General features: G+C 37.9%; 13 protein-coding genes and 1 long non-coding RNA gene across 22 annotated transcripts in view; 5 read left to right on the top strand and 9 right to left on the bottom strand.

Annotated features, from left to right (window-relative positions):
* Nucleotides 1-79,898: 79,898 nt before the first annotated feature.
* On the bottom strand, nucleotides 79,899-92,206 carry LOC118271567 (uncharacterized). 2 transcript variants are annotated; one of them, XM_035587632.2, is made up of 8 exons: nucleotides 91,919-92,206; nucleotides 85,397-85,492; nucleotides 85,040-85,085; nucleotides 83,879-84,275; nucleotides 83,465-83,643; nucleotides 81,259-83,382; nucleotides 80,931-81,042; nucleotides 79,899-80,853 (listed from the first exon to the last, which is right to left on the bottom strand). In XM_035587632.2, the coding sequence occupies exons 2-8, from the start codon at nucleotides 85,451-85,453 to the stop codon at nucleotides 80,736-80,738; spliced, it is 3,033 nt and encodes a 1,010-aa protein (XP_035443525.2). In that variant the 5' UTR covers nucleotides 85,454-85,492; nucleotides 91,919-92,206; the 3' UTR covers nucleotides 79,899-80,735. The 2 variants fall into 2 exon arrangements, with proteins under 2 accessions (XP_035443525.2, XP_035443524.2); XM_035587631.2 differs by having other exon boundaries at nucleotides 85,397-85,498; nucleotides 91,919-92,205.
* Nucleotides 92,207-93,442: 1,236 nt separating this feature from the next.
* On the bottom strand, nucleotides 93,443-96,781 carry LOC118271570 (membrane-bound alkaline phosphatase). The gene is made up of 6 exons (XM_035587636.2): nucleotides 96,621-96,781; nucleotides 96,197-96,489; nucleotides 95,710-95,902; nucleotides 95,069-95,244; nucleotides 93,946-94,597; nucleotides 93,443-93,752 (listed from the first exon to the last, which is right to left on the bottom strand). The coding sequence occupies exons 1-6, from the start codon at nucleotides 96,685-96,687 to the stop codon at nucleotides 93,562-93,564; spliced, it is 1,572 nt and encodes a 523-aa protein (XP_035443529.2). The 5' UTR covers nucleotides 96,688-96,781; the 3' UTR covers nucleotides 93,443-93,561.
* A 1,433-nt stretch (nucleotides 96,782-98,214) lies between these two features.
* On the top strand, nucleotides 98,215-106,806 carry LOC118271568 (membrane-bound alkaline phosphatase). Its single transcript, XM_050693643.1, has 5 exons — nucleotides 98,215-98,585; nucleotides 104,515-104,707; nucleotides 104,792-104,964; nucleotides 105,731-106,391; nucleotides 106,470-106,806. The coding sequence occupies exons 1-5, from the start codon at nucleotides 98,241-98,243 to the stop codon at nucleotides 106,730-106,732; spliced, it is 1,635 nt and encodes a 544-aa protein (XP_050549600.1). The 5' UTR covers nucleotides 98,215-98,240; the 3' UTR covers nucleotides 106,733-106,806.
* Nucleotides 106,807-107,412: 606 nt separating this feature from the next.
* Nucleotides 107,413-110,500, top strand: LOC126910683 (membrane-bound alkaline phosphatase-like). Its single transcript, XM_050693644.1, has 5 exons — nucleotides 107,413-107,788; nucleotides 108,370-108,562; nucleotides 108,728-108,900; nucleotides 109,360-109,993; nucleotides 110,123-110,500. Exons 1-5 carry the CDS (start codon nucleotides 107,438-107,440, stop codon nucleotides 110,401-110,403), a joined length of 1,632 nt encoding a protein of 543 aa, XP_050549601.1. The 5' UTR covers nucleotides 107,413-107,437; the 3' UTR covers nucleotides 110,404-110,500.
* Nucleotides 110,501-113,646: 3,146 nt separating this feature from the next.
* On the bottom strand, nucleotides 113,647-130,320 carry LOC118271569 (membrane-bound alkaline phosphatase). Of its 3 annotated transcripts, none has more exons than XM_050693639.1 (5): nucleotides 129,938-130,320; nucleotides 115,786-115,978; nucleotides 115,528-115,700; nucleotides 114,517-115,168; nucleotides 113,647-114,346 (listed from the first exon to the last, which is right to left on the bottom strand). In XM_050693639.1, exons 1-5 carry the CDS (start codon nucleotides 130,280-130,282, stop codon nucleotides 114,084-114,086), a joined length of 1,626 nt encoding a protein of 541 aa, XP_050549596.1. In that variant the 5' UTR covers nucleotides 130,283-130,320; the 3' UTR covers nucleotides 113,647-114,083. The 3 variants fall into 3 exon arrangements, with proteins under 3 accessions (XP_050549596.1, XP_050549598.1, XP_035443527.2); XM_050693641.1 differs by lacking the exon at nucleotides 129,938-130,320 and adding an exon at nucleotides 118,114-118,494; XM_035587634.2 differs by lacking the exons at nucleotides 113,647-114,346; nucleotides 114,517-115,168; nucleotides 115,528-115,700; nucleotides 115,786-115,978 and adding exons at nucleotides 124,024-124,699; nucleotides 127,789-128,440; nucleotides 128,631-128,803; nucleotides 129,345-129,537 and having other exon boundaries at nucleotides 129,938-130,319.
* A 28,883-nt stretch (nucleotides 130,321-159,203) lies between these two features.
* LOC126910699 (transcription factor ATOH8-like) lies at nucleotides 159,204-166,750 on the top strand. The gene is made up of 2 exons (XM_050693810.1): nucleotides 159,204-159,207; nucleotides 164,168-166,750. The coding sequence occupies exons 1-2, from the start codon at nucleotides 159,204-159,206 to the stop codon at nucleotides 164,878-164,880; spliced, it is 717 nt and encodes a 238-aa protein (XP_050549767.1). The 3' UTR covers nucleotides 164,881-166,750.
* Nucleotides 166,751-170,083: 3,333 nt separating this feature from the next.
* Nucleotides 170,084-171,223, bottom strand: LOC118272051 (zinc finger HIT domain-containing protein 1). Its single transcript, XM_035588356.2, has 2 exons — nucleotides 170,901-171,223; nucleotides 170,084-170,266 (listed from the first exon to the last, which is right to left on the bottom strand). Exons 1-2 carry the CDS (start codon nucleotides 171,221-171,223, stop codon nucleotides 170,131-170,133), a joined length of 459 nt encoding a protein of 152 aa, XP_035444249.1. The 3' UTR covers nucleotides 170,084-170,130.
* Nucleotides 171,098-173,876, bottom strand: LOC118272052 (general transcription factor IIH subunit 5). The gene is made up of 2 exons (XM_050693648.1): nucleotides 173,727-173,876; nucleotides 171,098-171,412 (listed from the first exon to the last, which is right to left on the bottom strand). The coding sequence occupies exons 1-2, from the start codon at nucleotides 173,759-173,761 to the stop codon at nucleotides 171,226-171,228; spliced, it is 222 nt and encodes a 73-aa protein (XP_050549605.1). The 5' UTR covers nucleotides 173,762-173,876; the 3' UTR covers nucleotides 171,098-171,225.
* On the top strand, nucleotides 171,337-173,704 carry LOC118272050 (meiotic nuclear division protein 1 homolog). Its single transcript, XM_035588354.2, has 5 exons — nucleotides 171,337-171,513; nucleotides 171,845-171,981; nucleotides 172,324-172,429; nucleotides 172,847-172,993; nucleotides 173,391-173,704. The coding sequence occupies exons 1-5, from the start codon at nucleotides 171,424-171,426 to the stop codon at nucleotides 173,529-173,531; spliced, it is 621 nt and encodes a 206-aa protein (XP_035444247.1). The 5' UTR covers nucleotides 171,337-171,423; the 3' UTR covers nucleotides 173,532-173,704.
* A 601-nt stretch (nucleotides 173,877-174,477) lies between the features above and the next one.
* On the top strand, nucleotides 174,478-185,752 carry LOC118272107 (uncharacterized). The gene is made up of 2 exons (XM_035588450.2): nucleotides 174,478-174,618; nucleotides 177,143-185,752. The coding sequence occupies exon 2, from the start codon at nucleotides 177,166-177,168 to the stop codon at nucleotides 185,122-185,124; it is 7,959 nt and encodes a 2,652-aa protein (XP_035444343.2). The 5' UTR covers nucleotides 174,478-174,618; nucleotides 177,143-177,165; the 3' UTR covers nucleotides 185,125-185,752.
* Nucleotides 185,753-187,814: 2,062 nt separating this feature from the next.
* Nucleotides 187,815-390,715, bottom strand: LOC118271772 (neuropeptide CCHamide-1 receptor). Its single transcript, XM_050693646.1, has 10 exons — nucleotides 390,302-390,715; nucleotides 345,171-345,222; nucleotides 261,045-261,259; nucleotides 255,642-255,868; nucleotides 201,492-201,622; nucleotides 195,504-195,692; nucleotides 194,902-195,005; nucleotides 193,341-193,478; nucleotides 192,119-192,232; nucleotides 187,815-191,834 (listed from the first exon to the last, which is right to left on the bottom strand). The coding sequence occupies exons 3-10, from the start codon at nucleotides 261,245-261,247 to the stop codon at nucleotides 191,774-191,776; spliced, it is 1,167 nt and encodes a 388-aa protein (XP_050549603.1). The 5' UTR covers nucleotides 261,248-261,259; nucleotides 345,171-345,222; nucleotides 390,302-390,715; the 3' UTR covers nucleotides 187,815-191,773.
* A 140,307-nt stretch (nucleotides 390,716-531,022) lies between these two features.
* On the bottom strand, nucleotides 531,023-532,560 carry LOC118274124 (uncharacterized). 2 transcript variants are annotated; one of them, XR_007705307.1, is made up of 4 exons: nucleotides 532,381-532,560; nucleotides 532,116-532,349; nucleotides 531,778-531,966; nucleotides 531,023-531,462 (listed from the first exon to the last, which is right to left on the bottom strand). It is a non-coding gene; the product is annotated as an uncharacterized LOC118274124 (long non-coding RNA). The 2 variants fall into 2 exon arrangements; XR_007705308.1 differs by having other exon boundaries at nucleotides 532,116-532,323; nucleotides 532,461-532,560.
* A 20,710-nt stretch (nucleotides 532,561-553,270) lies between these two features.
* LOC118271778 (zinc finger protein 277) lies at nucleotides 553,271-557,743 on the bottom strand. Its single transcript, XM_035587985.2, has 2 exons — nucleotides 557,401-557,743; nucleotides 553,271-556,810 (listed from the first exon to the last, which is right to left on the bottom strand). Exons 1-2 carry the CDS (start codon nucleotides 557,648-557,650, stop codon nucleotides 555,765-555,767), a joined length of 1,296 nt encoding a protein of 431 aa, XP_035443878.2. The 5' UTR covers nucleotides 557,651-557,743; the 3' UTR covers nucleotides 553,271-555,764.
* A 1,314-nt stretch (nucleotides 557,744-559,057) lies between these two features.
* The window catches only part of LOC118271791 (protein NDNF-like), a 48,204-nt gene continuing 30,545 nt past the window's right edge, over nucleotides 559,058-576,716 (bottom strand). The window contains exons 2-13 of one of the 5 annotated variants that reach the window (XM_050693634.1): nucleotides 570,351-570,524; nucleotides 568,810-568,922; nucleotides 568,599-568,687; nucleotides 568,162-568,280; nucleotides 562,381-562,661; nucleotides 561,922-562,013; nucleotides 561,460-561,618; nucleotides 561,022-561,133; nucleotides 560,596-560,765; nucleotides 560,077-560,225; nucleotides 559,656-559,757; nucleotides 559,059-559,297 (exon numbers count right to left, since the gene is read on the bottom strand). In XM_050693634.1, the coding sequence (XP_050549591.1) occupies nucleotides 559,156-559,297; nucleotides 559,656-559,757; nucleotides 560,077-560,225; nucleotides 560,596-560,765; nucleotides 561,022-561,133; nucleotides 561,460-561,618; nucleotides 561,922-562,013; nucleotides 562,381-562,661; nucleotides 568,162-568,280; nucleotides 568,599-568,687; nucleotides 568,810-568,922; nucleotides 570,351-570,524 (1,702 nt within the window). In that variant the 3' untranslated portion in view covers nucleotides 559,059-559,155. Of the gene's footprint in view, nucleotides 559,298-559,655; nucleotides 559,758-560,076; nucleotides 560,226-560,595; nucleotides 560,766-561,021; nucleotides 561,134-561,459; nucleotides 561,619-561,921; nucleotides 562,014-562,380; nucleotides 562,662-568,161; nucleotides 568,281-568,598; nucleotides 568,688-568,809; nucleotides 568,923-570,350; nucleotides 570,525-576,716 lie in introns of all 5 variants that reach the window. The other 4 variants (XM_050693635.1, XM_050693637.1, XM_050693638.1 and 1 more) reach the window with 4 other exon arrangements.

Raw genomic sequence — 576,716 nt, 5'->3', positions numbered from 1 at the left:
GGATACTAGGTCACCTGGTTCTATCAATACGGATTACATCTCGCCAGTTGTTTGTTACGTTTTATTACAAGTGCTGGTACATTGTATATATCCAGCCAACTCAGTAAAACCTTTATGGAACTTTATGATCTCATGAAATTCGAAATAAATATTAGGTTTGTAGGTCCATGAAAATTGTACCTGAACCTTTTCGGTTCTTTTTATAGTATCACTACAGCAACGCGTGCTCAGTCCCTAATATCAGCAAATTGTGTGTAGGTGTGTGTCTGTGTATCGTAGTAAATCAGGTCGTATCTAACACGGGTCGCGCCTAACGACCTCACCCGATCGTGTCGATACGGACGACGGACGCAGCCGTCTAGCAGATGCAAGCGATAAACTCTCACCACGCCTTTATTTTCAGATTATTACACTAGTAACGAACTACGATGCCTTATCTAGACATATTTATCAAATAGAGATATTATATTATATTGCCGGATGGAAGGTACGTTGTAAATTATTCTGGAAAGTACAGAAATAATATTATTTGTTCACGTAACACCGGACAATAAACCTAAACAATGTATTGCCTAGTCGGTACATACATAATGTATTGAATATTTTTGTTTCAGTTTACAGCCGCATCGTTCATATAAAGTCTCGTAAGAGCGCGTTATCTCGCGGGTGGATCCGGGAGCCGTTCAAATAACGTTGATTGTGATCGGACCCTTGTCTGCTTATTATCATACGTTCACATCTGTTTGCCGGCTCCCGCGCGTCTATGTATGTATGCAGGTTTTACCGACCGTGATTTACGATACCTGAAACATCGTGTTTTATGTACAAACGAAATTGAAGCCTTGATCTTTCTTATCTATTAACATAACATCAGCTTTACATTCAGTACACTAACATTTTTCTTGTCACTTTCGTTATAAATATCGAACAATTCATGTTTTGTTAACTTGAACATCTTTATCTGAAGAGTAAGACATTGGCTTAGGAAAACGATTTTAGTATGTGATAAGTTTTTTCCTCGAAAGATGTTATCTATGGGAAAGTCTTATCTAACACACATGCGTGTAACATGCGGGAAATACAAGAGAACATTTACATATTGCAGTGTGGAACTAGTTTTGTCTAGTTGAAATGAAAGAGGCGAAAGATGTGGTATAACAGTTACACAGAGTCGACTAAACACAATAATTGAAATGTCAGTACATACAAATGCAATAACTTCGAGTAAAATCTCATGCTTTTAGTAAGCCGCGGCTGTCATGGCATTCACACGGCTCGAGTAAAATATTGTAATGTCTGTATGTGTAAGCAATTTATTCGTGATCGGCGCTCCAATGTTCCGCTCCGGTCTTTTCAAGTAAAATGTATTTTTAGTAGTGCTCTCTTTTTACTCAACGAACTAAGATTTATATTTTATTCAAAGGAGAGCTGTACAAGTTGAAACTTCGCCTGCGTCGGACCGACTGACAGACGGACGCGCACACAATGTGTAATCATTTATTGTACAATTCATATTGTTTACAAGAAAGGTTTTACAAGATATGGTTATAGGCGTAGGTGCACGTGTACCTCTTAATATGTGGCACGTCACAATGTTATTTATAATTTGAAACGATTACTTGATACGATCGATGGCTCACAATATCGACAACACCAACGTGTGCAATCGTGGTGCGCAAATCCTTGTCGCGGATTATAATTTAAGTTTTATTTCTGTAATATCGATTAGGTACCTTAGATAACGATCGTTTGGGAACTTCTTGCCAATAAAAACATAAGAACAGTAACTATTGTAAATGCGTTCTACATTTTCCCTTCCAGCAAGTTTAATAACATCTTCAAGTCCAAGTAAATATAAGCAGAAGCAGCAATAATCTCTGCGGCTCGCTGCAATACAAGCCGTGCTGCGAAACATTCATTGTAAGCTTGAGACGGGGCCTTTGTAAGTGCTTACTGAGGGTGGGGGTAATCTTGACCGACCTCGTTTGTTCCAGTACTACACTACATACACTAACATTATGAAACGTGATTTATTTGCGCGACATTGTTTCTGTCAAACCAAAATTGACAGTTCTCACGATAAGCTTGTCATCTCTCGGTGTCAGCGGATTCGAAGCCACGTACTTGCGGCACGTGACTCGCTTCCTACTGCGTCACCTGTGTGTGAACCAAATCAATATAAGTATGTTAGTACATGAAATGTTTTGTCCATTGTATAAAGTTTCGAACATTCTGGAAAAAGAGCAGATGGACAAGTGGTAATAGGTATAATGTAAACCTTTCGATTGTGATAGTATTAAGATTGTAGTTGTCTGTAAGGAGGTCTTACTAGGTCCATACCCACATCACAATAAAGGTACCTTCGTTTCTCCTCACCCAAACAGGGATGCGCCCGACTATACGTATTCGTTTGTAGTATTCAGAAAAAGTGACAGCAACAGATATCATTTATCTTGGGGATCATAAGTTGCAACTAACGACCGTATCACGCGACGGGGGCGCGTTCCGGTTGCGCGGCGGTTGCGTCATTCTCGCTGCGATCTACAGGATGATCTTTGTAAGAAAACCCAGGTTAGGTAAAAATAAAATGTTGACTTCCATATTGTATTAGTAATAAATATTTATTGACATTTATTCATTCATTAGTGTACTCGTATAATATGTCCATTGTGAACAAACTGTATGGTGTATGTGCGTCACAATAGGCACTTTGGTTCAACGTCAAACTATAAGAAACTGGTACGTTCAGTAATCTCCGAGTATTATTGTTATTGGCAGCAATAAAACGATAAGTCCCCGATATCACTCAGGTGGAAAGATTAAAGTTTTAATTCTTATCTAAGAATGTTTAAATACGATAATGTGAAGGTCTCGTTATCTCTCGCGCCTCCAATTTAATCATTTCGATAAAATATTATTTGAATAATCCCAATAGATTAATTATTCATGTTTTTGATAAGTTTTGTTGATTTATGTGTTTAGTACCTTATTATTGAGTGTACTTAAAGATTTATGTCGAACATGTAATAGATCCACTTGCGATAACAGCTGCGCGTGGTATCAGAGATCAGTGTTACTGGATTATTGATAGCAATGTTATTGATAACGACGTTGTGATTCACTTTCATTTACAACAGATGGCGTTATTTGTCTGTAACTCAACTATTTTGATGAGAGTTGTACCATTTACTCCCTATACTCCCACACAGTATATCTCTTCTATTATCTCCTATTTGATGTGACGAGATATGTCAACTGTTCCCTTTAAATAACCATTCTTGAAACAAAGTCATTTCATCTTCTAGAATGTAGACCACATGTGTCTTATAGGTCAACTTTACCACCCATATCTTAAGGTAGCCCGAGGTATAAGTAGAAAAATAAAGAAGACATTACTAAATAGAAACAGGGCTAATTTGACCACTAAAGTCATAAAACAGGACCTCGGTAAACACTCCTTTACAAGTTTAAGTTTAAGTATTTCCTTTACATTCTAGGCCACGTCCAATCTGCTCTAGACCTCTAAATGTAAATAGAATGTCATTGACTTGTCCATTATCACCACAGTGTGATAAAAGATAACACTAGATACTGTTCGAGTTATCTTTTCAGGAACATATGTCATGTTCTAACATTGTAATGTCATATCAATGTGACCGTGGAAACAACGGTATTGGCAATATATATGTGTCGCAATAGGTATTGGGAAATAAAGCAAGTTCTAAATACTGTAATTCATGATATTATGTGTTTTTATGTTAGAAAATCACTTGACAAAAATATACCCAGATAAAATTACTTGTTCAAAATGTTTCACGTGAACAAAATTTGGACGTTACGTCATGTGCTCTATCTGTGTGCGTGTTTGAGTTAGGTACATATTGTTATATTGTGCCATCCACGACTTTGATCGTTGACTTTCATGCAACAATCAGATACCATCGGAGACTCGTATCAGTATCACGTGTAGTACCTATATACACACACATACACAGGTACTTATTGTATTTAGCTAGATAACACTGCCCGGTACAGTCCCAAAGTCTTTGGAAATAGCAAGCCTATCAATATGCAAACAGATTACATAAACATAACATCACACCTTCTATTTTCCATACAAAGGTTGGCAGAGTGAGTTTAAGAAATCCAACAAGTATAGATTATGTATCATTATATTTAGCCGGTTCTATAATGACATTGCATGACTGTTAGTACGTTATCGTGTAGTTTTCATACAGATTACAGTAATTGTTCAATCGACAATTTTCCCTGTGTCATGGCAGCGATTGCATCAACAGTGACATAACAATAATCGAACTATAAACAGGTGTGCAACAATTACGACAATATGATACTCATGTCCTACGGCCTACTCGATGTTTTTGTATTTCAGTAACAATCCTGCAAAATGTAAGCGAAATGTTCACCAATAAATATCAAGTGGTTTAGAAAATAACGCCACATGCGTGACTGTCTCGCTGCCGTCACAATTTGGATCATTGCTGGAATATCCATATTGCTCCTGACGTTACACATCCTGTATATGATTACGTCACATTATAATGTAACAGCTACTCGAGTCGACATCTGAAATGAACAACTGCGTATTTCATAGAAATGGTATTTTTTTTACTAAAGCAGAGTTTGTTTCGTCCGTACTGTATTCCTATCATTTGGTTTGCGAATAGTGGGAATGGCGAGCGACGGCGGCGCGACCAGTCGTTGCGTTATGTGAGTGTGTGACAGTAGTTGCGGCGGGCGTCACTCCATCACTGTCACGGCCCAGCGCGGGCGCGGCGCGGGCACGGCGCGGGCACGGTACGAGCACGGTGCGGGCAAAAACTGTAAGTGTTCGAGTGCCACACTTTCATAAATCTCACGCAGATGCTGGAGGTAACCGTTATAAATTCACTAAACGCCAACCAGAGGATTGTCGACGATGTCCCAAGGTGCAGGAGATAGCGGGAACTGGTGATAACAATAATCGTTACAGATGTAAATAGCAATGCATTGAGGAATGATAATTCCTTAATGATAATTTATTGTAAGTTTCCTGTAAGGCGACGGAATTATTTGATCAAAGCTTTCATTTCTTTGTTCTTTGATCCGGATTACAATAATTGTCTGATTATATCTAGAATCATGCTACTTATTGACCTGTCGGCATGTATTCAGGCGGTATGTGCATGAATCAATCAATCAATTGATAAACCATCGGTAATGCGTAATACAAGCGATTGCAAGAATAGTTTCTAAGACGATTTTGAAATGTTTTTCCTTAGTTATAAATTACTATTTTTGCAAGAAGTTCGTAGACCATTCTTTACTTGGCCAGTTTGTTGTTACATCAGTGTTGCATTATCGCGATTCGCTTCTATCAGAATACGAGAGTAACTAGACAAAGAGTTCGCGAGTAGAAGATAACGATTGAAAGATTCCCAGCAAGTCGATGGGCGCAGCGGTACAGGACATGTGTTTTTGATAGCCTTTCCCTGCCCTCCCCCTCCTCGCTGGGGTCGGAGGCTTTATTCAAAGTCATCCGCCATTGTGAGGCTGAGTTTTTTGGTTCGTTAAATACGAGAGTGGATGATTGATACTCGATTGTGGCACTAGTTAACTTACAAGCGGCGCTCGGCGAGGGAATGATGAAAGACGATCCTCGGCTTACAGGCCCTCATGCATTGCTAAGTAAATTATTTATTGAAATTGAGAGTTTTGATGTTTATGGATCGGAAATAGTGGAGCCATAAACATTTTATATACTATAAATTAATATTTTTTATTTGTGTCACATGAACAAACCATGTTTGCTAAGAACCTTGAGCTGCTTATTTTATTGTAGGCATGTAATTGTTTTTAAGAATGGTCGTTATCTGATTGTGGATTACTTATTAATCTATAAGTGAACGCAATAAGGAAAATACGCAATTTACAATACCTGCGACCACGTGGATACAACCCCGGCCTATTATCACCTCGGTGTGAATAAAACAGCTTCAGCATAGATACACTCATCCGTTCATCCCCAACATCCCACATAGCTGTGTCAATGCTCCTATATCAAGTTGTAACAATGCTTGCAATCAGATATGTCTAGCAGTCAGACAAAAGTAAACTTTATGCCTCAGACATAGGGCATGTGGACTGTGTAGCGTGATTGTTGTAATGTAAGGTGCGGGCTCCACCTGCGGCCAGCCATCCGTCACCGATAAACTGGTTGCCGACGCGTGGCTGCAGCTCGAATAAAGATACCTCGATAGTATGTACTCAGCTTTATAATCGAATGCAGCACATTTAAAATTTAATACGCTTTACACGAAAAGCTTTATTTTCCGCGTTGATGCGTCAATGGGCAGTTTGGATGTTTCACGTTATTTTAAACTAGGCTTATTATTTTATTAATATACTGTAATCGGAGCATTGACGCAAAATTACCTTGTTTGCCAATGTAGGCACAATTTCAATTCATAATTATGGAAAATTATCAGTTACATGCAAATATAATGACTCCATTTATGAAAGCAGAAATTAAAAACCGTTTTATGTAAACGATGCGTTAACATTTCGGAGCTCGTGCAGTATACCGACATTTACTAAGTACCGCCAAGGGTTACCCGCGGCTGAAAAAACTCGACATAACCCGGGAAAAGCAGCGTCATGCAATATCATTACTTTCGTCCTTAAGTACACCGGCCGGTTAGGATTCGTTTTAATAAGCAGTAAAGTATGGCGCGTGTACCCACCGCGTGACGTCTGTCGCGCTAAGCGACACAAGTCACGCTGCCGTAATTGGCGGACAAACTATTTGATCGGCCGTCCCGCCCGTGTGTACTCAGCTTTACAGTGACTATCTCAAATCTTGCACTGAACATTAATCGTTATCGCAAGTTAGGAACAGAGTTAGATTCAGAATGGCTGACAACGTGAAGTATTGTTCTCTACAAATACTTGTGTAGTGTTATAGACTTGAAATCAGAATGTTTGATGTGTAGTTAAGAGCTGTCGGTAAGACAAACACTAGGCACACGTATTTACATACAATCAGTTCCGAGGCAGGTGCTCCTACAATTAACAAATGGGACACATTCTACCTTCACTGTACCTGGAGCACTGGTAGTATACAACGAATTTATCTGAAGTATTCGCGTATTTAAATAATACTACATTGGCAGTAAGAGCGTCATTTACTTAGTACATCGTATACACATAATATGAGAGCAAGTGTAACTCGAACATAAACGTTCAAGTGTCGTCCCCTCGCATACAATACTGTATGACTGTGGAATTACAGACAACACTTTAAAACAACCATAAAAGAGACCACATCTAAATCTCATCCGCTTCACAAAGACAAGTGCGTGCCATTAAAAACAATTATGCGTTCGTTGGCAGCGGCGGGCCATAAAGTGCGAGGCGACGGCGCTCGGTGCGGCGGGCGCGGCGGGAGCGGGCGCGGGGGCGGGAGCGGGCGCGGGCGGCGGCCGCCAGCCAAACTGTTATGGCTTTCTTTTAAACATTACGGCGTGCGGCGACGTGCGGGGAGTTGGCACGAGCTGTGCCTTGTATCGACACGATATATGGCCCGAGACATGCGTACTGCTGTTCCAGAACAAACGTCGCCTGAAATATATTGCGTAGTTTCCGAAACGGAGATGTAAATATTTCAAACGAAAATATTATAATTAGATTTAAATCTGCCGTTATCGAATTCCTAAACTTTATAAACGTCAATCAGCAGCAATCTGAACGTTATCGTGATTATGATTAATTACTGCTTGTTTTCCACAGAATTGGTCGGCAGGAGGTATTACTGTACACTAGGTACATAAAACTAGTAAAATGAGTTCTCCTTCGGCACAAAACTGCGTGACAAATTATGAGATCCAATACGAATACCTACTACAATGATGACAAATATCATGTTACTACGTCAACTTACGTTTTTATTGAACTTCTCATCGTTGATAATCTTTGTTGCTATATTTGGCACTAAGCATTGAGCAATAAGTCCACCGCCCTCCCAACATACAACTGCCTCACTAGCATACATTACTAAGTAATCACAAACTTGAGCCGGAGTTCGCCATACATTGCTGCATACGTACCGCAATACTTGGCCTGTCTGCCGGCGAAGCGAGCAACATGCTTCGTCCAGAATAGTGCTAACTTACTAATAACTCCAGTATTTGAACATTTGCAACTCAATGTGGGAACTATGATCTATACTATGAATACTACAAACGAGATCATATCAAATGCATTACAATAAAATATCCTTAATCTTCTCTCTAACAAAGTGTATATAGTTAAACTGCAATTAAAATATTAATCTAAGATCATAAAGTTTGTGTTCGTATTTGTAAGATATTGGCGTAGTTCCTCCCGGCCACAATCCCCGGCAGGCGAGCATCAGTGAGGGCGCCGTGAACTCCGGCCTCACTAATAACAGAGTAATGAGAACAGCCAGCGATATTGCACTAACGCAACTTTACCCGCCTACCGCACACACACACACAAGACATGCATACATATAGCGTGTACTCATACTGCAAGGTTTGTTTGTAGGTAGGTAGGATTACCAAAAACCCATTTAATACAATAATTACCTTAATTAACAATACGAGTAAATAGGTAAATCTTTGGATTATATGGATTTCAGGAAATCAATCACAGTTTTACAGCTGATATAAGATCCCATTGTGTGTTTACGACATTTTTCCCCTTGTTAGCACTGCTCTAAATATTTTCTGCTAAACCAATATCGCTCTCTCCCACATCTCAGGCCGCTCGTATGTTATAGACGGCTCATGGCAAGATCAGTAATTAAAATGTTTTATCCCCAACAGTGGCCTGCCTAAGCAACCGCCGCACATTACTCGCCCCGGCTCTACGCACTAAGTTAAGGTGATTTACAAGCTGATATTGGCACCCAGTCTTGTGTATACCTACATGTATCTATGTAGCACTTCCTCGTAGACTAGGCAGGGTTCCAAATACTTGGGCTTAAACTCGTTGCTGCTACATAAGTAAATGATAGCCTGTCTAACCGTAATGACTTTTAGATGAGCCTGAAAATATCTGATGCTCTGCTTCTTTTTTACTTTCTCAGTTTTAATCTCAAAATCTCATAATGTATGTACGTACTTATCTTTTTTTTTGTTCAAAGTAATAGTTGTAAATTAATAAACAAACTTTTCCTTAAATATAGCTGCAATCTAACTAATTCTAGGGTTCTAAACCATTACTTCAGAGTAAAGAAATAGATGTCTACAATTTTTTTTAAGTACCTAGCAAAACGTTTCAACATACTTTTAATAAAACGGAGTTATAAATATAGTTAGAGGCAAGGACTGTCTTCTGTTGAATCGGCAATAGTTTGTGTTGCAGCCCTCATTACTTGGTCCTCGGCTCCGCTTGCATTTATTTCATCGGAAGCTGTACCGAGCTGCGACGTGTACTTAGCCAACTGAGGATACTTGGGGCAAGTTACTGCAGACAGAAGTCTTAGGAAGTCAGCCGTGATGTGGTGTCGAAGGCGAGGGATCTAAGTGACAAATGGAGACGGTAGAGGTGATCCATTTTACTATACGGAGCGGTGCGGGGCGGGGAATATACTGCGGCATTTTTTATATTCTCACGTAGGTTTTTAGGTTTACTTTTTACATGTAATTTCAAAACACAGCAATATTTTCAGTGTTATTTTTCAGTAACTCATGTGGTGGTAGGAAATTATTAAGTTCCTTCCTTCCTTCAGATATTGATAAAATCAGTAAAACAGAAGGAACCGAAGGGATTTGCATCATCCGGAACTAAGTTCCGCCTCCAAACAGTAACACGAGTCGTGCTGCTATCTCCAGTTATAAATCTATGAAGCTCAGTTATCAAGGCGCGCGGTGTCACAGTGACGTCACTCTCGCACCGCACTAAAGCCTCCTCCGGCTAGTTTTTTATTTCAGATTCGGGGGAAGATAACAATGATGGCAGTTTTTCAAAGAGAGATTTCTTCATGAAATTTTATAGTCGAGATAAGTGCTATTTTCAACGGCTTTTTCAGTTGGATATCACATCCTTGGGCAGTTTACGATACTTTAGAAAAATACATATTTGAAAGCGGTTGTATCGATATGAGTAAAAAATGTAACAAAAAAGTGCGTAAAAAATTCAGGATAAACTTCATCGATGCGATGAGTCTATAGTTAAGTATACACAGATAAAGGCGAAAGCTAGAAATCAATAGAGCAGTAGATGAGGTTGGTGTGACGAGTGCGTGTGTCTCCTGGGAGCTGCAGGTGGAGCGGACACACGGCCGGCGGCCGGCAGTGTAGCGCCGGCTTTATTGGACCAACAAGGGTGTTTGATTGCCTCGCTCAAAGAGTTGCCCGCCTTTGAGTATTAACTTAAATAAAGATTGAAATTGAAAGGCTAAAACTGATTTTTCTGCAATATTTTAATCATCTCTAGATTATGGAGGTTTTAGATTATGAGGTTAAATTCTAGATAGATATCAGTTTTTTTTTTATAGTTTGTTGAATTAACTAATATGTAGATAGTTTTATCTTAATCTCACGACTTTTAATACAATCGATCAAGTAAATTCATTACACTCAAATTCACAATGGTACCTGACTTTTTACAAATAATCTGTACTTTGAGCCTTGACTTATTTATACGCCAAAGAGACTCTGGATAACATAAAGGCTCCCAGCGGGTCGAGGAGCGGTCCCTACCTGGCCCTTACAACCCTACAGATAAGATTTCAGCTTATCTTTACGGGGAGCTTGTAAAAACCAAACGTTTTCAGCGATGCGGGGATTAGGACCAAACTCGTACATAAGGACCATACGAAATATTTACAAGAACGGGGATTACTATTGAAGATTGCGTTTTTATTTTTGAGGATTTAGTTAATCTTATGAGTTGAAAGAGAAGACATTATATTTCATTATGTGTATAGCAATGGTTGCAGGTAAAGTATCTTGTAGTTCACTCACGGTAATATATTGTTAAGTACAAAGATGGCCGAATTCCTTTAAAATTCCCCGAAATAATTTTTAAACCATCTCAAATTCCGTTTCAGTTCATTTTATATGGCATTTTATTCACCTCTAGTGTAGTAATCCCAACCCTACAATCTTATTTATAAGGTTCATTTCTTGTAAAACACGTCGACCCAAGTACAGTCAGTAACAAAGCGTTGACAAACGAGCGGCGCGCTCATATCGTTAGCTCGTAATGGCTGTTGGCAAGGAGACAAGAGAAATGTGTACCGTTATGAGAATTACACTAGTGAGGCCTGCACAGATACAGCTGATCGATACAAGGACTCGATGGAGCTGCAGATTACGCCGGCTGCCAACACCGCGACACCTCATCCTGCAGGCTTACTGGGAGCACTAACTCGAGCATCGCTTGTTACTCGCCTGTACATTCAGGAGGTAATTACGTTCGTCCTGGAATTTGAAAGCAATCGGCCACAGATCGAGATTAACCCACAATTAATCGTAAGCAGTCAGGTAGAATTACAGATAAAAGTTTGCCATCACATTCATTCTCTGCGAACAAACGTTAATTAAAACAGGCGCGACGGTAGATAAGGGAGCATGGCAAGTTTTGATGGCGCCGCGTAAATTATATGCAAAAGAAAAGATGTGGTAAAGGGACCGGAGAGGTTCACGCACAATTACGTCGCGACTCGATGTTGCAGAAAGATTGTGATTAGATACAACGCATTGTTTACGTAATGGCCACTTGTAAGGAGGTAGGAGCAAGGCTACAGAGGCTCAGCGAAGATATGGCAGTACATGTAATAATCCTAGTTAATCATGATTGGCCATATCTCGCCGGAGCCAAATGCCGGGTGTCAGCACCAGCCCGTGTTGCTGGCGAGACAGCCGAGCACACGCTGCGTGTGCCAGCAGATGATCATCACTTAATCGCTCGGCTTGCAGTAGCTACAGGGTGTATAATGTTATTTGAATGTCAATATACATTACCTGCCACGTACAGGGTAATCCTGTCTAGCAATATTACTCAGTATCACTATGTGTCTAGATACTAAACATTGAGTGTATTCTGTTAATGAAAATTACGGTGTTTGATCTTGAATTAACTGAAAGTTAAGAAATAGGAAAGAAATAGCCCTTATTATGTTTTTAGCTGGAGGCAGATCAGACAACAAATATGCATCGGTGCAGATTATAAAGTTGTATAACCTAATAACACGCTTAATCTAATTTAGTCAACAAAATCCTGTGAAATTGTTCTAACAACACTGGCAACACAGGAACAGTATCAATGTACCGGCAAACAAAAAATAACGATACGTAATGAAGTTAGAGTGGTAATGTGAGGCCGGGCGGCGGCGGTGTCGGCCATTCAGCCAGTGCGCGCGTAATGAGCGAGCGTTAAACGCGCGCCACTAAATACCGCGCGCAGAAATCCCATTTGTGATCGAAATTAAATTGGGACTCACAGGATATTGGCGCTAGTACTGGCTTTATGTCGATATTTTGTTCCACAACACTATTATTGAAAACAATATGTTAGATCATTTTATGTGAAATGGTTAGGTTAAATTAATGCACAAGATAATATAATTATAGAAACTTTATGAAGGAAAAGTGGATATCCCACCACTCGCACGAAGCGCTTGGCTTCAAGCTTCCAAGCAAGGAGTGGAATTCTTTGCCGGAGTCTGTTTCCCAATGGGTTTATACCCATCCCAGAGCCTTTTGGGTCCACAAAAAACAAATAAAAATACACTTTCGACCTTCTGCAGTAAGTTCTTGAGAACGTCAGACTCAATGAGACGTCGCACTGAATGGTACAACATTCAGCCTATGCTTTGGCGCGCTTTCATTCGAATAAAGAAAGTTTAAAACTGTGGGTGCACCGAGCTGAATGAGATTTCCACCGCTCCACAACTTTTGATGTTCATAGCCCGCTTTGTAAGAACGAGTTAGTCTGAATGCGACGTAAATCAGCAATGGAAACTAAAATGTTACATCGTTTTAACCTGTCACTTTAAGCATTCAATTGAATGCATTCAATGTGCTGTTTATTGCTTGTGGTTTAAGAAATTATTAAATTTTTACTCAGTTACATTTTGTGAAATAAAAGGACTGGAGTTTCACTAAGTATGGTTTCGATTATTTATTTATTATTTTCTGTTAACATTTTCCAGTTTAAACATGGCTTGTCTGAGAACGACTGCGAATCAAACAAAATAACCTTAACCACTCGATGCACATTGCCTGAACAAATAAATGGTTCCCCAAACGTTAGCTAAAAATAAACAATTTCCTCATCACTTTAAAGCATGGCTCTGTTAAAATGAAAACGCAACATCCCATCAAAAGATTTAATTTCCATCGCTGTCAGTGCAAATCATACGGCGGGCGGCGGGAGAATGAAACATCGCGAGCGATCAATTGATACGGCCGACCATAAATTCACTTTTTGATTTATTGAAAATAAAGAATACATGTGAAGTGGACGAATAATTAAGTTATTGGAGGCATGAGGCAGCCCTGCAGATACAGCGCGATAGATTATCATTAAGTTATGTTTATTGTGCCAAGTTTCCCAAGTGTCATGTGTTCATGCGATCATATTACTTTGGTACAATTTGGTATCGGATAATCCCTTAGATTGTGGATACAATGGAACTTGTTGCTTCAACGCGACACGAACAGTGGCTGTGTGAACATAATATTACACCTTAATATAATGATATATTTGTTGTTGTATCGGTAGCTGCTTACATCGGTATCGGTACGAAGATGCGGCCTCCGGCCATTCAGCCGAGGAATCCAATCTGGCCACAAGCTAAGCCTATTGAATTCGCTCGCTATGCCGATATGATATGAACACACGAGAAACGTCTTACGCGCGCATAGTTAACTGCCCGCCTACGTAAACATTGTAACCGTTACTATGTATAGCTATGTGCACAGTGCGACATACAAACTCATGCAAATATTTAAAAAATCCTAAATTACAGTATTAGAACTCAAGTCTCTTAAGTCTTTAAATTTTTTAAAGAAAACACGTGATTGAGAAGTAAATTAGGTAATTCAAAACTGCATATCTAATCAGTTACTGTTAAGTCAAGCAAATAGTCTCGTTTTAGAAAAATTAGGTTCAGACAAGTTTCCGCCTGCAAACTGGCTCGCAGACATTCAAGTTGCGACGACCTCAAGGGGTGCTCCAGACGGCGGGCGGCTAAGAAAAACATAATAAGCATAAAATTGTGTACACTTTATATTTTTTCGCAACAGTGTGCGAGCGGCGCGGCGTCCCCCGGCGAGCCGTCTGTTACCCGCGCGTTAGATAAAACGTGTCAAAGTGAGCACGCCGTCATGTATGTCGCGAGCTGTGCCCATCGTGTGACGGCTTGCTTCGCTCCTGGGAACCGACATAGCAGCTCCAATGACAAACTCGCCTACACCTTTGAAAATTTACTTCGAGTGTTTGACAAATACACGGCACAATCGAAGACAGTCTCTGTTACCAATACACAGAGTCTATATTACAACTCTGTTTGGATTCCAATTCGTTTGCTAAACCTTGCTCACGATACCTTTGTCTCAATTAAACCTTACATAAGTAACAATAGGGTATAAATTCGTGTTTTACCGTTGTAAGGAGCTAGGTTCCGAGATATCATCCGACCCAGTTTAAAACGTAAGCGACCCGAATTATGCCGGTGTAAGTCGAGGGCCCTCCGACACAAACGTGTATAAAATAAAATATAAACAGTCGGAACGTTTGATGACATTATTTATGTTGCAGAGAGAGAGGGATGCTGCTTAACGAAATAAGCGAGGATATTAATTCGCGCCGGCACCGCAAAGTACTCGGCTCTGATTCCGCTTACACTTGGAGCCCGTATTCCTTTGCCTTTGAGTGTTTAATTTGAGCCGAAGCAAGCGCCGCGTGCAGTACAGTGCAGGCGGCACGCGGCGAGCGATTGATACACTGCACTGTCCTCTGTGAGGTTTAATGGCGCTCTCCACCAGAGAGCGTTTAATGACGTTAAGAAACGGATTTATTCTCAGCTCGCTCCGGCCTTACTTTGCGTTTATATTCTAATTATAAGTTGTTAGAAAGCAGCCATATAGTATCGGTTGGGATGGCCGCACAATATTTCTTGATGCTCGTTATATTCGTTTAACAATTGAACCGTAACCGTTGCGGTCTTTCTTTATAGTACAAATAGCGATATTAATTGAAAACTTGGGAATATTTCATAAATATAACAATTTCGGTACCGGGCTTTTATACGAAACTTTGACCTTTAAATCAAATTCAAATATTTGAATGTCTAAATTCATTTAGAATTCAAGAATTCCTCCACAATTGAATTTATGACAGGAGTGATATAAGCGCGCGGCGAGACGCGATCCGATTGATTCGTCGGAGGCTCGGAGGCAGCACCGCTCGGGATAATCTTATCGCTGTTACAGGTAGCATACCTGTAGTATATGTTAATTTTATGAACACAATGTAAGGTTGGGAACACAATGTTTCAAAGACACTTTTTAATGGTTGGTTTCACTTTTTATCATATAAACAGTTGTCCATCGAATTTGAACTAAGTTATAAAATGTACATCCCTTAAAAATTAATTACCTATCAAACATTAAAAACATAATTCGATTTTCTGATGTCTTCATTAATTTTATATTCATCAATAAAAGAGTAGGTATGTACTATTGTACTAATACCTTCAGAAAAGTATTCAATTGTTTTGTAATAAAACTTGATACACACCGGTCTTAGTACGGAGTTAGACTATAGCTAAAGTTGTGTCAACCTGGCACAGCTACAATTCGTGAGCTCTTACATTAACTATTCATTTATGAGCGGGCGATGAAAAACCGGAGCTCTGTGTGATCCGCCCATGAATATCATTGCGCGTAGTGTACGTGTCTCGCCGCGCCCCGCTCAGCGCGCGCCGCCGCCGCCGCCGCCGCCTACAACGCGCCGCTCGGCGTGACGCGACGCCTTACTTTCAAATTGTGCCCTTTACAAGTATTTGTAATATAAAATGTCAGACGGTGACGTGGCAGATTAATAAAATGAGACATTTTCATACAAAGTTATCAATTACAGTACGTACGCCAGGTCCCATATATTAGAATGTTGTATAACGAGAAACTAGACATTTTACTTGGTAAACGTTTTGGCGTGATCTACTCTTATTCCGATCTGATTTATTTGTTAGTGAAATATTTGGAACTGTTCATATCTAGCATATAATGTTATAACGCTCAAAACGGTCTCCAGTCGTATGGACGCGACGTTTAAGATTTATTAAAGTGGCGCCGAGTTATCTTCTCGTTTTAAGAAGTGCACAGAAGTTGATCCATTACTCCCCGGCACGAGGAGCTGATATTAAATTCATTTCCTTGCACTAATGTTTCTTGTGAACACTGCGATGTCTCATTTTTGATGTAATGAAGTTCCGCCGGGTCAAGTTCAAACTAATTAAAACTGTACTCGGGGAATGCATTAACCGACACCCCCCTTGAGGGAGATTTCGAAATATTCATGGCGAAGAGTAATCTCGGAGATAATGAGGGAAGTGGGCCGCTGAGGCGAGCCAATTAAAATGATTGCGGCCCTCGCCAAGTTTGTAGCCAGCCTACTTTGATGGGCTATGTAATCGCGCCACTCAGGTACCGCCCGCAGACTCCGCTCACAGCGCCAACGGTGCCGGATGAACGGTTTATCGTTTTTCTTGATAAATGTGTTTCACTTCGATCGCGGGACGGGTGCCCGATGAAATAAAATCTGCAGTAATTAATAAATGTCTGTGAACTTTTAATTCCCTTAAATGGTTCCATTTCGTGTTTTTGCGATGCAGAGGTTACCAATATTTGCAACGCGTTTCATCACTAGCGGCCAACAATGTGCGGCGAACGCAACAACGAAACAAAAGTGTTGTAGAACGCGTTGCAATAACACGACGCATGGCAACACAAAGCAAATTGTTCGCTTTGTAACATTCCAATCGCGTATTTGTGCAGGCGACGCCGACGGCCGCGCTTGTTTTGCGCGTTTACGCCTCTGTGCGTGCGTACGCACTCGGTTGTGCACACGTACAGATTGACAGGGACCAGATAATAAGTTCGCCAGATACAAAGGATATGTATCTTTGATACTAGCATGCCGACCTAATAACAGCTGACATTGTTAAAAAATAGTCAGGTAACTTAAATTACATCAAGAAATTTAATAACAGTTGGTAAAATGAGACATCGATTAATAACAGATTGCTTTTAAAGTATTACCCAAAAGTTCATTTTAGTTGTTCACATCTAGACCTCCACACGTAACAAAATTTGAGGTTTGAATACGACTAATGTTCTATCAAAAACTCCATCAGTGCAGAACCGCAGCGTTTGTCAAGCTCAGTGGGCGGACGGCGGGGACTGCATACTGCACACTGGTGCACCGCCGCGATATTACTGCGGTAACAAGCGCGCAATCAACGCGTGTTTGGAAAAACAAGCGATTTTTGTCCACGTCATGTAGCGGCGTGGTGTGCACACACCTTTATGTCGGCATGCGCTTTTACTCACTGTCATGAAAACGGTAAATGTATTGGACAGTCTGTGAAGTTGTTCCAGTAGATACGTATATTATACTGTTACTAGAACTTTTTATAAATAATACAACTCGTTTACATGCAAAATGCACAATCGTCGAATGACTTGTCCCGACTTAGATGAGGTGAGAAGTGTCTGCCCCTAACTGACTAAAAACCACCCCGTTACTACTCCTGATTCGAGCCGAAGTCCTGCTATCACGCAAGGTAGTCTACAGCTCCACGAAATACAAAAGTACCTGTGCTTTGAAAACTAAACAAAAGCAAAATGTCCCGCTACTTAAGTTGTCAACACGACACGGTATCATACTCATCCTCGTTAATAAATTCAGAAGTCAAGTGTTCCCGAACACATCAATCACTCAACCCTTCGACGCGGGGTCGCCGGCTGTCCGGCATTAGCACGGGGCCGGCCGGACCTGCGCCCGTCCACTGCGAGTGCAATGGAGTTGTAGCCAAGTTAGTTAGCCCTTTGTAAGGTGTGATTAACTAAACTTTGTCTTAATTAAGTTACGTTGTTGTAACTTAATTCGATAGTTAAGTGTTACATGTAATACATACATTTTATTGTGATATTTTAACGACATCTTTTATCTAAACACGTCATTATTTTATTCCCTGGTGGCGGTTGACGTGTACTTATAAAAGGTAATTCTTTTTACTCCAGTAATACATTAAGGATTATTTGTTTCAAAATATCATTCAGCCCCCACATATGTACATAAACATATAGCCAGTAGCGCCGCGGCACCTATCATAACAGCACATAGTAACATTGTGTACAGCCTCCATTAAACAATTATTGTGTCCTCGGTAATTTCCTTCAGTCAGAGGGTAGCATTAACCCGGCGCGGCGAGGCGTGGGTTGTACAACTAATTTACAATAGAGATGGTAAAGCGATTGTATCGGCCAGCGCTGTGCGAATATTGTTAATAACGCCGCCGACGCCCGCAACTATCTGGTTACACTTTACGTGGGGATCGGGGATCAGACGCCAGGCGCGCCTCCTCTAATAGCTAATTTGCCGTGTTTATGGAACTAGAATGTGATCCCAACCTCGTCCACAATTTCTTAAATGAATTATTCCAAACAAGTGAATAACAAACATTCATACTCAGATATTGATCAGATATTTAATGTGAAGACAATAAAACGGTAACCTGTAATTATTACAATAACACAACTAACCAACCACATTTTAATGACAGAATACAATAAACTAGCAATAATGCGACATTGAATATTGAAACTGTTCCGAACAAATAAACAATCGACACAAACATGATTAATTCACCGATTCCATAATAATCTGTCAAAATATTACACCGATTTGAACGAGCGCTGTGGACTTATTTGTTTAGACAATATTTGTCCGCGACAACAGCACAAAGGATCAAATCGAGGGCAGCGACACAAAGGGAACGTTCAACAGGGGAACTTTTTAACCGGCCAATGTGCCGTGTGATATTTCTAGACTAGTCTCACATTGTCGGCTCGCTTTTAATCCCGCTAATTGAATTTGTACGGCTTAGCAGACCGATTAGATCGCATTTGTAGGGTTGAGCGGCGCGGTCGGGTGGACTCTTTGAATTATTATTAGTGACGTGGCATGATGAGGGTTGTTCCATGCAAATTAGCGAGTGTTATTGAAACTATCGGCACCCGCCGCCGCCGGCAGCCCGACCGCGAAATTGAAAGATTGATCTTCAACGAGTTTGCTCGGCCGCCTGGAAACCTGCTTAGCTATGCGCTCTCCGCCATTACTTCCGGCTCCAAGAGGCACACGTCGCGGGGCATCATTTTGGGGGTCGCTGACGGTTCACGTACGCACTTCCACTTCAACAACTATCTGATTTTATCTACGACCCTGTCGGTTCTATGGACTTTGAACCAACGACTGATGATAACGCACTGATAATGTCTTTCGGAAAAGCAGAGCTTCCTCAGCCGTGTAGTCGTTATGTGACATCTATGACGGACGCTATTGTATAGTCTGAAATGTAATTATAGTAACAACACACAATATGACATTCCGCCACGGACCACACTCTTCCCTCCCTCCTGTAAGTAACAAAGTCCCCATGCAAGCAGTGTGTCCTCGTTCCTCATTATTCCTCACAAAACGCTTCCTCCGCCGGCCGCAGAATGCTCCACATTACACGAACGGATTAGGTTCATGCGCCGCCTGCCGCGCGCCTCTTGCATGCATAGCTCACGTTAAAGGTGAAGTGCACTCCGCGCTGCAATATCTTGCAGAAGTACTATCTGCTGCGGGGTTTGTGTTGTACTGTGTGTACACTGCGTTAGGCAGAGCTACGCGAGAGTAACAAAGTTCTTCTGTAATTAATTTCTGTGCGTTTTCAACTTTTATATGCAGCCATATTCCTTTGTATTATGTTTACTTACGATGGGGTTATACAAAACAATATCTCTGCGTGTGCCTGCGAGGTGGCGGCGCTCGCGTTGCTCGGGGATGCTGCGTCTGGGCGCGCGGGCGCCGGTACCGGGTCGCCTCACTCGCCTCACTCGCCTCACTCGCCTCATTACCGGAATATTCCGACACGGCGCGCAGTCTTAGCGAGCTCGGAGTAGAGATACGAATTGTGGTTGATTGGGTGTTCAATATCGCGCTGATCGTCAGATAATGGTGTGTTGCTGCTTACTGTGAGGCCGCATCCACGCTCTGTTGGGAAATTCATTAAGGGGAAATGGTTTAATAGGACACTGCTTTGCAGTCTAGTGTTACTTTTCAAGAGCAAGTTTATCGACTCTTCAGTGGCATGGAAAGAAGGAGACGAATATTATGTTTTTCTTCTATTAACTTTTTCGTATAAAATTGAACTAAAATTTCAATTTAACCCGAAGCTGATTTTAAAATATCAGTAATTAATATAAACATCACATAGGTATCAAGATACGAATAACAAGCAGCCCAGCAAGGCAGCGCGGCGTGTGTCGCGCCGGCCGCGGCGTGTGCTAATACCTCACATTATCCCGACCGCAGCACTCAGCAGGGGTGGTCCTTATACGCACAGATACATACATATAGGTATGATTTAACAATATAGTAAGTACGTATCGGCAAAGATAAAGCCATTATTTAGCAAAGATAAAGCTTCTCGAGCAATCATTCATCTATTTGTAGCTCAATTACCGGTGAAAGACATTCCTTTACGAAACTAATGTCCCAGTGTTCGGTACGTGTAACAAAGCATTCTCAGTAACACGGCAAAGACATTCCTAATTCAATAAAACTTTCAACCCATTGAGTTTTATGCGACCTTTCACAGACCCGCACGTATTGCCGGCGACTGTAACTTATATTTCGGACGAAAGTCATGAATATCTATTGTATTCTCATCGAGTCGCATCGTTGTTCGCCAATGATTCGGAAAATGGGCGAAACAACCGCTTTGGCAGCCCTGCTAGCCCCCCCCCCTCGCCCGTCACCCCTCGCCCCCCAGTTCCCGTACACGACTGGGGAACTTTTCAACTAATCAAAGTGTCTTAGAGACCACCTTCGACATATCGGTCGGCCGCATTACTCCTGTTGTACGCGCATCCGCGGCCGCGTCGGAGTGTGCACAGTTACACACAGGTACGTGTTTGTTTTGTAATCAACGGCTCACTTTACAAACCACGTTGAAGAATATTTATTTATTATGCGTACAGGTTGTTAGAGTTCGGCTACGTATATGTATATAGATGGTATGTACGTGTGTATATCGGCCGCTAGTTAGCTAATGTGTACTCACGGACGGGAGCTTTAGTTAATGGACCGACTAATGGAATGGAGTATTTTTGTTCTCGATATAATATATGGGGGCAAGTGATTTACTGACTTACACTTAAATCACAGAAGTAAACAAGATGGGTGGCAATAAAAATAAACTTGGTTACAACTATAAAATCTGAATATAGTGACGTATGACTTATACCTCCTACTAACAAGCATACTGGCGCACACCTACAGCCGCAGCTCTGTACTCATTATTTAGTGGTAGCAACACTGTGGGAATTTTTGTTAAAACTTGTGGAAAGTTCCTCCCCCGCCCGTCCCGATACAAATACTTGCAAAGTATTTAATTAAAACCCGTGCAGATATTGGTTTTAATAAATAAACTTAGATTGTGCAAATAAAGTGGAATTATTTCAAGCTCATCAAGTTGATAATTTACAAAATGTGGGCCCTGTTCTTTGGAAACTAGTTAAATATTTAGAATTTCTTTAAGGGAACTTCGACGGATTACTTATTCGTGTAATTTTCAATTAGTTTTGTTTGAGAAAGTTCAACTCCGTGGCGAGTCGCTGAGCCGCGCACAAACTTCAAACGTTACTGTTACCTACACGTGTTTGTATATTTTACATTATTTTACATAATTAACGTAATACATCTCATTCAAAGACTCACGACAGTTTCTATAAAATTATTTCTCCAACCAGATGATCCATTCCATTTCCAATCCACTTTTCTTCATAAAACACAAATACGTGAATGGCATTGTGCGTTTCCAAAGAGTCGGGAGTACAATGAGGCTGTGAAAATCAAAAATGTTGAGTAATTAGAAAGGGGCGGAGCAGATCGACGTCTCGAGCGAGTGTGCCGGTGTCGGCGGTGAGGACTGTGAGGAGGTGTTCAATCAGCGGCCGCCATTGTCGGGCGCCGGCTCACGCGGAATATTTTAATTTGTCGAGCCGAGCGCCAGTGCCGGTGCAGCGAGTTCACTTCGACGGCTGTTTGCGTTTAATGATTTCACCATTTTCGTAGGACGGATGGTTGGTATATACCAAAACTTATATTATAGGCGAAAATACCGAATACAAGGTGAACCATCAACCTCGTTAATCGTTACAAACTCATCACCGCTTACTACAGGATATAAGCTTGTTCAATCAGCGGCCGCCATCCAATAGCACGCCAATGATGTCAATCTTCAGTTCTTCGTATGCAACTTTTTCCAACCACCTACACCACACTAAATCTATATCGACCTAGGCAGATACATCGAAATACATTTCGTAGCTAATCACTATAGAACAATAGTAGCTGTTGATCTACTATAGCTGAGCGCACTGTGGAAGTGTAGACAGTGGGATGGCGCGGCGCCGGCTCAGGTGGCCCGGCCGCATTAATGGATGTTTCTTATTGCGCGGCCGCATCGCGATTGTCTGCGCCGCGACACGACGCGACACGACACGCTGACATGCCACTGCGCGGTAACCAGATGGAATGGAACACGAGTATCTGTGAACTGCGGTAGTCGATAAGATGCTAAAATTTTACATGGAAAATAACTAGCAAACATGTACATATTATAATTTTCTTTATATTCTCTAGGGTCATATCGCACCATCTTATTCAGTCCAGTGTGGAATAGGATCCTCGAGACATTGCTCAGAAGCACCAGCTTGCTTGCTTCTTGCTACTGCAATCATGCAGACAATATTATCGACACAAAACATGACATTAACAAAAACATTCACGTATTCTGTAGCAAACAAAACATTATGTCATAATATTTTCTTTGTGAGGGAACCATTGAGTGGAACGGTAAAGAGGCGTGATTTAATAAAACATCAGCGATTTAAATAACAAAGGCCGATGAGCGCGCACACTACACTACACAGCGCATGCAAATCACACGTCGTACAGTTGGTACAGTTGGTACAGTCCTCGAGTTAGCGCACACAGTAACACACAGTGACACACAGTAACACACAGTGACACACAGTGACACACAGTAACACACAGTGACGCGGAGTTTTCTTATTTGTTTGTGATTGAGTGCGCGCGTGAACACCGGGCAGCCGACTGAACACCGCGGTAAGCATTCAACGCGGACGGAGCAACGCAGCGTGTGCAGTGACTGCGTGGACCGACCACCCTGTGGGACAGAATCCGTCTTTACTTAATTTCAATCAATGTATTATGTGTATCTGTTGTAATGAATGTGTAGCCTTAAAGCGGGCTTTTTCGGCTGGAAATCTGTACAAACTGTAAATGCCAATCTAAATACATAATACATGTCATTACCTAAAACTCTATTTCCCAATGAGACCGTACTTATACTACAACTTTGCACTACGTCAAAGTTTATCTTGAAACCAAAACCCACACAAAGCGGACGAAGTACGTAGTTGGCAGTACACGTCCGAAATATCTGTAATTCAAAGCTTTAATTACTGGAATCCTTAAGAAAACCTCTCAACACTCGTAATGGTTTTAATTGCCGTAATACGCTTTGACTCGGCATTCTGCGGCCCTTTGAGGCCCGCAGCCGCCTGTTGTCGGGACCGGGAACAAAACGAGGAGCGATAATAAAAAGCCACCTTCCGCGCCGTCACCCGCCCGCCGCGCGCACAGAACCAATGCTCCAGACGAGATTACGCATCAACTCAACCGTGTCAACAAACTTTGCCAATCTTTCCACCATTATTAAGTCATCTAACAATGGAAAACAGACCCTAACTAACACAGAATAGGGTTTAAATCTGCCGGCGTGGTTAAGACACAGCAATATGTCTTTTCCATTTTTCCTATATTTGTCGAGCGTCCGAACGACAATTTGGTTGGCAATAAATGTGAACTGCACACGGATCCAATATTCAATGGCGACACGTCACGCTGCGGCCGCCCGCTGCTGGGCGACATCCAGAGGACGTTAATTACATTTGTAATTAAATGCGAGACTCTGGCACATCATAGTGATTTCTAATTTCATGGTCGGCCAGCGGCTCGCGCCCCTTTATACATCGGCAGCTAATTATAATGATCAGCGGCGGCTGTCCGCTAATCACCAGCCGCTGCCATTTACTGAACGCACTCGTCTCTCACAAACTAAATACAAATTACATTCAATTCAAATTAAAACTGCGGTTTAGCTGCATTTACATAACATCGACATATCGAACACACGCTGTAAATAAACTATCGGGAACCTTACTAAACATAATTAAAAATTATAAAACAGTATGTGACATTATAACATTGTGTATGGAGCTTATGGCAAAATTTTAATCAAATCTACAGATAGATAAATTATTGAAATTGGTCGTAAATCGACTAAACAAGCAATAAATAGTCTAGGGTGATAAGAAGAAGATGTTGTGTTTAGAAGTGACTGAAGCCCTGACAAGTTCCTGAACTTCAGTGGTGGAGAGCTATCACTGGTGGTGTGTATCATGTGTGTGGGGGGCGCGATGACTTATTGCTGAAACATTCCTATATAATCTCCGTAGTATGTAGTACAACATGTAGGGATGAGTGCCAACTTTCACAAACTCTTCATGTTTATTGCTGGTAGCTTTTTGTTTGGGATTTATCATTCTTACATACACTTATATCACATAACACGCATGTATCAGGTCAGACGATGAGTATACAGGTACCCAGTGTTACAGTAAGTTCATAATATTGATGTGTGATTGTTTTACCTTGTAACCACCAGTATCCGTGGTCTTATATTGTAATAAATATCAAAATAATTATAAAATAATAAACCTCTCACGTATGTATCTATAGCTCCTATTTACAAAACTATTCCTCTAGAATTCCGTTTCATTGTACGCTGACGCGAGTGCGAGCAGTAAATCCATTTAACTTCTTTTTGTCAAATAATGAAATAAATACGTGAAGTAAAGTCGGCGCGGACGTTCCATTACGCGGACCTGTAGGAAGTAGGTTAGCAGTGCAGGGGACGCGCAGAAGGCACACTAGAGGGTATAATAATTAGAACATACCTTGTTCTTTATACACATATAGGTACCTACATAAACTTTAGTGTTTTGCATAATGTTAAATAACTGCTAATATATACTACTAAGTATTAAGTTGGTATCTCTATCTTTAGCTATAATAAAAACAGTGTTATATACAGTAGCGAGATGTCTACTATATTAAATAGATCCAGTAATTAGTTCTAATCTCGATGTAATTGATGTAATGAATGAATTTGTACTCATAGCATATTAGAAAATCCGTAAGTGTTCACTCTCGTCTACCTTATTGTGCAAAGTCGACCTTACATTTGTTACTGCCCAGTGGTCGCCGCTAACGAGCGCTGCACAAAGCCAGCAACACGCCGCTGCTGCCTGCTACGTGTGAGAACATTATGGACCGACGCGATCCGCGATGGACGGTAGAACACACTATCGCAACTAGGATCTGGCATCCATAATGGCTTGATGGACATTTTACTAAATAGTCATTTCTGTGTAAGAACTAAACCAAAAGTATAATATACTTACGTCAACTATTCGAGAAAAGCTCTACTGATTTCAAGTTACACCGGGACGCGTATTTAGCAGTGTACACGACGTCGCCGCTTATTTTAGTTGGAGACATATTTTGCATGAAAAATGGGTCTCTTCCTCGTAGGTACAGTAGCCAATATTATAGTGCATTACTGCAGAAGACATGGACAGTCAATTATTATTGACTTGTTTCTCATCGTCTGTGTGTGTTGCTGTATAGCTCGTTACGTTAACTTGCCATGAATATTGCAGCGTAAAAACTGACAATATGAGGAAATTGATTCATGAAACATTGATTACTGCTTTTGTACCAAAAATGCTACCATTTTATTTCTTAATTGAACGTGAGTGAAGTTTACAATACAATACACTCACACAGGTTACTGTTGATGATACAAACAAGCATTTACACTTTTAGTAAGTATTTATTACATTTGTTTTTTATGAACAAGATAATGTACAGAGGTCCATGTGGCACGCCATGTATTCGGAACTGAGACACCTAACCCGGCGTATAATACAACGTTTAATATTAAAACACAACAAAGGTACAAAAAAACAATTACACAGTTTATAATTCGGTCACGTCGGCCATGATGGAATTTAATTAAAAACCGCGCGTTTTTTCATCCGCCGCATATAATTGTAGGAACACAAAGTAGCGCCCGACACTCCCCCCTAATTACGTGATATTATCGCAAGTACACGTCACGCCGCGGGCACACTGGACAACTGATTGGGATTATTTATTTACCATCCACCACGCACTGGTTTGTTTACACGTGTCTTCCTTAGTAGGACACTTATCAATCTGTACATGACATCATTTGCGTAAATAAAACCAAACAAATTGGTAAAATTTAGAAGATAGATTTGTCAGTGATTTATGGTTTATTTTAAAGATTTCTATCGGTTTAAAGCGGTGGTTTTAAAATGGAAAGTTAAAGAACATTTGCACAACAACCTCAGTTTAATACGTTGGTAAATAATTTGTTCTCAGCATCTTCTACAAATGTAATCTTCGAGATTTGTATAATAAAGTGCTGGGAGGTGATCCATCAATACTTTCCAAAAGTAATTCAATCAAAATACATCAAACCCGCGAAGTTATGTTGTTCTTAAAATACGTGGAATATTTGAAAGAAGTACGAATACGGTCGTGTGTAGCGGCGGGCGGCGAGGGAACTCCGTAAGTAGATACAGCACGGCAACATAACAATAACAAGGTGCTTCCTAAGTAGATTTACGGAATTATACAATATAGGAAGGAAACTCCGAGCAAAGTTATATTTGAAGCGATCGAGTGCTTCACTTTTGTTTCAAACAAATTGTAAAGGTGTACATCCATCATATTCCTTGATTGCTCGCTACACGCTGCTATTATTGTTCTACGAGAACAAAGATTTAAGATAACTTTTCCTCTAGCCATTTGCACAACTAGTTGTCACCATCCCTCATCTCTAAATGAGACAGAAAAAAGTCTTTTCCGCGGAGGATTTCCGGAGGTCGTACAAATGGCACAAAGGCATTTAAACCTGTACAGAGCGAGTGTACACAGTGAGGGATATCATAAAGGAGTAGTGAGTGAGTTTTGTTTCATTGTGACCTACACACGCTGAGGGGGGGGGGTGAGGAGGGGGGTGGAGTGCGGGCTTACTTGTGATTGTTTAACTGGCCAGTGGCAGTGGGTACTTTGTACGCGGAACTTAGAAAACTGTAAAACACATCGCTAATGCAGTAAAATCATATAATGCATTCTCAACCTCAACTTTTTTCTACAATGTGACAAAATAAAATTAATATGTTGCAATCAAAATATAACCGTTTAAAAACTCGTTAGTCCCGTAATTATGGCAAAGTGATTGAATATTTTAATGAGACTGGCTAAATATTGCCGCGCCGCCCGCCGCCGCCCGCCGCCCGCCTAACGTGTTCACTATCGGTAATGAAGTAGCTGCAGCCCGCACATGTCCGCGCGCGGCGGTTATTAGCAGAATAACAAAATGTCGCGCCGGCCGCACTGTTACTGTAATTAATTTCGTTATTAATTATACAAAGTACCGGCCAGATCAAGTGGGATCATTACTCGCGGTGACGTGAGGTGACAGCGTGACGCGTGACGCGTGACGCGACCGCTGACGTGACGTGACGTCATGCCCGGCCGTCCCGACCGACACTTCGCTTAGTTTACGAGCAGCACGTAAACGGCTGCTAATTGGGTGCCATCCTAATTGTTTCGGAGTCTCCTTTTAGAACATTTTGTAGCGTCACTGTGACTTGGATGTTGTAAAGTCTGCCAGCAATAAATATACTGCGAAGCAGACTCGACACGGTTTAATGAACTCGTTTCAAGAGTTATTTTACGAGCGAACTTTATAGATACAAATAAGTGGGAGCGAGTCAGGAGTCAGGAGCACGACCGCGTGTAATGTATAGTACCACGACGTGACAGTGCCACGCGGGGAATACTGCAAGTAACGGCGGCGGCAGCCCTGTACAGTGTACAGCCCTCACTCGTTTCTTTTTGGTTAATTACATCACAACATTTATGAGAAAGTATGCAGCTGGCAATGATAATCTAAGACCCGACCTCGTGGGTCGCGGTCGAGACTACGTCCAACAAGCCCCCCCCCCCTCCGCGCGTCCACAAACAGGTGCGGTCATTGACAAGAGCTCAGTCAATATTGACTCGGGAAGTTTACGAGCCGATTACGTGAAGTTCAATCTTAAGCAGTTGTTGCAGAATGTATGCAAATCACAGGACGTTACAGTACCTTGTTGAATTAATTTGTAAGTGGTCCTCTGACGCCGGGCCGCGGTCCATAAGTCCCGGCTTACGGCCCGGGACGCTCCCGGGACAAGCCCCGGCCGACTTAATCTTACAAATTACAAGCAGGCCTCCTCTATCGGCGCGTTATTGAATTAAAACTTAATGTGGGTTGCGAACTTGCCGTGAATTTTTTATGTAGATAAGTGGAGTCAGCTTCGGAATAATTACTGGAACCATAGCTCACGTGCTGGGATGTAACTTTTCCAGGATTTTATCAGATGTTGTAAAGCTGGTCCTGATTGTTAAACTAATTTTCGAAATAGGTTATCACACTTAAAGAGATTCCTGATACATGTTTAATTTAGTCACAAATATAAACGATACTGAATTCTTATTCCAAGTGTTGCTTCCCATGTCCCAACTAGCATAGTTTTACTTTGTCGTTGACCAAGCAAAGCAAGCTCGGCACAAAGAGGAATTGTAAAGTACCCACCCAGCGTGTAACTAGCGCGTGTAACTAGCGCGCAACTAATACGCTAAAACTGCGCTAAACTTAAAAGTCGTTTGCGTAGCGCTAACTGGGCTAACTAACTGAAGTGGTTAATGATCGCAGGTACCTCCTGTACTAATGAGCTAATTACTAACTTGAAGTAGTTCGCCCGCGCCGCGCCCGCTGGATGACTCGCTACTAGATAAACAATTGAAGATTTCAACTTTAGCAAAGTTTATCCGCCAGCACTTCGGTAATTTTACATTCATCTTTATTCAACCGCATTCATAATATATTTAAGCATCTCAAAGGCTCTCTGGTAAAATTAAATACTTTAGTAAGTACTTATAAATATTTTCCACCATTTCCCGTCGGAGCGATACTTGACAGCAACATTTCCTTACCGCTCAGCCTCTTCGCTGCGACGAGTGTGAAGTTACGAAAACAGAACCCACTCTGCTACGAACATACACCTTACGGCAGCAGTGATAAGACTTATTTTAGAATAGCCGATGGTTATCGTAAAGTTGGCAAAGTTTAAGGCAAGGACTCTTCGTTACGAAGCCCCGTGAGCCTCGCAGAAATGACGCGAGAACTGTTGAATGTGCATTTTGGGGGAATTGGACTGTTCACGTAATGTGTGTAAGTACTTTGTGAGAGTTCGGCACTCTGTTGTCTGTCGCCTGTGTGTTTACATTCATATTTAACGGCGACACTTACAGCCGCTGTAGCAGCGAGCTCACTTACTAATTACTTCAAGTGGCTGCGAGTCACTGAAGTGGAACATTGACATTGATACAGACAATATTGTGACACGAGGCTCTGATATAAATATGTCGCCGTCGAGTAATATGAACCGACTGGTTGACTGCGACAAGCAATAAATAAGTCCCGCGCGACGCACGGCGACGTCTGTCGACACTCGCTCATGTACACACTGCGTACATCTCACACAACACTCGAGTAAACACACGTCGCTATTTTAAAAGTTGCTCCAAATTCATAAGCTGAAGACGATACGTCGGGAGCGCGCCCGCGGCCCGCGGCGCAAAGTCACAACATCAAACAATTCGCAAGTTCCGACGTTCTAACAAAATAGAGCGAAACAAACTCCGAACAACATCCAAAAACAATTAAGTACATAATACAGAGAAAATTCATTCGCAGATAATTAATTTTCAAGTTTAAAAGTTGCTTCTTAAAACTTAATTAGCAATATTCCTTTGAGATTTGTTCCCAACATGGCGTCTTCGGTTCTACTGTTGCGGACAAACCGACCGTCGACACATTTCATTATTATTAAAAACGTGTTGCCGTTGGATTTCCCGGGTTCGACTTCCGGCTGAAGATGTACACTGTTTGAATGATAGCTTTTTATGTGGGGGCAAAATCATCGAATGACTTCTCTCGCCCTGGGCAAGGCGAAAGGGAGTGTCAGACTCTTACTGACTAAAAACCACCCCGTTCCTTCTCCTGCTTTTAGAGCCAAAGCCCCGGTAAACCCGCTAGGTAGTCCGCACCTCCGGATCAGGCATCAGCCCTACTGGGCCCCATCTGTGGTGGTCTGATGGCTCTTTGAGGCGCGCGCGGAACGTAACGCGCCGTTGGACAATAGCTGGATGTGATGTTAGATAAGGTGTATGATAATTACATAGATGTAATAAAATGCAAGATGAACATGAAGCTAGTGCTGCGGCTGTGCCTGGCCGCTACATATTGCATAGCCCGGTGCTGCAGCGTGCCTCGCATTCCCGGCCGCGTGCCGGCGTGGCATCGCTCGCTATGTGTGTCCCACATACACAACACACACATACATACCTGCATACTAATTACATTGGACACAGCACGCGACCCGCCATCAATACATCTACATGATCAGCCAACTGCCATACATTCATTTCATCACCTGCGGCCCCATTATCTCGCCTCGTTCAAAGTCAAAGTCAAAGCATTTATTTCAATTAATCCTAAATTAGGCACTTTTGAAACGTCAAATTGAATTGTCCGTCAGTCTGTCTGTCAGTGAAGCTAGGCGCTCGTTCCAAAGTGTTGCTTCGAATGGAGAAGAACGAGCAAGAAACTCCATCGTTACTCTTTTCAAAAAATGTTTTTTACAATATCTCTGATACATTATTTGATCATTTACCTATTGTATATATATGTAGGAACAATGTAACGACAATACGACGTCAAAACTATGGGACAATAAAACCAATTTGTAAAGAATATAAATTAAAAAAGCGGGTTGTTTCAAACATAGTGCCCACATATGTACACAAAGCAACGGTAATAAGTATACACCCAACATAACTATAACTATGCAATACCTTTACATGTGTGGGTAATTTTATAATAATGTGCATAAAAACAAACGTAATAGCCAAACGCCTATTACGCACACATTGGTAAATACTATAATTTTTGTGTCGGTATACGTATTTTTATAATTTAATACACGGGTAAGGTTAATAATATTTACAATCGATGATATCAATCAACATTTTCCAGTGGAACCACTCGTGGACGAGTGGTTAATGAACCGGTTTCAAACAAACCAAGAGTATTTATTTTCTTTATTTACTATGTTGTTTTTCTTTGTTTTGTTATGTTTTGTTTTTGTTTTCTGTATAATAAAATCAAAGTATGAATGAAACAGATTCTGAATAAAACAACATTATTTTTTATTGTAAATAATTTATTATTTATGTGTTATTATGTCCAATAAATAAAAAAACATGAAAAAATTGGATGAAAAAATATCGTGGTGCAATTATTTAATACAGACAGTAGACACGTTTAACATTCACAATCTATAGCAATTTAAATTTAATTAGGCTAATACGAGTGGTGAAATGAATCAACATGTTAAATGGAAAGAAATTATGACAAATTCCAACAGCTTAACAATAACATCACTTCACCGTCTCCTTTAGACTTTCGATATTCCTAGTAATGGACAAAAAATCAAATTGCGATAACGTGTGTATGCAGTTATTATTAAAATTAGTTTTTGTTCACATTGCTAAACAATTATGAATGTTATGTCTGTATAAATAAGGTTTACAATTACTAAGTAAAATAAATTCAACTGCAATACACTTATGATTCCACTAGTTAAAGTAATTCGTTCACTATAATCACACCTATTAGGCCGCACACATTTTTACACCATTTAATTTTACCTTTATCCAAATAATCAAATGTATATTTAGTAAAATTACAACATTATTTTCAAAATTAAGATCAAACTAGTAGATTGTAATTGGTTTTGTTTTATCGATGAGCTATTATAGATTTGTAATTGTTATGTTCAGCGCTGACTTGCTGCAACGTAAAACAGCAGAATGAAGGTGATATCACAGATTGCAGTATAGGCGCGCGTTGTTACGCGTGTGGAGAAGAAAGCATTGGAAGTAATCCGAATCAACCTTGCGTTCGGGCATAATGCCGTGGTGGCTAAACGAAGAATTCATCTCTGAATTTACTTATTTCACGTCGTTAGCGTGATTCTATATCTCATGTTTCCAGAATATCCATATCAGCCGACCCATAACTGCATTTCTTATTTCTCCTCTGTGGATACAAAATAAATGAGTCAATTATATAATAATCATTTGGTCTATATGATAAAAATAACTTTGTATATTTAGATACTTAGGTTGTTATAAATACACTTATAAATAACTTGAGTTAAATTAATTTATTTATAAACATAAAACTCTAATAATAGATAAGCATAAAAAGAACGAAGAATAAAATTAAAAAGTAATTTGTATAGGTAAAGAATACTCACCAATATTCTTAATCGCCTTACAATATCAAATAATTTATACTTATGTTCTTCTTCCGCAAAACATCGACTATGTTATGTTTATATGTTTAACTTTAACTTTGTATGGATAGATATAAATTAAGTTAAACACGACTATGAGTTGTGGATAATTATTAATAAATACTCGTAGACTGACAACTAAGAATACAAACTTTTTATCATGTGGGTTGTGTGAGAAAAATATTGCGGATTGTCGGTAGTTACTTCATAAACGGGCCAAATAAAATAACCTGAGAGTTCCGTGGTTGCTTCAAACATGGTAAATTTTTACTTAGTTATTGAAACATTAGAAAATTTGCATTCAATAATGTTTAAAAAATATTACAAAAAGAACGCGATGCTGGGATCGAACCCGCATCTCATCAGTATATCCGCAAGCGATAACCATTGCGCCATACGTGCAATTGAAGGGACAATCTAAATATCGTATCTCATTCAATAACATAAAAAACGATGAGAAGATATTATATTTATATGGGTATAATTTTGTAACTCGATCGTTCATTATTTGATTTAGTCAATGTTTGTTACGTATTGTTTTTATGTTTACCCTTGTTTTTATTTATATTTCTTTAATGAATTAATACGTATACCCTCACGAAAATGATATTTAGTATAAGTGTATGCGTGATGAAACTGTGTGCGTAATAGGCGTTTGGCTATTACGTTTGTTTTTATGCACATGACTATAAAATTACCCACACATGTAAAGGTATTGCATAGCTATAGTTATGTTGGCTGTATACCGATTAATGTTGCTCGGTGTACACTTACAATTTTGAAATAATGCTTCTATACAAATAAAAAATAATCTTTAATTTAATTTTTCAAATAAAAAATAAATAAATAACTGCTTGATGCCACAGGATCCCTAGACTACATTGGAATAAATTAGTACTTTAATTTAACGTGTAACTAGTGATCGTATTAGAGCATTATCTAGTGTGAGCGAGTGTCCAGTGGAGCCGGACCAACATGTTGCCACACATTTTTATCTTCAATATAATCTGACAGTTTATAATATGCCTGTTTACACAGTTCACGCTTTATGCAAGATTTAAATTTTTTCTCGTTCAGATTCAGTATGGTGGTTGGTAGTTTATTGTAACACTTAACACAAAATCCCATGAAGGATTTCTGCACTTTGGACAATCGGAATTGCGGTATAGCTAACTTATTTTTACCTCTCGTATTAAAATTGTGTCTGTCGCTTCTTTTTTCAAACAATTGTTGATTTTTTCTCACGTACATAATATTTTCGTAAATGAATTGAGAAGGCACTGTAAGAATGTTTATAGTTTTAAATAGTTCTCTCAAAGATTCGCGACGGGGCAAGTTACATGTCAATGCTCACTCTAACGTCTTTACATAAGCTGGTAAAATAGTTGATCAGTTTATAATAGTCCCTAACTACTTATGTTATAAATATTTAAAGCTTAAACATAAAGTAAACAAAATGGTAGAAACACAAAAAGGACGAGTAAAACATTCGGTGGCTAGTTTTATTTGACATCGTTTGAAGCAGCTAATGCAATATTTTCCCACCGACATGTGGCTCTATTTGAGCCAGCCGGAGATGTTTGCATCACAAATTGACTGCACCTGAGCACCACAAAGTAGAGCTCTCTCTGAACATAAACACGCCGCGCTGACATCGCCGCAATATTTGACAACAAAAATTGTCTCAGTATCGCCGTCAAATCCAATGCAAACATCTCAACAACTGCTACCTTAATACTTCCAAACCTGAAAGCGCGAGTTATGCAATTAGGAACCTTGTCGGCTTGAGATAAAGTCGATGCGTGTCGAAGACGTTGATGTATGCTGAAGGTCCTGATGTTGACAAAAAATCTCATCGCTGAAGGGCCGTCAGAGCGCCATAGATCGCGGAGATGTTTGCGCGTGTAAACTGTTTGTGGTATTTGTTTGGATTGTGTCACGAGTTTGACGTGGGTAGCAGATCGTCCGTATCATCCGCCGCGGAGCCGGGCGCTGCTCAAACAACAACATTTAATGGATTTTTGCGTTTTCCGAGCGATCGACATCTGCCCGATTGATTGATTTTGCTGATCCACGTTTACCTATTGCGGTATATAGAGCTTATCCCTCGGTATCAATATCAACAAATACATTTTCATATTCTTAAAATATTCCGTTCCTTCACCGTAATATTAAACGAGTTTGACGTGAAACGTGAGCGCGTTTTACTAACCTTAATGAGAACTGTGTGGGAGGACACGCGTCTACTCGGAGTGACGGATCAGAATCTGTGAGAATTCCATGAATTGAAACACTAAATACTGCGGAACCAGACCGCGAGCAGTTGCTAACTAATTATTCACTTGATTAAAACTACAAAGGCAATAAAATGGTTATTGGTCGTGCTTCTGAATTATACGACTACCTACTGATATTGTGTTTTTGAAGGCATTTTGTACCACTTCAATGAACAATATGCCTTCCAGCAAAGTTGTAAAAACATAATATTTATGAAGTTCATCCAATTCATTTAACGATTGTTCAAAGTATTCTACAGACTGTGATCTCTCGAGTGGTGCGAAGTACTCCGAGGTCCGGGCCACGCGCCGCCGCCAAGTATTAAAAAGATACAGTGAGCCCGCTGTGTAAACTTCGCAAAGATCTCGGCGCCCAAAGCCAACGGTTGAAAAATTAATAAGGCCTACTTTAAACTCGGCCCGCACTCAATGTGCACAACTTGCGTTATTAAGCTTTTAGTTTGCCATCGCGCTGTATTCCCTGGAGGGAGTCGGCAGCGCGCTATCTTTACTCAAACCACAACATTACATATTATGTTGTACTCGTGTAGTATAAGCACGTGTGTCTTCAATTGCTTCTGTATAATCTACACCTATTTGCTATTGTATGTAAAAATACTTTGATATTAAATCCTTTTCGATATGTCTTACATTTCGGATAATTCTAGTGAATTTTGCTGCATCGTAGAATTTTTAAAAGTGACATTGTGACTACACAGCTGACAGGCGGTGCGATGCAGGCGGGCGCGAGCGCGGGCGCGGGCGCGGGCGCGGGTGCGGGTGCGGGCGCGGGCGCGGGCGCGGTGCGGCGGGTTCGCTCGGGCTGCCGTTTGTTTAGGATGTTTGTGAGGCCGGCTTTGTTTTGTCTTATTACTACACTATTTGTTCTCCTACTTCATCGAATAAGTCAGCTTAAGATGTTCACAGAACTCAAACACGATCGCCGGCAAATCTTTGTTTTATTTATATTCCACTGAGTGCGGCGGATAATCTTCGTAAGTATGAAATAATATGTATTGAGCATAGTATATTGGAACCTTGAGAACTGTAACATAATGTTTATATTGGTTTCTACTATGATGTTGTTGAAACGAACCAATAGCTAAATAATAATTTCCCAACACCGGGTTGTCCGCTATCGATGCAACATACGACACACGACATAGAACATCACCGACTAACCACGCGGGGACAACAAAAGCTCGTTTAGGAAAACTATTTAATATTTCAGAACGTAAAGTGAATTTAACGCTCGACCGCGCGGCCGACACGCGGCTGTTGTCGTGCGAACATGCGACATGCGACAACACGCGGCACGGCGCGCTGTAAATAAACAATCGAACAATGTATTTAGTCATTTGGTGGACGTGCGACATGCGACATGCGACAGCTACACGCGTCTGTGTGTCGATACAAACATATTAGTCGCGGGCGTTTTATTCTGTTGCGGATCACAAAATAAAATAAAGTGGCTGGTTGATACAATGCTCTCTATTGCACGATATTGAAACATTCAGTTTGTGTGTCCGCGGTATTGCTCGCCTGTTATTTCATACAGATTGAAAAGTTAATTGGCCACCACAATAGATTACTTGTTTTGTTTTACTTGTGTTGGGACAAATTCATCAAAATTTTGTATAAGTTACAACAAGAGTAAGTGATTGTATGACATACATACACTTATGAACAACACATTCGCTGAATGATCATATTTCTTTTTATTTTCCATTTTTATTCCGTAAGTAGTTCTATACTTGCAATTACTATATCATCATAGTTACGGCAGTAACAGCCGCGCGTCTAGCAGACCGAGCAGACCGCACGAGTGCTCGCACTGCACGCGCGGCCGGCGACGCGACGCGCGACACATGACGCGCCACTCGCGCTGTCATGGAAACACAACTAAATGTTAACATAGACAGCTACATGTAAATATATATTGTTGTGATGTTCCCGTGGTATTTATACAAAAGTTTCTTTTTTGTTATACAAGTCGGATTTAATAAATTATAGGTAATTCTGAAGCCAGATAGATATCTCAGTGAAAGTGACGTTTAGAAACATCAGTGGCGCGTCGCGGCCGTAATGTCTGGTGATCAAAGTAATGGCGGGGATTTAAAATGCCTCCGAGCGAATGTTTACAGAGTATCCGACATGTACGAGCGGGTCTGTAGCTGCCTGCGTGTGTGTGTACACATCGGACAAGTTATTCATAAAATCTCTGAATGCTAACGGATCCAGTAATTTACGGAACTGTTAACAAGTTGATTAGTTCCGTCAGTAAGTCGCTTGGTGGCAGCACTGGCGGCGGATGTAATTGTGGAGGCGGCAATTAACTGCCGCGGGAACGGACGCGACGCCTTGCCGAGCTCGCGCTAGGGGTGCATCTGTTGCATACTGTCGTGCTTATACACGTTTCTAATTGGTATTGCCCTATTGTATTTACCACTAAACAATGAATACATTAAATTATTCATAATGAATGACAGAGGCAAGTTACAGAGCCTAAATGTAACACAGTGTGGTGAGTACGAGATGATGCGAGCGCGTCACATCCCTGTGCGGCCGGATATTGCAGGGCGGGCGGCGCGCCTCGCGACTGTTTGGCGTTCTGCTCACGAACAAATTGAGTCTCAGTCGAGGCGCTGCGCCGCTGATTGTCACGGAAAAATGCTAAACAGAGCCCAAATTAAACACTCCGCCGTAGATTGTGAGCTTTGCAGCTGCTTTTGTTTCGTTTTTGAGACTTACGGGCTTTAAAAGCTTTGAACGTCAAAGAGAGCCATATTAAAATGTTAGCGTTTTTATTGGCCCTTTGTAACAGCCTCCTGCATGATGCATGCACGCCGCGCGATGCAACGGAGTACTCCACTTTATGGTATTCACAGGTCGTTGGTACTGTGCAAGTGCAAATTGTTACAACTGATGGTATACGTGTACTATTCCTACAATTACAATTGCCAATGTTTATATTTACAGAGACGCCACCAACTGTATTTATTGGGTGAATACGTTACGATATCACCGAGCTGCCGTCGGCGGCGGAGATGTTATCTGAGGGCAGTATAAACCCACTCACTCAGTTAATACTCTTTGTTTTACGAGGAACGCATGCCAATGCGACGCACTCAGTAAACGGCCCCTACATACATTATACATTTAATCTTACATGGCGCGGAGGTCTATCCACTAGGCTGCCGTAAGACTCACGGAGAAATGACCCAACATGCACATATAGTCTACAGGAAGGAATATGCTAAAGTCAATATTATTTTACTACAGATTAAACTCAAATAAATTGGAATTGAAACCTTTCATTAGAGTAGCGAAACTTGATTTTCCCAACTTGTTCGATCGATTCCCAGCGATATAATTCCCGGCCACTAGTGATGTGTTGTTATACAGCTCCATTGTATCGATTGTCCGGGTATCATAAGCAGGCTGTCGGTGGGCCCAGCCTCAGCGTGCCACGGCCCAACGTTGCAACTCTCGGGACGTGCGGGGAATGTATTAGGGTAGTTCTTCGAAATTTGATTCTTCGACTGATTCATATGGCCAAAATTTAATTCCACTTTAAGATCTGTAACACGTGTTCATATGAAAATAGATATACCAAATAACGTATATTCGAACGAGAGACTCGTTTTTAAAAAATAGTTTTCGAGATATCGACGTTCGAATATTTTCCGCCCAGATGAATCAGAAATTGTTACAGATGGATCTGTTGAACAATTGAAAATTGTTTGTAAATGAGCTCTATATTTATTTTAATTTCACATTCTTTTAATTTATTTTTAGAATACCATTTTCAAGTACTTTCGCACAGAGAAATCACGAGCATTCATCATCACGCTTGCTCAGGGCGGATTAGCAATTTCAGACTCATATTAATTACATTCCTCAAAAAAAAGTTTTTAAATTATAGCTATAACCTTTATAGCTAAGTTAATTTAAAAATAAGACTAGTAAAAAAATGGACAACGCAACTTTTATGATTCATATGCGGTTTTGACCATACGAATCAGGCACAGATGAATCAGGATTTTGCTTACAATCATGCATAACTCATCGTATATATAGACTTCATTCTTGTCATTTTTCTACACGAATGTATAATCAAAAAGCTTCACACGAAACATGGATTAAAGTTTTAAAACTGTAAAGTAAATTTTATAAAATAGGCATTGTAATCAGGATGCCATGTAAACCAAACACAGATGAATCAGATATTTACCTTAGTAACACCTGGATCTAAGCCAACCAGCCGCACGTCTGCCTCCTAGCTTGTCCGTTGCACGCCTGGCTTCCCTCCGCACAGGAAGCCAGACTCTCATTATTAATACCCGACCAAGTATGGTCATTCGCAGCTTACGCCATATTAATCAGTATTATACGCCGGACACTTCTTATTTATTTATTTATAATCATACTAACATAGTTGTAACGAATGCATATTTTTTTTGAAGAGGACAACTCATCTCCTTTCGGTGTAATTATAATTTATATTGAAGTATCGAAGGGAAAATGCGAAATCGACTACTTTGTTCCGGAAAATGGCAAACGGACACGCCATATAAATCAGAAGAACAAGCTTTAAAAAATATATTTTGTACCTAGACTGGAATTATTTAAAAAATATTATTTGTCCTAGTAACTGATATAGCTAAACTATACTAAAAAAAATATTACATGCCTTTTTGTTAGTTGGTTTCAAAAATATCCTCATAGACATCGAAAATTTTGTCTCTGAAGAACTACCCATTAACTGTACTATAGCTCAGTATACTGAGTGGCGTGTGGCGAGCACTGTTAGACCTTTTCTTGACATTTTCCTTGTTTGTAGTCAGGTCGGATTGTATATCGACGTGGTGGGAAGGCATCGACACACAAGTATTGTAATGAAATGTAATAATAATAATTAATCGCTGGCAATCGCATAAAACGAATGCGTAAACAATAATCTGTATATTACCATAATAGGCCCATTATGTGCGTGAAACAATAAAGAAGAAAACTGTTGTCTCCCAATAGCTAAACAATTATAAAAGTGTGTCCACCCACGAGCAGCTCTCTTACGGTTCACAAAAGACATTCCATCGGATGCTGCAGCTAGTTGTCAGGTGACACGAAATCTCATTGTACCGCCTGTCGTCGCGTATTGCACGGAAATCGAATCTGTGCTGCAGTGCACGGGTAGCTACTGCCGACGTCATCGCTACGAAAACGATAAAAGCATCAATATCCACGATATAGCTAGAACTAAACGTAACGGTTGAATTACGTTTTATTTTCTAGTTCTTCATTTTAAAAATACAGTTTGCGTGGAACGTTGTTCATACTCAAACATGCTGTATTTCATTTGAAACATAAACAATAAGATTCACTTAGGGCTCTGCAATCGGTAAAAAAGTATGGAGTAAGTCTGTGTTCGTTTATCGTAGTACGAGCTCTAGTGTGGCTTGAAACTAGTCGAGCTGCTTCGTTAACCAGTAGCAAACGTGAGCAAGCAAAACATAATTATAATTCCATTTGGGACTAAGTTATTTAGTTTAGCTTTTTTTTACTTTGGGTATATATTTGATTACCTTTAATATTCATATTAGGCAACCATAGTAGTAGTATCACCAGATTTATACGTGAATAGTTAACATTCAAGTATTAGAACTCTTCACTCAAATATTGATTGAAATAATCACAGTAAGCAGAAACTTGTTATATCTCTCCAGTAGATCTTATTACTATTCACGAAAAGTTTTATCGAATCATCATCTCAGTTCTCATTTAAGTCGGATTAACTCGACAGTGGATCTTATTGAAAAACATCAAAAACATTGAATTTGTTTAGAAAAGACTCGACAAGCGCCGGCGTTATACACAAACAGATGTAGTAAGTAAAAACTTTTAATTGGCACTCTACTTTATGTTTCTTTGGCAACAGCTTAGCTGCTAAGCCACGGTCTTGTTACCTAAACTGAAATAGTTTCGGAGAGTTTTAATTAGACGAGTGTAAGAGTAATCGTAGATACACTCGTAGCTGCTATTGTAGTGTAGACGTAACAATTACAGTTTAGAAGTGAAGTCGTCGACATATTAATAAATGACTCGTCCAAAATCCGCGTCGTCGCCCACACCGCGCCCTGACTCCTGCGACAGGTAGCAAGCCTTAATATGTCGCTCACTAGTTATACAAAGTACTTGTACCACAGGATCAGTTGCCTCCCCCCCCATTATTATATATTCATTATTTACCCGCGACACGTGACACGCTCGCTATGTTTGGCCACACTGGGAGTTCGGCTAACGTGATTTTAATCATACTCCACTCCATAAAGTTGGACGCGGATGTAGAACAAATTATATTGTCAACATCTCCCGCGTGCCGCACGTCCGCGCGATCTATATTTTATTTACTCCGTCAGTCAATAAGGTGCTGGAAATTGACAAAAATATCAAAGGTTTCGTATAACAAGCATCAGCCACCCTCTGTGCATTACGTAGTAAACATTACATCAATTTCCTGATAAGCAACGGAATGCACCATCATTTCCCAAGGTAATGGGGTGACTGAATAATACGAGGGGATTCTATAGAAATTCGAAAAAATATCAAAATCCACCGTGCACCACGGCACCATGGCTCCGACACACCGCCGAGCAAGCAGACTGCGGCGGGCGGCGGCCCCTTGATTGTAACCTTTTAAGTCGTCAATATTCATTGGACGTGATCACACGCGCGCTATTCACTATGCGCAGGCAGTCGTGACAAATCTTATAAAATTCGTCTACAAATCGGCTTACTGGTTCTGTTAACTAGGCCCGATGGCTCGCCTTTGAGTCTTTTGTGGCGCAAACAAGCGGTCAGGGGCCGTCTGTTGGCCGCAGTAAATAGATTTGTTCTAAGCCGCCCCCGCCGCGTCCTAATAGATTACACATTTTGTCCAAACAGAATCCAATGAATTGCTCTGACAGGCGAAAACGATAAGCCCGTGGTTTAAGCTATCGAATTGTATGATGTACTGAATGAAATCTCCATCAATTTCTGTGACCAAAGCATAGAGAGCAAGTTGTCCGCGCACTACGGGGACTAACTTACCCGTATGTACGTCGTGTGACCGAACGAGCCGCACTGACCGGGAGTTGGCGAACTGACCCCACTTAGTAAATCCTAGCAAAAGTTGTTGGCGTATCGGATAATGTAAATATAGAGCTGTTGTATGGATATAATGGAAGCTCTAGAGGGACTATTAGCATCTTTAAATCCGAAAAATGTAAAATAACTTGAAAAAGATAAAGCTAAAAGCTAAGTATATTCAGTAGTAAGCCATGACCAGATTTAGCACAGTGGCGGTGTATCGGCTGCGGACTACATGTTGCTCCAGTGGCCGCTCGCCGCACGTTTTTGTGATAATGTGCTCGCGCCATACAAGATGTATGGAGCAACAAGTTGTATCGGGGTATTATCCGCATTTATTACAACTATTGTCTGGACACCGAGCTGGGCACGAGACGCCAATGTTCCTTCATATTGTATTTGAAATGCTTCATAATAATATCTTATTACTGCGAGTAATCTTTACAAGTCTTAGTCTTACTCATTGTACGTACATTGTAACGGATACAATAAACATAGCGAAGTATTTGCTACAGAATAACATGCTCTTCTGCGAGGTACATTCCAAGATTACAAATATATTGTATTATAGAAGCGAAATAAATAACTTCGTTACATAATAATGAGTTAGTGACTGCTTACCTTGGAAGTCGGTAGATCATTATAATACAAACTGCTATATACAACGGCTGGCCACTCCCGCCACTGAGTGAACGACATCAGCTCCTGAAAGCGTGTCATTACACGTAATAGTGTACGGACCCGTTTTTATTGTGACGACACAATGGCCCAGTGATCAACTGGCGCGGTGCAACAAAGCCGCTCGTTAGTTGGTTCTATTCCGGCGCTGGCAACCGGCGGAAACGGAAAAATGTTTTTGAGTGCAATCTCCGGGAGCCGCTTTGTTCTGATATCGGGCGATAGTGGGAGGGGGGGGGCACAACTTGACCTGTAGGCTGTGAGGAACATAGCTGGGTACTTGTAGGCCATGTGCGTGGAGCTGTGAACTGGGACGACGGAGGGAACACATTGCTTGTGTTGATACTGTTCTGTTTGTAATGTTACTTATACATGTCTGCCATTAGCAAGCGTAGCATTCGGTGGTCCCGGATGTATAGGGGTACTTATTAAAATCGTTCATTAATCATTTCGAGCCGAAGAATCGGTAATTTGTAATTAGTATAAACATGTAGCAATTTCGCACTTTCACAGGTTGATTATTTTAAAATATCCGTGCAATAAAAGCCATACTTTTTAACTATAACACTCAACTTTGCTGTTCCCGATAAAAATCAAAGAATATACTTGTACAACTAACTCCCTGCGACTTTTTCTTCATGAACTAGAAGGTATAACTTCATGAAACCACAGTTTTCAGTGAAACTAACCTAACTTTTAAACAATTTACAATCTTTGTAGGTATGTGGGTGAAAGACGCTGCGCTCCGTGAAAAGATAAGCGATATACGTGTGTCAGTATACAATCTGCTCCTTAAATAGATTACTACGTGGCACGCACCTATAGAGCCGACCAACCAAATACAGCCTACCCTGGTTTGTAGAACGTTACGCAGACTGTACACATCACGTGTCGTAGTAAATAAATAATAACAATATACAGCAACTGCTGTACACCAGCAACACACACACCCTGTGGAGTGCAGCCCTGCACCCACAGAGTGACGGCGCAGTGCCGGCACTGGCTCCTAGTTTTCGCACTGATTTCATACTTCTCACTTCCTCGAGAATTTTTAAGTGAAATTATAAAAGCTTGACTTTCCAACTATTAAATGTAACGAGAGAAGTTCCGTCGCCGCTCCCGACTCGAACTCGTGAGACTTCACAAAGAAACATTTTGATTCGAGAACGTTACACTTCTTGAAACTGTACTAACATTAATGACTATCTGTTATTACTGCGTTCCAAGCAGTTTACATTTACCACGCAGCCACTACACCACAAACTCGTTCTCCTCACAGATTGGTGTAATTTCCTCCGTTTTCCATAAATTTAAAACAGAATATTTAATAGCGACATTGCATTATAAATCCGATACACGAATCAAATATTCATACCGGCCGCTCGACAATCAGACGAGACACTTCATTTTCATCAGGATTGCCACAAAATGTAAAACCATAATGACTGTAGGGATGAACGTAATAACTTTAAAAGTATTAAGCCGGTGCACGGCGGTGACGTCCCTGTGGTACTGCACGCGCTGGCTTTGTTCGCGCGCACTCATTGCGGCGCGCATTACACGCGCTAATGTAATGGACTTACTGAATACAACCTGACAACTACTCCCGAGCCTGGTTTAAGTTGTCTATAGCCTTCTATATCGCGAATACACGACACATCTTTCTGGTGGCTATTTGTATTAATACATCCTTCACAACTTAGTCATGTTCTCATTATCTATTGATTACAGTTATTAATTCCTACCATAACTCTGTCTAAATATGTAATAGTTTTTCTGCACATACATACATACATGACAATATGTATATCTATGTCTACTTTATGATACGAGGCTGTATGTGTGCGTGCCCCGGGAATATGCCGGGAACGTTAAGCGATTCAAGAAGCTCCCGGGTTATTAATAAGTGATATAGTATGCTAATGTCGCGCGCCATATTGTTTATTACGAGTTTTTGTTTATATTCCCATCCTCCACATATTACTCGTAACTTATATTACACGCGGAGGCACACAGTCACAGGTTGAGCTCATCCACTCGGCAATCATATTGGATTGCATGAAATACTTACTTTGTTGAAAATACAACTGTTTTGATTTTCTATCTAGCTTTTGGAGAAAACTTAGTTTGTGTGATACTTTTTCCTCACTAAACCCACCACGCTGATCACCAGGGACACCGGCCTAGAGTGAAATTAAATAAAGTATCAAAATCTCCCGAAATAAGTTCCTCAGCTAAGGAACGCTTACAATAAGGCTTTCATCATCCCGGACTCGTACCCGCGCCTCGCGCCTCGCGACACACTTCCTTTGCCGCGTTCCCGCGACTTTCACAAAAGCCTACTTAGTAGCGCAACTACTAGTGATGGAGTTTTAAGTTTTCGCGCACACTTTGCGTTATAATGAGTTATTAGCATAAGCTCCTTCGAACGCCTCCATTCTTTGGTGTTTGTGCTGCACGAATTGAAAATGTTTCAAACTAAAACTTGTAGATTTAAAATGTTAATGTTGGGAGACTCTGTTCTATGTAGCAGTGTAGCTACTGTAGCTAGGTAGTAGGTAGTTAATATTTTGAATCGAGTTACACCCAGCGCGGTGAGTACCTGCGCGCGAACAGAAAGAAGAAGAAAAATTCAAGTTGAGTAATGATGACAGTTGCTGAAACTCAATTTGGCCATTTTCCACAAACGTTCATTTTTTCGTACGTTTTGAAATGTAAATACAAGTAAGATATTTATATAAGAGGTGAGTTTCAATTTTCATAAAAGGAAATTTTGTATTGCATTTCTGTTTGTATTCCTACTTCCTTTAAAACACCTTGAGTGTAACGATATTCTGTTTCATTCGTTAATCGACACTCACTTGAAAGTCACTTCAGGTAAAAAAAAACTGTACAGCAACAGGAAAATGTAAAAATATCAACCCTTCGGTGTAAACGGACAAAGGGAAATAAATGAACAAGCTCCATAGAAAAGGAAATTACTTTGGGATGCGTAAAAAATCGCCATTATTATTAGCGAATTACGAGAACAAAGAGTCGGCGCGGTAATTACGCGCGTGTGCCATCAAACGCTCGTTTGTTCGGAGCCGCGGTCGCGTCGTGTGCGCCCACTCTTAGGGCGGCTGAATAGCGGTATGAATATGAATGTAAGCTACAAATTGTCTGTCTCGGTGTAATTGTGGAAGAATCCGTAGCCGCGCGGGCGGCTGTTGTTGTTCTACATAAAGCGATTAACACGCGCGTTTACTCGCGTAACTTAGGAGCCGTTAAACAAACAATTATCATCAAATACACAATTATTGCGAGGGTTCATACGAATCTGTCTCTTTGTTCCTTGTTTCTATGTCTATGTCTGTAGTAAATACCGAGAGACTAGTATAGTAGTCACTACGTGTACTAGGAGACATATTCTAGACACACGTTTTATGACTACATTCTTAATAATAAAAAATGTGATGCAGTCGTAATGTACACAAGTCCCATCAGATATTCAATTTCGATTAGCTGCTATCCTAGAACTGTGTTATATGACGATGGACTATGTTATTCGTAACACATAACTTGGTACGTAATAATTAGTAGCCACAATATATTGTAGCCTGAACGATACACACTCGTGTATAGATACCCAGCAATACATACATTAACCCGTGCAAGTGACCGCACACACACACACACGGACATTGTACGGAATAAAAGAAGCGCACACACAGCAGGTTTGTTCTACAATGTTAAGGTTGTTCCCAACTCAAATATCAAGAACAAATAACGTAATACGGTTTCGTAAGAGCCCGCACAGCGCACAGATATGTTTGCTAAACCGGTTAGGGCACACGCACACCGCGGCGTAACGCTTTACTATAGCACACATCTGTTATTGTTTCAAGTCTAGTACAATTTGCACTATATTTAGGTATACTCTATTGACTCTATTTATTTAGGAAAACAAATCTACTTTTCAGTGATGGATATTGCTGTTGCTGTTACTTTGGGAAAACTTTGTTGTATGGAAAAGTTTTCTAATAAAACACTGAAACTCCACAATTACCTGACCAGTGGTACAGAGCAGCAATCACCTTGGACCACGGCAGCCAACACTACCCACAGTGGGCGGCCACCCTTATATCATTTGCCCACTCGGACTCGGTCGCGTAACATTGACTTTTACAACTTCCTACTGTTGTATCCACATTCCATCTCTTTCACTCGTGCTGGAATGTACGCGATGATAGCTATGCCGTCCTTGTCATATCACTAATAATCGCATCGTCATCGGAATAGCTCGTCGTTCGTTTCGGGCCGTTTGCAAGACGTGATGGAGGCAAGGATCACTTTTGTAAACATTGCGCTACACGCTACGTGCATTGATTCTCGTGCATACGGTGTCTATAGGTAATATTATATATCTACAGGATAGGCAAACCATGCTTACTATATTCAAATTTAAGAAATAAACATTTCATAGTCGTATGCCTATGCCGTAGCACAGCGTCGTCGTAGCACCGTGGCACCGTAGCACCGTAGTACCGTAGCACCGTAGTACCGTAGCACCGTAGCAACATTGCATAAGCCGTAGCTTCGTAGCGCGTGATTTATTAATATAGAATTATTTGACGTAGATTAATAGCATCATCGCGAGGCGCCAGACGCACTCACGGTAATCACAAAAATTATACTCTTTTTTTTAATTCGTCCGAAATTTCGTATTCGTAATAAAATTATTCTATCAATTTGAAATGAGAGTGTGGTGAGAATAAATAAATTAAATATTCTATAACTGACCATAAACTTTGCCGTATAAAATAATATATGTTCATAGAAAAATGAATGGAAATGGTATATTCACAAGGTAGATAGAAAAATATTCAAAAATAGTCGAGAATGAATCGATTGATTTTTATGAAATTTAAAAAGTTTTTCGGTTGGGGGAAGTTGAGCACGTGGCGGTGCATCCGGTCGTGTGTGATGGTGACGGTGACGTGACGTCACACATCACTGCACACCACACCAGTACATTGTGGACACACCTTTATATTTCAACTTTTGAATATTGATAATAATGTTGATGCGAGTGTGAATCGAATGTCGTTACCGAGAATTCAGCAAATTGTTGTCAGAAATACAATATTGGTGGGTTCAATCAGAGAAAATGAAACAATCGCTCGCCTCCCTCGCGCCGGCCCGGAGCGGCGGCGCCCTAAACATCCAAATTTTACGTTTTATTTAGTTCAAACAAACGGCGCGTATAAACAGAGCCGATGGGTGTTTGACTCATCTCACCGGAATCATTTCGATGCAATTACGTTAAACAGAACAAAGAAATTCTGGCAAGTCAAAGCCTTTGATAGATCTCCGTTTATGTAACGAGGCCGCAAGGAGTACGCGCCCTATGTACATCTGTCGTGCAACGCTTGCAAACAATTGGAAAAGATCTTTTGTTCAGATTATATTTGCCGGACACTCCAGTGTCCTTAAATAGTTTAATATCAGTATATTTTTAATGTAATTTTTCAGTCCAATTAGCAGTTGTTTCTCCTCGGCAACCAACTTTACAATAGTTGTATGATAGTATTACCTGTACAATCATGTAGCCTGCTCTGCCTGGGCGGGCGGTACTGGAGTACGCGATACAACCAGAATACAGCATACAGCAGCCAGATTACTTGTATAATAAGAATCACCTGCCTCACAAGTACACGGTACGTGATGGCGCGGTCCTGTGGTCACGTGCTCACACCTCGCATTATTCCTAGCAAAAGGCTCACTCCGTAACAATCGTTATTAAGCAAAAGTCAAAATAGTGTATTTCAATTACTAAGAATAAAATATTTGCTTTAAAAATAAATGTCACTTTGTACATACAAAGTGCTGCTGTTTGTACATTTTAAATATTCTGTGAAATGTTTTTATTTACACAATTACTGCTATAATTTTCTTTTTAACAGAATGTGTCTGAAGGAGAAGAGTACTTTTGTTAAACTTGAGTTCTTGTGTGAAGAGTACAGTTGTGAATGATTAGACCTTCTGCAGTAATGGATGTACGGATGTGACTTGCAGCGTGTGATGGAGTGGGGTACTTAGTGTGTCGGAACAATGGCGTCATCGCTCAGATAATTATCGCACAAAAAAGCGACGGCGCAGTGTCGATGAGTCATGAGTCAGCTGTTCCGGACGGCGCGGGCACGAGACACACTAACTGTTGGGTGGTGCAGCCACACACCGCACTACTGTGGATAATGTCATTGCAATAATTACTGACTAGAGTTATGTGATGAGACACCACAGAAATACATTGTGTCTCGCTTTGATCTACGATACCACGGTAACCCATGCAACCCATGGCATCGCAGCGGCAGATGAGAGATTCAGAATCTCTGCTGTTATCATTAGGTCTAACTCTTGCACCAGTTTATTGCTTGCTGCAATTTTTAATAAAAAGCTACCCTTTAACTCATTCCCCTATGGAATGCATGCATGGCCCTCAAAGCTTATCTCAATGCACAGCACAGGGACGTAATACTCCCCTCGCTTGATACTAGCTGTAGTATGGGACGATCATTGTGATAACCAGCTGATGTAAGCTGCCAATCTTATGGCGGTATACAGAAGAATCGATGATAAAATTAATCAATATCATCATAAGTCCTACATCGCGCAAGTAAAGTTTGCAATCGAAACAACATGGATAGAAATACCCCACGTGCTACTAGCCTGACAGGCAGACCGTCTCGCCTAGTCAAAACATAATCTCCTTTTCTAAACATCACACCTTGTTCGCTAAACAGTGACAAGAAGTGTATGATTTCCACTCTACAGGTCAGTGTGTGCGTGTCGCGAGACAATGATAGTGAGACAGCGCGTGTGGCGGGCGACGTGCGGCAGTCGCGCGACCGACCGGCACAAATGCGGCTAATGACGTGTCGTGTCACTGGCGACACTGCGCGGTAGCAGTGTTCTTTCGTTCCTTCAATATTCTATAAGAAAATGTATCTGATGAACCACTCTATGTGTGGTCTACAAATTAATTATTGTTCGGTATCTAAATATAAAGTGTATGGTATATCGCAGTGTGCTAGAGAAAAAATAGTCGCCAATAAAATGTTGTTATGTAATTAGTAAACTTACGTAACATGATTATGATTTATATGATTATACTCCTTACTACCGGCTGTTTATATCGCGACAATGACACGCCAGAACAGATGATGCTTAGTCACTGCGATGTGTAATAGTTGTAGTATTCTTTCATTCACAGTCGAGATAAGCATTGAAGTAATAATAAATTGTGATTGTTGTCATCCTGCTAATACAATGTTAAGGCGAAATTACGTAGATACATACATACATACATGTGGTTATAATACGACACAAACGTTACACGCCGTGTAGTGTGGAGGGTGTGAGATTGTTTCCATCGCCATCACATTGCGGCTAACGATGTCGCGCGTCACACGGCGAGTGTGGAGCGACAATGAATGTCGCGGACTTACACATAACAAAAATATTTGGAAATCTTCGATACGGTGAGTTTGGCGCTTCACAGATACCGAGAATTTGTCACAACATACAGCCCCGATAACGTTTAATAACATCAATAAAATATTTTAGCAATATTGTATCGGAATCAAATAAAACTCGGCGTCAGATCGGCTCGGTGAGGCGACGCGATAATTTCGATTTATATGAAAATGTCCCTTCGGACGGAAATTGGGGCTTCCACATCGTAGAGGTAATAATAATAATGGTCATTACTGAGGTTAATTACTTGAGTTATAAGAGAATAATGGCGGCGAGCACTGTTCGTTACGTCATTATACGTAAAAATATGTATTCCGCGGCTCATGAATTACCGTTAAGGAAGTTGCTAACCACAAGTTATTGTAATGGCGCCTTCAATGTGGGAATTACTTAGATAACTGCTTACATACATTCTATTGTTCATGTGCCACTGCCTCGGCAGGGGATATATTTCCAATTCCAATAATTTCAAGATATTTTTACAGCAGATGAGAAGCAAATCCAAAAAATAAAATACTTAAATATTGGCGTCATTGGTACAGTCCCCGCTGTGTAAGTCTTATCTTTTTTTCGATTGCACACTTCTAAACATTTAATTTGATGTTCAGTGATTCGTACCCCGTACAATGGAACATTAAGACAGGGCTATCGGCACCATCATTGATTTTCTGTCTCAATGAATCCGAGGGGAAACGTGCTCGGGGACATAGTTCTGCCTACTACGTAATGAGTTAAGTTACTCAGCGCTACCGATGCGACCGATGCAAGCAATTCTAAACCTTGCTGCATTGCAACTGAATTGTTTGTAAATGCAACTGCAACGTTGTAGGGTGAAGTTGAGAATGTTCTGCCGAGCGAATGCTTGAAGGCGCTTTATAGCAGACTTCGATGTCGCCGGACTAGTGCCTGGACCGCAGACCGCAAGTCGGATGATGAATCGTGACGTCACAGCTCGCGGCCAGCGCAGCAATAACGTGCCGATGTGGCTGCTATGGCACAGTGTCGTCGTACAACAGCCCCGGATCGTGCGCCAACACGGGCGGTGTCTGTGTCACGCTCCACCCGAGACGCTACAAGGAGCAGCGCACATAGTTGCAGCGGCACAAGTTGTTCGTGTCATCTATGTGATCCCGAGCTTGTTGCCGAGCTCCGATCCCTAAGTCCAGGTTAAATTAACGTAATCTTACTTAGCGCCGGTAGTTAGACGATCACCTCTCGAGCCGCTCTGTGTCACAGGACACTCGCGCTGCGCCGTACACAACAATGCTTTGGCGCACGCCGGGGCTCGGCAGCACAGACACGCGTAGTGTCGCCGAGCGAACTGTGCAGTGTACACAGCTTAACCAAATAGTGCAGTAACGCGTGCTTTACTCGAGACAAGAAGTAAGAAATATCGAAGGATTTTACACACAGGTACTGAAAGGAAACCGGCAACCTTTTATTTTTCCTCAAACTTAAGAAGTCCCTTACTTAAGAACTTGAGGCACCCTCAAATCTTAAACAAAACTATTTATGAATTTAATTTAGATACATCTAGTATCGGCAATTAATATTTTGTTATGGGCTTGTGGCATCGACTTCTTAACTTTCAGTGGTTGTGCGTCCTCGATCACTTTTTGGCATGCTTGCAGCTCGTGGAGGATTTTTTTTCTCATTAGAAGACATAAATATGTATTGTGCTTTCTGTGAGACTCTGAGTTTGCACCATTCCTGCCATATAGGGAGCGTTAAATAAGTACTAACACTAAAGTCCCAATAACAAAGCATTGTATCTTTATTGCAAGCCCTCTAACGCAGCGTAAATGAACAGCTATCGCGGAGAAAAAAACCATTTGCGTTAGTAGTTTAGTAGGTGAAGGTTTAGTTAGGTACTAGTGTTTTAATTTTCATTGATAAAAAGTATTAGTGCGATTGAATAAGTAGGTATTTGCAATTAAGTAGTATAGTAGTAGTATAATATGTTTATAGTTGTTTATGTAGGTACGACTTAGGAGAATGATACGTAGGTCATTGTTTAATTTTCACTTAAGTAGTTTAGGATTACGTACGGTGAATATTGTATTGGTAGAAAATTACGATATTGATAGTTGTTAATCTAGTGTTAAAAATAATTTTGTGTAGGTATTTTAGAACTAGGCGGTACCTGTCATTTCATTGTTGTCCAGCGGTAGGTATAATTTACTTTAAGATTTAATTGAGAGGTTTAGTTATACTGGCGAGTCCCCACGGACTGTTTGCCATATGCGAGCTTAAAAATCTATTCAATCTTCTAAACTCTTTCCGTGCGGCCAACTCGCCAGTTACGTCCAAGGTTTGCACGCCTGCATGCTTGGCTCTACACGCTGATTACTTTTTGACCGCTAGCATATGGTCTCGTGGCAACATTTAACATTGTGTGGGATTGTGTTTTCTCTGAGACTCTGAGTTTGCACCATTCCTGCCATATACGGAGCACCGTTAAATAAGTACTAACACTAAAGTCCCAATAACAAAGCATTGTATCTTTATTGCAAGCCCTCTAACGCCGGTAAATAACAGCGCGAGTGCGATGTGTGCGTTGTGTGCGATGTGTGCGGTGCCCACACGGTGTGTTTGCGCAGGTCGGCGCGTGTTTGTCGCGCGTCCCACTGTTTGCCGCGGCCATGCGGGCTCCGCGCGCCGCCGCCCTGCCACCGCTACACCTGGATTTGTTGTGTTTTAACTCACATCATATTATGGCTACTTCATGTTCATTATAACCATACAAAAGTAAGCAGCAGAAACAGTTGAAATGGTTCAAGATTACATGCGGCTAAATGTCTGTTTATACATCATAGGTACACCCTTAAAAGCTTGAATACGTCATAGAAAATATGATTGTTTACAACTAGTTGTATAAGTTGCCAGTTGGCTGCTCTGTCAGATTGTACTCACAAATCTGTAGCAGTAAGAGAATGTAAGTAGGGAGCAACTAATGAGCGTCGCGACGGTCGCTGTAATCCGTTGCTGGGAGCCCCGCGGCGGCCGCCTCGCGACAGCTGACACAGTGTGTCGCGCTGCTGGACTGGACGTACTCACTGGGGCAATATATAGCGGCTTACAGCGCGGTGATGCGTTGTTATTGTTGTGTTGGGTGATACTGGCTCATGGCGCTATCGTACAGGTAATATTGTTAGTACCAGTTATAACTACTTAGGTATACTATAACTGGATGTACGTAGCGTGACGTAGCACCTAAACTAACCCCTTACTTGTACAGCCATGTATCACTCATATGGAAGTTGGTGAAAACCAAATTGTTGTTAAGCGTTAAGTCCTATCTTACCATAGATTTTGGCGTATTAGGCGTCAAGCAGCTCATAGGTACCCAGTGTACTTGTAGCTGCATAAACAGACTAAAGGACCTCACGAAAGCTCCGCTAAAGAAAATATTACACTAAGTGGGCGACTGCGAGCCTGCACGACGGTCAGCGCTTACACTGGAAATGTTTAGTCAGAGCTAGAAGTCTGGGAATTATTCCGGTGTTTAGAATTTTCTACAAACTTCACATTTCAACATGACTATCTTAAACTCGAGCATCTTTCAACTCTCGACATTACTGCAGACAGGTTAGTTGGGGCATATTGTCCGTATTGTGGAGGCATGTGCCCGTGCCACACACACACACACGACCTCCACACACTGGTACTCAGTATGCAGAGTAGTATCAAGTGAGATGTGGTATCTGGCCGGTGTGGCGGTGTGACGTCACGAGTGTACGTAAACAATAAGACAACAAAGCTTAGATAAGCCCCCCCCGCACGCTCTGTCTGCGACCAGATTCAGATAACGCTCAAAGGAACAAAAACTCCTCGCGCCCGCCGCCGCCGCCGCCGCCCGCCGCCTCTAACTTCACGCGAAGCCTACGAGCGCTGATCTACAAATCTTTATCTTTAAGTATACTACTTTGTATATTACTTGGTCCATGTTTCACTGACATAAAAAAGTACAGTTTAAATAAATTACGTTAGGTTGATGAGTACTTTATGTACATTGTGTAAAAAGTTGACCTATTAGGTATTGGCACAAATTCAGCACAAGAATGCATCTCAATAATATTTATCAGTGACATAAAATAATTTAATATTACGTACGAATGTGCAGCGCCTCGGTTTATGACCGCGCCGGAGCCGGGCGCGTCATCTTGGCCCATTTATTTTAATACCGATGGTAAAATTTAAATCGATAAAACGTCATACGTCGTCCGCAATATTTATCGGAGGCCATATTTGCCATATGTCTACAATAGTATGCTTAAACACGACTAGATAATATTAAAATTATATACATATACTAGCGGACCCGACAGACGTTGTCCTGCTACACGTCTTTAATTTGAAAATTTTATTAATAAGCTAAAACATTCTGGACCATTTTGATGAAAATTATTATTCAAATGTTATGACAATATCTAACGTCATTAATATTTGACACTGCGATGGTAGCGCCGTCTGTCGTATCCAATGTAAAACATTCCAAAATCAACAACTACTAATTAATTAAAAATGAATTAAAAAAACATTGTCCAGCGGACAAAATTGTGAATCTAAACCATTCTTAGATCCCCTTAACACACAAAAAAAATTCATAAAATCGGTCCAGTCGTTTAAGAGAAGTTCAGTGACATAAAACAGAAGAATTTTATATAAAGATTATATAGATGTGTGCTTTGGCTGACCCGGACTGAACCAGAGATCTCTGCTTACATTTACCTGTTTTAAATTATATGTGTGTAATCATGTATACTTATGTTTACAGTTTGACGTACGTAGCGACTGGCTGAAGCCCGCAGCAGCCTGCAGCAACGCCGGAGCCACTAGCACAGAATACCACCACTAGCGCTCGGAGCGATGCACCTCATTACCATACGACTACACACCGCTGCTAACACTGACACGAAGAAGGTTAACTTCTAGAACTATGTCACACAGTCACACACGTGTGGCGGAGGATACACAGGTGTTCATACATTCGGTGGTTTACTGACGGATACCTGCAAAACGGTATCGGTTGCGAAGAGCAGGGGCTGGAATCATTGGAGAGGTATTTCTCTAGTAGTGTGTGTGGTCTGGGCAAATGGAAAAATCACATAAAATACGTATGTAGGGTATACGAGGCTATAATAAGATAAATTATTTTTAGGAGTCGAATGCAATAAAACAAAATCTATAAGCAGAAACTAAGTGATGCTTCTGAGAGTTGGATGGCGTGACGTCACTGAATGCATCAGGTTTGACCACAGCTCCATGCAGTACGTGGCCGATAACGCTTGACGTTTGTACGCCTCGTATAATGCACCGAGACGTATTTGTGTGTGTCGCATGTTTATATCATCGGTGGTTTGTCGCTGTGTGCGTGAACATGTTTATTGAGATATTTACGAGGTTTTGTTACATGTGCGGGTTATGTGACGTCACCTCCGGACATTGATATAAAGGAAGGTAAAGGAAAACAAGCAAGGTGAAGGGAGACAAGTACACAGACTACAAAGACAGTGTATAAGTTTGGTACTCATTATCAAAGTCCCGGTGCATCGTGTGCAGACCAGTAGCGACGTCACTTTTACAGGTCACGATGCTCGCGATAGCTCGTATCAATCACACGCCTGCTCACCGCCTTACCTACTGACAGCACTCCGTGGTGTGGATGCTAAAGACTTATAAAAAGAAATGTACCCCGCAGTGACACAACCATTAATTGAACGATTCGGTCGAATGCTCCATTGATGTAAACATGTTAAACACATGAATAAGTAACTGCGACCTGCAACCGGTCTATACACGGTTTACCTCAAGTTCCGAGTTGAGCGGTGTACGCCAAAATAAATAAATAATTTAATAGACGAAACTTCGCCTCGAGCAGGGGTCACTAATACAATATTCATGGCGTCGACTTCATTATCCAATTACGTTTGTTATAGCGCGGCTGAACGAGGGCGGCCTTAAAAGCCAGCAATGAATATTACACATGTGACAATTGTCGTCGCCTGCGGCTCGTGCATTACGATGTCAGTACAAAACAAGTTTCAGGGCAAAAAACTTGGCGGTGACAGAGCAAAGTAAGAGAATAACAAGTTTTGTATGAATTATTGCGTTCTACATAATTGAGATTACACATTTTGTATCAATGCCTCCGTAATCTCCTGCTTCAGCACAAGGCCTGTTCATAAGCACGACGTGTGGGGCTCCATCATTAACAATAATTAAAACTAGGTCAGCAATCAGTCCGACAGACTGTTTTGTTCGGAACTTGTATTGCAGTGTCAGGTCCAGGTCGTCACTGGACCTTCTGCAGTGTGTGCTGTGTAGTGTATTGTTTATTGTGTCTTTAATTCAGTTGATGTTATTATGAGGACAACCTCACTTGTGTGGCGACACCGGAGTCACAAACAGTGGCCAGTTAATTTGATAACTCGAACGTATTGTCGGTTAGTTGAGTACAATTACTTCGCTCCGTCATTCACTTTACTAGAACTGCTACCACCATACAGATGAGCTGTATATCCTGTTAAAAGAATGTCTCTCAAGATAATGCTAATCAATAACAAAATTAGATGGAAAGTCTTACGAACATGTTGCTATATCGACGCTGGAAAGGCAAAATGTATTAACCGCCATTATGTGAATTGTTCAGTAGAGCGATTTGAAGTTTCAAATTTTGCAAAAAAAATCATAACTAATTAATTACTGGAGCTTTTTCATTGAAACTCAAAATAGTTATTACGAATAACGTTTACTATGAAATGTAATAATAGAAAATAATGTAGGTGTCTTCGTGTCCAAGATTTTGGAGTTAATACAATGCAGGCCATAATCTTGGTTAGGTAAAATTGACTTAAGTCAGTTAACCATACTCACCGTGTCCAGGTAAAACATGTTTTAACGAACAAAAAGCTGCAAAAAATGAGCTAGAAAAATGTGTTATGTTCTGTACAGCATACTAACACGTCTAAGTAAAATGTTTTATCAAGCTCTGTCAAGTCAGACCATTAAAACTAAAATGTCTTATCTTGCATTAAGCTAAAGTTTTCGCTGGGCTTTAAGTATTATCTCACAATATTAATGAATAATGGAAGTTACGGGTAAAACTAAATAACGCAAAAAAATTTTTTTAAAGGACTTTTCATCGCAAAATGAAGAAAAAATATAAACCACTTACTTCTGAGATCAATCAGTCTTAAAAAAACCGGCCAAGTGCGAGTCAGACTCGCCCATGAGGGGTTCCGTAGCAGCAAGTAGATGGCATAATATAAAAGTTATAAAATAACTTCGTTATACATAGTGTTTGTATGAACGACAAAGTTATATTTGCGTTTTTTGAAAATGCACTTTTTTATTACGTTTGATGGGTCGACGTTTAGCCGCTATCTTGCCTGGTGGTAAGTAATGATGCGGCCTACGATGGAGCACGTCTGCCCATAAGCAACCTATTCACTCGGGCCTTGAAGACACCCAGGTTATACCGGTTCGATGATGAAAAGGACTAGGGGGAATCAAGTTGTGCAATTCCCCACACTCTCCGAAATGTATCCAGTAAAAAACGGAAAGGCTTGCAACATTGCGCCTTTGTTCGAGGCTTTGAAGCCGGGCTTCTACAAGCGCACCATCATTGATGAGCTTCTTGGCACGCTTTTCGATATTTTCTAGCGCTTTGATCTGGTATTTAGCCGAGCCGTCCCAAAGGTGAGAACAGTAATCCATACATGACCGAACCTGCGCTTGGTACAGGCTCAGCAGTTGTTTCGGTGTAAAGTACCGTCTCACCCACCAGAGGATACCCAACTTCCTACCAGCCAGATGTGCCTTCGACTCTATATAAGAGCCGAAGTTTAGTGTAAGCGATAAAGTTACGCCCAGAAGCTCAAGATGATCCGATCCGCACGCTCGGGTCTGGTTCTGGTCGAGTAGCGAACTACCCTTGCTCGCCGTCCGCAGACCCGCACTTACGGTGGCTGGAGATCGTCGCGCGATCCCCGACGCCCGGAGTGTCTCTCGCGACGGCTGGGGCGTGAGAAGGTTCGTTCCCTCACGCGCCCCGCCTCCTCCTTAGCTAGCATAACTGCTTTGCGGAAGGTGGAGACGGCATCCCATTCCCCCTCGCTCCGCACCATGGCTTGTACCAATGCCGGGCGCGAGAGGTCACCGTCGCCGACCCCATCCCTGAGGACTTGGCGGTGCTCAGCCCATACAGGACACACCGCCACCGTTCACGGACAAGTTCTATTAGTATTATTTCTGAAAAAGTAATAAGGATATCTCGTTCAAACCAATATTCTTTGAAAGTTTCAAATGAAATCTACAGCATATTTATATATTTTTTTTTTAGTTTTGTCCCTCCCATATTTTAAATGTTAGAGGACACTCATTTTTCCACTTTGGAAGCGTCTATCTTTCAAACAATTGATTTTGACGAAAAATGGTTTTAGGAACCTTAATGTGTTTTTTAAAGTCCTATCGATAGACACCCATCACGGTTAGGTTAAAACTTTTTGATGTATTGGGTGTCCCTTTTAATTTATTAATTATTATTCGAAATCCAAATAGCGGTTACCAGAATACATCAACCTACAAAGTTTCAACTATGTAGGCCCAACAGTTTTGCCATTTTGGTACGGAACATGGAAAGGCAATACTTTTAAGTATACCTAGTAGAGATCAGATATCACAAGTTAATAGGTATAGTTGTACTTAGACTTATACTAATCAAATACAAAATTAAAAATAATCAGACTGGAAAAATATTCAAGTCATAGATAACATAAAACTTCATCAACATCTTCTGTATTAATATTAATCTTATAAGGGTAAAATATAATCTCACTTAATCTTATATTAAAATAATGACTGCCTCCTTGGCCGAGTGGTTGCAAGTGCGATTGCTGGGCAAGGGCAATACCCGGGTTGGGCGAAGTATTGCTGGGCTTTTTTCGGTTTTTCGAAAATTTCTCAGTAATAGCATGGAATCTAGAAATGTGTCCGATGTATGGCAATAAGCTCACCTATTACATGGGACTTACAACATAAATTGTGAAAAGTGGGTGTACATTATACAGTGGCGTTACGTGGCATAATGTGCACCGCTGCCTATCCCTTCGGGGATAAAGATCGTGACGATATAATAATAAAAAATAATCACATTTTGGAAAATTAAAAATCTTCTTCTATATCAACATCTTCTATATCAGTATCTGGTAAATTCTTTTTGGCATTACACGTTTGCAAACTAAGGTACTTCTCATATTTATGAACAGTGTATTGCGACAGCGAGCGTGAACTCCCTCGTCGACAGCGCATGGGTGACTGAAGCGCCCGCGCAACGCTCTCGGCCCTGATTAACAGCCGCGGTCTCGGTGAATTACAGTCTTGAACTACCGTCTAACCACCATAGTTTGGTATTTATCAATCTTTTTTGGGAGGGTTAACTCACAAATGCAATTAATTTTACATTAGGTAAATTAATTTAAGTGCTACAAACACATTAGAATAGCTTCAGGTAAAATTGTATTATCAACCATTTTTGTAATAAAATGTTTTGGATAAAATTGTTTTAACGTCCAAATAATTGTAACATGCAGAAAAGTAAAATGTTTTAAACGCAAAAAACATATATTTTATTTACAAGTAAATTGACTTATGTTTAGATTTTATAATAATTGCCAATCTGTAAAATGTTTTATTGCGTTACTTTTTAGAAAATTGGAAAGGTAAAGAGATTTAAAACCAATCTAGTTGTAAACTTAAGCAGGTATAAATGACTTATCAATAGTTTGTTACTATCATGTACGCTTTATGAGCCAAAGTAAAAAAATGAATGGATTTAAAACAAAAAAATATACGAAAAAGTCTAAAATCACCGGTGTATTAACCGCCATCAAAGTGCTCAAATTAAGGCGAGACATAGACCATTCGAAAGAGAAAAATCAGGCGATTCCAACGGTATATATAACTCATTTTCGACCAAAGTGGCGCTTAATACATTTTGCCTTTCCAGCGTCGATATAGTATCAGCAACTTACTACAACAGTATCTACAGCGTGTACTCGCAAGTTACCGCACGCTTACATACATAACACATGTAAATAACTCCCAGATATTCCGAGAATTAGTGGACCAAGCACTTAGCGATGCTATGTGTAGCGTGACGTCACGTTGACGTGTAGGTAATCTGAGTCATTCATAATTCATGGCGGGCCTTAAACCTGTGCCAAAACCGCTCCCCGTTTATGAGCAGCAATGAACGTTTTATTAATGTGTTGGCACGCCACATAACTAAGTAGTCGGGAATTGTGTCGAGTTATTTATGTGCCGCGTCCGAGTCCGCCTTGGTCTTGTTCCCACTTCTGCTCGAGTTGTTGAAAAATTGTATTCTGCTTTATGAAGTTTAAATGAATGACAAAGAGAATACATTTTCTTATGGAAATGAAGTTTGTGTAGAGCGGTGGTCGGTCGTGGCGCCTGGTTCGTGCTCCTTTAATTGTAATGTGTATGCCGAGCGGCTGCACTACATTGCCGACACAATGAATTCACTTCCTTCACTTGTTGACCTACATATTGTGGACTGCCAGTGTTTGTATCAGCAACCTAGTACACTGATTATACGCTTTGGATTTATGAGGAGAACCATCTCATTGTAGTGAAACAAGAATAAGGAACAATACATGGTAGACACAGTAACTGGCTGTCACTACAGTACAAGTACCATTTCTGCTCAGTATCTAAATAAGAGTTTTTATCAAAGTACAGCGCGCCGCCTCCTCGACTAATTCGACGTTGTGAAGCTTTTGATCATCAAACTAAGTTATTTAGGCAAACGTCGCGCCGTGCCGGTGTGTGTCAGTCGCGCCGACTTGTCGCACTCGCAAATTAAAAATAAACATATCCGCGCTTCTGGCTTTATGGATAACGTAAATATTGGTGACGAGCGGCGACTCCGTAATACATAGGACACATGGTAAATATTCTATTTTATTGTTTTCACCGTTCTATGAATAAATATAAAAACATAATGAATGATCCCCGTATACTTGAGGCGAGGCCACATATTGCGTAGCTCTGGATATTATTCCCTCATCGGATCGACGGAAATAAACGTTGACTGCGGAGCCGAATGTCTCGACACAACAAAATACAGCACAACTTTACTTACTTGTGCATATGAACCACGACGCGAGGGAGACACGCACAGAAGGACAACTCCCACACTCCCAGCCGCTAACACAACGCACACCTACTCGGACCTATACCCCTCTGTATCTACACTGAGAACACTAAGTGCATTCCGTATATACACTCTCATTTCGTTATCAATTAGCTGATTGACGGACAGATCGACAGAAAGTTTATTTCTCTGCACTGACAAGATCAGTCTAAGTTAGTAGTTTTATAAATCACCTTGTCGAAGGTACGACTTGTGCAGGAGAGGTTGTCCTTCTTGACTTTCTTACTGATTGTATGTAAGAGGTGGATATTGCGAAAACAGTTGTCGGCGAGTCATTATGTGTGAGTGTGTCGGAAGTCGGGCGGAGTCGCGCGGCGAACATAACTCACTAGTGTTGCTGGCAAAAACATCACTTGGAAACTTGCCTGGCCAGGGCTGTCGAACATCGCGCGCCCGACTGACGCGCTGCCATATGCAGTACCAGTGGCGTTCTAAACCACTTGTATTTAAATCACAGTTGATACGGAATCCGTTCAACAACTCAATGCTCTCACACCGACGCTGCAGTTCCAGTGCAACTTGTGAATTGCAGTGCCAACGAATACAACGCCGCATTCATAATCAGTGAGCGTGTCAATACGAAAGCAAGTCGACAAATAAAAACGCGAGCGTATGGTTGTCACTGCGTTAAATTTCTCCACACCCGGTCGAGTGGCGAGTGACGGGGGAGCAAATAAAACCGCGGCGACTTACCACACGCGTGCCAGCCCTGCCGTGTTTATCGAGCACCGCGCGCTGCGGGCGGCGGCGGGACATTTCAATACATCGCGTTACAGCCGCGTGCCGAGTGATGCTCCACCTCCAGTGTTTATGTCCTCCGAGTAAGACTAGGTCTCTGTGTGAGCTGGTACGCGTACACTTACCAGCAGTTAATCGCGTTAGTTACGTAGATACTTTAAAGTTATAAACTTTGACTGATAGGTAAGTTATCAAATACAGCTGTCATACAGCTGAAGCCACATTATGATAGTACATTATTGAAAGTGTATATAATTTCATAGGTAGCCGATTTTTCTGAAAAACTCATCAAGAGTGTAGCTAGTGCTAGTAGCTAGTGTAACGCGTCGCTCGTCGTGTGCGGTAAGACCACGCTTACAGCCAGCAGCGCGGAACAGACAGCGGCGGCTCGCACAATAAAACTGCGCCGCGACCGGCCGCCACCGTGTTGGCACGCAGCACGCACTACCCGCCGCCTCACTACAAGAACAGTTCGCTGCAGTATCGACACAGAAACAACAAGTCAAGTGTGAACTACAATACTGTATTCCGCGGCATCAGCCACCAAGATATTAATTGAGGTGTTTTTTAAAGTCTACCAGTAGAAAGTACCTACCGATGAAGTTAAGCACTACTATCTCTTGTGGAAGCACTTTGGTTTGTAGAACAGTACTATTTTGTGTAATGTTGATTTAGTGACTTTGACTCCCTCATTCAAAGCAGTGGCTCTCGACGCCACGCGACACAGCCGGGTTAGCGGCACAGAATGGGAAGCGCTCAGATAAGGGCACAATTTAATGATTTCCTTTGAAATGTTCGCATTCGAAGTGCTCACAATGCTTCCGATATGATTGAAGTGGATTTTTTGGCCGCGCCTCGCAAAATTGAAAAATGACAATGAGCCGGCAGTCGGCAGCCGGCAGGCAGCAGTACCTACAGTGGAGACGAGTGGGAGTAGAATGTTCACACGCGCTGACTAATCTCGCTGGAACTGAAGTAGAACAAGAGTCGACTACGTGGCACGTTGCGTGCACTTCCAGTTAAATGACAACACGTTTGTTTCGGCTGTAACTGAATCATGAAAAACTGGAAATTCTTTCCTATTTTCCAGCCAAGAGCTCACGTCAAAAGTAACAGAAATAATTTGCGCACGTATGCAAGCTGTCGGCCAGTGGAGTAATGCATCAATCCCGGGATGATATTCATTTCACGGGGCGCAGGCCGCCGTCCCGCGGGCACAGACCCGGGACTTGGGAAAGAGTGGCTCGTCACGGTGGGACAACTATTGATTTATTGTCTCTGCCACTGGAGTGCGCCACTCGGACATTTATATCAATTTGAACACAAATTGTATCCTTGGATCCAAAGGATTCACTCGACCTTCGATATATGCCATCATTAGTGCTCATCACATTATTATATATATTTTTTAATACTTTTGGACATAATACAGCACAACGCGAACTTAATACCTAGGGCATTCTCTCCCAGTCTACCATAGGAGGTACAGAGACAGGACATGGTAGGTGCATGAGCCGTAATGCTAGGATTTTAAAGTATAATAGCATGCTATACATATCTACATACAGAAAAAAATATAGTTTATAAATACATTTCGTTTGCGAAAAGACAGTCGTAAGAACGATGCACAAAACGAATCTTTAACTGTTTCAGAAGACATTCAGTCTGGATGTGCGATGATCATACGCTACACCAGTGAGTTATTTGATGAATATAGAGTGGGTGGAGAGTGAGTGGAAATAATAATACTGGTGGATAACATATTAAACTTTACTTCACAACGGACATTTTAATGTAAATTACAAATAGTGGCATGTTGCTACATGACACTGACACCTACACATCGTAAATTCATACAGAGAACTAAACATCCCTCGTAATGACTGACACTGCGTTAAATAACTGCAGCGATGCAGCGATGCAGTCAGGCGAAACTGTACAACATGTACTAAGCATAGAGCACACTTTATAGTACAATGTTTATGTAGTTAATTTAGCAAATAATGTTACCAGACGAAAGGTGGACTGGAGCAAATATTATGAATCGAAGAAGTATAACAAATTGCGACTTAGAGGAGTGTCTCTGGTCACATTATTAAAAAAATAATGTTCCAATAACCGGGCACTCCATCTCCCGCGCGGGTGATGCACTCGTTCGCTATTTCAATAAGTCTGACAAAACTGCGGTCCGCTGCGAGCCCATATAAAATGACTTCCGAAGTGCGAGCGCCCCATAAACAGATAGAAATAGCTAGTTGTGGAGGGAAGGTGTCCGGCCGAGATATATGGCGGGCGGGGGCTGGACGAATTCATTCAATTCCCTGGTAATGGCGGCGGAGGTAGTTGGGACGTGTGCTGGTGGTAAGCAGGGAATTTGTGGCACCGACCCGTGGACCGGGACTACATTTGAATAATATTTCGTCTTCGATACTTTCTTAACTAGCTGTTGCCTGCGATTTCGTCCGCGAAGAATAATGACTTGTGGTAGAATTTGGACTTTTTAATTAGTGTTTACCAAGATATATTCTACTGTCATCGGTTGATAGCGTGATAATATATAGCCTACATGTTGATCCGACCTGTTAGTAATATTCATGCAAAATTTGAAGTAAATCCATGCATAACTTTTTAAGTTAAGCTTGGACATACATACAGACAAACAGATAATAATCCAAATAGCAAAATTATTTGCTTCGATATCGATTGTAGGTCACGCCCCAAGTATTTAAAAAAGTCTTGACTTGCCCACGATTATATTATATGTATAGATGTCTCATTATATGATTCTCTTCATGCACATACAAATACAATTTTAAAGACACCCTAAGATGATAAGTAATCCAGGATGAAGCTGAATGTATAAATACTGGTTTAGTTCAGACAGTGAGAGGGCACTGAGTGTAAGGTCGACGTGGCGGCGGTGCGCTGGTAGTAACTGTTCGATGCGCTCCATTCAGCGCACACGGCGCGCACTCAGCCTTGCCCTTGTTGTGGGAGGCTACTGTCCTCAACACTACTTCACACAACTTTATTCTGATGTTTATGCATTACGAGATACAATTATATAAACTGAGAGTATAAAAGGAAATTTATAATGACATCCACTTTGTCTTAATTTTGTCTTACAATCTCACCATGGCCACTTTCCTCTGATCGTCTGGCCATAGCTGAGGCCTTCAGGAACTAATAAAGGTGAACGGTGTGAGTACCAGGACGCTTCATGACCAGTCCACACACCACACCGCCGCGGCCGGGTGTCGCTGACCCGCTGGCGTTTGTTCGGCAAACATTAATTCGGCAGGATTACGCGCGCTCCAATCATACCCACTCATAAACTTACACAGTCGGTGCTCACTGACAAACGTCATGCCACATACAGAATGTGCTCGGCACTGCAATGGAAAGGGAAATATTTCTGGAGATAATCTATTTTCCTACAAGACAACGTTAAAATGAACTATTCGACCAAGTAGTGCTATGAGGCTAATCATTGCAGTAGTTATTTTTGCTGCACGTATTATTTAAATTAAACTTCAAAAATGTTCTTAATGTGAAATAAGGTATCAGTAGAGGATAAACTAACATAGTGTAGGTGTAACGCACCCACCCGCAGTGTGGTGCGTGGTGCGCTCGTTATTAATGAGCCGCAAGTCGCGGGTTTTTATTGCGAGTATGTCTTAATAACGTGCTCCCCCCCCCCCTCCGGCGGTATCTCGCCCCTGCCCCCCGCCGGCGCCTTGCTTCTTACCGCGAGATTTATGAACTGCGAGTAGTGCCGCTGGTCTGTTCTCACCGCGGGCTAAGTGATTCAGATACCGCAGTTACTTGCCCCGCACCCCACTGCTACAGCTTTGCAATCTTCTCAGCAAACTATTTCCTGAGCATTTAAAGTGTTTTGGTTTAAGTATGAATAAAGTACAGAGCAATGAATGCTGTACAGTACAAACTTATAAATCTCCTCGACCCGCCACTAGTGTTACTCGGCTGCTTCACAATAAATGCTGCTCTCACTGGAAATTTAAACCTGCCATCGTTTGAGAAAAATCTTCATCTCGAACACGCTACATATGCAGTGGGTTCCATTGCGCTTCATAATATTTTCATCGACGCTGATAGGAAAATGAAAAGAAAATGTTTGAGCGACTCGTTCCGAGCTGCGCTGAGATTCAATTAAAGGATCGGGTTAACTTCTCCCTCCTCTCTCTCTCTCTCTCTCACACACACACACACATTCTCAAGAGATGGGGTTTACCTTAAATCCGGTACTGTCGCGTGACCAATTATTGGTAACCACATATCAGTACCAAGAGTACCAACACAATCATAATTCATATTATATTTATGGCGCGCACTTACTTATACACCTCTATCACATCCCACTCATATAAAAGCACCTCAAATTCTGTTCAATTATTTTTAAGTTGATTGATAACAAACACATGCAAGAATACAGAATGTGTAATGTAGAGGGAAGAGATGTACAATCTCAGCTTGTTTCCGTAGTAAGTTATTAACTAGTTCACGTTAGCATTATCTATTCAGCATTGAGTGTGCTCCCAAGTGACCTGGATTTATTCAATAGAGGTATAAGTGGTGCGCTCGTGTGTTTGCCTGCCTCACTGTATCAGCGCAGTATCGCAACAATCCCTGGAAGTGGGTACAAGGGGGTATGTTCCGTTGTTTGCAATTAGTGTCCTCAGCACAGAATAGTGAACAGTGGTACAGAGACATATTAAATAAAAAACTCAAACTCGAGAGCCTTTTAGGAACAATGTCTTAACTTTCAAAATTAAGAACTCAACTACCAAAATACTATTTGTATTATTTTCGGAATATTTTTTAAAATGATCAATAAGAAAGAGTTACATGACGCCGCAACCCGTACCAAGGAAGCAGCAGCGCCATACTTTGTGAGACAATCGCGTGCAACCCAGTGGTGCAACCCGTCACAACTACTCACTTCTAGAGCGTACACGATGTGATAGTGTAACTCATGCATTCTTCTAACTAATCTAATCCACAGGCATGAAGGTCTACGTAGCAGAGTGCTACGAGGTGCTACGGCGTAGCGCTACATGATTAAAGAGGCTACACAATCACGAGCTGTAAAATATACGATACCAGGCTGCTACAAGTTCCTACTTTAGTAAACAGGGGTAATGATACTATTGATTATTTATGTTTTCAGACTTTTTATCAAATCATATCATCACCAGCTTATTCACTACTTCGCTGCTGAGCAAAACCTCGTCTCACACGGAAATCAAATTAGATTAATTTTAAAGTTACACTATAGTTAGCAAAATAAAATGCCTGATTTGTTATTTTGTAGCTGTGTGTCACGTATTAGGTCCCGATAACATTATTGTTGTACTCTTTGGATGGCAATAAAAGTGTGAAGTAAACAGGCGCGAAGGAAAAAACACATCGTATGAGACCCCCCCCCACAGCCGCCTCACCACCCCGCGCGGACCTTTAAATATTTGCATATCAAAGCGAAGACACGCTTTAACTTAATGTCCTCCGCGGAGTATCGCGCGCTCAGTGTGAGCATGTACGATACAACCAGGACTGTGCTGCGTGTGTTCGTGTCACCTTGTGTTTGTCATTTGTTACGTTCTTACTGAAAACAATCAGAAATCATGCACCAAATATATGTTGGAATGACACCAGTTCTCACTTCATTTGACATTGTTTTGAGCATTTGCGGTCCACCATAAAGCTATCCATAGATGCAATGTTTGTCTGTAATCCGCCGGTACACAACTTGTATGACCATCGCGACGCGCCCTAGTAATGTCCACATACAGCGCGCTACAAGTACACAGTACTCGCACTACGTAGAACGAGTCGGTACTTTTTGTCAGCAAATTGTGTGAGGGAACGAGAACTGTTCCGTACAACACTCATAATATTCCGGCGCAGGAATGTAGTGCGGCGACAGTGCGCCGACAATTTGTCGCGAGCGACACTCGATATTGTCGCGCGGTGACCTGTGAAAAGGCTTTGTCTCGTGACGTCACAACGCTCGTACGCACTCGCACTTGACTTACTGTGCGTTATCTGAAGAATGCAATTTTGTGAGAGACACGGCTTGAATCGCCGGAGGTTATATTACAAACTTTTTCTCTTATCTACTAGTGGAATCAACCGAGAGCAGTGATGGAGAATCCTTTCGGAACTTCTCTTCTAATATTTAGTGGAGCAACCTGCAGATTACCGGAAACCATGTTCTACAGTTATAATCACTTGATCTTCCGTCGGTTACTACGTAAATAAACAAGTATTCTGTCCCAGCAGTCAAGCTGGAGGCAGCCAAACCAATGAGGCGACTGTAAAGAAGATTTCATAATGCACGCATTGGTCTCGGTGTGAGCGACCGGCTGATGTCGCCGCGCTGTGCGTGTCGGTGGCGGCGTGTGGCTCACTAATGAACCTCCCGGGTTCGCACACACTTGTTAAAAATGTTCGGACGGTGACGTGTACCGTGCACACGACGGGCGACGATTTAGCAACACACGAAACTTTTTTAATGAACTTTTTGGACAAACTTTGATATGAACACCGCACCGCTGTACAAGGGCAACTAGTGGAGCATTGCGTGCCGTGCACCACATCCGGCGACATCCGGTGACATTGCATACATGTATATTTTATTAGAAAATACATTCTTTGAATATAATTATACGGTATTGAATTGATTGACAAGTACGCGTAGTATCGAGGTCGGTCGTGCTTGCACTGGAGCTCGAGCAGCAAAGGAACCAATCCGAGCCACGTCGCCAGGTCGTCACTAAAGTTGGCCCATTCCGTGTCCTCGTACATTTATACTGTACTAGTGGGACCGACAGACTTGCTGGCGGACGTTTAATGTATACAGGCCTTGAGATACTTTCCATAATAAGAATGGTGACAGTGTTTGAAGATTCAACATCTATTGAGCTCCTGAGTTAGATAGTGAAAACTTATAAATATAACAAAATTGAGATACATTTTATATTATTTCTTAAAATAATGAAATTAGTTGACCTAGTCATCACCAATATATTGTCAGGTTGTCAACGTTTATTGTAAACATGTTTACCCTAAATGGCTTATCATACATGTCATTTTCCGTGACTACTCATTTCAGTGATGTGTTATCTACCTGGCATTAATAAAGTCAGTCATTCATCAGTATCGGGACAATTATTGTGTTGATAGTAAATTGAACTGATAACGAACCACTACAAAGCAATGACATTGCAGTTTACACTACTACTAGTGTAAACTCACACAAACACACAGGACAATGTACTCAAACAGTACATTATGTATGTGAAGCTATGTACACATGTAGATATGTGTTGTGAACACATTATAAATTCTGAGACAATTAGGCAAACACACAGAGTGAAGCTACCGCGGCGTCGCAGCAGACAATGTAAGACGGTGCTCCGATACTGGCTCGCAGCGGCCCGTGTCTAGCGTACCATCACACGACGCTCGGAGGGACCGGACGACCGGTCCACGCGACACAGAGAATTATTTAGTAATGTCTCACGAGTGTCGTGCGAGGAGTGAGGCCGGTACCTCCTCGTTATTCAAACAAAACGTGCAACACTTCAAATCTTTGCAATATTGTTTAATGGACATTGACATACTCCTGTCCACTTAAATAAGAGAGTAACCAAATTCCCCCTTACCTTCAATAAACTAGCAATGTGTAGTTTATAAATATCGATGCCAAAAGACATTACAATTACAAGTCCCAACAAAAAATCTCTATTTTAGCTTATCAGATAAAAATCACGTAAGAATAAGTAATACATAGTATGCCATATAACTGTGGCATATAATGTAATATCGAGGAGAATAGAAATGTAATCTTAGTTGATAACAGATGATTGAAATGTCAAAGGTAGCGAGTAGCGGCTCGGTAAATAATAATCCACAAAATCGTAGTATGTACAATACGCTGTTACATGTTTATGTATCACTAGCTTCTGCCAGCGGATTCACCTGCGTTTCCGTGAATAAAAAGTATTCTATGTGTTATTCCAGACCATAATCTAGCCCTGTTCCAAATTTCATGTCGATGCCTTCAGCTGTTTTGACGTAAGGAGTAACAAACAAGCAAACTTTGGCTTTTGTAATATGAACCCTGTGTTTCTTTGTTATTCGCGGTCACCTGACACTTGTCCATCATAGATGTGTGTGTGTGTGTGTGTGTGTGTGTGTGTGTGTGTGTGTGTGTGTGTGTGTGTGTGTCTGTGTTAATTGAATACGAATGCTTCCAAGCCGCGGAGCTAGTGGTTTGATACTGGAAAGTATCAGAAACATGAATTTCTAAATATTTTCTATATTAGCCTGTAAATTTGTATTTTTAAGAAAAAAATAAAGTTTAAATTTTATTTAGTTTATGTTAAGAGTGATTATGAAGCAGACCGCTGCCACCCCGCGCCCCGCACCCCCGCTGCCCCCGCCACAACCCCGAGTCAAACCGTTTCGTTGAATTTTAATGTAAATCGAGCTCATTTCCTATACTTTGCGAACAGGCGTCAGTTTCAATTGTTGATTTGTGCCCCACTTCTGTTGGTTCTATGTCTCCCTCTCTACTGCTGCCCATACTCTGGCTGCTTCTCCCGAGATCCCACAAACGAGGTCAGTAGTACAGTTATTCAACGTATGTAATATATTCGAAACGTGTGAACTGCCTGTCAGCGCAACAATTGCGAAACGTTTACCTTCGACGTTACAAACTTAATATCGGTTAAGTCAAACAGCGGGCCGGCAGTCGATTAAATATTAACAACAGGTTAGTTACATTACAGCGCGAACAATGCGCGCAACTTTACGAGGGCGCTACAATGTTTGCGGAGTGAGCTGCACAGCGCGCGTCCTACTACGTCAGGCGGACATTATCGGTAGCTACTGTTCCCGGCGGTGTGCCGCCTGCGATGCTCCCGTGTATCGTTATGCATAAGATATGACTGATTAAGTATTTACGCCGCGCACAGAGGAGCCTGTCGCTCACTATACATATTTAATTGTTTGCTATCAACAACACTGTAATACGTAATACTCCTATCAACCTCTCATCAACCTCTGGTAAGCGAATTAGTTTGCAAATAATATAAACACGGTAATATTACTCTCTTCTGATAATAAGTGAGTTGTTGAGAAGTAAGAAGAATGGTAATTTCTCATTTCATTTCGGTACTGCGTAAGAAACACGGAGTCAAGTATTTGCTGAATATCATTTGAATGAATATCTACTACATCTAATCACACACCATGCTCATAAAGAGTAACCAATCGCCACGCATTGCATTATTGTACGACATATTATATCTACTGATGTACTGGATGCGATGGCAGCGCAGTGACAGCGCGGCGCAGGCAGTGACCGCGCCGGCTGCACCTGGCGGCGGCGGCAATGTTCCCGCGCACTCACTCCGCTCGCTGCACATCACTCACTTACGTCACGCTGTATGCTAGCACCCCCTCCCCCCACTCCTACCCCCCGCAACCCGCACCCCGCCCCCGCTTCACATCCAACAGATTTATCGCATCGCAATGCAGATGCCCGACAATTGATTCCAATTGATACGTAGTGCGTTCTGCCACTGATAAGAATCGTGACAGAAGATCTGCTCGAACTCAGTATGTACAGGTACCCACATTCGACCTCTCCTACTGCCACTGTACTGGGGGTTGTTAATACAGCAACAGTTATTCACAAGTAATACATAATAAATGTTTTTTTTTATGTTTAACGGTTTTAATGAACTCTATCTAATATGTAATCGATATCTGTAATGGAAGCACGTGTGGCACTGTGTGACACATCTAATTATAATATTGTATGGTAATCTAGATGCAGACTGTGAAACAAAAATCAGATCGATCTATCGTTACGAAAGAGGGGCAATTCCTAAACAAACAAACGAACGGGTTATGCTAAATAAAATCGTTTAAAAAACTAACTTGAAGCCTATTGCTGTGATTGACGTTGGGCGAAAACTACAGTTTTATGCAAAATCGCTAGTTATGGCCAGAACTAACCAAAACTAAACTTAAAGTTATTTGATGATAAAAATAAATGAACTAAGAATATAACTTGAAGGGCCTTTATTTAAAGCAAATGATTCGAATATTGTTTACAAATTTTTATTGCATTAAATACTTTTTCACAATTTGGAATATAATTAACATTGTCATAAACAGTTGACTTTCTGCAATATATTTGTTGTGGTGGGCGCACTGTCTATAGCTCGGTCGTCTGAAATCGCGACATGAAATTCGCAAATCATACATAATTACATTGTTTTATGATTGAATTGTTTGTGTATTGGAGCAATCATTGCAAATACCTTCGGTGAACGGGTTTCTACATCATCAGTAGCCCCTGGTCGTACACTGGCAGGTGAAGTAAGATACTGACAAATTTATCATTCTTTTAATTCCATGAATCATCATAATTATAAATGTGGGCCTCAAATTACTTATAGATTATTGTAATATCGAAATTATGAGATACAGCCTCGATAAACACAAAATAACAGGAAGTTAACGTTAATCGCCGATGGGGTAGCAGTGGTGCACTTTACGGCACTAGAAACCTTACTTCGTAATTCATAGCTTGCTACTCGTAGTACTCGCAGCCATCGTAGCAGCTACGTCGTAGCAGATGCTACGCACACTCCTTACTTATTCTTAATACTTAACTGATCACTAAACCTATATAAACCTTATTATTACTTAAGTATTATTTAATGGAATTAGCTAAAACCTGAATATATATAGATATTCTACTAAGAAATAAAGTGCAATGAATAAATAAAATCAATTCCCACAAAATAATGTGCGAAATGTACAAAAACAACGGCCAACAATTAAAAACTTCGTTAAAGTGTTTGTTTTTGAAGATAAAAGCGAATTCCTGCGCACATTAATGGTGGAGTGGACCCGCGGCACGGGTCGCGCGGGGCCCGCTCCGGGGGCGCGCGGGCCCCGAGTTTGTGCTCCAGATCAAAAGCTTTTGTCTGTGGATTAACAAGTCGGACTACTAATCATTTCTGTCGTACTCTTCACACCCTTGTTGTTGGTGTAAAAACCTAAATGCTTTCGCATAGTTCGTTTTCTATTATATAGGTAAATCTGGTTAGCAACACCATAATTAGTCACGAGTTCTTGCAATAATGATTTGTAACCAAAGGCAATCCTTTAATGTAAAATGGTCAAAAGTACAATAAAATTATTTGTCCGTGGCCGCTCAAGCAGACGGTCACAGCGCGCCATAAACTTTGTCAATTATACAAGCCAAATATTAACCCGCAGTTAATCTATTCATTGCTCTTAACGTTTTATTTGTTGTCTAACCCCGCGCCGAGGTTTTGTCCCTCCAACCGATTTACATTTGATGGAGTCTCGAGATTGGTCTTTTTGCTTTCAGCGGACAATAAGTACAACTTCAACCAACTTCTAGTTGTTTACAGTCGACTCAAGTACGTGGAGGAGGTGGATTCTATTGTAAATTTATTGTTATTATTAAAAAAAATGTGACAGTCTACCATTTGGTATTGGCAACATAATATAACAATTTGTTATATTATAGATTTTAGTATAATTTTACTTGTGTTTCGTGTAGTAAGCATGGTATAGTTTCGTCCTCATGGTGTGTGGTGCGGCAGTGCGGAGCTCACGTGTAGAACAAGAGTTCTCTTCTTATTTGAAGTCGATTGTTATCGTGCATCATGTGCCGCGGCCCGCGGCCACGCAATCTCTCGCTTGTGTAGCGCGATAAGCTGCGGGGGTGGGGGGGCGCGGGGGCGAGAGGGATGATTACACTCGATAGGGATACCCCTAAACTAGAAGGGATTTCGGCAACCGAGCGAGTCAAAGAATGCTTCAAAAGAATCGCCCACTTTGATAACATTAAAATAGTTGTGTTTTCGACGTCAGTAAGGAACACTCGCGGGCAAGCTATTGTTTCCCTTGTATGTTTGTGTTGTGAAGTGTTGACGTCACACACTCAGTACAGCGCGGCGTGTACCACCTTCGTCCCGCGGTTACCGCCACTCTCATTTTGACCGCAATGTTTATTTTCAATCACATTTATATTGTTTAGATTACGTGGTACCCCCCCCCCTACCCCAGCACGTGGTCCGGTTAGCGCGTGGCGTTTGAATAACAAAATTGTTTCGTGGCTCGGTGTAATTTCAATTGTCGTATTCATGGAGGAAAGTTGTCGCGTCACTCGCGAGCTGCATAAATATTCAGTGTCCCCTCCCTGGCACTCACTGCTCGGCGCTCGCTGTATTCCGCTCGCCGACACCACGACTGAGATTCGCGACGGAGGCACGTTTTGTTCAGAGATTTGGCCGTGGACGACTATGGCAAGCCATCGAAATATCAATTGAAAATGATGAAATTGCTGTTCATAAACCTGTATAAATACTACACACGATTGGGGCGTAGAGATAAATAAGTAACTGACATCTTAATTCTTTTCCTTTATAAAAACAGCAAATAAATAAAGTAAACCCCATGAAATAAAAAATGTTGATGTAAATATTTTTTCATTTCATTAATTCAGAACAATATTGACAATCACATGACCCTTGTAGTATCGTATGAGATGAGGTGCACTCGGGGAGTCGATGACGTCATCAGGAACTTCCGCCACTCGCCACTGAGCGATGCGCGCGTGTCATTGTTCGTTATACCATTGGAAAAGTAATAAAAACTCTCGTATTTTACAAAATAGACTCATAATTCCAACTTTCATTCCGACATGGCTATTCAACAAAGTGGCTACGCTCGTAGCGAGAGCTACGCCGTAGCGCGTGCCGCGTAGCGGTGTCCGCCGCCGCCGGAAACGGAAGTCGTTAGCCACCGCCCGCCGCGTGCCCTCTGCAATCCGAATGTTAAATATTATCTGTGCGCAAAATGTTCCACTCCCATACGATACGTACACGTGAATATGCCATGTACTCGACCACTGTTTATTGAATATTCGTCTTATTATAAAGTAAATACCCAAACTAAAATAAACTACGACCTAAATAAAAATAACGGTAACTATAAATCAGCTACGGTGACAATGGTTAGTCTGAATCATCATCATCATCATCATCAGCCGAGAGACGTCCACTGCTGAACAAAGGCCTCCCCCTTAGTCCTCCAGTTAGTCTGAATACAGGCTACAAATTAAAGTGTACCGAATCGACTCTTAAATTAATGTGCTAAGCTACGTAATGATACAAGGAAATGTTCTCACGTAGCCCGCGCCAAGCAACACGCAATGCTGATCATAAATGATTCAATATTTTTGTTACATTACATCGTACTATCGACACAGCGTCAGCCGTCACTGACAGACAAACTCTTTGAATTCCTCCACAGTAGTAGTCGCGGCAGCGGATCAAAGCCGAGCTAAATTATATTAATTACATGCGGAGCAGTTTGCTCCCTCGAGACAACGCCCCCCCCCCTCCCCTACTACTCAATACGAGTGAGGAGACAAACCCATCAGACTTGATCACTATAACACTCGAGATGGACTTGACCGGCACGATGATATGAGTTTTATACAGCACTATTAAAGTCACGTAATATTCCCAATGGACAGATTTACTAAATACCGATGTGTGGTGCTGCGGCAATATCTGCACGCTGCGAGTAACGCAGGTCACAAATGTCGCGACGTTTAAGACGTCAAAGTGTCTCGCAGTGGAGCTGCTTAACATAAAAATCTATCGAGTACGTGACGCGCGCGACACGACAATGTATGTAAATGTGCCGCCGCTTATCTGCCGCGCTGTGCGCCTGCCGCCGCGCCGCGGAATACCAATGTGTGCGCGTTGTTTATACACGCCGCTGGCCCGTCACACCTCGCGCTCACTCCAGTTTGGATTACATATTTTAAATTTACTTATCCGACTGCAAGTGATTATACATTAGTAATCAGACTGTCCTCTAATCACCTGCATCTGGGTCAATCGTCACAGATGTTAGATGTGATGCACCCACTATGCACCGGCCGGAGTGTCGCGTGCTGCCACTGCCACACTAGCGCGACGGTACATGTCACGGGTGAATGTGTTTCTTGAACAAATCACATGTTTCAACTTGAACTTCTTTTTGTATGCATGTGAGCTGGCCGCGCGTGCGTGGCCCAATTATGTTCGCCCGCTACATGCCTGTCCTATTACGTTTGATTGTTTTTTTGTGCCCACTGACCAAATGTGTGATGACGATCTTGGTAATCTGCTTCCTAATTATTGTGCTCAAATGTAATGTTTTCATTACAGATGATTTTATTGTGCAGTCGTAATATCTAACATACACGGTCTAATGTTCTGATGTGTATTACTTAGTTATATAACGGTATGCATAATCATCATGTCTAATGACTGGTAAGTGCTAAGTTAGATCGCAACCTTCTAAACTGATATAGTCCGCTAATGTACCAGTTTGTGTATGAAAATAAAATATGAACAAATACATGGAGTAACCGATATAATTATGTGAAACCGGTTTAGATAACTACACTGTCAGCAACGAGTTTACATTAATATTTTAAAATCCCTCGCGCCCTCATACGGAAACCCGAGTTTTTAATGAGTTTCGCTTTGTGAGATAAACAAATTAGACGGCCACGTTCACGACGAACAACGATCCCTGCGCCCCGACATACTGCTCATACCGCTCGCACCGCTTGTACCGCTTGTACCGTTCATACCGCTCATACTGCTTGTACTGCTGGTAGTGGTCATATCGCTAATGTACGGTGTGAGCTTTGCACAGCGCACACTGCTTGAAATTAATTTACAGCTGCAGCGGAACATTGCGACGTTATCGTCCCAGCAATTATTTACCGCGCGACACGTGACGCAACCTCGCGGCACCACGTGTTAGCTGGTTCCCATCAGAACATCACATCTTTACATTTTTAAGTTTAACAACTAAAGAAGCAATTTAATTTCTCTTACTAGGAACTTGCCTTAAGAAAAAATACCGAAAATAGTCCGGTAATAATACCTTGCCCGACCCAGGAAAAGAACCCGAGGCCCCTTGCCCGGCAGTCGTACTTACGACCACTCGACCAACGAGGCAGTCAACCCTTAGTCCGAGGTGTCGTGTGACTTGATGCTATCGCGCAGCGTGCAGAGAGTGGAAGCAGAACTCGACGAGCGGCGGCCAGTGGATGAGAATGGGCTACTGATGTATCTGCGAGTGTAGGAGCCGGGTCCGCGTGATCCGAGAATAGTATATTGTGAGGTTGTGTAATATTGTAACTGTCGTGGTACAGTGCAGCCATACTCTGATGCGGTAGTGCGTGACCTGGCCGCAGCCAGCACTCGCCTCATTAACTCATTGCACAGAGGAAGCAACTAACGGATTACACCAGATATGTAATGACTGTCGCGTTGGTATCGCTGCTATCAGAATATCATTAGGTACTTGGCTCGTAGATGTGCTATTTGATTATCTCTTGTCCGCGTATCTGTCTTGCAATACGATTACTGGTTACCTTTGATAAAGGCTGATATCGTTTCGTCGAAACACACAAACAATTAAAGATTTCATTTACCTCGAGTTACCTTAATTTTGGCTTATGTGAAATACTAGTGTTTGTCTCCTCCGAGTATTATGTTTCAGTGAACTAGACCATTGACAGGAGAATTTTTTTTACATATATTTGTCAATCCTGTTGATATTCTGTAGAATATCCAAACAAAAATCAGTATTGTTACTCCTAGAAAGCGAAGGTTCCTGGCGGTGAGAAAATCATTCACATCGGTCTGGTAGCTTCAAAGCAAACAAATAACAATTAAAAGAGAATATGCTACCACATGCGTACCTAACTGTACGTAATATTGAAGAGATGCTATCAGCGCGCGGCGATATCGCTGGGAAAATTTACAGGAAAACATGTTCACAAAATTGAATGATAATAATATTATCATCTTTGATGTACGAGAACTCGGCGAATGTTACATGGTGATGTGGACGGTCAGGTGTCGAGCACATCCCCGTCTCTTCAGAAACGTATAATGGGTGTAATGTACTAATCAATTAACAAATATCTGGACCTTGTGGAGCCGTGCGCTCCGTGCGGGCCCCGCCAGTCGGGGGCCCGGCCATACAGCGCGCGCGAGCTGCGGACATTGTAACATATTGACGCCACACTCGGTGCGATACATGGGATTTAGCCGATTATTGTTAAGGACGGTAATTTAGATAGTCACGATAAGTGTTTCCTTCAGTGCTTGCTCTACTATCTACGCAGGATTATGTATTCAAGAACGGATTGTTTAGTTTTCTGTAAGATTAACCACTTATCTGCGACACGCCAATGTCCAGCGATGTGTATCCGCCATCACGACGCTGTCATGCAACATCGAACAATCCTTAGATAAAACCAAAATAGGGCTGTCCGCACTAAACTATTTGTTAATAAGCTATTTAACTGACCTTTAAGATAGCATTCAAAATGCACAAGTAGAAATAAATCACAAATATGTTTTAATGCACTAAGCTAACTATTATTTGACGAATTCTGTCCTGTAATGAGCAGGTATCGTGGCAGCCCTGGGCCACGGCTCGCAGATACACACACACACACACACACACACACACACACACACACACACACACACACACTGTACTGCGAGCAATATGGCAAGTCTTGGTCTCGTTCAGAAGTTCAGAAGATATGACGACAGAAATGTATACTACTAGTTACGAATCGAATAGCATCATCATTACATAAGTAACAAAGTGTCATGGTTCTGCGACGTGGTTGCGTCTACAAACATACAATGTCACACACACGGTACATGCAGATCCAGAACAGTAAATGTCTTTAATGATATAATTAAATTAGAGGAACATTGGTCGATGGATTGGTTATCTTAGATGATAACAGTCGATTTTGATAAAAATGGTAAACTTCAGTTATTTTGCAAGTTGGCGTCGAGTACAATCGGCGGCAGCGAGAGATTGTACCGGCGCCGGCGGCGGGCCCGGAACAGGTGTTGGCTCGCACCCGACGACCTATTTATTAATCTTTATCGTTTGATAGGATTAACTAATATTACACATACCAAGCACTTAATGTTATACGAACATTCATTACATGATTGCGATTTTTTTATTCATACGGTCATCGAACTCAGGACCTGCCTCCTCACGCGCAGTGCTGCACTAAACAGCGACAGCCCGCTGTATACTTAGTGTCAGCACAAGTCGCACCATGCTTACTCCGCCCGCACTGTGACACACTGTGTGCTGGTACACATCACTCAGCAACACGACCAACGGGAATATCGCGCGGTAACTTCACTACCAGAGGAACAATCAAACAAACAATTAGTTATTCTTCGTTTTATTCGGAAATTTCAAGTATATTAACATTAATTTTTATTATATAAATTCATTGCTAGCGTAATATCTAAACAACCTGCTTACAATTCCAGTCTTCGCCCGCGCGCTCGCTCCGCCCCGCTCCGCTCCGCTCGGCGGGAGCGTGGCGGAGCGCGCGCGTCGCCTCGCAGACATGCCCGCACACACACGCGCCGCCGCGGTGTGCGCTGCTTCTTATTGCTTATTGCTTACTGAGACAGCCCCAGTTAAACTCCGAATATCAAAATATTACATCGTCGTAACAAAGTAGAGACAAGAGAGTCGTTGTAGAGATTAAGTTTATAAGTATATCAATTACTTTATAGTAATAATATTTAATATACATTTAGTTCATCCTAAACGAATCGACGCCAACTACGAGCGTGTCGAGTATGTACAGAGCGCGCCCCGCCAGCCCGGCCAGGCGGCCGCGTCGCCCACTGCTGCCCGGTAGCGAGCCAGCTGTATTAACAATACTTAGGTATTTATTTCACCTGTCTTGTAATTCGTTCAGTTTCCATGTGAAGGTAACTACATTTATACAACGCTGTGTCAGTGGCCGCGGCTCGCGCGAGCTGGTACGATCCGACGCAGCGGGCGCAGACCATGGACGGATCACAACGTACAGTCGAGAAGTAAGCTCGGCAGCGCCGCCCGCGGCCGCGGCTGGCAACACTTTCACAACACAGACGATGTCGTCGTCGCGAGGAACCACTCGCAGCCCGCGCTGGCCTGTGCGTGACAAACCCGCGACACGAATGGCGTGAGCGCGAGAGCTGCGAGAGTGGTGCGGTCAGGAGGTGTCTAGGGCAGGTTGGTGTAGTGGTGCGGGTGGCGGTAGGCGGACGCGAGGCGCGGGTCCAGGCTGCCGTACTCCTTGCCCGAGCGCGGCCGCAGCGTGCTCGTCGTCTGGCGCATCACCCTGCAACACACCCACACCTTGCACTCTCATCTGTTACATTCTCTTGGTTTAACATTGCTCTATCTCTGACGACTTACCTCATGGTGATAGGAGTATCTGTAGATGAGTGGGAAGAGCAAATGGACAGAGTTTCGATGTAGTCCGACATATCGGAGGTACCGCTGGACGTGCTGTGGGTGTCCATTACCCCTGGAAGAACAGTACAAATGTACACGCCACAATAAAATAAACCTTACAGATAAAAACAAAACACAGTATCATAACTACTGCAATTCTATAAAACAAAAAAAGAAAAATCTCTAAAAGTAAGAAGTTCTCGTGCAGAATTATTGAGAATTAAGTCGACTCATGTGTTCTATGGTGTGAATGAAACAGGATTTTATTTATTATTCAAGGAAACCGTACCTCGCAGCGGCTTGACCGTGAGGACAGGCACCTCAGCTTCGGCAGAGGAAGATTTGGCGGGCACGCCCTCCCTTTGTGCAGTGGTGCCGTCACTCAGCGGGTCAGTGGAACGGCTGCGGCGCGGCAGCGACGTGCCGGCGCCGGCCGCCGCGCGCCGCGCGCTGCGGTAGTGGCGCCGCGCCGCGGCCGTCGTCAGCGGCAGCTCGAACATCTCGCCTCGCCGCAACGAGCAGCTTGACACGCCTGAGTCGTTAGAACTAGACGAGTCCCTGTTGCCTCCCGCCTTGCCTGGCACGGAAGAGGAGCGCCTCGCTGGTGGCAGCCTACTGCGCGCTCCTTTAGATGCCTCGGAACTGTCTGCGTCTGAATGTTTGTTATCGACTATACAGTTACATGGTGTTGAAGGTCGCCCATCCACTGCGATATTACGTAGCGTTTCAATAGACGATGTGGAACCCTGACTACCGATGCTGCCATCGAATTCTTTCACGTCTTCAAGGAATCGTGAGGAGTCTGCAGAGCTCGACCGTTTTCTATACTCAATTCTGTCGGCTCGCTCCGTGACAGTGCTGGCTGTGCACACCGCGTCAGCGTCCGTTGTCCCCGATCGTCTACTTTCCTCACACAAGGTTGGGTTACTCGCAGACTTTTCTTCAAGTAACCTACTAATAGGACTCCTGGCAGGGTGCTTTAGAGTATTAAATGCAAAACCTCCAATTGGAGACATTGGAGTATAACCCGCTGGCAACGGTTTACTTTGTTCTAGTTTGTTACTGGCGTCGGGAGCCATCATTAAGTAATCGTCATTCGCATCAACAGGTACATCATCTTGGACTAAGTTTTTATTAAAACGCTGCTGTTGCGCGTGACCACATTTTGTACAAAGATTGACATCCGTCGATACAAATGAACTGGGATTTAAATTAGCGCTAATCGCGTCCAGTTCTGATTGTGTGACACCAACTTTTCTTAATAAATCTTTAGCATTTTCGTAGTGCTCTAAAGATAAGGCAAAACTAAGATTCTCATAGTTGGCCAACGGGCCGTCATCAATTTCTACCGAACTAGTTAGGCCCCGAAGAGACTCGCTCTCGGGTGCGTCTAGGTGCCGATCACAAGGCCTCTGTTTTCTTCTTGTCTTCCTTGATAAGTCTATTGTGGCATAAAGTGCGGTTCCATCACTACTGTTAGGGGTTACGTTTTCTTTGTTTGGCACCAAATTATCACTAGAAACAGTGTTTTTCCTGCAATATGGTAACTTTATCCAATTGTTTGCCCAATCTGTGACCCGCTGACAGGGACAACTAGCTGGCTGGAAGCTTTCTTCAGAATCTACTATCGTTGGTTCTCTTCGTCTTTTACCAAATTTTAGTAAACAGCCACAGGGCTTTTTCAAAATGACTGCATTCGACACTGAACTTTTAGTAACTTTAAATAATTCATTAGTTAGACACTCCTTGAGCCGCTTCGGTGTATCGTAATACTCACCGTCTGGGTGTGGAAGTTTGGGTACATCGTAGTTTTCATAGGGTCCAACTCTGCTGAGTTTCTCATCTGGCACACTATGTGCACAGCGGCAAAGAGGTACCGGTTTCCTATTTAGATTAAGCTCTAGTCGCGTGGGCTTGGGGGGTCTCTCCGGAGGCCGTTCAGGCCAGGTAGGGCAATGGCAAGCGTCGTCAGTCTTATCGGTTGCACTAAGAAGAATATCACAATGTTGAGTGGGCTCTGTGGGTTCTGTGGGAAGGGTTTCGTGAACAGGTTCCATAGTCCACGCAGGGTTGAAGTGCTTAGCGCCAGGCGTTAGTGCCGCCGTAGATGACCGCGACAGCGCCCCCAGCTTGGAGATGCAGCTCATGCACCTCTCTAGCGTCACGTTGCTTACTCCGTTCCACGTGGCCGCCTCCTCCACCGTCTCGTTCACGGACGCGGTGTCGCCGTGACCCATGTCCTGGAAGTTTGTTCTCTCTGCAGATGGCCAGTACGGGGAGATGGCGCCTGTGTCTTCACAGCCCTCTTCATAGTTGTGGATGTCTATAGGCGGGAGAGAGTGGTCTATTGTGTTCAGCTCAGAAAGCCTAGTATCTGGCCGGTAAGCTTTATGAGACTTTGGACTATCTGCACCTAAAATTAACAATGGAAACGACAATTATATATTATATTAAATACAATTGAAACAGAGATTATCAAACGAATTCCTACCAACCTTCACTATTTTTAAAATTATTTGGCCTCCTTCTGGGCGACAGGCGGCCCTGTGAGGCCAGGTCGAAGTCACGCGCCAGCTCCTTGGCCTGGTCTGTAATCAACACGTGCAGACCTTCGCCCTTGCCGCAGTGCGAGCCGCCTTCGAAGCAAAACCTGCCCTCGACCACACCGTACCGTCTGCATGCCAAGACCAATTGTTACACCATTTGCATATACAACTCATCTTAATACTTGGGCGATACATATTTTTTATTATTTTTATTCCGGAAACAAATAAATACATATTTAAATTAAATAAAAAAACAGTCCCCATACATTCTAGAAAGTTAACTATCAATGTAACCTTGTATGTCAATGACGTTGTTTTCATATAAATATAAATATTTGTATGTGAGATAAAAGCCGTCCTGACCTGAGGTGCGGCAGCTCCCATATGCCGAGCAGTCGAGGAGGCACTCCGGCAGTGAGCGCGAAGCGGCGCTCGTGCAGGTGCAGGCGCGCCGGGCCGGCCGGCAGGCGCTTGTTGCCCGCGCCCCCCGCGCCCCCCGCGCCCCCCACCAGCACGAGGTAGTGGCGCGGCTCGCCCAGGTGCGCGCTCACCTTCACCTGCCACTGGATGAGGCGCTCGCGGGTCTCGAAGGCGAGGATGGCGACCAGGTCCCGGCAGACCAGCGCCAGCGTGTTGGAGTGCTTGTCCAGCGTGAAGCCGGCCTCGCTGCCGAGGTAGTGCTGCAGCGACAGCGACGCCTTGCTGGCCGCGCCCGCGCAGCGCGCCTTCGAGTCGCGGTACAGCTGCAGGTGCACGCAATCTGCACACACACACACACGTCTCAGCCACGCATTCTGTCACTCTATAAACACTTACAAATACAATACTTATAGAATGTGTTACGGACGTTTAGTACAATTTACTTAACTATACTTGCTTATACTAAAAATATTACACCGTGAGCAAGTACTCGGCGGCCAGTGGCCGGTGACTCAGTGCGGTGTGACCTGCAGCTGCTACAACTTTGTTTACTTGCAATGGTCGAGTACTCGAGTTGTACGAGTCTCACACTACTTGTGGTGTAGGAACCCTGTTTACGTACTGGATACAATTTGGTTGCGATAATTATAATGAAATTAATAAACGAAAACTGCTGGCGTGAATGCCGGCTGCGTACGATGAAGTCATGTAATACTACAGTAGTGGTTGACTCGTACACGAGTAGTACGACGTGTGAGAGCTGACGTCACGGGTCGCTTCCTTACTGTAATACTGTTTCAAACAAATTTATGGGCAATAAGATGTCGGAAGTGCACATTAGCCGCGTGACGCGGACAGTGGCCGCACTGAGCCGCGGCGCCACTGTCGCCACCCACGGCGCGCCACTACACGCGGCCGGTGAATGAACGCTCCGTGTGGCCCCCTACTCAATGAACAGCTCATTCTGTGTTTTAGCGACTTGTAAGGAAAACTACACTTATAGTACAAAATCTCTGTAACGTCATGATGTATTTTACATCTAATGGGAATCTTATTTAATAAAATTAGGTGCAACAATATGAAATAAAACGGTGTTCCACTCACCTGCGACCGGCGACAGCTTGCGCATCACGCACCACCGGGACTTCCACTGCGGACAACACGCACACATCACTCTCTAATGCACCCGCACTCGTCACATTACCACCGTGTAGGTACACATGTCGCTGGTACTATGGCTGTGCTATAGCGGTCCCGGCCGGCGCGGGGGGACACGTCATTATATCGGAGAATGTACCGGATTACAATAGTGTACTACACGACATGACCCACACCTAAGAGAAAGTGTGCCAGTACTCGCGCGGAGAATGCTATTTTACGCAATTAGGTTAATGTTTATGGTCATATTGGCACGGGTAGTGGCAGTACCATTACATCTGCCATAAACAAACGTATGCTCACCTTCTTCCCGTCCCGGAACTTGACGGTGCCCTCGATGATAGTGTTGTCGTCCGCCATGGCCGCTCCCTGCCGCTCACATCACACCGCCATCGCCCGCTGCAACTAATTACTTGTTGTTCTAGCTCACACATGTTCCGCCCGCAACATCTCGTCGTCAGTCGGAATACAAGTAATGTTGAACAAAGTCCTCTCTCGTGAGCTAAGGCTAATGACAACTCACTACATTATGTATTGTTCCTGTAGTGTTGTGTTGCGGCCTGGAGTCTGGAGGTTAAGGCGCATGAATCAGGTAGGGAAACGTGGTAAGTACTAATGTGGCCTCTTCCGAGTTATAGGCCCTTTTTCAGATGATTTAGATTTCACTGACACACGAATATAATCTATATGCCTCTATGTACGTGTAGCGGTGCGGTAAATTAGCCAAAGAGCACCCGATGCGGCACGCACCAGCCGGTAGCTGGCAAACTGAATTACGTAAATGTATAAACATTTCAATGACTACCCGCGATACTATAACACGGTACGAAACTATTCCTATTAGTCAAATTCAATACATTTTATCGAAATGTCAAAAACGATATTTTTCTATGAATTTTGTAGGAGATTGCAACTTATGGCAACATCAAACTTTTGGGTTTAAAAATACTTATTTCTCGAAAACTAGATAGAAAAATTTAAAAAAAAACTAAGTATATCGTGAAATAAATAAATAAAAGTACGATTATTTTAGAATATTTTACTGTATTAAAACTTGGAAACTACTCAATTGCAGTATACCGTAGGGGGGAGCTCTTATAATTTAATTTAAACCATATATTTGTTAATTATATTTGTTTAAGTGAACGGAATAAGCCCAGTACTTAATCCAAAAAGTATTTTTTTCTCTTTGAGCTTATCAGATCACTCTTTACAAACAAGACTTTAGTTTGATGGCGTATTACTTAAATTATTTGTATGTCGTTTAAAACTGCCTTCCTGAACTAATGGAAATAAATGATATTGACTTTTACTTTGATTTTGACTTTTATCATAGCGTAAATAGTGAAGTACCTACTTATTATAAAACTTGCAACGCATTACAATCACACATTTACATAAGCAAATAGTACATGAAACGTTAAACAAAATTACTCCTATTAGCCCCCTGTTTGAACCTTTTTTTAGGGTTCCGTAGCTAAATGGCAAAAAACGGAACCCTTATAGATTCGTCATGTCTGTCTGTCCGTCCGTCCGTCCGACCGTATGTCACAGCCATTTATTTCCGAAACTGTTGGACCTACATAGTTGAAACTTTGTAGGTTGATGTATTTCGATAACCGCTATTCGAATTTAGAATAAAAATAAAAACCGGCCAAGTGCGAGTCGGACTCGCTCATGAAGGGTTCCATTACAACAAGTAGATGACATAATATAAAAGTTGTAAAATAACTTGGTTTTACATAGTGTTTGTATGAACAACAAAGTTATATTTGCGGTTTTTGAAAATGTTTTATTTCTTAAAAACTAAAAATGATATCTCGTTCAAACCAATTTTCGTTGCTAGTTTTCATTGAAATCTACATTATATATTTTTTTCAGTTTACTCACTCTCAAATTTTAAAAGTTAGAGGGGGGTTACACTCATTTTTCCACTTTGGAAGCGTCTAACTTTCAAACGATTGATTTTGACGAAAAGTTGTTTTAGGAACCTCTATGTCTTTTTTAAAGACCTATCCATAGACACCCATCACGGATATTTCAGCTGAAAAATATGTTTTTTTGAATCAGTTCCATGTATGGAGTGCCCCCTTTTTACCGACTTCACAAAAAGGAGGAGGTACTATGTTCGGCTGTTTGTATGTTTTTTTTTTTTGTATGTTTGTTCATCGAATACTCCGTCAATTGTCGACGGATTTTCAAAATTATTTTTTTGTTCGAAAGTAGATAGTTCTGAGGTGGTCCCATTGTCACCAAGTTAGGATCTGATGATGGGATCTTAGAGAAATCGAGGGAACTCCTCAAATATTATAGGGAACTATATAGTGATTTTGGTATATTTATCTAGAATTGAAGCATTTACACTCAAAATGTAACCTTTGAAGAGGTGGAACTGATGTAGAAGACCAGAAATGGCCAATGGAACTTCATACTCACAAGAAATCACAATAAAGTTATACTCCGTCAATTGTCGACGGATTTTCAAAATTCTTTTTTGTTCGTAAGTAGATAGTTCTGAGGTGGTCCCATTGTCACCAAGTTAGGATCTGATGATGGGATCTTAGAGAAATGGAGGGAACTCCTCAAATATTATAGGGAACTATATAGTGATTTTGGTATATTTATCTAGAATTGAAGCATTTACACTCAAAAAGTAACCTTTGAAGAGGTGGAACTGATGAAGGAGACCAGAAATGGCCAATGGAACTTCATACTCACATAGAAATCACAATAAAGTTAATTAAGTGACTGTGACAATACAAATAAATAAAGTAGTTATTGAGATAGAGAATTTTAACCGACTTTTTTAGTTGCGATAATGAGTATCGCAACTAAAAAGTGTGAAATAAAATACTTTTTACAAAAAAATAAACCGACTTCACTAAAAAAGTTAAAAATAACTTTAATTTCGGAAGTCGGTGTAACAAACAAATAATACCGAGAAACACCGACTTCCGAAATTAAAGTTATTTTTAACTTTTTTAGTGAAGTCGGTTTATTTTTTTGTAAAAAGTATTTTTAATTTTTAAATTTACAAATTTTTATTCAAAATTCAAGTAGCAGTTACCGAAATACATCATCCTACAAAGTTTCAACTATGTAGGAACAACAGTTTCGGAAATAAATGGCTGTGGCATACGGACGGACGGACGGACGGACAGACAGACAGACAGACATGACGAATCTATAAGGGTTCCATTTTTTGCCATTTGGCTACGGAACCCTAATTAATACATTAAAAAATTAAAGGAGGGCACACCATACATGGAACTGATGCAAAAAAAATTTTTTCAGCTAACATATCCGTTATGGTTAATTATGGATAGGTCTTTAAAAAAGACATTAAGGGTCTTAAAACCATTTTTCGTCAAAATCAATCGTTTGAAAATTAGACGCTTCCAAAGTGGAAAACTGAGTGCCCCTCTAATTATAACTTTTAAAATAAGAGAGTGAGAAAACTAAAAAAAAAATATAAGTATGCTGTAGACTTCAATGGAAACTATCAACGAAAATTGGTTTGAACGAGATATCATTATTAGTTTTTAAGAAATAAAACATTTTCAAAAACCGCAAATATAAGTTTATCGTTCATACAAACACTATGTAAAACCAAGTTATTTTATAACTTTTATATTAAGTCATGTACTTACTGCTACGGAACCCTTCATGGGCGAGTCCGACTCGCACTTGGCCGGTTTTTTAATCCTTTCTAGCCTACATAACAAAGTGAATATTCCATCGGAATTTGATGTTTTTAGCATTTATAGTTTGCGCATGGCAATGGGGAATCAGTCAGTCAGTCAGGAGATGTTATTATTTAAGTATTACATTCAATTCTGTAAGTTTCGTATAATGGACAAGTACAAACTTATCTCATTAATTTTTCATGTAATTTTTACAAAATATATATCAACCTCGATGACTTAAGTTTCAAGTGAACCAAATGTAACATAAGTTCGTTGTCGTACAATCTCGCATCCCTTGGCAGCACACGGCAGAGGGGACAGACTCGTAGCGGGATACTTACTCTGTCTTAGAGAAGTGTGTCACTTACTACTCACGTATGATACAAGTTGATGTGAATCTTAAGGATATCGAGGGAACCTTTCAAACATCAAAAAGAAAGTACAAACTTCCTAGTAACTGCAAAATACAATTATTAAATAATAATTTTAAGAGACTTTCTAAAAGGAATCCAGGTAAGGACTCGGCCGCAGTGGACGGACCTTGTACAGACCCGGCCAGCACCACGCCGTCTGTGTCGGGGCGTACCACAGAGATGTAGAAGGTTTTGTTTCCGAACGTCGACTTCACATACAAAACTACCATAAAGCGGAAAGGAAGTACGTCAATGATACATTCATGGTTTACATATTTCAGTATTTCATTACGCCTGCCTACAGGCACGTCATTAATTTCGTTCGACAACAAGTTTCTTTGCTATCAAGTTTCTTTTATTTTCTCAGTGATGTTATCTGTCCCATAAAATAAGGGATGAACCTATTGCCACTTACGGGGCTATTACTGGTCACGTAGCAATCGATTGCTGTGATGCAATGCTGAATTGCTGAAATGGCTATACTACAGGTATTGTATGGCTACGTAACATTAAACAAATATTTATAATAGAAATAATTATCTCATCCACGGGATTCTGCATTAACACTTTTTGTATCATAATTAGATCAGAAGAAATAATTACTCCAACTGCCAGACTTTAAACAAGTTGTGTGGCTACACTGGGGACAAACATGGTGGGTGGCATATTGGCCCGACTCCATGGAGCTGCGGACCACTTAGCGGGCTTACCGGAGCTCCGGCTCGACAGGCAGGAGTAGAAACGGGGTGGTTTTTACCCAGTAAGAGTCTGACACTCCCTCTCAAAAAAAAAAATCCCGACTCCACGCGACAATCGTTACACATCGGTGAAAATAATATGTAAAATTAATCGCTAAATACGTTGCTAAGCGCAAGTCTCGAGAACAGCTGAACTGATTTCCCCAATTCATGTTTTGCTGGGTTTGGTATTGTCCCTATTATGTTGCAAGATATAAATAACAAATATACGCAAAATAATTTCTAAGGCGTTCGTGGACCGTGGAGTCCGCTGAGCTCCACGGTCTCCACGGTGTACTGTGAGAAATCTTTGCTTGAAGGAAACGATTGTACTTATGTATTTAGTACAAACTAGTAAATAGTCATTCCGATTTATTCTGTAGTATGTAGATATGTATAGTCCGTCGTGTTATTCAGTATTTTTCTTAGTTGGCACAATGCTCGAGCTAATTGGAAGGCCACACTTGCATGTCCACACCCCCGCGTCGCCAACTTGTGTACACCCCGCTGTGTGCAGCTGTGTGTGTGTGTGACTGTATCTTTTAAACAAAATAACAATACTCAGTCTCACAATTACATATGTAATGTGTGTGAACTTTTTGAGAAAGTACTCAGATATCGAATGTCGAATTATTTTAGTTTTATACGATTTTGGAAATTAGGGCAGTAATCATCAGTTATATTTGATCTAGGCTTGTAGAACTAAAATGAATAATGCTTCGGATGTGCTGGCACAGCTCAGTGGCGCTGCCGGCAGTAGCGGCAGCCCACACTACACACACTACTTCTCTCGCAGCATCTGTTACACGACATTACAAACGTGTCTTACTTGTGTTGCGTCCATTTTTGTGGACCACATAGTTAAATGTTAGTAGTATATGTATTATTATGACAAGTTTATGAAACATTGCGTTAGTCCTCGCGTATAGTCTACCACGGGCAAGGGGTCGCATGTCCGTGTCCGCGCGGGCGCAACGTGCTGAGTGAGTCTCACACATCATGGAGTTTTGGTCGAATTATATCGACGTAACCTAAGCCGTAGCACCAGCGCCACGTCCACTGTATTATCGACAAAACCAATGAACAATGAGTACTGCTGCTACAAACTCCGTTTACGTATTCACGACAAAATGGTTGCAATCATTATAATGAACTAGCTTCTGCCAGCGGCTTCGCTCGCGTTCCCGTGGGATAAAAAGTATTCTATGTGTTATTCCAGGCCATAATATACCCCTGTTTCGAATTCCATCTCAGTTCCTTCAGCCGTTTTGACGTAATTAAATAACAAACATACACACAAACTCATAAACTGCCATATTTATTATTATTCGAATACTAGCTGACCCGGCAAACTTTGTTCCGCCTCAAACATTATTTTGTCACTTTTTAAATCTTCTCTGGATTCCACAAATAATTCAAGACCAAAATTTGCCAAATCCACCCGTTGTTCGAACAACAATGATTTTTAGATGTTAGATTATATTAAAAAGTGCGCGCAATGTGCAGTCTTTGACTCATACAGTTCATGTACACAATGACACACATTTTTTTGGAATAGAAAGCAAACGAGCAGACGGATCGCCTGATGGCGGCGGCCCATGGACACCCGCAACACCAGAGCAGTCACATAGGGTACTTAACACACTCCGACTCCAGAATGACATACTTTACCCATAGAAAACGAGGCATATCAAATAATTTTCACTTTATAGGAGTTATTGTTACCTGCTCCCACGATACATTTGCAACAAACAAAACTTGGTTTAAATGTATTTCAATAAGATTCATACGAATCTGCAATCACCGGCCAGTACTTGGCGCCAACAATGATACACTAACGTCGGGAGCTGGAAGGGACGCCTGTAGCGTACACCACGTAGTGTTATTGTCACACCAACAAAGTTTATGCAGTCCCACGGTGGGCGCCACTACACACTACTACAGGAACTCGACTCCGCCGGATATTACGAAGATATGAAAACTGTTTACCTCTCGTTTATATCCAATCGGTGTGGTGAAATATTTCCAAATACCTGTTAAGTGACATGCACACTCACTATCACAAATAATATTGCACTTTCCTCATTGAAGTATTCACATTTCACGTGCCGAGCTCCGCGGTACTGGGGCGCAAGACAAAAGTTAGAGTCGGTTCGCGCGACGAAAGTTTGTCGGCAGTAGAGCGCGAGGCGACGGGAGGCGGCGCGAGGCGCGCGAGCTGCGAGGGCGGACGCTCGCCACTGCCGGAGTGCAGCCCTCGCCCCGCGCGGCCGGGACCGGAGGGCGGCCGCGGGCGGGGGCGGGCGGGGCGGGGGGGGAGCCGCCCGGCCGACAGCTCGCCCGGACTCGACTCTCTTCGGGGAAATTTTGACGAATGACATTTTCGTAATGTTTCACTTTGAGAGCAGCGGCGCGCCTTCGCGAGGGCTATGCACTCTACTAATTGCGCTTTTAATGAATACTGATGCGTCGCGGGCCCGGCAGGGGGCGCGGCGGGGCCCGGGCCGCGCTTCCCGCGTGCTGTCCGCGTAATGAGCGACGAGCAATTTATGTAATTGGCAAAGTTTGTCTTCTGGCGGTTGTCGATCGCAGCTTTTATTTAATTTCCTTCAGTTTCACAGTATCCCAGTCCCGTCGCACTACCACTGTGCACCAATGGCGCACAAACTGCAGTTTGTGCCCCACGGTGGGCGCCACTACACTTTCCTTTAAAACAATAGTAAGTACTGCACAAACATGTTAAATGTTTGACAACTGACTACAGAGCACCGAGTCAACGGTAGCTAACACGTGCACAGAAGATACTGTGGTCGCATCAAGTCACGATGCTCAGTTTGATAAATATTGTCATGAACTTTAATAATAATCTTTATTTAATGACATGAACTGGTGATCATAACCAGCTTTAGCACAGTTACACCTGCCATCTATCAAATCAAATTGAAACTAGTCGTCCCGGAGACCATTTCAGCTTTAGTTTATCGATGTAGCTCTATGTTCTATTGTATGCTTGCTCTGTGTTGTTCGTCCTATCTACATAGATTTTTATTTGTCAATGTAGATACTTGGCATTATTGTTAGATGGAAATGGTTGCGACAAACTGAAGTGTAATCCGAATAATGTACACAACGCGCGGCCACACACTGTACCTACTCGGTTGGGAGGAGACCGTGACCTCGGACTGTCGGCGCTGTCATCTATCTCGATCGCATCAATGATTGCTTCCGAGTGTGGAGCGGCGGCGATTAGATAATGATCATGTTTACTTGATAACTTAATAGATTATAAAACACATCGCGATATTTACTTGAAACATACATATTATGCAGGTAGTACCACTGATACTTCACGAAGCATGCTGACGCGTAGGGAACATGGACAGTTCACTTCTAGCCCCGTTGTAAAGATTGCGTTTCAGTTACCTACACCTTTGATCGACTAAGTAGACCACAGACTTACACATTGACTTCAGTGCAAACTACATTCACTTTTAGAAATTATAACAACTGCTATAATAATGCTTAATTACTCTTTTATTCCGATCTTTTGCTAAAATCATAACTTCCATCAATTGGTCCGCATCTAGTACATGGTAAGGTGTGTGTAGTTGCGTATCGAGTAGTTATGTTGCTCAGTGTCGGCAGGCGTGTCTGCCGGGGCCGATGCAGGCGGCGTACGCCATGAGGTGCGGCAGCTGGCTCTGCTCGTACAGCCCCGTGAACATGGAGTGGTGCGGCCCGCGCGCGAACACCGCCACGTCGTCCCCGCCGTGCGTCTCCGAGTCCAGTGGTACGCTTGCCGGGAACGCAAAGTTCACATCATCTGCAAAACATAGGAAGCAATGTAATCATAGTATCTAATTAATATTAGAGTATTATTACGATCTAATTTCTATAGAAAAACTAAACTATTTTAGGCTAAGACATCGACAGCAACCAACGAGCAATTTAGAATTGTTGATAAAGTTATTTATGTTTAAAAAGAAATGGTTCATGGTAACTTTGGCAAGCCTCACGGTAATTGTACTGAGTGATGTCGTCGCGCAGCCCCGCGGCCGAGGGCGGCCGGTAGCCGGGCCCGTTGGCGTAGGACAGCGTCATGTACGGCACGCCGTCGTCCCCGCGGTCGTCGGAGGGCCCGATGATGTCGCTGCCGCGGTGCGAGTACCCGCTGACGGACATGACGTGCGCGTGGTCCGCCGTCACCACCAGCAGCGAGTCCTCCTCGCCCAGCAGCCGCGCGGCGCGCTCCACGGCCGCGCTCAGCTCGATGGCCTCGTCCAGCGACAGCTGCACCAAGTTCTCGTGGTGCGCGTGGTCGATACGTCCCCCCTCCACGAAAAGGAAAAACCCGTTTTGATTTCTGCTCAGCGACCGGATCGCCACCTCGGTGAGCTCTGCCAGCGTGGGCTCGGTGGCGGGGTCGGCCTGCATGTGGTACTGCATGTGGCTCCCCTCGAACAGGCCCAGCAGGTACTCGGGCTGCTCCTCCGCCGCGGCCAGCAGCTGCTCTCGGTTCCACACGTACCGGTGGCTGGCGTTCCGTGCTCGCTTACTCTCTTGCCATTCTTCGATCAAATTTCTGCCATCTAACCTCTTACCCCTCGAGCCTTCTTCGTCGATTGTAGAATTTGGCAAAAACTCTCGACGGCCTCCACCTAATATTACCTAAACAATATGATATTCCCATTAGATATATAAAAGAACAAGTACTTATGGTAGGTACACAATATTTTCAATCTGATGGAAAATAGAAGTACGTACAAGATGGCTACGGCAACGCGTTAACATTTGGTTTAAATTTGCCCATTTTATTATGTATCGAGTATCTAAAACCCAAAAAACTTATTTTGTTGATCACGTGTAGCTTATTAGAAGAGTTTCAATGTATTAAATCAATGTGCATTCATTAATTTGGAGCTCCTAATCATAAACTGCATTGTACTGACTACCTATTCAGTTATGTGATCCACAATTTCATTTATTCACGTTACAGTGCAATGTGTATGGGGATGTTGATGTACTAACATCAACGTAATAAAGTTGTACCGTATTTTGCGCATTGTATCTGTGTCACTGTGCCGGCACAGGATGCAGGATACAGTCTGTTAAAGCAGCGATTCCTAGAGTAAGTGGCACCTTGAAGTGGTCCCCGGGGTAGGCGTGCACGAGTTGCAGCGCGATGTCGTCCTGGCGCGCATGCGCCGCCGCGCAGCTGGCCGCCACGTCGGCGTCCGCCTCCCAGTCGCGGTGCGCCGTGTGCGCGTACGTGCCGGCGGGGGACGCGTGCGTCACGCGCGTCGTCGTCACGATACCTGCCCACACACACTCACATTCACTTGGCCAACTGTTCCACTTGTCTAATTGTAATAAACACAAACAAAATAAGTCAGCAGTTAGTCTGAAGTCACGCTACCTAGGCGCAGTAGTGATGGCCAACATAAATACATCAATGATAAAAATGTAAAGGTGCTGATAAACTTTACAATTCCCTATAAACTTTACAATGAGCATTCTTGTAAATATTAAAACAAAAATAACGAGACCGTATGGTGGCAAAAAGCGAGCGCTTGACGTTCTCTGACAAGTAAAAGATCTGAGCATTTACTTGCCAGAACGTCAACGGTGACTTTATAGTACCTATTAAATATTATTTCAACGAAATAACTGATTACTAATCGTTTTACTATCGTGCTACCTTGTAAAGTTACAAGTAAAAGAGTGCCAATAACGCAGTGCTATGGAATACACAATGCAGTAATAGAGCAGCGGTCGAGTACCGGCGTCCCGGCCGTCGCTGAGCGCCCACTCCGCTATGGAGTGCACGTGGTGGGCGGGGTCGCGCGCCGCCGCGCATGCGCCGTGCGGCACGCGTGCGCTCACGCCGATGGTGGCAATGTTGGCCTTCACGCCGCCCAGGTACGCCGTGGCCGAGCACGCCGAGTCCGCGACCTGCGCGTCCACGCAGTACGTCTGCAAGCAATGCGCACGCGCACACTCACACACTGTCGTCAACTACCACACAGGTAGGTATATATGATTGTTTATTAACTCGTATTTCATGTTGTTAGGTGTGCTGTGCATGGGGGAACTTATAGACAACAAATCACTGATAATTCCTATGATGTTAAATATACGTTAACCTTGTAGTTACACTGATGATGATAGAGAGACCACCATCAGATTAATTGTAGGTACGTATCACGGCTACAACATGTGACTAGTCTACGTGTATTCGTATTTATAACAAATATTAGTATCATATACCTTAGCTAGTCCGACCGTGGGGAACTTCTCAAACGCGAGTTGTGCCTCCTCGCCGGTGTGCCCGCGGCGCTGGCCGAGCAGCGTCCGCGCGGCGGCGAGCGTGGGCACGGACATGCCGTCGCCCAGGAACATGACCACGTTGCGCGCCTTCTTCACGCTCTCCTTGTGCGCCAGCCGGGCATTGATTGCAGCCTGGGCCTCATCGTACCAGAACTGCTGATCAAGTTCTACATCCGGAATGTTCAGCGTGTCGGTCTCGACGCTGCGTGATAACTTGTGATACACGTCTCGCTCTGATCAAAGAACAATAACATACAACGTGAGAGTCCACTACCACAAGTGATGTACCAATCAACTGGGCCACGATTCCTGGTACTTTGTCAAGACGACGCAGTAATGAATCGTAGCGCAGTGCCTGCAGTACCGTGCGAGGGTCGCGCCAGAGCCAGCAGCAGCAGCAGCGCGGCGCCGGCGTGGGCGCGGCCAGACATCGCGAGCGGGAGTGAGCCGCCGCAGCCTCCGCCACTATCTCCGCGGCTCTCATCCGGATAGATAACAACCTCTCCACTCAGATGTTCACTTATCTTTCAAGGCGACAACAAATATGCTACGCGGTATGGAAATAGGTTCAGCACACTGATCCTATGTCCTCACCCTCTTGCAGAGGTATACTATGTAATACTACGTATGTAAAAAATTTAATTGGGGACCAAATTTAAACCACGGCACGATCGAACAAGTTCATCGCATTGTTGACGTTATTAGTAACAAAAAATATAGTGGGCACTAGTAATTTTGATAAAAAAATGTGCCCTTAATCATTTATTGACGTCATATATAGGATTTTCAAACCACACAAAATCTAGTACTTGTATGAGATCAAATCATGACTGCTACAAGGAAGTATTTTAGACCCGTTGACGGTTACTATATTGTACATCATAATACACACACTGCAGCCCTTCTGCTACCACCTGATAACACCGGGTCGTGCGCATGCCGCCGGCACAGCTTTACTATGCACACAGTAACTGCATCAGAACACTTGGAACATACATTCACAGCAATATAGAGATACTCAAATATTTATTTCAATTAATCCTAAATTAGGCACTTTTGAAGTATCAAATTGAATTGTCCGTCAGTCTGTCTGTCAGTAAAGCTAGGTGCTCGTTCCAAAGTGTAGCTACGAATGGAGAAGAACAAGGAAGATTTTTTTTTGAAAATAGTAATGGTGGCATTACTCTTTTTTTTACAATCTCTCATTTACCTATTGCATATATTAGTATATATGAGAACAATGTAACAACAATACGCGTCAAAACTATTGGGAGTGTAAAACCAATTTGAGAAGAAAAAAAGCGGTTATTTCAAACAGAGTGGCCACATGTGTACAGCATCTAATTTACAGAGCTAATTGTAACTTCCCAAGATACATCAGGAATTGTCTGTCGATTTAAAAGTTAAATGAGGTTCATTCCTATTTTAAATGTGGCTACTTAAACATGAGGTAACAAAGTGAAGAAACACCTACCACTTACCAGATGAAACCCTCCAAGCTTAAAAATGAGTTTGCCCTCACATTCAGTAGAGATCGAGGCCTCCATATAGAATATTAGACACACTGCAGAGGAGATGCATCGGGATGGTAAGAGATACTTATATGATGAATGTCTGGCCAAGCAGCTAACCATTAGTAGATATAAATGTCATTCAAAAGAATGACCTATTGTTGTGTACAAGTATTGCCCCGGCGCAGAAGGAAATAAAACAAATGTAGTGATTATTGTAATTACATGCGAATGTCGACTGCGTCGGCTGCGCCAGGTGCTCGTGTAGTTGTACATATTTACTTTATCAACATCGCCAGACACAATCAGGACGATCGACTTCAGTGCAGACAGCGATCCATTATATTAAACCACCGTTTCCTGCCTTTCATCGGTAGATATCTTGTACTTTGTGATAATTTGTTTCCGTAGATTAGATTCGGAGCATTATAAAGTTAGTAAATCATCAGTTAATTGCAGTTGTGCTACCAGCCATGGGGTCGTTGAGCTTGCTATTCGTAATCACTGCCGCTACTGTGCTGGGATATGTTCTCGGTGACCACTACCACCCATCCGGGCCCGGCAGTCGCGCTAGCTCTGCCAAGCATGAAGAAATGGATCCCAAGTTTTGGAATGATAAGGCACAGGCAGCCATCCACGCTCGCCTCGCACAGCTGCAGACCGCCAGCAAGGCGCGCAACGTGGTCATGTTCCTGGGCGACGGCATGTCCGGGCCCACCGTGTCCGCGGCGCGCGCGCTGCTCGGCCAGCGCCGCGGGCACACCGGCGAGGAGGCTGAGATGACGTTCGATACCTTTCCTACTGTTGGTTTAATAAAGGTAAATGTTTTGAACCTCTACATGTATATTACATTACTGTGTCGTCAGCAATTATTTTTTAATTTATTTAAATAACTACATAGTTATAACGATTCGAACGTTTTACCCCATGTGTATTAGCCCGAGATTTTGTTAACATGTGCGGAATATTAATAATCACTAATGACGTCATCCTTCACCCGTGAGAGTCCTCTGCTGGACTATGACACTATAGGTGTACCGGGTATTTGCCGCAATAGCTCTACCTGACAAGCTTGAGGACAACCAAATTAATGCAGTTTGAAGATAACCAGTCCCAGTTGACGGCGCCCGTTCACGAACATGACACTTACACCAGCACCGCCCAACTCAACCATATTGCAGGGAATCGAGCGATCCAATGCCCGTGCCACCGCCAATGAGACATTTGAGTGAGCATGACAACTCCAAGCTGACACAAATGCATTCTACTAGTCTAATCCAATTTAAGCTAATTACATTGCTCTCACATTTACAATAATTAAGTTTAACAGAACACATTGAAATAACATGGACAAATGCATTATTGGAATTAGTTATTTTCGTTACCCTGTGGAGCTGGACCAGCCTGCCTCGAGGCATTTTTATCCTCTATATAATCACTCAATTTGTAGTAGGTATGCTAGTCTACACATCGCTTTTTAATACATAGTTTAAATTGTCTTTCATTTAGGTGTTTTATTTCCTCTGGAATTTTGTTATAACATTTAACACATAATCCCATGAACGACTTACTTATTTTTGTCAATCTAAAGAATGGCTGGCTCAATCTATCTGTTTGGGTTGGCGCCACTGTCGCCAAAGAGGTTGATAAAGTAAAACGTCACACACTCGAACGAAGACATTTATTAAGACATTTTCGGTTGACTTATACTATTGCATGTAACGTAACCATAGCTCGAATTTAAATCGGCGAACGCCATCTATCGAGCTATGGTACAACTCGTAAATATAAATAAATTAATATATAAAACTACTGTGCTACGCCTGAACATACCGCCCACCAAGGACTTATAGTCCTTAAAACAAATAAACTTACTAATTAATTACTAACTTCTATAATCTACTACAGTTCTTGGTGTTTGGTTCTTAAATTACTAAAATATAAAGACGTAGAAAAAAGTATAAGTCTAACAAATTAATTAATTGACATTGGTTAAAACACAAAATTTACAAGCTGGACGTTTAACTCGGGAGCCCTTATATTCTATTGTTAGCCCACTTGTCTTTGCAAGAACATTGTCAAATACTCCCGAGACCAGTGTTTGTATCAATATTAAATCATTCTTTGTGTCAATTGCCAACGTCTCAAGCCACCTAAGTTGATAATAATATGGTACTACCTATGGTTGACTATCACAGAAATGTCCTGGAGTCAATGAATTTACATCAGAAGTGTTTACACTAAACTTTGATGTACCTACAAAGGTAGTACGCTTACCAAATATGATTTTGGTATCATACCTCAAGAAGTGAGGTCCTAAACTAGAGAGTGAGGGTGGATTACCTTCTATAATTTTAGAGGTCCTATTCTACAATGAATGTTGTTCATCGCCCTGGGTGATAAACCTCTGAGCCAGCACGCCTGTCGAAGCCATCCCAAAAAGGTAAGTCTTTTTTTTATAATATTAAAACAAATTCTAACTACATCTACAATCTAATAACTAAAACTATGACACATCATGACTCCAATCCTAGTTAGTATACAAATATGTTATATTGGAGCCACCTTTATTTTTAAAAGTGACAAGATTGCAGTGAACCCGATCCTCCTCTTCTACTACTACCATGTAAATAACCTAGGTTTGTAACCTACTATAATAAGACTGCTACTTTGTACCTAGATGTTTAGACCACTCTTCATCGCAATCTAAATTGATCAAGTTTTTTGAGATGAAGATTTGAGCGGTAAGCGGTAAGTGAAGTAATATGCAGCCAAACCTAGCAGATACTACAAACGTTGTATTGCAGTGGACTGTATTAATTTTAGTAAGTAGTTTCAGTTGGATCAGTGATAGCTGTGACTACTGCGAGGTAAGTAAATCTTGTAATGGAATGGATTTGTGATTCAAGGTAAGTCCTAAAATTCTAGTTTATCTTTTATTTTAAGATCACTTCCATTATCAAGCCTAATATTATGTTCCTCGTGTAAAGTCAGGTAAGATCGAATAGATGCGTGATGTTCTTCAGGACGAATGATTAAAATATCAGAGCATTAAAACCCTGCCTTAATTTCCTGAAACTTTTTATGAATATTATTTTCTTCGACCTTAGCGTGTATGTTAACTAAATTATGATGTCTCACTATTTGAATTACTGACCTCTCCAGATATGATCCAGCCGAGGTAAGTATCTTGAGCCATTATTTTACCCGTAGGGTCCTTAATTAAGCCATTTTTTAAGAGTTTGGCATAGGCTCCCGACCCTAACAAAATGTCAATTTTGTTAGGCCTATTAAAATTTGGATCAGCTAACGTAATATTTCCTAGTTCTGGCCAATCCACTAATGTAAATTTCTTTTCAGGTAAAATTGCATTTATCTTACTAAGCACATAAGCTTTCGTTTGAAAGGTGAAGTTAGGATCCTGCATAGATTGAAGATTTACCCTAACCATAAATTTGGATGTCAGATTGCCCTGACTTCCACCTACACCTGAAATAGTGGTTTTTACTGCTATTTTTTTTAACTTGAGTTTCTGAACCGCACATTCTGTTATAAATGAAGCTTGAGAACCCTGGTCTAACAAGGCTCTCGAAACTTTTGAATGCCCATTACTCGACCTAGCCTGAACACGGGCTGTAGCCAGTACGACCTGACTATGAATGTTTCGAGTATGATGGGTTGTAAGATGAGGTTCAGCCGTGATCTCGTCCGGTGGTTTCAGTTTAATCGGAGATGCGGAGGAGCGTTTCTCCGTACCTAAATCCGATTTCTGATGCAAGAGTGTGTGATGTCTTTTTTTGCAAATCCTGCATTTGGTATTTGCACGACAATTAATACTTATATGGCTTGAGCGAAGGCAATTGAAACACAAACCCCGTGATTTTATAATATTACGACGCTGTGCGACTGTCTCCTGAGCAAACTTCTTGCAATAACATAAGAGATGTTCTTCGGAACAATGAGGGCAGGATATCTTTGAAATTACATGAAACGTTTTAGAGGTACCTTTAGACTTGCTACTTTGTGGTTCTACAAATTCCAAGGCTCGAAATCGTTTGTCTAAGAAGTCTTGAAAATCTTGGAAGGTAGGAAGATCCTCACAAGATTCACTTACCTGCAATTCCCATTGCTTCCGAGTCTCCGCGTCCAACTTGGAGCTAATTAAATAAATAATAATTATATCCCAAGCGTCTACCTTAACCCCTAGACTTGATAATTCGTGCAAGCAATCGGTTGTTGTATCTAAAAGTTCCTTGAGTGCAACCGATGACTCACCCGCCATTTGATTTTGGCTAAGTAAACGCCTGAGAATACTATTAGCTAAAAATCTCTTATTGTTATATCTGTTATCTAGCATAGACCAACATTTCTTATAATTAGCATGTGTAATCGGAATGTGTTTAATGAGTTGTGCTGCTTCACCTGACAACTGTGACCGTAAGTAATGTAAACGTTGAACATCATCCAAAGCTTCGTTACCATCAATTAATGATAAAAACAAATCTCTGAACGATGACCATTGTGTATATTGACCACTAAAAGTTGGGATACATATTTTAGGTAATTTTGTGTTAGACAACTTTTTTGTTTGATGGTTGTTAGGTAAATCAACATCACTCGGTACAGATGCCTTAGATTTAGGTAAGGAGTTTTTTAAATCTACTTTATACGTTAGAAAAGTGTCCATAACATCCTCAAAAACATCATTTTGAACGTAACTGGTAGAGCTCAATTCCTTTTCTGTATAATTTTCCAAAAGTTCGTCATGTTTTTGTATAAATTGTTGATATTGATTTTCTAGTATTTCCAACCTCGAGTCAATGTATGCCTGATTGATTCTGTCATTCGGTGACTTTTTAAAGTTGACATATCCTTTTTGAATACGACTTTTGAGGTCGTCTAACAATCTCAACTTAGCCTCCATGGTTGTAGACAAGATATCCGAACTTTTCCTTGTACGTAATGAAACCTTTTTTCAAGTCTAGACTGATGGGCAATTCTCTCTATGTCTTTTAGAAGCTGAATTTTTCTAAGTCTTAACTTTTTTCTACTATCTAGCACTTGGGACGTTTAAATAAGGCAATGTACTCACAGTTTTTATGGCCACTTCACAAACACTATCTCACTTTACACAACTCCTTGCTCAGCTCTCCTTGGACTCCGCTCGGTTTTCTTCCTCTTCGACGACCGTTGGTTCTGATTTCCTCCACTAGAGGCACTTGTCACTGTACTATCACTATACTATCCGGCTCGAAGGACCTTATGTTTGGGTTGGCGCCACTGTCGCCAAAGAGGTTAAGATAAAGTAAAACGTCACACACTCGAACGAAGACATTTATTAAGACATTTTCTGTTGACTTATACTATTGCATGTAACGTAACCATAGCTCGAATTTAAATCGGCGAACGCCATCTATCGAGCTATGGTACAACTCGTAAATATAAATAAATTAATATATAAAACTACTGTGCTACGCCTGAACAACTATCCTTATGTCTAGTTTTATAATTGTGTCTGTCAGACACTTTGTCAAACAAGTTTAGATTTTTCCTAACATACATAATATTTTCATAGATAAATTGACATGGAAACTTAATTTCACAATTCCTTAGCGGTTTCCAGTAACTACCTTTTGTTTGGGCTTGATAAAACTGTATTGATTAGAACGTTGCACCTATATGGATTATAAGTGGCAAAACGGGTCTAAGTTGTCTTATACTAAACAATAATAATAAAAAACTGCGTTTCAAAAAACAACTTCAAAAAATCAAAAACTAAATCAAAAATTTAAAACTAAAAAGCATAAAATGACTATCTATTATAAATACTAACTGGTAGACTGGATGTCGGTGCCATCAGGGCATATCAAAATAATATAACTAAATGCTCGCGAAACTGTAAACAGTACATATCAGGTTTTAATGAATAACTTTATTTAGAACTTGTGGCACCGCCTGCTAACCTACCAGTCAGTACTTATGTAATTTAATTCATTTATTAATCAGATAACAGTGATCCATAATGGTTAGTAACAATAGGAACTTATAAACTATGTTAGAATCCTAGCGATACACATAATAATTTATTTTACGTCTCCCACAACGATGCTCACCCAGAGCGAGTGTATGGGACACTGATACCTGCTTGCCACTACCTTCAGTATGTCGTTGCTACTGCCGCGTACCCTGCCCAGCAACGATGCCACACGCTTGCGTCTCAACGCGTAAAAATCATCAACGCGCGCTTCGGCAAACATAGTGGACGCACTGCAGAACCGCGGCAACCGCAACAACATCCTGAATACATTGTTATATTGTACCCGCAGAGCGCTGTATGCCCTTTGAGTATAACTGACCCACAGGCCGCTCGTGTAAAAAGATTGGCAATAAGCTTTGAAAAGCGTTAACTTAACTTCCACATTACAACGAGCAAACCTGCGAGCCAACATGTTACCCCGGACAGCCAGCGCCCTGCGTTCACGTTCGATATCTTCATCATCCTTCAGGTCATCAGTGACAATATGCCCTAGATATTTAAATTTGTGCACTCTGGTGCACAAATTTAAATATCTAGGGCATATACTTATGATAGTCATTTTATGCTTTTTAGTTTTAACTTTTTGTTTTAGTTTTTGGTTTTTAGGAGTCGGTTATTTAAACGGAGATTTTAATTTTTCTAGAATTATTCTCGTAATTGTATATTGCTGTGCAGAATATTGTTTCATTTATTGCTTTCATATGTTGTAGACGTACTGCGTGGACGCTCAGGTAGCTGACTCGGCCTGCAGCGCCACTGCATATTTGTGTGGAGTGAAGACGAATTACGGTGTCCTTGGAGTGACCGCAGCCGTTCCGCGAACTGACTGCGACGCCTCGGTGGACAAGACCAAGCACTTGCAGTCTATCGTCGACTGGGCTCTGGCGGACGGACGAGATGCCGGTGACTACACTACACTTTAGTACAAACTGGCTACTCCACCGGTTATCTATTAGTCTAGTACTGTATTACGATAACAACTCACAGGTATCGTGACAACGACGCGCATCACCCATGCGTCTCCTGCCGGCGCGTATGCCAAGTCTGCTGACCGGGAGTGGGAAAACGATGCAGCCGTTAAGAAAGCCGGCTTCGACACAGACCGCTGCCCCGACATCGCTCACCAGCTCGTACACAACCACCCCGGGAACCAACTAAAGGTCAGCCTCGACCACCTGCCTGCTCTGCTGACTACCAATACACAGCTCACATGTTTGCTGCTGCTACACGTAGCCAGCAGTCAATCTGCAGAAGGTTGACTGCACGATTGGTGCGGTGGCTATGCAACTGCCTGCTGCGTAACGTGTATCGGGTTCGATTCCCGCACGGAGCAACTCTTTGTGTGGTCTACAAATTATTGTTCCGAATCTAGGTGTCAAGTGTATGTGAAATTGTGTGTTTGTAAACACACCACGACAATAACACAGGAGAAAATGCTAGTAAAGGGCAATTTATTAACAAAATGTTGATTTTAGTACCAAGTTACATACGAGTAAAATGTCTTTTACCAAAGTTAAGTCAAAAATCGGGTAATTCATCAACTCGTCCCACATGCCTACGACCCATTTAGGACGACTTGCAGAAAATCTAAATTAATATTATTTTCATTCTGCAACTCGTCTCCCGTTACTTTCCAATTGAGAAAGGTACAATCAGAAGCAAAAGAGTTACTGTAAAATCTGTACTGACTGTACCAAACGATTATAAAGTTTAAAAACCCACCAAAATGTAACGTGTGACGAGTTGCAGAATTAAAATAATATTAATTTAGATTTTCTGTAGGTCGTCCGAAAGGGGCCGTAGACATGTGGGACGAGTTGATGAATTATTCCAAAAATAAAAAATCGGTCAGTAATGTATTTACTAACCGAAGAAGCGGTCCTTTCTACGAGTATCATGTTTTCATTTTGGTTATTATTTCCTCAGGTTATTTTTGGTGGAGGTAGAGCCAATTTTTTGCCAAACTCTATGCGCGATGATGAAAATATGTTTGGCAGCCGAACAGATGGTCGGAACTTGATCCAAGAATGGCAACAGGATAAGAGGGAGCGGAATGTTCAACACGAGTACATCTGGCATCGGGAGCAATTAATGCGAGCTAAAATTGATTTGCCAGAATACATGCTGGGCTTATTTGAAAGTGGTCATATGCAATATAATATGCAAGCCAATCAAACAACAGAGCCTACACTGGCTGAAATGACTGAGGTGGCAATCCGGTCCCTTAGTAGAAACGAGAAGGGCTTCTTCTTGTTTGTGGAAGGCGGTCGCATCGACCACGCGCACCACGACAACTTCGCCGAGCTAGCGCTGGACGAGACGCTGGAGATGGACAAGGCCGTCGCGCGCGCCGCCGAGCTGCTCTCCGAGGACGACTCGCTCATTGTGGTCACAGCAGACCACGCCCACGTCATGGCTTACAATGGCTATGCGCCACGTGGAAATGACATCCTGGGTACTTCAGTGACTTATGCGATTGACACGTGGGATGGCATGCCCTACATGACACTATCATATACCAACGGACCCGGGTTTCGTCCTCATGTCAGAGGTGGTCGACCTAACGTGACCGATGAAGAAGATTATGGTAAAAACTTGATAATTATGTTATTTGTACTCGTTTTATATCGTCAGTTTTGTTCACCAATGTGCTGATTTATCGCAGGTACGGAAACGTGGCATTCGCCTGTCGACGTACCGCTGAGTTATGAGACGCACGGCGGGGACGACGTGGCGGTGTTCGCGCGCGGGCCGCACCACTCCATGTTCACGGGGCTGTACGAGCAGAGCCAGCTGCCGCACCTCATGGCGTACGCCGCCTGCATCGGCCCCGGCAGACACGCCTGCAGCGGCGCCGCGCATGCGCTGGCCCAGCCTGTGCTGCTGCTCTCTCTCCTTGTACTGTTGGCTTCCTTTAGTGTGAAATGATTTGAAATCTGACTTATATCTGAATTACGTACACCGGTTTCATATAACCTATTTAATAAATTATTTTCATCATATCTAATGCATTTTATTCAAATATCAATAATTAATTCGATGGGATTGACGTGGGAAACATCTTTCGTTACAACACAAAAAGCTAGTCCAACCGGAGTGTTACCACGGCCTCACATAAACGCTTCAGTTGTGTTTTTATTTAATTTAATGTGAGCATCGGTTTTTTACGGTATGGTGTTAGCTTTTAACAGATTTCAAAATACCTTGTAACATAGGGTCTGAAATACTTGTAATGTTAACTTCTTTATTCAATTCAATAGCTTGAGTAGCAGTCTAAGTAAACAAAATTTATTTCATTCTCATATTTCTCCAAAATTAAATCAACATTTCCTCGCAATAAATCCACGTCCTACATGAGTACTTAATTTTGAAGGATCATGCAATCTATAACGCTGCAACTGCAGCTGCGCCGTCAATTGATTAATGAAGCACCTGATTACTTGCATCAGTGACGGCTAACATTTCCAAGTGATCGTGACATGTGACGTCACAACACACGGCCGACACAGGGAAGTCATTTCCAGCAAGCATGTTACTGTAATAAAATAACATAAGATTCAGATAAGATAAGTACTAGTAAATAAAGGCTATAATAGCGGCCCCAGTCTTACTCGGCCAGTCGAACGTCTCGCCATGTTCCTCCTGTCGCTAGCACTGGTCGCGCTGACGGGCCCCGCGGCCGCCGGCGTGCCCCCCGCCGACCGCTACCACCCCGCTAGCCGACACTCTCCCGCCGGGCCTCCGGCTCGAGCTCAGGAGACCGAGGCTAGCTACTGGTACGCTGAGGCGCAGGCTGCAATCAATGCCCGGCTGGCGCACAAGGAGAGCGTGAAGAAGGCGCGCAACGTGGTCATGTTCCTGGGCGACGGCATGTCCGTGCCCACGCTCGCCGCCGCGCGGACGCTGCTCGGCCAGCGCCGCGGGCACACCGGCGAGGAGGCACAACTCGCGTTTGAGAAGTTCCCCACTTCAGGTTTAGTCAAAGTAAGTAAAGAAATATATAGCTTCTATCCCAACTCAGTTTCAGCCTCGTATCATTCATCTACTCATAATTTAAGAAACCAGCGTTATTTTCTATCTTAAATATAAGAACAATATTTTTAATCCCAAATAATTATACTTATGGTCTGTGCTAAATGGGGAAACATGGAAAAGTAGTCACCGACCAAACAAAAAATGCGAAATGTGTGATACATTATGAAAGAGAAAGCAGTTGTCACGTTTACTTGAATTCCCAAACAGCGGCCCGCCAGCATGGCACGGGCTGCTACTTCCACATACTCCAAACGAATTACCACACGTAAAGTCAGAGTCACAATTATTTATTTCAAATATACCAAGAAGGCACGTTTGAACGTCAAAGCAAATATTATAATATTAAAAAGGCGGTCAGTCCTCTAGTGTAGATCCTATGGAGAAGAACGAGCAAGAAACTCCATAGGTTACTCTTTTTCAATCAAGTTCACAATACAATTCTTGGTTACATTGTTTCGTTGGTTCAATTATGTATAAACAGATGCACACATATTCACATTTATATTATGAGTACGGATTATCTTGTGTAGACGTACTGCGTGAACTCTCAAGTGGCAGACTCCTCGTGCTCAGCGACCGCGTACCTGTGCGGCGTGAAGGCGAACCAGGGCACGCTCGGGCTGACCGCCGCCGTGCCGCGCTGGGACTGCGACGCGTCCACCGACTCCTCGCAGCACGTGCAGTCCATCGCCGAGTGGGCGCTCGCAGACGGCCGCGATGCCGGTTGGTTGTAACATGCACCATGCTCACACCACGGAGTCAGTCTCTGTGCTGCTACAGTGTATTTTGTAATCAAAATTTTTCATAGATGGCTACAATGCTTAGCTCCTGCAATGAATCAACTAGTGTGAGTAGAAAATGTTTCATGTACCGAGGTGTTTCGAACAGGGATCGTGACGACGACGCGCATCACGCACGCGTCCCCGGCCGGCGTGTACGCCAAGGTGGCCAACCGGCACTGGGAGAACGACGCCAAGGTCAGGGAGGACGGCGCCGACCCCGCGCGCTGCCCCGACATCGCGCACCAGCTCGTGCACATGAGCCCCGGCAACCGATTCAAAGTCAGTCTCCCTTTACCGACCGCATACACTGCGGCTCAGCACACTTCATCTAATTTTATTATGGCTTAACGAATCCTCTTTACATGCTGCTATGGTCATTAGTATTAATTAGCATTAAGACAACAGATGTCAGTTTTTATTGCAAACCAAAGAACAAAAGTATCTACATATTGTAGGTTAGTTAGTTATACGTACCTTCTCAATTATAAGTAAACCTATAACTTAGGCTATAACATTTTCATAAAATTAATATAAAACTGTGAATTTAAACTTAAGCACTAAAACATCTGCATCGCATCACAAACGTCAGCATGCATCTGCATTGCTGTCATCGGGAAACGTTAGAAGACTGACAGAACAATCATATTGTATAACATTGCTATTTTTCAGATGAATTTGCCAACCAACATTTGGTCTGTACTGTAGTGTTAGGAATACTGATTACTATTTGTTTACCAGGTCATATTAGGAGGTGGGCGGCGTGAATTCATCCCAACTACGTCACAGGGCACCAGAACTGATGGCCGCAACTTGATTGAGGAATGGCAGAACGACAAACGTTCAAAAAGCCTTGACCACCGGTACATAAATACTCGAGCACAACTCACTGAGTTATTGTCTTCGCCGCCAGACTATCTGTTGGGATTGTTTGAAGACAGTCACCTCAACTATCATATGCAGTCTAATCTTACGACAGACCCAACGCTTGCGGAGCTAACTGAGATAGCAATCCGGTCCCTTAGTAGAAACGAGAAGGGCTTCTTCTTGTTTGTGGAAGGCGGTCGCATCGACCACGCGCACCACGACAACTTCGCCGAGCTAGCGCTGGACGAGACGCTGGAGATGGACAAGGCCGTCGCGCGCGCCGCCGAGCTGCTCTCCGAGGACGACTCGCTCATTGTGGTCACAGCAGACCACGCCCACGTCATGGCTTACAATGGATACTCGGCCCGTGGACATGACATCCTCGGCCCTTCCAGAGACTTGGACCTGGACGGAGTGCCTTACATGACGCTGTCGTACACCAACGGGCCCGGCTTCCGTCCACATGTGAACGGTATACGCCCCGATGTCACCGCTGAGAGTTATTATGGTAAGTCATCTCTCGTCTATTCAATTAGCAAATTAACGTGTGGCTGTTTGTAGTGCCAAAATTCAACATTTTAAAAAATAGTATTCCTTTCATTCCATTACAAATTCATAATACTGCATTGATTTACAGAAGAGTTAGAGTGGCGAGCACACGTAGATGTGCCACTGGACTCGGAGACGCACGGCGGGGACGACGTGGCGGTGTTCGCGCGCGGGCCGCACCACTCCATGTTCACGGGGCTGTACGAGCAGAGCCAGCTGCCGCACCTCATGGCGTACGCCGCCTGCATCGGCCCCGGCAGACACGCCTGCAGCGGCGCCGCGCATGCGCTGGCTTCGCCGATACATATAGTGGTCATGGCAGCGTTTTTAACTGTTTTGTCTCAAATTAATATTATATTTAAGATCTGATTTCATAAAAAATAAAAGGTACTCAAGATTTAGGACCGAACCAAACAACACAATTTATATTTTTTTTTTACAATATACATTATTTATTTGAATTTAATCTGAGAGTTTTATTATACCCACTTGACTCGACTTGGATTTAAATTTAAAAAGCGCAATATTTCCAGATAGTTATGTGCATGATGATGATTTCCAAAAATAATATTTCTTTGTCTGGCCAACCAGAAAACATCTTTCAAATCTGCCAACTCGAGCGGGAAGCATTGCCTCTATTTGTGCAGGGGCACAGGATAAGAAGACCTAGATGTTCGTCCCTAGTGAGCTATAATTAAATTCCAAGTTCGTTGATTGCGAAGTTATCTTACCCAAAGCAGAGGAGACCGGAATCTTTCATAGAAGAGGACACAGGCAATTTCTGGCCTTAATAAAAAAAATACAAAATACGATGGGTCTTTAAGAACTTCCATTATTAGTACTCAGCCCTGTGTTATAAGATCCTCGATATAACTCGGCTTCTTCCTGCTCTAGGAAGAGATATGAGTTTAGTGTTTTAATACGACGATAGAGGTGAAGCGTACAGAATGTTGAATTTCTATTCCCCAGTGGCATCAGGGATCGAGGGTTATACGAATTCAAGTTAACTGAAAATATTTTATTCATTGATGTCTATGTCATCCTACTACCTAGCCCACTGTGGAACATTTTCGAGCACACGGGCTCACTCCTCACGGGGACATCAAACAGAACTAGTACTTGCCATCAACTTAAACAGCTGAAATGTAGTTCAGAAGTAGGGTTTAATACTAACATAAAACTATTAAATGTAAAATAAACGACGTTACTTGAGATATCGACATAATCCTGAAGTGTGAATTCTGTACATTGAGAGTATAAAAATTAAATAACAGGAGGAGTTATAATACAGGTCACGTTACTTTTTGGACATTTGCATTCGTTTCTTATTGACGTTGCAATTTTTATGCAAATGCACGAACGTCGTTGAAATTAATATTTTCCATTGCAGAAAGGTAAATTCAAGAGAAGATTACCAATTTCTTTTATATTTATTACAAATCCTTATTTTCTGATCAAACTGTCTTACAATAAATTGTAGTATGTACTGTAATAATTGTAGGTGATCATTTGGTAAAGAGAATAATCAACTTTTAATTACAACGTGCCAAATTAAAAGCATTGCGTAAAGGAGGATGCCAGATGCCCATAGTAACTTTGGCTCAATATTAATTTGTCACGGAGTATGAATATTCTTACGTTTCCTAGTGTTTTTTAATGTCAAAAGCATTTCTGTGATTTCCACTTTTACATTGAACGTCTACAAAAGAAGTTATTGAAATATTTTAATTAGAGGTTATGTTTACATTCCATTCTATGTTTACATTCTAGTATACATATGAATCGTACTTTACCTCAGAAAGTGAAGTCCATTGCCGTAATAAAGAACGGACATCGTCAGATTCAACTAAATGCGGTTGCATTCGGAACACATTTATACCACAATAAAATTAATATAACGTAACTGTTGAGACATTGTCACAAAATGTATTATTATTTGTATTTTTGTTTTATTTTAAAAAACGTTGCCCCACATTAGGATTTTCTCCCATGTCGTGGGTGCGTTTACAAACATACAAGTTCACATGCACATGACACCCAGACCCGAAACAACAATTTGTGGATCACACAAAGAGTTGCGCCGTGCGGGAATCGAACCCGCTACCCGTTGCGCGGCAGCCAGTTGCCCAGCCACCGCACCAACCGTGCAGTCATTTCCCGCGGTGAGCGGAAGAAAACAATCGTGCATTGACAACCAATACAAGATGTGTCAATATCAGTACATATTTTGACAGAACTACAATTAAAAGGGTTGCTATTTTACAAGGCCATTAAATTGTCGATCACAGATGGAAAATCGATTTCTTTTAATTTCATTTTTTCTGTTACATCTTTAGTGTAAAATAGGACGAACGTATTATTTAAAAAAAATGAGTTGGTAAATAAAAAGTAAAAAATATATATTTTTTTTTACTTAGTATTATCCAAATAATAAAAAATATTTTTAATATAGAATTATCGATTACAGTGGCAGGATTTTTATTATTTACAATATTATTGATTACAGTAGCAAGACTGGCAACTTTTTTGTAAATCTAGGATTGAAGAACTTAATATTTAAATAAATACTTATTAAAGTGATTTTTTTACGAGATGTTCTCGTAAAGCACTAAATAAATTTTTATAAGTTTGTATTTTATATTGAAATTATTGGAGGTAGAAACTTTGTGTCCGCGTGAGTTTAGTTTTAAAAGTTGTGTAAGCCGAAATCCGTCATTTTCCTTTAACATATTATGCGCACATAGAATCTTACCAAAACATTATATTTTATTATTTATATAATAAAATATCATATAATTCGCGGATATCTAAAATGGGTCTACCTTTATTAGCAGAATTTTTTGGTCATAATTTTATTTTGCATAACAACCCATGGCAGAAACTTCATTTCGCAGAAAATCATTTGGTATATCATCATTTGTAATACATTAAAAACGCATAATTTTGTAAGTAGAACCATCATATTGCAGAATGTTCACTGTTATAAATTTGTGTCTTTTGGCATAAATTTCATAGCCATAATAATTAAAAAGTAAAAGCATCATATTTCAGAAAGTTCAGAAGTTAGAATCATCTTTTGGCATACTTTTCATATCTATAATAACTGAAAGGCTCATCTATCACGCAAGCATGCAAGCAATCATGCATGCAGCATGCAAAATTAAGCTTTGCCAAAAGTAATTATACCTAATAAAATTCTACCATCTTAAAAGTATGCGTTTGTAAATTCGGACACATAAATATTCGGCAAAACAATAATTATATTAAATGACTTTTATGCCATATGTATATTCGTTTAAAGAAGATTCTGCCAAGTGTGTTATGCCAAACAAATTTCGAAGCATTAATATTCTGCCAGATAGAGGGAACCCGTCTAAAATATGACATTCGTTACATCACTCTACACTCTACACACACTACACTATTTCACTTAGTCACTTAATCGTGTCAAAAAACAGCTCAATCGAAACAAATTCTACTAGTTTGGACTATATCCACACACACAAAGCTTGACAAGGATACTAAATAGAAGCGCAATTACTACAAGTAGGATTACGGCGCGTGCGACCAACGATAATGTTGTATAGGTACATAGTGAGTGAGACACTGGTCTGGAATGTTATTATCATTTATTTTAACTTGTAATTACCAAAACTACGATGACAATGAATTAGCTAATCTTACTGGTAAATAGTTAGGTAGGTGGCCATGTTAAAGTTAAATAGAGACATTCCAATATTTCAATATAAATAGAACTAACACATTTTGAACAGTCACAATAATATGTTGTGTATCACTTCCGTTAACCTAATATATTCAATCAAATAGAACAGATCTGTCTATACCTTTGACATAGAAATACTCGTATAATAATATTGAAACTGATATAATAATTATTGTGATACTGGTGGAGACGTCTATACATCTGGAATGCATATTGCACACACTTCTGCTTGGCGTCGGTGTTTCTTTCGTAATAACCTTGCTCAGATAAATAATAGCAATCACAAAAAAGTCCTTAATGATAAAATTAAATATCAATCAACAGATCATTGTTGGAATAGTGAAGTGAGCAGTACAAGGAGAGAGAGCAGCAGCACAGGCTGGGCCAGCGCATGCGCGGCGCCGCTGCAGGCGTGTCTGCCGGGGCCGATGCAGGCGGCGTACGCCATGAGGTGCGGCAGCTGGCTCTGCTCGTACAGCCCCGTGAACATGGAGTGGTGCGGCCCGCGCGCGAACACCGCCACGTCGTCCCCGCCGTGCGTCTCCGAGTCCCGTGGCACATCTACGTGTGCACGCCACTCTAATTTTTCTGTAAAACAATACCGGTCAGTGAATTAGGTTGAAAACTTTCCTGTTTCCTTGAGTTTGTAGTCAAATAAGATAAAAAATAAAAGCATTAAAATTAGGATAAATATTTAACGCTGAATTCTGGCACAAAATACAGAAACGCATTTTGCTAATTAAATAGATGTGACTCACCGTATTCGTTCTCAGCGGTGACATCGGGGCGTATACCGTTCACATGTGGACGGAAGCCGGGCCCGTTGGTGTACGACAGCGTCATGTAAGGCACTCCGTCCAGGTCCAAGTCTCTGGAAGGGCCGAGGATGTCATGTCCACGGGCCGAGTATCCATTGTAAGCCATGACGTGGGCGTGGTCTGCTGTGACCACAATGAGCGAGTCGTCCTCGGAGAGCAGCTCGGCGGCGCGCGCGACGGCCTTGTCCATCTCCAGCGTCTCGTCCAGCGCTAGCTCTGCGAAGTTGTCGTGGTGCGCGTGGTCGATGCGACCGCCTTCCACAAACAAGAAGAAGCCCTTCTCGTTTCTACTAAGGGACTGGATTGCTATCTCCGTCATTTCGGTTAGAGTAGGATCTCTAGCTGAGTTTGATTGCATGTGATATGGCAAGTGAGATCTATGAAATAAACCCAAAATGTACTCCGGCAGATCATCTTTGAGACTCATTAGCTGTTCACGATTCCAAACGTATTTGTGGCTGACTCCTCGATCTTCCTTATCTTTGTTCCATTCATTAATCAAATGGCGGTTGTCCGTCCGTCTGCCATACCTTTGCTCGTCGTCGAGGACATTGTCGGGCACAAAATTGCGTCGTCCTCCGCCTAGTATTACCTGAGGGCACACAGAAATCATTTTAATCGTAATTTTAACTAACCCATTGTTGAACAAATATTGTTTCTGATAGATATTTTACAATCTCTAAGTCAAAATTCTAGATAAAGTTCTTGATGACAGTTATGTGAAATAACAATTTATTTATAAAATCTACCTTAAAATTAAAAAAAAAACTGCTTCAACCTCTCTCTTTTTTTGAAGTTGGTTAATTATAATTGCCAGACAAACATACGTAGGTATAGATCAAAGCCAACCCATCAGTTACAGGCCAACAGACAACGAGCGGCCGGTCGGGCAACACCATACTCAAGCCAAGCCTATAAAGTACTAGAAAATGTACAAAGCGAGCTACTGACCTTGAACTTGTTGCCCGGGTGGTTGTGCACCAGCTGGTACGCGATGTCGGGGCAGCGCTCGGGGTCGGAGCCGGTCAGCGCCACGCTGAGGTCGTACTCCCAGGTGCGGTTGGCGATCTTGGCGTACACGCCGGCGGGCGACGCGTGCGTGACGCGCGTCGTGGTCACGATCCCTGCACACAACGCAACCACTCGTTACTACAGCACACGCCGGCCCCGCGTGGCGGCTGTGTCACGCTGTGTGCTGTGTACACGTACCGACGTCGCGGCCGTCGGCCAGCGCCCACTCGGCGATGGACTCCACGTGTCGGCCGGCGTCGGTGGACGCCTCGCAGTCGCCGCGCGCCACCTCCGCGTTCAGGCCGATGACTCCGTTGTTGGTCTTCACACCGCACAAGTACGCGGTGGCAGTGCACGCCGAGTCTGGCACTTGCGCGTTGACACAGTATGTCTGCAATGGGACGACATCATGCACTATGCACATCTTTAATGTTTCAAATATAAATTAGTTCTATATTATCTAAATCTAAACTTCTAACTAATATTACAAAGAGTTAATATTTTTTTGTTTGTTTGTTTGTAAGGTAAACGCAGCTATTAACGACCCATCGAAAATCTGCAGTTATTACCGACCTATAAAAGTTATTCGAAATATTTACGTTTCCAGAACTATTCTAGCATAGGTAGGCAAAGTTACACACGCGTTTATTCCTTGAGCATCGTATATTTTTACGTTACTGTGAGTAGCTGTGCAGAAAATAGATAAAATACGTCATTTACTACGGGGCAGCGTGGACGCAGGACATGGCGTACTGTTCCCTTGTTCTTTCAAGTAAGTACGTGACTTTTCTATTTAAGACATTTATACAAACAAATGACGTCTATACTTTATCTTATATTACTAAATGTATTCATTTAAGTATCAACTTTTGATTTCTTACGACATTTTATTAATAAAAAGTAATTTAAAACGATAAAACTTTAAATTAAAACGGGACGGTGTTAGCTTCATCAGTTTTAGTCGTGGCAGCTATCAACGACCCATAAGTCGGCAATGGCAGCAACGTAACTTTTAATTTTATTTTTCTTTTATGTTATTTTATCACACTAACACAAGTATTTTTAAGAACCAGTTTAAATCTAAGCTATCAGTCTTTATAAAAATCTATTAGCGACTAAACTTTTTTGTCTAGTTTTTACCTTTTAGCGTTGTCAATTTAACCAAAGTTATGATATTTTTCGAGGATTGATATTGAATAGTTACAGTACAAAATTATTGTTTTTGTGTTTAAAACAGTGTGCATTTGTTCATATTTTTTGTTACATTAATCGACTATAATCTAGTTTTTACTCCGAAGGTCCATTGAATTTAAATAACCATTTTTTTATGAGTCGGTAATACAATTTATGTTTATACTTACATACTTTATTACCGATCCATAAGGGTCGGCAATACCAACTATAAGATGCTATTACCGATCGTATATAGATTAATTAATTTCTCACCTACTTTTATAACATAATAGGTACCTATTAATCAATGCTACTTCTAGGCTAAAGCAACATAAAACATACAATTATATTTTTTTTCCAGAAGTATGGAGCCACAAAAGCAGCAAAGTGTCGCGTGCTTTGTAACAGTGAGTTAGAAAATGAATCTACAAAAGGGCATGAACATTCTAATAGTACCTACTTTAATTAATGATAGAGATTCTTTTGAAACAGAAACTACCGTACGTCTGTTAGAGTCAGACTCTGCATGAGAGCTTGCAGAGTCACAACACATTTCAAAGTTTATAATTATTTAGCTCATAAGTTACTAAGAAGTACCAATTTGTTTTATTAAAAATACGAATTAGTATTTGCATTTTTATTTTGTTGTATTTTATTAAGACGGTAATCATCATCACTAGCTTATATACATGCCATTACTGGAAAAAGGCCTCCTATCATACACGATCGGGAATAGCTGCATAAAAATCGTTAATAGCTTCACAGCCGTTTTTATGGGTCGGTAATAGCAACAATCGACTAAGTCACATTATAAATTATTTTTTACAAGATAATCCTCTATTTAAATCTATTTGATTCAGTAAATACATATTTTATACATAACACTAGCATATAAAATGAAACTATTAGTTTTTAGAGGAACCAGTGTACTAAAAAATATGGTTGATTTTAAAATTGTCTTAGGGGGGTCGTTAATACCTGCGTTTACCTTAATGAAATTATTAACCAATATGTGTCATTACATTGCTATTGTATTAGCCAATAAATAAGTACGATCATGTACTATAACTGAAGGTAAATATACATGTGTAATTTAAGGTAGTAGGTACCTATTTCTTGAATTCTTTGGCGAGATAGATTTTAATCAGGATATATCAGGATTTCCGCGGGTGAAACCTCGGGGCGCAGCTAGTAATAAATAAAGCTGAAGAGTTTGTCCAAACCATTGGACGCACTCGTTTCAGAAACTACTGGTTGGATTTGAGAAATATTTTTTGTTGGATATTCCATCTATCGAGGATGGCTATAAAATATGTCACATTCAATAAACTTAAATTATATCATAAAACCAACCTTAGTCAATCCAACGGTGGGGAATGTTTCAAAATGCAGTTTATCCTCCTCGCCGGTGTGCCCGCGGCGCTGGCCGAGCAGCGTCCGCGCGGCGGCGAGCGTGGGCACGGACATGCCGTCGCCCAGGAACATGACCACGTTGCGCGCTTTCTTCACGCTCTCCTTGTGCGCCAGCCGGGCATTGATTGCAGCCTGCGCTTCTTGGGCCCAGTAGTTGGCTGAGGTCTCGGCACGGTTCACAACGGTGTCAGCTCTGCTGCCGGGGTCCGCGGGGTGGTACCGGTCCCCGCGGACACACGCCGCCACCACCACGGCGGCCACTAGGTAAGTCAGTAGCGACCTCATAGCGATCCATACAACTGAACTATATGTGCGAGTTGCTGTGGACAGTGCTTTTATAATATTAATTATTGATGAATTATCTAATCTTAACAAACTTTTAATCCCTATTAATTTAATTCAAATACCAGATATGTAATTAGGTACACAGATAGTTTAAACTAAAACACTGTTAGTGTGCGTCTCCGCATAGATAATGCAGACACGCGTCCCGTGTGTGAGCGCGTGCGCAGTCTGCCACCACTCGCCGCTCGGACTCTGTGCAGGCTGCACAGTGCGCGCACGGGCTCGCACTGCCACTGGTGGGTGAGGAGTCGGTGCCACGAGCACAGAACTCTTTCTTTATTAGGAAATTTCAGTGCTAGATTGGCCCCAGCCTGTATAATAAAATTAATAAAAACCTTAATCTTCATCCATATAGTAGCCATAGCACCAAAAATGTGTTAAAAATACAAAACTATGAAGATATTTAAAGCTTGTTCGTTGTTTTAAAGTAAATAATTAAAAAAATATAGATACTAATAATAATAAGACAACAGTAGTAATCTAATAAAAAATAATCTAGAGTATTGTTGTTTCCAATCTGTGGTTTTCATCAATATCCAATTTATGGCGAATAATTAAAATCTTATAATTACTAATGCTTTCAAATTATACTTAAAACTACATTTCCCGTGAACGTGAATCACATTGCTGCGTACACCAGCACTGCACGTACACTACACCTTACACAGAAATACATCAAGCAGTAAGTAACAACTAGTTCATAGTTTTAGTGGCACGGTGTGACTATACTTGTGCGAATCCATTGCACATTGTACGCACGCCATTCTCAAACAGTTTTTTTTTTATTTTATTTTATTTATTTATTTGGTTCACCAACGACTGTTTACACTAACAATACACATAAAGCTTTTTTAATACATAAGTAGCAGTGTAACACTCACTTATAGGTAAACACCACATGCACATAACAAAACTTATTTCTAGTAATCTATCTTAAACTATGTAACTATATCTAATTTTGTAACAAAATGACAAATACTTACAGTTTGCTGCTGTGTAAGTACAACGTACGACGTGATTTACATGTATCGTAGTCCGTGCCTTCGTTGTTAATGTTATTGTTTGTATCGTCCACCTGGATCGTACACTCAGATTATCAAAGTACCATTGCGAAACAAGTGGTGTTCTACCACAGGTTCTACTAACTGTAACCATAGTCTATCAAAGGAACTGACACCTAAGGTACAGGCTCGCCCCAGTTTACATGTTAGCATTCAGAAACTGTGTACCGAAATGTTTTGTAATAATACCTAAACACTTTTTTGTTTCTATTTTATTGGGATAATCTGTAATAGAATACCTACTTGGTATATATTGTGTTTTAATCAATCATGTTACGTAGAAGCTGTGCCACCTCCTTCTTGGTTAGCTTTTGCAGATGTTTTTTTAAAGCGACCGGCTCGACCGCAGTAATACCACGGCCACATAGAAAGCTGGCGTGAATATCGCTTTTTTTTGAGGGAGAAAATCATCCAATGACTTGTCCCGCCTTGGGCCAAGCGAGAGGGAGTGGCGGAGTGTCAGACTCTTTCTGCTGCTATGCATGCTAAAAACCACCCCGTTCCTACTCCTGCTTTTCGAGCTTGAGCCCCGGTAAACCCGCTAGATAGTCCGCAGCTCCGGATCAGGCATCAGTCCTACTGGGCCCCATCTGTGGTGGTCTAATGGCTCTTTGAGGCGCGCCACGCGATAACGATAACGATCACGAGTCCCGACGCCCGGAGTGTCTCTCGCGACGCCTGGGGAGTAGGAAGTTCGTTCCCTCACGCGCCCCGCCTCCTCCTTAACTAGCATGACTGCTTTGCAGTAGGACGAGAAGGCATCCCAGTCCCCCTCGCTCCGCACCATGGCTTGTACTAATGCCGGACGCGAGAGGTCGCTGTCGCCGACCACATCCCTGAGGACACGGCGGTGCTCAGCCCATGCAGGGCAGACCGCCACCGTATGTTCCACTGTGTCCTCCGGGCGGTCCTCGCAGTGATGACACCCGGGCGTTTCCTCCCGCCCAATCAGAAACAGGAACCTACCGAAACTCCCATGTCCGGTAAGCACCTGCGTCAGGCGGTAGGTGAAGACGCCGTGGCGTCTCTCTAGCCACTCCTCAAAGACTTACCGCTGCAATGACAGCGAGCCCAGCCGTGAATACCGCTTGCGTTGCGTATAGTCGTGTGAGTTAGGTTACGGTTACGGATTTATTTATTTATTATGTTAACATGGTTTTACACCAATTACATTATGTATGTATACAATTAATTAACACATACAAACAGAAATAATGCGGTTATAATACTAGAAGAGAGCAATAAAATAAAACAAAAGCAAAACATTGACACACACTCTTACAGGCTTTTACTAAACCTTAGGCAAACATTTTAATAGCATTCGAACAACGTAACAAGTAACTGGGGCTCCGGCTCAAAGCAGGAGAAGGAACGGGGTGGTTTTTAGTCAGTAATAGTGTGACAGGCAGTTACGTGAGTAAGCCGATAACATAATGACTAATTCAGTATGTCTCACGAAAGGTATGATTAACCAGGCAAACACCATCGGCATAGTCGACGTAATGTACGACGTTGGATAGTCCCCATTATCGGACGCTATCCCGCGGCGCCCTCTACCACAGGCTCCAAGCAATGTTCCGGGCGGGCTCGCGGGCCGGCGCTGCGGGTACCGCCGTGTAGCCCGAGACGAGGCCGGCATGTTACCCGACAACAATATTGTAGGGTAACGCATACTTAGCTATATGACAAGCTAAGTTGGGTAAATAGCGGGCGAGAGCGCGGAAGAAGGCAATGTTCACAGCAGCTCGTGGGTACAGCAGCGTCCCGAGGTGGTGTCCGCTGTGCGGCGTCCGAACTATGACCCCCGCCACCTATTGCACCTGTAAACATTATACGTTTAGGAAACGCTGACGTCAGCTCATGGTAGACACACAACGGAAATATTAATTTCTTCCTCTTTATGTTGTTCCCCTTATATTATTTTAATCTTGTTATGTATTTATTTGTTTCACATCGTCTTAAGCTAAAAGTGTTATATCGATGGGTCCTACGTATATGGGCAAAACTAACAATTTAGCCATTTTGTGTTTTTAATGGTAAACGCATCTTAAAGATGTAATTAATTATGTGAGCTATTAAAAAAAGAGATTTCTGCATAGAAACATGATTTTTTATTACAGTATAACGGCATATGTAACATGAGTTTTAACGTACAAGGTCCTAAGAGTAGTTCGAGACTTATACGTGGGGAGTTCCCGCGCGCTTGTGTCGTAGTTTGGACCAATCGGCCGGTTTGACCCTTATACGTTGAACGGAGCAACGGCGTTGATGTGATGAATACAAAAATTTAAATTTTGTGGTTTGATTAACTATTGTTTTCTAAATAAATTATCTGAAATATCACGAATTTTTAGGATGAACGGCCAATTTGCCCAAAAATTGGCCGTTTTACGTGTTTTATTCTAAAAAAATACACTTACACACTTTCAAATTTACAGTATTTTTAAATTTTTGCCCTGTTAATGTGTATATTATTAACTTTATTTAACTTACTTTGTTTACAATATTACGCTCTATTGATTTATTTTGTCTGCAGCTCTTTTGCCTCTTTTGGAGCCAGTGAGATTTTCACAAATTGCAGTTTAAGTCTGCTCAATGTTATATTTTAAAATGATTCACTTCAACAAGAATCAAAATGATACATAAGAAAATTCTACTTTGCTGGACTCTGATAATATGTTAATTTGTAAGAGTCAACTACCTCAACCCAATGAAAGGTGTACCCACAGTGACATCATGAAAATAAACAACTCAGATTTACACTCAAACTGTGTTTTAGTACCAGAAAGAAATGATAACAATTATGAGCCCATAGCTTCACACACATAATAATCTGTCACACATGGCACATAGCTCTTAGTTCATCAATCATAATAACACATAATAATCTGTCAAGCGAAAAAGTTTTTGAATCTTAAATCGAACATCATAGTGAAGAATTCAGTAAAAATACAGATCTGTTGTCTAATTACCTAATTACGATATGCGCGATGTTGATAATGCGACCCCAATGCCATCGTCAAATCATAGTTCTTTCGGTGAAGAAGAACCTATTCCTCGACATTAGGAGCCATCAATATTGTGTATTTTTTTATGATCCATTTAATTGTTTTTTATTTAGTACACATATCTAGTCTATTTATTTTTTGTCTTATTTTCGACGCACCGTCCGTGAGTCACCGCAGGGTGTGGCAAGGTGCCGCAAACCAGCGTCGAGTGTCACCGCTAGACATAATGCTGAGGTGGAGGCCCGTCCGGCATACACATGCTCGGAGTTTTGTACTAAATTATTGTTATTTAAAATTTTGTAATGTTTATCTTTGTATTATTATTTTGACTGCACCACTGTGCACGTAATGTGCCGAATAAATGCTTTATCTTTCTTTCAATATTTCCTGCAGATACTCTTCAACATATCGAAGGCTTTTTCGAAGTCAACAAAGGCTAGACAGATCTTCCTCCGCCATTCTGATACCTGTTCGATACGGAGAGTGTTGATCTGATCGGTGCACGAACGACTCGGCCGGAAATCAGTTCTTTTTTATGTAGTAAACGAACAGACGGATCACAAGACCACCTATGGCATCCAATGCTTCCTCTCTGGCACCAAATACTTCCCTCAATAAGTACGACCGGTGTCAGTTGGCAGCGACCTTTGGTGAAGACATATTGCAGATGGTGGAAGATGGGGTTTTCATTACACGTCAAAATTATTATAAAAAAAAAAACTAGATGAGGTCAGCATTTCCTAACGGACTACTCGGAGAAGAAATGTCGAAACTAACTCATTGTCATTGTCTTTTTGAAATTGATGTGTAAGAACACAGGTTATATTCTTAAGTCCTAATGCCTAATTACTACGTCACACGTAGAAGGCGGTGGAGAGGTCACAGTTATCTCGTCTACTGAACTCTGGTCATGTGGAGCGGCAGTAGGTGGGCTGTCTTCATTGACTGCCCATTCATGTGATGAATATTCCTTGGTCTCAGGTTGCAGCATGCAAGTATGGGCAGCAAGGTCGCCAATACAAATATAATTAGAGAATAAATAACATTGGAGTCATAAGGTTCAAATTTCTTCAAGTCATGCCGCTTCAACTCGTCAATATTTTGCTTGATTGAGGTGAACAGGTCCATGGTGTACAGGCGTGAAAGTGTAAGGTAGGGATATGTTCATGGCCTTTTGAGGAAAGAGCTACACCAGTTTGAGCGGACCCGTGCTGATGGCAGTACGCATGTATCGGTTTACAATCAGCTCAATTAACGGATGCAGCTGACTGATCCGACGAACAATACCTACCAACAGAACATTTGGGTGGGTCGCACCAATAATCAAACTGTCAGAACTAGAATTCTCTTCTCGCAAGCTCCGTAATCTTAAATTTTACATTCATATAAAACCGTCATTTTTATCCTTTGAGTAGGGAACTTAAAGAAAACGCCAGTTTCATTATAATTGTAATTATTTAATTGTCTTTTATGAATTTTATTTTACCTGTGGCGACACTGACAAGTGACAAGTGACAGATGACAGAAGACTATCTACGAGCCAATCAACGGATGACGTCATAAATATCCTGCATCGCACATATGAAGTTTACATGCGAATTAACATGGATAGAAAATCCCAACGAACAACAGTTGGGCAGAAAGCCCGCCAGGCTGAACACCTCGCCTGGTCGGAGGATCCCCCTTTTCTTAGGGAACTTTACTCTCTGTTCCCTAAATACCAAATAATTAAATTCTAGCAATAGTCTAATTTTTTCTAAGCCTGGTCCCATTATGTAGGCCTACTTGTATTATAATATAATTACTATTTATTAAATTAAATAATCACAGCATACACTAATGTTAAAGATCATTGTTGGAATAGTGAAGTGAGCAGTACAAGGAGAGAGAGCAGCAGCACAGGCTGGGCCAGCGCATGCGCGGCGCCGCTGCAGGCGTGTCTGCCGGGGCCGATGCAGGCGGCGTACGCCATGAGGTGCGGCAGCTGGCTCTGCTCGTACAGCCCCGTGAACATGGAGTGGTGCGGCCCGCGCGCGAACACCGCCACGTCGTCCCCGCCGTGCGTCTCGTCTATCAGCGGAACATCTACGTGAGCCAACCATTCGTCTTCTCCTGTAAATCAAATTGGTATCGTCAACACAAGTTAGCTATTTTTTTACCTGGTAACCCTGGTACACCCGTAAGCACCAGCATGATTAAGTCATCGTTTGAATCATGTGTTTGTAATGAGATGGAGGAAATTGTACATACAGTAAACTATTTTCAAATTCAAATTTTCATTTGCAATAAAATGCTTGCAAAGTCAAAGTCAAAATTATTTATTTCAATTAGACCAGGAAGGCACTTTTGAACGTCAAAGCAAATATAATAATATTAATAACGTCAGTCTGTCGGTCAGTCCTCTAATGAAGCTATTTGCTCGTTCCAAAGTGTAGATTCCTATGGAGAAGAACGAGCAAGAAACTCCATAGTTTACTCTTTTCCAATCAGATTCACAATACAATTCATGATTACATTGTTTCGATTGCTTCAACTATGTGAGAACAATGTAAAACTAATATTTAGTCAAAGTGATAGAAAAAGAAAATAACCCTGAGGACAACAAACTTAATGCAGTCTGGAGCTGACCAGTCCCAATTGACAGCGCCCGTTCACGAACATGACACGTACACCAGCACCGCCCAACTCAACTTTGAGTGAGCATGACAACTCCAAGCTGACACAAATGCATTCTACTAGTCTAATACAGTTTTAGCTAATTACAGGGCTCTCACATTTACAATGATTGTATCTAATTTAACAGAACAAATTGAAATAACATAGTTTTATTATTACATTATTGGAATTACTTTATTTTTTCGTTACCCTGTGGAGCTGAACCAGCCTGCCTCCAAGCATTTTTATCCTCTATATAATCATTCAATTTGTAGTATGACAATCTACACATCGTTTTTTTAATACATAATTTAAATTGTCTTTCATTTAGGTGTTTTATTTCCTCTGGAATTTTGTTATAACATTTAACACCGAATCCCATGAACGACTTACTTATTTTTGTCAATCTAAAGAATGGCTGGCTCAATCTATCCTTATGTCTAGTTTCATAATTGTGTCTGTCAGACACTTTGTCAAACAAGTTTAGATTTTTCCTAACGTACATAATGTTTTCATAGACAAATTGACATGGAACGGTCATAATATTGATCTCCTTAAACTTTTCCCTGAGAGATTCGCGACGACCAAGATTGTAGATAGCTCTGACGGCGCGCTTTTGTAAAATAAAAATAGACTCAATGTCAGCAGCATGTCCCCACAGCAAAATGCCATACGACATGATGCTATGGAAGTAACCGAAGTACACTAGTCTTGCCGTGTCTATGTCGGTTAACTGTCGGATTTTCCAGACAGCATAAGCTGCAGAGCTTAATCGTACCGCTAGAGATGGAATGTGAGGACCCCATTGCAATTTGTCGTCTACGGTGATTCCCAGGAAAGTAGTCTCTTTTACAAATTCTAATTTCTCACTATTCAATAATTAAAATATATCACATTTATTAATTTTAACATTTGGCAAAACAAATCTAATAAATTTTGCCTTTTTATCGTTTAAGACTAAGTTATTGACTGTAAAGCAATTTTGAACCTTCATTAGAGCATCATTTACGTCGTCATAATTATTTGTTCGTCTGTTTATTTTAAAAACTAGTGATGTGTCATCAGCAAATAATACCATTTGAGGTTCATTTTTGAATAAATGGGGCAAGTTATTTATACAAAAATAGGAATGGACCTAGTATTGATCCCTGAGGTACACCCATAGATACGCTAGCCCCATGTGAGTTTACTTTGTTTATTTGAACTTTAAGTTGCCTATCCTGAAGGTATGACTTCAATAGATTTAGCGATACCCCTCGATTGCCGTAGTGTTCTAGCTTCAGCAACAAAGTCCCATGCTCAACACAGTCAAATGCCTTCGAAAGGTCACAAAATATTCCGATAGCGTCCTGTGCTTCTTCCCACGAGGCGAAAATCCGTTTAATCAGAGCTACCCCCGCGTCAGTAGTAGAGCGTCCTTTGGTAAACCCGCATTGTTGATCATGAAAGATAGAATTCATGTTAAAGTGACGCAGTTAAGTTGTCCAAAGTGCAAAAATCTTTCATGGGATTTTGTGTTAAATGTTATAATAAACTACCAACTACCATACTGAATCTGAACGAGAAAAAAATTTAATCTTGTATAAAGCGTGAACTGTGTAAACAGGCATATTATAAACTGTCAGATTATATTGAAGATAAAAATGCGTGGCAGCATGTTGGTCCGGCTCCACTGGACACTCGCTCACACTAGACAATGCTCTAATACGATCACTAGTTACACGTTAACTTAAAGTATTAATTTATTCCAGTGTAGTCTAGGGGTCCTGTGGCATCAAGCAGTTATTTTTTGGTTTGAAAAATTAAATTAAAGATTATTTTTTATTTGTATAGAAGCATTATTTCAAAATTGTAAGTGTACATAATATGTGGGCACTATGTTTGAAACAACCCGCTATTTTATTTTATATTCTTTACAAATTGGTTTTATTGTCCCATAGTTTTGACGTCGTATTGTCGTTACATTGTTCCTACATATATATACAATAGGTAAATGATCAAATAATGTATCAGAGATATTGTAAAAATCATTTTTTGAAAAGAGTAACGATGGAGTTTCTTGCTCGTTCTTCTCCATTCGAAGCAACACTTTGGAACGAGCCTAGCTTCCTGACAGACCGACTGACGGACAATTCAATTTGACGTTTCAAAAGTGCCTTATTTAGGATTAATTGAAATAAATGCTTTGACTTTGACTTTGCAGCATTTGAGTAAGTATCAGTTTTTCAAATACTTTAGTGAGTACTGGTAAAATAGAGACCGGCCTATAGTTATTAGGTTCTGCACTATCACCGGATTTAAATAATGGAACTACTTTACTATGTTTCATTAAAAAACAAAACTCCTTGATCTACACTTTTGTTAAAAATTAAAGCTAGATGAGGCGCTATAGTCTCTATAAAAGACCTACATATCCTAACCGACATTCCCCAGAGATCTTCAGTCGACTTAACTTTAATATCTTTAAATGCTTTGATGACTGCTTGTGGGTTTGTGTATTGAAATCGGAAATCAGAAGTGCATTCTTGCTAAACATAGATACTTACTGAAATCGTCTTCAGCGGTGACATCGGGGCGTATACCGTTCATATGCGAACGGAAGCCGGGCCCGTTGGTGTACGACAGCGTCATGTAAGGCACTCCGTCCAGGTCTAAGTCTCTGGAAGGGCCGAGGATGTCATGTCCACGGGCCGAGTATCCATTGTAAGCCATGACGTGGGAGTGGTCTGCTGTGACCACAATGAGCGAGTCGTCCTCGGAGAGCAGCTCGGCGGCGCGCGCGACGGCCTTGTCCATCTCCAGCGTCTCGTCCAGCGCTAGCTCTACCCAGTTGCGATGGTGCGCGTGGTCGATACGACCGCCTTCCACGAACAGGAAAAAACCTTTCTCGTTTCTACTTAGCGACTTGATTGCTATCTCAGTTAGCTCAGTCAACGTGGGCTCAGTATTAGGATCTGCCTGCATGTTGTACTGAAGATGATTACTTTCGAAAAGTCCTAAAAGGTACTCAGGAAGATCATCTTTAAGACTCATCAGCTGCTCACGATTCCAAACATATTTATGAGTAACTTTACGATCTTCCTTGTCTTGTGCCCATTCTTCGATGAGGTTGCGGGTGTCTGTTCGGTTTCCATATACTCCTTCTTCGTCTTTCACATCATTTGGCAAAAAGTTTAGTCTTCCTCCGCCTAAAATAACCTAAAAATGTCATGCAGACCTTAATATAATAAAACCTATAATTCCCGTACAAGTTATTGCACCCTTTCAGATCTGGAAGGTGCATGGCAGATTTTGAATATGATAAAGTAATCCAGATTTCACATGTTTGTTACTCACACATCATATTAAGACTTCCATACACTATAATAAATAAATCAATGAATGGAACCTTGAGTTTATTCCCGGGGTGCTTATGCACGAGCTGCAGTGCGATATCCGGGCACTTGTCCGTGTCGAAGCCATCGTTCTCCACCGCCTGGTTGTGCTCCCAGTTGCGGTCCGCCACCTTGGCGTACACGCCGGCCGGCGACGCGTGCGTGATGCGCGTCGTCGTCACGATACCTAAACACAAGCCAACACTTTCGAATGCCTGACAACATATGAAATTGAAGAACATGGGTACAACGAAATACACACAAATCTCTTTCAAACACTAAACATGCCAGTGCGACGCTAGAAATGTTTAGCTATCGTCAATCTATATGCAAATGACTGCATAGTTGGTGCGGTGGCTTGGCAACCGGCTGCCGCGCAACGTGTTGCGGGTTCGATTCCCGCACGGAGCAACTCTTTGTGTGATCCACAAATTGTTGTTTCGAGTCTGGGTATCATGTGTATGTGAACTTGTATGTTTGTAAACGCACCCACGACACAGGAGAAAATCCTAGTGTGAGGCAACGTTTTTTAAAAAAAAAAAATAACAATCTGACAACAAAAAATGTATTCACTATACTCATTTGCTTTTACATTATTGTGACCCAAACGCAACGGTTGGGTTAAATAAGTTAACATTTACCTGTCAAACTGGCTCATAGGACAATGCGCGCTACTGCTCATTACCAGCGAGTACACTGACATGGTACCGTTTGTTTGTTTCACTCACCAGCGTCGCGGCCGTCGGCCAGCGCCCACTCGGCGATGGACTCCACGTGTCGGCTGGTGTCGGTGGACGCCTCGCAGCCTTTCCGTGGCACCTCCGCATTCACTCCAATAGCTCCGTAAGTTGTTTTGACACCACATAAGTACGCAGTAGCAGTGCACGCGGAGTCTGGGATCTGAGCGTTCACGCAATACGTCTGGAACGACCACAATACGAGTTATAAGTATCGTACAAATTTTTTAACGAAAGCAATTTTTCTTACGAAATATATTAATTTAATGAAATTATAAAACGAGTTTTATACAACAAACGGGTTACGAAGTAACTTTACCCGCCAATCTTCTGATAATTATAATCATTAACAATGTCACAGTACAAATAATGTTAGCTTGTATACAACATTTCACTTTGGGTTAACACATCAACTTCACCTGTCCGGATATTAGATACTGCCAGCTCATTCTAAGCTGGAATATCGGCTAAGTAGTAATCTTTTGATTTATGAAATGCTTTCACGTATCACTATTAAATTTATGTTTTTGTTTAATCACTGAAGCTTTAATTTTAAATATGGCTGTTTTTTTGTAGAAACCAACCTTAGTCAATCCAACGGTGGGGAATGTTTCAAAATGCAGTTTATCCTCCTCGCCGGTGTGCCCGCGGCGCTGGCCGAGCAGCGTCCGCGCGGCGGCGAGCGTGGGCACGGACATGCCGTCGCCCAGGAACATGACCACGTTGCGCGCCTTCTTCACGCTCTCCTTGTGCGCCAGCCGGGCATTGATTGCAGCCTGCGCTTCTTGGGCCCAGTAGTTGGCTGAGGTCTCGGCACGGTTCACAACGGTGTCAGCTCTGCTGCCGGGGTCCGCGGGGTGGTACCGGTCCCCGCGGACACACGCCGCCACCACCACGGCGGCCACTAGGTAAGTCAGTAGCGACCTCATAGCGATCCATACAACTGAACTATATGTCTGACTCGACAGTGCTTTTATCCCAATCGTTTTCGAATAAAGATATCTAATCATAAACATATTATTAAACATAATTTAATCAACTACGAGATAGTACCTACATAATCATTCTTCAATACATTTTTTTGCTATTAACCATTTTCATTAAATTTTGGCAGTGTGCTAGTAAGCGCGGTGTTTAATTCTTATTTGAAAGTAATTCTTCACTTAGGAACCGAGGAACTTCGAGCATCATGAGATGCCAGATACCAACAGTATCGTTCATTTTTTTCATTCACTAAGCCCCACGACATGCCAGGGCATTATTATTGGTGGCCCCGTACAATGAGCAGGGTGGTAGTCGCATGTCTTCCCCCCATAACACTTGATGGCACGATTATCCCAATTGGTCCTAATGTTAAGAATCTCGATCTGCATCTCGATGCTACGCTGAGCTGGCGAATTCAGGTCTCCAGTGTCAGCCAACGGATAACTGGTGCCTTGCGTAATTTGAACCAGCTCAGAAACTTCCTTCCACCCACGACCAAGGCAATGCTTGTGCAGTCCCACATCTTCCCCATAATCGACTATGGTGACGTGTGCTATTGCGATCTCAACTCGGACCTGCTCAACAAGCTTGATCATCTTATCAACATGTGCATTAAATTTGCCTTCAAACTGCGCCAGTACGATCATGTTCTGGGACCGAGTTGAAACGGATGCCCATCCGACACAAAAGAGCTCTCCGTGTCTTAACAATCGCTCTCTCTATCCTTCATTCTACCAGTCCTCCTTCATACCTAACTCCTTACTTTCAATATCGCTATTTGGGACACTCCAAAAATCTTCGCTCTTCTCATAATCTCTTTCTTCATAGTTACTTCACAGTTCCGATTCTGTACACTCCTCATTTCACATTCAGACTCCACGGTTGATGCGGTGGCTGGGCAACCGGCTGCCGCGCAACGTGTAGCGGGTTCGATTCCCGCACGGGGCAATTCTTTGTGTGATCCACAAATTGTTGTTTCGGGTCTGGGTGTCATGTGCATGTGAAATTGTGTCTGTAAACGCACCCACGACACCGGAGAAAATCCTAATGTGGGGCTTAAAAAATAAAAAAATAATAAAAACATCTATTCTTCTTTCTAACAAGCTGCCCTGGGAAATTCAGAAGTGTACCAGTAAGCAGGCGTTCAAAGTTGGAGTTCGTTAGCAGTCTTCATAAACTATCTTGTATGTAATAAGTATGTTATGTGATTGTGCGTATATTTTATTTTTATTTTATTTTATTTTAACATTTTCGGAAAACTTACAGCTAGAAGAAACAATAGAGAGACATAATATTACACTTGAAGGCCATTAACAAGTTTTCACAAATAGCTACAGTGTTAAAAAAAATATCGATTGGTGTCTGGACACATTGTAACACATGTGACTACAGAAAAAAAAATTAAAATAAAAAATTACTAACTAGACAACGCTTAAGACGAGTAACACTGGTATTAAACAAATCTAAGTCAACATCACGCGAGATTACATTGAAAGATTTGCCTGCTCTTAACATAAAAGAATTTTGCCTGTATGTCGTTCTAACTCGTGGGACATGAATAAGGGGGGGGGGGGTTCCTTAACAGTGTGATGTGTGTTACCAGTCCCAATTTACTGAGAAGCTCCGGACAATCCATCCCACTATTAGCTATTTTAAAGAGAGTAGCAATATCAGCTATACGCCTGCGCTCGTATAAAGGTAGCATATGAAATCTTTTACACCTGACAATGTAGTTGGAAGAATATTTACGGGTCTTAAATTGTAGAAATCTAAGGAAACGTTCCTGAACACGCTCAATCCTATCAATATATACGTTATAGTTTGGGTTCCATAATATAGTATTTTGTGTTTTAATATTTTTAAAATCAGCTGAAAGCCTCAAAATAAAGCCAAGTGCTTGGGTAGCCTTTTTTATGATATTATCAATATGCACGTCGAAAAGCAATTTCGAGTCAAATGTCACACCTAGGTCCCTCATAGCTTCAATTCTTTTGAGTTCCATATTGTTTAATTTATATTGGTAGCTTACAAAATTAGGTTTACGAGTAAAAGATAATACAAAACATTTAGATACATTGAGCTCTAGTTTGTTCTTCGCACAATAATTCAACAAGCAATCGAGATCTTGCTGAAGAGCGAGACAGTCACTAATGTCATTAATTCGAAACAAAATTTTCATATCATCTGCATATAGAATTATTTTTGCATTTTTAAAACACGATTCAATATCATTAATAAAAATTGTAAACAATAGGGGACCCAAAAGGGATCCCTGCGGAATACCGGAGGGAATAGAAGAAGGAACTGAGTTGTAACCGTTTAAGGCAACAATTTGACAACGATTTGAGATATAAGACGCAAACCATCTAAATAAGTTACCCCTGATGCCCAGACCAAGCAACTTTTGTAGCAGGATATCGTGGTCTATTCGATCAAATGCTTTACTGTAGTCTGTGTAGATCACATCGACTTGGGAGGGTTCAGACATAACATTGGAGAGGTAGTCTGAGCAGACAAGAAGATTGGAAACTGTAGACCTATTTCTTAAAAAACCATGCTGACAATCTGTAAGCGAGTACCGTATACCACTATAGACCTGAGTGTAAACATTTTTTTCGATTATTTTAGCAAATATACAGAGTTTAGAAATTGGTCTATAATTTTCAACCTCATTTCTAGCGCCTTTTTTGTGAACAGGTGTAATATATGCTGTTTTCCAAATTTTGGGTATTACACCTTCCTTAAGGGAACGATTGTATAAGATGGTTAAAGGAGTGGATAAACTTTTAGCACACTTAACTATTATAATCGGAGAAACACCATCAGGGCCCGCAGACTTGCTTAAGTCAATCGACTTTAGCAGCCTCAGAACATGCTCCTCACAAACCTCTACGGAACTGATGTCCGCAACAGTCTGATGATTGCACCCTTGGTCATGACACCTGTCGACATCTACAGCCTCACTTGGTAAAAAAATCCTATAAAAGTAATTGCTGAACAAGTGATCATGTTACAGATGTCATTACCCAGGCCGGAAGCGTGCTGACCATATGTCATAATAGATGGGTAAGAATTGGATGAATTTCTACGTTTAACGTAAGACCAGAATGCTTTAGGCGATTTGTAAATATTGTTCTCTACACTTTTTATATAATCCTCAAACATACACTTTTCGAGAATCAAATATGTATAAATGTTTGTATTTAATGTGTGATATCAAGTTAAATGTATAGCTATACAGGGTTAAAGGTTAAGTCGACCTAAATCCTTTAAGACGTGATAGTTAACATCATTCCTGACTGATTTGACCATGGGACCCCGTATCCCAAACTTAAACGTTTTCAAATTATCGGCATTTTAACTTTTTTGATAAAATTTCCCATTTTTTGGGTATTTCTCCCTTGTTTTGTCTTTGGTGGCAAAATTTTGTTTTGTTTTTGCTTTTTTGTGTAGTAGATTAGTTGCTTTATTATTTTAAACACTAAAACTGGAAATAAGTGTACCAACTGAGTCGTAGCAGACGATCAAATGTTAAAAAAAAGAAATAAATTAGTCAGGTCAGGTTAGGTTAGGTCAGGTTAGGTTAGGTTAGGTTTTTTTTTTTTTTTTTTTTTTATACAGCAGGAGGGAAAATCCTCATGGAGACTCACACCTCCCCACGAGTAGAGAGGTGTGAGTACTGCCGGACTCTTACCGGCTAAAAACCCTCCTGCTGTTTCCGAAACCCCTGACGTGGTCAAGGTCAGTGTTTACATAGGTTTTTATTTATAACGTATCTTTCTTAACAAAGTACAATACACTTACAATATACGTTACCATAATATATAAGTTACATGTTTAGCTATGTTTTGTTTTTTGCTGTTACTTGACTGATTACATGTTTACAGAAATCAAGTACTACATTTCTCGTCTTGGCCTTCTTAATATGCTTGTGAATGTCTTCTGGGCTAAACTTTTCTCCCTCCAGGCGCTGTTCGACCTCATGTCTGGCACGCGCGTACACCGGACACGCGAATATCACGTGCGGGACAGTCTCCTCCACGGCGGAGTCGCAGAGACACGATGGATTCCCCCGAAGCTTGAAACGGTACAAGTATTCGGAGAATCCACCGTGCCCGGTGAACAGCTGGGTGGTGATGCTGCTGGTTTCAATCTTCCTTACAGTGCTATACGCCGCGGCTGCACTGGGGAAGAATATCTTGGTGATTGAGGCGGTGTCACCGGATTTATACCTCGCGTCCCACTCGCTGATCGTGTCCATACGGATTCTCCCTTTGACGAATGAGACGGGGCATCGGTCATAGTCCGGCCTCCTCTTCGATCGCAGCGCTGCCTCCTTCGCCAGGTAATCGGCCCTTTCATTTCCCTCCAAACCTGCGTGGGCTTTTATCCAGAACAAGGAAACTCTCTTATTCTGGGAGGCGCAGTGGCGGAGAGCATTTCTTGTTTCCACTGCCAGAGGATGGGGGAGATTGGGTTGGCGACAGTTTGCAGCGCCGCCATCGAGTCACTGAATATGCCGAACGTGGTTTTTTCGCTGTTGAGCGCCTCCCCAGCTGCTCTCTGTAGTGCCAACAGTTCCGCCTGGTACACGGTGCAGTAGGACGGCAGTACAAGTTTTTTCGACTTAATTTCGGTGGCACTATCCCACAAAGATAGCGCCGCGCCGACTTTGCCCTCGATTTTGCTGCCGTCCGTGAAGATTCTCACGTCGTAATTAAAGGCGTGGTTATTATATTGTTCCTCGTCTACCAGGCTACTGAACTCTACAGTTGTCTGTTCGGCTGGGTGGGGAAGTCCATCGCACTTGTCATTGTTTCTATGTCCCGATCCCCTAATGCTGAGTGGGGCAACCCCTCTTTGCTTCGTACAGTGAAGCAGCTTCACGCACTCGAAGATCGAGGGGGAGTATCCCCGCCAGCAAGAGGGCCGAGTGCAGGGAGACCGTGCGATGGGCTCTGCAGAGCTTTTGAGCGAAGCCTCTTTGTACCACGTTCAGCTGTTTTCTTATCCCCAGTTTGTTCACGGCTGGCGCCCATGCACTCGCGGCGTACAGCACTATAGGTTCGACAACGGCGGTGTAGATCGAACGCACGACCTCTGGGTGCAGTCCCCAACTCACACGTGCAGATCTGGCAAGGTGCTTGTAAATAGCAATTGCTTTTTTACATGCGCCGGCAACGTGAGAGTTGAAGGTGAGGCCTGCGTCTATCGTCAGTCCCAGTATCTTCACTTCCTTCGACATTCCAATGTCGATCCCGCCCATGGTCAGGCGAGGAGTGTCATACTTTAGCTTGCGTGTAATCACCATGGCACTGGTTTTGTGTGGCGCAAATTTGAGCTTATTTTTGACACCCCACGCGCGCACATGCTCGAGAGCGGCATTGGCCTGTTGCTCTATCTCCAAGGCTGTGCCACCGTCGAATAGCATCACCACATCGTCCGCGAAGGCTTGGCAGTAATTGCCTCTAGCCTCCAGCTGCTTCAAGAGCGGGTCCAGCAGAAGGTTCCACAGGATGGGACCACCAATCGAGCCTTGGACGCACCCTTTCGAGGTTTTGCGTCTATTCTCCGCTCCCGCATACCTGACTATTACCTCCCTGTCACTCAGGTAGCTATCTATTACTCGCCTCAAGTTGATCGGACACTTTTCCTCTGCCAAACGGACTTTGATCGCCGGCCACCATGCGCTGTCGAAGGCTCCCTCTATATCCAACGACACAAGAACGATAATTTTCTTACTCTCCAGCTTGGCGCGGATATTCTTCACTAAGGTGAAGAGGGAGTCCTCAGTGCTTCTTTGGGGCATGAATCCGTATTGGCGAGTACTAATCCTCGGCAATAGGTGGAACTTAAGACGAGCAACCAGCATCTTTTCGAATACTTTTCCCAAGACAGGCAGGAGCCCAATCGGCCTGTAAGACTTGGGTACGGTATAATTGTCTTTGCCTGGCTTTCTCAGCACAACCACCGTTGCCTCCTTCCAGGTTTTCGGGAAGTGGTGGTAGGCCAAGCATCGATTTATGAGTGACAAGAAGTAGCCAGGGTTGCAATTTATGGCCCGAGAGCAAATGTCTGCGGTGAAGCCGTCGGCTCCCGGTGCTTTCTTCGGGTTGAACGACGATATCGACCTCCGGAGCTCGCTTAAGGTAAACGGTGGGTCATGCTGCTCACCATCACCACACGCGTTTACTAATTTTGCCAGTTGTCGAGTTCGGCAATGGTCTGAGTCGTCGTCGTCCTCACGATCCTCCGGGTAAAATGTTTCGGCCAGTAATTCCACCGAACCCCCGCATCCAGAACTCGATCTTCTTTGTGCAGGAGCACATCTTCTTCTCTTTTTCTGTCATCCTCATTACCCGGTAGATTCCCTCCCAGACCCCTCCCTGCTCTGCTTCCCGCAAAACTCCTTCCAGCTCTCCGTCTGTGCATTTTTGACAGCCTTCATATAATTTTCTTTTAGTTCCAGGTACAGGCTGACGACCAACGCTCTCCGCACCGGCGCTGCGTTCCTGATCCTGCGTCTGCTGGTGGCTACGCGCTTCTTCATCTCGGCGAGCTCCTCAGTCCACCACGGAATGGTGAGTCTCTTTTTCGTCTTCTTTATTGGGTTAGGTTAGGTTAGGTTAGGTTAGGTTAGGTTAGGTTAGGTTAGGTTAGGTTAGGTTCCCCCTCGGGGGAGGCCCCTAGCGGAAGAGGAGGAACATGTTCCATCTGTCACCGACACCGAGGTCCACACGGCGTTGGTCCGTCTACGGGCAAAGAAAACTGCCCCCGGCCCTGACGGTGTCCCCGCAAGGGTGGTGGCCATTGCCGCCTCCCAAATGGAGGAGCGGTTTCGGGACCTCTTCAGCGCGTGTATCGCATCGGGGAGGTTTCCGAAACCCTGGAAGGAGGGGCAACTTTGCCTGCTGCGCAAAGACGGACGCCCGGCGGACTCCCCCTCGGCATACCGGCCCATCGTTCTGCTCGATGAGGTCGGTAAAATGTTCGAGGGGATCATCGCCGCCCGCCTCAACCGTCACTTAGTGAGCGTAGGGCCGGACCTGTCAGACGCCCAGTACGGCTTTCGGGCTCAGCGGTCGACGGTGGACGCATTAAGTCGCCTCAAGGGCGAAGTCAAGGAGGCCATAGGGGAAGGGGATGGACTGTTGGCTGTATCATTTGACATAGCCAACGCGTTTAATTCCATTCCCCATTCAACCATCCTCGAGGCGCTTCGATTTCACGGAGTGCCCCAGTACCTCCGAGATCTGCTGGCCAACTACCTGGAGGATAGGGCTATCCTCCTTGTGGATAGGGAGGGAGAGGTTAGGCGCTACACCGTAGAGACCGGCGTTCCGCAGGGGTCAGTGTTAGGACCCCTTCTATGGAATGTCGGTTTCGACTGGCTCCTGCGGGGAACGCTCCTTCATAGGACGAGTGTCATATGTTACGCGGATGACACTCTCCTCACAGCCCGCGGGAGCTTCACAACAGCGGCCAGTCTGGCATCAGCGGGCGGCTCCCTGGTTGCGCATAGGATCCGCTGCCTGGGGCTGACGGTGGCGCTGCACAAAACCGAGGCCGTGTTCTTCCACGGCCCGAGGCAGCGCCCCCTCCCGGCACCCACATCTATGTGGACGGCACCAGGGTCGCAGTTGAGGGCCAGATGAAATATCTGGGCCTCATCCTAGACAGCAGGTGGCGCTTCGGCCCGCATTTCGCCGAGTTGTCCAAGCGACTCCTAAAGACCGCGAATGCCCTCTCGTGGCTTATGCCAAATCTGGGGGGGCCCAGCGCACGATGCCGGCGTTTATACGCCGGCATACTCAGGAGCATGGCCCTTTATGGGGCTCCGATTTGGGCGGACTCCCTGCACAGGAGGGAGAACGCCACCGCCCTTCGTGTGCCCCAAAGGGCTATCGCTCAGCGGGTGGCGCGGGCCTACCGCACAGTGGGCTTCGCGGCGGCATGCGCACTGGCGGGCACACCTCCGTGGGAGCTGGAGGCGTGGGTGCTCGCCAGAGTCTATGACTGGACAGCAGAGCGGAGGGCGCGTGGAGAGCGCCCGGCTCATGAGGTGAGGGAGGTCGTGCGGCAGGAGGCCAAGGAGGCCATCGTCGGCCATTGGGCTGACGACCTAGCCGCTGCTGCTTTTGGCAGACGGACGCTTGACGCCATCGGGCCAGTTCTCCAGGCTTGGCTCGAGCGGCCGTTTGGTTTCCTCTCCTTCCGCCTGGTGCAGGTGATGACAGGCCATGGCTGTTTTGGCTCATACCTGCACCGCATCGGGCGGGAGGAGAGCCCGTCGTGCCACCACTGCGGTGCGATAGCGGACACGGTGCGGCATACTGTGGAAGAGTGTCCATCGTGGTCCGAACCGCGCCAAGATCTGGTTGCGGCGGTCGGAGCAGACCTCTCGCTCCCTTCTATTGTTCGCATTATGCTGGGGAGTGAGGAGGCATGGGCGGCGGTCGCCTCTTTCTGCGAGTGCGTAATATCGCGGAAGGAGGCGGCGGAACGTGAGCGAGAGGAGGACGCCCTCGCTCCAGCGCTTCGTCGAAGACGAACTGGTAGGAGAAGACGATAACACCACCGTCTTCTCCCTCCCGGGGGTGAGTAGCGGGTGCTAGGCGCGGGGGCGCCTACACCTGCATTGCACTACTCACCTCTCGCGGGACGGGAGCGGTTAGCACACGACCGTTCCCGATGCCCCTTCCCCATGCTAGGGAGGGGCTTGTAATGGCCTGCCACCATAGGTGGGCTCCGCCGAGGGGGTTCTGGTAGTAAAGGTTCAGCCGGTCTCCCAGACCCCCTAATTGGCGATGCGGGTGTGCTCCTGGGTTTTTTAGTGGGTATGCCGGCTTCTACCGGAGAGTCCCACATATCCCTCCCGTCCCCCGACGGGCGGACGATACATAAAGTATTTTTCCCAGGGTCAAAAAAAAAAAAAAAAAAAAAAAAAAAAAAAAAAAAAAAGGTTAGGTTAGGTTAGGTTTGGCCGCAAAGCGCCAGTTCACGCGGAGTCGTCGCCGGCGGCACCGAGACGAAGCCAACGAGGACCGTCTGTACGAAGCGTACAAGGCGGCAAAGGCGGCCCTCAAGTCAGCTATCGGCGCCGCCAAAGATGCGGCGAGAGCCGAGCTGCTGGAGACACTAGACGGCGATCCATTCGGGAGACCATACAGGGCGGCGCGTAACAAACTGCGCCCCTCAGGTCCCCCGGTGACCGAGACCCTTGAGCCTTCATTGCTGGATGAGGTGGTGCTGTCCCTGTTCCCGCGCAGGAACGCCGATTTCACCCCTCCAGCAATGAACCCCCCTAGGGATATGGAGGCGGAGGTACAGGTCCCTCCTGTCGCGGAAGGCGAGTTTCACACAGCGTTAGTCCGCCTCCGGGGAAAGAAAACTGCCCCCGGCCCAGACGGTATCCCCGCTAGGGTAGTGGCCATTGCCGCTCCCAAATGGAGGAGCGGTTTCGGGACCTCTTCAGCGCGTGTCTCGCAACGGGGAGGTTCCCGAAACCCTGGAAGGAAGGGCAACTGTGCCTGCTGCGCAAAGACGGACGCCCGGCGGACTCCCCTCGGCATACCGGCCCATCGTTCTGCTCGATGAGGTCGGAAAAATGTTCGAGGGGATCATCGCTGCCCGCCTCAACCGCCATCTTGCCAACGTTGGACCGGATCTCTCCGACGCTCAGTTCGGTTTTCGAGCCCAGCGGTCGACAATAGATGCCCTGACCCGTCTCAAGGGCCAGGTCAAGGAGGCCGTGGAAGAAGGGGATGGACTGTTGGCTGTGTCGTTTGATATAGCCAACGCGTTCAACTCCATCCCCCATTCAACCATCATTGAGGCGCTCCGATTCCACGGGGTGCCTCAATACCTTCGGAGCCTACTGGCCGATTACTTGGCAGACAGGGCTGTCGTCCTTGTCGACAGAGACGGAGAGGTTCGGCGCTACGTCGTGGAGTCCGGCGTTCCGCAGGGGTCAGTGTTAGGACCCCTCCTATGGAACGTTGGTTTCGACTGGCTCCTGCGGGGAACGCTCCTCCGCGGGACGAGTGTCATATGTTACGCGGATGACACTCTCCTCACTGCCCGCGGGGGCTTCACGACGGCGGCCAACCTGGCATCAGCGGGCGGCTCCCTGGTTGCCAACAGGATCCACCGCCTGGGGCTGACGGTGGCGCTGCACAAAACCGAGGCCGTGTTCTTCCACGGCCCGAGGCAGCGCCCCCTCCCGACGCCCACATCTACGTGGACGGCACAAGGGTCGCAGTTGAGGCCCAGATGAAATATCTGGGCCTCATACTAGATAGCAGGTGGCGCTTCGGCCCGCACTTCGCCGAGCTGTCCAAGCGCCTACTAAGAACAGCGAATGCCCTCTCGTGGCTTATGCCAAATCTGGGGGGGCCCAGCGCGCGATGCCGGCGTTTGTACGCCGGCATTCTCAGGAGCATGGCCCTTTATGGGGCTCCGATTTGGGCGGACTCCCTACACAGAAGGGAGAATGCCACCGCCCTTCGTGTGCCCCAAAGGGCTATCGCTCAGCGGGTGGCGCGGGCCTACCGCACAGTGGGCTTCGCGGCGGCATGCGCACTGGCGGGCACACCTCCGTGGGAGCTGGAGGCGTGGGTGCTCGCCAGAGTCTATGATTGGACGGCAGAGCGGAGGGCGCGCGGAGAGCACCCGGCTCATGAGGTGAGGGAGGCCGTGCGGCAGGAGGCCAAGGAGGCCATCGTCGTCCATTGGGCGGACGACCTTGCCGCTGCTGCCTTTGGCAGACGAACGCTGGACGCCATCGGGCCAGTCCTCCAGGCTTGGCTCGAGCGGCCGTTTGGTTTCCTCTCCTTCCGCCTGGTGCAGGTGATGACAGGCCATGGCTGTTTTGGCTCATACCTGCACCGCATCAGGTGGGAGGAGAACTCGTGGTGCCACCATTGTGGCGCGACAGCGGACACGGTGCGGCACACTCTGGAGGAGTGCCCATCGTGGTCCGAGCCGCGGCAGAATCTGGTTGCGGCGGTCGGAGCAGACCTCTCGCTCCCTTCCATTGTTCGCGCTATGCTGGGGAGTGAGGAGGCATGGGCGGCGGTCGCCTCTTTCTGCGAGTGCGTAATATCGCAGAAGGAGGTGGCGGAGCGTGAGCGAGAGGAAGACGCTCTCGCTCCAGCGCTCCGACGAAGAAGAGTCGGCAGGAGAAGACGATAATACAACCGTCTTCTCCCTCCCGGGGTGAGTAGCGGGTGCTAGGCGCGGGGGCGCCTACACCTGCATTGCACTACTCACCTCTCGCGGGACGGGAGCGGTTGGCACACGACCGTTCCCGATGCCCCTTTCCCATGCTGGGGAGGGGCTTGTAATGGCCTGCCACCACAGGTGGGCTCCGCCGAGGGGTTCTGGTAGTAAAGGTTCAGCCGGTCTCCCAGACCCCCTAACTGGCGATGCGGGTGTGCTCCTGGGTTTTTTAGTGGGTATGCCGGCTTCGACCGGAGAGTCCCACATATCCCTTCCGTCCCCCGACGGGAGGACGATACATAAAGTATTTTTCCCAGGGTCAAAAAAAAAAAAAAAAAAAAAAAAAAAAAAAGGTTAGGTTAGGTTAGGTTAGGTTAGGTTAGGTTAGGTTAGGTGGGGATCCCCCCACAGTGCTGACTTCCACGTAGTGATCCCGGGCAACGCCGTGTCTGACCACCGTAACGGAGTGGCAGACCGGCGGCTAACGAGCGCTGTGCTTTCGTACACTTTCCTTCATTGCGGTTGAGTACGAACAAGACTTTTCTTCGATGCCATCGAAGCCTTCGCGGGACGCCTCCGGGCGCTTCCAATCAAAACGCCCTTCTCAGGGCGAACCCAACGGCCCTTCTCAGGGCCAACCCAACGGCCCTTTTCAGGGCCAACCTGACGACATCTCTGTGTCGGAAACTAGCCGCGCACCATCTGCGGCTAGTTTGTTTTGTCGGGCGGACGACTCGTCGGACTGCGAGTCCGTGACCGAGGCGGTCGCCAGTACCAGTCGGTACCTAAAGCGGGCCTACCTGAGGCAAGAATCTGACGATTCTTCGGAATCAGTTCTTGGTAGGAATAAAAAGGTGAAGGCGAAATCAAGTTCCCACGATGTGGGACTTGATGAGGCTCAACGCCAACTGAGGGCGTCTCTGGCGCAAGCAAAGCGGGTGGAGGTTCAAAAGGACCTAGAAGAAAAGGTCGCCGCCAAGGAGCGCGCAACCGGTGCTGCACGGTCCAGGGCCGGCTACGGGGCCTCCAACGTCCTGTACGCAGACCACTCAGTGGCCGAGCTAGCGCAAATGGCGCTGGAGGACAAGGAGGAGATTTTGGAGGTGGCCTCCAAGTCCTCCAACCTCAAGGGAACCTTTCAAAAGGCCCTTAAATGCCGTGCAGCCAGCTTGCACGGCATTATTGCGGAACTGGTGCAGCGCACGGCCACGGACGAGTCGCGGCAGCTGCAGGCGCGGGTGGATCGCCTGCAGGCTGAGGTAAGCCAGCTGCATAAAAAGCTGGCTGAAGCCACGGCTCCTGCCCCCAAAACCTCAGCAGCAACAGGCTCCTCCTCCGACCTTGAGGACATCATCCGCAAGGTCACTCAGGAGGAGAGAGCCTTCACCAGAGCCTGCCTTGCAGGTATAGAGGATCGGCTGTTGCCGGAAAAGCGCATCCGTCCTCCACTCGCGGCGGACAGAGCGCCAGTTGCGATGCCGGCACCGGCAACGGTCCCATCCACCAGCGGGCAACCCCAGGCCCCAAAGCCCTCTAAGGGCAAAGGGAAGGGAAAAAAGTCCCAGGCGGCAGCTCCACTTGCGCCCAGCACATGTGCAGATGCACAAGTCGAGCTTGGAACCGTCCAAGCAGCTCCTCCTCTTAGCCAGCAGGACGACGCGGGGGAACCTTCCGCCACCCCTCCCACCGAGACGTGGACGGAGGTAGTGAAAAGAGGGAAAAAGAAGAAGACGGTCCCGAAAATCACCCCGGCTGCTCCTGCAGCCAATAGGGCTCCTGCCGCTCCCTTAAACAAGGGTGTGAAACTAGCGGCTCCCAGGTCGGCGGCGGTGACGGTGACCATCACTCCAGAGGCCGCCGAAAGGGGTGAAACGTACGAGTCGGTGCTGACGCGGGCTCGTGGGTTCGCTGACCCCATCCAATTGGGCATCGGCCCCATCAAGTGTCGCCGTACCCAAACCGGCGCTCGATTATTCGAGTTCCCCGGGGCCGCGGGTTCGCAAAACGCGGATCTCTTCGCGGCTAAGCTGCGAGAGGGCATCGCGGACGTGGCAAAGGTCGCCAGACCAGTCAAGTCCGCGACACTGGAGGTTGTGGATCTCGATGATTCAGTTTCCGTGAACGAAGTGGTTGCGGCCATTGCAGCAGCAGGAGGCTGCTCCGTCGAGGCGGTGCATGGTCGGACCATCTGGACTGGCCGCCGCGGCCTGGGCATGACCCGTGTGGACTGCCCAGTCACCGCAGCCAAGGCCGTCCTGAACAGAACCAAAGGACGGCTGCTGATCGGGTTCAGCTCAGCTGTGGTCCGAGCACTTGAGGAGCAACCTCTGCGCTGCTTCAAGTGCTTCGGCACTGGCCACACCCGATACATGTGTCCGTCCAGCGCGGAGAGGGCAGACACCTGCTACCGTTGCGGCAAGTCGGGGCACTTGGCGGCGTCCTGTGACGCCACCACGCCGCACTGTGCTGTGTGCGCGGCCAGTGGTCGCCCAGCGAACCATTTCATGGCTGGGAGGAAGTGTACTCCTCCCACCAAGAAGGGCAAAATGCAGGCGCCAAAACGTCCTGCCGCTGCCAATGCTACCGCCACCGCTACCCCGGTCACGGTCGCTAACGCGGGAGATGAGATGATTGAATAATGGGGCGCAATCATCTCATCCTACAGGCCAACACCAACCACTGCAGAGCGGCCCAGGACCTGCTGGTGCAGACCATGGCAGATTGGTTGGTGGACGTAGCGGTAGTTGCCGAGCCCTACCGGATTCCCGACCGTTGGCTGGGCGACAGGGATGGCCTAGTCGCGATTGCGGCACGGTCTTCCACAGACTCCCCTCCCCTCTCGCTTCTAGAGAGAGGATCGGGATACGTGGCCGCCGTGTGGGGGGACCTGGCCCTTGTGGGGGTCTACTTCTCCCCAAATCGCCCTCTCCAGGCCTTCGAGGATTTCCTCGAGGGACTTGCGGCCGTAGTCGGCAGGATGGCGCCTCGACAGGTTTCCGTTCTGGGGGACTTGAACGCCAAGTCAGAGACGTGGGGCAACTCTGCCACCGACGCTCGTGGGCGGGCGCTTGAGGCGTGGGCAGCCTCCTCTGGTCTCTCCCTCTTGAACAGGGGGAGTGTTCAAACATGCGTGCGGCGGCAGGGTGGGTCCATAGTGGACGTTACCTTTGCCTCCCCAGTGCTGGCCGCACGTGTGGAGAACTGGCGGGTGGACATGGTGGAGACTCTGTCGGACCACAGATATATCCGGTTCGAAATCTCCACCCAGAGCCGACGGGGGAACTCCACATCGTCGGGCCGATCCCCGTTTCCGCGTTGGGCTCTCACTCGCTTGGACCGGGAGGCTGCAAAGGAGGCCGCGTTCCTGCAGGACTGGCTTTCGCCCCCTGCCGTCCTTGACCTGGACGTTGACGCCGCGGCGTCACAACTCAGAGGGTCTCTGACCGAAGTGTGTAACTCCAGCATGCCTCGGACTCGTCGTCCGCCTCCAAACCGTGCCGTGTATTGGTGGTCGGAGGAGCTGGCGCAGCTGCGGGCAGCGTGCATGGCCGCAAAGCGCCAGTTCACGCGGAGTCGTCGCCGGCGGCACCGAGACGAAGCAAACGAGGACCGTCTGTACGAAGCGTACAAGGCGGCAAAGGCGGCCCTCAAGTCAGCTATCGGCGCCGCCAAAGACGCAGCGAGAGCCGAGCTGCTGGAGACACTAGACGGCGATCCATTCGGGAGACCATACAGGGCGGCGCGTAACAAACTGCGCCCCTCAGGTCCCCCGGTGACCGAGACCCTTGAGCCTTCATTGCTGGATGAGGTGGTGCTGTCCCTGTTCCCGCGCCGGAACGCCGATTTCACCCCTCCAGCAATGAACCCCCTCGGGATATGGAGGAGGAGGTACAGGTCCCTCCTGTCACGGAAGGCGAGTTCCACACGGCGTTGGTCCGTCTACGGGCAAAGAAAACTGCCCCCGGCCCAGACGGTATCCCCGCTAGGGTAGTGGCCATTGCCGCCTCCCAAATGGAGGAGCGGTTTCGGGACCTCTTCAGCGCGTGTCTCGCAACGGGGAGGTTCCCGAAACCCTGGAAGGAGGGGCAACTTTGCCTGCTGCGCAAAGACGGACGCCCGGCGGACTCCCCCTCGGCATACCGGCCCATCGTTCTGCTCGATGAGGTCGGAAAAATGTTCGAGGGGATCATAGCTGCCCGCCTCAACCGCCATCTTGCCAACGTTGGACCGGATCTCTCCGACGCTCAGTTCGGTTTTCGAGCCCAGCGGTCGACAATAGATGCCCTGACCCGTCTCAAGGGCCAGGTCAAGGAGGCCGTGGAAGAAGGGGATGGACTGTTGGCTGTGTCGTTTGATATAGCCAACGCGTTCAACTCCATCCCCCATTCAACCATCATTGAGGCGCTCCGATTCCACGGGGTGCCTCAATACCTTCGGAGCCTACTGGCCGATTACTTGGCAGACAGGGCTGTCGTCCTTGTCGACAGAGACGGAGAGGTTCGGCGCTACGTCGTGGAGTCCGGCGTTCCGCAGGGGTCAGTGTTAGGACCCCTCCTATGGAACGTTGGTTTCGACTGGCTCCTGCGGGGAACGCTCCTCCGCGGGACGAGTGTCATATGTTACGCGGATGACACTCTCCTCACTGCCCGCGGGGGCTTCACGACGGCGGCCAACCTGGCATCAGCGGGCGGCTCCCTGGTTGCCAACAGGATCCACCGCCTGGGGCTGACGGTGGCGCTGCACAAAACCGAGGCCGTGTTCTTCCACGGCCCGAGGCAGCGCCCCCCTCCCGACGCCCACATCTATGTGGACGGCACCAGGGTCGCCGTAGAGGGCCAGATAAAATATCTGGGCCTCATTCTAGATAGCAGGTGGCGTTTCGGCCCGCACTTTGCCGAGCTGTCCAAGCGCCTTCTAAGAACAGCGAATGCCCTCTCGTGGCTTATGCCAAATCTGGGGGGGCCCAGCGCGCGATGCCGGCGTTTGTACGCCGGCATTCTCAGGAGCATGGCCCTTTATGGGGCTCCGATTTGGGCGGACTCCCTACACAGAAGGGAGAATGCCACCGCCCTTCGTGTGCCTCAAAGGGCTATCGCTCAGCGGGTGGCGCGGGCCTACCGCACAGTGGGCTTCGCGGCGGCATGCGCACTGGCGGGCACACCTCCGTGGGAGCTGGAGGCGTGGGTGCTCGCCAGAGTCTATGATTGGACGGCAGAGCGGAGGGCGCGCGGAGAGCACCCGGCTCATGAGGTGAGGGAGGCCGTGCGGCAGGAGGCCAAGGAGGCCATCGTCGTCCATTGGGCGGACGACCTTGCCGCTGCTGCCTTTGGCAGACGAACGCTGGACGCCATCGGGCCAGTCCTCCAGGCTTGGCTCGAGCGGCCGTTTGGTTTCCTCTCCTTCCGCCTGGTGCAGGTGATGACAGGCCATGGCTGCTTTGGCTCATACCTGCACCGCATCGGGCGGGAGGAGAGCCCGTCGTGCCACCACTGTGGCGCAACAGCGGACACGGTGCGGCATACTCTGGAGGAGTGCCCATCGTGGTCCGAGCCGCGGCAGAATTTGGTTGCGGCGGTCGGAGCAGACCTCTCGCTCCCTTCCATTGTTCGCGCTATGCTGGGGAGTGAGGAGGCATGGGCGGCGGTCGCCTCTTTCTGCGAGTGCGTAATATCGCAGAAGGAGGTGGCGGAGCGTGAGCGAGAGGAAGACGCCCTCGCTCCAGCGCTCCGACGAAGAAGAGTCGGCAGGAGAAGACGATAATACAACCGTCTTCTCCCTCCCGGGGTGAGTAGCGGGTGCTAGGCGCGGGGGCGCCTACACCTGCATTGCACTACTCACCTCTCGCGGGACGGGAGCGGTTGGCACACGACCGTTCCCGATGCCCCTTTCCCATGCTAGGGAGGGGCTTGTAATGGCCTGCCACCACAGGTGGGCTCCGCCGAGGGGGTTCTGGTAGTAAAGGTTCAGCCGGTCTCCCAGACCCCCTAACTGGCGATGCGGGTGTGCTCCTGGGTTTTTTAGTGGGTATGCCGGCTTCTACCGGAGAGTCCCACATATCCCTCCCGTCCCCCGACGGGAGGACGATACATAAAGTATTTTTCCCAGGGTCAAAAAAAAAAAAAAAAAAAAAAAAAAAAAAAAAAGGTTAGGTTAGGTTAGGTTAGGTTAGGTTAGGTTAGGTTAGGTTAGGTTAGGTTAGGGGTTATCCCCCCCACAGTGCTGACTTCCACGTAGTGATCCCCGGGCAACGCCGTGTCTGACCACCGTAACGGAGTGGCAGACCGGCGGCTAACGAGCGCTGTGCTTTCGTACACTTTCCTTCATTGCGGTTGAGTACGAACAAGACTTTTCTTCGATGCCATCGAAGCCTTTGCGGGACGCCTCCGGGCGCTTCCAATCAAAACGCCCTTCTCAGGGCGAACCCAACGGCCCTTCTCAGGGCCAACCCAACGGCCCTTTTCAGGGCCAACCTGACGACATTTCTGCGTCGGAAACTAGCCGCGCACCATCTGCGGCTAGTTTGTTTTGTCGGGCGGACGACTCGTCGGACTGCGAGTCCGTGACCGAGGCGGTCGCCAGTACCAGTCGGTACCTAAAGCGGGCCTACCTGAGGCAAGAATCCGACGATTCTTCGGAATCAGTTCTGGTAGGAATAAAAAGGTGAAGGCGAAATCAAGTTCCCACGATGTGGGACTTGATGAGGCTCAACGCCAACTGAGGGCGTCTCTGGCGCAAGCAAAGCGGGTGGAGGTTCAAAAGGACCTAGAAGAAAAGGTCGCCGCCAAGGAGCGCGCAACCGGTGCCGCACGGTCCAGGGCCGGCTACGGGGCCTCCAACGTCCTGTACGCAGACCACTCAGTGGCCGAGCTAGCGCAAATGGCGCTGGAGGACAAGGAGGAGATTTTGGAGGTGGCCTCCAAGTCCTCCAACCTCAAGGGAACCTTTCAAAAGGCCCTTAAATGCCGTGCAGCCAGCTTGCACGGCATTATTGCGGAACTGGTGCAGCGCACGGCCACGGACGAGTCGCGGCAGCTGCAGGCGCGGGTGGATCGCCTGCAGGCTGAGGTAAGCCAGCTGCATAAAAAGCTGGCTGAAGCCACGGCTCCTGCCCCCAAAACCTCAGCAGCAACAGGCTCCTCCTCCGACCTTGAGGACATCATCCGCAAGGTCACTCAGGAGGAGAGAGCCTTCACCAGAGCCTGCTTTGCAGGTATAGAGGATCGGCTGTTGCCGGAAAAGCGCATCCGTCCTCCACTCGCGGCGGACAGAGCGCCAGTTGCGATGCCGGCACCGGCAACGGTCCCATCCACCAGCGGGCAACCCCAGGCCCCAAAGCCCTCTAAGGGCAAAGGGAAGGGAAAAAGTCCCAGGCGGCAGCTCCACTTGCGCCCAGCACATGTGCAGATGCACAAGTCGAGCTTGGAACCGTCCAAGCAGCTCCTCCTCTTAGCCAGCAGGACGACGCGGGGAACCTTCCGCCACCCCTCCCACCGAGACGTGGACGGAGGTAGTGAAAAGAGGGAAAAAGAAGAAGACGGTCCCGAAAATCACCCCGGCTGCTCCTGCAGCCAATAGGGCTCCTGCCGCTCCCTTAAACAAGGGTGTGAAACTAGCGGCTCCCAGGTCGGCGGCGGTGACGGTGACCATCACTCCAGAGGCCGCCGAAAGGGGTGAAACATACGAGTCGGTGCTGACGCGGGCTCGTGGGTTCGCTGACCCCATCCAATTGGGCATCGGCCCCATCAAGTGTCGCCGTACCCAAACCGGCGCTCGATTATTCGAGTTCCCCGGGGCCGCGGGTTCGCAAAACGCGGATCTCTTCGCGGCTAAGCTGCGAGAGGGCATCGCGGACGTGGCAAAGGTCGCCAGACCAGTCAAGTCCGCGACACTGGAGGTTGTGGATCTCGATGATTCAGTTTCCATGAACGAAGTGGTTGCGGCCATTGCAGCAGCAGGAGGCTGCTCCGTCGAGGCGGTGCATGGTCGGCCCATCTGGACTGGCCGCCGCGGCCTGGGCATGACCCGTGTGGACTGCCCAAAGATAAGAGCGTCAAAATAATAATGAAGGCTGTACTAATACACAAAATCATGCTTGGTGGTCGAAAATATGTTTCATGATACTAATAGGTACCTATAATTTGCAACCAATTTCATTTAATTACTAATATGTTTCATTAAAAAAAATCTCATAGTTAAACATATCAATACTTACTACGTGATTATTAATATTCCCAAAACAAAACAAACGGTTTCATCACACAAAAAACATGCACATGTTAAGGGTGAAAACCCTAACAAGTGAATAACATTACAAACATAACTTTACTATCACGTCCTTCAAAAATAACTCTTATACCATTGAGATAAAGGTCTTGTTTAACATATGGAGTGAAGTTTAAGTTGGTATGTTTGTACACATGTTGCTTTACGGGGGTCGCAAGGATTGGTTAGGAGGTTTTTTTTTTAAATCCCTGTCTCCCAACCCTTACGACAAGTGTTATATTGGTAGCATAGTTTAATAGTTCTGTTTGGGTTTCAAATTATTTGTATCAATTACTGTTATTACGTGTAAAGGATGGTGATGAAGACAGTGTCGTAATAATTGGATGTGTTAGGGCCTCTGTTATTGGAAGGCCGAACTTTGTTATTATATTAGGTAACCTGGTATATATGCAAATTGGAATAGAAATAGTCTTTCTTTCGCATCATTACCTCTATCTCGGTAATTACTAGGTACTGCTGCTGAATAAAAATCTCCCTTCACACATTGAACGCCGTGGTGGTCACCGGTGACCGACGTTAGCGGAGGATTTGCCTTCAACGGTTTTCTATTGGCAGTCAAAGACTTGCCACCGGTGCAAATATCAACCTTAAGATGACAACGATAGGTATAATAATGATTTAAATAGATTAAACTTTAGTATCCGTGCACCAGTGCATGTGTACCCACAAAGAAAACAGTTGTTTTAACGCAAATAATCATGACGTTGCTTCACAAATCCTTTAATAAATCATATTGAAGATAAAGCTATTGAAAAATATGTTTTCATTTACTTACCTACTAAGAACTAATATTTTTTTCTTTTAAAAGACCTTGCCCCTCACTTGGATTTTCTCCTGTGTCGTGGGTGCGTTTACAAACATACAATTTTACATACACATGACATCCAGACCAGAAATGAAAATTTGTGGACCACACAGAGTTGCTCCGTGCGATTGCCCAGCTAACGTGCCATCCGTGCAGTCAAAATTGCATGTATGACGGAACGCAAAAACGAACAATCACTGAATAACAACTCATCATCCAACATCATTGCACATTGCAACCTCACGAATCATTAAACAAATTAGAACAACAACAATAAGCGTTACCCTAAAACATTCAGCACGTTAAATTAATCTGTACAATTTGAACGGTCCTATAAATCAACAGTAGCTGTTCAAGCTACCCTTTAGCTTGTAATCAATAGAGATACATATGTCACACAGACTACATCTGGCAATAGGGTGCCACATCTGGTCTCCAAACGCTGTGACGTCATTCGTCATGTGGCGACAAACAGACCCTTTATTGCCCGATTGTACTTTTTTTATTTGTACGACCATTTCGTTATGATATTTGACACGTTGGACAAATTCGATACTACTTGTTTTTCGTGTGTAGTGATGTCATTGTTTCATGTTTAAAGTATAGCTTGATCATATTAGATTCGAAAAATCGGGATTAGCTAAACGATTCTTTAAAGGGATTGTTTCATTGAGTAGTTTTGGCAATAGAAGTGCTTAGAGAAAGAAAACTTAGAAAAACGTTTGAAACTACGTATAAAACTCTTCGAAATATCGGTAAATAAGCAACCTAAATTCTAGCATTCTAAACTAGACTCTAACCATTAATAAAGATAAGATATACTTTCAATTGAAAACTCACGACAAGTTGCGGGAATTAGTCGCCAAATCCATTAAGTATCTGGTTATGAATGATGAAATTTTCCAGGTGGTTTGTCATTCATTAAATTATCGGAACAACTGTACTATCGAAAAATGTAATTAATCGCGTGATAATAATATGAATTACAAGAATCGGCCAGCTGCGATTATTTGAAAAATCAATACTTTTGGTACCTATCGATAAATTGTAATCAGTAGGTATCGGTAACATACGTATCGATTAAAACGATTCACGTAAAGATTATCTGATTAACGAGGATTGTCTAATTGTACTTTGTACTTCATGTATCAGTGTAGGTGCGTTCAGTGTGCCTACATTATGTATATTTTTATTGGTTTTTCAAATGCGTCTTTACCCGCATGTCGAACACCGAAAACCACAACTTACTGATGGTAAATTGCAACTTACGTAGTGCGCCCCAAAGAGCCATCACCACAGATGGCCCTAGTAGGGCTGATGCCTGATCCGGAACTGGGAACTAACTAGAGGGTTTACGGGGGCTCCAGTAAAAAGCAGGAGTAGGAATGGGGTGGTTTTTAGTCAGTAAGAGGCTGACGTAGGCGAAGTCATTGGATGATATTCCCCCCTTAAAAAAAATTTAGAAGAAACACTGGGCTTTGAATTAGAATTACGACATCTCTCTATCCCGATCCTCTTACTGCCTTGACACTTAATCTGACTGCTCATGAAAATGGAATTCGTTTAGCTACGAGATTTTGAATTTGGTGTGGACAAACTTTATTTCTAGTCAAACACCAATACTAAAACAGCAAACAAAAAATATTTATTTCAACACTTCTAAAACTACTTGAAAGATTTCGATGCGGTTTTCGTCATTTAAACAAACTCTTTGACGGAATCTCTTTAAGTGTTGGTAATAAAAAAATGTGGTAGTGCAAATTCGGGCTCAGTTTCTGTAAGCTAAAAATAACTATCGTAAAAATGTGTCTACTTGAAACAATGACTTTAGCTGTGCATATGTAAGAACATTACACATTTTGTTTCATAGAGTTAAGTATATAGTTGTACTCTTCATATCTATATGGACACACAACTCTTCACCAGTCACATTAAGATTCTACAATATAAGGGGGGAGCCTACTGCCGACTTCAAGTATTGTTTCAAAGACTTACTTATTAAATTTTTTCTTTACATTCGAAAGACGTCCTTAGAAGTTTGGTCAGAGCATTCCACTAAAGAACTTAAAAATATCAATTCAAATTTTAGTTCTGAGCTGCGGACTACCTGGCGGGTTTACCGGCTGGAAAAGCTAGAGTAGGAACAGGGTGGTTTTTAGTCAGTAAAAGTCTGACACTCCTTCTCGCCTCGCCCACGGCAGGAGAAGTCATTGGATGATTTTCCCCAATTAAAAAAAAGAGACAATAGAACACTAAACGATACTATTATAGCATACCTCGTTACTAATGTAACTTATCAGTTGTATGATATCATGGCGATCGGCTGATGGGATGATAATAGTACTATCTAAGCTGAATGTACTGGTTACCATGTTCTGGTGCTCAAGTACTCTATTCTGTTTATCGTCTCGATAAGATTGCATTATTTTAGCTTAGATACAATACCGAAATATTTGGTTATCGGTTTTTCCCTAAGTTTCGATTACGTTCTTCGATTTGTTTATTACAAATAGGTAATGGGATTCTTCGAGTTTTCTCTGTTTATATCCCCAGCATTAAAATCTACGTGTTTTTCTTAAAGGGCTTTACGAATAATCAGCTACATTTCTCCTATACCCAACGTTATCACCTGGTTCATTGATTTTATATCAAGTTCTGCTATTGCATTTACGAGTTTATAATTTTATTGCTTACAACTGGTCCTACCGACATTAGCAGTAACAGCTCTACGACCGTTTCCTATACCAGGCAAGTTCTATTTTTAAAAAGGTAGCAGAAACCAGAATTCTTTAGCTAATACCAGGCACATCACCATAAAGGTAGACTTAACACTGGAATTTCTGAACAGAAAATACAAGCTAAACCCACTAGCACACATAGGGAAAAAGAAATATTTTGTAAAAAGGTTGGTAGCCATTTGTGATAACATTTTTTGCAAGGTTCCGTTTTGTTGCAGCCCACTAGAATTTTTACGACTGGCAATATTTTGAAACAGCATTTATTCACGTGCTTGGGAGCACGTGCTTTCTCACACCGGATGCCTTGTAGTTTGTTTGGGCAACATCTAGTGTTGTAGATAAGGTATCGTAATGCACCGAGTTTGTTCTTCTTCGTACTTGAAAACTAATATCGATTGTTTATTATAATGACTCACGATATCATGGATTAGTTTTGGCGACTATCAGTACTTGCCTATCTGTATGTATGTATTTTTGCACGATTCAGGTAGATATTCATTGATACGTGTAGAGGTTTTATAGTTATCTTTCATTAATCTATAGGCTTGTGTTGAAGGCTGATGACGAAATCTAAGCCAAAAGTAAGTACTTGGGACTGCTATATAACGTGTCACTCTAACTGAGACATTTAATGATTACTTAAACTATTCATTAGTAATGATTTTGTTCCAAAAACTGAACTGGACTAAGTTAGATGATACTGAGTATAGCAGTAAAGGATAAAGAGTACCTAGAGATAACACAAAATAATACATAGGTATTAGTTTACTTTACCCTAGTCAAGAATGGGAACCAGGTCCTGCCAATGCTAGCAGCCACGCTAATGATAAGTAGACCAAATAAGATGTTCTACAAACAAAATGGTTGATTATTAAAAATAAAAACTAATTACACAACAGATACAACAATTTGTTTTGCAATATTTTTTTCTTAATCAAACACAACGTAGGCTATTTGCAAAGATAATTACTATGACGTAAATCGCTATGGTATTTATTTGTTACATCACTACTTATAAACTACGGAATGTGGAAAACTAAAAATATTTCGCTTCGAATAGTAAAAGTTGTTTTAAGTGAATATTTTACTTTTAAGTAGATGGTTAAGAAAGAGCTATTTTTAAAAAGTATTCGGTGCAAATCTATTAACCAAACCAAGGTTCAGATGGGGGAATATTTTATCCTATCAACAGTTTTTTCTCATCTAAAGTGTCTGAGTTAGATAGCTTAGGTGCTATAATCTCCAGTAATCCTATAATTCGTCACCTATGCATATAGGAACAATGTAACGTAACAGGATTTCGAGACAACACACCCTTGTATAGTAAACAATACATAATAAGAACAGGATCTCCGAACAATACCGCCACATGATCAAAATGAGTGCACGAATCAACTGGTAATTGGAAAAACCTGTCGCTATTATATTATATATTTACTTTAGCGTATTGTTGTATAATAGAGTATGTGTAATTAACTATACGTAAGTCCACGCAAGTCAGTGTCGTAGAATTATCTTATTTTTTTGTCACCAAGCGAGCGCGAGATCTTGAGGTAGCATGACGACATTCGGAATTTCCAAAGCCGTGAATATTAGGAATTCTTAACGTCTCTCACAATAATGATGATCAAGATATTTGAATATTTCTTCTAGTTTGAGCATGGTAAGGTTTTGTTTTCGAGTGTGAAATAAACATGATATCTCTATCAACCTTGGACTCGACAGCCTAAGCCATGGTTAGTCCAACTGATTAATTTTGAGCCTTATAATAAATAATAACTAAGAATATTTTCGCCTACACGTGTTATCCAGACAATAGAACTAAAAATCTGTTGCTAAATTATTCCGAGTAATTATTACCCCTCTAAAGACCGCCATTTTCTTACAATATTCAGCATCTGCAGTCGTTGACCTTGGTGCGTTGCAAACTTTTATTGTCAGTTCGCTTCGATCCCATCTGTCAAGTACGAGTATAAACTTGGTACACACATGTTTGCTCCGAAACAATTGTTTTATACAAGTCCTTTCAAAATTCGAACAGCGCATCTGGTCTCTGGATGCCAAATGTTTTATTTTTCGAATATTATCAGACAACCGGCCAGTCATACGATTGTTAAAAATATTATTGTTATCTATGTAGGTACAGACATTTTCCATCTGTTTCTTATTAATGAATAGTAAATATCAGGTGGTCATAATTTTGCATATAAAATCCATTAATATTACACGACTGACGTAGGGAAGCCAAAAATTCTTCGTATAAGACAAAGAGAGGAAGCGAACGGGTGGGCAGAGACAAAAACAAAGCTCGCCCATACTTCCCTTGCGTTGCGGAAATAAAAAAAAAATACATATAAAAAATTGCCGTTTAGAAAGAAGACTTAGGACTACAAATAATTAATGCATGTGTGAACTTAACAATGCGAAGACCCCTTGACTTTAAAACAGTGAATAGTGATCTTAAATTGGTGGAAATTTAAACTTATATTACTTGATGCGAATCCTAGTGCAAACCAGGCCTAACATTTAAATTAAGTTAGTAATGTTCCTTCAGGCGCCATAAGGCTGAACGTTAAAGGCCTTTGCACAAATGAAACTCGTAAAACACGCTCGCAGCATGCGTGGGCGCAACCAAGATCTATAAATCGTATAGATTTCTTAGCGCTTTCATATCGATATTTCCGCAGGATACGACTTTTTTATAGTGCCGAGCGAAATTGTTTGATAAGGACTTTTGCGATTTTTTTGCCATAAGTTATATTGTTCCCAAACAATAAATTTTATATTGGTTGTTAAACAAAACGCATGAGTAAAGTTATATATCAGAGGATGTACTGCACATTCAAAGTTAATTAAAAATCGAATGATGTAGAAAATAAATGGATTTTAAGTGTATTCCTCCAGTATGTAGTGGGTCCGTAATTCTGTTAGTTCAATTGGTTGCGCACGAGTCTCCTATTGGCGGACGGTTCGTTACGTTTAGTTATTGCTCTCGGGCGGCGCTAAAAGCAACGCTTACGCAGCTTCACGCCTATCCTCTTATAATTACTTGGGAATTAACAGAGTGGAGTAAAATCGTTTTGTAGTATTTCTATTTTAAGATAAAATTTTATAGAAGTCTCACGCCTAACGATATCGAAGTAGCTTTAGTAAAAGGTGTATTAAATGTTCAGATAGTTGTCAAGTTTACTGTGAAGTATTAAAGAAACGTGATAATCTCTGTATAAGAAGTGCTATAAAATAAAATAGAAAAGAATAAACTGTAATAAACATCGATATCTTCAATAAAAAATGCTCGTAGAAAAAAGAAACTTGTACTAGGTATGCTGATGTTTTTGTTTATACATAATGTTTACTCGGCAACCGCGTCACCGCATTCCACGCGTGCCATAGCCACATTTGCATTAATTCGCTAACGAGAAGCGACTGAATTCAAGATTACTTTAAGATAAATGGCTGCCCAATTTAGACGGCGCTTACCAGTAACTTGTTTCTAAGCGACGAATCCGGGAGACGGCGCCTTTCATTATGCAAACAGATTACACCTACTGCTTGATATGACGTAATTCCACAATTTCTGAGTACTAAGTTATAAATTGCGTTTTGTTTTTTCACTGTTGTAAAGTTTTTTTTTCTATGGAAAGCTCTACAGGAATCATCTTTTTTTTGTGGGGAAAAATCATCCAATGACTTCTCCCGTCTTGGGTGAGGCGGGAGGGAGTGTCAGACTTTTACTGACTAAAAACCACCCCGTTTCTTCTCCTGCTTTGAGCCGGAGCCCCGGTAACATTTTACGCTGTCCGCAGTTCCGGACAACAGTCATCTTAGATGGAAAACACTGGTCTAGTGTAATTAAGTTAGAGTTTACTAATTATTGTTTTTTTACTTTCAACCTGCCAGGACTGAATGAGGTCGTAAAAAGGCTTCATCCAACATTTGGAAACGTAATATTATATTGTTTAATTTTATTCCATAGCTCAGTCTATCATAACTTCATAAGTTTCAACGAAACAATGCTGAGGCATTGTCATCTAACACAGTTTTCAAAGAAACAGACACTCTATATAAGAACATTAGCTCATTTTAATTAAATTATGTAATCTAAATGTAATTTATATACATGAATTTTTTTGGTCATTCGCGAAAATGTCTTTTTATACGTGATTTATTTATCGTCAGCGAGGCGCCGATACGAGGTCATGTCTTGCGGAACATTTTGCTTTATGGACACTTTTGGCGCCATCATACATTTAAATATTGAATAATCTTAAGAATCAAAGTAATTGTCACCTTATTTAACGTAAAAATATGATTCAATTTTGATAATCCGTGAAGGAATATGATAAACGATCAATTGGTGTAAAAAGTACTATATCGTAAGTTTTTTTTTAATAAGTCCATAAATAGACCGACAAGGCCCGCCACGTTTAAGATGTAGAAACACTGAATTAAGATTATTTCATGCTAATGTCATTGCATAGTTAAATTAATTAAATTTACAAATCGTGATTTCGTTTCTAAAATTATGGTCCTGTTATTCAATGAAAATTAACAAAAATGTTAATAAGGAACTGATTGACTATGTATGCTTCTTATTCGCATGGCTACAAGACATTCTGCATTAGAATATAAATTTTAATACACGACTGTCAATGTAGGCTAAGCTTGGATACACTCGTGAATCATTCATAGAAACTTTTTGGCATAAACGCATAAGACTACAAATGTACAGACCGCCTAAAAACGTAAAAAAAAGAAAATAAAAAAAAATCTTTTGACACATTGACGTAGCTGTCAAAATTAGAATTTCCCACTCCATTAAATTGTTAAAAAACAACACGGGTAGCCATCTGCATCGAGTATTTATGCACATCTTAATGTAATACTGAAAGGAAAACAAGTAGTAGGCAGATTAATGACTATTTGTTAAAAAATAGTCACATTTGTAACATTAGCATTGCATTAACCCCGCTGCCTGCATAAAGAGGTTAGCACAATCACCCTCCTACATACCTAACACATACATCTGTTCAAATGACAAAGCATTTCTAGATAAAAATAAGTAATTTATCAAATGTTTTAATTTAAAGTTTACATCTCAACCGCAGGACGTTGTTTTCAAAGTTTGAAAAATGACCTCGGTGCATATTTTTCACTCTAACTGTACCACGTTTTGTTCGCTCCAAAGTATAATGTGGCACTTTTTTACACAAAAATCTATGCGCAAGTCTAGGTTTTATTCAAATTTGGGCCATCGGAGTTGTGAAACAAATGACTTCTGCCAAAGTGTCACAACGATGCAATTTTTCTAACACCAACCAGGTGGTTCTATCCATTATACATCGTATAGAAAATGACTAAAAAAAGTTACCAAGTCATTTTAAAATTGAAATCCTTTTTTTCAGTCGTGTCTCGGACGCATCTTCTTTTTAAAATCTAATAAATAATAATTTAAAATTGTTATTTATACGAAAGCCAGACAGTATTTAAATTAAACGCGATTGCTGCTGGGGAAGTTATTATTTTATAAGTATATCTATGAATGTATATGGCCTCAGAATTCTAATTACAAATAAATAAATATTTTCATTGAAACGGAATATTCAACAGTTACCAAACATTTTGTAGATAGACAAACTTGTGTAAACACTTAGCTATTCAATGAAAAAATTACCGCCAATAGTGATTCGGTAATTCTTATGTCAAAAAGGGTTCCAATTACCGACAGATAATAAAAAAAGTTCTTGCTACTTTTTTATAGGCACGTGGCTACCAGGTGCGGTCCACAGACACAAATGTTGAGTCTACATGAACAAAACAATGGGTATTTTGACTCCAGTGGACACTACAGCACAGTTGCAATGTTTGAACAGTTGGTAACAATGGTCCCACTATTTTTCAATACGAGGGGAGTCCGCCGCTATAACATAATAATGTTGTAATATGTACGGATGGTAGCGGAAAAAATGGTTTCAGTTGGCTTTGTAAATACCACATTTTTGTTTGAGTGTTTAGTAGGTACCTATCGGAGTTTTACGAATTTTACATTGTATACCATACGTTGTTCTTTCATAAATAGCTATTGTTACTATGCAGTGGCTATATCGTACGATAATTTGGGAAACCTGAAGGATCTTAACCGTTACTAATATTCCATGCATAGGTAATAATTTTATGAAGTACATGTAAACAGAAGAAAAAACAAAAATAGGATAAAATACTTAAAAATTAAGAATTAGTTTTCCTACTTTAGCGGTATTTTTATTCACATTCTATTCAACTCAATACGACATGAGTATTGAGTATAAATCGAAAGACACATTTCAGATGTTCGGATCGATCGCACGAAAATTCTTAGAAGCGCAACCCCCCGTGTGAATATGTAATCGAATCGCGAGCGGCGCCATGTCAACACTACACTAGCTTGTTATACGTAACTTGAATTACATTTTCTTGAAATACAGAACAGCTCTTTTTGTTAAGAGTCATCGATTTAATCATTGAAGTTGATTCGATTAAAATCGACTAAATAACTAAAAGTTGATTATTTTTCTTTATAATAATGAATTTATTTACAGCATATAGGTTATTTTTTAATATAGGCAAGTAATATTACCTATTGTAATCGGTGTTATAGATAAAATTGCAATCGCAATTCATATTTCGTTGAAATTGCGCGGTGCTGAATTAAGGCATATTCTATTCTGAACCACATTTGCACTTAATAGTAAGATAATAACAGTGCTTTTAGTGATAATAGTTGTACCAAAGTACAAGATAACTCGTATTGTACGCGGGAAACGCAACACCTGACACTATTGATAATTCTGTCATTCCCAGAACTTAAATGCCATTGCTTATGTATTTGATATAGTCTAGGTATTCATAATGTATTGTAATTAGCTACTCATGGTTAAAGAAGCGGTATTTAATAGTACTTCATAGGTAACGGCGACTCAATGGCGCCAAGTGCCGCCGTCAAGGCGCGTCGCATACGTGACTAATGTAACGATCCCGCCGGGATTGCGGGAGTCGATCCCGGGACTAGAAAACCTCCAATTTGAGTCAAATCTACCATTTAGTGTTTGTGAAAGCGGTTTTGAAAGGTCTTAGCGACATAATTAGAGCATTTTAATCCATTTTGCATTGGCTCTGTCTAAAAACTAACAATAGATATCCGTCAGGTTACGTAAAACCATTTTAGTTATAACAAAAACATTACGACTCGACTAAAATTATTGAGTAATTTATTAAAAATAAAATAGTTTAGAAATCTAATGGATTAATCGTACAACAGTATTGCACAGGCGTGCCCACGACGGCGCCATTCGTAATGTTTGTTCGGTGAAAGTCGTAACATCACGACTTCTCATACATTAAGCTTAGAGCACCGTGCGAATGTGCTAGTGCGGACACGACAAATTAGTCTGATTTTTTTATCAAGTGACCGCTCATCAATTTCTCATTTCGTCCGGTGCAGTCACGTAAACGAAATCCTCTGTGATTACTACATCAGTACAGATGAGCACATCACTGTTTTGTGGTCTGATTTTATCTTCGTCGTATTAAGTGCATTGTGCTGTACCAAACATTTTGTGACTCTAATTAATGTAGCACTTAAAGTAATGAAGATCTCAAGTCACGATCCCGTAAAAGATATATTTTTAAATCTTTATTCTACGTATAGTTTATGAAAACTTTTCTCAAGGGTATTCAACATCCAATAAAAAAGTCTGGCTGTATTTGAAAAACACGCTTCTTTTCATCGGGCGAGTCCGATTTCTGTGAAATTTGGCGCCAGATTGGTATCTAAACGCATGGTCGGGGTTTATCTGATGAGATCGACACCCATTCAAAGGCGAGAGGTCCAGGCGGGCACTTTGAGGGCGCTCCAACTCTTTGTTTTAACACCGCGCTGTGAAGGGCCGTAATGAGCTGTTCAGACTCTTACGGTCCCAGGGCCTTATTTTATTGTTCATCTGCAATGATATATTATCGGCGTCCCGAAATTTACATACGAGTGTTTCTCCGAACACAGGTTACGTATTAAACTTAGACACATCCGGCTTAACAAATAACGAAATAAAAATGTTTATTGATGTTAACAAAGCATAATATGTGAAACTTTCAACGTAAATTGTTTCCAATCACGAGAATTCCAACTTCTCATAAATATTCCTCGGCCCCCCAACTATCTATTTTTCATTAGAGAGACACAAAGAAATTATCTATGACGATTAAAACCACGATCAAACGTAGGCGGTGCTATCTAAGTTCTATCCAATCTTTTTTATCGGTATAAAAACACCTGTAGTGTGAGAAGCTTCGTGAGCGCGACTTAGTCGAGTCACCATGTTTATTTACAATGTATTAGAATCCTATCGGTTGTATGGCGTAACGATAGAGCATAGAATTGCGTGATTCTCTCAGATCGAACGGTAAAATATTTTGTTAAGTTGGAACGCCTCTCCGGCGCCGCGGCTACCCGATTATGAGCAATAAACTAATTCCGGTAGCACGGCCATTAAGAATGTACGATTATACGTATTAGTAAGTTTTCGCTTCACTAGCGTCCGCGGCATGTAAGGGCTACGGATGTCATTACTATTGTACTACTAAAAAAGTAAATCTGTGACGTGACACGCATTTGACAGCTTTGATTGGCGCCAAATTACATCGTTTTTTTTTTATTGATTCGTTTATAGTCTATAGTAATCGACCACGCGACTGTACGATACACATTGAAAACTCAAATTGAATTTACAAAGATTTCAAAATCGGAGGTGGAGCCAATGTGGCGTATCTTCAAATTATACCGCTAATAAAATATACTAATTTAAGATATCGATTAATTATGTTAATTCTTTATTTTATTTGCTTCTTTTAAAAGTTTTAAATGCAAGGCCGTTTTATTGGTAGTTAGATACAGTTCCATGAAATATGGATGTTTGCATCACAAGAATATTTATCTTACAAGTTAAATTAATAAATAATCTTCTCAAACTTTAACGGTTCTTGGAGTAGTTTAGTTATTACAAAAAAAAAAAAACAAATATAGGTAATTCAATTGGTAACGAAATAGCAACATAACCTTAAAGTTTCTAACCATTTAACCCGTTAATTATTTCTAAGTAAAACGAAATTGGAAAAACCGTAATTTAAAAAAAAATGTTAATCGTTTGTGTAGATATTAAAAATCGAATATTTTAGTATGGAATGCGGACCGTGTAAAATAATATGATAAAATAACAATCGCTCCGCGCCTGCCCATATGGACTGAAACCTGTTTCTCGTTATATAGAAGTTAAAATACATGCATACCACACAATGTTGTTAGATACACATGAGATTAAGATATTTTATACACTTAAGACCTTTAGAGATTCCGGAGTGGCGGACAACGTTTACCGGGGCTCCGGCTTAAAGCAGGAGAAAGAACACCCAAACAAAACCGCTTGTCGAAAAAATAAAACAGTATCCATGTCCGAACGCTCGTCTATTGAAGAATATAGAGAACTTATTTTATTTTATAGTGTACCAAACATTTGCTGAATAAAAATATTTATTGAATATTAGACCGTATTGTCTCAGGTACTGAAGTTATATTCCATAATTATTTAAAATCTTCAATTTTTATGTCAATAAATTGTTTAGCTACTTATCTTGTTATTCATCCGTGACTTCTACTCTCATGTGCATTAGTGTAGCTTGATGACGTCAGATGCGCAGGCGCCGGCGCCAAGCGACTGGCGCACAACCTTGTCCTATCCATACGATTTTATTAAAAAAGTTGATTATAACAACATGATTATAACTCTATCTATATTCATCTATATTTACATTTTTATAAAAATTCAAAGTTCTGGTTTTTCCAATGGAAATTGATCTCTACTTGATAAAAATCTATTTCTAGTGATCGTTGGATGTTTCATCGTAATGTAATCCTATATTGGCTGACATCAGGTGTCTGAATGCAATAACACGCTATAGGTACTTATTATTAAACGTGAAAGCAGAATGTTTTGCATTATAGATATGAAAAAAGCCATTTACTTAGTATTTAATTCAAAGACCTACTTTGAATTACTTATGTGCTCAGCAACATCCATTTTTTTACTGGTCTCCCAAAATAATTAAAAAGCAAACGTATCACTAAGACATTTTTGCCAAAATCCAATTTTTGAGATTTATTACTATAAAATTATCTTTTTTCTTGAAGAAACATTGATAAATAGCGCATTAGGAGAGTTCCTATTTCGCGGAAACCGCTAAAATTAATTGAAATGTTGTAAAAGTATTTTCGGTTTTCTATTTATTATCTTAAGTTGCATTGTACCTAAGCAATTTTAGGAACCTTCTATCCTAACTTTAGGCTGAGTTTCATTCTAAACCTCAGTAGGTGTGACCATTGCCTCACCTGCGGCCTACTTAAGGCACAAGTCACATCGTGCCTCCGTAACGAGCGTCGGCGCCGTTTGTGTGCCTGTTCGCTTTTTGTTGCGTACGCGCAGCTTCCGCTCCTATCATAACTTGTACTAATAGGTTAAGTACTAAAGTAACTGTTCAGAATTTTACTTATCTAATTGCCACTTTTTTGGAGTTAGGCTATTTCTTTTGAATACGCAGGTATGATAGACAGTTCCCGAATGAAATATATTATGGGGCGCCTAACGTGATATAAAATGATGCCTTTCCAATCTTTCCCTGTCTGAATATTCTCTTTTGTGACTTGAATTATAAGAACTCTTCAAACAAAACTAACAGATTTTATCTATTTGTTTCAGATCGCATATTAGAGCGAGATGCCGGCTTCGTGTCAGGAGGCGATGATGACGACTCCTGCTCGGGACCAGCGCATTCTGACGACTCGGGGGTCCGGCTGGTGGAGACTGACTCGCGGGTCAAACGACCTCGCACGCCCACCCGGTTACAACCACCTAAGAAACGTATTCGACTGAATTCGAGAGAAGACCTACCGAGCCCAGAAAGTGATACATCGGCCAGCCCTTTCAGACCTTGGTCCTTCACCGAGGAACCGCAGAGAGAACCCCTATCTTTAGTCAAGAAAGAGACTAGTCTGTTGAGGCAGCGACGGAGGCCGCTGGAACCGCCTCCACCTCCAATCCCACCACCACCGGGCCCACCAAGAGTTCCTCCACACCCAGGCGTCGTAGAACCTTACCAAGACAAAGCTAAGCCTAGGGAACAGAGGAATTATAAGAATATGACCCGAGAAAGGAGGATAGAAGCAAACGCGAGAGAACGGACAAGAGTTCATACCATAAGTGCTGCCTTCGACACGTTGAGGCGTTCAGTTCCTGCATACAGTCACAACCAGAAACTATCAAAGTTGTCGGTGCTACGGATAGCGTGCGCGTACATTGCGGCGCTGTCTGCGGCGATTGACCCTGAGGCTGATTTAACGTCAGCAGTGGACCACGTGACGCATACAATACATACCGAAGGGAAATTGAGAAAGAAGAAGGATGATGCGTGAAGCGCAGTGGACTGAAGTGGCCGAATTAATTTTCTGTACAATCGTAATCGGTTTTTGGAGTTTTCGCTGAACTTGGTCCGTCATCGGAGGCGATGTGGATAAGTGACAATAACTTGCGAATAGTATTCCTAGTTCAGGGTGTGATGACACTTTAATGGATTTCGTTCGTAACGTGAAAGCCAGAAGCCGATTATGGTTACCGCGTTTCAATTAAAACCGTCCTGAGAAGCCTCTCTTTGCGCTATAAGTTAGTACAAAAACGACAATAATATTGGTAATGGAAAATTTAATGTATTAACTATGTATGTAGGTATTTATATTGGAATGTTTTGAAAGACATGTTTGTCATATTCTTACGGGAATAGGAAATATAATTGCAGTAACTGAAAGTAGAGACCATTTGTAAGCAGATGGTTAGAATTCTTCTGTCTGCATTGGAAAGAGTACCTAGATCTAAAAACATTCTTTATTGTGAATCTCAAGCCTAGAATAGGTATCACTACGACCTAAGAATGATTTTTAGTTCGTATTAATTCTGTTACAATCAAAATCAATTTTATTATGTGAAAATTATACGTCAACAAGAATGGCGCCACTGTAGATTTTTTCATTAGATGTTGCAAGTGTACCTATGCCAATTAGATTTAATTTCATTATACAATCGGCCCAGTACAAATTGTTATGTTCCTATTTCATCTCCGTTCATCTACAACAGATCTCGGGTTTAAACGATTCCTACTAATTAATAATTAAATTAATATTAAAGACAGAACTAGCATTATGGTGTAATGTCACGTTCCGAATACATAGTAACGAAAAAAAAAAACATCTCATAGACAAGTAGTTTGGCAAAATCTTTTTTTTTCATGTATGTTTACCATTCCTCAGTCCAGTATTAAAATAAGGCAAAAATACCTAAAGTAAAATCAATTTGTGCAAAATTATGTATTTATGGCTTTAAACAATATATTTATTACAATCGAGTCAGTAATTTAAGTGAGAACTGTATAGTTTTTATTTAGTTTAAGGAGAAAATGTTGCATTTTGTAAATATTAGTTTTAAAATGTAAATACTTATTATTATATTTTAGTAATGGTCAATGTTTTGTTTTGGTTCTCTTGGAAATTCTTCGAGTACTTCTTTTTTAATTGCGTTACAGTTTGGTTTCCACAGATAATATCTAAGTACCTACCAAATAATGTGCAAGGAATATTATTACTTGTTCTGGCATTTTCATTCAGCCTCCTTTATTTCGTTTCAATGATTTACCTATTATGGAACATTTAATTTTGTTTTTGTTTTTTATGGGAATTAAAATGCCTTGATACTGTATTGTGATATAATTATTGTAAATAAAATAGTTATAGGATAATACATCACATTTTGTTAAGTCTGACGTGGGAATATAAATTGACATTGACAGTTTTGAAGGCTGTCAAAACTACCACTACATTTTTGTAATCTTTCATTTTATTTAAAACCGTTGAGGGTTTGCTTATTTATAACTAATATTCCAAACCTAACTCTTTGGATTTTAAATAAAATGAAAGATTTATAAATAAATATTACTAACTGCCGTACTGAGAGACATTTAATGATTACATAACCTATTCCTTAGTAACGATTTTGTTCAAAAAACTTGGGACTGGGTTAAATAAGCATTAAATGTCCCTGAGTACAGTAGTTACATAAGTGAGTACAGTCAGTGAACAAAGTAATGAGTTACAGGGATACTCTTCATTAAATTGAGACACTGACTTTATCTACTTAACATACATGTACAGATTCTGATGGTGCATTATTAATAAAATTCAAATATATAATTAGCCATAAAAAAGGAAATAAAAGAAAGTGAAGTACACAATTAAATATTTTGTTTGATTTTCCTATTTAAACCTGTTTGGAAAGAAAAGAAAAGTGATTATCCCAATACTAAGGGATACACATATTGACGGTTAAAAGGAAATAGGGTATAAGCGACATTTTGGTCAAAAATGAGTTTATTATGCTATCCTACGTAAAATTTTCCGCTCTTTCGAATGCGCTTACTCTCATGGCTCTACGATGACATTTTTGGCGTTTATACCCTAGCAAAAAAAAAAAACATTTTCCTAGTATTCTTTCGACGACCGACGAGTTTAAACGGCTCTCCTGAACATTTAATTTTTTGTCGCTTATACCCTATTTCCTTTTAACCGTCGATATTTTCCATACATTACAGTAAGCGTCATAGGACAAGGTGGATAGATGAGACTGAGGAAGGCACTGGGAGGCAGAGGCAGATTAATTCTGGAGAGCCTCTATGGCTAGTTGGGCAAACGCTTTTGTAACCTGGCGCCCTTAGCACTTGGCTACATTGCCTAAAGGATAATACTGCTCCGTTGGGAGGTGGTGTCTAGAAGCGGACATCCAAATATCTATATGGAAAGTAGTAGAGTAACTAACTTATGCCTTGTTCGCACTACACTAGTATATTAGACAAGTAGCGAGTATTTAATAGCTCTTTCTCGCTTCGATTTAGGGGCAGAAATGAGAGAGAGTTGCACATGACACAATCTCTTAGGTAAGGTAATCTTTTTAGACTTAGACTCTCACAGTGAACAAACAAAATCTAAAAACTAAACAGGAACAAATTAATGCTGTTATAAAAGTCTAAAGGCTAGGTCAATCAATACCTAGGTCCAATTCCGGGTCTTAAAATGTGACATGAAACATCCTAGTTGGCTGGGATAAGAAAATTAGTAGTTCTAAAATTACTGCTGATTTCAACATGGTACAACACACTGTATGATTAATGAAAACTACCTATAAGTTATAGGACTTATTGTATCTATAATAGAGTATTTTTAAGTGTGAAAACCATTGGACATTCAATCATTGATAGCTAAATTAATAGGACAAACAAGACCATAAACTGCATCAGCGCCATCTACAGAGCGCAAAATTGCATTTACAACAAAATGCAATGACAATAAGGGCTGTTACTTTTATACCGACGCTTAATATTGACTTTGAAGCACGTGCCATGATATCGCGCGCCCCTAACCACCTGGGGCTTATAATAGGCGCTGTTGTATCCCTGACAGATGTGACGGTCCACCCTACTTCCTCTTCTACATGCAAATAGTATCAATGTTGTGATAACGGCGATTAGGGGTCTTGTGTAAAGGTACTGTGGACAACAGTTTTGACTGTACCCGTATAAAAGGGCCATGTAGTGTCGGCAGATTACTTAGAATGCGTTTGTTAACTACTGGTGTCATATTTATCTAAATCAATTCTTCCCTTCCCAAATTTCCCCAATCCGCAATGTTCAAATACTCTGTAACGGTAACTTGTAAAGTGTGGGAGAGCCATGCTTCGGCACGAATGGGCCGGCTCGACCGGAGTGATACCACGGCCTTACAGAAAACCGACGTGAAATAACGCTTGCGTTGTGTTTCATTGTTTGAGTGAGGTTACCGGAGGCCCAATTACCCCTTCCCAATCTTCCCAATTCCCGATTCCCAAACAACTCTTAAATTCCTAACTCCCAAAAAGCCGGCAACGCACTTGTAACGCCTCTGGTGTTTCAAGTGTCCATGGGCGGCGGCGATTGCTTACCATCAGGTAATATGTCAGATCGATTACCGGCGTATTTCATAAAAAAAAAAAACTCCTTTGGTGTTGTGAGTGTCCATGAGTGGCAGCGATTGTTTACCATCGTGTACACAACGTTTTAGTTACCATCGTTAGTCTTCCCGCGAATTTTCTAGTAGACTCAGGAACTGCCTCTGTCTGAGTCTGCCTCGTTGGTCGAGTGGTCGCAAATGCGACTGCCGAACAAGAGGTCTCGGGTTCGATTCCCGGGTCGGGCAAAGTAATGCTGGGGTGTTTTCGGTTTTTCGAAAATTTCTCAGTAGTAGCACGGAGTCTGGAATTGTGTCCAGTATATGGCAATAGGCTCACCCCCTATTACATAGGACTTATAACACAATGGTGAAAAGTGGGTGTATATTGTATAGCGGCATTACGTGTCGTAATGAGCACCTCTGCCTACCCCTTCGGGGATAAAAGGCGTGACGTTGCTCACTCAGGTACTAATAGCCGGGTAACAGCAGGTACGCCTTGATAAACGGTAATTTTATTAGGTACGTATGACTTTCGTGATTCATACATTCGTGGAAAGCTTATGTAGGTAAAGCTAGGAAGCTCGTAGTCACTTCCACACTCAGGCTGGTTGCAGATTATAGTTTCAATTGGTTCTGCCTACCTACCTACCCTAATCCATCGTAGGTTCTTTGTAATAATGTAGCCATATACTATGTGACAAAATACACATTTTCATAAGAATAATAATTTATTACCTACATACATAACGTCACGCCTTTTATCCCCGAAGGGATAGGCAGAGGTGCATATCACGGCACGTAATGCCACTGTACAATGTAGATACACCCACTTTTCACCATTTGTGTTATAAGTCCCGTGTAATAGGGGGTGAGTCTATCGCTATAATTATACTGGGCACAATTCAAGCCTTCGTGCTTTTAATTAAGAGAATTTCGTAAATGCCTAGTAATCGAACCCGAGACCCCTTGCTCGGCAGTCGCACTTGCGAACAATCGACTAACAAGACAATAATTAAATTATCATAAAAATAATTATATTGCAAAATTAAATAACAAAGTTTTAAAAAAATAAGGATAATGTAACTAGTAGCGACATCTTGCGGAGAATAGTTAAAAAATTCTAGAAGTTGATGTTACAGCTATTGCCTCATAGATGGCGCTTATGCACGTTCACAGATGCCTCACAGGTGGCGCTTACGACGTGTTACGCTATAAAATTGTACGTATTTGTATTAGCCATTCCTTAAAAATATTTTATAAATATATCGTTATTATAGAGCATACCAATAAAGTAGGGATCAAATTTTGTCTGCATTGCGTTGTTAAATGAAAGGAGCATAATAACATTACAAAACTTTTCACAATAAAGTTCAATATTCTAGTTTTATATTTTGACTTAAAGTTACATCAAAGATTATTATTTTATGTTATTAATAGAGTATACATTAATGAATAAATGCACATAAAGTTGTAACCTCCTTACAAACCATAAACACATGCCATAAACAAATAACTTAGTAAAGAAAAAAAAAACAAACAGACAATTTGATTATGGCGGGAAACAGAATAAGTGCGAATTGAACGAAACAACTTTGCAATTAGAAAATTTTATTTATTTGAATTATTAAACCGCAAGAATTAAGCTGTCCATTTGAGGCATCTCGTGTCTAAGTGTGTTCCCAAACAGCGGACGCAACAGTAGCGTGCTCCACAAGGTATGCAAGTGTAATTCGATGGAAAACCACATACAGCACAGAAATGTCGATCAGGAAATCTGAGAACAAAATGGATTTAATTTAACTTACATTTTATTTTACATAAGCACTTAATATTTTGCATTTTACACGATGTAAGAAACATTTGGGTAGGTACCATGTTTAAGTTTGGGAGAGCCATGCTTCGGCACGAATGGGCTGGCTCGACTGGAGTGATACCACGGCCTCACAGAAAACCGATGTGAAACAACACTTGCGTTGTATTTCGTTGTGTAATTAAGGTTACTGGAGACTTAATTCCCCAACAATCCTTAATTTCGTAACCCCCAAAAGGCCGGTAACGCACTTGTAACACCTCTGGTGTTTCGGGTGTCCATGGGCGGCGGAAATTGCTTACCATCAGGTGATACGTCTGCTCATTCCGTTTGTAATAATGTTGTTCAAGATGTTTTTTATCTTCCATAAATTACACTTACATTATTATTTATTATTTACAATCTTTAAGTGTTAATCATTGTTTTGGTAACGATTTATTTTTCATTAATCACGTATCATAAGACGTTAGATCCTCTTGATAGAGTTATATGGTTATGATAGTTGAATCCTGATTAAAAAATCTGGCTTATAGTTTACAACAACAATGCATAACTTTTTCTTGATGTTTTCTTTTAATAATATTCAATTTCTACTTACTTAGAAGGTGGCACTTGAGCAGATAGGTAGTTGGGCGGGTCAGGTCTAAAACTCGCATCTTCCTCTACTAACTGCGCAAACGTCTTCCGAAATCGCATTTTATAATACTCAGCACTTTTGGTCTTCTTCTTTCTGGTTGGTTTCTCATTAGTTTCTGCGAATTTCGGCACCTTCTTCGACATAACCAGGTCAGCATGTGGGTCTTCATGGAAATTGTCTTGCTCGAGGGCCTCGACTGCTTTTCTAGCTCTGCGTTTCCTAGCCGCATCGTCTAGAATCTTCCTCCTCTCTGTTTCCCTATTACCTCTCCCGTGTGTAGCCATCTTTACATTCCCTTGTCATGTACTGGTATACTAAGTTGGTCCATCAAATCATCCACGCGAGCTTGCAGAGTTTCCACTATGTCTGCAGATATGAACAGATGTGTTTCATCCAGGTCTTGGAGGATAAACTTCCTGCCTAGAGCTAAGGTCTCGTCCAGGTGAAGAAGGAACTGTTTCATAGCCGGATCACTGTAATCAAAATGTCAAAGAAACGAGGTTTGAGTGCTGAAGAGAAGAAGATCAGGATGTTGGAGATATTCCACAACAGTAAGGACTTCTTTCAGTTGAAGGTATGATTCTTTGTATTATTATAGTATCGTCACACCTTTTATCCCTGAAGGGGTAGGCTGAGGTGCATGTTATGCCATGTAATGCCACTATACAATGTACACCCACGTTTCACCGTTTGTGTTATATATAAGTCCCGTAAGAAGTAGGGGTAGGTATTTGTATCATTACTCCATATATTTATTTAAAATCATCTAAAATAATATTTTTTAAATACAAAATATTATTTGGAGTCAACCAATAGCAGGGGGTAATGTTACTTATTTATTGTGATTATAAAGCTATACAATTATTATGGAAAAAATCTAAGATCATAATTAATATTGTTAATAGGAGTTGGAGAAAATAGCACCAAAAGAGAAAGGTATCACAATGCAATCAGTGAAAGAGGTAGTCCAGAACTTAGTAGATGACCATCTCGTTGACTCCGAGAAGATTGGCACTTCCATCTATTTCTGGTCATTTCCTAGGTAGGTTTACTACAATTTGTGTACAATTAAAGACTATAACTACCTAAGAATTATTTTATTTTGTACTAGTTGTTGCCCATGACTTTGCCCGTGTAGAATAATTACTTCTAACGGGGCTTTTAATTATTTTCTTAAATAAAAGTAGCCTAAGTTACTCCTTAGTATAACGGCTACCTGGCAATAAGAGTCTCTTCAAATTCACTATCAATCATTTCAGAGATAAACCGGAACAAATAGACAGACAGACAAAAATTGTAACAAATGTGTTTTGGGTGTATGTATTCTAATATTACAGACACCCCAATTTTAATTAATAGTTGAGACATATTTTCTTTATTTCAGCAAAGCAAAGAATGCAAAGAAGAGAAAAGTGCAGGATTTACAAAATGAAGTGGATGAGTGCACAAAGAAATTGAAAAAGACTGAAGATCTGATTGCAAGTGAATCTGTATGTATCTCAAATTATTTATTAGTAAGCTAACGTAATATTTGTTATGTGTATAAACATGTACACACATGTTAATGACGAAATAAATTAAATAAAACAGCATCATCAAACTACGCTGTTGAGTACAAATGATATAACTAAGATTATTTGTTTGTTGTGGGAACTGTGATTATTATTTATTATTAACTAGTTTCCAGTAGTTGCCAGTGGCTGTGCCCGCATTCCCATGGGATAAAAAGTATCCTATCACCTATCGTCCTAGTCAGCTTATATACCCTGTCTGCATACCAAATTTCGTTCTCTGTTCACAAAATTTCATTAAAACCCGTTCAGTAGTTTCAGCATAATTGACAGACAAACATCAAAACAAACTTTGACATTTATAATATTAGTGTGATTTAAGAATATTTTATACAGGTTGGAAGAGAAAATTGTGAGGATAGGACCAAAATTCTCTTAGAATTGGAATGTCTTGAGAAACAAGAAGAGAAACTTAAAAAAGAATTGCAAAAGTACAGGGATTCCGATCCAGAATATATGGCTCAGTTGAAAAAAGAAACTCAGGTACAAAATTAGAAAGAAGTTCATAATTTATATTCATAATGAGCACCTTCAGTCAGACTAACGTGACATTTTCAACTGACTTAAAAAAAAGTAGGTTTTTAGTTTGATCTGTATGTATAAATGTATGAATGTATGTATGTTTATGTGTGTGATTATCTGCCATTTAGCCGAACTGATTTTGATGCGGTTCCCAGCATAGTATTTTTCAGACTAAGGTTTTAGAGATATTACTTGACTCAGAAAAGGTGGCTTTCCTTTTTTTAAATGAAGTTATTATTTTGATGTTTCATAATTTCCTGCCCATTGTAAAAAATATGCTTTGAATTACTATTTATGTAACTGTAATATATCTAGCAGGGTTTCGTTTCTAGAATATTACTACATTGTTCAATTTCAGGACTTGAAAACAGCTGCAAATAGATGGACGGAAAACATTTATATACTGAAATCTTACATTAAGAATAATTTTCAAATGGAAAACGATGTTATCGACCAGAGTTTTAACATCCCCGCGGATCTGGATTATATTGAAATATAAACTATTGATTTGACCAAAATGCTATGTACTCTAACCTCTTTACAAAAATATATATTACTATTTCTGAATAATTTCATTGCTTGTTGTGTAACTAATAGACTTATTGACTAAGATTTAAGACTGCAAATACTAGAAAATATTAGTATTATTCGAATTAAATACAATATATTCTGTACCTTTGTTTTGTTTACATACCATTCGACGAGAACGCCTTTCATAACATTCACCATGGTTCATTTTTATAAAACAGCACTTGCCTGAATAACTTTAATTATATAAATTGGCTATATTTTCCTACAATTATTCTAACTTATCAAAGGAACATTCCTATAACATAGATTTTGCTAGATACAATCACAAAACGAGTCGACACCAACCAAACAACTGGAATTGACAGAACTCAGAAGTGATTATGACAGATGACAGATTTAATTCAGTATTGCCAACTGCTAAAAACTAGGTACTGCCAGCGACAACGGCATGATTAAAAACATTATTTTATTTCCGCCTTTGATTTCAACATTGAATTAGAATAGGAAAGAAATAGGATACCTACATTGTTATTAGAATTTTTAACAGAAGAAACAAAGCTTCCGGGCTGTCTGATGGTGAGCGTGAGCGTTTACATCAGAAAGGTTTATGTACATTGCCGAGCTTGAAAGAATTTAGTATTTACGCCTTTTTTAAGAAACCTAGAAAGGGAGTTCAATTCATAATCTGATCTTATATAGTTATATTTGACATATACATACTTAGAATAAGTTTTTTTTATGGCAATTAGAGCCAATGTCGACTATTCTGCCAATGTCTAAAGTTAATTGGAATAGCAAGAGTGAGCAGAATTTTATTATGATACAAGCAACAAAATTTAATAATAAAAAGTGTGTATAACACTGTTCAATTGACACAGTTGTAAGAATAAGCTATTTATTAAAAAAAAATGTTTCTTATGTATGGCAACTTTACAAAGGTTTATTTTTCTATTTATAGCCATACATACATACATATTCTAAAAATTGTAATGCATTTTAAAGTTTGTAACTAAGTGACTATTTAGTTGTTTCAAAGTTCCTTTGAAAACCTACAGGTCAGTACATTTTTCTTAGTAAAAGCTATAAGTGCATGTTTTTAGATTTTCAAGGCCACATACTTTATCATTTGTTTGGACTAAAAATATTAAAAGTTATTTACTCGTAGTAGATCGGTTTGCCAATGGCTTGTAGTTTTATTGTGGTAAAGTTGTGCCACCATGCTCAGAGGTAAGCCTGAGGCCTTTATGCCTTGGTTAATCTGTATTTGACTCGTGTCGGGAGGCGGGAAGGTATTATTACATTATCCGAACTCTTCCACTTTAGGTATTACAGTTATTAGATAAACACTACAAGTATCACGCAACTGAGAATTTACTTGTATCATGTATGCGATATTTACCAAAGACACAGCTAAAAGTAGGTAATTTTACAACTAACATTGGCTGTTTTTCCTCAAAAAGGTTGATTAAAATGATCACAAAAGCATAATTAAAGTGTTGTTACGTTCTATAGTCTGGCAGATAGGTACAATTATTTTGCCTGTATGGAATGCGTTCCAGCCGCTCGCGTAATAAAATCAACATTGCAAAGATAGGTATATACTTACCTATAGGTAGATAGTGCTTTATATGAAAAAGAACGATCTAAATATTATCATTGTAGAGAGGTGCTTTTGCAGTTGTATTAAACTAAGATAGCGCTGAATTTGAAACATTGGTAAAACGATGGTTGATGATGGTTTTTTTTTAATTAAACGTTGTCCCACATTAGGATTTTCTCCTGTGTCGTGGGTGCGTTTACAAACATACAATTTTATATGCACATGATACCCAGACCCGAAACAACAATTTGTGGATCACACAAAGAGTTGCTCCGTGCGGGAATCGGCCCCGCTACACGTTGCACGGCAGCCACTTGCCCAGCCACCGCGCCAACCGTGCAGTCAAACGATGGGACTGACACACCTACGCCGTGCATTGTAAAAGTCCAAGGAAATAGACCAAGTAGGAAACGACTAAATTTCATACTATCGTGTCCACTGTTATTGTATGGCGTGGAATCACGTAGTATAGAACAAAGTCGCTTTCTCTCTCCCTATGTCCCTTTGTATGTTTAAATCTTTTAAACTACGCAACGAATATTTTTTAATAGATAGAGTGATTCAAGAGGAAGGTTTATATGTATAATACATGCATAATATATCACCATTGCACCCATGCGACGCTGGGGCGGGTCGCTAGTTAATAATAAACGTATTTCTACACTAATATTATAAAGAGGAAAACTTTGTTTGTTTGGTTGTAATGAATAGGCTCAAAAACTACTGGACCGATTTTAAAAATTCTTTCACCATTCGAAAGCTACATTATCCACGAGTAACATAGGCTATATTTTATTTTGGAAAAAATAGGGTTCCGTAAGATATTTGGATTTTTCGGACACAAACTGAAAAAAATCAACCAAAGAAGTTACTTATTTTGCGTATGCTGCCTAAACTACAAAAGATAGAACCATAAAATGTTATAATTAATTGTAGATCTTATAAATATCTACAAAAAAGTCCGCGACACACTATACCTATCCATGTCGAGTGAGGCACAACAACCACATTTTTATTTAAAAATCTTGAATTTTTTTGGACTACATTTAAACGCGTTTATTTTACTCATGCTATTAATCCTTATCAAAATAAATTATTTCATCAATAAGTACAGTTTATGTTGATAATATTTGGTCTTTGAATGATTAAAATTGGACGTTTGGTTTTGAAGTTGTGGTGAAATTAATATATTGTATTATAGAAGCATTCAATTAAATAGGTACCGAACTTGAACGTACGTTCGTTCGTTCGTTGGTTCGTATTTGACGTAATTGAAGCAGATTATAATTGATTGATATGTGACATAAAATATTTAATGACATCATCGTACCATTTCAACCTGAAGGTGCCGTAAAAGGCGACTAAGGGACTAACCTTGAGCAGACCAGAGAATTTCGGTAATCTTCGAAATTACTGATCCGATTCCTAAAATTATTTTACTAATAGGAAGCTACAATAGCGCCGAGTGTAATCTTATGTTAAAAGAAGAATTTTCCGCGGACGAAGTCGCGGGCAGAAGCTAGTGTAAAATACGTTGGTAAAATAATTTTTCGAGGTTTCGCCTCGAAAAATTACTACTACTACTAGGTAGATATATATCTACCTAGCTTTTTCAGGAAAAACGTGCGTCCTACTAGGGGCACTTCTAATATTGTATCTTATCTTCATATTTATTGACTGATAAAGTACCTAACTACCTATGTGTTGCGTTCTGACAGACTAAGAACCTACTGTGTAAGGGACGTTTGAGTGATATTTAATTTGCTTATTTTGTCTGATTTGATATCTTGTTTGTGATTTTGTGAAATTTGTCGAAACTATAAAACTGCTTTTAAATAATAATTTCATACTTATGTGGTATTGTAGGTATGTGTTGTAAAGAGGTTATGGTTTGAGAAATAACAGTCTGTTTGTGTAAGTACTTACATGTGACCTCAGTAGTAGTTAGTTTGAAAACATTATTTATAACATTGTTTCAGAAACATACGTCGAATATTACTTGATGCAAAATAAGAACCATGATCCCGACTACGAGAATAAGTATCTTTGCAATAGTTTGCTGTTCACTAGTATACTTAAGAAGAAAACGCCAGAGGAAAAAATAAAGAAAATTAAAAAGTATTTAGAACTTGGGGCCGATATCAATGCAATTGAAGGTAACTATAAAGACAATACACCCTTACATCTTGCGGTAATCAAAGAAGAACCAGAAATTGTTGAATTTCTTTTACAAAACGGTGCTCAATATAAGAAAAAAAATTACGATGGTAAATCTGCTTTAGACCTTGCTCGTTCAGAATTTCCAAGTGGAAATATCATAAAAAGAAAAGAAATTATTACACTATTAGAGACGTTTGCTGACAACAATTTAAAACCTGTTAACATTAGTAAACCTCCTAAGCGCCCTGGCTGTCCATTTATCATCAATGTAAACGATGGAAACTCGGAGGAAGCTAGTAACACTCGAGATAGCAAAGATACCCGAGAAAATTTCAGTCAACCTTCTACTTCACAAGGTGAAGATAATACTAATCCAATTGAAACCAAGTTTATTAAAAATGAAGGTGTGGACTCCATCGAAAATTATTTCAACCAACCACATTGTAGTAAAGACTTATTCTTTTCTAGTCCACTTGACACTAATTTTAATGAAAGTGTTAAGGCGAGAATTGATGAAGTCACAAATATGCTCGAAAATCTTGTTATTCGCGGCGTCAATGAACCGGAATTGAAGCAAACAGGAGAACACGAGGAACAAGTTCACTGGAGAGAAGATTTAGAAATACCTTCTAGTAATCGAGTCCCCGACGTTGTTTTAACAGAGGAAAGTAAATTTAAGATCTCTTGTAATGATGATGCTTCATCCAAAGATATAATATCTGTAGGAAATAATCTTAAAAAACCAGAACGTAAAATATCATATATACAAAAAAACATTGAGGCTATTTCAAAAAAGACTAATAAATCTAAGGCCCCTGAAAGTAAAGGAAAATATAATCTGTCTTCAATGAAAGATGAAAAGCCTACAAAAGGGGTTAGATCATCACTAAATAGGAAAGATTTAAATATAATATCTTCTAGTCCCCAAAATATTATTGATCCTGACTTCAAAACATCCAAAGAAAATAACTTAAGTTCAGCTAAGGATAAAAAACCTTTAAAAAAAAATGTGAGTCTGTTTAAAGATGGTAATGATTTAAAAATGCGTCAACAACAAAATGTGATTACTTCATTACAAAAGCGTGATTCTCAAACTTCGAAAAATAAAGTAAGTACGGTTCTGAGTACAGAAAATTGTTATATTAAAGCAAGTTCGGCATATATTGGTACTAAGACCAGAATGAATACTGAAAAGAATGTAGGAACAGATCTTAAACAACCACGACTGAGTAAGCATTTGAAAATATCTTCTAGTCTACCAAAACCTGAGAATGTTTTGTCACAGAGGTATAATGCTAAAACCTTCAAAAATAACGAAGTTAGTAAGATTGTTGAAATTACAAGTGATATTGGTGCTAAAATGAAAACATTTAAAGATGAGAAAGACAGTTTAATAAAAATAAAAGAACAAGTGAAAAGTTTTAAACAATCACATAACAGTAAAAAATTAAAAATGCTATCGAGCCAACAACACACCAGTGCTGCTTTCGTAAATAATAGTAATTCTTGGAAGACAGTCAAGAATAAAAACATTGATAGTCATATTGATAGCGCAAAAAACACACATAAAGAAAAAGAAGCTGATTCAGTCAAATATAGTAAAATCATACCAAATGATTTTATACAACCTCAAGACAGCAACGATTTAAATATCGTTTCTATTCAACAAGCCACTGCGGTTTTGGCAACTGCTAAGAGTAATTCTACGAACTTGACAAATGAAGAAAATAGAAAGATCATTGACAGTCCAAAGATTTGTGACGTTGGTGTCGAAACAAATACTGTTAAAGACAAAGAAGTTGGATTAGTTGAAGATATTAATTTCACAGGAAATAAACATAAAAAACTACAAGATACTAAAGATTTCTTAACATCTTCGAATGAATGTGAAATTTTGAGCTGTTGTTACAACGAGGATTTAGACCATAGTATTTCCAAATTGTCTAGTAATAAAGATCTCAAAGGCACAGTGGTCCGTGATGTTAGCCAAGTTCCGATTGTTTTAGTTTCAACAAACAACGAAAGTTCAGTACAAACCAATGACCTTAATCCATTATGGAATAGTTCACAAGAAGTTGAGTTTAATTTGACACAAGAGCGTAATCGAAAGGGCTTAAAAAGTAATAAAAACTATAAAAAAGTTGTAAGTGACGAAAATCAAATACAAATAGATGTTAAACAATCACAAAATAGCAACGACTTAAACATATTTTCTAGTCAACAACAAGCTAAAGTTACTTCTTTAGAGCAGGATAATTCTCAGTCTTCACATGATGAAAGAAACATGAAAAATGTAGAGAGTACATACCTAAGCGATATTACTGCCGTAACTAAAACATTTGAAGAGTGTAAAACTGAATTAAACAATGATCTTCAATATTTACAGGACAGTATAGATGTAAATTTAAACATATCTTCTAATCAACAAAAGACAAAAGCTACAGAAATTTCAAATAAAATCTTTAATAAAGAAACCAGTGAAATTCTTGAGACTTCGAAAATGTTTGACATTGACGATGTAACCAAAATTTTTAAAGAAAATAAAAGTGAATTAGTCGCAGATAAACAACCCATTGACAGTGAACTGAATGACCTACAAGATAGTAAAGATATACAAATATCATCCAATAAACAAAAAATAGCTATAGAAAATAAAAAAGAATTTAAAGGTAAAGATAAAAATTCCAAACAAACTGTTTTAATTGATCGTAAACAAGATTTGGATACTAAAGATTTAAAAATAGACGAACAACGCGTTGAAAACAAAACTCATAAACAAAAGAAACCTAATCCAGCCAAATTTAGTACTGTCAAAAGTGATATGCAACGTAATCACAATACAGACTCAAACACATGTTCTAGTCAACAAAGCAACGACGCTGCTCCAAAAATGAAAGCTAATTCTAAAACCTCACAAAAGAAAGAAGAAACTAAAATGCAAAAGAATGCCGGTGACAATAAGGTGAAGAAAGAAGGTTCAACAAAAGATAAAAACATCGTAAATAATGACATGAAACAGGAATCAAATAGTAAAAAAAGTAACAAGAAAAAAGTATTTCTCTATCCCAAAAGAACTGGAACTTCTGGACTGAGTGGACAATTGTATGAAACAAAACTGTTGAGTCTCATTTTACTACGATCATTGTATGTTCAAGAGGTACCTAAATTCTTTATTGGGACCAACGCTGAGAATATGGGTGCTTTTGATGATGTTGTCTTTAGATATTATTCAAGTAATGATCAAAAACCTAGTATGATGTTTTTACAAGCGAAACACAGAGATAATCCTGCAAAAGAAAAATTTACAGTCGACGAATTAAAGAAATTGAATGGTGATTTCAGTTTACATAAATATTTAGAAAGTTATATAAAAATAAGTCAAATGTTTACGCTAGATACGAAAGATGACATGTTCATTGGAGAGTTCAAAAATATAGACTGTGAATTCATAATTTACACTTCAGCATTTGAGAATTTTTCTAAAATGAAAGAAACTGAACAAAGCAAAGTAAAAAGTTTTATAAATACCACAGACGGAAAGGTATTTCAGTTTAACTATGACGAAGAAGACGTAGAAAACCTTATAGTCACAGTAGTAAAATCGCGTGCTGTTCTTTTAGCAAAAAGACTTTCAAGATTTATTTTTAAAGATAATAATAACTACAGTAACATGATGTTGGACGAATTGATTAAAACGTATCATGTATTCCTTGCTAGACATATTATAGATGTTCAACTCACAGGAGAAGAGGCGCCCAAATTTTATAACGCAACATTTAGAGAAAGTTTCTTAACAAGTGATGGTACTTTATTAATAGCTTTTAAAAATACTCTTTGTAAAGAAGCAATACAATTAAAGAAAGGTATAGGCACGGAGAACGTTGAAGAGGTGGAGAGTATGTTGAAAACGTATACTTTTAAAGTTCCTATTGCTTTTGGCAATTTAAACTTTTGTTTCACTGGTAACGATCAAAAAAGGGATAAGAAACTTGAATATCTTTGCTCACTATTTAAAAAGCTTCTTGAAATCGGTGAGTTCTCCATTGACAACAATATTATGATTAAAATAGATGACGATAAAGTCGGCCCCAACGAAATTTTGCAGAGTACTGATTTAGAGACGTACAGGATAGGTGGTCTAGTTGGCAATCTGCTAATATTAGATGAAAAAACAATGACGTTGAAATTTAATTTTGATCTAGAAACTTTATCTCCAGATAATATAAAAATTTTAGAGAGATTAAGAAATGAAGTATTTATAGAAACAGATCCCAGTAAATACAGATTTGACATAAATGTTCATCGATTTCCTAGATTATCTTTGGTTCACGAAAAATATGATAAAGGACTAATAAAAGATTTTCTTGATAAACTTATTTTTTATACGAATCAGGCAACAGAGGACAAAGTTGAAGATATTGTAAAAAAAGAAATAGATCATTTCTTTGTCGGTAATATTCCTAGACAACGTGACCAATTATTTAAAGTGAAAAGTCATGCTATTTTTTTAAAAACTCATGATCTTATACAAAAATGGTGGAAGATTTCTGGTGAAGCCCCGTACCTGACAGAATCTTGTAAATATTTTATAGATGCAGAACAAGATGTCCTTAATAGTCCCTTATTAAGTATTCTTAATTTCACGTACACAAAAACAATAAAAAATACAATGTGTGAGATTAAATTTAAAGATGTAATATCAGGCTTCTTTCATTTAAATAGTTTTTTAGAAGGGACAATAAAAATAATGATAATATCTACTGAAGAGATCGCTCTGACCAGTATGAAGTTACTTCAAAATTTTAAAGATAATCACTACAGTGATTACACCTTTATTGATTTGGATTATATAACCAATAGTAATTATTTTGCCGATGTTAAAGTAGAAGTAAAAGAATCCAAAATAGAAACGTTAATAATAGTTTGCAAAGGTGAACATTATTTTGCAGAACTTAACCTGTTAATCAAGTATTTTAAAGGCAAAATAATTTTAATTTCTAATAGGGATTTAATTCATCAAATTGATGGAATAGCGATTGAAAATATTGCCACCACGGTTGATCTACAAATAGGTTTTGAAGACCTAGATGATACTATGTGCGAAATGTTGCAAAACGAAAGATTTATCATTTTTCAAGGAAAGGAAGTTAAACTTGGCGTGTTGTTCGAAGATCAGTCGTATCAGCTACTGAATTCTAATGTTCTTTATCAAATTATAAACAATGAAAATACTATAATTGGCAGACATTTTAATAACCCATCATATGATGAAATACTAGACTATTATATTAAGGAGAAAGTATGTCGGTATGTAACATTAGACAAAAATATTGAAGGTAATGATGATTTCCAAGTTGTAGAATATGATAAATTAGGAGACGATTTTAAAGTCAGTGCAGCAGATATTGTTTTAATTACAGATAATGAAAACGATTATGTAAATTTTAAAGAAAAGTTTGAAACTTGTAACATTCATTGGTTTCGTAACGATGAAAATTTTCTTGTTTGGCAACAATCACATGGCGATTTGTCAAATATGCTAAAGCATGTTAAAAAGAATTCACACAACGCCTATAGATTACAACTCAACACTCTGAAAGACATGAAGGAGAAAGTAGTTATAATAAGCGCTGAGCCCGGAATGGGTAAATCTTCTTTACTTACACATTTAGCAATAAACACGAAAGAAAAATACCCCGCGCTGTGGATTTCTAAAATTAATTTATTGGATTTCATTAATGAGTTAAAAAGTTTCGAGCAACATAAAATTAAAATTGATTTCAAAGAAGTTGTAAAGTTTTTATTTCGAGCAATTGGTTTCGAAGCTAGTAAAGATAGAACATGTGATTTCCAACTAGTCATTGATCAAGTTTCTGTTAAAAACCAAGATATTTGTTTAAATGTGGATAAGCAGGGAAGTAATGTCAGTGGACTAAATTTATTTGAGATGCAGTTATTTGTACACTGTTTTAATAACAACAGAGTAGCTTTGCTATTTGATGGTTTTGATGAGATTTGTCCCGACTATGCAAATGAATTTATGCAAATAGCAAATATTCTTAGAAATTCAAAACTTGCTCATTTGTGGATCACTAGTCGTTTATATAATGTACTGCATCAGTTGGAAAGTGTTATGCAGACGTTTTCTTTTACGATAGAGCCATTGTCAGAGGACGACCAACGGCAATTTTTAGAGAAAATTTGGTCTACGAGAAAAACAGGAAAATCTAAGATGCTGAGTTATTTTCCTTACAACGAACCGTGGTGCTTGCAGCATTTAGTAAAAGGATTTTTGGCTGTCCTGTCTGCTGTGTTAACTGATACTAATAGCAAGTTTATTAGCATGCCATTACATTTATATATGATATCTGAGATCTTTCAAGACTCTTATCACACTTTTCCACTCAATGCAGAGAGTTATGAAAGTTTCATAAGCGAACAACAAACTATGAACAAAATTAATTTAAACCAAATATATGAGCGGTTTATTGATATTAAATTTTTCAAGATTCGTTTTGGTGAAAAAAAGCCACTTTTGTGTATCAATGACCCTGATATGCGAAAACTTATAGAAAACGAGCGTGATACTTTTTTTTACAATCATAAAATAATTGCCGCATACATAGTATTTGGGAAGATGAATGATATAAACTTTCTTGATGAGAATGATATTAAGCAAATGCATGATTTTATTGAAAGGATAAAGTTAGGAGAGGAAAAGACGGGTATTATTGAACAAATTGTACATAGCGAGCCTAAGTTTGTACATTACACATTCGCAGAATATTTTGCTACAGAACTCCTTTGTGACAGATTAAAAACCTTCCAATGTAAGAGTTATATGTGGACATATCTGGTTAATACCTTTCTTGAATCAGAAGTCGGAGGTCCTCAAAGATTTTTTAATGCAAAATTAGGGAATCATCCAAATCTCTATAATGTAATCCACAACACAGAATTAAAACCTATGTTTGAAAACTGGCTCCTACAACATGAAAAGATGGCTAAGTTAATACACACGGCCGTTGATCAGTATTTGGAAAACACTGCTTTGTTTTTATTGAAATGTTTTGAATATGTATTGAGTGACACAAACCTAAACGACTTTATAAAGATTGTGAGTAAAAGTTCTAGAAGTTGTATTTTATGCATTGCGACCAAGAGAAACGCAAGAAATGTGGTAGCCTTTATAATAGACTCAGTAAAAAACGTTAATGTCAGTCAAATTATCGATTTATTCAATTGTTGTGATCTTCCGTTTTCTAATCCGTTATTAATTGCATATGGACCCGAGAAGTGGGACAGTGGTCCCAAACTTGTTTTAATGGACAATTTCTTATCAGATTTACCAGCTCAGATGGTGGTAGAAGTTTTTAGTATGCAGTTTGATAAAAAATGGTTTAATAGAATTAAATCTAAGAATTTCATACACATAGTGTCGGAATCACTAGGTGATCAAGATTTATATTTTTTTAACAGAGCCTTAGATAAGTTGAGTGAAGGACAACTGGTACACATTTTTAATTTAAAAGATTCAGAAGATAAATTGGCAGCTCACAGAGCTGCTTCTTGTCAGTCCTACAAGTTTTTTGACAAGCTAGAGAGTCTCGTAAATGAAGATGAATTTAAGAAAATATGTACAGCACTTGATAAGGCTGGATTGACACCGTTACATTACTTTGCTTACGATTCTTGGCATAGTGACAAACTCGAACGTCTCTTAGATAAAGTTTATGGCGATCAAAAGACTGGAAAATTGACATTGCAATATTTTATTGACAAAAGAAACAAACCACGATAATACCTACAACTAAAAAATAAAGATTAAAAAATACAACACTACTTACTAACACTAGTCGGAAGTCAAACTGAGTTTAATTTTTCATGTTTTGTATAAAAATATAAGAAACAAATGTATTTGCTTCACTTATTGTATATTTAAAAATAATTATTAGAAGACCACCGATTGAAAGAAACTAATAATTATTATTTTAATGGACACCATGTTTTTATTATAAAACATTTACTAAAATGGAAGCAAAAGTTGCATTTGATAATGATAGAATTCTACAAAATTAATTATTATTCAATGCGTTAAGGAAAAATAAAACATCAGAGCAAATAATCCAGAAAACCTAATTTTATACTTATACGACCTGTAACAAGAAGAAGGGTATAAATATCAATTGTACGGTTTCTAGATAACATAACAAACGACACGGAAAGGGTTTTTTAAACATGTTTTCATGGTACCATGTTATGAATTTTTCCAATCGCACCGCCGCGCGAATCAAAATTAGGTAGACAGGCACTACGTGATCAGATTGACAGAAGAAATGTTTCGTAATATTGGCAAGTGATCTCTGTAGTGTTGTGACACGTTTGTATGATTTGAAATCAAGAACTATGCGATACCAAGTATTTGGTACTATTTTGCTAGAGGCTCATAAACGTATTTTAATTCGAGCTGAAATCGCGCGTACTATCGCTCGTTAGACTCGCTCGCCATATTTGGTACTTATTTTTTTTTTTTATTCAACCTGTATTCATCAGTGCTTCTTGATGTATATGGGTATTTTGTTACACGTTGTATACATATAGCACTTTAGTCATGATGCGGATGTAATATGCAGTGGATGCTAACTATAAATGCAATACCCCGCTGCATATTGCCGTATTGAAAGGATATCCAGAAGTAGTACGATTTCACTTAGATATAGGAAGGAGCTTTCATACTTAAAAATAATAGTAGTCATAATATTGCTCAACAACCTGAAACAATCTATTAAAATTATATTATTAGCGTATTTAATGACTAAGTCTCTGATGAAAAAGAAAATAATGAACATGAACAAATTAGTAAAAGTATTTGCACAAAGCGCTTTGTTTCTGGTTTCCTTGTGTGAACTGCTAGGGAGTGGAATTCTTTGCCGAATTCTATGTTTCCTCTTGGGTATAACCTAGGTGTCTTCAAGGCCCAAGTGAATAGGTTGCTTATGGGTAAACGTACTCCATCATAGGCCGCATCATCGCTTAAAATCAAAATAAAAAAAGAATCAGATACACAAGAGTTACTACTACATAATAGTCCAGTCATTTGGTAGTTTTACCTGGAAAGTTTTCCGGGAGTTTTGAAAATTAGTTAATTTATTGATTTGGGTATGCTCTTTTCGAATTTCTTTGCCACCTCGTACCACCGCCGCTCGCGCCGCCATATTGAAAAAATGGCGCCTAAAAACGGTATTTTGGGAATATCTCCTTTCCGCCACATTTTACGAAAAAAATATTTGTACAAAATTAAATTAGAAAAAAAAATCCTACAATTTATGTATTAATAATTTTTAACCCCCTTTTTTATTACCAAAATGACTGGACTATAAAGATACTATCAAGAATACAAAAAGAGAAATAGAGTATTGTATTGTATTGGTGTATCTTTGGGCGACACTCTTAAGCGCCACACCGCCATCTAGCGGGCGGGCCGCTAACTAGTTACCTATTGAACTTGCCCCAAGAAAGTATAATTAATATGAATTCGATATTTTTTTTTAATCTGAAGTGAACGTTATTAAAATGTTTATTAATTTATTATGTTGTTATTGCTCTCAAACTACGTAATTTTTCTACTTGTATGTACTTTTGTAATTTTTTTTTTATAGTTTTGTTCCTTACTTTGCTTTAATGACAAGGTCTGATATTAAATTATTTTTTTAAATAATTAGTAATTGTGACCATGCATTTGTGAAGAATAATATTTTTATCGTTTTGTATCTTAATATTAAAAGTGAAATAATAAAATATCGTAATTTAACATTGTTTTTTATTTACACAATTACCTACAATACCTTATCCGAAATTATGAAATATTCATTTCTTGACTAGGTAATTTTATTCGGCTATTATTAATATATTAACTTTTTATAGACTGCCTCGTTGGTCGAATGGTCGCAAAAGCGACTGGCGAACTTTTTTCGGTATGCTGCGAAATAATTGCTGGGTTTTTTTCTGTTAAAATATATTGCAGAAATAGTAGTTGTGATCAATCAAATCAAAAGCAAGGTAAACCAAAAATTTTTTAACTCATTTAGCAATTCAAACTTTATTTAGGTAATGTACCGAAATCTTTGAATGTCAAAAATCAATTTATTAGATCACATTGATCTGTTTAGTAATCGGAAATAAAACACACATTAAGTACTCCTAAGTAAAAAGTAAGGTCGGTTAAAATTGTGAAAGAAAATTAAGTTGGAGTAGAGTAAAATAAATCTCCATAAACATAATGTTGCTTCGTTTTTAAATATCATACTAATATGTAGTTATTATAAATGTGAAAGTTTGTTGGGATGTTTGTCCGTCACTAACGCTGAAACTACACAACGGATTTTGATGTTTGGTATACAGACTGGGTAGGAGGTGACTTGGGTGATAGGATCTCATAGGAACGCGGACAAAGCCACTGCCAGAAGCTAGTACTTACTAAAACTACAAATAACACAGCAAATTTATTAAAAACTATAATTTTATATTCTTGTTTCGTTAAACATATTCATTACATAGGTAGGTTATGTACACTCATTAGTATAAAAGAGGCAAGTAATGACTAGACGAACAATACTAATATTTCTCCAGTCTTTGACTGGTTTATGAAAACTCCAAGGGCGTTTGTCCACCGCTGCCGTCACCGAGGACGAGATGACGGCGCTGAAGTGGCCGAAGTAGCGGTACCTACATACATTTACATTGCATCCCTTAGTCGCGTGTCCCGTTTTGACGGGCCGATGTACCGGCAATACAAAACACGTATGAACTTTTATGGAACAGAGAGTAAAGTTCCCTAAGAAAAGGAGGATCCTCCGACCAGGCGAGGTGTTCAGCCTGGCGGGCTTTCTGCCCAACTGTTGTTCGTTGAGATTTTCTATCCGTGTTAATTCGCATGTAAACTTTACATGTGCGATGCAGGATGTTTATGACGTCATCCGTTGATTTGCTCGTCGATAGTCTATGTGCGACTTCTGTCATCTGTCACTAGTCAGGTGTCGCCACAAACTTGTCCATACACTGCCGTCGCCGTCGCCGTAGCACCGTACACGAGTTCAGTTATTATTTTGTTACTAATCGATCGTGGTGGACAAACGATCGCCGTTACGTCATATTAAACTCGGCCCGAAATAATCTCGTTCTTGGTGGCAGTCCGGTGACGGCGGCGGTGGATAAACGCCTTAGTTCATATCGCCAGAACAGACAAATGTATAGAAAAACACTTGACCGTTCAAACTCAACCGATGATACGTTAGTACCGACGACTCGACGTATTTTACGTCAGATATGAACCGACCCTAAACAATAGAAAAATACATTATTAAAAGAACGTGTTAAAATTAACTAAATTTAATAAAAACTAAGAACGTTCTAACACAAGAAGGATTTGAATCCAATTAATACATAAGTTTTATGTTTAAACATAATTATATATATTTACAATAATTACATAGTATACAACTCCCTTATCGCTAACATTTTAATTTTAGTAAATAGTAGGGTCTATTGTTTTTTTCCTCACCAGATGAGCTAGTACCTATGAACCTCTCGTCTTTTTGTCCAATAGGGAATATGACTATAGCGTAGATGACAAATTTTTATTTTAATACCCGTCTTGTAGATTATTTTAAAATATTAGACACGTATTTTTTATTTTCTTACGCAAACAAATTCTTTCGAAGATATTATATTGATTTTAATTTTAAATATCACGTGACGTCAATTCTAGGTACGTTTTATACGTAGAAATGACGTATTCGCTCCCACTCCTAAACTTTGATTCGTTTTATCTAAGGATTGTTATCTTATATGACAAAATAAAAATACGTGTCTAATATTTTTTCATTACCTAATTGACGGATAAAATTAATATTGAATTTTCATTCCCCGTCATCATCCCTATTAGCTAGTGTCACACCATTGGTCATTCATTATTTGACAACTGCAGTGATTGGCCAAAAACCTTTTTTTACATTTGCACAATCTGGTGAGCAAAAAAAAAACATTAGCCACTATTACGTTTAAGGTGTTGTTGTTAAATCTAAATAAATATTAATTTTCAACCTATTTACAATGTTCGGATATGTAATGTAATGACAGTTTTTAGTAAAATATAAAAAAAAGATGATGGACATGGCTTTTTTTATTTATCATTGGACTACTTATGATCATTATCACCAAGCCCTCTTAAATCATCCCTTAACCTTTCGTCTGCGGATATAATATAAGAGTAACGATGGAGTTTCTTGCTCGTTCTTCTCCATTCGAAACAACACTTTGGAACGAGCGCCTAGCTTCACTGACGAACAAACTGACGGACAATTCAAAAGTGCTAATTTAGGATTAATTGAAATAAATGCTTTGACTTTGACTTTATAATATATGAGACAATAGAAAACACGTGTCTCGCACATATCTTTGCTCCAGCATACGACGATGACAGCTTTAGGTACTGTTAGGTCACCCTTATGTTGGTTAAAACTAAAATGTCATTAAATGTCACCTATTTTAGCTAAATGGTTCCTTGAAATTAGGAGATGTTGATAAAAACCAATTTTTTCTCTTTTCGAAATGTCGGAAACTGAAATAGTTACATATGCAAATACATATTTTGTATGTAACGTCACGCCTTTTCTCCCCAAATAACAAAAGCAACTCGCAGAATTACTTGTTGCTATTACATTTTTGTTAGGCACTAGTAATCTATAATATAAAAATAAGTCGGGTTTTCCTTCCTGACGCTATAACTCCAGAACGCACGAACCGATTTCCACGGTTTTGCATTCGTTGGAAAGGTCTCGGGCTCCGTGAGGTTTATAGCAAAGAAAGTTCAGGAAAAATTCAAGAGAAAAGCAGGAAAACAGGAAAATCATTGGTGGCGAAACGGAGTTCGCAGGGTTTGCTAGTAATTTATAAAAATACGTGCCGTGATTAAGCTTTTGTAAATAAATAATAACCATGAATTCTATTCTATTTGCCAAAATAAATATTTATGTGACATTATTGTTCTATAGTGCTATCGAATTGGGTGTTTCTGTTAAGTTAATAATACGGGAGCCAGACTTAAAAGTAAAACAACACTAGGAACTTAATATGTACGTGAAATAAAAGAACGGTGCTATCGTGTATTATTTTCGTATGCAACGTGTATGCAACGTCACGGCTTTTATCCCCGAAGGAGTAGGCAGAGGCGCACATAACGACACGTAATGCGGCTATACAATGTACATCCACTTTTCACCATTTGTATTTTAAGTCCCATGTAATAGGGGATGAACCTAATGCCATACACCGGGTATATTCCAGACTCCGAGCTACTACTGAGAAATTTTCGAAAAGCCGAAAAAAGCTCAGTAATACATTGTCTGACCCGGGAATCGAACCCGAGACCCCTTGTCCGGCAGTCACACTTGCGACCACTCGACAAACGAGGCAGTCGTTTTATTATTTTCGTCTGTAGGTAAGTAAGCTACATACGTAGGTATGTACATTGGTTCCAAAATTTATTTGGTTCAGCTAGGCTATTCTGTATTATTGTCAATTCGAAACATTCGGAGTGAGCTCGCTCGCGGTATTATTTTATGGAATAAGCCGGTAAACGAGCAGACGGTTCATCTGATGGTAAGCAATCGCCGTCGCCCAAGGACACTTGAAACTCTAGACGTGTCACAAGTGCCTTGCCGGCCTTTGGGGGGTAAGGAATTTAAGGGTTGTTGGGGAATCGGGGATTGGGAAGATTGGAGGGGTAATAGGTCCGCCATGTTTTTGGATGTGGGTGATAATCTCGACCATTGACGGGCGAGAATGCGATTGAGCTTACTTAGAATGTTTAGAATTGACAATTACAAAAAAGGCTAGCAGAATATAATAATGTAAGTCCCTTCATTCGATATGACACTTATAAATATGGATAAAATTAAAAAGCAAGGATAAGGATGACTTATCCTTGCTTTTTGCAAACTCCAATTCAAAATAGTATATCTGAACGTTACTTGAAATTTATCAGTTATTATTTTCGAGTTTATTTTTTACATTAAAGCAAGCCAACGATACATGTAAAAAATCACATTCAATAGTTCTACGAACCATCATCCATCACATGTAGTATTTCAAGGACACAGAATTAAATTCACATAGGATTAGGTATTCAATATTGAACTACATAATAGTGTCTTAAGACTTAATTCAGACTAACACGAACGAAAATTATCAACAGGCAAGAAGAAGCTCTCAGTGCTACTAACATCTTTGCCATCAAAATTAGTTTCTAGAAGTTTTACACCATTTTCGTTTTCACAACACTTTGGGAATGGTGCCAAACCGTCCGTTTTATAGACAAATGATTTGCTATAGTTCTCTTTGGACCTCTCTTGGTTGTTATTCGCCGTGGACCTTAGGCCACGACCCCTTCCTCAGAGTTTTGAGGAGCCATTGTTCAGGAGCCTGATGCTGCTCTCACGGCCAACGCTTGTTCTGGAAATGAAGATATTTTTAAGTGATAAGTATGTCATATTTTCTTTTATTTGAAAATGGGGCAAGAGACGTAAATTACTCGTTTTACTTAGCATTCATTGATTTGAAATCGGTTGCGAGGGACATTAATCGACTGAGACAGGGCCTACAAGTACGCAGTTAAAATGTACTGCTCAGATACTCCATAGACTTACTTATTTAGGTAAAATTTGTCAAAGAGAATGCCAGATAATAATTATATTGATTTCGAAGTCTCTTTTTTAAAACATCAAAAATAATCTTACGTTCTTGGCACCATGCTGATGTTGGTTTTTCTGCTAGAGTGCAGTCTTCTTGATGTCGACAGAGACAAAGAACCTCTTGGACCGTGCGTCGAACTGCTTCGGCATAGAAGATACCTGAAAATTTATGAGACGAACGTTTTATCGAAAAAGAACTCGATAGAGACGGACATAAACCTACATAACATTTAGTGAATAGTGGAAAGCAATCAGCACATATGGGCACAATGAGTAATATCAATAGGCATCGAAAATTTAATTAGGAAGTTGTAAGAATTACGCAATTCTTTTTTTAGATAATTAACCTGTTATCCATTACCGCTATAAAAACGCTTGAAACGTATAAAACAAAAAAAGTTCAGATAAAGATGTATGTTTCAATGTATATGACAAGGGATCCTTTTAATATTACTGGTAAAACTAATCCTTTTGGCTACCAGAACACCGAAGACAATGTGAACTATCCTTTTGGCGTCAGAAAGGCTCAAACTTCCGCGTCACGGCATTCAAATACCTTCGGCCGTGGACGGTAGGGGTGAAAATATTGAGAACGGAAGGAATTTCATGGGAAGGCATATATTTGAAGCCTTCTTGAGACACGAATTAGGGGTGACATTGGCCTGTACTATTTAGATATAAACATGTTCAGTGAGAGGTAAACATGGATTTACAAGTGCATTTAGATCACATACTTAAAGTCAATCAAAATTTTTTTTTTTAAAAACGTTGCCCCACATTAGGATTTTCTCCTGTGTCGTGGGTGCGTTTACAAACATACAAGTTCACATGCACATGACACCCAGACCCGAAACAACAATTTGTGGATCACACAAAGAGTTGCTCCGTGTGGGAATCGAACCCGCTACCCGTTGCGCGGCAGCCAGTTGCCCAGCCACCGCACCAACCGTGCAGTCAAAATTGAAAACGTTATAATTAGCAAAAGGTTTAAAAGACGTTTATTGCCATAACGTTGAGATTTTCTGACTAACACGTCGTCACCTATGTGTAGCAATCAACAGGAAAGGAACTGCTAGGGAGTGGAACTCCTTGCCGGAGTCTGTGTTTCCTGATGGTTGTAACCTGGGTGTCTTCAAGGCCCGAGTGAATAGGTTGCTTATGGGCAGACGTGCTCCACCGTAGGCCGCATCATCACTTACCATCAGGTGAGATAGCGGCCAAACGTCGACCCATTAAATGTAAAAAAGAATTCGCTTAAAACTATTACCTGTTAAAATGTTTCCTAAAGATTCCGCTGGTGCAGTACAAGGCTATTGGATTCACGCAACTGTTGAGGAAAGATAGACAGAAGCCGATGATCCTCAGTGCATGCCACCAACCATTATAGTCTTCCTGCGCCGTTGGGCTGAAGAGGAGACAAAAAAACATTACAATTTTGAAAATCGAAATCCTTACGACTGGCAAGCAAGCAGTCTTAGTGTGCAGATTGGACATTTTAAAATGTTTTTTAGTCTACGATAAATGTTCATTAATTGATATAAATATTATGAATTTACCAACATTTATGTACTTTTTGTTCCACAGAATTATAAAAAAGCTTCTTCTAGGTTTTAAAATAACGAGCTGTTTCCCGTAGCTTTATCCGCGTGATCAAAGCCAATGAACAGCTTGGATATCACTCCTTTGCCTCCTAACTTTATTCAGACTCAAAAGTCATGAAGAAACACAACACATTTTTGTATAGGTACAGTATGGAGATCAATCTTATGACTTAAATGAAACTACAAGTAGTACTCGTCCACAGAAGCATAATACAACTAAATAATTCAACAAAAACAGAAAATTAAAAAAAACAAACAAAATAAATAATTTAATAAAGTATTAAATTCTGTGTGAACAGCTCCATATACCCTGACTTCAGAAGACCTGTAATGTCTTAGGTTGTCTAGGAATGTTACGGACACGCGGTGCTGCTGTTATAATGCCGTATTTGTAAAGAGTGTTCAAATAAGCTCATATAATAACTTTTTCGCTTAACTACTGAGCTTATTTCGCTCATTTTTCGTGTATCTGTACATCAGCCAAGATGATAAAAAATATGTGGTTTAAAATAAGTCATAAGACGTCTCCCCATACGGCATTTATGATATTACTAAACAATAAATATACGGTAGTCTTTTAAAAATAGGTAGGTAACTAATAATGCAACAAGAAGGGCACATGATACAAAAAACGTTCTAAAAAAATTTGTCTCGTTCTCGAGACATCTACCCTTTCCTAAGCACACATCGTGAAAGATGAGATAAGATATTTTATTGAATTATGACGTCACGTCACGTCAATGGTCTCGTCACGTCACGTCAATAGATCACGTATCACGTTACTAGCTGTATCAAAGTACACGTGAGGTTTCAACTAGGCAAGTACTCTAAGTATATACGTGACTTCTAGACAAGTTTTGTGTATGTTGAAGCAGTAATGGGTTAATGGAATATTACAGGTATATTATATTAGTCTGTAATACTATACTGTATATCTGTTTTTTGAAGATATCTAGGAAAGTGTTATGTCATAGTGCATAATTAAACTTATAGTGTTATTGGTTAAGCGATAATGAAAACTGGATAATTGGGTCTTCGGTAACCTCAATCGTATAACGAAACACAATGCAAGCTTTATTTCACGTCAGTTTTCTATGAGGCCGTGGTATTACTACGGTCGAGTCAGCCCATTAGTGCCGAAGTATGGCTCTCCCACACTTAGATTTGTTAGGAGACTTTGAACTATATCAGCGCCTCTACTGAAAAATCGCATGGTTGGATACTTACCAGTAATAAAACCACATCATGAACACATGTGAAGGTAAGAAGCACGCAGCGAAGACTAAGACGAAGGCTAACACTGTGACTGCAACCTTCCTTCGTGCCCGCATCTGAAAAGTTACGTAAACACCGATAAATGTACAAAGTTAAAGTCAAAATTATTTATTTCTATTAGACCAGGAAGGCACTTTTGAACGTCAAAGCAAATATAATAATATTAATAACGTCTGTCTGTCGGTCAGTCCTCTAGTGAAGCTATTTGATCGTTCCAAAGTGTAGATTCCTATGGAGTAGAACGAGTAAGAAACTCCATAGGTTACTCTTTTTCAATCAGGTTCACAATACAATTCTTGGTTACATTGTTTCGATTACGTACGAGCATGAAATCATATGCTAAAAGTACTTGGTAGGCTATATACAAATGTCGCGTTACGCATGCGCCTCAAAGAGCCAGACCTCACAGATGGGTATGGGGCTCCGGCTCGACGGGCAGTAGTAGGAACAGGGTGGTTTTTAGTCAGTAAGAGTCTGACACTCCCTCTCGGCTCGCCCAAGGCGGGAGAAGTCATTGGATGATTTTCCACCATCAAAAAGAAAAAGGTACACACCTGCCTCTGGGTCCCCTGCATTTCTCCAGGCACGTTCTGGGTGCTCAGGACCAGGTGTCTCGCCATCAGGATGTAGAACAGGGCTATGACGGCCAGCGGCAGGGAGTAGTACACCAAGAACCGCATCAGGACGATCCCTCGTGGATACCCCTCACCCCACTCCATTGGGTATGGATAGCATACTAAAAACTGAAATGGATAGAGAAATGAATTCAGGATGTGTGATTTTTTTTTATGTTCAAGTAAATAATTATGAGATTCTTGCTTTTTGTCTACTTATTTCAAGGTTTTGACCGATTTAAAAAAAACCCGGTCAAGTGCGAGTCGGACTCGCCCATGAAGGGTTCCGTAACAGTAAGTAGATGACATAATATAAAAGTTATAAAATAACTTGGTTTTACATAGTGTTTGTATGAACGACAAAGTTGTTGTTGAAAATGTTTTGTTTCTTAAAAATTAATAGTGATATCTGGGTTCAAACCTATTTTCGTTGTTAGTTTCTATTGAAATCTACAGCATATATTTTTTTTGCCCCCTTTAATTTTTTTATTTTTTATTTTTTATTCAAAATTCGAATAGCGGTTACTTAAATACATCAACCTACAAAGTTTCAACTATGTAGGCCCAACAGTTTCGGAAATAAATGGCTGTGACATACGGACGGACGGACAGACAGGCAGACAGACAGACATGATGAATCTATAAGGGTTCCGTTTTTTGCCATTTGGCTACGGAACCCTAAAAAAGACGTACGTATTTTTGTGTGAACCGATTTTGCTGCCATTCACCATAGTATTTTTCAGATTGAGTACAAAGTTTTAGGAGTAGTAAAAATGGAGATTCGCACTTTAACACGTGTTTTTAGTTTTTAAAACGAAGGTTTACAACATAATAATTAAATAATTTATAACTAAAGTAGGAAATTTAAAAACTAAAAAAATAAAAGAAAACTAATTTTGTGTTTAACAAAATCCTTTATATTTATTTGTTTTATATTGGTTGTATATTCGTATATACAGTAGGGTACAGTACGGATGCCCAGTCCCTACTTATATTACAGAAAATAACATACATAAAAAAAATACGGTCGAATTGAGAACCTCCTCCTTTTTTTGAAGTCGGTTAAAAATAATTCGTATTATTACAAACATAGCACAAACTGATAATTGCAAATCTCATTTCAGAAAACACAAATATTCTCAAAAAAGCAACGTCGCTTTTAATCCTATAAGGGGTAGGCAGAAGTGCACATTACGACACGTAATGCGGCTATACAATGTACACCCACTTTTTCACCATTTGTGTTATAAGTCCCATGTAATAGAGGGTGAGCCTATTTCCATACACTGGATACAACTCCAGACTCCGTGCTACTACTAAGAAATTTTCGAAAAACCGAAAAAAACCCAGTGATACTTTGCTCGACCCAGGAATCGAACCCGACACCCCTTGTACGGCAGTCGCACTTGCGACCACTCGACCAACGAGGCCGTCAATATTATATTATATATAAATATCATATACTTATACGACCTGTAACAAAAAGGGGGTATACATATCAATTGCACAGTTTCTAGATAACATAACAAACGATACGGGAAGGAATTTTTAAACTCATGTTTTCATGGTACCAAGTTATGAATTTTTCCAATACCTACACACGCGCCGCGAATTAAAATTAGGTAGACAAGTACTAGGCGATCAGATTTACAGAAGAAATGTTTCGTAATATTAGCGAGTGATCCCTGTAGTGTTGTGACACGTTTGTATCATTTGAAACCAAGAACCATGCCATACCAAGTATTTGGTACTATTTTTTTTAAATCGTATTTTAAGCTGAAACTTTGTGTAGAGATTCTATTCAACCTGTATTCATCAGCGCTTCTTGATGTATATGGGTATTTTGTTACACGTTGTATATTTTAGAATTATGGAAGTTAGTCCGCAAGTACCCAGATTCTGACAAAAAAGAAGAGACATGCATTCACTCGCTTCGACACAAAAATAGATTGAATTTGCCACGTTCCAATTTAAAGATGCATGCTTCTAGTCCATTAAAATTTATAATAATTTACCAGAATTTTGGGGATAAAAATAGCTACAATATTATTAGAAAACTACAACGCAACAGTTCCACAAAGATACTTAAGACACACCTTACTTGCTAAACTAATTTATCCTTTTGACCTTTAAGCAATGTCTAGACTGCTTTGTTATAGACAGAAAGAGCGACAAAAATACCATCAGGTATATTTATTTTTGGCACAGAAACCTGTTTATTGTTTTGCCTAAGTCTTATGTTCTTGCATTAGGTCACCCAATCGGTATTATTATATTAGGTGATCTAAACTTAAGGCTTACTCGAAAAGCAAAGTTAGATAGTGCTTAGAAGTTTTTGTAAATCACACTTCACTTTAATTCGACTTTTACTGTGTGACAAATAAGGTTTCTTGTTGACTGTAGGATCTTGTAAACTTCAAGGGCTTGTTTTACTACAGCAGATAACTTAGTTGTAACATTTGTTTCAAAAGATAAATATTTACTTATCTGCCAGTTAGACTAAACGAAACTTTTTTTTGGGCTTCGCAGAAGGAGGAGAATCCCAGTAAAAAGGGGATCATTTTCTCCCCTTAAAAATCATTCAACAATTCAATTTAAATATAAAAATGTTTTGGCCATTGCCTATTATTATTATTTGTATTATAACTTTATAAGTTACTAGCTACTTCCGCGCGGTTTCACCCGCTCTGCTTGGCTCCTATTGGTGATAGCGTGATGTTTTATAGCCTATAGCCTTCCTCGATAAATGCACTATTAAACACAAAAAGAATTATTCAAATCGGACCAGTAGTTCCGGAGATTAACGCGTTCAAACAAACAAACAATCAAAAAAACTCTTCAGCTTTATAATATTAGTATAGATATTAGTACCTATAGATAATACATCTTTGTTCTAGCTTTCATGTATTAATAGATGGTAACATCAAAAATAATATTCTGAACTGTGGTGCCCTAGAGAAACGTCACGTTTTAAATATATTTTCAGCGCAGAGTCGCTTAAACTCAACAATTTTTTTAAAGGGGGTTATTATCTAATGACTTCTCCCGCCTTGGGCGACGCGAGAGGGAGTGTCAGACCCTTACTGACTAAAAACCACCCCGTTCCTACTACTGGTGCCCCGGTAAACCCACTAGGTAGTCTGCGGATCCGGATCAGGGATCAGCCCGACTGGGCCTCATCTGTGGTGGTCTGATGGCTCTTTGAGGCGCGCGCGAAATGGTATTCTGATTTTAGTATGGCGACAGATTGTGTACTAATAATAAAATACAAGTTTTAAAAATATGTGCGTTTATGTTTTAGTACGATTTGTTTGAGAAGATTGCAATGGCAATGTATATGGTTTCTACTACTTCTGGCGAACATGTAGCAAACATATCTCATGAAAGACTTACTTATTTTTTCAATCTAAAGAATGGCTGGCACAATCTATCCTTATGTCTTGTTTGATAATTATGTCTGTCAGAAACTTTACCAAACTAGTTTATAGATTTTTCCTAACATCTATACTTATAATAAATCTGTAGAGAGGTCGATTCTGTACATGAAATATATTTCAAAAATAACTATCAGCGGGTGATTAGTGATCGATACTGACGCCAAAAATGCAATCAGAAAAATTTTTGTCTGTCTGTCTGTCTGTCTGTCTGTATGTTCTTTATAGAAATAAAAACCACTCGACAGATTTCAACGAAACTTGGTACAATTGTTCTTCATACTCCTGGGCAGGTTATAGTATACTTTTCATCACGCTACGATCAATAGGAGCAGAGCAGTGAAGGGAAATGTTAGGAAAACAGGAGAACTTACTCCATTTTTTAAGCTTCCGTCGCGTGTGCAGCCTTAATGGTTAAAGCTACACAGAAATAACGTATGACGGAAATGTTCTCCTTAAAATTGTTTAAAAAATATTCCACGACAGCAAATGTCTATCTCTTATGGTTGACTCACAATAACACGTATAACTCCCGATAGCTTAGCAGTTCGGAGCTTTCTGATTATATTTGTCTACTCTTACGATTATAACACTCTCATTCATTCATTCATTCATTCATTCATATTCATATTACAATAAATACTGTAGAAGGGTCAATTCTGTACATTGAAAATATTGAAAAAATAAATAGCAGGGGGTGTTACTGGATCGATACCAAACCCAAATATGTGATTTTTTTTTGTCTGTCTGTCTGTATGTTCTAGCATCACGTGAAAACTAACGGTTCGATTTCGATGAAACTTGGTATAATTATACCTTATTATCCTGGGTAGGATACATTTTATCCTGGAAAAATACGTAGAAAAAATCTTATTTTTTCAGTTTTATTCTACAGAACGCGAGCTCAACAGCAGTAGCTCAATAGAGGAATCTCCCTAATTATTATGGGCCTCGCCGTATTTGGGTCCAATAGATATTTATAAGATGTCAATGTCAGAGTTACTCAAAATGGAGAAATAAAACTTCCGCGCGAAGAACGACATCCGCGCGGACGGAGTCGCGGGCGGAAGCTAGTACATAATATTTTCATAGATAAATTGACATGGAACGGTCATAATATTGATCTCCTTAAACTTTTGCCTGAGAAATTCGCGACGACCAAGATTGTATATAGCTCTGACGGCGCGCTTTTGTAAGATAAAAATGGACTCAATGTCAGCAGCCTGTCCCCACAGTAAAATGCCATACGACATGATGCTATAGAAGTAACTAAAGTACACTTGCCGTGTCTATGTCAGTTAACTGTCGATTTTCCAGACAGCATAAGCTGCAGAGCTTAATCGTCCCGCTAGAGATGTAATGTGAGGACCCCATTGCAATTTGTCGTCTACGGTGATTCCCAGGAAAGTAGTCTCTTTTACAAATTCTAATTTCTCACTATTCAATAATATATCACATTTATTACTTTTAACATTTGGCAAAACAAATCTAATACATTTTGTCTTTTTATCGTTTAACACTAAGTTATTGACATAATTAATGTATAGAGGCCAAAAGGGCAGACGAACATATTATCGCGATGTAACTCGATCCCTGCACCATTATCGAGCCATATGGTAGTTTTTTGTACAAAGAGTGATTTCAATGATAGTATGATGTTGTATCCTAGTGCACTTTTTATAAAGCTTATTTCCACTTTTAACACATGGGTTGAAAATACTAGAATTTACTTCTGCAAATAACAGCCAAACCTGTTAAGTGGTTTTTGGGTAAATGAGCTCTGAGAATGATATGACCTCATCTCTTTTTACGAATCTCTGCATGCTTCATGCTAATGCCGGATGATACCTATCATATTATCTCCAACTTTAACTTTAAAAGGTCAACAAAAATAACTGGTTCTTGAGCGTAGTTTTAAGTAATATACGTTCAAAATTAAAATATTAAATATTACACCACCTTATTTTTCAACAAATATTTTTATAAACTCCTTCCAAAGGTCTGTATCGCGATTAACAGACATGAAATAAACATTAATAGCTAGTGTATTTATGAGGTCACTACAAACACCTATATGGGACACTACATAGGAATTAATTTCAAACACGCCTTTTATACAGTAAATTACAAGAAATCGTTTTTTTTAAATAACTTTGCCCCACATTAGGATTTTCTCCTGTGTCGTGGGTGCGTTTACAAATACAATTTCACATGCACATGACACCCAGACCCGAAACAACAATCTGTGGATCACACAAAGAGTTGTTCCGTGCGGGAATCGAACCCGCGACACGTTGCACGGCAGCCTGTTGCCCAGCCACCGCGCCAACCGTGCAGTCAACCTAACCTAACCGAAATATAAAAGTACTTATCAAATAAAAAAGTGATTGATTATTGACGTGCTCCACCGTAGGCCGCATCATCACTTACCATCAGGCGAGATAGCGGCCAAACGTCGGCCCATTTAATATAAAAAAAAATTGTAACAAATTACTTGTGTAGTGGGGTTGACGACAAACGCGCGCACGTACGAGCCGACATACGCTGGGGTGGCTAGCAGGGCTGCAAGTAACCATATGCCGATAGCTGTGGCTACCGTCAGTCGAGTGGCTCGCTTGCTGCCTCCTGTGAACAAAATAAATAGTGTTACTTAAATATAATAATGTTCTATTTTTTTTTTGTTATCTATAGGTTCACGCTTGACCGCTATCTCACCTGATGGAAAGCGACGATGCGGTCGACGATAGAGCGCGCTTACCTAGAAGCAACCTAAGATTATTCTATAGCCGCGTGACAGCATAGAAGTTGGTATATACTGATATGTTTATTTTTATATCTAATATATAAAATTCTCGTGTCACAGTTTACGTTGCCATACTCCTCCGAAACGGCTTGACCGATTTTGATGATTTTTTTGTGCTTAACCGGTATCTATGAGAATCGGCCAACATCTATTTTTCATCCCCCTAAATGCTAGGGGTAGTACAAACCGAAATTTTTAATTTTCCACGGACGAAGTCGTGGGCAGAAGCTAGTATTAAAATACACTCACAGGCACATTTAACCGCCCACCTTAGAAATACGTCACCGCGTTAGTTTGCGATAAGGAATGTTTATCCCGATGGCTGTTATGTTTCAAGTGGCTATTTTGGCAATAAATTAAACACTTTGACCCTTATTTTTTTAGAAGTTCGTGCATTCAGATGCATTTTTGTAACTTAGTCGAAATTTTACATTCTCAGCGATCGGGTTAGTGTGAGTTTTAACCCGATTATCCTGCTTTTTTTGGTGTGATGACCATTTTGCTTAACTTCCTGCACCCCCTTGATTATTGTAATCGAATAAAAGTGCCACTGGATGCAACTGGAGCTGCAAGAGCCATAGTTTTTGCCAATGCTGGGTACAGCCAACGTCGCATTGCTCGGATGCTTGGTGTACCTCGAATCACTGTACGGGATGCTATCAGACGCTTTCGGGAGACGGGTTCCTACACGCGGAGACCGAGACAAGGCCGTCATCGGTGCACATCGGCTCAGGACGATCGTTTCATTGTGAACAATGTATTGAGAAATCGCTTTACCACAACTCCCGAGGTTAGAACTCGCCTATTTGAAGTGAGAAATCTCAGTGTAAGTGAACGAACAGCGAGAAGAAGGTTGGCAGAGAGGAACCTAACTGCGTTTCGTCTAGCACGTGCCCCAGAATTGCTCACACAGCACCGTAGAGCGCGAATTCAATTTGCGCCAGAATACGCAAACTGGTCTACAGACCAATGGAAGGCCGTTCTGTTTTCAGACGAAAGCAGAATAGCCCTATGAGGTCCAGATAGGCGTCAGCGAGTGTATACGACCAAATGGGAGGTTTGCCCCGTGTACGATATGGAAACTGTGGGTTATCATGGGGTTCAATAATGATTTGAGGCGGCATCAGTTACGACGCTCGTACCGATCTTGTAGGGTTTGATAGGTGTAGTGTTATTGCATACAGGGATCTGGAAGAGGGTCTTCAAGACCATATCGTGACATTTGCACCATTTATTGGTGAAAATTTTCAATTAATGCACGACAATGCACGATGTCATGTCGCTAGAATAGTGGCCCAGTACCTGGACGAGGTCGGTATACGAATATTCCCGTGGCCAGCACGCAGCCCTGGCCTCAATCCAATTGAACACATCTGGGTCAACCTTAAACGATGAGTTCGAGCAAGGGTTCCCGCACCAACGACGATTGGGGAGCTCAAGATTGCTGCAGTTCAGGAGTGACACAACTTCCCTCAATCCGACATCCAAGATGTCATTGGTGGCCTTCCAAACCGACTGCAAGAAGTCATCAGAGCCCGGGGAGGTAACACCCATTATTAAAATTCAATAAATGAGCCCAGAAACTGAAAAATAACAAATATTGTAAAACAAGACTTTTCTATTAAATATATCTTTTTTTTTATTTAAGTGATGAATAAATTCAGTTTTTAACATTACTGCACAGTATTTAATTAACAAAATGTGTCTAGTTTTTAAAAAAAATATCAAACTTTCCCAGATTTAAGTAGTGTATGAGAAAATCAAGAAAATCAAGGTGGGCGGTTAAATGTGCCTGTGAGTGTATAATGCTCTTCATGGACTCCAGTCCGTGCCCTTGTCAAACATTTATAGATTTATATGAAATAATTCTTATTACAGATATATTTTATACTACTCTAGAGTGGGGATTGGAACAACGAACAAATGTGGGAGAGCCATGCTTCGCCACGAATGGGCCGGCTTGACCGAAAACCGACGTGAAACATCGCTTGTTTCGTTTGTATGAGTGAGGTTACCGGAGGCCCAGTTACCCTTCCCAATCACCGATTCCCTTAAATTCCTTTGGTGTTTCGGGTGTTCATAGGCGGCGGCGATTGCTTACCGTCAGGTGATCCGTTCGTTTATTTACCGGCTTAATCCATAAGAAAGAATATCATTTGCAGGCGAGTTCTATAATCCAGAGATGTTGATGGCCGGAGCTGCGGACTACCTAGCGGGCTTACCCGGGCTCCGGTTCGACAAGTAGGAATAGGAACGGGGTGGTTTTTAGTCAGTAAGAGTCTGACACTCCCTCTCGCCTGGCGAGAGAAGTCGTTGGACGATTTTCCCTACTCATAAAAAAAGAATTGTTGATGGTGATGATTTTTATTGACTTTTTTTGTAAGTGCAATTGTTGATCAAGGTTTTAGGTTTTTTTTAAGTATATTTTATTTAGTTAGATGAACTATAAAAGTTTCGATAAATGCGCAAAGTTAGAGGCAGACAAAAACTTAATATTTGTTCTACTTCAACTAAAAAAATTACAGTGATTCTATTAAGTACCTAAAGTATGTGATTCTTTGGAATTTCTTCACATTTCGCAATAAATGACTATCATAAATTCTACAAAGAAAATTTTACGAAAATCCTCTACAATAATGTTATTTAAAGAGGCTCAAGGCAATGGCAGTTTTAACAAAGGAGAAGAAATGCTGACTTGAAGCTGATTACAAATTGCATGCGATGTATGGAAACAAAATGAAGATAAAAAGAGACCTTATGACTCATATAATAGGGCTTTTTAAATATTTAGACGATCCTCCTTCAACCCTCTTTCAGGATATGCGTGTTGCCATGAGTGTAGACTCAGCCTCATCTAAATACAAAAAACTAGATTTTAAACTCTATTCCAAACCCATAAAGTTCAAAGTCTAGGTATAAAGGGGGAATTGAAAATGTTCGTTAACCGTTTGAACGCGTTAGGGGCTCAGAAGTACCCAGTGCTAGTTTCCCTGTTGGGAAATGAATGCGAGAAAATGTCGAAAGCGCTACTGGTGGAAAATATTACTGGCTGGAAGTAGCATACCTACTAGAAACTAGTAACACAAAAGTGGTCGTGTTCTGAAATATTTCTTTAGGTTTATGTTTTGTAATCAGCTTTGTTTAGTTTGTGTGACACTTATTGAAGCCTATTATTATAAGTCGTTAATGACTGCCTACCATGATTATGTGACTGATTTGATTTGCTTTGATGCTACGAAATTGTAATACATACATATCGTCACGCCTTTAATCCCCGAAGGGGTAGGCAGAGGTGCACATTATGACACGTAATGCCACTGAGTACCCCCACTTTTCACAATTTATGTTGTAAGTCCCATGTAATAGGTGGTGAGCCACTTGCCATAAAAACCGAAAAAAAACGAAAAAAGCCCAGCAATACTTTGCCCGACCTGGGAATCGAACCCGAGACCCCTTGAACTCGGCCAACGAGGCAGTCATGTAATGCAGTCATGGAATTGTAACTTTTTCAATAACTTTGTAATCCCATACATAGCTGGTTTATTCGAATCGGCCAATCGAAGCGTCGAACGCCAACTCGTTTTGATTACTTTCAACGTAAAGCAAACTCGTACTAAGGGTACAGTTCAATACTTTGATCTGTAGCTCCTTTGAGTCAGAAATTAGTTCTAGGAAACGGGAGTCAAGGAATACTGTCCTATGTGCAGCGTATAGGTTTCAGAAAATGTTTGTACATATTGCAATTTTGAGTCAGGTTTTCCTGTCAGAACGCAATGCAGTTTCTTTTTATATATATAGGAAATGTGGACTTTATAAAGGACACACTACTCGTTCGCGATCTATTTCAAAGTTCTTAGAATGGATCTAAATGTGAACGTTATTCGATACGATACCAATTCCTTTAAAAATAATATTTTGCCTGCCTCGTTGGTCGAGTGGTCGCAAGTACAACTACCGGACAAGGGGTCTCGGGTTCGATTACCGGGTCTACAATTTCTCAGTAGTAGCACGGAGTCTGGAATTGTGCCCTGAATATGGCAATAGGCTCACCTCCTATTACATAGAACTTATTACACAAAACGGTGAATAGTGGATGTATATTGTATAACGGTATTAGACGCCGTAATGTGCATCTCTGCCTACCACTTCGGGTTTAAAAGGCGTGACGTTGTATCCAAAAAATAAATATAAAAAAAAACTTAAAAGTTGTGCTAGCAACAACCGAAAACAAATTCGTAATTAATCATACTAACAGTTGTTACACAAACTACATAAAACATCAGTTAACTTTTCCTTCTACCTGCCTCGTAAGAAAAATAAATCTTCTTGATATACAACCACTGGTATTTACTGGCAACTGTTTGCCGTCTGGTTTATGGCAACACTAAACATTGACAATAATAACGGCAATCGTTAATTGTGTCAGAAGTGTTTTATTAAGCTTGTGTTTGTAAGGAACATTTTGTATGTACATTGTTTTTTTCTTTTAAACTTGAAATAGACAAGTGGTAAGTGTGGGAGAGCCATGCTTCGCCACAAATGGGCGGGCTCGACCGGAGTTGTACCACGGCCTCACAGAAAACCGAAGTGAAACAACGCTTGCGTTGTATTTCGTTGTGTGAGTGAGGTTACCGGAGGCTCTATTACCCCCACCCCAATCCCCAATTCCACAACAACTCTTAAATTCCTCACCCCCAAAAGGCCGGTAACGCACTTGTAACGCGTCTGGTGTTTCAAGTGTTCATGGGCGGCGAAAAAATTAGCTTTTAATTTAAGAAAGGTCTGGGTGCCGTGGGCTCTTAGTCTATTAGGTCGTTTATTCACTTTAGGTACTAAGAGTGTAGCTTTCATCTCAAGTAAAAAGTAACTTAGATAACAATCGACGCTTATAAAATTAATCAAGTTATTGTTATATTTTCAGTTACCTTTACAACAAAGGGTTGAAAATATTATACGTGTTTCTAATTACACCGACACATTTTGTACCCGGAACAAGAACAGCTGTGTGCAAATGTGGCCAATTTATTTTGGAATAGCGGAGCAGTATAATTACAAATTTGAATTAGAGGCGTGTGTCTTACAGGCCTGGAGATATGATAGACATGTATTTATATTTGTAGAATTAATATTTAAGTACATATAAAGTTTAAAGCACACGTAACTAGCACGGCTCCGGCACGGCGTGGTATCGAATTGTGGCTACCGCTAGCTACAAGCATGCTTACGGCGCGCCGACTGCGAGCTGCAATCGCGCGATGCGACGATGTTTCACGGGCTTACGGCGGGTTAGCTACGACTCGAGAGGACCGCACGCTGGCCACCCACCGTCAGTTTTTTTTGTGTTGCCATTATGAAAATATCATACGACAATCGATTTAAAGTTCAAAGGACATCGGGCGTTTTTTACCCGATTTTTTAAAAGTCGCGAACATAAACCAAAATATTTTTAAATGATAGTGTTTGCAATCATATTTAATATTGTGTAGTTATTTTGATTCACAATAATGGGAAAATGGAAATAATTAGTAAAATGAAAATGATATTTTAAGTTGACTATTTTTCCTAATTACTAAACGACCGCTCAGTAAGTTAAAATATCACTCCGTGGTATTTTTATAAACCCAATCAGACTAAATCCGTCAAGACTCTCGCCCATAGTCTTAAAACTGGTATTATGTTGCGCTCGCGCAGGTAGCTAGCTTATCTTACTACATCGCAGTTTCGTCATCATTCGCAGTCCTTCGCCAAAAGTTAAGAGAAAAATATGTTGTTTTAGATTCCCTTTTTCCTCTTCAATTATTGCCCAAAAACATTTATAAATATTTTTTAAATGTCCAATTTCTCCTTATTGTATGGGAACTATACCATTGTGAACTAGATTTATGCCTATCCACCGTACCTAATTTTATTTTTGTTCGCCGTGGGTATGTCGCCCGATGTTCTTTAAATGACAAGTGTAAGCCATCTGTCACCGACAATCTTTTAAGAACTTTCGCAAAATATATGTAAGAGAAAACCACGACATACTATTTCTTGTACATAGCAACAAACATTTTATGGCACATTCAGTAATATGTCATTCATTTTCTTCGTTATATTGTTGTTAACATAAAAACCTATTTCCTTTTACAATACGTTTTCATATAAAAACTACGTTAATGCTTAAGCTGTGTTTGACAGGGGACCAATCGAGTTGATGAAACGTTCTGGTCGCCATTTCGACGTCAATATAACTGTAAAATACTTTGGAAAGGGACAGAAAAGAAAAATGTCCGCGTACACATTGTTTGTGGCAATCTCGTGGCAGTTAAACAAATATTATTTACTAGCTACTTCCTCGCGGCATCACCCGCTCTGCTCGTCTCCTTTTGATCGTAGCGTGATGTTTTATTGCCTAGGTATAACCTTTCTCGATAAATGGACTATCCAACAAAGTGTGGGAGAGCCGTGTTTACTTTAACAACCCTTAAATTCGTAACCCTCAAAAGGCCGGTAACGCACTTGTACCGCTTCTGGTGTTTTAAGTGTCCATGGGCGGCGGCGATTGCTAACCACCATCAGGTGATCCGTATAATCCGTATGTAGGTGTTTTTATTTATTTCAGTTTAATTTAGTAGGTGTAAAAGTTATGGCTTAGTACGAAGTGTTTTTACAGTATCAATAAGTTTTGCTATTTTAAATACACTCAGCGTTAGCGAAGTCTGGCGAAAATTCTAAGATATGAGACATAGAAATTACTCGAGAAAAACATGTAACAAAAATGAAACTGATATCTACAAGAATGAACAATATGAGCTCCTATGAACAATTTTAGAAGACATGTAGCTAATTGGCGAATACTGATTGAATTTTAATACGCTCCATCTCTTCAAATAACAAAGACGTGTTATGTCGGCAAAATTTAAAGAAAATAGGAGCTTTATCAACCTCCTAATTAATTCTTGTGGCGTAGACGCAGCGTGGTGGATAAGTTCGTCTTATAACCTACTCACTGAATATGTATGAACAATACAATATTAGGCCCTGTTTACATTAAGCAAGTTCCGTATACGTGTAAGAAGTACTTACTTTAGTAAAATAAACTATATATATAGTTTTTCAAAGTGTAAAATAGGATATTTACCATGTTTCAATATATGTGAGTTTCAGATATTTCGGCAATGTTGCAAGCGCCATGATCACGGATGAACTGAAATATCGGTAAATATCCCGTTTTAGGTTTTAATGATACAAATAGTGATCATTCCGACTTATAAATAAACCATAGTCTACCGTGTACCTTTTAATGTTAAATAGACTCTGTGTTTAACCTTAGTAGAGTTGAATTACACTAATATTATAAATGTGAAAGTTTGTTTGTCCGTCAATCACGCTGAAACTACTGAAGGGCATTTTGGAGTATTCAAATTTATAATTAGAAATTATAAGTCCGATGTTTTCCTTCACAGGTTAGTTGTTAGTTAGCGGTGTTTCAATAATTAAAGAAAGTAGATATGTATAACTCCGAAAAAGTCACTTTGGTACTTTGCCGTTGGTAAGCTTCAACTCTTAAGCATGAGAAGCGAACGTCTTAATCATTGGGCCACCACGACATTATTATTTACACACACACAACGTCACGCGTTTTTATCCCCGAAGAGGTAGGCAGAGGTGCATATTATGGCACGTAATACTGCTATACATTGTACACTCACTTTTCAATAGGAGGTGAGCTTATTGCCATATCCTGGACACAGTTCCAGACTCCGTGCTACTACCGAGAAATTTTCGAAAATCCGAAAAAAGCCCAGTAATACTTTGCCCGACCTGGGAATCGAACCCGAGACCCCTTGTTCGGCAGTCGCACTTGCGACCACTCGACCAACGAGCCAGTCACATTATTATTTATTACTAAGTTTACAGATTTTTTGCATTGACTTTAAACCTATTACTATGTGATTTCAATTTTATTTTTCGTTTGTCAGATTTTCTTCGTAATGCGGGTTTTATATTTGTAGGCTAAAGTAAATTGGGTTTCTATTTGTATTACTCCTTTTTTGTTGTATTTAATATACGTCTTGTATAACTACCCAGTTTGTTTGCTTTGTCAATTTCTTAATGTAATTTCTTTATTCTATTTCAAGAACTTTTGTATTGATGTTTATTCTGTGATGTTGTATCACTATTGTCATGCTCCAAATTGGTAGGTACAGATGTGATTATATAACATCAATATGAAAATCTGTCGACCTTAATGAAAGAGGAGTTTTACAAAAAAACGACTAGGTATTATGATTTTTCTTTTGTTTTTGTTGGGGACAATCAATCCAATGTGTTTTCACGACTTGGCCGAGGCGAGAGGGAGTGTCAGACTCTTATGGCAGCGACACACGATACTGTATACTTGTATACGCAAGTATACTGTATCGTGTGTGGCTGCCATTACTGAGTAAAAACCACCTCGTTCCTACTCCTGTAGTCCGCAGCTCCGGATACTAGTGATTAAGGTACATTTGCTAAATATGGCTATGTACCTATCTATGGGGTTGCCAAGTGGGTATCGAAAAATTCCTACTCCTGTTCTTCGAGGCGAAGCGCCGGTAAACCCGCTAGGTAGTCCGCAGCTCCGGATCAGGCATCAGCCCTATTTGGCCCCATATGTGGTGGTTTGACGGCTCCTTGAGCACGGTACGCGACGCGCCGTACGCACGGGTCTGGTTCTGGTCAGGCGGCGAGCTACCCTTGCTCTTGCTCGTCCACAGACCCAAAAGACGCACTTACGCCATGCGTCGGAAACGATTATTATGATAGGTAGTAAATTTTAAACATAAATGTGAACAAGTCCTTACTAGTAAATCTTGCATAAAGCAAATACGATGAAAATTGAGTATGATTTATTGTATGATAATATTTATACAACACGTCGTCTGTGTGGGAAATCTGAATTATATTGTTGACAGGATTTAGGAAATTGCGTATTTCAAACCTCGATATATTCTAAGCTAGATTGACTTGTTAATTAAATTACTTAAGTTGTAATAAATACGATTATTAGTCAGTGTCTTTGAATTCCACAGAAATCACACTAATATTATACATGTGAAAGTTTGTTTGTTTGGATGTTTGTCCGTCTATTACGCTGAAACTACTGAACGGATTTTGATGAAAGGACATCACCCAATATGAAAAAATCTAATAATCCGGTAGTACTTGACCCCTTAAGCATTTTTTATTATGGCACCAAAACTGTGGAACAAATAACTTCGGTTTTATTTAAGGTTTAAATATACCATTTCGCGTACATTTTCGGGAACATCATTGTAACAATTTAAGGTTGTAGATTGAATGGGAACATCCAGGTAGCTGCCACACAATATACGTACCGCATAAACGACCCGCCCCGTCTTGTTTTTATGGTTGCGGAAAATCGTCCTTTAACTTCTCCCGCCTTGAGTGAGGCGAGAGGGAGTGTTAGAATCTCTGTCTAAACCCCGTTCCTACCCCTGCCTTTGAGCCGGAGCTTGCTAGGTAGTCCGCAGCTTGGGTTCGGGCATTAGCTTTTGATCCCGTTTATCCACGAAGGGGTAAACAGAGGTGCACATTACGGCACGTAATGCCGCTATATAATGTACATTTTTCACCATTTGTGTCATAAGTCCCATGTGGGAGTGAGCATATCGCGAAATACTGGGGACAATTCCAGACTCTGTGCAACTACTGAGAAATTTTCGAAAACCCGAAAAAAACACTAATGCGTTGCCTGAACCGGGATTCTAATCCGAGACTCCATGTCCGGCAGTCGCACTTGCGACCACGCGACCAACGAGTGTTATGTACAATAAAAGAAAATTCATAAAAACCAAATGTTTTCAGTTGTCTATTTTAAAAGCGAGCATAAGCACTCAGGCGTCTATGCCGTAAAACAGCAGACGTGATCATTACGTGTACGAAAGGGAATTGCCTTGCTAATGTTGATAGCAATTATCATAAACTAGTTAAAATGTTTGAAAAGTCCGAATTGCGTGTCTAAACAATCTGTCCTGTCGATAGAAAATATAAGTTTTATGTAAAAAGAGAACGAATGATTGATTTGTTTGCTGTTTTGTTAGGAATGGATATGAGAATAGATTATGCCATGACTTCGAATGGTATCGTAAAATCCGCTTACGCAAATGCTCTGGCTTTGTTCGTTGAGTTTTGAGAGTTCATTTAACGTCAGCCTCTTAAGATGCATTATTTAATATATTATTATTTATAAGTTTTCTACTGTGGTTTTAAGGATAGTTCTAGTATTAAGTTTTGTTAATTTTTTTATTAATTATTTTAATTGGTTACACACAGTGTGTTACTTTCTATAATTTTTCCTGACTGTAGGGTGATTTTTGCGGGAATATGCAGTACTGATGTACCTCCTTGATGTAGTGCATTTAGGCACTAAATTGCCTGCAAGGTTGGAGCGGTGGCTGGCAAATGGCCGGCGCGCAACGTGTGGCGTTCGAAACCCGCACGGAGCAACCCTTTGTGTACCTATATATGATGTTCTCCTGTATTCTATCTGTGTGTTGTACATAATTTAATAAACAAACGTTATAAACTGTGATCTCCAACCTACCCACTGAGCATTGAAGTTAAAGTAAAACCTTTTAGGGGCATAGAATAGGTTCATAGTTTAGCTGTACATCTTCACGGGCTGCTAATCTGGTTATGTATAAGTAAGAAATCAAAGATGGGACCTTGACTCAGTTCCAGAACCACTTGACCAGAACGGCAATCAAAAGCCACCACCGTCCTTGAAATAAATCTTTAATAGCCCACAGCCTCGTCATTTATATTTTCTTTGATCTCTTAAGTATAATTGTGGGTTTAATTTTATTCAACATTTATTTATCAAAATAGACGAGTAAATGTGAAGTGTCGACTTCACAGTCTATTTAACTGAGGCAAAGATTAATTTGTGAAGAACATGACAAGCTGACCCATTTCTAAGGAAAAATGTTTTTGAGAAAATATGGTATGAAAGGAAAATTATTTGAATGTCTCCTATAGCGAGTGATTCGGGCATTCATTCTTCGGATATCTTATTGACGTTTAAGGATTTTTTCTTAGTATGCCTAAAATATGGGGTCCATAATTTTATTTTGCATAACAACGCATGGCAGAAACTTCATTTCGTAGAAAATCATTTGGTATACCATCATTTGTAATATGTACATTAAAAACGCATAATTTTGTAAGTCAGAATCATCTTTAGGCATAAATTAATACGCATAATAATTGAAATGTAGAACCATCATATTGCAGAATGTTCACTGTCAGAATCGTCTTTTGGCATAAATTTCATAACCATAATAATTAAAAAGTAGAACCATCATATCTCAGAATGTTCACAGTTAGAATCGTCTTTTGGCATACTTTTAATATCCATAATAATTGAAAGACTCATCTATCACGCAAGCATGCAGCATACAAGCAAGCATGCAGCATGCAAGCAAGCAAACAAGCATGCAAGCATGCAGCATGCAAGCATGCAGCATGCAAGCATGCAGCATGCAAGCAAGCATGCAGCAAGCAAACAGCATGCAAGCAAGCATGGTTTCTGTCACGGCTCCGGCGCTGCGGGGCTCCGGCGGCCCCACGCGCGCTAATCGTCGCAGACGGCTTTCGCTCACCACCGCAACTTCGGCTTGTTGGCCGGCTTCGCCGGCCAGCCTCAGCTGCGGCGGCTCGCTCATAGCCGCCTGCTCCTCAGCCCGCGGGCCGCCTCGCCCCTCCGCGCCTACGCGATTTTAAATTGCACTCTAGGGGTAGGACAAACAAGACTACGTGCAGTCGGTTTTGCAGCGATTCGGTCCTGTCACTTCACTAACTTTTATTCTACCATCTTCTTAATATGCCAAGTGAAATTATGCCAAACAATCGTCGCTCTAAATAAACGTTATGTGAAACAAAATTATGCAAAATTAAGCTTTGCCAAACGTAATTATGCGAAATAAAATTCTACCATCTTAAAAGTATGCCTTTGTAAATTCGGACATATAAACATTCGACAAAACAATAATTATATTAAATGATTTTTATGCCATATGTATATTCGTTTAAAGAAGATTCTGCCAAGTGTGTTATGCCAAACAAATTTCGGAGCATTAAAATTCTGCCAGATAGAGGGAACCCTAAAATATGTTCTCCAATTTCTATCAGAGGTGAATGAATCCTGTAAAATCTTTATGTTACCTTTGGTGCTGAGCTGTCTATAGGCGGCGCTGATGGTTAACTATCAGGTGAATAGTCTGCTCATTTGCCGCCCTATCTCATAAAAAATATAATAGAGATAATGTCTGGGTATCAAGATAAAAAATCTATTTAGTCAATCACGTATTTTTTTTTGTTATTTAAGATAACAATACTTAAATAAAACGAATCAAAGTTTTGGAGTGGGAGCAAATACGTCATTACTACGCATAAAACGTACAACTTAGGTATGTTTTATGTGTCGCCACGCGATATTTCAAATAAAATTTCAATATATCTTCGAAAATATTTGTTTTTCTAAGAAAACAAAAAATACGCAGACAATATACATCAATGGAGAAAAGAAAAGGCGTAGTTGCGGCGACGTCGCGCAGATTATGATGAAGAGTCTCTATGTGTCTCGAAACTAGTAGAGCTTTTCTCAATTAATGTACGTGAGTAAACGGTGATTTTTAGTTAATTTAGTATGTTTCACGATAATGACTACTTTTGATAGTGTTTTATCTGTCAGTCTGTTATTTGAGTAAAAAATAAATAGTTGAATTTTACTCCGAAAGCCGCAATTGTTGTCATAATGTCACTCATTCGTACACCTTCTTAGCCGTAATTTTGGCATGTCAAAATGTTATTGTTCCTTGGACACATCTGTTTAATTTCGTCACTTTCTTGTGGTAAAGTAAAAGCGTTTCGTATTGTGTCGTGTGGCTTTTTTATAAAATACAAGTTTCTGCCCTCGACTTCGAATACGCAACCTCGTATTTTCCGATTTTTTAATCCTTGGATAAAATGTTTGTTGTAAAAAACTAAATACCTATAAATGCTTTTTGATAAATGCCTTAAAAACAGTGTCAGCCCTATTTACTTTTGATAAGTATACGCATTTATATGTATAGACACAGATATCTTAATGCTTAAATAAAGTTTAGTGATCTTTTTACCGATCATACAAAGAGTTGTTCAATGCGGGAATCGAACAAATGAACACGATAAATGAAAACACTGCAGTTTTTATTTTTATATTTACCTACAGAATGTACTTGTGCTATGCCCACTTTATTCTACATATTGAAATGTAATTCAAACTTATTTTTATTATTTTTTTTTTATTAAAAAACGTTTCCCCACTCTAGGATTTTCTCCTGTGTCGTGGGTGCGTTTACAAACATACAATTTCACATACACATGACACCCAGAACCGAAACAACAATTTGTGGATCACACAAAGAATTGCTCCGTGCGGGAATCGAACCCGCTACACGTTGCACGGCAGCCAGTTGCCCAGCCATCGCGCCAACCGTGCAGTCAGTTATAAAGAGTACCCCTCTATTTCAAGGCACATACCCACGCCAATTTATCTGATAATCCAACAGCAAGATTTATAGCCTACGGAAAGTTTGGCCGTTCCCAATGTATCAATTCAGTGTGAACTGTATGTTGATCGTGAAACGACTTGTTTACATTACCAGTAACAATGTTGAAAGTAAATTGTTTTGATTGAAGTAGTTATAGCGCCCGACGGTATAGTGCATCGGTTATTTGTGAGGTACATTTACAATTTACCCACTTTTCACTAGCTATGTAATGCTATTCTAACAATACAGTAAGATTATTTTGTTTTAATTCCGCTTATACAGGTATTTTTTAACATGCGACGTGCAGCACCGCCCTCCCGCCCGCAATTAAATGCTCATGCAGCAGTAGTGCAACATAAAACACACACATAACATGCAATATACCACTCGACATATGTTTCGCTCCTCCACGGAGCATCTTCAGGAGGTGTTGACTCGAGCTGCGGGAGCCGGCGGAATTAAAACGAAATAATCTTACTGTATTGTTAGTGTAGCATAGATTTCCGCAAAGTAACGCCTGATTCTATTCTATATAGCTATGCTATTGTTGTGGCGAGCGGGGTTATTGGGAAAAACTAGACAGATATAACGTTAGACTACATTGCTATAGATAATTTGAAAGTCTAAAAAATGTATAAGTACAATGTACATTCCTCGATACGACTGCGTGCAAGGGGTAACGATTTCGATTCCCCTGTCATACAAAGTATTACCAGGTTTTTTTCGGATTTTCGAAAAGTTCTCAGTAGTAACATGGAGTCTGGAATGAGGTCTGGTATATGACAATAGGCCCGCCCTCTATTACATGGGACTTATAAATGGTGAAAAGTGGGTGCAGCGGAATTACGTGGTGCAATATGCACCTCTGCTTACCCCTTCGAGGATAAAAGGCGTGATGTTGCAATGTTTGCAATTCCTCGATACGAACTTTAAGTTATGCATCGAAGGTTGCATTTGCAACAACACACGATAAAAAATAGGTATACATATAGTGATCATCATTACAACTGAAAACATCCACTGCTGAACAAAGATCTCGTACTGAAACTTATTAACCCTGTACAAATATATTATGTCTAGTATGTAGATCTAATACCTTATTTGTAGTATGTCTGTAAAACCTAGACATAGAACAACATACGTATCTAATTCTATAGACGAAAAACATCATGTTAATTATGCTAAGGAATACAGTATTATGTTTAACATGTATTATACTTAAAGCCCTATTATCTATCGTCCTCAAAGCGGAGTGGGCGGGCAATGAACAGGCGACGCATGCGTAGCGAATTTGTTGCGGACGCGCAATGAGATTACCGGGAATAGCACCGTGGCCACCATGCTTCTGAGTGTATTGTACATCAATAACTTGCTAGAAACATGCAACGAAAACGTTGCTAATTTATGTCCGCGACATTTTCGCTGTGCACCGCGTCACGTTCGCGCCGCATTCGTTTCGCGGTCGTCCCGTCCCGCATTCGTTTCGCGGTCGTCCCGTCCCGCATTCGTTTCGCGGTCGTCCCGTCCCGCATTCGTTTCGCGGTCGTCCCGTCCCGCATTCGTTTCGCGGTCGTCCCGTCCCGCATTCGTTTCGCGGTCGTCCCGTCCCGCATTCGTTTCGCGCCCGTCCCGCCCCGCAGCCGCTCGCAAATCGCCAGTATGATAAGGCTCTTAAACTTTAATATTCACATCACATCACAGATCTCAATCCCAAAACGACGTAAGCAACGATTATTACAAAATTGTACCTTGTACTAATAGTTATTAGACATTATTTGCAAAACTTACTTTCAAGAAAACCATCTGCACCGCGACAGAAATAACATTGGCTTGCTGAGTAAATAGTGTCGGTTCGTTATAATAAGAACAATGTTGTGTATTGTGTTTTGACTAAATAAATATTCCACTGTTACGGTACTATTTGAAATATAACGTCAAAATAATGTAGCATATTATATTGTTAATTGTTAGTTATGTAACATATTTCAATTTTGATAGCTCGGCTTGTCTCTATCGGCTAAGAATTCTTTTGTTGATGTGCTGTGCTATGTTGCTGTGATTGCGTTTGGATTTCACCAATCATATTCATTGATACACGTATAACATAGCCCAGCGCTTAGCGGAAACGGGTTTAACTAAGATATGTTTTTATATGGAAATATTATGCGTGCTATACGATACATCACATACTCGAGCTGTGCATCTAACTCGCATAGCTATATAGCTTAGTATCAGTGGAAATGGTCACTTAGTTATTACATCCTCGCAGCATAGCTACATAGCACATCTCTGGTAGAAAAACACCTCAATTCCAATAACATATCTACATACTATCTGTAGATTTGGTTACTAAAGATACAATTTTGACATAATTAAGTTCCATACAAAATGTATCAAAATTATAAATATGAAGCGTTATTAAGGTTTTTTTCTTACTTCAAAAAGCGTCCAGGCAGGACCTCCGATCTCGGAGGTTTAATGACACCATATGTTATTATTTACAGCCACCAACTAGAGTAATTTTGAGCTATAACATGATTCTTTTAAAAATGATTTCAGTATGATCATTTCGGAGTTTTAGACAATAAATAATGACTTGTATTTGCCAAAACGGCAGATGGAGAGGACATCCATAATATTGATTTTGTAACCCACACAATGTAATCCCATTGCACATAAATTACTAACGATTTCACGAATCCCAGATGATTACTAAATTATTACAATAAATTACAAAGATCATGCGATAGACAGTAGGTAATAGAGCTGCAAATTTTCCAAAACATTTAGCATCGATAAAACATTATATTGGCAATTAATATCGATACGATATTTTATATCGATAAACAGCTCAGCACAATCTGGTTGTTCATTTCTGATATAAATACAGCCATTAAAACTTGACCTCGGAAATCCACAATAAACTGCGCACTGCGCAAATATGTGGGTGGTCATAAAACTGAACAACTCGATTACTTAGAATAGATTCAGTGCACTCGAAATTGAAATCGATTTTCCGTATCGAGTGAATATTCGTTTTACGATTCCGATTTGTCAGTTTTGAATTAACGAAAAACATTTTTTTTTAACGCCGTTGATTTTTACCGACTTCACAAAAAGGAGGAGGTACTATGTTCGGCTGTTTGTATGTTTTTTTTTTTTTTGTATGTTTGTTCATCGAATACTCCGTCAATTGTCGACGAATTTTCAAAATTCTTTTTTTGTTCGAAAGGAGATAGTTCCGAGGTGGTCCCATTGTCACCAAGTTAGGATCTGATGATGGAATCTTAGAGAAATCGAGGGAACTCCTCAAATATTATAGGGAACTATATAGTGATTTTGGTATATTCATCTAGAATTGAAGCATTTACAGTCAAAAAGTAACCTTTGAAGAGGTGGAACTGATGAAGAAGACCAGAAATGGCCAATGGAACTTCATACTCCCATAGAAATCACAATAAAGTTAATTAATACTCCGTCAATTGTCGACGGATTTCCAAAATTCTTTTTTTGTTCGAAAATAGATAGTTCTGAGGTGGTCCCATTGTCACCAAGTTAGGATCTGATGATGGGATCTTAGAGAAATCGAGGGAACTCCTCAAATATTATAGGGAACTATATAGTGATTTTGGTATATTCATCTAGAATTGAAGCATTTACAGTCAAAAAGTAACCTTTGAAGAGGTGGAACTGATGAAGAAGACCAGAAATGGCCAATGGAACTTCATACTCACAAAGAAAACACAATAAAGTTAATTAAGTGACTGTGACAATACAAATAAATAAAGTAGTTATTGAGATAGAGAATTTTAACCGACTTTTTTAGTTGCGATACTTGGTATCGCAACTAAAAAGTGTGAAATAAAATACTTTTTACAAAAAAATAAACCGACTTCACTAAAAAAGTTAAAAATAACTTTAATTTCGGAAGTCGGTGTAGCAAACAAATAATACCGAGAAACACCGACTTCCGAAATTAAAGTTATTTTTAACTTTTTTAGTGAAGTCGGTTTATTTTTTAATTAAAAGTATAGATCGGTCAAGTGTGAATTAAGCTCAATCACTTTATTAATAGCGAAGTATTATTAATTTTAGTCAGTTACTTACAGTTAGTTACTTAGTTTTTAGGTTATGAACAATCCATTAAGTTTTTAGAGTGGGACTAGATTAATTTTCCCTAAAATGTAAGTTTTATATAATTTCAAAATGTTTTAAAGTAATAAGTATAAGAGAGGCATTGACGTGTAAGATTATGAAGGCTTTTTATTAATTTATCAAGCAGTGTACTTTAAGGGAAATGATTAAGTGTAGGAGAGCCAGGATTCGGCCGGCTTGACAGGAACCCGATGTAAACCAACGCGTTGTGTGAGCGACGTTACCGGAGGCCCAATTATCCCCTACCTAATTTTCCCAATCCCCGATTCCCCAAACAACTGTAATGGCGGTCAGGTGACCCGTCTGCTCATTTACCGGCTTATACCATAAAAATGTATCATCAGTGTAAAAATCTTTTAGAAGAACTAGGTGGTACTCATACCTTATCTAGAATGGCCTATTTTTTATTGTTGGTCAAATTATCGTAAGCTTGACTACCGAACAAGAGCTTTCGGTTTCGTTTCTCGCGTCTGCAGAAGCAGAAAAAAATAAAAACGGCAGTCTGCCATAACAATGCAAACAAAGTAACAAACTGAATTTTGATTAGGTGCCAAAGAAAACAGGTCTGACACAGACCTGTTTTGGATTATTGTTTATGGACTTCAGTGTCTTAATATATCCGATCAAAAAGAGTATTGCACCTTTGTGTATCTTCGTGCAAACATCTGGACTTGGAAACTCAAGAGGAGATGATGTCAGGAATTAAAATATACCCGCCCGAATCCTTCACTATACCTATTCGAACAAAAATATATTACTATGTTTACTTATTATAATGATAATAGAAGGTGGGAAAGTCATTAGATGATTTTTTCCCCTCAATTTTGACGTTTGAATTTTGACGTTCAAAAGTGCCTTTCTGGTCTATTTGAAATAAATGATTTTGACTTTGACTTTGACTTTGACTCAAAAAAGGCGGGACAAGTCATTTGATGATTTTCTTTCCTCAAAAAGAAAATTTGGAATTGATGAGTGGGCATAAAAAAGCTGAGAATTCGCTTTGCACTCATCTCTCTCGCGGTGGCGTTCAATGTGTTATATTTCGAGATCCGAACATTTTCTTCCTCTCATTAAAATGCCCATTGTAATCAGGAATGCAACAACATTGCAATGTTGAGAGGAAATGCATATTCATCGTATAAATCAAGCCATTGATTGTTTTGGATTTTTGCAAAAATAGCAACGTCACGCTTTTTATCCCCGAAGGGGTAGGCAGTGTGGTTAGAAGTAGATTAATGTGGACGAATTTATACTATAACTATAGCCTTCTGGCCTTGTACATAAGGAGCTATTACACAATGTCTGGATAGCCGCTATGTACCATATAAATTATAATTTAGAACGTATTTTGTATGAACTATCTCTTACATACTTGACTTTTACTGACTAAAAACCACACCCCGTTCCTACTGCTTTTCAAGCCGGAGTAGCGCGGTAACACGCTAGGCAGTCCGCAGCTCCGGAGTCAGTAAAAGTCTGACACTCCCCTCAACTCACTCAAGGCGGGAGAAGTCATTGAATGATTTTCTCCCTTAAAAAAGACTGATTTTATGTGTGTCATTATAAAACATTTATAGCAGTGAAAAATCAATTAAAAGGAAACTAAATAAAATAGGTGAATTAAAAAAGTAACCTGATTTATCTGACAAAGAGCACTGCAGTTGAAAGCAGAAAATCTCTCTCCATTTTTAAAGCTTTACAAAAGGATCAATTAACGGTTCCAATTAACGCCTTAGGTATTCAGGTAGCCCGGTTTTTATTGAAATGTGTTAAAAGGACTTCCTTGTTGGTCGAGTGGTCGCAAGTGCAAGACAGCTGAACAAGGGGACTTCAATTTCCGGGTCGGGCAAAGTATTACTGGGCTTTTTTCGAAAATTTCTCAGTAGTAGCACGGTGTCTGGAATTGTACCCGAGCGGAAAGCTTGTAAATGTAATAATTGTCTTAGAGTTGCTATATTATGTCATGCCATATATTATGTCTAACAATATTACAAGGGTGTAATATGGGTAGGTACCTATTATCATATACTGGTCACAGATACTCTCCTTGCTACTGGGAATTTACAAAAAACTGAGAAGCCTTGTGAAATTCAAGAGTCTCGACCTAATAGGAAGGCCTACCTAACTAAAACAAGTCGTAACAACATAAAAATAAGGTTCATAAACCAATGACAAAAATATATCTATACTTACTTATATATATTATATATTAATATTATAAAGCTGAAGAGTTTGTTTGTTTGTTTGTTTGAACGCGCTAATCTCCGGAACTACTAGTCCGATTTGAATAATTATTTTTGTGTTGAATAGTGCATTTATCGAGGCAGGCTATAGGCTATAAAACATCATGCTATGACCAATAGGAGACGAGCAGATGAGCGGGTGAAACCGCGCGGAAGTAGCTAGTCTGAAATATACATCAAGAGGATAATATATTTTGATCGTTTTAGATAGGCACATTAATGACTTACTTCCATCTTTATAGCATGCAGTCTTCATTGTACTTTATGACATCCAATTGAGTTTAATCGCACACATGATTAACGTTAAATGAAGGCGTTATTGCAGTTTTATCGTTGTGCCACGCTTTCATTTAAAATTGTTGCTTTTATGTAGAAGGAGTAAAGAGTTTAATGACTATTGTTTGTGTTTGCAGCGGAATGTCATGGTGATATTCTCGGATTAGGTTTTCACCAGAAATGTGCTATGTTTTATTTATTATTTTATGTTTAATTATTTTTGTAACGGTGCAAATAAACTGTTTTTCTTTCTTCCCTCTATCTACATTGATGTGTGTTGTGTGTAGTGTTTGGCTACAACCAATCATATTCGTATATAGGTTAATATTAGTGGAAACAGACTTAGCTAAGCTATATTTTTATATGGAAAGATGCGTGCTATGGATGGCTCCCTACTATCGATACATTGCATACTCGAGCTGCGCACTTTCCTCGCACAGCTACATAGCTAAGTATCAGTGGAAACGGTCACATAGTTTCATAGCTTAGCTTTTACATCTTCGTAGCATAGTTCATAGTTTGATTATTCTTTATGAAATTAATTATTTGCTGATGGTATGCATTCGCCGCCGCCCATACGCGTATGGGCGGCGCATACGTCGACCCGAGAATCGAACCCAACACCTACGCAGCCGCCGGCGAACGAGTCTAACGAGCCAACATCGTCGCGCGCGCCGGATAGTACGCGCGATTCCAGGCAGAGGGCGCGATGGGCGCGAAACTCGAGTCGCCAGTAGCAGCGCGACAATCGCCGCGTCGTATGTCGCGGAATGCTGCTCATGAATATGAGCTTCTAGCATGGCTTGAAACTAGTCGAGTTCCTCGTCAAACAATTACGTGAGTAAGCCGATAACATAATAATTAATTTAGTATGTCTCACGAAAGTTACAATAAAATTCATTTAAGTACTTACCCTGTTTAATAAATACAGTAGAATCCGGTTATAACGACTGCCAAGGGACCGGTGACATTACGTCGTACTAACCGGAAGTCGTACTAAACGAACAGAAAAGTTTGTTTTTATATAACCTTTTAAATAAAAAAATATGTTATATATAATGAAAATAGATAACTATTTTGATTAAAATGAGTTTTTTTATCTGCTCATCACCTAAACAGGCATAACTGTAATATCTGTATTAAGTATTCAAATTATGTAAGGATGTGTAATATACGTAGGTACATAATGTACCGCTTTCTTATATGTAAGTGTAAATCTATTCTAACAACTTTACATTTAATGCAAAAAGTCTATAATTTTTGTTTGTTTTCTGGTTTAATCGCGTCCCTTGGAATTACCTATAAATTAAACAGTCAATTTCCAATCAGAGGCGTCGCGCAGGCGATAGCTGAGATAGCTATTCATTTATTTCATTATTTTCTATGAATTATTTGTAAACACGGCAACGCTCGTCGTTGTGTCGTTGTAACCGGACAATTATGTGTGAAATTCGGTCGTTAAAAGCGGATGGTCGTTGTAAGCGGAGTCGTAATAAACGAATGTCTATTTATGCAAGTTTATACTAAAACCAAACAAATGCCTAAACTTTCGTCGCTAAAAACGGTTGGTTGTTATATGCGAAGTCGTACTAAACGGACTACACTGTATTCAATATTTTCACTCCCACTCTAGCTACTCATACGTAAAAAGTGCATAATACATTATAGTGTTTAAATGTTTAGCTATAAAGTTCAAAATAGCGAACCAAACAATATAATTCGTGTCACTGACAGAGAGCATTTCGGTGTTCGGGATGGAAGTAAAGATTAATCGAGTGTCAATCATTGTGGTTAACATTTGATTCCCATTGGGGTAACAGTGAATTTTCATAGCCATAGTGACAGATTGCTTTATTGAAACTAATCTACATCTACACTATTATATAAAACTGGAGGATTTGTTTGTTTGAACGCGTTAGTCTTTGAAATTACTGGTTTAAGTTTTTAAACTGACATGGCCACTAACGCTTGCAATCGCCATGATCACGGATAAACAGTTTATCCGTGATCATGGCGCTTGCAACAGTGCCGAAATATCGGAAACTCACAAATATTGAAAAACATGGTAAATATCCCGTTTTAATTTTCAATTCTAGAATTACTGGTTTGATTTGAAAAGTTGTTTTTGTGATGGATAGTCCATTTATCTAGGAAGATTTAGGCTATAAAACATCGCGCTACGTCCAATAGGAGCCGAGTAGAGCGGGTGCAACCGCGCGACAGTAGCTAGTAGTTCCCACCGTCTTCACTTCAGCAGATCCTTGCAGCATCAGTTGTGTTTTTGAGCTTTACGCCCCGCCCTATTGCCACTTCAGATTAAAGTCTAATACATAAACTAAAGTCAGATTTATGTGAGAAACTTCACGTCCTAAGATTTTCATGAATGAATACTTTATGTGGTGACGACATTTTGACAAATGAATCAATAGACAGAAAATAAACAATTCCATAAATGAAGAATACTTAAAAGAAGCAAACAAGATAACAATATATTTTTCTTCTCACATTTTAGGGCACAAACAGTCGACGAGAGTCGGAATAAACTTGCAAAAAGGGTTCAATTTCATACACCATTTGACGATAAAACAATCGTTCGCTACCAACGTAGGTACACATACTGTGCCAAACAAAAACATGCCATAATCTAAACTTTTTCGTTACAAAACTAACAAAATTTTGCCTGACAGTACCTATTTGATTTAATGGAAATGTCCTTTATGAATTATTCATTTCTCACCGGGCTTGAAAAAATGTTTTTTTCGACAAACCACAAACCTCTTAACGAGATAACGAACGGTGGACTCCTGGGAACAATATAAATAATTATCATTTATGAAGAAAATCTTCGTATACAGGTTGATTTAATTAGCGAAGGTATGCCTAAAACCATTTTTGCGTTAGGTATACAGAATTAGTACTGAACCAATTAAACTCGATTGGATAAATGACATAAGTCAGATATGTTATCTTGTTCTATCTGCAAGTACCGATGTAATATTTTATTACTAGCTGATGCCCGCGGTGATGGAAGTAGCCCAAGTTACTCCTTAGTACATCAGCTACCTGCTAATAAAAGTTCCGTCAAAATCGACCCAGCTATTTCAGAGATTAGCCAGAATAAATAGACAGATAGACAAACAAACAAAAATGATAAAAATAAACTATTATTAGTTTAGATTTCGTTTTCTTTCGGTCTCTCTTGTTAGATTTCAACTTTTTTTTTTTTGAGGGAGGAATATCATCAAATGACTTCTCCCGCCTTGGGCGAGGCGAGAGGGAGTGTCAGACTCTTACTGACTAAAAACCACCCCGTTCCTTCTCCTGCTTTTCGAGTCGGAGCCCCGGTAAATCCGCTAGGTAGTCCGCAGCTCCGGGGTAGTCCGCAGCTCCGGATTAGATTTCAACTTAGCGAGAGAGTAGCAGGACCCGAGACGGTGGCGCGAGTTTTGTCCACGCGCGCTTCTGAGACGTAGAACGACACCGCACTTATCTGTTCACGCCACGAGTTCGGGGGCTGCGGAAGAATTACGTTCCTTGCACCTCGTACCCGCGTGTGAGATGGGATACCGGGGTAGGTTTTAATCAGTAAGAGTCAGACAGGGCCTTTGAGATCAAAAAAGGCTCAGCAGCGGACATCTTGTAGCTAATATGATCATTTAGTATTACTCCTACTACCTTTTAAAAAACACTCATTTTGCACTTCAGAAATTCCAAGCTACTTATCTCAATCTAATTGTGGGAGAGCCATGCTTCGGCACGAATGGGCCGGCTCGACCGGAGTGACGTGAAACAACGCTTGCGTTGTGTTTCGTTGTGTGGGTGAGGTTACCGGAGGCCCAATTCCCCCCTTCCTATTCTTCCCCATCCCCGATTCCCGAACAACAACCCTTAAATTCCTAACTCCCAAAAAGCCGGCAACGCACTTGTAATGCCTCTGGTGTTTCAAGTGTCCATGGGCGGCGACGATTGCTTACCATGAGGTAATACGTCTGATCGATTACCGGCGCGTTTTATAAAAAAATAATCTATAGATATTTTCCTTTAAATAGGTATATGAAATAAGAACAGGAATCAATTATAAAAGTCCATTCATGCCGTATGGAGGCAATCTCTGCAATCTTAGAGCATTAATGAGAAGGTGAATACCCTCATGTCGGCACGAGGCTCCTTTGTTGCAAAGAACTTCATTAAATATCGTCGCTATTTGGTACAATAGGTGGGAAATTTTGTGGATAGTTCTTGAATTTAATATAGTATTAGTAAAATAGTCTTTTAAAATTACATATGTCATTTAACAATACGGATGATGGCGGGCTATGAAAATTAAAAATCTATTAAGTCCGTCAGTAAAGAAAAAATAATAGACACGTTTTTTTTTTATTTTGTCTTATAAGATAACAATACTTAGATAAAACTAGAAGTGACGTCACATTTCAAATCAATTTTATTTATCTTCGAAAGTATTTGTTTCCGTAAGGAAATAAAAAATATGTGTCTAGTATTTTAAAATAATCTAAAAGATAATAAAAAAATAGTCATTTCCTATTGGTAAGGAATAAAGAACTGAATTTTGGCTGCTTTTTAAATTCCAAGTATTGCGACTTTGCCCCAGTGATGTCTACATAATATGGCTTTATTTATAACTAGCTTTTGCCCGCGACTTCGTTCGCGTGGAATAGTGACTTCCGGCAAATTTTTGGTTTTAACCACATAGTTCCCGATCTCGCGGGATCTCTTCAAAAATGAGATGTGGAAGATATTCCAGGGAACTCTTCAAAAATCAACATAATGAGCTCTGCGTTTGAATTTAATAGATAGTGTATACTCACTTAGGGCATTGAAAAAATAGTTTAAAAACGGACTTAAACTAACTTAAAACTAAAGAAAGCTACGAATTACGAATTTATAACAATTAAAAAAGAAACTATATTACAACCTATCCTCTATGCTATAATAACCAAGCTTAAACTAAATAATTTAAAAGAAACGACTTAAATCTAATCTAATTAAAAAAAAATTAGACTTACAATTTTATTAAAAAAACTAACTACAGTAACTATGTACTAATAATCGATATCAAACTAAACCTACGTTAAATAGTTTAACCAAAAAACCAGGAAAACCCAACAAATAAACTTATTAATTGACAAATACAACGAAACCAATTTAGAATATACGAAACAGCAGGACCACTACAGACAAATAATCATACGACTGATAATACACTTTTTCTACGATAGTACCGAAGCGCTCGGCCGATACCCAACCAAATGAATGTAACGAAACCATAGCGCGATCTATTTCGATCCCAACGCCATCTATCGAGGATAAAGACAACTTGGATTATTTATTTATACTCCGTTCGGGCATTTTCTTTGTACTAAAAGTTTAATTATATTGATATTATTTTTTTCATACCTTTTTACTATTTATTTACTTTTTTTCGATGAATTAAAACAATAACATGAACCGAAGTCGTGTAACGATCGACATAGAATTATCTATACTCCGTTAGAGCATTTTCTTTGTACTAAATGTTTTATTATATTGATATTATTTTTTTCATACCTTTTTACTATTTATTTACTTTTTTCGATGAATTAAAACAATAACATGAACCGAAGTCGTGTAACGATCGACATAGAATTATTTATAAATAATTTATTTCTTATTTTTATTTTTTGATTTTTGAAATAAAAATATATCTATGTCCTTTCTAAGGTTCTAAACTATATCTGTACCAAATTTCAACCAAATCCGTCAAATAGTTGCGGAGATTAATGGTATAAGCATAGAATGTTCGACGTGATTCTTTAATTTGACATAACTTTTTTATTTATGAACCGATTGACATGAAACAAACACTAAATGTAAATTTAAGCATCCCACAATATATTCGTGAAAACCGCATCCCAACTCGGATCAGCCGTTTCTGAGATTAGCGCGCACAGACGAACAGACAAACAGACAAACAGACAAACAGACAAACAGACAAACAGACAAAAAAAAGTTAATTACATTTTTGGGTTCGACATCGACATAACAATAACCCCTTATATTTTTTTTATTTTTATTTTCAATGTACAGACAGCACTTTTCTACGATTTTATTATATGTATAGATTCAAACGTATGAAAAAAATCAAGAAAATTGATAAAAAGTAAAGACATAACAAACAAGTTTATTTTCGCATTTAGATTACATCAGACATACAATTGTATCTGACTACACACAAGAAAAGGGCCACAATACCTAAATATAACCAAGACATAAAACATAACAGTAAGATGATCTGCTATTTATTTATTCAAAGTTCTGACCGGGGAACCAAACCACGGAGTATATTTTTATTTTTATTACCTAACGGCCTTGCTTAAATCACTTTTAACGGCACGTTTAAAAGTAGATAATAAAACAGTAGTTACCGTGGAACCAATGTTTTTGTTACTTGTATTTGAATTAGAGTAATGTTACTCTGTAGTTCATTTGGGAAAATAAAAATATATAAACATGAAATTTATGTTTCGAAGAATATAAATTGATTCTAGAATTTGTGCAAATAAGCCACTGCAATTTTATTGTAACTTTCTTGAGACATACTAAATTAATTATTATGTTATCGGCTAGAGGCTCATATTCATGAGCGCGTCGTGTGTCGCGGAATGCAGCATGGCTTGAAACTAGTCGAGTTCCTCGTCAAACATTTACGTGAGTGAGCCGATAACATAATAATTAATTAAGCCACTGCAGTTTCACTGTGTGAATTATTAATGGAGGCCAAAAGGTCGGTGTTGCGTACAGCAATTAGGTTAACTTTGACAATTGAAAAATGAGTGGAAACTGTATTTGACTGATTACAACTGAATTATTAACTAGGAGAAAACTAGTACACAAAAAGCGGTGGCTCTGGAAAGAGGTCTGGATCATATCCTCTAATTAGTAATTGGGTTTCTGGTAACCTTACTCACACAACGGTACCGTTGTTTCTCGATGGTTTTCTCTGAGGCCGTGGTATCACTCCGGATCAGCCGGCCCATTCGAGCCAACGCATGGCTCTCCCTCACTTGAATACTTATTAATAAAAAACTATCTCTAGTCATTACATTAAGTCTGCAATTCCTAATGATGTTCGTGTGTAGAAACATTTTGTTTCCACTTGAGGAAATTCTGTTCAGTATTTTACTGGCTTTCGTGTCTGACGCACCGCCTTTACGGTGCCTTTTAGTGCTCATGATCATAATGCAAGCAATTCAGAATATCCACTCGTTATTACAATAGAAATGATGACGGGGTATGAAAATTTAAAATCTATTCAGTCCGTCAGTTAGGTAAAAAAAAATTGTGATATGAGATAGTAATACCTAGATAAAACGAATCAAAGTTTAGGCGCAAATACGTATTTTTTACGTATAAAATGTACCTAGAAGAGACGTTACGTGACCCTTCAAACTGTTTATTTACGTAAGAATTTCTAATATTTAAAAATAATCTACAATGTCGTCGATTTGAGTATGAAATATAGAGAGATACTTTTGTTTATATATTTTATGTTAACATTAAAATAACAGATCCATAGGCCGGACATCTAAAGTTTTATATGCAAATTTTAGTGCAACGGGACTCTAGAGTGGCTTTGTATTACATACACATTTTGATATAAAAATGTTGATATAATAAAGTTGTAGATTTTAGGATGACATCAACATAGTAAAAGGGGAATTGAGACTTCAAGCTGCAAAGCCTTAAAGCAAATGGTCAAAGACTCAGGATATAAGGCTCAATAGGCAGGGAGAATCTTTATTTACAATTAATTTTCACCAACGACGCTATCAATGAAATGTAATGTAAAAGCTCGAAAACCAGGAGTAGAAACGGGGTGGTTTTTAGTCAGTAAGAGTCTAACACTCCCTCTCGCCTCGCCCAAGACGGGAGAAATCATTGGATGAGTTTCCCTCCCAAAAATCAAAACACTAACGAAGTTAATAAATAAGTGTCTATACCTAAATTAGACGATTCGATACAAAATATAATTAAATAGTACTTTAATTAGGTCTCCAAAGAATTATTCAAACGATCTCGTCCAATATCAAAGTCTAAGAATGGATAGCCGAGTTTAAGGATAGATATAAATATCTTGATTACATTTTCGAGTAAGGGACAAGATTAGTCCTTAAATTCGGTCCTTTAAGTAAGATAATGATTGAAATATTACATTTTTATTTATTAGTAGTTTCAATGATATAAATATACCTTCCTAGCGGACCACGACGATTGTTGCGCCTTGGAATATTGTTTGGGCATATTTGTTGGCTTTTACTTAAATAAAAACTTTCTACTCACAATCAGAAACCCAACATAATATAATTAGCAAAATCAGTTTAGCTGTTCTCCAGATTTGTGGTTAGCAACACATTCTACGATTTATTTTTTGGATATCAAAATGACGCGTCTATTTCTCATTGAAGGGGTAAGTACGGGCTCGTTACATATCCTACACCAGTTATATATTAGACCTGTATAATAGGAGGTTAGCTTATTGCCATATACTAGATACTTAGTTTTTTTTTGTTGTTTTTTTGAGGGGGGAAAATCATCCAATAACTTCTTCCGCCTTGGGCAAAGCGAGAGGGAGTGTCAGACTCTTACTGACTAAAAACCACCCCGTTCCTACATCTGCTTGTCGAGCCGGAGTTCCGGTAAACCCGCTAGGTAGTCCGCAGCTCCGGAGATACTTAGTATAGGTCAGCAATGGACTTGTGACTCCTCTGGTTTGCACGCGTCCAGTCCATTGGCGGCGGCATCGCTCACCGCTCAGGTGATCCATCTGTTCGTTTGCTCTCTATTCCAAAAACAAATACGATTCGAAACTCCATGCTGGAATTAAAAATTTCGATAATTGAAGAATACAATTCATGTAGGTATTCTTCAATCATCGAAATTTATTATATAGTATTGGTCGACGAGGCGATCACTTCACAGATTTCTTTTATTATATTAAGGAATCAGATTGCATGTGTCTGAGACAGCGTTTACTGCAAATGCTTGCAGCAAGTTTCCGTCGCAAATGGCGAACAAAGACTAATTGCAATCGGCGCCGGTCGTGGACACGAAAGATAGTTATAGTCTAGTATTAAAGGTGTAAAAACCGGCCAAGTGCGACTCGGACTCGCCCATGAAGGGTTCCGTAGCAGCAAGTAGATGACGTAATATAAAAGTTATAAAATAACTTGGTTTTACATAGTGTTTGTATTAACTTTTTCCACTTTGGAAGCGTTTATCTTTCAAACAGTTGATTTTGACAAGAAATGGTTTTAGAAACTTTAAGGTCTTTTTTAAAGTCTTATACATAGACACCCATCATGGATAGGTTAGCTGAAATATTTTGTGAGTGAGTCCCTCCTATGTTTTTTTTATTTATCAATTTTTATTCTAAATTCGAATAGCGGTTACCAGAATACATACAATACATCAACCTATAAAGTTTCAACTATGTAGGCCCAACAGTTTCGGAAATAAATGGCTGTGACATACAGACGGACGGACAGACAGACATGATCAATCTATAAGGGTTTCTGTTTTTTGCCATTTGGTTACGGAGTCTCAATAAAAGAAACAAATAAAAAATCTGATAAAATTAACATGGTTGGAAATGGTATACAAGAGCATTAAGGGTCGGTTCATATCTGACGGAGTGTGCGTCGCGTATCATCGGTCGCGTAAGGCCAGTACAGACAAATGTATAGTGAAACATCATCGTCATTGCGACCGATGCTAGGCACGACGTATTTTACGTCAGATATGAACCGCTTCTTAATGAAGCAAGCAAGCACTGACTGCCTCGTTGGTCGAGTGGTCGCAAGTGCGACTGCCGAACAAGGGGTCTCGGGTTCGATTCCCGGGTCGGGCAAAGTACTAATGGGCTTTTTTCGGATTTTCGAAAAAAATGTCGGTGGTAGCACGGAGTCTGGAATTGTGTCCAGTATATGGCAATAGGCTCACCCCCTATTACATGGGACTTATAACACAAGTGGTGAAAAGTGGGTGTACAGTACATTGTATAGCGGCATTACGTGCCGTAATGTACACCTCTGCCTACCCCTTCGGGGATAAAAGGCGTGACGTTGTGTTTATGTTTGTGTTACGTTCTTTACGAGTTTATACACCTCAAAACTGTTTCGATTGTCGTCTGACTTCTAATGTCTCATTCGAGTCCTTATACATAGGTATTCATATAATTATAGTCTTTAATTAGGTGGCTAGTTTTGTAGTGACCAGTGATAGAAATAGGTAGTGCTTATTGGCCTTAACTTTGAATACGAACAGAGAAAGGAAACGGAGCCTTCCTTAGTATTTTTTTGCCAACATCAGCTTAAGTCATGTTTAGAAGCACTATAAATACATATATTTGTTCCAACAATATTCTCTACGTGTTATTTTTTTACCATTTTCGTTTTCTATATAAACTGGTTCAGAAAAGTTGTCATAACAGGTTTTGACCCGAAATGACCGATACGATACCTGTTATTTCTGTTACTGTTCCGTAAATATCCCAGATCAATACTTGTTACTAAAATACCAGGTACAGTTTTCAATTGAACAGATCACATTCAATTCTTCGGTATATCTATTAATAATTCCGCTAACAAGTAATGACAACAGGCTGTCATACAACATCGATGGTGGTTAGAGCTGTTTTTTAACAGTAAAACGTGTTTACACACATACAAAACCGAATCAAAGTTTTACAACGGAGACGAACGCGGCTTCTACTAGTTGTGTCTAAAAACGAATAAAATATGACGAACAAAAACAATAATTTTACTATAAATATTGTGAGTGCTTATAACAAGAGTTTACACAATGATAGTGTTTTTGAGTACAATGTTGACTCTAGTGAATATATTGCGACGGATGACAGTGTGTATATGAAAATGGAGAACCCAGTGATTATAACAATTATAATTTTAGTCCAGGAACTAAATTATTTAGCTATATCGTGATCTGGATACTTTTCGTACTCACACTGATCGCTTTCATGTACGGCCTGACGTCATGGTGCCTCATCAAAAAATTCCGACATTACAGAAACTATGTATTCCTTAATCTAATATTTTCAAATATTTTACGAATATCAGAGCAATTACCGGATATTATATGGTGTGAATCTGTGATTGTTTGTCAAACATTGATCTTAATGTTTTTGTATTTTGCACTTTGTTTTTACCATTGGCTGCTTGTTCTTAGTTACATATTTTATGTGGATTTCGTTAAAGTCTTCAATATTAATATTAGTAGGAGATTCCTAAAGAGCAGCATCTTTGCATGGGGTATGCCTGCATTGATTGTATTTGTATTTATTCTAGTGTCCTTAACTATGGAATCTTTTGGAGATCTAATGACAGTACAAATATTTATGTCAATTGTATTAATTCCAATTTTTATTAGTTTTGTGATTTATATACTAGTGTTATATTCTTTGTTTCGTAGTAAAGACACTGTAACACATAATAACAAATGGCGTACTTTTTATGTGTCAACTTTGATATTTGTTTTAAACGATTTCTTTGTAATTCTCTGTATACATGACGTGTTTAAAATAAAATCCTATGTACTGTCCCATATAGGTTTTTGTGGTGAATTCATAAATACACTAGCTATTGCTATTTATTTCATGTCTGTTAAACGCAATAGAGACGTTTGGAAGGAGTTTATGAAAAATTTTATATTTAATCATCATCATCATCAGCCGAGAGACGTCCACTGCTGAACAAAAGCCTCCCCCTTGGTCCTCCACGTAAAACGACAAGTCGCCACCTGCATCCACTGGCTCCCCGCCACTCTGACGATGTCGTCGGTCCACCTAGTGGGAGGTCTGCCCACGCTGCGTCTTCCGGTCCGCGGTCGCCACTCAGTCACCTTCCTGGCCCAGCGGCCATCAGTCCTCCGAGCGACGTGGCCTGCCCATTGCCACTTCAGCCTGCATATTTTGAGAGCTAAGTCTGTAACTCTTGTTCTTTGGCGAATATATTTAATATGGAGTAAATATTACTTTTCCTGACAACGACGACCACGAAGGTTCAGTACTTGTGAGTCATACAGACAATCTCTTGATAAACGAGGTCTTGATGGATCAACTTGAGTGGCGAAGGCAGACTAAGGCTTATTAATTTGACGGAAGCATGCAACCTACAATCGTCAATTGACGAAAGCGTGCGTTTGTTGGGCCGTATAATGATGGTGACCCAATAACAGTGAATGTGTAAGATACAATGTACCTACAGTGACAACATGTGTATATACAATTGTATTAAGTTATACTATTATATTGGTATATTTACTCGGGCCTTAGAACGAGTTTGCTTTACGTTTAACGAGATCGAAACGAGAGCGCGTTTGGCGCTCAGATTAGTTGGTTCATTGTAGCATGCCAATCACGGCCGATCTTGTTCGTAAAAGAAACTCGTACTAAGGCCTCTGATTTAATTAAGTCTTTACCTGTTTGGCTGTTGCATTTTCAATGTATATCCAAAATTGTTTATTTCCTTCAACTAAAAACTTGTATTTTATAAATCAAATGTTGACTCAACTACCAGTTTTATAAGGTAGGAATGTTGATAAGGAAAAATGTACGTAAAATATCAAGAAACAGGTTTCTTTTTAAATTGTTTTGTGCACTAAGCTCCATCAAAAGAATAAATGGTAAATGAGAACCGAATTAAATATTTCGATATATCTTGGTTGTTGAGTTCATTTAAAAAAGAAGTGAGACCTATCCTGTACCTGCCAAGCGTCGTATCATATATTCACGCCCACAACCAACCCATCCATTCCCCGACCTCAAATCTCCTGTAAATATTTTTTTTTTATTTTGTGCTTATTTTTTTTTATTAAAGCATCGTCACATCTTTTATCCCCGAAGGGATAGGCAGAGGTGCTCTTTACGACACGTAATGCCATACAATGTACATCCACTTTTCACCATTTGTGTTATAAGTCCCATGTACATGTAGGGGGTGACACAATTTCAGACTCCGTACAGTAATACTTTGCCCGACCCGGGAATCGAACCCGAGACCCCTTGTCCAGCAGTCGCACTTGCGACCACTCGACCAACGAGGCAGTCAAGTCAAGTTTTTTTTTAATCACTGGAATAATTAATGTTTAAACCTTTTCTATGCGAGAAGAGGCCTTTGGTCAGCAGTGGCCACTTATAGGCTGTTGATAAATATGTATAATCATTCGTTTTCTCTGTATTAATTGTTTTCTTAATGCATAGGTGCATGCATGCATTTAATTTACTTTTAATTAACTATTTGTAATGAATTGCCAATGAAATCAAATATTCCTAGTGCCTATATAAAATGGTTTTACCTTATTTTATAAGTCAGTGACTTTATTCATCCTCATAATATACAACGTTGCAATTTTATACTTAAATACTAGTTGAAACAAAGTATTGCGATAGCATCAAGTATTTCTTTCAAGCAATTCCAAATTTTACTGTTTGGAGAATTGGGTTGAAAATTCTATGAAAATACTTAGGAAGTGCGTGCAGTATACCAGTTAACGCTTTTCTTTTTCCTGAAGTCGTTAAATGTTGGCTGTTTATGAATTAAAAGTGCTGATTGCTGGCTAAATTATTGGTCTGGGTAGTAAACCGTGTAATTTTGTTTTTGGGCGCGACTATTAATATAAATAGAATCTGGTAGAAATTCAAATATAATCGTTGTGTGAGTGAGGTTACCGGAGGCCCAATTACCCCCCTTCCCAATCCCTGATTCCCCGACAACCTTTAAATTCATAACCGCCAAGAGGCCGGCACCGCGCCGATTGCTTACCACCATCCGTTACAGTCAGTTCGTTTACCGGCTTATTCCATTACGACATACACACGACACAACGTCACGCCTTTTATCCTCGAAGGGGTAGGCAGAGGTGCACATTACGGCACGTAATGCCGCTATATAATGTACACCCACTTTTCACCATTTGTGTTATAAGTCCCATGTAATAGGGGGTGAGCCTATTGCCATATCCTGGACACAATTCCAGACTCCGTGCTACTACCCAGAAATTTTCGAAAATCCGAAAAAAGCCCAGTAATACTTTATTTGCTTATTCCATAAAATTGCCAATAAAATTGTTAAACTATAAGTATTATCTCAAAATATACCTTCCTTGTCAATGTCACTTTTCAACTACAAAATGTGAATGTTAGAGGGAAGTAAGCAAAGTTTGTGACGTTTACGTTTTCGTTACATCAGAGAGAGAATTTCAAATGAGAATTTTGCATAACGTAACGTGTTCGCATTTGACTCTAACTTTAAAAACGGTAGAAAATTGTCAGCTGCTGCTTGTTCGTAAATCGAAAGCTTCTATTGTCTTTAGTTTATTAGAATTTGAAACCTGGAATATACTATATTGACATCTAAACCATAGTAATGTTTTTTTAATAAACGCTACTTCACACTTTTGTTACTGGGTCGGATTTTGGATTTTCTATTGGGTCGTTGGGTGCGTTTACAAACATACAAGTTTACATGCACATGACACCCAGACCCGAAACAACAATTTGTGGATAACGCAGAGTTTCCCCGTTTGTATTAAAAGTCAGCCAATCACACGATGACGTTTTCAAAAAGTGACCAATCAACGTGTCATAGTGTTTTAAAAACACAACTTTAATATTTTATTGCTTCTTGGATTCTATTTAATGAGCAACACTAAACACCATTGTAGTAATTAAATACTAACAACACAATGCATTTTTAGTTTTTATTCCGCTTTAGATGTATTTCCAGAATGCGGTGTGCACTGCGGACAACGTAAAAGGTTACCGGGGCTCCGGCTCGAAGCAGGAGATGGAACGGGGTGGTTTTTAGTCAGTAAGAGCCTGACACTCCCTCCCGCCTCACCCAAGGCGGGAGAAGGCATTGGATGAATTCCCCCCTCAAAAAAAAAAAAAAAAAAACATGCGGTGTGCAGCAATATCCTTCCGCCCGCTATTCCGCAAAGTAAAGCCTGACTCTATTCTATATAAAATTTAAAGAGCTTGATATATTTTTCCGTTAAAGTACGGATCCTTAAAAGGGTATGAAAAAGTTATAATAATAAAAAACAGAGGTAATCGCATTCATCCACGCATACAAATGTCTGTATCTGTATTTCAATCATCCGAAAAGCTGATCTGTAGCTGTAGGTACGTATTCAGATTTTTTTTAACCCGGAAATTGGATACGAGTTTGAATTACATCGATTCTATTTAAAAATTGTTAGGTACCAATGGATTACGACGCCTTTATGTTTTTTTTAAGAATAAAAAATCTTTTATCTATACTTATATATTAATATTATAAAGCTGAAGAGTTTGTTTGTTTGTTTGTCGCGCTAATCTCAGGAACAACTGGTCTGATTTGAATAATTCTTTATGTGTTGGATAGCGCATTTATCGAGGAAGGTTATAGGCTATAAAACATCACGCTATGACCAATAGGAACCGAGCAGAGCGGGTGAAACCGCGCGGAAGTAGCTAGTAAATCATATTTCAGTCCCTTTCTGAGGGCCTAACAGGAGTTTATTTTACGTTGAACTAGATCGAAACGATACTGCTTAGCCCTCTGGTTGGTTAGTACATTAGGGCAGGCCAATCAAAACGCCGAACGCGGTAACATTTCGATCTCATTCAACGAAAAAAAACTCATACTAAGCTGTCTTGTAGCTAGATATATTATGTAAAACCTCTTTTTTTACTAGATGTGCAATAAAATACAGGGTGTCCGGTGGCAGAATTAGGATTTTAAAATTAAATAATAAAAAAACAGCAAAATATATTTTTTTATTTCAATTACTATAACAAAGAAGAGAATTGCGGATTTAATTTCTTAAAAATTATTTCGTCTAAATGTTGACCATCACATCGGACACACTCTTGGAATCTGGCTTCAGTATTCCGCGCCACTCGCTAGAGAAGGGACGTCGGGATGCCATTAACCTCGCGAACGATATTTTCTTTTAATGCTGAGATGGTCGGTGGGGCGGTTCCATAAACTTTACTTTTGAGGTATCCCCACAGAAAAAAGTCCATAGGGGTAAGATCCAGCGACCTGAGTGGCCAGGGGATATCAGCAAAACGACTTATTAATTTGTTAGGGAACAAATCACGAAGAAGCGCTATGGTCTCTCTAGCAGTGGGAGGCGTGGCGCCATCTTGATGGAACCATGTCTGTGAACTGTAGGTAGGATGTTCTCTTAATATTGGCAGAAAAAGATCGGTAAACATTCGCCGATAAGAAACGGCGGTCACTGTAAAGGCTTGTCCTTGACGATTTTCAAAAAAATGGGGACCGATTATTCCTCTGCTTGACAATGCACACCAAACCGTCACTTTGGGACTGTGAAGTGGCTGTTAATGTTTCAATCGTGGGTTCTGTCCTTTAGGTGACCAATAACAACCGTTCTGTTTATTTAAACTTTCATTTAAATGAAAATGGGCTTCATCACTTCAAAAGATTGTGTTCACCATACGAAATCGCTGCAACATTGTTTCGCAGAAACTTTTGCGCAAATTGTAATCATTAGGCTTAAGCGCTTGCACAATTTGAATTTTAAAGGGGTGAAGTTTAAGGTCCTTTTTCAATATTTCGTGCACAATCGTTTTTGGGAGCCCTAGAGCAGCCGCTCTCTTACGCACGGACTGTCGCGGGTTATCGCGTAAACTGTTTGCGACAAGTTCGATGTTGTCATCACAATCATTAGGACCTTCGACTGGGTCCCGGCCGCGGATTATTTGCTGCTGAACTTGTTGCTCTGAACCTCCGCACCCACAATCGAATCAAATCTTCGCTTGGCGCATCACGTAACCGTCGGATATTGTACCGCGAACAAAATCTTCGACGAGCAATAGCACAGGAATCGTTTGCTTTAAAACAAGCTTCGATTGCGAACGCACGTTGTTCTCCCGTCCACTGCGACATCGTGGCTAAGGAATCCGCATGAATGACGAATCGAACGAGACCACCCCGTCCGCCCCTCCGCTAACGGTTCGAAAATAGTTTGAAATTTAAATCCTAATTCTGCCACCGGACACCCTGTATGATAGTTGAATAAACTGAAACTAAATTTAAATTCAACTATTGGAAATCAGCATTAAGAATGCACCCTTACACCCTGATTAATTTTATTACTAAAGCAGTTTAATAATAATATAATGTAATCTAATAAAATTATTAATTTCTCACAAATATAATAATTAATAAGCATCTATTAACATTTTAAACACATAATCTTAACAAGGAATAAAAAAGCAACAATTTACGGCCTCCCGTAACGTCAACGCATCATTAAATTAACAGGTTGTGTAGATCGAGCCCTAGCTATTATATATGCGACTAAATTGCCGTAGTAACGTTTAAGTGTTATCAGATTCCATAAAATAATGTAACACGGTCCAAAATTGCATGAAATCGCTCATACAATATGTTTTCAGCAGCATAGACCGCAAAGGATCGTGAAATAAATGGCGCGGCAAAAGTAACGGACGGCGAATGGGCTCTAAAATGATGCTTTTGTATCTGTGAAGCTAACGGTACGCTAAATTTTATGGCAGCTTTGAGTCTATTTTTTTTTGTTCTTTTGAAATATTTTTAGTAAACCGCTTCTAGTATTCGTTTTAAAACTTTATGTTTTAAAATCATTAGGTTTTACGTTATCTCGAAAGTATTTTTAAGACTTTTATTTCGTCACATTTAATAACTATTTGATCCTTGTTTGTAATTAAATCAAGTAGTAGTGTAGTCTTCAAGGTTATTTTCTTTCTCTATTCCTTTAACTGAATATTAGTGTTACATTGTTCTCACATAGTCAATCGTAATCAATCACATCAATGTAACCGAGAATTGTATTGTGAATCTGATTGAAAAAGACTAACCTATGCAATTTTTTGCTCGTTCTTCTCCATAGAAATCTATACTTTGTACCGACTTAACGAGTAAATAGCTTCATAGAGGACTGTCCGACAGACAGACATTGTTTATATTATTATATTTGCTTTGACGTTCAAAAGTGCCTTCCTGATCTATTTGAAATAAATAATTATTGGCTTTTGATTTTTTGAGTATGGTGCATTGACTAGTCAGTAATAGATTTTTGTAGGTTGAGTGAGTTTTTTGCTATATTCTACAAGATTTTTCTGGCACTGCGGTCTACAATGACATTCTTATACTCAACAATTATATTTGTCTCAAAGAACATAATATAAGACAATAAACAAAATGTAAAGTAACGTTTTAACGAAACGAAACATTTCTATTCAAGTCCAGAAACAAATATACGACTTGGATTATGAGTTTCAAAATGTGTGCCTCTGTTATTGTCGCCTCGAGTTTTACAATAAAGATTATCAGTATCACACACGAACGATTCTACTACTCTCTCTCTCTCTCTTTTACTCGTATTCCAATTGTTGAGATTTGAAACATTTGTTTTTTTTTCATGGCTGATCTTATGTTGTAATTTTTTTTTAATTATATGACGTTGTTTACGATATGTGAGAAGAGTGTAAGCCAGTGCTGTTTTATTAATAAATTGATATTTTTTCACTGTAAATAAAATATAGAAAAAAAATATTGAGGGCAACATAAAACAACAGTAGTGGTGATGGGCTATTAGAAAATATTTTTCACAATCGATCTCTTTCTCTGGGTGTTGGATAGCTTAAGTGGGGGAGAGCCATGCTTCGGCACGAATGGGCCGGCTCGACCAGAGTACTATCACGGCCTCACAGAAAACTGACGTAATAACAACGCTTGCTTTCTGTTTCGTTGTGTGAGGTTACCGGAGGCCTTATTACCTCCCCATTTTTTTCAATCCTCGATTCCGCAACAATCCTCAAAATCTTAAGCCCTAAAAGGCCGGCAACCCACTTGTAACTCCTCTGGTGTTTTGGATGATATTAAGCGACGCCGATTGCTTTCCATCAGGCGATCCGTCTGCTCGTTTATCGGCTTATACCATAAAAAAACCTATGAGGAATAATATACTAATGACGAGCTGATTAGTGGATTACACTTTTGACTATGACTGGAATCTCTGATAATTTTGAAACGTTTTTTAATCTTCAATCTGCCTGCAACGCGTTGGGAATATGACTAACAATAATAGCAGCACTGCACTGCCACGGTCATTGCTGATGATTAAAATAACTTCAAACTTTATCATAGAAAACGCTCAGTAAAAGTTTTATTTTTAGTCTGTCTACCCTCTGTCTGGATTTTATAGAATTTAACTCGTTTCAAAGTCAAAGTAATTATTTTAATTAAATCATTTGGAAGGCACTGTAGTAAGTCAAAAGTTTTGGATGTTTTTACTAGAACTATTTTGTTAAATACGTATACAGAATAAAATATTACGTGCGCGCGTATTTTTTACATTCGGTATAATGGTTCGGTAATTTCTTTTTTATTTATGAGTAAACTAACTTCAACTTACTAAAGGCTACTGTAAGTTGTAACGCACTTGTATTAAATAAAAATAATACTTATTCGTAATGAATAGTATGAATAGGTACATAACTCGTTTTATGAAAAATGTGCATTTGCGTAAACGTTAATGTTCAAAACTTCCACAGAAATAATGCAATGCATAAGTTTAATTAACCTATGCGCATTATGCTTTTACAAACCAAATGATAATTTTAGTTAGTAATCTCATAGTAATACCTCTAACAGCGACTATGAGGAGGGTTTTGACAGACAGACGGACAAAAACTAAAACGCAATGGGCTTCACAAACCTCAAATGAAATACAATTGAGATAGAGCCCCCGCAAATGTTTTAATGTACTGCGTAGCGTAGGCTGACATTATTAATCACGGAATAATTAATTGTTTGATGCTGTTGGTTAGTCAGATAGCTGTTATAGTGCGGCATGTTACCGTGTTATTGTTATTCGTTGCCTAGACTAGGCGGTTTTTTTTTAAATGTTGCCCTACATTAGGATTTTCTCCTGTGTCGTGGGTGCGTTTACAAACATACAATTTCACATACACATGACACCCAGACCCGAAACAACAAATTGTGGATCACATTCCCGCACGAAGCAATTCTTTGTGTGCCCGCTACACGTTGCACGGCAGCCAGTTGCCCAGCCACCGCACCAACCGTGCAGTCGCGTTAGGACGTGTTCCACGGGTGTCACTCTAGGAAGGTAAGTCTCTAGGATAGTTACGTGGTGGGATCTGCCACCAAAATAGAGGTAGGTCGAGGTCTGCCGGGTGCAGCGAATCTGCATGGGCGTCCCCGGACATAGCCACAGACAGAAGGGGAATAAAGGGCAAATGAGCAGAAGTATCATCACTTGATGATAAGCAAGCAGCGTCCCCCATGGATACCCGCAACACCAGAGAAGTCACAGGTTCTTATTGTTAATAACACAGAATTTCGTCATTAAATCGCTTTGTGTTCAATTCTATGTAAAATTTGTCTTTTAGAGATTTTAACTATGTATGTATTAGTGAAAAAATAATGCACTAACAGTACACAACAACCATGTTTTTCTACCTTTTCGGGTATACGACTGAGAATATTAAATATTACTTAATTATTATGTTATTGGCAGTTCTTACGTTTATTTAAATACCCGTGGCTCTGAAGCTGTTTAACATTACAAACATTTATTTTATTCGAATAAATCTGATTCAGTTTGTTAAAGAAAAGCGTGTAAAGTCCAATCGGCAGTTGGGTACTTTTTCTCAACGTAGCATACTTATAGTACAACGTTCTCATCTTTATTCGCCTCAGGCTGAACATAAAACATATTGGAATTTCGTTCTTTCTTAAGCAAAAAGAAGTAAAATGTATGCTATTGACGCAAATAATATAAAAGTGTACGAGTCTTTGATAAAATCTTTGTGATTTAAAAGATATCTATTAATATTATAAAGCTGAAGAATTTGTTTCTTTGTTTGAACGCGCTAATGTCAAGAACCACTTGTCTGAATTGTGCATTTATCGAGAAAGGCAAAAGGCAAAACATCACGCTATGACCAGTGGGAACCGAGCAGAGCGGGCGAAACCGCGCGAAGGTAGCTAGTATCGTACAAAATCCCAGTTTTATTTTAGTTTTAAGTTATTGTAAGTTGTACATATTTATTACTTTTTAAGTTTTTATTTTCTCTGAATACTTAGTTAAATCCCAAAGAATTTAGTTTTTCTGTAAATTATTGTAGAATATTGTTTTCGCGTGTTTAAAAATCTTTCTAGATTCTTATTCCATATTACTATAAGATACCAAATTGGTTGAGTTTTATCCAATCAGTTGTAGTTACTACCATAAGTACTAATGCGATATCTGGCTGTTGGAGTTAAAACAGATTATTTATTACAGTTACTTATCCTGGGCCGGAGCTGCGGAAATTGGGTCCAGCTCGAAGAGTAGGAGTAAGAACAGGGTGGTTTTTAGTCAATAAGATACTTATACCGTCGCCTTACCCAAGGTCAGAGAAGTCATTGGATGATTTCCCTCCCTAAAAAATCCTTATATAAATAATGTTTACTTGCTTTCAGAACCAACTAACTAAACATTTTCCCTTTTTCTTATAAATGTCACCTAAATTTTCTTGGCAAGTCTAATGTAGCAACGAAGATTTATCCTACTATGCTAGCGACCTGTTGCAAGTTTCCTGCGAACTAAATCTTTCAGCTTGCTCAGTAATATGTCTCGGGTTGAATTTTATAGCCTTATAGTATATGGGGCGATAAACTGATGATACAGCAGTTTTTATTTTTAGAGCCAAAGATGTTTATTGCTTAGTGTGATCATGTGTGTGGAATATGAAGCTACTGGATTCCAATTTTTTTTAAACGTATTTTAAGCTGAAACTTTGTGTAGAGATTTTTTTTTTTTGCTCATATTAACTATGGTTCACGCTTGACCACTATCTCACCTGATGGGAAGCGACGATGCGGTCGACGATGGAGCGCGCTTACCTAGAAGTAACCTATGCACTCTTGATTTAATATTCCAGGGTTGTAGCTACTGGATTCCAATTTTTTTTAAACGTATTTTAAGCTGAAACTTTGTGTAGAGATTCTTTTCAACCTGTATTCTTCAGTGCTTCTTGATGTATATGGGTATTTTGTTACACGCTGTATAATTATGTGCACATACTGCCCTACCGATGCCTGCAATAATAGCATGGCTATAAATAACCGCGCCAATAACATCTGTTTGATTCAGAACCATATGCTAGTGATGCTCCATTGTTGTGTCATGTATTATCTATACACAACACACAGGTATACACTCGTATAGTTCCAGTGTAGCTATTTATGAAGAAACACATGGCTAATAGCCAGATCATGTTGCTGGACTCTGTTTAACTAGATTTCCATGTTGGATTATTATTATTGCATTGTTTAAATAGGTCTTAAACAGTTTAACTGCAGATAATTGGAAATAGTTATGTCCTAGACCCAACCTCTTCCTTGTCGAAGACCACTTTTATAATAGGGATGATGTAATGATAAAGTTTAGGAGTGCGAGCCAATACGTCATTTTTACAGGAACGTCACTAGATATTTCAAATTGATATATCTTCGGAAGTAATTAATTCTGTAAGAATATAAAAAATACGATACACATTAGACAATTGTCATTTATATTGAGTTTAAACTCATATTATGTATGTTGTCTTTTTAATTCGCATGCAGGTAAAGCAGTGGCCTAACAGAAGCTAGTTATTTCATGAAAATTTAATTAGAGAAATATTTTCTTTGATAAGTACTTTCTTATTACCTTAAAGTGTGATTATAGGGAAATACTTTCAGAATTACGTCATTATTAAAATTTAAGGTAAAATGTGATAAAATTAATTCGGAATATTTCGTTCAAAAAGCCAAATATTAAGCGTGAAAAGGCTTATTTTGGTACATTATTAAAATTTTAAACGTCCCTCCGGGGTTCTTATTATAATAAAGCTACTGAAAGGATATTATTAAAGTAATTTATCGTTTATTAAAGTTATTAATAGTAAGGATCTTTTTGGACGCTAGGTACTGGCAATGGCAACCTCTTGACAATTTTTGAACAAAAATCTTTGCCTCATACATGACTGGTCAGAAAATGTAATAAATAAAATATGTTTTATAATCATTATATAGGTACACATTTTATATCTATGTATATTTATTTCTTTTGTGATCAACAATAAGTCAAATTAATTAAAAACTATAAAATAAATAAAATTCAGGCGTTTAATTAAAATCCAAATGTTTCATATCAAACAAAAACAATTCACGTTGTAACATCGGATTAAAATAAATCATGGAATTTAAAATTTGATTGAACACAAATAAATGTTTTTGTTGAAAATCTAAATTTAAAACTGAAAAGCATTTAAAAGGATGAGTTACTTTTGTGAAATGTGATATTCAATTGTTTTGCACTAAATAGATGTAAATTTTGTTAATGTCAATTATTATTGTGAAACCTGACACTTAAAATAAATGAAAATACAACGCGATTGATTCAAATAAATAAATATTATTAGTGGAAGAGCCATGCTTCGGCACGAATAGGCCGGCTCGACCTGAGTTTCAGAGAAAATCAACGGAAACAACGCTTGTGTTGTGTGATTGAGGTTACTGGAGGCCAAATTACCCCCCTCCCCAATCTTCCCGATTCCCCAACATCCCTCAAATTCCTGACCCCAAAAAGGCCGACAACGTATTTGTAATGCCTCTGGTGTTTTGGATGTCTATGCGTGGTGGCGATTGCTTACCTTCATGTGATCCGTCTGCTCGTTTACCGGCTTATACTATAAAAAAGATTACCTAATTGAAGTTGATTGAATTATTACACCTGAAGAAACGTTTAAAGAAACCTCTATTAGAGGTTAAAATACATGAGCTAAAGACAGGCTAAAAGAGTCACATATCAAACAAGATATCTTGTATGCACTACTCCCAATTTCAATCTAACTACACAATCCATCGCTGCATTAGTATACAACCAATAAATCAATACAGAACGCAATGCATCAACTGACAATGAAGTGGCCGATATCAGTCATAGTGCTAACCATTATGTTTAGCTCAGGGATTGGAAACTTGCCCGATGAAATCCCCAGTGATTTGGTGCCAAATATAGCATGAGTAAGATTTATTGTCATGTTAATGCAATGTCGACCATATAACTGTGTTAATTTAAGTTGAAAATAGTGCGGTTTAAGTGTTGTATATTTTGCAGATTAATATAAAATTTTGCGGTGTCATGAAATACTTAGAAATTGAAGAATGAAGAAAATTTTATTAGACCTTATTTTTTTGTGAAGTTTAGATACATATTCATTAATTTAGTTCATACTAAAAATGTCCGAAGCTGCGGACTACCTAGCGGGTTTACCGGGGCTCAGGCTCGAAAAGCAGGAGAAGGAACGGGGTGGTTTTTAGTCAGTAAGAGTCTGACACTCCCCCTCGCCTCGCCCAAGGCGGGAGAAGACATTGGATGATTTTCCCCACAAAAAAAAAATGTAGTGTCGATAACAAAACACAAAATATATTTTATCAAGCCATTGAACGCACATTCCTACACAATAATCCTACCAGCATCCTCTACTAATTATGTGTTGTATAACTAATTAATATTTGTTCATAAGCCGCTCTTCCGTGCCATAAGATACTGTTCCTTGCAACTTCATTAGCTTGCGTTCCCTTGTGTGTCTGTTAATTTGATAAAATACCGCATCATTTGTTGAAGATGAGCTTCACTGGGAATATTCTACATCACTTAATGCTCCCTCCTATCTTCCATTGATTAATATTGTTATTATATGCTTGACTGTCTCGTTGGCGGACGGCAAGTGCGACTGTCGGGCCAGGGGTTTTGGGTTCGATTCCCGGGTCGGGTGAAGTATTACTGGGTTTTTTTACGGTTTATCGAAAATTTCTCAGTGGTAGCACGGAGTCTGGAATTGTGTGTACATTGTACAATGCGATAATTTGCACCTCTGCCTACCTCTTTGAGGATAAAAGTCGTGACGTTGCATATATGAGAACATCCACAAAGATAAATCTTGCGAGAGAACAATATTAAAATGTTCTCAAATAACCATACAATGGTTAATTTTAGGCCCTATTTTAGTTCCCATAAGGTTCGTTCTTAGGTGAGCCTACTGCTAAAACATATTAGACTTCTACAAGGAAACCCGAACTTGAGCTTCAAATAAATTCAATTAATTTATAGCACGCCCTAAAGCATAAACAAAAAATATTTACTTGCCATTAAAAACCTTTGATAGAAAACAGTGACAAGAGAAGAATTTTTATTCGCTGCAAATATACAAGGAAATGGTACATTCAGCCAAACAATCTAATCGGATGTTTATCTAAAGTTCCTTCACGGAAAATAAATTACATAGCGTGATCTCTTTTAGACAAAACTGGCTGGTTGGATTTTTTTTTTTCGTCGCGTAAACAATTTTGGAGTTTCGCGCATCGGATTGAATTTCGAACGAGGAAAACTTTGAATTATTATTAGTAAAGTCAGTTTTGTATATTGACCACTATGATTTAACATAATAAAGCATTAAATGCCATGTGAAAGCTATTTGTTGCGTACATACTTTATAATTATAATAATTATATCTCGGTTTGGCCTAAGGGTGGGTTCATAACTGACGTAAAATAAATACGTCGAGCGTATCATCAGTCGTAACGACGTAGGTATCATCGGTTGAGTGTGAACGGTCAACTGTTTTTCTATACATTTGTCTGTTCTGGTGTTACGCGACCGATAATACGCAACGCATGTTCCGTCAGATATTAACATAATAGACCAATAAATGTGCGATATAGACCACGTACATGTATAAACTATATGTTGCGTACATACTTCGTGATTCTGCCTGAAACTAATCGAGCTTTCGCTATCATATCGTTGTAGTTTAATTAAATGTAGCCTTATAACATCTATATTACACTTCACACTTATATTATAAATATGGAAGTTTGTTTGGATGTTTGTCCGTTAACCACGCTGAAACCACTGAATGGATTTTGATGAAATTTGGTATTGTGATATGCGCTGACTTGGCTATGAAATTTTTAGTTTTCAGTAAAGATTTTGATACATCGTAGCCGAAGCCGCCGGCAGAAGCTGGTATTTCATAATTCAGTTTTACCTTTTTAATTCTAATCCCCAATAAACATTATAAATAGAAAAATTAATATTAATGAAATAAATGTTCCTCCATTTAAGTTTGGCACACTATATTACTTACTCATGATGATGATTCGGAACTATAGAAATGTATCAAAGGATATCTTCCCCGTTGTCAGCCATATTTGCACAATGCTATAACAAATTATATGACGATGACAAGTAATTTAGATAAATGTCTCTATGTATTGTATACGTATTTAGAAATAGAATTAGATGACTAATTGTGTAGGAGGTAAGGTTTAAAATTCAATAACTTAGCAGTATCTATACTGCTTTATTTACAGCTATAATATTCTTCTGTTTTCTGATATTTACAACTTACTCTAAATCGTTTAATGATTACTTATTGGGTTAAGTAATCTGGAAAGGACTGGGGTCCTTAGCAATTGTTTCCTGAACTTTGTTACTAAGGAATAGTTTAAGTAATCATTAAATGTCTCTCAGATCTGCAGTTAAGGGTTTAGACTGATGATTTAAAAAACTCTTTATCGTAGAAGTGTGAATGTATTTTAATGTCTGTAAATTTAATAAAAAAAATAGTAGCTCAGATACCGAACCGACGTGGGTATGGGTAAAGGTTTTCCTGGGTTCCTGGGTTCCTGGGTGCTAACCAACCTTAAACTCAAACTCAGGCTTATACCCAAACGCTGCCAGAAGTCATGCTATTGCATGGGACCAAATAATAATCAGCTTTTACATGTAAAGCTGAAGCGACAAGGTCGTATGCAAAAGCTGGTTATTAATATATCCACAAAACAATTTTAAACGAAAACCAAGCAAGAATCGCCGTTCTCAACGTCCGAAATATACTCAAAGTAAATACTTAAAGCAAGGATTTTATCCTGAAGAGTTTATCAAATACGAGCGAACCACTAATTTATTTAAGGTTCAGTACACACGGTTTTACTTGAGAAAATCTGCTGTCTCGGATACGGGGTCCTATTTTTACCTCATAAATTCTGTGGCCTTATTGAAATAGGAACTAAGTCCAAATTAGAACTTCATACATGACGTAAAAAAGATTGAGAGCTTCAAATTATTGTTTGACCTTGTGTGTCATTCTACTGATTATATGTTAGTTACATAGTGATGTTATATTTTTTAAGACTGCCTCGTTGGTCGAGTGGTCGCAAGTGCGACTGCTGAACAAGGGGTCTCGGGTTCGACTCCTGGGTCGGGCAAAGTATTACTGGGCATTTTTCAGATTTTCAAAAATTTCTCATAGTAGCACGGAGTCTGGAATTGTGCCCAGTATATGACTCACCTCTTATTACATGGCACTTATAACACAAATGGTGAAAAGTGGGTGTACATTGTATAGCGGCATTACGTGCCTTAATGTTACCTTTGCCTACCCCTTCGGGGATAAAAGGCGTGATGTTGTGTGTGTGTGTATTTTTTAAGTAAACAGCTGAATGATGAGACGATTTTTTCTGATCATTTTGGTATATTTGTATATATTTCTTTCTCTCTTTTAATTTTTATAATGTACTAGCTAACCCGGCAAACTTCATACCGCTTCGAACATGTTTTTCCTTCTACAAATAATTCAAGGTCATAATATTTTTTTATACAAAACTTCTCAACATTTAAAAAAAAGTTCATTTTAGCGCAGTCGTTCAGAACTTATACGCGTACATACATTACATAATCAAATAAATAAATAAATAATATACTCACTTTCGACATAATTGAACGTATATCCTTTTTCACTAGGGCAACAGAATCATAGTAGACGTCTCCTTATTCGCCAATTTTTGGGGGAAATTGTATTAATCGTGTAGAGTTGTAGATGGATGATAAATTCCCATCTGATGGGGCTTATTGCCGATTATCGTGTTGAGTTAAATGGATTGATAGGGCCGGGATGCTAATCTCCCTTGTATTTCACATGTTGTACGTGTAATCGATTTGAGTTGAAATCGATTTAACGATTGTTACGAGTTGAAATAAATTGAGCTGCTTTAATTGTATCGGAAATGTACTTTTAAAGAGATTAAATCAATTGTTGTAATTGTTTAAAGCTCACGGAGTAATTATGCTTCAAAATTTAATTTATCTGTAAACAAAGATTAAAATAGTGAACGATTTTATAGACGAAAATAAGGTGCGATTTTATAAAAACAAATACAATAAATGACAATACTGTGTAACGTGAAACTACAAAAAAAAAACTGATATGTCGATGTACGTAGCAATGGTGACTGTAGCGAGCGATAAGATAGCGTAGCAATACATGGTTTAGATACCGTAGCGCTGATGTTCCGTAGCACTTGCTACGAAATTCCAGCGTAGGCTGTAGGCTACGTAGGCAGCAAACTGCTACGAATATTTTTATGTGTCTCATAGTATATTTTTAACGAATGTTGATATAAGATTTAATTAGAATAAAACTTAAAAGAATGAATGTTGTATTGTAATATTTTTATTACAATACAACATACATTATTATATCATATCACACATATTTATATCAGTAAGTATAGCTATTTAATAAGAGTGTATACATAGTGGATATACCTACTTTGAAAGACAGACTCATTTTAAACCAAAAATCGTTTTCCTCTTACGCAACAGTCTTGCAATTACTTACAACCTTAACTTAACGAAATTCATATCTTATTATGACCTACATATTATAAATGCGAAAGTTTGTAAGTGTGTAAGTCTATGATTTTGTGTGTATGTTTGTTACTCAAAACAAACGGCTTACTTCGAAACGGCTGAAGGTTTCGGGATGAAATTTGGAACAAGAGAGCAGATTGTGGTGTAAAATAAAACATAGGCTTTTAAGCCTACGAGACTGCAAGTGAAGCCGCTGGCAGAAGCTAGTAGAAACATTAAATTGACAAACCTTCTGCGTGTGAGAAGAAACCTTTGGTCAGCAGTGGTCATTTACGTAATTAGGTCACTTAGGTTAGGCTGTTAATGTCATGTGTGTGTCTGTTTGTCTTTCCTTTCACGAGACATAACTTATCTCACTTACCGCCGTACTCAGAGTCATTTAATGGTTACTTAACCTAGTCCTTAGCTATTGTTTTCAATACAAAACTGTTACTAAGGAATAGTTTAAGTAATCATCTCTGAGTGTGGCAGTAAGTAGATTATTACTAATAACGTCACTAGAGTAGATAGTAGATACCAACACACACCCACACACACATTAGAGGTTCACAAATTGCATATATCAGAGGCTATCACACTGATTTGGCTGCTAAAACAATTAGAGTGGTGTGGTAACGTGATTAGCTGACGGTTGCAGATCCGTACAACCGTATGTGAAGGTATTTATGGCGTCAACGCTTCCACTGATAAGATAATCTGGTTCGCCTATGTTCCGTCGTCGCTTCGAAATTAAGCCACTTCGCTTCTGTATAATAGTAGGAATATATATATAATAAATCAATTTGGAGTGTCTATTTGTAATATGGAAATAACTGCGTTTTACTACATGCATATGAATATAATTAAGATTAGATTATACACCAAAATAATATGTTTTAAATTTTTTGTCTGTCTGTCTATCGATCTGTCTGTAAGTACCGGCTAATCTCTGAAAAGGCTAGATCAATTTTGACGGGACTTCATTGGCAGGTAGCTAATGTACTAAGGAGTAACATAGGATACTTTTATTTTAGAAAATTGGAAGAAAATGTAATGTATATTGTCACAAAACTCATATTCCATGCATTGCTCAAAATTGTTTTTTTTTTAGTCACAAAGTAATCCACACCAGCAAAGCCGCGAGCATCAGTGATGACGCAACTCAGCGTAAGCTGTTCCCTCTTAGCGTTACACAATCGATTCCAAAAATCTGAATTATTGGAATAGTACCTAAATTTTGTTAGGTGAACATCTACACGACTGGTTACCTCTGCAAAAGATAGCGATTGTGATATAACTTCGTTTTGTCATACCCCTAAAAAGGTTTAGATATTCTAAGCAAAATAATTCAATGATATTTACGACTATCACAAATCCTTTTGTACCTCGATTTTGGTGAGGATTTGCTAGTCACACATCACGACGAAGCTACAATTTATTGACTACACAAAAAAAAGAATAGTAGGTATGCCAATTCTAGCTTTTATCCCAATTTATTTGACTGAATTAGACTTGTATTATACTGATATTTTTACTGTTACCACGATGGAAAAAATATTGTATTTGCTGTTGGTAACAAATCATTTCGTGTTATAATAATATTTCTTTTATTTCATTATTGAGGTATTTTTCGTGGTTGAGATACAAATTAATCTTTACTTTTTTTCGGCATAAGTATTTACAGTTGTATTTTTATTTTTTGTTTCATTAATGCTATGACGTGGTGCAGCCTTGGGTGAGGCGAGAGGGTGTGTCAGACTTTTACTGTCTTAAAACAACTCCGTTGCTACTCCTTTAAGCCGAAGCCCTGGTAAACCCGTTATGTAGTCCATAGCTCCGAATCAGGCATCAGGTCTACTGGGCCTCATCAGAGGTGGTCTGGCTCTTTGAGGTGCGCGCGAAACATGATATTATACCGTCCACAGACCCGTACGTTAATGTACGTTAGTTAGTAGGTAACTTATAACATGGACGTAAAAACGAAATGCGGAGAAAGGCTTTTAATTCAAATATTGACCGTAATGGACTTGCAAAAATAGATTTTCCCAACATGGTTATAAGACCCATGGAAACAGTTATATCTTCACATTTCCGAAAACCCATGTTCATTTCGATAGATATAGAATAAAAGGTATCAATCATAAGTTGGAAGTTGTTCAATCAATCATAGCTATTGGAGTGTACTTTCCCAGCCTCTTATTGAGTAACTATCGGAGTAGGTATACCCTACAGATTAACTATATAGTTCCGAAGTTACCTATTTACTCTCGTTGGATAACGTTGTTTACTAATATAAGAAATGTGATTTGTTTAAACCCCCAAATTTCGATCTCGTCCATTTTTAGCGAAATTAATCTCGTTTGTAAAATGGATGAGATCTCGCAAGTTTAACGAGATTGCTTAATTAAAGGTTTTTTTTTTAACATAAGAAGACTAGTTTTTCTCTTAATTGCTATTTAATAGTTACGTACATGAAAGTAGAAGTAATAAACTACTTAAAATTCATTAAAAAGTGGTTCTGCCTCCAACTTCATCCGTGTAAGTTTAGATAGAATTATTTTACATAAACCAAATAAAATAGAGCGTAACCTCCTTTACTTAAATGACTAAATATAACTACTGGTCGCAAATTGGCTTTGTGAATAACTTTGGTACCGTTTTGCGACCACTCTGTGAACATTAATTCTTTAAGTGGTAACGTCAAAAAGGTACCAAGTGTGTATTTGAGAGAATAATATAATCTTAGTACCGTAATATAATTCTCTATTATTTTACTAAATTAAAGAATTAATGTTCACAAAGTGGTCGCAAAATGGGACCAAAGTTGTTCACAAGGCCAATATACGACCAGTTGTTATATTTAGTAATTTGTGTAAAATGGGTTACGTTCTATTAAATAATAGAGCCTTTAGTAAAATAATAGAGAATTATATTACGGTTCTAACATTATAATATGTCTCTCTCAAATACACTCTTGTTACATAGTTTAAAGAGTTTATTCACAAAGTTTCCTCATTTGAGTACATTTCAATCTCATTACGCGTTAAAACGAACATATTATAACAAAGTTTAACGGAAGAATATAAACTCCATTTTCATTTTATACGTATATTGTTAGCTGCCATGAATAATTTGTTTGACTTTGTAATAAGGAGCAGATTAAGAAGCTATGTGCATGAGAATTGTATCTGGTTAAAAATTAAGTCATAATAATGGTTTCTATCAGATTCACGTTCTAGTCACATAATCGGCAACAGTCCGTGAAGAAGTCTAGGCTAACTTCTCCTTCGCAAGATTTTCTATAATATCTGAGCTGTACAGGTTGAAGTTTAAATGGTTCAGATTTATGACAGAGCTGCTGCAGGTTTCTACTGCTACTGCAGGTTTCTACTACTACTGCAGGTTTATACTGCTACTGCAGGTTTATACTGCTACTGCAGGTTTATACTGCTACTGCAGGTTTATACTGCTACTGCAGGTTTATACTGCTACTGCAGGTTTATACTGCTACTGCAGGTTTATACTGCTACTGCAGGTTTATACTGCTACTGCAGGTTTATACTGCTGCTGCAGGTTTCTACTGCTACTGCAGGTTTCTACTACTACTGCAGGTTTATACTGCTACTGCAGGTTTATACTGCTACTGCAGGTTTATACTGCTACTGCAGGTTTATACTGCTACTGCAGGTTTATACTGTTACTGCAAGTTTATACTGTTACTGCAAGTTTATACAGCTACTGCAAGTTTCTATTAAATGTGTGCCAACCAATATTCGAACAAGCTTTCCAACTATGAATATTTTGTCGTGTTCGAAAAAAAAAAATATGTCCATACCATAAATTAAACGAAATTTTATTTAGAATCGGAATTCCTGTAGAATCAAAGAGTCAATATACAAAAAGACTGAACAAAATACAATTGCAGCTGTTAGAAAAAAAAACTATTCCACAATATTCTACGTATTGGATTGTAAAATCCCTTTGTGGAATAGAAAATGAAATCTGTAGATATTTTGCCATCGACCACTAGAGTAAGCCTGTTTTCACACGTACAGATTACCGTGCACGGTGCCGGTACGGCAAAGGTACGAGGAAAAGCTTCTACATTTTCCGGTTTATCGAAACCGCTGCCGGCTATCCGGAACGTGTAAAACGAAGTTCGTGGATGGACCAACGAACGTAGCTCTATAAAAACAACGTCGTTCCTAGAAGTGTCCACAAAGACGTGTAGTGGCGTATAAGATCGATTTTTTTTTGTTTTAACCTGTATTAAATAAATAATATTATTAGCTACGCTTTTCAAGTTTTCCAGGCTCTTGTATTTAAAGATAGTTCTTAGAGCTTTTTTGTTAGATTTTTACGTCAAAGCCAGAGTTTCTATGAAGTCTGGTCCCATTTCCAATAGCCATGACATCTGAGTTACATCACAATTGGATAATTTTGAACCGAATAAAAGTTATTATAGCGCCAAGTTCGAAATCGTAGTCCGTTCAGAGTTATTCTTCATTAAACAGGGTAATTTTATCAGTAGCCAAGTAATGCTATTTTTGCGTCATAATTGCATTTGTGTTTTATACACGTAGTGAAGAAAGTTTATATCACTATTGTGTTTCACTGTCTTGATTTTAACTAGATATTAGATCAGAAAAAAACCTGAATGAAAATGTTTGTCATTCAATCCGTCTCAAACTTTAATGACCATTTTACTGCAACAAAACAACTCACTAAAGTGAATTTCAAAATAAACGTTATCATATAAAACTGACCTGTAGCATGCAGTTTCCTCAACGGATCAACGATGGCGAAATATCTGTCAGCTGACAAAGCTGTCAGGGTGAACACTGACACTCCAATGCTGACATCTTTCGCAGCTTCTGACACGCGGCAGACTGTCGCCCCCCAAGGCCATGACTCCACAGTGTACACTATTGAGGTGAAGGGCACACACGTGATGATTACCAGAAGATCTGCCAAGGCTAGTGAGAGGATGTACCTGGAATTAAAAAAAGGAGTTTAAGTTCCTCATTTTAGTAAATAGAATGTAAGTATTTAAGCTAAAAGACTACAAATAATATGGCTTTGTTGATCGAGAGCTTGGTATAAGTTATTTCAAACCTCGAAATACTTTTTATTATCATTATACTAACGTACTCTGCTTACTTTGTTTCTGCTTGGAAATTTTGCGTATGTATATTAAGATAGATTAAGATATGCGCTTAACAAGACATTTAACGATTATTTTCTATATTATAGATAATACCTGTAGTAACTGTCTATCACTCTCCTTACCCTGTTTATAGAATTAAGTACAAAAGATAGAAGGTTTTTTTTTATTCGTATAGTTGGTTTTCCACGGACACGAGTCCGTAAAGGTAGATAGGATTTCATTACATTTTAATTTAAAAGGTTTATAGGTTTATTACTAACGTAACTAATTGACGGACAACGCAAAATGGGATTTTTCGAAGTCATAATGCCAGTAGACGCTCGCAACGACCTCTACGTCACTATTTCTGGAGGTACCTTCTTCAAGGGAGGGGCTAAGAAACCGTTGCTGTCTCTGTCAAATGTGTAGCCATTTTGTCTGACTTTATCATACTAAATATTCGTACAAGTATTTTCAGATACACGATGTGATTATGTCTTTATACAAAGTTTCAACTAGGATTTTTACCGTTTAAACTTTGAAACTTATATGTAGGGGAAGATATACCACCCACTCGCACGAAGCGCTTCGCTTCAAGTTTCCTTGTGCGAACTGCTAGGGAGTGGAACTCCTTGCCGGAGTCTGTGTTTCCTGATGGGTATAACCTGGGTGTCTTCAAGGCCCGAGTGAATAGGTTGCTTATGGGCAGACGTGCTCCACCGTAGGCCGCATCATCACTTACCATCAGGTGAGATAACGGCCAAACGTCGACCCATTAAAAGTAAAAAAAAGAAGAGATAATTTTGATTGAATTTAATTGTACGTCACGAAACTTTGCGGCTGAAATACGTAAGACGGTGTCTAGACTAAATATAGGCACCAAAGTAAAATTACGTCTAGATATAACCAGTGAAACTTTCACACTTACTCAAACACTTCTCCATATCTCAGGGCGTGTGAAAACGGTCTAATGGTTTGCCAATACGTGCTCCAAAGATAATCACTAAACGGCTCAAGTGTCTGTAATTTTGTACTCACTCACTCATGAGAAGCTAGCGCTTTGTAGTAAAACCAACTTTATATTTAAGGAACTAGGGTAGAGTTCTGATTTAAGAAGTGAGATTTTGAGTAGGTGAATGAAGTTAGAAAATGTGAGAATAAAATCCTGTCTACTTTTTTAACTTTGACTTCTTGGTTTATATTCTAATTGATCATGTTTATGGGTTCATTTTACTAGTTCGTTTAGGTCTGGTATTGCAAGTCCAAATAGGCTATGGTGATTGTTTACTACCGGACGGCCCATAAGCCATCTTGATCAACTGTAGAACGTGAAATATCTCAATTTCTTCTCAAATCTGATATCTTATATGTAGCAGCGTGAAAGTCACTGCGTCGTGTATCGCTTAATGGTGCTCATACGTATGAGCCTCTAGTATGGCTTGAAACTAGTCAGGTTCCTCTTCAAATAGTTACGTGAGTAATCCGAAAAACACAATATAACATGTATGATACTCTTATTGTTAACAAACAATTTAAATTTCGAAAATAATCCCTATTTCTTTTAGGCTACAAAGGTAATAAAAAAATCCTAGACATATCGCATTAAAGGATAATAAATCTTGAGTGTAATGTTTTATCCAGGGCCATAAGGGTCATATTCCCTTAACAAGGATGACTTCAATTAATGTCAAGTATCTTGTTACACACCCGGTCGTCTGACTTAAACAATGGGCTGGTCTTTACAGATCAAGTGAGTGAATAAGTGATTCCACTCACTTGATCTGTGAGTGTTTTGATGTCCGAAACACACTGCTTTAAATGTGGGACCTAATTAAACAATTTTGTAAAATGTGTCTTGAAATTTAATTACTAATTTTAGAAATTAGAATTGCGGCGACACATGACGAGTGACATATGACAGAAGTCGCACATACATTCTTACATCGCACATGTGAAATTTATAATAAACGATATACGAATAAACATGTATGGAGAATCCCAACGAACAACAGTTGGGCAGGAAGCCCACCAGGCATGATCACCATTGAAAGATTTGTTTAATTAAAGAAGCAGACAATCCCATCGGTTTGCAGTCCCCAGCCGTCGCGAGAGACACTCCGGGAGTCGGCGATCTCGCGACGATCTCCGGCCACCGTAAGTGCGGGTCTGAGGACGGCGAGCAAGGGTAGCTCGCCGGCTGACCAGAACCTGACCTGTGCGGAGGGCGCGTCGCGTTCTGCGCGCGCCTGAAAGAGCCATCAGACCACCACAGATGGGGCCTAGTGGGGCTGATGCCTGATCCGGAGCTGCGGACTACTTAGCGGGTTTACCGGCGCTTCGGCTCGACAAGCAGGAGTAGGAACGGGGTGCTTTTTAGTCAGTAAGAGTCGGACACTCCCTCTCGCCTCGCCCAGGGCGGGAGAAGTCATTGGATGATTTTTCACACTCAAAAAATATATTAATTTCTCCTTGAAAATCTTACTGTAATTGAACGTAACTGAACTTGAATAGCTTCTAGTGATAGGTAAAGCAAAGTTTCCAAGTAAGTAAATCTTCGTAATTAATGATCGCCCTATCTTTTCTACGAAATTGACGTAAGAATCCAATTAAATTCCCTTTAAAATATTACTATCATGTAGTCAATAAATTCAAGTGTTCAAAGAGATTAAAATTAAGATTTGGAAGATTATATTATTCAAAGTTTATTTATTAAAAAGAACTAACTGATTACAGTTTAATATGAGTACCTATGTTTGATAGGCGCCGAACGCTTTTTCGATTCGATCTCGTTATACTGATACTGATTGGTTGATTCATTCGAGCCAGCCAATCAGAGCGCCGAACGCGCTCTTGTTTCGTTTTCGGTCAATATAAAGGAAACTCGTACTAAGGGTACAGCCCAATATCTTGGTGATTTGGTTGATAAATATGTGAAAAATGTTTCATATTTATAACATCGACGGTTGAAAGGCTTAATAAACACCATTCGATAGAGAAAAATCACTGATTCCGAATACGTATTTAACTCAATACCGCAAAAATGTCGCTTAGATCAATTAGCTTTTCAACCGTCGATATATTTTTTCAATACAATACCGACGCTGACCTGGTTTGAACCCACCATGTTTTTTTACACAAGTCTAATATTATGTGAAGGTACAGTACCCCATCATTATTGGGTAACGAAGGATAGTATGTAATTACTATTATAAAATATTTACTACTAACATACCTATACAGCGTGTAACAAAATACCCATATACATCAAGAAGCACTGAAGAATACAGGTTAAATATAATCTCTACACAAAGTTTCAGCTTAAAATACGTTAAAAAAAAATTGGTACCAAATACTTGGTGTCGCATGGTTCTTGATTTTATAAATCATACAAACGTGTCACAACACTACAGGGGTCACTCGCTAATTACGAAACATTTCTTGTGTAAATCTGATCGCCTATTACCTATGTACCTAATTTTAATACGCATAAAAAATAAAAATATTGGAAAAATTCATAACTTCGTTCCATGAAAACATGAGTTTAAAAAATCCTTCCCGTATCGTTTGTTATGTTATCTAGAAACCGTGCACTTGATATGTATACCCCCTTTTTGTTACACCGTGTATAAACACATGTTGTCTTTTAGGCATCGCTTAACAACAATGATAAATAATGTTTTGATGTTCTATGATAATTATTTTTAAATCCTTTTAGTGATCAGTTCTTTTTACAAGCTTACATTTAACTTGCAATGTATAGTAAGTAAGGCTGATGCCTGATCCAGAGCTGCGGACTACCTGGCGGGTTTACCGGGGCTCCAGCTTAAAGCAGGAGTAGGAACGGGATGGTTTTTAGTCCGTAAGAGTCTGACGCCTCTCGCCCTCTCGCCTCGCCCAAGGCGGGACATTAGATGATCTTCATCCTTTGAAAAAATGTATAGTAGGCATATATGTGTATGAAATGGAATCTTGCAACTTTTCCGAAACAGGTATCTTCAACCAATTGTGCTGAAATTTTGTATACATGTTTAGTTTTCCTAACCAATAAATGCGACGCTGTATTCAAATATTGTTTTATTATCATTTCGCTATTAGTAGTTATACTTGATATACGTTATGTATGTTAACATAATACTATATAGGGCAGCGTAGTGAAGAAACTAACCACATCACTTAAGGTAAGTATGAGACAAAAATGTAATATAATCTTCAAAGCTATATTTCCATAGATAATTTAATATCATCCAGGTATTTGTTCTTGTAACTCTATAAATTTATATTAATACATTCTTTCAGAATTTAAGGCAAGAAATTGTCTTAATATTAACTACATTTTTGTATTTTATTAAATAACTTAACTTTGTAAGCAGAAGACTGTGTTGCTTGCGCTAAAACGAGGTTTATAATATAATAAATAGTCTTGCATTATGCATGATGTAAGAGAGATTAAAACTTTTAGAGTTCATAACTCTTAGTGTGGGTATACTTAAGACTTATTGCAAGAGTTATACGTAAAAGGATAAGAGATTTCAACCGTTGAATAAAAAAGTATTTTTTTATCGTATCAGCCGTAAACGAGCAGACGGATCACCAAATAGTAAGCAATCGCCGCCGACACTGGACACCGGCAACACCAGAGGTATTATAAGTGCGTTGCCGGCCTTTTGGGGGATAGGAATTTGAGAGTTGTTGGGAATCGGGGATCGGGAAGGCGGGTAATTGAAACTCCGGTAATCTCTCACACAACGAAACACAACGTAAGTGATACTAAACGTTGGTTTTTTGTGCCTGGTATATGGTAATAGGTTCAACTCCTAATACATGGGACTTATATTATAAGCTTTGAAAAGTAGGTGTGTATTGTATAGTGCCATAATGTGCACCTCTGACTACCCCTGCGGGGATAAAAGGCGTGACGATATAAGATATGTAATCCTAAAAATATATACCGTATACAAATACACACAGAATGTACTCGAAAAACCTAATGTACTAGAATAAAAAGCGAAATAGTAATACTCACGTATTAGGAACATTCCTCATCGCTTTATGTCGGACGAATACGGCTACTAGAGTCCCATTGCCGACCACCCCTATGACGAATATGAGTGCGAATATTAACGGTACTATGTACGTCTCCGGCCTCTCATAGTAAGGTTGGTAGTAACTTTCCGACTGATTCAACATGTCGTCCAATGATTCGTAGGTCACGTTGTAGTCTTCCATTGTGCATATTATCTGGAACAAGAGAAAAAAAAGTTAATATAGATATTCACAAATTGCTGAGAAAAGCTTATACTAGGTCAATTAATTTAGTATGGCCGACGATAGCTACTATAAAAAAAATCTTTGCAAAAATAGGGGATAGGCTTAAATTTTCTTCACCGCCTCTAAAAAAAAGTTTGAAAAATACTATGCTGAAAACCGCATCTAAATCGGTTCAGTCAAACGCGAGATAATCGTGCACTCCCTTTTTTGAAGCCTGTTAAAAAGAAAGGAAAATAAATTCAATTTGGTGGCGAGATTATGAAACATCTTTTATATGTAGTACTTATCTAAATATCTATAGTTTAGTGATGTTGAATGATGAATGAATGACGACTGCTATAATTTAATTACGTGTGAAATAGGTAACGATGTTCTCAGACTGGGAAGACCGTAATGAGCTTAAAAAATCACATATGCGTGATTAATACGGTATAAATGAAGTTATGTAGGTCGATGATTAAAATCTGGAGGAGCCACGTTTAGAGTGGAGGTCGATAAAATTGAAACGTATTTTTTTTTAAATAGGGACTTTTTTTTTGAGGGGCAAAATCATCCAATGACTTCTCTCGCCTTGGGCGAGGCGAGAGAACCTACTCTCTGTAGTTGTGATTACAATACTTGTGATTACATTCTAACAATCGGTGGTTATAAATACACCATGATTAATTAAAATACACCAACAACAACATTCCATAAAAGAGTACACCAACAAACTTTTCATAAATTACTAGAAATCTAGAAAATCACTTTTCAGTACATAATAATGAAAATTTATCAACCAGTTACTGTCTACTACTGTCTATTATCAGAGCATCAATTACAACTCTTTGCAATAAGTGTCACCGTTCGCTTAGCTGTTCAGTTTAAATGATACAGCAATACAGTTTATACGATTAATACAGCGTGTTACAGCCTCGTGACATCTTGACACTTCAACCGTGACTACTGGTCCCTGAATCGACAGATATCGGACCATAAATTTATTATTTTTGACCCAAAATGCTGATAAAATATTGTACAAATTAATTGTCGTACCCATTAAAATTTTGTGAGATTGCTTAAAATATTGTCGCGTGATGGCAACTAAACTGATGGTTCTGATTTTTATCGTCGTTTTGTATCGCGTGACGAAAATAAAATTATTGTGATTGATTATTATTAAAGTAGAACTGTTTTGGAGCGCTATTCTTTCAAATGGGTAAATTAACCATATAATATCTATATTAGGGTGTCCCAGCCAAGTAGGGCGAAAAAAAATTTTTCGATTTTAAGTACGCATACCCTCTATATTTTTTCTATTTGACCATAATAAATAAAATAAAAAATATCATTGGTATCGGATAACGGGAACCCGTGCCGACTTGATGTCAAAGTTTCAAGAAAAAAATTGTATGGAGATTGGAAGGAAAATCACTTTAAGTTAGCTTTAATGTTATAAATTAATATTTTTTATGATTGTAAATATTTATTTATTATTAAAATAATATTATATATAAAATTTCCTCTGTAATGGCATTATTCTACAGTCAGGATATTTCAGTCTGTGTTCCTGTGCGCAATGTAGTAACAACTGTTTTTGTTCCTTTTCAAGTGTGATTTTTTTCGTGGAAATCTTGCATTAATTTCACTGCTCCCTCATTGGCTGTATCATTAACGGCTTCAGTATTAACATTTGTGCCTTTACTTGTAGAAAAATAGCATTCTTTGACTATGAATAGGACATAGTGTAGGAAACTGTCATCAATTTTAAAATGATCGAACAAGGCCTTGCTTTTGGAGGAGTTACATATGGAATAATCGTCAATGTTGAGTCCAAGTGCCTCATTAGTGACCGCCTGAAGAACACGTTGGAACAAATTGGGGTACAGGTGGCCGTATGCCCTGTGTGCGCTGAGCACCGCTGTGTCCTCAGGGATGTGCTCAGCGACGGCGACCTCTCGCGGCCGACATTGGTTCAATCCATGGTGCGGAGCGAGGGAGACTGGGATGCGATCTCCTCCTTCTGCGAAGCAGTCATGCTAGCTAAGGAAGAAGCGGGAACCGTAAGGAAACGAACCTTCTCAAGATCCAGCCGTCACGAGAGGCACTCCGGGCGTCAGGGATCGCGCAACGATCTCTGGCCACCGTAAGTGCGGGTCTGCGGACGGCGAGCAAAAGGTAGCTCGTCGCCTAATCAGAACCAGACCCGTGCGGTACAAAGAGCCATCAGACCACTATAGATGGGCCCAGTAGGGCTGATACCTGATCCGGAGCTGCGGCCTACCTAGCGAGTTTACCAAGGCTCCGGTTTTTGTCCACTCCAGCTAAGTGACCAGGCTTGCCAGACTCTTTCTGTCTCTGCAAGAAGATCCTATCTTCATCTATCTTTATTGAGCGTCGAATCTGATATGCAATGTCGAATAAATTGTCCAAATTAGAAATAAACTTGAGGAGGCCGTTTAAATAAGTCTTGGGTTTTGTTCGCATTTTTTTGTAGATCTCTCCAAGCTTGGTATAAGGTTACTAGCTTTTTAATACAGTTGGGTAATGCTTTAGTTGATATACGGGCTTTTTCCCAATAAATAATGCACTCACGAATAGTTAGGTTTGGACTTTCATTGATTATATTGTCTTCGCGAATGTTTGTAAAACAAAACTGCCAATACTTGGCAATTGGAGGGCAATTTCGAACCGGTAATTTGATGTTTTACATCACCTATGAAAAATATGCACTTTTTAGAACTGCGTAATACCCCTGACATCTTGACTAAACGAAAACAATATGTTCCCTAATAAATCAAACAAGTAATAACTAGCACTCCGATACGATAACTCCGACGCGTCAAAATTTGCAAGTACTGACATGTATCAAGGCAAGTCGGCACGGGTTACCATGCTTCTAGGTGTATGAAATTTTATTTACGTGTATGTAGACACTATTCGAAAATAATTAGAGGGTATGCGTTCAAAAATACCGACTTTTATTTTTTTGGGACACCCTAACCTATATGCTGTCCTGAAATATGAAATTAATTAAAATACTTTTGAATTCTAATTCAACATCCTGGATCTCAATTTCGGAAACCATCAGAAGATTAACAAGGCTGACTTCCTAATATTCAAATACTCAAACGCCATTCGATTATAAGACGCTCTATAGTCCTGTCACTACAAATTATGTATAAAAGACAGAGATAACACTTCAGCATTCGGGCGTTAGTATCTTATAAACGCAAATTAATTGTATCAGTACTGTAATATGATTAAAACATTTAATATTATTACAAATGCAAACAAAAGAAGTAAAGCTGAAAAACTTAATGGAAACTCGATACTAGCGTAGGTAGTATTTACTGCGAGATTGTGTTAAAAAAGCATGTCCTATTAACACCCACTAGGGGTGTAAAAGTTAAAGGTTAATTTCGCCCACTCGACATTGGTCGGTATCTTTCCAATAAAACCGACAAATGTCTTAACGATGTGACAAAATATATAGCGTGTAACAAAATACCCATATACATCAAGAAGCACTGAAGAATACAGGTTTAATAGAATCTCTACACAAAGTTTCATCCTAAAATTCGTTAAAAAAAATGGTACCAAATTCTTGATGTCGTATGATTCTTGATTTTAAAATCATACAAACGTGTCACAACACTACAGGGGTCGAGACATTTCTTCTGTAAATCTGATCGCCTAGTACCTATCTACCTAATTTTGATTCGCGCGGCGACGGTGCGTGCGTAGGTACATTAGACGCTTTGTTTGCCTAGTACCTGTATGCTAAAATTTGCCTAAACATTAAAATGAAAAATTTATTTAACTTACATTTTTAAAGATGTGGTTCGATGTGACTACCGTGATAGTGAATACACAACACACTTTTGCTTGCTTGTAAAACAAATCTCAATCACAATCACAACAATATCAAACACCTTCTGAATGCTACGTTAAATCTTCTCTCTTACAAACACTGTTACTATACCAACGAAAGATAATTCAACTCCACATTAAAGAAATTGATAATATTTTTTCGTAAAACTAAAATTCTAATATTTTTCCGAAATACTGAGATGACTGAAACGTTCATGATGACAATATTATGTCAACACTGACAACTAGGGCTGGCGATCTGAGATCTTCTTCCCGCGAACCAAAAAGGTTGATACCTATTTTAAATCGGTTCACATTATTATTGAATCGGTAATGTAAATTAGATTAGGAATGATATTTCTATGTATTCCACTGTAAAAAAATGCATTGAATAGTAGCCAATTAAAATACAACATGTGTGTTTTATCTATTAATTTAATCAAATACGTATTTTAGAAATAAATGTCGAATTTGACTACAGGCTCTTATTAGCTCTGAAAAAGTTAACAACTTAGCCTTAGTTTACAAGTAACTAATGTAGTTACAAATAATATTTGATTTTTACAGTGTCCTTTTAACTATTATGAAATACATCGAACCAAGAACGATAAATCGTATTTTCTTTAAATCGGTTTCTTTCGGAGGGAGTCCCCCATCCTCAATGACAATTCCTATGTACAGAGAGAGAGAGAGAGAGAGACATCCAAAGAGAGTAGCCAACAGACGATGACAACATTTCCATCTCTCTCACATAATACACTCAAGCAACGTGTGCGACTGGGAAACAAGATTTTATCCTATTTAATATGAAATTAGGGATCTGTGAGTGCGCAACCGTTTTCCAATTTATGTAATGACAATTCTCGATTTTTATGGATTCCTAGTACTTTTGCATGTTAACTAAACTAAGCTGCTGAGTTTTTCGTGAAATTTTGTCTATCTATCTGTAAATTCTGTCGGTAATTTAATTAAAATGAAGAACGGAACCCCCTGTGAGTTTATTTGTACTAGGAGACACATAATTTGCTTAGAATTGATGTTTAGGGTTCAAATATTACGATATGAAATCCTTTTTCGTAGCGTCTTCAATTATTGTAATAACAATTCTCGTTTCTTATGGGTTCCTGGTACTTTTGCATGTTTTTCTCATTAAGACAGCTAATTTGCTGAGTTTTTTTTTAAATTCTGTCAATCTCTCTAAACGCCTCCAAGTAAAAACGTACATTAAAAAATTATTCAAGAACGGAACCCACTGGGAGTTTTTTGTACTAGGACACACATAACTTGCATAGAATTGATATTTAGGGTTCAGTTGAACACAATATTATGATATGAAACCCTTTTTCGTAACGTCTTCAATGTATGTAATAACAATTCTCGTTACATATGGGTTCCTGGTACTTTTGCAAGTTTTTCTCATTAAGACTAGGTAAGGTAGGTAAGAGTAGGTACCCACAACAGAGAGATAGGAGACAGAGATTGACAGAAGTTCACGAAAAGCTCAGCAGTTAGTTTAGTCTTAATGAGAAAAACAGGTTTTGACTTAGTTTGTCTACAAACATATTCTTTGTTTTTTATGAAAACCTTTCTTCTTAAAACAATATTTAAGAAGAAAAAAAAGTTACGAAAAATAAATATCCGGAACCCTTTTTTCATTTATTCGAAGAAATACCAGGAGTAAGGGTTTTGATTTTATTTAAGTACATTGAGTGCACTTGCACTGACACCGATCAGCTGATTTCTTGCAAGTGATGTAATGATTTCATTTCCAAATGTAGGATTTCATGTATCTTATGTATTGGAAAAATTCATAACTTCGTTCCATGCAAACATGAGTTTAAAAAACCCTTCTCGTATAGTTTGTTATGTTATCTAGAAACCGTGCACTTGATGTGTATACCCCCTTTTTGTTACACGTTGTATACATTAAGAAGCACTGAAGAATACAGGTTGAATAGAATCTGTAAACAAAGCTTCAGCTTAAAATACGTTTAAAAAAAATTAGTACTAAATACTTGGTGTTGCATGATTCTTGATTTTATAAATCATACAAACGTATCACAACACTAAAGGGGTCCTTCGCTAATTACGAAACATTTCTTCTGTAATTCTGATCGCCGCGATAGGTACTAGCCTATCTACCTAATTTTGATTCGTATGAAAAATAAAAAAAAAATATTGGAAAAAATCAAAACTACGTTCAATGAAAACATGAGTTTAAAAATCCCTTCCCGTATCGTTTGTTATGTTATCTAGAAACCGTGCACTTGACAATGTATACCCCCTTTTTGATACACCGTGTATACTAAAGCACCTTTTAACGTGTGTAGCATAAAATATTTTATGTGTAATTTGGCTGACGTGTAGCTATGTAGGTACTTATTAGTGAAGAATCTTAACGTATAATTTTAAGTCTAGGAATAGAAATAGGTTGATACAGTACATAACTTTATTTTGTTTTTGATGTTATATGTGTAATTGGCAAAAATGTTTGACTTTAAGTAATCTCTAAACACGAATTTAAAGGTACCTTATTTTTGCTGACTACCTACACGTTACTCATCAAAATTCTAATACAAGACGAGCCTATCTCTGAGCTGCAGACTACTTAGCGGGTACCGGGACTCAAGCTCGAAAAGCAGGAGTAGGAACAGGGTGGTTATTAGTCAGTAAGAGTCTGACATGCCCTCTCGCCTTGCCCAAGATGGGAGAAGCCGTTGGATGATTTCGCGCAGCTCGAAAAAAAAATAATAATAAAAAGGTGAGCCTATTGACATACATAAAAAATACCGGATTACGTGTACTAAAACGGATTATATCGCAATCGAAGTATCAATAAAAATACGTACGAGTAGTTACCTTTATCGTCTATCAGAAACCTACTACGAAAAGTATCGTAAAAGGAAAACAGGACGTACTTTAACAATATACGAGAACACAGTATATTACATTGTGAGGAAACATTCGTCCACCATTCTATAGTGATTTATACGATACATAATAGAGCAATTCTTTTTATAAAAAGTCACTTTCCATTATTCCTCCGCCTTCATTATATAAGTTGGCGCCGTTTGGGACGCCAGGGAGTAATCTACGCCAACAATAGAAGATCAACATCGGAACGACACCATAAAAGTTCAATCCTTGTGGGAATCGAGTGATTTGCAATCGATTTGTATCGAGTGGCGTGAAACATTGATGCATTTGGTTCTCGATTTGTGGTTTATTCGAATGCTTGGCGATCCAATTTTTGGAGGTTAGTTTTATTGGTGGAATTTGTCACTGGGACATGCGAAATTTGTGAGCTATTTGCAAACGATCTATTTCTATTTTATCTACGCATATGAAATTTCTAGTATCTATCGAGATCTACTTACTTATCTAAAATACAAAATTTCATTAATGTACCTATTGTAGGTCTTGAGATATTGACGTCAGAAAATCGCTATTTTTACTATACACTCACTGACTGACTGACTCACTCACTCACTCACTCATCAAAAACCTAGACCACTTCCAATGGTCGTATTGACTTGAAATTTGGCATGGAGGTAGGTCTTTAGGTCAAGGTAAAGGAAAAAATCTGAAAATGGCCAAGTGTGAGTCGGTTTTAAAAATAATGAAGGTGTAAATTCATACCCCTAAGGAACTAAAACAAAAAAAATATCTATATCTTCCAATGGTCGTACCGACCTAAAATTCGTTACGAAGGTTTGTATTTAGTCAAAGTAAAGTAAAATAAGAAAAAAGAAAATAAACCTTACAAAAATAAATGAAATCCCACCCAAAACATAAATGCCAAGTTCGATAATATTGGAATGCTTCGCCTATAAAAGAAGTGAGATCAAATAAGTACTTCCATACACAGACCTCAGTTAAAAATGATATAACTTGGCAAGTTTTAACAGAAAATTATATACTTGACTCATTGCGTTTAGTAGGTTTATAACAAAGTGTGTGAAAACTTGCCAACTTGTTATATCATTTTTAACTGAGGTCTGTGTATGGAACTTGGTACTTATTTAGATCTCACTTCTTTTATAGGCGAAGCATTCCAATATTATCGAACTTGGCACCCTTTCATATTTATGTTTTGGGTGGTAGGTTTATACCTATACTGGCTTATGCCAGTAAAGCAGCAGTCGGATCACCTGATGATAAGTAATCGCCGCCGCCCATGGACACCCGAAACACCAGAGGCGTTACAAGTGCGTTGACGGCCTTTAGGGGGTTAGCAATTTATGAGCTGTTAGGCAGTCGGGGTTTAGGGAGATTGGGAAGGGGGGTAAATGGGCCTCCGGTAACCACACTTACACAACGAAACACAACGCGTTGTTTCACGTCGGTTTTCTGCGAGGCCGTAGTATCACTCCAGTCGAGCCGGCCCATTCGTGCCGAAGCATGGCTCTCCCACACTTGAAATTAAGTTACGCTATTACATACAAAATGTACCGAATAGAAAATTAAGTAAACTATTCGAGTAAATAAAAGCATTCCGAAGGGGTAAGTAAAACAAAACTTCACTTTAACTTTAGGGACTCATGCATGTTCAACGTAGCTTCCGACTCCGTCTTTTTATTTCGCGCTCATTTTTTGTTGTTCAACCGACAAAATGGCATCTAGTTACGAAGAAAATTTTCGCAATGAGCATAACCATTCTCGAGTCGTGAATTTCCAAATACGTTTCTTTTTACGGAAGAGAACTTCCATCTCAATTTCCAAGAGGCGTTGCGTTAAATGAGAAAAATGGAAGGAACGTACTTTTATCACTCAATTATGTGAAAGTTGATGTTTTCCCTTCAGATTTTATACTTTTTAAGTGAACACAATTTGTTTCGTGGGTCGGAGGAAATTGTGGCTTAAATGTACACTTGTCACCACAGATTATAAAACTAATTACGTTCTGTGTTTGACATGAAAGACGAGAAAAAAAAGTGTCAAAGCTGGGTCGGGTTCACGGTCTGAGGGTTTGTAACTTTTTAAGAGTTCCGTGACTACGGACCTTTATACTTTCAGACCTTTTTCGTGTCAATTTTAATTTCGTATTTTGTTTTCTTTTTTTATACGGTAGCGGCCTAATACATTGTTTGATGTCAATGTAATATATGAGGGGTTCTAAATGTATCTGCCACAGCTTTAATGAGAGGTAGTGTAGTATTTAAATATAAATTATTGATAATAATTGGTATTTTTTTTCATAAAAAAATCTACGTATAAGTTTGTTATGAAAGAGCTATCTCTTTCACTGTCTCTGACGAAGCGACGCATTGTGCATATTTGTGAAACACTTTATGCAGATTAGAGTAAATGTATATTTAACTTCTTTATGTTGTCAAATTAAATTCTCTGGTCCGGAGTACGAAATTTCTTCACTATAGTAATGATCAATCACAACACTACCTCCCATTAAAGCCGTGGCAGGTATATTTAGAATACCTTATATGTGTTTTACATTGTATTTATTGAATATTTGATTTTTTCTTTTATATTGTTGGCGTGATTTTATATGAAATTGACTTACACAGCTTTTTACTTAGCTTGTAATGTTATCCGCGTTGTTCGTAGATCGTAAACCTTGGTTGCGTAGTCTAGTGGTAGTCACGACAATACCACAAATCCATCAAAATGAACACTAAGGAGAGTAATAATCTAAAAATATTGAGTATTTGCTATTAAAAATGTTTCCATGATGAAGAAAAAGTTGGATATTAAAAAAAAAACATAATTTGTAAAGATTTGAAAGAAAACATTCAATTAATTCCACTAGTGACTTACATTTTCAATTCTAAATTCAAATGTGTAAAGTAAATGTCATCTGAATCTAAAAAGGCCATTAATAATTCTACACTTTAGCGTCGAAAACCTGTCAATCATTTAGTATCGTGTGGAACATTTCAAAGGCGTTTAGGCAAGCTTAAAAAACATTATCTTAACAAAATTTTAACAGATAACTATTTAAATATTTAACTAATGACGAACAAAAAACCAATTACTGAAATCTAGATTTTGTATCTACCATTTCAGATATAAAACGTAATTCGATTAGTTGACAGTTAAAATAAAAAGCAATCGCTTATAAAAAATGGAATAAAATATTATTCAGGAATTGTTTCACAACCTTTGGCGATATCGGGATTTATATAAATAGGTAAACGTTACATTGTTTCAGGTTCGATTTCCGGGTCGGGCAAACTATTACTGGGTTTTTGGGTGTTTCGAAAATTTCTTAGTAGTAGCACGGACTCTGGTAATGTATTATGATAATTACGCGTTACCACCTATTACATGGGACTTATAACATAAATTGTGGAAAGTGAGTGTACATTGTAAAGTGGCATTACGTGCCATAATGTGCACCTCTGCCTACCCTTCGAGAATAAGAGGCGTGACGACTAATTTATATCTACTTGAAATAAGACTTAAATCTTTAAATGTTCCAGGATTATTATTAATGGCATAAATTAAATTAATCACAGTTAGATGACAAAGAATATGATTACTCGGATCTAAAAAAAGATTTATCAATGAAACTTCATTCTGAAGAAAAAGTTTTCCGCGTCTTCTTCGTGTCAACATCAATCATTGAAGGTTATTGACCTTTCAATATCTACGGTGAGGTAATCATTCTCTTTTGTAATGAAAATATTATGTAAGGAAGCGGAGGTTACATAATGTTCCTATCTATAGTAGGAGGGTACTTAGTAAGTACATCATATCTATATATTATTAGTATATTAGGTTCACATCACTTCAACAGCCAATTAATAGGCCGCTATTAAGTGGGCACGGCTGACCAGAGGTCACTTCTCGCACGGAGAAGGTTTGGGCATTAATCACCACGCTTGCTCAATGCAGGTTAACATATTGAACGCCGTGGTGGTCACCGGTGACCGACGTTAGCGGAGGATTTGCCTTCAACAGTTTTCTATTGGCAGTCAAAGACTTAACGATTTCAAACTTATATAATTACAAATTATAAGCCCAGGTTTCCTCACGATGTTTTCCTTCTCTATTAATTAGTGATGTCTAAACAATCTTAGAAAGTACGTGTATCTCGAAAAAAGTTATATTCTTACTTGCCGTTCGCGTTTCGAAACCTACCAGGTTTCGAACCCGCATTCTGAAAAACGGGCGTCTTAAACCTCCAGGAGATTACGACTTCTCTATATTAGGTTACTATTTACAATTTGATTTATTAGGGGACCCGGTGCCCCTTATAGGTATGGAAGGTGGCTAATTTGGTTTAAGTGGGGTTAAAATTCCACACTCCCTTCTTTTAGTCTTTTATCCCCAAAAACATAGGCGCCTTAATTTCGAATAGTGTCACAAAGTAGCAACAGTAATCTAGTAGATAAAGGATTAAGATAAATAAAAAAGAAATTGTTAACTAGATACACAAACCTATTTTAAGCATAAAATGGTAAAATATTTATGAATACCCCGATCCTTTGCAAGCGTCTAAAATTTATGAGAACGAAAATACGGTAAAGAAAACAAGTAAATCCCAAGACATATGAATCAGACTGAAGTAGAGCGTCGAAGCCTTCGGGCAAGGATTCACACTTGGATATAAGAGCGTAGGAAAACTGAAATAGTTATCATATACTAGATACAATGTATATAAACTTAACTAAGGTTTACATTAAAATTTCATATTGATATAAAAATATCGGCACGCCTTTTATCCCCAAAGGGATAGGTTACGGCACTTAATGCCACTGTATAATTTACACTCACTTTTTATCATTTGTATTATAAGTCCCATGTAATAGAGGTGCATTCATTACTGGGCACAATTCCAGACTCCGTGCTACTACTGAAAATTTAAAAAAAACCGATGAAAGCCCAGTTGTGTCCGGGATCGAACCCGAGCTTTGTGCGGTCACGCTTGCTTCCAATCGACCAAAGAGGTAGTCGCAGACAATTAAAATTAAAGGTTGTATAATCCATTATTCGCCAGTTGTTATAAGTACCATGTTATATAAGAGATATACTGCAGATTGTCATACACAAAATATAATATCAAACTATGCATGATTGTTAAAAAAAAAAAAAATAACGCCATTTGGTTACCAGAAAACCTACCTACACAATATATTATAAGCAAGAAAATTTCTCCGGTCTAAAAACCAAATTGTAGTATCCTAAAAAGAAAAAAAAGTAACAAAAACCTTAAAACAAGAATAAACATTTGCTAGAAAATTCCTCACGAAAAATTGCTGGAACCTACGCTCGGCTTGGGAACGAAGGCGAAAATAGTTTGTTTTGAACGTGTTTCTTTATAAAGTCTTCGAACCGAACCGAATGGTGAGGTCTTTGGAGCACTACTTTAAAGCAGAAAATGCTTTAAAGTAGTGCTAGTTGGAAAATATTTGACAAGTTTTGGCCGTGAGAAGCGAGGCTAGACGTGAGTCTTTAGACGGAATTTCAGCCTTGTATCAATCAATTCTGTTTGGTTTAGCCGATGTGGACATTGAGGGCGCGTGCTGATTCAGTTTTCAGGTTGGGCTTAGCAACTAACTTGTGTGTTTCTTTTTCTTAGATATAAAAGCTTATAAATCGACACCAGCAATTTATACTACGCTAACTCGAAATTTGGTAAAAACGTTTTTTATGCCAAGTTGCTTAAAATGTGTTTCTACATACGTCATAATACACTACGCTAACATTAGTTAGACGTGTATAAGATGTAACATCTTTTTGATGAATTACGTTTATATACGGCTAACTTGCGCTAAATCAAAAAATAGAAATAATTAAGGAAATACAAATATGAGATATTACTATGAATAAATTAACTATTAAGCATACCAAATTTCAAAAAAGTATCTTAATTAATGTAAAAGTTATCACGTTTTTCCCTTTAAACGCCTCTACTGTAAAGTACGTTTTTTTTTAGTTGCCTTTTTTTAAGGGAGGAAAATCATCCAATGACTTCTCCCGCCTTGGGCTAGGCGAGAGAGAGTGTCAACAAACTAAAAACCACCCTGTTCCTACTCCTGCTTTTCAAACCAGAACCCCAGTAACCTACTAGGTAGTCTGCAGGTCTGAGTCAGCATCAGCCGTGCTGGGCCCCATCTGTGGTGATGCTAGCGTCCTGTCACTGCACATGCAAATGACAATTATGGGTCCCAATATGGTTTGAAATTAGTCCAGCATATTCGAGAAGTTTACATAAATAAGCCGTATATTTTAATAAATAATACTGATCAAACAGGTGGAGCATTTTAACATAAAAAAATTGATGTGTAGCATTCAAAGATTAAACAAATATCGATTTTAACCAATAAACTTCTCTCCATTGCAAATTGTTGCCAGAATGTGCTTGAAAAAGCATTAAATTTTCCAAACAAATTGTTCGTTTGGAATTAAATTGAGATATCATTCCGTTAACGAGAGAGTTAAAAACTTTTTGTTAGGGATTTTCGATTTGTTTTTTAACTGTTTACAGATTTACCGTATGATTTCGACATTTTCACGTTCAATTTCATTATTGAATGATTTGTACAATTTTAAAAATTGTTTACAAGTAGCACTCGTATACTACACAGCTTTTTTTAAATAGAGGAAAATCTTCCAATTACTTTTCCCACCTTAAGCGAGGTGAGAAGGAGTATCAGACTCTTACTGACTAAAAATCACTCCGTTCCTACTCCTGTTTTTCGAGCCGGAGCCCCGGACTAGCCAGGCAATCCACGGCTAAGTTTAATTTCTGGTTGAAACAACGGATGATTGATGTAGTAGGTGTTGAAATTGTTAGTTAATGTGCTTGGTGCTCGTTAATAGGAGTAATTATTCCTATATATTATTTTACTGTTTATTTTTCTAAAGCGGTTTTTTTTAAGCTACAGAGAATCAGCAACTGCTTCAAATGACTACTAAAAGGTTTATGACTAACAAAAAATGGATTCAATTTTAATAAAAATACACACAACTAGAACTTTTTGTCGCTAAGTTAAACAAAACCTCTAAAATATGAATGTAGTTTAAAACATTTTCAAAATAATTCACAATAAAAAGAAGTAAAATAACGACACGTAAAAACTCTCCAGAGTCTCAAAATAAACGACCAATCAGAGCTGTCGTCAAGTAGAATATTTATTTAGGTACGTAAAATTGTGATCTACAAAAAATATTATTTAAACATTATTGTGAAAGACATGAATAAATCACACATATACAACGTCACGCCTTTTTATCCCCGAAAGGGTAGGCAGAGGTGCACATTACTACTGCTATCCAATGTACAGTTGTACACCCACTTTTCACCATTTCTGTTATAAGTCCAATGTTATAATGAGGGAGTGTCAGATTATTACTAACTAAAAATCACCCCGTTCCCATTGTAATTTAAAGGCGAAGTCCCGGCAAACCCGTTCAGTACGCTATAAATTAAAGATATCGTACATTCGTACGTTATCACGTTCCATCTCGTAATTATACAGTTTATGATAAATCTGGTAAAATTAAATATAAACATAATTTCTAGGAATAATTGAAGTCAAATATATAAATCGAAATTAGCTTTATCTAATTCGAAGATTTATTTACTATTCCATTTTAACATCGAAATTACTATGTATATAATGTGATTACTATGTATAAAACTAGCTTCTGCCATCGGCTTCGCCCGCATTCCCGTGAGATAGAAAAATAGCCTATGTGTTATTCTAGACCAAATTTTATCTAGATCTCTTCAGCCATTTTGACGTAATTAAGTAAGAAACATCTTTTGGGACCCAGTAGGCCTGATGCCTAATCCGGATCTGCGAACTACCTAACAGGTTTAACGGGAATCCGTGTTCTCGTGGGATTAAAAATATACCATAATCTACCCGTTTATACTGATCTTTTCAGCCATTTTGACGTGATTAAGTAACAAACATACAAACTTTCGCATTTATGATTTTATAGTAAGATTAATTGAATAATTTTGCGTGGTTCCTGAATGACTAGATTATTTTCAATAAAAACTTGTTTTACCAATCGCACTTGTCCATACCAACAATACAATCTAAAATTTCAACGAAAAATCACAGATGTTTCCTTTCGATTTGTACAATATTCTAGGTTTTCAAAGATTGCAATCGTGCAGCCAGACACTCAATGTGACGGTCATTGTGCCAACGTTTGGCACCTCGCCCACGCCAAGCGCGTCCAAGTGCCATTTCACACAGACCTTTTACAAGTCGTGTCGAACTAAAATTCAGCTGATTGTTATTCAGGGTCAACGCGGAAATTTAAAATTTCAATGGACTTTCAATGGAAAATATATAATGAAAACTAAAGTTGTTTGTTTTTTTTTATGAATGAAATGTGGAAAAACGACTCGTGAATATTTCTTAGTTTTGCGGATCAATCGTTCTTAGAATCGAAATGTTGCTAGGCGATATTGTTTCATTGTAATATGCGTAAATTATTAATTTGCGAAGAATTCTTTGTTGTGACTTCTTTTTCAAAATTAATCAATGGTTAGCGTTGTTTTCATCGCATTTGAATAAAATACGTTAAGTTATATTTTATTAGAACAACAGTTTCGTTGTTAAAGATTTAATAACTCCGTTCTAAAGGAATAGTGCAATATTTCCAGCTTTAAAATGAAGGCAAAATTATCTTTTCAAGTAGTTCCGAAGTGAGGTCGTCCGCTGACGAAACTGTTGAACGTCAACTGTTGAAAAATGCAAAATTGAGTTCTTGAATTCATTATGGAACTTACACAATTCTCCTTATAAAAATATTTCGTACTACTAACAAAGACTTATACAAAAGAAGAGAAATTTCATATTTTTTTTATAGTGATCGTTATTTTCTTTCAAGAAAAACGTAATGAAATGTTACTCAGAAGTTTCCAGGAACCCAATAATGTCAAAGAAAGGTCACATATCCGTGACACAATATTTGTGCCAATTCGGAAACCTGTACAATTAAAGAACTTTTTGCCTTCCATTCCGGGAATCAAGGGTAAAATATTATATTGTTAATGTAAATAAAACCGGGTCAACTGCAAGATAAATGGGACGGTTCTCTACATACTAACATTCACGTGTTTACAGGGATGTCATTTTTTGTTGTTAGACTTAAATAGAATGACATCAAAGCAGAATATTTAGTTCCAAAAAGTAATCATTACGTAATGGCGATTTACATAAATGATATGATTTTTTATAAGTAAATTAATACGTGTTTCTATTTTGTTTAAACATAATGTAAACGGAACGCCTCCGAAACGTTCTAGGATTATTTTTTGTATTTATATTTTAATCGTTTTAGTTTTCGTGTTATTCATGCAAAATCAGACTTAAGCGGTTAAATATAACTATTACGTAAGATAAACCTTTAATTCCTTAATTTTTTGAAAATATAACCATCACCTGTTTGCGGTTTTCAGAAGCGTTCCGTTGATACGTATTTATAAACGGTTAGTAAAGTGGTAGGTACTTTAATTTGTTTCAGGTTTACTTAAAAAGAAAAATCAATTGTTAGAAAACCAACGAATGGACTATAATTACACAATCAACTTCTACCTTTTCTTTTAAAATTTAAAATGTAAAACAAATCTATACATACGCCATATCTACTTACCATAACAATTAAGGTAAGTATACTAGTAAGAGACAATATTTTATCGACATAATAAAAACAAAAGAAAAAAAAGGATTTTAAAAAGATACACCAATCTCCCAAGAATTTAACGAGGACCCAAACTCATTAACATAGTTCTTACTAAGTACATCGCTTCCATCACTTTAATAGTTTCTGGACTTGAACCGGGTTAAAACCTTTAGCAATCTTACTAAAAGTTACAAGTTTTCATACTGTAGTTAAAGTTAAAACTTGACTAGAGATTTAACGCGATTAAACGGTGAATTAATTGGGGCGAATGCAGCTTTGTTTGAAAACAAGCGCTTGGCTCTCGGGGAAATTTATCGAAGTTTTTTCTACACAACTGCTTTGTTTAGGAATCTTTTTTCTTCTTGAATAAGTGGTGGGATTGGGAGTGCAAAATAAAAACTTAAAAGATAATATGCAACGTCACGCCTTTTATCCCCAAAGAGGTAGGCAGAGGTGCACGTTACGGCACGTAATGCCGCTATAAAATGTACTTTTCACTATTTGTGTTATAAGTTCCATGTCATAGGAGGTGAACCTATTGCCATATACTAGGCACAATTCCAGACTCTACGCTACTGCTGTGAAATTTTTCGAAAATCGCAACCGAGACCCCCTTTCCGGTAGTCGCACTTGCGACCAATCGACCAACGAGGCAGCCTTAAAAAATTATATTCCATAAAATATCAACTACTTAGCATTTCTGTATAAGTACTGGGTTGTTTCGTTTGATTGCTTCAATTGTTGGTCAACTCTGAGCAAGGGATCGGGTAAAACGAAATTTAAAAGATTTTAGCCATAGCACTATGATGTATTAAAAAGGCTTACCTTCTGTTACATTGGACTCATAACATAATTGATGAAAAGTGGACGCTGACAATTTGGAATTATGTACTAGTACCTATCTTACCTTATCGTACCTTCTGTAATCAACACCGCCCAAGCAAGAATACTAGGAAATTAATTAACCATTTGTACTGTATTGTAACCATTTAAATTTTCGCAGTAACACAACAAGATGGAAAACTGTGCCTGAACCAAAAATTTTATACAAGATGGAAAACTGTGCCTGAACCAAAAATTTGATAGATATACACTCAAAATACAAAGACACTAAAAATAGCTTCCTACAGTCATAACTAGCAAGAAAACGAGGTAATTTCTAGAAATATGAATAGAAGTTTCCTTTTCCAATCTTCTTTAAAATGAGCTAAAATTAGTAGTAGTTACACGTGTCTTCCAAGGGTTGTTACCGAACTACTCCGTCATTAAAACTTTCTGGCAACCGCGCGACAATTTCAATTCGCTGTATTTTGTTTGGTACCTAACTATTTTAATTAAATATCAAATATTTCTCTGTAGACTTTGACTTTGAACTATATTTTCCTGTCCTTATACTAATTGGTTTTGTTTGTCAAAGGAAAATTGGTAGAAATTTACCTTTATAGTAAGTCTATTTTTGTAATATCTGTCTATTTCTGATCCAACTGTGTGCTAAAATTATAACTTGGCACCAACATCTGTGGACTGTCTAGCTGGTTACCGGGGCTCCGGCTCGAAAAGCAAGAGCAGGAACGGGGTGGTTTTTAGCCAGTAGAGGAGTCTGACACTCCTTATCGACTCGCCCAAGGTGGGAGAAGACATTGGATATTTATCCCCTCAAAAAAGGCACCAATATGTAGTTGTGACATCACATCACATCCTCTATAACTGTGACTTAATAGATGAAGATTGTCAAGTTAATGAAGTTGGGGGATTGTAGTACACTGCGTTTTCAGAAGGAGGCGTAGATTCAGCCGTAGTATTTAGGCTGATAATTATGATCTTTTTCAGATATAAGCACAATTTTCAATTCTATTCCGATTCTACAATGTGATAGGGGTGAGACTTCTAACCCGTTAAGGCTGAGTACTACATCTAATTTTATCGACAAAAGTCGGGGGTCGAAGGGGTCGAATCCTCTCCCCCTAAAAATTATGGCTATTTTAATATTTTTTTTACTTTTTTTAATATCAAAGGTATGCGTCGTAGAAACAAAAAAAAAACAACAAACGGTAGCCGATAGCCTTGGCTAACTAATTCATTACTTTTTTCATATGTTTGATAATGTTTTGGTGAGAAAAAAAATCATTTGTGAATTATTTTTACCGAAAAAATCACTATTTTTCAATATTTTCAATTAGGGGTTCAATCGCCCATATTATTTTTTTGTCGATAAAATTAGATGTAGTACTCAGCCTTAACGGGTTAGAAGTCCCACCCCTATCACATTGTATATGAATGAAAAACTAATGACAGCTTCTAGTTAGCAGACAGCTATTTCAAATTTAAAATGAGGTTGTGATTTGTTTTCCATTTTAAACAACTAATATGCTATTAACTTTCAATTTTTCCACAAAAATAATATTTTATCCGGTTTTTTTTTTGTTTCATGATTTATTTGGAATATATATCCAATATATCCATATTCAATATTTAATACATATTTTGATGAAAACTAAATTCCAACTAACGTCAATAGCAGTTCTGTGCTACAGTTATTCATGTATCCAGCCTTAGTTTTAGCGGTATGAAATCTTTTACTTTCAGTCGAATGTGGAACTACTCCCACACTATCTACCTCTTTTTGTGCCAAAAAGATCTACGTTGTGCACTAAACCTAAAATCCAAGACTTTACACAACTGACTGGTCCAGAGCCATTGACAAAGGATGAGTAAAACTTGGAAAAGGCTTATATACTTGCCTGAGCGCATTACAACGAGTTTTACCTATGTAAAGCCCTTCTTACCTTCATTCATGTGTAGTGGTATGAATGGCAAATAGAAAATCCGCTTTACCACCTATCCTACTTACGTTCTGTATATAAAGCTGATTTTCCCTCGGATAATCTGTTGATTTTGCGTAAGATACTTAAGTAAACTATGAGACTTACTTTGTCAATGTTTGATTTGCGAAAGTAGGTCTTCGTGTTTGTCAAATAAAGCTAAGGTTCTTGGCTTTTAGAGGCTTGTGGGAGACAATTCCACATAATATTTGGTCTAGTATGGTTAAACTTACTACCGCATACAGAGATATTTAATAATTACTTAACCCAGTCCTTAGTAATTGTTTTCGATACCAAAATTACTAAAGAATAGTTGAAGTAATCATTAAATGTCTTTAAGGGCAGCAGTTAGTTCTGATTCCTTTTTTACTTTAACAGCTGTGTCACATCTCAAAGGGACTCACCTCACATTTCTTGGAAATATTAAATTATTAATAAATTTAAAGTAACCAGTATTTAATGGTTACATTAAAATTTATCAAAATTTAAATTTAATTAGTACTTACCTCCCGGACTTATTATCGGGTCGAAATCTTTGAAGCGCAGAAATTGAGATGATCTTTAATTTAGTACAAAATTAAAAGCGAAAATTTATAATCTCGTTATTTGATACTGAAGGGCGAAGCCTTGTTACATTTTAGGCTTGTTACTTTTAGGTTACTCACAAACAATGTTTAACCATTTTACAAACTAATTATTATGTCGACACCAGCAATTTATACTACGCTAACTCGAAATTTGGAAAAAACTTTTTTATGCCAAGTTGCTTAAAATGTGTGTTTACATACATCATAAAAAAATTGAGAAGAAATATGCAAAAATAAGAAAGTTACAAATCTTATAAAACGCTAAGTAAAGGTACTTTTTGAAATCACTCGATTTATATTACGCCAACTATTATTAGCGGAGTGTGCGCGGGGATCATTTTGGTCAAAGTCTGTGCAACACTGCGCTAACTCATAGTTAGCGTAGTTTAGTGCGTTCGTGTGTATACGTGTTCGTTTGTAAAATGAACGACTTAGCGACTTTTACATAGTAAATACTTATGTGTTAACGTATTAATTAGTTTATTAATGGTACGTTGACTATTCTTTTTGTAAGTAAGTATATGTTCTTTATAAAATATTGAAATATGCATCAGATGATTGATCATGCACTACGACGTCCCGTACTACACTACGCTAACATAAGTTAGACGTGTATAAGATGCATGTATTTTTTTTTGATGAATTACGTTTATATACGGCTAACTTGCGCTAAATCAAAAAATAGAAATAATTAAGGAAATATAAATATGAGATATTACAATGAATAAATTAAATATTAAGCATACCAAATTTCAAAAAAGTATCTTAATTAATGTAAAAGTTATCACGTTTTTCCCTTTAAACGCCTCTACTGTAAAGTACGCTTTTTGAGTTAGCGCAGTATAAATTGCTGGTGTCGATGTTATCGGCTTACTCACATAACTGTTTGACGAGGAACTCGACTAGTTTCAAGCCATGCGTCGCAATCGCAGCGTCGTGTGTCGCGAAATGCTGCTCATGAATATGAGCCTTTAGCATGGCTTGAAACTAGTCGAGTAAGCCGATAACATAATAATTAATTTAGTTTGTCTCACGAAAGTTATAATGAAATTATTTTAGTAACTGATTTCGAATAAGTATTTGCTCATGTGATGTGTGTCATGATTCATGATAGATTCTATTTTTTATTGCTTTTTTTATTTGTTCGCAGCTATAACGTAACACAATTTGTAGCTTAGCGATGCAACTCTTGTAATCTATTAGTCAGTCGTGCGTTTGATGTCGTTAGTACTGTACAATACTTTTTCCTTTTTTGGTGTTACATAATTGGCAAAAATGTATGAATTTAATGATGTTTTTCCACCAAAGATGTGTTATGTAACTATGCTACGAAGATGTAATAGGCTGTGAAACTATGTGACTGTTTCCACCACTGATACTAAGCTATGTAGCTGTGTGAGTAAGCTGTGCTAGGAAGGTGCGCCGCCGCAAAGTAGCTGTCCGAGGAAGATTCGCAGCTTGAGTTTGCGATGTAACGAAAGTAGAGAAGTTATCCATAGCAAACATCTATAGCACGCACCTGTAACACACATCAATAGCATGCATCTGTAGCGCACATCTTTCCATATCTTAGATGAACCCGTTTCGACCAGTGCTAAGTTACAATGAATATGATTGGTGGAAGCCAAACGCATTCACAGCAACGTAGCATAGCACATCTCTGGTGGGAAGCACTTTAAATCCTCACGGTGAAAGTCGCCTATTATATACGCCTATAATAACTAAAAAGGGGGGGGGGAAATCATCCAATGACTTCTCTCGCCAGGGCAAGGGAGAGTCAGAGTCTTTCTGACTAAAAACCACCCCGTTCCTACTCCTGCTTGTGGAGCCGGAGCCCCGGTGTCGAGCCGGAGCCCCGGTTGTGGATCACACAAAGAGTTGCTCCGTGCGGGAATCGAACCCACTACACGTTGCGCGGCAGCCGGTTACCCAGTCACCGCGCCAGCCGTGCAGTTAAAATGAAACATGTTTTTTTAGGTATTGTTATTTACAATTTCTTTTTAGTTACTTACATATGTTATTTCATTCGAAATAGGTACTACCCTTTATAAATTTTAAATAAATTCCAGACCATCTTTGGATGGAGAGGACTCTTAGCAGTACCTACTTGGGTAGTAAAAAAGTAAATATAGAGTTGGAGATTCCGACTTTGAGTTGGGTGAGGACATGTGCAAAAATCTTTACAGTTTCTCCAATGGAACGATACATCTATTAATAGAATGTGACATTTATGTCAGTTGTCTTTGATGTTTAAAAACATTTGACAGTTTCATGTGACATGACATTACGGGAAAATAGACAAAAGAGTACTACTTTAGTTGTATTAACAAATTCGTATTATTACATCAAATATCGCAGAAGCGAAAATATATTAAAGCATTATTTATTTGATATGACATTATAAATAAAATTTTACCTACGGTTTTTTTAAACGAATAATTGTTTCGGTGTCAACATAAAATAAATTATGACTTAATAAAATACACAGTAAAAAAAGAAGAGGAAAACAAATTGTTAATTAAAAAAAATTGTATTTTATTCAAAATGTACAGTACATTAAAACCAAAACTATACGGCGAGACAATCGAAGCGTCCTTTTCACTTTTTTAAACGTTGATAAAAGTCTGCCTTTAGCCACCAACCCGCTTTCTGCCTTTTTTTTATCGCGAAAGTAAACATGAGTCTGTCGTTACATCACTCGCTGGCTAAGACTAACCGACGACACTTCATTATCTAATGACTTTGACCGATCACATGATCCAATAGCTTGTCTAATTACTGTAATGTTGTCTTTGGGCTTTTACCTTATAACATAGTATATTTAAACTGGTACATACTTCTGTAGCTAATGTGGTGGTAAACAAAAAAAAGATCCTTTGCTAATACATATAATTATTAGCAAAGGATCTTTTTTTATGTTATAAGTAAGCCGAGCAGACGGATGCCCTGATGGTAAACAATCGCCGACGCACATGGACACCCGAAACAACAGAGGCATTACAAGTGCGTTGCCGGCCTTTTGATGGTTTGGAATTTATGGGTTGTAGGGGGATTGGGAAGTTTGAGAAGGGGGATGGTTGAGCCTCCGGTAACCTCACACTCTTGCTCAGCTACCACACTAAACATGCAGTCAATTCTTTATACTCTGTGTTTTTATTTTTTAAGCTTTTTGCGGCAAACAATAGCCAAACGAGCAGATGGTAAGCAACTGATGCCATCCATGGATACTCACACACACTTACTCGCTTATTAGGACTGAGAACTGTGTCGCATATGTTTGACTCTGCAAATATACTAATGTACATCACTACATAGTATAAAAAGACAGCTTTTGTGTCTCTAATTCCCTTTGTATGCTTAAATATTTGAAACTACGCAACGGATTTTGATGCATTTTTTTTAATAGATAGAGTGATTTAAGAGGAAGTTTTATATGTATATTGATATATTATGCATGTATTATACTTTTTATGATTTAAGAGGAAGGTTTATATGTATAATACATGCATAATATTGATATATTATGCATGTATATCCATTACATCCATGCGAAGCTGGGGCGGATCGTTAGTACTTAATATAATGTAATTTATTCAAACGATATATGATTTGACGCTGGTTTTGACATGTTACATATGAAAATTAGCTTCATGCATCAAAATCGAAAACGGCCGTCGAAAATCAACGTTGGAATTACTATGTTTACTGTTTATGTTGATTCTAAATTATCATACATAACTACTGAGCTCGTTATGACAACAGTATAGAGAATATTTGGCATAAATTGATGTGTTTGTTACTGTATAGAATATTTGTATGCTTTTGATTCGACAAATGGTTGCAAGAGATGAGGCGTTCGTTAAAAAACACCCACGGTCACCCGAAACGCCAGAGGCCTTACGAGTGCGTTGTCGACTTTTGAGGGTTACGTATTTAAGGGTTGTTAGGAAATCGGGGATTGGGAAGCGGGGGTAAATGGGCCTCCGGTAATCTCACTCATACAACGAAACACTACGCAAGCGTTATTTCACTTCGGTTTTCTTCACTCCGGTCGAGCCGGCCATTTGTGCCGAAGCATGGCTCTCTAACACATTAAAACACTTATTACCTATTGTGCGTACCAAATAGTTTTGGTGACTGTGTACTGCACAGAAACATCACCTTTCTTACTGAGTAAAGCAGGGAATTTTTCAGTAAAAAATCTGCATGGTTATTTTAAACCAAAGAATCAAATACAAAGGACTACGAATATTATTTTTAAAGTTGATATAAATCAGTACATAATATAATAATATTACATTATAAGAAAATATCTCAATATTACATTATATTTAATATCTCCATTCCGTGATCAAAGACGTTTAACTCCCGGGAACACTATTGATAGATACACTCCCATATTGATAGCTATTAGAGTTGTCATTTGCATGACATGTGATTTTCAGAGCTTTGGCGAGCACGTTGAACTATCAACGTTTGTAGACAAGCGAATATCAACCTTATGACATGGTTGTCACAGTGATTAGGGTTGACAAGCTTTATGTTCAAATCTGACATGTTCGGATCTCTTATTAGTGGAATTAGGGTAAAATGATGGTGAAACATGGAATTACATAACATTGCTGTTTTCCTCAAAGGGGTAGGTAGAGATATTCATAAATATCTACAGTACATACAGACGTAATGTACTTTATGCTTATTGTTATTTTGAAGTTTTAGGACTATACTCATTACTAGTTTTTGCCGCGGCTTTGTCCGCGTACGATAGTGACTTTCAGGCCAAAAAGTGTAGATAGTGACTCCGTTAGCGTGTAAAAATCCGTGGAGTTTTTGTTTCTATAAAGAACATACAGACAGACATACAGACAAAAAATTTACTGATTACATTTTTGGCATCAGTATCGGTCACTTATTACCCCGTGATAGTATATTTTTTAAATATAGGTATTTCATGTACAGAATTTACCTCTTTACAGATTTATTATAAGTATAGATATAGATTATCATTATAAAAGTATTACCCGCTGATTGCACGTGTTAAATTTAATTTAAAAAAAAAAAATCGAACCCAATCGACATACCTATAGGTACTGTATAAAGGCTATCTTCTTGCCCCTGAACACATTTGTAACAACAAAGTTAATTAAATAAACTAATTAAAAGTTGGCAATAAGTTATACTGACTTAAATCTTAGTGCGAGTCGGTGCAATTTATTTAGAAGTAAACAAAACAGTATAAGTAGTATAAACACTTTACGGGCGACTGACTAGAGGAATCAGTCACCCGCAGCGCTGTATGTGCGGGAGTAGACGTTAGCATAGTGTACCACGGGCTCCAACCAAGGAAGGAAAGCTGCCTCCAAGGCCACTACGTGATGGGATTGAGGGGGAAAATCATCCAATGACTTCTCCCGCCTTGGGCGAGGCGAGAGGGAGTGTCAGACTCTTTCTGACTAAAAACCACCCCGTTCCTATCCTGATTTTCGAGCCGAAGCCCCAGTAAATCCGCTAGGTAGTCCGCAGCTCCGGATCAGGCATCAGCCCTACTGGGCCCCATCTGTACGTGGTGGGACCTGCCGCAAAGATAGTGGTAGTTCGAGGCCTGCTGGGTGTGGTGAATACGCAAGAGCGTTCCGAGTCATGGCCACAGGCAAAAAAGAAATCCGAAGCTGCGGACAACTTAAGAGGTTGCCGGGACTCCGGCTCAAAGAAAGAGAAGGAACGGGATGGTTTTTAGTCAGTAAGAGTCTGACTTAAATATTTAAAAATAAATCTAGTTCTTTTTCTATTCCATGTAATAAATCATATTTCAGTCCCCTCTGTCTTATTAATGTGAAAGTCTATTTAAAGGACGTGTTTGATATCTACTAACCGGACTATTTTTATCACATCGAACGCGGGAAAAACCACGGGCAAACACCAGTACTTCCAAGACTTTAGAACACAAAATAGAACATTGAAACAGCGGCTAAAATGTTATGTTCAAAGCACGAAATACAACAATTTGTATTCCGTAACTATTTCAAACTTCACCGCTTCAAAAACCGATCTAAAATCGGGTCCGTTTTGGAAACACGATTCTGGAATCTTTATAGCGGTCAGAGGTCGAACTGTATCGCAGATTTTCCATTCAAAAGGTTATTATACTTTCATAAAACTTGTTTATGTTATTATCATTGTTATTAGGTAAGTCTGGTGCAAAAGTGCCTTTATTTTTATGTCTTTAAAGATAATATTTGCAGGGAATACAAGGCCTTACTTAATGGTCTAATATTATAAGTGTACGGTACGTACGCACGCTAAGTCGCGCCTTTTATTCCGGAATGAGTAAGCAATTTTTCACTATTTGTGTTATAAGTCCCATGTAATAGAGGCTCACCGCTGATCCTATAACCTGGGCACAATTCCAGAATCCGTGCTACTACTGAGATATTTTCCAAAAATTTAAAAGCTCCCAGGAGGTCTTTGTCCGTCTCGGGAATCGAACCAAAGACTTCTTGCCCGGCAGTCGCTCTTGTGACTACGTGACCAAAGAGGCAGTCAGCAATTATTATAATTGTTTTGTATTTTCTAACGGAGTTTAGTACTAAGTACTACTCAGTTCACCAACATGGAAAAACTAATAAATGTCATTAATGTACTCCTCTGCCGACCCCTTCGGGAATAAAAAGGCGTGAAGATACGAGAGAATTACAATAATTTTAAACAATATTTCTTTATAATGGCGTTGTCTTAGCCGAAATAGTCGCTATAACAGTAAAAACAAACGCTGGTTATAACAATAATGTTAATCTGGTACAGAAATAACATTTCCAAATAACTGATGCTAAGGGTAAGTATTGAATGTAAAAGTGAGGACCGTTGCGTTGCCTTAAGTCACGGCAGTGTCAATTTCCATATATATTTTTTATGACATGTCCATATTATATCAGCAGCGTCATGGACAAATTAAAACACGTCAAAAAACAGTTTTGTTTTTAACTATCACTGCCGTCTTCACTTGATTAAGTCTTCTTCGATTGATATATGTATATAAAAAATACTGAAATATTTCAGATACATAGTAAATCTATTAGAAACTAGCTTTTACCAGCGGTTTTGCTAGCTTTCCTGTGGGATAAAACATGGCCTATGTGTTATTCCATAGTATAATCTACCCTTGATCCAAATTTCATTAAGGACTAAATAACAAATAAACATACAAACTTTCACATTTATTATATTAGTAAGATATACCTACATATATGAATGGGTCCGTCATTATAGGGTGCTTTAGACGGACATAAATTATAGCGATCAGATTAGCGATATATTAAGGAAGGGACCAAATCAAAAGCACCCTGAAATAAAAATACTGATGTTTGTTGATGAAGCGAAAGAGGTATATAAGATTCGTAGTAAGTGGCGTTCCATAGTCTCTGCCTACCCCTAAGGGAGACAGGCGTGTGGCTATGTATACATAACTGATACTGACCAGTTTTGTATGTTAAAATTGTTATCTTGTTATGTTAAAACCAAGCTGATAGCGAAATGTTATCTTTTTTATTAAATTCTTTACACATCAAAGCGTTGCGCAGCTAAGCGTGTGTTGTATTATTATTTATAGTCTTGGTCGATTTCCAAACTTCGTACAAAGCCAAAAGCTACAATTTTGCTTTATACAAGAATACAACCCAAGTTTGAATGGTTCGATAGTAAAATATATCATGCAACGCGTCCTATCTAAACCGATTGACGATTTCCTTCGTTTCAAAACCGTTTTGGTATTCAAAACAAACAAGAAATATGTATGCCAAAATAGTACATAGATATTGGAAATAAAAATATAAAAATTCGTGGCCAACTTTTGGCCAACGCAGTTCGAATGGATTCAACCGCGGCGCCATTTCTAACAATATTGAATTGACTTTAAAATGGAACATTTGAATGGAAGTTCAGAACTTATTGAACAGTAAAACGGACGATGTTCAAGTTTACTTTTTTTATTCATTTTCCAAGTTTTCCAACCACTTCTGTTGAAGTTGTGTAGTGTATCCGGAGATTTTCTAGTTTATATTTACTTATATTTAGTTTTCAGAATATTTTATTTATTCCATATCACATCAAAAGCCTATAAGTGGCCACTGCTAACCAAAGGCCTCTTCTCGTACGGAAATGGTTTGAGCATTAATCACCACGCTTGCTCAATGCGGGTTGACGATTACAAACTTATAATTAGAAATTATAAGCCCAGGTTTCTTCATCGTTTGTCAGCAGTGTCTAAATATGCTTAGAAAGTACATATAACTCATAAGAAGTCACATTGGTACTTGTCATTGGTAGGTTACGAACCCGCACCCTCAAGCAGGAGAAGCGGGAGTCTTATACCTCCGGCTATCACGAAATTAAAGTACGTCTAAAAGTCTCAGTTATCACGGTCTTTAATGCCCCTAAGGAACTAACTTAAAACTTTAGCCAAAGATATAAAAGATGTAGAAATACAGTGTAGGCCTTCACATCCACTGCGTATATCGCTATGTCAATAGCCAATCAAAATATTATCACGTAACGTACGAAACCGGAATTTGGCCAATCACTAACATTTCCTTCCTTAACGCATTACTTGTAATTGGTTTTCCTATGTCGTAAGTGACCATTTAATTGCTTTACTACTTTAAGGTTAATTATTATGTTATCGGCTTACTCACGTACTGTTTTGACGAGGAACTCGACTAGTTTCAAGCCATGCTAGAGGCTCATATTCATGAGCAGCATTCCGCGACACACGACGCGGCGATTGTCGCGCTGCTACTGGCGATTCGAGGATCGCGCCCATCGCGCCCTCTGTCTGGAATCGCGCGCACTATCTGGCGCGCGCGACGATGTTGACTCGATGGACTCGTTCGCCGGCGGCTGCGTAGGTGTTAGATTCGATTCTCGGGTCGACGCAAAAACGGTGCTACATACCGCGCTCACTGTGTCACACTCCAGACCCGCAACATTGTAGGTTGACGCAGATTGTAGACTCGGCTTCCAGGCAGGTGGTAATGCCCAGCCACCGTCTCTGTTGAAGTTGGGATGGCGACTTATTTCGATGGCCTCACGTACTTTCCGCGGTACAAAGTATTTCTCCCTCGCTAGTACGGAGACCTTGTCGAAGCGAAGGAAGTGAGCCGTGCCCGCGCTACAAGCATGCTCGGCTACTGCCGATGTATGGGTGTCCCTGTTCTTCACACTGCGTATGTGTTCTTTGAGTCTGGTTGTGATGTTGCGGCGAGTTTCCCCGATGTAACTCGAGCCACAGTCGCACGGTATCATGTATACCCCGGGAACTGCCAGTGGATCCTTATCCTTAGGCGAGCGCAATAAGTTCCGTAATTGACCGGGTGGGCGGAAGATCGTCCTGATGCTGTATCTTCGGCGTAACAGGTGTCCGATGGTGTCGGTTACTCCTTTCACATAGGGTAAGAATGCTGGAGTCCGCTCCGCAACTGCCGGTCGTCTTTTACATGATGAACTCGCCAGTCGAGTACATTGACGCCAGTTGTACCCATTTGTTTCCAGTATGTCGGTGGTTAAGTTCCGCGTCAATGTACTGGGGATCACACAGGTTCAGTGCCCGGTTGATTAACGTACGGGGAACAGAGGCAAGGTGGGAGGGATGATGGTGTGAGTCGGCTCGTAGGTACCGGTCCGTGTGTGTCGGTTTACGGTAAACCGTGTGTGACAGGCGGCCGTCTGTTTCACGCCTCACGAGCACGTCCAAGAACGGTAACATTCCCTCTTTTTCCTCCTCAGTCGTGAATTGAATGCTACCGTGCACCGAGTTTAGGTGTCCCACGAATTCCGCCACATGTTCCCGGTTGAATTCATCAACATATCTCCACCAGTATCGCACCGGGGTGGATGTTCTTGACCCTCAAACCACTCCATATACATATTAGCAACCACTGGCGCTAGCGGCGAACCCATAGCATTCACTTGCTGGTAATAATCCCCTCTCCACAAGAAATAACCTGTTGTCAGATGCTCGGAAAATACCTGTCATCAGTAGTATCGAAAATACCATCATACGTAATAAGATACCTCGCAGTGATGCCGAGTGCCTACGGCAAGATGTATCATCGTTGTTACGTAAATCTACACCCCCCAAGAGTAACATACCGCGGGAGGAAATGTGTGCGCTCCGCGAGCTTAACGGACATTCTTGTGCTCAGCTGAAAGGGCAACGCGACTGTGGTTGTTGATACACCGAAGAGAAGATCACGCAAGTGACACCGCGGTCTACAAGAAACTGTCATACGATCCGACAGCCCGGGTGACTACAAATAATGTAAGACTTGGTAGCACAATTACGCCCTCATAACCCTACACCGCCCAAGATCTACGGTTTACCCAAAATACATAAACCAAACTGGCCCCTGAGACCTATAGTTAGTCAGATTGATGCACCAACCTACAAACTGTCGCGGCATCTGGCAACTATATTACAACCTTTTACTGGGAAAACGAACTCATATGTGAAGGATTCCCGTCACTTCATCACACTATTGGCTGATATCCAACTCCAAGAAAAAGAGATAATCATGAGTTTCGACATCAAACTTTTTACAAATGTTCCAGTAGATGAGGCAATAAATATTATCACCACAACATTGAGCGGGACGGATTTACCTACTGGATACATTGACTGTGTAAGCCATTGCCTGACAACAGGTTATTTCTTGTGGAGAGGGGATTATTACCAGCAAGTGAACGGGGTTGCTATGGGTTCGCCGCTAGCGCCAGTGGTTGCTAATATGTATATGGAGTGGTTTGAGGGTCAAGCCTTAACATCCACCCCGGTGCGCCCGCGATACTGGTGGAGATATGTTGATGACGTATTCGCCGTCATCAACCGGGAACATGTGGCGGAATTCGTGGGACACCTAAACTCGGTGCACGGTAGCATTCATTTCACGACTGAGGAGGAAAAAGAGGGAATGTTACCGTTCTTGGACGTGCTCGTGAGGCGTGAAACAGACGGCCGCCTGTCACACACGGTTTACCGTAAACCGACACACACGGACCGGTACCTACGAGCCGACTCACACCATCATCCCTCCCACCTTGCCTCTGTTCCCCGTACGTTAATCAACCGGGCACTGAACCTGTGTGATCCCCAGTACATTGACGCGGAACTTAACCACCTTAAACGGATACTGGAAACAAATGGGTACAACTGGCGTCAATGTACTCGACTGGCGAGTTCATCATGTAAAAGACGACCGGCAGTTGCGGAGCGGACTCCAGCATTCTTACCCTATGTGAAAGGAGTAACCGACACCATCGGACACCTGTTACGCCGAAGATACAGCATCAGGACGATCTTCCGCCCACCCGGTCAATTACGGAACTTATTGCGCTCGCCTAAGGATAAGGATCCACTGGCAGTTCCCGGGGTATACATGATACCGTGCGACTGTGGCTCGAGTTACATCGGGGAAACTCGCCGCAACATCACAACCAGACTCAAAGAACACATACGCAGTGTGAAGAACAGGGACACCCATACATCGGCAGTAGCCGAGCATGCTTGTAGCGCGGGCACGGCTCACTTCCTTCGCTTCGACAAGGTCTCCGTACTAGCGAGGGAGAAATACTTTGTACCGCGGAAAGTACGTGAGGCCATCGAAATAAGTCGCCATCCCAACTTCAACAGAGACGGTGGCTGGGCATTACCACCTGCCTGGAAGCCGAGTCTACAATCTGCGTCAACCTACAATGTTGCGGGTCTGGAGTGTGACACAGTGAGCGCGGTATGTAGCACCGTTTTTGCGTCGACCCGAGAATCGAATCTAACACCTGCGCAGCCGCCGGCGAACGAGTCTAACGAGTCAACATCGTCGCGCGCGCCAGATAGTGCGCGCGATTCCAGACAGAGGGCGCGATGGGCGCGATCCTCGAATCGCCAGTAGCAGCGCGACAATCGCCGCGTCGTGTGTCGCGGAATGCTGCTCATGAATATGAGCCTCTAGCATGGCTTGAAACTAGTCGAGTTCCTCGTCAAAACAGTACGTGAGTAAGCCGATAACATAATAATTAATTTAGTATGTCTCACGAAAGTTACAATAAAATAATACTTTAAGGTTGAATGTCGCTTGAACGTAATAAGGTTTCTTTTTGCTTGGCAAAAAAGTGAAAGTAGTGCAGTTTTAGAACATTTTCTTTTAAGCTCTTGCTTTCAATGGAGTGGTCACTGAGTGTGTTTGTTTAGTTTATACGAATGTCGTGGATTTACATTGGTATTCGTAAAAGTCCTATCAGTTAAGAAATTATATTCTCACAATTAGATACTCGTAGTTGCTTGGTTCTGAAAAAATAACAAATAAGAATGAACCGTTTTTGAGTTTCATCACAATTTTACTATTGACTGCACGGTTGGTGCACTGGTTAGGCAAGGGGGTACCGTGCATCATGTAGCAGGTTCGATTCCCGGTTAGAGCAACTCTTAGTGTGTTATCTACAAATTGTTATTTTGGGTTAGTGGACTCATGTATGTGAACTTATATGTTTTTAAACGCACCCAGGAGAAAATTTTAGTGCGGGGCAACATTTTTTTGATAAAAAAATAACACAAACAACAAATATATATTATATTTGTTGTTTGTGTTATTTTTTGTAATTTGCATTATTTCCCTATGTTTTTGTTTTGTAAAACTTGGTTTGTCTCATTATAAATAACTTGAGCTCTACTAGTCTTATCGTTTCAGAATGCCACCTTGAAGTTGCATAGGTGCTACATTATGCATAAGTTGTTCTTAAATTAAATTCACTGGCGACCGGATCGCAGAGCGAATTATGCATTTTGCAGGGATATTACAAAATTCTTGCTCGTATTTTTCCTTGAAGTGTTGTCAAATTTAAATGTTCCAGATTTTAATAGTTATGACGGTGACATATTTTATTTTACACTTGTAAATGTTACTTGATTTATACTGCGAGTTTTATAGTTAAGGATTATAAATATATCCAGCTTTTTTTAAGGAGGAAAATCATTCTATGACTTCTCTCGCCTTGGGCAAGGAGACTGGGAGTGTTAGACTCTTACTGACTAAAAACCACCCCGTTCTTACTCCTGCTTTCGAACGGAACGTCGGTAAACCCGCTAGGTAGTTCGCAGCTCCGGATCAGGCATCAGCCCTACTTGGCCTTATCTGTGGTGGTCTAATGGCTCTTTGAGTCGCTCGCTATATATCTAGCTTGCCGTATGTAGTAGTGTTTTTATTGCTTGATTATAGAATATTGAATGTTTTCAATAAACTTAAATTGTTTATTTATTTATAAGGTAAAGAGTATAGACAACCTTGCCTACCCAATCAGCAAAAGAAACGCCTGTATAAAACGCCTAGACCTTTTTTCAGCCACCGATCCTCTAGAGTAAAAAATATCACTCACTATCTTTTCGTAGCAACCCCACTTCATCGAATTTTCTCAATCAAACTAACTCACTCGAGCTGAGGCCCAAATATTTCGAAGGATTTGGTCAACTCGGAAGCATCTTCCAAAATTTATTGTTAGTATTTTATGATAACGGTAAGGACGTAAGGACGAGTTTCGTTTGACCTCCAAGTCGAAATAAACTGTTCAATAGGGACCCATAAGGACTTAGTTGGGGCGGTACAGTCCTACAATGAACGTCAGATATGGGACCCCAAAACGTTATTTCCTGTTCCCAAAAATATTTATTTTTTTTGCGATTTTTTTTTAGAAGATTCGTAGGTGCGTTTACAAGAATATGATTTCACACAAATACACCCAGACCCGGAACAATAACTTGTGGATACACAAAGGATTATTTCGTGCGGGAATTTAACTCACGACACGCTGCACGGCAACCAGTTAGCTAACCACCACGCCAACCGTGTAATCAATCATTTTTAAATCTGACGCCTCGCTACTGTTTTCTAAAAGACTGGTAAACTTCTGAATTCTAGTTTTTATATAAAGATGAATGACTATTTTCAGGATCGCACGATCGAGTTTTCCAACTATACAATTGAAGTTCTTCATCGCTATATCCATGTATCCAGTCAAAAACGACTTTGCGAACAGCCTATAGGGTACATAATTCATTGTAGTCACCGCCTACCTTCAGTTCATGTCCAAATTGCCAAATGAAATTACCATACGAAAAGCGTTCATATTTAATCGAGGATTTTGGTTTAGATTTTGAACAATGACTGTCCATTTTGTGTGTATATTTATGAAGAAATAATGGGTATGACCAAAATAATGTTGGGCAGCCGATTTTAGCCTGATCTGGCGTATATTATTAACGTTTATAGTCTTCCCAATGTTTATTTAGGTCTTTAAATCTTGTAATGGGTTTGGAATCTGGCTTTGTATGGGTTAACTTGTTTGGTAATGAGGCCCTTTCATTTCACAGTAAGAGTTTAGATTTATGTGTGAGAAGTATGATAGTGCTTTTCCACCAGAGATGTGCAATGCGGCCGTTTTCCGACCGTTGACTGTTACTAAGCTATGTAGCTGTGCGAGTAAGATGCGTAGCTGAAGTATGCGATATATCGATAGTAGGGAAGTCATCCATAGCACGCATCTTCCCATATAAAAGAAAACATAGCTGAGCTGAGTCCATTTTACCAGTGCTAAACTATGTGTACCAATGAATATGATTGGTGGAAGCCAAACACATCGTAGCTTTTGAAAAATACGGCAATAATCAATTTCATATTTAATAAAAGAAAAATAAAGAACAAGTCTTATGCAACAGAATAATAAAATGAGTGTAAGCACATTACCCGCATTGTGGCACCGCAACACAGGCTTAAGTTCAAGTACAATGAGATTGGCAAACACCCAGAAAATATTGCATAATATCATTGTGCAACCAGGCTTGAAAGAACTGGCAAACGAGGAAGGTATCGAAGATAGTAGTTGTCTTACTTGTTATATTATTATTGAAGTACAGTTAGCAGCAGCAGTTAGCCTATCGACATTCCCGTGCATACGGCGCGTCGCGTTCGCGCGCTCCTCTAAGAGCCTTCAGACCACCCCAGATGGGGCCTAGTAGGGCTGATGCCTGATCCGGAGCCTACCTAGAGAATACCTAGCGTGTTTATCGGGGCTCCAGCTCGAAAAGCAGGAGTAGGAACGGGGTTGTTTTTAGTCACTGTCACTAAGAGTCTGACACTCCATCTCGCCAAGACTGGAGTAATCACTGGATAATATTCCCCCCTCAAAAGAAGAGTAACAGCTTATCGACAGTGATTATCATTTTCCGTATCATTTAGCAAAACCATGAAAAAAACGTGCACTAGCTCGAAAATAACTATTACAGTAATTGACAAACTTATCTCTTTTGGCTCAATTATCACTTAGATAACCATTATCGAGTTCAAAATATTCCAATTTCTCATAATAATCTTAGATTGTAACCGATTTACCCCCATCCACTCATCTACTTAGATTTTATTAGCAATAACTGGGTGAATGCTTGATATAATGACTCTTTTTACTGTTTGAGCATAAAGCAGATATAAAAAGCTATAATTATTCCAAGCGTATAACGTTTTATATCGAAATGCAGACTTTATATTGTGTGAATTATGTTTGCAAGATGCGCGATCACGAATTTTTATACTTGCGTTAGCATGCGTGAGTGCTGAGATTCAAGTTTTATCTGAACCGTAGACCGAACAAAGCAGATTTACTTTTTCTATTTCGCAATTCTATGTTTAGTTTCCAATCAAACCACTACTTTGATTAATATATTTTTTTCATTAGATTAATATTTAATTAGAAAAACAAATTGAAGGTATTATCTATTACTTACGTTAAGTAAGTACTTGAGTACCGAGTGTTGTGTTTCTCACCAATACATTAATTAGATTTCATTAAAATTTTGGTTACTATAAAATATATATTTATGTTGATGACAGAACAGCAATATTACTAAGGGCGAGTTTGTGTTGTATTTGGCTTTAATATTGAAATTATGTATAAAACAATATATTAAAACGTATTAATGTTAATAAACTAATTATGTCTGATGTAAATATTATGTTCTTGGTTTACCCACGTAGCTGTTTGACAAGGAATTTGACTAGTTTCACTAAATGTAGATATGCTATATATGCAACGCGACAGTCACCGCGTCGTGTGTCGCGGAATGATGCTCATGAATATGAGCCTCTAGCATGGCTTCAAACTAGCCAAGTTTCTCATCAAACAGTCACGTGAGTAAGTTGGTAACATAATAATTAATTTAGTACGTCTCACGAAAGTTATATTAAAATACTATGTCTAATCATTAGCCTTAGCCTGACATAATAAAGTTGTACAAAGACTAAGGAACTACATGACAAGAATGTGTTTGATGAAGATACTCGTTAGACTGTAACTGTTAGAGTCTTGTAACGTAACCTCCGTCTCCGACAGGCGTGATGAAGCACGTGTATCTTGTGTGAACTAGATATCCTTGTCCAGTTAACACGCATGTACATTACATAGGTACATGTACTACATGTGTAGGATCAAACTATGCTGGATAATGAAATCATATGTTGAAAGACTCTGATCGGAGTTTGCATTATAAACCAGATTTTTGTGTTGAGATGGGGCTCTTCTGTCGTAAAGTACTAAATTACCGATCTTTATGTGATACACAAATTTTTGATTCGGGTCTGAGTGTCATGTGTATGCTTGTAAACGCACCCATGACACAGGAGAAAATCCTAATATGGGGCAATGTTTAGAAAATATTTTATTGGCTGTTTACTTTCTGACTCTTATTTTTTTTTATTATTTGTTATTTTGTCTTACAACTTACTATTGGAAAAAATAGATATTACAAACGTAATTACAAAATAAGCAACGCCTAAAATCTTATTCTATCACAGTGCCCGTTTAACGCCTACCTTATAAATCGTCACATATTAATGGGCAATACAAAGCCCGTAAATAAGACTTGAAGCCGGATTCCTTCCATTAAACGTCCGCTGAACAAGACTTACTGTCTTGTTTAGTGGTGCTTAACTTCTTCCTTTAGCAATATTACGTTACGCCTTTTTTCTATGTGAATTAAGGTGAATAATACTTATGTACATGTAATTTGGTAAGGTATTCAGTAAGGAGGTTAAATAAATATTGATTCAGTGCAAAGACCGTAGAGAAATAAAGAACTAAATCATCTTTTGCAACCGCCAGTTTGATTATCACGTATCGCTAAGTGAATAAATCTAAAGTCAAGGTCAATGTCTAATCATTTATTCTAATTAAATCATAAAAAGATGCTTTTGAAATGTAAGCAAATAAAGAAATAAACAATAGTCTGTCCGTCAGAGAAGCTAGGTGCTCGTTCCAAAGTGTAGCTTCGAATAGAATCTGTATTGTTGAAATCTTATTCTTAAGTTTAATCTGATCATTAAAACTAAACAGATCTCATTTTGTTTATTCTAAAAGTAAGGTTTAAAACTTCAAAGTCAATATTTTTCGTATTATTCAAAATATATAATTTTATTTCAGCTATAATTTGACAAATGCTATCAAAAGAATTCATAATATTTGAAAAATCAAGGCCGTAGAGGTTAACGAAGAATTTCGTAGCATACTGGACTACGGACTACGGCGTAGCTCGTAGCATTTTTCGTAGCAAAGAATGATAAAAGTTATTGTAACATTTTACATACCTACCGTACAAGTTATTGTGCATACATAGAATGTTTGTTCTTTAGGTTTATAATTCATGTACAGTTTGCTTTAAATAAAATAAATAATATATTGAACCTTTACTAAAAAGAAAAATCTCAATGGATTTCCTCCTTTCAAGAAATGAGATAGCAAGATCATTTTTTTTTATTCAATTAAATTCCTTCTCAGCAGAAACAAAGGCCGTATCGTTTTCCATTGTTTCATTTAATACTGAAATGGATTGTATGCTTCTGACTATTGCTCTGAGCCAGCTGTATTGGTTTACTTGTATTGGGAATCAAACGCCGGAGGGTGACATCGGAATGATCGATTGTTTAATCTTTAGATAACAATACTCATTTTGTAATATTATTTTCAGCTTTATTGCAACACAGTAAAGTTAATAATTCATTACAGTGGATTAGGTTAGTTTATTAACCTACTGACTGGTTTGGATATAATATATTGTGATTGCAAATGACTGTATGACTCATTCATATATTTGACCTCAATATTGAGAATTATATTTCAACGATTTTAGGGCACACAGAGTTTGGTGCATTTGTAGTACCAAAAAAGTATCATTATTTTTTCATTTACAAATTCCCTAACTACATAGATACAACAAGATATTTTGTCTATAACACGTAGTTTCTTACTTATTTTACCTTGATGGACAGATAGATTTGTATGTAATGCATGTATTACATTATATTGATTGTTTTTGTTTTACCTATTTTATTTTTCTTTTAATTTTATAATTCTTTATTTCGTATGTATTAATGTTATTGGTTTTAAACCGTGTTAACGTAATAATAATAAATAAATAAATAGTGTATTATAAATAATTTTGTCAGTAATATGAACTAAAATCTACCATTTCTAGAACCAAAGGATAATACTAAAGCCAAATAACCGATTTCCAACTTAACAACGTAGTACGAGTTTGTTTTACATTTAACAAGTTTGAAACGTTATCACGTTTAGCTCTCTCATTGGTCGGTTCATTGGAGTGGTATAAATCAGAGCGACAAACGTGGTTACGTTTAAACCTGATCAAATGTAAAACAAACTCGTACTACGTCTGAGTTGGAAATCTCTATTTGGCTTTAGTCTGGTCCTAGAAATTAGGTCTTAAAATTACTGACAAAAATATTTAAAACTCTTCTTCTGGAAATTACTAAAAATTACGCAGACTTCATGTTTAACTAATATTATAAAGCTGAAGAGTTTGTTTGTTTGAGCGCACTAATCTCCAGAATTACTGGTCCGATTTGAATAATTATTTTTGTGTTGAATAGTGCATTTATTGAGGAAGGCTATAGGCTATTAAACATCACGCTATGACCAATAGGAGCCAAGCAGAGCGGGTGAAACCGCGCGGAAGTAGCTAGTGTTTAATATATTTTCAGTGAGTTGGCTAGCCAGTACGCCAAAGGAACTACAGTATTATTTTATAAACATAGCACGCTTTGGTCTAGCCAAGAATGTGTTGCGAAAACCGCACAACTTAATCTCGCGTATACAGATTACAAGAATATCTTGATATAATCCCTTATAATTGAATCTCAGTGTTACAAACTTGCCTATTAATTAAATTAGTTTCCTACAAGTTCTGAAATCTTGTCTGTATGATGGTGTAGACATGTTATCATATTTGTAAAGTCTAAGGACTATTGTGATGAGTAAATTGAAGGGTTGTGTTCAATTGATGATTGATAATCATAATTATGGTTGATACTAACGTTGCTAAGCGATGTAGCCTATGTAAACTGTTTTTAAGTATCCTAACTTGAACTCTAGATAAGAAGATTTTCTTAGTAAATAGCTGCCTGTAATAGAAGGCGTCACTCCAATTAATATATTTGTCTTATTAGGTGTTAGAAATAAATAAATCAACTCATTTTCTCATTAGATAAAGTAACGTCTTTTCGACATTAAATCCAAATTAATTTAATGTCAAGTACTACAATGTGATGTCATTTTTTCGTTTAGAGGTCATGTTTGTATTATTTGTAAACAAGACGGATGACTGCCATTCATCAACATTCTTTTATTTCGTTTCTTCCTCTGACTTTTGTAAAAGAAGCCAAATAATCTTATCTTTATTCGTATAATGAAACTTAAGATGACAAAAATTAATTACAAAGATAATAAGAAATTAAGTATTTTTGTAATGTCTGTCGTAAGATTTACCCAAAGTCATCAGGCGTCTGCGCTGTTCATGATGAAGAGTCCTTTTGTGACTCGAAACTAGTAAAGCTTTTTACCCCCATATATTTACGTGAGTAAACCGTGTTTTTTTTTTTAGTTAAGAAATAAAGTACTATTGGTATTGAGTCCAATGGCGTACTATTGATGAAGACTATGTCCAGCATTGGACGGAAATAGACTGACGATGACGATTATGACCGAACCTATAACCCTTTATGACAAGTTATGCAATCGTCATAAGATAAGTGGGTCAAAGATTGATAAAAACTCGGTCAAGTGTAGTGATCAAAAAGTCGAAGTGCCGTACCGAAAGTTTCGTTGAACTTGTATTTACCTTCAACTCGAAGTTTCATTCTGAGTTCTATACACACTGAGTTTGTTATATTGAAATGTCGTAACCGATATTTTGGTATGTTGCCATATTTTTTATATATATATTTTTAAAAACATTGCCCCACACTAGGATTTTCTCCTGTGTCATGGGTGCGTTTACAAACATACAAGTTCACATACACATGACACCCAGACCCGAAACAACAATTTGTGGGTCACACAAAGAGTTGCTTCGTACGGGAATCGAACCGGCTAGCCGTTGCGCGGCAGCCAGTTGCCCAGCCACCGCACTAACCGTGCAGATATGACTAAAGTTAAAAGACCATTTTATAGATTTTTATATTCTTGTGAGTAAAAAAATGCGTAATCATTAATTCTCAAATCATGTATCAGATGTGATGGATCAATGAGTTGACAAAAATCTGAGTGATTGTCTCAAGAGAATTTTCTCAAAATCCAGTTTATTAATCAAAAATGTTTATAAAAAGATTTTGTCTCTAAAACATAATAAAATAAACGAAGAGATATAAAACAGATTTGTGTCAAAAACATTTGTTTTTGTAAATGACAGTAATGGATTGTTTTTCGATTAAAAAGCAATCCCATATTTCACTATCATATTTCACTATTGGTTTATGATATTTCGTTTAAAATAATAAAATAATCTAGTTTTAGTTTAGTCAGAGTGGCGTTTGGGATTTCTAAAGGTAAAAAATGTCTACTGCTCATTAACTTGATCTGGGGGTTGGCTTACTCTTGAATCTCATTCCGATCCCACAGAAAACCGACGTGAAACAACGCTTGCGTTGTGTTTCGTAGTGTGAGTGAGTTTACCGGAGGCTCAATTACGCCCCTTCCCAATCCCCAATTCCCTAACAACCCTTAAATTCCTAACCCCCAAAAGGCGTGCGTTGCTGGTCATTGTAACGCCTCTTATGTTTCGGGTGTCCATGGGCGGCTGCGATTGCTTACCATCAAGTGATCCGTCTGCTCGTTTACCTTCTTATACTATAAATAAACGTAAAGTAAGTCAAGTCATATTTTATTTCTCATTCCATATTACCTAATCCATACATAGACCATGTAATATAATTTTAAGCTTCGTTTCAGCATTCTCTCATTTGTTGTCAAAATTCCAACTAATTCGCTACAAAAAAACTTCCTACAATTAGACAGAAACAACTAGACTTAGGTCAGCACACGAAAGTATAAGGTGTCTCTAATAATCACATTGATTAGCCCCCAGACCGATTGTTGTAACACGATAAGCTACCATTACACGATGACATCACAGTCTAGCTTTCCAATTACTACCTAGATAAAATACAGTGTTGTATGTCAAAGGAAATTGTCTTTTGTTGCTATCTGTCTCATATAATGTTTGCTATTACGTGTTTCGTGTTTCGATTACTGAATTAATTGTTAGGTCTTATAATGTCTATATATTTGTTTCGTGTAATTATTATTTGTGTGATCATAAAGTAAGATATGTTTTTATGTATAATAGAGTTATAAAAATAGTAAATGGAAAAATAGTAAATGGTGCACAAAATTGGAACCTTGCATGCTTGGTGCGGTAGCTGGGCAACCGGCTGCCGCGCAACGTGTAGCGAGTTTGATTCCAGCACGGAGCAACTCTTTATGTGATCCACAAATTGTTGTACCGAATCTGGCTTTAATATGTATGTGAACTTGTATGTTTGTTAACACACCTACCACAGTAGGAAATCCTAGTGCGAGGCAACTTTTTTAAATAAACGCAAATGGTTTGGCTTTCCGTTTAAACAGCCTTAAAAACGAAGTCATGAAGAAAATCTGTTCTATTTGTTTTTCTAAATGCGAAGTTTTCTATTTTGAAACGGTTTATGTTACCTTACAATGTTCTTTGTATAAAAGAGAGCAAGTCTCACGTCATTTGCATTACATTCACCACAATCACAAACTCCGCGCTAAAAGACAATTTGGAAAAAACTTTTTTATGCCAAGTTGCTTAAAATGTGTGTTTACATACGCAAGTCTCACGTCATTTGCATTACATTCACCACAATCACAAACTCCGCAGACTTACCAAGAATTTCGATCATCACTCTTCAAACGACTTAAAATACTCCTTTATCTTATCCAATTTCACACTGAAAACTAGTACTAATAATTATTCAACTTACACTAACTACATTTACGTGTCGTGTGCGTAAATTCTGAGAACGTGCTTAACGACTGTAAGAAGTTTAATCGACGTAAAGTGTTGTTACTAACAGTTCCATTGTTCTAGAACATTCTAGTAAATGCTTATTATGTTCGAGCTTCGAATATCTTATTACCCTTAATGAGATATGTAAGAGAACAGCTGCTCGAAAAATAGTAGATTTTCAATCTGTTTTGCCTTGTATCAATAACGCTGGTTTTGTAAAACAATATTGTACTCTTATTTTTCTATAATAATCTTATTAGTTCGTATGGTAACTATAACTATTTTATAGAAGCTGTGCTTATATGATAGATATTATTTTTTTAAAGGAAGTAATTCATCCAATGACTTCTTTCGCCTTGGGTGAGGCGAGAGGGATTGTCGGACTCATACTGACTAAAAACCACCCCATTCCTACTCCTGCATTGTGCTATGGATGGCTTCCCTACTATCGATAGATCGCAGCTATTTTGCAGCAGCGCACCTTCCTCGCGTAGCTACCTTGGAGCAGCGTATCTTCATAGCACATTTCAATACAGTAAACGGTCACATAGTTTCACAGCTTAGCTATATAACCTGCGGGATACCTAGCGGGTCTACCGGGGCTCCACAAGCAGGAGTAAGAACGAGGTGGTTTATAGTCAGTAACAGTCTGACACTCCCTCTCGCCTTACCCTGTCTATATGTATAAGTCATTGTAGATTTTCCCCCTGAAAAAAAAGCATAGCTACATAATCCATCTCTGAAGTCCATAACAAAAATGACTGTTGTCAACATTGTAGATAACCTTGTAACACATTGAAGATAAATGACACAGAGGCTTAGGTTCCAAATTATTCTGGACCTATCTTTTGAAAAAAAGTAAAGGCAATCTTGACAAGTATTATTCAGAGCATCAGTACTAATAAGATTATACGTCTTAGAAGTAAAGTGAGGTCAAAGCGAATTGGTTGTGTTTAGAAGAGAAAAAAGAAATAAGTACGGTACATGGGTCAAATAATTTTCTATTTGGACAAGCTTTTTGCTCGTGTTGTCATGGTAACACGTTTATTTTTTTATAATCAGAATGAACAAATCTTTGTGTGATCCATAAATTGTTGTTTTGGGTCTAAGTGTGATTACGTTTTTTTTTCTGTGTCGTGGGAACATTTACAAACATACAATTTCACATGCAAATGACACCCAGATCCGGAACAACCATTTTTAGATCACGCAAAGAGTTGTTGTGCGCGGGAATCGAACCCGCAACACGTTGCACGGCAGCCAGTTGCCCAGCCACCGGCACCGCGCCAACTGCGCTGTCAAATATAATTTTAAATTAAACCTCACCGTAGTTAAGTTATTGCCAAAGGCTACGAAATCTCTTCAATAGTCAAGATCAGTGGACTCCACATCCATTGAAAAAGCGCTATTCCTTGAATATTAAGTAGAGTGAATAAAGAGATATAAAAACTAAAATTCCGTAGCACGATCAAATGAAATCTGTGCGATTTTCGACCCTTATTGGATTTCGGTGTCAAAGAAAATTCTATCTTCGTTGTTATTGAAAATGCGTTAACGTGATTGTTTTAATTTATTCCAGACATGTAGTGATATTGGACGTGTTGAAACTTCTAGCTGGATTATTTGTCCTGTTTTTTACATAATATCATATAGTATGTTTGTTTATTTTGTGCCTAAAACCTACTGAAGACGTTGTAAAGAAATAAATAAAATAAATAGATCTCCCGATCGATTTTGAGTCTAGAGAGCCAGTCTGTCTAAGTAGAATTACTTACTAAGCAGCAGTACAAACACAGATGCAAGTCTGTTAAATGATAAATGATATTTATTTTGCAAATAGGTTACAATGTAACTCTTTTACACATCAATCTCTTAAATAACAAGATGAGGCCGGTATTTTCTATCGGACTACTCTGGGAAGAAATGCTGAAACAAACTCAGAAGTCTCTTTTAAAGTCCAGACAAAATCAATTGAAGATGTCGGAGAACCGTGCAAGTTGATTCTGTAGTGGTCTTTTGAGGAAAGAACCACAACAGTTTGTTGCGATTGCTGCTGAATGATCCGACGAACAATACCAACCAAAAGAACATTTGGGTAGGCCACACAAATGCTCAAACTGTCAGAATTTAATTAAAGTTGAAGTTTAACATTGCTTTCCTTAGATTTGACATTATTACCTACTCTTATGTTTTAAAAATTGACATTTTAATAATATACTTTAACTTTACATTAAGCTTCTAAAAAGCATAATAAAAAGAAAACTAATCACTTATTCAAAATAATCTATTTGGGTCATCTCTAGTCAATCTCATTAAGCCCATGGTCTTCTCTTATCAGTTCAATGACATGTCATACTTGAGTCGAAAAATATATAAGCATTTTGATATTAATAGCGTAAATAAGTAATTAGGTTAAGATTAATGGATTGTTTCCCTTGAGTGATAAAAATATTAGAAAAATATCATAAGAACACATCAAGAAAATTATGTTTTATGAAATGGTACAAATAGGACTTCGAAGAAATGGGTCGTTGTTTATTAGTTCGTTGTAAGTTGTTGTAGACTGTCGCAGTGTTACAAATTCAATGGGAAATTCGAATTAGGACGATCAGATGATATGATTTCACTGTCACCACATGTTTATAAACGAGGAGAAACGATATAAAGAGTTTTTGTATAATGTTCTTTTTACGGAATAAGCTGGTAAACGAGCAGACGGATCACCTGATGGTAAGCAATCGCCGCCGCCTATGGACACTTGAAACATCGTTACAAGTGCGTTTCCAGCCTTTTGGGGATTAGAAATTCAAGGGTTGTTAGGAAATCGGGGGAAAATTGGAAAGGGGGGTGATTGAGCCTCTGGTAACCTCACTTCCACAACAAAACACAACGCAAGCGTTGTTTCACGTCGGTTTTCTGTGAGGTCATAGTCGAGCCGGCTCAATCGTACCGAAGCATGGTTCTGCCACACTTAATGTTCGGAATGTCAATCTAAGAACATAATAGTTCTACACAAATGAAACGTGCTTAGTTGCAAGGAAACGAGATTTCAAACAAGAATATTGAAACACACTTTCTTCTTGAAAATATAACTCAAATTCTAATTAAGCGCTAGACTTCCAGCACCATTTTAATTGGAACTAAATGAAATTAAGTCGTCCACTGTTGAAAATAAACCATAATTTTAATTGGCAGATCTCAATCGGAAGAATATTTCGTTTTGATCATTTCAATTTCCATTGGACTGATTCTGTTTGTCGGGCGCGTTAATTGGTTTATTTGAGACAATTGACGTCATTTCTATAATGTCAGTCTGATTGATGATTTATTGTTGTTTTGATTTGCTTGGTTAAATCTACTCGGTCAACTTTTGTCCCTGACTTTGCGTTCAAATTCAGTGTCTTCTCGGTACTAAAGGAATTTCTCTTAGTGTTCATTTATTTTTTTCAGGAAGTTCCCCTGATAGTAGTACCCCCTAAGTCTTAATTTTACATTGTACATATAACAATATATTTTTAGTTTGTTTTTATGACCATCATCAGCGGATTTCTGTCAACTTCTGGTCAGCCCTCTTTTCATGAGAATATCACGTCACTGAGCTTGATCAATGACGTGACCAGTTCCTTTCACCCAACCACAGTCAACTACTTTGTAAATACTATCACTCCACCTTACTGAAGAGTTGTTCTACACTTTTTTTCGAGGGGTAATATTATCAAATGTCTTCTCCCACCTTGGGCGAATGAGATCCCTCTCATTCGCGTATCAGACGCTTATTGACGAAAAATCACCCCCTTCTTACTCCTGCTTTTCGAGCCGCAGCCCTAGTAACCATAGGGTTACTAGCGCCTTGTAATCTCCGTCTAACCTAACTGCCTAGCGACGCAGTCCGCAGCTCCGAGACTCCACATTACTGGAGAGGTGTACTGTGCTAGGTTTACACCTTATCTGTCACTTAGACTGGCAACCATTATTCGGTTTTAGTATTATGGCAGCTGCCACTTTGCTCCAACTGTATAACAAGGTCCTAATACTTGACATTATGACCAACGTTAAACAGCTTGAATGCAGCTGTCAATGAATTAATTTGCAATTTGCTGGTCAGCGGTCATTACTTGTATTTCAAACTGCCATTAATACAGTATTGTAATTTCAAAGGTGTATTTAGTGCTGTTACTAGGCGTAGGCTATGCATAAGCTGTTTAATGTTAGTTGAAGGGTAAATGGAAACAGGCATCATGTGTCGTCAACAATTAGGTTAAAGTTCTACCTAGAATCATTGACCAAGGAGCAATAGAAAGTTGTGATTTTCAAATTTGTAAGTGTTAAGTGTGAGAGATCCATACTTCGGCACGAATGAGCTGGCTCGACCGGAGTGATAGCCTCACAGAAAATTGCCGTGAAACAAGGCTTGCGTTGTGTTTCGTTGTATGAGAGAGGTTACCGGAGGCCTAACTCCCCCCTTCCCCATTCTTCCCAATCCCCGATTTCCTAAAATTGTTAACCCCCAAAAGGCACTTGTAACACCTCTGGTGTTTCAAGTGTCCATGGGCGGCGGCGATAGCTTACCATCAGGCGGTTCGTCTGCTCGTTTACGTATACAATAAAAAGAAAAAACAAAAATAAAGTCTTATGCATAGAACAGAGTTTGAAATTGGTCCTTGTATACGCCTGTCAACTCACCTCTTATTACATCGGATTTGAACATAAGAGGGTAACATGTGCATCCCAATCAAGTCCTTCGGGAAATACAAGGCGTGATATTACATTTTCTCTTCAATATAAGTTACGCAAACTGAATCCCAATCAATCTGTCCAGATACCGCATCAAAATGCATACGTTAGTCTAGTCCCTGGACTATTTGCATTCATGCCGCGTCTATTCAAATATACCGAATGTTATGTTCGGGAAGAGATTACGTCAACTAGCGGCGACATCTGTTAGTTCAATCCGAAATCAATGCGCAAATATAGTTTGAAATTAGGAAATCGTGTTTGGAAATTGTTATGGCTTCATGGAGATGTTTCAATTCAAGTCCGAATTTGTATACGTTTGTGTATGTATAAATATGACGAGGGCGTGACCAAGAGTGTATGGAGAACTAACACATAAAAAAAATCCTAGCTCTAAGGAACGGGAATCCGGAGCTGCGGACAACGTAAAAGGTTACCGGAGCTCCGGCTCAAAGCAGGAGAAGGAACGGGGTGGTTTTTAGTCAGTAAGAGTCTGACACTCCCTCCCGCCTCACCCAAAGTGGGAGAAGTAATAACTTCTCCGGGGTGACAGTAACGTAAAAAAAAGGAACGGGAACGGTTACATTTAAATAGACTTATGGTTGTTCACTTATATAAGCCGGTAAACGAGCAGGATCACCTGATGATAAGAAATCGCCGCCACCAATCGACACCCGATGTTTGTTTTTCGTGTCCGTTTTCTGTAAGGCCTTGGTATTACTGGATCGAGCCGGCCCATTCGTGCTGAAGTATAGCTCTCTTACACTTTAACTTCACTACAGAGCTATGTCCCTTCTTTATATAAAAAGAGTTAGCAATAATCGATCTGCTTGTCCAACAGATTACAGATTAAAGTTGTAAAGGATTATAAAAGATAACATCTAAATACCATTTCTGGGAATGTACAATAATGAACAGCGTGGTTAGATTCGTGGTTTAATTAAACCGTTCTTAATTGAGAGTTGCTTAGCAACGGTATTATAAACAGGTATCCAAAATATAGAGGTGTTAGGATTTGAAATGTTCTAGAGTTTAGTTCTGTTTTGATGTTTCTAACCGTAGAAGTTTTGGTGAACTAATTAGAATAGAATCTAATGTTGTAATTATTTTGTGTAAACTGTAGTTTTAAGTTTCAAGAATTGATACAACTTGCTTGATGCTTTGATTTAATTTTATTCCTGAGTTGTGTGATTAGAATTTTGGCATTTCTTTTCCTAATATAAGTGAGTTGAGTTAGATTTTTTATAGACCACGAATGTTTTAAACCAACTTCAAAAATAAAGAGGTTCTCAGTTTGACCGACTCATTTTCAGACTTAGGAAAGTTTTAGGGATACTTGACTTAAAAAAAATGGTGGTGGTAAATAAATGTTTTTTTTTATAACTTGTTTATACGTATATTATGGTTATATGTTATTATTCTTTACTTTACTTTTTACCACTGACAGATAGATAGTTGCCATAATTACTCCCAACTATCCGATTGCACCAATGTGTTTCGAACTCATAGCAGGGAACATACTTGCAGCCACTTGACTAATGAGATTATCGATACTGATATATACACACACACACACACACATACATAGTATAATACTGCTCCTAGCAACAAAAACTGTCACACACAATATTTGGACACGCTATATCGGTAGGCAGGTCAAACAAATACCTCTTATACTTGACGGTCCTCTATAAACAAGCGGACATGAAAAGTATACTGCTTATATTTAAGCAATAATAATAGTGTGTCCTTTTTGACAGTGTCTATGAGACTATAATATTATAAGTTGTCGACACATTTTAATATAACATTGTGAACGGTGAAAGTCTGCTGTCTCGAGTTTCGTTTAAAGATTTACCACAATCCCTAGGCAAGCAGATTTGAGGTCGTAGTTTAAAAGGTTCAGAGTAATTAGACAGCGTTGCACCCAGAACTCATCTTCTCTAAACATACTTGATTTTTCATCGAATACATTCCAAAGAGTGTGCGGGGGAATTGCATTCATTCCCCCTAGTCCTTTCCATGACCGAACCAAAAGATAATCGGTGAAGCGACTTCGCTTCATGATAGATACCAATCCCACCTACACCCACGAAGCGCTTTCTTACAAGCTTCCTTATGCGAACTGCAAAGAGTGGAATTCTTGGCCAGAGTCCTGATGGGTATAACCTGTGTCTTTAAGGCTCGAGTGAATAAGTTGCTTATAGGTAGACGTGTTTCATCGTAGGCTGCATCATCCCTTACCAAAAGGCGAGATAATGGCCAAACGTGGAAGAAACAGCTACGGAAAGAGTACAAATTATTTTCTACACAGTCGTTATCACACCTCATAAGTCAGTCTTCGGAAAATTTCCTAGCCCTTTAAACAATCTGAAAACAGAGCATAAATATTCTTCCGAATTAATTAATAACAACGGAAATGCTATACTCTCTTTACTTCAAAGAGAAATTCTTAGGTACTTAAGCAAAGCCTTGTAAATATTTGGATATAACTTTCTCATTTAATGAAAATACTAAGTTATTTGCTGCGTAATATTAGAATAAGTCTAAAGATATCTTAGTACGTACGTGTGTTCAAACAAAACTGTTTTATTTGATACAAGGAACAATTTTATGATATTGTAATATTTCTCTGAACTGAGATTTCCTTGATCTTCGAGTGGTTATAATTGAGTTTTGGGTTCATATACGGACGGATAAAGGATTAAAAAGGAGATTTTGATTTTCTATCGGTAGTAACACACAACAGAGTTTTGTACTGTAACTGTAGTTGAGATTATATTTAATTTAATCAAGCGATAATAAAGAGCTACGCACATAAAACCTCATGATCATGTCTAAGTTAGAAATCGCCCACCTGTATTGAGCAGGCGTGATTTATTAATGCTCAAATCTTCGCCGTATGAGAATGAGGTCTTTGGTCAGCAGTGGCCACTTAAAGGCTGTTGATGTAATACTAGCTGCGTACTGCGTACGCATAGTGTGGTGTGGTAGCATATGGAAATTTAGGGAAAATCACTCTTAGTGCTCTCCTACACTCCTTTAAGAACTTACAATCCAAGTTTCAGCTTCCTAAGTTCAATAGTTTTGGCTGTGTGTCAGTCACTTAGTAACGGCAGGTTTTATATATTTATACAAGAGATAATTATCCAGTTTTATAAAGTTTCGTGGTTGGACTTCGAAACAAACGAACTCAAGTTCTAAAGGTATCGTGGTAAAAGGAGCGTTTCGAATATCATTTCCACTTCTAAGAACAATGTGCAGGTTGCTGGAATATTTTGGATTGTTTTAGTTTTAAAACTGGGGAGTTACTTGTAGTTCTTGTATTTTATATTGCCTTCTATTGAAATATGGATGTTCTCTTTTAATGTGGTATGTGCTTGTGTTTACTAACATATATTTTCGCAATGTATATATATTTTACAAGAAAGACGTTTAAAAAGTTTTAGAACGAAAATAGAAAAAAGAAATTAGACTCACTAAATTAAACAAATAGCTTCACTAGAGGACTGACCGACAGATAGACGTTATTAATATTATTATATTTGCTTTGACGTTCAAAAGTGCCTTCCTGGTCTATTTGAAATAAATAATTTTGACTTTGATATCGATACCTGCTTAGCAATGCCATTTGAAGTTTCTTGGACAACAATATAGATAATCATATTTAACAATTGTTGCATAAATAATAGTACTAAAATCAAAATAACAAACTCCGTTGTCCAATCCAGAATTCCCGTGCACACTAGGATCAAAAAAATCTATACCTGGAAAACCAAATTTCGTCCACAAAACCGCTTTCAGAGAACCTTACCTAACAAATTTGGTCAAGCGTAAATTTATAACGATCAAACCTGAACGGTTTTAGGTTGACATGAGCTTAAACAAAAATTAATCTGTGATGTTAGGTAACTGGGCTTATCCGGGATAAAGACGTCCTTGAGCCTTTGAATAAATTCCTCTGAGGGCCTAGATTTCGTAAGGGACAATTATAATTGATATCGTTCTTAGAATAAAATGTACATACTACTACCACATGTATAAAATGTTGTTTTATCGTAGTTTCGACTTCAATTCAATACTCCGTGTTAATACCGAGAAATTTTCTAAAAACCGAAAAGGCTCAGAAGTACTTTGGCCCAACCCGGGAATCGAATACGAGACCCCTTGTCTGACAGTCGAACTTGCGACCACTCGACTAACGAGGCATTCTAGCTCGAAAGCTACCTACTAGCTAAGCTAACTACATATAAACACTGCAACCTACTCCTGGTATTCGAGGCAGAGTCCCGGTAAACCTGTCAGCTAGTTTTTTTATGGAATAGGTGGTAAACGAGCAAACGAGTCACCTGATGGTAAGCGATCAGCACCGCTCATGGACACCCGCAACACCAGAGGAGTAACAGATGCGTTGCCGGCCTTTTAAAAAGGAGTATGCTCTTTTCTTGAGGTAGTCCACAACTCACTAAAACTGGCTTAAGGAGGTTACGGGATTCCTAAGCCTTCTGGAATACATCCCAAGGGAGATTAAAAGGTTATCCTCCTGGGATTCTAAGTTCCATTAAACCTCGACGCTTTTCAGGTCGATTTCACAAGAGATTCGGGTTGACTGAACTTGTGAACAACTTTTCGACCTCAAGTTTGTAGTAACAAAGTTGGAAGTCTACTTTTCATAGTTACTACGTCTAGCAAAAGCTACTATCAATGTAAAAAATATAAAGGCTATTTTGATTCTGAATTGGCCTTTGAAACATCCAAACAAACACACAAACTTTTGCATTTATCTTTACTTTTAGTATATAATAAAGCTGAAGAGCTTGTTTTTTGAACGCGCTCATCTTCTGAACTATACTGGTCCGATTTGAAGTTGGGTAGTGCATTTATCCAGGAAGGTTATAGGCTATAAAACATCACGATAGATAAAAAAAAAGTCGAGCAGGGGTGGCGGTTGGGAGTCGGGTGAAACCGCGCGGAAGTAGCTAGTGATTATATATATAGTACGATATAATAAGATTTTCTCATTCGATTTAAATCAGTTGACATGGAAATATCGATGTGCCCATTTTATAAAGAAACTAAACCAAACTAAACAATATCTGTACAAACTATTCAATTTGTTTTAGTTTTCATATAAAGTTAGTACAAACAATAAAGTTCTTTGCTTTTGAAAAGTGTTTTAACTTTGAAACTAATAGGTATTATGTAGTTTAAGTTAAGTCAAGTCCTAAGAAAAGAAGGATTCTTCGAGTAGATGAGGTAGTCGTGCCTGGCAGGCTTTCTACTCGCCTGTTGTTTGTTGGGATTTTTCTATCTATGTTTATTCACATGTAAACTTCATATATATGTACGATGTAGGATGGGACGTTGATTTGTTTGTCGATCGTCTATGTGCGACTTCTGTGATCTGTCACTTGGCATGTTTGGTCACACTACTTTACCTTAAAAATCAAAACCTTGCTTAGTAATCACTCTTGAACAATGCCCCTATCCACCAATAAATTATAGAGTAGATTAATTTTATATTTTACATGCAGTTCTAATTTCTTACGGAAACAAATACTTTCGAAGATGTATATTGATTTCGCTTGACCACTTCTAGGTATGTTTGATACGTAGAGATGACGTATTTACTCCTAAACTTTGATTCGTTATCTAAAAAAATATGTCAAATATTTTTCTATTTACCTAACTGACGGAGTAAATAGATTTTTAATTTTTACACCCCGTCATCATCCCTATTATAGCAACGTAACTAGGTTATATTATTATAACATTTTATATAGGTAATTTAATACAGAAATACAAATAGACATTCCCTGTGACTTAATTGAAAGTTAATCAAAATCCAATTTGTTTCAATCTTAGACTTAAAGGCCAAGTTCGTTATTTCGTTAATCTCATTTAGAAAATGAATGTTAATATAAAATTAAAGGATCTAGTTTCTGGGAATTTAACAAACACGGGAATTACAAGACACGAGGTAAAATAATGGGATGAATTTATCTCTTTAGACACACAAAAGTGGTTACCCGGAGCTGCGGACTGCCGAGCGGGTTTACCGGGACTCCGGCTCGAAAAGCAGGAGTAGGAACGGGATGGTTTTTGGTCAGTAAGAGTCTGACGCTCTCTCTCGCTTCGCCCAAGGCGGGATTGGTGTGTGATGAGTTTCCCCCTGATTGATAAAAAACCCCGATAGTTAGAAAATTTGGTGATTACAGGTTATATATACAAACATTAACTTTAAAATATCTACGAGTTAAACTAACTAGCTAAACACTAACTTAATAAATGAATAGCCGACGAGGTTTGTTAAGAAATATTAATCGGTAGTTCGTTACTTCTTACTATTTAATCTATGTGGAGCCTGAAATCATAGGTGACCACGAGGACGAATAATATTTTAGGAAACAGAGAGTAAAGTTCCCTAAGAGAAGGAGGATCCTCCGACCAGGCGAGGTGATCGTGCCTGGCGGGCTTTCTGCCCAACTGTTGTTCGTTGGGATTTTCTATCCGTGTTATTTCGCATGTAAACTATCGTATGTGCGATGCAATATTTGTGACGTCATTTGATTTGCTTTCGATAGTCTATTGCGACTTCTTTCTGTCACTTGTTACTTGCCAGAGTGTCGCCAATCCTCCCCCACCGGAGGTCGATCCTGTTGAGACGGCTGTCGATGCTTGAGATGAGCGGTCCAGAGCTCAGTGTAGAAATTCCCTAGTTCCAGTGAGTCGGTACTGTGCCACTGAATGCCCAGTGAGTCTTGAGCGGTAGGGTGATACTCCAGTGAGTAGTAGTGGAGCTCGCAGTTCCCACGGTGACTCGGGGAATAGATGCTGCGAGGGTAAGTGCGTTGGCTGGCGTCTGCGTTGACGGGAAAGATGTCCTCAGACCGTGTGCAGAGAGTGCTGTGCCTAGACGCTGATGAGACCGTAGGGAAGAACCAGGCTGCATTATGTAGCGTGTGGTGGTCCCTGAAGAGGCCGAGGATACTGGTTGGCTGCGACTTATTACCGCTCAGCGGAGAAGTGTGGGTGAGGGAGATGGCGATAAGGATGACGGTTGATCTGCTCCGTGAAGGTTGCTTTCAATGTACGTCTGGGTCACCACTTTAGACAGAGAGTAAAGTTCCCTAAAGAAGGAGGATCCTCTGACCAAGCGAGGTGATCGTGCCTAACGGACTTTCTGCCCCACTGTTGTTCACTGGGATTTTCTATTCGTGTTATTTCGCATGAAACTTCTATGTGCGAAAGGATATTTGTGACGTCATCCGTTGATTTGCTCGTCGATAGTCTATGTGCGACTTCTGTCATCTGTCACTTGTTACTTGTCAGAGTGTCGCCACAATATCAAAGTAAAGATTTTTATTATTTAAAGTTTAATTGATTCGTATCAACCAACGATTTTCGAACCAATTCGTACCAACGATTGATTTGTTAAAATTATAATTAAACCTTTCTTTACTCCAACTAAATTTAACTTAAAGAAAGAACTCTCCTCAAGAACCGCTCTAGTTGATATGCACAAGACATCTTTATATACCTTAACTCTTAGACTAAAGTGCTGTAGTAAGTCTTTGAGCAAAACACCAGTGCACATAGCTGTGATTATGGCTAGAAGATAGGTACCTACTTATGATGCTCTGCATGCAAAACTTACTTACAGACCTTGATGTACGTCTCTCAGATTAAACAAAACCTCTCAGACTCGTTAACGCCTGACCTTAAGTCTCTCGTGAATCTCGAAAATATTCGTGAACAAAATTTTAAAGAAGAAAAGTTTTCTCCTCGAATTTTCTGTTTTAAAGAAAGCACTTGTGAGTAAGTACTTAACTTAGGTACGTGTGAGTTAAGTGTTCACTCCATTTTATAAATAGGTATTCTAAAATCGTCTTGTTTTGAATCTAAACTGTCAATCTTGACTGCCTCGTTGGTCGAGTGGTTCGATTCTTGGCAATGGCAAGGCAATGAATTGCGGGTTTTTTTCGGCTTTTCGAAAATTTCTCAGTAGTAGCACGGAGTCTGGAATAGTGCCCAGTATATGATAATAGGCTCACCCGCTATTACTTAGGACTTATAACACAAATGGTGAAAAATGGGTGTACATTGTACAGTGGCATTACCGTAATGTGTACGTCTGCCTTCCCCTTTGTGGATAAAAGGTATGACGATACACCATTGTCAATCAACAATCAATGGCAAGCCATTGCTAAATTAATGAAGAATTTCTACATAAGTAATTTGCTATAATTTCCACGCTTGGAAGATCAAGGAGCTTACTCATGGATCCAAATTCCGATTGTGAAATTTCGTGTTGCAACACTAGCACTTGCATCTATATTGAGTGAACTAAATACTAATGAACTAAATGGTATTGAGTTTGGCTTTATATTCCGTACTATCAATGCTGAGCTACGATTGGGGTTCTATAGTTTTGATATTGAATAATTATTGACATTATATTAGATTGAAATTGCATTGACATTGAGATTGGTTTCATGATAAAGCTCCCAGATAGTTTAAAAAGGATAGGTTTATTGGTAAGTGGTAGTCTTTGTTAAATGTATATATCGGCTCTTATTATTAGGGAACTGGTGATACATATATTCTGACGTTAATTTAAAGCCTACATTAAAATTTGAACCTATATTTTTTAGTACCTAACCACTTAAATTAGGTATTCGCAAAAAATTGCTACAATTACTGTTGTAATTATTACATTCGGTTCTATTCTATATGGTAAATACACCATTAAATGTTAATTCTCATTCGTCGTCAAACATATATAATAATTATTATTCAGAATACAATGAAATTGTGGTTAGACAAAAACTTTTGGGATTAAGCCTAACCCACAGTTGTGTGCTCTGGTTTTTATTCCGCGTGCCCCAAAAAATTCTACACGGATTTTAAATCACAAGTGCTCTCCGGGGCTTAGAGTGGTTTTGTTGAAATGTTTCGCTAGTTTAACAATTCGGGGGAAATATTACGTCAGTTTCAGTAGTGAACTTTTCACCAGTGTAGTCTCTTTGCATCTTAACCTGTAGTATGCGGAATGCGGATCTACGTGAGACACAATGTGTTTCCTAATGTATTGATACACCAACAGACAAGAGGTTAACACGTTAAGTGCGGAACAGGGCCTATAACACCTCGTCTATGTCGTTAATGGAAAGTATAGCAAAAACAGTGTCACAGGGAACGTGTTAAGCAGCGTCGTTTCGGGTGACAGAACTTTGAACCAAAAGCACAGCCAAAAGTTCGTCTCAAGCGTTGTCTCATAGTTGTAGCAAATATTCACTTCAGGCATAATTTGATGATTTCCAACTGGTGATGATGATGTTATCGCTATTTGTACAAAGTTTGCTTATATGTTAAATCTTATTATCCAAAATCATCGTGATATGCAGTCCGAATTGTTCGCCTAGTTCCCTATTTTTTTTTTTTTTTTAAACTTTGCCCCATAATATTAGGATTTTCTCCTGTGTCGTGGGTGCGTTTACAAACATACAAATTCACATGCACATAACACCCAGACCCGAAACAACAATTTATGGATCACACAAAGAGTTGTTCCATGCGGGAATCGAACCCGCGACACGTTGCACGGCAGCCAGTCGCCCAGTCACCATGCCAACCGTGCAGTCATTGAAGACTAAATGGATGAAACGAGGAGTTTATTATACACACATTTTATTAACCTTATGTCCTCATTTATGTCCCGAGTAAAAAGCTCTTCCAGTAACCCAGCCATGACCGAAATCAGAGGTCATAAATCTAAAAATAGAGGCGATACGCTGCCGTTACTTAGCAACGTGCTCTTACTCACTCTAAGTGTATATTTTGACACATCCACACGAGTAAACACATCGTAACTCTCAAAGTCACTCGAATGGAACTGAGAGTTATGAATCAACATTAATATTTCTCGGACGAACTAAGGCTTTACTAGATTTGACCGAATTTTAGTACATATTTACTTTCGTAAGATGTTTGAAGTGGTACGGGATGGTTTTAGTTTTATGCTAGGGACTTCACGGTTGGGCTGGGTAACTGCCGGTCAACGTGTCTCGGATCAGATTCCGCATGGAGCAACAACTTGTGTGATCCACAAATTGTTGTTTCGGGTCTAGGCGTGATGTGTATGTGAACTTGTATGTTTAAGCGTACCGACGATATAGGAGATATAGGAGAAAACCCTAGTGTGAGGCAATATTAAAAAAAGTGCTATTAGAAATTTGGCAACAATTAATTTTCTGATTTAGTTCTTATTAACCTTGATGCTGTTTTAGTTATTTGCTTTTATAATATTTAGTTTGTAGACATTGCAGTTGGAAATAGATGAAGAAGTTTTACAAAAAATAACATAAACAAAGTCTTTAAACGGATAAAGCCATTACATAAGTACTGTTGTCTGATAGCATTTGTACCCTCATTAACATTTGATTAGCATCACACGTTTTTGCAACTTAATGTATTTTTAAAACATGTTAATGTATGCGAAAGGGAACTAGCTAACCTTTTTGTGGAAATACAAGACTGTAGTCAGTGTTAAATGCGGGATTATGCCCGTTGAAATAGAAATTTCAATTCACTTACTCAACGCCTGTCGTGTCATATGCCTTTTTGCTAGAGTTTACAGTATTTATTTAAATAGTAGTTAACTTTAGGTATATCTTGTTTTACTTTTAAGGGAAGTATATGGTGAATAAAATGTGCTCATTTAGATCACTAAACTGATTATTGGGAACGTACTTTAAAGGTTTTGGATCTTCTCAGTATTATTTGAGAATCGTGGCTATCAACCATGATCTATTTCAGCCTTCAGTATTTAATAACTAATTTACTTAGAAATATCTATTGAATAAATTACAAATCTGTTACTTGGTTTTAGACAAACAACTAGACGAGAATATTTATTTAATACATTGAACCGTGGTGGTCACCGGTGAACGACGTTAGCGGAGGATTTGCCTTCAACAGTTTTCTATTAGCAGTCAAAGACTTAATCTTTGTTCTACGCAATACAATTTAATGGTGAGACATAAGGCGAACTTAATACTTTAATATACACTTTTTTGCATGAATTCATATACATATTTTGTATATTGACAAAAAATTCGTACGTTTTTGTTTAGAAGCTCAAACCGAAGTGAGGTTTTGCAAGCGTGAAAGAGGTTAACGTAAGTCTCGCTTGCAATTAGTTGCCAACTAGTCATAAGTCGTTCATGAATAGACTTGTAACCTATTCAGCGAAGAAGTGTAAAGTCTTCCCTAAGCCGCCTTTTGTTTGAACGCTGGGCAAGTAAGGTAAAGTTTTCATTCTGTTTGTTAATTCAAACTTGTTCAAAGTTACATCAACCGCAAAATGGCTGCTTAGGAGTATTAGAATAGTCAACTTTACTGTTGTTTAATGCTTGAAGGTAACTTGAACAGTGACAATATAATAATAATGGAGAGTTGAGTGTGGAAAGTTTTTGTAGATTTGAAAGAAGTGTTTTATTTGTGTCGTTTATTTATTATTTTTTATGACCACTGGAGGCAAAACCATGGAAAAGTGTTCATTGAATAATCTTCTTCTTACATATAAAAAATTATTGCTGTTCGCTAGTCTCGCTAAAACTCGAAAACGGCTGGTACCATTTGGCTAAATTTGGTGAACACCAAACCGTTTTAGGGGTCTCCAAACTTAATTGAAGAATTATTTGGGGAAGTCCAGGGGTTTGGTCTGACACCGTACTGAAAAGGTTTAAAAGGTGAGAAAACGTTATAGAGGCGGTACAAAGTTTGCCGGATCAGCTAGTCTTGAAATATAAAGTGGAACGTCAAACACAATAGGGTAGATGAATAATCTTTATTTTAATGTTCGTCTTGTTTAAAATTTTAGACACGTATTTTTTTTTTCTTACGGAAATAAATACTTTAGAAAGAAGAAGAAATATCACGTTTTATGCTCTATAGTGACATAGTTAGCTCTCACTCCTAAACTTTGATTCGTTTTTTTGAGTCTTGTTATCTTATATGACAAAATAAAAAAATACGTGTCTAATATTTAACTAACTGACGGACTAATTAGATTTTCAATTTTTATACCCCATCCATCCCTATCGAATGGTAACCACAAACTAATTAAAAATCAAACAATAGCTTTCCCGGGGATTTAGAATATTATGATCGATATTTTTTTTTTCTTATAGCAGTTAATAAATTTCAAAGCTGAACTCGACCTCCACATTTTTCTATCCTCATTTATACGACTAATTATTTGTAAGACGTCCACGTTCCACAACGGACAATGGCGAACTGAGATAATGAATTTGAATTCCGAACTGACAATGGTTTGCCCCAAGGTTTAATCTAAATACCCTCACGCATACATCATCTATAGTACCATTCTCTTATAGTAGGCACGTCTCAGATTTAATATTAAGTCATATATATATTGAGCAATATATATATATTGAGCAGTCTTGGAGATTACCGATTTGATATTCTCTGAACTATTGTCGTTATTAGTTTAATACAAATGTTTGTATTTATTGTCAATAGTCAATTGATCGTCTGTCTCTTTGTTCCTAACAATTACGACTGTGGCAAATATAAAGAAAAAAAAAATATAGCATATATAAGATTTTATACACTGAAAATGAAACCACATCTATTCGTAGCAATGTTATGTAATTTTACCCATTGTTTCATATTTCGGTACGAGCAAAACTCACATTAATAACACTCTTGACTGCACGATTGCCTCGGTGGCTGGACAACTGGCTGCCGTACAACATGTGGCAAGTTCGAGTTCCGCACGAAGAAACTCTTTGTGTGAATCACAAATTGCTCACATTAACACATTAATGCCCGAATACTCAAACGCTGCTCAATTGACTGCACGGTTGGTGCGGTGGCTGGCAACTGTCTGCCGTGCAATGGGTAGCGGGTTCGATTCCCGCACGGAGCAACTCTTTGTGTGATCCACAAATTGTTGTTTCGGGTCTGGGTGTCATGTGCATGTGAACTTGTATGTTTGTAAACGCACCCACGACACAGGAGAAAATCATAATGTGGGGCAACGTTTAAAAAAAAAATATTGTTTTTTGTTTTTTTAATTTTAAAACGCTCTCAAATGTAGTTCTGACACTATCAATTCTTTATAAAATGACAGAGATAGCACGATATTTAAGTACAACTTAAAATTGAGTAACGTTTGAGTATTCGAGCGTAAGCGCCATGGGTGGCAAAAGTGACCGGCGCTAATGGAGGATTTGCCTTCAACAGATTTTTGTTGGCAGTCAAAGTGTCAAAGAAAACAACAACAGTTAGAAACAGAAGTCGATTTTCTTTTACATTATTGTGATTTCCGCGAAATACAATTTACCAACTCGATATGAATCGACGAAATTCGATTACAAAGTAAATTCGATTTGAAGTGCGTATGAATTGGTTACCGTAAATAAATTCTGTTGTAAACAGAATTGTACCAACGGAAATGTACCAAAACAGTATGTTTACAATACGAGTATGTATTTACGTTGGTACATTTGTAAACTTCATAAATAAATCGATTCGCTATGTGTTGAAAATGGCGGATCTATGAATTATAAATCATAGTTGTACTACATCTACTTATACTATATATTGTGTAGAGATTATTCAGAAGGAGAAGTCTGATAATCTTTCTTTTTTTATGGGTTATGTAAATATTATGTTACCAACAAACGAATCAGCTGATAGTAAGTAGTCAGCACCAGTTTCGACTAAAATAACCATTAAGACTATTTTTAAATCTTATTTGAATAGGGTATTTTTTTGACTGACAATTCCATCCTACCTTTTTTTTAGAGATGAGTAACCATAAAAATCTGCTGATAAATGTGTACAATGTTAATTACTGTGATACCTATACTTTTAATTACAGTCTCTTTTATATACTAATACTATTTTTTCTTTATACCACGATGGTGGCAAGAAATCACAAGGCCCACCAGATGGTAGTGGTAACCGCGGCCTATGAACGCTTGCAACACTTGGGGCATTACATGCGCTTTGCCAATCCTTGGAAACCTATTATATTACTATTATTCACAAATACATTTATGTTCAACTAGATTCAAAATACAATGAACAGTGCTGTATTGCCAAGTTCATAAAATTTGTCACAAATAGTTGAACTTCTGTGTTCCTATATCTATACAGTGACTTCAATCAAAGCAACGGTATGTGGTATTATATTCATCGACTAATTAGCAAACATACGTTGATCATATTAGCGAGTATATAATAGTTGATACGAAATAGTATTAATACTTGGACCTCTAAAAGAATTTCACACATCTGCTATTGGTTTTATTAAGTAGGTCTGTGTTTTTAAGTCTTAGTTCGTTCTAGAACTTGTCTAGCTGATGAATTTGTTTGTTTGAACGCGTTATACTCCGGAATTGCTGGTTTGATTTGAATAATTCTGTGTTGTTTTTGTAATTTTCGTGTTGGATAGTGCATTTATCGAGGAAGGCTATATAAACTGTGAAACATTACACTACGACCAATAGGAGCCAAACAGTGGGAAAAATGTAAGATTACATAAATACGAAAGTAACTCACGTCTCTGTCTCTTCTTTACGCCTAAACCACTGTACCGTCTTGAATATTTCTTTTTGTGTTAAATAGTGAATTTATCGAGAAAGGCTGTGTATAAAAAACATCATGCTACGATCAATAGGAGCCGATCAGAGCGAGAGCAAAGCATACAATCAAAATAAATTCCTTTCATATCTTAAAAAGAGGTATGTTTTATTTAATTTCATATTGTAATAAAAGAAAAGGACATTGTCTTACTGAGATGAGAAGTTAATGTCATAGTACTAACGTCAAGCGTTTTAGTAGGTGGTTCAATATTTGTGAAAGCTAAGTAATTCCGTCGGTAAATTCCTCGTAATCTATGTTTTTCTTTTATATTTGCCAAGAACATCAGCTTAGGCTGGAAATAAATACAGGCTCTGTGTTATGACTAGAAATAAATACTAATTTAGGTTATAAACTAACGCGAATGATCTAATAACCAAAAAATTTAAAAAAAGTTACGAATGAACATCACCAAAATCCAACAGATATAAAAAATCTAAAAGTGGCACTAAATCACAGTAATGACAAGAATTGCCGTTGAAAGAACGACTGAGCACTTTCAAAACATTTGGAATTTCTTCTAGAGCTCATTCCTCCGTCAATTTAATTTAAGAAAGGCGTTCAAGTAGAAACGTGTTGGCGCTTTTTTATTCTTTAGATCCGTGATTAGTATGGACTATTTAAGGACGAAAGAACTGGGAAAATCCGCTTAGTTTCTGAGCTTAAATGTGTGTTAAAGCTTAAGCTAACTTTATTTTAGTTTGTTTCGTGAATAGTTACAGTTTTTACACTTCTTTGAAACACTAGAACACTGCTGTTATGTTCTTCGTTTCTTCATGCTTATTATCCCCGAAGGAGTAAGCATAGGTGCTCGTTACGGCACTTAATGCCACTGTACAATATACTAGGTGTGTATTTCACCATTTGTGTTATAAGTCCCATGTAATAGGGGATGAACCTATATCCATATGCTGGATACAATTTAAAATTCCGAGCAACGCTCATAATAGAGACAGAAATGTAATGAAAACGTAAATAGTTTTTATTCCAGAACTTTCCATTGTGAAAAACGCATTTCTTTTCAAGCCACAACAAACAGTCTACATTTCTGTTTAAGTAAGAAAAAAGCAAGTGAAGAATAACCAACAATAAAGTATAATGTAGGTATTGTATGTTCCTATGTAATCAGTGAAGATATCTGCATGCATAATGTGTTCCCTTTCCTCGTAAAATATGGGTCATACATCAACTTTTTTTCCACATTATACTAAGCTTGGCTCGGTTTCCTAGTGAATAAATTTCACTTTTACCGACTTTAATGTACCGTGGAAATATAGTATGATTTAAAATTATGTTACGTTTTGAATGTTCTTCGATTTTGTAATGTTCGATTTCTATTTTTTAGGGATCTAGGCATCAAATAGTTTATAGTATTAAGTTTGGGAGCACTGCGAGGATGCTTCGGCACGAATGCCGTCTCCTCCTTCTGCGAAGCAGTCATGCTAGCTAAGGAGGAGGCGGGGCGCGTGGGTCCGCTAGATTTCAGTGATACGAAATAAGGCTTGCGTTGGGTGAGTGAGGTTACCAGAGGCCCAATTACCGCCTTTTCAATCTTCCGTCCCAATCCCCGATTCCCCCAACAATACTAAATCCTAAAATTAAATTCCTAACCACCAAAAGGTCAGCAACGCACTTGTAAAGCCTCTGGTGTTTCGGATGTCCACGGGCAGCGGCGATTGCTTACCATCAGGTGATCCGTCTGCTCGTTTACCGGCTTTTGCGATAAAATAAAAGAAAACAGTAAATATTTTTTAGCCAACACCAGGTAACATTCAAAACTATTGTGCTAGCTTTGTTAGATCCTCGAATCTTCCTCCTGACTCGGCAATCTTTCTACAAATAAATAGCCAATGATTACAATATTCATATATCGCAATGAAAATAAAAGAAAAATCGTAAAGAAAACTAGCTTTCTCGTCCTGTGATTAGCATGCAAGTTATGGAGTAAATTCCATTATAAGACCATTAGCTTGCATGTAAGTAATCCCGCCATGAAGTTTTAATAGCTTTTCTTTTATAAAGAAAAACGTGTTTGATAAAAGAATAATTTACTATTAGCTGTTATAACATTCTATTTTTAAATTGCAAACTTCTTATATTTTGGTGTATAATAATCAAAACAGAATTATTCAACGTTACGCCTTTTATCACCGAAAGGGTAGGCAGAGGTGCACATTACGGCACGTAATACGGCTACAATGTATGTACACTTTTCACCATTTATGTTATAAGTCCCATGTAATAGGTGGTGAGCCTATTGCCATATACTGGACACAATTCCACTGAGAAATTTTCAAAAATTGAAAAAAAGGGGCCAGTAATACTTTTTAACCTGGAATCGAACCCGAGACCTCTTGTCCGGCAGTCGCACTTGCGACCACTTGACAAACGAGGCAGTCTATATTTAGCAGAATTATACGATTGTACGATTTTGTTTTCGTGTCCCTGCAGGATTGAACTCACGCTATTGCTCATTTATGGCATCGACTTTATGACGCAATATTTCACCTCATCATAAACGTATCATGTTTTAGTGGGGCCATCGCAAACAGGTTATTTCAACAGAAATGAACGTTGAATTGAATAACCATTCAGGATCTGCAAAGACCAAGTAAAAATACTTAGCGGGTTTACCAGGTCTCCGGCTTAAAGCAGGAGTTAAAACGGGGTAGTTTTTAGTCAGTAAGAGTCACTGACACTCTCTCTCGCCTCATCAAGGCGGGAGAAGCCATTGGATTACTTTCCTCCCTTAAAAAAAAAAATTAAAAAACTTTAAAAGAGCGCGAGTGAAGCCACAGGCGGAAGCTATGAGGTAAATAAACTCCGTTCTTTTAATTAATTGGATCCAAGTGGCATTGGATTGCATTGATACATTTGCGTAATTACCCAACATCAATGGCATGAGTAGGGAATGTTGCGTGCATAAGGTTGATGCGTGACGTGTAAGCTACTGATTGGTCTAATTAATTAAAGGGATTACCTACGGTTAAATACAGACAGACAGTCAGATAATTCGAGAAATTAGCTTTAAACACAGAATTTAGATGTTTGGGATACCATAGCAAAAACATAATTTATGAAGATATTACATATTAACTAGAAACACTCACGTAAATATGTATATTGAGAAGAGCTCTACTAATTTCGAGTCACAATGGGACCTTTCATAATAGGCAGCGTGCGCTAACACGATGTCGACGTCAAAACTAATAGAGCTTTTCTCAATAATATATTTACGTAAGTAAACCGTTGTTTTTAGTTAATTTAGTATGTCTCACGAGTGATATTATAAACATATTATCCCCACAACTTGTTGTTGTTCTGCGGAGAATAAAATATTGTTAGAGATAGATAACATTTGAACATAATAATATGTCACATTATTATCATGTCTGATGAAGCTTAGGTAAATAAATTATTTCAATAACCAAAGTCCAAAGTATACCTTGACAAATGGAATTACTTTCAAAATAACTTTTTGCAATAGTGCCAAACAATAAATAAACTACACTAATCCAAAACTTCATTTAAAAGTTTATATAAAAAAAAACCGAACACATTTCCCAAGCTACAATACCAACCTACTAAAGAAACTTCGAAGGCTCCTGCGAATACCGAAGCAAAACTTTTTCGAATCCTAAAAACTCAGTTCGACATTTAAAATAGGTAAATGTTTTATTGGAACCGACTCTAAATTTAATTTTGTTCTTTTTTGGATTTCAATAAAAAAGATGTTTTATTTTCTTTGATACCTTTGTAGGCCTTAAGGTAAGCGTCCACAGACCCGCATCGTACGCATCGCACGCAACGGATTTTAGTTTGACTTGTATAGAAACTCATACAACTGCGTCCACTGATCCGCATCGTACGGACCGCGTCATCACCAATGCCTACATGCGATGCGTACTGATGACGTCAATTGGAATGCGTACGATGCATGCTTACCTTTAAAGTTACCAACCATACTTTTTAAAACAATATTATACTATTTTTTAACACACTATAGTTTTTACTGTTAAACAAAAATAAAGTAGGTATACAAAATACTAGTTTCAGTAGCAACATGTCGGACGAACACTAAGTTTAAATTGTTTTTCAGTAATGAATGCAAAGCGTTGGTAAGACAGAAATAGAGCTTCAATTAATTTAATAAAGATAAGCTCCTTATCTATTTTAATTACAAATTTTGAATGTGGTGAGGCTTATGAAGCTTTTAAAAATGATTTGAAATTATTAAGTTGCGTGAGAAGCACTAAAACTGACATAATTATTTAAAAATAATAAAAAAAATACTGTTCAGTTTTGTAAAATAGTGCGTGTACTTTCCTTGTCTGACCTAAATATACTCTTTAATTCTTGTAAAAAAATTTGGCAATCCTAATAGATCTGGTCATATTGTGTACCTTTTATTATGATCTACGCGTATAACTAGTTACCCCTATAATGTAGACGTGCTTGTTCCGAACCGCGAAGGTTCATAACAGATTTTTTTTTTTTTCATTAACAGAAAATATTCAAGAATAAAGGTATACATTAAAGTTGCTACAGTTTTCTAAAAGTTAGCGTATAGATATTTCGGAAAAAATCCTCGGCGCCGACATAAAAATTGCTATTTTATGTTAGTTTTTCGCTTTATATCGAATACAACATTTCTTGGGAGAATGGCATGATTTTGTTTAGGTGTGTATGTGACTACAGTTATCGACAAATTCACATCATCTTATATAACAACCAAGTAACAATGCAGTAATACCTAGTAGTCAGTTCTCTATTTCTGTTCAAGGAATTTTGGATAATTAATCTTAATTTAGTGAAGTTCATTAGTTCAGTTCCAGACATAGCTTGTCTAGGTTAATAATACACACAAGGAATGTTTCAAACTTCCATTTCCTCAATATTAGTATTGACTTCTCCCGTTTATCAATACGAAGCTGTATTTACAGTGCAACCCACTTGCGATGAACTTATGTTATGGAGACTATAACTTCAACAAAAGACTGGGATCAATTCAAATACCGTAATATTACCTACCTACTAAGCTTATCAAATACTAGCTTTTGCTAAACTCCGTACTCCAGAATTAGGTGATTTCCATTTGCCCCTTTTCCGTGGGATAAAAGATTTTTTTATGATGGTAAGCAATCGCCGCCGCCCACGGACATTTAAAACACCAGAGGCGTTACAAGTGTGTTGCCGGTTTTTTGGGGGTTAGGAATTTAAGGGTTTTTGTTCGGGAATCGGGTTCGGAATTCACACGACGAAACATAACGCAAGCGTTGTTTCACGTCGGTTTTCTGTGAGGCCGTGTTTACACTCCGGTCGAGCCGCCCCATTCGTGCCGAAGTATGGCTCTCCCACACTTAAGATTTTCAATAAATAGTTACACTTAAGAAAATCTAGTTATAAACTCCGTACAGTTTTCTTTACGTAACAAAATATAGTTTTCTATTCTCAGTCTTCTCAGTATTTTAATATTATGATCTTATAAACAAAAGTTCGAAGTATTACCCAATTTCATTATTCTGAGATTTTAGTCTTTGTTTAGTAAACACGTTTCATATTCCTTAATTAGCTCAAAATTTCTGTGTTCTAAGAACATCGCCCTTAACTAAATAGCTTCATTTAAGGAAAATCATGATATTTATTTACTCATATAATATTATTTAGGTTGCCAATCATAATCAAGATTTTTGAATGTTGAAGTATATTTACAGGGATATAGGGTGTGTTTTCTTTATATTTTTTATCAGGATCAATTCATATAACCCAAGAATATAGCCTTATTTTGAGGGGAAGTAAATCATCAAATGACTACTCCCGTCTTGGGCAAGGCGAGAGGGAGTGTCAGACTCTTACTGACTAAAAACCACCCCTTCCTACTTTTGCTTTTCGAGCTGGAGCCCCGGTAAACCCACTAGGTAGTACGCAGCTCCGGATCAGGCATCAGCCCTACTGGGCCCCAGTTGTGATGGTCTGAAGGAAAATACTCTGTATTTAAAATAATATTCATTCATTTGATGGCTCTAATTTAAAAGAGATATTCGACACAGTATAGTCAAAAATGTTTTTATACAGTTGAAGTTCGAATTACAAACGACAAAATTGTTTTTTTTTTATCTGCAATTTCAATGACCGACAGTCACTGGCAGTTTCAATTGAATGTGTATTTGTTTGTACGTTTGTACCGAGAAATGATCGAATGATTGTGACGCGAGATTCCCGTTATTTTAATTTATCGAGGAACAAGTCCTGATTCATGAATAGAATTCTGCTAGAAGAGAAAATTCGTGGAAAAGTCAGTTTTGTTAAGCAACTGAACGAAATGTGTTAACTTTTGCCACTGTTCTTTACCTATAAACGTAGAAACGTAATTGTTGGAAGGATTTATAAATAGTCGACCGTTGTGTAAAATAAAACCTTGTTTATGTACAGAAACAGTAACTATTTCGGTAACCATTGATTCTCTCTTGGCCAATGCAGTAAGTTGTGTAGGTAATAAACATGCATCGCTCCAAACATTCGTATTTGTAATACTTATCAGTAGGAAGACAATGATTTATCATTTTTTAAAGTATATAGTATATACCTATAGTATTAGATTATAATTTCAATAAATAATAATTGTCGTCTGCCGTTATTCATTCAAAAATTCATCGATCGCAATATAACGTATCGATTACCTAATTGAAGTACAAATCAATATTTGGCTCATAAACGAACATGTCACGTCAATAACACAAAGGTAAGTACCAAATAGAAATTAGTTGGAAATTGTCAATCGACTCATATAGAACGGTACAACACTAATTACGAATTAAATCGAGTTCTATGTCGCTCTGTTTCAATTGAACGATGTGTAGAAGTTGTATAATGGGTAAATTGTCTCTTTGACTATACGAGAGGTTTGAGGTACTGTTATATTTTAACACAATCTCTACAAATGTGTTACAATTGAACAGTGGAGGTTTAATGAGGTCTTGTTGCCTTGTTGGTGCGGTACTAGGAAAATCAAAGTATTGGCTATGGTTACAGAGAAAGCGGTTTTTTAATGGGGGAAAATTATCCAATGACTTCTTCCCTTCCCACCTTGGGTGAGGAGAAAGGGAGTGTCAGACTCTTACTGACCAAAAACCACCCCGTTCTTACTCGTGCTTTTCGAGCCGGTAAACCCTCTACTACTCTTGCATTGTATTTCGCCGCGTGAGTCAAAGTACCGTAGTTCTAAACCTTTTCCTATGCGCATACGCTATAAAAATGAAAATCAAATTCAGATTTTGATACATCGAAATTGAGTTTCACAAAATCAAATACAATGTATTTCTAACTCGACTCATTTGTGGTACAATAAGACATTTCATTATAACTTCATTCATGTTTTCTTAATATTGTTCCATAACAATTGATATTATTTTTGCAGATCTTAATTACGTTAAGGGAAATTCTCGTAATTAAACGTTTTAATTGAATTCCACATACGGAGGAGAAGTTATGTTTATTTGTAATTTAGAATGAACATCAGACAGACACGTTCTTACAAGACTGTTATTGTTTTTAATATCTATCTACGTAATGTAAGGCTCAATTTACACCACAGTGAAAAGGAATGGAAGCGACTTTTCGCAACAAAACTCTACATAGCATAATAAACTTTATATCAACTGCATAACACATAAATTAAGTATGAGTCAAAAAATTGGACGCGCATCTTCCGAGGAATCATGACGCATATTCGAGAATTCTCTGGTACCGTCTGTGGAATATGCGGGAAGTATCGCGAGCGGCCAGTCTAGTCAAGTAAAATATATACAGACTAAACAACAGCCCGTCTTCGTGCGTAGGTACTTGAGTATTTGCGTGAATGAGGTGAAATTGACACTTCCATTCCGTTCAATTCTGCGGCGGCGTAAATTGAGCCTAGGTCTTGATGAAGCTTTTTGCCTTCGTATTTCTTTACTCTAAATATGTGTCTACACATTCTGGCTTAAGAGGGACTATAAGAACTTAAAGATATTGAGGTCACTATGTTCAAGCAAAGGAGATGGCTAAATGACTGACCCAGGCATAATAACAAGAATACGAATTTCACGCTAACCCGTATCATTTAAATATTCACTTATGAATTATTTTGTGTTTAACTAATTCTTATAACTTGGTGAACAAAAAATAACAAAAAATAAGTTTCATAATTGATTTTTTTCTGTATTGGTTTGACATGACAACACGGAAGTAGGTACTGCAAGCTATTATTAGGACATTAGTTTCCCCGAAAATCAAATCGAAATAATTAAACGAACATCAATTTTTAATAACGGTAATATAATTACTTTTTTCTGAAACCAAATAATTGTAAATGTTTTGATCGACACAAAATATATATTTTGTATAAGATTGCACAATCTATACATATAATAAAATCGTAGAAAAGTGCTGTCTGTACATTGAAAATAAAAATAAAAAAAATAGCAGGGGTTATTGTTATGTCGATGTCGAACCCAAAAATGTAATTAACTTTTTTTTTGTCTGTTTGTCTGTTTGTCTGTTTGTCTGTTTGTCTGTTTGTCTGTTTGTCTGTTTGTCTGTTTGTCTGTTCGTCTGTGCGCGCTAATCTCAGAAACGGCTGATCCGAGTTGGATGCGGTTTTCACGAATATATTGTGGGATGTTTAAATTTACATTTAGTGTTTGTTTCATGTCAATCGGTTCATAAATAAAAAAGTTATGTCAAATTAAAGAATCACGTCGAACATTCTATGCTTATACCATTAATCTCCGCAACTATTTGACGGATTTGGTTGAAATTTGGTACAGATATAGTTTAGAACCTTAGAAAGGACATAGGATAGTTTTTATTTGTTTTCTATCGTTTTTATTATTAGTATTTGTTGGGTATCGGCCGAGCGCTTCGGTACTGTTGTGGAAATAGTGTACTATAAGTCGTATGATTATTTGTCTGCAGTGGTCCTGCTGTTTCGTATATTCTAAATTGGTTTCGTTGTATTTGTCTATTAAAAAGTTTATTTGTTGGGTTTTCCTGGTTAAATTATTTAACGTAGGTTTAGTTTGATATCGATTATTAGTAGTTACTGTAGTTAGTTTGTTTAATAAAATTGTAAGTCTATAATTTATAAATTAATTAGATTTAAGTCGTTTCTTTTAAATTATTTAGTTTAAGCTTGGTTTGGCTTGGTATTATAGCATTGAGGATAGGTTGTAATATAATTTCTTTTTTAATTGTTATAAATTCGTAATTCGTAGCTTTCTTTAATTCTTTAGTTTTAAGTTAGTTTTCATCTTAAGTTCGGAAAGATTATAATATTTCTTTAGTTTAAGTCCGTTTTTAAACTATTTTTTCAATGCCCGAAGTGAGCATACATCTATTAAATTCAAACGCAGAGCTCATTATGTTGATTTTTGACGTTCCCTAGAATATTTTCCACATCTCATTTTTGAAGAGATCCCGCGAAATCGGGAACTATGTGGTTAAAACCAAAAATTTGCCGGAAGTCACTATTCCACACGAACGAAGTCGCGGGCTATAATAAATCTGTAGAAGGGTCAATTCTGTTCATTGAAAATATAGAAAAAATAAATAGCAGGGTGCTACTGGGTCGATACCAAACCCAAATATGTGATTATTATTTTTTTGTCTGTCTGTCTATATATGTTCAGGCATCACGTGAAAACTAACGGTTTGATTTCGATGAAACTTGGTATAATTAACTTATTATCCTGGACATAAAATAGGTTACTTTTTATCCTGGAAAAATACGTAGAAAAAAATCTTTATTTTTCAGTTTTATTCTGCTCAACAGCAGTAGCTCAATAGAGGGATCTCCTTAATTATTATGGGCCTTGCTGTATTTGGGTCCAATAGATATTTATAAGATGTCATTTTCACAGTTACTCAAAATGGAGAAATAAAACTTCCACGCGAAGACCGACATCCGCGCGGACGGAGTCGCGGGCAGAAGCTAGTCTTACTATATATTTTGTGTCTGTCCTTGGTTACTTTGTGTTCATTATCTAGTATAAGCAGAATTGTTTACCTATCTACCTCATATACAAATAACTTTCGGCTCAGGTACATCAAAACGCCTTGGTAAAAGTTCACAGCAATGTGTTGTAGTTTGAAGTTTTTGTAACGTTGTTTGACGTAGGAACGCTACTTTATTTTCAGGGTTGCGAAGATATGCCAAGTTTCTGGACCTTCTTAATTACAAAATATCAATTTTTAATTATGCGGCTTTATTTATTGCTAGGTACCATATTTATACAATATTTATTTGTACGGGTTACGACGTCCATACTTTGGTTTAGCCATGTCCTTTACCTACCCTTTATTAACTAGAGTAGTAGAGGAATTTTTTTTTATCGCTATAGTTAAATAACTATCTTTCAATAGTCGTGCTTGCAATCCACCGACTATGAACCAAATCAGAATAATCAGAATACTGTCTTCCTTATTCTTAACCAATAACTGCATTACAATCAGCTTAAACCATTTCAAAACTATCTTCATGACTAAATTGTGCCCAAAGTACCGATCAAAAGCTGGTACAAGATTTAAGTGCACTTACCAAAGTACATTAGTGTTGCGTTGGACACAAAAGGTCAATCAATGGATGCCGGATACTGTACAAAGATTTGTGTTACTGACATCCATTGTTAGCTCCTTGTAATGCTAACAAAAGAATAACAACCACAGACAGAAGACACAGTTGATTGTCAGCAAAATGAGGCCAATTTTCTTGTTCAGACTAGTTTTAACTGGTTACAGCTGGTTGTAACTAGATTAAACTGGATCCTTTTGTTTCTTACTAGTGTTTTATCTTGAGTTACTTTAAGTGATTGGTGTAAAGGATAGATCGGGGAAATAGGAAAGCGAAATCATTTTCACTTGTGGTTAGATTAATGGACTAACTGCTAGTTGTTACTACGGAGTGCTTCGGTTTTCCGTCTGGTACTGACATTTTGAATTATTCTATTTTTATCGTGGTGTTTGACAACTAGTCAACTAGATTATCCTTAAAACTATATGAAACATTTTTTTTTAGAAAATACTAGTAATACTACAAAATCCGGCGAACTCCGTTTCGTCATCAATGATTTTTCCTGGTTTCCTGCTTTTCTCTTGAATTTCTTCCTAAATTTTCTCTCTGCTATAAACATCACGGAGCCCCAGACCTTTCCAGGCAAAACCGTGGAAATCGGTTCGTGCGTTCTGGAGATATAGCGTCAGGAAGGAAAACCCGACTTATTTTTATATTATAGATGTACCTTTGATATCATAAGGAGATAGCTCATATTATCAGTCCTTTATTCAACAAACGTAATCCAAGACACATCAACTATACCATTACATACTGTCTTTGCTCATTTGTGTAGACAATTAGACATGTTCCTAATTACACTAAATAATTAGAAGCAATTAATTTTGCTTAGTAATGTATTTACTAAAGCCTATATACTGTTTCAATGTAAAAGCCACACAATTTGAGCTGGGACTTTGCCAAGCTTGTCATATCACATACTGACTAACGACTAGCTATAGTTAATTTTGTAATGTCTAACTTTATTTCTAAAGATCATTACATTGCGTTTTATTTTCTATACATATTTAACGCCGGCTTCAAATTTTAACAAAGTAGCTCTCACAGTACACCTACTTTTGATAATAATTTATGTTAGAAGTATATGAGCCTATTTTCATATACCAGGAATAATTCCAGACTTCGTGCTACTACTGAGAAATTTTTGAAAAATCGAAAAATGCCAGCAATGCTTTGCTCGACCCGGGTTTTGAGAACTTGCAACTACTCGATCAACGAGGCAATCGATTCTTGAGGTAATGATGATGATAATGAGCATTTGCTCAAAATTCTCATTCACACACTTATCTACAGTTTTTTTTTAATTGTAATTATAATATAGAGTAGCTGTATAAGTAAATGAATAAACTTCGATCAGTCGATGCTGTTACCTAACAGAATGTCTAGGCAAAGTTGCGGTTTGAAAAACAATTAAAATTGTTCTTAGTACTGAAGCCATGCTTCTCGATTTTTCTTAAAGTTCAGTGATTAAAACTACACGGAAAGTTGGATTGAGTTTCTCTTCTCAAAGTTTTTCTCACTTCCAGTAATAAAAGAATCATTTGATATTTCGTTTGAAAACGATACGAGTAAAGTCTTATCGTGCTGCGTTTAAGATTTTTTATAATTCTCAGTAAAGTTTTTCATAGTCTGCTTCGTTGGTCGAGTGGTCCTTTCTTGAAGAGTATTGCTTTCGAAAATTTGTCAATAGTAGCACGTATTCTGGCATTATGTATTATATGGCAATAGGTTCACTTCCTATTACGTAGAACTTATAACAAAAATGGTGAAAAGTGGGTGTACGTTGTACAGTGGCCACCACAGTGGTACACCTCTGTCTACCTCTTAGAAAATAAGAGGAGTGACGAAATTCAATATTCTAAGGAACTTATAACAAACCTGTCGAAAATGGTCAGTCATAAAGTTGACATGGCGATGGAAAGATGTTGCATGATAATAATATGTTTAAACTTCACTTCATGCACAGAGCAACCACTAGTAATTTCAAATGTTACGAGAATCAAAAGCCTCCGGCTTTTGAAAATTTGAAGGTCATACAGATTTAGCCTTTATTTTCACAACTAATATCACCATCAACTCTATGTTTAAATATTATATTACCTCTACCTACCATTTAAAAATAACATCTGCAAAATTACGTACTTAGGTACATGTATAAACAAGAAATTAAACGTATGTCATACCCAAAAAGGATTGAAAATACGATTTGAAAACAAACTTAGACAAATACGTGCTTGTTTTGAGTGCCCAATATTTAGGGTTGTACCACAAGGACTGTAACAAAATTCAATTAGAAAATTTGAGGTATCATCCAACCCTTTTAATATTTGTGTTTAAATTTATACCGAGTTCAAAGACAACGTATTTGTGCGCTGTCGACAATGCAAATAGAATTTTACTTTTGTTTTAGTTTGTTGACTATGCTGTTTGCTTATTATTCTCCAAATATATTTTTATTTTTAACACAAATTTTTCATTATATTTGTTTAATAGTGCTAGTATCAATGCTTTAGGGACTGTTTTCAAACCCTAGCGTAGATGCCATGCCCAGTAGGTCTGATGTCTAATCCGGAGCTGCGGACTACCTAGCGGATTTACCGGGGCTCCGGCTCGAAAAGCAGGAGAAGGAACGGGGTGGTTTTTAGTCAGTAAGAGTTTGATACTCCCTCTCGCTTCGCCCAAGGCGGGAGAAGTCATTGGATGATTTTCCCCCTCAAAATCAGTTGTGAATCAGTCATCCCCTGTGTTCAGAATCAGTTCCAGACTGCCTTTGCTGTTGTTACAAATTATGAATAGCCGTTTAATCCGCTCTAAAGGCGAAAACTTGTAGGCACTACAGAAATACAAACAATCATTTATACAAACGACCAAAACACAATGGAAACAAAAGCTTACACAATTAATAATGGACCTATCTACACATCAAATTACTTTCCCATCCGAGGTAAACCAAACATTCTGTCCTTATCACTTTCCTTTAATTGAATAAGGAGGGAGAATGCTCAGTGTAACCGACACCCTTTGATAAATGCTATTAGCTCGTTCAGCCTTCTATCCAATATCTGAAATACAGCACCTTTATGAAAGGAAATTGCATCTCTTTGTGTGTCTCAAATTAGGCAATTTTGTTTGTGATGAGTGTGAATGTATTGTAAGTAGCTATTTTTGGGTCTATGGTCTATTGACAATCGTAAAGTATTTGATAATATTATATTAAGGAATACATAGTTTCTGTAATGTCGGAATTTCTTGATGAGGCACCATGACGTCAGGCCGTACATGAAAGCGATCAGTGAGAGTACGAAAACTATCCAGGTCACGATATAGCGAAATAATTTAGTTCCTGGATTAAAATTATAATCGTCATAATCATTGGGTTCTTCATTTTCATATACACTGTCATCGTAATAGTTATCATCCGTCGCAAAATGTTCACTAGAGCCAACATTGTACTCAAAAACACTATCATTGTGTAAACTCTTGTTATAAGCACTCGCAATATTTATAGTATAATTATTGTTTTTGTTCGCCATATTTTAATCGTGTTTAGACACAACTAGTCGAAGCCGCGTTTGTCTCCGTTTTAAAACTTTGATTCGGTTTTGTATGTGTGTAAACACGTTTTACTGTTAAAAAACAGCTCTAACCACCATCGATGTTGTATGACAGCCTGTTGTCATTACTTGTTAGCGGAATTATTAATAGATATACCGAAGAATTGAATGTGATCTGTTCAATTGAAAACTGTACCTGGTATTTTAGTAACTAGTATTGATCTGGGATATTTACGGAACAGTAACAGAAATAACAGGTATCGTATCGGTCATTTTAGGTCACTAAGAACTAGCCTGTTATGACAACTTTTCTGAACCAGTTTATATAGAAAACGAAAATGGTAAAAAAAAATAACACGTAGAGAATATTATTGTTGGAACAAATATATTTATAGTACTTCTAAACATGACTTAAGCTGATGTTCGCAAAAAAATACTAAGGAAGTCTCCGTTTCCTTTCTCTGTTCGTGTTCAAAGTTTAGACCAATAAGCACTACCTATTTCTATCAATGTCCACTACAAAAAATGGCCACCTAATTAAAGACTATAATTATATGAATACCTATGTATAAGGACTCGAATGAGACATTAGAAGCCAGACGACAATCGAAACAGTTTTGAGGTGTATAAACTCGTAATGAAAGTAACACACACACCCAAGGTCACGCCTTTTATCCCCGAAGGGGTAGGCAGAGGTGTACATTACGGCACGTAATGCCGCTATACAATGTACACCCACTTTTCACCACTTGTGTTATAAGTCCCATATAATAGGGGGTGAGCCTATTGCCATACACTAGACACAATTCCAGGCTCCGTGTTACCACCGAGATTTTTTTCGAAAATCCGAAAAAAGCCCATTAGTACTTTGCCCGACCCGGGAATCGAACCCGAGACCCCTTGTTCGGTAGTCGCACTTGCGACCACTCGACCAACGAGGCAGTCAGTGCTTGGCTTAAGCACTTACTTTCTCTCATTAAGGGGCGGTTCATATCTGACGTAAAATACGTCGAGCCTAGCATCGGTCGTAATGACGATGATGTTTCACTATACATTTGTCTGTACTGGCCTTACGCGACCGATGATACGCGACGCACACTCCGTCAGATATGAACCGACCCTTAATGCTCTTGTATACCATTTCCAACCATGTTAATTTTATCAGATTTTTTATTTGTTTCTTTTATTGGGACTGCGTAACCAAATGGCAAAAAACGGAACCCTTATAGATTGATCATGTCTGTCTGTCCGTCCGTCTGTATGTCACAGCCATTTATTTCCGAAACTGTTGGGCCTACATAGTTGAAACTTTATAGGTTGATGTATTGTATGTATTCTGGTAACCGCTATTCGAATTTAGAATGAAAATTGATAAATAAAAAAAACATAGGAGGGACTCCACACATGGAACTGATTAAAAAAATATTTCAGCCAACCTATCCATGATGGGTGTCTATGTAAAGGACTTTAAAAAAGACCTTAAAGTTTCTAAAACCATTTCTCGTCAAAATCAATTGTTTGAAAGATAGACGCTTCCAAAGTGGAATAAGTTAATAGAAACACTATGTATAAGGAAGTTATTTTATAACTTTTATATTATGTCATCTACTTGCTGCTACGGAACCCTTTATGGGCGAGTCCCAGTATGGAGTTTTGACTGCACGGTTGATGCGGTGGCTGGGCAACTGGCTACCGCGCAACGGGTTCGATTCCCGCACGGAGCAACTCTTTGTGTGATATCCACAAATCGTTATTTCGGGTATGGGTGTCATGTACATGTGAACTTTTATGTTTGTAAACGCACCCACCACACAGGAGAAAATCCTAATGTGGGGCAACGTTTTTTTAAAGAAAATGAAAAACAAGTCCGACTCGCACTTGGCCGGTTTTTATACCTTTACTACTATAATATGTACTAGATTATAACTATCTTTCGTGTCCACGACCGGCGCCGATTGCGATTAGTCTTTGTTCGCCATTTGCGACGGAAACTTGCTTCAAGCATTTGCAGTAAACGCTGTCTCAGACACATGCAATCTGATTCCTTAATATAATAAAAGAAATCTGTGAAGTGATCGCCTCGTCGACCAATACTATATAATAAATTTCGATGATTGAAGAATACCTACATGAATTGTATTCTTCAATTATCGAAATTTTTAATTCCAGCATGGAATTTCAACAGCCTATAAGTGGCCACTGCTGACCAAAGGCCTCTTCTCGCATAGAAAAGGTTTAAACATTAATTATTCCAGTGATTAAAAAACTTGACTTGACTGCCTCGTTGGTCGAGTGGTCGCAAGTGCGACTGCTGGACAAGGGGTCTCGGGTTCGATTCCCGGGTCGGGCAAAGTATTACTGTACGGAGTCTGAAATTGTGTCACCCCCTACATGTACATGGGACTTATAACACAAATCGTGAAAAGTGGATGTACATTGTATGGCATTACGTGTCGTAAAGAGCACCTCTGCCTATCCTTTCGGGGATAAAAGGTGTGACGATGCTTTAATAAAAAAAAATAAGCCCAAAATAAAAAAAAAAATATTTACAGGAGATTTGAGGTCGGGGAAAGGATGGGTTGGTTGTGGGCGTGAATATATGATACGACGCTTGGCAGGTACAGGATAGGTCTCACTTCTTTTTTAAATGAACTCAACAACCAAGATATATCGAAATATTTAATTCGGTTCTCATTTACCATTTATTCTTTTGATGGAGCTTAGTGCACAAAACAATTTAAAAAGAAACCTGTTTCTTGATATTTTACGTACATTTTTCCTTATCAACATTCCTACCTTATAAAACCGGTAGTTGAGTCAACATTTGATTTATAAAATACAAGTTTTGAGTTGAAGGAAATAAACAATTTTGGATACACGTTGAAAATGCAACAGCCAAACAGGTAAAAACTTAATTAAGTCATCAGAGGCCTTAGTACAAGTTTATTTACGTTAAACAAGTTCGAAACAAGACCGCGTTCGGTGCCGTGATTGGCCGGCTGCAATGCACCAACCAATCTGAGCGCCAAACGCGCTAACGTTTAACGTAAAGCAAACTCGTTCTAAGGCCCGAGTAAATATACCAATATAATAGTATAACTTAACACAATTGTATATACACATGTTGTCAGTGTAGGTACATTGTATCTTACACATTCACAGTTATTGGGTCACCATCATTATACGGCCCGACAAACGCACGCTTTCGTCAATTGAAGATTGTAGGTTGCATGCTTCCGTCAAATGAATAAGCCTTAGTCTGCCTTCGCCACTCAAGTTGATCCATCAAGACCTCGTTTATCAAGAGATTGTCTGTATGACTCACAAGTACTGAACCTTCGTGGTCGTCGTCGTCAGGAAAAGTAATATTTATTCCATATTAAAATATAAAATTTTACTTTACTTCAATATTCACCACTTTATTTTTCGACAAATATTTTTTCATAAACTCCTTCCAAAGGTTTCTATTGCGTTTAACAGACATGAAATAAATAGCAATAGCTAGTGTATTTATGAATTCACCACAAACACCTATATGGAACACTACATAGGAATTAATTTTAAACACGTCTTGTATACAGTAAATTACAATGAAATCGTTTAAAACAAATATCAAAGTTGACACATAAAAACTACGCCATTTGTTATTATGTGTTACAGCGTCTTTACTACGAAACAAAGAATATAACACTAGTATATAAATTACAAAACTAATAAAAATTGGAATTAATAGAATTGACATAATTATTTGTGATGTGATTAGAGCTCCCAAAGATTCTATAGTTAAGGACACTAGAATAAATACAAATACTATCAATGCAGGCATACCCCATGCAAAGATGCTGCTCTTTAGGAATCTCCTACTAATATCAATATGGAAGACTTTAACGAAATCCACATAAAATATGTAACTAAGAACAAGCAGCCAATGGTTAAAACAAAGTGCAAAATACAATAATATTAAGATCAATGTTTGACAAACAATCATAGATTCACACAATATATCGGGTAATAAATACACTGATATTCGTAAAATATTTGATAATATTAGATTAAGGAATATATAGTTTCTGTAATGTCGGAATTTTTTGATGAGGCACCATGACGTCAGGCCGTACATGAAAGCGATCAGTGTGAGTACGAAAAGTATCCAGGTCACGATATGATGAAATAATTCAGTTCCTGGATTTAAATTAAAATTGTTATAATCACTGGGTTCTCCATTTTCATATACACTGTCATCCGTCGCAATATATTCACTAGAGCCAACATTGTACTCAAAAACACTATCATTGTGTAAACTCTTGTTATAAGCACTCGCAATATTTATAGTATAATTATTGTTTTTGTTCGCCATATTTTAATCGTGTTGAGACACAACTAGTCGAAGCCGCGTTTGTCTCCGTTTTAAAACTTCGGTTTTGTGTGTGAGTAAACACGTTTTACTGTTAAAAAACAGCTCTAACCACAATCGTAGTTGTATGACAGCCTGTTGTCATTACTTGTTAGCGGAATTATTAATAGATATACCGAAGAATTGAATGTGATCTGTTCAATTGAAAACTGTACCTGGTATTTTAGTAACTAGTATTGATCTGGGATATTTACGGAACAGTAACAGAAATAACAGGTATCGTATCGGTCATTTTAGGTCACTAAGAACTAGCCTGTTATGACAACTTTTCTGAACCAGTTTATATAGAAAACGAAAATGGTAAAAAAATAATACGTAGAGAATATTGTTGGAACAAATATATTTATAGTACTTCTAAACATGATTTAAGCTGATGTTCGCAAGAAAATACTAAGGAAGTCTCCGTTTCTTTTCTCTGTTCGTGTTCAAAGCTTAGGCCAATAAGCACTACCTATTCCTATCACTGACCACTACAAAAAATAGCCACTCAATTAAAGACTATAATTATATGAATACCTATGTATAAGGACTCGAATGAGACATTAGAAGCCAGACGACAATCGAAACAGTTTTGAGGTGTATAAACTCGTAAAGAAAGTAACACACCCACACAACGTCACGCCTTTTATCCCCGAAGGGGTGGGGGGATGTGCACATTATGGCACGTAATGCCGCTATACAATGTACACCCACTTTTCGCCATTTATGTTATAAGTCCCAAGTAAAAGAGGGTGAGCCTACTGCCATATACTGGACACAATTCCAGACTCCGTGCTACTACTGAGAAATTTTAGAGACCTCTTGTCTGATAGTCGCACTTGCGACCACTCGACCACCGAGGCAGTAAAAATATAAGTCTAAATGGATAAATAGAAATTGTTGAATGTTCGTATATTATGTGAATAGAAGTGTGCCAATTGTCATTCCAATAACGTAGTGTGAAGAAGCGGAAAAAATTGAATGGATCGACCTTAGGTAGTATGAAATAAGCTGGAATATAATACACATTATATTTGTTTTATGCATTTATTTTATTGTTTCTTATGTCTATAGGCTTATGGTTGATTTTTCAACTTCAGTGATGTTCAACATTGCTGAATATACATATATAAGTATAAGCCTTGTGGTGTGTACAACATTTTGTTACCATCTGTTTTTGATGAGGGTGGAGAATCAGCCAATACCTTCTCTCGCCTTGGACGAGACGAGACGAAGTGGCAGACTCTTATTGGCTTAAACCACCCCGTTCCTACTCCTGCTTTTCGAGCCGATGCCCCGGTAAAACTGTTAGGTTGTCCGCAGCACTGGATGTCTATGTGCTTAAGGTTGACAAGTCTTGTGGTGACGTTGTCTAAAATACAATTTGTTACCCTCTGTACTGTTTCTTTTGTGACAATAAATATTTTTCTTAACTCTAAATTCAGCTCGAAATCTAGACTTGTGTCCAATATCTGATAATAGACTCAAGCTATTTAGTAAAGGTTACCTTTATTACTTAATGGCCTACAAACAACTACATTAAAATGGCCCTTCTTCTAAAAACACTTCTAAAAATAACCTTTATATAATTTTATTAAAAATATCTATGAAAAGACAATCAATTACGAACAAGGACAAAACTTACAAGGACATCTAAATCGGGATCCAATATTTTTTATCAATGCTTGTAGGTACTTAGCTCGTAGGCTTATATAAGGTATGTTTTATACAAAAAATAAACAATCTTAGATAAAATTACGTTTAAAATACGGACTTCAACACACGTGTTTAAGTATTTTTTTTATGTCGGGTAACATAATTATGTATGTAGCTAAAATCTCTCATCAAAATCGGTTTAGCCAAACGCGAGATAATCAAACACAAACATTCACACATACTTACAGGTCAAACTGAGAACCTATTTTTTGATGCCGGTTAAAAATATCCAAATTTAGCTAGAGATAGAAAACTGCATCAAAATTCGTTCAGCTAAACGCGAGATAATCGCGCACAAACATACATACAGCTCAAAATGAGTACATATTTCTTTGAAGTCAGTAAAAAATGTTCAAAAGCTAGATATTATTTTTTCATGCTTAAGTAATAAAATGCTAAGTCAGCAACTTGAAATATGTTTTCCACGAAAAAAATATTGTTTTGTCAAGTCCCTGGCGACTAACACTAACGATATTTCTTTATAAAATATTGCTAAATCATAGGTTTCATTCAGTATTGCCAATAATAGAATTTGATGTAATACAATAGATATTATTTTTTAGATTATTACGAGTATATTGTGTAGTTGTAAAAATAGGTTTATATACTTAGCTACTTAGGTATATGCGACGGTACTTATTTTAGTCGTGTTACTAAAATATCTTAACAGTATTGGTACATGAATCAGACATTATTTATTTTTATGTTTCTCCTATTTTCAAGTTGACTTAGCACATAAATAGATTGTTACATTGACAAAAATTGTTTGTAAGTGTGATTTAACAAAATGTGAGTGTTATTTATTCATTGTTTAGTTTTTTGCTTAATTTGAATTAACGCAATAATCTAAAACTTTAATTTGACTGCACGATTAATGCGGTGCCTGGGCAGCTGGCTGCCACGCAACTTGTACCGCGTTCGATACCGCACGGCGCAATTCCTTGTGTGATCCAGAAATTGTTGTTTCGTGTTTTCTGTCTCGGAGCCTCTAGCATGGCTTGAAACTAGTCGAGTAATCGTCAAATATTTACGTGAGTAAACCGTAAGACATAGTAATTAAAGTTCATTATCCTTAATTGAAACATCTACTCGTGGATTTGTATCACTTTCACAAACATAACGTTCTCACCTAATTGACTTCACGCAATAACTCATATTAATTGCTTCGATATATGTATATAGTAGATGCTTATAAGGTCCAGTATATCGTGATCGCACACAACGTACATTTCATATACATTGAGAGGTCAGATTTTACTGGTAACATTAGCCAGATAATCAGTATAAGATGAACGCTCGTTTGTATGTGTTTTATATGGGCTGAAAGGCTATTTTATACTGGATGTGTAAATATCGTATACGCATGTGAAAATTTGATGAATTCTTAATTATTTAATTATGTTGTTCTCGAGCCTTATTGTATGTAATGTATGTTGTAATTTTCACGCTTGACAGGTATTGTTACGTAACGTAGAATAGTATTATATCTTCTTTAGTATCTTTCGAGACTACGTCAAGCTGACATAGTCTCTTTGTCTTATATTCTTACGGCTGAAATTACTGATCTCTGTCTAATTTTTGACATTAGTTTAGGTGGAGTTTTTGAAGAAATTTACGTATATCGATTTAGAAAAATTGTATTAAGATCATAAGATAATACATAATAAAGATAGATACATATAATTTTAATGCTTAAATATTCAGGTCCCTTAGAGAAATGGCATAAATACTTGACGAACGAGTGAATAGAAAATGTGTAAAATTGATACTGACATTTGACACATTTTTTTTTAATCCATACATAATTTGTCACTAGTTTGACCAACATTTAAATACAATTTGTCTATGAGTAAGTTTAGCCAACGTTCCGTCAAATAACTTGTTAATAAAAGAAAAAAAAAGACACACGACAACTTACTTATTTCAGCCAATCAGAATGATTTATTATAATAAATCCACCGTTGTATTACCTGCAACAAAACAGTTCTGTCAATTTCATTCATTTGTAGTTAGAAAACATACCGGTCGAATTGAGAACCTGCTCCTTTTTGATGAACACGACGCATAGTGTGCTAATAAGATAAACATGATTTTTAGTAAATAAAACAATATTTGCAACGTTTTTAAACCATCTTGGTACTCGTACATAGTTCTTGTGTAATGTCAAGTTTCGTTTAATTCGCCAAGAGATAAGAAGTATACTATCTCCCAAGTTAGCTCATACTCTGTCACAAATTTGTGAGTATTACTCTTTCACGCAAAAACTACTGAAGGAATCGGAATAAAATTTGCAAAGGAATAGATTATGGTCTGGAATAACACATTGGGTACTTTTTATCCCACGGAAATGCGGACGAAGCCGCTGGCAGAAGCTAGTATTAAATTAACACAAGAATCACAATAGTTTTTTTTTTGAGCGGGGAAAATCATCCAATGACTTCTCCCGCCTTGGACGAGGCGAAAGGGAGTGTCAGACTCTTACTGACTAAAAACCACCCCGTTCCTACTCCTGCTTTTCGAGCCGGAGCCCCGGTAAACCCGCTAGGTAGTCCGCAGTTCAATCACAATAGTTAGCAGTTCAATAGTAGTTAAATTAAAGTTCCAGTTCTATTTGAATCTAAAATCGAATAACGAATTTAAGCTGACCTTGTACCCTGTAGCTACAAAGTGCAATAGAACGATCTCGAATATTATTATCTAGGTACGTCCGTCCACCTTCGGACGTTTTCGGTATTCGAATAATCGGATTCGCTGACTCGATTCCAGCGTCCCGATTTCTCCGACGTTTGATCAGGCGTCCGTTTGATCTTTAATTTCTCTGGATTTCGGATTCATCCATGTAGCACACGTAGAAATTGACATGCTCTCACTTTTAACTGACTAACTAACTAACGTGATTGAGTCGAAGTCAAAGCATATGTACATACATTTCACTTGGATTAAAAAATGTATAAGTACTTGTTATTTACTTTCATATCGCAACCGACGATTGAATTTATTAGCTGTTTTTAGTTAGAGTTTAAATTATGTATGTGCTAGTCTTTAAGGTATATAATTATCTATGGGTTGCCTGATAATAAAGGTAGATATAGCATTATTTACTTGCAGCTTGTTACGAATACGAAGTTATAATTTTAGTCGGTAGATTTTATGGAGTTCAGAGTTTATAGATTTTACGAATTACGAACGAGCTTCTAGCTTGTCGGACAGACTTCTATTTATCACTCTATGTATTGAAATTTCAAAAGTACCTATTTATGGTTTAATCGGAATAAATACTTTGACTTTATCGGAATCGGAATAAATACTTGGCGCTATGAATTTTACACATTTAAAGTTCCTATGAATGCTTAAGCTGAATTCCGTACCTAAAATCTATGTTCACACGTTAATTGAACAATGCATAGACCTACTAAATTAATTCTAGGTCAACAAACACTATGTCATAACGACAGAAAGAATAACACTATGGCTATTTTCAGATTTAGTGCTCTTTGCTAAATATGTATAGCTTTCCAATTGTATAGATAAGATTACATAAAGCCACTTCATTGATTAATATATGGAGTGTTATGTTAATACCTGTCAATATAGACAAAACTCGCTATAAGCTATGACTTTGTATGCCTGCAAATATTGTTTGTTTTTTCTGGGGTATGGAGAAATTACAAAAGTCTTTTCCTTGCACTACCTAAGATATCTTTTTATTGAGAGGAGAAAATTATTCAATAACTTCACCCGCCTAGGGTGAGGCGAGAGCGAGTATCAGACTCTGAGTGACTAAAAACAACCACGTTCCTATTCCTGCCTTCGGCTTCCTCGAGCCGCAGCCCCGGTAATCCACTAGGTAGTCCGCAGCTCCGGATGAGACCTAAGACAATTAGGTGTCCTTTCTCAGTCACTCACTCTGCATTACTTTTCACATTGTTTTAGAGGTACATGTATAAGAATCGTAGCAATTGGCGTATCATATTTTTTGTCTACTAAGTTTATTTATGTATGTATGTATATATGTATGTACTTTTTAGATTGCAGCTTGCTGACGCTATCGAAACAAAAATCATAACAAGAAAAACCCTATGTTGCGACAAACAAACACGCTTTCACATTTACAAGAAATTTAATATAGTTTCAGTACTTGTACCCATGTTTATGAATAGTTTTTACGTCATGTCCAGCCACTAATGCATTAAGTGGTTTAATGTGAATCAAGTAGCCACTTACGATACACGGTCGTGTTTCATTCAAAAACATTTTCAGTAGATTTCGGTATTAATAAAATAACGGAAATATTACATCCAATACAATTTCGAACTAAAACTATATAACCGCACCATGTGCATGGCTAAAACACTCGCTTCTCTTCGAAACCTAGGAACGAAACGGCAAGTACTTGCCAATTTGAATTTTTCAAAGTTATATAAACGTTATAAAATTATTTAGATATCTCTGACAAACGGGAAAGGATATCGTCGTGAGGAAACCTGGGCTTAAAATGTCTAATTATGAGTTTTAAATTTCCAACCCGCATTGAGCACGCGTGATAAGTAATGCTCAAACCTTTGGTTAGAATTTAGGTAAAGATTATTTTAGGTCTTGAACTTACAGCATTTTACCAAGCAGGGAATTGAGTTAGCGATATTTTTATCTCTCTTTCTTATCTCTCTAATAACCTTCTAACTCGTATTAAGGTAAATAATAAAGACACCCAATGTGTAATTAATCCATTTTTCTATAACAATTAAAAACAATAAGACAATTTGTTAATTAATTTATAATTATATCGTATAATTATAAATTAATTAACAAATCTAAAGCAGTAATTTTTAATAGCATTTGTTAATTTCATTTGATGTCAGCTCGTAAAACAAAATGGTTGCCTAAAAGATTGGGTGACCATTCCGTGTTTATTTCTTGCAATTAAATATTTGGGGCGATGGTATTCGAATTCGTGACAGGAAAATAAATGTGAACTGACAATTTTAGACATCAATGAACAAGGTTTTTGTAAGTACATACTTATTTACTTTTTGGTTTTTAATATCGTAGCAATTTGACTGTAAAGCTATTGGTGTTCATGTCGAAAGTACTTATCTAAAAATTGTATTTGCTTATCTGTGAATAACTATTGAATAATTACTCCAAGTAATTTAGATTTTTGATCTTAAATTAAGTTAGGTACACTACGTTAACATTGTCCAAACATTTTCAGCTGTAGGTAATATTTAGAACTAATTGTTTCAAAATGTCTGGATAGCCGCTATGTAGGTATCTTACTTTGAATTAAGAACGTAATTTGAATGCACTATCTGTCACATAAGTTTATCGGGCAATTAAACTTAAGGTGGAAACAGGCGCCTTAATAATTCCTTGCGTCTTAATTTCCTTATGTAGTTACTATGCCTTATATATTTACTTATTTTGCAATAAATAGTGTGATATTACAAACCCGTGTCACGATACTCAGTAGTAATGACCTGCTGTGGTCGACGCGCGAACGCTTTTATCAGGGTATTGGGGATAAGGTAAATTTGGTCGGCTATGGTTTTTACCCTTTTAAATTCCATTAACATACATACATAACCTCACACCTGTCTCTCATGGGGAGAGGGCAGAGACTATGGAACGTCAATTGCTACGAATCTTACATACCTCTTTTGCTTCATAAATTTTCAGGCACGCTCATTGGTTAGAGGTACCATTAACATAATATAGTAATATTTTTGTTTATGAATTATTTAAAGATAAGGGTGCTTACCCGCCAGAGATGTGCTATGCTACGTTGATGTGGATGCGTTTGGCTTCCACCAATCATATTCCTTGGTACACATAGCTTAACGCTGGTGGAAACGGGCTCAGCTAAGCTGTTTTTTTATATGGAAAGATGCGTGCTACTATTACTCAAGCCAGCTCATACCCAATCTGTATACCAAATTTAATCAAAATCCGTTCAGTAGTTGCAGCGTGATTGTTGGACAAATATCTAAACATCCAAGCAAATAAACTTTCACATTTATAATATTAGTATGATTCCAATAACATTTATAAATATTTTACAGACATTAAATTCAAATCAATCAAATATTTTTCAACTGTTCACTTAAAAAAGCAACTCATCTCTAACATTTGAAGTTTAAAAACCAAATAAAACTTGTAAGTACCTATCGAGAAACCCTTTCAATAAGTATGGCAATATAAAACTACTATAATCAATCTTCATCAAACCATATTGTAGGTGCGTAATCTTCTGAATGACATGCAAACTTTTTAGTTATAAAATATATATTTAATAATATTTTAAAATCAACGAATTCATATTTTTGAAGTGTCATTTCATTACACTTTAAACTAATAATTATTTGGTACCTAATACAACACCATTTGCAAGTGTGGGAGAGCTATGCTTCGGTACGAATGGGCTTGCTCGATCGGAGTGATACCACAGCAGTAAAACACGCTTACTGGTGTTTCGGATGTCCATGGGCGCCGATTGTCTCGCTTACCATGCCGGTAAAAAGAACATTGTGCATTGTATTCTTTAAAGACACATTAAAAATATGTTTACATGTTAAGTTATGGGTCTCATATATGCTAATAATTATAGAGGTAGACCAAATAGTATGCTATTTGGTCCAGTATCCAGTATGCTGGATATAACTCAAATATTTGTAATTAAAACCCTCAATATAGTGCGACAAGGTAAGGCACCTTGGCGAACCCTTAGCCAATAAAAATTGAATAAAAAAAAACGTACCTAAGTACTTATAACATTTTTATATAATTGAGTTCAATTTTTAAAGCGCAACTTTTATTCCACTTCAACCTAATTAATATCACGCAAATTAATAACTAGAAAATCTTAAGAAAAGCAAAGTTGAACGAGATTTAATAAACATCATAAAATGTGGTTTAAAAAACTTCGCTTTCGCGAACCATACAACGTTTGCGTAAATATTAAAAGTTAAAACTAATGGTTAAGTTGAAAGGAAAATGTTTTTGAAAAATATACATATATTGACTGCACAGTTGGTGCGGTGGCTGGGAAAACGACTGCCGCGCAATCAGTAAGCAATTTAGTAATCAAATCAAATCACTTTAATGCATCCATAGTGTACAATGTGGTCTACAATTTTAATACAGTAATATGTTCCAACTATCGTAATCGAAGGGTTGGCCTGGTGATCTGTGATCTAAATCACAATCACTCAAGTTTATTGTATATTTTTTGTCGTATATAGTAAACTGATGATGAGAGTAATAATTGAATATTAAATATTACAATCTTTATTTTCTTTACTGCATACCTACCAAAGAACTTATCTGACTGTACATTTCGGCACACAGATACTTAGCTCTCATATTACACACATACACACACACATAACTACCTACATACGCACTTCAATAGTAATTCCTCAGTCTTTGAACATGCTCGACTCAAGTGCTTCTCAGTTTTCAAATGGCACTTACATGAATTGTTTCACCGAAACTCAGTGAACTAGTAAATCTCGTTTGTAATAGTACTAAGGAAGTGTATTAGCGTGAAATTCCTTATTCAATGTCTTGTAGACATTGACAAATAATGCGAAATTATGGGAATACTATCTATTGCCGGAAGGTATAGATAGAGATGATAGATGAACAGACGTGTGATCAGAATGTAAATGTAGATGCTTTTTTTTTTGAAGGGGACTTTTACCCAATATATTCTCTCGCCTTGGGTGAAGCGACGAGTGTCAGACTTTTACTGACTTGAAAGAACTCCGTTCCTACTCCTGATTTTTGAGCCAGAGCTCCGGTAACCCCCTAAGCAGTACACAGCTCCGGGGTGTATGTATATGCTTTTATTTAAGAGGGGAAAATCATTCAAAGACTTCAGAGCCTTGGGCGAGGCGAGAGGGGGTGTCAGACTCTGGCTAAAAACCACCCAGTTTCTACTCCTAATATTCGAGCCGGAGCTCCAGTACCCCACTAGACAGTCTGCAGCTCTGGAGTGTATGTAGATGCTAAATTGCACTTCCTTACAAATTCTGTTGTTTTAAGTATCAAAGGGTCAAGCTGTGAGTTTGTTATAGGTAAGCATATAAACTAATAGAAGAATGAAAACGTATCTAAAAGATGATTTTACTTCGGTTTTCGAAGATATTTTAAGAGACATGTGTGATCCTCGTAAAGCTGTTAAAGATACAGGAAAAAATATGATTCCTGAATAATGTTTATCGTTTCAAATAACTGCGTACATAAAAATGTAACCTTCCGTAAACAAATCACAGGAAATTGTATTTTAATATAATGTTACACAAGTACCATATCAGGATAAACTCAAAGAAAATTATGAACAAAGAACTTTGATTTACCAGGAAACTAATCAAAGCTATTGAATAAATGGCAATCGAGTAAGTAATATTACACAGTACTCAATTGAACTTCAGAAACAAAATGTTTACTAGTAAATCAAAGAGAAAAACTCGCTACTCATAACAACATCGTTCACCCTTTTTCATCAGCAGACGAGCTACTATTTGTTGTGAGCAACAGCAACTAATTATGGTGACTAATAAAAATAATCCGGCACTTTTGTACACATGGAATTGTGCACTCTGAAATATTTTATTTTCACTTTTATACAGACTAACTGGTGATATACTTTCAATATTTGTTGACGCGATAGTATGCCAACATATATTATGAAATAAAATATCATAAAAATGAAATATTAAATAACTTCTTATTAAACTTCGTACACAGTACACCTAGAGTCCAGTATTTATTTATTTAACTGCGGAATACTTGGACACCGCGCGGACGCAAGGGTCGCGCAGCGCACTATCAACACAGAATACATAGGTACCAACACTGTACAGCTGTTGCCTACCTACATCGAGACCTTCAAATTTCACTTATTTTTAGAGACATTTCGATATTAAATTAAGCACCTATTTTTTATACCAAGTTAACGAGAATCGAGTACCGAGTAACTCTCCATAAGTACTCTCCATAAGTATTGAACGTATCTCACCAGTCATACGGTATAGACTTGCAAAAATGTTTTGTGGATTATACTATGAAAGTCAAGTGCGGGAATCTAAGGGCGGCCGTACACGGACGGCTTCAAGCAGTTATAACCGACTGCTTGAAGCCGCGACGGCACGATGAACTATAGCCATTCATTCGCTGCCGTACACACGACTGCTCGAGCAGTCGCGAACACTTCAAGCCGTCAACAGCTTCAAGCAGTCGACGCCGACCGCTCGAGCAGTCCGTGTACGGCCGCTCTAACACGCGACGCGTAGCAGTCGATCACTTAAGTTGCACCAATGGCGCAGTTGTAACAAATAGTGTTTAGATTTCCACATTTCGAGATTAGACATGTCATTACCTTTATTTATACATGATACTGTGGACTTATTCTTTGATCTAATTTTAATTTGAGTACGCACGTCACAATCATCTGACTGATTGTAACCATTATAGGGTAAACTACCCAATTATCAGCACTTTAAGAGTTAGTCCTAATTTAAGGCAATTTATTATTGAGAAAAATAGTTCTTTACCCGTTAAGGTAAATTTTATAGTTATAATATTTAATAAGGAAGGCGATACTAATAGAAAAACATGTTTGCCCTCTATCCAAGATTATTTAGACAAGTAAAAATAAAAAATGGGTCTGTCACCATTTACTGGCACCATCTCCACCAATTACTAGCATAGAGCAACCCAATTATCAGCACCTCAATATCACTGTTAGGAATTGCATTAAAAAAAATTAGTTACATTATTAAAACCTGTTTTAATTTATTTTTTACATAGTTAGTAAGTAGGTAACAAAATAATTACTTATAAACTAATAATACTTTTATCTCTATAAGTCGAGCAAAAAAACGCGTCTCGGCCGTACCATCCTTTTCTCGAAGCCATTCAGGCCAATTTCGACCGCCTATAACTTCATTGTGGATAAAACAAGAAGCCTGAATTTTCAAATACTAAGCAGGCATTATACAAACATGGTATATTTGAATTTTCATTAAATTTTAACCATTACTTTAAGAATTATAACATGTTAAAGTTTCGAAATTTTGTCACTGACTGACAGATCATCAAAAGTATAAAGCACTTTTAACAGACATAGAAGCTTAAAATTTTTGCATAAAATTAGTATTTAGTACCTAAATCAGGGGAAAAATCAAATACTTTGTAAATTCAGTCCAGTTTTTTAGATACATCAACTGCATCAATAACTTTGTAATCCTATAAAAATGTATGGGGTTACAAAGTTATTGATACAGTTACAATTTCATCACACCAATAACTTTGTAAACCCATATAAATGTATGAGATTACAAAGTTATTGATGCAGTTACATTTTATTGTTTAATGGAATAATTGAATCTACAAAAAGAAGTGAGATACCATCAAAAACATTCTGTAAAAAAATCCAAGTCTCGCACCTCATCAGTTTATGTACCGTAAAAAAATGTGAGATCCATGTAATACCAAGTCGGTTATTTTATTTAGTCCCTACTTAAGAGACCTTCTGTCTTAAGTTATAATGTAAATTGTTATCATATCAATATTACATTAATTTTACGTTTTAAATAAAATAGATTGACTTGGCCATCGCATGAAAACACAAGTATACCTACTTTTGTTGACATTTCTCGTATTAAATTGTTTAGTCTATTTCATGACAATGAATTACGATGGTCTATTGCACGATTACCTACATACGTACGATGGCCAAGTAAATCTCTTTTTTTAACACCTTTCCGTTCAGACGGTTTTTCAGTAATCAAAATGTCCTGTAATCTGACTGGTGTTAGTAAATATTGTTGATTATCAAGACATACCAATTGCGCACTACTAAAATAATCTCTAAAGTTGTCGTAGCTTGCAAACCATCTACAAAATCTCTGCTAATATTACTGGTAATAAAACAAAAAATAAGAAGAGAAAAAATAAATAGAAAGAAATAAGAAGAGATAATGATATTCTAAGGAAACCAATTTATCAGCATGCTTCTGATCCAATTATCAGCACCATGCTAACATTTGGATTTTGATGGTATAAACTAGTTTTACAAAGCAAAATCAATTCTTTGCAAAAAATAAACATAATTTACATTAAAAAATATGAAATTAGTATTTATGTACTTTTTTCCATTTATCATCACCAGTGCTGATAATTTAGAATTTACAAAATATTCGATCCATTTATCAGCACTACCTATTTTACCAATTAATCACCAAAACCTCAAATTCTACTCTTCAGATTATCATCAAAAATTATCTCAAATATCAGAGAAATCATTAGTTTCAATATTAAATTTGTAAAAGATACGATATATCATAAAATGTAAACACGTGACCTTAACGGCGATCACAAGAAACTGGCAAAAACAGAAGAAACTGCAAGATACAAATGTTTGTTTACATAATTTCCATCAATTTGAGGTCTCAAAGTCTGATTGTCCCAATAGCAGGATTCCAAAAACATACATTTATTTATTTATAAGTGTGGAAACCCAAATTAGTAAGTGAAAACCTTAGAATTGGTCGATTTATTCAGAGTGCTGATAATTTGGTGCAGTGCTAGCAATTGGGTAGTTGCCCCTAATATTTGAAAAGCGAATACGCTGTAAAGAAATGTATGGCCCAAAAAAGTCTATTTAGAAAAGGCGATAGTTGAAGCAACAAAAAGGTTGCTCGTCTACCAGTTTTATTTCTCGCTTGTAGCAACTTCGTAAGGTCGGTCGTTAATTAAAAGTTTTCAGTTTTTCATCTGTAGTCGCACTTCTCTTAGTTTTGTCGTAACATCATTGTTATTTGTTGTTTTAAGGACTTGCTCGACGAGATTGAAGTATTCCGTTCTGGCCAGTTTGCGGTTTAGTTATTTGGACTCGAACAAATATTATGGAACCCTTTTTTATACTGAATTATGGTGTATTTATTCACCTATATTATTTTGTGACTGTTATCTTATATCTATTTAAACTTTTCATATCACAATGTTAGTTACTGTACTTTTCCGAAACAGCTTTACCGATTTGAACCAAATTTTATATACGTATTTAGTAGGTATGAGAATAGGCTACTGTCTATTTTCCATATTCCTAAGGTTTGAGGGTTGTTCATCCTTAATTTTTTGACTTAATTAAAAATAATTTATAAGTAATGCCGAGTCAGCTAGTTATTTTATAAAAAAATATTACATCAATATTCAAATATGAACTGCACATCGACACTCGTGTTATCTTGCGTAGACACAAAGATTTATGATACAACCACTTCTCGTTTATTACGTTATCAGAATCCGGGTACAAATTCCGAAACCTTTTTACGCAACGAAATGTAAATGTCAATAATGTTTTTGAAAAACAAGACTCTCGAAGTTTGTGATTTATCGCACATTTTAGCCTCAACACTAACCAGTGCCTTTGAAAAAGGCTCAAGGCTTAAATGGCGTTTGGCTCATAGCACAGGCTATACATATTTTTTTATAATAACTATCGTGAGACATACTAAATTAATTAAAAATCACGGTTTACTCACGTAAATTAATGGAATGCCTGCTGCCGGATAAAGGGTCATTTTATGACTCGAAACTATTAGAGCTTTTCTCCATTAATTTAGAGGATATTTAATTAAAACAGCTTTAACAAAAACATACATAAACATGACACATAGGAAGTGATATACAATAAATTATAATTGGACAGGATGCCCCAAAAAAGATCGATAGTTCAATAAACGGTGTCAAAGTGATTTATTATTTTGTCATAAAATAGTTAATTTTGGAGTAGCCACTGATACAGTATCAGTAGCTTTGGACAGTATCTGTCTTGTATCTTGATCGATATCATAATAAATATTGTTTACATTATTTGGCCCATTTTACTCATTTTTGCATCCTGTTTTTCGCTAGAATTTATGATAAACTCAAGGGCACTATAAATCAGTTTTGTGCACTTATTGATTGGTCTCGTCAATCTTGTATCAGTGGTTATTGCTGTGTATAAAAAACCAAGCTTATAATTTTTTTTAGATGACTTCACAGAATAATTTTGAGATCAATTGAAAGAACTTTAGAATAAACACGATTTAAGTCTTTGACTGCCAATAGAAAACTGTTGAGGAAAAATCCTCCGCTAACGTCGGTCACCGGTGACCACCACGGCGTTCTATGTTAAGAAATATATTCGAATAGTTTTGATTTGACTCATTATTTTGTTTTATCACTCAACTAATTGGCGCCTCTGTCGCTTTAGATCCACTGTTTAAACTTGAGTCATGATAAAATTAAGAAGCTGCAAACGTTTGGTAACTGGGCCAAATTTTACAACCCGCGCGGTTAACAGCCCATCTAATTATCAGCCAGAGCAAGCAACCTCATTCGTAATCTAAGTACTTTCAACTCGTAACTCCTAAGTATACTCTCAATTTATTATTTTATCAAAATACTGCTCGGTAACTATTCGATGTGTGTTTGAAATCCAACATGTTTACATCTAATCAATGAACTTTGAGTCATTCGAGAGTAAATATTTGAGAATCTGTTTCGTTTTAAACAATTTTAAAGCCTGCACGAAAATAGATTGTGAGAGCATTTCGCTGGATGTAAATTAAAATGTGATATAACTTAGGTTTACCGCCCATACTCGATTAAAAAGGAGATGTATTTATTAAAGAGTGGAATGGAGATATACTTTACACGTAGGTAACAATCACAGCACTACAGGTATGCGCGTCTGCGGACGATGAGTAAGAGTTGCTCGTCACTGCTGACCAAAGACCTCTTCTCGCATGAAGAAGGTTTAAGCATTAATTTATCACGCTGGCATAATACTGGTTGGCGACTTCAAGCGTATAATTAGTGTAATAATATAAGCCCAGGATTCCTAACGATGTTTTCCTTCACCGTTTGTCAGTGGTGTCTAAACATGCTTAGATATAATAAGTACAGATAACTTGAAAAAAGTCACATTGGTACTTGCCGTTGGTAGGTGTCACACCATCATGCATAAGAAACGGGCGTTTTACACTTCCAGGTTACCACAACATTTAGTGAAAGTATAGGTATGCTCTTCAGGATTATTATTTTATTCTGTCATAATAGTGAATGTATAGTAGATACATAGGGTACATTATCGTTATTAAAGAACTAGAATATTTCAAGTCGAAGAACTGGACTGGTTCCAAGCCATGCTAAAGGCTTATATTCTTGAGCAGAGCAGCATTCCGCGACACACAACGCGGCAATTGTCGCGCTGCTACAGACAGGACAGGGAGTAAGCCGATAACATAATAATTAATTTAGTATATCTCACGAAAGTTACAATGAAATGGCATAATTAGTATATCTAATAGTCACATTTACAAAAATTTGAGCATTTACAATGAAGGGAATAATAATACAACTTAAAAATTGATAAATTCTATCACTATGCAATATATCATTTTGATTTACATGATTCGCAATAACGTATCATCAAAGTCGCAAATAAAATCAATTTACATCAATACTTGGTATCGATACTCTGTAAAACCAATCTCTGTATCTACATATCTCAGTATATATACCAATATATACATATAGGACATTTTGCAGTCAAATCTCAGTTGATTTGACGATAAGCTTTACAAATGTCACGGGTTTAATATCAGAATATTTACAGAATCTGATCAAAGATAAGATATAGAATTGATTTTGGTAAACATGCGATATATCGAGTCGTTTTAAGTGTAATGATGTAAAATATCAAAAATGGAGATGATTAATGTTTGGAGTATCTATAACTGCCTCATTGCTCGAGTGGTTACAAGTGCGACTACCGGACAAGAGGTCTTATGTTCGATTTTCGTGTTGGGCAATGTATTGCTGGGCTTTTTCGGTTTTTTTTTCAGTAGTAGCACGGAGTCTGGAAAATATTTTTTTTTTCATAGTATCTAGTTACTGTTAAATAAATTGAAACCAGACGCTTTGTTCATACCAGAGTATAATTATAAAGCTTCATACATTACAAACACAGAATAAAACCTCTTTTTAATATTTAGATCAAGGTCAAATATATTCATGCATACATAGATAACCTCACGTCTGTTTTAGGTTTTATTTAGGCAGAGAATATGGAACGTCATTTGCTACAATTCTTACATACTCTTTCGCTTTATCAACAGTCAATATTCTAGATCAAATATCAGCATAGACTTCTAGGATATTCTAATTTCAGAAGCGTCTGGAAATGTGTCAAGTATTTATATTAAAATGAAATCGATAAGATAACTTGCAAACAAGTAGGGACACTGGAATCCCTCGTATGACATTTTCATGAAACGGAATTTTGAGGAAGCGACACGAGGGTATTACAAAACAACCTATAAGGAAATGGAGGTGTGATGTCATGAAAATACGTTTCGTTTCAGCTGTAATATCTTACTGTTTTTTATTGCAACGTCACGCCTTTTATCCCCGAAGAGGTAGACAGAGGTGTACTTTACGGCACGTAATTCCGCTATACAATGTACACCCACTTTTCACCATTGGTGTTATAAGTCCCATGTAATAGGGGGTGACCCTATTGCCATAATAATATACTGAACACAATACTAGACTCTGTACTAATACTGAAACATTTTCGAAAATCCGAAAAAAGCCCAGTCGTACTCTAATAAGATAAATAATGCAAAAATCGGGCAAAATTTTTATTATGAAATGGAATTTTGAAGAGGCAACGCAAGGGTATTACAAAGAAATGGAGATGTGATGTCATGAAAACATGTTTCTGTTTCAGTTGCGACATTTTCCTGTTTCTATTTCATTACAAAGAAACCTGTATCAAGTAATCCATCTATCACAAAACATGTCAAATGTATCAAAAACATGTCAAATGTATCAAAAACATTTGGAATATTGTCATATTCAATAGAGACGTACATCGTTCAACCGAGAAGAAAATGAATATGTAATATTAATAAAAGGGACATGGGTCGCCAACCTTTTTCTGTTTTATGGCGTGAACCGTTCACAAATCGGTCGCATTAATAAAGGATTGACGTGATTTGAATATCAATGTAATCATATTTTAACACGCTGTTAGACCAACTATTGGATGACACTGGTATTAAAATTGGGGGTTAATATTGTTCGATTAGAACTGTTTTTGTATTAGCAAAATTTTGCTCATGGGTTAAAAAAGAATGATTCAGGTTATTGACTTTTTAGCTGCGGACTATCTAGCGAGTTTACCGGGGCTCCGGCTCGAAAAGCAGGAGTAGATACGGGATGGTTTATAGTCAGTAAGAGTCTGACACTTCCTCTCGCTTCGCCCAACGCAGGAGAAGTCATTGGATGATTGGAGTTAAATATCAAGACTTTGTCAAAATATATACCAACCAGATTGGTGATATTTTTATTAAAGAAGGGTCAAATTAACCGACGGGCATGCATGAAAAGACTGATGACTGTTGATGAAGCGAAAGAGGTATGTAAGATTCGTAGTAATTGGCGTTGCATTATCTCTGCCTACCCCCCTGGGGAACAGGCGTGAGGTTATATTTATGTATGTACGTACTTTGTCAAAAACGATCCGAGATAGCAACAACAGAATCATCAACTTAACCCTTACATTGTATCCAATTCAAATAAGGATCAAATTCCTGTAACACGAAATACGATTGGTTAACATAACGACCCGTTATTAGATCTTAGTAAAGGCGTAAGTAATTTGTTGGCTAGTACCGGGTTCCCGTTCCCAGTCAAGTAGTTCCCCATCGGAATTTCGATTAGTTCAGAAATGAGAACTAGTTTGTTAGTAGTAGTTTGATTAAGGAGTATTGGTGCTAAGTTGGCGGCGACGACTTTTTTCCTTTTACTTCTAAATTAAATTTACCCTGGAGTCTATTTTAAGGATGGATGGCTTCAAACTTAATTTTCTGATAAGGTTAAGTATTATACTATCGGACCTTTATTTAGCTTTCGATATTGATTTTACCTGTTCAGATTACCACAGTAATATTGTAAATGTGAGTTTGTTTGTTTGGACGTTTATCCGTCAATCACGCTGAAACTACTGAACGGATTTTGATGAAATTTGGCACAAAAACAGGGTATGAGCTGAATTGGGTGATAGGATATTACTTTACCCCGCGGGAACGCAGGCGAAGCCAGGCTCATTTGACTTTAAAATCTGTATTAATTAATGTATTTATTTTATTTTGTCATTAGAGCATAATATTTATGTAACATTTTGTCAAATAGAGGAGCTTATAAATTAAATAGAAACAAGACGGTAAGACGATTTTGTGTCTTCTCAGAAATCTTCTAACGATACAGTGTGTAAGCCATTACACAACTTTACCTAGTTCTACTCTTACCTAAGTAGTTAGGAGTTTCTAATTATATAAACTTCTATTGCACTAATTGGGAACAATTAGTTACGCCAATTAGTTAAAGATTATTCTTATTATTGTGTCTGTTTGCATGTTTGTAAGGTGGGTATACAATACACCCACCGCTGTATAAGTGATTTTTATGAAGGTTTTTCTTTTAACACGTTGAACGCAGTGGGGGTTACCGGTGCCCGACGTTAGCGGAGGATTTACTTGGCAGTCTTAAACGACCCATATAATAGTATATTCGTACGAGCTTCTGCCAGTAGCTTCGCCCGCGTTTCCGTGGGATAAAAAGTAACTCATACCCTGTCTGTATACTAAATTTCATCAAAATCCGTTCAGTAGTTTCAGCGTTATTGACGGCAAAACATCCAAACATACAAAAATCCAAACTTCGAAACACTCATACATCCAAAAATCCTAACTTAATCCAAAGAAACCAACATTACCTTTTTTTTCTATGAATATCAGCAACATCAGAGGCATAGTCATGTCTAAAAAAACACAATTTCTGCGTTATAAAATTCATGCTTGCAATTTCTCATTGCAATAGGTAAGTGATACTTTTAAACTAGATACATAAGATTCGAGATACAGAGACTTTAGTATATTTTACTTAACAGTCACTCAAGGATCAAATAAGACGTTTGTTCAAACAGATCGTGCTTAGTAATTCAATTTATAGTACCGTAGTAGATTAGTTTTATAAGTGAACTTGTGTGTTTATTTAAAAGCAAGTCTTTGATTTAGAAAGCAAATAAAATATTGTGTTCCTTGTTAAGATTTATTTTTAAAAGGTTTTAATACAATAATTCTAGATATGTTGCATGCCATTAGTATATGCAGAAACTGAGGATGAATTCAGAAGAGCAATCATTTTTTAAAGTCGGTTTACAAGAGATGTGCTAGGTAGCTATGTTATGAAGATGTAATAGCGAAGCTGCAATCATTTCCATTTATGCGATGTTAAGATAGTAGGGAAGCCATCCATAATACGCATCTTCCCATATAAGAAACATTAGCTTAGCTGAAGTCATTTCTGCCAGTGCTAAGCTATGTGTAACAATGAATATGGTTTGATGGAAGCCAAACGCATCCACAGCAACGTAGCATAGCACATCTCTGATGGAAAAGCACCATAAAGTGTGTTATACTCAAAACGCGAGTGAATCCACGTGACAATCTGCCAATTACAAGAAACAAAGTAAGTTAAGATAAAAATAAAATAACGTAATTCTTATTTTGGTGATCCAAACAGGTTCGTGTCAAGCTCAAGTACGAATTTTTTTTCAGAAAACAAATTTGAAGCAATAAAGTCTACCAATAAAAATTACGACTGCTCGCTAGAGTTTAGTAGGTAGGCAAGTTGGTGTAACATTTTGGCAATAAAACAAGTCACCTACATTTGGTTCTTGCTTTCTAGAAAAATATTTTACTATTTGCTGCGATTTTAAATATCTAAGGATACCAAAACAAAACAACTGTGTCATTGAATCTTATTAGTTAAAACAGTAGAATAATTTATAGACCTACTCAAACCACTCTAAAAAGCAACGATCTAACCTAACAATTAAATTGACATTTCAATTTGAACTTTATATTGTATGTCGTATGATATATTTCATAACGTCAATATAAAAAGGTAGTAAGCGCGCTGCCAGCGCACTTGCAACCTTTTAGGTACGTACATTTCTTACAACGCGCGCATACCTTTGAACGGATAACAGCCAATATTGCTGTACATGATGGCACTTATTTGACACCTGAATTCAAATATGCCGTCGATGAAGTGTAATATTCGCTGAACGGTATTCCAATTCTTGTACATAGTCATATAATATTACAATAATAATAATAAAATCTCCCGGTCGCTTTTGATCGCGATGGTCACTGCGCAGGAGATTAATTATAGTACACAAGTATCTGCGCAAACACAGCAGTTGCAATATCTATTCCCACATCCTCTGAACCCGATGGGACGGAAGACCAACACTTTAATGTGCTTTCCGAGGCACGTTGGTAGAAACATGCCGAACTTCGGTACTCCGGGCAGTATCACATTTTGGCCGTTGCATTGCAGCCGGTCACCCAGCCACTGCGCCAACCGTGCATATAAAAATGGCAGTGTAGAATTGATATTTGTTTTCATTTTCAGCCTTTGCAGGTGTCGTCTGATTTAGGGATTTACACATAATAATTATAATAGACCCGATAGCTCTTTGATTATAAACCTTTTATACTATGACCTCCAGCCTTTAGCCAAGCGTTGGATTACTAACAAATTCTATACATATAATATAGAATAGGGTTAAAGCTCATAGCATCGAACGATCATAGACTGTCATTAATGAGTCAGCTTATTTATAAATTGTCACTTTTTGCAAAGTTTAATTATATAAAACGTGTATAAAATATTAAACAACTATTACAGGCGAGTAATTAAATGATTTGCCGCATTAATATTCGGCCAGCGAGACTAAGTCAGCTTAAAATTAGGTTGGGTTATTTAGGTTGACATTTTAGTTAGTAGACAAATACGTTTTGGCCGCAACGTAAGTATAATAGACTGGTGGTCTATTTTGTTTATAAAGATATTTTTGGTGATTAAAAGTTAATTTTATGCGTGCTATTAATGATATCCAAGTCTGGTTGATGAGCTATCAAAATTACTGTATTACTGGATTCTGTCAGCCGCTGTTCCGTAGGAAAACAAAAGTATTTTATCAACCAATTCAGCTCATACCTTGTTTGTATGCCAAATTCCAATAAAATCCGTACAGTAGTTTCAGCGTGATTGAAGGACAAACATTCAAATATCCAAACGTTCAATCATACAAACTTTCACTTTTTATAATATTAGTGTGATTGTTTGTTAAATAGACTGACAATAAAATGTAACACAACATAACATAACGTCATAATTTTTAATCCGTGAATTAGTAGTTAGAGGCGCAATACACAAATACAAAGTAATCACCCACTTTCCATTACTTATGTTAAGAGTCTCTTGTAATCGAGGGTGAACCTGATAAATATCTTTAAGTTAAATTCTAAGCAACACCATTTGTTGTTTTAGGGAAAGTAGATAAACATAATATATCAACGTTATGACCAAATGTAAACAGAATAGTAAATCTTTATTAAGTAAGAAGAGTATTAATTTGAGTGGTGGCGCAAAGTGTGATCGCCGGACAAATTCCCGGGCCGGGCAAAGTATTACTGGGCTGTTTTCAGTTATTTGAAAATTTCTCAATGGTATCACGGAGTCTGGAATTGTGCCCAGTGTATGGCAATGGGCTCACCCCCTATTACATGGGACTTTAACACAAATGGTGAAAAGTGGGTGTACACTATATAGCAGCATTACGTGCCGTAATGTGCCCCTCTGCCTACCCCTTCGAGGATAAAAAGCGTGACGTTGTAGTATTAAGTAAGATCGAGTCCGTTCTCTTTCTCCATCTTTCTATTAAGCATTGTTCTCACAAACTCATTAATACGAATCCTCTTATTACTTCTAGATCTCATAGAAAAAAAGGACTATGGCTGCAATAAGTCTCTCATCAAATAACTTACTTATTTTTATTATTTAATAAACATTCCATTCTTTCCTTAGATAATAAAAGATATGACTCATTACGATTTTAGTGTTACGTGTTCAGAATTCGTTCATTTCGTTCATTTATTCAAGTGTTTGTAATAATTCTATGATTTATATTGATACGACTGCACGGTTGGCGCGGTGGCTGAGCAACTGGCTGCCGTAAAACGAGTCGCGGGTTCGATTTCCGCACGGAACAACTCTTTGTGTGATTGTTGTTCCAGGTCCGGGTGTCATATGTATGTGAAATAGTGTTTGTAAACGCACCCACGACACAGGAGAATATCCTAATGTGGGGCAACATTTAAAAAAAACAAAAATAAAAAAAATATTATTCTAGTGAAATGATCTTAAAGTATTACACTTTATAAGTCAATTTTGCTCAACTTATGTAGAATAATTTATGCTTGATTTTGCTTTGTTGTAAACTTCAAATATAGGATTTTATAGGCTACAAAATTGAGAAGTTTATTTAAAATGTGGAACACTAAATAAGATCCCAGCAAACATTTTTGTCATATAATCAAACATTTATATGACTTTGAGTCGTATTAAAGTTATTTTACAGTAGTTTTTATAACTCTTCGACGTGTACTGGTGCCTTATCTGACCGAATAGTCATATACATTTTTGGTCGTATTATAATGTCATATAGACGTTATTACAACTTTTTTATACAATCGTCGTATAATAGTGTCTACGACGACATCTTTATAACTTACATACACAACTGTTTCGTCGTGTAAACGTTTTCGTAGTATAAACGTCGTAATACTGACAATTTTGTCATATAATTACCTTTTACACGACTGCTATACGAACAATTGTTGTTTAAACGTAGTATTAGTAACCATTACATATAAGTCGAATATTAGTCTTAAGAACGACCTCTATACGTCCTAAAGTATCACAAACATGATAACACGACTGCTATATAATTAATAGTTATGTTAAAGGTTTATAATAACCTTGTATACCACTTCCACCATTTTTAAATCAAATTTATGATATTTATTTACAATGAACTCGCAGCTTATTGGTCGGGAAGTTATATAGTTGTCATATAACGCAGTCACATAGTAAATTATTCATAAAAATATGTGATAACATTAAAATTTAGAAGGCGCATTAAAAATTTGTTAAAAATTAACCTCACATTAATCAGTAAACTTGATTGCCCAATGGTTTACAACTGATGGAATGGTTTTATCACCTCAAATAACAAGAAAAAAAAACAAAATAAACACAGCTGTCAAAAGCACTACTCCATTAAAATAATATTTTATAATATTCGTTCTTAATATAATCTTTAAACGTCCATTACATACCTATTTCATCATATAAAAATCATATTTGTGACATTAAGTCGAATACACGCCGCAACAGCTACCATTACACGACATGTAGGCAAATCGCCGACGCGTATATGACTACTATGCGACTAATAGGTGTTTTATAAGACTGTTATACGAAACTCTTAGCGCCTTAAGTTATATAAAGTGGGCCCAAATGCCGTCGAGTAAACGTCCTTATGACGTTTATACGATTATACTAAATAACATTAAGTTGTTACCAAAACGTCTACTCGACGTCTTAAATGTTTGTTGGGATGGACTTATAGATTGGTGTGTAAATAGCGAGGAACTAAATTTTCCTGATTGATAAGAATGAAACTAATCTTTGAAGTTTTATTTGAATCATGAATCAATGACCTTAATATAAAAATAAAAGAAACAAACAACTTTTCAGCTTTACATAATAAGTATGTATCTATTAGATTACACATTTAATTATATTACATTTCATATATATTTTTTTAAACTTTGTTACATTAGGATATTCACCTGTGTCGTGGGTGCGTTTACAAACATACCAGTTTACTTACACTTCACACCCAGACCCGGAACAACAATTTGTGGAACACACAAAATTTCTCCGTGCGGGAATCGAACCGGCGACACTTTGCGCGGCAGCCAGTTGTCCTGCCACCGCATATATAGAGTGAATTAGCATTTAATTATAATCCATGTCCCTCAAAAATTTGTAACAAGTGACCTGGAAACCATTAAGAGTTACCTAATTTTTGAGCAATCGTGGTTATTAATGCTCAAATATTCTCTGTGTGAGAAGAGGCCTTTGGTCAGCAGTGGCCACTTATAAGCTGATGGTGACTGTGCCAGTATTACTATACGACTTACAAACACAAATATGAATGTGGTCTAAAACCCGTATTGTATATACAGAATTAGATACCTTCTCATCACACCATCAATAGTAAATGGGGCCTTTAGACTAGGTATCCCAATGCTTTCAATTGCCAAAACACCAAAGGATTTGCCGACCTCAATATCAATGAATGAGGCTTTTCAATTTGTTCACGAGTTACGCCTGCGCCTATCCTGTCCGGTGGTATTAGGACAATCAACTTAGTTGTCAAAAGTTAGGATGACTAATGGCAGGACATAGTAATAAACTTTAGTAATAGGACCCACGAAAGTTAATTACCCGTCTATAGAAGTCTTTGTGCCCCTAATTTCTAGACAGCAAATCTTGTTAATGAGTTTGTAGAATAAAAACTAAAGACAAAGATGGACTATGGAAGCTACATAATGGAAAATGTTAATATTACCTACGTAAATAAAAAAAAATACCTACACATTCTTATATTTAAATAGCTTAAAAACATTACTAAGCGATAACCTTCTACTAATTTATAAGTATTAAAAAATAAAATATATGAGATGCTGTACTATGACGTCACAGTACAACGTTAATTTTGTATGACAAATTTAAGTCATCAAAACTTTAGATGCATAGATTTGGTCAGTTTTGATTGTACGACAAAACTAAGCATACAGATCAATTCGTTACATCGACGGCTTCATAGTTACACTCATGTCTAAAAACGTTAACATTCTCCATTATAATGGTAGTAGGTAGGGTAATTTTTGAGACGAATAAAAATGACATTAATATAATTCGGGGAAGGTCTACCTTCATCTAAATAGGGTTGGGTGTCACACACAGGTCATAGCAAATTAGCCTCAGTGTGGGTTGAATAAAGAATAAAGTAAAATGAGTTGGTTGAATACCTAATAATTACCTATTAACTGGCTAAAAAGATGATTACCGTAAAACATGACAACTTTACCATATTTTGGAACAAAAATCGAAATATATTTTTAACCATAAGACGCATAGAAACCAAAACTATATATTTAGAATTGTAGTCTATCTGGCTCACTTTACCGTAATCGTCGTTATATACAAACGCTTACTTTAGCCGTAGTAAAGAAAAAACAACATGGGTAAAGATACCAAATTTTTGGCAACTTTACCTACGCGCCGTATTCATCGTGTATTGCATATTAAAGAGTTGTTGAGGTACAGAGGGCTTCATCTAGGACCTCTTCGTATTATAATGCAAACAATATGAGGAAATCTATAAAGATAACGGCTACACAGACAGTCGGGAAAGTTGCCACGGGTTTCATCGTAATTTACATACAAATAATTTGTTACGCTCGGGGTTGTCAAAAAATTAGAATTATTTTTATGACATGTATATTTAAAAAAAAAATATAAACCTTAAACCTAAAGTAAAAAAAAGCATAAATATCTGACATAAATATTGTTCCCTTTTAAACTAAATTAAGTTCTAAAATTTTAAGTATTTATATTTAAAATTGTAAAAAAAACTACAAAATAATGTTTAATCTTTTGACTTTTTAATTTTTTGACTTCACTATCTCCATAGCTAATTTTAACATTACTTTCGTATACTTTTTATATTGTCTAACTCCGAGTTATCTGCGGTTTTGTTTCATGTGAGCCATTTTGGCTCTAAAACAAAAGGTATTATTAAATACATTATAACTTATCATCCAGGATATTCACTATTATGCTGGGAAATTTAGGTATTCGAAAATGGTTACATACACACAAACAAGAAAAAAACATTTATTGCCAACCCTAACTGTAGGTAAAGTTGCCACAAAGCAGGCCGTGGCAACTTTACCTAACCTGTGTCAACATTACCGAAGCGATTATTTATCAATAAATTAAAGAAAAAGCAATTGCTGACAATACAACAGTAATCCCAACTATATTATACATTCAAGATCAAAATTTCACTCACCTGTAACATATAATTAAGGCTCTGTGAGCACAATTTAGGAACTACTAACTTTTAGCACATTTTCACGCACTACACTGTGACGGCCATTACTGGCATAATAGCAGTCTTGCGTCTACGCAAAATATAGTAAATATTTCCTTTTAATGTCTAAAAAATACTACTATTACAAAACAGAATTCTAGTGGGTAGATTTTTAGATAAATGAGTTTATACTGAATACCTATAGTATGGTAAAGTTGCCAAGGGTCCGGTAAAGTTGCCATAGTTTACCGGTACTATATAACCTTAATTGACTAGAAATAACGCTTTACTCACGAAAATATACTGAGAAAAGCTCTACTAATTTCGTGACACAGCGGGACTCTTTAAAATGAGCAGCGTGCACAGACGCGACGACGTCCCGCAGACGTATTTTTAGTTAATTCAGAATGTCTCCTGATAGTTATTATAAAATATACTATAACCGACCTCCTATTACAACGATGTATCGATTTTTCTGTAGTCGATATGCAATCTTATTTTATTTTCGATATAGCTAAGGTTCATTATAATGTGATTTCATTTTTCCTCCACAAATTGCTCTCTGATTGTAAGATGACAGCTAACGAAGCTCAATGTCTAACAAATGCCATTTCAAGGTCAAAGCAGCGTAGACGTTTCTTAATGATATCTTAGTATACCTATTATGGTTGTCGTTATGGGTTGATGTGATCGGGGTTGATTGGCTCATGATTCTTTCAGTGCAAATTTATCTTGGTGATCGGTTAACTGATCGGTAGCAATCGTGATGAAGCGATCTCTACTCTGACATGGATTCATTGACTGTCATCAATGTTAATAATTATTTAATTCGTTTTTTATTATCACTTCTGTAATAGCCACTTAAATTTTTAGTAGGCTGCGCGACGTCGTCACGTTTTCACTGTCTGATTCAAAACTAGTAAAGCTTTCCTCCATTATGTTACTTGAGTGAACCGTGATTTGTAGATAATTTAGCACGTCTTACGATAGTTATTATAAAAACTTAAATTTTATTTTCCTTAACACAAAACGATTTATCACTAATGCTGCTATTAAATATCATGAGTTATATCTTTAATCCAGCAAAGCTATTTCTTAGGTCTTCAGTAATTCTTGATTAAAATGTGATCTAATATATAGCAGTACTAAATTAGAATTAAAACTAAGTGGTAAAGACTAATGGGGATGGCTAGAAGTTAAGGCGCGTCGAAATATAATTGTCAGACACTTTAACCTCCTACACTTAAGTCTATTTTACAAATTGAAGAACGTCTTTAAATTTCACTATCACGGAAACTAAAGAGCTCTTGTTAAAGGGATCATTCGTATAAAGCTCTAAGACATCTGAGGTATACGACATGGTTTATGACGTCATAGAAGTATCAAGAACACGTCCAATTTAAAATGAACTTAAAGTTTTTACGATAGAGTTTATTTTCTCTTAATAAAGCTATTTTAAGATGATACAGGTGAGTTTTAATGCTTTAGAATTTTAGTCTTTTTTTGCGACGCGAAAATCGTCCAATGAGTTCTCCTCTCCTCTGAGTGAGTCCTTGGGTGAGACAAAAGAGAGAGTCAGATTCTTACTGACTAAAATCTGCCCAGTCGCTACGCTACTAGTCGCTAGGCAGAATTTTAGTCTTGGAATTAATTTTTTTGAGGGGATATAAGGTGAGATTACGTGTAAACATGATTTACAGATCCAAATAAGTATATTTGGATCTGTAAATCATGTTTACACGATCGTTATGTCGAATAAATATAAAGCTTTATAAAAAAAATAATCCTTTTCTTTCAAAATTAGTCATTAACTTGCAAACAAAATGTACTCCAAATTACTTACTTCCACATTTTTATTACGAATCATACACAATCAAATAACAAAAGGCATATGACGGATCACTTGTAGGAAAGCAATCGCCGCCGCCCATAGACACCCGAAATACCAAAGGCGTTACAAGTGCGTTGCCGGCCTTTTGGGGGTAAGAAATTTAATGGTTGTTGGGGATTCGGGGATTGGGAAGATTGGGAAGGGTGATAATTGGGCCTCCGGTAATCTCAGTCACACAACGAAACACGATACACTATTATATAGTGCTTGCAATAACATAATATTCATTCAACGTGTAGCTTCAAATTTTAATTACGTTATGACCGTAACATTCATTTGTCAGCTGATTTCAATAATAAATTAATTCTGTAATATTTTATAATGTCACTTCATTTCCCAATGGATTTTATCCAGAATCAATTAGTATTTTAATGACGTATCATTAACACAAATATTTCTGCTGTGAAGTAATTTTTTTTTAAATTATAGTGAACAAAACTGATTGATTTTTTTCTTATACGAAGATACATTTTATTATAACTTTCGTGAGACATACTAAATGAATTATTTCCTGTGTTATCGGCTTACTCACATAATTGTTTGACGCGGAACTCGACTAATTTCAAGCCATGCTAGGGGCTCATATTCATGAGCAGCATTCCGCGATACACTACGGTTTTTATACGAAGATTATTTTAGTTCCTCACTTCTGATACCAGACTGATATTATATTAGGGAGAAAAGATTGAGATACAGTCTCTCTTTTCACAGACCTATGTTCCTGACTCTTAAAAAACTTATTTGTCATTTTTCAGTATTGTTATACTAAGAGTCCTAAACAGTCAAAACCATTTTAAAATATGGAACCAAAATAAATAAATGCGTGTTCATTCTTTTACATGCACTCTTCCCGACCCTGATTCCACAAAATATTTCATATTTAACCTCTTAACTTATATTGGTACTATCTACTAGTAGTTTATCTGGTAGCTCGATCGTATGAAGTTTCTAAAGCGATTCATTTATATTCATAATAAAACTGTGAATAATTTTACTCGTCTATAAAAGGTGTCAATAAAATTCCAACACTATTTTTATAACTTTCTAGACATGACATTATTGTAATTTTTCCTAGTATCAGCTCCGTCCCATATTTGTCATTTTATGTGGTAGTAAAATATATTAGGTAGTTTACGGTTGAATCGGAAAATATCAGTAGTATGCAGTTTCCTGTGGGTATATGAATGACAGTTAAATATAGAATTGTGCTTTGGTTCCATATTCTTACAAAGTATTTTAGTATTTTTAAAAGAAAATTGAACCAAATTAAATACTTACCTACAATAATTATTATTATCAACCGTAATTTTAATATAACTTTCATGAGACATACTAAATTAATTATAATGTTATCGGCTTAGCAGTAAGTAAGTTAGTAGTAAAGTAAGTAAATAGCAGCGCGACAATAGCCACGTCGTGTGTCGCGGAATGCTGCTCATGAATATGAGCCTCTAGCACGGCTTGAAACTAGTCAAGATTCACGTCGAATAGTTACATGAGTAAGCCAATAACATAATAATTAATCATGAACCGTCACTAATAATTTTCTAAATATAATACACGAATTTACACAACATTCAACTTCGTGTTATTAAAAATAGCTAAGAAATATGAATAAAAAGGAGCCATAGTGGAACCATAGTGCTTCTTCATCCCATGGGACAGTCGCCTGAGGATCCGAGGAAGCTATAGTCATAAATTACCACTGCAGTATAAATATAATATCGCCTCGTTGTTCCCAGAGGTCTAAGTAGATCACCTTAGGCAAAAAATGTAGGGAATATTACATGTTTCAGTTGGTTAATCCTCAGGCAAATTTTGGTGGGAAAGATAGATGATTGGACTGGTGAAAGATTTATGGTTGGAAAGAAAATTGATCATATACATATAGATATACCCGAAGGGTTAAGCAGAGTTGCACATTACGACACGTAATGCTACTGTACAATGTATACTCACTTTTCACCAGTTTTGTTATAAGTCCCATGTAACAGGGAGCAAGTTTATTGCCATATACTGGAAAATATTCAGACTCCGTGCTACTACTCAAAATTTTTCGAAAAACCGAAATAAGCCCAGTAGTACTTTGCCTTGCCCTGATATCGAACAATTTTATCATGTGACTAACTAGAATAAATCTGTCTTTTAAATGACTTTCACACCGATATAAAAATAAGTAGGAGTATCCCTCGGACACTGAAGATTTCGTTCAAGTACAATTATAATGAGGTCAACAGGAAGTCATTATTCGGCTTTCATTCCCTTAAAATGTCAGATTAAATGGTACAAGTGTCATCGCTTTACTTATATTTAAGATTTTGTTTACTTAGGAACTTGTAGCGTAATTGGTTCTGTGGTTATAAGGGCAGCTGTTGAGGAAGGAGAATCTATTATAAATATTAACCTTGTAAGTCTTACGTAAACCTCAGTACATAATATTGATATATGCAAAAAGATCTTCTCAATCCCCGATTCCCCAACAACCCTTAAATTCCTAACACCCAAAATAACGGCACGGCAACGCATAATATGTAATGCTTCTGGTATTTCAGGTGTCCATGGGCGGCGGCGATTGCTTAGCATTAGGTGATCCGTCTTTTTTATGGAATAGTGGTTAAACGAGCAGACGGGTCACCTGATGGTAAGCGATCAACGCTGCCCATGGACACCCGCAACTCTAGAAGAGCCACTCGTGCATTGCTGGCCTTTTGAACAATAAGTACACTCGTTTATCGACTTATGCCATAAAACAATCTAACATCAATATTAAGGAACAAAATCTCGTATATATGTATTGTTGTGTTAAAATATATTATCAAATTCTTACCACACGCCGAGAAAATGTACTAGACTACACCGTATTCCTTAGAGAATGTGTGAAATAAGATTGTAAAGCTTGAACAAGCAATGCAGTGTACCTGCACGTAGATTGCCGACCGGCAAACTCAATTCCTTGTTGAAAATAGTACGGTATAGAGTGAAAATTCACGTAAGGTACGTTTAATCAAGCCTTAGAAAGCAAAATTTTAGACGCCTGCTTCTCATACCTCTTATACCTTTTTTCGAGTTACAATATGTACTTTCCAAGATTATTTGGGGAAGAAAAATATACTGAGAAAACTTGAGCTTATAATTTCTAATTATAAGTTTGAAATCGCCAACCCGCTTTGGTCACTGTTTGAGAAAAGGCTTTGGTCAGCAGTGGCCACTTGTAGGCTGTTGATATGTACAATATGAATGACTATCTGCCTTCGATGAAGGTTCCAAGAGTACTAGAACTGTGAATAACTCATTAAAATCACTCTCTGTATATATATCGATAGTTATTCTGTCTCTAAATGTAGTTTGTTTGGCTGATGTTGTGTGTGATGTATGGAAGACAATTGCTACTCATAGTCTGGTAGTAGGTACTCTTAGCCAGTTAGAAGCTGTTATAAATAAGGAACGAAACCTTGGTTCTTAAAATAAGAAAGTCATAAATGTTTTCATTCTCATCGTGTACGAGGAAAACTCTATTAATAAACTTCAGTTAAAAATGAGTAAATTGCACCGCTTCTTCATTACGTATATAGAAAAAGAATATTATCAAGAATTCACCTTAATTCAGTCAAAGGAGGAAAATAATAGCACCTTAAGACTCAATTATCATTAAATTTGGGCAAAAATTACAATAAAACAGACAAAAATATCAGTATCATATAAGTAGTATCTTTACCAATAGTCAAAAACATATCGAAATATCTTTAGTACAGGGGAATTTCGCATGAAGAGAATTGCATACCGACTGACTGTGGAATTAATATTTATCACTGTTCACATTAAAATTTTAAATAAAATACTTTAATTTCATATTCTCTTCATTTTGACTCTTTGTATAACGATACAACTACAACCGTAGTTGTTAATTAAAATAGTATTAAACAAAGTACAATGAGCTTAATTCTAATTAGTGTAAGAGTGCAAATTACTATGTAAGAGTCAACCACCCTTTTATACTATACTAGATTTTGCTAGTGGTTTCACGCGCGTCGAGTTAAGAAGATTTCTCTTCAGTAGGTTCCGTACCCTTAGTATGAGTTTGTTTTATGTTGAACGAAAACGAAACGAAAGCGCGTGCGGCGCTTTGATTGATTGGAACAATCTTGCCGGCTAATCAGAGCACTGAACGCGATCTCATATCGTTTTCGATTAATTCCTATAAATATCAATGAAAAAAATATTCGTCCATGCTACCACTAAAAGGTAAGTCTTACATTAACATAAGAAATTAATGTTCAAATAGGTCCAGTTATTTTGTAATTTATTCAGTACATACAAATAAGTCATCAAAATATTTTCTCTTCACAATAAATATGGACAAGACAGGTATCAGATATGTTTAAGTAGCATTAATGTATACATTTTAATGTTAAATATCTTAATAAGCTACAAAGATGAGCTTACTTCAATCAGAAATCATCCCTTTGACTTTAAATCGACTTCAAAGATAATTAATTGAAAAACAGTTTTAATTACATCCAATTACATTGCATTTTAATCCTTAAATAGTTCTTTTTACTAATAGATTTTGGACCTAATTTCTAGAGACTATAAGATCAATTTACAGCGATAGAGTCAATTAGCTGGAGCAGTCATTCGTACAAATGTGTCGTTAATATTAATTAATTTTACTAATTTATTATAGTGTCAATGCAGGGTAAAGCTACTAGCGTGTGTCATACAGCTCTATGACACGCACATTTATCATTAAGCTTGCTCGATAAATTAATTGTTGGTGAAATATTCAGATTACGTTAATTTGCTTGTTTTTTTATTGACATTACAGTATTAGGTACTTTTATTTATAAAAAGTGACAATAATTAATATGGCTTTCGATAGATTTATACTCGATTCGATTCACATTTTTAAATAAAGGTGTAGTAGATCGAATCATAAAAATTAAGCAACAGGGCAGAGTCGTATAAAAAACATCGTAGGCAAACAGACTTCCTAGTGGGATACCGGGGCTCCGGCTAGTAAAGCAGGAGTAAAAACGGGATGGATTTTAGTCACTAAGAGTCTGACACTCCTTCTCGCTTCGTCCAAGATGGGAGAAGTCAATAGTTGATTCTCTCCCGCCCCCTAAAAGCCAAATAATTTCTCCAAATACATTTTCATTTTTAAGATGAAATACTTTTTTAAAATTGTATTATTATCGTTAAAGCATGCCATGGGTCTCTGTCTACCATCATGGGAGATGGACAGTATATATTATGTATCATTAAAATACTATAGGCATATAGTTTTGCCGAGTTTCCAAATAATTTCTGCTCGTTCAATTCAGTAGATTTTATCATAGCATTAACAAATATTACGAATATTAAATAGGCTTTTTCATTACATATCTTTCAGCTTGTTTATACTTATGTTTTATATATGAAAACTTAAGAAGACCCTGAATGAAAGGCTCAGGAAAAATATTATACTAAATAAGTAAATGGAAAATAAATATGAATTCAATCAAAAATAATGTGTACCGAAAGCAATTCTATCTAGAGACTTGATCATCTTTTACACGTGTCGTGTATATTGGGTGTTTACAAACATGGCGTCGTAATCCTTCATAACCGGAGCTACGGACTGCCTAGCGGGTTACCGGGGCTCCGGCACGAAAAGCAGGAGTAGGAACGGGGTGGTTTTTAGTCAGTAAGAGTCTGATACTCCCACTCGCTTAACCTAAGGCGGGAGAAGTGATTAGATGATTTTTCCCCATTTGAAAATAAAAATTCCATCTCTACAAATTATCTTACATATTTTTTTTTTCTTTCTTGGAATCTCAATATCTTTATTGTTTCAAGGAAGAGGATAATTACGATGTTTCATTCTTGGACTTCATTTTATTATTAGATATTCTTTTTAAAATTACGAATGGTTTTGTATTTTTTATAATAGTGCCAGCATGTTGTGGGAGAGTCATGCTTCAGCATGAATGGTCTGGTCGATCGGAGTGACACCACGGCCTCACAGAAATCCGACATGAAACAATGCTTGCGTTGTATTTCGTTGTGTGAGTAAGGCTACCGGATAGCTAAAGGCTTGAGTTTCATGTCAGGTAAGGTACTTGTTAAAGATCTTTGAAATTTGCTAATTTCTTAATTAAGTCCAGTTTTCAATAATAAACAGGCTCCTACATTGCATACGATTTACAAAACTACTGTTGTGTTTCGAGTTTAGAAAAATAATTTATTAGTATCGTTCCTATTTGTAGGTTTCAGGTCAAATTTTATAGGTTTAGTCTGGTTTAGTCAGTTTTAAAATAGCCTTGTCGAGGTAAAACAAACGTTATTGAACGAATATGTTATGAAATTGATCAATTTCACAGAACAATGATATAAATATTCGACGTTTTATGAAATAGATACCAAATTTGGTTTCGATGCTTTCAAATTCCAATTTAGTCTAATAAAATATTCTACGGAATAGAAATTACTTTGTGATTCCGAATAAATTTGTTTCCATTTCGCCTATTTATTTTTAGAACTAATTCGTTTTTACTTTTAAATTTGATATCGATTAATTGAATAGAGAGTACCTATGTGTGTTTTTGTTCATCCATTAGAAGGATTTCTAAGTATATAATATATTTACGTAGTTTTTACAGATATTTTTAAGTTACAGTAGCCTAGATCTCTTCTGCCTAAGTATTCTATTTTTCCTCATCACAATCAGTACCTAAACTCATTAAAATAAAAATTAAGGAATTATTTATATTAAAACTAGCTAACTAGCTCCTGCCAAACCCGTACTTCGCCTGTGTACTTTTTATCAATGGGAATAAAAAGTATCCTAACACTCAAGTCAGCCCTTACCCTATTTATACCAAATTTCATCAAAATCCATTCAGTAGTTTCAGCGTGATTGACGGACAAACAACCAAATAAATTGTTTTGCAAGACACATTTAACTTCGATACAGTTGGAAAAGCAATCTGTAAATTGATCAATGGATACGAAAATAGCGTGAGGTTATGCTTTATAGGTTCTGTGGCGTGTCGACAGTCAATAGAGAAGCGAAATATAGTACCCGACCTTGTTAGAATAGCCTATGAATGTATACTAAGTGTTAGATAGAGGTACCTACATTATGTATACTCGGGCTATATAATAAACGAATATTTTTCAGGAAAAATTAGGAATTGTTTGACGGTAGTCACGGTAGACTTAACTGAATATTACAAAAAAAAAATGCGAATGATGATGATCTTATTTAATCAATGTATATTAGAATGCAAACAGATTTTCAAACGAAAGATTAGGCTTGAATTGCTTAGCGGTAGATTCATTTGAATATTAGAAAAAAATTGTTGCGAATAATATTTTTAAACTTAGATATGTTAAATGGTTAATAATTGTAACAAAGCAAAATAAAGAGACCGACTAGGTTTCGATTAAAATTCTATTGTTACTTTATGCTTATAAAATTACTCGTAATGCTTATAAATAATTGTCATTTTGTCTAATTTATCTAAGTCTTAGGACACAGGATGCTAGGTTATCCTGTGTCAAGGTCGTTAACGAGCCAAGGTTTTAATTTTTTGTACCGACCTTCATCCGTATCGCTGTACCCTAATTTACAAGTAAATAAGGTTGTTTTTGAGTCAATAAAATTATTTATTTATCAAAACACTAGCTTCTGTCAGCGCCTTCATCTGCGGTTCCGAGGGATGGAAAATGTCTTATGTGTTATTCCTACCCCCGTTCCAAATTTGACGTCCCGATCCCTTCAGCCATTTTGACGTGATTGAATAACAAACATACACACGAAAATTTGAATTTACAATGTTATACACGGTGTAACAAAAAGGGGGTATACATATCAAGTGCACGGTTTCTAGATAACATAAACAATACGGGAAGGGTTTTTAAAACTCATGTTTTCATGGAACGAAGTTATGAATTTTTCCAATATTTAAAATTTTTCAGAAACCAAACATCAAAATTAGGTAGATACAGGTACTAGGCGATCAGATTTACAAAAAAAATGTTTGGTACCCCTGTAGTGTTGTGATACTTTTGTATGATTTATAAAATCAAGAACCATGAGACATCAAGTATTTGGTACAATTTTTTTTTAAACGTATTTTGAGCTGAATATTTGTGTAGAGATTCTGTTCAACTTGTATTCTTCAGTGCTTCTTGATATATGTATATATGGGTATTTTGTTACACGCTGTATACATAGTAAATTCCCCGAAATCATACATCACGGAAGTATCAAACTATTATTTCAACAAAGCTAAACTAATCCCCATACCCACACGAATGAAGCCAGAATATTTGTGCGAAAATTGAGTAACTATATTTTGATTATCTACCCATAAGTGGAAGTACACACTACAAAATTTAATAACGTCACAACATAAGACATCTGCGATCGCGTAACGTTAATAGCATTAATTATTTGTCATATATACATAATTATATCGTCGTCGTGCCCTTTATGCCCAAAGGGGTAGGCAGAGGTGCACATTACGGCACGTAATGCCGCTGTACAATGTACACCCACTTTTCACCATTTGTGTTGTTAGTCCCATGTAATAGGGGTGAGCCCATTGTCATGTACTGGGCATAATTCCAGATTCCGTGCATTTTTTGAGAGATTTTTTTTAAGAGAGAACTGAGTTTTTTTTTAAACGAAAATGAACCCAGTTTTACTTTGCCCGACCCGGGAATCGAACCCGAGACCCTTTGTCCAGCAGTCGCACTTATGACTTCATAATCAACAAGATAGTCAGTCATTAATTAATCCTAGCAGTGTAATGCAAAGGAATTTAGATTCCCATTGATTTTCTCTTGAAATCTCCGACGATAAATCGTAAGTGTACGTGGGATTTAAGGGAGGAATTAGTTAAGGGAATTGTCCTTCTGGGAGGGTTTACCCCTTGGTGTCAGCAAATATCATCCTTAATTGATACCTCAAAGGAATTGTAATCGTGTAACTCTGGTCTCTTGTATTAATTTATCCTTGGCTTAACACCTACGTATTACTTAGACAATGAGTATAATTAATTATCTATGTTTGTTAAGAGGCCTGAAGCGGAAGGAGGGTAGGGAGGCCTTTGCCCTGCCGGGACGATCACAGCTGAAATTTAAATCTAAATCTAATCTATGTTTGTTCAGTCTGCCTTGTTTGGATGTTGAGTATAGGGGCCTAACTACTATACGGTGATCGTAAAGATGGCAAGAGTATTTTGAAAACTACATAGTTATGGAGTTTCTTTTTCCTTCTTTTCCATTTGAAGCTACACTTTGGAACGGGTACCGCTTCATTGGCAGATAGATTGACAGACTATTATTAAGTCTGACTGCCAATAGAAAACTGTTGAAGGCAAGCGGAGGATTCCACTAACGTCGTCGGTCACCGGTGACCACCACGGCGTTCAATGTGTTAATGTTCCCTTCTTGTTCATGTTTTAAAAGTACCTATTTATGGTTTAATTAGAATAAATGCTTTGATTTTGACTTTATTGGTGCGGTAACTGGGCGAATAGGTTCAATTCCCGCACGAAGCAACTGTCAGATCCACAAATTATTGTTCTAAGTGCATGTAAAGTTGTATTTTGGTAAACACAACCGTTTTTTTAGTTATATCTTTTAACTTTTAAGTGTAAATAAAAATCTTGTTGAAACAACTCTGAAGCTAGTTTGTTTGGCTTGCTGCAATATAATCAACCTGTAGTCTGGAATCCTTGCTACCAGGAATTAAATTACGTCAAGTGTTTATTCGTGGCAGCGCTGTTTGTAATTCTAGTGGAACTGATCACAGTTTATTGAATAAGCTATACATAATATAGTTTGTGTTGAAGTTCACAAAACAATTTTATAAAGAGAAAATACTAGGAAAATCATTATTAAAAAAAATACGACGGCAAGGCTACGTCACGCCTTTTATCCCCGAAGGGTAAGCAGATGTGCACATTACGGCACGTACTACCGTTATGCGATGTACACCCACTTTTTACCATTTGTGTAATAAGTCCCATGTAATAGTAGGTGAGCCTACTGCTATATACTGGGCACAATTTCAGACACAGTGTTACTATTGAGAGATTTTTAGAATTACGACGGTTATATTTTATATGTGGAGTAATCAACTGATTAGGCCTGATGTTGTATGAATAACACGAAAACTAAAGCGATTAAAATAGTAAACAAACAAATAATCATATTACTGTTTTCCGGTAGTTAAAAAACAAAAAAATTGTGTCGTTTTCCGGGAGCGTTCCGTTTACACCCTGTATTACACGACCGTATGATATATTTGTCATTAGTTAAGGTGAACACGTTTCAATTTACCCTTATAAGGAAAATTCAACATGTCATCGCCATTCGTATACAGCGTGTAACAAAATACCCATATACACCAAGAAGCACTAAAGAATACAGGTTGAATAGAATCTCTACACGAAGTTTCAGCTTAAAATATGTTAAAAAAAATGGTACCAAATACTTGGTGTCGCATGGTTCTTGATTTTAAATCATCATACAAACGTATCACAGCACTACAGGGGTCACTCGCTAATTACGAAACATTTCTTCTGTAAATCTGATCGCCTAGTACCTAATTTAGATGTTCGGCTTCTGGAATTTTATGTATTGGAAAAAATTCATAACTTCGTTCCATGAAAACATGAGTTTAAAAAACCCTTCCTGTATCGTTTGTTATGTTCTAGAAACCGTGCACTTGATATTTGTATACCCCCTTTTTGTTACACCGTGTATATCAGACGAGCTGATGTGTAAGAAAAGTTTGTCCCAAACGTACCTACCTAATTGGGTAGTGTATCTTACTCGTTAGGTCGTTCCAAATGTACCTAATTAGTGTATCTTACTCATTATTCATAGCACGACAACATCTGATTAACAGTAGGGACCAGCATTTATTTATTCAGTAGGGATATTTGTAAATATGTCACGATATATTTTTGTGTTAGTGTCTAGGAGAGAGGTATCTTATATCTATGTACCTATTGCAAATTGAGTGTGTAGAAATCTTGTTATTATAATATGTAAAATTTTTCTTCCAACAAAATAAGAGTTAGCGAAATCGGTTCAGCTATTTTCGAGATTAGAGCTTAACAACGCATTTTTATAAAAAAAATAAAAATACTTGTTTTTTTTTAAACGTTGCCCCACACTAGGATTTTCTCCTGTGTCGTGAGTACGTTTACAAACATACAATTTCACATGCATATGACACCCAGACCTGAAACAACAATTTATGGATCACACAAAGAGTTGCTCCGTGCGGGAATCGAAACCACCACACGTTGCGCGGCAGCTGGTTGGCCAGCAACCGCGCCAACCTTCATATTTCTTAAAAGACACAAATCATAAAACTTTTAGTTGAAAACTTAAGTTTGTAAAATAAACAAGTTAAAGTATTAACAAAATAATATTGATGAAGTTCCGAACAGAAATTTTCATTTGGCGCCCACCGTGGGACTAGTGGTTTTGTTAATGAATTTTATCGATTGCACCTAACAACAATAGTTGACCTGACTTGGAAATCAGATCTATCAGTCCAGTTATGTCTTATTTAACTTATCACGTAATCTACTAAGAATTCAGACCACGGAGTAGTTATTGTTAATTACTTATACCAATATAAAGTCAACAGCGCACTATTTTATTACTAGTAGTATGTGGTAGTAAAACAATAAAAAAAACAACCTAAGTAAAAAAAAACAATCAAAAAGTAATAAAACATTGATAGTTGAAAATAGTAGTTTTGTAGAAAATATTTCGTTTCGTACTGAAGTTCTTGTGTTACTATCTCAAAGAAACTGATTCATAGAACCAGACAAAGATCTAGGTCTTTCTATTTTATAAAGTATCAAGATTGAAACGGTTGAGTACAGTTTGTAATCGAAACTTCTTGAACGTGTTTTACGCAGTTCTTGTTGTTTTATGAAAAGGATACTGGGATATTTTTTGCCTGTCAGCTTAATGTGAATACAGGGGGAAGGGCTAGGGAATACGAAGTAAGGTTCCCTAAGAGAACGAGGATCCTCCGACCAGGACTTCATCTCCATTCGAAGCTACACTTTGGAACGAGCACCTAGCTTCACTGGCAGACAGACTGACGGACAATTCAATTTGATGTTTCAAAAGTGCCTAATTAAGGATTAATTGAAATAAATGCTTTGACTTTGACTGCGAAATGACCGTGGTTGGAGGGCTTTCTATCCAACAGTTGTTCCTTGAGATTTTTATCCATGTTTATTCGCATGTAAATTTCATAAATTATGTGCGATATAGGATTTTTGTGACGTCATCCGTTGATTTGTTCGTTGATCATCTATGTGTGCTACTTCTGTTATCTGTAATTTTTTATATGTCGCTACATTTTGTTACGTAAATGTAATACATGTATTTTTTATCAATTTTATGAGTAGATTTATACAAGGTCTTTGTCATATCTTATACCCTTTCTCTCCGGGAAATGCATTACAGACTGATGACTCCTCCTTGATCAACGTCAACCTTCCCATGAAAAACCGGAGCTGGGTCTTCCGATGACCTTGAAAACCTTTTTTTGTCCCATATACGGAACTTGAACACGGTAATGAGTGAATCTATCCTAATATACATACCGTACCTGCTGTATTTGATAGGGTTCATAATCGTATCTATTATAATTAATAATAGTATTAATTTATTTATTTATTATTACAAGTATACCATTGGCTTCTGTATATAAAATAATAATATATTAGTTGGTTGAAAATAAAGAGATATAATGATTAAGATGTGTTATCTAAAAACATTGCTTATTATCATAAACCTGAATTAAGTAGAGTTGACCTATCCTTTTCACTATTCGTTTTAGTAATAAATTATCTAATACCAACAAATACTTGATTACTTAGTCTTTTTGTTCAAACCAGTAAACGATTAGATCATCGGATACCGATGGTAAGCAGTCACCGCTTCCCATGGACATCCGAAATACCAGAGGCGTTACAAGTGCGTTGCCGACCTTTTGGAGGTTAGGTTAGGTTATAGGGTTTCTGTTAGGTCGTGACACCGGTCGAGACGGCCCATTCGTGCCGAAGCATGGTTTTGACACTTAATAATACGTTAATTATGCAACTTAATATGATCCTAATTCATATTATTTGGGCTGGCTTCCAATCAGTTTCTATTAAATGACTGCGCTAATTATATCTGTGTTTAATTATTATAGAAACATAATTGGGCAGATTATTAGTAGATTATTGCATTAATTTTAGGGTTACTACAGAAAGACGAAATTTTGTACACAATAAATTGAAATGACTAATTCTTAACTTAATAATGCATTTTATAGAAGTAATTACACTTTTCTTTAGTTATTATTTCCATAAATAAAATCTAATTATTCTAAGTTAGATCCCAAGTTCAATTCAAAGAAAACAAAAAACCACAAATTGCATTTTCATCTCGCAAAAACTACCAAAACTAGAAGATGCTACTAAGATATCTTTCAGAAATCTCACTTGAACAAGATTTATTACAACTGTGATTCCCCGTATCAGTACAGTACTTGATATAATCGATTTATATCAGATAAAGAGAGATCCGAGAGCAATCATAGTAAGCTGTTAAGATCTCGTTTCGTCGGATAATATTTCGATATTGGAGTTGAATTGAACCACGCGGCGAATCGAGAATCCATTTTCAATTTGGCTATAGTTCCCTGAAGTTATGGTCATCGTAAGTTGTTTGTCCAAGAGATTCTATAGTTAGAATATTGTCTGTAGTGCAGTTTAGTTGGAGTTGTTAGTTGTAGGAGCTAAAAGGCTAGTCAACTGTGATTTTCAGATTCCAACTGTAAAAGAACAAACATACAGAGCGGATATGAATGGGACCGTCTGTAAAGCTCCGCTTTCAATGGGCATAATATATCGACCAGATTTTTTGTATCAAAAGCAGCCTCTAGTGCATGAAAATATTAATGACTGTTGATGAAGTAAGAACATGAATATAAAACAGATATAAACATGTTTCGAAGTTATAAACAAAACGAGTTGACGATTTCATAACAGAAATAAACACAAACCCTTTTCTACCTAGATTACATATGATTTTGGAAACGATCCCACGACACACAGAAAAGCCTAATAAAGCATAAAAATATGCGTACAATGTTATTAAAAACCAATTAATAACCAAAATTAAATAGAAATGACAGTAATAGTATTAAGAAACACAAAATTATTTGATCGTAAAATATTACTTCCTCAAACGAATTATGGTTCCTTGTAAACATAATTAAGGATTTTGATCCGCCATGATTAAAATTAAATGATCCTCGCTATCTGGTCGTTGGAACTTAGTAGATAGATTTATAAAGTAAAGATATTTTATCTTTATTTCGATAAATATTACAATACTAGCTTCTGCCAGCGGCTTCACACGTTTTTCTCGTGAAATAAAAGTAACCTGTGTGTTATTCCGGACTATAATCTACCGCTGTTCCAAATTTCACGTAGTAACGTCTTGTAGGTAACAAACAAACAAACAAAAATACTAACTTTCGTTTCGTTTACAAATTTATATTTTGCAAGAGAATAAAAAAATAAATGCAAATGTGTTTCCAATAAATGATACAAAATATTGGATGAGAGCTGCGGCGTCAATTTCAAATAAGTAAGTATAAGTAATACTGATAACAATAACATTTAATAGACAAACGAAAAGTAATTTTGATTCATCCAATTTCAAAATCTGATATCACACTGTGAGATCCACTAATTATTGTTGTTTCGGGTCTGCGTGTTATGTGTATGTGAAATTGTATGTTTGTAAACGCACCTACAATACAGGAGAAAATCCTAGTATGCGGCATCGTTTAATAAAAACAATCATATAATTTTTACCAATGACTGATTACTTCACTCACTAAACTTAGTTCAAAAAATTTCAATCAACACTCAACATCTCAGAAATAAGATATTCTTCTCCTAAAAATATGCACACTCGAGTATTTTGTTTACATTATCTGGGGGCACGGCAGTGCCCCCGCCAAGTCGAGCAAAAAAAAGCGGCACGGCCGTACCATCCTTTTCTCGAAGCAATTCGGGCCTTTTTCGACCCCCTATAATTCGGTTGTGGATAAAGCAAGAAACCTGAATCTTCAGTAACTAATCCGGCATTGTATAAACACGGAATATTTAAAATTTCGGTCAATTTGAACCAGTAGTTTAAGAATGACAACTTGTTAAAGTTTCTAAATTTTGTCACTCACTGACTCACCGATCATCAAAAGTCCAAGGCACTTCTAGCAGACTTAGAAGCTTCATATTTGGAATACATATAGAGTTTAGTGTCTTAATCATGGGAAAACTTAAATATTTTGTAATTTCGGTCCAGTTTTCCAAATACACCAACTGCATCAATAACTTTGTAATCCCATATAAATATATGGGATTACAAAGTTATTTATGCAGTTGGTGGTTGGTGGTGGTTATAAATTTAATAGGTGTAGATAGGTACCTACCATATGAGGCAAGGGAGGGGGTATAGGGTGGGTAAGTAAGAAAATATCATAAGACCTTTAACAAAATTCGTTAGAAGTAGATGGTATCAAAAAGAAAGGCTCTACAAAAAGAAGTGAGATCCCATCAAAAACATCCTGTAAAAAACCCAAGTCTCGCAGCTCAGTCTTTCTACCGTCAAAAGTTGTGAGATCCATGTAATACCAAGTCGGTTAATCTATTTAGTGTCTACTTGAAGGACCTTCTGTCTTAAGTTATTACATAAGTTATTATCATGCCAATATTAAAAATATTTAACGTTTTAAACAAATAGATCGACTTGGACATCGCATGAAAACAAAATGAATATTACAATATTATATTAGATTCTTTAGTCTCTCGCGCCTCACGCGATTGAAACTCTCGTTCCTGTTGGTCGCTGGCCCGTCGTGCTGTGTAGTGTGATACATACTAATAATCAAATCAAGCGATGTCCAAGTCGATCTATTTGTTTAAAACGTTAAATATTTTTAATATTGGCATGATAATAACTTATGTAATAACTTAAGACAGAAGGTCCTTCAAGTAGACACTAAATAGATTAACCGACTTGGTATTACATGGATCTCACAACTTTTGACGGTAGAAAGACTGAGCTGCGAGACTTGGGTTTTTTACAGGATGTTTTTGATGGTATATTTAGCAGGAAACGTAGTATCGACTCACTCACATATCTAAACCTGTTTTGAAAGCATCAATCTTCACGTAAATGTCTTGGTTTGTTTAGTTAATGTTAAAATGTAGTGGTTATTCCATCAAAAACGTGGTAAGTAAGTAGAAATTTTGCACGATTTTTTTTGGTATATTCTCTGCTGCTTTAGTTGGTAATATTTTTCCTGTTTGAAATTTCGTTTCCTTTGTAATAATTTATTATGTACAGATTGTTTCTGGATATTTCTAGTTTTCCTCTACCTACTGTTTAGTCTGATAAAACTACAGAAAATTTTACGTATCAAACTCGATAGTGCATCCTAAGTTTGCCTAAAAGAGATCGCTAGGATCACCGTGAAAAAGTATCTTGTATCTAGATACAGAGAGAATCTACAGATTTGTAAATAGGTGCCTTAAAAATGAAAAAACTAAAATCATATTATCATAAAAACGCTCTACATATACGTAAAATAACTACAAACAAACCAACACACTTGCGTATTTTTAATACTGGTAAGTAATATCGGATCTTTTTTATGTAATTATACTAAGAGGTTGAAGATAAATGTATACTCTTGCACTACAGGTTTATAAATACGCCAGTCTTTTTGCATTTGACCGATTTTGTATCATTGATATCGTGTGTTATTCAATTATATTGGTATTAATAAAAACATAGAAGTATGTAAATGAAAACTAACAAGAAATAAATAACTTTCAAATAGAAACGTTTGATTTTAATTTAATCGGGAACTAATGTAGAACAGATATAATTTGTCCAATGGCAGTCAATCCCATACGCTACACTTTATATTTCAATTCCTATTCACCATTGGCAAAGCACTAAGCAAAATTTTCGAATTCTGAAATTTGTAGTGGGAAATTCTGCATTAATGTCCCCTCTATAGGTATAGAAATAGGAGCCGTCCTATTACACGGATCTCATCACATGAATAAAAGGTAGTTCCATACAAAACGGAAATTTAGCGTGTGGTAGCACTGTAAAGCGCTCTGTGCGAGCGGTACTAGTAATTGACGCGTGTAGTTGCTACGTTTGTAGAAAATTCAAAGCTAAACTAGCTGTATGAACGTGGAAACTAAAAGGTAACTTTTATTATACACACACAGCCTGACGCCTGTCTCCCATGGATGTAGGCAGAGACAATGGAACGCCGGGACCAACTGCTTTACGTGCTTTCCGAGACAAGAGGGTAGAGACACCGCTAAACTTCCTGACTCTGGACTTATAATGGACATTTTACTAAAAAAATGCCAGCATGATAGGCGCAGGAATTTAACCAGTAAAGATGTTGCACACACAGCAGTCGTTCACCCAACCATTGCCTCGACTATTCAGTCACCTACACCTAATAGCTACGAGTATGGGTTTCCCATTTTAACTGTCTCCTCACTACAAATAACTACACACAAGAAACTCTTTTACAAAAGTATAGTCTTTTAAGAAATTACATTCAATTTGACTTTAATTCATAGAAGATTAGTGTTTACGACCAATATAGAGCCACAAGCCACGTGACCAACAAATTCGTCACTGTTTATTTTTTTCTACTTAACAGAAGCCATTAAAACCTGCCAGTCGGCTCGTCACATCAATTTATATTTTGTTGACTCTCACAATTAGTGTGGATATGGCATTCCTATTTACTGTTGATTCTATTGATGATGACGTCACCGGTTTAAAAATGAAACCCTAAGCAAATGGTCACAAAGGATCAATGTCTATTAAAAAAAAATGAGTTTGCAGTTTTAATTTAGGTTCAGGCCTATGTTAACATTGTTAAAAGGTTTGGTTACTCTTCCATGAACTGTTGAACTTACCTACTGTTTATTTTTAACCATGAATATTGTCACCTTCAATATGCTAAATTTATTGAAGAAAGAAACATATTTGACTTTGGTTCATATAAATCGGGGGTACTTTAAAGACCTCCGATCAAGTCTCTTAGGATTTTAATTCACATATTACACAAAGTTCGCCACCTTACAGTGTGATACGTGAACATGTTTTTCCTAACCGATGGCAAACGACCAAAAGAACATTTGGTCAAATCGTAAATTAAATGTAAATCCGGTTAAATGAGGAACAGATTATTTAACTACCAAATAAAACACTAACCTAATTCTTAGCATCTTATATAACATAATATAATACAACTAGCCTCTGCTAGCGGCTTCAGCACGACTTCCCGTGAAATAAAAAGTATCCTATCACCCAAATTGACTAATACCCTGTCTGTTTCTCAACTTTCAGCGTTATTGACGGTAAAACATCCAAACAAACACAAAGTATGTTTGTTTTTTGTCACAATTATAATATTAGTGTGATAATAAAAATACCCATTTAAATAAACATAGCTTTACTAAGTAACGTAGATATTGTACCTATGTATTGTAGTTAGGTATTGTGTTCTTTGATTTAAAGACATAAATAGCAACGGGAACTAATAAAACGACTATCAAAGCGATGTCCTGAATTCCCTTCAGTAAATATAAGCTTGATATTACTCCTGTATTGTTTTAGTAAAACATTTCCTATCGGATATGGGCTACTATTTGTGGCGGTATTAGATACAACTGGCATTGTCTTTTTTAGATTCGTATTGAAATATATAGTTTGAGTGTCATTAATTTTGTTTAATTTTTATTTTTAAGATTGTAAAAATTATCATTATGCCTGCCTATTAAAAAAGCAAATAGGCTATTTGCAGAAATGAAATTATTGATATTTTTTATGTTTGATGGTGTTGTGATTATTTAGATTTAGTTTACTAATTACAAACCATAGACATTTTGTAGTGTGACATTGGTCAATAGCTGTGTCTGGTCAAATTATATAAATTAGCTGTGTCACTTGTAATCTCTCTTTTGTTATGTCGACGTTTGACCACTATGTCGCCTGATGGTAAGCGATGATGGTGGGTTAAGATGGACCACGTCTGCCCATAAGCAGCTTTTTCATTCGGGCTTCGAAGACATCTAGGTTATACCCATCAGGAAATACAGACTCTGGCAAAGAAATATTGTCGTTTTAAAGGTAATTAATTAAATGGCCTTTCAAAGGATATAAATAACGTTACCAATTAATAAAATACTTTTATCGGAAAATATTTATCAAAAAATTAAAGCTAAGAAAACGCTATCTGAGGCTCCGTTTCCGTGCTCCCAAGTGTATATTAAACATAATTATAGTTATGTAAACTTTCTATTGGTTTTGATTAAAACTAACTTAAACTTCTACTCACTTTGAAACCAATACTATTTTCAATATTGTGTTTACCTGGCATAAGCAAGAACTTTTTTAAGTAAAAAACTTGAAATAATAAATAAAATAAAAGTGGTTTCCTTTTTAAATCTATTATCTTAAATTAAAGCGTTTTAATCCTATTTCGGATAGGAAATACGCATATACACTTACAACGTAATAGCCGTTTTCTACCAGTTTGATATTATAAACAATTTATTTAGTTAACAATCTGAAATGATAGTAAGTCCATTATCAGTTATTATTTTATTTATTTTAATTAACAACCGTTAGAACTAGAGCGTTAATGCGGTTTTATATATTTTTAATACGTAGTAGATTTTATTTAAAATTAAACCGTAAATTACAAAAAATCTCTAAATAGCTAAATATCAAAATTAAAATATTTACAAATAAAATAAGTAACTTTAATCTTCTAAAGAGTTCGAGTTCACGTTTGAAATTCTTGTTATTTCATCTTAAAAGAGACTTTAATTACCTTGACATTCTGAAGAAAACACAAACTTAATCAATTACTTACTTTAAAATTTCTTGATGTAAAAGTTTTTTAACACTCACACTCACACAGTCACCATTTTCATAATTATTATTTAAAAACACTCAATTAATTTAAAATTAACTTTTTTAAAACAATTATTTGTAACTGACACTCATAATTACGCGGCAAAGTCAGAAAACGTTAAAATTTAGAACACACAAAAAAAAAGAAAAACTTTTTAAACACTAAAAGAAAAACAAACCAGTCTTAATTGAAAAAAGTTTTTAGTCACCGATTAACACTGAAACGTCAATTAAAAAAAATACACACTCAATGACAGTTATTTGAAAAGAGAATACATTTGAAATTTTCGTATGATGTTATGTTCGCGAGAACTTTGTTAGGACGTGCGACGCGCGGTCGGTCCGACACCCACGGTCGCTTGAAATCGACTGTGTTCGTTGATTCCATAGTACGAGCGAAGCTTCACAGCTACTTACGTTGCGCTTTGAAAATACTATCTGTATACACGAAAATATCATACCAGTGGCTTTAATTTTCAATGCTTTGTCAATGGACTTCTGAAACAAAAGAAGAAGCACTACAATACGAGTAATTCTGACGAATACAGAATGTATTGTCGGAATTTTATGGTAACAAAAATGCTAATTGTTTTGTGGCTTTCGCGAGCTATTTTTTCTTTGGGAAGATTATCACGTTGTCACGTTTGTGGACTGTTTTTAAGGGCGATTGCCAAGGTTAATGTCTCAACTTTAAACTAAGGGGTGGGTAAAATTTATTCGGTTTTAAACTCTAAAAACTTTAGTATTCTATGTTCAAAATGGACTTACACATCAATTGAAATAAAGTTCAAAGTACTACTGATTAAACGTAGTTAAAGTTATCTTTATATTTCTAGAAATAAGCATTGACTGCCTCGTTGATCGAGTGGTCAGAAGTGCAACTGCAACACACTCGGCACTCAGCACACGGCAACGGTCAATTTCAATTTCCCGGTCGGAAAAAGTTACACTGGGCTTTTTTCAGTTTTTCGGTTTTTTTTCGGAATTTTTTCGGTAGTAGCACGGAGTTTGGAATTTATTGTGACCAGTATATGGCTATACATTGTGACAGTATATGACATGGGACTTATAACGCAAAAGTCGGTGTACATTGTACAGTGGTATTACGTGCCGTAATGTGCATCTCTGCCTACCCCTTCGGCGAAAAAAGGCGTGACGATACGAGGGCGTTGAGATATATTTTTTCTTAAGAAACAATAAAAGTAACTTTTATTTTTGCTTCAAGAACATTCTTTCTGTTATATAAAGTAAACAAAAAGTTTTATGACTGTCTAATTGGTTTCGTATTTTTGTGTTTTTTGAGTAATAGTTTTACTGAGTCAGACTAAAATAAATTGTTCTACTTTAAAAATAGTGAGGACTATTCAAGGTTAACTAACTTTCTTTGCGTTTGGTAGATCAAAATATATGGTACTTAAATGGTCTATTGATCGGCCAGTCGATCTGTATACTCTATCGTAGAAGTGAGATGATTACGGATCGTATGGCTTCTTCTTATATAATGACAAAAGGGCAATTATCACACTAATATTATAAAAGTGAAAGTATGTCCGTCAATCACGCTGACACTACAAACGGATTTTGATGAAATTTAATATACAGATAGAGTATGAGTGAACGCGGGTGAAGCCCTTAGCAAAAACTAGTATCTAATAATATTGTCAATAGCAAACTAGTATGAATTAAAAACTGATAAAAATAAAAATAAATAATTAAAAAAACTTCATAAAAAACCAAAACCAAAAATGGAATTCCTATTATTATTATTCAGCTGAAAAACTTAACACAATTACCATTCGTCGTGTTTTTTCCTTGTAAAAGAGATCTTGATCTTATTGAGATCCCGTGCATAGATCTGATTCGTTTGGCGGCCATTTTTAGACTTCAACTCGTGACCTTGACACAGTGGGGTGCAGGAAAACATCGTCAGCCGCCGACGTACTTAAATGAACAGATGTAACTGTATGTAGATGTTGTACTCTATCTTCTGAATTATAAGGTTCATTTTGTAATTGCAAAAACGAGACGTAGTAAAATTTGGAATGTCTTGTTTTGATTTTAATTTTTTGAGTGTTGTGCATCGCTGTTAAATTCTCAATCAATAACTCTTTGTGTGATGATGTGGAAGAAAATTGAGTTTTAAGATGTTTTTCCACTAGAAATGTGATATGCTACATTGCTGTGAATGCGTTTGGCTTCCATCAATCTTAATCATTGGTACACATAACTTAGCACTGGTGGAAACGGACTCAGCTAAGCTATGTTTTTTTATGTGGAAAGATGCGTGCTATGGATGTGTGGTATAGATGGCTTCCCTACTACCGATACATCGCATACTCGAGCTGCAAATCTTCCTCGCACAGCTACATAGCTTAGTATAAGAGGAAACGTAGTATAGCTACTTAACACATCTCTGGTGGAAAAGTACCCTGACTCTTTGTGTGATGACGTGAAGAAAATTGGGTTTTAAAGAACAAATGATTTATCAGAAGAGAACCCGAACTCGACCAACGAAGCAGTATTATTTACTTTTCTACTTTTCACAATTCCTAATTATTACAAGTTTCAGCATAAGCTGACTAACAGATAACTGATTAAAAGCTTCATGGCATAATTAAGGTTACCTTTCCCGACCCTTCCTGGAAGAAATACTTAGCTCTTCTTATCTGGACAGCTGTAGTTATACCTTCTCCAATCTGTCAATTTGGTCACTGGATTTTCGACTCTATATCAAAACAGTAAAGTAGAAAATCGAACAAAGAAATATGTCGAAAAGGATTAGGTTGATATGCTGTCGTTAGTGACGTAATAGTACACCATTTGCAATTCCTAGAATCAAACAAAATATCGAGTCAAACAGACTTCGCTTGGAAGGCTTGACTTTGATCTATTTCTGACTAAATACATTGTTTGGTTCCTATTTGTAGTATCATTGTGTCATGTTTTAATTGATGTGTTTCTATTTTAGTTATTTTACGTAAGCAGATGGGGACTATGTCGTAGGATGTCGTGGGATGATAGTGGTTACGTTATTTGTTACTACTTACACTCTTTCTGGGCGTTTTGTGGGCATCGGCTAAGGGACTAAACTTCATATTAGATGGAGACCAGAGGGCTTAGTACGATTTTATTTTACTTTCACATTTTCACACAGCCTCACAAAATAAAAAACATACGTCAACGTTATTAAATAAAAATTCAGCAATTTTTATATGGCCCAACACTAGGATTTCCTGTGTCGTGAGGTCCTAACTATAATGAAGGCTGACTCTAATGAACTAACCAATCAGATCCCGATGATATATAGCCCTTAGTGTTAAGTTTTTTACTTCACATCCTAAACATATAAACACGTAAACCTACCGAATACAAGACCAAATTTTGAATTAACCCTCTTTGCGGTCAAGTCAGAATGTCAGAATGCCGTCCCATTAAATCATAAGAGGGAAGAGAGAGTACTCTTGTACTTGAGCACTACACAATAAAATTGAGCACTATAACATCTTCTGTCCAAACTATACAGTTGATTTCATTCAAAGAGATAGTATAAAGGAATTTATCAGCTGTTTTCCGAGTTTAAGAATTGAGTCAAGGCTTGGCTTTTCTTTTGAGGGGGAAAATCATCCAATGGCCAGGGCGTGGTGAGAGGGAGTGTCAGACTCTAACTGACTAAAAACACTCGGTTCCGACTCCTGTCTGCTGAGCTGGAGCCTTAAACCCGCTAGGTAGTCCGCAGCCCCGCATTAGGCATCGGCCCTACTGGGCCCCAACTGTGGTGGTCTGATGGCTCTTTGAGTAAGTAAGAGAGTAAGTGCGTTTATTAGTTTTAATTTTTCAAATAACCTTTAATTAGGTACTTGACGTGATCATTACGGAAGAGTAGAGTTCTACATAATGTTATGTAAAAACAGTTGTTTAAAACAAAGGGTTCAAGCCCAAGTTTGATAAATGGGTTCAGAATAATAATATGGACGGCTCTATATTATGTGAATTACAATAACATCCTCGTTACACGTGTTCGTCATATTATCTAACTTCTATATAGGACTATATATGTACTTAGTAATGTCTTGGATAAAGTTTATAAAGAAAATATACATACATAAAGTACGACTAATGTCGTTGGCCGTGGCAAGTGCTACTGCCAGGCAAGAGGTCTCGGTTTCGATTCCCGGGGCGGACGAAGTATAGCTTTCGATTTTTTCGGTTATTTATTAGAAAATTTCTCAAGTAGATAAGCTCGGAGTCTGGAAATTGTTACTGCCCTTTTTATGGCAATAGGCGAGCACGGACCTAACCTACATGGTAAGAATTACAACTGCCCATGGAATTTTGTAAAGTGGGTGTACATGTTCATCGCGGTTGAAAGGCTTTTGGGAGTGAGGAATTATAAAACTGGGGAATCGGGGATTGGAAAGATTGGGATTATGATATTGGGCCTGCAGTTGGATCAGTCAGTTAGCAACTCTCACAACGCAAGCGCTGTTTCAAGTCATCACTCCAGAATAAGCACCAATAGGTTATCGTCTTCATCAAAAGTCTTCGACCTCACAAACACAAGACTAAGGACGTCACTAAATTATATTTTCAACTTTTCAAGTGTACAATTTTTTGAATCCCATCTTATCGGAATTTTACATACTTCAAAGAATTTATTAAGAATCCTATATTTCTGCAACGCCTTAGGCTGTTTGTTGATCCAACTGTCTATGAGTTAGTCAGTTCAAAGCATCGCACATATAAAAGAAAATAAAGTTTTCAAAAATCGTTCCTTTGTTCGATAGATTACTATAATCTTTGAATTGATAAAAAAATGCATTTGTAAAATCAATTTTTGAACAAGACTTGAGAATCTCAAGTTGAAATTAGAATTGCAATATAATAGTGATGATAAGTAATGAAAAAATATTAGATACGTATTTTTAATTTGTCGCATGACAAAACAATACATGGATAAAACGAATCAAACTTTAAGAATGGGAGCTAAAACGTCATTTCTAAGTATAAAACGTACCTAGAAGTGACATGACGCAATATTTCAAATCAATATATCGTCGAAAGTATTTGTTTCTGCGAGAAAATAAACAAAATTCGTGTAGGTATAATGTTATACAGTAATCTACTAGACGGACAATAAAAATTAGGCATTTGCCCTATAATAATCCTTACACGTGTTATCAATGGACGAAAATAAAAAGTAAATTCTCATGAGAAATTATTATCAAGGCATATTATTAAGTTGTTATAGGCCTTCTCATAATTTCTCCCCGCATGAAATGTTTCGACAACGTAAAATAATAATTGTGTAGATGATCAACTTTCGTTCGGTACAACTGAATGAATATTTGTTTCTCAAATTTCTCGTTAATTTTAATACAATTATTGTATAAACAGTGATTTTAATAGGAACAGGAGTTATTAAAATTTCTACACGTGTATCCGTATCGATTGGTTCATAGATATTGTTATATCTTTTAATAAGATTAAGTTAATTATTATGCTATCGGCTTACTTACGCAACTGCTTGACGAGGAAATCGACTAGTTTCAAGTCGTGCCAGCAGCATTCCGCGATAATCGCCGCGTCGTGTGTCGCGGAATGCTGCTCATGAATATGAACCTCTAAACTAAATTGTAAAAGTGGCTTGTAACGGTCGCAGAAGAACTAATGTTGAAACAGTTATCTAAGTAAAGACGTAACATAATAATTAATATATTGTTACTTTTAGATGGATTTTATATTATGCTTCTGCTAATTCAATTGGAACCTTGCCAATCAACTGGTAGCATTTGGACGTCGACTTCAGAGACACCCTGTAAAGCTTTTAATTACCTATACAGACACCCATTGAAATTCCAGGAACCTTAAACAGTTACTGAGAATTTAAAATCAAGCACGAATATATTATTCTGTTAACATTTCAACCAAACAACATAAACAACTACGACATAATAAAAAAAAACCGTCTAAATTCCCCCTTCGAATCTTCCCAACCTGCAGCTGACAAAAACCGTTTCATTAACAAAACTCCTCTATATTATTCAGCACAAAGAAAACAATAATAAAATATTCTTAGAAACAACAGCGAATAAAACAATGAGCATTATAATGAGAGGAATAAGGACTAATATTCCGTGTGTGTGGTTGCAAATTTAGGAGTGATAAAGCCCGATAATTTCTGTAGCTTGTGTTGCCTTTCGAGTTCAATATTCCGCTTGGTTGCGCCCACATTGGTACAAACTAGTCTGAATTACGACCAACAGATGTAAAGGCTATGTTGCATCCATGTTCTGCAATAGTAGGGGTGGAATAATTAAGTAGTAGTTGTAATTAAACGGTTCATATTGTAGATATAATTGCATAATCACAAATTCACTAGTAGGATAAAATGTGGATATTTTGCTTTTGATTGAGCCATGCTTCGGCACGAATGGGCTGGCTTGATCGGAGTGATACCAAAGTCTCACAAATCCAGTGACTTCTCCCGCCTTGACGCCTGACTGACCAAAAACCACCCCGTTCCTACTCCTGCTTTTCGAGCCAGAACCCCGGTAACCTGCTAGATAGTCCGCAGAAATTTATAAACCTCACAAAGAAAATAAAATAAAAAGAAACTAAAAATTACTATTTACCGAGCAAAAATTCGTCCGCATCGATGTCAACAAAGAAAGTACTAGCAGTCTCGCAGCATTGCCACTTTCCATTATATTATCAAAGCTATTTGTCCATGATAAGGAAAAATATTCAAGAAATGCTTGACTTCACTCATTCGTCTTTCAAGGAAATCAACGGTAAAATACATTTTCCGCTAACGCTGCAAACGTTGTACAAAATTCTTACTACTTTATACAGACCAAGTTAAGAGGATCAGGAAATATAAAATAATGTAGGAGATATAATAAATCCAGCGTAACGGTGGTAAGGGAGCGGATAGTTTGAAGAACGAGGCGGTTTTGTTAGCGGAGCGATAAGCGGAAAAAGCGTACGGATTTTAGTCTTCATACGTATTTATGAAAATAAATGTAAATTTCAGTCACTCTATTACAAATGTAATAGTGTATTTTGAGGGTCACCACAAAATTGATGCAGGTTTCAAACAAGATAATGTAACTTTGCCATATTGCTTGCATAATATTATAATTAAGACTTCAAATTAATAGATCAAACTAACAATTTAACTAAATATCTAAGGGACTATATTCTTGCAATGGTAATTACAAGGCACGCATTGTGAGTAAACCCGTGGCATTTCACGTGATGTTATAATTGAGATAGTTTTAATAGTTCACCAAGTTTGTCAAGTTCTCGTCATGGGACACAAAATGTGACAAGTCCAAACTACAGTCATCATAGTTTTCGTATTCTCAGAAATGCCTTGGTTAAGACTAACCTAGCACATGTAATGCTCCAAGTGTTGCAAGCGTTTATAGGCCACGGTAACCACTTACCATCAGGTGAGCCATGAGCTTTCTTGTCACTGTCGTAGTATAAAAAAGAACTTTGAGGTTTTCTACTTATGACTACTGTGAATGCCACCTAGACCAGCTAAAGAATGTCAAAAATATGTAAAGTTTTTATTAACTATACTTATAATAAAGTTGAAGAAAAAATACAATGAAACAAGTTTACTAACATATGACTTTCAAATATTCAAAAAATACAGCGTGCTCTTTTTGAAAAGACTGCAGCTGGCAACGCAATAGTAACTTGACTCGTATTGACGACATCCGTAGATGCTGATCATTTAGTACTTACCATCAACCTTGATCCTTGTCCAAAATGTATTTTGAAAGTAAGCCAGAATACAGTACTTTTACACCTCAATAAAATACATACCTATCATAAAACTCTAATCTGAAGTAAAAAGTCGTTTAGTTCCCCAACACCACCTTAATTCCTAACCCCCAAAAAACCTGTAATGCACTTGTAACGCCTCTAGTGTTTCGGGTGTCCATAGGCGGCAGCGATTGCTAGCCATCAGGTAATCCGTGAGGTCGTTTATCGGCTTATAAAGAAAAGGGATGTCAAAACCGCTACCTTACAAGGATTTGGTATTCATAACACGTATCGTCACACATTCAGTGCCTCTGATTTTGTATCGACTAGGTTTACCTAGAGGGTTTACTCGGATAGACGAGGCTTTGAATATTCCTTTATTTTATGGGAATATTGGTTGCTATCTGAAAAAGGAGATATCATGAATTTTCGTTGTTACTGAAACTGGCTCGTATTTTTTTAAATGTATAATTTTCTAGTAATATTATGAAGCTTGGCTTAACAAAAGGTATTTAAAAAATCAATAAGATTTTACAATATATTATACCTTCACTACCATCCTCTTAAGAATAAAAGTATAATGTATGTATTTTTTTATAGGTTATCTGGTATTTTCAAAAAAAAAATTTGGAATTGTTCATTTAATAATTTTACTTTTCAGAATGGCTAGGTATAATTACAATATCTCAACTTAGTTTTAGTTTCTTGGAAATATTGTAACCTTGCTTTGACATTATAAAATTGCTGAATTTCAGTAAAACGTCTACCACGTGAAACGAAATCCTGTCAGCAAAACGTACGTCAATATTAGTTGACATACGGTACCAATTTTTGAGTAATAGTATGTCATACTCATACATGAAAGGAAGTTATTCCCAAATGTTATGTAGTAAGTTTAAATGTTTTGCAAGCGATTATTTTTTAAATATTTGAAATAACACATAAAAGTTACATTACACCTTTAAATCTTTTAGGGGCAAGAGTAAGCGCCCAGCGACATATTAACTGTGACACCGTAACAGCTATCTTTCACCAGTCACGTTATGGGGTCTATTAAATGTACTATGGGGATGTTCTAGGATATGGATGTGGATGTACTAGGGCATCAAGTGAAAACGAACGGTTCGACTTCGATGAAACTTGGTATAGTTAAACCTTATTATCCTGGGCATAAAATAGGATACTTCTTATCCTGGAAAAATACGTCCGAAAAACAACCCTTAAATTCCAACTACAGAACGCGAGCTTGTAACCGCAGTAGTTTTGGGTGTCCATAGAGGCGACTTCTTATTGTATTATGGGCCTAGTTGTATATGGATCCAATCGTTTACCAGCATATAAGATGTCATTGTCAGGGTAACTCAAAATGGAGAAATAAAACATCCACGCGAAGACTGACATCCGGAGTAGCGGGCGGAAGCTTGTCGGGCATAATTCTAGTCTGTGTGATTTTATTGAGAAACTTTAAAAAAACTATCCAATCCAGTCGCACTAACAGTCACTCAATCGACGTGTCAGTCAATGAGAACAAGTCAAAGACATAACCAAAATAAAGATCACATTAATTAAACAGAAAACTTCTGCCTCTATCAATTTCAAAAGATTTTTTAATAAACTAAAAGCTGGAAGGATCAATAAAAGTCAACGGACAAACAATCAAACGTATACTGTGTATATTGATGTATATTGATTTGAAAACAGTTTTCTCGTCCATTGAATCGAGTATCCATTTCTCCACGCTCGGCTATAGATCAAACCAGTAATAAAAATCTATACAAGTTTTATTTTTCTTGTTTCTGTTTTCTCTCTCGACATAAATGGAGAAAAATGGTGTTTTGATATAACATGTGTAATTGTATAGATTCTTCAGTCGATAATATTGTAGGATTAAAAGATATGATGTTATAGACATGATATTAAGTTTAATTTATTTATTATTTTATGTACATGCATATAATACAAAGGACAGCTGATAATAATATATAAAATTGATGTACAACGGTACTATATGTATATTCCTTTTGGAATTACTTCCAATAGACCTGTGTTAATGTGATGATGATTGGGATAGGTATCCCAATTAGATTTTTATCGTAATTTACGACAATAACAATTATAAGCGTTGTTGACGTTAGGGAGGGAGCAACAAAATACATGTTAAAACTGATATTCCTGCAACATTGAAACCTACTTAAGAAAAATCAAAATTTTAAAGCTAATAAATGTTTATTACTACATAGTATAAAACCAAGTCGCTTTCTCCGGTCCCTATGTCCCTTTGTATGCTTAAATCTTTAAAATTACGCAAAGGATTTTGATGCGGTTTTTAATAGATAGAGTGATTCAAGAGGAAAGCTTTTTATATGAATAATGGGTACATGCATAATTTACCTATCACCATTGCACCCATGCGAAGCTGGAGCGGATCGCTAGTCAATGCATAAAACAGTATACTTTATATCAAAATATGTTACAGCCGTATGCATTTCTATATAATACTAGTGGTCGCCTAGTGGCCGAAATTCGACCATATATGATTTAATTTACAATACCACTTAACGTACGTTGAAGGATAATTTTTATTTAAATCAAACTCTTTTATAAAACTCTTTTCATATGAGACGTGAGAATATCATCGCAATGTCTATCGATTTTGACGTTTTGTCAAATACGATCAGATACTATGCATGTGTGTGTAATGTTTTATTTATTGATTTAATGTACTTTATAAGCATTATTTTTGAAAAATATTAGCGCTATGCACTTCTCCTACACATAAACTATAAGTGTACCAAATTTTATGCTCCTACGTCCGCGCAATTTTCGTAAAAACTGTTACAAAGTTTTTGCTTCACGTATTAATATATAGATAGAGATGTTTATTATCCCACCTATCTTCTTGGTTTGTTTTTATACCTCACACACGCAAAATCTTTATTTTATTTCTCATCACGAGAGGAAACAGACCTTAAAGTGCAGGAAAGCGAAGTAATAAATAAGAAACCTCTTTATTAAGATATCAAGGACATGTCTGTTACTAAGTGGTTGGCCAAATAAACAGTAGATGTTTGACGGGGACTTTAGCTATTTGTTTTCTGTCTTTTGGTCACCTTGTGGATCACATGCTTGATTTGAACGTTTCTAATAAATTCTCAAAATGGACACTGATCACGAAATTATATATCCATATATCCAACTAACTGATTCAGCAAATTTTGTAACGCTACAAACATTTTGTTCTCACCTTTTAAACCTTCCCTGGACTTTTGCTAATAATTCAAGACCAAAATTACCGAAATTGGTCCAACAGATCTCGAGTTAGCGAGACTAATGAACAGCAATTGATTTTTATGTATAGAGATATTACACTGATCCCTGGTCTTGTACTGATCCCATTAGATGTGATCGGTATAAGAAAATGTTATAAATTATTAAACATATATAATTATTATATTTACATGAAGTAAATGTGTCAGCTGTCAGCTGTTAGATCTCTGTCTCGGCCACAACAAAATAAATAAAAAAGATGTTTATTGTTGATGAAAACAAATCTTATCAAAATCACAACAAAGACATTATCTTGACTGTCCACTATCCATCAATCTAACTACTTATTTCACGACAAACTCCTAAAGACAAGATTCAGTAGTAATAGTCACAAACGTAGTTCCCGTAACTAGAGCTCATCAATTTTACTACACATGTACTAAATCCTATTCACGGTACGACTATTAAAGTACCGTAAAGTCGTCGACTGATCTGCGACAGTACGACAGCTGTTAAACAATAATAAAGTTTTATAGGCTGCTTTGTTTTATTTTGTCGATTCAGTCGGATAGTCGGAGTGTTGATAGGATGCTTGTTTGTGAGGATTTCTAATTATAAATTGTTGTTTGGTGATCGTGAATGGTGATAGATGTCTGTGTCAAAATGTATCAGAATTTAATCGTGGATGATTATGAAAATGACTTATATAAGTTCAATTACACTACAAGCACTATAATTAGCACTCGTACACTGAAACATAATACAATTAAATATTTCAATTATAACCGAAAAATAAAGAAAATGTATTTGTAAACAAAATAAATAATGAAAAGCAGTATTAAATTCTGTGTGAACAGCTGCTACTGCAAGCTGCATGTACATTGACCACAGAAGAGCTATGTTATATTGTAGGTTGTCTAGGAACATTACGAACAGTGCGACTGTTGATGATATGAATGATAATGATGAAAATAATAAAAATGTGTGGTTTAAATTGCACGTGTATACGGTATTAAGACGTTTAACGTTTATTTTTATTACATGGGATCATTTTAGACTTTATGTTACTGTGACATTTTGTGAATGAAACATGAAAAAGTAGTCCTTGCTACACGACTCAAGCAACGAGAGAGTTTACCAATGACATTCATCATCATCCAAAAATTGATCCGAAAATCAATAGGTTCAACCCCTATTACATGTGACGTATAACACAAATAGTGAAAAGTGGGTGTAAATACAGTGGCATTCCCTGCCGTGATGTGCACCTCTGCCTACCTCTTCAGGGATAAAAGACTTAACGTTGTATCCAAAAATTAAAAGTATACTGATGCCCATTTCCCCATCCACGATCAAATTACTACCAAATACTTTTCTAAAGAATCTTGACACGTGTCTGTTTGTTTTGATAAACCACATTTCCATCTTAGCCAATATTATAATATTTTTATTCGTAAACTTCTTAATAAGTTTTGACTTATAAAAGTTTGTCTCGCGAGAGATATTCTATTATAGGCTTTGCTGACTACTTTATAAGAGGCGGAAAACTTTGCAAGAACTCCCTTAAAGCCCTGTTTTTCGGACAGATTTTCTCATAATACATTAGAAATGTTAATGATGTTATCAACGCCAGTGTTCTCTGTAAATAAGTGCTATTTTGGTTTAATGGTCTTTAAGCATTAAATTGTGAGGTCTTTTTTTTGGGGGGACAATCATCCAATGACTTTTATCACCTTGGGGCGAGGCGAGAGGGAGTGTCAGACTCTTACCGACTAGAAATCACCCATTCCTATTCCTGCCCTTCGCGATGGAGCCTTGGCGAGGCTAGGTAATCCGCAACTCCAGATCAGGTATCAACCCTGCTGAGCCCCATCTGTGTGGCCGAAACTGTGAAGTCTTAAGGTGGATTCTTGGAACAATGATTATTATAATTAAGTTTTCCTGTTTAAGATTTAGCAATGGACTAAAGTCAGCAGTCTATTGAATAAAATACTTTCCTATATAAATAGAATTATTGATACAAATTACAACAAGGAAAAAGACAAAATACTTCAACAGTTTTATCACTAAACACAAAGCCTAACTCAGGCACCCTAATCTCAAAACTAAAGCAAGACGTTGTTCAAATAAAAGCCGGGTATTTTGTCAGCATTAAATTAGGTTCCATTAAATAAATCCTAAAAGAAACATTCAAATGGCTAACGCTACAACGGGCCGCGATGAAATATGATCGTTTTTGTGCTTTCTTAAAGGAATAATAAGAAAACCGGCCAAGTGCGAGTCGGACTCGCTCATGAAGGGTTCCGTAACAGCAAGTAGATGACATAATATAAAAGTTGTAAAATAACTTGGTTTTACATAGTGTTTGTATGAACGACAAAGTTATATTTGCGGTTTTTGAAAATGTTTTATTTCTAAAAAACTAATAATGATATCTCGTTCAAACCAATTTTCGTTGTTAGTTTCTATTGAAATCTACAGCATATATTTTTTTCAGTTTTCTCACTCTCTTATTTTAAAAGTTAGAAGGGGGGGGACACTCATTTTTCCACTTTGGAAGCGTCTAACTTTCAAACGATTGATTTTGACGAAAAGTGGTTTTAGGAACCTTTATGTCTTTTTTAAAGACCTATCCATAGACACCCATGACGGATATGTTAGATGAAAAAAAAAATTTTTTTAATCTGTTCCATGTATGGAGTGCCCCCCTTTAATTTTTAAATTTATTAATTTTTATTCAAAATTCGAATAGCGGTTATCAAAATACACCATCCTACAAAGTTTCAACTATGTAGGCCCAACAGTTTCGGAAATAAACGGCTGTGACATACGGACGGACGGACGGACGGACGGACGGACGGACGGACGGACGGACGGACGGACGGACAGACAGACATGACGAATCTATAAGGGTTCCGTTTTTTTGCCATTTGGCTACGGAACCCTAAAAAAGGTGAAGTGCGAGTTAGATTTACGTGGAAGGGTCCAAAATATTTATCAGTAGAAATGACAAATCCAATGGAGAACATTTCTCTTCGTTCTCAAAGCTACGTGCCCGTAGCTATGCTACCTGCAGCCACTTATATAATAGCCAGCGGCTCCCGCTAGGTCGAAAAGAGCCTATGCAGTGGATGTCTTGTGGCTGATATGATGATGATGACCTGGCGCGTAATATCCAATAAGTCATACTTTTTTAGGGACTGTACAAACGGGTTAATTATCGAATTATCATATAAATCGATAATGAGTAATGGACATCAGTTGCAGTTTCAGAAGAGACCATTTCGCTAACCTTGTGCATGAAGTACTCACACATGTGTTGTTTTGCGCCGGTTTTTGATGACATTACGGTAAGTATGCTCGTGGCCAAGCCAGCTGGCTCTTGCATGCCGAAGCATGGCTCGCTCCGACATAAAACGTTTAATTTTCGAACAGTTCATTACGGAACCCTATACAAAACTTTCTTGGCCCTGTCTTCAAATACTACAATGTTTTGTCAAAAGTTATTACGCACATAGTTTCTTTGAGTAGAAATGATAATTTCTTGTTGGACCTTTCTATATAAAAACATAGCTTAGCTAAAAACATAGCTGCATTTAATTCGAAACATAGTAGTTTGGTTGTACGAGTAAACACTAAGTTTCTTCCTCCAGTTGATCTTTCAATTAATTAATTACTTAGTGGACCAACACGTGAGTCTCATTTCTCAGTATTTCTGTACTAAAATACACAATTTTTCGTTTGCTTTCCTCGCCACTCCTATGTCTGGGGAATAGGTATCAAATTTGGTTGAATAAACTCTAATTTATGTTTGTTAAAATATTGGTATAGTGATGTTGCTATTTACTTGCTTCGTTAGTGTATAGAATGGTCCTGGGAGACATAATTATATTGCTAAATATTTTGGAGGTTTTGTTTATTGTTAAATAGCCTAGTTGTTATTCGGGTAAAATAGGGATAATGGCGGAGTGTGAATTCAAAATCTATTTATTTAGTCCGTTAGTAAACGGTCGGTAAAATAAAATATTTTTTAATTTAGTATTGATTTATTCACAGTATTCTACAACATAAAACAAAAATATCAATTATCAAAAACAAACTGTGTACAATGGGCGGCCTTTTCGTAGTTAAGTTAACTTATTTAGTCGTATAAGAAAACAATACAATTAGACAAAACTAATCAAAGTATAGGCGTGGGACCTTGCTAGTAGCTACGTCATTTTGGAGTATAAAATGTACTAATTAACCCCTTTCCCCAATCTCTGGATATTCAACAATGCTTACATTTCTAATCCCCAAAAAGGCCGGCAACGCACTTGTAACGCCTCTAGTATAAAAGACGGCGCCGATTACTTACCATCAGGTGATTCATCAGCTCGTTTACTGGCTTATACTATAAAGCAATCCTTTTTATTTACAGCTAAGTACCGAATGATAGTAATTCCAAAATCTCAATAAATCGTTTAGTCACTTCATATTCCATTGAAAGACGTCCTAGATTTCATTTTATTATTATGTTAGCGACTTCCAAAATACAATAAAAGGATTTGTACTAAGCCTGGTACATATAAAGCGAAACTATTTGCGCGAATGTTAGATCGTAAAAGATAATTTGAAGGGACGGCTTTCAGTCCAATTGTGTTAGTCTAAAATGTTTTATTGCTTAAGAAAAGGCTTGAGGAAGTTAGAACATGGTCTTGTAATAGAGAGAGTGTATCTATCAAGTAAAATATTTGGAGTTTCTTCGGTGCGATTTCTGGGAAAGCGCAATTTTATGTCAGTTTGTGTGTGTGTGTGCCATAGTAGTAGAGGGTTATTTTTAAAAAAGTATGTAAATTAGAATCAATCGTTTCGCCGTTCTAACAGAAAGAGGATTGGAGGTCAAACTCAGACTTATCAACGCTAACAAAAAACTGAAGCTAAACGAGAAACAACTTAAAAATATTTTTGTGTTGGGCTTACAAATGAGAATGTAAGGATAAATAAAATACCTAATCTATCTTAGAAAATGTTTCTTTTCGTTAAAAAAACACTACAAATTATTTTAAATAAAATCTTGCAATAGATAAGTTTAAATTGAAAAATAGTGAACTTAACCTCAACTAATTTCAATCTGTCAAATAGTAATTCACTAAAAATAAATTAACAAAACGTCGCTTTTAATTGGCAACATTAATTTGGAACCTTCGTAGTGTGTTTTTTAATCAGCGGTCCGCATTCTATTTTCTTGTTCGTTGATTTCAATAAAATGTTTGAAAACTAACTTATTTATAATATGAAAACAATGTAGTTTTTAAGTTTATCCAAACATTAAGGAATGGATATTTTGATGGACAAAATTAATCATACGAGCGACTATTTAGCAACGAGTGAATCAAAGAGAATTTAATTTAATTAATGGGATTTTGATTTAAAAATTCCTTTACTTTGTTTTATGGGATAAGTTGGTAAACGAGAAGACGGATCATCTGATCTTATGCAATTGGCACCGGCTAGAGACATTGGACACCAAACATTAAAAGTGACTTTGGTGTACGTGCGCTGCCGGTCTTTTGGGGTTAAAAACTTAAGGATTGTTGGCGATTTGGGAATTGGGGAAATGGGGAGGTAGGTCACTGAAACAGCGAAACATAACGCAAGCATTGTTTCACGTCGCTATCATATAATTGTAATTAAATAGAATATTATTATACAGAAGGAAGACTTGATGTCATACCAATATGACCTTTCCTTTAATTGTTTGATACTTTCTACAATAATAACACCCACTTGGAGGAAAATATTAGGAAATGAGCTGAACAATGGAAAATCAAGTGTGTGGGAAGGCCTTAAGATTGTTTTTCTTTTGATGAGCTTCTTTGTTACATTTTACAAGTCAATGTTATCAAAACCCAATTTTTATTATGAATACGAGAAAATTCTACAGTGCAGCAACCACACTTGGATTCTCTTACTTTGTGGATGATTTTACAAACATACTACATTCAGACACTGAATAACTATCGATATAAGTGCAGAGAGTGATATTAATGAGGTATTAATTCGCAGTTCTGGTACTTGATCGGAACCTTCATCAATAGTGGATAGTCATATAAGTGGTCACTGCTAACCAAAGCCTCTCCTCGCGTGGAAAAGGTTTGAGCATTAATCACCACGCTTGTTCAATGCGGATTTAAAATTTACCATTAGAAATTATAAGCTTAGGTTTCCACACGATGTTTTCCTTCGCCGTTTGTCAGTGGTGTCTAAATAATCGTAGAGAGTATTAAGTACTAAATTATGTTAGATGGTTGCCTTAAGCATTTTAATTCTACTTCTAACAAGAAGTAGTAGTACAGTGTACATCTTTTGAATAAGTCGGAATGACTGAGTAAACTGTAAGTTAATATCATTTTTATTAAAATACGGTTCTTTAGGCAACCGTATTTTAAGAAAGGTTTGAGGTCTATCCGTAACAGATTTAACTGTAAGTTATTATAACTTTTTTAAGCCTTACTTACTCAATCACCAGAGATACACAACGTTAAATAAAACGAAGTACTTAAGCGAATCCTGTAATCGATTTTTATAACCTGTAGCCCTTTACGATTTCACGATTTACGGTCAGAGGTGTAACTCGATATTTCGTAATAAAACCTGGTCCTTATTATTAATATATTCTGTGATGCGTAGTAAAACTTGGCCAAGTTACGGCCGCTGGGACTAAGACTTAGATTAAACCACTTTAACCGATGTTGGTGAGTGAATTGTGAATTCTTGACCTCATGTTAGACCACTGTATCTTGGTTTACAATGTAAAGTTTCGTTTTATATGCACACAAGTATTTTTTTAAATGGGGATAATCATCACATTCTATAATTTCTTCTTCCGCCTTTTGCGAGGCGAGAGGGAGTGTCAGACGCTTATCGACTGAAAACCACCCCATTCCTACTCCTACTTTTCGAGCCAGAGCCCCGGTAACCGGTAAGGTAGGGCAATCCGCAGCTCCGTACATATTACTAAACTTCTGATTTTACAGTCTAAGTTTTTAAAAACGTCCCAAATCAAATTAATTAGAATTAATGTTGTTAGGTGTACTGTCTTTAACAGACAACATGGTTTCTCTGAATTTGTGATGCACAGTTTTAATTTCATATCATTACGTAAAATTTCTTGGTAGTCTACTTGTTTATTATACGATACGTTTATTATGGTATATTAAGCGAAGGCTTACATAAGTTTTATAGGTAAGCCAGTAACATAAGTACTTCGTTTCATTAGAGTTACGGGTAAAGTAATATATATAAAAATATATCCACGACGCAAGTACACACAAATCAAAATATAAGTTAATAAAAATTCTGTCATTATTCCATAAAAATATTGTATTAAACACATTATTCTATTATTATAGCAAAAAAATAACAGTAATATCAACTGATTATATACTAAAGTGTAAATAAAACCACACACACTCTTAGCACATTAACCTCCGCAGAAATTCTAAAACACACGAAATGACGTCTTAACACGAAAACAAAGATTTAATCGAAAGCCCTAGAGGCCATATACAGGCCCCCAATGTAGACAATTTCCTTTTAACCACAAAAAGAAAATCAAACATAAAATTACTTACCATTATTTCAAGAACAAGCCGTATTTAAGTATTAGGGTACAGCTATATTGGTTGTTTTTCTACTGAAAAGCCATGTATGTTGAGTGTTACTTTGAGTGTGGGAAACCCATGCTTCACCATGAATGAGCCAGATTCACCGTATTGATACCACAGCTTTACAGAAAATAGACGTGAAACAATCTCAAAATATCCCCATTCTCTTCCAAATCCCCAATTCCCCAACTATCTTTAAGTTTTTAACCCTCAAAAGACCGGCAAGGTGTCCATCTTCAGCGATTGCTTACCATCAGATGATCTGTCAGCTCGTTTACTGGCTTAGACCATAGAAAACTCTCCTAGAATCAAATGCGATATTCGAAACTACTGAATTTGCTGCGGATTTCAAAAGTATGAAAAATTATCTTCTCCCGCATGTGTGTAACGACCCTAAACTCCGAAAATATCAAATTACACGTGTGGTTATTATAGGTAGGTAATATTATTTCGAACACGAAATGTGTATTTATTTACCAATAACTGAAATAACGATTCTTAAAATAAACTACATAGGTATAGAAAGGTTCAGAGGTATTCCGTTGTCGAAACTATATTATTAAGTTTTCTATGGTAGTATGTGAAATCTGCCTCGTTGTTCAAGTGGTCGCAAGTGCGACTGCCGGACAAGGGGTCTCGAGTTCGATTCCCGGGTCGGGCAATGTATTACTGGGCATTTTTCGGCTTTTCGAAAATTTCTCAGTAGTAGCACGGAGTCTGGAATTGTGCCCAGTAGATGGCAATAGGCTCACCCCCTATTACATGGGACTTATAAAACAAATGGTGAAAAGTGGATGTACATTGTATAGCGGCATTACGTATCGTAATGTGCACCTCTGCCTACCCCTTCGGCGATATAAGGAGTGACGTTGCATATAATATCTGAAATCTAATTAAATCGTTCCATTAGTCGAGTAGTTGGTTACAATTACTGTACTACAGATTGGTTACAACTGAGTAAGTTATCTCAAGTTTAGACAGTTTAGGTCGATTTAGGTTTAGTTCTGTCTAGTTATGTTTAGTTACGGATCGAGGAAGGGATGATGGGTGGTCGGTAAATTGAAATATCTTAGTAACAGAAACAGGAATTTGTGTACATTATGCGGTAATAATTTCATCATTTAACAGTGGCGGAGCGTGCTTTGGCGGGACTTAGTAAAAAAAATATATTAAGGGCCCCCTTTTTTCTTAGGGGGAAAATCATTCAAAGATAACAGTGGGCCCATGTTTAGGGTTTAGGGGCCCTTACGATGACATTAATTTTCCTAAAGTTCCTGCTAACTTTTGAACGTATGCTTTATGCAAAAAAGAAGGAATTGATTATTAATTGGTCTTTTGTAATTTCTAAAATAAAAAAATAAAATGGAAAGCTTTTATTTCTTGCTTTCGCATATATGATTTATTTGAAATATGATCGTTATAGAAAAACACTAAATGCCATTTTCTAACTGGCAACGAAAGCCAAGTTCAATCACCTTTGCAATTCCATAATCAACAAAGCAAAACACAAGGATCAATAACATAAATAAACCTCATATCCGAACAATCCGAAGTATTGCTCGTACGAAACGATACATGAACACGAACCCAAGATCTAATCTAGGCTAATATCCAGTCAGAATTGCACCACCATTTCCCTTTTACGTGTAGCTATACCGCAATTATTTTCAGAACTTTGACCTGTTCGCTTTCGTTTTTGTTATATGCACGTGTTCTTATATTCTGTAGGTAGGTAAAGTCTATGACGTGCTTCCTAAAACATTGGGTTGGGTAAAGTGTTATTGTATTATATTATAATCATAATCTGCCGTCACCACTCGACACTGGCGAAATTGTCGACACCTTTGTATTGGTGACTTGGTTGCCATCATAAAGAATAAAAAGTGTTATTGGTTCGGAATTTCCAGTTACAGCCAGGATTCCAGACTTGTATTCGACCTGTAACCTCTTATTTCATGACATTATTTGCAATCATAACAAGGGAATATTGGGTGTTACAATTTTATATGCGCAGCTGTCTAGCTGTTTCGTTATTCTCTCATCAATTTCACTAGATTATAAGTTTCCTTCTAAGTGTTTTAAATCTTATTTTACTTTTATTTTATCTATTCTATTGCGAGTCAGATTTAATTTACAAACAACAATGGTTTCAGTACTACACAAAATTTTAGACTTCTGTTAAGCACAAGTAGACTACCGCATAAAACTCTAACAATTTATTGTAAAGCAATTTTATAGATAACTATATCTGCAATAATCTCTCAGATGTTCTTAACATCCCTTTGTCCACTACACTTTGTCAAACTCGACCTCACACTTGACCTTTCAAAGGGACTTTATAAGATACCCTTTTATTATTGTACTAGCTATAGACTGGCTACACGTGGCGTTGCTTGCAGAATAAACAGCAGAATCGTTTCATTTTAATACTAAAATACATTTTTGTATCTGTTTCTAAGAGAGTAATGTTATTTCGGTATTGATATTAGAAGATTTTGTTGCTCACTGCTTTCTGCATCAGGCATTTGACCCAACCATCTAGCGCTAGCCTATTTTTCGTGTATTGGTCGAGATTTTTTACTATGAAGCCATTGGTAGATACGACTATCGGCACAATGATTGCTGAATCTACATACATCCCACATGTCGACAATCTCATGAGCCATATCAAGATATTTATTGACTTTATCTTTTTCAACTTTAGAATACATTAATTATTATGTTTTTCGGCTGACTCGTATAATTATTTGACAAGGAACTAATAAAACGAATCAAAATTTAAGAGTGGGAGTAAATACGTAATTTCTTCGTATAGAATGTACCCAGAAGTGAAGTCACGCGATAGATAAATGCATGTTTAATATTTTAGTTTAAAATTGAAATCGATGAATACATGTCTAATATTTTAAAATACAAGACGGACATTAAAATTATCACAGATTCAAAATATTAGTATATGTAGATATTATTATATGTAGACACTTCAAAAGCGTCATCTCCACATCCTCATTGACAACCTTGGAATTTTCTTTTGTTTATTACCTTTGATCTGTTTGGTCTCTTGACAATAGAGTGTGAGTGGGATATCAATTTATGTTTGTTTATCATAACAGTGAATGTTAAGGAGTGAGTTTGTAGTTTGTTCTAAGGTAATTTTCTCCTAAGTCATTTTTTTATTCACTCTAAGATCGGTTGTCGTTTTAAAAACATCAGCTTTCTATGGTCTGGTATTGGGGAACTTTATCTATGAAATTTTTTATCTTTGATAAGTCTGCGTTTGGCTCCACCCCGCTTACTGCCAGGACGGCGAAGCGAAGATGTCACCGAAGATAAAGCACGCAGACTTAGAAAGAAGAAGAAGAAAATTCACTCTACTAAGAAATTAAACTAATTTCTTTTAAAATAAACCGTACTTAATTATTAGCAATATTTATTTGAACTCGTTACTAAATCTGTAACTCCTATTTTTATTGTACTTACTACTACATATGTATATTATGAAAACCAACAAGCCAAAGTATACACAGTACTACAAAAAAACACACGCACACACACACACGTCACACACACACACACACACACACACACACACAAAAATACACAACGTCACGCCTTTTATCCCCAAAGGGGTAGACAGAGGTGCACATTACGGCACGTAATGCCGCTGTAGTTCAGAAATGTACACTCACTTTTCACCATTTGTGTTATAAGTCCCATGTAGTAGAGAGGGTGAGCGTACTATAAAAACACTTTACTTCCTATTAAGCTCATAACTAGATCCCTTTTATGACGTCAACAGTACGTCCACGCATACAGTAGGTTCATCCTTATAATAAAAAAAAAATAAAGATAAAAATGTACCAAAATGGCCATGCGTGGGTGGAAATCCTATTTTTAACACTAAAGCTCTTCAAATGTGTAATGGTCACTTACTTATTTGTTGTTAGGACAAGTACTAACACAAAAATTATATTTCAGAAAACCTTGTACGCACCCAGTTTGGAAAATTGTTAAGAAAATGTTGTTTTTTTCAGCATATACATATATCAAGTGTTTTATTAGGTTTTTTATGGAATAGGTGGCAAACCAGCAAACGAGTCACCTGATGATAAGCGATCAGCGCCGTCCATCGACACTCGCAACACCAGAGGAGTTACAGGTGCGTTGCCGGCCTTTTAAAAAGGAGTAATGGTAATGTGTACCTCTCAAAAAAAGCATCTTCTGCGTGGTTTTCCTGAAAAATATATCTACAAAAAACAATGTTAATAAAAAATTTAGAGTATAAAAAGCAACAAGATTGCCACGTCCTATGAAATTATTCTCGAGGTACCCGAGTTATGTGCAATTCAGTAAAATGAAAAATTCTCCTGAATAATTCATTTCACAAATAGCAAGTAGGTAAGGTTTTAGTTCCTAGCGGTGGCCCTTATTTACTTATTAATATTTTATTAAACCGCTCCAATATTTGGGTGGTAACAAGGAACTCAATTTTGGAATTCTAGAGTTAACATACATAAATAAGACGTCACTTCGTTTAATACTTTTAATCATTTTTGCCAATCGAACCAAGTTTGGAAGCCCTCCAAACTAGGTGTTATTATTGAAATATTTTCCAAAATCTAAAAAAAACCCAAATAATACTTCGCACCCTTAGAATGAAAGTGACTTAACTCAAAATTTCTGTAACATTCGATTTTATCATAAACTGGCGTTATAAAATATATACTCTACAACCAAAGAACTAATCCATAAATCTAGTAAAAATCGTGTCATGGAATACGCAAGAGATAGTAATATGTAGGTATTCAATAATACAATTATCTCAGACTTTCTGGCTCATTTCACATAACTTGCAGTTTTTGGATTTGGTCACTTTCATTCTAAGAGTGCGACTTGTCCCTCCCAGGAAAAGAACCTGACACCATTTACTCAGCAATGGAACTGGCACCCTCTAGACTCAAAATAAGTAGCGAGTCACATAAATATGAATACGTCCATATTACTTTTTATACAAAAACACTACGTTTAATATATTATATGGTAGGTGTATGACAACTTAATTGGTGTTATAAATCTGTTCATACACTGATAATTTTATATTGACTTATTACTATAACATTGACATAACATCCGCAACAAGTATAAATAATCAAAGCAATTTATAAAAAAATATATTTCAAATAAATAAAAAATGTTTTAGTCGTAAAACATTCAAGCATTAATTTTATTATAGCAAGCACTTAACACGACAATTTAATTCAATTAACGATCACGAACATAATTAAATACTTTCAAGTACTTACATGTAACAAGTAAAAACATGTAAACATGTCATAAAACTTGGTAATACTTTCACCTACTTTACTGGTTTTGTTATAACTGTTAAAACTTGTTCACGTGTATGTTGGGTAAGTACTTTATAATTTGTTACTAATTTTTTGGGGATCGATATGCTTAGGAAAGAAAATTTAGGACGTTTATTCAGTAATACCTAGTATAATATCTTTTGTTTAAATGTGGGAGAGCCATGCTTCGTCACGAATGGACCAGCTCGACCGAAGTGATACCACAGCCTCACAGAAAACCGATGTGAAACAACGCTTGCGTCATGTTTCGTCGTGTGAATGAGGTTACCGAAGACCCAATTATCCCCCTTCCATATCCCAGATTCCCCAACAACACTTAAGTTCCTGACCTCCAAAAGGCCGGTAACGCACTTGTAACGCCTCTGTTATTTCAAATGTCCATGGGCGGCGGCGATTGCTTACCATCAGGTGATCCGTCTGCTCGATTACCGGCTTATTCCATAAAAAGAAAACCTACTTTTAGGTAATATTTTTGTAATTTTCTGACCTTAACGAAAAAAACTGCTTTGTTTTGAGTGTTTAGGTAAGCATAAACTGGTAAAAGTAGGCATAGGTATTAGGGATTCATCTTAACCTAAAATATCGTGAAAACCCCGAATTTATAAAATATCAAAAGATAAATTCATAAAGCGTTGAACCTTTTGAACCTTTTATTTCAAATAACAGAGGCCACTTAGAACATCAAATAGCGAGTACCTATTTTATTGACAAAAGATTGATCCGTTCTACTTTAATCAAATCTTCACAATTCTAGTTATATTTGCATCGTTTTAAACATGAATCAGATTATTTTATCTTAAATCTATTTAAATTAAATAATAACTTGGAATCGACAAACAATTGATTCATTCGAAAGTGACTCTTGAGTTGATTGGCTTTGAGCTTCAAGTGGCTTGATTAGTATTTGAATTGTCAGTGTACTTAAGTATGACAGTACTAATAGATTAAATAGAATTTGACGTAAAAGTAATAATATAATCTAATTGCCATACTCAGAGACTTTAAATAGTTACTTAAACTATTCTTTAGTAACGATTCTGTTCCGAAAACAATTGCTAGGGACTGGATTAAGTAACCATTAAATCGGCCTCACTGAAAATCGGCGCGGCGTGGTACAAGGCCTGTCTTGTTTTTCACCGCGTGAGTGAGGTTACCGAAGACCCAATCCTACACCCCTTAAGAATTAGAAACTTAAAAATCACAGAATCCAAATTTTATATATTAGATAAGTAACTTCGGCCGCGTTAATAAATTCATTTTGATACATTACTTATTATCCTACAATAACAATTGTGTGAACATCCTTTTGTTCAAAATAGGCTTCATTAACTCCCTTTGTTAGTAACACGTGCGTGTTTTAATCGAGTACCGACTACTATAAACTATAATATAATAATAAAGTGTGGGAGAGCCATGCTTCGGCACGAATGGACCGGTTCGATTGAAGTAAAACCACGGCCTTACAGAAAACCGATGTGAGATAATGATTGCGTTCAGATCAGGTGATCTGGCTCATCAGGTGATTTGAGTGCTAGTTTACTGGCTTATTCCATAAAAAAAAAAAAACGATTTTGGTAAAATAATGCCAACAGAAATATTTAATGTTAATGTATAAAAATGTGTTAACTAAAATTGATTATTCAAATCGTAGTTAGACTTAACATAATTGTGTTAAATTTAGTTTTTTTAAAGTTTACAATTGAAATTTTAAGTATGAAAGTAACAGTTTCAAAGAAAATAAAACAAATTCAATTTCTATAGAAGTTAGGATTTGGAACAAATAGTTTTTGAAAGCTTTGAAAGAAGATTGCTTATAAAAAAAAAGTGATTAGAAACTATTTACTAATGTAATAAAATGTATATTTTACTAAGTTAGTAAATAGCTATCCTACTTAACTTAATAAAACATACATTTTATTATTTAATTCCCAAAGGGGTGAGCAGAGTTGCACACATGATACCTACCCACTTTCATAATTTGTCATTGAGTTTGTATGTTCGAGTCCCATATATATTATGTAATAGAGATTAAGCCTATGCCTATACACTGATTACATTTGCTGACTCCGTCTTATCACGAGATAGTAAAGAGAGAGTATAAGATATTAAAAGCGATAACATACCTATAAAAAATAACATTAGAGGGTGAGGATCCGCGGACGGCGAACAAGCCTCAAAGAGCCATCAGACCGCCACAGATGGGGTCCAGTAGGGCTGATGCCCTGTTCCGGAGCTGCGACTACCTAGCGGGTTTACCGGGGCTTCAGCTCGAAAAACAGGAGTAGGAACAGATCAGTAAGAGTCAGACAATCATTCTCGCTTCGCCCAAGGCGGGAGATGTCATTGGATGATATTTCCCTATCAAAAAAAAAAATGGCTTCGTGAACATTTTTAACACTAGGCATCTCATCATATGGCCCTCTATGGGGCCCCGGTGTGGGCACCAAATTTAAGGCGACGACCAGCTCGCGCGCTTGTTTCATCCCAGAGGGTCATGGCCATTCGGATGATCCGTGGGTACCGCACAATCTCCGGGGAGGCGGCTAACCTCCTTGCCGGATTACCGCCGTGGGATCTGGAGGCGAAAGTGCTCGCGGACGTATATAGGTTACGTGCGGAGGCGCATCGCCGGGGCGAAACTCCGCTGCCACGTCAGATCAGTGCGTGGCGGGATGAGCTCCGGCGGGATCTCATGGCGGAATGGAAGCAACGACTGTCGCAACCGAGGGCTGGGCTCGCTGTTATAGCAGCGGTAAGTCCCCTCTTTGAGGAGTGGCTAGAGAGGCGTCACGGCGTCCTCACCTACCGCCTGACGCAGGTGCTTAACGGACACGGAAGTTTCGGTAGGTACCTGTTTCGGATTCGGCGGGAGGAAACGCCCGGGTGTCGGCATTGCGTGGATCACCCGGAGGACACGGTGGAGCATACAGTAGCGGTGTGCCCTGCATGGGCTGAGCACCGCCGTGTCCTCAGGGATGTGATCAGCGACGGTGACCTCTCGCGTCCGGCTTTGGTTCAGGCCATGGTGCGGAGCGAGGGGGAATGGGACGCCGTCTCCTCCTTCTGCGAAGCAGTCATGCTAGCTAAGGAGGAGGCGGAGCGCGTGAGGGAACGATCCTCCTCACGCCCCAGCCGCCGCAGAAGACACTCCGGGCGTCGGGGATCGCGTGACGATCTCCGGCCACCGTAAGTGCGGGTCTGCGGACGGCGAGTAAGGGTAGCTCGCCGCCCGACCACAACCAGACCCGTGCGTACGGCGCGTCGCGTTCCGCGCGCGCCTCAAAGAGCCAGACACCACAGATGGGGCCTAGTTGGGCTGATGCCTGATCCGGAGCTGCGGACTACCTAGCGGGTTTACCGGGGCTCCGGCTCGAAAAGCAGGAGAAGGAACGGGGTGGTTTTTAGTCAGTAAGAGTCTGACACTCCCTCCCGCCTCACCCAAGGCGGGAGAAGTCATTGGATGATTTTCCCCGCTCAAAAAAAAAAAAAAAAAAAAAAAAAGGCATCTCATTATTACGTACTCGTTCAGCAAAATACAGCGCTATAATCCAGCGCACACTTCGTTAATCCAACTCGCGAAAATTGCCAAAAGAAAGAAGACTCTATTTCGTTGCCATAAATAACAATCTTAATCCAAAACCCTAAGCAAGATGTCAAAATCACGCAATTAATTACCCTAACAAATAATTAAAACAGTTGACAATAAATCGACACCAGCAATTTATACTACGCTAACTCCAAATTTGGAAAAAACTTTTTTATGCAATAAATCTTATAAGTTGGATAAAATCTTATAAAACGCTAAGTAAAGGTACTTTTTGAAATCACTCGTTGACAATAAATCGAATAATTAACTTGATAAATTAATCATTAATTTTCAATAGAAAAGTTGTTTACAAACTCATATTGTAAACATAGTGTTGTTTACATTTCAAAGTTTTTGGATTTATGAATGAAAGTAGTTTTAGAGAGTTTATAGACTAGAATTTTTTGTCTAATGGACTTTGCTTATCTGTATCACAGAGGACTAAGACTGAAAGTCTCAAAGACATATTTTTTTATGGAATAGGTGGCAAACGAGCAAACGAGTCACCCGCAACACTAAAAGAGTTACATTTAATGGTTACTTAAACTGTTCTTTAGTGACGATTTTGTTCCGAAAACTGACTGGGTTAAGTAACCATTAAATGACTCTGACTTCTGAGTACGTCGGTTATTTAACGGAGGTGGATCACTGTATTGCCCAATTTCTTACTGGCCATGGAAACTTTTAATTTGATATGTTAGCGGTTAGTCACTAACACTCCTGGTGGAAAGCGATGATGTGGCGCACGATGGAACACGCCTACCTTAAAGCTATGCACTCAAAGGTTGAAGACACCTGAGTTGTATTATTCTGGAACCATAGAGCCAGCGGTTTGTTTAAGCCCACTCGAAGTGAAATAATGCTTCATGCAAGTAGGTGGAATATCCACCATAATATTACCTATGCTAGTTCACAATACAGCGGTGGTTGTAAGTAAAAAATATAAGTTTAATAAGACTTAATAGTGATAAAATTTTGTGCGAAGTTGTTGGTGTATCTTTTTTGCAATTCTTTCTTTGAATCGATTTCTGCGTAGGCTCTAAATGTCAGAGAATTATTCTATTGATCCCAAGTGTTAGATATATTTATTTAGCAATTGAACTTGTCTATTGAACTTTTTGGGGTTAAAAGTTTTTACACTTTACACTAGTTGGGAATTTCAAATATTTCTGTTTTCATTAAACTTCTTTGGTTTGACTTCGATAAGTTTTATTATTATTCTTAGTTACTAGAGAAACTATGAACTAGCATAAGTATCTGACCCTACGAGTATTACACCTACTACTTTTTAAAGTAAATAAAAGATAAATAGGCGAGCATAATATTAATCCGTCATTGGCCTCATAGCCAAAAGCGTCGACCAATGCCTGTGTAGGCTAACATTAGATCGTTGGATCAAGAGCCGGATGCAGAAAGCAGTACTTCTGGACACGTCGCGTATTATCTGGAAAGCTTGGATTTCTCCCGTTACTGATATCTACTGCTTTTTATATTTTTAAATGTGTTTTTGTAATTAAATATTTAAAAATGTAATTAAAAAGTTTTAGAAATTAATGAAGAGAATAATAATAATTTATATCTACGAAAACAGTAGTGGTGATGACTGTAACAGGGCTGTGATTGGGAAAGGCCTATCTGTAGGTGTTTAATTTATATTTAAATTCGACTTACAAAAATCATTTTTAAAACCAAATCACCTAAAAACCGCCTCATACTCAGTTTTAAGTATGATAGTAGACCTTATTTTCTCTGTAAACTACTGAAGAATTTCAACACAAAGATCTTCGAATCTTCTCAAGCATCGAGGAGGAAACTTGCTTCCACCTTCCAATAATAAAACTTGCTGTTTACAAAGTAAGGCAATAATTCAATGTCGTGTCCGCAATGACGATTAATGTACCCAAGTGTGTCCATTGATATATGGGATCCTGTTCGCTTAGACACTGTGAATAAAGCTCAAAATGGATTGGCTGGAGATATTGACACTAGAAAGGAGAAAAGCTTCATCCTTCATTTATAATGTCGGTTAACGGCTTCGTGGTATCAGTCTCATATATTATGAAGAACACGTAGTATGTTATATGGTTTAGTTTTTTGACAACTTTTTGCTCGTCTTCGGTATTCGGGTCAGTCCTGTGTTGTATAGTATTTGTGATGTCAGTCTTTCAGTTCATGGTCTAATAAACTACTTCAGCTACATTAGCCTACATTGATGTTAGTGTGTTTTTTTTCCCACACTATGATTTTCTCCTGTCGTACATTTAAATCATACACTTTGCGGCGTCGCATCTTACTCGCACAGCTACATAGCTTAGTGTCAGTGGAAATGGACACATAGTTTCACAGCTTAGCTATTACATCTTCGTAGCATATAGCTACATAGTACATCTCTGGTGAAAAAGCACCGTTACAGTTAGATACTTTTGTCAAACACTATCTTTTGAATAGATAACTATTATTACTTCAGAACCTTTTTTCCAACTTAATCCCAAGTTACTTTATTTTATGTTGGAACAAGCTTTGTAGGTACCTAAGACTAACTTAGGGTATCGTAATCTAATCATCGTCTGAGGCGTCCATCCAGACTGGGTCTCATGTTTCCCGACTAACATCATTAACGAACGTAACCAATATGATACCAACCTCTGGTTTGATATATCCTAGTATTATTATTGTAAATTGCACGGTTATCATTGTGCCCGATCAATTTCCGCACGGAACAAAGAGTTTTTCCGGAACCCAAGACCTGGAGACCCAAAACAACAATTTGTGGATAAATTTGTTGTTTTAAGTCTGTCATGGGTATGTGAAATTGGATGTTTGTAAACGCATCCATGATATAGGAGGTATATTTAAAATTAATAATACATACGTGTGTATACAATTCCAGATTCGAGTCGTTTGCATGACGTTACCGCATCCACGCATTGCTAATGAATAAGAGTCCCATTGTAACTTGAAATTAGTAGAGTTTTCAGTTATTTACGTAATTAAATGAGTACCTATACATTACAATTGTCAGACTAAATCCGATAAAACTATTTCAATAAATTAGCCAACTTCTAAATCCAGTTTATCTTATTCAATACCACGCATATTCACAACGTAGTAACAACCAGAATATTTGTATTAACCGACAAAGTATCTAATATATAAAATAATACGATGTTTGATCATCCCAAAGAGGTACGTTGGTACCGCCAAAAGGATTTTCTCATACAAATTCTTCGTCTGATTTTCTTTTTTGTCAAATAATTGGCTGTGTATCTTATTGCTACAAATGAGCTCTTTGAAATGGTATACTCAAGATTGTAATAAAATTACGTATAATAATTTTCTTTATCTGTTCAATATTATGTATAAGAGGTATTATGTCGGTACTTATGTCTGCTCCTGTGGTACAAAGATTGGTCAGAAAGATGGATAGAAATAAGTACTGTCAATAGTACTTATTAAGTGCTCAGACTTTGGTTCGCAATTACGCATGTCTATTTTGTTTATAGACATACTTTTATATCATTAAATTGGGCAGAATTGGAAGCAAGAAATGCTTCTATAATGTTTTTTAGGGAACAGAGAGAGAGTTCTCTAATAAAAGAATGATCCTCTGACTAGGCGAAGTAATCGTGCTGGCGGGCTTTCTGCCTAACTGTTGTTCGTTGGGATTCTATCGATGTTTATTAGCAAGTAAACTTCATATGTGCGATGTAGGATTTATGACATCATCCATTGATTTGTTCGTGGCTCTTGTATGTGCGATTTCCGTCATCTGTCAATTATTGTCAAGTGACAGTTGAGTAGTTCACGAACTTGAGAGTTTACGGGAATAGTAAAATATCTAAATAGTCATGGTTCAGTCATTGACATAACTATCCGCTACATGATGTCCAGTTCCAAAAATAGCCTTCCTCAAATCATTTAATGGATTACCTTTAATATTTAGTCGTGATTGCTTTTTTCGTGATATAATCCGGTAAACGAGCAGACGGCATACCTGATGGTAAACAGAGGCGTTAGAAGTTCGTTGCCGGCCATTTACGGGTTAGGAGTTTAAGGAATCGGGAATTAGGAAAATTGGGAAGTGGAGTAATTGTGCCTCCGGTAATCTCACTCACACAACGATCACACTGAGGCCGTGGTATCACTTCGGTTGAGCTGGCCCATTCGTTCGTTTGCTACTCGTATAAATATTAGACACTGTTCAAAGGCGAAAGGTGAATTCTAAATTAAATTCAATATTTTTCGATTAAAACATGAAACAAAATTCATAGTTCGATACAACTTCATTATTTAAATTAGATTAGTTTTTCTAAAACAATAATTTAAGCAAAATTTGTAATTTTCTAAAGTAATTTATTGAAATCATTTCACGAAATCTAGAACTATTGTTCAATGTTCAGTTGCCATGGATCTATGATGTCCAAAGTAATTTTGAACCTTATTGCTACACGTGTAGCAGATTTGTATTCAGTGATTCCACAAGAGGTTATTATATCGTATCTCCCACTATTCATATTTAGCTATATTTATTGAGGAAGAAGCAGACCTTATAGTTTGGGAATAAGACAGAACTTTCAGGCATGTTTCAATAACTACTTAATTGTATTTTTTCGATAATGCGTACGATGCGGATATTTGGACGCTTACCTTTTTTTAATTACACACGGTAAACGAGCAGACGTATCACCTGATGGTAAGCAATCGCCGCCGCCCATGGACACTTGAAACACCAGAGGCCTCACTCATACAACGAAACACAACGCAAGCGTTGTTTCACGTCGGTTTTCTGTGAGGCTGTGATATCACTCCGGTCGAGCCGGCTCATCGAGCCGAAGCATGGCTCTCCCACTCAAAACGCAGCAACTTACCATAATGTAGTAGGTAAACATAAATTACTAAACCAATGAGACAAATATCTATTATTACACCGACGTAAGCTGACGTCCTAACGTCTTTCTTCAACCGTCAAATAAACTCTTAACTTCAGAACATCGAATACCTAAAGTCTTTTTGTATATCAAGTACAAGGAAATTAGGAATTTCCGTACGAGTAGGCGAGTAATCAAACCTTTTGTATTCTTGTTGGCTAGTCGATTTCCACCCACGGTATTATCAATACTTTAGGGTTAGACCACACTGTCTTCAAACGAAAAACGCTCTAATCGACTAGGCGATGTCACCGTATCTGCACACACTGCTCACAAATAAGAGTCCCGTTGTAATTTGAAACTAGTAGAGTGTTACTCGATCATTTACGAGAGTTTACTCTCGTTTCCCGGTAATTTATTTAGTTTGTCTTACGATAGTCTTTATAGAAAGAGTATGTTTACTCAGAGAAAAAAATTAAATAACGTGTCTTTTAAATACTTTTAACACGTCCATCAAGAAGCTATAAGTAAACAAGTACCTATTATGGCTTAAGACTTATGTATGAAAATTGTCTAAAATTAATGCGTAGATTTCTTGGGACCATTAGTCCTGTCTGACGGGCTTTGGTTACCTAAATATTACAGTTTGTGTCACAAAACGACCTCAGAATTTTGGATTTGCTTCCCGTTACCTGGAATTGAGCTTTATTTACAGGTTGTTCCAAAAATATTAATTTGATTGTGGTAATATATTACCGTACTTATACCAAAACGGCTTTTATTTGCGGCGAGTGTCGTGAGTAGCGGGATGCTGCTCTTGAAAATTAGCCTCTAGCATGGTTTGAAACTGATCGAGTTACTTGTCAAATAATAATGTGAGTAAGCCAGAAAATATAATAATTAATTTAGTATGTCACTTAATGTAAAATAGCTAGCTTACTAACTTCTCTGTATTAAAGCCGTCATTTTTGTATGTCTCACGATAGCTATAATATAAACACTATACTAATAATTATTTAACCTTTATTTACTCCCAAACGGACCATAGCAACTAACTAGATGAAACATTATCCATACAAAAGGTTATTAAACCCGAATATTTAATGACCAAAACTTTATACTTCCTGACTTTGATTTTCAGTCTCCCGGCTTTTTACATTTCAATAGTTCCAAACCCTTTGCCTCAGAAAATCAAAGCTCTTCAACTATTTATTACGTTATACGACGATTGATGTTTGTTTTTATGAATCGGTATTACGTGACTGTTTTCCGAGAAAATATTTTCCAAAAATAACATTGATATGTTGTAATAACTGTTGCTAATACGTATTGACATAAATATACGAACGAATCGTAATCTCTTATTAAAAGAAAATATGGATAAATAAATGTATAAAATAATGTTATCCCGAAGGCGTAGGCAGAGGTGCATTACGGCACGTAATGCCACTATACAATGTACACCCACTATACTATTTGTGTTATAAGTTCCATTTAAGAGTAATACGGGGCAAGCCTATTGCTATATACTGGGCACAATTTCAGTCTTCGTGCTACTACTGAGAAATATTGCCGGCAGTCGTACTTGCGGCCACTCGACCAATGAGGCAGACATACCTGGGACGCGACGATATCATACCTATGACAATGACAGAGTAAATACGGTACTATAAAATTGTCTACTGAAACTATGTTCCCTAAAAAACATATCGAAAATAATAAGTTACTGTATAGAATATAACATGAATGATAACTATTGAACACAATGACATGACATCATTCATTTTGAATGGAACAGATATAAAATCACCATAGTTCATGGTTTCCTAGCTGATGATATATTATAATGTTGCTACCCAATTAATGGGACATATGGGCATTCCAATATTAGACCTTTGGGGTCCAAAATAATCCAATCGGCTATCGAAGATGTTCTCCGAAGCGTGAAAGGGTCGACAAAGAAAGGTCATTTAATATCGAAGGGATTTCGATGCAGTACCGATGAACCGATTCAAATGCCATATAAACTAGATTAGTAACTGTTGTATTTATATGATTTCAAATTATATAATAGTATTTTTATTTTGGCCTTATGGGAGTTAGAAATTTAAGGGTTGTTAGGAAATTGCGGGGTTTATCTCACTCACACAACGCAAGCGTTATTTCACGTTAGTTTTCTGTGAGGCTGTGGTTTCACTCGGTCGAGCCGATTCGTGCCGAAGTATGGCTTTCCCACACATGTTATTTTTTTTTTTCAATTGTGTATGTTATTCCATAACGTCAAAATGGCTGAGGGATATGGGAACGGGGATAGATTATGGTCTGGAGAAAGGTAATACATAGAACTTTTTATATCACGGAACCACAGGCGAAGCCAATAATTTTATTAAGTGGTTGATATTATGTAAAGCTAAAAACACTCATGCAGCTACAATTAACACTCGATTGCCTACAAAATGTGTAACAAATTTTAGAACCACCTGTACATAGAACCGACGTAAAGCTAAACTATTAGCCACGTTCATAATATAACCTACATTTTAAGTAAATATATGCATAAATTATGTTCAATTTTCAAGTACTTCATATAGTATGCACAGGTTTACACATAGCTACTTAAATATGGAGGTCCGTGTAACATAGGGTCTGGTCATGTATTGAGAAATACAGCGCAATAAGTATGTACTACAGCTTATTGTGAAGTGGGCTTTAATTAATATCTTAAGTTAGGAAGGGTTTTCTTAAGCTTAGTGGTAATGTGTTAAGAAGTAGGTCGGTAAGATAACAGTTAATTAAAAAAAAACTATTTCTCAGAATTTTATAGCCTAGGTTGTTCTCACATATGTATAATTAGACAACCATTGATTGGAAAAATATATCAGAGAAATTGTAAACATGTATTTTTTAAAATAGTAACGAATGGAGTTTCTTGCTTGTTCTTTTCCATTCGAAGCCACACTGGAACGAACACCTAGCTTCACTGATGGACAGACACACAGATTATTATTTATGTATTTGTTGACATTTCTAAAGTACCTATTAATGGTTTAATGGGAATAAATGATTTGACTTTGACTTTGACTTTGTGCTCCGTATTAAAAGGTTTATCCTATACCGACTCTCGTCAAAATCTGTCTGTCTGTTTTTTATTTGTATCAATTACAAACATATTTTCGTTAGATATATTTAATTAATTAATAATTATAATTGTGGCTTGAAACTGTTTGACGAGGGACTCGACTAGTTTTATATTCACTGTATTAGACAATTTAATTATAAACATTAAATAAAACATTAACATTTGTAATGAGTTAGACTAATTCAAAATTAGATATTTCAATTCAAGAAGTAACTTTATCAATTTCATTAAATTAGTCAGGAAATTACTTGTTGATTTATTATTTCTTGGAAAATGTTTCTTATTGCTTCGGAAGTAAGAGCTATAAAGGCTTTCTGTTTAAACTCCACTTGGAATATTTATGGAAATTAATTAACTTTTGATTTGTACATTCAGGGAGAAAACTTATACAAAATATTACAGAGAAGTGTTTTCGGATATGTCGTGGTTGCCCGGAGGTTTAAGACCGCTTCTCATGCATGAAGACACATGTTTGAAACCTACGATAATCAAATACCAATATGAGTTTTTCCGAGTTATGTGTACTTTTTAATATTATTTGTTTACACACCGTGAAGGGAAACATCGTGTGATGGATAGTCGACCTGATCAAGTTTGCAGGGAATCGCTGGATGCAGGTCGCTCCAACCGGCCAATCTGAAAGTCTAAGGGGAGGCCTAAGTTCAGCAGAGGATGTCTTATAGCTGATATAATGAAACAATTTACATAGGCGGACTTAAAACCTTGCAGTTGCAACCTGTGCAGAGATGAAAGTTAATTTTGATTCTTATTATCTTATTTACATGGTTCTTTTTATATTGGTTTAATGTTGTTCATATACTTAAAGAAAATCACATTGTTGTCACTAACTGTACCAGGAAATTGATCACGATGAAGAGTGATCAAAATAAATTGATACATATATTTTGATTCGATTGTGAAGCATCAGAAGTGTTGCGTTATATATTTCCTCCTTTGTGTTGGGAGTTCGCCAATCTGCTGAATCGCTTACGAAGAAATAGCATAATCTTTTGATCTGGGGAAGGATTTATAATGTTTACTGTTAGATCATCTAATAACCAAATGTCTTAGTTTTATATCTTCACATAAACTGTTTCTATATTACCTAGATTTTTTAAATTAATAATACCTTACGTGTTGTGAAAATTGCTCTTGTCTTAAAAAAGATTATATACTATAAAATAAATAACAAACTATATTCAAATAATAAATAACAAAAATGAATGCATGGATTTGCCTGAATTTGTCTTCAACAGTTTTCTATTGACAGTCAAAGACTTAAGGATGCTACGTTTTACAGATAGTGAAACTTCCAAAAAGAAATAGGGCTGAACGTTGAAATATAGAGTGCAGTGTCTACGTGAGTGAGTGTCTAGTGTACGATTGAATTGCATTTTTCAACTGCACACAAATAGAAAAGTAACGAGGTTCCAATTTCACGGTCTGTACCCAGAAGGAGTGCAATAATATAGACACGGAACACGTATCGTATATTTTCGAGAAAATATACGGTGATATAAGAATATTTGACATGTTTCCAATGGGAATTATTGAACATTGATACATACTTTACTAAGCGATTATAATGGAGCTTAGAATTTGGATGAATCAAAACATTATTAACTATCTTTTTCCAGCTGCTTCTTCCGCATTCCCGTGGGATAAAAAGTAGCCTATGTATCGTTCCACATCATTGTCTCTTTTCCGAATTTCATCCCAATGCATTCAGTAGTTTTTGCGCAAAAGAATAACAAACATCCATAATCACAAATTTTTGCATTTATAATATTAGTAGCATGACACAAATCAATTCAAAATCTACATTTACTTTAATTAAAACATTGTAAATGCGAGATCTCATCTATATATTAATACGTGAAGCAAAAACTTTGGACGTAGGAGCATACAATTTGGTACACTTATAGTTTATGTGTAGGAGAAGTGCAGAACGCTAATATTTTTCAAAAATAATGCTTATAAAGTACATTAAATCAATAAATAAAACATTACACACACATGCATAGTATCTAATCGTATTTGACAAAACGTCAAAATCAATAGACATTGCGATGATATTCTGACGTCTCATATGAATAGAGTTTTATAAAAGAGTTTGTTTGAGTTTGAGTTAAATAAAAATTATCCTTGAACGTATGTTAAGTGGTATCGTATATGGTTGAATTTCGACCACTAGGCGACCACTAGTATAAATAATTACCCACAATTCGAATCTCTGTCTCACAAAAACTATTATCATCAAGCCGACAACGCCTAACTCGCCACTAGCGACATCTAGCAAGCGCAAAAACTGTGGCTGGAAACTAGCAATAAAATAAAGTACTATCTAGCGCTAGGTACTGTAACCGGAGAGTGATTTATTACTTAAGCTTGGAGCATCAAGATACGTTACATAGAGTTATTGATTACTTTTCGGAGAGGAAGTCAAGTGTCCTTAGAGTGAAGTCATGTGCTGACATTCAATGATACGGTATTAGTACCTTGTGGATACTGTATTGTTACGAGTGGTTGGAAGTGTGACTTGAGTTCATAGTTTCAGTTTTAACATTAGATTTTCTAAAATATTACTTAGGATTTGAGGCAAAATCTTTTAGAGGACGAACTCCTTTAAGTTTTTTATAAGATAACATAAAAAGGCTTCGTCTCTTACATTATTTTTACTAATAATTAGTGGAATTATCCAAATAGAAATAAACCATAGGTATTATTTTTACATATAAACCCCTTTTGTGCCGAAACGCCGATGTTTTCGATTGTGTCTTATAATATACGAGAGGTTAAACCTTTAAATTTTTCTTAATATTTTTACTTCATTATGATTGAAAAAAGTTTCGCTCTCACTGAACAAAGCCTTAGATTTATTTATAGATGTCCTTCAATTAATGAGCATCAGGTGGCAGGAAGACCATGGCCATATAATTAGGGACAAAGTAAGGGTTTTTTAATTAAGGCATCCCGTACCTACTTTGACAGCCATAACATCGAGAAATTGCTCAAAGGAAATTTAATGGCATTGCATTACCTTTCAGATATTATTTCTCGTTTCTATACTGTTATAGGTAAAATTGGAAGAACAACTAGTGAAAATTTCATATACATATTTACCACAAAAAATAGAAAAGAATATCTGAATTCAACTTGTCGATTATCATTTATAAAAATAATTCCTACAGATACTGAAAACTGTAAAGAGGAACGTAAAAAAGCAGAGAACAGTATTTTTTAAAGAGAATAAGACCTCACCCCCAATTATTTGGGACTTATAACAAAAATGTTAAAATGTGGGATTATATTATACAGTGGCATTTCTGGCGTAATGTGCATCTCTGCCAACCCCTATGGAGATAAAAAGACGTGAGTATCGTCACGTATCACAATAAAAACCGTTTTTCGTTTTCTGACCTAAACCGAAAGAATTACGATGAGAATGACGGATACGAGTAACGTTACACTTATTATTACTAAGTAAGAGTTTGGATTACACCTCCATTTTGATCCACTTATTACGTCATTAGTATCACGTAACATAGACACCTTTGAGCTATTTATATATATTTACTGACATTGACTGACATAGTGATCTATCAACGCACAGCCCAAACCACTGGACGGATCGGGCTGAAATTTCGCATGCAGGTAGATGTTATGACGTAGGCATCTGCTAAGAAAGGATTTTTATATATTCCATTACAATGATACTTCTTAACGCGAACGAAGCCGCGTACAAAAGCTAGTATAATATTTATAAGGATTAGTACATTGTCGAACTGATAAAACAATATAGGACAGTTTTACCAAACCATTGATTAGTTAAGTCTTTATCCTAACACAAAGTCCAGATAAACTTGACTACCAATCTATCATGTCCTACGTAAGTAATCTCTTCAGATACATTTAGTTTCAGTCTAGTGCCACCTACACAGGGTCACTAAAAGGCCTAACAATTGACGTCATCGCTTGTCAAGAACAAACACTAACAAGAGGAACTTACTTAGCAGATTTTTTACCTGAATAGTCCTTACACCCACTTTTGACTAGGTTTGATAGTACAAAGGGAACGGAACTGCGTTCGGTGCTCTGATTGGCTGTTTCCATGGGAGCCGGCAAAACAAGGTCCTCAGTACAAGTTAACGTTTCGGTTGAACGGATCGAAACGAGAGCGCGTTCAGCGCTCTGATTGGCCGGCTTTATTGAACCAACCAATCAAATCGCCATACGCGGTCTCGTTTTAATTTCTTTAAACGTTAAGATAACTTGTACTAAACCCTTAGTATATTGTAATATGACGAGGAACTACATCTTATTGTATCTAAAGCGTTTTTAATTTAATATTATTATGAAAATACAATATATATCGCATTTTCCGCTTTCGATCTTTTTGCTTGATTTTTGTACTTGATTCTTGACATTTGATAGATTAGTAGAGATTACAGTTTTGGATCACTTACATTACTTTTTTATATACATAACACTCTGAGTACGACAAGGAACTGGTATTAAGAGTTGACTGCGTTCGGCGCTCTGATTGGCTAGTTCCAATGAACCTACCAATCAAAACACTAAACACGCTCTTATTTTGACCTCGCTAACTCGTACTGAAGCCCCAGATATTTTTGCGACTACTACACCAAATAATGTAACAAAGAATTATGCAAAGCAAATATATCACGGAGAAATGAGATTGAAAGAATGTCTAAATAGAAATTTTGTCTGGGTTTTAAGAGGAATGAAGATAAATGACACACAAGGCTCTCAACAAACACAATGCCCATTGAACCTTCATTTATTTCTAAGACTTTAGTACCAAGACTACTCGTATGTAAATTAAAACAAAGTATTTACTAACAAAGACAACATAATTTTTTTTATGTGAATTAATGTTTAAATTGTAAATATTTTCTCATTATTGACATAAAACCAAATCGGTAAATAAGCCCACGATGCATAAAATAGAAAAGAATTACCTACAAAAGCATTAGAAATTGGAACATCAGTTAATGTGGCGTTAAAAATATTTTCGGACTGGCAAAAGTTAGTTCATAAATCTTTAAAAAAATATCGTGTTCTATGTTAATATGAGTATGGTATGACAAAAGCAAAAATAAAGTGCAAAGTCTATAGGTAGTATATATCATAGTCCATACAAGTACGTGGTCATGATTCGGAACACATTCGGCTATGTTCGGCATCCGGAAAATTGTAGGAAAACTTCGAGCGTTGTAGGAGCATCAAAGAAACTGACGATCTAATTTGTTTAGTCAAGTACTATACAAAGTTTGCTCTCATAGTTCCGTACATGTTTTGTTTAATACGTTTACTACAAGCATATTGTGTTTCCCTTATTTTATACGGGGATTGAGTCGAAAAACCGAGAACTATTCGGGTAGATATGTTTCATGCTGGGGCCACACTAATGGAATATGCCATTTGATTATGGAGATAATTGATGTTTGTACGAACATTTCAAATTCAAAATTGTTCACTTGTTTTCAAAATCAATGGCATATTCCATTAGTGTGGCCCCAGCATTCGAGTGTAGACCTATCATCTAGGCAAACGTAGTGTTTGACTTGCGACGACCGTATTCTGACCGTAGTCTTCTTAGAGATAAACAAGCAGCTTCAGCGAGTCTTGGCAAGATTTTTGTAGAATGTTTTTGGTGAGATAGATTTTTTAACAAGGACAATAACACGAACTATAACTATAGTATAGCAAATATTCTTAGACAATGGTAGCTGCTTTTCATCAGGCAGTAGTTCAGTTTATTCATAGTCTCAATGAAATAACAAAACTGAATGATTCGGTCAAATTATCGGAAAAGAAAACAAGATATTCCATCATAAAATACTGAATTCTAAACTGAATAACAAAAGATGTAAACTATTCGGGTACACTGTTAAAATAACAATGTTCTGAGTTTATATTACAAGCTGTTTGTTTATATTTAAAGATCTTTGATCGACTTTTTCGATCAAGCCATGTGATAGTCGTTAATTTGCTTTGTTTTTTTTTTTGCTTTATTTATAGAAGTAATGTCATGCCGTATATCCCTGAAGGTTTAGGCAGAGGTGTACGTTACGTACGTTAATTGTATGCCACTTTTCACGTGGGCCGTATGACTGTAATTGCACGTTTTAAAAAGTATGGAAAATGAAAACAGTCTCATCTGAATTTAATTTGCAGTCGTTTGCAACAATTTGCAGTCAAGTGCATGAGGGGTGTGCCGTTTTAAACCTCCGGGCCATCGCACCACAATATCAAAATGATTTTACCAATATTTTTAACCCTACTTTATTCTAACATTAGAAATTAAGACAGGATATTTACCATGTTTATTTATGTCTATGAATTTCCGATATTTTAGCACCGTTGCAAGCGCCATGATCACGGATGAACAGTTGAACATGCTAAATGTCCCGTCTTAAGTCCTAATGTTAGTGTTAGTCACCATGTCAGTTTAAAAACTTATATTATTTTATTCATCTTCAACTATCACTTGAATTTACATACTTCACTCCTCAGAGAGGAAACTATATCGTCGTTCTCGCATATACAATACTACTAACTGTCGCGTCTCACGGACAACTTCCCATTATTTCCCGCGAGAGTCTCTAGCGTCGCTAGCGTCGCTTATAAGGCTGCACATACGAGAACGCGAGCCATTTTATCGTTCATCCTGATGCTTAATTCCCTTAAGCCTAAGTTAAGGATTATATTTTTCACTTCTTACATTGTGCTGGTGATATTTTGCTGGAAAAATAATTGTGAAAGGTATTGTGCTGGTGAGATATTAGTCGTGGCACGGAGGTTTATGAAGCCCGTTTCTCATGTATGAAGGTTCAAAACCTACCAACGGCAAAGTAGGTACTAATATTACTTTTTCAGAGCTATATGTACTTTCTAAGATTATTAAAATTTTACCACTGACAAATGTTGAAGGAAAACTGGGCTTAAAATTTCTGATTATAAGTTTCAAATCGCCAACCCGAATTGACACGCATGGTAATTAATGCTCAAACCTTCTTCGTGTGACAAGAGACTTTTAGTCAGCAGTGGCTACTTATAGGCTGTTGATGTGTGATGTGTTAGGTATTAGTAGATAAGTTCTTTATTACATATGGTTGTACTTACTTTATGAAATACAGAAATGAAATTTGGAACAGGGTAGATTATGGTCTGGAAATACATAGGTCACTTTTCATTCTACTGAAACGCGGGCTACGAGGGCTCGTCTATACATTTATACATCTTCATGTAGGTACCTACATAGATCTAGTCTAGACTTCCAGACTAATAAATAAAATTGAAGTGTCTGTTTGTAATATTGAAATAACCGCTTTTTAGTATATGCATATGAACGATGATACGATACATACACCAAATTATTTATATTTACATTTTTTGTCACTCTGTCTGTTTGTTTATTTTGAGTTATCTATGAAATGGCTGGACCTATTTTGACAGGACATGTATTCGCTAGTAGCTGACGTAATAAGGAGTAACTTCACAAATACCGTAATCGACGAAACATTTATTGGCAGGTAACTGACGTACTAAGGAGTTACTTAGGCTACTTTTGTTAGACACAAAGTCCGTAATCCATGCGAGTATAGCCACAGGCAGAAGCTAGTAAGAAATAAAAGTACACATTTCCAAAATAATCATAAATATTAAACATCGGAAATCGGCAAAGCTATTACAAATTCATTGATAATCCATACGAAATGTGATGTCAAAGTTATATTTGATCAAATCTCGTATACTTTATGAATGAAACTCACATATACGATTGCTATAAGTTATTTTGATTCGATCATCTTCTTTACAAAGTCAGGTGTTTATTGAAGCAACGAAATTATATGTCAATATGTCTGTCATGTCGTATGGGTGTCATGTGCATGTGAACTTGTATGTTTGTAAACGCACCTACGACACAGGAGAAAATCCAAGTGTAGGGAAAAATTCCAACAAAAGAATATTTATGATTTTGAAGAATTTCTTTTTTTGAAATGCCTTTTTAGTGGTGTGACTGCCAATAATGTTTGTCGATTCAAAATTTTAGTTTGATTTTAGACTGCACTGTCTATTAAAAAAAAAGGCTCAGTTGTACTTTTTCAGTACGTAGTGATGATAATGATGATGAAATTCTGATAAATTCGGAAGTGTACTTCTGTTTTTTTGACGAATCGTCGAAAATGACGAATTGCACGGCAATGTATATAGCAGGGCAATTAAAACGTTTTAATTGTCCGCGTTCGCATTATTACGGGATCGTGAAAAATGAAGGATACGTTTTGTTTTTAATAAAATTTGATTCGTTAACCTAGATGAGAATTTGATGTTTGATGAGATGTAAATTGCTGAAAAAAGTTAATTCTTAAATAAATGTCGGGATCGGGATCGACGCCCGCAAGTATTCCTGACATGAGTAGTGAGATTCTCCTTTCACCGACATATCGAAAGTGAGATATCTCATATCTCCGACATTTATATGTTTAATTAAGAATAACTATGAACAAACTTTGATAGATAATACATGCTAGACGTATTCGTTTTGGTGAACGAATGTATACAATAATGATACTAAACCTCCAATCATACAGTTACAATTCCATTAGCAATAATCTCGCCTCAATTACAAACGACCCTTGATACCACATTGATAAAATATTTACACACACACCGCTACGAATGCTTTAGTGATACACGCATATTACCAAATATTCCAAATATTAGGGACTATCCTGCAAATTACACAAATCGACTGCCACGTAATATTTGATGAGCTTTGGAACGGGAACATCGCACATTTGAAACCACTGGATTTAGGAATGTCGATTCAGTAATGAAGGAATAGTGCGTCATTAGAGTTTATTATCGGATGTGATTTTGAAAACTTCAATACAAGTAATAATTACCTATACTTTACATCTTTCTTAAAGCAATCATAATTAACACTACTTAACACTTTTAATTAATAAGTATGTTAGTACAAAAATATTATTTTCTTCGCCTTATATTTTATCAACCATATTTTACCCACCAAGTAATGTGATTACAAAGGTGGACAGCCTGTGGTCAAACTCAGTGAGATATCATATAATATAGCTACTATCATACACGCCTATACAATGAATGTATGTAGATAGAAACCTCTATGTAAATGGGCGCTGAAGAAGCTATATTGAGTTTCTCAAAGGTGGTTTGAAGAAGTAATAAACCGACTCTCGGACGGCGGATTGCTTCAGCTTAGCTTGAAACTTTTATTCCTTTATAGTAAAGGAATAAAAGTTTGTAGCCAACGGTTTTCCAATATATTATCCTGCATTGAACATAAATTATAAAAGGAAATGTATTTTTTTCAATAAAAAGAGTAATTGTATTTTAAAATATTTAGTTCACTCTTTAACATAGACATACGTAGTGCGAGTCGATATACACAGATAAGTTTAATCTTGTGCAATGAACAAAAAACCTATTGATTAATTAATTTAATCAATTAAGTGAAAACAATTCAATTAATATAATTTATTAATTCATTAATTTCTTCCAAACGCATCGCCTATATTTCGCAAAAGTCTGCGGTTCGCTTCACTCATAACAAACTCGAATTAAGTATAAATAATTATTCAACTCATTGAATATGATAAAACAATAATATTCTATAAACTTTTAACTATCCTTTTAAACGGTCACATATGTTGACAGCTTAGCTATTACATCCTCGCAGCATATCTGCATAGCACATCTCTGGTGGAAAAGCCTCATTAATGTCTACAATTAGTAAAAAAAATTATGATGCGTCATGCAATTTAGACGGAAAAGCCTATATATAAAAATAAGTCGGGTTTTCCTTCCTGACGCTTTAACTCCAGAACGCACGAACTGATTTCCATGGTTTTGTATTTGTTGGCAAGGTCTCGGGGTCCGTTTATAGAGGTTAACAGCAAAGAAAATTCAGGAAAATATTTAAGAGAAAAGCAGGAAAACAGGGAAAATCATTGGTGGCGAAACGGAGTTCACGGGGTTTGCTAGTTAAATAGAAAGTTTGAAGAAAATCCCTTATATATAGGGGAGGTAGGGGAGGGATGGGCAGTCGGGAGACATGGGCACCCCCCTTTTATTCTGATCCTGTCATAGGTTTTTCATTTTTCTTAATTTGGTAGTTTACTTTACCGTCTGGCAAAACTGTTCATCCATAGAATATCTGTTATTTCCGTCAGTTGTCAAATACAAACACATTTGAAGATTATGCGCTCGTAAAAGTAAATATTTTGTTGTGGATTCGGATCGTAATACAGAAAAAAGTAACGAAAGGTATGTGTATTTTTTATTATATATCGATTGTATATTTACTTACTAATAAATTAAACTAAAATTCACGTTTCAATACCTATACAAAAAAAAATGCCGGTAAATTGTGTTGAAAATGTGTACAGAGGGAGCAATGGGCAGTCGGATGTGAGGGAGGTTTGGGCATGTCCAATGCTCTCTTCTTTATATTGCGTACAGGAGGTCTTTTGAAAATTATAATTACCTGCTTTATTTACACTATTTGAACTATTTTTAATTAAAGAAAGGTTTGCGACCAGAAATTCCCATAGATTTGATATTACGAGCCATAGAAGAGGTATCAAAAGGATCAAAAATAAAAACAACAGCTGATAAATATAAATAAGCCTTTATGGGTTAAAACTAATTTAAGATAAGTCGTGATATATTTTTTGTTGTTATTACGTTTATTTTTGGAGTCTATTATAGATTTTAAATGTTTTACAAGCCATGCCCAAGCCTCCCACAGGGTGTGCCCATATCTCCCTACCACAGGGAGCCTTGGGCACTTTTGACTTAATTTTTCAATTACCTCCTAATTAGGAGACTGTTTATTATTATAAGAAAGTTCTTTATAAGATATCTAGCCAAAAGTATGGAACAATAGGAAGTGGCAATAAATGTTGATTATCTACAAAATCTGACGTTTTATGCATTAAATTGTGAAAAAGTGCCCATCCCTCCCCTACCTCCCTTACTCTTAAGCATCGGTACCTATAATAAACAGTTTAAGGAAATTCAGAACAGATTACGGTGAATCTACCAAAACAGCTGGCCAGCGGTCCATTCAAGCATGACACGTCACTCAAAATTATTACACTCGAGTCGTCAGCAACCCTTTCCTTTACCGGCTCAGCTTTAACTTGTTTACGGGAATCAAAACTTTTTGGTGTTTCGTGGTTAAACATGGGTTCCTTACCTACATGCATGTTTACATTTCACTGCTTTTTAAATGTCAGTGAAGCTTAAGGTAGCTTTTGCATTAGAGATGTGCTACGATGATGTTATAGCGAAGCTGTGAAACTATGTGATCGTTTCCCCTGATAGTAAGCTATGTAACTGTGCGAGGAAGATGCACGATCGATAGTAGAGAAGTCATCTATAGCACGCACCTATCCATATAAAATACCATAGCTTAGCTGACTCCATTTTCACCAGTGCTAAGCTATGTGTACCAATGAATATGACTGTTGAAAACCAAACGCATCCCCAGTGACGTAGCATAGCACATCTCTGATGGAAAAGCACGCTAAAACCTCAACACAGTCGATCAACGTTGTTGATGAACGGCGAGAATGCTGCTGGAAACATTGTTTAAATTAAAATGGGTTGTCCACACACGCCAGTCTGCGTTAAAATGTTGCCCGAGGAAATAGTGTTCTTGTTTCACTTAATTAAAAATGATGAAAATTATTATACCTACCTAACGAAATGTGCGATGCGAAGTGCGACTGCCCGGCGGCAAGGGGTCTCGGGTTCGATTCCCGGGTCGAGCGAAGTATTACTGGGTTTTTTCAGTTTTTCGGAAAAATTCTCAGTGGTAGCACGGAGTCTGGAAATGTGTCACGCCTTTTATTCCTGAATGGGTACACAGAGGTACTTTTCACCATTTGTGCTATAATAAAAGGGTGAGCTTATTGCTATATACCTACTGGGCATAATTCTAGACTCCGTGCTACTACTGATAAAAAAAATATATCTACACTAAATAAGGAGGAGCAATCTTGAGAATAGAAAGAAAAAATCATGCATGTTCTCTATCGCAGCAATACAACATGAGCTGCAGGGACAGGGAAAATTAAATGTGTGTAGCATATATGCAACACACTTGCGTTGCAAAAAACCGAAGCGAAACAACGCTTGCGTTGTGTGAGTGAGGTTACCGGAGGCCCAATTACCCCCATTCCTAATCTTTTCAATCTCCGATTCCCCAACAACCCTTAAATTTCTAACCCCCAAACGGCAGACAACGCCTCTGGTGTTTCAAGTGTGTCCGTCTGCTCGTTTACCGGGTTATTAAATAAATAAAACACAAATATCTGTAATTTAAACTTTAAGTATAAAGACATAAACTATGAAATAGAATGATACTACAAAATCCGCTTAGACTTCCTAACTTTATATCGCTTAGCCTCTAACATAGTAACCGTACATCAAACATTTGTTCAAGCCTTAGTAGGTGGATAAACCAATATTTGGATACCCAGCAATTTTCCTAAAACCGTTGGATATTTTGTATATTATTCAATTTGTAAGAAAATAATGCTGTGTTACAATAAATATATGTTGTTGGCATGGCAACTGATATGGCTTAACTTTATGACTTTTACTCCACAAAGGGGTTGGTAGAAGTATAGGTGTGTATAATGCTGCTCGGAGGACACGGTGGAACATACGATACTGCATGGGCTGAGCACCGCCGTGCCCTCAGGAATGCGGTCGGCTATGGTGACCTCTCACGCCCAGCCTTGATTCGGGCCATAATGTAGAGCGAGAAGTCCATACTTCTGATGACGTATTTTCCTTCTGCGAAGCGGTCATGCTAAGCTAATTAGGAGGTGGGGAGCGTGAAGCTACGAACCAGCACTTTTTTACATCCCAGCTGTCGCGAAGGACACTCCAGGTGTAGGGGAGTCATCAAACCATTGGATGATTTACACCCCTTAATAAAAGTACTGTTTACGTCTTGTTAAATATTACTTTTATACATTTTTTTATTTATAAATAGGTACGTACCCAGATATTTACGACGTATATCTTCTAAACTAATAATTATAATAAAAGTAAATAATATAAAGAGGTTGTTGTAAAAATTTTGAATAAATTAAATTAGGAAACATGATTCTAATTAACTTTTCATTTACATACACCGCTTCCTTATACACTAGTTTCATTTCAAATTACTTATCTTCTATACTTATAATAAATCTGTAGAGAGGTCGATTCTGTACATGAAATATATTTCCAAAATAACTATCAGCGGGTGATTAGTGATCGATACTGACGCCAAAAATGCAATCAGAAAAATTTTTGTCTGTCTGTCTGTCTGTCTGTCTGTCTGTATGTTCTTTATAGAAATAAAAACCACTCGACAGATTTCAACGAAACTTGGTACAATTGTTCTTCATACTCCTGGGCAGGTTATAGTATACTTTTCATCACGCTACGATCAATAGGAGCAGAGCAGTGAAGGGAAATGTTAGAAAAACAGGAGAACTTACTCCATTTTTTAAGCTTCCGTCGCGTGTGCAGCCTTTATGGTTAAAGCTACACAGAAATAATGTACAACGGAAATGTTCTCCTTAAAATTGTTCAAAAAATATTCAACGACAGCAAATGTCTATCTCTTATAGTTGACTCACAATAACACGTATAACTCCCGATAGCTTAGCAGTTCGAAGCTTTCTGATTATATTTGTCTACTCTTACGTTTATAACACTCTCATTCATTCATTCATTCATTCATTCATTGATTCATTCATTCATTCATATTCATATTATAATAAATCTGTAGAAGGGTCAATTCTGTACATTGAAAATATTGAAAAAATAAATAGCAGGGGGTGTTACTGGATCGATACCAAACCCAAATATGTGATTTTTTTTTTTGTCTGTCTGTCTGTATGTTCTGGCATCACGTGAAAACTAACGGTTCGATTTCGATGAAACTTGGTATAATTATACCTTATTATCCTGGGTAGGATACTTTTTATCCTGGAAAAATACGTAGAAAAAATCTTTATTTTTCAGTTTTATTCTACAGAACGCGAGCTCAACAGCAGTAGCTCAATAGAGGGATCTCCTAATTATTATGGGCCTCGCCGTATTTGGGTCCAATAGATATTTATAAGATGTGATTGTCAGAGTTACTCAAAATGGAGAAATAAAACTTCCACGCGAAGACCGACATCCGCGCGGACGGAGTCGCGGGCGGAAGCTAGTAACCAAATAACATTACATACTAGCTGATGCCCGTGGCTTTGTTCGCGTGGTTTACGGACTGAGTATAAGTAGCCTCAGTTACTCCATAGTAAATCAGCTACCTGTAAGTAAAAGTACCGTCCAAATTAATCCAGCCATTTCAGAGATTGGCTAGAACAAACAGAGAGACAACCGAAAATTGTTAAAAATATTATTTTGGTGTATGTATCGTATGTACCTGTATAAAGTTGTTATTTCAATATTAAAAACAGACACTCCAATTTTATTTATAGGTATCCCAAAAAACCCTCTTTTGCTCGCTATCTCTATGAGGAAAATCAAATTTTGTTTTTGTTTTCTTTAAATAGATGGTTATTTACAAATTAATCTTTTCTATAAACAAGAATTTAACTTGAAAGAACAACAAAATTAATCCGTGAGTACAGCTGTTTAAGCCTATTAAGAAAAACGAAAATGTTTTATTTTTGCACACAACAGCGTTATATTGCTTCATTAGTATATAAGTTTCTTAATCAAAGTAAACCTAAAGTTAATACTGGTTATTGCTAGAGGCTTCAGCATTCTTTTTTAGTTTTTATGAAAAGAGCATTGGTGTTATTGATTCAATTGATTAACTAAGCTAATCTTTCTTATACTGTACATCCAATTCATGACAATTTGTCCCACGTGCGAACAGCGCGTAGCGTTCCACGCGCGCTTCAAAGAGCCATCAGACCACCACAGATGTGGCCCAGTAGGGCTGATGCCTGATTCGGCTGCGTCTGCGGACTACCTAGCGGGTTTACCGGCGCTATAGCTAGAAAAACTGGAGTAGGAATGGGGTAGCGGAGTCTGACACTCCCTCCGCCTCGCTCGAGGCGGGAGAAGTCTGATTTTACCCCCTCAAAAAGGGGTGGATAATAAAAACAAATGCTTTTACAGTACTGTTAATTTCAAGTCACATCAACACGCCACGCAACTCTTGAATATTAGTCCCAGTGTGACTAGCATTTTCATCTAATTCAGTTCAACGAATTAAGACACTAAAACTAAATATAAAATGTTAACAAACAAACAAAGTTATTTTACGTTAACAATATTAGTATGGATTCGTGTAATCTCAACTGTTTAATTAAAATCGGACATTCACACGGGTCACGTAAAGTCGAGTAATCCGATTTGTTTTATTAATTTGGTTTAACTTGTATACACGTGAAATGTTTGGTTAATTCCATTGTATATCTTTTACAGTTTTGATACAAACCAATATAGGGTGACTTGGTAATTAGTCAAGGATATTTAAACAGGTGATTGTACTCTTGATTACAAACAACTTTCTCTAAAAAACTTTATGTATACCTACTCCCTAGTTTATTTTTTACAAAATTTCGCGAGGCGAGGTCTGATGATGGTTCCGGAGCTGCGGACTACTTAGCGGGCTTACTGAGGCTCCGGCTCGAAAAGCAGGAGTGGATTTTAGTCAGTAAGAGTCTGACAATCTCTCTCGCCTCGCTCAAGTTAAGACATTAGATAATTCTCCCCCCTTAAAAAAGGTATGATGATGGTATACGGTCTCAAAGCATTGATATTCTACCTAACTTAGATAAGATTTAAGATAGCGATACATACGTTACCATTTTCGAAGGTAAAAGGATTGGCAATCGTATTACGGTTTCCTACTTTACATGAGGATTTAGAATTCCATCCTTTGGACATAAAATCTGAATCTTTTAGCCAATACAGAGAGTATGGAAGCCGGTTATCTTTTGCGTGTTTAGCTGGAAGCATTTTATTTTTTACTGGAAAATGTTGGATGTTTTATAGCAGTATGAGGTTTTTTCCACCAGAGATCAGCCGTAAGACTTCCACTGCTGAACATAGGCTTACAATGACTTCGAGATAGGTTGATCCGAAGCGACCTGCATCCACCTTCTTCTTCAATTAGTCAAAAAGATAACAACTTAACCAATGAGAATATTCTTTTCACCTTGTAAAATGTACTCTTCACGGAATACTACTTTTTATCTCAATATAATTAATTATATTTCCACGAGATCAAGTCCCACTCAATATTTTTCAATTTCACTCGGCCGTGGTAAAACTAGTTTCATAAAAATTATTGTATAACAAGTTAGCAAGCAGGCTATGAATAGTCCGCTTCTGGGAAAACAGATATTTATAAGTGGCGCTAAGTGAAAGCGAGATGAAACAATAAAGCTAATTAGATTGGTCTGGAAACATGAATCCACTTTGTACCACAAACAACAAAGTTTCAGAGCTGGTGAGGGTTAGTTTTTTTGTCCTATATTTAGTTATTATAACCTTAACTAGATCCACTTTAGTTTTTTGGTTAATGTTGAAAGGTCTTCATAACAATCATACTTTATTATTTTAATTAACATGACACTACTTATGCTACAAAAGTCCATTTGTCGTGGGTGTATACATTTAGTACACGTCACAGAGGAATAACAATATGTTAATCTTACAAAGAATTATTTTTATATGTCCAGGGTCCTTGCCCCTTGCGGGGTGAAACCTTTAAAAGGCGCCCAGCTTTTAGGGGAGGAAGACTAGGGAATGAATAATAGGATTTTTACCTTACTAAACGGGGGCCACCCTCAGCACCTATAAGTGGCACAGAGTCCTCTAATTCGACCTGCTCCGGAACCTTCATGATGCAACGCCTGTCACGACACACGACACATCCCTAGGGGGTGACTCGCGGGGTGCGGTGCCAAAAGACCTCCCCGTGGTGCACCCTGGGTACAGGCGATAGTCCCCCTAACGGGGGTGATAGGGTTGGAGAGGCTATTGCCTGTAGCGAACTTTTGGACGGGGCGGAAGAACCCGAGATGGGTTCTGGGGGCGGCGGGCTTTGTGCTGACACATGGCCTGCGCCTCCGAGGGGCGTCACTCCGCACGTCTCTCTGAACCTAGCAGAGAGCGTGGCGGAGAGGCAAGGACGGTGCTCGTTGTGCACTCACCCTGCCAACGAGCAGCATCGGGGCACAAGTTGTCCTCGATTGCAACCGTTGACATCGTAATCCGGGAAGAGCTCATAGTCATGTTTTATGACTCTGAACGGGACGAGGGTCTTGGCTTGATCGCCCGGACCGCGAGGAAGTTAACCTCTATAAAAAATTCCTCCAATACCAAGTTCTGGTGCGCGGCGAGGGTATGCGTGGCTGAGGAGTAGTGTCAGTCTCGAGCGCACCCCCAGCTAGGGGACCGGTGGACCCTCTAGTTGGGATACAAATATACACTTACCCAGGTACAGGGGGCACTGCCTGGGTGGACTGAATATTTCCCCCACACTCGTGGGAACTGTATGCAGAAAGTTAAATTAAATAAATCACCAGAGGAGGAGAAGTAGGCGAGCTTAGCTCGCCTCCAGTTGTTGTGGCAGAGAGCCCCAGTGGCTCTGGTGCCCGTGGGGAGGCGCTGGTCTCGTCCGGCAAGTCCCACACACGGGCCCCAAGTCGGAAGGGGTCGGACTCGGAGTCCGACTCCTCATCTGTGTCTGGCGTGAGCGTCATATCAATGCGCCAGACAAGGTCGAGCTTCAAGCGTCCCAGGACGGAGGAGGTTCGAGGACTGTCCTCGTCCTCCAACACGCAGGAGGCCCCGGCCCCTCCTAAAATCCCCACGACTGCGCGGGGTAGAGGCAGGGGAAGGGCCAAGAGGCTGTCAGCCACTGCGCGGTCCAAGCCGGCTAAGCGTCTGGCCGCGGAGGATGCCCTGAGAAGTGGCGCTCACTCAGACTCCTCTATAAAGGAGGTCTCAGACGCTGACGGTATCGAAGGCGAGCGCGGCACTGGGACGCTGCGCCAAACCGTCAGAGAAGCGCTCCGCCAGGTAGCTGGGAAGAAATCCCAGTCTACCAAAGCCGCTCAGATAAAGTCGATGGAGGCTGAAATAATGGCGGCGGTCTTTGATGTGTGCAGAGTCCCCTCAGCGGGAAAAGTGCACCACGAGCTGGCCGAAATGCGGCAGGAGCTGGCGCGCTTATCCGCCTCCAACGCGGCTCTGGAGACCGAACTCCGGTCTACCAAGGCTGAGCTAGCCGCTTGTCGAGGAAGCCATCCTCAACCCTCGGCGGAGCCCGATATGCTCGGTCTGATGCGCAGGGAGATGGCTGCTTTCCAGCAGCGTTTTAATGTGCTGGAGGGCAGACTCCTTCGTCCCTCGCTAGCGGCCTCGAGCTTAGCGACCTCGAGGTCATACGCGGCTGTTGCGGCCAGGTCCTCGACCTCCTCTGGTCAGACTGGCTGCGGTGCTCAAGCGGTGGCGAGACCACGAGCGGCTCCTCCAACGAGGACCCCAGCACCCCCAGCGGTGCAGGCACCAGCTGTGCCGGCGGCGAACGCGTCTTCAGGACGCAAAAGAAGGAGAAGGGGTGCTGCGGTTCAGCAGGCTGAAGCCCTAGCCACAGGTGCGCCTACCCCGACAGCAAGGGGCCCAGACGGCAGTGAATGGCAGGTCGTCGGCGAGGCGAGGAGAGTCGCCAAAGAAGCAAGAAAGCGCCGCAAGAAAGCGCAGCGGCAGCGGCGGCAGCAGCAGCGCAAAGAGAAGCGCGCTGCGGCCTTGCTTCTCGCCCCCAAAACCGCGGCTGTAGTGATTACATTACAGCCCGATGCGGTGAAAAGGGGCATGACATATGGCGACGTCCTCGCCAAATTGAAGGGGGCGGTGACTCCCGCGGAGTTCGGGGCCCCTAACGGGTTCGCTATTAAAGCGACCGCTACAGGAGCCCGTTTATTGGAGGTCCCCGGCGCAACCAGCGGCCCGTCCGCTGACGCCTTAGCCGAAAGGCTTCGGGCGTGTCTCGGTGCGGACGAGGTTCGCGTGTCCAGGCCCACTAAGTGCTTGGATCTGCGAATAATGGGCCTGGACGACTCCGTGACGGAGCATGAGGTGGTGGCCGCTGTCGCCAGGACAGGAGGGTGCCCTGCTGATCAAGTCAAAGCAGGCACCATCCGTCCGGACAACTCGGGTCTGCGAACGGTGGTCGTGAGTTGCCCCGTCACAGCGGCCAAAAAAATTAAGGAGGGCAAAAGGCTCCTGGTAGGTTGGGTCTCGGCGCAGGTTAAGCTGCTCGAGGTCCGGCCTCTGAGGTGCTACCGCTGCCACGTGGGCCACCACGTAAGCGTTAAATGCACCTCGGAGGTTGACCGCAGTGACCGCTGCTTCCGCTGCGGTCAGCCCGGTCACAAGGCCGGTACGTGCACTGGCCCGCTGCACTGCGACGCATGTGCGGCGGCTGGCAAGCCGGCCAGTCACCGGGCCGGGAGCAAGGCCTGCTCCCCGCCTACCAAACCCAGGGGCAAGGGCAGGCCCTCCGCCGCCCCCGTCGTTTCCACCGCCGCCACTGTGGCAGTCGCCACTGCCACCGCCGCCGCGGTCAGCGCCGGCTGTAATGCCGCCAGGGAGGAGGTTGTAATGGATTGCCATTAATGAATCCATTCCGCCTCCTCCAGGCGAACATCAACCACTGCGCCGCTGCTCAGGATCTCCTGCTCCAGAGCATGGCGCAGTGGTCGATCAATGTCGCCGTAGTCTCCGAGCCGTATTTCGTCCCGCCCAGGGATCACTGGGTGGCGGACTTGGACGGCTCGGTGACCATCATCTCGTCGGCCGCCGCCGGTACCCCGACTCTCGAGAGCGCTCGAAGAGGCCGGGGTTGTGTCGCAGCACGGTTCGGAGAGATCGCTGTGGTGGGCGTGTATTTCTCTCCGAACCGAACTCTCGCCGAGTTCCACAACTCCCTTAGGGAGTTGGTCGCCGTCGTCGTCGGGTTCCGTTCCCTCCCCGTACTTGTCCTCGGGGACTTCAATGCCAAAAACTTGGCTTGGGGTTCCCGGTTCACTGACGTTCGGGGTAGGATGGTGGAAGACTGGGCTCTGGAGACAGGCCTAGTCGTCCTGAACCGGGGTTCTGTCCCCACGTGTGTGCGGATGCAGGGTGAGTCGGTGGTGGATATCTCGTTCGCCAGCCCCGCTCTGTCACCCCGTGTTGTTGACTGGCGCGTTATGGAGGAGGTGGAGACGTTTTCTGATCACCGGTATATCCGGTTCAACGTCTCCGCCGAGTCCGCGGACCCGCCAGTCAGACAGGCCCCATGTGGCCCGCGTTGGGCGCTAAGACAGTTGGACCGGGAGCTTTTCCTGGAAGCCGCAATCGTGCAGGCCTGGGTGATCCCACCGGACAGGCCTGCCGACATCGACGAAGAGGCAAGATGGCTCCAGGACGCCATGTCCAGAATATGTGACGTGGCGATGCCCCGGGTCCGGCCAGGTCAGCGCAAGCGCCAGGTGTACTGGTGGTCGCAAGAGCTGGCTGCTCTGCGCAATGCGTGCGTAGCTGCGCGCCGCCGGTACACGAGGCACCGCAGGCTCCGTATCCGCGCTCCAGACGCGGAGGTAAGAGAGGCGGAGTTGTACGAGGGGTACAAGGTGGCGAAGGCCGCCCTCAAGGCGGAGATTTGGCGGGCTAAGGAAGAAGCCCGCCGGACGATGCTGGAGACTCTGAACAGAGATCCATGGGGGCGCCCCTATCGGATGGTGCGTGATAAGCTCCGCACGTGGGCTCCCCCACTGACTCAGAGTCTCCGGCCAGAGATCGTAGAGGAAGTAGTCGGCACCTTGTTTCCCCGACTACGGAGGGGTTTCACCCCTCCATCCATGACTCCGCCCCCTGCGGTGCCCAATGCGGGCCACAGTGACGACGACGACGACATCGTTCCGGAGGTGACCGAGGCAGAACTGAGAGCGGCGGTGCGCCGGATGGGCGCCAAGAACACCGCCCCAGGACCCGATGGCCTACATGGCAAGGCGTGGGTCCTGGCCTCGGAGGCTCTCGGGCCTCGATTAATAGGTCTCTATAGCGCATGCTTGGAGAGGGGCCAGTTCCCACTTCAGTGGAAGACGGGAAAACTGGTCCTCGTGAAGAAGCCGGGGCGCCCTGCGGACTCTCCATCCGCGTACCGGCCCATTGTGCTGCTCGACGAGGTGGGAAAAGTCTTCGAAAGGATAATTTCGAACCGCCTCGTCGCGCACTTGTCCGGATCTGGGCCGGACCTCGCGGATGGCCAGTTCGGCTTCCGCAGAGGGCGCTCCACGGTGGACGCCATCATGCGCGTAAGGGACCTCACGACGGGGACTGCAGTGTCCAGGGGTAAGGTCGTTGTAGCGGTGTCTTTGGACATCGCCAACGCCTTCAACTCCCTACCCTGGAGCTGCATACTGGAGGCACTCCGGTATCACCGGGTTCCTACCTACCTCCGTCATATAATCGAGGCCTACCTGACAGACAGGTATGTCATATACCCCGGTCACCAGGGCGAATGGAAACGGCGAGAGATGTCGCGCGGTGTTCCACAGGGTTCGGTTTTGGGACCGCTCCTGTGGGATATCGGTTACGACTGGGTGCTGCGCACCGACCTCCCGAACGGCGTCGGCGTAATATGTTACGCCGACGATACGCTAGTGTTAGCGCACGGGAGGTCGCACCAGGCGGCGGCCAACTTAATGGCGAGAGCGGTTGCGACAGTTGTTGACAGGATCCGGCAATTGGGACTCGAGGTGGCGCTCCACAAGTCCGAGGCCATGTGCTTTCATGGCCGCGGGAACGCGCCACCTCCGGGTGGGTCCCAAATAACGGCGGGAGGAGTTTCCATCGGCGTCGAGACGACGATGAAGTATCTAGGACTCGTCCTCGACAGTCGGTGGAACTTCGTGGAACACTTCCGACGTTTGGCTCCTAAGTTGGAGCGGACGGGGGCTGCGCTTAAGCGGCTCCTGCCAAACCTCGGGGGGCCAAATGCCTCCTGCCGGAGGTTGTACGCGGGGATCGTGCGGTCCATGGCCCTCTACGGCGCCCCTGTGTGGGCGCCGAACCTGATGCGGCGGCCAGCTCGGGCGCTGCTCACGTCTCAGAGGGTCATGGCCATCCGGGTGATTCGTGGATATCGCACGATCTCCGGGGAGGCGGCGAACCTCCTTGCCGGATTACCGCCGTGGGATTTGGAGGCGAAGGTGCTCGCGCGCGTCTTCAGTCTGCGCGCCGACGCGTGTCGCCGGGGCGAAACTCCACTGCCGCGCCAGATAAGTGCGTGGCGGGACGAGCTCCGGCGCGATCTCATGGCGGAATGGCAGCAACGACTGTCGCAACCGAGGGCTGGGCTCGCTGTCATCGCAGCGGTAAGTCCCCTCTTTGAGGAGTGGCTAGAGAGGCGCCACGGCGTCCTCACCTACCGCCTGACGCAGGTGCTTACCGGACATGGGAGTTTCGGTAGGTTCCTGTTCCTTATTGGGCGGGAGGAAACGCCCGGGTGTCATCACTGTGAGGACCGCCCGGAGGACACGGTAGAACATACGGTGGCGGTGTGCCCTGCGTGGGCTGAGCACCGCCAAGTCCTCAGGGATGTGGTCGGCGACGGCGACCTCTCGCGCCCGGCACTGGTTCAGGCCATGGTGCGGAGCGAGAGGGACTGGGATGCCGTCTCCTCCTTCTGCGAAGCAGTCATGCTAGCTAAGGAGGAGGCGGGGCGCGTGAGAGAACAAACCTCCTCACGCCCCAGCCGTCGCGAAAGACACTCCGGGCGTAGGGGATCCCGAGACGATCTCCGGCCACCGTAAGTGCGGGCCTGCGGACGGCGAGCAAGGGTAGCTCACCGCCCGAACAGAACCAGACCCGTGCGTGCGGCGCGTCGCGTTCCGCGCGCGCCTCAAAGAGCCATCAGACCACCACAGATGGGGCCCAATAGGGCTGATGCCTGATCCGGAGCTGCGGACTACCTAGCGGGTTTACCGGGGCTCCGGCTCGAAAAGCAGGAGAAGGAACGGGGTGGTTTTTAGTCAGTAAGAGTCTGACACTCCCTCTCGCCTCGCCCAAGGCGAGAAAAGTCATTGGATGATTTTCCCCCCTCAAAAAAAAAAAAAAAAAAGCCATTTTTCCCGTTCACTCGACATCCAAATAGATACACAAAAGATTTCCACTTCCCTGACTCCACCCTCATTTTCTAAATCACAGTACGATGAATATTTAAAAAATATTTTGCATTCACGAAGAAAATAGAAAGTCCTTTAATGCTTTATGACAATGTACGAGTACCTAATGGGCCTTTTGACTGGCATAATTGATTGTTTTTTTTTTTTTGTAAAATGTAGAATATAAAATTAAGGCACTAAATTGTGAACTTTGAGCTGCGGTTGATGCCTAATTTAAATTAGCCTAATTATCATCATAAATAATGCTACCAGAGAGAATTTTTAGGCATTAGGATTTTCTCACAAATTTCGAAATAATCTAATATCGAAATACAAACAAGACAACATTTTCTTCAACTGCGCTGTGCTAGTACCAAACCCACAACGCTTTACGTAGCAAAATAATGAAATAGGTAGACATATGGAATTACGCCAAATAAATTAGCAAATAGTGCTTAAATTAGGTACCAGCCTTAGGCTATTTTGTAATTGTCGAATTCGAAACATACGAAATGAGCTTTATCGCGTTCTCACTCATTAGTCGAGATTATTTACGCAACCAATGACATACCTAGTGGACCACAATCGAGCTCACATTGAATGTTTCGAATTGCCAATTACAAATCAGCCAAGCTGTTTGGTAATACATAAAATCGTCGATACGTGCGTCTATTGCCAATATAGCACCATGGTTACTCCAATCAAGCGATATTTATGATAAATATGAGGGGAAAATTCCCAAAATCGTTTCCTGAACATTTCACTATAACCTTATGGCAAACTGAGATATGAGGTAGAATATTGGAAAGGGGTCCCAAACTAGGGGAACCATAATTCGGTTTCGAAAATTAAATGCGTGAGATGGAGCCTTATCTGCACGCTACACAATGTGATTTCTGGAAATGGTTAAAATAATGGATATTGGGTACAAATTGGATAAATGTTTCGGGTCTGTGTGTCAGATGGGTGCGTACGTGAACTTGTATGTTTGTAAACGCACGCAACACACGACACAGTAAAAAATACTAGAACGGACCAACGTTTTTTTTTAAAAAAAATTATTATATTATATAAAAATATTACATTATTGTATAATATAAGTATACTTATGAATAATCTTGAATAGTTTTTTTTTTCAAATGTGGACATCAGTTCAAAAAGACATATTCTGAATTGACTAAAAGGTCTACAAACTAGCAGACTTCAAACAAACAAACTTAAATTTTCGGGTTCTGGCAAAAGATTTCTAAGTTTTTCGTAGTAATAACTCAGTATCAAGTCTCAGATGTTCTGAAGAAAAAGAATTATCCTACGGAACTCCAACATAGGATCCAATTGACGGATCGTCTGACATTTTAAATAAATTGAATTCTCTTCGTCTCGTTATCATAAGATGCGGCTCGCCCCCTTATTTACATTTTGAAGGAGCCGTGAGCGAGAAATTTAAGAAGTCGTGTCGTCAAGAGGTTCATTTGTTTTTAATAAATAATTTTAAATATTTCTCTTAATCATTTTTTTTTGTCGATAAACAGGTGCGATTTGTTTTGAAATTTAGTTTGGGATATTATTTTTTTTTGAAAATATTTTATTTTATTTTTATGTTTTATCAAAATCCTTTCTTTGGGGATGCCTACGTCATAGTAGCTTTATGCATGCAAAGTTTTAGCCCGATCGGTTTAAAATAGACAGTTTCATACAAACTTTCATCCCCTAATTTATCCCTTGGGGGTAGAATTGATCAAAATCCTTTCTTAGCGTAGCGATCCCTAACGTCATAACATATACCTGCATGCCAAATTTTAGTCAGATCGGTCCAGTAGTTTAGGCTGTGCGTTGGTAGATCATTATATCAGTCAGACAGACAGTCAGTTCAGTTAAATAAAGTAGGTATGGTAACCACTAAATGAGAAATTAGTAGTTTGTGACCCAACCCCAGAAAATAACTATATCAAACCTAGGAAAAGTAATTAACTCGAGTCACTAACAGAAAAAACCTGATATAGATTTCCTTACAACCCAGTTAATGTGTAATGGAGGACATTAAGATCACATCACTTATCTATAGGAAAAAGGCCACGATAGAATAGGGTATGTGTCGATGTAGCACAAGTAAATCCCAGTAGGCCACTTTATCATGAGACGATCAAAACACATAGGTATAAAAAACCATTATAACCTGAACTCTCGTCGTAGGCAAAGTTTATGTTAAATGAGATCAAGTTATACTGGAAAGTATAGCTTGATGTGCGCCTCTATATAATGGTAGGTACGCAATTTTCATTAAAGTGGATTTCCCGCTTTTCCAAGCCAAAGCTTTCAATAATACGTACGTTTGTTATGCGTATCGCTCATTATATTAAAGTACCAATTATAGCAAACGTTTTGCACTACAATTACTGAAATCAAAGGAATATATTGTAGACATACTCATTAATGTTAACAAGATCGACGCTGTTTGCTTTTAAAAGGTCATAGACACTGTTGTCTGTTAGTTTAAATCTTTGTTTTATGTTTTCTTTGTGTTGATTGTATATTTATTATCTTTGTATTTTGTCATTGGAGTGATCATCATCATCACTTAGCGGAGCCCACTCAATGTCAATAACGAACTCAATGTCTATGAAAAGGCCGATTGTACCTATCCCCTTTCCTAAACTTCAAAATCCCCGATTGTCAACCCCCAAAAGACCGGCAACGCACTTGTAACGCTTTAATGTATTGGGTGTCCATGGGCCGCGGCGATTGCTTACCATCAGGTGAACCGTCTGCTTGTTTCTTTTTCGTTTCATAAGCATAACTAATATTTTTTACTATTATTATAATAATCACCTCTCAAACAAACTGATTGAATAAAATATATTTCAACTTTTGTTTGGTTTGCAGTTCAACAATATTTTACAAGTTTAAGCGGATTATAAAGTTTTTCATCTTCGAGACACGCAAGGAGCAATGAACGACGTTTGACGTTAAGACTCTATCATATTATTTTGGCTGAATATTAGCTTTAGTTTCTATTTTTGTATAAGTGGTAGGTGTGTATATTAATGTTTTTTATTGCATTTCATTAGTGCAATAATAATTTATTTTTTTTTTAAACATACCTACACTAAGATTTTCTCCTGTATCGTGAGCAAACATACAAGTTAATATACACATGGTACACAGACCCGAAACAACAAATTGTAGATCACCCAAAGATTTGTTCCATGCGGGAATCAAGCGCTACACGTTACGCGGCTGATGGTCACCTACACAAACCGTGCTGTTCGATTTTGTTAACATGTTCTTGGGAATTTGTTAACAACATTATTATAAAAACGTGCTTATTATCGAATCTCAATAATAATGTATGCGTACTATTAATGCGAATTTATCAGCTTAGGTATTTACTTACTTACTTTTACGCTCTCAGTGAATCTACTTAAAATCTTGATATAGGCGTAGATTTTATGGGAAATTCACGCGTGTAAAACTGCGAGTAAAAGCTAATTATTATAAAAAAAAGTAACTAGGTCCATAATCTTCTTAGATAAGTACCTCATTAGAGAGTCTGTATGGTTCTCCCTTGAGTGTTATACGAGTAGTAAGCGCAAAAATTCGTTTTTCAGAAACATAAATCAGGCTAACATTTCCTAAGAAATCGACTTAACATTTATTTACTTCTTGACTAGGTTAAATATTAAAAGAGCTACCAATGCTTTCACCACATCAGAAAAAAATATAAAACTTTTTTTTAACATTGGAACTCCGTTTTCTTTACCGACTCCATTTTTTTAAGTCAGGTAATACACAAACAGGTATATCTAAAACCTTCTCCTCAATCTTAAGAATACTATAATGAAAAGCACATCAATATATTGCTACGTATATACAGGTCAAACAGAAAACCTTCTTTTTTAAGTCGGTTAAAAACCCACTCAATCTTTTATTTTTTCAAAAAATATCCTTCTACTGTCTTCTATTGTTGTAAAAAAATATGTAAGATTCGTAGCAATTGACGTTCCATTGTCTATTTGTCTCTGCCTATTCCCATGGGTGACAGGCGTGAGGTTATGTATGTATAGTCGTAAACGCCCTCTGAATAAATCAAATCAAAATAAATGGTGGCCGGTTCTAAATACAATTTTTCAATCTAAAAATAAAGAATGAAGTAGTGACGTGGAACATAAATTGATTGGCGTACCCCATCGACATAATTGATGTTACGCCATAGCGGTTAATCGATTTAAAAATTGACAAATGAGATTTTGGTTGCACAGCTAAAATTAAAGCTTAAATAAATATATAATTATTAAGTAATTATAGTTAGAATATTTTTTTATCAACTGTTTTAGTGTCTAGTGTACACCTGTGTGGATATTTTATTCCTGGATATTAAATACTACTGGCAGGAAATCGATTACAAGCACTTTATATTATTCATAACTATAATTAGGTCACCACTGGTAACACACATTGATAATAGACTTTGGTCTTGACGCACTGAGGTAAGTTGGACGAGAAGATGTTGCGTAGTTTCCCGAACGCCACATTCTCAAGTTGGATTCGACGATTTACCTCCTTCTGGAAATTGGACCCACCTAGTTGATCAAGGGCACAGGGAGTCGCTGGATGCAGGTCGCTTCCAACCGACCTATCTGGAAGCCATTGGGGAGGCTATTGGCTATATAATAAGTACATGTAGATCGGTCTATATCTGCCTACCCTTTCTGTACTAAAGGAGATCCGATAACGTGTTAAGAATCGCAATCACAATGTGAGCCGTTATCTCCCTTGACCGGCCCATGCGGGTTGGTAGACATAATAATATGGACAGTACTATACGTAGTTTTTAGAGCTTAATAGGGATAATAGGCTCTAGTGTAGTTAATTATAAGGCTCATTTTTCTACAGTTGACTCACAGCAGAATTGAATTTGAGTTTTATTCTAGGCAAAAGTCAAAATTCCACGTTTTTATACGAATTAAAAGCTAATAAAGGCCAATTTCGTTAACCCTATTATATTTACATATATGTATCTGTACCCTTAGTGCGAGTTTGCTTTACGTTTAATGAAATCGAAACGAGAGCGTGTTCGGCGCTCTGAAACTATTACTGAGAAATTTTAGAGAAACCGAAACACGTCCCAGTATTTTGATCGACCCGAGAATCGAACCCGAGACCCCTTGCCCAGCAGTCGCACTTGCGGCCACTCTACTAACGAAGCAGCACCTTTAGTAGTGTAGTAGTGAAGCAGTTTTTATAACTTAAGTTCTACATGTTACTAGTGAGATATTGATTATACAGAACCCGTCAAATCAACCATAACATCGTCCTTGATTGCTCCGCAGTCGTATTTACAATCATTCAATATACAAGGCATTTACCTAATCAAAGTAAACAACATCAGTGCCGGATTAGCCATGTAGCAGGAGGCAGCAAATGCGGGCCCTGCACCATTTGGGGCCTCACACTTATGCCCAAATCAAAAAAAACCGACTACAAAAACCATAAACTAAAATTCTAAGCAACGCTCACGCCTTTTATCCCCGACGGGGTAGGCATGCACCTTTGTGCATATTAGGGGACGTAATGCCGCTATACTATGAATTTGACTGATTAAATATAATAAGTGTTTAGAATTTGAGAGTTTCCCTCGATTTCCCTTAGATCTCACCATTTAATGTTCACCACTCTAATTTGAAAGTATACCATAACTAACAAAAAAATATCATGAAAATAGTCCGAAAATGCTTAAATCATCGATGTACATAGTACAAATCTACAAAGTTTTTTTTAATGTTCTGGATTATTTACATCCCAATAGGCTATATAACTACAGGGCCCCACGAACACATTAGCTACGGGCCCCGCGTCGGCTTTACCTATCCGCCACTGTAACGTTTACAAACAGATTAATTGAATTAACACCTAATTTACAACCATTTTGTCAGGGATTATGGTAATTATTTGTTTGTTCATGGTTAATTCAAATGCACCACAGCATACGATACGAAAGTAAAATATTCCAATGTTGCCACTTTGAATAACAAAAGCGACTTAATTATAGCAACACTGGGTTTAAAATGCAATCTTTTGGCGCGAGTTCTTGCATTTTAAATAGAAGCTGTTTGACTTTATGGTTTAAATAATGTTACTTAAGGTAATGCCTAATTTGTATGAGAAATAACGTAGAAAAGAGTTTACTAGTTCATTCACCCTTTTTGATAACCTAGCAGCTGTTATTAAATTTCCAAATATTAGAGAATAAAAATTTCGAATGTTAACATTATTTTTTTTATCTACATAATCTAGGTAGTACTTTGAGATCTGGGTCCAAAACTCTCATGATCATTAGTCGCCTTGATATATCGATTTCAAATATCACGTGATGTTACTTCTAGGTACATATTTTTATACATAGAAATTACGCATTTGCTCCGACTTTTAAACTTGTGATGATGACTTGATGCGCTTTATCTTAGTATTGTTATCTTATATGACAAAATAAAAAATATGTGTCTAATATTTTTTCACTATCTAACTGACGAACTAAATATATTTTTAATTTTCATACTCCGCCATCATTCCTATTTTTGGCATTAGCATCAAAACCATTATTAGCTAGTGACCTCACCATACAAATTAAAAAAATACCTAAGGAATCTAAACAAAGCTTTGCTAAACACACATAGTCTTAAACAAAATTAAGAAGAAAACGTGGAAGTAAAGAAAGTAAATCAAATTAGTCTTTATGTACACAAGAATAAGGGTGAACAGGTAAGTTCGTTAAGGTTGTAGAGAAAGCCAATAAAGTAAGTTTAAAACAAATTGCTTCAGTACATTGTTCGATGTTCGTAATTGCACTTTATTAGTGTGCACATGCATGTAGAGCGTTTTGAGGGGACAAGAGAATTTTTCTAGGTATTTTTATGAACTGTATTGTTGCATGTATCTATGTGATACTAAGTTAATTACAACCAATCAGGTACTTGCAACCTGATTGGTTGTAATTAACTTAGTATGGTATGGGTGGTTAATGAACGGGACTTTTGATTCGTGGCAGATTTGCTCATAGTGAATATTAAGTTTAACAAATGGGAATAGAGAGATCATGAGATTAAGGTGAGGCTCTATCACCCCCTTCCCAATCTTCACAATCTCCGAAACACCTTCGGTGTTTCGGGTGTCTATGGGCGGCGACAATTGCTTACTATCAGTGTGGTCGTTTACCGGCTTATACCATAAAAAGACATATCATACATAAGATTTAGCCAAATCTACCTCACCATTTAAACGTACACAGAGAGTGATACATATGTTTTGTTGGTGTAACGTAGCACCTTCTTAGTTTAGGTATGTATGTCTATATGGTTCTGTACACAGTCACTCTTACCAAAGTCCATTTTAAAATCAAAATCCTAAAATCTCAGAAACTTTAAAACAAGCTTTCGATAAGAAAAGGATTTTACGAAAATTCCACCTCAATACGTTGAAATGGACTCTCTGAAGTTGCAGAAAAGTCTTACGGTTTTAGAGTTCGAAATATTTGAATAGAAACGCAAATACCTTTAAGATTAAACTAACGACTTTAGGTATACTAAAACGTTTATTTTTGAAGTTATTTTAAAATAATGCACACTTTACTTAACATAAAAGCTTTGATACGTATATTTCTATCTTGTTTGACTAAAACGACAATATAAATATTACACAAGTAATACCTTAAAATTGAATTACTATGTCTTCGGCTTACTCACGTAAATTTTTGACGAGAAATTCGATTAGTTTCAGCTGGATTCCGTAAAACACTACAAGGCGACTGTCACGCTACTACTGCTTAAAAAATATAAGCTTTATTCTTCTAATCAAGCCCTTTCGTTTGATATACAAAAAATAAATCATATTGTATGGTCATCAAGATTAACAGTGTGAATACCAAATATCATAAAGACCTGTCGTCAGAAAGGAGTAAAATTGTAATGACTAAATTTTACCCAAACAAACAGGGCAACCTAAATAAAACCGTTTAAAAATATACTTTCCCATGAAAAAATAATTTTGGAAAACAAACGTTTTCAATTAAAAATGTCTAACCTAAAAATTTTGCAGGAGCAAGATTCTATACTGTCGGTTTTGTTGAACGTAGGAGCTACACGAAAAATTTATTAGACTCGCCCACTACCCATTGGTTACTTGTTGGCTTTGAACACCTACCACCAAGAACCTACGCATAACTTTTAGATACTTCTCGAAATTTTGTAATAAAATGTTATTAAATTAATATTCAATGTACCTACTGTATGTAGGTGTATCTACGAGTATTATGCTTATTCGACCTTATTTTACCACCATCCTTTCAACATAGGACTAGTAGAAAGTCAGCCCACTATCATCCCTACAGAGTGGACTTCCCTTGGGTGTGAAAGAAACGGTACGAATCCACGTTTCTAATCCGTGCAGCCAGGGATTGGAACAATCTGCCTTATATTGGCTTATATTTTTCCTGAGAAATACAACCGGATTCTGTTCAAGGTCAGAATAGATAGGTTCTTTCTAAGTCTTTGTGCTCTATCTTCGGCAACATCTTCGCTTCGCCGGGGCAGTAAGCGGACTGGTGGGCAAAGGCAGACTTATCAACGTTAAAAAAATATACTAAATAAAAAATATGGATGATTGTCGTATTTCACTGTTTATTTAGTTTATTAACCTCTACCTGATGTGTGTGGTGTACTCCACGATGTTCAGCATATATTTATGTGAAAATCACTAGTGTGCGAATTTAATTTGAATATGATGGATGTTTAGCCTCTTTTAGTCATTTCAGCAAATCCTATTTTATCTGCTGCCATCAACTTATTTAAGGTGTTCACGCATCAGTGATATCCTGTTACTAATGCCCTAGAAATTAAATTAAGTTCAAAAAGATTTTCGAGCACTTAAATGTTTAATATAGAATTAAAAGAAGACTATCTAACGTAGGGTACAATATAAAAAGAAAAAGCAACATGTTTTTGATAATTTGATTGTAAGATTTTCTAGTATTATTTGCAACTTACTGTGATGTAATATAAACTTTTTTAAGAGCGAGATAATGATCTAATGAACTTCTACCGTCTTGGGTAAGGCAAGACGGAAGCGTTAGACTCTTACTGACTAAAAACCACTCCTGTTCCTACACCTGCTTTTCGAGCAGGAGCTCCGAGTAACCCGCTAGGCAGTCCGCAGCTCTTGATAAAGAAATACAAATAAGAAAAAAACACTATTGTAAATATACATATTTAATGTGTTTGAACTCCTTAAACTTATACAGCTTCAGTTGTAAACTACCATATAGGTACTTCAGCCTGCACGAGTACCTTGCCTAAGTTTAGCTTGCCTAGGAAACTAGGTCTTGTCAGATAAGTTACCCGCAACATTAATTAATTAATATGAGGGAATGAGGAAGTAACTTTAGATATTTATAATTAAAATCTTACTTCGATAATGAAGTAATCTATATTTTACCTTAAGCTTAATTAATTCCGAAGCTGCGGACTGCTTAGCGGGTTTACCGGGGCTCCGGCTCGAAAAGCAGGAATAGGAACGGCGTGGTTTTTAGTCAGTACCGGTTCTGACATTCCCTGGCGAGAAAAGTGCTTGGATGATATTCCCCCTCAAAAAAGGTTTAATTAATTACTAAAGACTTAACTGTACGAAGACTGCGGTGGGTGGTTGGGCAAACGACTGCCATGCGACATGTAGCGGGTGCAATTTCCGCACGATTCTCTTTGTACGATCCACAAATTGTAGTTTCGTGTGTGGAAACAACAATTGAATGTCATGTGTAAATTAACTCGTATTAAGCTTGAAATTACAAAAAAATACAAAAAAGAAATTATATATACGTAACATGGAAGTTGGCAAAAACAATGGTACGCTACGACAATTGCTACGAATCTTACATACCTCTTTCACTTCATCAACAGTCATCAGTCTTTTCAAGCATGCTCGTTCTTAAGGGTAATTTTAATTTGGCCATTCTTTCAAAAATGTTTCGTATTTCCTAATACACAGATATCACTTTGTCATGTATTACATCTTTGTGATAAACAAACTGGCAACACGTTAGTTTCTCACACCTGTTTCCAAAGCAACTTAAAGCAACTAGAACTAAGTTTAGTTTTCACTATCTACCAAGTTGTTAGCGCGGAAGTTTATCTGTGTAAACAATGTAATATTACACTGTTATGCCTCTGTTTTGCTTAAGAAGCCTGCCATGTTATCTGCTCTGCTATCGTAGGCTAGAGCAGGAAGAGATAGGTAGTAACCTATCTCCTGATCAAAAAAATCGACAGATAAATAATATGCATAGTATGCATAGTATGCATAATTGCATATTATTTATCTGTCGATTTTTTGTGACATAAGACGATAACGAGCCTACAGATCGCCAGATGGTAAGCAATCGCCGCCAATTTCATTCTTCGAATTGCAGATGATAAAATATCAAGTCATAGTCAAAATCAAAATGATTTATTTCAAATAGACTAGGAAAGCACTTCCGAACGTCAAAGTAAATATAATAATATTAAGAAATAAAATATCTATCTGTTGGTCAGTCGTTCCAAAGACTAGATTTCTACGCAGAAGAACGAGCAAGAAACTTCATAGGTTACTCTTTTTCAATCAGGTTCACGATACAATTTTTGGTTACATTGTATTCGTTTTTCCAATTATGTGAGAACACAATGTTCCTAATTTAAAATCCAGTAGATATTGTGTTTTTACACCTACTGTTGTCTCTCTACATCATCCTAAGGTTGACTGTTAGAGAACGCCAAATAGGCATTAAGTCCACCACTGTATAAAATAAATGTACATAAAGTGTAAAATAAAATAAACAGATATTAAAAATTCAAAACAAAGGTATAGATATACGAAGGTAATCCAAATTCCTCTCAGTATATCATACGCCATTTAACAATTTTATTATCGTAATAAAAGTACTAAAATGACTCTTTCCATTCCACCAGCATCCATGTACTGGGACGTGGTTTTATAACGTTACACTCATAAAACTTAACTTTCCCAGTTAAAATATAATTTAAACTAACGACTGCTGGTATTAGCAGCTAGTAGTTTTAATTTATACTCTATTAGTGGCTTGTATCTAAATAATTTTGTTGTACTTTTTCTGTGTGGAAAGTTAAATTTGTTTATTGTTAATATAATACTTATAGGTCCTTATATATATATATATACCTCTTGGGTAAGGGATTGTTATTTTTGGGTTTGGTGTGAGTCAAGTGGCCATATGAAATCAGTGTAAGAGTGCTTTTCCACCAGAAATGTGCAACGCAGATGTTATATCTAAGCTGTGAAACTATGTGACGATTTCCACTATTACTAACTAAGCTGTGTAGGTGTGCGAGGAAGATACGCAGCTCGAGTATGCAATGTATCGATAGTAGGGAAGCCATCGATAGCACACATCTATAGCACGCATCCAAAGCAAGCATCTTTCCATATATAGAAAACATAGCATAGCTAAGTCCGTTTCCACCAGTGTTAAGCTATTTGCACCAATGAATATGATTGGTGAAAGCCAAACGCATCCACAGTAACGTAGCATAAAGCATATCTGATCATCAGAGATTATTTATGCATCAGATATCAGAGTCTAATGGAAAACCAATCTAAGTATTATATTTTATTGTTCAAGTAATATACAGAAATATTATATTTAAACAATCTACAGAACGCTGTAACTACTACTATGTGACATAGTTTCTGTATAATTTTAATTATAATGAAACTAGTACCTAGTAAACTGTCCAACACGACTCTGCAAAATTCTCTACTCGCAACTAAATTCCAAGAGAGGAACTAATTTATTATAAAGACTATTTCTCCTAACATTCGTTAAAAGAACATGTGGGCGTTTTAAAATTTTATTAATAAACCTCTTACCTTCACAGTTAAAACCTTGAGAAACGCAGTCATCACAGTAGGAAACCTAAGTTATTAAAAACATAAATGGTTTATGCCGCGTAGTTTAATTAAAATCGCGTTAATATGGACCCTGATAGTGGCGCTAGTGTCGATTTTGGCTTCCTTTGTTTAGCATAAAGTACTGATATAATATATGGCATTGTGTAGGCAAATATATTATTGGGCCATTCGATTAGGTGTATTGCGAATTTAGTAAGCAGAATGTGAATAGCTTTACCTATTTTATTCTAAATAGCAATTTTAATGTTAGTCTTTGAAATTATTTAGTAATACTATAAGCTAGGCAATAGGCTTTTCCTCTCCATTTGACTAAACCATTTCCTTACTGCTTACTTACTTAACATAAAATAAAACAAATACAATTTGATCTAAACCGTTTCGTATTTCGTTAAATTAATTCTTACAAGACATTTTCGTCTCATTTTATATCTTGTGATCTTGTAACCTCGAGCCTTAGTTTGCTAACATTGAATTACTGTTACACGTGTAAATAATTACATTTATATACAAGTGTTATTGATTTACTGAATCTTATATATACATACATGCATATCGTCACGTCCTTTAATCCCCGAAGGGGTAGGCAGAGGTACACATTATGGCACCTAATGCCACTGTGTACACCCACTTTTCATAATTTAGTAAGTTGTAAGTCCCATGTAATAGGTGGCAAGTCCTCATCAAACACTTACGTGAGTAAGCCGAAAAACGTATTAATTAACAAAACATTAAAAAAAAAAAAATATAGAAAGCGTAAAATGATTTTCTTTGAAACCGAGAAAATCAAAGGGTATATGTATAAAGAAGTCAATGACAAAAAATAGATTTCAAATACCTTACTAGATGGTGAGAACATTCGTACTCAAGGAAACTTGATCGCCTCATTAGCTTTGTGGTCGTTTTCATAATATTATTTCACGCCTTATATTCTCCGAAGTTGAAGGTGGCAGGTTTAAGGTAGACCTTTTTTACAGCTAAATACATTATTAGTCTTATTGTAATATATTATAGAGTGGCAATTCTTTATTATTAGTCTTTGGCAATTTGGCATAATTTCAACTAACATCTTAAAGGATACAATTTAATAATTATTTATTTCAAAGAAATAAATTAAGATTTTATTGTAACTTTCGTGAGACATACTAGATTAATTATTATGTTATCGGCTTACTCACGTAAATGTTTGACGAGGAACTCGACTAGTTTCAAGCCATGCTAGAGGCTCATATTCATGAGCAGCATTCCGCGACACAAGACGCGGCGGTCAGCAGCGCGACAACCGAATTGAAATAAATTAGTTTTAAACTTTATTTTTAGTTTGCACGATAAAACTGTTTTCTAAATGGTAACTTTTCATATTATTGGTGGTGTTATAAACGTAGGTACTTAAGCTTCTGGGCTAAAACCTTCCTAGCGGGTTACCGGGGCTACGGCTCGAAAGGCAGGCGTAAGAACGGGGTGATTTTTAGTCAGTAAGAGTCTGACACTCCCTCTCGTCTTACCCTAGACGGGAGAATCCATAGGATGTCCCCCCCCCTCAAAAAAGAAGTACTTAGGCTACCGTATCGGTTTATGTGAATACAATAGATTTTATCACCACTATCCTTTCGTATATCCCAGTGATATACAACAAAATCTCGGTAAAATTATTTCTTACTATGCCCATAAGGAAAGACAAAGATAGCTAACTTACCCAACCATAAGTCGTTACCGTAAGAACAGGGAAAATAGTCTTTATTGCTATGGTGTTAGGTGTGTAGTTTGGGATTGATATCTATGCTCGAACTTGGCGGACACACTGCCGTGTGTCTAGATCTTATGGGAACCATAGACCATCTATACTGCGAATAAGAGCCAATACAATGCATGTTTTATTATTTTGAATGTTAGGAAACATAATATAAATTGTTTTATTGGTGCCTAAATAGTCTGAAATAGTAGTTAGATATTAATAACAAAGGAAAGGGATATATAGAAACAAAAATAAAATTGGTGTTTCTATATAACTGATATCATTTTGAATAAGAGTTCCGCTTTAAAATTCGTTGCTCAGTGTTCAATGGCAATAATAAATAAATGTTTTATTTGCTAGTAAAATTGAGAAATAACTGGGTATAAAACAAAATAGGTTGATATTTGTACTCAAATAACAAAATACACTAGCATAACAATGTATTTTTGTCAATAAAAATGCTAACAATGAAACAAGCAAGAAAAGCAATAGGTATTTAATATGAAATATCGAAAATTCTAAATTCAAATTAATTTCCATTTGTAAAAAAAGTTTTGACTAAACTCCATAACGTTTTAAAAATAAAAACCAAATGAAATTCAAAAATGGAAAACATCGTTCGCCTAATTTCCCAAGAGTACCTATACTCATTAGTACTGGCAATGTAGACACACTGGCTCATCAAATTACCCGAAACAGCGATAAACTTTAATTTAATTTCAACTTTATTGTAATGTTCTAAAGTTCAATATTGTTACATTAAACAGTTTAGAATACTTTTATGGGCTTCTGTCTGCAATTTTAATACAGCTTAGTTAGCTAGTGCAAGTCTGACTAAATATAATACTTATAATAAAATTACTCCAGCAATATTCCTTTGTGTTATCAAAATAATACGTCTTCGTCGTCGTAAATTAAACTTTATTGTATAGGACTAAAGTTGAAATTCCTTTATTTGTGTAACTAGCTTCCTCCTGCGGATTCACCCGTCCAGTCCCATGGGATAAAATGTATCCTATGTTTTTTTACACCTGTTCCAAATTTCATCTCGATCACTTCAGCAATTTTGACGTGATTGAGTAACAAACATACACAAACTCACAAATATTCGCATTTATAATATTAGTAAGATTCACTTATTATTTTGTAACCCACGTAGTTGTGTGAGAAAGATCATGGATAAATTAAAAAAGATGCTCAACTTAAGTATCTAAAGTAGGTAGGAAAGCCATCCATAGCACGCATTTATAGCACGCATCTTTCCATATACTTAAATAACATAATAATATAACATAACTTATCTGAGTCCGTTTCCACCAGTTCTATGTTATGTGTACCAATGAATATGATTGGTAGAAACCAAACGCATATACAGCAACGTCGCATAGAACATCTATTCTCTAGTGGAAAAGCAACCTAACGTTATTGCTTTTTAAATATTGTTGAGAATTCTATTTTGAATTTTTATCAATTTTCCGATGCTGTTGCTGCTGACTAATATTAAACTCTATAACAATTATGTGAAGAATTATTATTGATTGTCAGAAACCTATACTACTATTTTCTTTTTTATTTCTAGTTAGTGTAAGTCCTATATTTTTTATGTTAAGAATTCTCTTTTTAAAATTTTCATCAATTTTTCGATGGTACAGCAGCTAACTGATATTGAACTCTGTACCAAAGGTGTGAAGAATTGTTATTGATTGTCAGAAACACATACTAATATTTTATCAGCTAACTAATATTAAACTTTATCCCAATGCCATGAAGAATTATTATCAATTGTCAGAAACATATACTACTATATTTTTTTTACTTCTATTTAACGTATATCCTTTGTGTATAAATGAGTAAATAACCAACCTCTATTTACTTACCTAACGTCCCCAGAATAACTAACAGTATCTTCATCCTCATTATAAATAGACTAGGCAAGCATGGTTAATGAACATCCTTAGGGAAACGGACAGTCCTCGAGTTTCAAACGTCACATCGACCTACGTATAACAAACCAGTCTATCTTGGTCTCGCTTTGCATAATTTTGTTGTACATTCCACGGTCAGATTATAATGGTTTGTTCAGCTTGTTGTGTCGTCGTGTGTACTAAAGGTAATGTTACGGTGTAGTGCGAGTTATATGTCGCACGTAAGGAGAAAATAACTTTATTTGTCGTCGTTGTACCGTCACGCCTTATTATCCTTGAAAAGGTAGGCAGAGGTGCACATTACGGCATGTAGGTTATGTCACTGTATAATGTTCACCTACGTTTCACCATTTGTGTTATAAGTCCCATGTAATAGGGGGTGATCCCAACGCCATATACTGAATTCAATTAACGCACAATTCCAGACTCCGTGCTACTACTGATACATTGTTGAAAAACCAAAAAAAGATCTCAATACCCCTTGTCCGACAGTCCTACTTGCGACCATTCGACCAATGAGGCAGTCATTGATTCGGTATGACTTAAAAACACAAAGTAAGTATCTGCTACTTAGCAAATACACTAATTTCAAAAACACGATTATATCTAATCAATATTCATTTATTAATCCCTTCATTATAATTATCCTTGTAATTACTTAGAGTTGAAAATAAATTATAAAGATTAAGGAAATAATTATAATCCCGCTGTTCCAAATCAGGAATCAATTATATTACATATTTTCCTCCTTTGATAAATTTCTATCTGATCTTCAAAATAAATAATTTATAATTGTTAAGCTCTCGTAATAATTATTTTGCTATTTTTGGATCGAGCCAATCATTTGTTTTTGTAATCCATTTTAATATTAAATCAATACTGTACATGCTTAATGAAGATAATTATAATCGTATTATTGAATTTTGATTTATTTTTGGGAGTTTTCATATACAAATATATTTTAAGGACGCGTTCTCAAATCTGATGTAAATAAGCTATTTTTCAGTACATATTACGACCAAAAGAAACTTAACTGAACATAACTAACAATTACAATAGATAGATCACTTCTTTATCTCCAAAAATATTGATTTGTAATGTGAAAAAAGTTATATTTTATTATTGCAAACACGATTTTTCTTTACCTCTTCACACAAAATTGACAAAAAAGGGTTGAGTTTAGGAACATTTTACTGCTACTACACGCATAATTCTGAATCTCAAAAAAATATCCCGGGGAAGCAGACATAATCAAAAATTATACTATTGGAAAAAAATACGAAAATATTACAAATTGTCTCGGAAATAAATAAAAGCTTATTTTGCTGTCAGACATCAACTTTAAAGCGTAGCAATAAGGGTTATTTTATTTGTTTACTATTTAGATTTATTAGATAGAAAATGTCAAATGAAATTTCAGTCTGCGCTCGAGCGCTGTCGTGGGTGGACGCTGCGTCGCCTGTTACAAAAAATGGCCTTGAAAAAGATCGCTGTACGAGTACAAAATATTTGATATAGTCCGGTCAATATACGATATTGAAATATCAAAAATTCCGACAGAGCTGAATTTTGGTACAGACCTTTATTTTACTATAAAGATTAAAATATTAAAAGTCCCCATCGATCCCATATGTGCTTCAAAAGTTATTCGAGGTCAAAGTTCAACATTTTAGGTTTTTTGAGATTTTCTCAAAAACCGTAAGTTTTTTCATAAAAATACCTCAGACCAAATTTGTAGATCTCAAAATTCTCTACAAAATGGTCCTTATAAGTTTTTCTATATGTATTACCGTTTCTAAGATAGATTCGTGTCCCCCCACACACATTTTTCCACTTTGGAAGCGTCTAACTTTCAAACGATTGATTTTGACGAAAAGTAGTTTTAGAAACCTTAATGTCTTTTTTAAAGACCTATCCATAGACACCCATCACGGATATGTAAGCTGAAAAAAAATTTTTTTTGAATCAGTTCCATGTATGCAGTGCCCCTTTACTTTTTAAATTTATAAATTTTTATTCAAAATTCGAATAGCGGTTACCGAAATACACCATCTTACAAAGTTTCAACTATGTAGGCCCAACAGTTTCGGAAATAAATGTCTGTCCGTCCGTCCGTCCGTCCGTCCGTATGTCACAGCCTGTTGGACCACGAAACTGTTGGGCCTACATAGTTGAAACTTTGTAAGATGGTGTATTTTGGTAACCGCTATTGGAATTTTGAATAAAAAATTATAAATTTAAAAAGTAAAGGGGGCACTCCATACATGGAACTGATTCAAAAAAATTTTTTTTCAGCTAACATATCCGTGATGGGTGTTTATGGATAGGTCTTTAAAAAGACATTAAGGTTTCTAAAACCACTTTTCGTCAAAATCAATCGTTTGAAAGTTAGACGCTTCCAAAGTGGAAAAATGTGTGTGGGGACACACGAATCTATCTTAGAAACGGTAATACTTATAGAAAAACTTATAAGGACCATTTTGTAGAGAATTTTGAGATCTACAAATTTGGTCTGAGGTATTTTTTTGAAAAACCTTACGGTTTTTGAGAAAAACTCAAAAAACCTAAAATGTTGAACTTTGACCTCGAATAACTTTTGAAGCACATATGGGATCGATGGGGACTTTTAAATTTTTAATCTTTATAGTAAAATAAAGGTCTGTACCAAAATTCAGCTCTGTCGGAATTTTTGTTCTTTCATTACTGTTTTCAGGTCTAAATTGACCGGACTAATATTATACTTCACAAACCAATCTTGATATTTTTACCGACTTCACAAAAAGGAGGAGGTACTATGTTCGGCTGTTTGTATGTTTTTTTTTTTACACATTCTGTACGAGCAACACTTTACTGAATATAGAATGTTTCGTTATATTATTATTATTTTGAACATGAGGTTAAATCAAAATCCAAGATGGCGCCGACAAGATTTGCCAACTTTCCACCATGGGTGTCATTTTCATGGTTTTTGGGGTCGCTTATAGCGAATATGGAGTCAAAATCAAAATCCAAGATGGCGCCGACTAGATTTGCCAACTTTCCATCATGGGTGTCATTTTCGTGGTTTTTGGGGTCGCTTATAGCGAATATGGAGTCAAAATCAAAATCCAAGATGGCGCCGACTAGATTTGCCAACTTTCCATCATGGGTGTCATTTTCATGGTTTTTGGGGTCGCTTATAGCGAATATGGAGTCAAAATCAAAATCCAAGATGGCGCCGACTAGATTTGCCAACTTTCCATCATGGGTGTCATTTTCGTGGTTTTTGGGGTCGCTTATAGCGAATATGGAGTCAAAATCAAAATCCAAGATGGCGCCGACAAGATTTGCCAACTTTCCATCATGGGTGTCATTTTCATGGTTTTTGGGGTCGCTTATAACGAATATAAAGTGAAAATCTAAGTTCAAGATGGCGCCGACATAAATATATAAATGACCATGCCAGATCCTGCCCCACTTAATTTCATCAATGTACAAAAAATGTAAATTAATCAAAATTATGCAATGAAAATAAGACCCTTGATTACTTAATTATTATTCTGATAAACTTGCGGATAAAAATTAGGAATTTTAAAAACCCAAGGCATATTTCCTGTATTTATCGCGACCCTCTGCGTTTCTTAGTACGCTTGCACAAGGAACAAAACGAGTCATTCAATAAAAAAAAGATTTATTAATGTAATGTGTACGAATTTTAATATGAATTTGGTTTTAATACATACTGCTAGTTAATTTTTTTTTATAATATATATTATAATGAATGCATATTATAATTATGATTTCGTGTTTGAACGTTAGTGATTAGATGTAACGAAACCTCATTGGCGTGCGTGTGTCATTATGTCCAAAAAGTCATTATTTGACATTCGCTCTGTCTGTTCTGTTTACATTGTTGTTTCGTTATGATTATGAATTAAAGTAGGATTACTAAAGGTGATATTGGTGATGAGTGATGACATTCCTTCCTTTCATAGCTAAACACCCTATGATAGCATTGTAATTTAATTATTTCTACCATTATAACTGCAATTAACCTAACCTAAATGTAATATTTTGTACTTAGATTCATATAGAAACCGCAAGATCTAAAGGCTTTTAATCATGTTTTTAGTTATCACTAATAGAGCAGCAATACAATGCTACATTTGGCATGTCTGTACACTATATTTTTTTGGTGGGACAAAGCTCTATAGAGATTCTGGCATTGTCATTTTTCGACATGAGTGTCATTGTTGTGGTTTTTGGGGTCGCTAATATCGAATACGGAGTGAATCATTCGATTTTATAAAAATTGTCTTCTTCCGGAATTAATTGACCCAAGACAGGCAAGAAATATGAATTTACGGGCTCATTCCTCGCATATTCAAACAAATATCGTGAAAATAAAGAATTGATGTTTAATTTATTTTATGTATTTTCTTTGTTTGTTCCACCCAGGTCTTGTCACGTTCGTTACCATAATTGTTTTTTTTTATCTTGGCGACCCCGAAAACCATTGATATAAAACCATAATAAAATATACAATGTGATAGGGGTGAGACTTCTAACCCGTTAAGGCTGAGTTCTACATCTAATTTTATCGACAAAAGTCGGGGGTCGAAGGGGTCGAATCCCCTCCCCCTTAAAATTATGGCAATTTTAATATTTTTTTTACTTTTTTTGATATCAAAGGTTGTATGCGTCGTAGAAACAAAAAAAAACGACAAACGGTAGCTAATAACCTTGGCTAACTAATTCATTACTTTTTTCAAATGTTTGATAATGTTTTGGTGAGAAAAAATCATTTGTGAATTATTTTTACCGAAAAAATCACAATTTTTCAATATTTTCAATTAGGGGTTCAAACCCCCATATTATTTTTTTTGTCGATAAAATTAGATGTAGTACTCAGCCTTAACGGGTTAGAAGTCCCACCCCTATCACATTGTAGATAAAAAAAACTTAAAAACATGTTTTTGTGATGAACCGAACAAAATAATTTTAATATTAATACTAACAGTAGGCGGAAAATTTAGTATTGTTATGAGAATAATTAGTATAAAAGATATGGCGAAAAAGTGCTCATCACGCTAAATATCTTTTCTTGAAAGTATATTCAAATCTCTTCAGGTTCGGCTGGGCTGGAGTCCATGTCAGGGATTCTACATCCTCGATTTTCGTATGGCGCTAAAATGTGCTCATCACGCTGAACAACTTTTCTTAAGATAGTATATTCATATCTCTTCAGGTTCATCTGGGCTGTTAAGTGTCCACGTCAGGTATTCTAGATCCTCGATTAATTTCTACGAGGTATTAATTTGCCACCGGTCGGTAATTTGATGAGTCTACAAAGTTTGAACGAAATCGGTCCGTTTAAAATGGGTAAAAATCGAGTTGGAAGAGGTCGGTTACATAGAAACATACAAACAAACACACATACATACATCCTTTACATATGAAACTAAATAAAAGCATGTAAAAAGTTAGTTTTGCGTTGGCACCATTTGATTTTTGATTTCGAACGCTTACTTTCCGAAAACTATGAAAATGACACCAATCGAATAATCCGAGCCCAAATTCGGCACTGAACGGAATTGAACAACAGATAACACAAAACATTTGAGTCTACGCACGCACTAAACAAAATAAAAATATTAAAAAAGAAAGTAAGAAAATATTCAAACTTTCAAAGTATCAAGTTCATTTTGTCATAATTTCCGCAGCTATCCGTGCGTATGTGTGTATTGTCGAGAGTCGTGTCAATGTAGTGATGCGATTCGATACCTGTCAATTATGAGAACGCGTCCTCAATATAAGCCGGTAAACGGGATCGCCGGATCTTCTGGTGATAAGCAATCGCTGCCGCTCATGGAAACCCGAAACACCAGATGCGTTACGTTAAGTGCGTTGTCGGCGTTTTGGGGGTTAGGAATTTCAGGGTTGTTAGGGAATCAGGGATTAGGAAGATTGATTACCAAAGACAACTAACCCCTAATTGGGCCTCCGGTAACTTTTCTTCCGGTCACTCGGACAACGAAATACAACGCAAACGTTCTTTCACGTTGGTTTTCTATGAGGCGTGGTATCACTCTTGTCAAGCCGACCCAGTCGTGCTAAAACTTCTTTCTTGTCTTTCTGTCTGTCTTCTTTCATAATTTGTTCGCCAATAATACCTACATTTGGCCAAAATAATAACAATAATGGGTATATAACCTCTTCAATAATAAATACCTACGTTTAGCCAAACGAATAACAGTAATATTACATTACAGGTATTTAACAAAAAACGGCTGAAATGAATTTCATCCCAAGTGGAATTTAATGGCGTTAATGTTACCCGAAATTCTTATACATCGATTAACACTCCACATGTTGAATACCACCTTTTTGCATGAAAAACTGAAAGCACGGTCGAGTGCACTAAACGGTTTGAAATTACCGAACGGAGCGTGTTTCAAGATTTTTCATTTTACAGTTTCGGCCGCATATTCGTATGGAAAATTGATAGAGGGGAATTTTTAAATATCAATTTGGAATTCTGGACGCGTTTCGAGCTGCAGTTAAAATGCCTTTTGGATTCTGAAAAATTTAGTCATTGTAAAAAATATCAGCTTTAATAAAAAAAAAATCTTGACAGCACGGTTGGCGCGGTGGCAGGGCAACCGGCTACAACACAACGTGTAGCGAATTCGATTTCCGCACGGAGCAACTCTTTGTGGACCATACATAATGGTGGAAATGCTTTCAAAGTGTGAATTTCTAAATATTTCAACTACTTATACAGGGTGACTTTGAATTCGACGTATTCCTCTCGGGAGGTGATAGTACAACTAATTTCCTACAAAATTAGCCCCGAGGTCCTTGGGCGGAAAGTGGATAGTTTCTGAGATATTCAACATTTTTGGTTTTGGTAAAAAAATCCCGAATTGATTACAAAAACAATAATAAATTAAAATATATTTTAGGTTTAATCTGTTGCCAAAACATCAGTTATCATTTATAAATACTAATAATGGCAGAAATATCATTCGTTTTAAAATAGCAAGTAATTTCCTATGAAATTTTGTTTTGTTTCACTAATTTGGTCAATAGATAACTGGATTTATTTCAAAAAAATTATATGACACTAAGCGTACAAACTATTAGAAAAACTTCCTTGGTTTATTAGCTACCCAGAAACGTAAAAATATTTACAAAATTCCCAAAAACAAATGAATTAATTGACGATAAGTAGAGCGTAAAGAGAAAAGCGCAATTTCAAAAACATCTTAATTTGCAAAATTTTGTTCAAAATGATCTTCCCTACGACGAATACATGCCCGAACACACTTCCTTATCTCAATGACGTTCACTCTTGGGCTGAATATGCGTCTTACTTCGTCACTATGTTTCGGTGAAGAATTTCGATGCTCGGCCAATTCCCTCTGCATAAACAAGGGACTTCATATAAAAGTCAACCAGCGTTAGATTCTGGACACCGCGCTTGCGATGTAGTTGGACCCCCATGCCAATACAACGCCTGGGAACCAAGGTATCCAACCATTGCTCCACAGTAGTTCGATAGTGCGCTGGATAAACTACCACAATATCCGTCATTAGCTACAAATAAAAAGTCAACAAAATCCGAAAAAAGCAACCCATCGTTAGCGCATACGGTTTTAATTCAAATGTTTGCATGGGTATCATAAATATAATTATTTGATTGGACCCTACTTTTCATCCAACAATTCAAATGGTAAGAATTATGAAAAAAATTTAAGGGATGTGCTAGGGTCATTGTTTTAAATTTGAATTTAGAAGCAAGATGAATTAACTTATTCTACTTTTTGAATTAATTTATTAATTTGATTGACGAATTTATTTCACATGACGATTGTCAAGTGCATTATCGAACTACTGTGGGGCAATGGTCGAAAACATTGATTCTCAGGCATTGGATTAGTAGGATGGTCCAACTACATGGCATGCACAATGACCAGAACCTTCGCCGGCTGATTTTTACATGAAGTCCCTTGTTTATACTGAAGGAATTGGCCGTGTATCGTAATTCTTCTCCGAAACATATTTGAAGATAATGTCGAAATTAGACGCATATTCAGCCCAAGAGTGAACGTCATAGTAATAAGGAAGTGTGTTTGGGCATGTATTCGTCGTAGGGAAGATCATTTTGAACAAAATTTTGCAAATTAAGATGTTTTTGAAATTGCGCTTTTCTCTTTACGCTCTACTTATCGTCAATTAATTCATTTGTTTTTGGGAATTTTGTAAATATTTTTACGTTTCTGGGTAGCTAATAAACCAAGGAAGTTTTTCTAATAGTTTGTACGCTTAGTGTCATATATTTTTTTTGAAATAAATCCAGTTATCTATTGACCAAATTAGTGAAACAAAACAAAATTTCATAGGAAATTACTTGCTATTTTAAAATGAATGATATTTCTGCCTATATTAGTATTTATAAATGATAACTGATGTATTGGCAACTGATTAAAACTTAAATCAAACCAATAGTTTTTTAGTTATTGATGTTTTTGTAATTAATTGGGATTTTTGACCAAACCAAAAAATGTTAAATATCTTAGAAACCAGCCACTTTCGGCCCAAGGACCTCGGGGCTAATTTTGTAGGAAATTAGTTGTACTATCACCTCCCGAGAGGAATACGTCGAATTCAAAGTCACCCTGTATAAAAATTATAGTCTAGTAGTCCATAGCCATTTCATTTTTCTTTTAAAGTGTTAGTGTGGGAGTCGGTTCCTCAGCCACCGCGCTAGTCATGCAGTGTACCAATAGTTAGAACACACTGTTCACCTATCTTATTAGTTTCATTATAATTAAGGCCAACCCTTTCACCAAACATCAGCCGCTACACTAAGAATTTCTAAAATTGTTGATTATAATTAATTGTCTCTATTTTGTAAAACAACATTAATTAATTTACCATAAGCGCCTATGTTTTAATGGATACAATATTGTACTAAGGTTTCACATCAAGCTAAACAAAACCGGTGTAAGCTGACCGTCAAATGTACTGAAAGATCATACAAAGCTAGATCATGTTAAACTGGATTTTGTACCTCAATTTGCAGCCGTATGAACAAACATCGTGTTTTCCTTACCCGCGAATCCATTTATACAATGTAATATCTCCAAATTCAATGTAAAATTATTTCGTTGAAACAAAATGAGTGACAGCTCAATGCATTTTGTTGTTTAGTGAAACGTGTTCATCTGTTTTGTTTAAGAGCCTTGCTTTGGTGAATAATAGAAATACGTCGAGATTTTTTCTTTTTTGTAAATGCCTTTTTTATATGAAATAGGGGCAAACGGACAGATTTGTTACTTTGAGTAGCAATAAGCGCCGCCCATGTACACCCGCAACACCAGAGGAATCACAGGTGCGTTGCCGTTGTTCAACATTAGGTAATGTTTTCTGTTCGCATTAAAAACTAGTTATCTTTTGAAAAAAATAGTTTTATCATAGTTTATAATGATTACTTACAGACTTTGTGTTATTCATGAAAACTACGTATCATTTTATATACTATTTCAAAATTTCACTCTTTAACATGGACAACGAACTCAAAACCAGACTCAACAGACTATAAAATCACATTTGATTGTATGTAAAGTTAAAAGTATAAATTAAAATGCGAGTCCCGTAACAAACGGACTCCTCTGTAATTTAGTTCAACAGAATGTACCTATATGTGGACGCTGGTCAGTGTACCAGGTAAACTGAGAACCCAAACATCACGTAGGAGTGAGCCTATTACCATACAGGAGCATAAATCCAAACTTCGTGACGTTACTGACAATCTGTGAATTGGAAAAGTAGTATGTAGTTCGTAAGCTTTTCTTCTTTGAGTAGTGGTGATGTCCATGCAAAAGAGAACCCTATTTAGAGATTGTATAAAAGTTATTATGCTTTTCATTGTTTCGTTGACTAATTTAACTTATTTTACCAATAGCCATTTTCACATACATACATCAACAGCGTATTACTCTCCACTGCTGACCAAAGCCTCTTCTCGCACGGAGAAGGTTTGAGCATTAATCACCACGCTTGCTCAATGTGGATTGGCAATTTCAAACTTATAATTACAAATTATAAAGCCTGGGTTTTCTCACGATGTTTTTCTTCACCGATTGTTATTGGTGTCTAAATAATCTTAGAAAGTACATATAGTACTTAACACGGAAAATCTTATATTAGTACTGGCCGTCGGTAGGTTAACAACTTTTTAATAATTATTGTTATTAAAAGGCACACATTGAATAATTAGTAGGTAAGCGTACAAGGCCCGCATCCTACGCATCGGCCGCATTGCACGCAACGGATTTAATTTTGCCTTGTATAGAAACTCATACAACTGCGTCCACTGATCCGCATCGTACGGACCGCTAATCGGCAATACCGTGCATGCGATACGTACCGATGACGTAAAAATCCTAGTGAATATGACATCGGTTATCTGATTACTCCAATACTCGCGTCGGCTATCCGAACGCTGCTGAACAGTGGACGCAGTCAATGCGTTTGATGCGATTCGTCCATTGCGTGCGTACGATACGGGCCTGTGGACGCTTACCAAATATCGGAACATATCGGAACGAACATAATTGTTATTCGAACAATGTTGAATGTATTAATTAAATAATTGTTTGCTTCCATTGATTGTGGCTCATAATAGGTAATGGTATTTAAATTACTTGATTAATGCATTCTGTATCAATAGGTTGATTACTTAAAATGTCAATTCAACTTCCAAATGGCTGAAAATGGGAACAGTTTTGAATGAAAACAGGGATAAAGGTGATTTTCCACTAGAGATGTGCTATGTGTTGTGAAACTACGCTATGTAGTTGTGCGAGTAAGATATGCAGCTCGAGTATGCAATGTATCAATAGCAAGGAAGCCGTCCATAGCACGCACCCATAACACGCATCTTTTCATATAAAAAAACATAGTTTAGCTGAGTCTTTTCATCAGCTATGTGTAACAATAAATATGATTGGTGGAAGTCAAACGCATCCACAGCAACGCAGCACACACACATCTGGTGGAAAAGCGTTGAATGATAGATTGTGCGCTGTGACTGGTCCTAATTATATTATCATATATAAGTATTTATCCCTGTATGGGTAATAACAATCCTGATCCTGTGTTACAAAGAAAGTAACCAGTAATTCGAACAATCGTTGAGAATCGAAAGGTTCTTCCTTATCCGAGGAAATGAATGTAAATTACTCTTATCTCCCAAGGACATCTCAATCACTTTCGCCTCTGATTTCTAACTTTGTTCGATAATTTCTGAAGTTTCATCTCATTTATGGTTCACTTCGAATAGAGTGGTATCATTACCTTGTTGTTATGGTACCAATGTTTGTCCGTCTGTGTCTACATAGTTATTAGATCGAATTGTATTCTAAGAACATTGTACAATACACAGAATCAACTGCATTCTGAACTCTACGATCATTAGAATAAGAAGTCAATAGACGATAGTAGTATTTATTTCAATTAGCACGCACGTTTCAAAATACTTTACATTTCAAACTAAAGTATTAAAATAGAGTAATATCAACTTCACTATAAACTGTAAATCCTCTCCATTTTACTAGTGAGAAATATCATTTCATTTCAAAATGCTGCAAATGCATTCGTCATGTAAACAGAAAATTTAGTTTAATATTCGTCTATATGATGTACACTTTGTATATAAAACAATTTTCCAAATTAAATTTTGGGTAAAGTGCTAAAATCCATTAGTGTTTAAACTTAAACCTATTAGGTGCACTTGGGTTAATACTGCATACATTTGTAGGATTGCTTTTTTAAACAGTTGTTAATTGCTGTTTCAGATACTGAGTAGCTTTTTTATTTGTTTTGTTATTGAAAAGCAGAGGCTTTTAATATTTGGAGGGTTTTACAAAGATTTGTATTATGCCTTTTTCTATACAGGTTTACTTGTAATTCGACGTATTCCTCGCGTGAGGTGATAAAAATACAACTAATTTACTACAAAATAAGCTGAGGTCTCTGGTCCGAATATGGCTAGTTACTGAGATATTCAACATTTTTGGTTTTGGTCTAAACTGGCGGAACTAACTACAAAAAAACCAATAAATAAAAGACGTTTTTAATTAAGTTGTTTTAGTTTTTATCGACGACCGTTCAGACGCGGCGACTCTTCAGACGCGGCGACTGTACAGACGCAGCGGCTGTACAGATGTAGCGACATAATTTTCATACCCCATCATCATCACATCACTATTCTATAGATAAAATAAGGATTTTACGTCATTCCAAAATTGTATAATGTTATTAACTCATGATATATTTTATTAACGTGGGTGTTCTACTACCCACCTAGGTACTTATTTAATCGGGCCGAATAAAACAATGTCGTTATTTCTCAAGCCATATCACATCGTAAAAATGAAATGAGTTCACAGTCGCCGAGTACCATTTCAACTGAGAGGTTTCGGAATGACCCGAAAATCGGCCACTCTAACCGAAATTAGGGTAATTTCGCCAAATCATAAAACGTTGGAAAGATATTTCAGATATCGTGAGTTGATAAAATGGTTACACGTTACAATTTTAGTTTTTAAAACTTTGTTTTTTATAAGCAATTTTGTTATTTTAGAGAATGTATTTTCTCATAAAATTGAAGTGTGTTTGTAATCCTGAAATAGCCGCTTTTTATGGCGGGCCTTTTGGTGATTAGGAATTTAAGGGTTGTTAAGTAGTCGGGGATTGGTAATTGGGCCCCGGTAATCTCATTCACACAATGAAACACATCTCCCACACTTGCCACATCGGTTATTATATGCATATGAATACTCGTGCGATACATACACCAAATAGTTTTTTTTTGTAATTTTTGTCTGTCTGTTTGTGTATCTGTTTCTTTGTTCTAACTAATCTCTGGAATAACTGGACTATAACTTTTATTAGTAGGTAGCTGTTTTACTAAGGAGTACCTAACTTAGGCTACCGATTTAGACTTCATTATTTAGTTATTACATAGTTAAGCCAAGGAGAGTGCTCGATAGTTGATAATTAAATAGTGGTCAGGTTATGTAGCTGAAACTATCAAGAAACTTATTATATGCACATCTTTCTACGTCAATGTTAAGTTAGCAAATACAATCAGTTTTTTGAATATAACTTCTGAAGTAAACTATATACATATTAAACTATACATAACTAAACGTAAAGTTATAATTTTCCTAACATTTTGTTTCGAAGACGTGCCTTGAAAATTGTGATAACGCGCTTGAATTAACAGAATGTCAATTTTTCGCTCGACTCACATCCCCAGCTTATCGCCGAGAGCCAAAACTCATACATTTGAGGGTATAATTAGAGACATGATGTTTTTATGTGTTTTAAGAAAAAATATTATTAATTAGTATGTTTTTCGGCTTACTCACGTAACTATTTGACGAGGAACTCGACTAGTTTCAAGCCATGCTAGAGGCACATATTCATGGGTAGCATGATTTCAGGCAGAGAGCGCGATGGGCGCAGGTAGTAGGCAAATGACCTGATGGTAAGCAATCAGCGCCACCCAGCGACAGAGTAATATAAGTAAAAGTATCTTAATATATAAAAAGGTAAATAAAGGAAGAAAATTAACTGTAAATACAGAGAGTAAACATAATACAAGATAAGTAAAGATCTGATGGTACACGTGACTCTGAAAATTAAAGGGTAATCGCGAAAGAGTAAATAAGGATTAACTTTAGCTTACGGTCGTTGACATTTTGTAACACGTGTATGACCTTTTAAATGTATATGGCCCATATCTTACCGTCGTACTCAGATTAATTTGATGATTTACTTACTTAACCTCAGTCTGTACTATTTTCGAAACAAAATCGTTAGTATGGAATAGTTACTGTTTAAGTAATCATTAAATGGATCTGAGTACGGCAGTTAAAAATGTCAAGAAATCTTGTGGACATTCGATATTTTAATTCTTATTACAGTACCCGCAGAACTAGGGCGATAGCCTTAAACATCTCTAAAAGTTCATTTGTGTTTTGTTTTAATAACTGAACACTATTATTATTCACTATAGCACGGGATTGGTAATCAGTCATCTAATCTCATATGCGTCGCAAGCAAGTAGGCAAACCACCTCCTTACCCCTGTTCGCTACCTAAGAAGCGGCCAACTACATAGTTCCGTATGCACTATAATCGTCTAAAGACTTCCCCCGCCTTGGGCGAGGCGAGAAGGAGAGTCGGACTCTTACTGACTAAAAACCCCGTTCCTACTCCTGTTTTTCGAGCCGGAGCACCGGCAAACCCGCTAGGCAGTCCGCAGAACCTATGTTTAGTTAGTGTACGAAACTAGTATGTATCTTCAACATTTCACAAATTCATCAATAAAACAACATTGACAGCCCGTATCAGACACAGAGAATACATAAAGAGGCTTGATCATAATCTCTACACCTGCCTGGTAAGCAGGATTAAAAAAAAGCACTGCTTTTTTTGGAAAGTTTTGGTATATTTTACCAGCAGGGAAAAATATTTTATACATTTATATTAAAGTATGGATTATTGACCAGATACGGAGGATATATTTATATGATTGATATGACTGCCGTGCAACGTGTACTGGGTATCGTTACCGCACGAAGCAACTCTTTGTGTGATCCACAAATTGTTGTTTCGGGTCTGGGTGTCATGTATATATGAACTTGTATGTTTGTAAACGCACCCGGAGAAAATCCTAGTGTGGGGCAAAGTTTATTTTAAAAAAGAATAATAGCAATGAAAGTTTTTAAACTGACATGGTCACTAGTAATGTCATTTAAACTTAAACGGGATATTTACCATATTTATCAAACTCACAAAAACTAATAAACATGGTAAATATCCCCTTTTAAGTTCTAATGATAATAACAATGAAATATCAATTTCTAAAAAAAACCTCTAAAACTCATAAAAAATAAAACATTAACAACACAATCTAAACACCAACACACAATTTCCTCAACCTATCAAGATGTAGCAAAACACAACAAAACAAAAAATGACGTCACAAAGTTAGCCCCAAGCCGTCAAGCTGACGGTCAGTAATTACAGATGTGCCTCGATAAAATGGCCGCGGCTTACATTTCCCATTCATAGGACACTTTCAGGCGAGATTAAGCCCTTTGGCTCTTTCACAACACCGCCATATCAGGACAGATAAAATTAAATTTACGGTTCACAAAAACATTTTTGAATAAATTTACGCTTTCATCATTACAATCATTTTTGATGTTACGTTTGTGTAATTATTTGGCTCTTTGACTTCGCTGATTTGTAGCGGGCGTTTGTTTTTTTGTTTAAATGTATAATAAGTAGGTATTGTTTTAATAATAAATGTCATTGTCATCTTTAGCTGGTACACGTCCACTACTGTAGATCTTAAAAGTACACAAATGACTGTATAAAGTGCCAGTATTAATTAGAGTTAATTTTTCATGAAGCCCGAAACATTAAATATTTGTTTCAGTTCAATGTTGTGCAATAAAACTACGACATTCATTCACATCTTTCCTTTAAGGTAAGCGTCCATAGGCTCGCTTCGTAGGGATTGCTGATGATGACGTACGATGCAGATCATGATCGTACGATTATAATCATAAGACGCAATTGTATGAGTTTTTATAAAAGACAAACTAAATCCGTTGCGGGCGGGACGTGCGATGCGTACGATGCGGGCCCGTGGACGCATACCTTAAAAGCCCACCCATTCCAATAAAAATGTTAATGCATTACAAACTAGCAGTATTATAAATAAACTCACCTTACGGAGAAAACAACGATTACAATTTCAAAATTTTCCAAACTTCAGACACTCTGAATCAAAGGCACACATCAAAAGCGTATTGCTTGAACAACTTTAACATAAACTTGGACGCATTCACCGTACTTAATAAGGGTGGGAGCATACATTATAATTAATCAACGTCTATCGCAATGTCGCTCGCGTCGCTCATGGCATGGCTTCGCAAGTGGGTCACATGCTTTAAGCTTAACCGATTTATAATGTACTTAGAATATGGATATAAGGATCTGGTACAAAATTTGCATCGTGTTGTGGTAGCTCTTAGCTGTTTAGCGTCACCTACATATTATATACACTCAGAACAGTAAAGGATATACGTGTGTTGCCGGTCTTTTTGGGATTAGGAAATTACGGATCTGGAAATTTAGAGATTGAGGAAAGAAGATGAGGAAAGCAATTGAGCCACCACGACATTCGCGTTGGAGTTATGGAGTTTCTTGCTCGTTCTTCTTCTCCATTCGAAACTTTCCTTTGAACGAGCAAACTAGACTGGCAGACTATTATTTATTCCTTTATTTGTTGACGTTTCAAAAGTCCTGTTTATTCATTGAAATAAATAATTATTTTGACTTTGACTTCCTAGCTAGTTTCGGGTGAGACCGTGGTTTTGTTCATGTGATAATTATTGTTACTTCTTTAAAAAAACAGTACCTACTATTTTATCGTCAGCATGCACAGCGTGCGATGTGACAATCTATTGCTCACCTACATAGTCTATGGACCTCTTTACTCTATTGTTTACCTCAACGCTTAAAACGCATGAGCAGTTGCTATGAATTTTGAAATCGAAAGTTTCATAATATATTTGGCCACAATTGGAATCACAATAACAAAATCAATCATTCGACCAAAGCTAACCTATTTATAACAGAGATAATCATGCACCTATTGATTTGGAAATTGTACCCAAACCAGAAAGTCCGGCCGTGATAACAATGATTATTCAGATGATTAACTGTGTCAAATGATAATTGATGTAATATAATATGTGTGTAGATAATTAATGCGGAATATGAAATGGAATTAATAGTCGTAACTACTCGTATATCCCTAGCCAAAACTATCGACGAACATTTATTTTGAGAGAGAGTGAGTATGGGGAAACCACTTATGACTTAGTTTAAACCACATATTTGTTATCATCTTGGCTAACAATATATGACAAATTAGCGGAATAGGTCCAGTAGGTAAGCACAAAAAGTACATTATTCTCTTTCAGCAAATTTGAACACTCTTACAAATACGGCATTATAACAGCCGCGCCATATATCCGTAACGTTCCTATACAACCTACAACATTACAGCTCTTCTGAGATCAAGGAACATGTAGCTGTTCACATAGAATTTAATACTCGATTAATTTCATTATTGATTTTGTTTGAAAATATCTTTTTTAAATTTCGGTTTTCGTTGAAATATTGTATTACTATGCTTTTGTGGACGAGTAGTACTTGTATTTTCATTTAAGTCATATGAGTGATCTCCATCCTGTATACTTGTACGTAATTAATAAAGTAAAATGAAGTTGAAACATGCCTGTATCAGAAGCGTGTCATTTGATCTTTCATGGCCTCTGCTTATTCCAACGGAAGATTAATGAAACTGATAGCCAAAATAAGTAATTTCTAATAAATTCGCACTAATATAGAATCAGGGGTAACACAAAAGAGTTTAAGGTTATACGAGCGAAAGCGAAATAGCAAAGATCTGTCTACAAGGATAACCGATTAAATTTACACCAAAAATCCATAAATTTTAACAGAAAATAAGGATGTTCCAAATTAATTGAACGTAAATTTCTATGTAACATAATCCTTTTAACATTTTTACGAGAAAAGCGCTGTTTTCCTTGAATCCTTACGGCACCACTATTTATTACGTTACCGTCGCTACTAATTTCATTAAAACGTTTATTAAACTGTTAAAGCTACAGGCTGTAAAAGATACTACGAGTTTTAAAATGAAGAGTTTTTATTTCTCATTTATTTTTATTTTTTTCATATTTCCTAGAAGGAAATAGGATTATACGACTAGTGCAGAAGATAATGTTATTTAACCAAAAAAGGGCTTAGTTCACAGGGTACTCCTACTAGTAGCACCTACGGCAGCTTTTTATAAATAATTTCATTGTGAAATTATTATTAATCCTACAGTAACAGATAAATAAAAACTTATTAGGTTAATATAGTTTTCAGCTAACTGATGTAACTGTTTGACGAAGAACTCGACTTGGTTCAAGCCCCGCTCGAGGCTCATATTCATGAGCAGTATTCCGCGACACACGACGGTGACTGTCGCGCTGCTACCAAGCATGGCTGGAAACTAGTCGAGTTCCTCGTCAAACAGTTACGTGAATAAGCCGAAAACTATAATTATTAATTTAATATGTCTCACGATAATTATAATACAAAACCAGGTTAAATACCTAAATCTCACATTATCACATGGAAAAACACTTTTAAATGAACCCTTGAACATCTTTGTCTGTCCATAACATATTTCTTAAAATAAACACAAGAGAAAGGACAATGGACGGTAATGGATGCACTTGTTATATGAAACTGGGAACGCAGAAAATGTGTATTATGATGAAGCTACTCTTTTAAGTAGCCTTTGTTTCATGGTGAGTCCTTTATGTGAATGAATGAGGGTCTCTAAGGAACGTTAGTATTTTTATCTACACACATTGTTTTTAGGTATTGTTGTTTACGAATTTGAAGATAGATTTTTAGCGAAGAATCTTCCTAAGATCAATTTTGTCTAAACATTCTAAACCAGTCGAAGTAATTAGTAAATAATATAAAAAGTAGGTATTGAAATCAAAATTAATCTAACTATTATTTATAACTATTATATATAACTATTTTCTTCCGAAAACAATTGCTAAGGACTGGGTTAAGTAGCCATTAAATGACTTTGAGTACGGCAGTTAGTATCTATTAATTTACCTGTACAGCTTGCAAAAGACTATAACATTAATTTACTAAGAAAACATTCATTTTATATTCTGATGATTCGCCAAGATATCAATTTGATGCACGTTCCAAATGATAATGTAGAGATTGTCGGTGCTAAAATATTCTTTTTCCACTCCAATGATAAATAGAAACTCTTATTAAATGAACGGAGATCATTTTTTATTTTCTCTTTCATCTGATTGGACGCATTCATTTCTTTTGTTTGTATATGCTGCTTGTTTTAATGTTTAACTTTGTTTGATTACAAAAAATCTGAAATAAAAACGTATATGAAATTAGAATGAAGGATATTAAAATGCAATGCAATGCATATATAAAAGTACTAGATTTATCTGGGGGTACGGATAGTAGTGCCCCCATCAAGACGAGTGCGAAACATACACTGCCATCCCATCCTTTACTTTACTGGAATCATTTCGCCTCATTTTCAGGTCCCTACTTAAGAGCTTCATCTAATAAGCTATATTCGCATATTTTACTTGGCACGACTTTGTCTAGATTTCATAACTTTTTAGAGATAATCAAGCAGCATAGTGCCTTGGCAAGTTTTTTACAGAAGGTTTTTTGTGGAATAGATATTTAAATTATGCACATTTTAGTTCCATAGTCTCTGCCTATGACTATAGGTATATGTATATTTTTATTAGAAAAACATGTTTCGTTTTAGATTCACAATACATAATAACAAAAATTTTATTGTGTATTTACCGAAATATATTGAATACAAACATAGTGTACTGTGAGCACGAATTTACAATGTTTTAAAGCACACAACCAATATACACAACCAATACAATATTTCAACTCTACCATTACACCAATAAAAAGTATTTACACCATACACCTCCACGCTTACATCCATGTGCTTAAAAACCTTCGACATAAGACTTTATCTTTGACAAAATGTACACCAACAATTTACAAATTAATTACAATTTTCCCCATAAGATGGTTTATCTAACACTTGCCCTTTGTTTACGGTTTACCACTCCGAGATAACGATCTTCTTTCATAAATTATCATAATGATGTCAGCTGACTAATTGCACGTGTTAACGCGGTTTGATTAATTACATTTTGGTGATATAAAGATACGATGCGCGAAAGGCCGATTGCACCGTAGAGACATTTTATAATGATGGATTTGTTAATGCTGATTAAAAAATTAACGTTTACTACGAGATCTTGGTTTAGTAAACTATTGTTGGGCAAAGATCGATTGATTCTGTTAATAATAGAATATGCCAATGAATGAATAATAATAAATGTGGCAGCTGCACAACACAGCAACGTAAATTAACAATTTCTTTTTAAATCATAAAAATAAAAACGTATGCTACATAAACTACATTATTAAGTTTGTATATTTTTATAGATAAAAAATTTCGCATTAAATACTTCAACACTATATATCACCTGAACATCTTATACTTTCTTTAAATAAATTGTATACACAATAATTCATTTACCACCTAAATTCCTAACATTGTAATTCACTCATAAAACCACAAGTAAAATATGATAAGAATTTACATTTCAGAATTGTGTCACGTAACAAAATGGCACTTGACAGCTAACGAAGGATCAAAAACGGTTTCATAAACAATGTTCGGTCAAAAAGAGGTTTTAATCAGTAAAACAGTTGACAGACGTTTAGAGATTGCAAGTCAGGTTTAACGTGCGGTTACTGATTAGCGGTTGTGGTGTAACCCGCCCTGTCGTAAAAAGTTTTAAGTCTTGGGATTTTAACTGATATTATTGAATAAAGTGTGAATGGCAGTTTTTATATAAAAGACTATTAATAAGTTTCAAGAGGGCTACATTTACATGTTAATTTAATCATGATGAAAGCAGTAATTTTATAAAGTGACTGCACTGTTAGCGCGGTGGCTGAACAACCGGCTGCCTAGCAATGTGTAGCGGGTTAGATTTTTGAACGGAGCAACTCTTTGTGTGATTCACAAGTTGTTATTTCGGTTCTGGGTGTCATGTATATGTGAACTTGAATGTTTGTAAATGCACCCACGATACAGTAGGTAATACCAAGGTTTTTTTTTTAAACCAGTGCTTTTTTCTCAGTAATAGCACGGTATTTGGAATTGTGCTTAGTATTTGGCAATAGGCTCACCCCCTAATACATGGGACTTATAACACAAATGGTGAAAAGCGGATATACATTGTATAATAGGCCTAACCCTTTGCGGATAAAAGGCGTGACGATGATTTTATTTTTCAGTTGTTGTTCAACCTATATATACAACACGGCCTCTTGATTGCTTACTTGGTACTAAAAGGCACCATGAAAGCATTACTTCTGAGAAATCCATTAACGCCCAGCAAACAAGATAAATTTGCAAAAATATTACCAAAAATACTTAGAAAAAATACCAACCCATAAAACCAAACCTATTAAAGATATCATTTTACAAGAATTACTACGAAATACTAATTAGAACAAATCTAGCAGCTTAGCAAACACGAATGCCTTACCCTTCAAGATTGACGAAACAAACGAGAATCGAAAGCATTTCCCTAAGGGTCTGCTCACACCGAGGCGCGACGCTTTAAAAAAGAGGGGTTAAAAACCTCCTTATGTAGACAAATAAATAAAATAATAGTGTTTATTTGTAATATTGAAATAGCCGATTTTTATTGCATGAATATGAACATACATACACACATTCTCGTATACTTAAATCTATTTATTTTCATTTTTTGTCAGTCTGTTCGTCTATCCGTCTATTCGCTCTATCTAATCTTTGAAATGGCTAGACTGATTTTGATGAGACTTTTACTGACAGGTAGATGATGTACTAAGGAGTAACGTAGGCTACGTTTATTTTATAAAATTAAAACAAATAAAATAAATCCTCAAATTCATATTCTATTTGCCTTGGCTAATCTCTGAAATCGCTGTACTGATTTTGACGGGTTTTTTTGGCAGGCAGCTGACGTACAAAGTAACGTAAGTGTTACACCGTTTCTCTTAAGGTGCTGCAGTTATATAACGTTATACAACATTGAGTAACATTTATAACAGCATGTAACATACTCTACAACCACTGTTATAATTTGTTTAAACACAAATGTTATTGTTACACATTGTTGTATAACGTTATATAACCGCTGTGTGGGAGCACCTTTACACAACATCACTGGCGTTTTCCAGTATCGTCGCGTCGCGTCGCGTCTTGTTGTGAGCTGGCCCTTACAAAGCAGGGTGTAACCAAAAAAGTTACACAAATCCACACCCTACCATTAAAGTGATTGCAAACATTTTTAAGGCGGTCTGGTGAAATTCTTCAGTGCTCTATAAACCGCATTTTGTTAAAAAAATAAAATTAAATGGGTAAATGTCTTTTGTTTTTGTCTGCTTCGTAACTGAGGGATCATCTAAAATGTTTTTTTAGGTAATAGGTCTAATATGCTATTCACGAGTGGGACATACATATTTTGTTGTAACTCTTTTTTGGTTTTCTTTTTAAAAAACGTCGTCACACGTTAGGATTATCTCCTGTGTCGTGAGTGCGTTTACTAACATACAAGTTCACATGATGGACATGACACCCAGACCCGAAACAACAATTTCTAGATCACACAAATTTACTCAGTGCGGGAATCGAACCCGCTACACATTATGCCGTATCCAGTTGCCCAGCCACCTCGCCAAAGTTCATTAAAATCCTTTTAGCGTGCACCAACATCCAAGCAAACAAACTTTCAGATTTATTGTTTAAGACGCATTGTCTAAGATGCAGTCTAAGTACCTATTTATAACCACTAAGAGGTTGACACGATGACACAGAATTTCTTAAACGTCAAAATTTCAAAAATGCCCTTTAATTACACGACTCATTACTTGGCGCTTAAGTTATACCTACAGGGTGATAAAACGGGCGTTAAGTACGTAGAATTTAAGTGCTTTAAATATACGAGTATTTTAGTGGAACAATTTATTTTATGAACATATTTTTAACCTTATTCACACAAAGGGCTTTTGATAAATTATCATGAAACATGTTCTTCGTTTTAAATACAGTTTCTCTTTTAGATTTAGAAGTTTTAGTATCACAGAATAGTTGCTTTGTTAGTTAAAATGTCGTTTCTTGGAATATAACATACTTTCTACGTTACTAAATGTTATTTTAATAATTAGGTATTTTGTATTTTTGTTACCTAGACATAATTGTTAAGTATGTTGGATAAGTAAGCATATATCAGCTATTTTAAGAAATGATATTTTATTTTGGTTGTAAGTTATGTCCTGATTTCAGAACTACAGAAAACAGATATGTGATATAGCAGTTCCGAAGAGCACAATTTGAAATAATAATAATATCTTGACTTAGCTCACAAGGTTGCGAATGCGGATTCCGTTATCATGCGATAGTCGTGTCGGTTTAATAATTCTGCCTGAACACCCAGTTTAGGTCTGCCTGAAAACCCATTTTAGGTCTGCCTGAATACCCATTTTAGGTCTGCCTGAACACCCATTTTTGGTGGGCAGAGCAAGGGCCTGAGCAGGGGCACGCATTGTGAGGAGCTTTCTGCCTCTGGAGCCCTCAATAGCTGATAGTGTATCGTACTCACAAACAGGAACAATAGCAATCCTTCACATATACTTATGTTTATAATAATAGTACGCTAATAATAATGAAGACATCCTACATTAAAATTTTCTGCATGATTACAGGACATACTTTTTCCATTGGCCGTGACGTCATACGGTACAGAAAACAAAAGACAACACATTAACTTTAACATGGGTTGTTTTGACAAACTTACATTTGCGTTTACAAAACTGTTGTTCCGTGTACAATTATTGCAACGTATCATTTTCACAGCTGTAAATATAAACTTGTTTTAAATGTTCGTAAATGAATAAGGGTTTTGTATAGGAAATGGATTTTGGTTGCAGTAATAATAAAAACAACTGCGGTTGATGTAATAATCTTACTGGCATACTCAGAGACATTAAATGATTACTTAAACTATTCCTTAGAATAATTTTATTCCGAAAATCATCCAATGACTTCTCCCGCCTTGGTCAAGACGAGAGGAAGTGTCAGACTCTTAATGACTGAAAACCACCCTATTCTTATTCCTGGTTTTCAAGCCGGAGCCCCGGTAAACCCGCTAGGTAGTCTGGAGCTCCGGGTGTTATGAACCTTAGCAACCAAAGTTCTAGAGGACAAGAGCAAGACAATTATTTTCATTTGAACCAAGTATTCATCTCTTTAATTTTAGTCAAATATAATTATGTATTTATGATATTCAAGACTTTTATTTTAGTTTTGTTTGTTTAGTTTTCCTATTGTTTACACGTCCCCAAGTTTCAAAGGCGATGCGATATAAACTAGACAAGGCATGTTTGAGTGCCAAATATTTACAATTTGGCAGCAAACTATATTACGCGTGACAGTTCATTTTATGTAGATATTCATTCGCGGGACTAACATTGTTACGTAAACAAAACAAAATAATAATAAACATTATAATAATATATTCTTTTTTAATGCTCTAAAAGGCAGAAAAGACGCTAATCTCCTCGCCTAAACGCCAATAGACGCATTGCATCCGCCCCTCAAAAAAGTTTGTAGTTACATTTTCTCATAAAGGGAAATTACTCTTAAATCAAAAACAATAATTTATTTCACCACTTTAAATGCTACCAGAGATCTATGTGTACTTTTGTATAACTGCGATGGGCGCGCGAGCATAAGCCAGTAGGTTGCGCGATGACGCCGCGTCGGTGCATGCTGCTCTTGAATAAGAGTCCTGTTGTGACTGGAAATTAGTAGAGTTATTTACAGAAATAAATTAAGCTACCAAAGATATCAAACACCGAATACACATCAAAACCATTTCTGAAAATGTTTATCTCAAATAAGCATATTGTTGTCAATTTTGGGCCCTAAAAGTATTAATATGAGCCAACAACGCACCTAATGTTGGAGAACTCTTAAGCTTATTCGAACGCAAATGTAATCCTTATTGTTCCTTTGAGTACAATTTCGGAACAACAATACAAGAATATGAATTTGTTTTAATCTCTCTGCCTAAGTACCAGCCCAGTATTAAGAACTGTCGCATAGTAGACGAGACACAAAGCTACAGTGGCGCCACAATTGTTCAATTCTAAAAGCTAAATGGTTACTTTACATTCTATTTAATTAATTTGTTCAACCAGTATGTTGCAATGTCTGAAATATTTTCTCATAAAATAAAAACTTCTAAACCAAACTTAATCCAATTGTTAGAATGCCAAATAGCAGTAACTTCGCGTCGAACAATCACGAATCATCACCACTACCGTGAACCAAGAATCACGCAAATCGGTCCACAAACATCGGTCATCAATGTACTTATATTTACATAAACAAAGAGATACCGACCTATTTGAGAACCTCTTCTCTTTGGAAAGTTGGTTATAATACTGTATAAAATAGAAAGATCTCATTAAGCAGAATTAACCTACAAAAAATTCGACAAATACACGAAAAATCAGTTTCTCAGAACCAATTTAATTTGTTCTTTAATCAATTCAGTTGATTTATCTTAGAAAAACACTGACTTTGACTTTGCGTCTAAGGTAAAAAACGCTATACGTAGTCTTAGTTATGCGCAAGTATAGATATGAAATAAGATACAAAGTAAACCCTCACTATCCTCAGATATATTAATCATCGATCCTTCGAGATACCGTTTTCATTCAGCAATGCGGGTTTGAGTGCAACTTGAATTAAATTCTAACTCAAATACACGGTACCACGGTACAAAGTTTATGCGGGTTTTCAAATACGTTTTTTGGAATATTTTTTTTTTTATTTTTCAAATACCTACGGGAATTAAAAGTCTAGACATTTTTACTACCTACTGCAAACTTCAAACTAGATAAATAATCGTCCTTTTAGTTAAACTACTCGAGCAAAACATTCATTTTAATTGATGTTACAAAAAAGGTATTACTGATATTGTCCTTCGAGTCTGATTATACATTATACATCTTCTGTCTACTTAAGGTCAAAACTAGCTGCCATCGTGCTTACAGCGCACCGACTGCGAGCTGCAAGCGCACGATGCGACGATGTGCCTGGCGGGCGGGTCACAGTCGGTAAGCACTGTCGGTAAGCACATAACCCGCGCGCTTCCAACATGTGGTCCGCACTCAGGAAGCTTGCGAGGATGTAAACTATAACTCAAGAGGACCACATGCTTACCACCCACGGTCGTATTTTTTGTACTGACGTTATGAAATAATTATATTATACGACATACGATTTAAAACAAAAAATTGTTGGAGCGGTGCTCGTTAAGAGTATTTAGTATTTGATGTTAAAAACAATTATAATCCAGTTTACCATTATTGCGTACATTCATAGCCATTGCATGTAACGAAGAATACAAATGCTTATGCTTTCAAGTAAATCGACATCATACTACATCATAATAATATGTGTTTAAGACATTGATAAATAGTAGATAATACAGCAACTGAATCGTAAAATTAACAAACATGCACAAAAGACATTTAAATTAATAGATATAGAACATGATTAAGCTTAATGATCTAATGTGGATAATTTTTCATTGTCAAGATACATGAAGATCTGCAAGCGTGTTTACCGGGGCCCCGGTTCGAAGAGCAGGAATAAAACAGGGTGGTTTATAGACAGTATGAATCTGACACTAAATCTCGCCTCACCCAAGGCGGGAGAAGGCATTTGATGATTTTCCAAAAAAGATACATACTTTGATAATTTTCTCTGGCTAGTGAACAATGAAAAATTGCAAGAAAGAAGTCGGTTAAAAATAAAAGCTTACTGCTTTTTGAAAATCTGAAACCCTTTTTTTTTCAAATACTTTATTGATCACTGGACCAAAGAACTCTTTTTGAACATTTTTCCCAAATAAGTATAAGTTGTTGTATGTATCTAGTAATACTGAATTGAATTTGTAGAAAATTCAACAGACAATAAAATTACAGCCACATTGAAATGTTTACAAGTTCACAAAAACTCATTATACGTATAATTTATTTGCAAAGAACACAAAGCATCTCATTCATTTCATCAGCAAGTCAATACACAATTGAAGTAATTTATTTCAAAAGAAATTGTGTTTGCTATCAACGAAAATAATAATTTGTTACTCATAATATGTATTCTCCGAAAACGACACGGGCGCCCTCTGACTACGTATAAAAGGAAAAGAAACACTATCATAAAATGGATTTTTTAATCTATGACCGTCGTCGTTCCCAGAGATAAAAATAATTTTGTCTCTGCAAGCAATTTTCGAGGAAGAAATAATGCTATATCACCTCTCTGTAGTGAAAAATGGTGTTTTTGAACTGTATTCAGTTTCAAAGTTTACAGTAAATTCAGAAGCTCGTCTATGTTACTTTGTTTATTATTTTTGTATCTACAAAATATTTTTTGACCCTTAGACTAGAGCACAAAGTTAGTAAAGGATTTACTTTTATCATTTTAAACTCGGCAGTTAAAGTGTTAATAAAAACCGTCGCCTAGGTCTAGTGGAAATCGGCCGGTTAGATGCCTTTATCAAGTCGCTTGCCACTTTTTTTTCCATGGGAGAATATCATCCAATGACTGCTCCTGCTTAGGGTGAGGTGAGAGGGAGTGTCAAACTCTTACTGACTAACAATCATCCCGTTCTTACTCGTGCCCTAAAAGCTGGAGTCCCGATAACCTGCTAGGTAGTCCGGAGCTCCAGATCAGGCTTCAGCTCTACTGGGCCCTATCTGTACTGGGGCCTTAGTCTGCTATTACAATTGTGTCAGAATGGTCGATCACTGAACAGTGCAAGAGGGACGGAGCTATGTAGGTTGTATAGCCCCATGGCCCCTGGTCTGACGGCTCTACGGAGCGCGGGCAGAACGCGACACGCCATACGCACGAGACTGGTTCTAGTCGGGCCCGTGCTCGCAGTGCGGAGATCCGCACCGTCTGCCCAACAAAATACGTTGAGCATATCATCGATGGAATGAGAACGGTCAAGTGTTTTTCTATAGATTTATCTGTTCTGGCGTTACGCGACTGATACTACACGACGCATATTCTGTCAGATAAGAACCGAGTCTAAAAGTACCTACAACAAAAAGAACCTTTTTTTTTTTAGTAAAATCATCCAATGACTTCTCCCGCCTTGGATGAGGCGAGAGGGAGTGTCAGACTCTTACTGATTAAAAACCACCCCGTTCCTTCTCCTGTTTTGAGCCGGAGCCCCGGTAACCTTTTACGTTGTCCGCAGCTCCGGATCATCAGCCCTACTGGGCCCCATCTGTGGTGGTCTGGCTCTTTGAGGCGCGCGCGGAACGCGACGCGCCGTACGCACGGGTCTGGTTTTGATCGGGCGGCGAGCTAACCTTGCTCGTCGTCCGCAGACCCGCACTTACGGTGGCCGGAGATCGTCACGCGATCCCCGACGCCCGGAGTGTCTTCTGCGGCGGCTGGGGCGTGAGGAGGATCGTTCCCTCGAACCCTCCGCCTCCTCCTTAGCTAGCATGACTGCTTCGCAGAAGGAGGAGACGGCGTCCCATTCCCCCTCGCTCCGCACCATGGCCTAAATCAGAGCCGAACACGACAGGTCACCGTCGCCGATCACATCCCTAAGGACGCGGCGGTGCTCACTGCTCAGCCCATGCAGGGCACACCGCCACTGTATGCTTCACCGTGTCCTCTCTTATGGTCTTCGCAATGACGACACCCGGGCGTTTCCTCCCGCCGAATCCGAAACAGGTACCTACCGAAACTTCCGTGTCCGGTAAGCACCTGCGTCAGGCGGTAGGTGAGGACGCCGTGACGCCTCTCTAGCCACTCCTCAAAGAGGGGACTTACCGCTGCAATAACAGCGAGCCCAGCCCTCGGTTGCGACAGTCGCTGCTTCCATTCCGCCATGAGATCGCGCCGGAGCTCATCCCGCCACGCACTAATCTGACGCGGCAGTGGGGTTTCGCCCCGGCGATGCGAACAAAAAGAACCTTGTAAGTGCAAAAAAAAAGCAAAAACCATTTCTTTGCACTTACCGAAAATATTAAACAATAGACACTATTTATCTCCACAAAAGACAAAACCGTGTACAAAAGATAGTATTGCAATAATTATGATTTAGTCTGTCTGTGTAACTGCCATAAATTCAAGTTGATTACCGCTAGAGGGGTTTACTGTGTATATAATAGATTTATAGTGAAATAGACGAGTCATGTTGTAGAACTTTAGTGTTTCAGTCTTATGACTTGCAGTAATGCCTTTGCGGTTTGTTTATGTATCTGTATAGAAGTTATTTATAGATCTGTGTTGACTCATGTTTGTATTGTTATATTTTAGGCTTAATTACAAATACAATTAGGTGTCTATATGTATTAGTACCTATGTACTTATTACTCAAAATCGAAGATAGAATCTCGATTCGACGATGCCGTTTAAACAACAATTGGGTGTGACATAAAGAAATTAACAAAAGATAATGTCATGATTTTTTTTATGCCGCTGCCCATAGACACTTGCAACACTAGATTCGTTACAAGTGCGTTGCCGGCCCCTTGAGGGGGTAGGAATTTAAGGGCGGTTGGGGAATCGGGGTTTGGGAAGATTGGGAAGGGGAGGATTGGGCCTCCGGTAACTTTATTCGCACAACGAAACACAACGCAAGCGGTGTTTCAAGTCGGTTTTCGGTGAGGTCGTGGTATCACTCCGGTCGATCCGGCCCATTTGTGCCGAAGTTAATTCATAAATATATTATTTTATGCTTTTAAATAAATACTCTTTTATACTCATAATCACCCCCAAAAACAAACTGAACAGGACAAAATAGAAGAGATTAATATTCCGCCGATACGAGAAATTACCATTTTATATTTTTTATCAACCCTCTTAATTACTTAGAGGGTCGATTAACGTTTTTCCATGGCAGGAAGGGACAGACTAATTAAGTTTTTTACCTTGAAAACAAGGAAGGGAATGTACAATATTATTTGGGTGACGAAAATGTGATCGTGCTACTGGATTCCTGGTCTGGCGAAACTCGGACAAGTGACAGATGATCAGTAGTCGCACATAGACTACCAACGAGCAAATCAACGGATGACGTCACAAATATCCTGCATCGGGTATGAAGTTTACATGCGAATTAAGACGGATAGAAAATCCCAACGAACAACAGTTGGGCAGAAAGCCCGCCAGGCATGATCACCTCGCCTGGTAGTCCGGACCCTCCTTTTCTTAGGGAACTTTACTCTCTGTTCCCTATGGTGACCCCGACTGATTGAAAGCAACCTTCACGGAGCAGATCAGCACCGTCATCCTCATTGCCACCTACCTCTCCCGTCAACGCAGACTACTACGCCATTCGCACCTACTCTCGCAACAAAATTCCCCGACTCACCGTGGACACTGCGAGCCTCAAGTCCGACTCACTAGTATTACCCTGCACCGCTCACGCGACTCACTGGGCATTCACGGCATGTTCCGACTCACTGGAACTAGGGACATTCTACACTGGCTCTGGCACCGCTCATCTCAAGCATCGACAGCCGTCTCAACAGGATCGACCTCCGGTCTTGGGGGGAGTGATGTGGCGACACTCGACAAGTTAACAGTAGTCGCACATTTACTACCAACGAGCAAATCAACGGATGACGTCACAGTATCCTGCATAATATGAAGTTTACATGCGAATTAAAACAAGGATAGAAAATGTGTAACGAACAACATTTGGGCAGAAAGACGAGCCAAGCACGTATCACCTCGTGGTCGGAGGATCCTCCGTTTCTTAGGGAACTTTACTCTCTGTTCCCTAAACTGGTACGGCATTTTACGATAATATTTTTTTTTTGTGTGCCGTGATTACGTTAATAAATATTTAATTTAATGTAAATTACCTCATCACCTCGCAGACTCAAACCAACAATACGTAGATCATACAAATAATTGTTTTGTGTGCGAATCGAATTTCGTTCATCGAATCGTTCAAAAGTGCCTTATTTTTATTCTATTTGAAATAAATAATTTTGACTTTGACTTTGAATGCCTTGCATATCACTTAGGTCACCCAGCTACCGTGAAGTGATTCCTTACTAGAATACAAATATTATAAAAGTCCATTTATACCAAACAACGCGCACTTCCTTAATTGATAAAACAATAAGACCATAATCAGTAAAACAATAAGAGGTAGTACCATAAGTTACTTTATAATCGACATAAAGGGTGAACAAGAACAAGATTTAAATTTTAAATAAAACGCAGATATTTTAAAAAGAATCGTGTAAGCTTTATAATATCGTAAAGTAGAGAGGATGAGGTTATCTATAGAACAATACATTATGCAGATGTCTGCCGCTGGTTGGCTGAAACATACGCGAAAAACAATGAAATTTTCAATGACCGTTTTGCATAAATGCTGCCGTATACATGAATACAGCGTCCAATTTCCTTTTATCAAGGCTCTGAGTCGTCGTCGGGTTATTCGCATAAACCATCGACTTTAAGAAACAAAGAAAAATTAAGTCTAATGGTGAAAATCACATGATCTAGGCGGCCAATTCTGGTCTCCAAAACGTGAAATAACACGACCGGGACATGACTGATGCAGCAATTCAATTGTTTCTCTGGTTGTATGACATGTGGCGCCAACTTGTGGAAACCACATGCCTTCCAAATCCATTTCTTCAATTCGAGGTACGAAAAGACTGGTTATCATTTTACAATACCGAACACCATGATTGACGTTTTGCGCTTGATCTGCCTCATTTTTAATCGTGTAGTGCTCCATTTTTACTAACCTCGTACCTTATACTAACAAAAAATAACACGTGTTCAAATGTCAAACAATGATACTTCGAATGCCGCCAAATTTAAATCTTGGTTCTTATTGGGACACCCGTTAGAACATCTTATCTAATATTTTAACAAGCCAAAAGCCAAAAAATATTCCAACATTCCACATCTTCGTCACGGATCCAAAAAATCGCAAACTCCGTTACGTCACATCGCCACAGCTATCCATCATGTCAAATTAAAAACTTGGAGCCAAGTGTCAACGTTAAATTAAAAAAAAATCTAAATGGACGTCAATCAAGTTGGCAACACTCGTTTCTTTTGGAGTTCCGTAAAGTCTGTACTGGGCGAGACCCTATGAACTATGAACAAGGCTCTATTTTTTACCAGTGTGGTTAATGAAAGTCGATATAAGACTGTTGTAGCTTTGACACTTGTCTTGAGTTTGGAAAGTGTCGCCAAGTTTAAGATACGAGTAATATAACGATTTTTTGATAATATGTTTAGTCTTTTGTTAAGAGGAATTGACGTTCTAATATGAAATTATAGCTGCAAATCTAGCCTTTAACAGGAATTGCTATTTTACTTTTTGTAAAAGTTTACAGTTATACATTAGAATAATACATTACTCGTATACTCGACATCTTCCTCGCACAGCTACTTAGCTTAGTATCATTAGAAACGGTCACATCGTTTCTTAGGTTAGCTATTACATCTTCAAAGCATAGCTACATAGCACATCTGTGGTGGAAAAGTACCCTAATACAATAAAGTCGTTTAAACTAAAGTCAAAATTAAAAAACAAATTAAAATTATGTTAGTTTTATGCGGCTCCCTCATACACCATTCGACACGAACTTAACCGATTTTTCATTCATAATATTATTGTGTTTTTCCCGTTCAAAGCTTGGAAACTTTCAACCAGTACCAGCGTCAACGGATTGAAACACAGTGACAAATGTGTTTTGTGTGCTGAGAATTTATGGTTCTATAAATTTATTTATGGAACCACTGTCAGTACTTAGAACAAAATTGGATTGACTATGATATATTGAGACTAATGCACATCATTGCATTTTTACAGACTTAAAAATAATAGGATTATAATTAAATGAATGATGACGGGGTATGAAAATTAAAAATGTATTTAGTTTGTCGTTTAGGTAAGGGAAAATATTAGACGCGTATTTTGTTATTTTGTCTTATAAGATAACAATCTATACTAATACTAGTACGCGCGGAAGTAGCTAGTACTTATATGAAACGAATCAAAGGTTAGGAGTGGGAGTAAATACGTATAAAATGTACCGAGAGGTTATGCGATATTTGAAATCGATATATCTTCGAAAGTATTTGTTTTCATTAGAAAATAAAAAATACGTGTATAATGTTTTAAAATAATTGACTACAAGACGGATATTGAAATAAAAACTAGTCATCTATCCTATTGATACAAAACTCTGTATTTGACGTTTCTGAGATATAAATCAAGACTAATATTTTGCCTTTAACCTTCAACACAGTCAACCTAACTTTATTTAAAGTGAAAAATTCTTCAAATAATCAAAGAGAACAAGGGAAATCAAAATAATAGTTAATTTCCTTCGAATAAAGGAATTGCTCCAAGAATGCTCTTTGAAATTTTCGTTCATTTAAAAAATATTTACGTTTCAACTTTTTTCATTAAACTTTTTGCGATAAAAGTGCGTAATGCATTACGAAAAGGAAAAAGGTAAGGAACATTGAATTTTTAAAATAAATTTAAATCTTAAGGAATTCCGTGTCCAATCGGTTGATACCTTTACTTTTATAAAAAGGAACGATGGAGTTTCTTACCCATTCTTGATCTTACATGTCCACTTTTTTGAGAAGCAAAAATCTTTCAACGACTTCCCCGCCTTGGGCGAGGCGAGATGGAGTATCAGACTCTTACTGCCTAAAAACTACCCTGTTCCTACATCTGCTTTTCGAGCTGGAACCCCTATAACCTAGGCAGGCAGAGAGTCATTGGATGATTTTCCCCCCATAAAAAAAGGTGTTGACTCAACAAAATCTATTGTATTGTTAACCTAATAGATATAAAGGGAGAAAAGAACCTAGAGGTACAAATGTATGGTTGTTGCTAAATGCTATGGCTCTCCATGGTAACAGCCATTCATATAAAAGCGGGTGGTAACATTTCAGAAGGATTTTTTTTTTCAAGGACGTGGCCTTTACCTATTATACTTTCTTAGAAGTTAATTCCACAGTTATGATATAATACTGGAGTATGACATGTGTGATCAAAGTCAAACTAAAATCATTTATTCCAATTAAACCATATACTTAGGTACTTTTGAAACGTCAACAAAGAAATAAATAAATAATAGTCTGTCAGTCTGTCCGTCAGTGAAATAATTCTAAACCTAGATCCAACTCAATCAGCGAGGCAGTCTGACTAACATTTATTATAAAAATAATGTTTAAGTAATAATTTAGTAACATGATAACAATACCAAATATCTCACATGATTGAGGAGCCACTGAAATTCTGAATGAACAAACCTAATACTGATATTATGTATAACGGTATGTTAATATTTTTATGTGAAAAAAGGAATGTTATTTTTCAAAGGAGAAGCAATAATAGAATTTTTCTTTGTTACATGTATTGTAAAGAGTATATTAATAAATTAGAAATAATGTTTCTACAATATTTGTGTGTTTACAAACACATTTGGGAAGAAAGTATGGATTCATGAAATATTACATGATTTATGTTATAAGCGAACTGACGGATTACCTGATGGTATGCAATCGCCGCCGCCGCCCACGGACGGCAGAAACATCAGAGGCGTTACAAGAGCATTGCTGGTCTTTTGAGGATTAGGAATTTAAGGGTTGTTGGGGAATCGGGTAATTGGAAGGGAGGTAATTGGGCCTCCTGTAACCTCACACAACGAAACACAATGCAAGCGTTGTTTCACGTCGGTTTTCTGTGAGGCCGTGGTAATACCAGACGAGACGGTCCATTCGTGCCGAAGCATGACTCACCCACACTTAAGTCTTAAGTCTGTACAAACAGAAAAACGTGTTTACTCACACACAAATTCGAATAAAAGTTTTAAAACGGAGACAAACGCGGCTTCGACTAGTTGTGTCTTAACACGATTAAAATATGGCGAACAAAAACAATAATTTTACTATAAATATTGTGAGTGCTTATAACAAGAGTTTACACAATGATAGTGTTTTTGATTACAATGTTGACATCTCTGGTGAAAATACTACGACGGATGATAACTATTACGATGACAGTGAATATGAAAATAATATGACGGATATATACTATTACGATGACAGTGTCTATGAAAATGGAAATAGCAGTTTTAATGATAATAGCAGTTTTAGTGCAAGTCCAGAAACTAAACTTATTTACTTTATCGTGAAATGTATACTTTTCATTCTCTCACTGATCGCTTTCATGTACGGCCTGACGTCATGGAGCCTCATCAAGAAATTCCGACATTACAAAAATTATGTATTCCTTAATATAATATTATCGATTTCTTTACAACTATCAGTGTATTTATTACCCGATATATTGAAAGAAAATAGGATTTTTTATGAAATATGGTGGTTAATATTATTGTATTTTATACTTAGTTTTCACCACTGGCTGCTTGTTCTTAGTTACATATTTTATGTGGATTTCGTCAAAGTCTTCAATATTAATATTAGTAGGAGATTCCTAAAGAGCAGCATCTTTGCATGGGGTATGCCTGCATTGATAGTATTTGTATTTACTCTAGTGTCGTTAGCTATGGAATCTTTCGGAGCTCTAATGACACTACAAATATTCTTGTCACTCGTATTAATTCCAAGTTTTATTAGTTTTGTAATTTATATACTAGTGTTGTATTCCTTGTTTCGTAGTAAAGACACTGTTACACATAATAACAAATGGCGTAGTTTTTATGTGTCAACTTTGATATTTGTTTTAAGCGATTTCTTTGTAATTTATTGTATACTAGACGTGCTTAAAATTAATTCCTATGTAGTGTTATATTTAGGTTATTGTGGTGAAGTCATAAATACACTAGCTATTCCTGTTTATTTCATGTCTGCTAAATGCAATAGAGACCTTTGGAAGGAGTTTATGAAAAAATATTTGTTCAAAAATAAAGTGGCGAATATTGAATTAAAGTAATATTTTAATATAGAATAAATATTACTTCTTCAGACTTAGACGAATATAAGGTTCAATACTTGGGAGTTATACAGACAATCTCTTGATGAACGAGGTGCGGTATAACGATAGTGACCCAATAACAGTGAATGTGTAAGATACAATGTACCTACACTGACAACATGTGTACATTCAATTGCGTTAAGTTATACTATATATATTGGTATATTTAATCCGACCTTAGTACGAGTTTGCTTTATGTTTAACGAGATCGAAACGAGAGCGCGTTTGGCGCTCAGATTGGTTGGTTCATTGCAGCCGGCCAATCACAGCACCAAACGCGGTCTTGTTTACATCTTGTTCAACGTAAAAGAAACTCGTACTAAGGCCTCTGATTTAATTAGGTTTTTACCTGTTTGGCTGTTGCATTTTCAACGAGTATCCAAACTTTTTATTTCCTTCAACTCAAAACTTGTATTTTATAAATGCAATGTTGACTCAACTACCGGTTTTATAAGTTAGGAATGTTGATAAGGAAAAATGTACGTAAAATATAAAGAAACAGGTTTCTTTTTAAATTGTTTTGTGCACTAAGCTGCATCAAAAGAATAAATATTTCGATATATCTTGGTTGTTGAGTTCATTTAAAAAAGAAGTGAGTATATATCCTATCCTATACCTGTCAAGCGTCGTATCATATATTCACGCCCACAACCAACCCATCCTTTTCCCGACCTCATCTTGGTTCAGTGGAATGTGTAAAGTAATGAATTCATATTATTGTAGCTTGGATTTAAATAGTTTGGTGAATCCATCCAATCCAAGTTAGGAGTTAGTTAGGGATGAATAATTACATTATGAATTATTACTATGTTATCTGTCCTTTTAGTTTATTAGTTTAGAAAGATTAACTGCCTCATTGGCGAAGGGTATGCATATGAGTGTTTTATAACATACCTACACAGAAGTTATGTAAAATATTCACTAGTTATGTTATGACTCTTTTGTTACAGGGAGTGACATAGTTCTAGTCTCTCTGTTAATACGAGATTTTTTTTAAAACCAAAAATACTCAATAGTTTTTGGCGGACACGAATATTGAATTCGTAATTTGCATGTCTGTTTTAAGACGTGTTTGACTGTGCTGTTTGACTGTGCTATCGACCTCGATTCTCGAAATCGGTGTAGGATAATCATGATGTCTTTTTGAAGAAATATCACAAAAACTAAATACATGTTATACATACAAACGATGACTTTGAAACTTGATAAGGTCATCATTATAAGGAATTCTTAAAAAACTGCACTACACACGGCTACCTACTAATCTATGCAAAACACACCTTGACTTTTATGTTTTTTTATCATATACATTTTTATGTTCATTGTTTTTAAATGGAGCAAATAAACAGTTTTTCTTTCTTTCAAAAGGGGCCATTCATAAATTACGTCACACGAAATTCATGATTATTGACCCCCTACCTTGTCACAATTGGTCAGATTTGTGAGACCTCCCCCTCCCTAGTCTGACATCACATTTTATAATTTTACATCTAGAAATAATTATTTTATTAATACAGCGTTTCATTTTATTTAAATATTTTTTTTGTTTTTTAGTAAAATCAATATAATATAACAAACAGTCTTTCGATAATAGTTCCAAGTTCGTGTTTTAAGAATTAGATTATAATAATTGAAATGTGACGTCACAAAATTTAAGACCCCTCCCATCTCCTCGACACAATACATAAGTCACACTTCGTTAACCCCTTCCTCCCCCTTAAACCGTTGTCTGTCGGAACGCAGATCTACGTGAGACACAATGTGTTTTCTATTGTGTCTTATATACCGACAGACAAAGGGTTAATGATCGATGGCCGCAAACCAGTATAAAATAACCGTTGAATGTGCGGAAACGTCAAACAAAAATCCTGGCGGTTTCAAAACACAAATAAATAAAATAATAAAACTTGACCTTACTCAATATAATTACGTGTGAGAAGGATCTTAAAGATTCCATGTCTGTACTAAAAGAAAAACGTGTTTACTCACACACAAGACTGAATCAAAGTTTTAAAACGGAGGCAAACGCGGCTTCGACTTGTTGTGTCTAGATACACGATTAAAATAAATATTCAATAATTTATCAAGTTCCGAGTAAAATCTAGTAATAGTACGATTATTACATACTAGTTACTTCCGCGCGGTATCACCCGCTCAGCTCGGCTCCTATTGGTCATAGCGAGATGTTTTATAGCCTATAGCCTTCCTCGATAAATGCACTATCCAACACAAAAATAATTATTCAAATCGGACCAGTAGTTCCGGAGATTAGCGCGTACAAACAAACAAACTCTTCAGCTTTATAATATTAATATATACTATAAGTATATATAGATTGTCGTATAAAATCAGATGGATAAAGTAACAATGGAAGCGGCCTTGGTTTGTGAATGGGAAGGCTCAAGCGAAGTATGAATGACTACGCTCAATGTTCGCAGTGGAAAATGATAAGGTGTTGCATTTAGTAGAGCGTGGTTGCGTACTGTGACACATTTTTACTATATCTGTCCTTTTTAACCCCCGACGCAAAAAGAGGGATGTTATAAGTTTGACGTGTCTGTCTGTGGCATCATAACTCCCGAACGGATGCAGTGATTTGAAATTAAGTTTTCGTATTAAAGGGGACTTATGTACCAGTGTTCTTAGACATGTTTGATGAAAATCGGTTGAGCCGTTTTAAAGTTATGGGCGGTGAAAGTGGGGAGATTAACCGAAGGTTTGCAAATATACTGGGATGGGGTCTCAAATGAAACCGCACTGAAAGAAAATATTGAAAGATTTTATTTTTTCATACTAACAAAAATAAAAAAATAAATTATGTAATATTAATTCTTTGTTTAAGCATTACTATCGTGTGTCGATCTACAAGTAAAATTGACAAATAGTTGTTGTAGTAATGCAATTTTTTTAAGTGTGAGTGAGCCATGTCTCGGGACGAATGCCTGCTCGACCGGAGTGATAACACGACTTCACAGAAAACCGAAGTGAAACAACGGTTACGTTGTATTTCGTTGGGTGAGTGAAGTTACCGGAGACCCAATTAACCCATACCCAATTTTCCCAATCCCCGATTCCCCTTAAATTCCCCAGCAACCCTTAAATTCCTAAATCCCAAAAGGCCGGCAACGCATTTGTAACGCCTCTGGTGTTTTGGGTGTCCATGAGCGACGGCGATTGCTTACCATCCTTCGGCTTCTACCATAAAAAATGTACTAGAAATATAACTCTGCTCTGCTTTCATGAGGGTTGACAGGTATAATGTTTTATTAAGTAACGAATACTTCCTTTTATAAATAAATAAAAAAGTAACTTTAAGAATAAAGTGCTAATTCACAGCTAACTTCATTATAACTTAATTGAACTTAGTTTTTCTTTACTAACGATTAATTAATTAACTAAGAACTGCAAATTGAGCCTAATGCTATAAATATAATTTACAACCTTTTATTTACACCTACTAAACATTTGCTATACGAATTTGAACCTTATGTCTAAGGTAAGAATGGCAATGGTAGCTTCATTACTTCAATACGACTGCAAATATATGTTGGTTTCCAAGTTACTTGAGGTAAGAACGAAAAGTAACAAATACAAAAGTTCGGTGAAACTAAGTTTGGTAACTACTGAACTATTGGATTCTGTTTACTTTTGATTTAATGGTTTAGTGGTTTTGTTACCACGGGCCAGGAACCTTTGAAAACTTTCTATAGGTATAATATCTATGTGCTTGACAAATCTTTGTTTATTGCTTGAAGCATTTAAAAGCAGAACTTTTAACCTTTTGCTCTAAAGTATAGAGTAGAAAGTCTAAAGTATGTATTTTGGATCGAACATGCCTTCTAGGTATTATTTAGTAATTGAAATTTTACCCCTTTCTGACGATTGATCGATCTGTTATTATTATTTTTTATGGTATAAGCCGGTAAACGAGCACACGGATCACCTGATGGTAAGCAATCACTGCCGCTCACGAACACCAGAAACACCAGGGGTGTTACAAGTGCGTTGCCTTTTGGGGGTTAGGAATTTAAGGGTTGTAGGGGTGAGTGTAACCTCACTTACACAACGAAATGCAACGCAGGCTTTGATTTACGTCGGTCTGTGAGGTCGTGGTATCCAGTCGAGCCAGCCCATTCGTGCGGATGCATGGCTCTCTCACACTTAATTATTTATTATTTGGTAAGCACTCTATTGTTAATGACCACACTCATTAAAACCATTTAACATAAACCAACATATTTTTTATGTATTACTTGTTAAACGCAACACACCGTAAATAAAGTCGGATATCGATAACATGTCGATACCTATGTGTTTCCACAAAATGTAACCTACCTGTTTGATGTTTAATATGCGCACCAATTATAAAAGCCACTAGACTGGAAAACAAACATTATAAAATGTTAATAATTGATTGTTTTCATGTTAAATTGAGCAAAAAGTATAGGATGAATAATTAATAAACTGTTGTTTTACATAACAAAACTGATTTTCAGGATAAATATACTGTCGATCTCGTCAATACCTACGTATCTCGTTTCATACCCTCGAGCCCATTCAAACGAATGGTCATGTTTCAAACAAAAAATCTGAACAAATACATGTAAATCTATTATTTCCTATTTGCTTGTATAATCTATACTAAAATACTATACTAATACTATAAAGCTCAAGAGTTTGTTTGTTTGAACGCCTTAATCTCTGGAACTACTAGTTCGATTTGAAAAATTCTTTTTGTGTTGGATAGACCATTTATTGAGGAAGGTTATAGTCTATAAATCATTACGCTACGATCAATAGGAACCAAGCAGAGCGGGTGAAACCGCGCGGAAGTAGCTAGTTACGTATATATTTCAACTCTTCATAATATATTGCATCTTTATTATCCTCTATCTCTTCTAGGAATTAAGAGGCATTAAGTTTTTCAAGAATACGAAGAACTATAAGTATGTAATCTCATAGAAAGTTCGCCGTAGTATCACTACGGTCGAACGAACCTAAACATGGCACCTACGTAAAAATATGTTAGGACGAAATTTAAACTTCCATTAATAGTATTGAATTGTTATATTACTATCTTCTGACAGCGGCTTTGCCTGCGTTCCCCATGGATATGGGTGAGAGTGCGGGTGCTGAATCTATTCTGATCATTAATTCAGATCTCAAAGAAGGCAATAAGTCAAAATCTCAAATGATTCCAGAAGTCAGTATTCCACGCAGACGAAGTTGCGGGAAAAAGCTAATTATAATATTAGTGTGATTCATACTTCTACAGGCTCTTCAGAATATCAACCTAATAACTTCTTTGAAAAAGAAAATTAAGATATCACAAACAATAACTTGACGAGAAAAAATAAAACACCCATTTCAATACGTGAGCACACAATGAGCTATACAAGTCCACTTTATTATGATTCTCCTTTGTATGATCTTTCCACACATTGGTCGGTCATTTTATACTGGTTTTCTTAGCTTTATGTATGTGTACCATGTATACACATAATTATTCCTTTGTTTGAGACAAGATAAAGCGACCTAACGCAGTCACCATACTTTTTTTGCCACAGAAAAATGACAAATAAAGACCGAATAATTTATCAATCTAAAAAATATGTTGCTTGTTCAGTATTTCACTGTGGTTTTCCGTGAATTTGTGGAAAGAGTACTTTTCCGGAAAACGTTAATTTTCCTCTTTGGTTTCATTTACTTAGTTTTGTGTAAACTCTTTGTACGTCATGTTATAAGTATGACGTTACGATTTGTTTATTCATGTTTTTTTTGTTTTTGGACAGGTAAAATCTGGCTTGAAGGTAGTATTTGCTTGGCAGACTAAATGTGTTTGGCTATTTCGACTGCAAGGTTGGGCTGGCTTCGATTTCCGCACGGAGCAACTCTTTGTGTGATCCACAAATTGTTGTTTCGTTTCTAGGTGTCATATGAACTTGTATGTTTGTAAACGCAGACACGATACAGGAGAAAATCCTAGAGTCGGGCGACGTCTTTTTTTAAAGAAAAAAATACTCAAACATAGGACATGGGATGTTGAAAGGTAGGTGTTACATACTAGGTTTTTATTGTATTATAAAATCTCGCATTGCGTAATGCCCTTGAATTCTGTTTCAAAATTATAATAAGGATTTCATTGCTTTTAAATACTGCGGTAAAATAAAAATTAAACCTATCCCAAGAACCCATTAAAATTGTTGTTTTTAATAATGGATTTCAAATTTTGTGAGGAAGTTTTGTTTCGATATGAACCTTAGGGATGTTCGAAATCCATTTTACATTCAATGTTGAAATGTCCGAAATATTAAAAGATTATAATTTATTCGTAGAAATTATGGGATCTTTCCTTGAAATTGTTCAGTTGTTCTTGAAATTGTTTGTTAAAACCAGCTTTGGCTGGTTTGAGTTTGATATTGTATTAGTATTATATACACCTTCTCCGTGCAAGAAAAGCCCTTTTGTGGTTTTTTATATTGTAAGATGCCTGCTATTGATGACTTCCCTACTATTGATACATCGCTTACTCGAGCTGGGCATCTTCCTCACACAGCTACATAGCTTAGTATCGGTGAAATCCAGCTTGAAAAGCAGGAGTAGGAACGGGTTGGATTTTAGTCAGTAAGAGTCTGAGACTCCGGCGACGGAAGAAATCATTGGACTGATTGAGATTTTTCTCCTCAAAAAAAAGTTGAATACAAAATGTTAATAAGTAATGTAGGTACCTTTACTCAGCGAAGCAAAAATGTCAATGATTTTATCATTCAATTAAAATAATTATGTTGGCATAACGGAACGGGGATTTTGTTCAATCCAATAATTGTGGTGGCGTAACGAAATCCAATATTACGCGATCATTTTTATTTATTTGTTGAATTTTCTCGTCGTATTACCAAAAGTAATCTGCATTTTCGGAATGTAGAGCAAGCTATGTGAAGCTTAAATTTCGTAGATATATTCGATAATGATTGTATTATTTCCCGAATTATAATGTGTGTTATTTCAAAGAATTTGTTTGTGGGTTTTCTGAATTAAATTCGGAAAACTTGTCTTTTATACAATAGCGTGGAATTTGATGGCCATGTCCCTAGTCAGTGTGTTATTTGATGCATTCCCTATCATATATCAAGTGAGATATGACGTACATATTGGATAAAAACTGAATGCTGTTTTAGTGTAGCAGTCACCAGTCAGTCAGTAGCAGTCAAGATCGACTGTGTAGGACAAGCGTAGTGTGTATACATGAACTGTTTTACCTTAGTCGTATTCGTGACAGAGCGAACCTCCTCACGCCGCAGCCATCGCGAGAGATACTCCGAGCGTCGGGGATCGCGTCGAGGATCGATCGAGACGATCTCCGGCTACCGTAAGTGCAGATCTGCGGATGGCAAGCAAGGTAAGGCAAAGGTAGTTCGCCGCCCGGTTGAACCAGACCGTATGGCGCGTCCCATAGGTACCGCGCGCAACTCAAAGAGCCATCAGACCACCACAAATGTCCAGTAGGCCCGGTAGCCTAAAGCGTTACCGGAGCCCTGCCACATAAAGCAGGAGAAGGAGGAATAGAGTGGTTTTTAGTCTGTAAGACTCTGACACTCCCTGTAAATTCGCTCAAGGCGGGAGAAGAAATTGGATAATTATCCCACTCAAAAAAAAAAAAAAAAAGCGTATTTTATACAAACATATAAAGTACACATGAGTCTCCATGGAAACAGTTACAAAGTTCCTGTACCAAGAATCACAAGGTATATCCAAGGCTCCAGTACTGTTTAATGCAATGGAATTTCCCAGAAATGTTAATGTTGAAACAATAATGATGTGTGTTCCCCGAAACTTTGACATAACAAACACTGAAACTTTCCACTCAAATGTTAAGTAGCAAACATGTTCTAATTTATTCCACTTTCCTAGATTGTCTCCTTGGCTGAATGCCTTATAGCTAGACTGCATAGCTGTGAACACTGGCCCAGTCAGTAAAATGTAATTTGTTAACGTTATTATTAACACCTATTCAGGGTGTAAACGGAACGCTTCCAAACGTCACAAACAGGTGACGGATAAACGAATTGAATTTGAAAAATGGAATTTAATGTTAATTTTATGTAATAATCGTTGCTGCTTAAGGCAAATTTTGCATGAATAACACGAAAACAAAAACGATTCAAATTATAAAAACAAACAAATTTTGTAGCGTTTTTCGGGAGCTTTCCGTTTCCACCCGTTATACAATTGAGAACGTGTTCTTGTAATTCAAGAATAGACTTGTACTTGCCAAGCTAATACACCTAATCACGAAGTTACTTGCTTTGGTTTTTCTTTCTCAAATTCTCCTTCATGGAAGTCTTGAAATGTCCATTTTGAAGCAAACAATCTATACAAATTTTCTTGCCATGAAAATAATAACATCGTTGGCTCAAAGTTGCATAAGTAGGTACGATTAACACCAATAAACCAGTCGCTCTATTAAACTGTATTATAAAAACGTACATTTCTACAATTCATTATTTTTGGAATGTATATATAGTGTAAACAATTGTTGGTTAACCAAAATAAATAAAAAATAAACTTTGGTTAACATAATATCAATAAACCGATCGACCGAGGTAATCGATCTATTAAATTATACTACACCAAGTACATTTGACTTACTCACATATCCGTTTCTAATCCCAAAGATATCTAACTGTAACAAAGGGATGAAGTCCGTACATGAATAGGCATTCACATTCTCATTTGTTGTCATAAATCCACAGAACTTTCTGGAATTTATTACTCTTCCTTGTTTTGATAGATGTTTTCATACGTGCCAAGTAGGTGAGTTCTACGACCTTCGAATTATTCCTGATAGGCACTGCATGTTATGACAGTAATGGGAATAAGATATTCTATGACGCTGTAATAAAGAAATAAAGTTTATGACGAACAAATTGTGCAATTCTAATCCGTTTATAGTTTGAGATAAGTTTTTGTTATTCATTTTTCTGTTGTATTTTTAAACCCGCTAGGTAGTCCTAGCGGGTTTACCGGGGCTCCGGTTCGAAAAGCAGGAGTAGTAACGGGTTGGTTTTTAGTCAGTAAGAGTCTGACACTTCCTCTCGCCTCGCCCAAGGCGAGAAAAGTCATTGGATGATTTTCCGCCCTCAAAAAAAAAAAAAAAAAAATCTATATGTAAACATCAAAGCAAACAAACTTTCACACTTATAATATTAGTGGGATAATGTGATAGTAATATACTTATTTAAAAGGTAAGGAAAAAGGAACAACATAAAAGTAAGCGAGTGTCTAAATAAAATTATATTTTAATTTATATTTAAATAGGTATTTTTTATTTATTAAATAATATCTTATAACGTATGTCTGAAATTTTATAAAAAGAAAAATGCCTACAAAAATGTTGCTTGCTCGTGCAGAAAAAATATCAGTTTACATTTCGTATTGTTGATTTTAACCTAGCACTACTTCGATGGCACTTACCCAAAAATTCAATTTACAATATCTATATTTCTATACAAAATATAAATAAGAGGTTGAAAACTTCAACAAGAATGCATTTGGCAATGCAAACTGAGATCATAATTTGTAAAAGTGTGCAAAGTTTTTGTTATTAGATTAGATAAATCTATTTGTATTCTCCGAAAATCCGAAAAAAATAACTGTTGGAATGCCATGCTTCGGCATGAATGGGCCTCATAGAAAACCGACGTGAAATAACGGTTGCGTTGTGTTTCATTGTGTGTGGTCCAACGCTCCCAATCTTCTCAATCCCTAATTCTCCAACAACCCTTAAATTCCTAATCCAACGCTTTTGTAACTCCTCTGGTGTTTCGGGTGTCCATGGACGGAGGTGATTGCTTACCATCCGATTATCCGTCTGGACGTTTACTGGCTTATATAATAAAAAATATACCAGTATCAGTAGGTAAGCTATTATTTGCAAGCAATGTATAGAAATCACCTCATTCAACACATACATAAATCGACTACAACATCGAAATACTTGTAGTCAATATATATTTAAAATATTTGATCCATAAAAATCCAATCTATTCTGAATGGCCATAGAGCATAGGTGTTTCAAATAAAATAATACAACCTTTTCATTCTAACCTACATGATATTGGTTCGTACCTGTGTATCAATTTGAAAATAGAACTGACCAATTCGAATTTTATAGAGGTTCGTTTTAATCTAAAAATTTTTTCATAGAACGCGGAGCGGTGATGGCAATAAAAAATTCTATTCATAAATTTATCGAAAGCTTTTGAAATTGTAACCTAAGTAGGTATGTAAAGGACCAAATAAAAATTTTCAGCAGAAAAGATTAAATATTGGCACTTAAAATATTTTACATTATTATCTACACTTCAGTTGTCTAAGTAGTAGCAAACGAATCGAGTAATTTTTATTGCTTTAAATTCTCAGAAGGTAAAGTTGAATTCCTTAGTAGAAGACTAGAAATGTGTACTTACTATTTTAAGAACTTGCTCTCAATATAATTATGTTATATTGGCAACAGGACTCAGGACTAATAGTATTTTTTACAAGGTCGTTAACACAAGTGACACCTTCACAATTATTTCTGATTTAGATTTTCAACAATACTTTTAATCTGGAATACCTCAGCCCTCAGACCATTTGACTGCTACCAGTACCCTTAGTATGAGTTTACTTTACGTTTAAAGTAAACGAAACGAGAGCGCGATCGGCGCTCTGATATATGATGTTGATATGTGATTGATACTCTGATATATGATCTTGATTAAACGTACCGAATATCATGATATGATATATGATGATATTCGGTACGTTTAATCAAGCCAGCCAATCAGAACGCCGAAGGCGCAATCGTTTCGATTACTTTAAATGTAAAGCAAAATCGTACTAATGGTACTGAAAATTGTTGAAGGCAAATCCTCCGCAAAGTCCGGTCACCGATGACCTACGTGGCAGTTAACGTGTAAAAAAGTTTACTTACTGTAATTGGCAAAAAGTCTGCCTTATGCACACATCTGTCAATTACTTCGTAGATTAACATATTGTACTTTATATAACGTTCTATAAAATCCGAACGATAAGCAAACCAGATTATCATTTCTTAACAATTATTCGCATCATCGGTCGTAATATTACGGTTGACCGCCCAGCCCGAGGTTCTAAGATCGAAATTGAAAAAGGGCAATGGCAAACAAGGGGTGTACCTTAATAAAATATTTTTTTGAATATCCTTTCTATTGGAGGATGTATAAATAATATCCCGTAGGGAAACATTAAGAATATTATAGTAATAGATAAAATTGTCGTCGAGGTCAGTCGAGGAGGTTTTACGAGGTTTTCGGTTTATGGGTCAAACGTGGAGGTCGCTGTGGGGATCTTTGGGAATAATGGTTATTTTCACATAACCATAACATAAAGGTTTTTATTCAGTGAGAAGGTTGACCGTAATGTAGTCACCGTAGTTATTTGCGTTAGTTATTTTACTATTCCGCCATACGTTTTTTAAGCATTGCCCCACACTTTGATTTTCTCCTGTGTCGTGGGTGCGTTTACAAACACATGACACCTAGACCTGAAACAACAATTTGTGGAACACACAAAATATTGCTCAGTGGGAGAATCGAAACCGGTTGCCCAATCACTGTGCCAATCGTGCAAACAGAAGACAATGAGACTCTCTCAGTACCTAGCATTTTTTTAAAACCTAACTTGCCTTAAGCTTAAGAAGCAAGTGGTAAGTTATCGTTCGGCGTGGGTGTGACTGAGAGAAAAGCCTTTATTCAGCAGTGGACGTCTGCTGGCTAATGATGATGATAATGATGACTCAATCCAATTCAGAAATATAACCCTTAAACACCACTCAATCAATGAGATGTTATAAAAAAACGCCTAAAGGTAGAATCTATATACCTTAGATACAATTGTCTTTTATCCTTTCTAGGGTTGGAAGCTAATAAAGATAACAGAACTCCTTAAAGCCGACTATTAATTGAAATTGGGAAGTTTTAATGAACAGCAATCTACTTCTTTGAAGTAACGAATAAATCTTTAATCCTCTCCGAAACTCTTTTTTCTCAATTGATTTTTTTTCTCTCCTGTCCGGTTAGAAAACCTTATAATTTTATTCTTGTCACAAAGAAATTCGTTACTTTTTAGGGGTTTGTAATTATGGAGGTGTTGGGTTGAGGTATCTTTCTTTACGCCTACAAGGACCAAAAGTATTCTGTTTTGGTCCTTGTGGGCGTTAAATGGCTTTAGGTGTCATAGGAAATGTTTTGGACAGGTAAATTAATGTTTTGTTAGTGAGAAAACTATTTATACGTTTTGATTTAGAAATTATTATTTAATTAATTAGTGGATCAGCGTTTGGTCAATAACTTGCCTAGTTGTAGACGATAGTGTTTATTATTTTACCCTCACTTCTGACCACAACGTCTTGAATTTTTCACTTTTGAATGCGTCTAATATCTAATTTTAATATACAGAATAGGGAAGATGACTGATTTTTATTATATTGTCCATGTTGTAGATTATTTTAAAACATTAGACTCGTATTTTTATTTTCTTACGGAAACAAATATTTTCGATTTGAAATACGCGTTATTTCTAGGTACATTTTATATGGAGAAATGACGTATTTGCTCCTACTCCGAAACTTTGATTCGTTTTATTTAAGTATCGTTATCTTATAAGACAAATAAAAAAAATACGTAGGTATCTAATATTTTTTCATTACCTAACTGACGGACTAACTACTTTTTTTAATTTTCATACCCCGTCATCATCCCTATTCTTATACTTTCACCAACCAAAATTGAACCAAAAATTCTCCTACTTTAACTAACAAGGTTGTTCAAAAGATCAAATTACTCCGACTGTATCCCAAACATTGGAATAAACAGAAAAGTTACATCAAAAAGTAAACGTGAACCGCAAACTTCTGTATTGTACTTACATCGAATCGTCTGTTGAATTTCAAATAAGCACCGAAAATACCAATAAAGACCTTACTGCAGTATCTCTTTATTAAAGCTAAAAACAACCTAACTGCTATCTGGTTAAAGTCCATTTTGTATCTCCGGTGTGTCTATTTAATGTTTGGCCAAATAAGACGGCATAAGCATGCGGTTTCTCGCGTTGGATTTGGTAGTAACATTCTGTTCTGTGTGTATTAATGGCGTAGTTTTCTAGACTTTCAGTTTGTTTTAAGACTAGCTTCTGCCAGTGGATTTGTCTGTGTTTTTGTGGGATAAAAAGTATCCTATTACCCATGTCAACAGACAGGGTAGACAGGGTATACACCAAATATAGGTACATATATACGGTACTAACTTTCATTAAAATCCTTTCAATGCAAAACAAACTTTCACGTGTATAATATTAGGTACATACAACATAATAAAAACTTAATTTTTACGTAACAAAACAGGCCTTAGATATTGTCAATTTTTTTATATAAATTTTAAAATCCCAATAAAATTATCTACGTGCCAAAGATACTTCAGCACAAATATTTCTCTGAACAAATAATTATGACAAATTTTAACAAGGACAGTCGCGTTGCTATGGCAACAAAGTTCTGATGTCTTCATTAGGAAAGACATTCAGGTTGAAGTACCCGAATGATCATTTGGAACAAAGTTGAATTTATACCATGGCAAATGAGATGTTTAAATAAGGGAAACTCCATAGCCTTTCATTAATTAATCTCATTTGGATTAATCGCTTTGTTTCTGAAGTCAAAATTAAATTTGTTTAGAGGTATCCAATATGTTGAGCATTGTAATTTTGCTATGTTGCTTTTTTGGTGAATACGGATAAAGACGGGGTCTGAAAATTAAAAATCTAATTAGTCCGTCAGTTAGGTAATGAACAAATATTAGACACAAATTATTTTGTTTTGTCATATTATATCACATTTTAGGAGTAGGAGTAAATAAGTAATTACTATGTATAAAATGTACTCATACCTAGAACAGACTTCGAAAGTATTTGTTTCCGTAAGAAAATAAAAAATACGTACGTAAACATTATATGTTTTAAAACAATCTACAAGACGGACAATATAATAAAAATCAGTCATCTTCCCTATTCTGTATATTAAAATTAGATATTAGACGCATTGAGGTCAGAGGTGAGGATAAAATAATAATCAGCATTCTAAAACTAGGCGAGTTAGTGACCAAATGCTAATTCACTAATTAATTAAAAAAATAGTCATCCACAATTGGCAGTACTTTTTGTATACCTAATAAATATTGTGAGCTGTACGAGATATATTGAAAAATACGGCCAGCTCACGTGAATTGTTTGAGAAAAGTTCTACTAGTTTCAAAACTAGATTCATATTCAGTCAACAGAAAGTTGGCAGCACTTGTATTTTTTTTATGTTAGCTGGGAATTTTAAATTGATATAAAATATGCCATCCGAGATTGCATTCAAAATGTCAAGCTCAACTATGTTTTTTTTTTATGGAACACGCCAGTAAACGAGCATATGTATCACCTGATGGAAAGCAATCGCCGCCGTCCGTGGACACTTGAAACACCAGAGGCGTTACAAGTGCGTAGCCGGCCTTTTGGGAGTTAGGTATTTAAGATTAAAAGTAAATTAAAAGTACCTTTAACCGACGATCATGCATGAAAAGACTGATGACTGTTGATGAAGCGAAAGAAGTGTGTAAGAACCGTGGCAATTGGCGTTCCATTGTTTCTGCCTACCCCCATGGGAGACAGGCGTGAGGTTATGTATGTATGAATTTAAGATCTATGTCTATGAAAAACATCTTATACCTAGTAGATATTTTGAACGATAAACAATAACAGAAACTAAAGTCTTAAGTTAATCTCGTTTTGAGGCAATTGCCTTTAACAGCCGTCTAAATGTTCCCTAGCAACGAACTTCACGGTTAATGTCCATAATCATTTACATCTTTCCACCTTATGGCTGCTTTCCTCAACTTTTACTTTGAAACTTTTTGAATTCATGCGATCCTTCACCTCGTTTTTGGGCATAGATGGAGTTTTAATCTCAAGATTCTTTGCCATAGAAATGTAATTTTTTTATATGAGCCGGTAAACGAGCAGTTGGGTCACCTGATCGTAAGCAATTGACGTCGCCCATGAACACCCAATACACTAAAGGCGTTACAAGTGCGTTGTCGCCCTTTTGGGGTTAGAAATTTAGGGTTGTTGGAAAATCGGAGATTGAGAAACGGCGTAATTGGACCTCCGGTAACCTCAATCACACAATGAAACCCAACGCAAGCGTTGTTTCACGTCGATTTTCTATGCGAGTCCATTTCCACCAGTGCTAAGCTATGTGTACCAATGAATATGAATGACGAAGTCAAACGCATTCACAGCAACGTAACATAGCACATCTCTGGTGGAAAAGAACTCTTATACACATCGCACTCTATACAAATACAATGCGGGTAGTGTAGACGTTTACAGAAATATTAATCTATCACCCACACAAACTTTACATCCAAAATATTTTAATTTCCAAATAAAACATTTAGCTTTCCACAAAATGCAATATGATAGGTCACTAAGGGCCACATCACAAAAAGTAACAAGACATTTTGACACGTAATCCATCATAAATATAAGGGTTAGATTTTATTGATAGACAAACTTAAAAAAGGTCCTGATTTAATTATTTTCTTTGCAAATCTTCAACGACTTACGAATTAGTTTTTTAAAGAAAACTCTTGGTAGCTTATCTTAGCAATCGTCAGACTGACTGACGTGAATAGATTGCCTTCGTGTGAAACCAGCTAATAGTCTGTTGTAAATCTAATTGTTTCAACACTTTCTACCGTAATTTGTTTTAAAAAACGGTAACCATGGTAATTTTTAAGTAAGTACTATAACATTTTCATGATCAGGAGAAGGGATAAGTGGAGTAAAATGGCTACACAATGGTACTCATGGAATGGAAAGAGAAAGAGAGTGAAACAATGTAACCGTAACCGAGAATTGTATTCTGAACCTAATTGAAAAAGAGTAATCTATAGAGTTTCTTGCTCGTTCTTCTCCATAGGAATCTACACTTTGGAACGAGCAAATAGATTTATTAGACGACTGACCGACAAACAGACATATTGTTTTTTTTTATAATAATTGACTTTGACTTCGATTATCATGAACCGTTATTTTAAAATAATTCTTCATGATCATTGAATGATAGTATTCTAACATGAACTATCTCATGAAACACTATTTTTAAAATACTTCGGTTTTCTGAAGCTAATAATTTTGGACTGAACCATAAATTACACCAAAACCTAGGTACTAAATACCCTTTCACCAACATAAGACCACGGCCCGTCCTAATTTGCAAATATCTCTATGAATAAATTAGACGAAAACCGAATACGAAATCCTGTGACACCAATTCCTAGCCTTTTGCCAAACTATTAAAATTTAACTGGATTATATTAGTATTTTATACTGCCTCGTTGGTCGAGTGGTCGCAAGTGTACTACCGGGCAAGAGGCCTTTCGAAAATGAGCATGAAGCCTGTAATTGTGCCCCGTATAATTATGACACTCACTCCCTATTACATGGCACTTATAACGCAAATGGTGAAAAGTGAATGTACATTATACAGTGGTATTACGTGCCGTAATGTGCACCTCAGCCTACTTATATGAAAGACGTGACTATACTTTTTTATTAGCATTTTACTCTCCACTGCAAAATTAGAAACCCTGATCATTTAAAGTTTTCTTGGTACCTAAAATACTAAGTTTCGAAATGAAATTGGACTGGCCTGATTTGCCGTTACACCTGAGAAACTAATCTAGACTTGGAGTTAGAAATGTAAGAAATCAAGTCAGAAATAGTTTAATATAAGTCTCGAAAATCTAAGAAAATGTTATCGGATTCAAACTGTGGAACTACGTTACGTCGTCAAATGGTCAAAAGTTACGCTGTTTGTTACTTTTTTTTTAACTAACCAACTTAAAAAAAACGAAGGGTCTTTGTTTGACCTGTGAGTATGTACGTTTGCGTGCGATTATCTCGCTTTTGGGTGAACCGATTTTGATGTAGTTTTCAGCATAGTATTTTTCAGACTAAAGAGAAGGTTTTAAGGATATCACTTGACTATATTATGACTAAAAATATTGGATAATATCTACAGCTACTGTAACTACGGCTACCAGGAGTTTATAAGGAATATCAATAGAAAGTAGTTTGAATTAAATAAGGAACAAATCGGAAACTCTTCAATCCTCCTTTTGGGGACAAACAATAAAATATTCATCCCCATACACGTGTTATCGTTACAAAGACAGTCTTAAAGGAACGAAGAAGCTTTTAACAAAAGGACACGCTATAAAATTAATACAAATAACCTCTTTCGGACGTCGAATGGCTATTTCAGTGAATAAAAGGGATCCTTGCTACCCACGCAACATAATAGGGATAATTAAAGACCGCTTTGCTCTGGGTTTGGCGGTAATGCCTTGTTTGTACTATGCTAGTATTATAGTCAAGTTGCCAGTATTTAACGTGCCCTATCACTTTTGTCTAAAGAACTACTAAACACTTGCTACTGGACTAAAATGCTAGCTTAATTAACTAAAATTCACGGTTTACTTACTTAAATTTGGTTGTGCGACGTCGCTGCATCTGCGGTCGCTCCTCATGATGAAGAGTCCCTCTGTAACTCGAAACTAGTAGAGCATTTCTCTATTAACTTACGTGAGTAAACCGAGATTTTTAGTTAATTTAGTATGTCTCACGATAGTTATTATAAAAATAATGCTAGCGTAGTGTGAACAAGGCATAAAGGGTGTTTCTAGTTCGGTATTGTTTTGGCCCAGATTTAAAACGGCTTTGTATTATGGCTTCCCGTCCGCTAGTGTTTTGTGGTATAAGGAAATGTTTGGTTTCTAGGAATTGGTTGTAGAAAGATCGTGTCCTCATTTAGAGTTACTTGGATTTATGCTATTTTTACTTTAAGGATTAAGATGCTTTTTACCAGAGATGTGTTATGCTACGTTGCTGTGGATGCGTTTGGCGTCTACCAATCATATTCATTGATACACATAGCTTAGCACTTGTAGAAATATGTTCAACTAATATATGGATGTATGCTATGGATGTGTGCTATGGATGACTTCTCTACTATGGATACATACTGGAGGTGCGCATCTTCTTAGCACAGCTACTTTGCGGCAGCACATCTTCATAACACATTTAACTCGAACAGCTACATAGCTTACTTAGTGTCGGTGGACACGGTCACATCATTACACAGGTTAACTACAACATCATAGTACATAGCATAACCACACAGCACATCTCTGGTGGAAAAGCCCCCTTAGGGTCGTATTCGTCATGTTACACCTACTAAGGTTAGTTTCTGTAGGGGTGGTTATTAACATCTCAAGTTTCTTCCGCACATCAAAAATAACGTTAATTTGTCCTGTTTATCCGAAAACATGAAATGTTTTATTAGAGTCTTTGTAGGTTGACAATCTAAAATGATATTTGTTTTAAAGAAGATTATTACAATATCAACTGAATAGGTTTTAAAAAGTTTCCATACATGCATACACATACACAAATGAACCAGATAATATAATATTATGTAGGTACACAATCAATATTTAGACGCACTAAAAAATTTAATAAGATTAACACCTTTTGATTCTCCGCTATCTTCCAATATAAGTACGTGGTCAATTTATGCTATAGGTTCATCCTCTTTCAGTAGATCCTAACAAAGACGCACTTGACTCTTTGACTGCACGGGTGGTAGCGGGCTTTATTCCTGCAAGAAGCAACTCTTTGTGTGATCCGCAAATTATTGTTTCACATATGGGTGTCATGTATATGTGAAATTGTATGTATGTTTGTAAATGCTACTGGTGGCTAGTGCTGAAAATCAGCACCGTTACTTGAGCTATCGTGTTCGGGCCACGGCTTTTTAACTGAAGATTTCCCTATTTGCGCCCTGTTAAAACTCGCCGTTACCAGGCAAACCCTTTTCAATTAACTAAACAAACTTTTGTACAAATTAATATTTTGATCTGATGATGCTGTGCTCTTCGGACCAAGTTTCGGAGGTCCGTTGTAATTAGAAACATTCTTCAGCTGTTGTTTTTATTTATTATTGTTTAGAAAAATGTTTTAATTTTTTAATTAAAAGGTTTTTTGTAAAAAAAAAAAATCTTTAGAGTTTTTTTTTTCGCAATGCATGCTGTACGACTTTAAGGATTTTTTGTGGGATTTTATAGGTTTTCATATAGGGACCTCAAAATGCGGCAAAATGGTTTCAGTAAAGCATTTGCTTCGCGCTACACTTTAAGGAGGAGAGGGGGAAACCCAGCATTTTTTTCTAAAATGAAGATGAAACTCAGTATGAAATTCATACTTGATCGTTCAAATGATTATTAACTAACAAAGGAGTATAAAATTCAACAACAAAGATTTATCAAATTGGTTAATTGCCTTAGAAAAAACAAAAGTATCAATCTTCAGCTACCAACGTAACTTTATACAATTTTTAAGCCATTATCCCACATGTAGAACATTAATATTTTCTAAATGATGATGATGTCATGAGAATTAATGATATTGTTACTTATAGGTCATTCGAATTATGTTGTAAAAATATATTTTTAATACATTTATCATGGGTTGGTTCAATCTGTCATGTTTGCTTGTAATATGAGTGACCCTGGAATATTTTTGCGCCCTTTGCGTCCGGTCATTGCACTTTTGTGGCTTTGCAAATAGCGGGATTTTGGATTATGAGGATTAACTAATTATGTACCTATTTGACTTTATTGGTCTATCATACTATTACATACATGCATAACCTCACGTCTCCTAAGGAGGCAGAGACAATGGAACGCCAATTGCTACGAATTTTACATACCTACCTTTTTCGTTTCATCAACAGTCATCAGTCTTTTCATGCATGCTCGTAAGATGCTCGTGGGTATGCATCGGTTTTAATCACACTAAAATTATAAATGAAAAATTTGTTTGTATGTTTGTCTATCAATCACGCTGAAAATACTGAACGGATTTAGATGAAATTTGGTATACAGACCGATTATAATAAGATGATTTTGAAGATTTTTTATCTCACAGAAACGTGGGCGAAACCGCACAAGCAAGGCTAAAACTAGTTTAAAAAAATTGGAAGTTCTTTTTCACAGAAAAAGTTTTACCTAATAAACAATTTTAGTTTAAAAGGTTTTATTACCAGCATTCTAAAACACACAATTTTCGTGGCCAACAAAATGTAAAACTTTAAACTTCAAGCTTTTACTAAAAACTAAACTCAACTTAGACCACAATGGTCATCATACGAGTACGCACGTACCAGTAAAAGTAAAACTAAAATAAAGTAAAAGTTAGTGTTTTGCGGTAAAAGTCGAGTGAATGATCCTATACAAATAATAATTTAAATAGTTTTCATTTAGTACCTACTAATATTGAGACAAGACAAATTGCTATATTTACTCTAGCGAAAATGACAAGTCGCTTGTGGTTTACCAAGGGATAGGCAGTGTGTGTGTTTGTGTGTGTGTGTGTGTGTGTGTGTGTGTGTGTGTGTGTGTGTGTATTTGTAAGTGCGTGTTTGTGTCAGATACTATTTTTCTTTTATATTAACTATAGGTTCACGCTTGACCACTATCTCACCTGATGGGAAGCGACGATGCGGTCGACGATGGAGCGCGCTTACCTAGAAGTAACCTATAAATATATTTCTGGTTACTTGCCCCACAAATGAGGCCCAGTAGGGCTAATGCCCGATGCGGACCTGCGGACAAACTACCGGGTTACCGGGATTCCGGTTTAAATTAAGAGTATGAACGGGATGGTTTTTAGTCAGTAAGAGTCTGACACTCTCTTTTGCCACACCCAAGGCGGGAGAAATCATTGGATGGTGTAGTTTGAAATTTGAGGCAGTAATCGCCGGGTTTGGTCGAAAACTCCTCCGAAAAAGCCACCCGAGCACTAGGCCTACCAACTCATAAACACTAAATACTTATTATATATTAATTACAATTATCATATATTTATGTTTGGATAATGTGTATCTAAGAATAAGAGGTGTAAATAAATGTTTCTTTGTTGATAATTAATTAACTTTGTATAGACACTAATGATATTTTTTGCAACGTCTTAAGATGGTAAAGTAATCATTAATTAAGTATTTCAAGTTGAAAAACAATAGAAGATTAGTATAGAGACTGTAACTAGACACACTTTGAAGCTTATGCTTTAAATCAGAGGTTCCCAACCTTTCATTGATCAAGGAACCTTTTTAACATTTTGTTAGACCAGGGACCACTATTCAGGTCTGCGGACTCGACTTGCCTACCACTCAATCAGAACTAGACACATGCGAACGGCGCCAAGAGCCGATCAGACCGCTACAGATGGGGCCCAGTAGGGCTGATGCTTGATCTGGAGCTGCGAACGACCTAGCGGGCTTACCGGGAGACTCCGACTTGAAAAGCAAGAATAGGAACTGGGTGGTTTTTAGTCAGTAAGAGTGAAGCTCTCTCTTTCGCTTAAGGACGTTGAAGTCATTGGATGACTTTCCTTCTACAAAAAAGAAAAGGAAATAAATAGTCAAATACCTTAACCTATTGCTAAATACATCTAACGTTTATTTTAGCCAATAAAAAAGTGTTTTAGTGTAAAACTTAGCGTATTATAATTTCAGGTAGGCAAAACATTTGCAATTATTACCAAAGCCAATGTTTCTCGGTTGCCTATCTCCCGACCTTATAATTGGACCCTTTGCTAACCAAAGGCAGATAATACGACCACCCTACTAATGTAGGACCACTTCATTAACATGCACAACAAATGTTAGTGTTCGACCTAATTTGGACCGACCGAAACTGAATATTCGGGTTTTAACCGACATATAAATACATTTTGTAAATATTCATTATAGGCTTAATTTTCATCTTTTAGACAAACCTACATACAGAATGTAAACGGAACGCTCTCAAACGCCTCAAACAGGTGAAGGTTACAAAACAGTTATATTTTTTAAAAAATTGGGACATTAATTTATATTTTATGTACCTACTAATAGTTATAATCAAATGCTTAAGGCTGATATTGCATGAATAACACAAAAACTAAAAAAAAAACGAACGAATAAAATTATAAAAACAAAAAGAAATTGTAGCCGTTATCAGGAGCGTTCCGTTTACCTCCTTTATAATAATTAATCTGTACAACATTTTACCTTGTAATCTATGGACCGCCAAGGTTAGGCCGCTAGACTACCCGAAATATGCTGTCTAATAAGCCCCTACATTATAATTAAATTATTTTAATTAATCTAATAAATAGCCTATAGTCATAGAGGTGCGATTTCATTAACAAAATTACTCTCACACGGACACTTTTAAAAGTATTAGTTAGCAAAGGGTTTAAAATATTCAGGGATCGTTTTTCATAGCCTTAAAGGTAAATGCCTTCATTAATATCCCTTTGCCTTTCTCAGGCATTTACCTATCGACTTAGGATTAGAATATTTGCAATTACTCTTAAATAGATTTTGCTATGGAGCGCTGTAGATTCTTGTGGAGTTTAGGACTAATTTGGCGCCCAACGTGGGGCAAGAGGTAACAGAATAAAAACTTCCTGAAACTGCTCGGTTATTTACAAGACTGATTATTGTAGACTCGATGGTCAATTAAAACAGGTTCTATCTCAAATTAAGTAATGAAGTAGCTAAAGTTTTTGACCTAGTGAATACTAGTATGTGCTCGATCTGAAGTACCCCATATTCAATCATTAATCTTTGGGAGCTTATTCTAGTAAAAAAAATCTTTATAAATCAATCGTAATACACGTACCTACACTAATCTATCAAACGAAAGAACTGTTCATCAGCATCTCACAAACCGAAAGAATTTATAAAATAATAAGGAAAAAAATAACACCACCCGCATTTTTCTTCATCTTCCCATTTAGCTGTTAAGATTGATGACATTCCAAAGGTCGGCAGCGAACCAACTTATGGACTATCATTGTTTATCTCTGGACCATTTTCCGATACTTTTCCCTTCATCCATATTCCATGGCCTTGAACTTAAACGTCACGGGCAAAAGGGATAGAAATAGGATTTTATAAAAGAGGGTAAGGGATGGCATTACTTCCTATTGTTTTTTTCTCGTTTTATTGGTTTTCTGGTGTTTAATGAGAGGATTCGTCTTTTTGGCGTTCCATTTTAATGAAAAGTTAATATTGTTTACTTTCGAGTGTGGCTATTGACTGCCTTATCGTGCCATTGACGGAATTATTGCATTTCCAAGATGGGTTTCATTGGAGTAGTATTGGAATTAAATTTTACTGATTTTCAACTGACAAGGTTTCTCAGATTCGATTCCCGGGTCGGGAAAATTATTACTGGGCTTTTTTTAGTTTTTCGAAAATTTCTCAGCGGTAGCATGGAGTCTGGATTTGTACCTAGTGTATGGCAGTAGGCTCACCCCCTATATGGGACTTACAACACAAATGGTAAAAAGTGGGTGTGCAATATAGCGGCATTACCTGCAGTAATGTATACCTCTGCCTACCTCTTCGGGGATAAAAGAAGTGACGTCGAAGTCTATTGATGATTTACATAATTATCTGAATTATTTCTGGGTTTTAAATATAAATATTGTACTCATAGTAACCTTAATCAATTTGTAACTAGCCCACCTATCAACTATGAATAAAGTTAAACTCATTCCTTTGTTTTAAATAAGTAAAACCTCTTCCACAAAACTTAGATTGCTCATTTATTTAGTGAAGCAATCCTTTCTTTTCGATACCTTTACTGAATAAGGAATGAAGACAGAATGGAATAGTTATTTTTTATTTCGGTTTTTGTAGAAACCTAATTGGGGAAGTTTTAGGGTGCTTTTCCACAAGAGATGTGCTATGCTACGTTGCTGTAGATGCGTTTGGCTTCCATCAATCATATTCATGGGTACACATAGCTTAGCACTGGTGGAAACGGACTCAGCTAAGCTATGTTTTTTTTATTGAAAGATGCGTCCTATGGATGGCTTCACTACTATCGATACATCGCATACGCGCATCTTCTTCACACAGCTACATGGCTTAGTATCAGTGGAAAGTTAATTACCCAAAAAAAAAACAAACGTATCAATCTTCAACTACCAACGTAACTTTATACAATTTTTAAGCCATTATCCCACATGTAGAACATTAATATTTTCTAAATGATGATGATGTCATGAGAATTAATGATATTGTTACTTCATAGGTCATTCGAATTATGTTGTAAAAATATTTTTTTAATACATTTATCAAGGGTTGGTTCAATCTGTCATGTTTGCTTGTAATATGAGTGACCTTGAAATATTTTTGCGCCCTTTGCGTCCGATCATTGCACTTTTGTGGATTTGCAACTAGCGGGATTTTGGATTATGAGGATTAACTAATTATGTACCTATTTGACTTTATTGGTCTATCATACTATCACATAAATACATAACCTCACGTCTGTCTCCTATGGGGAGTAGGCAGAGACAATGGAACACCAATTGCTACGAATTCTATATACCCATTTCGCTTCATCAACAGTCATCAATCTTTTCATGCATGCTCGTCGGTTAAGGGTACTTAATCACACTAATATTATAAATGTGATTTTTTGTTTGTTTGGATGTTTGACCGTCAATCACGCTGAAACTACTGAACGGATTTAGATGAAATTTGATATACAGATAGATTATAAGCTGAGTTAGGTGATAAGATGTTTTTTTTATCTTACAGAAACGTGGGCGAAGCCGCAGAGCAAGGCTAAAACTAGTTTCAAAAAATTTGAAGTTGTAGTATCTTTTTCACAGAAAAAGTTTTACCTAATAAACAATTTTAGTTTAAAATGTTTTATTACAAACATTCTAAAACACAGAATGTTCGTAGCCAACAACATTTTAAACTTAAAACTTTTACTAAAATCTAAACTCAACTTAGACCACAATGGTCATCACACGAGTACGCACGTACGAGTAACAGTGAAAGTAAAATAAAGTAAAAGTTTGTGTTTTGCGGTAAAAGTTGAGTGAATGATCCTATACAAATAATAATTTAAATAGTTTTCATTTAGTACCTACTAATATTGAGACAAGACACATTGCTATATTTACTCTAGCGAAAATGACAACTCGCTTGTGGTTTACCAAGGGTTAGGCAGTGTGTATGTTTGTGTGTGTGTGTGTGTGTGTGTGTGTGTGTGTGTGTGTGTGTGTGTGTGTGTGTGTGTGTGTGTGTATGTGCGTGTATGTGTTTGCGTGCGTGTGTGTGTCTGTCTGTCAGACACTATTTCTGGTTACTTGCCCCACAAATGAGGCCCAGTAGGGCTAATGCCCGATCTGGACCTACGGACAAACTACCTGGTTACCGGGATTCCGGTTTAAATTAAGAGTATGAACAGGGTGGTTTTTAGTCAGTCAGAGTCTGATACTCTCTTTTGCCACACCCAAGGCGGGAGAAATCATTGGATGGTGTAGTTTGAAATTTGAGGCGGGAATCGTCGAGATTGCCCAAAAACTCCTCTGAAAAAGCCACCCGATCACAGGCCTACCAACTCATGAACACCAAATATTTATTATAAACTAGCTTCCGCCCGCGACTCCGTCCGCGCGGATGTCGGTCTTCGCGTGGAAGTTTTATTTCTCCATTTTGAGTAACTCTGACAATGAATGAATACGGCGGGGCCCATAATAATTAAGGAGATCCCTCTATTGGTCGTTCTGTAGAATAAAACTGAAAAATAAAGATTTTATTTCTACGTATTTTTCCAGGATAAAAAGTATCCTTATGCCCAGGATAATAAGGTATAATTATACCAAGTTTCATCAAAATCGAACCGTTAGTTTTCACGTGATGCATGAACATACAGACAGACAAAAATTAATCACATATTTGGGTTTGGTAACAATCCAGTGCCATTTATTCTTTCAATATTTTCAATGTACAGAATTGACCCTTCTACAGATTTATTATAATATAATATAATATGAATGAATGAATGAGATTGTTATAAACGTAAGAGTAGGCAAATATAATCAGAAAGCTTCGAACTGCTTAGCTATCGGGAGTTATTAGTGTTATTGTAAGTCAACCATAAGAGATAGACATTTGCTGTCGTGGAATATTTTTTAAACAATTTTAAGGAGAACATTTTCGTCATACATATTTTCTATGTAGCTATAACCATTAAGGCTGAACACGCGACGGAAGCTTAAAAAATGGAGTAAGTTCTCCTGTTTTCCCAACATTTCCCTTCACTGCTCTGCTCCTATTGATCGTAGCGTGATGAAAAGTATACTATAACCTGCCCAGGAGTATGAAGAACAATTGTACCAAGTTTCGTTGAAATCGGTCGAGTGGTTTATGGTCGGTTAAATAGTGGCGGCGATTAATGGTATAAGCATAGAATAGTGTTCGACGTGATTCTTTAATTTGACATAACTTTTTTATTTATGAACCGATTGACATGAAACAAACACTAAATGTAAATTGAAGCATACCACAATATATTCGTGAAAACCGCATCCAACTCGGATCAGCCGTTTCTGAGATTAGCGCACATAGACACACAGACAAACAGACAAACAGACAAACAGACAAACAGACAAACAGACAAACAGACAAACAGACAAACAGACAAACAGACAACCAGACAAACAGACAAAAAAAAAGTTAATTACATTTTTGGGTTCGACATCGACATAACAATAACCCCTGCTATTTTTTTTATTTTTATTTTCAATGTACAGACAGCACTTTTCTACGATTTTATTATATGTATAGATTAATTACAATTATTATTTATTTATGTCTGGATAATGTGTATCTAAGAATAAGAGGTGTAAATAAATGTTTCTTTGTTGATAATTAATTAACTTTGTATTAGACACTAATGATATTTTTTGCAACGTCTTAAGTTAGGAATGTAATCATTAATTAAGTATTTCAAGTTGAAAAACAATAGAAGATTAGTATAGAGACTGTGACTAGACACACTTTGAAGCTTATGCTTTAAATCAGAGGTTCCCAACCTTCAGTTGATCAAGAACATTTTTTTACATTTTGTTAGACCACTATTCAATTCTGCGGACTCGACTTGCCCGCCACTCGACCAGAACTAGACCCATACGAACGACGCCAAGAGCCGATCAGACCGCTACAGATGGGGGAGACTCCGACTTGAAAAGCAAGAATTGAAACTGGGTGGTTTTTAGTCAGTAAGAGTGAGGCCCTCTCTTTTGCCTAAGGACGGTGAAGTCATTGGATGACTTTCCTCCTACAAAAAAAAAGGAAATAAACACAGCCAAATACCATACGCTATTGCAAAATACGTGTAACGTTTATATTAACCAATAAAATCGTGTTTTAGTGCTAAACTTAGCGTGTACAGGTAGGCAAAACAATTGCAATTATTACCAAAGCCAATGTTTCTCGGTTACCTATCTCCCGACCTTATAATTGGACCCTTTGCTAACCAAAGGCAGATAATACAACCACCTTACTAATGTAGGACCACTTCATTAACATACACAATAAATGTTAGTATTCGACTTGATTTGGACCGACCGAAACTGAATATTCGGGTTTTAACCGATATAAAAATCCATTTTGTTAACATTAATTATCATTTTCATTTTTTAGACGCCATATAAGGTGTAAACGGAACGCTCTCAAACGCCTCATTGTTATATGTAAAATAAAAATAGGAATTCAATGTTTATTTTATGTAATAATAGTTGTAATCAACTGCTTAATGCTGATGTTACATGAATAACACGAAAACTAAAACGATTAAAATAATAGAAACAAAAAAATATATAACAATTTTTGGGAGCGTTCCGTTTATATCCTCTATAATAATTAATCTGTGCAAAATTTTACCGACCTTTACCGCCAAGGTCATCCCGCTAGACTATCTGAAATATGCTGTCTAATAAGCCCCTACATTATAATTAAATTATTTTAATTAATCTAGTAACCTACAGTCATAGAGGTGCGATTTCATTAACAAAATTACTCTCACACGGATACTTTTAAAAGTATTAGCTAGCAAAGGATTTAAATTATTCAGGGATCGTTTTTCATTGCCTTAAAGGTAAATGCCTTCATTAATTTCCCTTTGCCTTTCTCAGGCATTTACCTATCGGCTTAGGATTAGAATATTTGCTATTGCTTTTAAATAGCTTCTGCTTTGGAGCACTGTAGATTCACCATAGAGTTTAGGACTAATTTGGCGCCCAACGTGGGACTAGCTGGCGGAGGCGCCGTAAGAGGTAACAACTAGAATAAAAACTTTCCTTCGTAGAGCTGCTCGTTTAAACAAGACTGATTATTACAGACTCGATTTGGCCGATTAAACGGCTAATAATTATTTCAAATTAAATGCAATATTGCATCAAACAGATTGAAAGTACTTATAATACGTTGAGAAAACAACTTCTGTTTTTCACTCCATCTTAAGCAAAATGATCTACACTATGACTGGGGGGATAAAGCCCTACCTCATTAATCTTTAAGAAGAACATTTCTATTAAAAAAACCGATAACTGTTGATGAAGCGAAAGAGGTATCTATGTAAGATTGGTAGCAATTGTCGTTCCATTGTCTCTGTCTACCGGCATGAGAGACAGGCGTGAGGTTATGTACATATGTATGTATGTACTATTTAAAAAACATCTTTCTTAAATCTTTATCAATCAATCGCAATCGAACACTAATTTACCAGACCAAAGAACTGACCATCAGCATCTCACAAAACGAAAGAATTTATAAAATAATAAGGAAAAAAATAACACCACCCGCATTTTTCTTCAGCTTCCCATTTAGCTGCCAAGATTGATGACATTCCAAAGGTCGGCAGCGAACCAACTTATGGACTATCATTGTTTATCTCTGGACCGTTTTCCGATACTTTTCCCTTCATCCATATACCATGACCTTGAACTTAAACGTCACGAGTGAAAGGGATGGAAATAGGATTGTTCAAAAGAGAGTAAGGGATGGCATTACTTCCTATTGTTTTTTTCTCGTTTTATTGGTTTTCTGGTGTTTAATGAGTGGATTCGTCTTATCGTTCTACTGGCGGAATTATTACATTTTCTGGATGGGTTTCAATGATAGAAGATAGTATTGGAATTTTATTTTAATGATTTTCAACTGACAAGAGATCTCGGGTTCGATTCCCGAGTCGGGCAAAGTATTACTGGGCTTTTTTCGGTTTTTCGAAAATTTCTCAGTGGTCTGGAATTGTGTCCAATGTATGGCAATAGGCTCACCCTATATGGGACTTACAACACAAATGGTTAGAAGTGGGTGTACATTGTAGAAAGGAGAATGGCAGGGTTGTATGGGAGTTTCGTACAGCAAAAAATTTTCGTGTTCCCGAATGTTTTTGGGTTTAATTGGTAGTAAACATGATTGGAAAGCCCTATAAAAATTCTCAGATTTTTAGAAGCTGGGAGATAAGAGATATAACCAGTTTTATGTTTGAGGTTAGGTTTGTCTATGGTCAATGGAAATATTCTGTAAATATGGATATTTTACAAGATTTTCATATTATTTATAAGGTAGAAAATACATATAGTAGGTATGGGCTAGTAGAGAAGCTTGTTGTTAATAATATCAATCGCCAAGGTTAAGCAACCCTTGCCGACTTTTTTGTGTGGATGGGTGACCATCATAGCAAGTCTCCTTCGTGTTTCGGAAGGAGAAAGAGTAGGAAGATAAGAAATGACTTATGGAACATTTATCTTATAATAAAGTAAGCTACTATCATCATTGTCTAGAGTTTGTTTCGCGTTGGCGTTGTATTTCGTTGAGTGAGTGAGGTTCCCGGAGGCGCAATTACCCCTTCCCTAACAACCCTTAAATTCCGAACCCCCAAAAGGCCGGCAACGCACTTCTAACGCCTCTGGTGTACATGGGCGGCGGCGATTGCTTACCATCAGATGATCCGTCTGCTCGTTTACCAACTTATTGCATAAAAAAGGTACTTACCTAGTATAACTCCGAAACCCGACTAATTGTAGTACTTTAGTAAGTTTATTCAGTTTGAGAATATTTATCTATAGAAGGGTGTCTCATTACTATTGAGAGGTGGTCCCAACATTACCCTTTGTTCTTTATCACGTGTAAGCACTAAGCACATAAACATTGTTTAAGTGAAAAAGAATGTAGGAAGTTGATAAATTGACATGAGAATTTACCCATTCAGTAGGGTGCTTAAGGAGTGACCTATGTCCAGCAGCGGTCTACAATAGTTTGATAATGATTAAGTGCTGATGGAGTTTTGAGCGTAGGTAAATAAAACAACTTAGTTTTTGTAGGAATTTCATTTACTTTATTTTCTTATAATTACTTGATTGGTTCTTAATATTACTTCATCCAAGAAAGGGGCAGGTCGGCTCATACCCTCATGGCAAGCATAACTCAAATACCAAAGAATGCTCATAACATGTGAGCAGCATCCCACTGTTCTTAAACCTACAATACAATTACAGCAATCACTTTTGATTGTGTCCCGGCTATTCATATTTGTTTCTGCAACTATGAAAACAAAATAAGTTCTAGGAGAAGAGTGGCAGGACTTTATTTTAGCTTGAAGCAACATAGACCATCTGGAACATAGAAGCTCAAATTGCATACTTGGCCCCAGCAAACTTCACAAACTTCATTCATGGAAGGTGTCTGTAAATAAATAACATTCATGTAATTCAAAATTAAGCATTTAGATATGATAGATATAAATTGCACAAAACATGACCAGGCTAGAGAATAAATCTTGACACACAAGGATTGGTTTTTACTGAAGACCTTTCCAAAAATACTAAATATATTTATTGTTCACTGGAGTAGAGAATGGAAAGACCAGGATCCTTTTGTTGTTAGTAGAGCCAACATCATTAGTGTCTTACATTTAGCAACATAAAATTGTAATTGCTCTTTGCATTGCGTTTTTAGAAGCTAATTACTATAAATATGTTATTTCATATTATTATATACCTGCTGGTGCTCCAACAAACAAGCAGTGTTGTTGGGAGTAAGACTTTGACCACATGCAGCACACATCAGTTCAGAATTATCACTTTTCTGCTGATTAGGTTGAACGGATTGAATATCTTCATTTAGTGAAGTATCCTTAGTTCTCACTCTTAACCAACACCGCACACAAGCTTTATCTTCAGGATGAAGCTAAAATAAATAATATAAATAAAGAAAAGCTTTCATTTAAACATACATGCTATTAGTGGAAAATATTTACATTGTTTTATTTCTTAGTTTATTTCAAATAAATAAAATACCGAATTGATAAAAGTTATAATACATGTTCTTATTTATACCTGTCGTGGTTAGATCCAATTAGCAATTGTGTAAGCCATTCTTTGTTCTTCTTCAATCAAAATTCTGCATTGCCTGATTCTTAGTATGGGTTGTCCACATACAACACAAACACTGATGGCCTATGTGTCTTCTCGGCATATTATCAGAAGAACATGAATGACTAGCTAGCTGCCAGCATTCATGGTAAACATGGTCATCTGGTGTAATCTAGAAATAATTAAATGATTTTGAGGCTATGGCTTTTTTAATGAGCTTAAAAATCACCATTAATCAAAATAATAGGTACTAATAAATTATAACAGTGTTATGCAAACCAAGTAAGGCAAGTAAATAATACATGTTACCGATTACTTATGTGTTTATTTAGTGTGATATCACACGTAAAAGTTATTGAAGTTCGTAACTATGGCCCATTCGTACACACAATGTTATGTGGAAACTACTTACATCTACTAAGAATTTTGTTATCATCAGTGTCCACAGACGAATAGTGTTGACGATATCTTCACCGTCATTGGATAAAGCGTGTCTTCTTCTTCGGGACAAGCGAACATTGCAATTATGATGCATTGCAAACTCGTCATTTTCAATAAAACACGTACACACAACACAATTACAAGCGAACATTAAAGCATTGTCCTTTCGCGAAAGTAGTATCAACAGATAGAGAACGGAGAAGCAGTTGCTCAACTCAACGTAAAAATGGCCAGATAATTGCTAAATTGTTTAGATGAAGTTACAAACTACAATCCAAAACAAAACAACGGCGAAAAACAGACTTTGACAGATTAGGGATTTTACAAACCTGTCAATAAATAATTGCCATAACAAAAAAAATATTGATGGCAAAAATAATTCCTATAAATATAAAGATTCTATGCATATATATGCATTAATTATATATTCTAAGGTATAACCTGTAATTGGTTAATTATATTTACTGTTATTTCTATTTCAAAATATTTATTTATCATTTCGTGCTTTCTGATATTTTATTAATGGCAACTAACTAAACATGTCTTCTACGTTTTGTTTCATTATATTACGTTTCGTTACTAAAATCTTTTAATTGATATATTTGCTAAACCCCAGCTTCTAAAAATATTATTTTTACAGAAAAATGAATGGTTTAGTTGCCTCAATAAGTGGTACAAATTTTATCAGGGAACACCAAAAAAAGTATGCTGTACGAATTCTGCCATTTATGTCCTCTATATCAGTATCTAGTAAAACTTCTTTGGTATTACTTTGTTGGAGATTTAAATATTCTTTATGAAATATCTTGGGTATAACCCCAGCCTTCTGAAGAACTATCGACCCATTTCGCTTCTATAAGCTGTTCTTAAGAGTGATCACGGACCGTCTTGCGCGAAGACTTACGAAGACTTAAGAAGACTGACGAATTCCAACCACCGGAGCAGGCTGGATTTCGGAGCGGATACGGCACCATAGACCACATCCACACAGTGCGGCAGATTATACAGAAAACCGAAGAGTATAATCAGCCCCTGTGCCTAGCATTTGTGGACTATGAGAAGGCCTTTGACTCGATAGAAATCTGGTCTGTCCTGGAGTCCTTGCAGCGATGCCAGGTTGATTGGCGATACATCCAAGTGATGAGATGTCTTTACGAAGCCGCCACTATGTCCGTCCAAGTACAGAATCAGCAAACACGTCTCATACCATTGCATCGAGGAGTGAGACAAGGGGACGTCATATCCCCGAAACTGTTCACTAATGCAATGGAGGATATGTTCAAGACGCTGCACTGGAAAGGACGTGGCATCAATATCAATGGCGAACACATTTCTCACTTGCGATTCGCAGATGATATCGTCATAATGGCAGAAACGCTGCAGGACCTACAAGGGATGCTGAACGACCTGGCTGACTCCTCTGCACGCATCGGCCTACGGATGAACTTGGACAACCAAGGTCATGTTCAATGAACATGTTCTACCGGAACCGATTGCGATTCACGGAGCCGTCCTCGAAGTTGTTCAGAAATATGTCTACCTCGGGCAAACGTTGCAGTTAGGTAGAAACAACTTTGAGGATGAGGTGAATAGGAGAATTCAGTTGGGTTGGGCAGCTTTCGGAAAACTCCGTCGAGTCTTCTCATCGTCAATCCCACAGTGCCTAAAGACGAAAGTCTTTAACCAGTGCGTCCTACCCGTAATGACATACGGTGCCGAAACGTGGACACTTACGGCTAGACTGGTCCACAAACTCAAAGTCGCTCAGCGGGCTATGGAAAGGGCTATGCTTGGTGTCTCTCTCCGGAATCGCATTCGAAACGAAGTGATTCGGCAGAGAACCAAGGTGATCGACATAGCCCACCGGATCAGCAAGCTGAAGTGGCAGTGGGCCGGCCATATTAGCCGCAGGACCGACAACCGTTGGGGTAAGCGAGTCCTGGAGTGGAGACCGCGTCTCGGTAAACGTAGTGTAGGACGCCCCCAGGCGAGGTGGAGTGATGATCTGCGCAGGATGGCTGGCAGGAGCTGGATGCGAGTCGCTAGCGATAGAGCAAAGTGGCGAACAATTGGGGAGGCCTATGTCCAGCAGTGGACTGCTATAGGCTGATGATGATGATGATGATGATAACCCCAGTGTCGCACAATTTCTTTAAGTCCATGTATTTGGCTTTGGTTATCGGTAAACTTGAAATATATCTACGATTGATTTTGGTGTGCGCGCGTCACATCTGTCTTCGGCACACTCTGGACTGTGACTGAGGCGCCCGCGCACGATAGTTCAGTTGAATGATTACGACTTTTAACACCCGGGCGAGGAAATAAACATGGTATCATATGACATGATTGAAATGTACCATATTAAAATTTTGTTATTGAAATACCGACTTGTATTTTTATGAATACAGGCAAAATGTTTCAATATACATCATTAATTTTATAGTCTGTATTAAATGACATGCATTGAAAAAAAAGTAGGACTAAAATGGTTTAACGACTAAACAAAATATCTGAACAAAAACGAGTATTTGATTCAAGTAGCACCCGGCGTGGAAAATAGATGCAGCTAAAAGAGTTTAAGCGACGACCCGTATCGTATTTAGGTGACGGACAAATGGTTTAAGCGACATCACACCGTGTGATTAGGGAAGACAAAATGATTCAAGTTACTTCTTAATAAAATTTAGTAACAGGAAAAACGCTTTAACTCTTATTCACTTATTTATGAGAGATAGGGTGACTGGTTTATGTCACAGTTATTTATATGATGGTATAGTTCAAGGGGACCCGGGTACGTCCTAAAACTGCGACCAGCCACCGAGGAATGGGCAGCAGCATTCTCAAAATTTATCGGTGACCTAACTGCGATCCCCAAGCCGCCTGCCAAGCGTGGGGATTATGGCAACCCCCCCCTTTCACTATGAGCGACAACAAAATTACACGGCCCCCAGTCCCCGGCAGCTCCGCTATTCCTGATCTAGGTAGCGGATCAGGTAACGGCGGAGCAGGGGTGCTAAGAATCCCCGGCAGAGAAAGCGCTACCACCCCCGACGAACTTTGGCCCTGGCAACGCACAACATCCGCACACTGCGGACTGATGAGAAGATTGTCGAGCTGGAGGAAGAATTGAGCAAAATGCGGTGGGACATCTTGGGACTATCTGAAATCCGAAGAGAGGGTCAGGATACGATAATCCTAGATTCCGGCAACTTGCTCTTCTTCCGGGAAGGAGACCGTAAATCCCAGGGTGGTGTCGGATTTCTCGTCCGCAAGTCTCTCGTCAACAACGTGTGTGAGGTCGACAGTGTGTCGAACAGGGTAGCGTACCTTATACTCAGAATATCTAACCGGTATTCGCTGAAGGTCATACAGGTATATGCGCCGACCTCGACACATTGTGACGACGAAGTAGAGGCTCTGTATGAGGAAATTTCAAAAGCCATACACTCCTCCGAAACACACTTCACCGTTGTGATGGGGGATTTCAATGCAAAGGTGGGCACACGGAATAGCGATGAGTTGAGAATAGGGCCATTTGGATATGGGCAGCGAAACCATCGGGGCCAGCGGCTGGTCGACTTTATGGAGAGGGAGAGACTCTATTTGATGAACTCCTTCTTCCAGAAGCGACCGGCCAAGAAGTGGACATGGATAAGCCCTGATGGTTCTACCAAAAATGAGATCGACTTCATCATGGCGACCGAAAGACGTATATTCAGTGATGTCTCTGTGATAGCGAAGGTGAAAACCGGTAGCGATCACCGTATTGTCAGGGGCACACTGAACATCAATGTAAAACTAGAGCGGTCACGCCTGGTGAAGTCCACGCTCCGCCCTGGACGTGCCCAGATCCAAGACCCCGAGCAGTTCCAACTCCAACTGCAAAATCGCTTCCAGTGTCTAGCTGATTGTGGAAACGTGGACGAGATAAATAATGGGTTGGTGGAAACTGTCCGAGCAGTGGGGTCAGACTTCTTCAAGACCCCCGCCGAAACAGGCCCCAAAAGCTCTCCGACGGAACCTTAAAACTTCTTAAGGATCGTAGCGAGATGAGGCTGCAGTCTTCAGACGATATGTCTGAATACGGCAAGCTCAATAGACGAATCTCGAAATACATGCGACGTGACCTGCGGGCCTATAACGCCGCAAGAGTCAGAGACTTAATTGAGCGAAACAAGGGCTCAAAAGTCTTCGCAAAGAATTCGTCTGTTGGGCAAAGCCAAATGATGAGGCTGAAGACCGAGGATGGCAGCGTCATCTCGTCGAAGTCCGAGATCCTCGGAGAGCTCGAGAGGTTTTACGGACAGTTATACACCTCAACACGGCAACCCATCGTCGGTACAGCTCGGGACCCAAGAGCTAAACTGACGCGGCACTACACTGAGGATATCCCAGACATCAGCCTGTACGAGATTAGGATGGCTCTCAAACAGCTTAAAAACAACAAGGCGCCGGGCGATGACGGAATCACGTCGGAACTTCTGCGAGCGGGTGGAAAACCGGTACTTTTAGTCCTCCAGAAGCTATTCAATTCCGTCATACTCGAGGGAACCACGCCGGCAGCATGGCAACGGAGTGTGGTGGTTCTGTTCTTTAAAAAAGGCGACAACTGTCTGCTAAAGAACTACAGACCTATCTCACTTCTGAGCCATGTGTACATATAAGCTGTTTTCGAGGGTCATCACGAACCGTCTCGAACGCAGGCTTGATGACTTCCAGCCTCCCGAACAAGCCGGATTCCGAAAAGGTTTCAGTACCATAGACCACATTCATACGCTGCGGCAGGTTATACAGAAGACCGAGGAGTATAACTTGCCACTATGCTTGGCGTTTGTGGACTATGAGAAAGCCTTCGATTCAATCGAAACCTGGGCGATGCTGCAATCTCTCCAGCGGTGCCACATCGACTATAGATACGTCGAGGTTTTGAAGTGTTTGTATAACAACGCCACCATGCGCATCCGACTCCAGGAAGAGACTACGAGGCCAATCCAGTTGCGGAAGGGCGTGAGACAGGGAGACGTTATATCTCCGAAACTGTTCACGAACGCACTGGAGGACGTTTTTAAGCTCTTGGACTGGAGCGGACGCGGCATCAACATTAATGGCGAATACATCACTCATCTCCGTTTCGCCGATGACATAGTCGTAATGGCAGAGTCGCTGGAAGAGCTGAACACCATGCTCAGCGACCTCAATACCGTTTCCCAACAGGTGGGCCTTAAAATGAACATGGACAAGACGAAAATCATGTCAAATGTCCATGTTGCACCTACACCGGTTGTCGTTGGGAACGATATACTCGAAGTTGTAGACCACTACACATACCTGGGTCAGATCATCCAGCTAGGTAGGTCCAACTTCGAGAAAGAGGTCGCTCGAAGAATCCAACTCGGATGGGCAGCATTTAGGAAGTTGCATGAAGTCTTCTCGTCAAAAATCCCGCAGTGTCTGAAGACCAGGATGTACAACCAGTGTGTGTTGCCAGTGATGACGTACGGTACCGAGACATGGTCCCTAACTGCTGGCCTTTTGGAAAGGCTCAGAGTCGCCCAGCGCGCGATGGAGAGAGCTATGCTCGGAGTATCTTTGCGCGACAAAATCCGAAATATGGAAATTCGCCAAAGAACAAGAGTTACAGACATAGCTCTCAAAATATGCAGGCTGAAGTGGCAATGGGCAGGCCACGTCGCTCGGAGGACTGATGGCCGCTGGGCCAGGAAGGTGACTGAGTGGCGACCGCGGACCGGAAGACGCAGCGTGGGCAGACCTCCCACTAGGTGGACCGACGACATCGTCAGAGTGGCGGGGAGCCAGTGGATGCAGGTGGCGGCTTGTCGTTCTACGTGGAGGACTAAGGGGAGGCCTTTGTTCAGCAGTGGACGTCTATCGGCTGATGATGATGATGATGATGATAGTTCAAGTACATGATTTAATAAAAAATGCAAAATCCACGTCGTTTAATACACTGCCACTTTGGAAACGACACGAAAATAGTATTGTTTGAAACGCCAAAAAAGTGCTCCGATTTTAATGAAACCGGCATCATTCGACGGAGAAAAATTCGCTGATTCCAAATATGTATATAACTCAATATCACCCAAAATGTCGCTTAAACCAAATAGCCCGTTACCCCTCGATATGGGTACTGAAATGTTAACGGTATCAAAACTAAAAAATAATAATACTCGTATATACTTGTAAACGTACCTATCCAAATTAATAATTAGGTTTCTAACTGTCCAATAAATTTAAACAAACTTGACTATATATAATATTACATACAATAGAATACATTTTCATTTATTCCAACACGTTTTTCAAAAACTATGGACATAACAGTTTCAAATTGTTTTAATACTGCAAGCAAAATAACAAAGAATGAAATATTACTGTTAGTATAAGCATCATTGGCGTGCCAGAATGTTGGAAACAAACAAATACGATGCATTTATAACCATTTGTGTTCATGTCGAGCCCAATTAGGACCAAAAGCATAATAACATGGTAAACGCATACCTATATACATATATTTATATTTTATACGCGAAAAATATTCGCTGTTTTAAATTGGGAACGTTGTTTGAGATCTTTTGCGTGAAGGCTGAGGTTTTTTGGTCTTTGTATTCTGGGAGTAATAAACTAGTTAGCAGTTATTTCAGGACAAAAACTAACCGCTTTTCATAATTATAAAGTCACGTTTGCCTTTTCCCAAAGCAGTGAACAGAGGTGTAATTAAATGTACCTCCTACGCTCTTTTTAGTTGTTTTGGTCTCGCTCTAGTAGAGTCCAAAATAAGCTGCATGCTTAGCAGATGAGTTGCAGACAAAGGTTCAAGTTGTCAGGGCGCGCCGCCTAGTCAGTCTTTTAGTTCTTTAGCGAGAACAGCTAAGTTATTCTGTGATTGTCAATTCGAAACATTAGAAGTGAGTTCAATCACATTCTCATCCGTCATTGGTGGAGATTTTTCTAACAAACTAACCAAAGACAGATGGCGGCCTCCCGTCCGATTGACGAGATGACAATTACAGAATTAGCCTAGGCTTTTAGATGTAGGACAAATATATTCAGCTATGTGGTCGACCCACGGTTTGGTGTTCTAGTTACTCATATTCAATGTAACAGTTATATAGTAAGTACCTACAAATGTCTTATATTTATTTCAACTACAAAATATAACAACATACGAGGAAATTCAACTCAACCTAAGTTTGGCCGCGCGTCAACGAAGTTTGAGAGGTGTAGGAAACTTATTGTTTGTGTTCCAGTCTCATGGGTCTACACCTGAAGAGGTTTGTTTAGTGATATGAACACTATAAACTTAGGGTGATAAGTATTAACTTTATGCATTGACTTTGGTGGTCTTTTAATTTCAAATAAAGGAAGTGTTTAATATTTAGCTGTCATTGCTGTTATTTATTCAAACTTTTGAAGTTCCTACACAAAATATAATCACAATATAATATTAGTAGCTCACCGTCCGACCAGAACCAGACCCGTGTGTACGGCGCGCTGTGTTCCGCGCGCACCTCAAAGACCCATCGGACCACCACAGATAGGGCCAAGTAAGGCTGACGCCGACCCTGAGCTGCAGACTGCCTAGTGAGTTACCGGGGCTTCGGCTCGAAAAGCAGAAGTAGGAACGGGTGGTTTTTAGTCAGTAAGAGACTGACACTCTCTCTCGCCTCACCCAAGGCGGGAGAAGTCATAGGTTGATTTTCCCCACTAAAAAAAGACCGTTACTGTTTAATATTATGTACATTACCAAACTGTCATGTGCCCATTTTAGTATTACAAATAGTTACTAAAACTATCAATATAGGAACAAATGTTACATCATAATTCATGACTATTATGATATTTTTCATTGTTGGATTGTGTCCAATTGTGGCTAAATGAGCCAGACATCAGTAATGTCCCTTTAGTATTCCTTTAGCATTCTATGATATCTTTTTCCATTTGTTTTGTGTGATTATGATAAATTGTACGAATCGTTTTAGTGAATATTAGTAGGTGTAATTTGGGAGTAAATCAAAGATAGATCGGAAAGAAATTAGTACCTACATAATTGGAATAATTTATCAGTATCTAAAATAAACAGTATGGATATCACTCATATTAATTGAATGAAATTTTAAGTAGTAAGGGAGGTAGGGGAGGGATGGGCACTTTTTCACAATTTAATGCATAAAAAGTCAGATTTTGAAGATAATCAACATTTATTGCGACTTCCTATTGCTCTATACTTTTGGCTAGATATCTTATAAAGAACTTTCTTATAATAATAATCAGTCTCTTAATTAGGAGGTAATTGAAAAATTGAGGCAAAAATGCCCAAGGCTCCCTATGGTAGGGAGCATTGGGCACACCCTGTGGGAGGCTTGGGCATGGCCTGTAAAACACTTAACATTAATTAACATCTATAATAGACTCCAGAAATAAACGTAATAACTACAAAAAAAAGCATCTTAAATATATCACGACTTTTCTTAAATTAGTTATAACCCATAAAGGCTTATATTTATATTTATCAGCTGTTGTTTTTATTTTTGATCCTTTTGGCTCGTAATATCAAATCTTTGGGAATTTCTGGTCGCAAACTTTCTTTTTGAATTTAAACGGCATCTTTCTGTAATTAAAAATAGTTCCAATAGTGTAATTAAATCAGGCAATTATAATTTTCAAAAGACCTCCTGTACGCAATATAAAGAAGAGAACATTGGACATGCCCAAACCTCCCTCACATCCGAATGCCCATTGCTCCCTCTGTACACATTTTCAACACAATTTACCGGCATTTTTTTTGTTTAGGTATTGAAACGTGAATTTTAGTTTAATTTATTAGTTAGTAAATATACAATAGATATATAATAAAAAATACACATACCTTTCGTTACTTTTCTCTGTATTACGATCCGAATCCACAACAAAATATTTACTTTTACGAGCGCATAATCTTCAAATGTGTTTGTGTTTGACAACTGACGGAAATAACAGATAGTCTATGGATGAACAGTTTTGCCAGACGGTAAAGTAAACTACCAAATTAAGAAAAAAGAAAAACCTATGACAGGATCAGAATAAAAGGGGGGTGCCCATGTCTCCCGACTGCCCATCCCTCCCCTACCTCCCCTACTCGTCCACAAAAGCATAATACGTACTAAATATTTCAACGAAAACGAAACAAAATAAATAATTAAATTAATCAAGTATTAATTTCTGAGTGAAAAGCTCCATGTATAGGCCAGTGCAGATAGGTTTTGAAACAAAAGAAATTTATAGTAGAATGAAACCTATTGGAAATGGAAGAGAATATGCTAAAAATGGAAAAAAATAAAAATTCCACTCCATCCGAGTTCGGGAAGTGGGGGGGAGGGAGGTTTTAAGAGGAAAAATCGGTTTCTCGCAATTTTCGGCGAAACTACAAGTCCTATAAATAAAAGTTCAACGGCAAAATTGCAGGTAATAAAAAGATCTACAACTTTTGTATTTACACTTTTTTTGTATTACCTCAAATTTTTGTGAAAAAATCAAAAAACTACGATTTCGGTTTTTTATTGTTATCTTCGACAAAAATAATTAATTTTTAACGAAATTTTGTGAAAACGTGCCTTTATATGTACCAAATAGATTGTATTTTTTTGGAATTGAAAAATTAATTTTTTTACCAATTATTATTGAATAAATACCGAAAAATTATCCTAATTTTCAATCGAAAATTCACGCGTCAAAATATCAGATTTTTTATAAAGTTCGGTGGGCTTTTTGTTCGTTGAAATCTCTACTTTTCGATAGTGTAAAAAAAAATCAACGTTACTATGGAAAATGTTCTGAAAAAGCATGTGATAGTGAACGGTGGCTGGAGATCGTCGCGCGATTCTCGACGCCCGGAGTGTCTCTGGAGGAGCGAGCGAGACTGGGATGACGTCTCTTCCTTCTGCGAAGTAGTCATGCGGGCAAAGAAGGAGGCGGGGCACGTCAGGGAACGAACCTCCTCACCCCCCAGCCTTCGCGAGAGATATTCCGGGCGTCGGGGATCGCGCAAAGTACTCTGGCCTCCGTAAGTACGGGTCTGTAGACGGCGAGCAAGGGTAGCTTCCACCCGAACAGAACTAGACCCGTGCATGCCGCGCGTCGCGTTCCGCGCGCGCCTCAAAGAGCCAGCAGAATACCTCAGATGGTGTCTAGTATGGCTGATGCCTGATCCGGATCTGCGGACTACCTATCGGGTCACCGGGGCTCTAGCTCGAAGAGCAAGAATAGGAACAGGGTAGTTTTTAGTCAGTAAGAGTCTGACACTCCCTCTCGCCTCACCTAAGGCGAGAGAGGTCATTGGATTGGATTGGATGATTTTGCCAACTTAAAAAATAAAAAATGTTTATAAACTATCTTCAAATAAGAATATATAAGTATCTACGTATTTAATTAAAACAAAATTCTACATTTTTCTTATAACATTGTAGATGTCTTATCAAATATAAACATTATTAACTTATTTGATTGTTAATCATAGTAGAATGTTTTAATTTATATATTTTTGTTAATTGTCAATGTACCATTAAATCTTACGCTACATGAGTTAATTGTAATAAATAGCTTAAAATTGTGCATAATGATGAAAAACAAATTTTTTGATTCGAGTTTTTTTAGTTTATTGCGTTTTTTCAGAACATTTTCCATAGTAACGTTAATTTTTTTTTACACTATCGAAAAGTAGAGATTTCAACGAACAAAAAGCCCACCGAACTTTATAAAAAATCTGATATTTTGACGCGTGAATTTTCGATTGAAAATTAGGATAATTTTTCGGTATTTAATCAATAATTGATAAAAAAATTAATTTTTCAATTCCAAAAAAATACACTGTATTTGGTACACATAAAGGCACGTTTTCACAAAATTTCGTTAAAAAATAATTATTTTTGTCGAAGATAACAATAAAAAACCGAAATCGTAGTTTTTTGATTTTTTCACAAAATTTTGAGGTAATACAAAAAAAGTGTAAATACAAAAGTTGTAGATCTTTTTATTACCTGCAACTTTGCTGTTGAACTTTTTTTATAGGACTTGTAGTTTCGCCGAAAATTGCGATAAACCGATTTTTCCTCTTAAAACCTCCCTCCCCCCACTTCCCGAACTCGGATGGAGTGGAATTTTTATTTTTTTCCATTTTTAGCATATTCTCTTCCATTTCCAATAGGTTTCATTCTACTATAAATTTCTTTTACTTTTTACCTTTATTAGAGGTATCTGCACTGGCCTAGTAATTTTGTAGGTTGTGTAGGAATATTACAGACATTCGGCGCGGCTGTTACAATGCCATATTTGCAAATAGTGTTCAAATTAGTTCAGATTGGAAACTGCACTTTTTGGCTTACCTACTGGGCCTATTTCGCCAATAGTCAATATAATAACACCTAATTAGTTTAAACTAGCTTTTGCCCGCGACTTCGTTCGCGTGGAATAGTGACTTCCGGCAAATTTTTGGTTTTAACCACATAGTTCCCGATCTCGCGGGATCTCTTCAAAAATGAGATGTGGAAGATATTCCAGGGAACTCTTCAAAAATCAACATAATGAGCTCTGCGTTTGAATTTAATAGATGTATACTCACTTAGGGCATTGAAAAAATAGTTTAAAAACGGACTTAAACTAACTTAAAACTAAAGAAAGCTACGAATTACGAATTTATAACAATTAAAAAAGAAACTATATTACAACCTATCCTCTATGCTATAATAACCAAGCTTAAACTAAATAATTTAAAAGAAACGACTTAAATCTAATCTAATTAATTTATAAATTAGACTTACAATTTTATTAAAAAAACTAACTACAGTAACTACTAATAATCGATATCAAACTAAACCTACGTTAAATAGTTTAACCAAAAAACCAGGAAAACCCAACAAATAAACTCATTAATTGACAAATACAACGAAACCAATTTAGAATATACGAAACAGCAGGACCACTACAGACAAATAATCATACGACTGATAATACACTTTTTCTACGATAGTACCGAAGCGCTCGGCCGATACCCAACCAAATGAATGTAACGAAACCATAGCGCGATCTATTTCGATCCCAACGCCATCTATCGAGGATAAAGACAACTTGGATTATTTATTTATACTCCGTTCGGGCATTTTCTTTGTACTAAAAGTTTAATTATATTGATATTATTTGTTTCATACCTTTTTACTATTTATTTACTTTTTTCGATGAATTAAAACAATAACATGAACCGAAGTCGTGTAACGATCGACATAGAATTATCTATACTCCGTTAGAGCATTTTCTTTGTACTAAATGTTTTATTATATTGATATTATTTGTTTCATACCTTTTTACTATTTATTTACTTTTTTTCGATGAATTAAAACAATAACATGAACCGAAGTCGTGTAACGATCGACATAGAATTATTTATAAATAATTTATTTCTTATTTTTATTTTTTGATTTTTGAAATAAAAATATATCTATGTCCTTTCTAAGGTTCTAAACTATATCTGTACCAAATTTCAACCAAATCCGTCAAATAGTTGCGGAGATTAATGGTATAAGCATAGAATGTTCGACGTGATTCTTTAATTTGACATAACTTTTTTATTTATGAACCGATTGACATGAAACAAACACTAAATGTAAATTTAAGCATCTCACAATATATTCGTGAAAACCGTATCCAACTCGGATCAGCCGTTTCTGAGATTAGCGCGCACAGACGAACAGACAAACAGACAAACAGACAAACAGACAAACAGACAAAAAAAAGTTAATTACATTTTTGGGTTCGACATCGACATAACAATAACCCCTGCTATTTTTTTTATTTTTATTTTCAATGTACAGACAGCACTTTTCTACGATTTTATTATATGTATAGATTTTTGAAATAAAAATATATCTATGTCCTTTCTAAGGTTCTAAACTATATCTGTACCAAATTTCAACCAAATCCGTCAAATAGTTGCGGAGATTAATGGTATAAGCATAGAATGTTCGACGTGATTCTTTAATTTGACATAACTTTTTTATTTATGAACCGATTGACATGAAACAAACACTAAATGTAAATTTAAGCATCTCACAATATATTCGTGAAAACCGCATCCAACTCGGATCAGCCGTTTCTGAGATTAGCGCGCACAGACGAACAGACAAACAGACAAACAGACAAACAGACAAACAGACAAACAGACAAACAGACAAAAAAAAAGTTAATTACATTTTTGGGTTCGACATCGACATAACAATAACCCCTGCTATTTTTTTTATTTTTATTTTCAATGTACAGACAGCACTTTTCTACGATTTTATTATATGTATAGATTAAATCTTATAAGTTTTCTCCACACTGTATATAAAGTATGTAGTTCATTGAAAGTCTTTGTTTAGCCATCTCAGTCTATTTACTAATGTTCTTGTTGTTTTAACTTACTACTTTGTCAAAGTTTTTGGCTACATACTTAAATAACTTTAAGTGAACTATTTATTTCATTGATCCCTCTTTGCAAAAAAGAATAAATAAGAATCTTAGATCAAATAAGTATCTATACTTAAGTGAACTTTTTTACTATAATTCAAAATGCTTAATGATAAAAACTTTTCTTTTGTTGCACATTCGATAGAAGTATTCAGAATCTATTGACAACATACGTTGAGATAAATAACTTAACTAACTCAAAGGTATAAATTGAAAGAGTTTCATCAAAATAAATGTGGCATCGTTATAGATAAAAATTTCCACAGAATTAGGTGCAAAAAGAATTTAATAAAACGTCTAGATCACTTTAATAGGTTTTTTGTTAACCAGTGATAATGGTGTTAAGGGTCGGACTCACTGGTGAAGTAGAAAATGCTAAGCGTTACAGAGCGTAACATATTGTGAAACAAGAGCTTGCAACCGTGTAACACCACTGTGTTGTTGCAATACATGTATGACCCCAGAATATAGAAAAGCTACTTAATTTTAAGTTGTATTTAAATATAGTGCTATCTCTATAATTTTACAAAAAATTTATAGAGACAGAACCATTTTTGAGAACGGCTTGCAAGAGGCAGGCGGAGGTATATAATGAGTAATATTTTATGGTAAACCTTGAATTGGAAAAGCTTTTTTTATGGTATAAGCCGGTGAACGAGTAGACGGTTCACCTGATGGTAAGCCGCTTCGCCTTCGCTTCGCATCGCCGCTTTGGGAATTAAAGATTTGTTGGGAAATCGGGGATTGGAAAGATTGGGAAGGAGGGTAATTGGGCCTCCGGAAATCTCGCTCATACAACGAAACACAACGCAAGCGTTGTTTCTAAAGCGGCTTTAAATGTTTTCTTTAGTTAATCACATCATAAGGTTTACCACGCAATAAGCACTGTTGCACACCCTACGTCCTGCAACAAATCACGTAACATATGAGTTTTTATCGTCTAGTGTATACAAACCTTAAGAATTTCGTACAACGACAATGACTAAAGTATTTAAGTTTCTCTTTGACGCGTTCAACATTTGAACATTAAATAAATATTACCTTTTTCACTTGTTTCTTTATAGCCATTTAAGCTTAGAAGTTGAGAAAGACAAATATCGTTATTCTTCGGTAATACGACTCTTTTTTTAAAACAAAACTAGTCAAACATACCTTGTTTCTATTCGTTTGTTTTTCGTTGATTTTTTTTTTGTACTGAACTATTGTCTAGCCTCTGAATACCGATTTCTAAATTAATGTCTATAAAAACGACGAAAAATTAGAATGCTTATTTTTCAGAAACATCAGATTTGATTTAAAACTATCGTTATGTCCTATCCATAAAACAATATTAATAATGAATGTATGAATGTAAGTATGACTGCTCATACTGTAGTTTCTACACATTTTTTTTAATGAGATGGAAATCCTCATGGACTTTCTATGTTATGAGCATGACGGAGACCCCCGGACTACTACCACTGAGGTATTCCTCATCTACCTGTGGCAGTGAACCAGCCTCCTGATAATAGGCCTCTAGTATGGCTTGAAATTAGTCGAGTTTCTCTTCAAACAGTTACGTTAGTAAGCCGATAACATAATAATTAATTTAGTGTGTATTACGAATTTATAATAAAATTATGATGAACATGGTTTCTTTATTTTAATACTAAGATCAAGACAAGATTTGAAAAAAAGGACAAACATAACATTATAAAATTACTATTACTAAACTAAACTATTAAACTATTTGAAACTATTAAACACTTGAAGCTTTTAAAAGCACTTAAAATATTACAGTAAGGTCCATTACACAGCTTTTTGTTATTTAAGGCTTAGAATACGTTTAATCAAAATGTGCCTTATTTTTATGATATTAAATGTGCTTTTAAAAAGTACAACTCATTGCTACGTTTGAATTCAATCTGGTATGAAACTATTTTGAGAAATTTATTTTTTATTTTTTGTTTTGTGATAGGTACCTACTATCAACCGTCCAAGCCCCAAATTTATATCTACCAATGTGGTTAGACAAAACACGTGGACTATAATTATTCGAATGAGCACATTGCTCATGAATAAATGAATATGAGTCCCGGTGTGACTCGAAACGAGTAGAGCTTTTCTCAAACAGTTCAGCTAGCCTATTCTGTAATTGTCAATTCGAAACATTCGAAGTGAGCTTGATCGCGGACTGCCATGTCGGTGGTTGTGAAAATAATCTCACAATACTGCGCGTTTCTCATGAAACTTTCTGCCTCGCACAGCAATACTGTGAAGTGAGATGTTGTTATCGACGGTATTTCCGAAACGATTCGAGAAAAAAGTGTATTATTTTTTAAAAAGTGGCAATGCATTTGTGTCTCCTCTAGTGTTGCGGGTGTCCATGATCGGCACTGATCGCTTACCATCAGGAGATCCGTCTGCTCGTTTGCCCACTATTGCATAAAAAAAAAACAAAATAAATAAAATAGTAAGAATTTTGGTTCTATACGGATCATTAAGCATCCCGACGTCAGGAAAGGACTCCAAAATCCATTTGCCAACGACTTCACAAACTATAAATTATTGTCAAGGATGTCAACTGTATATTTTTAAAACCATTTCTTCAAAACATGGCGTTTATTTTGATATTTGTTTACATATTTTGTAGCCTATAATTTGTATTTGTATGTTTGTATAGTGTGTGAACACAATAATTTAAATTAAATGACGCTAGGCGTCAGGGTTACCTATTTACTTTATTATTATAGGTAACTAAGATGAGAACGTACTCCTATCACCATATTTTTACATATATTTAGTTTAAGCCTAATCTTCCGCGCAGTTTCAGGCGCTGTGCTCGACACTTTTTGATCGTAGCATGATGTTTTAAAGTTTCCTGGAAAAATGTACCTACTGCCCAAAAAAAAAAATTCAAATAGGGCCAATAGTTACGGAGATTAGGGCGTTCAAAGAAACGCTTCAGCTTTATTAATTTATATCTATTCATATCTATTTTTAACGTGATCAAATGCCTATGTAATATCCAGAAAAGGGTTAAATGGTGAGAAAAAAATATTTTTGGCGGTACGAAGTTTGCTCAAATAGTACCTACCTATTACTAGTATTACTGCCTACCTTAAATACTTAAACTTAAATAAATGAGAAACTTGATAAATCGTACTTAGGTGCCTAAAGGTACAAAATGAACAGTACCTATCTAATTTAGAAAATTAAATTGAAATTCTTTTGATACCATTCATCAATTTCTTAGGAAATATTAACGGCTGGTTCTACCTGAATTTAATTACTTATCTTTATTACTAAAAGCAGACAGTTAGGTACAGTTTTGATAAATTCCTAAAATGGTAGGTAAGCTAAATAGATCTTGACTTTGAAAATTAAATCATGTTATCTATAAATTAATATTGTAGTCAATTTCAGTTCTATGTAACTTTGCAAAGTTATTTTATATCAGGTTGGAATGTTTCTTAGGTTCAATGGTTGTAAATGCGCGCGTTTTAATCTCTGGATTTGCTGGTCTAATATATTTTTTTTTGTATTGGATAGTGATTTAGTTAGGAAGGTATAGGCTACAAATCATTCATGGCGGAATGGCAGCAGCGACTGTCGCAACCAAGGGCTGGGCTCGCTGTCATTGCAGCGGTAAGTCCCCTCTTTGAGGAGTGGCTAGAGAGGCGCCACGGCGTCCTCACCTACCGCCTGACGCAGGTGCTTACCGGACATGGAAGCTTCGGTAGGAACGTGATGGTTCTGATTAGTCAGTTAGTCTGATACGCCTCTCGTATCGTCCAAGGCGAGAGACCGTCATTGGATGATTTTCCTCCCCTTAAAAAAAGGTGGAACATACGTTAGGTAGGTAAGTACTAGGTTCCTATGTAGGTATTGTTTGCACCACATTTCCAATTAAGTTACATTTGAGTTTATAGAGAGAGCAACACGACGTTGATATTAGTTTTGAAATGAGAAAATTAACGGCAACGGACAGATAGGAAATGACATTTCACCGACGAAAATGTGGAACACCAGCGTTTTAACTGGACGCCATTTTCAAAGGGCGGACGCTAACGTGTTATTATTATTTTTTTGCTTCACTAGTTTCTGCCAGTGGCTTCGTCCACGTTCTCGTGTTATAAAAAGTAACATATTATGACGAGAGAAGATTGAAGAAATCTATTATAATTCTTATCTAATTTCTTAAAACAGAATTCTAAATAATTAATTTTGCACGGACTTTTTGCTATTCGTCATATGGGCTTGAGCTTAAAAATCTATTCAATCTTCTAAACTCTTTCCGTGCGGCCAACTCGCCAGTTACGTCCAAGGTTTGCACGCCTACGAGATTATAGCGTAAAAACTCTGCTACGCGCTACGAACTACGCAGTACGAGCTATGGCTGTAGAATTTCCCCGTAACTTGGCTCTTGGCTCTACATGGGATCTGATTACTTTTTGACAGTGCGAGCTATATGGTCTCGGCTACAAATCATCCCACTATGACTAATAGGTAACTCATGTCTCTGTCTCTTCTTTACGCAAAACAGTACCAAATTGATTTTATTTGTGTTGGATGGTCCATATGTTGAAAAAGGTTTTAAGCTATACCATTACGCAGCGGTTAATAGGAGCCGAGTAGAGCGGATGAATAGCTAAATAGGATAGGCACTTATAGGCATATTGTATAAATATAAATAATAATAAAATTATCTATGTAAAAGGTAGTTTTTGGTAGGTTACCGGGCCCCGGCTCGAAAACTAGCTTAGGATACCAAATTTCAGTTTTCTAGGACTTCAGGAAGTACCTTAAGACATTTTGTTGATCATCAGTGAGTGAGTGAGTGACGAAATCGGGGTATTTTAGATATCAATAAAATCTAAAGTATAAGAGCTATGCAATTGAAACTTTAGAGGTTTATTAAGTCTACCACTGACATTATATCCTGAAAATTTTGTTTATCTGGTATAACCCAAACTCAAGTTATGAAGGTTCAAAAATACGACGAAGCGCTTCGAGAAAGGTAGGTAGTGCCCTTGCGCTTGCGCTTCGTTGGCTCGTCTTGGCGGGGGCACTACCGTGCCGCCAGATTCTAATCCTACTTAGGTAGGTATACCTTGGATGGACCTTTTTTTTTGAGGCGGGAGAGTTATCCAATGACATCTCCCGCCTTCGGCGAGGTCAGAGGGAGTGTCAGACTCTCACTGACTAAAAACCACCCCGTTCCTACTCTTGCTTTTCGAGTTAGAGCCCCGGTAAACTGGCTAGGTAATCCGCAGCTCTGGATCCATACTGGACACCATTTATGGTGGTCTAATGGCTCGGGTCAGAGATCGTTGCGCGATCCCCGACACACGGAGTGTCTCTCACCACGACTGGGGCGTTTTCTCCCACCCAATCAGTAACAGGAACCTTCAGAAGCTACCTTGAATGGAGCTAAAAGCTAAATTATAAAATACCTACCTATTTCCATTAAACTGAAACTTATTCACAAAAGCTGAAATTAATCAAACGAAATGGTTCAACAAGGTTCAATTACACTGTTCATTAATATTGTTCAAATTTTACTTTTGATACAGCGATAGTTTCACTTATTTTAGTTCATTCATCAAAATATATAATGTAGGTCACTTCATCGTAGCTATTAACTTTATTAATTATTACAGCCTACCTAATTTTATCGACTTCCAAATAAGGAAGAGGTAGGTTAAGTACCTATTATGTTCAGTATGTTGCTATTGATTTGCGATAAAATGATACCCAGTGCCACTGATACCCCGGGCGAAAATATTGTGGCGCCCACTTGAGGGAAGCAATATCAAGTGTTAGTTTTTTGCTGATCCCAAGTAAATTATTTTGTTTGTGTTTTAATATTTAAACACAAGGCCCTGATTATATATACATCTAACACAGCATTTCAGAACAGAATCATGCCGATGTCACCAGGAGAGGCAAGAGACTTCAACTTCAGACTTTGGCGCCCCCCAGAATTTGTCGCCTGGGCCATCGCCCCATCACGCCTCCCCTAACGTCGGCACTGATGATACCTATTTGATATGAGTCTATGGAAGATGATATAGGTAGCTACATAATCATCTAGGGTTAGGTTAGTAACGGGCCAGTAACGCCTCTGATGTTTCAGGTGTCCATGGACGGCATTTACCGTCAGGTGATCCGTCTGTTCGTTTACCGGTTTCCGGGGTTGGTCTATTGAGAGGATCCGATGTAGGTACCTTACGTACCTATACATATAATAGGTGTGAATGGTAGCCACTGAGGAGATTTTAGTGGTAGAGTTGGTACTTACTTTATGTAGGCTGCATAAACCTATGATAGTGTGTAGGTACAATTAAAACTGAAGATGGGTAGTGTGCTTAAAAGTAAGAAATTGGATGTGTTTAAGGTAACAAGATGATGAGTTTTACGATCGCGCTTAGTTAAGGACAAAATTAGAATGGTGCCTTTTCGTTATTTTTTTATTTCCTAGATATTATTTTTATTTCCTTGCCATTAAATAGATAGGTACAAAATGGTACTTACTAATTGGCAATATTACATTTGAATAATTAATTTACCTATCGTAGGTACCTAGCTAAGAAAATTATAGACAAAGATGGAAATTATTTGCGGGTCGAGTAAACGGAAATGAGTAGGGGAGAGGGGAAGGGGGTTAATAACTTGTAATACAAACAAACGGGTTCCGTAAATACAGGGTGGCAATAAGTCGGCCAAAGGGTGGAAAGTACACTTAAGTACCTACTTACTAAGGTATTGTTAAGTACTTCAAACATATCTCCCTTCAATCACGGTGTTTTAATTTTTAGTACCCTTTTTTAAGAGGGGAAAATCATCCAATGACTTCTCGCGCTTTGGGAATTTATAAAACCTTTGGGTAATACAAAACAGACAGTATTAGCATGCCGAATTCAATATAAATTAATTCAACCATGATGACGTGATTGAATGAACAACAAAACAGGTTGAACATTCGCTATTTTAGTTGTATAATTACCTACCTAATGCATTAATATTATTCTAGTTCTGGATGCAAACTAGCTAATTAGAATATACATCAATTCAATAGAATTCAGAATTAAACCTATCAATGGGATGCCTGGAGTAGAATACTATGACTTTTTTAAGGGGGAAAATCATCAGTGGACTATCATGGGTTTTTAAAATAAAGATAACTAAATTAATACTTGTATATAACAAAACGTATTTATTTATTTATATATCTGTACACAATAATATCTAAATAGACAATTATGATTTAATTGCAGTAAAACATTACATACACAGCATGCAAACAATCTCACATAAAAATGCATTATTTATTTATCATTAACATTGTTCAACTAGCCTTTTGCGGCACAAAAGCTTTAACTGCCGTATACTCTGAGACATCGTTACTAAGGAATACCTTGGTAAGGAATACATCATTGCTAAGGTATTCCTTAGTAACGATTTTGTTCCGAAAACCATTACTAAGGACTGGGTTAAGTAACAATTAAAGGGTAAGAGTACGGCGGTCAGTCAATTTAGTTTGTCATAATCTATGTTTCCTTGACCATAGCAAATAATTATTCGACTAATTTAACAATAAGCTCTTGAATACAAGTGTTACATGATAGGTAACAACAATTTACCTAGAGTACACACCTGTATAGTAAAATATTTGTAGGTAAATTATTAACATAAGAACAATCAAGTGTAAGCTTCTATAAAAAAAAGGGCTAACACACCAAGGGCTATCTCTCCTATACATTTACTATATTTGTATAACATACTTTTTAATGTACACTTAAATTGGTAATATAATTTTGTTTTCATAAGTTGGCAGCAAGAAATCAGTTATGTTACAAAAAAATTAGAACTAAGTCAGAAGTATGTAGATTGCTCATGTTTTATGATTGCATAAATTAAACATAATAATTATATGTAGAAGACGAATACCTACATCCATCAATAGGACAACTAATAAAATTTTAAATAACTATTGATTTCGGATCAACAAAACATGATCAAATTACAAATTCAAACTTTAACAAAGTTAGAATAAAATCTAAAACTATTTACAAAATTATACACACACATTACACAATCAATATTACATTTCCAACTTTCTGTCTACAACCATAACATTGAAATCTGGGGGCACGGTAGTGCCCCCGCCAAGACGAGCCAAGCGAAGCGCAAGGGCACTACCTACCTTTTCTCGAAGCGCTTCGTCGTATTTTTGAACCTTCATAACTTGAGTTTGGGTTATACCAGATAAACAAAATTTTCAGGATATAATGTCAGTGGTAGACTTAATAAACCTCTAAGGTTTCAATTGCATAGCTCTTATACTTTAGATTTTATTGATATCTAAAATACCCCGATTTCGTCACTCACTCACTCACTCACTCACTCACTCACTGATGATCAACAAAATTCTTAAGGTACTTCCTGAAGTCCTAGAAAACTGAAATTTGGTATGTAAGCTAGTATTAGTACCCAAACAACAAAAAAATCCTAAAACTTGGAACTTTTACCCACCAACCCCTTAAACTAGGGGGTGAAAGTTTGTTCGAGACTTCCGCAACTTTTGACGCTAGAGGTCTGAATGCGGCCGCGGAGGGGTAAAAATCTGAAATAGGGAAACTTAATTCCCTATTTCCTGCTTGAGATCTGAAAATTATACACAAGTACATAGAACACAAACTTTTCATCAAATCAAAACATTATCCTACCCATAAGTACTTAGATATGAATAATATTACTACACTTCACTTCGGTAAGTGTTTATTAATCAACCTATACTTTTGAACATAAGCATCGTAAGTATAGTATGCGCCAACGCCCGCCGCCTGCCCCCTCGTCCCCGCGCAGTAGCTAAAAATAATCGGCCCGTCAGCGAGCGCGGCACCCGAACGCGGGCAGACGCGCGAGGGCAGACGTCGTTGACGGTTGTCTCGTTGAATGAAAAGTTTTCGGAATATTTCGGTGATTTAAAAGTTTGCTATCGCGGAGAAAAAAACCATTTGCCTAATATTTAATTGTTAGTAGTTTAGTAGGTAAAGGTTTAGATACTAGTGTTTTAATTTTCATTGATAAAAAGTATTAGGATTACGTTTCCAATTTTCTTATAAATTTAGTAGTTTAGTAGGTGAATTTGTCGCTCATTTTATCTTTCTATCATAAGCAACCTACAAAAAGAAATGAAATCCCACAAAAACATTTCATGTTAAATGTTGCCAAGACGAGACCATATAGCTCGCACTGTCAAAAAGTAATCAGATCCCGTGTAGAGCCAAGTTTCTAACCCTATACTTTTGAACTGGCGAGTTGGCCGCACGGAAAGAGTTTAGAAGATTGAATAGATTTTTAAGCTCAAGCCCATATGACGAATAGCAAAAAGTCCGTGCGGCCGACTCGCCAGTTCAAAAGTATAGGGTTAGAAACTTGGCTCTACACGGGATCTGATTACTTTTTGACAGTGCGAGCTATATGGTCTCGTCTTGGCAACATTTAACATGAAATGTTTTTGTGGGATTCCTTTAACAGAAAAACATAATCTGCTTATTTCTTCAGTACCCCTTGATTGGTTGGTTTAGTTGAGCGTGCCAATCAGAGCGCCGAAAGCGCTATCATATCGATTTCTTTAAACATAGAGCAAACTCGTACTACAGTCTTTATGTATCAGTCTACTATACAAATTCAATCACCTAAAACAGCCATGGCCATCTCTTTAGATATACTATCAGACATGCTATTACGTTTCTCAATCTCCTGGTCATCATTTGACCACCAGCTCTCATCATCGTCTTGTATAAAACACAGGAACAAATCATCTTCGTACGTCGGAAAGTAGTACTCCGGTTGATCCCACTTCTCCTTGCACAATTCCCAATGTTTAGTTTCTTTTAAATGCTTTTCCAAATTCTTTGGATCATTAAACTTCGTGTCGCATGATAAACATTGCTTCAAATGTATTTGACGACGTATGTAGTTCACTATTTTGACTTTGTGATAGAAATCCATTCCCTCCGTAACTTTGGTAAAGGAAAATTCGTGTTGTTTCTCCATGTGGTCCAATGTTTTGTCATATTCTTTCTCTGTGTGCTCACACAAGAGGCAGGTGATCAATGGACCATTCTCTTCGGTCCAATCTGACCACTCTGGATCACTGTCAACATTAGAATCGTTTTCAAACTCCAATGTTTTCTTCACATTGTGATTTTTATTTAATCTATAATGTTGTTTATTTTGTTGTTTATCACCTACGTAGTTGACTAGAAAGAATTTGTCATATTCCTTATTTTCTGGGTTAATTCTTTTGTGGCCTTTTTTACGCATATGCTCTTTTAGTATTGTGCGGTCTTTGAAATTGCCTTCGCAGAATATACATTGCAGTTTCTCTAGTTTAGTTGCTATTGTATTTACTAATTCATCAATGAATATTAAGTTGTCTGGTTTGGCAATGTGGAAGTTATGTTTTTCGTACAAATGGTTCAGGTAATTTGCTCTGGTTGTAGTTGATATGTTACGGCAGAAGAGACATTCTCGTACATAGTTTTTATCTTCCCGTTCAAACTGATGTCTTTCTAATAATTTTTCTAGTCTTGTTTGTTGAAGGTTTGTACGTAGTTCTTTGTCTTCGGGAAGAACATCGCTGAGTAAATAATATTCTTCATTTTTAGATTTTGTACCATCTGGTTTGTTGTCAAGCAGCATTGTAGTGCAGAAGTATGGCAGATTTTGATCTGAAACATAAAGGTGAAAGCTATAAATTCATCTAATTTAAACAGGGTAGCAGATGACATCAAAGTGTAAATAAGAATAACCTTTAGTATATAAGAATAATCATAAGATATTAGATCAATATCCCTTAAAATGGTTGCAAGTATTGTTCTGTGATCAGTATTTTATTATTAAGTCAACATTTAATAAATTCATGGTTCAGTATTGGAAAAAGACATGTTATGGTTGCAGAATAGTGATTTGTCTTGTATGAAAGGGCAAACAATTTGCAACACGGCATTAGGAAGGCTTTCTCTTATCTTTTTACATAGTTCTGCCAGCCGCTTCATCTACATTCTAAAGGGATAAAAGTATCCTATCACTCAAGTCAGCTCATACCAAATTTCATCAAAATCCTTTCAATAGTTTTAGCATGATTAACGGACAAACATCCAAATAAACTTTCCCATTTAATTTTATAATATTAGTGTAATGGGCAGTTCTACATTTGTAAGATAGAGAAACGTATCATGCCCTAGCCTAACATACGACAGTTAATCATCAAATATACATGTTAAGGACAAAAAAAGTTTACAATCGTACATCAACTAACCTTTAAATCTCAGTCGCCAATATCGCAAGTATTCTTTCAAATCAGCAATTTGGTTGACATCAGCTATAACTAGACGATGCTTCATGAACAAATGGGTGAGCAGATTCTTCTCATTTGATGGCAATAAGAAATTCTGTTCACATAAAACACATGAACACTCAGTAACTTCTTCGCTTTTGAAAATCGACGGGTTATCCGTTTTCTCATGAAGAGTTAGCGGCCCAAAGAATTCTTTCTCCTTTACCGACATTATTATGTTATTTTCAGGAACTATTCACTTTTTAATCACGATATTTAAATAAAAATTCGCTAAACACAAATACGTTCACAAAACAATGTAGTTTTTATGACAGTGACAGTTGAAAATATTGACAGATGACATGTCAACTGAAGTTTTGTGTTTGGATACGTTACTAGAACGAATAATTCGTTTGGATACATGCGAGAGAGAGATAAATGTTTGCAACGACCCTGTGGCAACGACAATGTTCTTTCCGTTCCTTGTCGTTATTTACGTTGTCGTTTTTTATCTATTTATCTTTACATGACTTTTACGTATTTTACTCAAGAATCCTTATATCGAGAAAAGAATAGCTGTGTCGGCAAAATATTCTTATAGTAAGTACATATTTATTTAGGAGAATACTCAAGCTCAGCTGTGGACATCTTTTGTTATGTCTCTTTATTAATAATAATACGGTGTTTCTCATGAAATTATTGTGAAAGCAAACACAGTAAAATTCATAGATCTGTTTTAATTTATTATTTATTTATAGATTATGCATTATTCTTATTACAATCAACTCTATTTACATACAAAATAATAGGAACTTATAGATTTCATATTCAATTAAAATAACTATTTGATTTACAGTTACAAACTTATTAGCCTACATAAATGTACCTAAATTAAAACTAAATACTTATTCATCTAATATCGCTAACAAAGCCGGCTCAAGGAGAAAAAAAAAAGAAACTTTCCTTAAGTAGAAAAAGAAGGTATGTACTACTTATCTAATTAATTAACAACAAGCAAGCATAAAAAATCGATCTAGGTACTACACGACTACAAAATATTTAATTAAAATTAAAACACAAAAATAAATGCCACATTCTCAAAGAAAGTAATAGGTACAATAATAAAAAACATTAAATATTTTAATAAGAACTTAAAAATACTATTTTCAAGGCACAAAATGATTTATTTACATTGGGCAAGGTTTGGATCACAAACGGATATAAATAGAAAAAATATTTTAAACTATGTATTACAAAGGAAACCACTCAAACCATTTTTTAATCTACTAATACTGTTACCAAAGATAGTTTTTGTTTCGCAAGAAGCATGTATTCACAGTGTGTTGAATTTAACCAGTACTCTTAGTATGATTTTGCTTTACGTAGAATCTTCTCAAAATTAATCTAGAATCAGGTTTTTGCACATCTAGAGACGCAGTAGTAACGTGAGGTAAATTAATGAATAGTTTTTTTTATGGGATAAGTCGGAAGACGAGCAAACTGATCACCTGATATTAACTTATAACAGCTAATCTTATCAAACCAATAGGATCTTACGCCTCACTAGCGCCATCTAAGGAGTGCGAAATCGAAAACCGTAATTAATATAGGTACTTTAACTGCTTCATGACTAAGTAAGATCTAATCATTTTGAAATGGGACTTTGTATTTAAAGGGACTTTTGATAAATTAATGACATACATTTCTTCTTGCCAAACAAAACAATTATCTCTATATTCAATCCTCTTTGCATGAAACCTTAGTGTCTACATACAATGTATTGTAAGGCACCGAATATCCTTTATTTGAAGCGATCACTTGTATCGCGTACTTCCTTCCAGCCTTTAGTCCTCCAATTTTCTGCTTTATTACTCTGGATCTGAAAACATATACCTTTTTTAATGAACTGTAAAAATATAATTCTTATATCGGACTACAGTTTTTTTTTTAATGGAACAAGCCGCTAAACAAGCCCACGGGTCACCTGATGGTAAGCTATCGCCGCCGCCCATGATCACTTAAAACACTAGAGGCGTTACAAGTGTGTTGCTGGCCTTTTGGGGGTTAGGAATTTATGGGTTGTTGGGGAATCGGGGATTGGGGTCACACAACGAAACACCACGCAAGCATTGTTTCACGTCAGTTTTCTGGGTGGCTGTAGTATTACTCGGGTCGAGCCGGCCTATTCGTGCTGAAGTATGGCTCTTCCATACTTAAAAAGTTTTTTATGAACTTACGATTTCTGTGTGTGGTTGACACATTGGCCCTTGACTGCTTTCCTGGTTGACCAGCATCCGTAGGCCTCGCCACTTATCGTCTCTCGGGCAATGATGCAATATCTGAAATATGGAATAAACAAAATTAGATGTATTTCAAATTGTGATAGCTCTATAAGCTTTTCTTTTTTGATCAGCACCCGCAACACCAGAAGTGTCACAATTTCGTTACCGGTCTTTGAAAAAGGAGTACGTTCTTTTCTTGAAGATTTGAAGGTCAGTTGGGAAATACCGCCGACGACAGCTCATAATTATAAATTTCATTTTGTATTTTTTGCAGGCCTGATGATAGTAATCAGTATCAGTTATGGACTCGCATCTATTTTGCTGCTAGTACAGCACAACCTAATTTTCGTATCACTTTAGAATTTTTTATAGGTACCTGATAACATCAGTAGCATTATGCGTGGCGGGCAAGAAAGCTACATCCACGGATCTACAAGATCTGATAGGCCGCAGTTCTCTGACAACGGCTCCATCTTCAGTCAGTTCTGGAGTGTTCATTCCCCATCGAGTTGTTGATGCTGTTAACTGGAAACAAAATTTTATTATCATCATTAACATTACATTGGTAGGCTACAAACATGTAAGAAAAATATCTGATCGTTATTAAAACTTTAGTGATAGACAGATAAGAAATAGTCCTTATAGCTCTTCTTGATTCTTTACTATTCCATCGTTCTTTTACGGCCAATTCCAATAACCTATCTATCGGTAGATTTGCCTACTAGAGATACAATTTGTATGGAGCTTATGTCAAAATACTATCTCTAGTAGAGGCAAACCTACCGATAGATAGGTTATTGGAATTGGCCGTTATTCATGTCTGACCAATCTATCGACAAAACTGGGTATTCATGACTTGAAAGAGACAAATTCTCACTCTAAAAAAATCACTTACTTCAATGCCCACAGCACCATCTCTGTCCCATTTACTAGGCACCACTTTGATGACGTATCTCATTCTGGCTTCCTCGGAACTGGAGTCAAACTGCACAGAACCTTCGTCACTCGTCTCTTGGATTGAAGATGTGGCGATTGGTGCTGGCACGAAGAATTTGGAGTGTGGGTCTGAATGGAAAAGAATTTTGTAAGAATAATCATTATTATTAGTTTATCCCCTTACTAAACCAGGAAAAAGTAAGGGATGATCAAAAATCAGGCAAAGGTGATTAGAATATTGATAGTGAAATAATAGCAGGGTTTTTTGATTTCGACAAAGCAAGCTTTGCTAAATTTTAGAGCACAGAAACTTGGCTTTTGTGAGAATCTTTCGATTTTTTAATACGAATATTGTAAATAATTAAATAACAAACTAAATTCTTACCTATATTTCTAACCATGTGCAGTCTTTTACCCCTGACCAGAACTTCGACATCGACTGCACCTCCACAGGTAGATAGAGTCAACCAGAGACCACCTCCAGCGCCGACTGTTGCCTGAAACATTATGTGGATGTTTGGTTAAAACAATGAAACTCTCAAACACTTTGTTGCGATGAGAGATAGACGGGAGATTAGTAGTGAACTTTGCGACCTGCTTTGGAGTCAGTCTAAGAAGTCACACATGTCCAACTTGTCGTAGATAAGTAACTAGGTACGTATCTTTTTTTTTGTGGGAGAAAATCATCCAATGACTTCTCCCGCCTTGGGTGAGGCGAGAGGGAGTGTCAGACTCTTACTGGCTAAAAACCACCCCGTTCTTTCTCCTGCTTTGAGCTGGAACCCCGGTAACCCGTTACGTCGTTCGTCAGGTAGGTACGTACCTTAAAATAAAATACGCTTCTTCCTCTAATATCAGCTTTGGTTGGTATGTTTTCTCGAAGTCGCTTCGCAGTGGATGTGCGTGGACGTACGCTGCCCATCGCTAGTAAAGACCCAGAGCGACGGTCCTTGGCTACACCGAACACGCTGACGAAGTAAGTCTGGAATTGAGACATATTATTTAGCTATTAAAGAATATTATAGGGATTAATTGGAAAAAAAATATTTTAATGGCGTATAAAGGTCTTTCTGTTTGTGAACAGAAGTTTAAAGTTTATTGGACAAAACGACTTCCCAAAAACTTATTCTTGGTATTTAGCATACATACATAACTTCACGCCTGTCTCCCATAGGGGTTGGCAGAGACAATGGACCGCCAATTGCTAAACCTTTAACTTGGTATTTAGGTAAATACGATTAATCAGTTCAGTAATAATAATAAGGGCATTAGAATGTGTCATTACCGTACTCGGGTCCAAGTTTTCTATCAAATGATGCGTTCTCCCACCAACGCAAGCGATTACTGGATCCTCATCTGTCACTTTAGTGCTGCGACCTGAAATGAATTGCATCAAAATTTAATTTTTTTTTGAAATTGGAAAATTGGACTTCAGCACGATTGGGCCGGCTTGACCGGAGTGATTCTACGGCCTCACAGCAATTTGACATGAAACAACGCTTGCGTTGTGTGAGTGAGATTACCGGAGGCCCAATTACCCCCTTCCCAATCTTCTCAATCCCCGATTCCCTAACAACCCTTAAATTCCTAACCCCCAAAAGGCCGGCAACGCACTTGTCACGCCTCTGGTGTTTCCATGGTCGGCGGCGATGGCTTACCATCAGATGATCTGTCTGGTAGATTATTCTATAAAAAAATAATTAAAATCTTTGCTATTAAAGCAAAGGACGAAAACAACACTTACCAAACTTCTTCCTTCTAAAGACATTATTGAAATTCCCTTCATAGACATTGAAAAAGTCTGAATCCACATTGATCTTGTTATCAACTTCAGAAATCAAATCAAAACGTGTTTCATTGTCTAATCGTTCATTTTGTTTGATACGATCCAATTCTTGATTCAGCCTGTTGGATTTGTTCTCCAAGCGACTCATTTTGATGTCATGGTGGGCTGCGCAGAGGGACGTGTAGTTCTTTCTGTGTGATGCTACTACGCAGTATGTGGTTTCTTGAGGGTCAATTGGGCTGGAACCAATATAAAATTGAAATAGTATTTATGCAGAAGGATAAGAAATGTTGAAAGCGATCATTTGATCAACGAGGTGTTCTATTTTTTTAAACGTTGCCCCGCGTTTGGTTTTTCTCCTGTGTCGCGGGTGCGTTTACAAATATACAAGTTTACATACACCTAGATCCGAAACAATAATTTGTGTATCACACAAAGTGTTGCTTCGTGCGGAAATCGAACCCGCTGCACATTGCCCGGCAGCCGGTTGCCCAGCCATCGCACCAACCGCGCAGTCAATTGAAAACCGTTAATAGAAATAAAACCTGCACCTATTGACCTCTCACCAAAAAATATTACTTCAAAATAATAATTCATTATTTAATTTAACCAACTAAAAACATAAAGAGTCTAACCACTTGATTAAAAGTAAACTTTACGAAGAAAAACATAAGAAATGTAGACATTGTAGCTACTACCAATACGCAGTATACGACCAATACAGTAAGACCCATCATTTCACAAACTATCAACAAAAAGAGAGACCAGGATATACTGGAAAAGTATAGCCTGACTTGCTGCCGCCTGTTAAGATACAATCAAGAACGAGAAAACTAGCAACTTTCTTAACAATCTTTATAAGGAGTCAATTATTGAAGTTAAATTGACGAGCTACGTTGAAAACATTGAAAATCCTATTGAATTACTTTAAAGGTAGGATGGCTTCTCAGATATACGTGTTTAGTAGAATAAAAAAGTGGTTTGGACTAATACAAGATGGTGATTATAAACGCGTTGGATTTTTTAATTAATCGTTTGATCTTTTTGATTAATTAAGATATGCTTGATCTGGAATCATGGCTGGGTAGTTGAACTGGTAAGCAGCAGAACTTAAGATGATAGATAATTATGGAGAAGTGTAATAGAATTTTTGATCGAAATCGCATACCATAAAAATGACTCTTGTTTCTGATAACCCGTAACTTCAAAAATTTATTTTAAATGTCTGTTGAAAAGATCTAAATCGCAATGTCTACATGGTTGGCGCGGTAGCAAGGAGCTGTGTAACGGGTTCGATTTCCGCACGGTACAACACTTTATGTGATCCACCAATTGTTGTTTCGAGTCTGGATGTCATGTGTCTTTGTGAATTTGTATGTTTGTAGACGCACCCACGACACAGATGAAATTTCTAGTGTGGGGCAACGTTTAAAAAATCTTATCAATATTAAACATAAAAATCTAAAGGCCCGAGTTCACAGCCACAACCCACAAAAAAGTAAAATATTAAAGCTCAAATCATATCAATCAAAAATAAAGTTAAACATGATAAAATATAATACCAAAACAACTTCTAAACTAGTCTCAAGTAGATCAAAATTAAATAAATGCTTGAGTTATCACTACCTTCTGTGCTACGAAGGAATTCATACAAATAAAAAACATAGAAACTAAGGCATGCATACTTAATCGAGTCAGGACTATGCATACCTGTAAGTGGTCTTAATTAATATGTTACTTGTCGTCACTTTAATTAAGTAAGTAGTATATACAAAGATGAATGATAGAAATTGGAATACTTCTTAATCTTCAATTTTGATTACTTAAATCTTTATTTTTTTATAGAATAAGCCGGCAAACGAGCAGACGGATCACCTGATCAAGCAATCGCCGCTGCCCATGGACACTTGAAACACCAGAGGCGTTACAAATGCGTTACCCTTTGGGGGTCAGGAATTTAAGCTTTATTTTTAATTCTTTATTGATTGCCTCAATGGCCGTGTGGTTGCAAGTGCCACCGACAGGCAAGTGGTCTCGCGTTCGGTTCTCCAAGTCGGGCGAAGTATTGCTGGGCTTTGTTCGGAAATTTCTCAGTAATAGCACGGAGTCTGGAAATATGCCTCGTATATGGCAATAGGCTCACCACCATATTACATGGGACCTTACAACAGGAATTGTGAAAACTGGGTGTACATTGTACAGTGGCGTTAAATGTGCTATAATGTGCACCTCTGCCTACCTCTTTAGGGATAAAAGGCGTGACAATATAATAAAATAATTAAAAAAAATAATTTTGTTCGACTTTTAAGTTCCAGTTTAATATAAATTTAATCAAACCCTTTTCGAAGTGTCGTCTATAGACAGAAGAGATTTCTAAGAATCTTGGTAGCTATAAGGTAAATTAAGGATCAAAGATTCGCTATTTCACAGAATTGTATTCGGATACTATTTTAGTGAGAAGTCACTAATTTATTGTTTTATTATATTGGTTGCTAAATTAAAGACAAAACTGATATTGGACGACCGTGCCACGCAAACAGCTGATATAAAATAAATTAACAATTGAAAATAAAGGTTGTCGATGATAGCTGATTACTCAGTAGCGATGTGACTTATACATTTATAATAATGATAATATATTATTCGAAAGTGTTTTAATTGTGGAATTGGCCGGGTCGACCGGAGTGATACCACGACCTCACAGAAAACCGACGTAAAATAACGCTTGCGTTGTGTTTTGTTGTCTGAGAGCGGGTACGGGAGGCCCAATTACCCCTTCCCAATTTTCCCTATCCCTGATTCCCCAACAACCATTGAATTCCTAACCCCCAAGAGGCGTGCTCTGCAACTCTGGTGTTGCAAGTGCCCATGGGCGGCGGCGATTGCCTACCATCAGGTCATCGGGTGCTCGTTTACTGGCTTATTCCATAAAACAAGGTATACGTCTGCACGATAAAATAGAGAAGAAGTGTTTATAGTGAAGATTTTAAAGGTAACTTTGATGCTGTAGAGAACCTACAATGTAAGATTTAGTGACGTATTGCTTAACGAATTAATATCGATGTATTGCGGCGACACGACTTTGAACCCGGACTCGTATTAGCTTTACAAATAAACTGATTTACGAGTTCAAGAATGGGGACGAAACGGCTGGTTGTGCGTCAATCGATGGTGTCCTTATTACAAAATTTGTTAATTGAAATTCTAATTCTGTCTGTGTTAATATTGTTTCAAAGTAATATTGTCATAAATTGATTGTATTCGATTAAGCTAAATCTTTATATTGTTTATCATAAATAGTGATGAGAAAGTTGCAAATATTTGCCACATATTTTTATCATTAAACGCTTTCAAATATTTTTCTTTTGGAATGCTAAAATAACAGAATTGTGCCTCAGCATTCTTTGAAGATTTAAGTTATTTAACGAGTGACCTATCAGTAGCAACATTTATAAAATCATTTTCGACTTCGCCTTCGACCTTTAACGAGCGAACCTCCATTTTTTTAAGTCGAGTAATAATACATTTTATATCTTCTCCTAAGCCGGAAAAATACTACGCTGAAAACCGCAACAAAATTGGTTCAGCCAAACGCGAGATAATCGCGCACAAACATACAAACATACAGGTCAAACTAAGAACCTCTTTTTTTTAAAGACAGTTAAAAAATATATGAAAATAAGATACCAGTTCTAAGAACCAACAGCCAACCCTGTCATTGTAGCCTTTAATAACGGGACATCAAGGCATCTCAAACAAGCACATGGCTCTATGGATCCTACACAATTAAAACCTAAGGAATTCCAACACACAATGTTGTATAGCAGCATCTATGATTGACAGGCTACGTGGGACGATAAAGAACATTTTGCTCATAAAAAGCACTATCAGGAAATATTTGTAACTGTACTAAGACATCTTAGAATTTCTCATGGTGTATCATCTGATGGTCTCAATGAGGAATTTTATTTGTGAAGGAGTAATGGAAAAAGCTGTTATTGATATGGAATGTAAGGAATTGTAGCCTTACATACTTAGGCTACAGTTCCGTTCAGTAAAGTAATGGAAAGGAGTCGGGTTCGGCGCTTTGATTGGCCAGCTCGAATGAACCAACCAATCGGAGCGCCGAACTCGCTCTCGTTCAACGTGAAACAAACTCGTACTAAGGGTACTGATGATACAACATGAGAGTAAAATAAGAACGATTGTTGAAATTAGGATAAGACTTGATGATGTTTTTAAAACAGTTGAGGAAGACAAATGAGAAAAACTAGTTCGAAAATGGCGTCCTCATCTAAATTCAAAACATAGAGCTGTCATATTGCTATAACATTTATTTTATAGCCCATTTATCACTATTGCCTATATTGATACAAAACACTAAGAAATCGATGAAAATCTAAAGCGAAGTAAGCTTGAAGTAAACCAATAAATCAAAGTCTTCATAAAAATTTCATTACCTGCAGCGAACAGCATTGGCTCTAAAAGGCACAGTGTTATAAATTCATTGGTTTTCTTGCAAGGAACATGTGTATGTGAGACATTTATATCTAACGGTGCGTCGAGCAACTTGTTTTTATTGAGATATTTCTGAGTGTCAACGGACGAGGTGATTTAGGTGTGTGTTATATTGATTCTGAAGTATGCATCTTAGTGAATGCACTGGATATGGTATATAGAAGATATCTTTTAGGAGATTAACGACTTTTGCTCTCCTTGTACGGGTTTTAAAGGATATTCAGTTGAACCTAGTCATCATCACCCCAATACCTGATAACTACTGGGTTTATACCATCGTCAAGGGGTAACAATTGCCGAAAATTTGAAAGAGAAAGAGATATAAAACATGTCGTGGTGAGCATTGATTATTTTATTTGACTACTTTTCCTAATCCGACAGAGGAGTTTCTTGCTCGTTCTTCTCCATAGGAATTTACACTTTGGAACTAGCAAATAGCTTCACTAGAGGACTGACCGACAGACAGACATTTGATTTTCTTTATATTGTAATATTTGCTTTGACGTTCAAAAGGGCCTTCCCGGTCAATTTGCAATAAAAAAAAATTGACTTCATAGTGAGAGAGAGAGTTCTTTTATCAAAGTAATTTTTTTTTAAAAGTAAAAAAAACCAACTCTCAATCAACGAATCAGCGTGCTTTGTTCAAAAGAAAAACAAAACAAACAATAATTCGCAAGTGGACAAAGTAACACATATCCACCTTTAACCTGTTCCGAGCGCCACAGTCCAAGATTAACCAATACTTAATTCACTTAACGGCCACATAGTTACTTTATTACGAGTTACCGATAGCAGACTTGATAACACATGACTTGTGTAACGAGCTTGTAACTTACAAGGCTTGGTCACTTCGAAATTGTTGAGAGTATTGTGACTGTAGTTAAATCTGAAGTTTGGTATTTAAAGCGTATTTTTGTTAATAGGTGGGTAGTGTCATTTAGATGATCAACATTCGTGTTATGGAAGAAAAATAATCCTTATTTTGGCACATCCAAGACCATAATGAAGCTAATCGTATTTGAAACAGATTGTTTATCAACTAAAAACTGAAGCATATTATTAACTAAATATCAGGTTTTTTATAATCTAGGAAAAATCTATTTTTATTTGATTTTACATTTCTAAAGTTTCTTTTAAAAAAGAAACGGTTAAGGGCACTATTTTTATTACAGTTCTATGTTTACCAGTCACTAGTGACAAAGTTTGTATTTCAGAACTCACCTAGGTTCCCAATTAGCAGCTAGCCTTCTGCGCGAACGCACCCTAAGCCGCATGCGCACATGTCTTGTAGCCTCACCGCGAACACTGACTACAGCAGCACCACCTCGCGTCGTTGATAACTGAAAAAAAGTGTTTTTTTTTTTTAACGTTGCCGTAAACTAAGATTGTCTCCAGTGTCGTGGGTGCGTTTGCAAACATAAAATTTTACATACAACTGGCACCGCGACCCGCAATAACAATTTGTGGATCACATAAAGCGGTTCCGTGCGGGAATCGAACCCGCGACACGGTCCACGGCAGCCAGTTACCTACCCACCGCTCCAACAGCTTTGCAGTCAGTTTGTTTAAACAAAAACCAATTCTTGCTGTTTGACATAAGTTTTGAAAAAAATTTTACTTCACTATCAAAAGTTCTGTATAGTCCTGTTCATACTTACAACCATAACATATTTGTCATGCTGTGATATGTTCAACGAGAATGTGCTCATTTCCCCGCTCGCGCTTTCTTTTTGGAGTATAAGTTGGCCTGGAAATAAAATATTTTTAAATGTATTATTTTTTGCATTAAGATTTACTGAATTCAGCATCGTAAAAGACTCATACAATTCATTGTTTCGTATAATTTATATTGTTTTAAAGAAGACCTACCGTTATTATTGCCAGCCTTTCCATAATATAGTGCCCAGTGAAAATCCCTGGAACACGGACTGATGGTGATGAAGACTATAGTCTGGGATATAGATGAGGTGTTCAGCTCCAAGCTGGAACAAAATCATGGTGATATTATATTATTGGAACACTAGCTTCTATTTGCGGCTACGCCAGTGTTCCAGTGGCATAAAAAGTATATAATGATATATACTCGTAAAATTCTCGAGTCACAGTTTTCGTTTCCATACTCTTCCGAAACGGCTTGACCGAATGAATTTTTTGGGCTTATCCGATATCTATGAGAATCGGCCAACATCTATTTTTCATCCCCTTAAGTATTAGGGGTTGTACTAACCCTAAATTTTTAAATTTTCCGCGGACTAAGTCGCGGGCAGAAGCTAGTATGATATATGTATGAACGCTGGAACGTATATCACCCAAGTCAGCTCATCAAAATTTCCTCTATGACTGAGGAAATTTTTCAATATACCGAAAAATCCCTAATAGGTACCGTCGCTAACCGATTCAGAGGTGATACTGGCTGATGCCTGCTCCGGAGCTGCGGACTACCTAGTGGGTTTGCCGGGGCTCAAAAAGCAGAAATAGGAACGGGATGGTGTTAAGTCAGACAGCAGAAGTAAGACACTGATACTTCCTCTCGCTTCGCTCAACACGAGAGAAGGCATTGGATGATTTTCCCCTCTCAAAAAAAAAACCGAACCAAAAATCTATCCTACTTGTCAACCGTTTTTGCGACCATTTGAGCAACGAGACATGCCTTTACATTACTTTCCATTAGCATACTACACATTACAAAAAGAAATCCACAACCTAATTTTTATCGAACTGCATCTAAAGAAGTTTTACATTTTCAAACATAGATGTCATGTTCAACACTTAATTTTTGCTTCTTTTTTCTACATTTTTATGTTAATGCCAAGTTAGTTCTTAGCCAAGTTAGTTAAGCATTATCTAAATAACGTTTCAATAACTGTGAGCGTCTTGTAAGTGGCTTATAAATGTAAATGGTATAAAAATATCATCATTACTTGTTAATTCATGGTAATGAGATAGGTATGCACTTTTCTACTGATACAAACTAATGCATGGAGTGCCTAAGTATTTTGTGGTTTGCATCTGCTGTCTGGACAAATTAGTTTTCTATTATAGCAGGTATGTGGTTGAATGATTCCTAATATCTTATTTATAGAACATGTCAGTTCCTATAAAATCTGATCAGTATGTTAAGATAGATTCTAAGGTAAAATATGGTCCATCACTCGGTAAACTTCGTACCACCTTAAACATTTTCTTTCCTTTTAAACCTTCCCTGGACTTCCACAAATAATACAAGACTAAAATTTACCAAATCAGTCGAGCCATACTCGTAGTTTAGCGAGACTAACGAACAGATGAACAATATTTTCAAAAAGAAAACGCAGAAAACTGACGGATATTAAAAGTCAAACACTGTTGATGGTAAGCCTGTACTCATAATGACCGCTAGTCATGAAAATACCATCACAATATTTGTGTACCTTTTACTCTCCCCTTCACCCAGCCTGTAGACGGTTTGGTTGTCTATCGGCAGCCATTCCACTGGAACCTTGGCGACAGGTCTGGAGACCAGGACTGTGGGTGATGCGAGACCTGCTCCCGCTGCGTGAAGGACCAGCAGACTTGCTAGTCTCATTGTGAAGATGCTTAGTTTTCTGGAACAAAAGAAACCACATGAATGGCTTTTGTACACAACTTCAATTGAAAAAATGTTACGACGGTTTTGTCGTCTTTTCATTAGCATAAATAGTTTGGAATAAAGAGTAATCTACGTTTTTGGTTCTTACTAATAACATATTTAGTAGCGGTTGGTAGGTAGATCGCATATTGAATCCAGTGCCATTTAATACTCCCGAATTGGGATCTTAAATCTTTTTAGTTTACTCTACTCACATTAATCCCATCAGAATAAGTGGAGCTGTTTCGGAGGAAGCCTATATTGTGCGTATATGACGTAGATACATACATACATATAATAATGGCATAATTATTTAAAGATAATAAAATTTTATAGGCTTGGCCTTGAATGAGTCGTATATTCCCAAGCAACGTCAACTTACTCATATCTGCTTCTTATTGAAATCGTGATACGACATATAGAAACGGAACTTGAAAAAATCTAAAGGATGGAATAATTCAGGTCATAATAGTATTAAAATCTATGTGCAAAACATCCGGCAGGGAATGAGGGAATAATTCAGACGACCTTCGACATTTAAATTCAATTTTCCATTCGAATAAAATCTAGATAAATAAAAATGGCACTGCCTGTCAAAACTAGAAGTCTTGAGCAACATGTTAGATCTAGGGCATAACAATATTCTACCTCATTTTGACACGGATCAAGAAAAACTGGCCACACACATTTTAATGAGATGGTGATTAGCTTTAAACCGCACAACGCTTTTCGATTCATAAATAGAACACTGTTTAAAAAAGGAACAACAGCATATAACGGTGAATTCGAATAATTTCAATAGAAAATATCAATCAAAATGCCATCCAAAATTGTTTTGAACAAAGAAAATCTTAAAAGAAACCCAAAAAGGCTTAAAATAAGATACCATGTCACTTGTTATAAATCGATTATTCAATGAGTGTACCCGATTATACAACAGTGATCGATTTAAATCGGTTCGTTTCGGCGTGGTTAGTGCAAGGAGGTCAGTGGTCTTGGCAATTATTTTTGACACGTGTATCGGAAACGTGGGTTAGTATTAATTTATTTGAACTCTTATGTTTATACAGCATGGGAAGTTAAGAAACATTAATTTTTTCATCATAGCTTTTAATATACAGGATGGAAGAGCGATTTAAATTTTAAAGATCTTTTAAAGTATAATTAGTTTCATAAACGATTCAAACTATTGTGTTACGATAACGCTCATTCCTATTACATAGTTTTAAATGAAACTTTTGGTCATAGTGTTTAAAAGTTATTGTTAAGTACACTCGGTGTCACAAAAATCGCACGTCTTTAAAAGTTCCCTTCATAGTCATTTTAACCCTATTAATCAATGGCAGACATATGACTGTAAGGTATCATTGGAAAGGCAATTCATTTAAGTTTAAGAATAAATCAATGGATTTGGTTTTTTGTTTACCGGGGAATAAAAAAGCAAGCAAATGCAAATGATTAAAAAGTTACACTTTATTTTATCAGCAAATAAGTCCTTAAAACAACTTAAAACCTAGTGTTACCCTCCCTAGCCCTGATGACTGCTTCCATGCTTTCTCTCATGGACGAATTAATGTGACAACAGTCTCTTGAGGAATGTTATCCCATTCTGAATATTTTGACAACATTTTTTTAACGTTACGTGCTGATGAGATCTGTTGTGTTTAGGAATTCTAACTGTTGTTAATTTAAAGGTCGTTAAACGTACTTTCAATTGATACCAATATTAATAAGGTGTAATGTATTCGTTACTGGCGGGACATGTTTTAAACTTACAATATTCCAAGAGGTGCGATTTTTGTGACGCCGAGTGTATTTATAAGAATTATTTATCTAGAGCCCAACCAAGACAAGCGCGAAGCAAATACTAGCGTACCATCCTTTACTGGGACAATTTCGCCACATTTTCAGGCCCCTATCTGAAAACCTCTGGATAAGCCTCATCTAGTTATTTCAAAGATTGACGTGTAAAAGTGTTATCTTATAACCAACTTGCAAAAATAAATATTTATCATTTTATTAGAATAGAATACAAAAATTCGTCATCCAGTAAGCTATAATCACATACTTTAAATCCTCTAATAACACGAAGAAAATAGATGTATAATAATAAAGAAATCGGAGTAAGGGGAGTAACCTTTGACTTGACACAGCAAAACTTTTCCGATATACCTATTTCATAACATAAATTATTATACTAAAATGCTAAGTTATGTACCCTCAGACAAATTAACTGTATGTTTTATTAATGAAATAGGAAACTGTTTAATAAAAGTTTAAAAAAAAACACGTTTCTAACCCGACCTTGATCCCGATTATTTCTTAATATAACGTTTTAAATGTTTTATAATGCTAATCTCTTTCCTTTTACATATATTCATGAGAAGATTTTCATTCATTTTATTTTTTTAATATTGGGTGCTATCGTAAAAATATAAATTTTAATGATTTTTTTGTTTTTGTGAATGGAAGCTAGGGTATTATTTTTGTGATCGCTATTTTACGTCACCGTCGAATAAGAAGTGTGGGAGACCCATGCTTCGGCAGGAATGGGCCGGCTCGACCGGAGTGATACGACGGCTTCACAGAAAACCGACGTGAAACAACTTGCGTTGTGTGAGTAAGGTTACCTGAGGCCCAGTTATCCCTTGCCAATCTTCGCAATTCCCGATTCCCCAACAACCATTAAATTTCTAACGTCAAAAGGCCTTCAAAAAAGCTTAAAATCAAGACGCTGATTTACGTTTAGTTAGCTATTTTGCAGTTTAAGTTTATTAAATTTAAGATCAAGACAAAATATAATATTAATTATTATGTTATCGGCTTACTCACGTAATGTTTTGACGAGGAACTCGACTAGTTTCAAGCCATGCTAGAGGCTCATATTCATGAGCATATCATTCAAAACATTACGTAAGTAAGCCGATAACATAATAATTAATTTAGTATGTCCCACGAAAGTTACAATAAAATATAATATATTCCATAGAAAACAACCCTAACCCCTATAAAACACTTCTACACAAAAACAATAAAAAAAACTACAATAAGGAATTCCAATTAACCAAGGCCACAGCAAGTCGTAGGTGATTAAACTCGATCATAGTACACACGGCTGCAAGTCAAGCTACACAAAAACAGTATAAACTGGCCTTTGGATGTGCGGAAAGTATAAACAAAGCCAGGCCATGTTAAACTGGTTAAGTGTAGCTTGATGTGAATACAGTATTGTAACTGGTAGCCCCATATAAGTCAGTAAAAAAACGTTGCAATGCTCCTGTTTATCAATGTTTCGCCATAACCACTTAGAATATTATTCTATTTTTCTTTAATAATCTCTTTCTGGTTTCTGCGCCATTTTTTTTTCTATTGTTGCATAACATTCTTGACTTGTTTATGTAGACTGTTTGAGTTGTGTGATCTGTAGGTCGAGTAAAATATTGTTCGGTGCGAAAATTGCGTTAATGTCGACGTAATTGTAAATGAGTGCATGGTTTTCGATTCAAAAGCAATTAGCTAAAATCTAAAATACGTTGGTATATTAATTAAGCTTTTGGAAGATTTTAAAATAAAATTTCCGCTGTCACTATCTATTGATAATTTTATATCAATACTCAATATTTAGTGACTTAATAGCACTGTTATATTTCCAGTTTATAAAATGTAAACCAAACCTATGTTAACGCCCATTTAAGAATCTCAGTTAATTTCACCTAGTACAAAAACACAAACAACACCTTATACCTGAAACATCGAATACCAATGACGATTACATACTAAAATCAGTTAATAACATAACCAAGTACCTCGTATTTTACAACTCTAAGTATTTCCTTACATATTTAGCTAACGGTAGGGTAACCTCTACCATGAGCTTAAAATAATAGTATTTTGTCGATATAAGTGTGGGAGAGCCATGCTTGTGGGAGAACCATGCTTGTGGGAGAGCCATGCTTTAGCACGAATGAGTCATCTCCAGCGGAGTGATACCACGGTCTCACAGAAAACCGACGTGAAATAACGCTTGCGTTGTATTTCGTTGTGTAAGTGAGGTACCGGAGGCCCAATTACCCCCCTTCCCAATACCCGATTCCCCAACAACCCTTAAATTCCTAACCCCCAAATGGCCGGCAACGCACTTGTAACGCCTCTGGTGTTTCAGGTGTAAAGCGGCGACAATTCCTTAACATCTGGTGATCCGTCTGCTCGTTTACTCGATAGCGACGATGTAAATTTTTCTATGAAAATAATTTACAGCGCCTCTAGTGGTCACATACGGTACTAAAATTCGGTTAACTCAAAATTTACATCATCGCTATCGAGTATCGACAGATACTATTGCCGTAAACTTATGGTAGAGGTACAGTTCAGCTTTTATGAACCCTAGAATGAGCATTTGTAGCCACAAAGGTTCTTTGTGTGTATATTAACTGGTAGTTAACGTGAACTCGTAAATTTTAACTTCGTTATTGTATTACGTTTTATTATAATTTGTTTGGAAAATTGCTGACCGGTTTTGACCTTCAGAAATTAGTTTACAATCTACTCGATACGAGTTTTGCATTTTAACGTTAGCAAATGAACTTCATGTGTAAATTAATTAGTGGCATGTAAAATAAATTTCGGAGCTGCGGACAACGTCATAGGTTTCCGGGGCTCCGGCTCAAAGCAGCAGAAGGAACGGTGTGGTTTTTAGTCAGTAAGAGTCTGACACTTCCTCTCGCCTCACCCAAGGCGGCCATTGGATGACTTTCCCCTCTTCAAAAATCCTAATAAGTATTACAATTGTGAAAATTTGTTTGTTTTATTACTCCTTCACGTCCAAACAGTTACAAGAGATTGACATGAAAATTGGAATAGGGGTAGATCATGATCTAGAATAACATATAAGCCACTTATTATCCCTTGGGAACGTAGGCGAAGCAGCTAACAGAAGCTAGTTAAATATAAACATAATAACTCCTGTAAATAAAACCTTAGAGGTAAAAGTTTCATATGTATTTGAAACAAAACATCATAAGTTTAAATTACATATTTTATTGAACGTTAAAGAAAATTTATTCCGTACTTACAACGGTTACGCGCAAATGTTTATAATATATTGTGTAATTATTATTAGATAGTTGTATAGTCTTACCATATACTAATATAAATGGGAAATCTTGTGAGTTTGTGTATATTATTGTTATTACTCAATGACATCAAAACGGCTGAAGGGATTAGTATGAAATTTGGAACAGGGGTAGATTATGGTCTGGAATAAAATATTGACAGTAAAGTTAAAACTACACAATTCAATCGTAAGGTCGTGTAGGCTCTATGGACTACGAATTAACTGTATAGTTAAAACTGCACAGACAAATCGTAAGGTGTTTAGCATGCATTATCATAAAGGAATGACTGTCGTAAAACATTTGAACTAAAAACTTTTTTTACATTTAATAGGTCGACGTTTGGCCGCTATCTCACCTGATGGTAAGTGATGATGCGTACGATGGAGCACGTCTGCCCATAAGTAAACTATTCACTCGGGCTGTGAAGACACCCAGGTTATACCCATCAGGAACTGAATATATAAATTAAATTGATATATTTTTTGTTAATAAGTACCTATGTACTATGGAACTATTGATCTCTCGCGTGCATCAAACACTTTTATATAAACATACTTAACTAGACATTAAATCATATTTAATAAGGGTTAACATAACATAAATATACACATAAACATCTTCATTACTAATCTCCGGGAAATGTAGTAACGATATATCACTATATTATATGCAGTTTTAATGATTCTACGAAGTCTAATCAATTAAGACGATGTTTAATCAATTTAAATTGATGTGTGAACTACCTGTATAGTACATCTATTTATTTATTTGCATGTACCTATGTGTATTTACTTTTATGAAATCAAATAAAATAACTTTATTTATTAGTTGAGTTCTAATTAGATTTTTTAATACAAAAGTCATTTTAACAGATTCCTTTTTTAAACCACGGAAAAAGAACAAGGCGGCATTATATTCCATGGATATAACAATAGTTTATGTAGGGCGTCACCTGATGATTAGCGCCGCCTATGGACACCCGCAACACCAGAGGAGTCACAGGTTTTCATAGATGAACACATTTTATAGAACTTTAATTAGATATAAAACTATCA

This window comes from Spodoptera frugiperda, chromosome 5, assembly GCF_023101765.2.
Source record: "Spodoptera frugiperda isolate SF20-4 chromosome 5, AGI-APGP_CSIRO_Sfru_2.0, whole genome shotgun sequence".
Taxonomy (NCBI): domain Eukaryota; kingdom Metazoa; phylum Arthropoda; class Insecta; order Lepidoptera; family Noctuidae; genus Spodoptera; species Spodoptera frugiperda.
The sequence above is the reverse complement of the archived record's forward strand: the minus strand, read 5'-3'. Positions and strand labels throughout refer to the sequence as shown.

Coding starts and splice junctions, on each gene's coding strand:
- LOC118271778 (XM_035587985.2), bottom strand. CDS start 557,650: ATGTCGGTAAAGGAGAAAGAATTCTTTGGGCCGCTAACTCTTCATGAG. Junction 556,811..557,400: donor TTGGCGACTGAGATTTAAAG/GTTAGTTGATGT, acceptor TTTATGTTTCAG/ATCAAAATCTGCCATACTTC.
- LOC118272051 (XM_035588356.2), bottom strand. CDS start 171,223: ATGGCTACACACGGGAGAGGTAATAGGGAAACAGAGAGGAGGAAGATT. Junction 170,267..170,900: donor GCTCAAGTGCCACCTTCTAA/GTAAGTAGAAAT, acceptor TTTTGTTCTCAG/ATTTCCTGATCGACATTTCT.
- LOC118272052 (XM_050693648.1), bottom strand. CDS start 173,761: ATGGTGAATGTTATGAAAGGCGTTCTCGTCGAATG. Junction 171,413..173,726: donor AAAGGCGTTCTCGTCGAATG/GTATGTAAACAA, acceptor TTTTGATTACAG/TGATCCGGCTATGAAACAGT.
- LOC118271570 (XM_035587636.2), bottom strand. CDS start 96,687: ATGTCTGGCCGCGCCCACGCCGGCGCCGCGCTGCTGCTGCTGCTGGCT. Junction 96,490..96,620: donor TCTGGCGCGACCCTCGCACG/GTACTGCAGGCA, acceptor TTCTTTGATCAG/AGCGAGACGTGTATCACAAG. Junction 94,598..95,068: donor ACCCCGGGGACCACTTCAAG/GTGCCACTTACT, acceptor CATATTGTTTAG/GTAATATTAGGTGGAGGCCG.
- LOC118271772 (XM_050693646.1), bottom strand. CDS start 261,247: ATGGAAGACTACAACGTGACCTACGAATCATTGGACGACATGTTGAAT. Junction 255,869..261,044: donor ATGAGGAATGTTCCTAATAC/GTGAGTATTACT, acceptor TTTTAATTCCAG/GTACATCCTCTCACTAGCCT. Junction 195,693..201,491: donor TCGTCAACCCCACTACACAA/GTAATTTGTTAC, acceptor TATCCATTTCAG/TTTTTAGTATGCTATCCATA.
- LOC118271569 (XM_050693639.1), bottom strand. CDS start 130,282: ATGAGGTCGCTACTGACTTACCTAGTGGCCGCCGTGGTGGTGGCGGCG. Junction 115,979..129,937: donor CCACCGTTGGATTGACTAAG/GTTGGTTTCTAC, acceptor GTCCCATTGCAG/ACATACTGTGTCAACGCGCA. Junction 114,347..114,516: donor CACCGCTGAGAACGAATACG/GTGAGTCACATC, acceptor ATTGTTTTACAG/AAAAATTAGAGTGGCGTGCA.
- LOC118272050 (XM_035588354.2), top strand. CDS start 171,424: ATGTCAAAGAAACGAGGTTTGAGTGCTGAAGAGAAGAAGATCAGGATG. Junction 171,514..171,844: donor AGGACTTCTTTCAGTTGAAG/GTATGATTCTTT, acceptor TATTGTTAATAG/GAGTTGGAGAAAATAGCACC. Junction 171,982..172,323: donor TATTTCTGGTCATTTCCTAG/GTAGGTTTACTA, acceptor TCTTTATTTCAG/CAAAGCAAAGAATGCAAAGA.
- LOC118271567 (XM_035587632.2), bottom strand. CDS start 85,453: ATGGCGGACGACAACACTATCATCGAGGGCACCGTCAAGTTCCGGGAC. Junction 81,043..81,258: donor CACGGTCAAGCCGCTGCGAG/GTACGGTTTCCT, acceptor CTGTTCTTCCAG/GGGTAATGGACACCCACAGC. Junction 80,854..80,930: donor GATACTCCTATCACCATGAG/GTAAGTCGTCAG, acceptor GGTGTGTTGCAG/GGTGATGCGCCAGACGACGA.
- LOC118272107 (XM_035588450.2), top strand. CDS start 177,166: ATGCAAAATAAGAACCATGATCCCGACTACGAGAATAAGTATCTTTGC.
- LOC126910683 (XM_050693644.1), top strand. CDS start 107,438: ATGTTCCTCCTGTCGCTAGCACTGGTCGCGCTGACGGGCCCCGCGGCC. Junction 108,563..108,727: donor CGCAGACGGCCGCGATGCCG/GTTGGTTGTAAC, acceptor TGTTTCGAACAG/GGATCGTGACGACGACGCGC. Junction 109,994..110,122: donor CACCGCTGAGAGTTATTATG/GTAAGTCATCTC, acceptor ATTGATTTACAG/AAGAGTTAGAGTGGCGAGCA.
- LOC118271568 (XM_050693643.1), top strand. CDS start 98,241: ATGGGGTCGTTGAGCTTGCTATTCGTAATCACTGCCGCTACTGTGCTG. Junction 98,586..104,514: donor CTACTGTTGGTTTAATAAAG/GTAAATGTTTTG, acceptor CATATGTTGTAG/ACGTACTGCGTGGACGCTCA. Junction 104,708..104,791: donor GGCGGACGGACGAGATGCCG/GTGACTACACTA, acceptor AACAACTCACAG/GTATCGTGACAACGACGCGC.